General features: G+C 46.7%; 14 protein-coding genes across 36 annotated transcripts; 7 read left to right on the top strand and 7 right to left on the bottom strand.

Moving 5' to 3' along the window:
- The first annotated feature begins 88,075 nt into the window (after window positions 1-88,075).
- Window positions 88,076-351,550, top strand: CUX1 (cut like homeobox 1). 5 transcript variants are annotated; one of them, XM_065647490.1, is made up of 24 exons: window positions 88,076-88,222; window positions 138,781-138,891; window positions 191,764-191,811; window positions 205,212-205,290; window positions 217,786-217,923; window positions 221,300-221,423; window positions 223,371-223,447; window positions 224,265-224,331; window positions 254,567-254,615; window positions 264,415-264,519; window positions 267,098-267,286; window positions 272,414-272,472; window positions 277,089-277,137; window positions 278,151-278,247; window positions 279,647-280,012; window positions 280,970-281,035; window positions 282,377-282,478; window positions 284,696-285,522; window positions 286,962-287,127; window positions 287,786-287,842; window positions 304,808-305,110; window positions 309,082-309,270; window positions 314,016-314,280; window positions 319,379-320,396. In XM_065647490.1, the coding sequence occupies exons 1-24, from the start codon at window positions 88,160-88,162 to the stop codon at window positions 320,088-320,090; spliced, it is 4,308 nt and encodes a 1,435-aa protein (XP_065503562.1). In that variant the 5' UTR covers window positions 88,076-88,159; the 3' UTR covers window positions 320,091-320,396. The 5 variants fall into 5 exon arrangements, with proteins under 5 accessions (XP_065503562.1, XP_065503561.1, XP_065503566.1 ...); XM_065647489.1 differs by having other exon boundaries at window positions 279,341-280,012; XM_065647494.1 differs by lacking the exons at window positions 279,647-280,012; window positions 280,970-281,035; window positions 282,377-282,478; ... (5 more) ...; window positions 314,016-314,280; window positions 319,379-320,396 and adding exons at window positions 339,937-340,073; window positions 340,533-340,599; window positions 342,034-342,146; ... (4 more) ...; window positions 349,392-349,456; window positions 349,760-351,550.
- An 11,443-nt stretch (window positions 351,551-362,993) lies between these two features.
- SH2B2 (SH2B adaptor protein 2) lies at window positions 362,994-388,502 on the top strand. Of its 4 annotated transcripts, none has more exons than XM_065647209.1 (10): window positions 362,994-363,073; window positions 364,264-364,389; window positions 373,330-374,217; window positions 377,254-377,355; window positions 380,988-381,079; window positions 383,235-383,329; window positions 383,866-384,045; window positions 384,155-384,348; window positions 385,092-385,263; window positions 385,779-388,502. In XM_065647209.1, the coding sequence occupies exons 3-10, from the start codon at window positions 373,357-373,359 to the stop codon at window positions 386,090-386,092; spliced, it is 2,010 nt and encodes a 669-aa protein (XP_065503281.1). In that variant the 5' UTR covers window positions 362,994-363,073; window positions 364,264-364,389; window positions 373,330-373,356; the 3' UTR covers window positions 386,093-388,502. The 4 variants fall into 4 exon arrangements, with proteins under 4 accessions (XP_065503281.1, XP_065503280.1, XP_065503279.1 ...); XM_065647208.1 differs by lacking the exon at window positions 362,994-363,073 and adding an exon at window positions 363,240-363,305; XM_065647207.1 differs by lacking the exon at window positions 362,994-363,073 and adding an exon at window positions 363,256-363,360.
- A 4,809-nt stretch (window positions 388,503-393,311) lies between these two features.
- PRKRIP1 (PRKR interacting protein 1) lies at window positions 393,312-402,440 on the top strand. The gene is made up of 6 exons (XM_065647387.1): window positions 393,312-393,445; window positions 394,432-394,510; window positions 395,924-396,024; window positions 396,789-396,874; window positions 398,687-398,754; window positions 401,114-402,440. The coding sequence occupies exons 1-6, from the start codon at window positions 393,326-393,328 to the stop codon at window positions 401,227-401,229; spliced, it is 570 nt and encodes a 189-aa protein (XP_065503459.1). The 5' UTR covers window positions 393,312-393,325; the 3' UTR covers window positions 401,230-402,440.
- Window positions 402,441-403,804: 1,364 nt separating this feature from the next.
- ORAI2 (ORAI calcium release-activated calcium modulator 2) lies at window positions 403,805-416,156 on the top strand. 2 transcript variants are annotated; one of them, XM_065647136.1, is made up of 4 exons: window positions 403,805-404,139; window positions 406,623-406,668; window positions 408,648-408,891; window positions 413,463-416,156. In XM_065647136.1, exons 3-4 carry the CDS (start codon window positions 408,658-408,660, stop codon window positions 414,006-414,008), a joined length of 780 nt encoding a protein of 259 aa, XP_065503208.1. In that variant the 5' UTR covers window positions 403,805-404,139; window positions 406,623-406,668; window positions 408,648-408,657; the 3' UTR covers window positions 414,009-416,156. The 2 variants fall into 2 exon arrangements, with proteins under 2 accessions (XP_065503208.1, XP_065503207.1); XM_065647135.1 differs by lacking the exon at window positions 403,805-404,139 and adding an exon at window positions 404,674-404,750.
- Window positions 416,157-420,834: 4,678 nt separating this feature from the next.
- Window positions 420,835-423,208, bottom strand: ALKBH4 (alkB homolog 4, lysine demethylase). Of its 2 annotated transcripts, XM_065647027.1 has the most exons (4): window positions 422,927-423,006; window positions 422,336-422,480; window positions 422,064-422,261; window positions 420,835-421,605 (listed from the first exon to the last, which is right to left on the bottom strand). In XM_065647027.1, the coding sequence occupies exons 2-4, from the start codon at window positions 422,390-422,392 to the stop codon at window positions 420,964-420,966; spliced, it is 897 nt and encodes a 298-aa protein (XP_065503099.1). In that variant the 5' UTR covers window positions 422,393-422,480; window positions 422,927-423,006; the 3' UTR covers window positions 420,835-420,963. The 2 variants fall into 2 exon arrangements, with proteins under 2 accessions (XP_065503099.1, XP_065503098.1); XM_065647026.1 differs by lacking the exon at window positions 422,336-422,480 and having other exon boundaries at window positions 420,841-421,605; window positions 422,927-423,208.
- LRWD1 (leucine rich repeats and WD repeat domain containing 1) lies at window positions 423,024-438,600 on the top strand. Of its 8 annotated transcripts, XM_065647019.1 has the most exons (18): window positions 423,522-423,807; window positions 424,325-424,354; window positions 424,447-424,715; window positions 425,404-425,550; window positions 427,680-427,914; window positions 428,878-428,997; window positions 430,142-430,294; window positions 430,381-430,521; window positions 431,162-431,503; window positions 432,106-432,232; window positions 432,479-432,588; window positions 433,039-433,246; window positions 434,846-434,918; window positions 435,020-435,160; window positions 435,846-435,943; window positions 436,455-436,616; window positions 437,294-437,418; window positions 438,225-438,600. In XM_065647019.1, the coding sequence occupies exons 4-18, from the start codon at window positions 425,471-425,473 to the stop codon at window positions 438,363-438,365; spliced, it is 2,256 nt and encodes a 751-aa protein (XP_065503091.1). In that variant the 5' UTR covers window positions 423,522-423,807; window positions 424,325-424,354; window positions 424,447-424,715; window positions 425,404-425,470; the 3' UTR covers window positions 438,366-438,600. The 8 variants fall into 8 exon arrangements, with proteins under 8 accessions (XP_065503095.1, XP_065503091.1, XP_065503093.1 ...); XM_065647021.1 differs by lacking the exon at window positions 424,325-424,354 and having other exon boundaries at window positions 424,509-424,715; XM_065647020.1 differs by lacking the exon at window positions 424,325-424,354.
- POLR2J (RNA polymerase II subunit J) lies at window positions 438,377-440,498 on the bottom strand. The gene is made up of 4 exons (XM_065647028.1): window positions 440,407-440,498; window positions 440,161-440,250; window positions 439,736-439,910; window positions 438,377-439,036 (listed from the first exon to the last, which is right to left on the bottom strand). Exons 1-4 carry the CDS (start codon window positions 440,457-440,459, stop codon window positions 439,001-439,003), a joined length of 354 nt encoding a protein of 117 aa, XP_065503100.1. The 5' UTR covers window positions 440,460-440,498; the 3' UTR covers window positions 438,377-439,000.
- A 597-nt stretch (window positions 440,499-441,095) lies between these two features.
- On the bottom strand, window positions 441,096-450,728 carry LOC135995560 (ras GTPase-activating protein 4-like). Of its 2 annotated transcripts, XM_065646966.1 has the most exons (20): window positions 450,601-450,728; window positions 446,671-446,727; window positions 445,983-446,096; window positions 445,583-445,644; window positions 445,372-445,504; window positions 444,996-445,077; window positions 444,788-444,919; window positions 444,618-444,709; window positions 444,227-444,350; window positions 443,986-444,139; window positions 443,601-443,665; window positions 443,286-443,398; window positions 443,030-443,216; window positions 442,633-442,770; window positions 442,195-442,512; window positions 441,984-442,121; window positions 441,770-441,905; window positions 441,571-441,691; window positions 441,427-441,485; window positions 441,096-441,282 (listed from the first exon to the last, which is right to left on the bottom strand). In XM_065646966.1, exons 1-20 carry the CDS (start codon window positions 450,663-450,665, stop codon window positions 441,161-441,163), a joined length of 2,412 nt encoding a protein of 803 aa, XP_065503038.1. In that variant the 5' UTR covers window positions 450,666-450,728; the 3' UTR covers window positions 441,096-441,160. The 2 variants fall into 2 exon arrangements, with proteins under 2 accessions (XP_065503038.1, XP_065503037.1); XM_065646965.1 differs by having other exon boundaries at window positions 444,618-444,919; window positions 450,601-450,705.
- A 2,256-nt stretch (window positions 450,729-452,984) lies between these two features.
- On the bottom strand, window positions 452,985-455,042 carry LOC135995763 (uroplakin-3b-like protein 1). Its single transcript, XM_065647298.1, is given in 7 exon segments — window positions 452,985-453,090; window positions 453,226-453,355; window positions 453,848-453,924; window positions 454,013-454,244; window positions 454,347-454,493; window positions 454,908-454,958; window positions 454,961-455,042. Coding segments are annotated over 7 exon segments (825 nt in total).
- A 378-nt stretch (window positions 455,043-455,420) lies between these two features.
- Window positions 455,421-457,769, bottom strand: LOC135995856 (uroplakin-3b-like). The gene is made up of 7 exons (XM_065647447.1): window positions 457,636-457,769; window positions 457,177-457,298; window positions 456,681-456,830; window positions 456,378-456,597; window positions 456,209-456,285; window positions 455,872-455,992; window positions 455,421-455,604 (listed from the first exon to the last, which is right to left on the bottom strand). The coding sequence occupies exons 1-7, from the start codon at window positions 457,767-457,769 to the stop codon at window positions 455,421-455,423; spliced, it is 1,008 nt and encodes a 335-aa protein (XP_065503519.1).
- A 2,166-nt stretch (window positions 457,770-459,935) lies between these two features.
- DTX2 (deltex E3 ubiquitin ligase 2) lies at window positions 459,936-492,302 on the bottom strand. Of its 6 annotated transcripts, XM_065646933.1 has the most exons (11): window positions 492,229-492,287; window positions 491,095-491,355; window positions 487,335-487,723; window positions 483,284-483,869; window positions 476,023-476,081; window positions 470,104-470,235; window positions 462,848-462,918; window positions 462,057-462,215; window positions 461,809-461,970; window positions 461,278-461,367; window positions 459,936-460,666 (listed from the first exon to the last, which is right to left on the bottom strand). In XM_065646933.1, the coding sequence occupies exons 3-11, from the start codon at window positions 487,639-487,641 to the stop codon at window positions 460,442-460,444; spliced, it is 1,791 nt and encodes a 596-aa protein (XP_065503005.1). In that variant the 5' UTR covers window positions 487,642-487,723; window positions 491,095-491,355; window positions 492,229-492,287; the 3' UTR covers window positions 459,936-460,441. The 6 variants fall into 6 exon arrangements, with proteins under 6 accessions (XP_065503005.1, XP_065503007.1, XP_065503006.1 ...); XM_065646935.1 differs by lacking the exons at window positions 491,095-491,355; window positions 492,229-492,287 and adding an exon at window positions 491,602-491,635; XM_065646934.1 differs by lacking the exons at window positions 491,095-491,355; window positions 492,229-492,287 and adding an exon at window positions 489,142-489,462.
- Window positions 492,303-502,839: 10,537 nt separating this feature from the next.
- SSC4D (scavenger receptor cysteine rich family member with 4 domains) lies at window positions 502,840-511,815 on the top strand. The gene is made up of 9 exons (XM_065647446.1): window positions 502,840-502,957; window positions 505,490-505,819; window positions 506,857-506,928; window positions 507,299-507,613; window positions 509,090-509,170; window positions 509,435-509,509; window positions 509,981-510,292; window positions 510,829-510,906; window positions 511,499-511,815. Exons 1-9 carry the CDS (start codon window positions 502,840-502,842, stop codon window positions 511,813-511,815), a joined length of 1,698 nt encoding a protein of 565 aa, XP_065503518.1.
- Window positions 511,816-522,139: 10,324 nt separating this feature from the next.
- YWHAG (tyrosine 3-monooxygenase/tryptophan 5-monooxygenase activation protein gamma) lies at window positions 522,140-543,059 on the top strand. Its single transcript, XM_065647179.1, has 2 exons — window positions 522,140-522,403; window positions 539,384-543,059. Exons 1-2 carry the CDS (start codon window positions 522,317-522,319, stop codon window positions 540,038-540,040), a joined length of 744 nt encoding a protein of 247 aa, XP_065503251.1. The 5' UTR covers window positions 522,140-522,316; the 3' UTR covers window positions 540,041-543,059.
- A 2,243-nt stretch (window positions 543,060-545,302) lies between these two features.
- On the bottom strand, window positions 545,303-547,203 carry HSPB1 (heat shock protein family B (small) member 1). The gene is made up of 3 exons (XM_065647334.1): window positions 546,833-547,203; window positions 545,924-545,987; window positions 545,303-545,674 (listed from the first exon to the last, which is right to left on the bottom strand). The coding sequence occupies exons 1-3, from the start codon at window positions 547,176-547,178 to the stop codon at window positions 545,515-545,517; spliced, it is 570 nt and encodes a 189-aa protein (XP_065503406.1). The 5' UTR covers window positions 547,179-547,203; the 3' UTR covers window positions 545,303-545,514.
- Window positions 547,204-550,302: the final 3,099 nt, after the last annotated feature.

Below are 550,302 nucleotides of genomic sequence, written 5' to 3'. Positions count from 1 at the left end.
ATAACCTATACTGACCCATGACGGTAACCAAGCTGATATCTCAGGCATGTAAAGAAGGAACGTTCTTCCCACAGACAGCAGGGCTATAAAAGAATTGGGCTTTTGTACACTAAGGAATGGTGTTTTGGAGCCTCCTAGAATGCCACAGGTGTGATCTTTTCAAAGGATCTTTTCCCAGTTTTAAAGAAGCAAAGTTTTGTTGACTTCTTTAATCACAGTGGAGGTGCCTCATTTCTAGGGCAGGAACATTTCCTCATGCCCTTGCAAACAAAACAAACAGACATCAGTTTTCCATCCTGCCCTGACCTTTGGAAGATCTCATCTGTGCCAGTGACTTACGCGTTCAGTCCTGACTCTAAGGGAACCGAGCCACCTCCTGAATCACCATCACACTTTGTGCAGGCTCACACCTGTATTTTCCTTGGAGGTCACCCCATCCAAGAACTAACCAGGCCTGACCCCATTTAACATAGGACATCCAAGCAGCAGAATTGTCCAGACCTCCAAAATTAAATATGAAACGTACCAAAAGCCTTAGAGGAGTCTGAGAATCAGCCAGGGAACTCAGCTCCAGCTCAGAGCTGCTGCTTGCAGGACACAAGTTCGCCATGCTGTACCATGAATTCTCCATTCTGGGTTTTAAATGACTTAGTGACAGGACCTTGCCAGGTTTAGGATAAGAACAGGTCCAGACGAGGGGGAGCAGCAGGGACTGTAACTTATAAAATGACTCATTCCTACCAGCCTTATGTCTGAGCCTGCTGCTTCCACCAAGCCAGGTGACATTTAACCGCAAAAATATTTAACCTGCTTTTTACAAGGATGTGCATCATTGACCATGATAAAATACAGGGACGTGGGAGAGTCAGGATGCAGCTTTTCAGTGCAATTCCATATAAAGGAAAAAAAAAGGCAATAAAAAGGAGGTCTTGACATAAGGAAAACATCCCAATGAAATCCTGCCTTTTAATCTCAGCACAATCTCTCTCAATCTCTCTTCTCATCATCTTCCCTGCTTTTTAATCCTCTGCTGCACTTAAGTTTTTCACTCATTCACTTCATCAACTTCACCTGTTTCAAAATTCAATATAAGCAGAGGCCACAGTTTTAAAATACAGGCAAATGAACTGAGGCACCAAAGTTCTCAACTTCTCCAGAGGTGCTGACTACTCAGCACTGTCAGTAACTGCGGAGCAATCTATGGGCGATCAGTGCCTTTAAAAATCACACAAGTGCTTGAGTATGAACATAACTCAAAACCACAGAGGATTATACTCTGAAAAGCTTCTGATTGAAGACTCAGTATTTTACTTCCAAAAGGGTTTTAGGCACTTGGGCATTCAAGAACTACTTAAAAAAAAACAATCAAGTGTCTTCTGAAATGCATAATTATTTTTGCGAATGGTATATAGAAACCTTCGCCTATATCCTATCTATACATTTCAAATTACGTCAGTGTCTTTGTCAGACAGAACAGCTTGATCTTGCCTCTGGACTAGAGGCTCCCAGGTCACTGCTTCTCAAGTTCCCAAGAAATATTCTGCCACCACCATTGCTACCCATACCCACCACTGCATACTGAGCTGAAGCAGTTGACTATGGGTACAGCGCAGCCAATACCTTTGAAATGTGCTCATTTCAAGCCTTGCTCCTCCTTGGCAAGATACATTTTAAACAGAAAGGTACACGCTATTTTCTCTTTCAGTCTCTCTAAGAGGAGAAAGGTTCTCTTCTCCCTTCAGACCATTTCACAGCAGCCTAGCTCCTGGGACCCCAATGAAGCTTCTGCACACCAGCTCGGGAATGAAAGAAGATTCAGAGACACTAAGAACTGAGGGAAAACTGCTTTGTGTTAGATCTGCGGCTCTAGTCGGCTGCATGATTGTCAGAAGACTGATCTCTTTAGAGCTGGGGTTTTTTCGAGTCTTTGAGTAGGGTGACTCTGGAAATGGTGACAGCAGTCAGTGCCAGCATAGCAGTGCCTGGCGCAGCACAATATAACACTGGTTGGGATCTTAGATGCAGTGATATACCGAGAGAGAAATTATTCCCGCAATTGCAATTGATTTTTCAAGATAAACTCCTCGTTGCTTTGTCCACATTAAGCTACAGATTACTTTCTTAGAATCTCTTTTCTTTGATTGAGTTCAAGCTCTTTCTTTGGAAAAGCACTTCAGTCTGCCTTCCTTAATTTAGATAAAGTTTGAATCGCTTTATTGCATTCATTTTTTTTCCACTTTCCTTTTGCATGGAGAACCTGTTGGCTTTCTGGTTTATACTATCATACACCACTTCTCATAGGATCCTAGCAGCCTGCCTGGTTACATGCAAAGAAGTTTTGTCTTAGTTTGCTTCCTGGCCTGAAGTGCTGCTTAGATGTCTCTCACTGCAAGAAGCCTTCCCCTCATCTGCTGTTCATCACAGCAATTTCACATGCTCTCCTCAGCTGTTCTCTCCATGGGCTGGTGAAGCTGGTACGGTTATTATCCTCTCCATCCTGTACAAAGTGAGAGAGGAAAAAAAAATCATGGATGACACCAGAGGCCACCCATACAGCAAGAAAAATTGAGGAAAACCAGTTGTTTTCATGAGCAGGGCAATTATAAGCGTACATGGCTTGGATTAGACAATCCTTCCCATTTGACTTCTGTTCCTCAGTAAATATTTGTAACTTTGCTGATAAAGCAGTGCTGGATTTCTCAGCTGGGTTTCCATGTGGATAATAAGCTGTGGGACTGGAGTATGGGATCTCATTCTATAATGAGGTTTCTTGAATGGTCAGTTGTTCCATTCTCTATCGTGGTCATGAAAAATGTTTGGGAATCAAATGGCAGAACAAAGCCTCTAAATACAGCTGCGTTGGCTGTATTATTGATTGTCTGTGAGGCCCATGAAAATAGGTGATAAGGGCTCAAAGGCATTAAAACTTTTTCTTTTTTTTCCCCTTTTTTCTTTTTTTTCTTTTTTTTCCCTTTTTTTTCTTGTTTTTCTTTTTAACCTAAATGCAGGCAGTTCACACCTAGAAAATGGCAACATTGCCATTGAGGAAAGAGACATAAGAAGATAAGGATGACTTCAAAATTTAGTTTTACAGTTTTTTCCCTTTCTGAACTATTAACATTCCCAATTAGCCTTCATCTGACAGTGAACGTCCCTTTGGGATGGACTTACAGGTTATATTACTAATATTTCTTTTTCCAGGCCTCTTTCTTACAGTATTGTCTCTGGTATTTAAGAGATAAATTTTAGGTTTTGTGCAAAGCAGGAAGATTAGGCACGTGGGAGGTTCAATGTGTTCAATAGGTAGTTGAGACAACATCTTCTATATAAAGATTGTTTCAAAATTGCACTCAGTGCAAGTTACAGTTGAATGCACTATTTAAATGCAGCCTTGGCTTTTTTGCAATTTCCTGCCCAGAAGAGCAGCTCTGTAACTGTTTTGAAATAAGAAGACATAGACGTTGGAAGGATGCAAGCGGTCAATTGACCTCATCAGTGCTTAGCACTGGTGCTAGTCAGGAATTTTCCAACAACACTTTTTTTTTGGTATAGAAAATGCTGATCTCCCAGAATTGAAATTTATTGTGGGAAGCACATCAGTTTCAACAAAATTCTTGCTGGGAAGAATCTTCCAGCCCAACTTGAGACTGATGGAGAAAAACTGATTGGGAAAGGATCCCAGCATAGCTGGCAGCCCAGGGATCAGCACATTCCCTGGTGATGTGGATTTACACCATGTGACAGAGGAAAGATTGAGTTGGCTCCAAATAAAGCAGAGCAAGGATTTGACATCGTGTTCCCACAGTCATGGCAAATATCCCAACCTCAGGGTCATCATTTCTCTGTTGCCCCAAGGAATGGGATTTTTATGAAGTCAGAACCAACCCAACAGGATCAATTAACAGATTGCTTCTATTCGAGGAGGTGTTGCAGACCATAAACATGAACTACATCTCCTACATCTTATAGGAACACCCTCAGAACCGAGCTTTGGCATACTGTGAGTTGAACCTGTGTTCTGCTCGCTCTCTCTTTAACAAGAGGTTTGTTTTTATTCTTATGAGACAAAAATTCTAAACCATCCACATTTTTCCTAAACCAGATGTTTGGTTTCCAGCCAGCTTTACTCAGCATTTTGTACAAGGTCTGATACCAGACATTTAACATCTGCCCAACTAAAGGTTTTCCACTGCAACCATTTCTAGAAAAGCGACCAATATACACATAACCAGAAGCATTTTCTATTGCTTCAGTAGGCTGTGAATCAGACTCTTAATTGTTTGATAATTCCCCAAAGTGTGTTGTTGGGTTAATTGGTTTAATAGAAAATAAAAGATGCGTTCTTTACAATAAAACATCATTTAGAGAAGCATGGCAGGAGACTGCATTGGAAAGGTCGATGGTCTGCTGGTTTGCCTTCTGCACATTACTGTTTCTTAATAACTTACTTTTCTGTTTCTAGTCTGAGAGAGAAACTGCAGGAATTGCACAAGATCCTTGCACAGCTACAATCAGATGATCTCTTTGCTCCAGCTCTGTAGCTACTGGAGAACTGGTTTCCACTCCCTTCAGCTACCGACCGTTCCTCACCATGGTCTAAGGATTGTGAAAGAATGTGGGATGTATCAGGTGGGTGAAAATAAGGGAGCTGTCATCAAGAAAGGCTTCGAATCACCAACACCCCATTTTTGATAGTGTCAATTTTTCCCCAACACGGTTAGTAAATAAATTCAGATAAAAAGTGAAAGAAGGGAGAAAAAGGAGGAAGGTATAATCTGTGAATGTGCTAAAGAATACTGTCACCTCCCAGCACTGAGGGAGGCAGTGACAGGTTTTCTCAGAGGGCCAGAGAGGTATCTGTGCTGTAGAGAAGGGTTGTGAAATACCAACTTTTCTATCCCTCTCTTTGCCTGAGGCCAATAACTAGAATCCTCTTTCCGAAACTCCTCAGGCACAGAGGAGGAGTGATACTGATAATTGGTTTTTTAACCTGTCCAACAGTTTCTGTTTGGAAAGAAGCTCTTTTCTGTCCCTACCAGTATAAACTAATGCTTAACTCAAAGGTAATTCTTCTTCTAAATTAGGATCTGTATTTACATACATCTGGATGATGATCTAAAGGAACATTATCTGAAAGGCGCTGAAGAATAATAGTTTTATTCTATCATTACTACAAGAAGCAAAGGAAACTGTACATGACATGAGAAGCTGACCAGCTGCTGGCATCTCATAATAGATGGGTACATTGCTGATTCAATAAATGCTAAGAGTACAGAAATTTATCTCCAAAGTCAGATACTCTTGTGTCCACATTTAGAGTTTACTAAAATGTATGGCACAAATATACTGCATATTTCTTGGTTATTTCCTTTTGCATGCTGGCTTATTTAATATCTCTTCCCCCTAATAATATCTTTTAAAGGCACTGAAGGGCAGGGGAAGGGGGAAGTGTTTTAGCAAGTAAGCACCTCATCTTATCAACATAAATGGGGGAAAAAAAAAAAATCATTTCCAGACTCGACAAGAGCTAAGCTGTGCACAGCACCTACTGAATCAGAGAATGATTTAAAACTTGACGCCAGACAGCAGGCACATCACAGTCTGCCTTCAGAAACCAATGGCTGCAGCCAAGGGGGAAACTCTGCACTAATGATCAGTTAAGTACTAGATTGCTTCTGTCAGTGAGTTTACAACATACCACAGGGAAGACACACAAAATAACCCCTTAGACAAATTCCGAGTACATTGACAGAGGAAGAAAACAGATCTTATTAAAAAAAAAAAAAGTCAACATCTGTTAAATAAAACAAAACATGGTGCTGAGGCTACAGCTCAATTCAACGTGAAGCCAGGCAATTTTACAGGGAACTGAAAGAAGTTTTGGGAGAGAAAACTCATGTTTCAGAGAGAAATCTGCTGATTACAAATTAGAACTGAATATTTACTGCAATAAGATTACCTAACCCAGGACTACTTTTAATTTTTTGCCTTTCCTTTGCAGAATCTAGTTCTGGTTGCTGGGGTTATAAAATACTGAACTATTGCATCTCTATTTGGAAAACAGAGACATGAGGAAACAGACAATCACATCTGTTACTGCAAGTGGGCATGTACGTGTATCTGTATATGAGTATGAATATGTGTTTGGCAAATACTGAATGTAGATGGAAGCTTTGGGATGCCAAGGATGGAAGCAGGGGACTGAGAGCTCTTTAACAAGTAAATCCTCTATGCAACAGATATATTCAAGACGTAAATAAAAATAAGATAATATAAAGTAATCTACCTGTGCTCTCTAAACTCTTTCTAGTTTCTCTGCGCGAGAAGCACAATTTCCACGAGTTCAGCTCCCATTTAAATAGCAAAATAGCCATCCTCATTTTCCAGAGATCATGACAAACCCTCTCACCTCTCTAGATCCTGGTGCCTCTCAGCATCCCTACCAGCATTTCATCTGCAGCAGCAGAGCCACGTCCACTTGCACCAGGCAGGGAGCTTCTGTTTCCAAACAGACCACGAGCAGAGTTATGACCTACAAATCAGGCCAGAATATCCTTGGCTCTGGTTCAGGACGCAAACACTACTTTTTCTCTTGGAAATACTAAAATTGAACGATCTAACAAGGAGGCCCTTTCTACCTATTTTAGTTATGGGTCTTTTGAGGGATCGTTTTGACTGTCAAGTAGCTTTTAGTGGTTATCAGTGACCACGAGATCAATTTACACTCCTAGAAAATACAATTCTTGCTTACAATAAAAAGCAAATGTGCAAGTAGAGAGGAAAATAAGAGAGAACAGGATTAATAAATTACAATTGTTAGCAAGCACTAACATGTATCAAAATTGGCAAATTCTCAGGAGTAGAGCTGAGCTTCTTTTATTCAGGTCAATGACTCCTTTTGTGATTCACTTCTTGAAAAGTGAGCATTTTTCAATGATTTACGTATAATAATCTCCACATCAGCATATCTTACTTTTCACTATTTGTTTGTTAAACATGCAGTAAGAATCTCACACTGAAGCCTTTAGCCTTGAAAATACAACTGGGACAAAGGCATAAAAATATACATATAAAATAGAAATATTTATTACTAAAGCTGATGTTTATGATTTGACATGTAGGTAAGGGGAATAAAACACACCGTTTTAGATTGCTGAGTTAAGGCTTTAATGGTGTGAGTTTCAGACAGATACATGAGGGCTGTTTATTAAGGAAAAAAAAAAAAAATCATCTATTCACAGGCCACCAGAGCAGAACACTGCAATAGGAATTACAAAGGCAGCTTTTCATTGGACTGTGCACAAGCCTGCAGGTCTTTGCAGCTGGTAGGAGTCAGAACTGGACCAAAAAAAAAAAAAATTATTAAGATGACTCCAGTGAGTTCAAACAGATCTAAAAATTCTTGAATTCAGGGTGGGTTTTTCAGGACTGAATTTGATAATGGAAGATTTTCAGCCATCTCTGCTCCTGTCTGGTTGTTTTATATAAAGCCTTGATACTTCAAAGTGCTCACCCACCTCTGCACCCCAAGTGTCTGTTCCAAGTTCAGTAACTGCCATGCTGATTTCCTCAAAAAAAAATTTAAAAAATTGGATATCCACTTCTTTGAAGTCTCATTCCTTACAAAGATTTGTCGTCTAGTCAAAAAGCAGGACACAGCCCTGTGACATAAAGGATACAAGTGAATCTGAAGACTGCAATATTATCTGAGGTAAAGACTGAGATATTTTTTCTTTGTCTTAAATTACAGCAGTTCTTACACAGGAGCCTCTCTTACTGGGTCAGAAAAGTCCAAGGGAGTCTCAGATGACCCGCATTACACTTGTCACATTGGATTATCCTACCTGGATTAATCCGTACCTGGATTAATTCTCATTTCCACCTTGAAGACTGGAGAAATGAAGAAGCCACATACAGGAATTCTACACCAGGCAAAATTGCACCATATATGAATAGTGACAACATTTTGGAGGCTATAATTTGTTATAGAAAATATTCAGATAATTTTGATTTTTTGATTGACAAGTGAAAATCCCAATAGTTTTCAACTGCAGTGTGAATTAACTTTTTTACCAGTTGATACTGTCCTGTCCCCTACTGATGCAGAGGCTCCCGTTGACTTTGCTGTCAGAAAGGAAACTTTCACCAACATAAAATCCAGTTTCAAAATCCTGAAGGGCAGATGGATGGATCCCACACATAAGGGGTAAGGAGTGGGGGAAAATCAATAGATGAATGGCAGTATCATTCAGCTAACAGGTCTGTCCCATCCTGCCAATCTCTGGCCAAGACTTTAAAGGCAAACAAGCCCTCTTACTAGAGCTGTATTCTCAAAATTGACTGGGTACTTAGTAGGCACTGGCGTCCATAAATATTTCACAAGGAAAAGAATGCATTTTCCAAGAATTGACTGGCTACATATATTATTTATATGAAACCGTAACTTAAGTTGAAAAACAATAAATGCTTCAACAACAGACCTGTTTGCAACCTACTCCACTACTAAGTAAAATGGCCTCAAGATCTTGTAACTATGCAGAAATTCAATGAGACCTGCATATAAACACAACCTACAAAGGTGGGGTATTAGGTTGTAGTCACTTTACCAATACTAGTTGACTGGAAATTACACGGACAAGGGATTATAAGACACTGAAATTAATTTGCATTTTATATTTGTATGATACTTTATGCTCCTGTTTGAGATTAGGCCTCCCACTCTAAATAAAGGGCAGAAAATGCACAACGAAGAAGTGTTATCTCCCATTTCATACACCAAGGGTTAGAGCTCGGGGAGATAAAGGACTCTATTTTCCACTGCCATGCCCCCAGCATGGCTCATCGGTCGCCTTTACCAGAGGAAAAAGTTGCTACAAAAAAGACGAAGGTCAGGAAAAAGAGAGATTGCATGTTCCAGGCTCGAGCCAAGAAACTCCTAAAGAGCTGGGGGATGAATTGAGAATTTCCACTTCTCAAACAACTGAGCTGCAAAACTCCCCTTTCTTGGTAAAATGATCTTCAGACAGGTTTTTAAACTACTGCTTTGTCATTCAACCTGTTCAACACTCTAGAGGAGGCATCTCAGAGGAGGTGTAACAGACTAATGCTCTGTTGCCTGAAGCACTCCTAGCATTAATGGAAGTTAATTCTGCTGGTGAAAAAGGGTTAAGTGAGTTTCACGAGCTCATAACCACAGCCAGGGAGAAGGGAAAAGCTTTTGGAGGAGGGAAAGCGGATCTGAGATGTAGGCAGTACCACCACCATTTATGTGTTTACCACTCAGCTGGCAGCTAATGGCCCATGTATAAACTCAGGATGAAAGTGGGTAAAATGAATTGCATGCTTTAAAAGAACCATCTTTTCTTTCAGTGGCACAGCAAAACCATCCAAAATGCACCCTGGAAAGCTATTTTGAGTTTGTTCTTTTGGCAAGACACAGAAAGTGCCGAGATAAAGTCAGTCAATCCAATATTGCGAGGGGGGAAAAAAAGCAATAAAACCAGTGGAACCTCTGAAGACAAGAGTCACCTCAGTGCAGACAGCAAGAAGGATATGTATGCACTGTATATACCACTCCAAGTGCAAACTTTGCCTTGCATCAATTAGCACGCACATTTCAAAGATCCTTCTGCAGCTCAGGCATAATACGATAATAGTAACGTAGCAACAATGAAAGGCTGAGGAGCCAGGGCTGGTGGCAGCCACTTCGGGCAAGATCAAATGGTACATCCCTCTTCCAGGGCATCACACGCCCCCGAGTAGCAAACACCCAGAGCAGGCTGGAAGTCACAACACGACGAAGGCTGCGTGGGTACGGCAGCATTTCCCAAGCATCTCCCTGTTGCTTCCAAGCTCTTCCTCCATTCCCTTCACTGCGCCGACTGGAAGCGAGAGGGTTTGGGTGCCACTTGGTTTTACAGCAATGTGACGGGGGCTGTGAGAGGAAGGAGATGCGTCAGTGGGATGTGATGATGCAAACTCGACTGCTGTTCTGCCTCCCCAGCTGTCGCGGCTCGCTTTGTGAAGGGACAGGGAAGAAGGGGGTCTGTGAAGTCGCTGTGCAAAGCACGGCAGGAGGGAGGCCTGGCCCAGCCCTGCTTTCTCCTTCGCTGACAGAGAAGAGCACAGATTCGCATCCCACCTGAAACACGCAGCTCTCAGTACTGAAGCCCGCTCATTACAGTATTACTGGTTTCTGTGGCAGGTGTGAACTAGTGCAGTTCGTTTGGATCCAAGAGCTCTCAGCAACAGACAGGACGACAAATAACCTTGGGAAAGGGGGTGTTGACAAGCTGGGATTTGTGGAAACCGACTGGAAGGATCAGGAACCTGCACACGCGGCTCCCCCTGCTCCTTCAGCAGCCACGAAGCACCTCCACCACGACAGCGTCTCTGCGTTTCCCTTGCCAATGAAAAGGCATTTCAGGGAAGTTCTGCTTTAGCTGAAGTCAAAACTAGCACTTGAGACCTGGTCCCATCAAGGCTTCTGCCCGAGGGGGTTCCTGGTAGCACCTACCATGAAGATATGCACAGCCCTGTGTTTCCACCTCATCCCTAAAGCCAGGCTCTACAGACTCCCTCACAGTTGTTTCATTGCCCCAGGACTACTTTGACAAAGCAAACTGATCCCATCAGCTGAAAATGCAACTGATCAGCAGCAGGGAGCGAGCAACCTAATTCCTTGAAAGGATTATGCAGGACATGATCCCAGACAGTACCTTCAAAATCAGAATGTCTCCCCAGTTCGGCTTCGTCAAAATCCAGCATCAAACATACCTCCAAGTAGCTATTTTCTCAGATTTCCGCAGCACTAATATCTCAATGACCATCTTATAGAACCACGTTAGACCACTGAGAAGTTCACGTGAACATCCCATGTGCACAATGTCTGTCTCCACATACAGCCACGGGCAGACCAGAAGTGATCCAGATGCCTTGTGCTCATCCTCAGCAGAGCAGAGCTCATTTCACACTCAGTGTAAACAACAGCAGGATCATAGAATAGCAGGTAGAAGTGACCACAAGGATCATCTGCTCCAACCTTTCCTGGTAAAAGCCCAGTCTAGACGACATGGCCCAGCACCCTGTCCAGCTGAACATTAAAACGTGTCCATGTCCAACCCAACTCCACTCTGCACCAGTCTCAAGCAGATTTGGATTTATCCAGGTTTCTTTTGAAGGTCTGGAAAAGGAAACCCTCACCCAGCAGCGTGAAATCACACACAGCTCTGTCACGCTAAGAGCCCACGCTGTAAAACCTTCACTGCTCCAATCCGGGGAGCAAAATGACAAATGACTCCAGTCAAAAGCTTACAGTCAGGACCTAAATCTTCTACCACCCCTTTTCAGCGTGAATTAATTTTAGGTGTTCTGTGAGATAAATTGAAGTTTGCATTCTTTCAACTGCAAAAATAGATTGTTCTAGTTATTAAAATTTTTAAAATGAAGGAAAAAATTGAAAGGTAAACCAGAAAGGAAATACTAGTGTAGTCAGAAGTCACAGTCATGCCAAAGAATTGCAGTGGTACTAAGACCCTTGTGCTGTATTTTTGCAGGAGCACCAAGGAAGAAAAAAAGAAGACTCAGAGAGAGTCTTTTTGAAGGTAGTTTAAGGTTAAAATAAAAGCAGATGTCATAACTTAACCTGCACTACACCAACTGAGTGACTTCAGTGGGCGCAAGAATGGGTCAAAAATTGTTCATCTTCTGGTTATACCTCCAGCAGCTGCGGTACATTCCCTGACCAGTATGGGGTTTTACACCTGAATTACAGATTTTGCCCATCATGGCTCTGTTCTCCAAACAGCCTTCCTTTTTTCCACTAGGCACCTTACATCACTTTTCTCTAACTGACCAAGTTCAGTCCTGCACAGAAGACACTACGAAATCTCAGTTTTCCAGGAGGCTGTGGTTGGACTTCCCAGGACACAGGCTGCAAGGTCCTCTTGACAGCTGCCTTGGTCCCTCAGTCCCCATCTACCTCCTTGTCGCATTACTGCACATCACTCCATACTGGTTAACATGTCTACCTTCTACCAACATTCAGCAAGGAGAACTCCTATGCCACTCAGGCAGTAGAAATACAAAAAAAATATCAGATAGCAAAGATTCAGAGATTATAATTAAAGAGATTGACACCTGCATGATTGTGTATCTGGGCCCCTGAGACTATTATGCAGAAATTACCAGTTAAAAACCTTGAGTCTTCCAATGTCTCAGTCACCCACTAGACCAGGACCTCTCAGGTCAGCCATTGTGACCTGTTTAGTAGAATATTTTCTTTTCTGACAATTGCAGATCAAGATCAACTGGAACCATGTACCAGACTTGGGGAATAAACACTTATTGAGATGAAGATGTTTTAAAATAAAGCATCTGATTTTTTTTTAAGTGAAAAATATTTGAAAATGAATGTTTCATTTCAGCTTAAATAGAATATTTTGTTTTACTTTATAAAAAGTTTTTATCAAGTTTTTTATTCAGTCAGCAAAACAAAAAAAAAATATTATCAATTATTTCCACAGTGCTGCTTAGATTTGGGCTCAGAATAGATTTCAGTACAGAAGAAAAACAATCAAGTGCTGTGTTGCTAAGTCCAACCAACTAATTCTTAGTTCTGCAATAGTGGACTTTTTCTTAAAGCCCCAGGTTCCTGAATCATGCGATTATATGAAAATCTCAGCTTGCTTTCCCACAGAAAGTAAAGGTCTGACAATTTGGGTTGCAAACAAAAGCTCACATGGCGGAGCACTAAAAGCTTCAATGCCCCAAACAATCAAAACATGTATTTTTCCATCTTACCGATTTTAAAGTCAATCTCATAATATGGAATGGATATTATTTGTCATTTTTTAACTCATAGGGCAGGGAATATTGCAAGTGGCTTTCCAGAAGCTATGGAGAAATATGCTTCAGGATACCCTGATCCTTTTTGACCCTTCTCTGTTATTGGCCCCTTCCCCCATTTGTTTTGGGGAAGGAAACCATCAGCCAGACCCATACAAACAGTAAGAGTTAATTTGTTGCAATGTATCTGAGTGTAGTAACTGATTACATTTTTCCCCAAAGGAAACTTCAGTTAATTTGGTTAGTGACTCATATGCCAGGCTGCCAATTACAACACAGATGATTACACACATAAATTCACGTCGGAGTGGCTCAACGATCACAGAGAGGAAGGAGAAAAAAAAAAAGAAAAAAAACCCCAAACAAACCAGAAATTAAAAAAGGCTCCTCTTTACCTGCCTGGGGTTGGGGATGGGTGAGCACCCACCTTGCAAGGTGCTGGGTGCCCACCAAGGTCATTGGAGACCAAGTGCCAAAACCTACGAGACTGGGACACGAGCTCTCAGAGATGGCAATGTCTTCTAGCTTTCCATTTGGGATTTTCATTGCAGAAATGTGCTGCACACTCTCCAAAATATGGTTTGCCAGTGTTGTTAGAGGAATCCATGCACAAAGAGAGCAGGAAGGAGGTTAAATAAGCAGTGCTTGGCAGTACATCAGTAAATAATTTAAAGATAACCTGTGCGTAGCAATACAAAAAAAAATCTGATTAAAGAAAGTTATTACAAACCTAGTTCCATTTCTGAAGTGTTTTATATTCCTAAGGAGGAGTGGGAGAAGGGGAGGAAAGAAACAGGACAAGGAGTCAGAGTCTGATACTATAACATGAGGAAAGCCCAAGGTAGGCGTTAGAAAGAAATTCCTACATGCCTCATCAATTGGCCAATGAAATCAATACTGAGAGGAGTTGGCCAAGCTCCTGAATAGATATATTTAGAGAAAATTAGCCTTTGCACTTAAAAGCAATAGGAAGCTCTGACATTTGGTGGAGAGCGTAGGAGGAAGAAGGTGTTCTTTTATCTTAAATGAAAGCTACTTCACTGGCCTAAAATGTATTTCTACCTAGACATTCCTCTAGATAAAGAGCTGCATATATTTCCTTCAGTTAGGGTCAACAGGCTAGCCATAGGATAATTCATGCCGTTCTCTGCTGGAGAGGTCAAAATCCTCTACAAACAGCAATTAAGATTCGTGGCACCGGGGTACTATTATTCCCATTTTACAAGGGAATAAATAAAAGGATGTAGCGGCTAAGAGATTTGCCCAAGGTCATTAAGCAAGGCAGTGGCAGAATCCAGCATTACCCACAGATGCCTGCTCTCCCATCCTCACCTCTCACCAGTAGGCACCAACCCTACATTGGCCTTTATTAAATAACCATTACAAAATGTATTAATTTTCATTTGGAACTATGTAAATTGACTCTTTCCCAAAAGACAGCAATTGGCTGTTAAACAAATATCAAGTGATTATTACAATCATATTTGCTGAAGGGTGGATTATCGGCGTAATGTGCTGGGTTCAATAAAAAGGTTATTGCCTGTCAAATAAACATGATGAGCAGAGCCTGGACTGATGTGAAGCATATTCGAGTCACTGGGCTTTGGTGGGAACCACAGCTGCTCAAGCACCTTTCGGGATCTGAGTTCAAGTACTTTTTGCAATACGCAGGGAGAAAACTGGCACTGCCAAAGCAGAGAGAACTCCATCGGCAAGAGAGCCCTAGGTCAGATTCTGGCACCCTAAACTTGATTATAAGGGTAGTTAAGTCTCACCAATTTCTGTAAAAACAACCCAGTGCGAGACGCTGTTCTTAACAAGGGTAAAGGTGGTAGAAATCATTCCTGTAGTAGGAAAGGGTAAAATGACTTTAGTGTTGGTGCTAAATTAAGTGCAGATACAGGAAGCTAAGGATCTTGCTTCTGGTTTTATTATAACTCAGCAGAAGGGGAGAGCCATAAATACAGTTGGATGGTCAGATTATGTCTTTTAGAGAGATGGTCTGAGCACAAAGGAAGCTATTTTAAATTGTCAATTTCTTTTATATTTTTCCAAAGTATGAGTTTATAAGAACAGTGTTTGTTCTCTGCTAGACCATCATGGATGCACCAAAAAAATCTTTGTACCCTGCAGAACTGATTGCCATTTGCCATTACACACTAAGGCAAGTACCCTGCTATAAACTGTAGTCATTCATTTTCAGTCTGCTTCGCTCTGCCAAAGCAGGGTGAAAGGACATTATTACAATAAACCCTCCGTTCTGATGCAGTTTGTCAGTGTAAGCAGCATGTTTCACTGCAACAACAAGTACCGCTGCCAGCTCCCAGCAAATATTGTTCTTTGCAAAAGCTAAGAGCCAAAGAGTCAATGCATGTAGCAACTGCTATTTCTGGTAAATAAACTTTTTTTTTTTTTTTTTAAATCGGCTTTTCCAGCCCCAGGTCCGGGCAGAAGGCAGACAGGAGCAGTTCGGAATTGCAGCACTAGGTGGCAAGCCTCTAACAAGAAGTGACTTCGGGGAGCGGAGCCTCCAGCAGGGCTTTCAGCAGCCACCTGACAGAATCCCGCCTTGTGGGGAAATGGGCCTGATTTAAACACCTAATGCTTCCCATTAAGAGCTAATGTCCTCCTTATATGCTGGCATAGAGAAGTGGCTAAAGCGCATAGGACAAGCTGTACCGCAGACAGTGCTCGGAGAGAACAATTCTTACCCTTCTTATCTGCAGACCTTACCAAGGAGTTCTTTTCCTGTTAATGTTTCCCTAAAACAGTTACTTTTTTTTTTCCCTCCCCCCTCACATTTAGTGTGTTTAGCGCTTTGCTACTGGAAACGGCTGAAGGTTGAGATATGAATTTTAGAAAATACAGGCTCGGCTCCATTCAGAGGGACACCGTTTGGGAAGTGCGGGATGTGGTTTCACTACCAGGCAGCGCAGCCACGCACGCACACCCGCACAAGCCAATTAGAATGTTAATAATAATTAAGTGTCTTACTCCTAAGACGCTCCTACACAGGGGAATGCTAAAGTGCCAGTCAGCTCATTTCATTACACGCAGCCAGACACCTCTCAGACCTCGTGTATTTGCAAAGGGAGCGGAGCAGAGCGATTCCAGCTCCAGCCAATCTGATTTCAGATGATCTGCTCAACAAACAAACTACAGCAGCCTGCAGAAAGAAGGATGGACCAGAAAAAAGTCCAGCTGTGGCAGCTGAGCTGTACCTTTCACTTCAAACCAAGCCATAGCAAATAAATACAGGGCGAAGCCTATAAATTTCCCATTTGCGGGGTTTTGTGGGAGTCTTTATCGAGCTTTGGTTCACACGCTTCAAAGCGGCTCCATTTCAGATTTGAGATAATCCCCTAATTAAACACAAACTCAGCCTTAAGCTGCACGTCGTCTGATTTCTACCCCAAAAATCAGAACTGGACACGGACTTGCTGGAGCTGTTGAGCGTGTTCAGCTCTGAGATTACGTTTAACTGGCCCGCAAGGGCTGGCCCAGGGTCGGGTCCCGTCTGAGTCACCCACCTGCCTCATCTCCGCGGCCGTGGCCGTCTGGCTCACAGCGGAGCACGACGCGCTGCTCATGCCCCAATCGCACCATTTCAGATGGGAGCTTGCAAACAACTCTGTCCTTTGCTGGGCAATAGGGAATGGTGGGTTTGCTGCTGGAAGAGCTCCTGGGTTCAACGTTTGCCCGCTGGTAACAGCCAGGAAGAGGCTGGGAAGAAAAGTTTGGATACAATTCTCATGAGCAGAACATTTGGAGTGACTCAAGAGTTCTGGAGTTTCATTATCCCGGGTTGAAAAGGAATGAATTTAGTACATTTCTGATAGCAGAAATGTTATGGCTACTTTTCACCCAAACCTCTACTTTCAGAACGAGGAAAAAAAAAAAAAAAAGTGAGGAAAGAAGCAAAATCTACAGGAGTACGAAAACAAAAAGCCCTGTTTATTGAGAGCACACTCCAAATAAAGCAGAGAGAAAATAAGTTAAAGCAAGACTGAATCACTCACATTTCCAATAAACTAAAGGAAAAAAAATCCCATCATTTTTCACTCTGTTTCACATCAAAGAACAATCACAACAGACTACTCACTTAATGTGATGATAACTTTACCCCTGCCCCAAGGGGCTTCTCTGCCTCCCTTGCATAGCTCTGAAAATTATCACATTTGCCCCCATTTTATGTCCCTCCCCACATGCAGTTTGTCGCATTTCAAACACTTCAGGTTCACACAGCTGCCTGCTTGCACTTTCTTTTTACTATCCTTTGATTTTTACCAGCTGCAAGAGAAAAAAAAAAATACACAAAACCATGCATCTGATTAGAAGTGCATGACACACAACACTACACCTGAGTGTACATCTGTGTTTACCCAGGTTCAGTTTTCCCAAAGGATCAGAAGTCTGAGCAAAATCAAGCCAGTCCAGCAACTCGAATCCCAAAGACAAAGAACCACGGAAGGTCCCTCTGGCTCTTATTATATTTCCACAGATAAACCGGAGGAGATGCTGTTGGGCCAACTCACTGCCAAGGTTGAAGTCTTGCACACCCGCTTGCAATTTTATCTTCAGGCCTTGGGAAGTAAAAAGCTAAATGAGGGATCTAAACTGAGGATTCAACTTTCTGTTGAGTTAGAGCTGTTTTAAGCCGCTACAGAATGTGGCTTTTTAGTTGTATACAGGTACTAATGACTTTTACTGCAGACGATCAGTGAAAAGAATCACTTGAGTTAGGAGGGACCTTGGAGATCCCTTCTTCAGACTTCTGCTCAAAGCAAAACTAAGTTACAGTGCTACATACAGCACAAGACCTTTAAACAGAAGTCAGCAGATGTGGAGAAGTTTCTAGGTAAAGGTCTTCCCAGAGCTTTTTAAAAATTTTTATCCAGGCTTAGCAGTATACAAACAGAGTTTGTCCTAGAGCAGAGCAGCTGCTCTGTTGCTCAGAAGATTTTCTGTTTTACATTGCTGCTGTGCTCCGAGCTTCTAAAAGCACTACAGGAGGTGGAATCAGAAGTAGATGGTGGAAACCAAAAGGGAAATGCTTGCACTTGAGTTTAGCACAAAAACCTATTTACAATGGCACAGGAGAACGGAGGGAGAATGGAGTGAACTCCTACAGCGAGCTCACTGCTCAAGATCCTGCCAAAGCCAGGCAGAGAACCCACAACAACCTGGGCACTCGTGTGGAAATCCAGTCCCACAGCGATGCTGCTGGCTGAACTGGAGCTCTATTTGAAGCCGACTGGTTTACATCTCCTGCCCACTTTGTACAAGATCGAATTCCATCCACTCTCTCTTCAACAAGAGCTTCTGTTTTCTCAAATATTTAATTACAAATTTCAAGCAGAAAATAGCAACAAAAGATGCAGAAAACAAGTTTAAATAACTCTAGATGATTTGCACTAGCATTACTCTGCACATACAAACTTTTAAACCATGGAAATAATGAAGTGTTCTTGAAGTGTCCTCTCAGTCATACAGTAACGAAAAAAATCTGGTTTATTGTCATTGTAAGGCATCAGTGAAACTGTATAAGAATGTCTGAAAATGTAAGTAGTATTAAAAAAGTCAAATAGTCTGAGCTTTGTTATTCGCATTTGGCTAATGAGACTAATGTTAACTTTTGGAGGCATCACTGGCTGTAAAATAAGGCAAAATGAGCTGGGCAATTAGCTGGAAGCAAAATAAGCATCCTCACCTTCTGTAAAACACAGCAAATTATTTTATAAATAAGTGTTTGAACAAACAATCACTTGATCTTGAGGGTTGTGTAAGCAAAGTGATTTTCAATCACCTCTCCTAAGCTGCCAAGAGTTTCAGAATTCTGGAAGTTATATCATTTTGTCAACCTTCAATGCACAGAAATGTTGAGGCATGTCCCCACAAGATGATTATCTGTCTGACTTGCAGTTGAAAGCCATTAGATGTTACTTTTTACATTAGCTGAGAATTGCTCAGTTGCAGTTTTTAAGTTTGTTAGGGATGACAAAGATGAGCATGACAGACTTGCAGTGACTAAATGCTTCTTGAATTTATTTCACAATGTGCTAAATGTTTCTTATGATACAATCTCAAAATTAGAATGAACTGATCTTGTACCTACTGAAGTTTATGACATGATGAATTCTTTAGAGAGTAAATTACAATGAAACATTGATGGCAAATTACTCGGTTATAAATGTAGCTCATCCAAAAACACATCATGACAAAAACATTGCATTTTATTCGGTAGTACACGTCTGCTTTCATATCTGACTTCAGCACATACGACTATTTTCACCTTATACAATCACTTTCAGTGAGAGGAGGAAAGGAGGCTTCGCAGTCATTGTTGAAGAGCTATAATGTTACAAAAAGCTGAATAGGGGTAGTTTGCTGAGAAACAGTTCATATATTATACACTAAAAAATTTAGAGGGGTGTGCATGTACTTCACAAGTGTTGAATTTGGACATGGTGTATTTCTCTGTATTCGCAGTCCTAGATCTTTCAATTTCTTATAGTTTGTGGAATTAATTATGTCAATTTCTACCTCAAATGCAGAAGGGGGATAAATAATTTCCTTGGATAAACAGACTTGAACAGATTGCAGAAGACCACAAAATATTGATTATGTTAAGTTTGAACTTCAAATTAAGGCACAAATGAAGGTTAATTTCAGTTATTCATGTAAAGAGTCATGAATTGTTTTAAAAATGTATTGAAAAAGTATCAAAACTCGTTGTAAGTACTATTTTCAGTGAACAAATTGAAGTTTACAGGACTGAATTTTTTATTCAAGAGTAGCAGACGTGAACATAAGGAGAAAAAAATACAGGATTTGCTAAGGGAAATGACATTTCTTTAAATTGTCCCTTCAAAAAGGGCATTCTTCCCTTCGTCATGTGGGTATTTCCAAGAGGGGTGCTCACCCTGCTTTGGCTGCACAAGAGGTGCAGCGCTCAGCCCAGCACTGGATTCCAGCTGATGGTGGCTCCAGAGCCCGCTCTGGTCATGCTCAGTAAGAGCAGAGAGTGAAGCAGCTGGTTCGACTGCTGGGTTAGAGCTGGAGACAGGAAAGGAGCAAATCCTGCTCCAGGCAGCTGAACGGGCCGGTCCCAAATGGTCAGGGGACTGGCCTTGTGTTCTGGCTTTATCATTGCATTATTCTTTACTTCCATCCAAGTGACAAGGGTGTTGTTGCTGGAATTGCTCTTAAATTTGCAGTGTGATTGATCTGGAGTCCTTATACACACACGACTTCGGGATGCTGCACTGAATTCAGAGTTCACGGAGCCACAGAATCTGACCTAGTTGTGTTCACAGTTTCTCTAGAGATGCGATATAAATTTAAGCCAGGGAAACCAAGTCTCTTTCTGCAGTAAAACCAGAGAAAATGCCAGTGTGAAGACAGTTTGGACAAGCTGGGATCTGGGGCTTAACTGTCTCCTGAAGTTTAGAGTTGACAAGACAGACATCACTAAGAGAATTCAAACATCTAACAGTACCTTGAAACAGCTCCCCGAGTGGCATTATATCCCCACAAGTCACTCTCCAGCTGTGACGGTCTCTCATGAAAATGGTGCAACCCATAGAGCTTCCCTGTTTACATCTTGACCACTTTGAAATAACCCATGAGAAGGTTCTGTCTTTAGCTGCAAAGTGGACCAAGGCTTTTCCACATTCCTCTTCAACCCAGTGCTTTGGAGTCAAATGCTTCCGGTATTTTAATATAAGGCTTTAGGAAGCTTCATATGGTTTGTTTCCTTTTTAGTATTAGCACATACCCACACCTAGCACTTCATTATTTAAAATATAAATATGTACATGTATAATAAAAACATTGGCAAGTCCTGGTCAGAGTTTAAGAAGTTTTAAACCTGAAAACCTGAGCATCCAAAAAAGAATAAAATGTGCTGCTTGCAATAATTTCTGATTCTACAGCCTGTCCATCACGGTGATGATGCAGAACAACGCTGCAAGGGGCATGTGCTGCATAACATCAGCCGGCACCAGCAAAGGTGCTGTGGATACTGCGGAGCTTCACTGTAAGGCTGCTGCCTGTTTTCATGGCATCACATGAAACACAGAAATAAATAGCTCCTCTTCTATGATCCCAGCACGGAAGTTTTGCTTCGCTGTCTACCCCTTCTCATTAAAAGCATAAAACACAACGTAAGATGGGGATTATACACAGCGGCAGGCAAACACCAGACGGCCACAGGGAAGGGCTCAAGGAGCAAAAGGATTGGCACATGTGCCAATAAAGCTGGTCCTGGTGGCAGCTACAAGTTGCACCCTCAGAAGCCAGAACTGAATTTCACTCCGAGAACAGAGCAACGACAGGCACAGACACTCCAGACCACACAGGCACGTACACCCATTTCCTTCTCCCGAGCCTGTGTGCAGGTGTTAAGAGAAACCTCTCCCCCAGCAAACCGTCATAAAACTGTTACTTTTTCTTTTCTAAAGTTCTCTTAAAAACAAACAGGCAGATACTCCTTTCCTGTGAAGCAAGTTTAGTTTTTTTCCTATTTAAATGACAAACACATCAGAAATCTTCCTCACCACAGCGCATCCTGTCTTTTCTCTGTCTGACATTTAGAGTACAAACTCTTCAGGGCAGGGTCTGTCTTTATTTCTATGTTTCATACACAGCCAAGTCATTCTCAGTGTTAAACAGGAGTAGAAAAGGCCCATAGACATATACAAGGTTATATGATACATGCCTAGCTTACGTATGATATACACATGATATGGTCAGTAAAACAGGCCTGGACAAGAAACCTCTCTACTTACGTACACAACAAAACAGATTCTGACTTGTGTGCTGGGGCACACACGCACGGTGCAGCGTATGAAGGAGGCCCTTGTAAATGCGTACGCATGCATCTGATTTTTAAAAGGAAGGAGCAGAGAGAGGAGGTCTGCAGAGGGAAGACATGCTGTCTACAGTTCACCTCTTCACGATGCTCGTTGGTGGGCGGTTTGGGAAGGTGGGAGTGACTCAGCCGCACAGACACTGTGCGTTGGACTGTACGTCTGAGAAAAGGTTGGGAACCGCTGCTCGGTGTGAGCCCTTTCCTGGGCAAAAGCAAAGCAAATCCATCTCTCTCCACAGTTCCCAAGCAGCAGCTCCAGTCAGGCGCCATGATGACATCAGCCTTGCTTTCGCAATTATTTAGCCTCTGTCTTTCAGATCAGCAGTGAACCAGCAAGGGTGACTAATACACACATCAGCTCTGGAAAGTTATCAACACACTGAACAGGGTGCTGGCCCTCAGGAGTGAACTATTAGTCCATGAATGTATTTCATTTGTATTTGGGGAAAAACTCTGTGACACCAAACGTTATGTGTCTATAAGAAGCTACAGGCAGACCTCTGTGCCCCATGGAAACGTCAGTCCTTTGGTCAGAAAGATGCAGATATGGCAAAGATATTTGCTTTTTCTCATTTCTGTGTATTATTTTGTCCTACTCGCCTCCAACTCTGGCTCCTGTGCTCACTTTCCATACAAGCACAGAAAAAGTAGCTTCTCCTAACAGAGATCTACAATAAACATGCTGATACTTGAGATGTAAACTGAGAGGCTGGCATTATAACAGAGCCTCTAAATCAACCTCAGGACCTTGTTAGCATAATTAGTGATAGGACTAGTATCTTACAAGATCCAGGACAGAAAGTGGAAAAACAGTAATAACAATAAAGAAAATACAGTTGCATCCCACCAATTGCTGGGATGATTGCTGATGGTTCAAAAGCAAGTCAGATCTTGTGTGAGACAAATACATTTTATATGATGTTTAATCACACAGGAATTCTGCCGGAAATACTCAGAAGCTTATTAGAGGAAAAAATGAAAATATACTCACGTGAACAATAAAAGATTCTTGTGTGAAGGAGCTACTGTGACTCCTATCCTCATAATAGGTCCACATCTTGCAATTACAAGCAAGCTGTAAAATAATGCTGCTTACACTGCTCCTTTCTACTAATTTGAAGCTTCAGAGAAGAAGACAGTACTGGTCTTGCTCCCAACTGAAACTGAGGTAAGATGGAAAAACACAAGGAAGGGGATTTGTTCAAGTTCACCTAGAAGTCAGGGGCAGAGCTAGAAATATTATCTGCATATAAGGGCCCTGAAAGCACTAATAAGTCTTAACGACCCTAACCAGTCCCACCTAAAGCCTCCATCCTCTGCCCATGGGCCCAGGAGCCCCACTTAAGCTCAACCACAGGTCTTCGGTTGCCATATGAGCAAAGCTGTTAGGAGAGCCTGTCACCAGCTGTGTCACACACAGCCATGCCTGTGCCTGACTGTGAACCTTGCTGATCTTGACCCATTCACTGATCTCCGAGCTTGACCTCAGACTTACCTCATCACTATGGACCTGTCCGGTGGTCACTGGGCTGTGCCTGACCCTGGTTAGCCTTACTAGACCTGATCCTGACCTGTGCATTGGTTTCTTGGCTTGAGGTTGGACCTGTCTCATCACCACAAGGTTGTCTGGTGACCTGGACTCTTGGCTACCATTCCCGAGCCTGCCCCGCTTGCCTCGCTGGAGGGCTGTGGGCTGGTGAGGACCCTGACCTGGCAGCCACATTGTCCCTTTCAGTTCCCCGTCTCTTTGGGAGCAGCTGGTGCTTGCTGCAGCCTGACGTTATCCTAGTAGACCACCCTGCCTCTCTTACTTCTTTCCATAACACCAAGGGCGGGAAGAGAAATGCCACCTGTGTTTTGATATGACCAGGGAGCAGATGCAAAAAGAAATTAAGGCTCAAACTCAAACTGCAACTCTTCATTGTTCACTGTTTTAAACATGTCCTGCCTCCTACTTTATATTGGAGATGGCAGCATTGCCTGCCCCAATACGAGGCAGCAGCAAAAGACATTCAAGGGGTTATATGAAGAGGTTCGTGCTCTGCATCACTGTCCCTTGAGAATAATAAATCTTGCTTGGCAAGTGTAGAAGGAAGAGGAATCAGGCTTTAGCAGAAGGAAGTGATCACAGCAGAGGGCTTGAGAGCATGTGAAGGAAAGTCAGAGAGCTGGGAAGGGGAAGCACTGTCAGATTACCCAGTAGGGCAACTGGAGGATGCAGGTGCTGGTAGTGGGGAGTGATTCGTGTTGGGCTACAACATAGCACGAGGGTAGCTCTAGCACTTGGAGCTGAGAAACGCAAATGGGTTAAGCACCCACTGGATGGAGGATGTGAGACACAAAGAGCTCACGGCAGAGAGGGCCAGGTTGTCCTTTGCCTGATGTTAGATACATTCCTGCTCTTAACTGCGGCCGGGATCTGGCATCAGATCTTAGCTTTCCTGAGCAGCCTTTGGGTCAGAATGCAGCATTCCAGCAGGGTTTATCTTGCACTGGGGGACCTGGATGTCTGGAGCCCTCCTTCCACATGGGGAGGGCAGAAGAGCTCATCTGATAGTTCTGTCTCTAACTACAATCTCACTTAAGCTTGTCTTTTCACATATAACAGGAGAAATTCCACATACAGCTCATGCTGAGGTTATAAGGCAGCAATTGCCTAAACCTTCATATACAGGCAATTTCTGGACTTTTAATTTGGAAGCTGGAGGGGGTGACTCAACAGAAAAGGATTCAGGCTGAGTCAGCAAGGTCTTTTCCTTAGGAGTTAGATACACAACAAGAAAGCAAAATAACTTAGAGGGAGGCAGGAAAAACTTTGCAATGTGGAGGTTCAGGGTATGGAATGCAGCTTTTCCCACAGACAGTTTTTCTGCCTTACACTCTTCCACGCCTGAGACACCCATGTGCAGCCTGTGGAGTGACTGTGCAATTAAGAGAGGAAAAAAGAAGTTAACCCTTTGTACCTCCATAGCATCTAATACCTCAGTGTCTACAAACCTTCTCGAATACAGCTTATCTATCTCAATACTATTGCTCTTTTACTAGAACTGGGTCTTGCTAGGAGTTTATTTTAATTTGGAGATCAGAAATCTCTGTCAGCCCCAGTGTTGAAGTAAAGACCAGGATCCAGGCTTTTACAGGAATGGATGTAGTGAAGGAAAGCTGTGGATTACACTTCTCCAGGGTCCTGCAAGTGGCTAATTAGCCTAGAGAAGCACAGAAACCGCCTTAGTCTCTCCCTGCTGGAGGCAAGCCAGGGGAGTCTGCGTATCCTTACATGAAGTAGTATCTGAAGAAAGATCAAAGGATAAGACCAAGATTTCATGGCTAGTGAATCAGGCAAGTCTGCTGAGGGTTTTGATATGATTGAATACAATAAAGGGAAAATTTCTTTGCTTAATGACATACTAGTTCTGGAATATTCATTTTCCAGATTTTACTAATATGAGTGTTAATTTCCTGGGGTCAGTTGATGGCTCTATGATTTCATACTCTTCACATAGGAAAAAACTGATGCAGATCTTTTCAAATGTGGTGGGGGCTCAGGTGTATTTTTGAAATGTAATGTCTGAGATACCTTCACTTTCAAAGGGATTTGGAAGACTCAATTGAATACTTTGGAAAATGTTACCTTAAGCAACTGTTTCCTTAAAGAGTTACTACTGAAGACAGAAAGCAAGCCTCAGTCTCGTCAGTAAATGCTTTTAGGGACCAGCTAGCAGAGATGAATGTGACCTATTACTGTCCGTTTGCCCTTTCACCAGAGCACCTTAAAGCACTCTGTAATCATCAATGTAGCAAGAATTTGCTTCCCTTTCGACCATCCCCACCCTGCTATGGGAAAGAAAAGAATTATGATGACAATTGGGCAGCTGTAAACCAGTGTAATTAGGTGAGTTGCCAAGGGCCAGGTAGCCAAACTGGGGAACTGATCCTAAGAGTCCCGGTTCCTGCTCCTCCTTTGTAGCCGATACAACAGACCCTGCCGCTGAAAGGTCGGAAAACTTCTTCCCTGGGGAAGATTTCATTTCCTCCTTTGAACGCCGAGGGAGGGGCCCTTCTAAATCGCAGGTTAGGCAGGGACTCAACTGAGTTAACACAATGTATTTCCCTACACCGTGTCTTGAAGGTGTAGTTAGATGTTATTACATGTATTGCAGTAGCTCCTAAAGGTCTCTGCCAAGAGCAAGCCCCACTGTGTTGGACACCGTTCACACACAGTATGAGACAGTCCCTGCTCCCAAAGAACTTTAATATTCTTTGATATTTCTGGGAAATGTTTCATGAGAGAATTTCAGCATAGAGTACAGGGCCCGTTTCTTCCTTTTAACCTGGATTATACCGGGATAACTCGACTCACTTCATACCTGCCAGAGATGAGACTCCAGATTCCTTACATTGCCGTCTCTCTTTTTAAAAACACTGGAGCATGTATAACAAAGAATCAGGAAATGAGTGGGCAGTTGGCATTAATTTCCTCCATGTCACCATCTTTGGTTGCTGTTGTGGAAACACAGCAAGGCACAGCAACTGCTGTTTCAGTGCACAGAGCCATCCCGGAGCCCCAGATGGTGACCATATGATCTGTCCCTCTTATGGACCATCAACATGTTTTTTATCCTTAATATTTGACTTCTGCATGCTCACCTAAATCTGCCTAACCGCCACAGCACTTGGGTGCAACACAGGTCCCTTTAGGAACCCAGTAAAGACCCAGACAGAGGGTAAACAATTTGTGGAAAAAGCACAACCTGACTCAATTAGAATTCCCTCCATGAATAGCTCCCTATGTCAGAACTTAAGGCCCCAATTCATAGGGAAATCTGGGACCTATTTCCTCAGGAATTGCTAGTTATTTATGCAGAGAAAGCACTGCATTCTGATTTTGTTTTCTGGACAGTCTGGAGTGGCCTTTACTGCTCACTTGAATAGACTAGATTTACGCTGAGCTGGTAGCAATAAGATGACAAGAGATCTGTACTTCTAAATGTTACCACTTGTGTCCTTCAGCACCCCAGCAAAAGGTGGCCAGGTATCAGGAACTGCTGATCAGCTGCTGTGGATGAACACAACCCATCACCTGTGCTGACTTCATCCAAAGCCCAAAACCTACACCTGGCTGGTGTAAAATGGAGCAATTTTCTACCATCTCATTGCTAAGGAGCCCATGAACTCCCAAGGCCCAACACAGAGCTCCAGTCATTATCTGGGGAATGTTGGCATTTAGGGCGATAATGGTCTCTTATGCCAGAACCACCTATGGGCCAGAACCCCACACGTCCCATAACACTCACTTCTCTTAGAGCTGCCTTAGGACAAGTGACAGTTACCCTTTTCCAGAAGTATCTCACTGTGCCCTTTACTCTGGCAAATAGGTCTTGTCTGTGAGAAGAGAGTGAACCTGGTACTCAAGCAATAGTTATGATGATCTTCCAAAACCTCCAGAGTGTATTATACGCCCTTTTCCAAGACCCAGCCTTAGCCACACACTCCTGTGCAAACAAAATTGGATCTAATTCCAACTCCTATGGCCTTTCCTAGAGTTAAACAAAGCCTTGTAGAGCTGAATGATAACAAACCACAGAGGGAGGGAGAAACTACGAGGAAAAAAAAAAAAAAGAAAAAAAGAAAAAAAGAAGCCAAACATCTGTCCCTGACATTTCGAAAATTCTTATTTGCCTAACTCCCCTGGTTTCAGCAGAGCTGTATAACTTCATACCACCTTCACAGTTAGTCTATCTTTTTTGCACATCTTTCTTCTGATGAGCTCTGAAATCAGCAGAGGTGTTCAGGCAGACGTGTGTAGGCTGTCTCAGACAGCAGGGGCTTCAGGCAAGAAGAATTTCAGGCCAACAGTGGCAAGAAAGAGAAAAGGTTGGTGGTGGATGAACAGAAGATGAAGAGGGAAGCAGTGAGAGGCAATTCTTGTGGTTTGGAAGTTCCTGTGGCTCTATGTACAGTCAGCATTTCTGTCTGCAAACAGAAACATTTCTGTTTGCTTTGCAAGCCAGATTTCTCAACCTTTGGCCTTCTGACCTTCACTGTATCTGGCACTATGATCAGGTGTGAGATTGTAACTCACTGCTCGGAGGCGCAGAGCTTTTTCACTTAGTCCAGCAGCCAGACTAGATGGGGCCTACCCTTTCCATCAGGGAACTCGAAAATGCCGATTGTCTCTGTGAGACGGAGCGCAGGGTTAAAGGCTGTGCAAGGAGAAAGCCCCAAAAGCTGTCTCTTTAAAAGAAGGTTTACCTGAGCTTAAATACTGCTGTGTTGTCCGATTCCAATAAAAGCAGACTGCAGGCACAAGGAGAATCCAGGCGTGAGCTGCACGTCGCTTTTGCACGGTGCTAGGAATGAGACAAGAGCTCCACCTGCTCCAAGGCCTATAGTGCTCTCTCCGTTGGACTCTGGCAGAAATAGAGGAAAGCAATGTCTTTGTGTTTGACCAGAAAGGTCCTTCAATTTGTCCTTATCAAATAAAAATAAAATAAAATAAGATTTTTAAGGCAGTACAGTTTCTTTCTGCCACATGCCCACGTTTATTGCCGTATAAAATTCCCTGTTTGCCTACACCCCACCCAGGCTCTTGTACACACCTGCATAAGTCTATAATTTTATCCCATGAATCATTCTGTACCATCAGATCACACCCAAGTTACCAGAACTCTAAGGAAGTGGCAAGTTCATTATGCTGGTTTTCATCTTTCAATTTTAAAATAAAAGAACTTTTTATTGGCACCCTGAATCCACAAGTATTTTTTTTTAAATGACAGGCAGAAAGAACATGTAAAATTAATTAATTAAGTGCACCCAACAAAAGGGAGTACAAAGGAAGGGAGAGCTAATAAATGATTTTTTAAGGGGCTGTTTGGACCTGTCCTGCAGTGGTTGTATCTACCTCACAGGGTACTGCAAATCTTAAGCATTCAAAATCATGAGTCAGGCTCACCAAAAATCATGAGACTGAGGAAAAATCATAATTCTCATTTCAAATTAAAGTTTTTTGGCTTAATTGCCTCTGGGTTTTGCAACCTTGGGAGAGCATTGAGGCCATGGTTTTAGGCACTTAAGCAGCCTTTGAAGGACTTTTTTTCCCAGGAAAGTCGAGATTTTCAGCAAATCACTTGTGTCCCATAGCTAGGTGTTCAAGGAACCTACCAAACAGCACGAGAGCTTGCCATCCAAAAGAAATCAAAATATCGTGGTGTACAAGAGCAATACTGCAGTGGCTCAGGCTACTTTTAGAATGTTCTTTGTTAGAAAAACAACATGAAGCATACTCAACAGCATGGAGAGAGATACGCAGGCAAATATTTGCAAGTTGCATTTTTTCACTTCTGTTTACAATGTAGAGGAATCTGCTTCTATCTTAGCAGACATTTCTCACTTTTAGCTTCTTAGAGTTATCTTAGAAACATCAAAAATATCATTTGTATTGACTGGCTTTGTAGTTCCTAGGATGAGGCTCAGCGTGCTTCTTGACTCCCAGCCATTTGGCGGCCTATTCATCATTACACAACTCTAACATGCAGCAATGACACCAGCTTCTTGCCATTCAATTAAAAAATGACAAGCAGCCAAAGAAGAAAATTGGATTACCTCCTGGACAACTTAAGTTCATGTAATAGTGCCACTGGGTTGTTTCCTAGCCAGGACACTTAATTGCTGAGAAATGGGTTTATGTATGTGAATCTATCCATTTGGGACCAAGATACGTGTGACACAATCATAACAGACCAAGACTGGCCAACAGTCTGGAAGAGGCTGCCACCAGTGGACAACTCTACCACAGTGCAAAGATTAAACATCCATAATAATAGTTGTCTCTGATCCAGTCAGGAAAGAAAAGAAAAAGCAAAGCAATGGTGGAAGTCTCTTATCTGCTCTGGAAGGATCTAGCTTTGCAGAGATGATTGCGCACTTTAGATCTGAGATGTATTTTCTTTCGTACACATTCATCATGCTTTAGTGCTTGCTAATGGAACGACAAAGAAGAAATAGTCTAAATCTAATCATGCAGCAGTTGACTGCAGTTGAGAAAATGCCAGCGACATTGAGTATCGGATACATTACTAATTCTCCCACAGACATACTCCCTCTGTTTAGTGGGAGCTCCCTGCTCACCGTACAAGTCTGTTTAATTCTTGTATCTACACAGTCACATTGACATTTAAATTTGTTGTGTCCTCACCACTTTCTTTGGAGCTACCAACGTGATGTCCACCACTGCAAGTGTTGCACTCCAACCAACCTCCATGTACGTTCAGATGCTTTGTGATTGGCAGGGAGGCTCAGGGTAGCAGACAAGGTGAACCCTGTAAACATGGCAAGAGACAAGACAATCCCAAAGGGAACAATAACCACAAAACTAGCTCGCAGGGTTCAAGGGATGGAGGTACATGTACTGTTTATTTTCTGTGCTCTTGGATCAGCAGCAATTCCACATGTAAGCTAACTTCTTCAGCCCCAGCTTTAAGACCTGGAAAGTCCCTTGGCACTGAGCATTATTTAACAAAGAATATATGCTTTCTTTATCTTTTATCTATATAGGAAACAAAACAAAAACAAAACAACCGAGACATTTGAACAATGCCTACAGCTCTGACTTAGGCCATGTCTCTGCCCTTGTTTGCACTGATGTAAATCAGAGATCACTGTTAGAGATTTAAAACAGGCCTTTACATTTCTTATCACATCGCTCTTCTGCTCCGCCAGGGATCTGTTCTGCGTGTTTCTAACAACAGTGCCCGTGCTTTTGCCAAGCCACAGTTACACATGGAATGCTTTCTCTCTCCAGGTACACACAGTGCCTGTCCCTTCTTTATACTTTCATATAAAACATACATCTTTCATCCTGCTCACAAGTGCACTACCAATTATACCAGTCCCAGGGGTTTTTAACTTATTTCCCCAGCATTTGCTCAGCTGGCTTGCCCATCCCGTTTGTTTATGATGAATGTTTTATGACATAAACAATTACATATTCCCAGGTGCATTAACCAGAAAAGCAGGAACAGAAAGAAGTAACAGACTTTGGACTGCCTGGGCTTGCACGGTGGCAGCAACAAATACGTTTACCCGCTTCAAAGGCACTGATATAGCTGCTTCTGCATTAGAACTGGCTGGTAATGGGTGATTTCTGATTCGCAGGGAATTTCTTATTTTGATTTAGTGCAGCTTACGGCCAGTGCACCAGCATTTTCACCTGAGAAATCCAAGGCCAAGCCTTGCATGGCACAGTTGTGAAACTGCTGTAATTCTACCTGGCAGAGGGCAGCAGTAGCCACACGCACACATACGCGCACACGCTCTCACACACTCACACGCACACTCTGCATTGCTATAGGCACCACACGTGCCGTGCCACAGGAACATGACATGAGAGGCAAGACTTGGTCTGGTTTTCTGACTCTCTGCCTTGACGCCGAATGCTCTCAGCACCACGGCTGCTACTTCAGCAGCTCAACAGTCGCCTAATTTCTGGAGTATTTGGGGCAGAAATCACTGGATTAAATGTCATGGTTTAAATCATGACATTGATTTTTTCATTTCTTCAGGAAAGTGATTTATTCTGTCCTTAAAATCCCTGTAACTGATGTTGTATTATCTAGCATTGCCAGGTTTTCTCAAGAGCTCAAAACGGTGAATAAAGACATAGACAAAAGTTTTATATCTGCAGACTACTCTTACCTCTGAGCAACCAGGTAATATCATATAAGTCATAACAGCCCTTGTTCCCTTTCTACCCTCGGTTGCCATAATTAGTGAAGAAAAATTGCTGTAGCTGATGGTGACACAAGGCTGAATCTGCATCAGTCTGAAAACCAGGCAGCAATAGCACCAAGTAACGTGACGAACTACCCAGCCCTACATACGTTGTGCGTTGCTCCATAAAATCCAGGCAATGTGGCCTGCATAGTTTTCAGCTTGGATGGTTCAGCAAAGAAGATTTTTGATTAAAAAAAAAAAAAAGATTGAGAAACAGGGTCTGAAACTCTATATCAAACAGAAATGATCCCTAAGGTATATTAAGATCTTACAGTCTCCATTCAATTAGCAAGTGGGAGACAGCAGTCTGTCACTCTTTTTCTTCCTTGAACACAAACACTTTCAAAGTCAATCCAAATCTATTTGTTTCATCAGCAGGTTTATCCAGTTACCTGCAGGATGCAGAACAAGTTTAGGTACCAACTAGTATAAGTCAGTAATGGGCCCAGTGTCATTCTCCTTCTCTACTTACTACATCTGACAAGCTAATTGTCAAAGGAAAGCGAAACCCTCTCCCAGACACGGTAGGTTTGGGACTCAGGTCTCTTAGACTTGCCATTTGTCTGTCCCCTTTTCTAAGCACAGTTCAGGGAACTCTGAGTGAAGAATAAGGCTCTTTCTCCTGGATCCTTTGAGAGATTTCCTATTAGTCACTAGGATAATTAAAGGTTCCAGTTGCATTGCATTAGCACCTTTCACGTCATTAGAGTCCAGCTGCAGTGCGAGAATCACATATTTGCTGAGACTCCTGTGCCAGCCAGCGTGCCGGGAGCAGAGTTTTGCATTTCATCACTTTGTAAAAGAAATACAATTAAGCAGTGTTCCCTGATCATATTGCAGGGCAGCTTGCAGAGGGGCTCTAAGCACCAATTGCTGGAATGTCTGGCCATGAGTTGCATTGAAATGGTGCCTTGACAAGGTTTTATGAACACATTGTAATAAATCCATGGCCACCTAAGACTTCTTAATTGTCAGTGTACTGCACACCAAAGCTCCCACAATGGAAATGCCAGTTGCACTTGGGCGCTTGCTTAACGCAGCACATGGTATCTCCGCTTGACTTATAGGAAAATCTTCACCCGTTATTACTAGTGCAGGTGTTGTGCCACGGGGTTGGGGAGTTCTGAATTCACCCTGCAAAAGGCTGCTGGTGCAGAGATTTACTTCATTATAACATTGTTAACTGACAGACTTGTGTGCCTGTCTAGTCAATAACAGCCTGCTAAAAATATGCATTAACCAGAGAGAATGAATCAGCCCCTAATAGCAGTCTGCCTGATTGTCAGCTTCTATCTGTCTTCAGTATTTGTCGGAACCTTGTCGCTATTGTACTCCAGGAGCTCCAAGCCTCTAACATATTTATTCTCCAAACACCCCCCTGGGGCAGGGCGGTTGTTGCTCTCACCAGTTTACAGATGGGAAACTGTGATACCAAGAAGGAGAATGATTTGCCCAAGGTCACGCAAGAAATCTGCAGCAAAACAAGGAGTAGCACATCAGCTTAGCAACCCCAGGGGGGTTAACCTACCCCCAGCCAGGACATCCTTCTTGTGTCCTCCCTCTTTCAGATCAGCAGAACTATGGCAATTTATACCAGCAGAAATTCTTTTAGATTCCTTGAGAATGCAGAGCCTTCTATTTATAACTGGATAAAATATTAACTAAATGTCCCCCTTCCACATTCTCAAAATGCTGACATCCCAAAGCCAAACTTTAAAACACCAAATACATACACTTCAAAACTTGTTTAAAATCAATGCCTCCTTTAAGCCAAGTTCTAGCTCTTCTTTTTGTGTGCATTTCTTCTAATTGCTAACACCTCTAGTTCCAGGTGCAGGGAAAGAACAACCACTCTGCACTTCTGTTGGGAGGTCTAGAATGAGCAGCAGTGTTAGAAACGTGAACCTGTGATCTGGCTTTGAGTCTTGACAAGTACATGAGTCCTTTAGTTCATGTACCAAATATGTTTCCTTGTAATCCAGTAAGCTGACACAGGACCTTAAGGAATATTAACTCATGTGTTACTGTGATGCTGTGATTTACTAGAATGTTGCTATTATTAATGTTCCTTAGGTTCTCCTTCCCCTCTACTCTGCCCTGGTGAGACCACATCTGGAATATTGTGTCCGGTTCTGGGCCCCTCAGTTCAAGAAAGACAGGGAACTGCTGGAGAGAGTCCAGCGCAGGGCTACAAAGATGATGAAGGGAGTGGGGCGTCTCCCTTATGAGGAAAGGCTGAGGGAGCTGGGTCTCTTTAGCTTGGAGAAGAGGAGACTGAGGGGTGACCTCATCAATGTTTATAAATATATAAAGGGTGGGTGTCACGAGGATGGAGCCAGGCTCTTCTCGGTGACAACCAACAGTAAGACAAGGGGTAATGGGTTCAAGCTGGAACACAAGAGGTTCCACTTAAATTTGAGAAGAAACTTCTTCTCAGTGAGGGTGACAGAACACTGGAACAGGCTGCCCAGGGAGGTTGTGGATTCTCCTTCTCTGGAGACATTCAAAACCCGCCTGGACGCCTTCCTGTGTAACCTCACCTAGGTGTTCCTGCTCTGGCAGGGGGATTGGACTAGATGATCTTTTGAGGTCCCTTCCAAACCCTAACATTCTGTGATTCTGTGATTCTGTGATTCTGTGATTCTATGATCTTCTGCTGTAGACATTTTACAGGCAAAAGGCACTCTGGGCAAGACAGTGATGGCAGGATTTGGCCTTTATTTAGTAAATTTACTCGCAGATGCTGGTTAAGAGCAATTCGTGCAATGTGTGAATATGAGGCTGACTGCAGAAACTGAGGTGAAGGCTGAGCGGGACGAGTGTTGCCATGTTTCTAGTGCTGCCTGCCTGGGTCTGGCTGGTGGAATTGATGTCCCCCATCCCCTCCCAGGCTGTTCCACCTGCTTGCTGTGGTGCTCAGAGGCACTGTGGGGCTCTCCCCTCTGCTGGACCTTCTCCAACACCCTGGGGTCTTGCTGGTAGTTGAGAGTCCTGATGGTGATGTGGTGCTTGACAGTTAAACTGCATCCAAAATAATTTCCAAGCATTTGTGGGTCAGTGTTGACACCTGTGCAGAGCACAGTTCGTCGCTACGCAGAGAGGTGTTAGGGAGGCAGGCAACTTCTGCTGAGATTGTGAACAATGCTAAAAAGTGTTTATGCGTTCTGCAGGAAAAACCCCCCGTATGGCCTGTGTCCACAACTGCATTTCCAGGAGCAAGCTTAGAAGCTATGGAGGCACCTCTAGAAAGTGACTCTTGTGTTGATCTAAATCTGATCTTCAAAAAGACCCAGTGCTCAAGTGTGACGAATGTGGGAAGAGTTAGGGAAAAAATAATGTTTAGCGGGTCAAGAAATACATTTTTTTTTCATCATTGTTATAAGTAGGTCAGGGCTAAGCAACGAGTGGACTCTAACAGCAGATTTCAACGATGATTTTGCATGGAAGGAGGAGAGAGAAAGACCAAGACAAAGACACGAAAACACAGAGGTGAATTATTTTTCTCGAGTGTCTCCTGTAAAAGAAAGCCGATGGGAAGCGAGAAGAGTGTCTGGGAGGTAAGACAAACCCCTCAGTTATCCAGCCAATTTATTTGTTTCATATAATTTGCAATGAAACCGAGTTTGAAACGTCGTTGATTCATCAGAAAAAACAGAAAAAAATGAACAACTTCCCGCCTGCCACAGCTCTTGTCACCTCATAGAACGGAGTGTTTGTTCCATTCCCTTGGCAGGACATGACAGCAAAAGGTGTTGATTCTTTTAATATTTTGCATGATTTTTATCCTATTGACCCCACAGAGTAGGCAGTGGAAGTTTAGCAACTGATATCAATGAAGCTCGAATTTTGCCCGTTACATTGATCAATCTACAGAGATATTTTAATGGTATTGAATTTTGGCACGGAAGAGATCTTTTCCAAGCGGAGACTCACCTCAAGAAGACACTTAAGTGGAGCTGTAATTTTAAGCATGTGCTGAAGCTTTAAGCATGGGCTAGGAAGGGAACCATTCTCAGATGAGAACCTTGACAGGGATGAGCTTAAAAAATAGGCCACAGTGCAGCTCTAAAAGGGATGAGCTTAAAAAATAGGCCACAGTGCAGCTCTAAAATGAGATCCCCAAAAGTGATGGCAATGGATGAAGTCAGGGACAGCCCTGCAACATTTCCCCTCAAACCACCCCAGCAATTCTCCACCTTTTTAACTTCTGCCCTTTAGTAGATTCTAGGACCACCCCCTCTCAGAACATGATCCCTCCCCAGAACCATATGTTGACTCTGCAACCCAGTCTAGACCAGGCAGGCAACCTAGAACCCGATCTAGAACTTTCAAGCAACCTAGAACCCGATCTAGAACCAAGTCTAGAACTTTCAAGTGACCTAGAGTGCCATCTAGAACCTGATCTAGAACCAACAAGTGATCTAGAACCCAGCCTGAAAATACGAAGGCGCCCTACAAACAGTGAAGAAACTCTACGGAACCTCCACATGATCTGCAACACAGACTGAAACATACTCCAGAAACACGCTCAGTAAGCCAAAGGCCGATCTAGACCCCCACGGTGACCTAGAACCTCGATCTAGAACTTTCGAGTGACCTAGAACCCCGATGTAGAACTTTCAAATGGCCTGGAACCTGATCTAGAACATGATCTAGAACATTCAAGTGACCTAGAACCAAGTCTAGATCTTTCAAGCGACCTAGAACCTGATCTAGAACACACTCCAGGCCCATCAACATGAGTGAGAACCTTATCTAGACACACATCCACTGCCACCAAGCCAAACAGCTCCAGAATTCAGACCTGCTCTAACAACGACTGCACCACCACCACTCTGGCTCTACAACCAACCAACTCCCCAACCCAGCCTCTGGAATGGACTCAGACTCTGGGGCCACCCACATACCACTCACAGCCAGGAAAGGACCTTTCATCTTCAGTCATGAAAACACTTGAAATATGGATGCACTGTCTTCATTGGCACAGCCTTCCGTGGCTAGCTTGCTGCCTTGCTTTACAGGACAGAGGAGGTTTTCTCAGTGAATGGCTGGGACAGTGGAGGGGAGTGTGTGTTTTACTGCAACCTCTTCTTTCATTTTCAATTTTAGTTTATTTAACTTCGTTTTTTTAAGGTATTTGTTTTGGCTACACGTCTATCTCGCTGATGCTGTCCTGAGGTCTCCCACTTTCAACAGTCAGTCATTCCTAACATTTTCACACTGCTTGTTGTGCCTATTGTTACTGTCAAGCTTTATAGCACTAGACTTTTCTTTGAAGTGTTGGGCTATGACTTAGCTTGGCACTTGCTCAGTGGCCCTGGTACCTTTCTTCACAACCCGGCAGAAGACCAAGCCTGTCATGAGACCTCACATCGCGCTCTTACACGGGACTGCTTTAAGGCTTTATTCTATTGCTAATGGAGCTACTATTTCCACTTCGCATCTAGGATGGGCATTCCATTTAAAAGTGCAGCTGCTTTCAATTATACTCTCATCTTTGGTATCAAGATAGCTTTCATTTTGCACAGCATTGTTCACCTCCCCTGTCCCCTTCCCTGCTGCCTTCTGCAGTCAGAGCTGCTTAGCACTTGGGGATTACATAGGGATGGAAATTAACACGTTATTCATTTGCCACCTCTGTGTACTTAGACTTCACTAAGGCCTCTGACACCGGATCCCACAGCATTCTCCTGGAGAAGCTGCAGCTCATCACCTGGATGGGCGTATCTGCGAGGGATAAAGAACTGGCTGGAGGGCTGGGCCCCAAGAATTGTGGCGAACGGAGACAAATCCAGTTGGCGGCTGGTCATGAGCGCTGTTCCCCAGGGCTCAGTATTGGGGCCAGTTCTGTTTAATCTCTTTATCAATGATCTGGATGAAGGAATTGAGTGCACCCTCAGGAAGTTGGCAGATGACACCAAGTTGGATGGGAGTGTTGATCTGCTGGAGGGTAGGATGGCCATACAGAGGGATCTGCAGCAGCTGGATCATGGGCTGAGGCCAATTGTCTCAGGTTCAACAAGGCCAAGTGCAGGGTGCTGCACTTGGGCCACACCGACCCCAGGCAGCGCTACAGGCTCAGGGAAGAGTGGCTGGAAAGCTGCCTGATGGAAAAGGATCTGGGGTGTTGGTGGCAGTGGCTGAATATGAGCCAGCATCCTGCCTTGTGTCAGGAATAGTGTGGCCAGCAGGACTACAGAAGTGATTGTGCCACTGCACTCGGCACTTGTGAGGCCCCACCTTGAATCCTGTGTTCAGTTTTGGGCCCCTCATCATAAGAAGGACATTGGAATACTAGAGACAGTGCAGAGGAGGCGACGAAGCTGGCGAAGGAGCCTGGAGCACAAGTGTGATGGGAGAGGCTGAGGGAGCTGGGGCTGTTCAGCTGGAGAACAGAAGGCTGAGGGGACACCTTCTCGCTGTCTACAACTACCTGAAAGGAGGTTGGAGCATGGAGGGGGTTGGTGTCCCGAGTGGCAAGTGACAGGACAGGAGGAAATGGCCTCAAGTTGCGGCAGGGGAGGTTTAGATTGGATATTAGGAAAAAATTCTTCCTGGAAAGGGTTGTCAGGCATTGGAACAGGCTGCCCAGGGAAGTGGTGGAGTCACCATCCCTGGAGGGGTTTAAAAGGCGTTTAGACGAGGTTCTTAGGGACATGGTTTAGTGCTAGAGTTAAGTTAGGTTATGGTCGGACTCGATGATCCTGAGGGTCTCTTCCAACTGAAATGATTCTATTCTATTCTATTCTTATGTGCTAAACAATGAACAAATGCTAGATAGAAGTGAACCTTCATGTGAAGTTTGCCTTCCAAATAACATACGATAAAGGAGAAAAGATAAGGTAAGAGTGTGACAGTTGCTCTCAAGAACATAGACATAAGGTAACTAATAATGGGCTGGAAACTTGCCCAGTTTGTGGGAGCTGTGAATTCAGGCATGGAAGCTGAGCAGTGCCAGTCACACTAGAGGGGAAGGATGGTGTAATCAGGTGAGAGAATCAGTGCCAAATGCACATTACTGCAGCCTGGCTCCACGTGTCTCACTGCACTAGCTAAGAAACTCAGCCATGCATGTGGGGCCCCTTGAGCAGCCCTCTTCTATTGCCTGATGAAGCACTGCAGCTCTATTCCCGAGTTTACAAATGAAACACAGATGAGAATTTTTACTATATGGCAAGTCTAGAAGTGAGATGGTAAAACCAGCAAGATCTAGTTTAAAAAAAAAAAAAAAAGTTCCATTTCATTTTCTTATCTTTCTTACTTTTGCCTCACACACGTTTTCAACAAGGACCACACACATACTGTACTATGTGAGGGGGACATCCTGTTTCTTCTTGCATGCAGCTTCAAACCCCCGAGTTGTAGCTATTACTGTTTCAGGACCACAATTCTACACGGGGAGGCACTATCAGAAGAAAAGCTCCATGGTTTCTCTCGAGCTGAGAGGAGACTCAAACCACCAGTTCTAGTTCCTCTGCCTGCCTTTCCTCCCTGTGATTTTTTCTTGCTCTCCACAGTTTCAGCATGGTTGCTTCAGGAAATCAAACCCCCCGCTCCACTCCTCTGGGTCTTGCAGGCAGTTGTGGCTTCAGCTGCTGCAGAAGGCGATGACTTTGCAGGTTTCTCCTTCCTGCCCTTGCAGTCCGTGGACGTCTCCATCAAGAGGAGACACTCAAGCCAGCAGCTGGTGCAGCTGCTGTAGCTACTGGCCAGTCATGGCTACTGGGTGGTGTCATTCAGAGGAAAGGAGAAGTGCCCAGAAAGGCCTGTCCAGCTGTGCAACAGACACAACAAGCTCTTCCCGGAAAAATCGAGGGATTTCAGTCTTTTGAGAACCCCAAAGGATTTTCCTCCACCTTCCTACAGGTGGAGCGATTGGGCAGCCACTTGACTGAACCGTTCTCATGCCCTCCCAGCCCACCAACAGCAGACTCTGTTCAAAAGGCTTGCGTGCAATTAGGTAAAGCAAACTTCAAAGCTGTCTAGTCCACTGACCCTATATGAGAAAACCTAATTAAGGGAGTTAGAGATGGATACAGTGTCAGCTTTTACCAGGACAGACCTTACTGCAGGTACAAAAAGTTTGAATGGGGTTCTTAAAGCTGTCATTTTGTGTCCTACCAAGGAGGAACTGAGATCAAGGCTTCAAGGACAGTGTTATTTGAATATCTGAGATGTCCATTTTCAACTCACTGAGATCTGGTATTGATAATTTCTAGTTCTCCTAAAAGGCTAAAACATCAAAGGAGAGCAGTGAATGGTCTTCGTGAAATGAATGAGGGTTCCCAGCCAGGGGACACTCAGCGAGTGAGCTAGGCGAGTGACTTCACCTATTTGCACCTCTGCATCAGCATCTACAAAATAGAGATGACAGCCAGGTCTGGGAATGACCCAAGTATGTGCCTATACTTGAAACCAAAGGGTGACATTAAAATGAAAGGTGCCTAGGAAACTGCAGACAGCACTCTAATGGTGAACACCAAAAGGAGTAAATTCACTCTGTCGTTTGTCCGTCTCAACCACAACATCACTCCATAAGAAGCTAGTAAACTCTCTCCCAAATGAGAACTGGGTTAACTTCATTTATCTGCTTTCCCTCTTGTCTGCCCTGCTGGCAATATTAATTATTCAGGAGTCAATTCAGAAGTAAAAACCCTAACAATCCATAACAGCCCTGTTAATTAACACCCTGAACTTCCTTTGCACTATGCAAGTGCATGGTTAGTGCCTGATACAAAGCTACTAACGCCGGGGAAAGACTCCAGAATGTCAGCTACTCAAATGCTCACAGATATTAATGAATTCACAACTTTTTAGTGAGATGGGTCAGTATTGCCAACCTCATTTCACAAATGAGGATATTGAGGAAGAGAGAGGCGAACTGACTCACCAAAAAACACTCTGTGTTAGAGACAGGAACAGGACTCAGATCTCATGACTCCCATTCCTGAGTCTTAACCACTATGAGATCGAAGCTGTAAAACTTTGCATTTTCTGAGCAGTGGAAGAGAAGAGAGGAGAAACAAGAGGCAGGAAAGGTGCAGAGCTTCTTTGAGTCAAAACTAAATGCAAGTTTCCTGGAACAGAGCCACCACTAATTTCAATAAATTTACTTAGATCTTGAGCTTTGGGATGGCATGAGCAGCTGTGAGTCATCTTGGCCAGTCAAAGGAATAATTAATTGTTGTGGGCAAATCTCAAAAGGTTTAGGGGGTCAGGTAAGGTAAGCAGCTAAGCTTATCCTTGACTGCTCTTTTCTGCTCTGCAAATTATGCTGGAGACACTCACTAGCACACTTACCCCATGGTTTCCTTATGTCAGATCTGTCCATCTGTTGCACACACATTCTGCCTTGTCTCCTATTTTGATTATAAACTATTGAGTGCTGGGATTGTCTCTATTTTAGAGGGTTTTATAGCACAGCTCTGATCCATTTAAGGATAAAGTAGCACCAGAGGTACGACCATCGCCCAAATAGTAATAGGAGGCTGAACAGTTTGGCTCCTGAGATTTTTTGTGCTTCCTGATTAGAGCAGGAGTGGTTTCCTTGTGGTGCTTTGATAGTTTTGCTCCCAGCACAGCTCCCAACCAGGAAGTACAAGAATGCAGAGCAATGATAGCCAGAATTTGCAGAACAGCTCAGCATGCACCAACAGCAGCAGATTTGCAAAAGAGCTCAGCTCCCATTTAGGCACCAAAATCAGTCTCTAGATTTTCAAAAGTGCCAAGCTGGTGGGCTACCGAACTCTTTGGAAAATTCGTCCCTCATGGCAGCTTCTGAGATCTGAGGATCTGGCTCAGCTTTTCAGGCTGAAAGGGAAGCAGAGCTATGTGAAAAGTGTCACCCTGACTCAGTGTTGGGTATTCTAATTTCTTCAAAAGTTCTAGCCTCTCTTAGGTACTGTAAGATGAGCCATGCAAAAAAAAGTGTTGTGTTTTTTATCAGCTCTTGAACAAAAATGCAAACCTGAGAGTAAAAAGATGCCTTTTTTCCCTGTTCTCCTGCCCTGAAAACTCAGCATCTATCCAGCTCTACTCCTTAAGCAGTGCCTGAGGTTGGTGACTGCCCTTAAGTTCTCCACAGGTCAGACCCAGGCAAAAGGAAATCTCATAGAAAAGGGAGCACTAGCTGTGTATGTTCCTTCCCGGTGTCCCTAACCCAGGCAGTATCCTGCGTGATGGATTGTCACTCAGGGCCACTGCTCCAGATTACACCTGGAATGGGCCAGGACAGGTAGCTGTAACCGGGTTGCTGACAATCTGCTCCAACTCCATGCCTTCCACCACTGCTTCACCTCACAGTCGGTCACCAGGAACATCTGGCTGTGAGGGGTAACTAGAAGGACCTTCTATCTCGTGGCAAAACCCACCAAGGCTCTTTGAAAGTATGACAGTCTGTCAGCAACTGCTCTATGGTTTCTGGCATGTTTGCAGGACACAACCCTTGGCATTCCATTGTGAGCTGATACCTAACAGCACAACCTCCTCTGAGCTGGGCTGGCACTACGGGGCTAAAGGGAAAGGGGATGGAAAAAAGAGGAGAACTCCACGCTGGCCTCTGAAATCAGCAGACTGGAGTGTGATGCACACGGAGAACCACCCAGTTAGAGGAGATGACCCTCATAGTTGGATGAAAATTCACTACTGAAAATGATTTGTGCCCCCCAAATGACAGAATCATTGAAATTCAAGAAACTTATTGGCTTATTAGACTCAGAGTCCTGACCAGTCCTGGCCAAGCTTATGGAAAACCCACCCAGTAGGGTACTATGTAGCACAGGTTTCTGGGATGTACAGTCTGGGGACAGCCGCCACCAGACGGGTCAGGAGCTGTGAAGCTGACAATATCAGCTCTAGTGGGAATGTTCCCATTGCAGATTTGGCCCAGCAAGTGACCTCCTGCTTTTGGGTGTTCTTTGTTTCCCGTCTGGACCTTTTTGCTTGACTGCTCCTTTTCTGTTCCAGCATGAAGTCAAATAGTCATGCCAAGCTATTGGTGGTTTTAAAGGAGTTTGATTTTTGCACTGGGGTAGAGCAGAGGTGCTCCACGGCTCATTGTGCTCTGTCGGAGGTGACGACTAACATACCTGTGGAAGCCCTGAGAACCTCGCAGAGAGCCGATAGGCATGCAGGAATTTAAAAGCCCTGAAGCCATGTCTGAACGGGGAACTTCAGAGCACAGACTTTCAGGTTCAGTTTCATTTTGAAATGTCTGTAATGAAACATTTTGATATTTAAAAATTATTATAATTTACATTCTCTTCCATGGGAAATTTCAAATATGTCACTTTTTTGCACTGAAATAGAACTTCTCACCCCCTGCTCAAATTTTCCAGGAATTTTCCCAAATTTCCAAATTCCAGAATTACCCATAAAGCAGACATGCTGACTTTCAACCCTCTCTAGTGCCATTACTCCTGAGCCTTTTTTTCCAATTATGATTACATTTTAAAGAAAGGGTTTATAATCCCTTGCCAAAAAAAATTAGCTTCCAAGTCTGGAGAAAGGTTCCCTTTTGTTCCTACTAAAGAGATATGTTGCCTGGTGCTGACTGGGAGCGGAGACACTCCTGCATTCCCAGCCCTGACACTAACTGCCCCTGTGGCCCCAGGCTAATCGCTTAAATGCTCTGGCTCAGTCTCCCCATCGGTAAAACAGAGATAATGATACTTACCATCTTCTTCACAGGAGTGTTGCAGAGGAATAATTAGTTTGTGTCTGTAAAGCACTTTGAAGATAAAAAGCACAATACAATTGATAATAATTATTGCTATGCAGACTGGTTCTCCCCTCCCTAACAACTTATTGGTGCAGAAAGGTAAGGAAAACCCTGAACTGAACTCAGGGCCTCTCCTGGTCCCAATTTCAGCAAAAGTGTATCTAAGCCAAAACCATAAGCCAACCACCCTCAAATTTTGTAAGCATCAAATCCGATTTAGTGACCCCAGTTCTAACTTGCCAAAGTTGGATGTATCACTGCTTGGAAAAGAGATTTGTTTTCAGTGTCTCTTTTTCTCTGGTTCCTCTCGGTTTTAAATAGCATTGTGTGCCTTCAAAAGCTTCCATCAGTCCCTGATACCTCTGCCTTTCCTGGCATGGGGCAGCAGCTTATTATACACTAGTTTGTTACAGCCTTCGCTTCAAAGATCTACAGTTCAAAGGGTCCTAGAAGTGTTGAACGGGTCAGCACTTTAATGCTGATCCACACATCTTCAGAGGGCAGTAACAGAGCCACAGTTTTGTTCCTGGGGGAAACAGAGAATAACTGGTTTGTAGAGTTCCCTTTGGCCTTAAAGCTGGCCAGAGAATTGGATGCTCCTGGTGGCAAAGATCAAGCGTCACGGAACCCTGGAGTGGATGAGCATGCAGGGCTGTGATGTAGTGAATGAGTGAAAATGTGTCTTTATGAGTCACTGACTTGTTCTGAACAGGAGCTGCAGAGGGACAGGGGAAGGAGAAAGGAATAGGAGAGTAAAGGAGAAAAAAAATATATCATAAAGGATAAATTAATCTAAACTAGTTCTTTCCATGCACTTATTTTTTAAGACAAGTGATAGAGGGATGGTATACCTGAAGATTATCAAAACCAGATCAGAGAAAATACTACCCTAAATACACCTCCCGCACAACCTGAACCAGATCCTCTTCTCAGACTGGGGGGCGGGAGGGGAGGAATGAAAACAACATAGATATGGATTATTTGCTAAAATATTTTTTATTTGCACATAGCCTTGAACTTCCTGTACAGAGGGTCAAAGTCTTCTGCAAAAGGCCCTTCTTGCTGCATTCATGGCCCAAGAGGAAGTGAGAAAAAGCAGAAATTGTCTTGTTCTGCTGAGATCCTAAAGATCGTTTTCCAAACAGGCAAGTTTGAAGAATTAGCATTTGAGTCATTGGACGTATCTTTAGGCTGAATCCAAACATTGAATCAAAATGCCAAATCTTTCTTTCTGATATCACCCAAAGTGGAACAAGCCATTTTTGCACCAAGTGTATTCATTGTCTTTTAAATTGGTCTGAATCAGACATGGTATCAAGCCCTGAAAGAGCTTTGCTCTTACCAGCTTTATATGCATTTATATATACACACACTGGTTTTAATCAAATGCAACATGCATGAAGGCAGAATTTGTCCTGCAGTATCTGGTTGGGAGATTAATATTAGCAGACTGAGTAACAGAACCAGATGTTTTGTTTGTTTGCTTTTTAAAAAAAGACAATAAAAACAACAAAAGGGGATCTGCAAGGCTGTTACCTTGGGAAGAGCAACGTGCTACAGCACATGAATTAAATGCATGACTGAAATATATCACAAACCAGGCGTATCAGAAAACTGCAGCATCTCCTGGGTGCGATTTATTGCAAAACATCATTTAACTACAGATGCCTACAGACTGTAGATATCTAGACTGTAGACATCTCCAGACAATTACAGAAAGACTATTTTGCTGGCTTAAGTAGTACGTGGGTCTGGCAGTAGGGAGGGCTGAATTTCCCACCGAAGGAATAATTCCAGTGATAGGCAAGAGTAAAAAAAGTTCGGGCTCTAACAGAACAGGCTTCATCCCAGCTGCTTGACTTCAGCTTGGTTGCCAGAAAATCCAGTCCATAATTAGGACACCGGTCATTTCTTATATCTCTTGTTCCATCTCCTTGTTTCTGGTCCCTGAGGAAGAGTGTTTTCATTCACTGCAGCGCTGGTAGAGCAAGAGCTGACACCATCCTATAGAGAGTACCTGTAGTCTCTCAGTCTGCAAAGATGAGCGCTTCCATTTCTGAAAGGCTTTTTTTGCCATTACCCGGCCAGATCCGCATCCATGACCAGAGACCCGAAATTCTGTTTTCACAGCCATACACACTACTGCAATAACTGGTGGTTTTGTGAGAACGTAGGGCGATTGAAAGCATACAAAGTGCACAGGTGCCTACTATAAACAAAGATTTCATTTGGGAAGGAGAGCATGCTGTATTTGACATAACCTACGGAAGTGTAGTTCTTCTGAGTCTCAGGTGGAACTGTAAAGCTGCCCTGTCTAGAAAGCCTTGTCCTCCTGCTGCATCTGCCTTAGGCTCATCCATCCTTGCACCTTCAGAAAAATACTCAGAAACATGTTTCCCTGCTTCTTTTTCCAGGGCCTGGGTGGCATGATCTCTTAATGCATCTGCCTGTTTACGTTAGCAAAATGGAAAGCAGCTTTGTTTATGGAAAAGATCTATTTTTGTTTTACTTTTTTTCTCTCAACTAAACTGACTTTTATCCAGGATTGTGTTTTGCGTTGGGAAAAAAAATGTGCTGCAATTCTTAGCCCTAGCTTGAAAGTCAGGTCAAGAGGAAAGGGGGAAATCCTGATCATATTATTTAATTTTGTAGGATTACACTGCAGCCGGGAAATCTAAAACAGCGGAAGAGTTAACATCCCTCTCTTCTCTGCAACATCTTGTTCTGCGTCCCGGTGCAATGACATTTGCTTGTCTCCCACATATATTTGGACAAGCCAGATCAAAAACAAAATCAGTATTTCCATCTTATGGGCAGGGGGACAGTGTGTGACATCCAGGGGAGAAAGAAATTTCAGAAGCCATCATGCTCCCCTGAGGATAAATCATGTCATTGTGTGTCTTTCAACTTCTGCAGACTTTGATCTTGTAAGAGATCAAACAGGGTCAGGACATGGCTGGTAGATTTTGAATGAAAACCCAGGCAAGGCTGTGACGTGGAGATGCCGTGGTGAGATGCAGAGCACAGCATGCAATGTTTTCCCTCTGCAGATATTACGGAGTAGCTGAGAAGTGTATATGTATATGTACATTGCTTTATTGCCCGAAGGTGAAGGGTCCTGCTCTTGACGTGGCAGTCACACTAAGGTCTGGCCAGTCCTCGTCACGAAAGCCTGGACAGTTTTTGGCAAAAGTTCATACTTAAAGCTTGGGTTCTAATTTTACCCATAATGCTGAGTCACAATATGGATTTTGTCAATTCTCCACATCCTCCTCAAAGAGATGGAGATCATACTTTCCTCTTTTGCAGAACTGTACTAGCCTGTTTGAATGTTTGCTGTAGAGTTGGGGGTTGTATAAATTATGGCCACCACTTTATGACATTTAACAATGCATGGCGAAACCCATGTATAACCATATAATATATCCTTAAAGCTCTGTGACATAGGGAATGTATTATCCCTACTTCAGTTATGAAAATTTAAATGTGTGTGTGTGTGTTATGGAAAACAGTGGTAACATTGTCTACTATGAAGGTTGTCTGACTTTCCACAGTAATATATTTGTATACATGTGTGTGACTTTGTATAATGTACATAAACATAACTGCATTACAAAACACTGTGTTAATGCAATGTTATTTTGATTCCAAAGCAAAGTGCTTGAAAATGAAGGAAATTACAGACTTCAGGTGGGCCATGCAACTTCAGTTCAGCTCCACTGTGCATATGGCTTTATGACACAGCCATTTGGCATATAATCACACGCGGGTTTCATACCACATTTTTCCCTTCTCCATTTTCAAAGCCTTGTGCAAATCACAGTACTGGTTGTGCCCTTCAGAATAACAGCCGCAGGATTTTTTAAATACAAACTGTTTAAGTGACCTAAATGTAAGAGTTTTTTACTACTATCCAGTAATAACACAATATGATAGCCAGAGTATGCACTATTAAAGATAACGAACAACGATAATAATCCTTAATAAGTCCTAAGAAATAATAAAGTAGGTAATGAGGTGCCAGTTTTCACAGTTAGCCATGAAATGTTTCTCATATTGACTTGAGGAAAACCATATCAGGAGATGAAAATGACCATTTCTGTTGATTTCCTCTCACTTTTGACATTTCTTCCTAACATCAAATTTGTGATCTGGAACAAAGGAGCTTAACCATGTTCTGATACACGTTTGGTGCAGAGAAATCTTTTGAAAAATGCAGAATCGATTGAAAAACGAGGAACAATAAGATATCAGCTAGTTTCTGGCTGATTTCCATCTGACATTGTAAAAGCATCCAAGACTATTTGTTTAATTTGAAATAGAATAGTGAGCCATGCCATTCTGGAACCTCTCCTAGCACATATGTGCACACACAGAGCCCAGCAACAAGCTCCCTGCCCACAGCCATCTGTCCCGTGTGCCAGTTGGAGCAAACCACTGACATTACTCACCCAGAAGCTCATTAGAGTTTCCTCTTCATCTACTGGGCTTTTGTAAAAGATCACAGTCTTTGAGAACGTGCAGTTGGGAGGACAAGCATTCTGGACTGGGGTGCAATCTTTTCCATTGCTACCTGTCCACATCAAAGCTGATGCATTTCTGTTACAACTATTATTATCGTCACTCAGGACAACATCCCTTCTTCCCGTGGGATCAACCTAAAATGACTGGTAGCCGGTCCATACCGACCTTCACTGGACTTTTTCAAGAGTTTATTTCCTTTTAGCTACCTGCAAGTTTGTTTTGAATCATCCATTTAATTTAAATTTTTCCCAGTTTCCCATCACCCCAAGGGAAGTCCTCACTGGAGCAGATTTTCAAGACACACCACAGCTCGGTTCCACCATTGCCTGCTTCATTCCCTGTGATTTCACTGCTGGTCAGCCCATATTTAATATTTCAGTGGAGTTTCCTGCCCTTGAAACTTCATAAACACTTTGGGACAGAGATTATTTTATGATGTCAGTATTCAGTGTCCAGCACAGCAAGGCCCTGATCACGACGACTGCGATATATTAAACAAAAAAAATGACAAAACTACAGAGAAAAACTCTGGCACACAAAAAAATCCTTTCTCTTAACTTCTACCTGAAGCAGATGCCGGTGGTGGGACTTCGTGTGGGACTTCGCTGATTTACACCCTTTGTAAAAATCAGTATTCAAAGCTCCTTTTCATGTGCAGCTTCCATCTAAGTAAAGGGGATACTGCATATCAAAGGCAGCTGCACCAGCCACTTTAGATTTATTAGTAAATCCATTGAAAAAACATTTCCAGTGAAATAAATCTCAGCCTGCTGACTTCCTCCTATTCTTTACTTATCCTCTTATTGATTTTTGTCTTGGAGATTTAAACCTCTCAATTTGTTTTATGAGACACTTGTCGAACAGATGACAAGAAAAAAGACAGTGCTGGATATTTTCCTTAGCAGTTTTAAGTAGAAATAAAGAGCATTTCTTTGAAATTAGTCTTGCTCTTGTGACACAGTGGGAAGAATATATCTGACAAGCCCTTTAGAAGGCTTTAGTTCGTGCACAGAGAAAGCTCAGTGGCTGCCACCAACACAGCTTTGTGGCAGCAGTGCCCCAGAAGCTCATTGACAAGTTTGACGTGTAAACAAGCTGTTGCTAAAAATATTTAACCTAGGGGACCCTGGCTAGTTGAAAGGGCTAGTAATGGAATACAGATCCTTTCACCTCTAGGCGTTTGTTCCACGCTAGGCCACGGACTCAAAGTCATTATCGTCTGATGGCAGTTCAGAGGAATGAGTAGGTGGGCTCTGCTCTGTGTCTTGTGAGCAAATCGTTGCATTACTAAACCACACTGGGAAGCTCGATGGAAAACTGGGGCCTGGCACCTTCTGGTGGCTGGGCCAGCTCCTCCCAGGAGGACACCAGGGTGTCCTCCGCTTGCTCCCCTCCAGCTCCCTTCCAAGGACGTGTCACCCGGCAGACACTTGTGTCCTTGCAAAAGCTCCCTCCCAAGTTGCCACTGCTGCTGTTGCGGAGGCGAGAGGAGATGGGGGGGAACATCCATTCCCATTTCTCTGCTGCCTTCTGTCCCACAGCCTGGACCTGTCTCAGCAGATGAATGCCCGCCAGGCGCTGCTCTGAAACTGAGACGCCAGCTGCAGTCATTTCTAAAGGTTCTCTAATAGTGATTTTCCAGGAAAAAAGGTGACACAGACATCTCCACCTTGGAGGCTGACCTTCGAGAGCAGGAATGAGTGACGGTGACACCGCAGCAGGAGGGTCCCTCACCGAATGCGAGGACATGGCGCTCACCATGGTGCAGCCCCAGGCACAGCTTGGGGCAATCCCACAGCATGGCCTGACGCAGCAACAACAGCCGCTGTCACACACATCCCAGGGCTCAGCCATGGCACCCTGCGCCCTTTCCCCAGGGCTGAGCTGAGCTGAGGGGGTGCTGTGATTCTGAGCATGAACCCCTTCCCGCCAGGACCTTTGTGGGGGCAGATCCGCCCCCCAGCCCCAGCCAGGCGACGGCAGCTCAGAGCCCTGCCTATTCCTCTCCTTGGTGACAGGAACTGCCTGTTCCTCTCCTTGGTGACACAGGGACCTGCCTGCACCGGGGTGGCAAGGCAGGGATGGGGAATTTCTACTCCGGCACATTTTAAATTGCTGCTATTTCACTCAGCCTCCTTCACGCTGGGCTGTGTGCTGCAAGCTCTGTTGGCTTTCAGGCAGTCCCCTGCCGCAGGAAACACCTTTCCCTCTGCTTTGCTATTCAGCTTGAGGCCTGGCAGCAGCTTTACACCTGAAATCGTGCTCTGAAGAGCCTCAGAAGCAGGCAGTGAGGCGCTGTCACATGGACCCTGCGCTCCCCATTTCGGGAACGCTCACTGACCCCCTTTGTTTCCCCGACGCTGCTGCCTCAGGATCCAAACATGGCGGGCAGGCCCAGTCAGGGCATCCTGGCCCTGCCCGCTCCGTCTTCCTGCAGCCGCACGCAGCGGGGAGAGGAGCTGAATTTCACCTCATGTCACATACTCCATTTTAAAATACATATATATTTTATATACGTATATGGCATTGGTGGGAGAGATTGCTCCCAGGTGCTGGGATTTGTACAAGATGTGGGGTGTGGAGGCTCTGCCAGCCTGAGGGGCTGTGAGAAACCAGGACAGAGGTGGGAGATGCTTGGTCCCTGATTTCTAGAGAAAGGTTGCTTTCCCAGACTGAGTGTTTCTGCCTCAATTGCTTCAGCTTGACATAGGACGGCGGGTGCCCTGAGAGGGGACTGAACGGGGCACAACCTCCCACAAGCCATTCCGGAGAGGAATCTAAGGTTGGTCTCCTGTAGCACACTGTATCTTTACAGGTTTTTCTGCCTTTGAAAGCAGGAGAATTTAAATCCATTAACTAAAAAATTATATATATATAAACCTGGCACCTCTCCTGGTTACTTGTTTCATTGTGAGGCTTTTCAGTTCCCATTTAAAAAGAGACATCTCATCCTGGGAGCTCCAGGGCAAACTCTATCTCCACACGCACGGGAACATGATGTTGCTAGGCAAGGTTGGTGTTAATTTAACTTGGGGAATAGCAGGAACAATAGGACTGGAAGGGGCCTTCTGGTTCATCAGACTAGTCCTCTGTTGTTAGAGGCAACTACATTATATAATCCCTTTCGCAAATGAAGCTAGCTCTGTCCTAAAGCCAGCTAAGTTATTTTTGTCCCCCATGTCCATGGGAAGGCCCTTGGAGAACCTCGCTGCTGTGAGGACGTCTCCATCTGAGGAGCATCTTGCTCTTATTAGTCCCAAACTGCACAGCCTGAGATCTCATCCTGCTACATTTCATCTTTTTCCTAATGCTCTAACGCCCAGGATCACACAGGTTTTCCCCTGGAATATTCTGTCTCTCCACATTTCCAGTGCCTCCCTTAATTTGTGTCATCAGCACAGTCCTACAATAAGATCATAGATCCTGTTCGATATTTTTAGCAATCTTAAGGTTTTACTTTGAGAAATTATGCCAGTTACATGCCAGCAGGCTCCCCTTCAGCGCAGCTGTCGTCTCCCTTTTTCGAAGGGAATGCTTTGGCCAGGGCTATCCAGCCCGGGTAAATCTATCCATTCCTATACAGGCCTTTTTAAATTCAAGGATGGATATGCAACTCATGTTCTTCTATCGTATATTTTAAGGATGATATATCCCATATTGGCTGAGAGCTTTGTGAACTAGTCCTCTGGAGAACACCTGGATGCCGCACCTCACTATGGCTCTTATTAAGGTCTCAGCATGGGTTCCCTATATTTATAACCTCCATTTTCTTTTGCTCTGACTCCATGAAGATTTTTGGACACAATTACTGTTGAACCTTTCTATAGGATTTGTTTCCGTGCGACCTCTTGGCAAAGCAGGACAGAAGAGGACGAATGCAAGAACTTCACTCCTCATTGCAGAAAAATCCAGAGGATCTGCTGTTTTCTTGTGTCCTGACTATCGCATTGAGGGTGCAAGCATTTCAGAGAAGGAGGAGGGATCCTGTTACAAAAAGACCTGTTTCCCACTCTCTTTTTTTGGCACTTCTTAGAAGGCCTCTTTGGAAGGGACTAACGGCCCTCTGGGACAAGCCCCCTTCTGCCAATAACCATAGGTCAAAAGTTAAACTGAACTGCGAAGAATGAAAACCGGATAAAATACACTATAAATCTTGCCATTCTAATTGAGAACTGTCCAATGCAAACTGCAGCAGTGTGTCTGTTTTAACTCAATGCTCTACAAGAGGCCAGATCCAGCTTCCCTTAATGGCTTGAAGTATCCTACTGATTTTTACTGGGACTTCTCACTTGATTAAGACAAGCAAGATTTGGACCCATGCAGTTTCCTTGAAAAGACTTGAAGTTTGATAGTTAATTTAATTTCTCTTCTGCAGTTATAGGAGCAGAATGATGTTTTTGATTTCACAGTAAAGGCATGTTCATCTCATCTTTCAGGCAGAACTGACGTGACTGTGTATGTGTGTGTCTGGGGGCAGAAATTTGCAGGGCAAAAAGATCTGTGGACAAATAGGGCTCATACAGAGAATTTCTTACTGAAGAAAAATTTGCCTGAACATAACATGTCATCTAAGATGTTTTATAGATATTTTTGCTGTCTGAGGTAAATGGAGGAGGATTACACCTATTTTACAGGCTGGTGAAATTAGCGCATAAAGAATTTAAATGACTCACCCAAGATTACACAATAACTCAGTAGCAGACCCTGGCAGACGTTTCATGAGTCTGGAGTCCCAGTGTTTGGAACACTGGCCCAGATTGTCTCCTTGGTCATGTCATCTCTGTCAGACATACATCACTTCCAGACACTAAGAATACATATGGAGTCAAAAATAGAAGAACAGAGCTTGTTTATTCCTCTGCTTATATATTAAACATTAGTTTGCTTTCAGTGAATAGTTTTGCTGTTTACATTTTCATAGGAATTCTAATTATTTAAGCAATTCATTCCAGACTTTTGCTATTCCCTTTCACAAACAGACATATAGATACTGGCACAAAACTACCACTACTACGGCAGACCACCGTGGTTTGCATCCTGGCACCTCAAAGGAACAATCTCGTAACATCAGACTAAAGCAGCTTTTTATTAATGATACACTTTAGAGCTCTGCTCTGAATAGGAAACTTTCAAAAAAAAGTTTTTGAAATTATATCTGTATACCCTGAGCTAATTTTTTTTCAGACTGGTTAACATCTTAAAATTGATCATGAATATGACCTTTGAAAATTATGCCAGTTCTGTGTAGTTTGTACAGTCTATATACGTTGGTGCAAAGAATATTTTTCTTACTATATAGAATGTGTGTGACAGAGAAGAGAAAGAGGGTTAAGAAAGGGAAAACATATACTGGAATGTAGTGGCATAACAAATCTGTCCGTAATCGTGAAAGCTCCATAGTGCATGAGTAATGAAACTAAAGATGAATTATTACATCTTGCACTCATAATTTACAGGTACGTGCATATTATCTTACAGCATAAATATTCCATTTATGCTTTGTGATGATGTTTTTCTCCATATAGGAAAATAAAAGTAGTATTAGTCACATGTCCATAGCTTTGTCAGTGACTGCAAAATGTTTTTCTTTCCAAGAAGAAAGCATACTGAATAATGCAACACTTACAGTTAGGCTGTTTTTTCATACATTGACACTTTCAAAATCTAGAAACAGTTCTTTTAATTTTAAGGGCTACAATGTCTGCTCCCTTTATTCCTGCCCTTTATCATCTTACACACCATGTTCTTATAGACAAGGGAGGAAAAAAAAACATTCCAGTGTCTAATAAATCTGAAATCCATCAGGGGCCGCAAAGCGTTCATTCTCCTTCCTTGGTTCAGATCGTGTTACATTCAGCAGCACAACAAATGCACTTTGTGCACAAACGCCAATGGATTAAGCACTTTCGTTCATTTTCGCAGGGCGGGAACTGATTCCATTTCTTTAGAGTTTTGGAAATTTTTAACAAAGAGCTGCACGATTGATTTTCAAGCAAGGAGAGGGGAAAACTGTTTTACAATAGTTGTTTCTGACCAGAATTTTAATATTGTTAAAGGACTTTAAAAAATATTTTATGATACTAGCCTTCCATAGCACACAGCGCTCTACCTTTGATTCTCTGAGCTAATTTATGAGAATCTCTCTGTGTGCAGGTCTCAGTAGTCCTTTTTTTGTTCTTAGACCTTTTGCTGCCTGTTGTAGTGAAGCTGCACATGCTGTGCTTTCTCAACTGGGAGTTTTGCTTTTGTTCTTTCCTGTTGCATTTCCCTAAAATAAAATATTTGGGGGGAAAAAAAATAGGTATGTTAGTACTATTTGTGTAAGGAAATGTAATGTGGGGCCAACTTTTTGGGCACACCAGGACTGATTTTCTAATACATGATCTCACAAGTGTGAGAGATTTTATTTCAAAAGAGCTCAGTTCACAGCTACATACCTAAAAGAGAAGTAGATTAATAGGTGTCAGGCATTTTAATAGTTTCTTTCTGACCCTTGTAGCCAGACTTTTTTAGAAGAGCTGAGCCCTCAGCAAGGTGAGTTCTAGAAATCAGAAGCCAGTTATGCATGTCGAACCCATCTAAAAATGATGGCACTTCTTTGAGATACCCACGTGGCAGTTTCTGCTTCTGAGAAATGGAAGCATTAATAACAAGCTAAATCATTATTAGTGAAAAGATCAGTGAGTGATATCTAAGAAATGCTTTTAGATTCATAGATGCTAAGTAACATTAAAACAAATAAATAATTTGTAGAACTCACCTGCGAATTTTAAAAATGTGCATGGACATAATATTCCAAAATTTGTTCCACACAAGAAGTAAGTTGCATTTATCAAATCCAGAGCAATTTGCAAAGTGAATCCTACCCAATGGGTACGGTTTTAAGGAAGAAGCAGGATTTAGCTGGTCTAACTAGGGCACTTTCACATGGCACAAGTTTTCAAGTCTACAGGCACAAACATTGAAGAGAAGTAGCAAAGAAAAAGCAACAGGACAGATGTTCAAGGACAGACTTTCAAATGGCACATGCTGATGTGAATGATCAGCTGAATTGGTGTGTACAGGATTCAGGGGGGTTACATTCACGCATTAGTATTTTCACACTTACCAAAATTAAGCACTTACATACACGCAAATGGGCAGGTTTGAAAGCATCTGTGCTGAGTGGCATGCAGATACACGGGGCACAGCTGTAATCGGATCGGGTCTCAGCAAAGATTCACTGTTATATTAACTTTTAGTCTTGTAGTCAGCTTTAACAGAAGAGGAGGCAGAGCAAACCCTCCAGCCCATCCCTTCCTTGGCTTCTGTGCTGGACCGAACAGACCAGGATTCAGACCTGTCATAGTAGGTAAGAAAAAACAAATTTTGTCTTCCACATTACTTCTGCCAATTCACCGCTTTCTTCTTTTCATTGTCATGTAAATGCTATTGTAAGACCTGGAAGGATGCAAAGAAGTTTATTTTTTTCCCTTATCACTAAATCTGTTATTTCGAGTATACAGTGGACACCTGTGCATTATAGGACACTTTCGCTCCACTCAGGTTTCATCAGGAGCAGATTTTCAAATGTGAAAAACTGTAAATGGTTGCTAGTGTTTCAAAGCAGAAATTGTCCTTTGAAAGAAAACAATGTTTCCAATGCTGGAATGAAATACTTGAAGAAAAAGTGTTACCGTCTTTAAGAAATCATAGATGGTAACATAGCAGAGGGAGAAAAACACTATGCAGAGATACCTGGAGGAAAAATATCTGGTGGTCACTCATTTCTTTGGGTGACCCTCAGTGTTATGCCAGGCAATACCACTGCTTTATTTGTAAGAAGTCATCCATTTAAGCTAAAGAAGATGATCGTATTTTAAAGCAGAAGCATCTGTTTAGAGCTGCAGTCCCCAGTGAGTAAGTATTTCTTAAGAAACGGTTGAAACTGTCAGTATTTAGGAAAGCTGGAGGTATTGCAGCCATTTCCTATCAGATGATGTCTCTCTAAGTATGCAGGGTAATAGGACTTTTTTGAGCAGATTATGTTAAATACTAAACCGGACTTCGTTAATGCTGATGGAAACACAGAACTCAGTATTCTGTGCAAAACTATGTTTTGAAGGATCTGTGAAAAATTATGGTTTGAAGGACAACCTTTTAAGTCAGTCAGAGTATCCCAGTTAAGAGCTGTTAAATTTGATACTGTTGTAATGTGACACATTTCAAAACTGAGTATCATTTTGAAATAAGAAGTAGCAATGTTCCAGTCCTGTAAGAGCAAATTCATAAATTTTTACATTATTGGTGGTCTTTGTTTCTACTTTTTAAATGAATTTCCATCAGAAAACTTTGTGTGGGAAATAAATGTGGCAAACTTACTCTCAAGGGTCTTGAGGCAAGTAATTATTCATTAATTCTTTTTGGTTCATTATTCTGATTAAATAGTGAATGAAGTAATCACCATTTACCTGTGGCCTGCTGTATTTTTGTTTTGTAGTACACAGCTGCAACAGAGATCTCAGAAAGTAACCTTGTTGCCTTAGCAGTGCTGGCATCCCTGATGATTCTCGTACACTGACAGGGTAATAATAAACAGAAATGCCTTTTGAATTACAAGTTCCATTGGAATCACAGGGGGAAGGCCAGTGTTTGCCAAATTGAGGAAGACAAAACTGGTATGAAAGGAATTTTATGTTCAAGCTTCTCAGAGGGGATTAGAAGTGCTTTCTTAATAGTGACTGAAAGGAAGCTGGAATGGTGTCACTGAACATCCAGACATTGCCCTGCTTATGCACATACACACACAGTCACCACATACAGCAGCACAAGGAGCAAATGCATAAAGTTGCTGCAATGTTTGAGGGGCTTTTAAAAGACTTTTTTTTTCCATCCTTCATCTCCACATGCTAAATATATAATAAGATACCTTGTTTTCTTGCCCTGTAGACCCACATGACCAAAATGAGGGACATTAGTAAGTGTTAGAAAAAGTATTCAAGTGTGAAATGAATTTCTCAAACATTAATAAGTATTTCTAGAACCTCAGTTTCATAATTTGACAGTTCCACAGTTAATAAATCACAGCAAAAGGAAAGTGTGATAACAGCAGAGCAAAAGGAAGCCTGGATCTATGAAGTGCAACTGAGGGATAAGTGAAAGAAGCATGCTGATGACCCTGAGTTTACTTTTGGGTTTTCTGAGCTTTCACTCAATTAAATTCATTCCTCTCCTCTAAAGACCTATTATGTGCCTTTACCTACGTTCCTGACTGATTTTTCTTGTAATTCAGCTCCTTTGCCAAGTTATTTCCATGATTTAAGGAGCACTGATTAAAAAAAAAAAAAAAAAAAAAAAAGAAGTAACGCTGAGATGAAAGGAGCATCCACACTGTATTCAAAAGGGTTTTCTAAAGAGGTGGGTTGATTTTAATTAACTTCCTGAATGAAACAATTCAGGTCTGGAGCTGGCAATCTCCAATAATCACTCTTTGGCCTCTGGATGAAAAAGAGAGTCAATTACACAAAACAATGCAACAAAAAGGCGGTCAATGGAAGGAAGTAGTTATGTGTATTATGGCAGTATACACATTAGGAGAGGCTCAGTGTTTAGAGGCCCCAAATGAGATTAGTCCCACTGGGTAGACACTAAATACACATTGGAAGAGGCAGCCCCCCTACTCCAAAGCTTATCTTCTCCACAGGACTAGTTCCTGTTTATATATTTTGAGCATTTCCCCTAATTCAAACTCTATATGCACATAAAAAGCCTTAACTTTACTGTGAGTTGTTGTCCCAGGGGCGGCACAAACTGCTGTCCCAGTTACCCAGTGACCATGTGCCGATGTGACCATTCCGTAATATGGAGATCGCTCAGCATCACTCAACTGCTCCTGCATCCCTGATTCTTTCCCTCTATCCCCCTCTTGTGTGTTCTAAAAAGGGGTGACTTGGACCACATTTTTTTCCAGGAAGACCTATATCAGAGCAATTATATCAGAGCAAATCCAGAGACACAAGCCCAGTTGTCTCCTCTCAGCAGTTCACCTTTCACCCTCCTTGTGCTTGCCCTGCAACGAAGCATCATCACCCTTTGCGAACACTCATACTCTAAAGACCACAGCCCAGCAATATGTGAACAGAAAGAACTCAGCTGAATTTTTTGTCTCTCTTCGGTCTTAATTTTCTAGAAGACCTGGTCTGAATTTAATACTATGCTCAGCAATGCTTTAAGAGAGATTTAGTTCACAGCAGCATGACACATCCTCACTTCAGACACACATTTACAACACTGCACCTTCAACCTACCCAGCAAAGCTCCTGGGCTTCTGCTGAGCAGAGAATGTAAGTCCAGGGGATTGTGCTAAAACTGCTCGGTGGTTTCCTGCTGCTGGGAGAAAGAGAAAACCCTTGTGATGGAGTTCAGAATCTGAACTCTGTCATCTGTCAGCTCCACTGACATTGATGTGGTAATTCTGGGTTAAGATTTGGTTTAGGAAGGCATCCTCACCCAGGTGAGCACATTGGTTTGAAAGAAAGCATATTTATGAAAGGCTGTCCTGGAGTAGTTGTTTTTATTGATCTAATTCGTATCAGAATCTGACCCACTGACTCTAAGCTCAGAAGACAATTACTGAATAGTTCAACTAGCAAGGTAGCCCCTATGGTAAGAAAATTAGCTTTTAATAGTGAGATTTCCTTTACCATTCCTGGTGTATTTTTCCCTTTGTCAGCAGAATCAGTGAGTTAAGAGTAAGCGGCAAGTGGGTACAGGAGGAGCAGGGAGGTTTCAGGGTTGTGCTTTTATCAGAATGGCATATGTCCCATTGCTTCATTCTGTATCACCTGATCTATGGATTTTGCAAAAGAAAATTTGAGGCACTTGAAAAATGAATGAAAGTGATCCTGAATGGGAGGAAGAAAAGCTTAAAGTAAATAGCTAAAGTCAATCTGTCCAAATGTCACAGGTAAGGATGGCTCTGCTCTGCTTAATGACAGGAGAGCAGGAAAGGTGAGGGGGAGGCAGGGACCCTTTTGAAGGGCTGTTGTTCTAATGTACCTGTGTTTATTTTAAAAGCTTTTCAAGGAGGTAGGGAGGGAAGCTACTGTCTCTCAGCGATAAAAGCTGAGTGATTAAAGACACCATTTGGGGGCAATCTGTTCTCTGTCTCTGTAGTTGCCCACAAAATTCCCGATATGCAGGTAACGCAAGCTCAGAAGAACATGGCTGATGAGACAGGACTAAGACTCAGGACTCCGGGGCTTTATTTCTAATGTGAAAGTTCAGTGAAACCACCTATCTGGCAAGTGGGGACAACACTCTCTACTTCCCTCGTAAGACAGGGAAGCAATGAGGTCAAAGGAGTGTCTGCCAAACAGGTTGGTTTCATGGGTGACAAGTGGCTCAGACACACAAAGCATCTGGTAGTTAAAACAGAGCAGTGTGGAGAGCTAGATCCTTACTGAAGGAATTCTAATTTCTGTGACGTATCTGTCCCTGTTCTAATTAGACATGGTGTGTGAACATCCGCACCCACCATCTCCCTGTTATGTGACAAATAATATCATGGTTTATGGCTCCTCTGTTACACATGAATTCTTGCTCAGTGTCTGATATTAAATGGGTTCAGGCTGGAGTCTACTGTGCTGGATGTGAGCTAGTCCGTTTTAAAAGACAAAAGCTTTTGCTTTAGTTACTGTCATGTACAGACACTGTAACCCGGCTCTTGTGGAGAAAGCTGGCTGTGGAACATCTCCCGGCAGGTTGCTGAAGATAAAGGTATTCTTGGTTTCAGTTCCAGGAGATTGTTCTGCCAGAAGTTCAGAGTCAGTTCCGGCACTCGCTGACCCCCGCTGTCCTCACACACCTCAAAACAGCCCTTATTTAGCAGAGAGAAAAATCTCTTTCTCTCAGCCTCTCTCCTGCGCTCTCGCTCTCATGTAATGTTGTCCTTTATGAACAATGACATATTCTCACTGCTTCTCGTATGCCCTTCCATTGAGATGAAAGCTAAGTCCAGATTTGGTTTTGCTGTCATTCCTAATGAAGCCGGAAGAGTTATTCTGGGAATCATCTGCACTCTGCACTTTACCTAAACAAATTAGAAAGGACAGGTTTTTGAATGCAACTGATCCTGCAAGGTAAAGGGGGTCTTTAGTCAATGAGAGAGAAGGACATTCACAACCGTGCTGCAGAAGACTGGCCTTTTTCATAGCACCTGCCGAATGGTTCCAAAGATGTTTTCTGCCTGTGTTTTGTTATGTGATCAAATTAGTCCTCGGGACACAAGGCCAAACCTGGGAATGAGCATTCCTGGGTGCCGGTCCCGGCCCAGTCCCCGGCGTGCCTGGTGACAGAAGGATCAGGTATTCAAACACACAGAGCACTCTGACTGTGCTCAGCAAACCCAGCTGCTTTGCAAATCTGATCATCTTTCTGTGTGGCTAAATAGGAATTGAGCTCTCAAAAGGAAAGTGCCCAAAGACTTTGAACAAATTATTTCATATTCATGCAGACACATCCTTGCCACTAGTGTTCCCTTTTGGCTTGTGGCTCCCAGCCCAGTACTTTACTGTGGCCTTCTCACTTTAATGTGGTAAGAGTCACCTTACAGTAACTCTAAAAACTCTTTAAAATGCCTTGTTACGGTATTTTCTATGCAGAGGGACTAGGTGGAATTTAGGCCATACATTTAGGCCGTGACACAGACGGCCAGATTTCAGCAGGCAAGTGGTAAACAGGAGACAAAGAGGGAGGAGACGATAGATAAATTACTGATAGACAGTATAGATGATAGACAATGAAGAGGAGTTTGCACTTCATACAGAATGAGAACAAGGAACTTTGAAAGGTCATAAATAGAAAAGAGGAGGAGGTTACATGAGACAGGAGAAAACATAATCAGCATAGAAGCCATCTTGTCCTGAAATTTGGGTAGAAAATGGAAGTTTCCTTAAGCATCTTTTTCCCTAGTGAGTGTCATGAGACAAAAGGAATCGCTCTTTGGAAAATAAGGCAGTTCAACATAACAAGGCAAAATTATCGTAAGTAGACTAGGTTATTTTATTCATGCCAAAGTTCCCTACTACGCATAAGAATTTTCTCATATTTTCTATGATTCGCAGTAAATGAACACGGTTTCCTAGAAATAAGCCTGAATGCTGTCTCAAAGCCAAGACAAACAGCATCACCCCAGCAAGTCCTGGGATGTTTGGGTGGAGGTCAGTACCAGCCTCAGTGCGGAGCTCCTGAGCAAGCAGAGTCAACGCTCAGCATGGCAAAGCAGTGGGGAACTTTTAATTTGGATTAGGTTTGGTGTCCCGGCTTCATTTTTTCTAGCTCATCACTGGAAGCCACAGATTCTGACCCCGAAAATATCTACCCATGTGAGTTCAGCTCTTTGTCCTTGAGGATCTCTGGCTGTGGCTTACTGGAGCTGCAGCCCAAGAAGGGAGACAGATGGTACTGATGGGCTGAAATTATACTCAGCTAAGTGCAATGCTTTAACTGCTATTTGTCATTCTAACATCACTGATTTGTCTAGAGAGAAAAACAAATAACTTGTTGGGGGAGTAAGCTACCAACTGGCTGTGGCCAGGCCAGATTGGAAGTGGGTGTCAGGCTCAGCACACAGAGACCCAGGTGCCATCGGCGCTCAAGGGAGGTTATTAGGATGTCATTTCAGTTTCTTTCTCTGTCTGTCTCTCTCCCTCTGCTTGCTGTGGAGGTGGAAGGTGCATGTGTTGTGAGGTGAACTAGGGAGGGAAGATAAAAATCTGTGGTAAGGAAATGCTACAGCTTTATCTCTGCTCTTTGATGTGGCAGGACAAATTAATTGATAACAGAACCAACCACAGCAGATGTGGTCACGGCCTCCTGAACTGCCCTATTGCAAGGAAAGGGCCCAGCAACATCAAAGACAAAGGTCAGCCAGCATTCCCCAAGCACAAAAAGACAAATCATGACAGGCAAATAGCTCAGGCTGCCATTGGAAAGGGGTTATTACCACAAAAGATGATGTCTGGCACTTGGCCACTATCCCAATCAGCTGGGCTCGGTGGCTTCTCTTCTCTGCCATTTCCATACCCAAGGGCAGAGTTTGGGCATAATATTTTTCCGTAAAAGTGGCTGTTACTTTTTGTATAGTGGCACAGGAGAATTAAGGCACAAAGCAGAATCCAAAGAACAGGCCAAAGCCCACATAATAAGTTAGAAAACGGACTTCTGGTAGTTTGAGTCCTCTTGTAGCCATATCTTTCGAAACTACAGCAAACATATCTCCTCACTCCCTGTTAAAAGTAAAAAGATTCGGGTTCTAGTCCCAATTCTACTGTTTGCCTTTTGCCTTGAGCAAATCAGGTCTTCTTTGTAAACTGCTGGTGACAAAGGCAGCCACTCTGAGACCTCTATAGCTAATAGAACTCTAGATTACATTAATATTTTATATCTAATATTGCTTGTCTCTACCATTCCCTTTACTATTTTCTCTCAGTATTTGATGCTTTTCTAACATGCTCCCCATCCATAACAAACATGTCAGAAATCACTGAACATTGAACACTCATACCACAAGAGCTGACTACACAGCATTTCTCAGGTTAGTTTCTTTGCTCCCTGTTTGTCTCGGAACAAAAATATTTATCCTTCAAATATTATCACCTTCAAAACTCAAACCCTCACCCTCCCAGCCAGTGGTTATTAGCTAACTTGGGTTGTATATGTTCTCTTTTACCACAGTACTGAATACCTTCCGGTATTCATCCTTGCATCACCACACAGCATCAGTATGGTATACCATCAGCATGCCATTAATCCTTTTTCTTCTCATGGTGTTTGTCCAAACCATGTCCCAGTTCCTTGTCAGAAGGAGACCCTGGCAGGATCTCCTGCCTCTGCCCACTGAGTTTCTGCTAGGAAGAAAGCCAGCAGAACAGAAAATGCCTACTAGAAGCTGCCGGATAGAAAGGAGCCATGAAACTTTCCAGCCTAGTTCCTGGACACCCCAGGACACAGTGTCATACACTAACCCCACAGCTGAAATGTCATCGTGGTGTCTAAATGACTGATCCACCCTCACCTAGGAAACCTGCAGCACATTGAGGTGTCTGACCACGTATTCCAGGACTTAAGGCAGGGCTTTAGCTACTTTTCTATATTCACATGAGTAGAGCTGCTATACAGGACACAGACTATGCCATAATCTCAGGTTTAATTTCTTTTTACTACAGTAAAACAGTTCCGCAGCAGATCTTGGTGTTCTCAGGCATCCCAGGGGAGTTGCACAGCACTGGCTACCAAGAGATGCTCAGTTGTTCCACTTTTGAGTGTCCTTGTGCCCATTATAACATTGTAACAGAAATAACCAGAAGCGGGTATGTGTTCCCAGCAGGCATCAGTGATTCACAGCAAACTGTAAAAACCAACGTACGACATAGATAAAGGCATTTGAAGCCCCAAGACACAGTTCTGGTGTGTGTCTGCACCCTGGACTACGTCACCAGAAACCAGAGGACTGCAAAAGCTTCTCTCCCATTCTGCACAACAATAACTCAGTGGGACAGGTCACATTTATAATCAGCCAGATCCCGTCCTTCTGCTGCAGAGAAGCTTAAAGGAGAGATCAGAAAAGTAGAAAAGCTCAGACAGGCAGACGGGACAATGTTCTCCAAAGCTTTCCTACAAGGAATATGGGCAGTTTAAGATGTGGTACCCAGGGCACTGCAGAAGCAGAAGGATGTTCCGTCTCCCCTGCAGACTTGCAACTCCCCTGGGGAAGGGAATCTCTTGATCACAGTGCAATGCCTATTTGTTTGTTCATTTGTTTGCTTGTTTGTTTTTACCAGAGATAAGGGTTGACAAGCTTTTGTCCCTCTTCCCCAGGGTAACCTTGCAGACATGGAAAGTTATACTGCAGAGAAAAGCTGGATCAAAGGGGTTAGTAAATGTGCCACGCCAGAGAAACAAAGCAGCCAGTGACATGTTTTTAGACAGGAGAGCATTTATACAGTTTCAGACCTAAAAATGAGCCCTGCTAGTTTCAGGGGGAACGTTCTCATTTACAAAAGTGAGAATTTAACCCACTGAAGTTATTCCTGATTTAAACTCAGTGTAACTGCAGGAGAATTAGACCCAACTAGCACAGTTCTGGCAAGTCTGAGAAAAACGGGAATTTGTGAAATGTATAGCTTGAATATGGGAGGCAATACCAGTCTGGGCCGTGAATGTGCACACTAGGGAAGCTGCTCCTGGGTCTCCAAGTGTCCCTCATTCACCTACAGTTTCTCTTTGCCTCGGTTTCCCTGTCTGTCAGGGTGGGAAAGTGACATTGACCCTTTTTTTGGAAAGCGATGTGACAAGCACTAAGTATTAGACTGTTAGACAGCTGTGGGAAGCACTGAGAGATCTCTTGGAATTACAGATACAGAAACAAGGGAAGATTTTGTCAGCTGGATACAAGGACTAAGAAAAAAAAGACATTCTGACATGCTATTGCTGCTGAAGTACCCTCCCTAGAGAGGTCTGGCGAGGGCATTTCTCAGTGCCCACTCTTTATCTGAACTCCTCCACATGCCTCAATCCTAATCCAGCACAGCAGAGACTCATCCTATTGTGTTAAAATCAAATGTACTTACAGGTAAATGTCACTCTGCCATAAAAAGAAAGGAAACCACTTAACTTTCTGTTTCTTTGTCTACCTCCCTCCATAATAGTTCTTGTCAATTTACATTATTCATGACTAGTAGAGCTAACTTAAAATGTATCTTTCAATGGAATATAATGCAGTTTTCTGTGTGGGCAGGGTAAAACAAAATAATAATTACAATACACGATGATAGTGCTTATAACAAAATGTTATTTCCATAAAAAGACTTTTGTGGCAGGAATACATACTCCAGCAACAACAAAAAACACAGAGAAAGAGAAACATCTCTGCTGGCATATTAGATTCTATCAATGACACCGATGGTTTCATTGTCTAAATAAACATTGTGTGTATGACCTGCAAAGAGAATCCTTAGATTGACAGGATAAAGGAAATCAACTTTCTTCTGTCTTTATGCCTCCCACCAGACACATGAGCAGACTTCTCCCTATGTGGGCACTCCAACCGCAAGCATCTGTCAGGATCATCTATTCTCGTAGCTTGGGTTTGGTAGTTTGTGTTAATCTGACAAAATTGCACCAGTCCATTTCAGACATTTTTTTCCTCTCTTTTCAGCAAATGTGACTACTTAACATTCTGTCTTTAAAAGAACATTGGGCATAGGTAACTTGATTTTGCAACTCAGGATAATGAACTACGCTCTGTCTTTACGTATCTGTGTATACATCACAGGTATGGAATTTATTTAGAAAGTAAACTCATAGCAATGTAGCTACCCCATTCTAAATGAGGGAATAGAAAACCCAAGGGGAAGATTTTTCTGCTGTTCTAGCTGAGACTCTGCTAGCTTCTGCTAGCTTTTCTGGTAGATTTTTTCTTCTTTAAATGGGATGTAAATACTGTTGGATTAAGGTACTCAGTATATCAGGCCCCGAAAGTTGTGCAAAGCACTAGGAGGGACACACAAGAGTATCTAACACATTACTTCAGGCTAACCCTACTGTCCAGAGCCAGGGCAAAAAATATTAAGATGATGGAGGTGGCATAAAATAACTACAGCAGCATCCTGCCTTAACTCACAGCTCCAGGTGAATCCAGCAGACAGCTGACTGTATCCAGAAGATAAGATGACAGGGATATATTCTCTCACAGCCTCAATCAGCATGACCCACAGATCACAGTCCACACAACGACAAACACTTGATGCAAACAAAACCTGTTCACAGAAATACACCTGTGGGAGTGGTGGAATTGTGTTGCAGTGTGTGAAAAATTATAATCTGAGACGTCTCCTACCCACCTCCAGCTACTCTGAAAGAGTGACTGTCCAGAATTTTTTGGCAATATTTTTGCTGGAAGACGTCCCTCCCATGTTATGCAGAGTCCTGATGAACCCCTGTTTGTACATCTTATGGTGACCTTTCCACGGGGTGGAAATGCTTTCAGAAACTATTAATCTCTCCTCCAGGGTGGGCAGAGAGGACCCATGGAGAGAAAGGCTTCCACAATCTTCCTCATCCCTGCCAACAAAGATCAGAGCTAGAAACTAGGTTTCTTGTTTGGCAATGCACAGGGATAAGCATAAAGCTATTACAGGGCAGGGCTCTGTAAGGATGAAGGGCTGAGAAACATGAAATGGAAAAGCAATGCTGCTCAGTAAATATTGATAGATGTTCCCTGCACTCCCCCTACCTCTGCGGCACAGCGATCCTCTTCACCGCCGCCTTTCACCCTGTCACTCTGTAGACGAGAACATTACTTCCCGTCACCTTCTGGCTGTTTAATGTAAAGCAGGTTTCTGCATTTGCTTTGAAAAGTGAAGAGGTAAGAGAGATGGTAGGAAACTTTCCACTCAAGGCTTTCTGCTCAAGGACAACAGCACAAATGTAACCCCAGCTCATTGCACGAAATGAGGTGAAAGGTTTTGTCAGTGTTGATCAGTGTTCGTTTCACGAGCACTGATTGCCCATTTTGGTAGGAAGATCAAGGGCTGAATGCTGAATGGAAGGAAGACTAAGCTAACCTTTCTTCCCAGGAGATGATCTTTGTAGGTCAGGCTTGAAGCACATTAGTCCAGTATTATAAGGGGAAGCAATGCTGAAACTCCTGCTGTGCCTGTTTGGCAGATAAATAAAGAATTTCAAGCTCTGGGGCAGACAGATCAGCAATAAATTCATATTAAGAAATGTCTGTGAGATTTGCTGACGACTTCAAGTACCTCAGGGCAGGGACCATGGCCTTTCATGTGTTTGTAAAGCACGCAACTCAACAGAGCCCTGGTCCTGAACGGGGCAGCCGCGTGTTACTGCAGTGCAGGTGAGAACCGTACAGCCGTTCTGTGGGCACACAGGTGCAACAGAAACAGTACAAGGTCAGCAGTCCAGCCCTTCAACAGGTTTCAGTGCTGAACGGTCAATCCATTCTTCTTTCCCTTCTCCTACCAAGCAAGGCAGCTTCTCCCCAGCCATAGCCAGAGAGGGGTGTTCGATTATTACAGTCCTGGAGAACAGCTGTGGGTTGAGTTCAGGTCTGGTTGCCACAAGCTCCAGATCGAGTCCAGTTCCTGCTTTGCCACAAGTTTGGTTCTTAACTAAAGAGAGAGAATTTGGGTTGAGATTCTCTGAAAACGTCTACATGATTAAGAGCAAGAGAAGCGACGGAAGCCTGGTGTGCTCCTAAGCTTCTTGCTCTCAGAGCGATGTGTCTTTTCTCTCTGACCAGCATCCATAAAACAGAACTGAAAAGTCAGCGTAGAAAGGTGTTGTGAGGTTGCATTTGATGACTTTTGCAAAGCACTAACATAAATTCTGAGTGTCACTCGGTGGTAGCAAGAGAGAGGGAGAGTTACATGAGGTGAAGGAACAAGGTTCTCTCACCAGATTGCTTCCAGTCCGCCACCTCTGCTTTTGCCATGCAAAGTTGAGGTACAACTCCCCATTCTGCTACCCCTCCCTAGCATAATGGCATCCTGCCTTCTGCCACCTTCCCTCTTTCAAATTAAACAGGTTCGAATGTGAAAACTTCCCTTGGATGGGGTATTCATGGAACTGCTTTGGGTTAGGAAGGATTTGAGTCAAGGATGCTGCCACATACAAGAGGAGGAGTAGAGGGACACATTGCTGCTTAGAGTTTATGTGGACAGCAAATTTATCCTGGCTTCAGGAGGTCCTGCTTTCTCTGCCCCCTCTCCATCACAATTAGACACATCAAAGAGCTGATCTGTCATGTGAAATGGCAAGATGCCTAATATTTATATTAGAAGGAGTCAAGCCCCAAGCAAACAAAGATCAAGAGCACGATGGTGAATGTGAGGGGGAGACTGAAAGTCTGTCTGTGGACCCCAAGGAGGCTAAAGTGATGGAAAGTGTGCAAGTAAAGAAGAAAGGGCAATCAACCTTCCAATTAAGATCCCCAAGGAGGAGAGTTTTGTCTGTGTTTGTATTAATCAAGGACAAGAAATCAGACAACTCAATGCGACAGGAGGAATTGTACGGAGAAGCAGAGGACAGGGAAAAGCTGGGGGTCACTGGGGGATGGGCGCGCACAGGAAGAAAGAAAACAATGACTAAAAATTTAACTACAAGGTGCTTAAAGGAAACAAAAATCTCCCCAGGTGCCGGGAGTGATCTAAAGGCAAGACTGGCTTTACTCACCCCTCGACCTAAGCAGCAGGCTTTCTTCAAAGCAGAGACCTACTCAAATATGCTTATGCAAAGAGGTTTTAAAGCTTTTATTGACAGCACTTAGCAACTGTGGCTTTCCTGAACCTCAGCTTGCCCCAGGTGAACATTGCGTAGGTGAACTTCTTCCTCCGGGCAGGGACACTGTCCTTCAGCGCGGGGACACGCTGGGTGCGGTGGAGCGAAGGTTCTCGCTCACCTCCGGAGCTTGGAATCTGGAATTCTGCAGCCGTCCCTACCTCCTGCACCCACAAGGAGCAGATCGCAGTCAAACCCATCCTGATTAGCCTAAGGCAATAGATGGTGTCAGTGTCAGAGCCAGGATTAAACTCCCGTGGTTTTTGGCTGCCAGTCTGATGCTCGAATCACTTGACCACACCTCTCATTATAAAATAATTGTCTGATTTTTCCCTTTGAAATCAAAGCTGTTTACAATTACATGGGAGAGAGCAAGAAAATGCAATCTGGGATGGTTCTCTTTAAAAGCATTCGCACTTTTTTATGTAAAATTTCAGCTTAAACCAGCCCTGTGCATGCAGTTGTTAGGGGAGTCTATTTAATCCCTTCTTTTCCCTTCATTTTGACAGTAGGATTTCTCGTCCCTTTTGGAAAAACTCTCCAGATTGAGATGAATTCATGCATTTTTATCTTACTGAGAACTGCTGATTGTGATGAATAGAAAACGTTACATTTTGAACATAACATAAATGCCTACTGCTAAATGAGTGGCTGAAGGCTTTGGCTATGGATATCTATGAATTTATGGGTGTTGCGTAGGAGCAAGTTTTTTTCCTGAAATAATTCAAGACAAGCTCATAACGCCATTAAAAATAAGTATTGAACATGTGTTTCTCTATGAATAAGTTAATTTTCTATTATTACTAACAAAACAGTAACATTTTGAACAATTAAGCACTCATAAGTAGTAAACTACTGAGTAGACCAACCTATTGAGTATCGTGAACTTCCATAAAAATCCACAGAACTACTCTGGCATTTCCAGTTGTGCAAGTGTCTAAATACTGACTGAATTAGGCCTTATTTAGTAACCGAACAAGACACCACCTTTGGAGGCGTTTGACAGAGTTGCATTGAAACTTATTAATACCGAATATATCTCTGCTTTCTTATGCGGAGTTTCAGGAGGGATTTTTTAATACGTTGTGCCTAAGCTGGATAAGGCGAACATCAGTGGGAGTCTTTCCCTCCAGTTTAAGGGGCTTTGGACTGGATCCTGGATACTTAAAGAGCTGCAGACAAGTCTGTATTGTAGTCAGCCTTCATATTTAGACAGTAATGTATATTGCTCATGGTTATTATGAAAATGATTCCAATTAGAGATACCAGATGCTGTGATATGAGGTAAGCTAAGGAAGCTGTCTTTAGCTAAGAAATCATATCCAGACCTATCATTAACAACAACAAAAAAAGGCTGAAGCTGCTGATATTTCAGACTACGCATAAATATTAGTCACTAAAAGCTGTGCAATATGGTTTCCCTAATACTTCATAACTAAACACTGCAAGAATTGGACGATTTAAAATGGTATTTTCAATATTGTCCTTCTTTCAAGTGAATTGCATTTCTTATATGTTTTGCGGCATCTGCTTTTTATAGATACATACCAGTTCACTGAACTACCTATTGAAGCAGAGAATCAAAACTAAAAAATATGTTTTCTGTGCAATTCCTTTGAATTAACACTGTTCTTGGAACTTTGCAGTTCTCTTGCCTATGGAAATGGACTATAGACATACATAGGTAGCTACATATTTCTTATCAGAGTCAATGTACTCACTGACAATTCAAAGTCTGGCTAAGGAAGCAATGAGAGGAAGGGTGAAAAAGAGGGGTAAATTTAACCCCAAATAGTCAAAGTCCTGTGTATTTCTCTTTCTTCTTAGGGCCTATCTGCAGGAACAAACTTTTTTCCAGGTTCAAATAGGGCTTGGGTGACATGTATACAGCCTCATCTTCCTGGGTGGCATATCACAAATGTGTTGACACCGATCATGATAACCACATTTTGATTTAGTGTAAGGCATAATGATAATGATGTAACCTTAGATAGTGCTGTATTGTAATTACACAGTTGTGCCAGTTATTACATAGTTATAACACAGATCAGCTTCTTGATCAGATATGCCCAGGAGCTTCTTTTGCTTTACTCTAATGTAGGAACAGAAAACTAGATCCCTAATTAACTTCGACTGAACCTTGATTAGATAAGGCAGTGGGGCCAGTAGGCACCAAGCGGGCGGGGAACTCAGCCTATATGTAGATATGTGAAGTGTGTAGGCACCATCCTGACTAGTCATAGGAAAGAGAAAGGAAACTCCCTTTTCAGGAATTGATACCTCCCGACAGGCACAAAGAAATCAGCCCAGACTAGCCCTCAGAAATACAAGAAACTTTTTACCTTCCCCATCTAGCAATGCCCCCACCTTATTAAGATGAGATTCTCAAGGAATTCACCGTGGAACAGATAGATTTCTATCATTCTCTCCTGCTGTCACAGGAGGGAATTGCAGAGAGAGCTTTGTACAGAACATAATTATTCCTCCTAAGTATTCACTCCTTACTCCCTTTTTTCTGCGAAAAATGCTGAATTGTTAGTGCTTTACCAACAATGTGCACTTGGCCTCCCTGAACAATTTCATTGAATACATGATTTAATAAATGGGTGAATGAAGCCAGACTTGGTTAACTGTCTGGTGGGCAGCTGAAACCTAAAAAGCAACAGATGTATCTGAGTGGAACACAGTCATAATTTTGCTCCTGAGACAGGAGATGTGTGAATGCCATCTCACTTTTCCAGAGCTGCACTGGCTCTACAATAGTCGACTTTCTCATCCAAATTATAGTACGTTTGGTAACGGTACTGACAAAACCCAAAACTTCAGCGTGGTAGGATGTGTATTATCCTTTTTTCAAGGGTAGAATTGCACATTAACACTCCAAACTTTTGGTAACTATATGCATTTTTCAAGGAATCATTAATGGTATAAACTCAACAGGAGCTTTAGGGACCTAACTACTTGTACTAATCTAATCTACTTTGAACAAATAAATAAATAAAACTTGGGGCAGTCTTGAGAAGCTTTCTTAATCAGCTGTGGCTGACTGTTTTCTCCATGCATGATGCTGTCGTGTTACTTCCTAACCTGTTTTACAGAGCTCTTTTTGCCTAAATTCATTACCGCATGTGAAGACATTGAGAGTCCTTGACCACAGAACAAAAAGTGAAAAGTACAAGTATTATCTAAGAGTGCTCTGAGCAGCAAAGGCATTTTGTTCTACCCTGAACATGGAAAGGAACATGAACCAGTGTTTTACAGAAGCATGAACACCTGAGCCCTATTTCAGCACGGTTACTGTTCAGTGAATATCATCGACTACTGGGAGGGTACTAAGTGTACGTCTACCGCACTCTTTGGAAAGGTTTTAAATTATCTTAAGTCCTTTGGGCCAAGTTGGGCTTATTGACCCTAAAGAGGAAAAAAAAAATCACAAATAAACGCTACTTTAGTAACTATCCCAGTGTGTGTGTGAATTGCCAGTATACCACTCTCTGTGCATGTGTAGATGAGACTTTTCTAAGTCACTGAAATATTCCGTCGCATGTAACAGCCGGCTTACAATCTCAGACTTAAATATCATCCAGACAAGATTTTTCTCCTATAGGGGCTGTGGATGTATTCCTCAACGAGAACTGTTTATATGCCAAGGATCAAGTTTCAAAGTTCTTTGATATATTAATTATCTGCGTGGTGCAGAAAAGCATGGCAATAATTTTTGTCAAAGCCATGGAAAATATATTAATTTCACTTTTGCAGAACTCAGAAATGGCTAGTTTTGCGTTTCGCATACGCAAGTGCGTAAGTTTGAATACAGAACGGCAGATATAAACTGAACATGGACAGCCTACCAGCGAGGGAGAGCTTTCCAAAAGTGAGCAAGTGAAATACATGGAACCCGTGTGCAGGTAGAGCCACGGTCAGTCCCATCAGCTTGTTATGGTCCAGGTGAGGGAGTCCCAACACTTCCAAAACTCTGACAACTGTGTTGCTCGCTGGCATGCCTTCTCCCTTCCAGCACCTTCTTGAAGTAGAGGACAGATCATCCAAACCTGAAACTTTATGTCAAGCTTCATTCCAACTTCGAATCACCAGCTTTTCTGATTGAGCAAAGGATCAAGCACATGCTTAGCTTTGAGCTGATGAGGAGCTTTCCTGATACTTGCGTGTTGAAATCCAGGATATGCTTCTGTGCTTTGCTGGATCAGAGACAGTATCATTAGAACTGAGGCCCCTTTAACTTCTGATTTTCCTGGTTTTAGGGGGAAGGAGCTAACAGTGAAACAGTAGGAAAAGCATCCTGTAGACCTCTTAGGACTCTGCAGTAGCCACAGAAACTCCAGTAGAAATAAACTATCTGATGATACTGATTTCTGCTGAGTAGGACCTTCAGAGTGAGATAACCAGCTCAGCTCCGAACGGGGAGCTTGGCTCTACGTTTGTCCCACTCCGGTCATTTTCGTTGCACGCAGAACGAACAGCCCAGCAGTTCTGCCTGCTCTACAGCCAGCGATGCGCTGACAGAAAGCTGTAATAAACGGTGGAGAGAATGGGGCTGATCTGTGCTTCCAGCATTTGAACTTCTGAAAAAAAAAATAGGTTTCATTTAGAGCTCTAAGAACAGACTGTGTGTATAAGTACAATGCTGGCTTTTTCTCTTTTCCTTGGCCTGGAATTCTTTTGCCAGGATTGGCTTTTCTTTCTCCCTTAACAAATCATCACAATTTCAGCAAGTACTTCATTGACTGCCAGTGCTGTGCTACCAATAATTTACCAGAATTGAGAAACTTTTGTGCTTTCATTCTGCACAACTAAATTATCTCCTGCATGCCTGGATTTGTTTCAGTTCTGGGTTACGTACTAGGCGCTCAGTCCTACCCTGATACCAGGCTCCGTCTCTAGGCTTTTAAGAGTACGGCAGTCCCAAGGATTTAAAAGTTAAGATAGTGGGTGAACATTTTGGTTCAATTGGGGACACCCCGCTGTGCATCTTGGAAGGAATTAGAGACTTGTATGAGCACTGTAAATTAGAAAACAAAAGCATTTGTTCATAATTTATCACATTTTTAAGGCTCATGTAAAAATTTCTCATTTCTGAGGTGTCAGCTCCAAAAGCACCTACTGCAGGATGCTGCAGCAACACACGTTACAAATGGTCCACAGTTCAGCAGTTTGCAAAGTTAGTATAAAACAAAATATGACAGATGCAGGCAGGACTGCGGTGACGCCTTCTTCTAGGAATCTCTTTGGGGGTGAACTGTACGTACAGCGAGGAGATGTTGCATAAAGCTGAAATGAGGTTTCTCATATTAGCCTTAGTGCTCACATTCAAACTTGTATTAACCTGGGAAATAATACAAATGCCATTTGAAAGCCTATTCTTGTAGCATTTCTGACCCACTTCAGACTCCTTTGGTAATGTGGGAAGGGACCTTTGTTCCCATGGCAGCCCATAATTTCCTGACTGAAACAGTTCAGCTGGGCTCTGAATGACACAGCCAGGCATTTGGATGCTTATCTTGCTTCCAAGTGTTCTGAGGTTCCTCATTTCTCACTTATTGCACAATGCCTCAATCTCACTGGGAAGGTGAGAACTGGATCAGAAAGAAATATAATTGCTTTTTTTTTTTTATTAGCTTATGATACAGTCCCGCCCTTCTGTGTTGCCAGCTTACCCAGTTATTCACAAATGATGATATACATACAGTGAATTATATAATTATCAGCCTATAATTACAGGTATATAGATATATACATCCCCCTGGAGGAGAGCTGGGCTTGGCACATACCTGCTTGCACCTCTGAGTCTTGAGGGAATTCATGCCCATTTTAAGTAGATTATTTATTTATCAAATGCTGGAGACATTTGATGAAAAATGAACCCAAAAGAATCCTTTGATTCTTTTTAATAATGTTCACAAAGTATGTAACTAAACAAATCCAGGCATGTAGGAGCAAACTCTCTTGTGCAGGGTGAAAGAAGAGACGTTTCTCAATAGCAGTAAATTATCGGTAGCGCAGCATTGGCAGTCGATGAGGAGCTTGCAGGAGCCACGCTGATTTGTTCGGGGAAGAGAAGATGCCGGTCTTGGCACAGCGATCAGAAGCCAACACTGAGAAAGCAGAGTCAGTCCTCTATTTCCACAGACACTTTCTTTTTTGAAAGCTTTAGACAAGAATTAGTTGATCTTATGATGCTGCTTTAATGCTGCAACCATAGATAAACCCTATTGCCTTCCCACTATGTTTCAATGCCTCATTTTGTCATTGGGGCAGATAGTGATTCTCAGCTGATATAAATCAGCAAAGCTCCACTGATTTTTAACAAAGCTGTGCCAGCTTCTGCTCGCTGAGGGTCTGCCTGGGTATTTCTCTAGTTATAAAGCAAAGAATCCAGCAGGCAAAGCTGATGTAAGTCGAATATTTTTGTTGGCTTGTTTTTTCTTTGTTCTGTCTTTCAAATGCTGCTCTCATTCATAACTGCTTGGATGCTTTCAAGCCTGCGTACGAGAGTTATGGAGCCTAATCTGGCTCCTGCAATGGTGCAAATCTAGGGTAGCTCTATTTAAATCAAAGCATTACTCAGAGGTATTGCGCTGCTGTAAAAGCAGCATACTTGCACATAGCAACTGATCTGTAAATCTCATCATGTGCCCAGCATCTTTCCAAGAGTTTATTTGCAAACAAACAAGCAAAAAGAATCATTGTGGATGAGCAGATTGATTCCAGCCTATGGAAAACGGACTGAGCCTCTGCCAGATATAAACTGTAGACACTTGCTAATTATGGTTTGTGGCCAGCTTACGAAGTCCAGTAAAGGAGAGAACTACCCCGTTCAGGTCCTCTTTCCCAGTTTGATGACATCATGCACATCATCATGTTGTGATATGCCAGATGGGAAAATTTGAGGTGGGGATGAAGTGAAGATGCGTGTTACACCTTTTCTCCAGGCTATCTGACTCTCCATCATCGTACAACATCCCAGAGAGTCTCAGACAGTTTGACTCTGCCATCCCCAGCTGGTTCGGACCAAACAGATAAATGCTGAACCATTAAGAATCAATATGTGTTTCCACCATTGTGACAGGTTATGCTGCACGTAGCTAATCTTATTTAATTAGTTTATTTAAGCTCATTAGTATATTTAAGTAGAGGCTGAAAGTACTAGTATAAACTCTGTAATTTCTATTGCTTGGGAAAAAAAAAATAAAACCAGCCCCGCATCAAATGCTTATTGAAACTGAAACATATGTATTAACATATGGCAGAATTTCACTTACTGTATGTTTTAGTGCAGAGCTGATGAGGAAGGCATCTGTGCTGAGAGCATCTGAATGGAGGCTCAGATAATGAGCAGAGCTCAAAAAATACAGTCTGAAAGGTTGGGATGTGTCAAAGTGCCCTGCAGTTGATTTGTGTCAGAGCTGAAAGAATATACTTAAGTCTCCACGCAGGTACGTTGCCGTGCTTTGCTTTCTGCACTGGGACCAGTTTGAGTCTTCATGTGCTACTGGGGGCACACGCTTTGGAAGTCCTGGACAAATTCTAAACCCGAGACAAATGGTTTCACATCAGAAATGCTGACACAACATCTCCGTGGAGCTTAAGCAAGTGCTGTTACAGTGGTGCTGTTGAACAAAGAACAGATTAATTGGAGATCTGAAACAACAAGCTCAAATCTGGATCCAGATTTGAAATTCTCTTAGGGATGGCAGCTCTTTGGAGCTGAGATTTGGGGTTTATGCTCCCTACAGACACGCAGACCGGTATGGTTGTAAGCATAATCTCTACCTTCAAGAGACACTAAGAAAAAAGAGCAAGCTTCTTCTGCTGAGGTGCTCATCCCAGCCATACAAACGTGTAAGGTTTAGTCAAAGACAGGTCTTTTCATTGAGATGAATCCTCGAATACTCTGAATATCAACCATTTCTCTTGCACGTAGTGATGTAGTGTTTCAGTAAACTGCAGAAAGACTCTCAGAGGCTCTTGCTGCCAACTACTAATACTATTAATGGGCACTACAAAGCCACATTGTTCTACACCTATTTACTGGGAGATATGAGGATACCAGGTGTAATTACTTTACTGCCTTAAGGATAGAAGTCTTTCTTTCTGATTTGACCGCAGTAGAATATCTGCATCGCTCAACCACAGATTACCTGGGAGATGCTTTCAAAGCACCCAGTTGTTACTTGGTGACCTAGAAGAAAGTTTACCACCTACTCACAAAGAATCATTTCAAAGTACTATACCTCTTGCAAAAGTGAGGAATCTTCAGCTTCTTCAGATCATGGGCTGTATCTTAAATGCACGAACTGCTTGTGCAGCATTGTACAAATCCCAGCTTTTCATATAAAACCGTCCTCCAGGGACAATTACTTTTTTTTTAAAAAAAGGTTATTATTTAGACTAAGAAAAAGTACTTAACACACATACATTGCTTTTCATGGAAATAAAGAAAATAAGTTGGGACAACTCAAAATGTCTCTTTCCCAGAAACACCAAAAAGAGTGATGGAGAGAAGGGTGTCCCTGCGTGTGAGTCAGAATTATGTTTACTGAAAAGGTTTCAATCTGCTGTGTTTCCATTGTTACCTGTGCTGAGGAAACTTCTGGAGGCCTCACCCCCATCCCTGTACCGTGGGCTGCCCCACAGAATGGAGAGGGTCCTGCCATAAAGATATTTCAGCTTGCGGTCCTGGAACATGAATATCATTCATGTATTTAATGACCACCCAAGTACAAGTTTCTCCTTCACAGGAAGGACAGATTGTCTAATCTGGGGTAAAACAAACCAAATATAGAAGGGATGTCCCGGTTCTGCTGGGTAAACACGGAGGTGCAAATGCCCTGGCTGACGGGCAAACGCGCTGAACCGCCGGCAGCTGTTGACGAGGAGGTTGCTCCTGCTCCTCTGCCCCGTCTCTGCGCTGGCGGTTATCACAGCGGCATCACAGTCAGGAGGTACCTGCCTGCATCTCCGCTGCCTTGAGACAAAATCAGCTCTTTGAAGGTACGTTTGTGCCAAAGCCCAAGATTTTATGCTGAAGTGGCTGACACTATTATCTGGGGGATAAGGGGCAGCCTTTGGCAAGAGAAAACTGAGAGCTGTATCATCTTCAGCCAACGTGGGAAGATTTTCCAGAGCTTGCCTATCAGCATCTTGAATAAGCCCCCAACTTAAATCCACCTTGATTGAGAAAAGAGAAAAGATGACTATGTATGTATGTATGCACAGAAGCATACAAAAATATATTTAAATGTCTGTTTAGGTATTGAAATAACATTCTGAATAGCGTCTCGGTGTTTTGCTCTAAGCGAGGCAGAAACATTTGGCACAGGCCTGGACACTGAACTTGGGTCTCCTGGGTCCCAGCCCACCGTTTCAATCATGACTATTAGTTTTTCTGAGTATGGATTTGTCTATCCCTTACGTCTTTTCCATCATCTCTAAACTTGAGTGACTCCTATGACTAATGTGATTGTAAGTCATAAAACATTAAGTTATGACACAATCAAATCAAAGCCAAGAAATTCATAGTTAGGGTGTAGGCTACATTCTTAACTCAAAACCAGAAAAGCAGCATTACAGGGTAAACAAAAGGATGAAGTGTCAGCCCTCATTTTTCATTTTTGGGCTCTTATCAGTTTGTATCAATTTAAGCCTTTTTAAAATATGTAATTTCTTTGACTTATTTTTTTCCCCTCTAGGAACCGAAAATTATTCTGCTTTGAGGTCTGGAACCTGCCATACAATAAACACTACTTAATTGGGACATGCTTAATAGGGATGGCCACTTTAATGGGACATCTCCTAGGGAACCTCTTTATGTTAATGAGACTGAATGACAATGACTGTTTCTAAAGTGGGGCAACAAAAGGGAAAAAACCTCCACTTAACAGCGATGCACTCAGCTGTTACTAGTTTGGTAAGTGTTTAACCAGGTGTTAAATAGGTCTAAAATTCTGAGCTTCCATCTTTTAATTCAAAAATGGGAAATTAAAACACTTATGTCGTGATGAAATGCAGTGTAACTATTTGTATGGTGGCCTTTAGCACAAAGGAAGGGCCAGGCTGTTTTCAACTATGCCAGAGATAGAGGTTCTCTTCTCCAAAGAGCTCGAATAACCCTTTTCTCCAAACACCGAACTACCCGTAGATTGGATTTGTTCAGAGATTCACTTTAAAAGCTACAAATAAAACCCATCTGTCCTTATTCTCAATCCTATATTTTACCCCAATTCTTTCCACTTCTGTAGTTAGAATATAAGACAGAAGCAAGAAAATAAAAATAGGAAAGCTTTTCAAATCTGAGTGATCCTAAGACCCCTAAGAATAGATGTCTGAAGACTTCCAGGATCCTCCAAAAGCCCCTAAGGCATTTTGAAGGTTGTTCTCTTCCTGAAGATCTTTTGTGTTCTGCGGTTTCCTCTGAAAACATGTTTCAGGGAAAACAAGCGACCATGTTAAGAAGTTGTCTTAAAACCCAGAATCTCCTCTTAGATGACAGCTATATAAATCTGGGGACTCTCCCAGGCAAACCAAGACATCTGATTATGCCATTGGATCCTGTTTGGCAAAGGAGAGAGTGGAGGGAAGTGATAGACATGAGGGGCAGATGGAGTTTGCCTAATGTGTCTGTTCTTTTCTTCGCTGCCTTTTCAATTTAAGAATGTAGCAAAATAGCAGCTGCTCATAATTTCATGAATCAAGAAGTATGTAAATTTCAGCTACAAAATTTGTTGCATAGTTAGACACACACACACACACAAAGAAGAAAAAAAAAAAAGATCTTGCTTGCATCTACAACTTTCTTAATCTCGCGTGCAAATTCAGCTTTCAGGCCTGGTTCTCCTCTTGTTTCGGAGAGAACCAAGAGTGGCTCAATCAATTGCCCTGTCGTGACACAGCATGAAGGCTATGGGATAATTGCACTTTCGGGGCTCAGCCAGCGTCTGCTTGTTGCCCTAACGCTGGCATGGAAGGACAAGCCTGGCATGAAAATCTCCTGTCCCGCGCTGAGCTACCAGAGGGGCTTTACGGCACCGCTCTGCTCGTTGGCTGCCCAGGGAGGGAGGAGGAGAGGGCTTGCGATGGGAATCCTCGCTCAGCAGGAAGGCGAGAGCTGGGAACCGCTACCCGAGGATGCTGACAGCCCCTACAAACTGGAATGCAAACGCCGCTCCTCATATTTTTGATTAAAATACGGAAAAAGTGAGTGGAAACGTATCATCCAAATGTACGAAACGCTGCTCAGATGGAGCTGGGGATCAGGGCCTCCATATACTATACAGCTGGTTCTAGTTTTCAGACAAGATTTACTAAACACATGTAAACCGTGCGTATCTGTTTGAATACTTTTTGTGCAAATAACTTCCTCTGTGGTCAAGCTGTTCCTCTCAGATGCAGGCTACACATTTGTGCTTTATACTCACCGCTTTTTACCCTTGGATTTCCACCAGTACCAGTTCACACTCAGAGGACGAAAACTGTGAAGAAGGGAGCTGAGTTTGGCAGCAAGAGTCAGGGAATTTATAATCCAAAAACACCGAACAAACTCATGATAAAGGGCAGAAATCATCCCCGGCTTCGCTGCATCCAAGTCAGTGGGCCAGGTCCTGGGCAGCTCTAAACAGACCCAATCCTACGTATTTTATTGGAGCTGCAACTGTTCATATGATTTGGCCCAACAGCTCCTTACTCAAATGCGGCATTTCACCAGTTCTGGTGGGGTTTCTCCTGATTTATATCCCCGGAGCGAGCAAGCAGAGTAATGGTCTTTCTTCACCAATTAAAACTGCCCCACAATTATTTCTGCCGGGTGTCGTGAATCCAAACTTTAAACACAAAGCAACAGCTGAAACTGAATATAAAGGAGCAGGAGGGCAGAGTTTTATGATCGGTGTTTTATTGGAATCATATAAAAAAGAAAAGCATTTCACATATTTCATTGAGGTGTTTTATGTGCAAATTTAATATGAATCCTCTTCGTGTTAAACTCTCACGTGATCTCTGTACTTCAGTCTATGAAACACAGCGCAGGACAACTATGAACAAGTTTATTAAAACGGCCTGGGCTCCTGTTGACATCACCAGCCACACAAGTGCTTGCTCAGGGTTGCTGTGATCTTATCGGCCTCTCCTTATATTTCAGGTTACCTACTTGTTCGTTTTCCCTATATATCTTTCATTGTTACAAGAATTCAACTCATGGGCAGATCTCTCAGATAAATCTGCTTGTCTGTTTTGGGAATATGGCTCTAGTTCTAATTTTGCAGACTTCGTTCAGGCAATACTCCCTTTGACTTCAGGGATTTTTGCCTGAGTAATCCTTTCAGAATTGGACTCTCCGTGATTTTCATTTACTTAACAACTTGGCATTACATCTGTAAAATATTAGCCCAGTAATGTAAAATATCAAATTAGATTTATGCATTAATCTTATCTATATATGAAGCTTGATAGTCAGTTCTGCATTATTGCAATTCCGGGCATTCTGTGTCATTTCACGTTTGTTCTGATGATGTAAGACAAATAAAAAGTGAGATTTATAGATCAAATTTGGTAACCCATGTGTGTGAAAGTCTGAAATTTTAAACAAAATTTAAAATAAATTCCTGCTTTCAGATAAACCAGGTTGCTTTATAAACCACAAATAAAGGAGAGCACACAAAAAAGCTAATCTGAAATAATCAACAAAACAATAAGCTATTAAAAAAGAAAAAGCAGGTCAAAACGAATATCCGAATTGCAATGTATTCTCTAAAAATCCTTGAAAAAGACAAATAGGCAATTGTTTCTTTTCTGCGTGACAGTTGCAGTCTGAAAAGTGAAAAATTACTCTTTCATACGTGTTCATAAACTGCGCTTATAAACACTTCACATAACTAAATTATATTTGTTTCCTCCAGGTTGGCTGCCCTTGAACACTTTTCTCCTTCTTGCAGTTTTAATTTTTTTTTTATATAATCCTTTCATGAAAGCAGGTCTTACGCATATGGCCCTGATTCAGCAGCCAGCCCCACGCAGCGGGGCATTTAAGAACATGTTAAAATAAAGTTTTGTACGTGCTTTGGTACTTTTAAAAAATGGATACTTGGAGACAACCCACCAATACATGATTCTTGCATCTTAAACCCATTTACTTCTCTTTACGAATGTTTTCAATTTGTTTTACTCTTGTTGGGCCACATCCAGCTTGTTATTTACAGCAAGAACACAACAAGATTAATAGGCTATGGTCTGCACTAGCCTACACCCCTGGAAATTCATAGTGATCCCACCAATTCCCTTATAATTTCTTTGGATTCGTATCAGGTTAAAGCCCCAATCCAGGATAATGCCAAGCAGATGCAAACAAGGGCCAGCATATAAATGTGGAGAATCATGGCCAGAATAAGACCGGATCTCTTTATTCCAAAGGAGAAGGTAATCTTGAGTTATAAAAAATTATATGGCCTTTTTTTTCCCTGTTTGGTAATCCATCACCACCCAAACACCAAATAGGAAATGATGCAATGCCAAGGGAAAAAAAAAATCAATTTATTTCGTACATGTTACTAAAGAAATACTGGATTGATATGTTACCAAAAGCACTTTGGTTCACTTGTGTATGTCACGACAGGCATGAATATGCTCTTTAAAAAGGAGATTCTCCACACTAAGATGTTTCCTGTGGGACGCAGCATCAGTTTCGCCAGTGTATGGCAGCTGCAGTGAACTTACAGCTTCCTCTAAGGGTGTCTATTTTCTCCCTTTCTGCATTGATCCAGAATTGCTGTTTCTCCTGCCCCAGCATCCAAATGCAACAACCCCAAACACAGTTGTGTTTGCAGAAAAATCACAGTTGTGCTAAGTCAGTCGCAGTCGTGTTTCTAAGAAAAGACGTGCTTCCCAAAACGAAACCTCACGCTCATCATTGGGAGAAAAACCAGCTCAAACATCCTAAACATCACGTAAGAGAATAAAACCCGGTCCCCTGGTCGCTCCTGCCAGCGCCGGAGCCCTGTGCGGAGGTTGGTTTCGCAGGAGGCAGCGAGTCGCTGCGTCGGGGTATCTCCCCATCTCGCACACACCTGTCTCTCCATCCCCGGCTGCCGCTCCTCTCCCGGTCCTGCGTGTTCCAACAGGGCCCAGGGCGGACGCCTCTCCCCTCGGCACCCGTGTGCCGGAGCCGACGCGGGGCTGAGCCACCGCGGCACAGCCGGCACCCGCGGGGGACACCCCGAAAGGGGCGCGGGCGCCGGGGGGTGACCGGCCGGGACAAGGGGACCGAGAAGCCCAGCTGGAGGAAAGGAGCAGAGGGATGTTTTCTTCTTCCCTGCCCACATGAAGTGTTTGTGATTGGAAAGTGGAAGAAAAAACGTTTTGCTCTTTCCTTTTCCAAGACAGCGTCAGCTTCGCGCTCACCTGCTTTATAGGCTCCATCTGGAAGTGAATGAAAGGGGAACTGGTGGGTGAGGGAGCAGCCGCCCCGCTGCTTTATTTCTGTATTTCCCTCCATCTCCTTCCTGCAGTTCTGCAACCCACGAGACGCAAGTGCCGGACAGTCACCATGAGATGTTTATCTCCCGGTGACCACGAGTATTTTACAGAATGGAGAAACTGAGGGAAGACTCAGTGAATTGTTTCATGTCACGAAAAGCCGTGTGAGAGCAGCTGAAGGCAGATCCCATCCCCAGCTACGGTCACTACACCAGCTCTCCTGCCACGGGGGGAGTGGCACAAAGAAAGCAGAATATAATATCCCAGCTGAGGTTCCGAAAACAAAAAGCGATTTAAACCAATAATGCTGGTTTCAGCTTCTTAAAGTAATAGGTGAAATATTGGACCTGAGGATTCTGCAGAAACAGCGAGAAAAATCTGGCTGGGACAGAGATAGTGGAGGGGAAAGCATGGCCAAAATGGGCCCCCAGCCAAGCAGGGAGGAGAGCCGGCAAGAGCAAGAACCTGTAGTGAGGAAGTGGCTGCATGAAGCAGGTGAGGAAATTCGTGATAGGAATAGCAAGAGTTAAATACCACAAAAAAGGATGTGCAAAAAAAAAAAGAACCAACCCCAAACCAAAACCCTAACAGAAACCAGTAAGAGGTAAAAAACAAGTGAAAGGTTCCAAGTGAGAAAAAAGGTGGGAATTTTGCCTGGGAACATAATTTACTAACTTGTCTCCTGACCCCTTTAAAGGACAGAGAAGATAAACGTGCAAATCAACAGAACAGCCTAAGTGGGAGAGAAGAGGGAGCGTGAGCCCTGCCCAGCCGAGAAAGGGCTCAACGTGCCAAGAAAGGGCTCAACGTGCCCAGCAAACGCTGCCTCTGGTACCATCCTGGCACGGGACAAAGGACAATAAGGCAAGGACGGCGCTTACAAATTGAAACTGGTATGAGCGATACGCTTAAATAAATTTGGTGTGAAACTGGTATTCGCTGCCAGCTAAAGGGAGGGAATAATCTGCTAGGTCCTTTTCTTCTCTAATTCTCCTGATTGCCTATGGGTATTGTTATTACTTACGTTGGCCAAAACACAACCATGCATCTGGAGAGAATATACCGTAAGAAAAGCAGCTATTTGACAGAAATGTTGCAAACATATTCAGTCTGGGAAGACTGACTCGATTCATTAGGCACAGTAATACATTCATTCTTTTGGGGTCTTCAATAACTCCTGCTGTACATGGCAGAGAATACCGCTACAATGTCATCACATGTTTTTGTTGGTATGGCTTAATCCACAAATCCTCAAAGAAGATCTGTTGTGGGTTACGCTGGATACTTATAAATGTCTTCAGAGCTAAACAGCAAGTAACCACACCACCCAAATTTACTTTGCTTTTAATTGTGGCTGTTTTCCCTGCCCTCTATGAGAATTGCTTTCTTCTCTTCCACCTACCAGCGTGTATCTGTGGCTATGCAGTAGTCACAGGATTTCACGCTTAGATCACGTATGCCACTGTCTGCATGACTCGTGCTAAAACTTTCACAAATTACCAAAGAATGTGGGAATCGCCATGTTGTTCAGAAACAAGGGGCCATCCAACCGAGTCTCCTGCCTCTGCCAGTGGCCACGGGTGGACACCAAGCACACGGGATGCTTTTTCCCCGTATTCTCCCAGCTTCCAACCATTTTCTGCTCAGGGGGTTTCCTGAGCTTGTACACATCATCATGTCCACATCACTGGCCAAATCCTCTGGCAATCTATATGCTGCAAAACCTCTGGCTACTACAAGAGATATAAATCAAGCAGAACAGGAGTCACTGACAATAACTGAAAAAAAAAAAAATCTGTGATTCGGAAGGCATATATGAGTTTTGATCTTAATTTGGGATAAATCTCCCAGGAACACAAATTATCTGTCTGTTTGGCAGTCTCTATTCTTTGCCATCCCTATGGAGTCTGCCTATGCAATGGCACAGTGTAACAAGCATAGATGGAGCACAGCTTACTTTGCTCTCAAATCCAGTTTAAGAGTGAACACGACGACACTTTGACAGTGGAGAGGGATGGGATTTGGGAATGAGACCCTCCTTTCCAGCAGGCACAGGCACATGGAGCCAGGCAGCCGGCGACGAGAAGCAGCTGAAGAAAATGCAAAGATGGGAGCCTTGAAAGTGAGGAGGGGACAGGCTGGACAAGGAGCGGTCAGGGGTTCGGGTGAGGCTCTAGAGGAACTTTTACAGGAACTGATAGATATTTGGGAGTCACTTTAAGTGAAAAAGTTCCAGGAATCAACGGAGAAGAGACTCAAAGTCACCCTTGGAATAAAGGTCCATTTTCTTCAGTATTCTGGATGATGACATGTGAAGCATAACAAGACCAATTGCCATTGGTGGCCCAATGTGCAAATATGTTAATTAAATATCTGTATTAGTGACATTTTATGACCTAGTAACATTAATAGGAAACAAATTTTAATCAGATATTTGCCTGATTCCTAAAATAGTGCCTGTATGACTATACCTGGGAGAAAATGTAAAAGAAATCTGTACAACGTACTTACAAGTGTTTTGGACGTAGCAAGCATCACTGAACTCCTATTAGTCACTGCCATCATTTTAGATTTAAACTTCAAATACACTGTACTCACTTTTTCAGTACTCTACTAGTGCATGTTGAAAGAAGTTAGCATTTACACAGATCAAATCTAACCTTAAGAAAACCTTTCCTCAAACAAACAGACAAGACTGATTCCTCAAAACATAATAATTCAAGGAAACTTTGTTCTAACTGTCTTCTTGCCAGCGTGCACCAAATCCTCCAAGATCTTTCTTCCATCTTACATAGGTACGTTCCAGCAGGAACACAAAGAAAATTATCGCTTGCTCCAAGGAGCTCTGTACCCTGCAGGATCTTTGCAGAATCCAGCCCGAAGAAATGCAGCACTTTGAGAAAACAGAGCTGTCAAGCAAGATTTCCTTGGGCTGGCTGCCACACAAAATGGCAAATAAGGGACTTGATCCTGTACGGAAGACAACAGGAATTAAAGGTGCTCAGCGTTTGTCTTCCGGCAGAGTTAAGGTTTCTCAGTACTTCCTAAAATCAGCCGTACTGTTTATTCTTATTCAAAATTATCTAGCTAAAAGCTTTGGTATCTAGCCACAGAGCTTTTATTTCAAATTGGCAATAACGTGACAAGATGTAACTCCCGCAAAAAAAGACTACAAGAATGTTAAAAATATCATAAAATATTATTTATATCAGGATACATTTGTTACCCCATATGACAATCATTCATATTTCTTGACAGATATAAACCTCTGCTTAACACATTAGTATCATAAATATTACCAGATATAACACTGTAATTTAATACCTACCAAATGTATTTTAAAATATTACTCAATTTAAAACTTTGGATTTTAACCAGATGTGTTTCCAGAAAATGATTCAGGTCAGATGCTTTTTTCTTTTCCTTTTTCTTTGCGTGCGCGTTCAAAGTGGAGCATCTACTATGTGATTTATTGTACTATGACTGTATGCCTGGAACCTAAAACAGCACCGTGGCACTTCATCCTTGGGGCTTACACACCTGCAGTCCAAACTAACAAGAGAAAACATCTACATGGCACGGCAAGAGTCTTTGAAATGTCTCTTTGCAGTTGCCTGGACACAGAACAGACTGGTAGAACAGGGAGGCAGCGGAGAAAGGGTGAAGACAGGAACTCCAGCCTCTTTCATCTAGAAAGGGGGGACCATGGAGAGATTAGAGGCAAGGATTTTGATTAGATCACTGGAATGTGAAATGATGCTTCCCAGGATTAAAATCCTATTTCAGAGCTACCAAACCGGTTACGTTGTTAGTCAGAATTTGGAGGCTCCATCCCTGCAGCCGGCTGGTGCTCGGCAGCACCCGACACCCTCTCGCTGGAGCCGGGGGGACCCCGGCCGGGCACCCCACACCTCCCAAACGGCATCCCGGCCGCAGACACGCAGCCGCCGTCCCAACGAAGAGCCGCCCTCCCTCGAAACACGGCACTTCTGGAGGAAAAGGGGTTTCCTCCTCAAAAGGCGCCTCCGGGTGCAGCCCCACGACGGCCGCGTGTGCCACGGCGCTCGGGTTCCAACCTCGGCCTCGTTCACCAGGTAGACGCCCGACACTCTCATAACCGAACGCCATTAGTTGTATTCCCAGTACAGCCAACTAACAATTTTGAAGGTCTCTAGTTGTCGGGCTGATCATTACGTGGAATCCATTAACATAAAACCCGCCATCGCAATTAGTATCTTTGTAAGCAGCAGCCTCAGCGAAAAGTGGAAATGGAGGCTGAAATAATGGTGCTCCTCCAAACGAGGACGGCAGCGGATTGGGAAATAATCTGTAGCAATTGCTCTGCCGCTGTCTCTGCTGTAACCTCTCAAAAGATAGAGCCATTTTCAAGTAGTCAGCCCACTGACTTGAGTGAGCACTAAATTCACTTGATGATCAAATACAATTTGAGAAAAAATCTACAATCGCTCAGTTACCCAGAGGAAGATATATTTTCCTTTTACAGATGAAGTGCAAAACAGTGAAAGTAGCTGTATTTGGAAAAATACCGTGCAGCTTATTGGTTTAGAAGGGGACAGGTACAGACCGTGTTTTTGCCCATTTCCCAGTAAGGAAATGAGGAATGGTTTCTAATGGTTTCTTGGGGGGGGAACACATTTGCAGACTGTTTGTGTACACTGGGTTGTTTTGTTAAGAGATGAGCCTGGTAAAAGGTCCTGTGCTTTTCAGGAAGAGAACAAGGAAAATGTTCATATTTATAGTAACGTTATTGTTTAGAACAAAATAAGTTATTTCATCCTTTTAATCTCCGTTTCTATGGATATCCTGCACGGGGCTGGGATCTGATTTTCCAGCCCTCACCCGACTTGTCCCCTCCAAGGCAGCGGTCAGCGGCACCAGCCCCATGACTTAAGTGCCCGTCTACATTTAAATAAATCCCTTTTAAAGCCGAATTCGTACCGCCCCGGACACAGTGAATCAGGCTGCCTCGAATGTACTTTTTTTTTTTTTTGCCTTTTTCATTGTTGTTTCCCCTAAACTCTCTCCACTTATCTAATTTTAGCCCGCAGGCTCCCCGACAGGGCATCAACCTCCCCTGCGTGTCGGGGAACCATTCGCCGCGCACGACGCTTTCTCTGCCATTAACCCCCGCACCCGCGGGGGGGGGGGGGGGGCTCTGCGGGGCAATGCGGGGTGCAGACGCGGGGTGAACCCCGCGTCTGCACCCCGCATTGCCCCGCAGACCCCCCCCCCCCCCGCATTGCCCCCCCCTCGGCCGTACCCCGCAGCGCCCCGCTGCCCCCTCCGTGTCCCCCCGGGCCCGCACTCGCTCTGTATGTATGGGGGGGGGGGGGGGGGGGTTTGCGGGGCGCGCCCGCCCTGTGAGCGCGCGGGCTGAGTCCGTGTTCCGGGCGGGCGCGGGTTCCAGGCCGGGATTTGGGCGCTTCCCGCCCGCCTCCCTCCCCCTTGCCCCCCCGCCCCTCCTCCTCCCCCCTCCCTCCCTCCCTCCCTCCCCCTCCCTCCCGGCTCCTGAACTCCAGCCCCTCTCTCTCTCTCTCTCTCTCTCTCTATCAGCCGCTCACTCTGTCTCAATATGTCTCAAGATGGCGGCCAATGTGGGATCGATGTTTCAATATTGGAAGCGCTTTGATTTACAGCAGCTGCAGGTCAGGCTCTCCCGCTCGCCGCACCGGCCGGGCCGCGCCGCCGGACCCCCCCCCCCCGCTCCCCTCCTTCCCTTCTCCGCCTTCCCTCGGGCCCGGCCTCCCCCTCCTCCTCCTCCCGCTGCCGGCCCGCGCCGCCTAAAGGGAACCCCCCGCTCCGCCCGGCCGCGGCGCTCCGCTCCCTCCGCCCGCCCCCCCCCGCCATTGATCACCGGCCCCATCGGAAATTGATCCTCTTTGTTCAATTCATCGATCAGCCCAAGATGGCGCCGGAGCCGGCGCTGCCGGGGCCGTCGCCGCTTCGCCCGCTCCGTCCCGGGCTGCTCTCTTCCCCGCTTCCCGTTCCCCCCCGCCGGCCGGGGCCGTGCGGGGCGGCCAGGGCGGCGGCGGGGCTGCCCGGCGGCCGCTGCTCTCCGCCGCCTGCCTGCCTCCCTCCCCCGTTGCCTTCCCCCTTCCTGCCGCCGCTTTTTTTCTCGCCGGGAGCCGGGGAAAGTTTACCGAGTGCTGGGACTTTGTGTGGGGGCGCAGGGAGCCGGCCGGGCTCGGCGTGCAGGCGCGGAGCGGCGGGGGCTGGGGGCGCTGTGGTGCCGGCCAGGCGGACGCTTCCCCGCCGCTGCCCGGCCGCCGCCGCCTCGCCTCGCCGCGGGGTGCCGGCCCCCCGCCTCTCCGCCGCCGCCGGGCAGGGGGCTCCGGCCCGCCGCGCTCCCGCCGCCCTGCGAGCGCCGCGGCCGGGCTGGCACCGCGCCCCGGGGCGGGGAGCGGAGGGGGAGCTGCCGTCGGCGAGGGATGGAGCGGCGGCGGGGTCCCGCGGGGCGGGAAGGGGGCGAGCGCCCGGCCTCGCCCGGCCCCGGGCGGGGAACGCGTGTGCGGGGGCAGCGCCGGCCGGGGTGGCTCCCGCGGGGGCCGGTGCGGGGCGCGGGGGAGTCCCGCCCGGCGGCGGGAGGGCACGCTTACATAATTCACCGGCTCTCCAGCCTCTCCTGCTGTCCAGGATCTGACAGATGAGGGGAATATTGATGCTTGACTGTGCTGGCTCATAACAGCCTGCAAGTCTTGTTTCCTCCGAGGGAAAGTCCTCGCAAACCAGTTTCCATTCACCCTTTGGGTGCGTGCCCTGAGGAAATTGCAGATCCACTGTTTAATATAATTGCTGGGGTATAGATAAGGCCAAGGCGGGTTGAGGTGGGGGGGGGCGGGAGGGGGGGAGAAGAGAGGTTGTCAAACGCTGAACTGGTGCTGCTCCCGCCGCTGAATGGGATTGCAACATGCGTGTTTCTCCCAGTTGATTGGTGCAGGAGAGCGCTGCCCTGCCTCTCCGAACCCTCCGCTGCCTCCCGTTTAAATAAATTGGCTCCAAAGCCGCCGGCTGCCCACCCTGGTCCCCTCCGAGGAGGGCTCGGCGGTGCCGGGCCGGAGCCCCGCGGCAGCCGGAACATGGTGCGTTGATGCTGGGCAGAGCCGCAGCCCCGCCGGAGGTGAGGGGGGCCGGGGGGAGCGGGACCCGCCGCCCTCCCCTCGGCGGGGCTTGGAGGGGCTGAGCCGGCGGGAGCGATGCTGAAGAAAACACCCCAGCAACCCCCGAAACGGGAAGTGCTGCGTAGGATCTGTAGTAGGAGGCTGGTCCCTTCTGACTTTCAGGTGCATTAGGAGGTGGGGTAAAGTAGCGTTTTGGTTTAGGCTTTTCTTTCTTCCCCACCTCCCCCCCCCCGCCCTGCTCCAGTTTTTTATTGTTTCTTTTAAAGGCTTTGGATTAAGGTAGGCTTGGCTGAACTTTGATAACTTGAAAGGGTTCTTAATAGTGACCCAGAATACCTACAGGAATACAGAAAATGAGATCCAGATGTAGGATTGTATAAAATAAAATGGATTAAATTAAGATGTAGTTAAACAAGGTCTGACATCTTTAATTGCGGAGTTTTGCTTTTGCCTCTGTGTATGTGTGGTTGTACTTGCTTAGTGTAGGAAAATAAACTCTCCTAACTTCACTGATGTGGCGTTACATTTGACAGTGAAGAAGTCTAAATATTTCCTATAAAAATAAAGCCTTCAGAAATGCTTATTGATTAAAACATATTATGCTAAAGTATCTATCATGTAAATTAAATTCTAAAATGTAATGAACGCAGCCAAATGGCATTTTGATAGATCATTCTATTCTGTTTTTAGTAAAAAAATAGCTCACTTTTATAATAATTTAATTTCTGTGCATACCGTAAAACCTGTTGTGGAGTATCACTGTGCAAACCTTAATCTCGTTTTTGCAGACTAAGTGCGACAGTCTGACTTGAACAGCTTGTAGGTTCTCCTTTGAAGCACTCTGGTAACGCTAGCTTAAAGTTGTTTGCACAATATTCATTACCTGGTTTTGAGGACTTGTGATCATTTGTACGTGTTGCGGACTGAGGTTGTTCGCCTCTTGGCAGGTTCGCCTAGCGATATCTCTGCGGTGCGAAGTTTATTAATGTTGTACGCGGTCTGTGCAGAGTCCTGGAGTGACTGGAGAGGTAGAGACTACCTGCATCCATATGCAGAATAGTTAATTTGTTTCAAATTAGCTTTGTATTTTTTTTTTTAATCCACCCATCCGCATGAAGAGGTAGTGTAATATATACTCCCACTTGCAGATGAAGCAATACGCTATAGAAACTATGGTTACTGAGTATGAAGTTCAGTCTTACAGATCTGTCCATGGCTTCCTCCCTCCCCTGCCATTCGTCTGTACTAACGTATTGCGAGCGGGGAATTACAGAAAATAAAAACGCTTTTGCCTGCACTTCCGTTACTCCAGGACTAAAGCCTGAAGGATTTACGCTTAGCGCAGTTCCACCTGCGCCCCGTAAACTCCAGCCCTCGCAGCTCTGCATCTCGATGACTTTGAGCCCCTTGCTTTCCTGCATGAGAAAGTCGCGAGGCGCTGGGACCGCGCGGTCCTGTGTCGCGGCGGCAGCGACGTGCGCCCCGTCTGCTCGCAACTTCCTCTGCTGCGACAAGACGATGTTTAACTGTTGATGGGCTTCCACCCGCCTTGTCATATTAAGCAGCAGGTTTCTCAAGATTGTGTCAATATTAATTAAAACAGATCCAGGAACACTTTAGGGTCCGCTTCTTTTCATTATTTATTTCCTTTCACTAAGTAACCTCTTGTTTATAGGAGGAGAGATTTCAAGGGTTGGAGGCAGGATTAAATAATTCAGAGCTTGGATTAAAGAACAAAAAGGTCTGTTCACAAATGGAATACGAGATGCAAAAATGGCAGTTTCCTACCGGTATCAAACGTAGCTCTTGACTTGAGACTGTACCTGAAAGGCGTCACGCAGCTGAGTGCTTAACCCTATTCTCTGGTAAAGGTTAGTTTTATTTCCTAAAGAAACGGTGGAATTAGCGTGGTGTTTCTGCATCGTTTTGCCGTGTGGTTGAACACGGACTCACGTTTGATAACTGATGGCAAGGGAATTGCAGTGTGCAGAGAACACCGATCCTTGCAAATGGTGACTACTGTGGCAATAGATGCAAATTAAATCACTGGAGAAATGCTGTTGCCCTCGAGTTAAAACTGCATCTCCTGTTTGGAAGCAGTTTTGTGATCCGAATCAGGCTGACGTACAGCAGCGTGAAGGTTACCTGCTGTTGCGGGGTCCTGTTTCAAGTTTGTAGTTCTTGATGTCAGCATCACCTTCACCATAAAAACAACCCTGTACTGGAGAACAGGAAAAGGAGCGTTGTGTTCCCGTGGGTACGGCGTGCCGTCCTCGTTAAGGTTTTGCTTAATATTTCTGAATGTGTGTGTGTACATCTATATCAGAGGAGACAGTTGGTCCTGCTGTATCTCTGTGACCAGCTGTGTTAGCCTGGCTTGGATCTCGGATCTAAGTTGAATCTACAGGATGAATGGAAGAAGTTGATAACATTTGAAAACCAAATGAACTATGTGTTGAAGTATTTTGACCATAAACGCAAGTCTCAAAATGTCATCATAGCTTTTTAGGACAGGCACCTATGCTGGTGAAAAGTACAGTTTCTTATTGCTTTTGAGCAGAATGGCATAACTTGGTACTAGTGAGCTGGGGAATGAAAAACTAAACCCAAGTCTTGCTCGCGTGTTTCTGTTTTTTAAAAACTCATCCTGATATTGCATCATATATGATTAAAGTAAGGATGGGGTATTAGTTCTATGCATGCTGTGACTAATTGTTTAACGTAAACCACTGATCTTACAACGTTATAAAATTTGTAACAAAATCTGGAAAAACTAAGTAGTAATGAGTAGCTCTTAAATACTGAAGCACTTCTATTATTTAATTAGAAACAGGTGGAGTTCTTGGCATCTCTTGGTTGGATCTGATTGCATCAGAGCACAAGCTGATTTGCTTTAAGTGAAGGAGTTAACATGCTTCATCAGAAGTGGAATTAGCGATCACGTCTGAGTGTTTAATTTTGTTTATCCATGCAGGGCACTGTAGAACTTGTAGCCTCTGTCCTAGAAGCAGACAGCGCTTTTCTACTTACAAAGGTAGTTAAATGTGTATCGAGAAAAGAGTCTCTAGCTACTGTAAATATGTTTCTGCCCACTTCCACCTGATAGGAGGTGTGTAGTGAAAGCAGCTTTGGTAGGTTTTCAAGAAGATGCAATAGAGGGATGTATTCTAAAAGCCAAGCAGTGCTGCCGGGATGCTCTGGTAGCTGTTGATGCTTCCCTGCCGCAGGAAGACTTTTTGTGGTGGTCAGGATAGTGTCCCCGGACATCTAACACACACGACATAGTAGAAGGCAGGCCCTTGGTGTACTTCTGGCTTGAGAATTTGGCTTTGACGGGGTTCCTTGAATCCTCTTCCTTGAGTCCCGTTCCTTGGGAAGAAATTTCTGAAAGCTTTTCTAGCCTTCTTTGCTGTTCCCCAGATGAAATAGTGCCCATTGGAAACGTGGCAGAATTAGTGTGTGTTTCGATCACTCTGCTCTTATGCCAAGTTTGTGGTTAGTTGGATAATGTATTGAGAAATGCAGCAGGGAGGATTTGGAATATGGTAAAGGTTGGGATTTTTTTTGAAAAAAGATTGCACCACTTGTCTGTGTATAATAATACCAAATAAGTACTGGGTGAAACATTTACTATGGGAGAAATTAGATACAGTCTGAAATTCCAATGAACAATTATTCTTTATTTGCAAGCTGATTTGTAATGCAAAAAGTGCATGTAGAAAAAATGCATAGTCCAAAGTTTCAGTTTGATCACCCTGCGGCTGAAAATAAAGGCAGTTTGTTTATTGGATAGAGAACAGATAATATGGATGGATGCTTAGTATTTTTTAAGATGCCAAGGAGTCAGTGCTCATTGACTTGCAATCCATTTATATGTAGGCTGGGTAATAAGTTTCCATCTTGTATATTCAGGTTTCTCTTGCACGTGTTCTTTACATTTTCTTCTTTGCTTATCTTTGTGCTATCTTGTTTCCCATATACTTTATGGGCAAGGTGTTGAAAAGACTTTGTCTTCTGGATTGAGAATACAGTGACAATGTTCCAGCATTGCATGAAGGAGGAGGGAGGAAGGTGCGAAACCAGGAGGGAGAAAGCTGGAACAGGGTAGTTAGCAGAAGACAAGGAGTCTGGGGTGACGAGGTTTGTACACGATTGCCCACACACAGGATTGTGGGTGTGGTGTTGAATTTACTAGGAAGGTTGAGAGAAACTTAGAGCTGACAATCAGAATAATTAATGTCCTTAAATTCATAAAGATAAGGTAAATCTTACTCATTTTGTGACATAACACGTTCTGAGCTTATTCTTGTTGTCTCTGATTTGTCAAGGCAAATAAGTTAGTAATTTTTGCTTTTATTGTTAGTTATATTGAAGGAAATACAGTATATTACATTGCCTGGGTTGTGAAGAGCATGGAAATCCAGCGAGAGAACTGAATGTTAACTGTTAAGTTTTTATAGGAGTTTAAACACGGAGTGTGCACTCGTTGGATGTAGCAGTGGTCTGCCCCGTTGTCCAACAGCACTTGATTTCTGGGAAAGAGTAGGCAGGGAAGAATTCGCACTAGATCCACCGCGGTCCTCTGGCTGTGCTCTGGCTACTGCACGATACAACAGCTCTTACTGTGCTCTTACTTGGTCACTTCTGTGTCTTAGCAGAGTTAAGGATTTGGCGTGAATAAACGTTATTTCTTGGTACGAAGGGGAGTAAGCCGGGAGGTGGCCCGACGGCTCTGCCCGGATGTTACAGCAGACGGAGGTTTGAAGTTGGAGCCTTTCAGGCTGATGTTGTCTCACAGCTTTTTGCCTCGCTGGCAATCCGCTCGCTTCCTCGCCCTGCAGTAATTTAATGCCTTTGCCGACAGTTGGGGGTGATAAGGAAGTTTCTGCGAGGGCTGAGTTGTGCCGGCGTTTCACGGGGTGCAGGGAGGAGGCCCTGGTCAGGCTCAGGGACCCACAGCGATCTGCTCTGGGGAACACAGAGGTAAAGATTGCCCGTTCTTTGAAAAGCTCAAAAGCAGATGCACAAAATTGTTTTAGCTGCTGTGTTTATATGCTTTAAATTCCCCCCTATCTTTGTGTTTCTGGCTGTGAGCTTCTTAAGGCATGTAAGGGTGTGTAGGCCGTGGCTGTCTCAGGCGTTTTCAGAGGGGTTCGCACATCAGAGCCGAGCAGATCCTCTTGTTCCTGTCTTTGCTGTGTGGAAATGTACCTTACAGAACAGGTGAGCCTGGACGTAACAGCATCTGGAAGTGCCAGCGCAAGGTTTCTGTGGAGGGTATGACATTTTAGGCCAAAGTATTGGTAAATGGCTGAGCTAATTTTGGAGTGGAGGCAGACCCCTAATTCCATTGTGTTCAGCGGACGGTCAGGAGAGCCCTGGGGTGTGCGGGTGAGACCAGCTCACTGCTGATGCTGTAGAGATCTTTCCTTGCTGAGGAATGCTGGCTTCGGTCTGCGGCTCACACGTGACAAGCCGAGGACAGAAATGTGGCAGGGAAGTAAAAATAAAAACACGTGGAGGGGAGGAAATGATGCTGTTTAAAGGACTGGATGGGATAGAGGGAAGTGGTGAAGAAAGGAAGGAGTTAAAGAGTGAGCTTAAGCCCAGGACTTGGAAATGGAACTCTTATTGCGGTGCAGTTGGGAAGAGAGCTTATTTTAGAATTTATATAAATATTCAGCGGCGCAGCTGGGGACTATGGAGGGTCTCCCAACAAATGCCTGGCTGTAGGGTTGCAATCAAACCCAGCTCACCTGCACTCGCTGGTCGTATAAAAGGATAGCCTGGGGTTTACCACCAAGCTGATCTTGTGGAAGCATCCTTGGAGGATTTGCACATGAGATACCAGGGTGATGGTGTGACACCACATTACACTGACACATTTTTAATGTTGCCCTGTGATAAACAGGGCTTATTTCTCTGTTAGGCTTACATAGCTTTGTAACCACTTGGATGGTATTTTAAGTTATTATGAATAGTAGAAGCATTTTTGTTGTGTGTTTTTTTAAGAAATGAGTTCAATTTAATAGCTTTTGACTTTTTTTTTTTTAACGAAGACTCAGACTAGACGTATCTTAGATGCAAAAAGGCCGTATGTTTTGCATGGAAACGCCCTGGCTTATTCCTATAAAAACTAAACTGCAAAGCTAAAAGGTAGTGCTTCAGATGCATAGAAGTTTAATGGATTAAGCCTAACTCCTCCTTCTCTCTGGTACCTCTGCTGGGTATTTGAGCTTGCATGGTGTTACTGATCCATTATTTTCAGGAAAACAAAAGATTTCTCTAAGCAGAATGGTAAGCTCCAGCTGGCATACATCAGCCCATCACAAATCTGTACGCTGAAGGCTTTGGGCAGCAATGCTTATGGGGACTGGTACTGATGTACAAAGCCTTTAATTGGTTTGGATTCAGTTTGGGCGATAGTTACTGAGTAGTAGCGACTCCGAACCGAGTTGGAGGTTTGGGTCTTGCCGTTGGCAGTTTGTGTGTGTGTGTTCTCAGCTCTGCCGTGGGTCTGCTCGGCCTGTGCCAGCTTCCTTCTCCACCTGGGAAACACCGATAGTGCCCCTGACCCCTCTTCGGGAGCACTCAGAGGTACAAGATTGTGAGTTAGCACTTAGGGTCCCTTTTTGCTACTGCCTAGTTCTGTGTTGTGGATAAATAAGGCTTAGTTGTTACATTTTCTGCACCTTTGTTAGCTTTCTTTTTCAGTGGATTAAACAGAGGTTATACCGCTGTTGATTTGTAGGTACTTTTCAGGCTTGTTGCTGGCAGCAATGTCTATAGAAATGAATGTGAAAAAAGAACTGAGTAGCTGGGTGTCCTGAAAGAATATTCTTGATGATTGGTGCCAAATCACTGGGAGAAAATGTTTCCTGAAAATGGTTATAGAGTTATAATCTGGAGTTATTCATACATACACACACTCTTATTTTACAACATACCTCCATGTTCTTTGGTATACTGTTTGAAGGCAAGACATGCAATTTATCAAGTTTCCCTTCGGATTTCTCTGTACGTTGAAGGCTGCTTAAAATTTACATTATAGGCGCCCAGTGACATAAATGTTGAATTTAATACTCAACAGTTTGTGGTTGCATCATTGGAAATTGCAATCCTCAGCCAGCTGCAGCCGTCGGTTTGAAGCAGGTCCCTGTTTTGGAAAGACCATCCAGCCTCAGGTTGATAGAGGATCTCCAACCTGCTGGGGTGGTTGTAGGGTCTGTGAATGCAGCATGCGAGCCCCTGGATGGTGAAGGAGAGGGATGTGTTCAGTGCAGCTTCAATGTAAGGGGTTAGAGTCGTGTCTAAAGGATGAAATTCTTTATTCACCAAAGGCCTATGATGGGGTAGCTTGAAACTTTTTCCTACAGCGACTTTCATCTTTTACCCAAATTGTTCAGGTTTTGTAGTCGATAGCCTGCTAAGACTGTCAGCGGGGTTAGAGGTTATGATTTAGATGTCTACTTGTGCCATCAGAAATATTGATCGCTGGCTCATTTCGCAGGTGTTTTCTTCCTGAACGGTCACGGGGCTGGAGAGGTGCTGGGCTCCGCTCCGTGAATGTGGCAAAGGTGAATGAGCTTTATCCCTGTTTAGCACAACACAAAGGCCCTGACCCAGTAAGCATGATCGCGTGTGCTTAATTTTGAACACGTGCGTAGTTGCAGTCTGGCTGAGCCGGGCTGGGAAGGAGCTGCCTCTTCTGACCTGGCTCCTGGAGAAGCTGTGAGTAGAGATGTATCTCCCCCTACCAGCCCCCTCTGTATCTAGTGACTTCTCAGGCTCTTCCTTTATCTCAGATTTTTAATCAGCCTAATTCTTGTTCTTGTTGTTGCATTGACATGAAGTACAAATGCAGTCAGATTGGCTCAATAAAATTTATACGTGTGTTTTGTCTGTAATTATTTTTCCTTTTATTTTTATTAGGTATTTACACATTTTATTGCATATGCATGTCAAAGTAAATTTGTATCGTGTTATCACTTAAAGATGTATGCTTCATTTTCAGGCATAAATAAAATGTACCTTTTTGTCTATGATCTGAAATATGTTAATTTTGTCAGAAAACTACATCTCTGTTTTTATGTTGGAACTTTGGCCTGTTAATATTGATAGTACTCAACTTCGGTTTGGTATATCTGCTATGACCATAGTTGCTTTTCTAATGTTATTTGTGGAGATGGGATAATATTAAACATTTAAAAACAAGGAGCCAGTAGTCTTGCAATTGATTTTCTGTGGAGAGACCTCTGTACAGAGTTGCTTACACAATTGTAACCTTAGTTTCTTTTATGTGAGCGCAAGAAGTGCTTGATAGATTTAAAAAATGAAGGATAAAAGTTGTGAATACACTGGTTGCTTTTCCCTTCCAGCTCTGTCCTCTCTCTTTCAGGGGCTCTAATTTTCTTCTGCTTATAGGTTTCTGAATGTTTTCTTTGGCAAGCAGTCTTGCTATCGAAATTCTTCAGATGTTGGAAAAGGGCAGCTTGCTAATATTGTGTCTTCAGCTCGTCTGTACACTGCTGTTTGCAACACCCTGCCCATTGTCTCAGCCTGACATACTTTGTGCTCATAATTACTGCTTGATCTCAGGATGTCTCTTTTTCACTCCTTTCTGAAGTGATGGTAGGGTAAACTCAGGTTGCAGGAAGCGTGAGGTGTGTGGTGAAGGAGACAGTACGGAGCGAAGAATTGGTCTGGGAGGATTCATCTTGTGTAGTTTCCTAACGATGAAAGCTTTTCTAGTGCGGGTCTTGATCCTACCAGACTGCGGGTACATCTGTGTTACTGATGGTCCTTAACCCCTTCAGGATGGGGGATTATTTCCCTGTTTTCGATCAGGTCTGGAATCAAATGGAATCACTTTACAAAGCCATGTGCCCGGTTTGGTGTATAAAACGCTGCTTGCTGTCTCCATGCTCGCGAGGAGGAGCTATTTTCAGGCTTTTTATGTGTGTGCAGGCAGAGCCTGGGTCAGTCCCAGGATTGGAAAGTTGTGTTGTAAAGCTGCATTTTTGTGCGACTTCTGATACTCATTTCTGTCTTTCTGAGCCCTTTGCTGTGCTCCATGCCATCCACTTGTGAAACGACAACGGTGTGGTGGTTGTTTTTTGTTTCTGTTTTTTTCTTTTTTCTTGGGGTGCTATGTTAAATACAGCATGAACGATTAAAAGAGTGCGCACACTGTGCTGTGATCAGCTTGTTTTAGATAATAAATTAAAATCCGTTAGCATCTGAGATGTCCTGGCATATCCTGAGAACAGTTAGTTCTTTAATGTGCCAAGCTAAGTAAAACTTGATTAATGTCACTATCTGGGATTTTCTGTCCCGTAAATAGGACTTGAAGTCTAAAATTGGAACTGTGAAAACCTACTTTAACTAGGATTAGGAGAGGAACTTAGTCATTCAGATTGTTTTTAGGATCTTAGAAAGTGGTCACTATGCCCCAGAGCTGTTGTAGATGCCATCTTTTTGAAAATTAACTTCACTGCAAGGGCTAAAAAGTGAGTTTGGAGCTGCAGCCTGGTCACTGAGCGCAGTCCCTCCCAGTGCTGGAAAAGGGGTTTTCTGTGCCCGGCTGCTGTGCCAGCCGTGGTTCTGTCTCCAGTCTCGTGGGTTTGCAACTTCTGGTACCACCGTGATGGTGGGTGGGCGTTCAGAATTAGAGGCTTTCTTCTGGACCTCGTAAGCAGATGTGGAAGCTCCTGAGATCAGGAAATATTGGTTATATGTGTCATTTTTCATTTTCTAAGCGAACTTAGAAACTTTTGTGCAGGTAGATTAAATGGAAGCGGGTGAGCTAGCAGGCATGCCTGCTTTGAAAAAACACACCTGCTTCTATTGTTTTGGGTCATTCATTACTCTCTATCTTGTTCGCTTCTAGGTATGTCATGGCAAAATGCAGCCATATATCATAGCTTTTTTACGCCCTATTTATTTGCTATAACCATTCTACCAACAAATTGCGAAGTTAATTTCAGTGGTAAGAAATTTTCACTCTATAGCCATTTTTTTTTTAAGTTGAAGGTTGGCAGCAGCCTCTTTGTACGGTTTCTTGATTGTCAGCTCTTCATTATAAATTTACTTACTAAATGCTGACTTAAGGCCTGACACTTTGTTTGTTTAACTGTCAGTTACAGTAGTTTGGAGACCTAATAAAAGCCTCTCAGATCTTCCTATTGAATTAGGCCATGCTTTACCACCCCGGTGACTGCAGTAAAACAACTGTAATAGTATCTTTCAGTATCTCTCCCATTTTTCTGGAACCCTGCTTAGGGTGTCTTCTGGTACTCTGTCCTCGGAGTGACAGCAGTTATTTCTCTGGTAAAAGGTCACTGTAATGTTTTAATTGGATTTTTCAGCTGCAAGGAATATAAAAATATAAGTTTATTAATAGAGCAGCTTTGATCTTGAAGGATTCCAAAACATTTGCTGCATAGCACGTACAGGAGTGGTTTAGTTTTACTGCTTGTTCAGGGAGAATCAATTACGGCGTGGAGCGGGGCAGCTGGATGTTCTACCTGGCAGGTCAGGAGTGAGGAGAAATTCCTCATCAGAACAGGGAGATCTGGGAAGGTGGAATATTATTCCCAAACTGGAATTTCCCCAGGATACAGAATCGAACTGTGCCACTGTCGAAGGTGCCAAAGGATCTTTCACAAGTTGTTTGGGTTTTGTATTTATCTGAAATCTTTGAAAAAGGTCATGGGCAATATACAATTAGAGAAACACTTAACCGACCTTGTTAGTGTATTTTTGTGGAATTATTGTGCTTTATTGCTGCTTTACACAGATGGTTATTGCTGGTTTCCATCTGTTCGTTAAGGAAAAGTAAAGGCAGAAAATGGCAGCTTTAACTGGGTTTTTAACCAGAACCTTTAGGTCTTATTTCTTCTTTGGCCACGTCAGGTTAATCTGCTGGGTACAGTGCACTGTGGTTTCAAGGAAAAGAGATCAAAGTGGGAGCATGTCTGCACAACATGGGTCACGACAGCAGCTCCCTGTGTTTCGGGCAGGGTTTTCTTTGACCAGTCCTCAGGTATGTGCTGCGATATCGCCCTGGCCCATGGCCAGTCCCGGGGAGAGGCTCCCACCACGACTGACGGTATGGAAACCACTTAAGTGCTTCATGGCCAAAAAAGACCCTTCAGCTCATACCGCCGTTTATTTCCACTTTAACCTTAGTGCTTTCACTATGAATGACTTCACCGTGCCCCACTGGAGTTTTCCATGGTTTTGCTAAAATCTGTTCACTTGCATTATCACCATGGCTAAGAGCTTTAAAACCTTTCAAGTCCTGCAGGTGTGGAAGCTTGCAGCTGGCACTGATCAGTTTTACTGCTCGTGGCCGTTGTCTGTTTGTTGATTTCTGAAGAATGGTGGGAGAAGGAGCCCCCAGAAATGCAAGAGAACAACCTGGGTTTTCACCCCATGAAGAACAAAGCCAAATGAAAAACTTCTTCGAAGTCCCACCATCCTACATGTGGCATTCACGGAGTTTTTCTTCACCTGACTGTTCTCTTTGAACCGGTGGATGATTTGTTCTTGCGGGGCTGCTTTCAGTTGGCAGAAATTTCAGGTGGGATGGAAAAATGAGCCCGTCTGGTGGGAGAACTGTTTGCAGGGGTCCCGAGCAGGGTACAAAACAGTCATTTTATTTCTCCGACTCCTTTGCCAGTTGTTCAGCCAGATGTCCTCAGTAGTTTGTGCTATAAGATGTTAAGTAATTAGATCATTCAGATTCTAGTTAAACATAATTAGAGCCCTGTGTAAACTGAGTGAAGCTGACAGGTTTTATAGGTTGGTCATAGCAAAAATATCAGATGATATAGCTCGGCATTAATACAAAAAGATTTAAGCCTCTCTGCCCTCGAATAAAGAGGTGTTTAGTCTCCAAATTTAATCCTTAATTAGAGCTACAATTTATGGAATTTACTAAAAATATTTTAAGGATCTTGGAAGCCTCACTCAAAAGTGCTCACCTATAGTGTTTGCTGGTTAAATTTCTTCTCCTGCGCTCCTGAATTTGAAATAGCCTACCTAGCAGTTGCTGTGTAAAGTTAAGCAGAAAGGTAACATAATTTTGCAGGTGTTTTTCTTGCAATTTAAATTAATGGGTGAATCAGTTGCAGTGGTGCTTCTTGACTTGAGGAGGGTTTGAACAAGTGGCACAGTCTCTGCTTTGTGCTCCGGTTTCCTTTCCCAGCTTGGAGCTGACTTGGCTTTTTTGGATCACGTACCTGTAGCACGGGCTGTGTGAGATGCCTGGTTTTCCGCCAGCTGTCCCACTGCGGTTCATAACCATCACATTGCTTTGGTTACTGTTAAATAGCAGAACTGGAGAGAATCTCCGTGTAATGGGACCGTGTGCGTAGGTATTGCAGAGTCACAAAAGTAAATGCAAGATTGCGAGCACAGGGCTGAAACGTTAGCTACGTGTTCCAGCTTTTGGTTATTGTTATTTCATTACGGCACTCTGAAGCTAATCCTGATTATTTCTCTCCCTCATTTTACAGATACGACACGCTATTTTGTTGTTTGTTTGCTGGCAGGCGAAACATGTTTTCTGAAGGAAAGTGTTAACAGATATGCTGATAAAATGTCTGTCTTCTAAAAACTGTCTGAAGACAAATGGAGTATTTGTCTACATGTGGTGTTCACACTGTTGTGCTAGCTACTAGACAAATTAACAAGAGAATTCTTGCATTTTGTAGGAGGTAAACTTTGTTTTTAAATGTTGCAGGAGTCCTAAGTTGTCAACTAGACCCACAGTGATCCTCGTTCTGCTGAAAGCTGATTGCTGTGTTGCTTTGCAGTATCTAATAAAGAAAAATTAAGTACAGAACATTTGTGGAAAAGTAAAGCTATGTTGGAAAATTAAGATTCAAGTAGTCAGGGGGATTTTTGCAGTTAAAAAAAAAAATCGGAAGGAAGAAAACTGCAGTTATTCCTTGGTAATCCTAAATGATTAAGTTGTCTTGCTGGGGACCGAAAGCGGGTCCTTTGCATGCCCTGCGGAGTTATTTGGTGCAATAACTTCCCCGTCCCCTGCAGCCTCTCCCACCAGGCGCAGCCGCGTCACTGTGTGATGCTCCGAGCCCCGCTGGCCTGGCTGGGATCTCCAGACTGTTTCCAAGCTTGTGTTTCTCACTTGGCAGCACACGCCACGGCTGGTGGGCAATCTGCCGGATCCCTTTTTTGTCAAACATCGGAGTTGGTGTCTGACACTGAATCTGGGAATAAGAAATGCACGGTGGAACTGCAGATATCTGCTGGGTGCCTTCGTGCGTTTCTCTGTCGTTATAGCTTATGATTGGTACTCAGTTCTTGTGGTGATAGAATGACAGAGATTTTATGTTTTCCCTTGGTATTTTAAGTGATCAGCGTGACCTGGTAAGTGGAAAATTTTCAGCTACTTTTTGTCTATCAAGTGTTATCTCCTTAGAAGTGAAGGACTCAGTTTGAGGAAAATCCCCTGAAGTCCTATGGAAACAAGACAATTTTATAAAGGTGTGTGTAAGTGTGTGTATGTTTGTGTAAACACACAAGCTCGCACAAGCACAATCTCCTTTCTGGATCAGCTCCCACCATGCAAAATACAAATGTGAAAGTGCTATAATTGATTATGTGCAATAGGAGACAAACAACCCAGATTTTGGGAGAGGGCAGGGTGTGGTCCAGATCTGGCAAAACATTTAAGAACTGAGCATTATTTTTTCAAAGGTAGGGAAACTTTAAAACATTGGTCCAAGAGTTAAGACTGGTTGGGAGAAGGAAAAGAGCACGGTAAACCGAGACGTTGTCTTTGTAGGGGGAGGTGTTGGGGGAGGAATTGGGAAGAAAGAACACCCAAGTTTAGGTTAGTACATGTTCATGTTCTTCTGGTTTTTTAACTTCATTTGTTTCCCTGGCAGATGTCCCATGGCTTTGAGGCCTTTGTCTGTGTGAGAGAGAACACGCAGGAGGGCTTGGCAGGACGCTCGGGGGTTCTGTGGAATACTCAGATTTATAGTTTGGTGTTGTTTCTTGGCTTACGCGATTTTGATAACTGGCAATTGTTCTGTAAAGTTACACGTTATATTGGCAAACCAGCTCTCCCTGCATTTCCTCCACTGATTATGTCTTGTGGATACGTTTCATGTACAAGTTTTTGTAAGGTCTGAATAGGACTTGCCCATCCACAGTACTTTACCTTCATGTAGTACTTTTCATAGATACTCCCCATATTAGCCTCTTTTTAAAAAATGTCTTCATACAGTCTAAGATATTACATGCAACCTCGCTTAATGAAATTGTAAAGCAACCATATTTTTAAAACAGATCTAGCAATCCTTAAGTGATAATATTTTTCCGAACTTTGTAGCATATTATATATATGCTGCATCTTCCTTCAAAGGCTCTTCATTCATTTTTTTAACGATAGCTGTACCTCAGTGCTTAATATTCTATTCTTTCAACTTGCTGAAGTTCTAGTGGAGTTGTTCTGTAGCTGCTGTGCTCTGCAGGGTCAGAGGAACAATATTTGGCTGCTGTGAGGGTTTGAACCTCCTGGTAGCCTTTTACTTTTTCCATGTCTGTGACTCCAAATGGATTTATAACTCTGTAGCTTTATGCCTTTAAAACACCTGCTATAATTGCTTAGAAATATACTCTATGTCAGCCTTTATTGCTTACTGTGATTATGCTTCTGGTAACCATCCTTTTTGGCAGACTCATAAAAAGTTTCTCATAATAGGATTCCTAACAGAGTTAAACAATATGTATAGTTTAAAGTGCAAATATGTTTTATGGGGAAAGAGGATTATTCTGCTGTTCTCGGTACCTTTGAGACTTCAGAAGGTGCGCTGCATCAAGTACATGCATAATTTAAAAACAAATTATGTTCTACCCATTTTATTGATGGAGGGTACGTGGGGCCTTTTCTTTGCATGGCAGGTTTACAGTTGAGAAGAATGTGCAGGCAAGTTCTGGAATTTCTAGACAGTTTTTATCAATTAGCATAGTTTGTATATAAACGGTACAAAAGTTTGAAAAAATGCTGCTTAATGTTGCTACTTTAACACCTAAGTGCTGTGTGAATACTGAAAAAAATAAAATAAAATCTGGTATCAGAGGTTTGTACCTTCAACTTGGGGATGATCTCGTACGTCCCAGTAAAGCAGAGGGTCCTGCGGAGCTGTTTGATGGATGAGCTATTGGTACGTTTGTTTGTGGTAATATATTACATTTGATAATTCTGTATGCGAGAAACATATAAAGGAGTTATGTATTCTCATGACCCCAAAGGTACAGAGGATAAAATGATAAGAGACCGTTGAACTTTGTGTTGTAGGACCTTGATCTTGATGTCTCACCTGGCAAACTTCAGGTGGACATCTGAGGGTTGAGAAATTGTAGTTCAACGTTGCAAGTCAACTTTGTATGTTCTTGTAAACTGTTTCTAGATATGGCAAGATTGAGGAGGTGTTATTTATCATCACTTTTAGCTAAAGAGTTCCACCCATGCAAAATCTTAGCGCTAAGAGAATGAGACTTTTTGGTAGGCGGGTTGTTCTCAAAATCTCAAGCAGAGGAAAAGGTGGCGAATAGTTATTTTTGGGCCCTTTTAAAAATATGAAAATAAAATTACTGGGGTTAGTCAGTGTTCTTTACATCACCACCTTTATCCTCAAGGATATTTTGGCATTTTTTTGCCTTTGAAATTTAGGCTACGTTTCAAAGGGTAGATGGAATTTCCCAGGAGAAACAGGGTGCTGTAGGGTGGTGGAGTTGGAGAAGACAAATTAAGTAAACTAATGCAGGTTCCTTGGTAGTGCTGGCCTGTTGGGGGTCTCAGCTGGAGGAAGCCAGGCCTGCGAGATCTTCCCAGAGTTATGTGTGTCTTAGAAAACCCTACTGAGGATCCAGTGGTGTGATTGTCCGTGTCACCTGTGCGCTGCGTGCTTTGGTCTGCTTGAATGTCACCCAACTTCTGCGTTAGCTGGCGGGAGGCACCGGGTTGGGTGACACCACGGGCAGGTGCTTCGCACTGTTGTACAAAACCTGTTCGAGTGGTTTTAAGCCATTTCCCTGTGGGACAGGGATAGCGAGAAGTTTAATTTCTTTTTTTTTTTTTTTTAGCGTAGGATGTATCATACAAGTATAAAATCAAATACTGTGGGATGGCAGATACTGTTTTTTAAACTAGTTGGCTTGTTGTAGCTGTGATAATCTGTGTTGATCAACCCTTTTGGTGTTTGCTACAAAATTTATTCTAAAAGGCATGGTAGCTCATTCTCGTTGGTGCCAGTCCAAATCGTTTCTGCTGCCAAACTTGGCACTGGTGCCAGTGGTTTGCTTTAGCTGATCTAAGAATATAATACAGATGGTTCGATACGCTCACTACGGATATATACAGATGGCTCGAAACTTTGAATTTCTTTATTTCATTCCATTGTTTCTTCTCGGTATATCAAGTATCTCTGGATATATAATTGCTATTCTTAAAACAGTCTGGACTGTTTTTGGTTCAGCTTCTGTCGCTGCGATAAGAATTTGTCAGCAAAAGGCGGCTGTTCTGTGCAAGTTCAAATGTTCTGCGTGTCGGTACAGGCACGCTTATTTATAATGCACAAGAATATTTCTGTCGAGCTGTTTGACCACCACACCTATATATTTCAGTTACATGGGGTATAGAAAGCAGATCCCATGAAGGAAATTCATGGGTCTAAAAACCTGAAGATTGTGGTCGCTGACAGTGGCTTTGTTTCGGATTGCTGCTGACACGGGTAGTGGCATCTTTGCAGTCAAAGCAGGGAAGCTTTAGCCCAGTGTAACAGTCCAAGCAGGTATCGGTGAGCTCTGCCTAAAGGCTGGATAGTTTGTTTTCAGTGCTTATTGCAGCCCGTTGGTATCTCGCCAAGCAGAAATTTCTAGGTTGGGAATTGGTTTCTGTTGTATAAAGGTGTATGGCATCAGTGGCCTGCTAGCAGGACAGGGTGTAAATAGGATCACGACAGCAAAACTTTGATGCTTTCTGCATTTCTCCATGCACACAATCGATCGATGTTACAGAGGCTGATATTGACATAGCCCATTGCCTGGGCAAATGGCACAAGTGGCCTCCGCTTGGGTTTGTTTCTGATTTGATCACGTATGGGAGATGCTGGTTCTGCAGTTTGGGGGTATTGGCAGCGCTGTTCTGTGTGTGGATTATATAGACTGACTTTTGAGCAGTGATTTAATTCCTTCATAAGGTTGTTAAAGTGCTTAACAACTCAATTAATGTAATTTAAGGACAGTTAAAAGCACTAGTGGTTCTTTTCAACTTAATTTTAAATGCTGAGACAGATTAAGCAGTTTGAACAATGACAAGATTATGCTCTGTAGCCATTGAGTGTATAAATAAAATATGCCCTTGTACTTGGTATTTTTAATCCAAAACCTATGGACCACTGAAATGAATGATTATGGATATATTGCCTTGTTCTGGGATCATCAGACATCTGACAAGCCAAGTGTGATCCGTGCAAAGTCAGTATTTAGATGTCAAACCTGCAATGAATATTTCACTGCTATAGGAAGTATTGCTGGTGACTTCAATACATTGTACATCTCATGAGTTCATTTCAGTTCCACTGGAGATACTGACATAATGATAATTCCAGAGATGAGACATAAAATAGCTTTATACATCTCTGAATGCTTTCTCTCCCATTTGCACGGAGGTATTAGCATTTTTTTATCCAAACAGTTGCTTAGTTTTTGTGTGTGTAAATGGTTTATATTTTGCAGGCTTTTTTCTCCTATAAGTTTCATTAATGCATCAGTTAATATTCTTAATTCATATTTTTAATACAGAGAAGTTCAGGTTTTACCGAACAGGAAGGAATTACCCTTCTGATGAAGCTGCCAGCCAGATCCATCACCACCAGCTCTGCCGTGAGGCGGCAGAAGACCTTTCTGTTGGGCAGGAGAGGCCTGGCCCGTTTGGTGGTTGCTTTGGAGTAGGATAGTTCCACCGCGTTTGTAAACACACCAGGAGTAAAGTGGTACATAGCTGTTCCTTGTTGGTCAAATGAAAATATTAAGGGTAGGTGGGATGTTGTGGAAAACTGTTTTACAGTGAGTGTGGTGGGATGCTCATACCTTGGGAATGAACTCCCTGGAGGTATGTGTAGATTAAAGGGGAACGTTAATCTAAAATCGAGTGTGACTTTGTAAAAGCTGTAGTTGAAGGATCATCTGTAGTTTGAAAACAGTCACCTAAATCATAGGTGGATGATGCTGTGCCATTGGCTGACTAGACTCCAGTCCAGCTCAAAATGAACGTCGATCCTGGTGGCGTCAGGTGAGGTGGTTTGACACGAAGAGTAGACACGTCTTTTAACAGATGGGTTGGGAGAAATGTACTTGCTAAAACGAGCCTTAGCTTATGGGCATTTAAAATATTTAAATAAGTTTTGAAAAGATAGCTTGTCTTTGAAAACGCAGGTGCTTGTGTGATGTGTTTATTCAAACGGTCCTTATTTACCAGCTTCAAGAACTTAAGTTCTATTTCAGCCTTATTTAAGAAAAAGTAATTCCTAAGATTTATCTTCACTCTTCCTTAGTAAGGATAGAGCTTTATTGGGGTGTTTCCCAGAGAGCTGGTTTTGGAGTGACTGACTGGTGATGATGAGTGACAGAATTAGCATAAATTCAGATTAATGGAGATATGGTTGGCTAGTGCCAGCTGGCTGCATGGGTCTGAGTCGGCTCTCGGTGGCGATGACAGAGGCTGATTTTTATCCCTTAACCCCCCCCACCGCCTTCCCACCCAGACTGCCGAACATTTGACTGGATCTTAAATACTTGAAAACCAACTTGCTCAGCAGCTTGGATCAGACTCTAGGGACGAGGTTTTAAAAGGGACGGCTTGTTTGAGGCAGTTTTGGACATGGGCATCTCACCAGGGACCGCTATAGAGGAGCTGGCTGCTGGTGTGCTGCTGCTCGGTGTATCGGGGTGTCCAACAGCCGGGGACACCGATGGATGTTCTGGAGATGGTTGTGTGCGGTGGGTGGCTGGCTGGGACATCTCTCCTCGGCACCCCGAGCTCTCCCGTGTTGTGCGGTTCCCTGGTGAGCGTTGCTCTTGGTGGCACCCGGCCAGCTTGTCATGTTGGTGTTGAAAACTCTCCTACGCTTCTCCAAACAGTCTGAACCTGTCTTGATCTGCCCGGTAACCTCGGTGTCTCCGCGAGCTCCACGTGCAGAGCGGGACTTCTCAGCCGCCAGCCTCTTGGCCGTGTTTGACCGACTCTTCCTGGCTTATTGGCGACTGGATCAGATCATCCACGTGTTGGCAGCCTGGAAGCCCAGGCTGTGGTGGAGGAGCGAGAAGGTGTACGTGTGGCCACCGCGTGCTGTCCGGGTGACGGCGTCTGGATCAGGCCAGACAGGTCTCAGGGTAGGATGGTGGATCTCCACCTGCCTGTTCTGGGCTAGGAATGCTCCTGGGTGTGCAGCCTTGGCCTGGGAGAAGCGGTGGCACGGCCAGCGAGCTGGCGTGAGGTGGCACAAAGTGCCAGGAAGGGGCTTCCCTGGTGCTGAGACCGCAGCGGCAGAGCAGGAGGTGACTGTCCCTTGCGCTCGGGCTTGGGGGTGGCAGGGGGAGTGAAGGGTCATGGATCCCTTCCTCCTCACTGAGCCCTTCAGAGTGCAGTCCACCAGATCTTTCTTATCCATGTTTTTAAAACCAAAGGGATCTAACACACCATTTCATTGTGCGAGGTGTCCCCAGCAGAGCGGGGAGCTCCTGGTGCAGGAATTACCATTCCGTGTTTTGCTGTCTTGTTGCTTTTGGTACCCAGCGTGCTGGGCCCTGCCCGACGGTACCGTGTGTGTGCGGGAGCAGCGAGGGTGAAGGATGCTCGACCTTCAGTGGTGTCAGTCGTGAACGCTCTGAATCTGGGCAGCTTTGGGTGGCCTGTTCAGAATTCACGCCTCCTAAACGCACACCCTGACAGACGGCGCTGCCTTTTTTCCCCCACACGTGCTTAATCAAGTTGATAGAGTGGCTGCTCGAATAGGGCTACTAAAAAGCACCTGCAAAATCAGTAGTCACTGCTGAAACCCTGGTCCCTCTATGCTGATTAGGCTCTTGTTTTTAGAAAACTTGTACTGAATATGTTTAAATTCTGAAATGAAGATATTTTCCCCAGTTATTTTCTTCTAAAATTGTTTGATCTGATGCTGAATAATACTTAATGCTTCTTCCCTTTTATTGGTATAAATGCAATCCTGAAACCTTGTTGGTGTTTTCTAATATTGTTGCCTTACTGGTGAATTCTGTGACTACTCGTGAGAATAAAAGACTTGGTAGTTTTCCTTTTTTTTTTGTTTTTAGTTACTTAGAAATATTATACCGATTGTTTAGCGTAACTGTATTGGGCTTTGCAGGTAGATTTATCAGGAAATTTCATGGGTATCATTTTGTTCGAATTTTCTGTTGCTCTCACCACCACACACATACGCGTTACAGGTTGGTTTGTGCAGTTTTTTGCTGTACGTTACTGCTTTGGTTGTTTGGGCGAGATAAAAACTTGTTGAACCACTAAAGTGGACAGAGTTTAAAATTACAGACACATTACTTTCCTTTGCAGCCGTAATATATTTGTTTTGGCAGGCTGTCTCTTCACTGTCACACGGAACAGTTCCTTTTTTTTGTGATTATTCACTGTTTTCAGTCATACAGCACCAAGTATTATTCATGGCCCTGGAAAAACTTACTCTTTCTCAAAACAAAAGCATAGGAAGCACTCTGAGCTACCTCATTTTCCCAGCTGACAGGTATTAATGATAGGTGGGTACGCACTGCAGTGACAGCGCGGTTTAAATTACGAATGGCACGGGGGTGTTGGTGGCATTTGAGCCTCAGGAGCCTCCTCCAGGTGTGGTGGTGGTGGTGGTGGTTGGAATATTTTGGTGGTTGTGCTGCTGGGTGGTACCTGTGAGGACGATGCTTTGTGGATCCACCACCACCTGGGCTAGTGCTGAGCTTCTCCCACATGGTGGAGCTTTTACCCTCGACTTGACCGCGAAAAGACATTTATAAAGTGCACAGAGCCAGCTCAGGAGAGGAGGGCTCTGCCTGCCTCTTCTTTGATCCAGAAAATTCGTGTATCATGTATAATGATGTGTTTGAACTGCGCGGACAGGGACACTATCGCTGCGCTAACGCCCGCTAATCGATTAAGTAGAAACGAGGCGTCTTGGACCCCTTCACAGTCCTGCGGCAGTTTCTAAATGGCAGGGAGCTGAAAATGCCACACGGTGCTCCAGCTGCTGAAAAAACATCTGGTTTTAAACTAAAAAACGCCAATCAGGTTTGCATCCCGTTCAACAGGTATACGGCCTGGTCTCACACCCCATTTTTCCATTTCCAGCTGCCTTATTTTGAAGCATCTTGCTGTTGTGTTTCTCATAATACAGGAACAGCATTAAGTGTTAAGATTAATGATTCTTACACCCAACCACTTTGGAAAGTACTGAATGATCTGGGAGTTCTTGTGATTTGAAACATACCTGGGAACTTAAAAAAAAAAAAAGCATCTGCTAGTGGCAACAACTGCCTATTTTGCAGAAATCAATTATTTCTTTCTCTTTACTACTTTATAGCTGGTTTTTTTTTTGCATATCTAGTCAAATTGTAATTCACTTTAGTGCTTATCTATTTTCTAATAATACTTAGAATAAGAGGTGGCTTTTCCTTTTTTTTCTTGGGGAAAAAGAAAAGAAAAGAAAATAATAACTTCAGTGTCTTTTTTTTGGTTGTTTTTTTCCTCCATGAGTAAGGAAAATACTGTTTCCTCCAATAGAAATGAGTAGTGATGATGCAGGTCAGTTTAGACTTTTATATTAGCCAATTGTTTACACAAAAGTAATCCGTTCTTCTGAAAATCTGTAATTTTCATGGGAACGGTGCATTAATTTTTAGCTCGCCCTGTTCGGAGCACAGTAGCCTATTTTTCACCTATTATTCCCATGGTTGGAAATCACAATTGCTTTTCCTGCTGTCCCTAGGAAACTGGTTTTGCTGCTGAGGTCCTTCAGTGCCCCTGTGTCCACTGCACCGCGTGTTCTGCCACCTGGCCAAGCTTTAGATTTCTTTGGTCTCACTCTTTGTTTCTGAGGCAAATCCATGAAATATTTATTTTCCAGTCTTTCTCTGCCTTGCTATTTTTTTTCCCCCCTTATAAAAATAATTTGTAGAACTGATCTGTTGCATCTGTGCCCAACTATTCAAGTGTTCTCTCTCACCAGGGAATAAAATTGTGAACCTTCGTGCCTGTTCGTACTGCTCATCTGGCTGCGTGCTTAGATTTTTTGTTATAGACCCCTTTTGTAAAAGATTTTAGATGGTTTATCAAGTGATGAGTGAGTTAAGTTCTGCGTCTTGCAATGCAGGAATAAATGTTTTCAAATGATAACATCTTGTAGTGAATAAAATGATGCTTCCAATCAATGGGTGGTGGTTCTTTGACAGCAGGAGGCTTGGGTTTGTTAGTTGATATTTTCTAGGTGAGAGTAGGTAATGGCTTCTTCCCATCAACTCAGTAATATTTTAATTTTGGTGATACAGTCTTTACTATAAATACAGTAAAGTGACAGGCTTCACGCTCCAAATTTTTAAGGCTTTTTATCATCCTTAGGATTCAGGTTTCAGCATTCGTTATTAAAGAAAGCATAGACTCAGGTATTTAATTACTCGATTTTCTTTTTTTATCAGATTTTTAAGAACATCTGTGGATCCTAATGAAGTCAGTGATATTCTCAGCCTCTAAAAACTGCCTGAATTTGTACAGTAGTGTGGGAGGGGGCGAAGGATTGGGGTGGAGGGCAGCGGGCTGTGAAGACGCCTGGCATTTATTTTCAGAAGACTTATTGTATTTTTAGCTAGTGGGAATGTTTAGTGTCATTCATTCTAAGTAAGACCACCGATTTGTTCTAGACTGCTTGAATTCCTAGCTTTTTCTGTAAAATACAGTCGAGTTTTCTTGTGGGGATGGTTTAGACTTGGATGATTCTCAGCTGTGAAAGAAATACTAATGTTGATTATCCTTCCTTCACCATTTTCTTTAGATTTCAAGAGGTCGAGCTTAACGTTTCAAATATAGAGGACTCCTTTCAAACTGTTAAATTATACCTAGCGAAGGCTGCAGAGCGAGGTCTGCGCGGCTGCCCCAGCTGCAGCTGCTCTCGATGGCACTGCCAATAAATTATATATGGAAGCAAATGATTTTGAAAGCAGTAGTTTTCAAATTGGACGGTGCTTCTCTGTCTGGTCGCACGCCTCTGCTCTAGCTGGTTAACAGGTGGGTTTTGAACAGGAATACCTTTTGCAAAGTTGGTTTCAAATTTTCAGACAAACACAATACACAAATTCTCCTTTCTATCCTCCACAAAGAGGAAGGAAGGAAAAAAAAAACCCCAGATCTATTTCAGTACTTTCACAGAAGTTTGCTCATATAAATATGTTGTTTTCTGTGAAACTATAATTTAAAATCAGCAAAATTCTTGAGGACTGCTAGAATAATTTTGCTTTTTAAATGAAACATAACGACTAACGAGAAGAATCTGTCTGGACTTCTACAAAACACCATTTTAAAATAAAATATTTAACATGCCGGCTCACAATGTTGAGTCATTTGAATATATTTTTTAATGAACTTGGAATTATCAGATGCGTTTGCATGTGTATGTGGAGGACCATATATGCTTGTGGCATTTATGGCTCTATCAGTGAAGTTTTTACTTTACAGTTCTACCCAAATGTCTGTACTGACCTAAGAGACAAACCTTTATTTCACATAATGAACGTGGACATTACGGGGTTTAAGAGCTTTGCCTTCTAGTCAGTTTTTTTGGTGCTTTTTTTCTTGTGGTCTTGTAATTACATTTTCTTCAATGCAGCTCCCGTTAGTGTTGTGGTACAGAGGAGTTTGCAGGGAGGGAACTGCGTGTGCAGTAGTTCGTGTATGGTCGCAGTGCATAAACCAAGAAGAGAAGAAAAGGGTCTTATCTTTTTCCGTTATCTCTTCTGCCTACCTCACTTTTGGGGGGGGGTTGGTTTCCACCTTATGAACACGTTGCTGCAAAATGAATCTATTGAAAATCATAGAAATAGTGCTTGAGGCTTCATGGTGATTTGTTTCACTTGTAAGTGAAAATGTTTAGCTGTACTCTAAGGTCCAAATAAATCAGCACGCAATATCGAGTTAATGTCACTGTTCTTAGAGTGCTCTTTATTCTAGGTATTCTGACTTGGGTTTGGTTTCACAGACTTTGCAGAAAATTTTGTTAAAATTAGGGATTATCTTTTGTGTACTTTTTGTGGCTGGTGGTATTTGTGGGTTCTAACAACATCAGTGGATTATCTGCAGGAGGAGGAGTATTAGAAACAAGGATGAATAATATACTAAACACCTAACTAAAAGCGAATAATTAGTAGGAAAGTAGCAGAATTATAGACTGTAGGATTTACAGGTGGTTTATGCTTGTGATCCTTTGGGTAATTTCTGCAAGAAAGGTTGGAAAAATGTAATGGTGGGGTGGCAGCGAATGTTAGGCAATTTACTGAGCAGCAGGAATTGTCCTGAGTGGGGAGTTGAAGTATTTGCTCTGGCTGTTTAAAGTTAACAGAAGATTAGTTGAGTTTGCAATTAAGGAGGGTGACGTTAGACACAGCTGCTTAAATCTTGCAAATGGAGAGTTTCTGAGCAATGTCATTTGTTTCAGCGAGAACTTCTTTGCTTGAGTATTTTACTGGTAGCCAAAGGGATTTATTTATTTAAAGGTGGAGGGCGGAAATTTATTCCTGTAATCAAAATCCACTACTGTATTAACAACCAGGTTGCTGACAGGTGGTGTTACTGGGCAGCATTGCAGTAAGCTCGGGGCTTTGACTCAAAATAGATATCTCAACACTAAGAGCCTCATCTGTATTTTAAGGTATGTTTGTCTGCCAAGCACGGTATTTAATCGATGGCAGCATGTTATTTTGTCATTTAGCCCACTTGTAGAAAGCAGAAGAATCGGAACCAAAAACTAGAAGTCATTCTGATGCAGAAACTACATACAGTAGCTAGATTGTTGGCTTGCTGCTCATATCTACTATCCTTGGTGTCTAGAAATAAAAATCTAAATGACTTGAGTATTCTGAATACATGTTTTGACGACTTCAGTAGACAGCTTGATTCCAAGAGTAGTTTCTAAATTAAAAAAGAAAAAAAATGGTAACTTTCATGTGTGCAGTGTTTCTAGCTGTATTTATCATAGGGCTAAATTATTTAAATCATAAAGCAGTATCTAGCAAGAAATTCCTATTCCTATGATCTTTTTTTTTAAACATATAAATATTTCAAGTCTATACAAAAGACAAACCTTGTATAAAAATACTGGATCACCCACGAGTAAGAAAAGTTATTAAAGGTAGGCACAGACTGAGTAATGAAATGGGAGCATCAGATTCCTCAGAATAGCCTGTTACTAAGGGATGCTGAATTCAAGAACTCCTGTTTCTTCTGATTTCTAAGGCTTGTTTTGGGCCTATTTAATTATGCCTTGAATATATCCAACCTGATGTTGATGATGGTAGTTGCTTTGGGTAATGATCAGCTGTCGCAGCAGAAGGATTCACTCAGATTTTTAATTTAGGAAGCAGAATGCTGATTTTTTTTTTTTTTTATAAACTCGGCCAGCAAACAGCAAATTTATTTCCTAAGGAGATGGTAGGGTGCTGGCTGTAACTTTATTTTTCTGTCTGCTTTCTCAGAAATCAGCAATAGTACATGAAGATTTAACTGTTTTGGTCAGCATTTGTATTTCCATAATAGTTCATAAACCTGCAAGTAATATTCTGCTCAGAGCTCAGCCAAAAATGAGTAATTTCCTTTTTCCTTTGCAGTACTCCGGAACTAGTCTGTAAGATTCTCCCCAATGGAAGAATGAGACACATAATATACTGGAACCAGAGCCCATAAGAGAACCCAATTTAAATTAAAATAGTCCCAATATTTCCTTTTTTTTCTTTTACTGTCTATCTGCATGAAGTTGGCCCTTCATCCTTCATCTGCCCAGCTGCCATTTTAATAAGCTCTGAGGTGTTTATTAGACAATGTACCCTTAACTTGCATCTGTTCCACTCCAGGAAATTGACTGTTATCATCCGTTTTCTTCCTAAAATATTCACTATTCTCTGTATGAGACGTTACTCCCTTAAATATGGTGTTAAATACAGTATTGATGGTAGGCAAAATTGCCTTATGACTGTTGTGCTTTCCTGCTGTTGCTGCAAACAAATGTGAAGAATCTTTCCAAAAAGAAGGATCCTCAAGGATCCTTCATTAGATGTACTCCTGGGAATCGGTAATAGATACTTGAACATCATTCATTTTAGGAGCAAGGTTTTGAGGCCTATTAAAATCAGTGCGCATGTTAAATATTTACTCTGTTTGTTTTGAAATGTGCATGCCTTTTAGAACAACTTCTCTTGCATCTGCTGTGTAAATGCACAGCTCGCCGATGCGCTGGGGGCGAGGGGCTCCCGGGGATATCAGTATTTTAACGGAATTTAACGTAATTTCCCAATTCCTGGTAGAGGCCGCGCAGGCCTCTGGCTGGGCCGCTGCAGGAGCAGATGGCACAGCAAGAAGAGCTTGCGAGTTCTGCAGGCCAAGGTTTGCAGCAAACACAGAGGAAAGGAAAAAAAAAAAAAAAGGAAATGTTAATATAGAAACTTGAAAAATCCCCTGATAAAGAGAAGGGAGAAATGCCAAAGGGAAGAAACAATAGTTGCTCTAAAAGCGGTATTTTAAGCTCAAACATAAAACTCGAGCTATCCTGATCTCATCCGTGCAAGGTCTATAAAATCCAATTACTCTGGTATCTGGAATTTAAGCAACTAGAAACTTTATGTCTAGTCTTGTCTTGCTTTTAGCTTTCTTTTCAGTGGGAAAAACTGCCCAAGTCAGTGATAAGGAACCATTTTATTTGGGGAGGAGTTTTAACCACCACCCAAGGATGATGTCAGTCCTGACACGGCTCATATCCTGATTCTAAATCTGCGATGGCGAAAGAAATATGTATTAGGAATGCTGTATCATTACAAACCTATTAGGCATTATTTTAGCTGTTTTAAAACAAGTCTTGGCATTTAGAGCAGTTTGCTGGGTATATAGAAGACTGATCTACATCCAACTACAAAAAAAAGTCGTTACTCAGACAACATCTGATAGTGCATAGGTTTTCGGCTTCGGGCTTTTTTTATGTGTTCAAAATGGAAAAGGTATTAAGGTTTTTGTAGGTAAAATACTACACCTTACTTTTAAAACATTAAAGGAGAAAAGACTTGGAAGCATCTGAAAAGGAAGTGGATTGTTAAAGTTGCTTGAGAATTTCTTTTGCTGTCTGTTTAGGTAATCATAATTAAAAAATGCCTGAATGATCTTAATAACACATGATTCAACTGACAAGCACTAATTGCTCTCTATCAGGCCAAGAGAAGATGAATGTTGTCAAGAAAACCACAAGTCAGACAAGCTGATTCTCTTCTAGTCTGACACCATGTTCCCATGTACAAACCAGTTTTTACTGGAGTCTTTCCAACATCAAAAGAAAATCCTTGCCTTCCCATTAATTTTCGTTGCTGGCAGGCTCGAGCTGTTTGTGACGAGTTACTTTCGTTACTATTGCTGGCCTGCTAATGCACAGGATTGTGCAAAGACAAAAATGTAAACAGGTTTCCCAACTTTATCTTCTGGAGTTTAAACTGAATACACTTTTATATTGGAATATGAAGCATTAGGTATAAAAACCCTCTTTTTTTTTTTTTTAAATTGTCATATCAATCCTTTTCTTTTTTTCTTTGCACTGGCATGTGCAGTGCACTGGGCCGGGTAGAATAACATCATTTTTTCTTCAAAGATTCTCTTTTTTCTTTTTTTTCAATCTTTTTTTTTCTTCTTTTTTTTTTTTTTTTTAACACAACTATGCAAATTGTGTCATTGCAGCTAAAAATCCCAGTTTTATATAGCAGATGCTATCTGGCAGGATTTCCTGCAAGGTGATGTGTATCTAGTGCCGTATTTTTTTTTCTTTCTTTTGTTTTAAAGACGCCTTTTTTTGCCTGTGCTTCTTCTAGTGAGATTGAAAACTTGTCCTTTGCTGCTTGATTTTATTCATTGATTCAGACACAGGTAGTACAAGATATTGTGTGTTCTTTAATACTTTCCATTTATATTTGGGCACTGGTTGCTAAGTAGGATTGGAAGGGTGTGGGTCACTTGGGCAGCCATGTACCAAGATAAATCTGATGACCTTTCTCGTAAACATTGTTTAAAAAGTAGCGCCTGGTTTGTACTCACTAAATTCTAACTTCACTTCAATGTTAATTATGAAGGGAGATAATATTATGTTTTAATGTAGGTTTGAGACTCTTACGAATATTCTTTTTAAAAAGATAAGAAACCCTGGGATCTTTCTGTAAACAAAATATCTCCTTTAACCAAATATTTTCAGTTGGATTATTAAACCTCTCCTTGGAGTTTAGTAGAGCCAATTAATCTTTTAATTATTTTTTTCTGACGAACAGGAGCTTTGACTCGGTTGTGAATGTGCCTTGTACTCTGGAAGGACTTTAACTTGATCTACTTTATGTTCTTATGGAGAAGACTGAGATCAGCTTCTTAAAACTTTACCATAACTCTCAAATGCTTAAACAGAACGTCAGTTATCAACCTTGATTATATTTCCCCGCCAAATTTGGTTACGGTTTTAAGTATTTGATGCCCACCTTTAGCACGTCTGGAGATGTGATACCTTTCAAGGTACTGATTACTTTGTGCAAAATGAAACTCTGAATTTTCTCTCAAATTTGACATCTAAACCAGAGTCCTTGTCAACTGGGTATAGAAACAGTAGTAATGAACACATTTTCCTTAGCAGTTTCTTTTGCTGGCAGCAAAAAAAGAAACTCTCTTGATAAAGGATTCCCTTGAGGGAAGGATGGGTGGAGAACATGTGAAGGTTCCCGACTTGCTTTCCAGCAAGATCCAGTTCCTCCTGTCATCTGGGGCACCCTCACTGGTACGTTCCCCAGTAAATAAAGTAAATAAATCAGAGTAGATAGGCGAGACCGTGAGCTGACAGTGGGTTGATTTGTCATTTCAAATCTCCTGAAAATGAAAAAAAAGTACGTGTGTTTTTATGTCTAAACTATTATCAAGTCTATCTGAAATTATAACAACCTGTGACAGTTCAACAACATCACAGGTTATAAAAAGCATAGCGAGGAGTTCCTTTTCTTAATTTTTGCATGTGATGGAGGAACAACAAATTCCCTCTCTTCTCCAAAGGTGCCGTGAGATGCTGCTCGTTGTGCTGCTGATCAGCCCCCAGAAATACAGGTTAAATACTGGTTAAAATTGGGGTGCAGAGCACCGTGCTCCCGGCTGGGGCCGGGATAGTTCTGAGGCAGCAATAGGACAGGGCCTGGTTGTTCCTACTTCAGAGTTTGCTGTAGAAAGTCATGAGAACTCTAGAGCCTATACGGATATCGTAAAATCCTTTGCTGCTGTGGAAAAGTGAGCAACTATTAAAAACAAACAAACAAGAAGCTGGGGGGGTTTACATGGAGAATATGACTGTTATCTGAAAAGCACCAGCCAGTTATGGGGTATTCTGAAAATAGCCACAATCAAATCTTGTTTAATTCTTTGTCAGTGAACTTCTAGCTTGTATTTGAGTAAAAATATTTAAAAACCTGATCCAGCACCTTCTGCTGTACAGAACAGAGTTGGTTTGCGTGTGGTTGTTTTTTGTTGGTTGGTTGGTTTGTCGTGGTGTTATTCTTTTTCAGTGAATTATTTAAGGAAATAGTTTGGGAGTTTATTCCTCGGCTTTGCAGAGCGAAGCATTCCCATTGACATTCGTGTCTAAACACAGTTATCAACCTGCTCTCCAGAAGCACGTCTCTGCTCAGAGCTGGTGGGCTGAGGACTGGTTGTCCCCCAGTCCCTCCATTACTCATGTAGAAGGTGATGGGGCAGTAAATGAGGTATTGTCCCTGAAATAGGGGCTCCTGCCCTGCTGCCTAGGACAGTTTTGGAGGGCACAGCAGCCTTGTCGGTCCTCTGCTCTCCTGCCTGAGGTTTCACCGTATACCTTCGAATGTATAGTCTGTGATGTGATGAGTGCGTTTGTTGGCGTGGTTCCCGTAGCCGAGCGAGGAACATGCCAATGAGCGATAAGCAGTGCCATCTAGGGTTGAGTTGAGCCTGGCCTAGGATTTTCATCCTAAGAGCCCTGTCTAAGCAGTCACAGCCCAGCAGTAGGAGGTTTCTGAGGGCTGAGTGTATTGTTACTCTTACACAAATATGGTTTTCTTTAGATGATAGTATGTGTCTCAAAACTACTAAAGAGCGTGCCCTGAATCTTACCAAGAACTTCTCATCTTGGTGTTATATTGAAAATACACACCGGTGCTGGGAAGATTGCAGGATATTTTGGCCGGGTCTGTGATGTTCTGTGAAGTGTGGGAAGTTCCTGGTGTGTAGGTGATGGGGCATTTGGGTTGTTCTTCAGAACCAGAAGACGTGACCGTCTAGCTGATGCATGCAGGAGAATATCTGCTTGAGGAAAAGTTGCTGTATATATTTGAAGGGGAAAAATGTAGATTAATCATATGGTTGAGCAAACCTACTCGAGCCAGACAAGTTGCCCAGAAGTAACTGGGTATCCTGTCTGGATCTTGATGTCACTGCAAACCTTTCTTTTGGGGTGGGGTTTGAAGTAAAAATTTCATCTTTTCAGCAGGGTGACATATTCGAAGTTCTGAGCAGCAGAGTCCCCTGACAGCACCTTCATATATATGCCATGTATCTCCATTTCTTCTGCTTTGTAACTGAGACATCCCTTAGGGGCAAAATCTGAAGAAGTCAATTAACTCTAGGACTGGCTTATACCCAGAAGGAAAAGATTTTGTTTTACAGATTTATCTGAGGTTTGTGTTTAGCTTTGGTGGAACTCATTAAACTTGACAGCAGATGCTATGGTCTTGTTAGTACCATCCAGAAAGGCCTTGTGGTTTAGGCTTTGGACTACAGTTTTCCACAAAGAACCACATCATTTTAGGGTGAGTAGTTGCAGAAGGTGCCAGCATTAAAGTTCTGTCATATCCTTCTGTGCCCATATTGCCAATTTGGGGCCCACCCTCCAGTAGTGGTACTTTCTGGGACACCTAAACGTAGACTTTGCACAAAGCCGTGTAGAGCAAACCAAGTCTGAGCCCAGGTCCCTCCGCTCCCACCCGTCTGTCCCCAGCTCTTGGCACACATAGTGCGGCCTGTCCTCAGGGAGACTCGGGCGCCAGCTCCCAACTCCTGCTTGGTGCCTGTGGGCAGACGTGGCTTTGCATTATTCTTCAGTAATATTTAAGTTCAAATGACTATAACTTATAACAGCAAAACCATAATTTAGTAAGTGGTAACAATTTATTTCCGCAAGTGCTGAGCACTCTATGCCTCCTTCTGTCACCAGATTATAGCAGGGTGTACAATGGTCTGTGGATTTTATTTCTTTTCCCTGAAGTAGATGGTTTTCCTAGACGGGTTCGCTACGTGGAAGGAACATAGCGTGAGTTTCGGTGAAGAGAGGGGCTGGGGAATGGAGTAACGACTGTCAAGTGCAGCTTGTGCTCAGTGATTGATTCTTCCTGAGTCTGTGGGTTGAAGGGCCCCTTTTGACCCATGTACAAAACCTTTCTTCAGCTTCCATTTCATCTTTAAAATGATTGATTTTCCAAGGAATTTACTGACCTTTTGGTTGGGTGCATTAGGCCGGGGGGCTTGACTGCAAGCTCAAGCCATTTAGAAGGTAGTTATTTTGAAGATGCTCTCCACCCCTTCCCAAAGCAGGAAGCATGGCTTGACTTGGCATTTCAGGTCCCTGCTTCTCCCTCTTGGAATCTCTGTTTGCTGCCTTCAGGGTTGCTGTTTCCCTCTTAAAAAAAACCCAAACAACAAACTTGCTTTTTTCTTGAAAAGTACCACTGAAAACTTCTTCAGAGAGTTCTTTCTTGGCTCTCCTGATCAAATGACTGAAGGCTGGAGTGGGAAGAATGTCTGGCCTTCAAGTCTGTGATCTGCTGATTCACAGATAAGTATCCTATAAAATGCATAGTTGTGCTGCTCTGGGTTTAGGGCTGAATGTTCTTTCATGATCTGTTTGGGAAAACAGCCACAATTTGACTCAGACTTTCCAGTTCGGTATGCCTTGGTTCCAGTATTAAGAAGTTCATCAGCCTGATTTAAAGGGAGGTCCTGATTATTGCTCCTGTGCGTTGAACTCATCCGTGTGCTCTCACACGGTCTGGAGAGCCAGCAAAGCTGCATTGATGTGGGTCCCAGGCAGCAATATATGTGATCTTGGAGCATTTGAAATTCATATTTTGCAGGGGCCCAACTTATAAAAAATAAACCTGGATTCAAAGTATTGAAAGGAAAAATCCAGGACAGCTTCCATCTACCAAGCTGCTTAACACTGCAGGCAGAGAAGACTGAAAAAGCTTTTTCCCCCGTTTTTTTCCTTCTCCCCAAAAGGAAAGTGCAGAGAGGAGATGGTCTGTGAAAGTGTTTGGTTTTCGGTGGTGAAGGAAATAAATGTTTTCGTAAAATTTGCACAGTATTACTTGTGGGGAAAGAGGGAAAAGAGAAGAATGAAGACGCTGGAACACAGTGATACATAGTCTCTACTTGGTTTTCTGTGAAAAACAAAACAAAAAACCAAAACCAAACGTAGCAAAATAAATTATGTACAGTCTGAGAAGCACTTGTTTTCTTTCTTGTTCTTGTTAAAGCATTTCTTAACACAATGGCTTTTTTTCTCAAGTATTAGCATTAATTACCGAAAATGTTAATAGGTTTTGTGGATTGTACAAGTGGGAAGACTAGCAGCAACCTGGCATTTCAAAAGAAAATAACGTTCCATCCTCTAGATTCAAAGATAATTCAGGAAAGTAATAAAAGCTTGTGAAATCCTATAGAAGAAAGCTTTATGTCACTTCAGTCCTTCATCAGATAGGAAGCAAATGCCTCATCGCCTTGGCCAAAACTCTTAGAAATGACCCTGTAATTCTTTTGCAAGTCACTGAGATTCATATATTTCAATGGAGTTTTCCCTCCCCTTCTCCAATAGTAATAATCTTCAACCCTCTAACATCTCGAGGCGTTCTGGCAGGGGAGCGTGTGCTTCCTGTAGTCAGCGTGCACAAATGATCACTCTTTAAATCATACCGTGCAAGGTTTCATTAAAAATTTGGAGAACCATCTTATGACTAGGTTGGTGATCTCATTTTATCCATACATGGTACTTATTAAGTAAATACCTTTGAAGCGTAGGAAGCCGCCTGGGAACCGACTTGTGTTTCTTCCTCTGCTGTGTTATCTTAATTTGATTGGTAGCACAGAAGTCCTGAAAATATTTTCTAAGGGAAATATATGTTGGAAATAATGCGGTGCTATTCTTAGCTCTTTTTGCAAACTTCCTACTTTTTTTTTTTACTTTTTTTTTTTCTTTTTTCTCCTCGGGACTTTGCGGCTCTTCGGGTGCTTTAACTTTGTATTTATTCTGATTTCCCTCAAGGGGAGGATTCGGTGAAGTGCTGAGCGCATTTCAGACCTGACTCCAAGGCAGCAGGAGGTTTTCCAAGAACTAATTCTGCCCTTTTCTATGGGAATCCCTGTCAGCACATCTTCCTTGTAATGAAATGGTGAATAAACCGAAGTATTTTTGGTAACAGTGGTACACCACACCTCGCCGGTGCCCGTGCTTTGAGGACGTGTGCACTTCGGAGCCTCGGGAATCACTCCTCTTGTGCGTGTTTCTGCTGTAGTTATGAGGAAGTATTTATGCCGACAGGCTGAGACAGAAGCTTTCAGGAGCGATCGCTTGTTGTTTCACCGTGGATAATAATCGGCCTCTCACCTTCTGCGGTTATTAAGTGTTTAGTTGGAAGTCGGAGCCTTTTAGAAATCTGAGGGTGTCATCTTGTTACGGTGGAAGGATCCAAAGGAAAGATCCTGGCGTTGTGGACGTGGGAGCATCCCAAAGAACAGTTCTGGCTGTCGCTCCTCAATTGGAACCCTCCCAACTAAGCCTCTTGTTACTCTTTGCTTTGGTGGACTCGCAGCATGAAATGAGCTCCCCTTAGCTGTCAGGGCTAGTAGCAGCGCTTCTGGCTTAGAAAAGCCAACAAATTCTTTTTAAAGAGATGCAGCTATTCATCTGAGCCTTAATTTTTATGTATTAGTGTTGTTACCCCTGCAAAGCAAGGTTCTGTATTTGACAGAGAGCAGCAGGCAGGAGAATCGTGATGAAGAGGAGGAGGAAGCACCCGCGTTCGGCCCAGCACTTCCATGCATTGTGTCCTGGACTTTCCAAATTGGTTTGAATGTTGTGATTGAAAAGATTGTCAGCGCTATGCAAATGAGAAAGAGAAGTGAAAGTGCATCTCATGCAAGTAATTTCTATGTAGATAATTTGCCATAAAAATTTATATTGCAGTCCTTAAAACCTTCAGAGATTTATTCTGTCTAGGGAAAGGTGATTTATATGGTATTAAAACACTTTTTATGTTCCAGTCCTTTAGATTTAATGTTTATTGCCTATAAAAATGAAATCTTCCTGTGGATATTTAAAAGTTTTGGTACTATGTGAAATATATATTCAGTTTAGAATCTGAAATGCTTTAGAGATGCAGTAAATAAGTGATGGAGTGTTACCTCAGGTTCACCAGCCTCGGCAGGCCAGACTTACTCAGGGCTGAATCCATTATGTAGATAGCATTCTGCTTACCTTAGACATATGGTAAAAGAGAGCAAATAATGACAGAAGTAATGTGTAATTTTGTCATTCTCTTTTGGCTGAATATTAAGGACACATTGTGTAAAGGTTTTTGAAGCTGAACTTGGACTGGTGTGTATAGTCAGTATTAAAATGCAGAAGCAGACTTATTCCTTACCCACAAAGGGCTGGATTAAAGCACGAGATTAGGGTACACTGCAGGAGTATCAAAATAAGAGAAGGAATTTGCATCATTTCTTGAAATAGCTTCTACATGTGGTACTGAAGGGAACGAGGCGGCGCGGGGCTGCTGCAGCCCTGCGGCGAGATGGGCAAGGCCAAGTCTGCCTTCTGCGTTTATTTCTAGTTTAATTAATGGCTATTTTTGGTGTCCCTATTATTATTTGGACAGAAGCACAGAAGAAGCTGTGCTGCTTTCAAAGAGTGATTCCTAAGCTCATAGTGTAGGTCCCTCTTCCTTTCTTTCCCAGACAATTTTCTAGAGCATAATCTATCTGACTAGAAACGTATAAAATACGAAGCGTGAAGTGTACAGAAACAAATCAAGTGAGGTTTTTACACAAAAATAAGAAAGTGTGTGTAGGTGGTGGTTTTGCCTTGTAACTTTAATGATGGTGCCCTGAAAAAGTAGATGATATATCATGCATGACTTTTTCCCAAATGTTTCTCATCATTTTAGTGCTCATCCCACAGCAAACATGTGCAAGTTAGCTCTCCAGCATGTGTCTTGCTGAGTACTGACAGAGATTGAAGAAAGGTTGACAAGTCCTTTTGAGATTTTTTTCTTTTTCATCTGCAACTGCAGAATCCTGTATGTTACTACACATGAAGCACAAAAATTAAAGATTCGTAGTGAACTAACTAATACAACCAGAGGCATTGTGGGGGAAAAAAATTCCATGGGCTTACCGATACTGCTTCATCTGCAGTGGTACATAAAATAGCATCTAGCAATCCCTTTCCAAATATTCTCCTCTAATGGGAATCTGCTGTTCCGTGGCAGATTCACGGCTCTGCTTGTCCGTGTGGGAAAAGATGCAGCCGGGATGTCCCAACACGGGGTGGCCTGGGGAATGGCCCCGGTTCAAGGAGGAACTTGGGTGAAACTTCCCAGGGCTGGAACTGTCTGTGCCCTGGCACGTGAAAGCCCAGGAAGCGTCCTGAGTGCTGTAGCAATAAATTTTTTGAAGTCCACTTTACTAAATGTAGCATTTGCAGCGTGTTTAGCAAAGGTGGCTTCAAAACCAGGAAGCCAACCGGTTGTCCTCAAGACTGGGCGGGTAAGGCAGCTTGCAGAATGGGGCAGACGACAAAAAATCCCCAAGAAATATCAGATAAAACTTAAAAAAAAAAAAAAAAAAAAAAAAAAGAACAAAAGCCAAATCAAACACCACCCTTCCTCTCCATTTTTATTCCAGCCTGCTTAAGGGATGTGGAAAGCCAGGATAAAATTCTAAATATCTTTTTCCTGGGTGACGTGAAAGAAGTGGAGAGGTAGGAAAGCAGAATAAACGTGTGGTGGGTTTAAGCACAGTTTGACTTTTGCTTATAGGACTGTAGAAATACGACTTAGCTAAAGTTAAGTGAAAAACAATAGCTGAAAAAATAATCAAGTTTCAGCAGAATGGTGGTTGTTCTTGGGTCCCTTGCGGTTCAGGTTAATGTCTCTAATGTGAGACGAATGCTGCATTTCAAACTCTGTCCCCCGGTGCCATTCCTGTGAATCCAGAGAATTTTCTGCAAGGCATTTTCTCTTCATAAGGCAAAAATTCTCACTTTTTTTTGTATAATGAAATACTCAACTCTGAAAAGCATTAGGAGGTTTTAGGCTCTCTGTGATGCTGCTGTTGAAGCAGATATCTTTAGATGTCTTTGTATAGAAGAACTGGTTTTTTTAGATTGTCCTTTGTACTTATCAGCCAGGTACACTGCCAAAACCCAGCTCTGGCGGACTGATCATTTCATGGTTTTTATGGTGCTTCATATTTGTCAACTTGCTTATTCTGCAATAAACTTAGTAGTTACCTAGATAGTTACATCTTTTAAATACACAGATGTTCTTTAACTGGAACTCTTTTTTCCAGCCTCCCCCAGTCACATAGGATCTAGACTGAGAAAGAAAACCAGTCTCCAAGCGAAGCTTTTATTGTTTGATACAACGTATAGCATGTTACTTCGTCTCAAAAGAGGCATTTTTGGATCAAACTTTCATATTGTCAGGCCTAAGGCTTTATAGTATTTCATCGGCTTTCTCAACAGAAGCGTGTTCTGGCGTTCGGATGAGGGTGTCCAACACTCTTGTCTGCATATATGAAAGGTAAAATTTGGCTTTTCTTCAAGAGTGTCTAGATCAAGAGTGGAGATACTGGAGGCAGTGAATCTGAGAGCAGCTCAGAGGTAATCCCACTATTTATTTGTGGTTTGTCTGAAAAGCGCATGGGGATGGCGAATGGTGATAACAACTTCAAACCGTTCACTAAAAACCTTAGCTTGCTGCTGTAGGACACGAATTTGGGCGCTGGTTTTGGTTCAAAAATGTGTTTCTGATTAAATACTTAATATGGATAGGAAATTATTCGTGAGGACCTGACTTCTGTTCCTAAAGGACTTCGGATAAGTCTGGACTTGGTTTCAGCCACAGCAAAAAAGAGGGGAGGTAGTGCCACTGTTTTGGAAGGTGCTGCTCTTTATTTCAGTTTTCAAATAGCAGAGAGATATATGTGAGATATATGGACTGAAAATCACTGTATGACAGAGTGTTTTCAAAAGATACAAATGTAAATGATTTCTTGGTAGAGACATCGCTTGTGTCCCTAGTACATCATCTACCTCCCCAAACTGCCAGGAAGCAAAAATTACTGTATTGCAGATAACTGTATTTGTAGAGTTTCTTTCTGTGTGTGGGAAGGGAATGAAGTAATCTGTTCCATCAGCTTGTAAAACTGAACTAATTAACAGACAATCAGCATTGATTGAGACAGCTGCATTCTCTGCTGAGGGATTGTAAACACAGAGCCTTCACAGAATTGTTTTTACTGCTCTAAAGTGCAAGAAATTGAAATTGGTTTTGATAGCCAAAATTAAGGACTTTTTAGTGACAGTGTATCATAGCAAGGTTGACAGTGCCACTGCAACCAAATCTGTTGTTTTCATTTTAATGTGATTTGTCACGGTGAATAGTAGGGGAATTCTATAAATTATCACCAAAGAAGTTTTTTTATGGTTAAAAAAAATTATTTTCTCTGTACCGTCTACATTAGTTGTGCTCCTGGAGCAAGCAAAGACTGGCTGTGTGTAGTTCGGTGCTCACCCTGGTAGGCATTCGTTCTACTGCTTCTAAATGCCAGTTTTGCAGTATGTAAAAAATATTCGATGTATGCCCTTGTTAATGCATGATTTCTGGAAGGCCTTTATAATAATTCCTGATATGTGGCTTAGGGTATGTTGCTAGAAATGCGGATTTTAAAAAAATGGACAGTCCATGTTAAAAATACTGTACAGAGAATAGTACTTCTGGTTCTAAACTACCTTGCAAAATTATTAACGTTAAGCATGTCATTTTTTGCAATATTCTGTTATGTGTTCTGTCACCTCCAAGCCAGTCCCCTTGTGACTGTACATCGGCTAATTTTACTTAATGAGTCAATTCTGCTATTTTCCTTTTCATGTCTCAGAAAATGAGCTCAACTAAGAGCTGCAATATGTTGTTGTGAAACACCTAGTTAGAAAAGGCATTTCTGCATTCCACCGCCCTGCCTCTTGATTCCAGTTCAGTGTAGAGGATGAGATTTGTGCTGTAATGGTCCAGAAAAAATATGGAAAACTATGAAAATTTTCTGAAAGGCTTCAAAATCTGTTATTCTGTTTAATCATCCAAAATATGCAATGCTTGCTATCAGTATTAAACGCCAGACGTACATTTTACTGTTGTGTGTTGTCATGCCAAGCTGAGTCGTTATTTGGGATTTAGATCTGAAAGAATATTAAGAGGCCTAAACAGGACTTTAGTAGTAGCAAAAATCTAAATAAAGGAAATATTACTTTCTTTCTTTTCCTATTTATATCTATATTTTTTTTAAGAAAACATCCAGCAATTGCATTCCCCGGCAGCTTCACAAAAAAGCTATATTAATGGGAAAACGCGTAAACCTCAGAGCGTGCCCAGAAAGTCAACAATCCGGAGCATGGGAGGAAGCACGTTAGGCAGGAGTCAAGGACCCTTCTCTGAAAACACTTTGCCAACTGCTCTTCCTGCTTAAATTGTTTATCAGACAACAATTTCGTTTGCCAGTAAGTTTCTTCTGATCTTGTTTGTGTTACTGCTTATTTCTTAACACACGTTCCCCATCCAGCTTCCTCTGCAAAATGCCTGGTGCTCCATGGACCGGGGGAAAAAAGAGCATCGGTGAAGGACGTTTTGCATTTAAATGTGTCCCTTGGTTGGCAGTAGAAGGGGAAGGTGAAATTAAGCCTTTTGGGGAGGGGTGCAAGTGTCACTTGATAATATTTTCAAGATGTATTTTGTAGGTTTTCCCTAGTGCCATTGCCTGTTGTTAAGGTTTTTAAACTCATAACATGAAGAAATTCCAAGTTCAGACTAGCCCCAGCTTTCCAAACCGTATTTGTCATAGTTATGGTAGGATAGTTTACTCACTTTTTATACCGTTTCTGCAATGCCCAAAAACATGAGAAGGGAGTGAAAGGTGAACAGGTATGTCAGTTCAAGTCCAATTTAATTTTTTCCCATCCCTCAAGGAATTACTTTGTTGGAATGTGGTTATAAAAGTATTTTTAGGTGGCTTTTTCAGTGTATATTTAAACTTTTGTTGGTAAATATTTTATGTCCAAATGTTTGGAAACAGCTTAAGTAGCTTTCAGATCAGTGATGGCATTTGGAGACTGAAAGATCATTGAGTGGTTGTTGCCATGGGCTTCAGGGCGGGTGGTCGGTCTCTCTGTAATGGTTAAAACCATGTTAAAAAACCCTAAAAGTAAGATGAATAACGTGTTGTCAAAGGAAAAATAATTATGATTTTTTTTTTTTGTTTGGGTTTTTTTTGTTGTTGTTTTTGTTCTAGATGACACACTGTAGTTAGGATTTGGGTGAAGTTAAATAAAATGTGAGCAATGTGTTTGTTTTCATTTAGAATAAAAACAAAGCAAAAAAGCTTGAGTTTATTTTTTTTAAAACAGTAAGTTCCCAGAACTTACAGCGAAACAAGGCTGTGTGTGTATATGTATTATTGATTTATTGGTGGCAACCTGTATAGCAAGTTATAAATCCTGGTCTGTGTTACAGTGTGTGTCTTGCTTAAAGCATGGTCATGCTTCATTTGCGAGCAAAGCTTAGGTTGAAAATGGGAGTAACTAAATACTTTAAATGATCTAACAGAGCTTAGTTAGAGGGTTCAACTTTTTGTTATTTAAACCACTCTTTTCAGACTACATTTTGCTTTGATCTGTGGTCAAAGGAGTTATTTAATATAACTCATGAATCTGATCTTACTTGGAAGAAAGACATGAGCTGACGTCTGTGACGGCGTTTTATTACAAAACGGCAGCGTAATCCCTTTCCACCCAACACAGTGGCTGCCACACTGGTGGATTCGAACAAATGGTAGGAACAGTGCATTAAGTAGTTTGTAATTACTCATCAGTTAATTGCTTTATTATTTTTTTTTTTAAGGGCCAGAGCTCTTTTAAAAATTATCTACCAAAAATGCGTCTTACGGGACGTGGATGCTGTGCACCTCCTAGCTCAAACCTGATGAATCGCTGGTATCAGAAATGTGTTCTGGCTGGTTTTTCCTCCCGATGTGCAGCTGTTCCAGCTCGGTGCTGGTGTGTGTGCGACCCAGCCTGCCGTGGGCTTGAGAATGTGGTTATTGCCCCCTCTGTTGCCACTTAAAGTGGGTAATTTGTCTGGCATGGTGCGGTGAGGGCTATGGCGAGCACGGCTGCTGGCGTTGTCTTGGTCAGCTTGTGATCAACCAGCCAGACAGAAGGTCAAGCCAGCTTGTGTCTTGCCCGGGCAGAGTCTTTGCAAGCAACAGTGGGTTTCCTTTGGTTTCCCGTAATTTATTTTGTTTGGCAGAAGATGACGTAGTTTGATTCCCCACCACCCTGTAGCAGCTACGCGAGTCGCAAACATTTAGCTGAGGCGTGGGGGGGTTTTTTTGTTTCTTTCAAAGTAATTAACCGATGTGTTCGTGATTAGCTAGCTTAATTTTGGCACGCAGAAAGCCATCAGCTGCATAGGGCAGGGAAACAGGAGTTCACATGGTTGTGATGTGACGATGGGCGAGCAGGTTGCTCCAAGTTGCAGCTGGGTGTGCGGCTTCGCGCCGTGCTCTGTCTGTCTGTCTGAACTCTTACCTTTTGGGAAGCCTCGCTGCAGCCACGTTTAAATTAATTCGCCGCTTTTTGGCCTTTCCTGTTGCAGCTATTGAAGCAATTGGTTTGAACTTTTGCTTTTCAAGTGGAAGAGTGTGAAAATTAACGTGTGGCAAGCCAGAGAAGTTGTAAATGGTACCCGCCGGGGTGGGAGCTGGAGCTGTTGTGGATGTGCCGTGTGCTCAAAAATAAGGGAGCCCTCTTGTCGTGGTTTAACCCCAGCTGGCAACAAAACCACCATAGCTGCTCACTCACCCCTCCCAATAGAGGAGAGAAGTGCAAGGGAAGGGAGAAACTTGGATTGGGAGAAACACAGTTTAATAAAATAACAAAATACTAATACACTACTAGTAAATACCTACATAAAATAGAAATAGAATATAAAATAGAAATAGTATATAAAATAAAAGATACTCAGTGCAATTCCTCACAAACTCTGTCCATGCCGAGCAGCCAGTCCCAGGAAGCAGCACCTGGTCCCAACAGCTGATCCCGAAGAGAGAAAAAAGGCAGAAAAGCCCAGAGGCCTCTGCAAAACGGTGAAAGGCCAAACTAAACGTCCCGAACCGAACTCGATGCCTCGCACCTGTGGGCAGAGCGCTCAGGACGTCCCTGCCTCTCAGACCAGAGCAATTAAAAACATTAACTCTGTGCTGGGATGTTATCTCTTGTTCTCAGACTAAGCCCAAATAATGACGGTGCTAGCTACGGAAAAGAAAGATTTCTAACTGCGCCAAGAAAATTAGCTCATTTTCAGTCAAACCAGCATACCTCTCCACAGCCAACACTTGTGTTTACTTTTTAGGAGACTTACGTCCTTTGAAAGTGTAATGAAGTGAAATGCAGAACCCAGCAGAGTGTTAAGTAACTGATGGAGTGCAATGGATTTGGATGAGGTGATGGAAGGTGGTGGTTTTGTAACCTCATAGGGACTGCGGTGCGGGTGGGAGGACGTCTGCGTGAGAGCGACTTTAAAGAAGGCTTGGAGAGGAGCGGCCTTAGAGATGTGGAGGGCAGGGAGCGCTGCCGGGCCCTGGTGACACCTTCCAGCTGGTTTTATCTTGCCCGGCACTTGAGGCCAGTGCTCGCTGCTGTGCGGTAGCCATGAGGTGAGAGTAGAGCTGGTGGGAAGAGGAGGAGAGAAGCTTTGGGGTTAGGGTTGAGGACGCTATGAGTGAAACCTGGGCCTGGTTTCTGGAGAGAAGTCGAGCTCAACGCCAGCACAGGCCCAGCCCGGGCGCTGCTCACGGAGCTGGCGCTGGTGGAGGCGTCTTCAGCCCTGGATGCGCCTGGTTCTGAGGAGGATGGAATAAATAATGCCAGAAGGTGAAAGCTACCTTGTGGAACAAATAGGCGATGTTTCATTATTTTCCTGAGTGAGGGGAGATTTTCGTAAACAGATCCTGAAGACCTCTGGCATTCAAGTTTTATAGCTCTGGACAGTCTCCTGTTCTGTACGTTGTCTAAAAAGTTCTGAATTCAAGGTGTAGAAAAGGCAGGTGTAACTGTGGCCATGGCACTTGCGGCCTTCTCCCCATGTAGTACATTTGACGATAGTAGCTCCTTTGAAAAGCCAGTACACACATTTGATAGTAGCTCCTTTGAAAAGCCAGTACACGCTTTCCCTTGCTCTTGCCAGACTTTTTGATAGGCTTTCCCTACCTTCGTGGTGGTGTCTGGTGTTCTTGTCCACAAACATAGTGACAACCTGTTTTCTTAACTTTTTTTTTTTTTAAGAGCCTGTTAGTTATCTTATTGATAACCACATCAGCACCTCAATTTTTTGTTCTCTCTTTGCTTTATGTGGTGGCCACTACGCACTTCAACTCGCTGTCCAAAAGCATTGCATAGAGCACGAAATTTGTTCCAGTTAAAGTTTGTTTAAAAACCTACCGGGAGTCAAATTACTTGAGTACGTGGAAATGAAAATGTGGTTATTGAACAATTTCCTAACTAATTCTGTGTGTGAAAGGTAGCTGCATCAGTTTGCCAAATGACAAAATGCTTCTTAAGAAACGCGTTTTGTGTAATGCTTATGGGGTTTGATTTTTGTTGTTGTTGGGTTTGGTTTTTTCTTCTCTCCAGGGGTGTAAAGAGCAGGTATTCTGGTCTTTGTTATGTGTTCGTTATTCACTGCTGATTTGTAAGGCAGGGGAATGGTGGTTCTTGGTGTTGCGCTCTCGTCTGAACTCTCTGATCTTTCCTTGTGCTTGTCTTACAAAGAGGCTTTGCAGCGAGCCAGACATGAACTCGTTTTACACAAAAGAATCTTCTTCCATTGTTGCATTGGTACAATAAGTTTACTTTTCCTGAGCACCTTCAGATTGGAATTGGTGTCAAAATACACATTAACAAAAATTCCCAATGTCAGCTTTGGGGCTGCTTCCCTGTGCATAATCTAGATCAAGCTTGCAAAGCAGTTTATAATGTTTGAAATACTTACGTAATCAGTATGTAGGCTCTGAACAGGTGAGAACTATGGGGTTTGCAAGACTGAAGAACAGATTACCTAATATATCTGTTATGGAAATGTACAATTTTCCCAAGACAAGCAGGCTGTGCGGATGCAGAGTTGTGCACTTCTGCATTGGTGTCATCACTGCGCTGAGAAGTTTTCCTCTAATAGGAAATTAAAAATTGCAAAAAGCTACATTGAGAGCTTTGGTAGGTCTGACAAATGCAATCCTGAGAGAGGATGAAAACAAAAATGAGAATACTGAAAACTCCTTTCAGTAGCAAATTATCGTGTAGACTGGGTAACTGATTGAAACAGTGATAAAGGGAAATACCTTAAATACACAGGAACAAGATTTCGGGGTAAATGGTTACTACCACATTTACTGGTAGAAAACTTGTAAGTGCAGTTGTGATTTGTGTCTATCCTTGTAACATGTAAAACCAGGTTTATGGTGAAAACGTGCTGTTAACATCTGCAGCTGCACTGAAGGCTTTCGAAGGCACAGCCCAGGCATTGGGTCCATGACTAGAAATCTGCCAGAAAAAAAATCAGTCTGTCTTAAACTTGTGATATATGTTTTTGCTCCAGTGTAAGAGCTTTGTGGTAAACGCAGCGGGGATTAAGCATTTTAAAATGGGAGAATAACCAAGTTTTGGGATCCAGTTACATTGCAGTACTTGCGGATGATTATTGCAGCTTTATATAACTTTTTCCATGTGAAACATAGGAATACTGGTTCTAAGTAGAGAATGAATATTGGTTATGGTAGGTTATGTTAGAGCAGCTTTGGAGGGGACTGGGATGCTGGAGCATCTTCATTTCTTGGGAACACAAGTTCTTCTTTTTAGTGCAGTTTCATTCACATGAGCAGAGCAAGAGTGAGCAGCCTTGGCACCATGGGGTTATCTCTGCTTAGAACAGAATCATAGAATCATTTTGATTGGAAGAGACCCTCAAGATCATCGAGTCTAACCATAACCTAACTCCAGCACTAACCCATGTCCTTAAGAACTTCATCTAAGTGCCTTTTAAACCCGTCCAGGGATGGTGACTCCACCACTGCCCTGGGCAGCCTGTTCCAATGCCCGACAGCCCTTTCCATAAAGAATTTTTTCCTAATATCGAATCTGAACCTCCCCTGGTGCAACTTGAGGCCGTTTCCTCTTGTCCTATTGCTTGCTAAATAATCACCTGCTTATATAGTCTCATTTTCTTCCACCTTTTGGAGTTGCGAACAGAAACTTCATAAGTATCCAAGAAGGCCCAAATTCTTCCTAGAGTCGTTTTCCCAAGTGAGTAGTTTTGGAGAGCCCATGGGACTCAACTTTGAGAGGTGCCACTCGCAGAAGGGCTGGTTTTGAAGCTTCCTTGGGGTGAACAGGTTGCAGGTTGGTGTGGAAAGGGGGGATTCCAGCAGCCCCCCTCTCTCCAGCCGTGTTTTTTGTACTGGTACAAGACCTGGTGGTCGCAGAGGGGTCTGAACAGGGCAGGACGAACAGAAATAGCCTGGAAATACTTGCATTAAAGGAAGGCAAATTTGCTTCAAGTTGATCATTGTTACAGTGGGTAGCGGATTTACCCTCCTAGTTTTAGTTTGTTTGTTTTTTTCTTTATACTAGATGAAATAAACCTTTTCATGTGTGTTTTTCTGAGGGTTGCTTTTAATGTCTCCTGCACTTAAGAGCGTAAGACTTTCCCATCTCATCTCTTTCCATTGCCTCCCTCCCACCCCCAGTAAATTTGTTAAAACGGGTCAAAGTGGAAACCCTGGAGAGAGTTCTTTAGTTATCTGTGGCTTAAGCAGGATGAACTGTGTCTGCCCTAAATCGATGGGACTTTGGGGCAAGGGGAAAGAGATAATGGTCTGTCTTGTTCTCTCTCAAAATGTGCTCCAAGTAGTGACTGACTTTTTGCAGGGGCGATTGAATGGTGGCGATTTTTGCCCAGAGAATTTAGTAGCCAGTATTAAATCAGTGGAACTAAAGCTTCCAGGCTTTGAATCCTTTTTGTGGTCAGGTCACCACTGCAACACCTTTGAGCTTTGGTTTCTCTTTGCTTTTCATTGGAAACTTTTTTGATTGCAAAGGTGTGGAGAATGATACTGAGACATGATCTCTTTTTTTTACACGCTAAAGGACTCTCCAGTGCACTTCTCTCTGTACAGTATTACATCTCTTTTTAGTTAATATCTACTTAGAGTGGTTGCAAAGCTTGGGAAGTGTCTATACCCTGGTTATACAGTGCTCAGGTTTGAAATCCTAAAGTTAATACTGCTTACTCCTTAATACTGCTTGCTTGCAGAAGTAATGCATTGGCCACATTGAATTTTTACAAAAATGGAGGTATCTCATGAGACTAAGTCACAAAAGTATGAAAAGTCTTCCATTAATGCTTGTGGGTTGTAATCCTATATCTAAGATTAGGTTTAGACAAATGAAACTTGCATTGTACATGGTTGAGATCAAATAAGGATGAAAAATTCAGCGATATTTCAAATAGTTTTGATTTGGGGCTTACTGTGACGTAGCTTGAAGATTTAGTATCTTGTTTTGTATCAGATCTTGTATACAGGGCTAGATATCTCTTATTCCTCAGCTGGACTTTGCATCCTACTGTATCTGTTGTTCCTAAATGCTGGGCAAGAGCTTCAGCCCATAGCATCACACAGCCCAGCGAGATGCAGTCAGCGCTTCTCCTTGGCGATGTCCGTACCTGAGATGTCACATAAGGAAATGTTTTGCGGTGAGAAATTCTCAGGCCTGTCCCAGAAGGAGTTCTGGAAGCGATGGGAAGGTCCCTGCAGCAACGCATCGCGGTGTTGGGATCGATCGAGCAGTGAGGGCGAGAAGGTTGTTCTTCATGTGCTACCTGACTCTTCGTAGCAGCACAAAATATGAAATGTCATTTATTTTTTAATCAGTTCCTGTTTCTTGTCTCTAAACTTGGAAATACAGGTCTTCAAAAGTCTACTTTTCCATTTGTAAAGTTGCTCGCTAGCACTCCACGTTGTAAAACAAAGCATTTGATTCTTTGGTCTGCTGAAATTCCCTCTTCATGATTTGTGTTTGCTTTGCTTTAAATATGTGCTTCCTTTTTAAATATAGTTTTCCAAGTTGCTGGCCGTACCAGATTGTTTATATTTTTTAAAAGCCTTCTGCTTAGCCGTTATATTGCTCTTTATAGTACTGCTTAACCACATTGGTTTCTGTTGCTCTTTTTTCTTGCATAAACTTAGCTGGGATGAATTTCAAATGTGGTTTATCCAACTGTTAAGTATTTCCCACTTTTCTGCAATAGATTTCACATATGTTACAGAATTCCAAACCAAGATCTGGTGGACATATTGCCCTGTTTTTTTCCTCAAAGTCAGAAATAGAGGGGGTTTTTTAAGCATTACAGTGACAATATTTAGGTCACTGGCTCCAGCATGCTGCCTGGCTTCAAATCCATTTGTCATATTTAGCATATTTCAAAGGATTAAGATAACCATGGTCCATATATTCATAAAAAAAATCATAGTTTTGTGGTAATAAAACTAAAAAAAAGGGAGGGAAAAGTAGTGATTCTTTGGAGTTGGAAACTGCAGAAGGCTTTTTTTTCCTCCACAGGTCAAACTGTGAAGTCACATAAAACGCATGTACATCTATGCAGTTATTCAAAGTTGCAGGATTTGCCCATACAAGAATGTAACTAAGAATTTTGAATTAGGCCTTTTCACAGATTATGTGGATGCTATTATCTGTCTGCTAGTTCTGTATGTTCTTTTTTTTAAACCTGTAGAACGGGGTTTAGCAGGTGTCCCGTAGGAACCTGCTGTCGGTTGCTATTTCTAAGACCTTTGCAAAAATAGGAAGAGGCAAATGTTTTGTTTTCCCATTTTGTTTCCCCGCTCTGGGTGCCCAGTTCCACTGGGAAGTACACGATCCAGTGCACAGTGAAGTTTCGATGCGAACCATCCTGTAGCAACCAAATCTGCTTGACTTGTACGGTGGGTTTTGTGTGGTGATGACCTGGTCAGGGACTTGAGCGACCACTGGGAATCTGGAATTAGACCCGAGAGAAGGTCCCAGACTTGTGGGTTTTTTGGTCTAGTTTGTTACAGGTTGTTGAGATGTGAACAGATGCCAGTGGTGCAGCAGGTTTTCTGCTGGAGGATGTTGGGTTTTGTGTGCGGGTCAAGTCGTGTGGCCGAGTGACGTGATGAAGAAGCTGCGGAGGAGACCGGCTTCATCTCTCGCTCTAGCACATTGTTCTCACTTTTCATGAACTTTTTCATAGCCAGGTTTTTCTCCTTTTGAATTAATAAGGAGGGAAAACAGTGTTAAATTCCTCTTCTGAATCCTTGGTTATAATTCCAAGTGACTTGGGGAATGATGTACACAGCTGAGTGGAGGGTTTAGCCTTTAAATTTTTTTTTTCCTCTCCATGTTACATGGAAATACTGCAGCAAAGGAATAAACTGACATGGAAGATTGAGTTGTTGTTTTATGCGCTGATAAGTGACCCGTTCCATCTATTACGGTGACATTCGGAAGCACAGCGCTGAGTAAAGAACCCGGGATGGGGATAATGCACTTGGACGAGGCTGAGCAGCAGCAGCTCAGCCTGGGAGGAGCTGTTGGATGATAATGTGGCGTTCATCAGATGATGAAAGATGTGTGTTTGGGGAAGAAATGGAGATACCTGCTAGTAATTTTAGAAGAATAGATTCCAGTTGCGTGAAAAGATAATTTTCTATTTAAATAAGGAAAGAATTAAATGGAAAAAGAACATTGCAGTGGCAGTGTAGAATTATATACAGTGTGTCATTTGAAATTAAGAGTGACTGAAGCATAACCAGTCTAGGCTGAAGTATAAGGTTAACCAATATTTCAGTTAATCAGGTTTGGTTGTGGTGGTTTGTTTTGTTTTTTCATGGAGTAATTCAAAAAGGGAATATCCAGTATCTTTACAAAGCAGGCAGGTGAGAATAAAACTGGCTTTTAACGTGTCCGAGATCTGTAATCCTCGCTGGATTGGGGAAATTATTAGGAGGTGTGTATTGCGTGCCACTGCTGCTGTGCTGTCCAATGCTATGGTAAAGCCGTGGATGCTTTTGAGAAAAATGAATTTTTTTTTTTTTTTTTTTCTTTTATGGTGAGGTGGAATCAAAAAGGTTGTAGAACTTCATTGGATGTTATTCGGGAGGTCCAATTTCTGGAAGCTCAGTGCTTTGTTCTGTGATGCTCTGTAGTCCAGCCCCCTCGATATTCCAAATGACATGATGTACACAGGAGCTTTTGTTTTAATTCCTGTGAGAAACGGAGCTCTAATTATAGTTCCTTTTGTTGTTTTGTTTTTCTCGACAGAGAGAGCTCGATGCCACAGCAACAATATTGGCGAACCGGCAAGATGAAAGTGAGCAGTCCAGGAAAAAACTTATTGAGCAAAGTCGCGAGTTCAAGAAAAACACTCCCGAGGTAAGGAGAAAAGCCATTCCAGTCTGAGTTTTTGCAGTAGTAAATGGTATTAGGCCTGTGTAAGGGTTGTGGGTTTTTTCCCCCGTAACGGTTTGTTTTCATGATTTTCTTGTATGTATTGTGAAGTCCACCATCTTAAGTAAGACAGCTTCTCTTTGATGGCTTTCTCATCAGGCAGCTTTTGCATTCTGTAAATAATGAAATATGAATTGATGTTTTGAGAGGAAGGATGAACATTAGCCTTCAAACAGGCTTGCTCTGAATTTTGTAATAACGTAAAACCTGGAGAATTTTAAAAAAATTCTTTTTCACTAATCCAAACTCTCTTAGCACTTGGATGTAGAAAGTGACGTTTCACTGCCTCAATAAATCTACATCAAGGGCATAACTTCAAAGATGCTCATTTTCCCATCAAAAATCAAATCAAGTTTTGCCGTTGATTTCACTGGAAATGCAGCGAGGTGAGTGCTGAGCTCCTGGGGCCGCTGGGCTCGGAGGACGTGTCGCACGCAGCGGGTGCTGTGGAAGAGGTGTTTGTGGTAGCAAACCTCGCCAAGGTGGATGCTGCCTCCATTTCAGCTCTTCCCTGCTCGTCTTAGCACGTGCAGTGCGTGTGTCTACGCACACATATCCATAATTTGTATAGAAAATGCATATAAATTAATTTTATGAACAGTAATGAATGTACAGCAATGGTGGGTTTTTTTTTCCTTGGTTGGTTTGTTTTGTGGTCGGTTTTTCGTTTCCCCTCCTGACGATTGCCAGCAATCTTCTCATCCGGGGATGTTCTAGGGTTTCAAAGCCCATTCCAAATAACTGATATACAAGTATTGGTTCCTTCCGAGTATCTTCTTGGGAGAGAAGCAGCCGGCAGGTTTTCTAACCTTTATTGCTGCTTCTCAAATAGCAGCTGCTGCTTCGCTGCCTGTTGGTACCGAGGGAGAGATGCTGGAGGAGCATGACCTGGAGAGGGGATGGTGGAACGGGAGCCCCGGGGGGGCTTCGTGGGGCAGAAATCGGTTCTGTTTGTGTGAAAAAGAGGAAAATTTGGGCACTGCAGCTTTGAAAGATTAGGACTTTTTCAAAAAAGGAGCAAAACAACGTGGAGAGTGAATGCGGTAGCTTGGAGAGGGCGAGGAATCGGGGGATTCCCTTTGCAGGAGAGAAGGGACTGTTGGAAAGAAGAAGTAGTGAAAGAATACGGAGGGTATGGGAAACTACAAAATCCAGAAAATAAACCGATTTCTGGTGACACATTTTCAAATCGTTCACTAGAAGCTTAAGTTCATTCCACAACACTTAAACTTGAGTGTCTGCTTCCTTCCTTTTTTTTTCATATAAGGAAAATGGCAGATTCTGCAGACTGTAGCTGCCGGCTCGCAGCTGGTAGCACGTTTACAGATGTTTTAGGATGATTCAGTGGGCCCCAGTTTATTTTTATCGAGCAGAAGGTTACTGTGGGGAAAAAAAAAAAAATGAACACTGCTCTTCTAAGTGCGTTGTGAGAAAGCCTTGGAAACTCGGTGGGATTTGATGTGGAGAGGAAAATTACATACTCTGTCCAGTTACTTCAAGAGATATAGAGGGAAAATGATATGCAATTAGTTCTTTCCAGTAAGCAAGATATGGAAGTGAATGGCCCGGCTGTTAAGTTGTTTGAAGGTAAGGTTTTAAATATGCTTTCATAAAACATAGCTTGGTAGCCTTCCATAAAATATTTTGGAAGAGATCACAGGTGTTGAATTCATTCAGGGACTAACTGCAAAACAGTGGCTCTGAACATCCTCTGGGTTTGGGGAAATCTGTGCTGGATTCTACACCCTGATCTTGTGTCCTGGGATTCCTGTGAAACCACGTTCCTTTATAAGCTTGCCTGCTGTATTTATTTTTTTATATTTCTTCTCTGCTGTGATGCGCTTTCTGCGGCTTTGTTTCTGAGCAGCAACACAATCTAACTCCTCTTCTACTTTCCCTGACAGAATTAAAAAATGAAAATGGGATCAAAGAATTAGCAGAAAGTGTCCAAATTGTGGTAACAGGCAGCTGTAACAGACTTGAAATGGAGTTGTTGCTCCTGGGGCACAGAGGAGGTGGCTCAGATGCAGAAGGTCTGACAGGGTACAAAGACCAAGTGACACAATGTCCAACCATCCTGGCTGGGAAACGTCACTCGTGTTCCTGCTTGCAGGAAAATTTAAACTTGTGTGCTGTGTGTTCAGCTGTTTTCTGTGCTCCCCAAACAGAAGGGAGGTCTGTGAATCCTTCTCCAAGCTTAGACAGTTTTGTCAGACAGTTGAAAATGAGAAGGCAGGATTATTAACTACTCGACCTGATTTTTTTCCAAAACTGCATGTTTCTCTGAAAACCTACCCAATATGGTAAAACCATTCTGGACATGGACAGGAAACACAGTGAGCCACGGGCATTTCCAAATTGATACATTTATGTTACTAAAACATCAAACATTCTCTTTTTTAATAACAGAGTTCTGTAGTAGAAAACCAGTTTGTATGCAAGAACCATTCTTCAGATAAATAACCCAGTGTACAGCTTAATTTAAATTTCCACAATGAAGTAACATCTTTCTGAGTATAAGAAAAACCACAGCTGCAGAGATGGAATTGTTAAATGTGACAATTTGTTTCACAATTCTACTTTCCGTTTTCTTTTTCATTCTGTGTGCATCCCCGTGGTGGTTTAGCCTGTTCCAGCATCTCTTTTCCTCTGCTGTGGCCAATCTCACCGTAAATCAGGAGACAAGTGTCAATTGTTGTGGCTTTCCCATCCATTGCTGTCTGGGATGTCCTCTCGGCTTTCCATAATATCTGCTGCAAGCAATCTCCTGTGTAGCAGAAGGGGATTTGAAAAAATTACTAAGGAAGTTGAGGATATTTATACTTCTGTTTCTTTTAACTTTAAAAAATGTGACAGATCTATTTGGGTCAATTCTGCCTTCCTTGCAGATTATCACATAGCTGCAAAAGGCATAGAGTATTTTCATGTTTTCATGTATTTTCATGGATGCCTCCAGGGCTTTCGGCATTTAAAAATGTTAGAATTGGGTTTCTGACTTGGCACACGGGGAGAGAAATCTGGCGAGAAGTCTCATGTGTGGGAACCTTATGAGAACAGAAAATTTGGTCATGGTTGTTACATGCAGAAACTCTTAAAAAGGGCTTTAAATTCCTGTTATTACAAAACCACTTTTTACCTCCTCAGACCTTTTAGGAGGCCATATCAGACTTGCTGCTCGTAGGTGTTTTGGAGTATTTTCAGTCTCAGTTTGTTTCATCCTGAGCAGCTTCTGTGGAAGGCTGAGGCTGGTCGGAGATTACCTGAAACATCAATTTTACGTGACTGTTCCTTGGAAGACATCTCAGAATATATCATGTGAAATGCCACACTGCATCAGATGATTATTTTCTTACAGTGATAATTCCTGAACTTTTGTGAGTAACTGTGATTCTTTTTAACCTCCGTGAAATTCTTGCTCTAATTCATCCTGTCCTCATATGCCAGTTGTGGTGCGAATAAGCAAATGAATGACCACTTTTGGGAATCTTTTTTTTTAGTCTGTAAATAATTTCAAGTTGCACGGGTGAATATTTTTTGGCATGAAGTGAAAATCCTTCCTAATGTCAAAAGCTTTGCCTTCATTTCTACCCGGATTCCTAGCTGAGTAACCACTCTGAGCTGTTTGTGTTTTGAATGTTGAAAAGCATATGAAATACTTCCAGTGGTGCATACTTGTAATCAACAATAGTGAAAAATATCAGAAACAAATGACTGAGTAAGCCTAGACTTTGTAAACAAGTAACATGTAATTTTAAAATACTTATGGAGAGAGAAGACAGTAATACTTCAATCAGTTTAACCTGTAAGTCGCCATTGCTTTCCTTTATGACTGAGCCACGTAAACGAGATAATGCTGAGCTGTGTTGGTTATTACCAGGCTCACCTGAAATACGGGTCGTTAAACCGAGCCCAAGACTAAAGACCAGCCTGAGAGGCCTGGGCCGACTGCTTTTGGGAAATAAAACAAGATTCTGGTTTTCTAATATGAGAGTTTGAGCTCTAAAAAACCAGACAGATGTGGCGCATCTGCTTAAAGCAGATATTTGGATACAGGAGCTTCCCCTGCCAACCTGTTCCTTTGGTCGCTGTTTTTTTTTCCTGGTGGTAAGTTAAACAGATGATTCCTCGCTGTTGTTGGCCTTCACTGTTCCCAGGTTGCAAATGTACTTTTTGCTGAGATTTAGGAAGCCAAGATCACCTGTAAATGCTCAAATTGATGCTTGTATTTTGTAAAGCAGGTGAGAGATTGGATCACCAGAGGTATGGGAGGGCGTGGGAGAACCTTGAAACACAGGCATAGCATAAGCATGTTCTCAAATAAATAGCTGGAAAATGGAATATTGGAAGGTGCCGGAAAACAAAATAAATGAGCATATGAATAGTGTGTCTTAACTCTGACTGAAACGTGGCTCTCGCTGCTCCCCTTCGTACCTGTGGTGTCACCATCGTCCCCGGCCCGCGCGGTGGCATTTCTGTAGTGCCTCTGCCGCAAAAGACAAAGAAAGATGAGTCCGTAGAATTTTTTGTTACAAAAGTAGTAGTTTTTACTCATGACATTGCATATTAGGGTGATGCATGTTTTTGAGATCCATGTTTTTTTACAAAAATAACATAATTGCAAGTCGTAACTAAAGGAAATGAACGCAGTTATTATGCAAGGGCTCAATTTTTAAAAATTTAAAGTTCTTAAATTCCTACTCTCCAGTGTTTCTGGATCATTCTATTGAATTATCCTGTCTCTACAGCAAAAGATAATAAAATTAAGCTTAAAAAAATTATTCTGCTGGTTGAATTAGTTCTTGGAACGAGAGGAGTATTTTCTAATTGTTGGTGGTGAATTTTGCTTGATTCCTAATGACTTTGCACAGTCAACTTTGGTCTGGCCTGCGTAACAAAGTGAAAATAATAACACACCTAGAAAAACCACTGAAAAGATACAGTCTGCTGGAAAACAGTTGATGCTCTGTCTGTGTACATAGGGGTGAATATCGATTTGCTGCCATCTAGAGCTGGGTTCTTCTACTTTTTTTTTTTGGTCTTTTCTTTTCTTTTTAAAGTTTTTTATTTACTTTCTCTGTGTGCCTGAGAGTACAGAGAAAAATGCTGTTTAAGTTCTCCCTTCTTTTTCTTTTCCCATGACTTCGACAAGGAGAGTTTAAGAGATTTTTATTGAGAAGAAATGAATTTGCAGTGAAGCAGATTGTTCCAAAATAATATTCTCTCTTCATTTGTATGACTCAAATGCAATTATCAGTATTTAGTTCTATTTTAAAATTGTTTTATGTTTTTAAGATTCTTCATATATTTAAAGCATTAGCAGAATGTTAAATGCGTAGGACACTCTCTATTGAACTAAAACATCACCATTTCCCTCTGTAAAAACCAAAGTTATGAAAACAGAGAAGTACAACTTATCTTGTCCGTTCAGAACCGTTCCAAACCTTTAGGATAATGATATTGAGGTGCCATGTCCTCCTTTTTAACATTCATATTGAATATTACCATTTTCTTAAGAGATCCTGTTTGCAAAGTAAATGATGTTTATGATAATTTGTACATGGGCTTATTATTTCAGAAGGTAAATGAAGAACCATATTATGTCACTTTTTGCAAAAAAAAATGTTATAATTAGCTCCATGTCTTAAAATGCAATCTAAACAGTAGACTTGTGGAGTCAGGTTCTAAGCATATCCTGGAGGGTCCCTTATTCATAGGTTCTCAGTAATTTTGTTGTCATTATTTAATACATATTTGACTTTAGCATATTCTAATCGTTAATAGGAAAAACATCGGTGTTTCTGACGTGCTTTTCTATATTATGATCTCTTGCTGCCTTTTCACTTCATTGGAAGTGAGGGAACAATACAAGAATCCTAGTTCCCAGTTGTATTTTTCTAGGATTCTTATAAAACTGACCTGCATTTTTCTGCACGTTGACCATTCTCACCACTATAATTACCAGACATTATTAATTTTCCAAAAAAATCCAACAAACTTTGGCTTTACCACCCAGAAGCAACTAAGGCGGGATCCCTGGCGGGTGGCACCTGCTTTGAGGAAAAGCAAAAAACCAGGAACGAACCTTTTTAACCCGTGAAAACGTGTTGCGATATATTTGTGAATATTCCCCCTGTCCCCCTAAATCCCGGGTCAGTTTGTTGGTTGAACTGGCAGCCCCGGTCCGGTAAAACTTCATTTCTGGTTTGTTTTCCAAAAGCGATGTCGCTTTTCCCAGCAGGGCCGAGGCGGCAGGTGGGCAGCGAGCTGGTGGGTTGCAGAGCCTGTGGAATTTATTTTGAGATAACAGGACTCGAAGGTCGTTTTACAAAATGAGTCTATATTTTGGGGATTATTGGTGTGTAGGATTTCACAGATAACTGTGTAGCTGTACAACAGCATTTATAAAGGTCTGAAATCTGCAGGTCAAAGGATTTGTTTTCCTAGAAGTAATGATCATGCATTATGTTACTAGGCAGAGAAGTTTATTAATAATGTGAAGCATTTTTCTGAAATCACATGATCTAGGACACTTTGAGTTTGTCTCCATCTTTTTTATAGTGTGCTTAGATCAATTTTCTACAACACATTTACCTCAAAAGTCTTTTTATAAAGCTGAAAATATATGGGTGATTACTTTATTCGAGCGTTCCAAAAATATTCACAACGGAGACACATCTGATTCAACTGAACCTGTTCCAGTAGTTGAAAAAATTAATTACTCTGAAGTTCCTTGCTCCTAGTAATTTCGATTTATTCAGTTTCAGCATTTTTCTGGTTAAACGTGCTTGACAATTGAAGAATGCATTTTTCTTCTAGCAACATCAATTGCAGGTATTAGATTTCAGTCATGTCAAGGGTGCTGAATTTTCCACTGCAGAAAAGGAGAATAGGGGATATTTTTGGTATTCCTTTGGTTTACAAAGGGACCTACTTGTAATCAAATATTTACAGATTAATCCTTCTTGTTAAACATTTGATGCTGCCGTGAATTTCTTCTGTCACTAAAATGAAAGGATGCAAAGCAAATAGTTTGTTTTTCTCCAGTCGTACTTGCCTTTGCTTGAACTTTCCAGCGCTGACCCATTTGGACGTTGGCCAGAGCGAGCGGGGCCGGGGAGCGCAGGTCTGAAAGAGGAGAATGTTTGCAAGGTCAGAACTTGAAGGAAAAACTTGATTTTACAGGGCGTTTGTCATCCTTCCTCCTGAAGAACAGTCGTAATTTAAATAAGTGTGCATTAAGAGTAATAACGTGATTTACCAAGTGCATCATTGAGTATTTTTTAAGGGAAAACATTTCAATTTCTTTAGCTGAAGTAGCTGAGATTTTTCTCACTGCTGTACTGATAATTAACAGCCCGTCTTGCGTTGTGTGTTGTAAAAAGGTAAGTGTAAAACTGGGAATTTATGTATAGACCACACAGATATAAAGCTGAGTACTCTTAAAGCCTGAAGGTCAGTTCTTAAATCCGCTTTAAGCCACTTGAACAATAGTTTGACTTATTTTTGAGATTCAACTTACAAAAATAACAGGCAAGCAAGGTACCTGCTCTTCCTCCCTATGTGTATTTACCACGAGAAGAAATAATTAAACATCTTCAGTTAGTACTTTTCTGTTTTACTTTGTGAACAAATACGCTCTAAACCTCCTTCAGTCCATCCGCTGGACCACCTCGAAGTCAGCCAGGTGTAATTAAAGGCACATGTTGTTCTCATTAAAATTATTATCTTGTCATGAATAACTTCTAACAATAGTTGCCAGTTATGAGAGATTTCTTCATTGCTCTGACAGTGGAGGAGTGAAAATTTGGATCTGCTTGAAACAAGAGCAGAAATGATTAGTACGTTGAGTGAAAAGCTCACAAACAAAATGACTGGGTTCCAGAGCATAGTTTTAAGCTTTTCCATTAAAACAAACAAACAAACAAAACCCCAAACCCACCAAACCAACAAACAAAACCCCAACAAAACAAAAAAACCAACAACCAACCAACGTTCTGCAGGATCACTCTTTTAGGGTCAATTTTGCATGAAATCTTGAGGCAGATTTCTAGGGGGAGAAACAGTTGTAAAATGTTCTTAAAAACTGTTTTCTCCCTGAAATTTTTAGTATGTCTTGCTTGCTTAAAACAAAACAAAACAAAAAAGGGAAAAAAAAAAATAAAGCTTCCTGGTAACCCATTTTAAGTAAATTAAATGACATATGAGGATTAGAGCAGCTGAGAGCCATTTTTACTTTAGAATTCTTTCTGCATTAACACATCTGCAGTGTTGATGAATATATGGAAAAACGAAATTGTGCTTCTATCCTGCCATGTCTCCAATGTGACAATAAATCAACTTTTTTTTTCCTTTTAAAACGTCTGGCCTAGTAATTTATGTTTGCATAACCCATTACTAAATTCATGGTAGGTGTTTTAGTTGGCAGGCACAATTCCAGGGATTCAGTGGAACTATTTTAATACTGAGCTTTTGTTACTGTTCATAATTATGTGTAGAAATATATGTATTTTCTTAATTATAAAGACTAGCTTTCTTTAGCTTTGGATCTCCTCTTACTTCCTCAACACAGATTGTGCTTTGAAACTTTGAAAGAATTAGTGGTTTTTAGACTTGAAAGAAGAAATGGCTTTACCAGGTTGATGGGTTTTGTTTTTGAGAAAACTAAGCACCTAAAAAGTAAAGTTGTGATGCGTCCCTGGTTCTATTTATAATTTTTGAGGATTCTTTTATAGTCAAGTTGTAAATACTTAGGCCAGCATCAAGACAGTATGCAAATAAAATAAATTTTATTAATAACCTTTATCTGGATCCTGGTAATAAATATGTATGACTCACATAGGAATAAACCCACCCAATAAATATAAAAGCCATACAAAACCATTAACAATTTTTAATGGACTTGCAGATGGAATAATTTAATGCAATTGTAGTTACCGAGGTTCCAGCTTCTGTAACTATTTCTCATCTGCTTGAAAGCTTTAAACTGAAATACGTTGCTACCATTCCTGATCCCACCTTGTCTCTGTTTAAAACCATAAAATTGTGGTTTCACAGTTTTTGAAGCACTAATGCTTATTTATGGCTATATTTCTGCCTTTTTTTTTTTTTTTTTAAGTACAGAGGTGGTTATTTATCTATTAAGCATACACTGACTTTTTAAAAAGCAGGTTATTTGTGGGAAGGCTCGGCCCCCGAGCAGCGCTCAGCGGTCACGATGGGGCCGAGTGGTCACCGGGCTAGAAATTAAATTTTTGCAGGCGCTTTGCTGATCTCAGGTGCAGGAATTACGTGCCAGCTTCTACAGCAAATTCTCCAGACCTGTGTACCTGGAGGATCAGTTCACTGATTGAAGCTGTGAAGGAGCAGCATGAGCACCCACAATTCCACCTAAAAATGGGTTTGTGTCTTTCCTTGTGGTTCTCTGAAATACAGGAGACAATGAAAAATATCGCCTGCTTCAGTTCAGAAATGAAATAATTGCGGTTTGTCGAATTGGCTACTATAGATGAAGTATCATTGCATCTTCTGTTGTGGTTTTCTGTATGTTTTGTTTCTTACTGGGTGAACAACCATCCTTCAGAGTGTCCGTCAGGTTCTTCAGTTTGTCTGAGCGTGGGGGGGACGTCGGGGACCTTTCAATGCGCAGGATATCACGAAAGAAATTCTTGCGTATGGGCTGAACGCTGATAAACGAGCCGTTCTCCGAGAAGAGGGACTTGTAAACATTCTGGAGTTTTAAAAGCCGATTTTTAACCCGCAGCTTTCATTTAGCATGAGATGGTGCTGGGAGCACTTCTTAAAAAACGCCCGAATGTGTTAAGACTTCTCAGCTCTGTTTGTCAGAAGTGATTTGAGCGCCGAAGAGCTGAACTCGTACGCACTTCCAGTGCACTTCAGGGCATGTCTGCACCTGCAGCCGAGCTTTGCTGCGTCTGCAGGTCTGACCGTGGGTTTCAGATGCGGTTTAATGTGTTCCCTGCTGCTGCCCGGGGCTGTCGGGCCGTACGGCTCCTTTCAACGGGCCGAGCGCCGTTCTGGGGACTGCGCTGTGTTGCAAGTTCAAAATGCCAGATCTCCGAAGGCTTAATCAGGCAAATTAACCTGTTGCCAGTTATCCCCTTTGCCTCTTAACTCCAGCTGAAGAACTGGAGAGGGCGAGCAAGAAGCACGATGTTTGGGGTGAGAAGAAGCTCGAGGTGGGCTTGGGGTTGAAATCCCTGCATCAAAGGACGTATAGATGAGGCTCTTGGGGACGTATTTAGTGCCAGATTTAGGTTGTGTTTGGACTTGATGATCTTAAAGGTCTCTTCCATCCAAAATGATTCTATGATTGTACCTGACATCACTGCAACGCCCTTCAGAGCACCCAAATCGCTTGACCGTCCTGAAACACCGTCCATTGCTCCCCATGGAAGCTCTGCAGGGCTTTCCTGGGCTGGGCAGCGCTGGGCTGGAGGAGCTCGAGTGGGATTTGCACCTCCCTTTGGCGCTCTGGAGCAAGCCGCCCTTGCTTTCTAGCAAAAATGAGCTGAGGGTTTGGTGTCTGTGCATGGACAGAGGTCTCGATAACAGGCAGCGGTGGGGACAGTTCTTACGCTGCGTCTGTGAGAAGGGAAGGAAGGAGAACGCTCAGATTCTTGCATATTAGAGATGCTGCTTTGTTAGGAAGAAGACATTTTTAGTCCAAAAAAAAAAAAAAAAAAAGTAACTGGTTGAAGTAGTACTTCAATTAATGCTTGATATAGCAACAAGCCAGTTTAAAACGTACTTTCAGTTAGAGGAAAAGGCACATATTAAGCTCACCTGTTGGGAGGATTATCTCTGCTAAACATGCTCATTTTACATGAGACCGAAATAGATCCTTAAAAAATTAATACTGAAATAGGTTTACAGCCGATACAGAGATTTCCTTCAGACCTGTTTTGTGGTGTGCTCATCTGCTTTTTCAGGAATTCTGAGCGTCGAAGGAATGAAGTCAAAGCTGCTGCTTGTCTTTGAAATGGATGCCTCTTTGATAAGCCTCTGATCTCTGTACCCGGAGTTGTAGCTGCAGATTCAAACACTGATTGTAAAATTGGGAGACTAAAATGTAGCCATGACAGCTTCAAACGCTCTGTCTCTCTGTCAGATTCAATGCACAGGACATTGCCAGGAGTTAAAACGATGCAAAATTAAAGTAGCCTACTAAATTTACCTGCCACGGAGAATCCACAAAAGAGCTGCCACTTCTAATCCTCAGATTCGTTTCAAATTATTATTTTTTTTCAAATTGGACTCCCTGATCTCTTCAGCTCAAGCTGTTGTACAGATTTGAAAAGCTGTCTCTTCTTGTCAGATCACTGGTTTAATAATAATAACATCTTACGTTTATATAGTCCTTTTCATCCCGCAGCTTCCTAAAGCGCTTTACAAGTTTTATATATACAAAATCGTGCAAGCACCTCTTGGGTGGCTGGTGCTAGTCAGCCGGAGAAGTGGCTGGCAGCTCCTTACCTTTGTCTTCCTCCGTCACATAAAAGCGCTGGGGAAAAGTAAGTGTCATGTAAAAGCACTGGGAAAAAGTAAAAGGCACAGAGATGATCCTGGTCCATCCCAAGGGGGTGGTGCCTTCATCAACCGCAGCTGGGCGCTAGGACCGGTGCAGGGATGTTCTGTGCACCCCAGAACTGGGGACACGCTAAAGAAAACCCGTCGCTGCTGTCTTTCAGCCCCAGTATTAGTTTTGTTTTGTGGTTATTTTTTGCTTTGTGATTTTTTTTTTTTTTTTTCTTTTCTTCGGCGTACTGCTGCTTAGTCTGAAAAATACCTCGGTGCCTGGAGTTTGGGGGAGCAAGAGGAGTAACTTTGCACAGCTCATTTCAAAAATGTACCTGTGAAAAATGCAGGTACATTGCAAGTAATGCAGTTATTTAAAAACAAACAAAAAAATACCACCAAACCTCTACCCAAATATTCCTCCTCATCTGGTTTTGGTGGATACTGGCTGGACAGGCAATTCTAACTGCTCCGTAAATGCATCTCAGTGGTTTCTGTAAACCTCTGGAAGTTGGGGATGATTGCAGAATAGACTTTTGCCAATTTAGGTCTAACTTTTGAGGTAATAATTTCTGGGAGAAAAGAGGTATTGAAGTGGGATGTGCACTGCTTGTTAGTGGAAGAGGCACAAACGAGCTGAGCCACTCTGGTTTCTGAAGGAAGAAAGGGCAAGAACACGTTGACAGAGGCTTAGATACCATTAATATTGTGAGAGCAGTTTTCTGTAATGATTGATCTACCTGTTTTTTTTCCTTCTTCTGTTAGTACTTCATATTACATTTTTGTTTGGCTTCGAGTTTGCCTTTTTCAAGATTGCTGATGCTGAAAGGCAACGATGTTAAAAAAAAACCCATCGTGCTCCTTTCTTCCTAAACTTAAGAGCTACTGGCACATCTACAGAACATCCAGCTCTGATGTGTTGTTCTGCAATTTGGATCATGTCCGACCTCATAACTTTTAAAAATTATCCTGAGTTTTGTGTACTAGATACCATTAGAGACCATTTACTGTGTCCAGATTCACATCAAATAAACTTGCCGTCCTCCTTACCTACGGTTTGGGGGCACAGGGGATGAAGAGAGGATTCTCCCCTCCTGTGTGAAGGGAAAGGTTTTTACTTCAGTGGTTCTTGAGAGCCAGGAAGAGGGAAAGACGGAGACCCAGACATGGTCTCAGAGGCCTTAAAAATGTGGAAAAAAGAAAGCGTTAATCCATAGACACTAATGCTAATGGACACTTAGCCTGTCTCTGGCTGTAAATTATTGAGATCCTGCTTCTCTCTGGTAATGCAACTTAATCAGAATCAGTTTTACTGCTTTGACCCTATAGGGAACCTTCTAATTTCATGGGTTTTACATTTTGTCTAGTCACTGCACTGGGAATCTTTGTATCCAGCCTCCTGGTGGCATTTTGAAGAGCCACAATCCCGAAGGCCGGGGCCGGCCCGTGTCCCTCTCTGTGACTCGTGCACCTTTGGCCTTGTCAGGTCACAGCTTTTGGGTTTGTATCTCTGTAAATGAGATGCCTGTGACATTGCACGTTGCCTCCTTGCAGCCTCAGCGCAGGGTGGGTTGGGTTTTTTCCAGTCACCCCATGGGCCACAACAGCTTTGTAGGCAGGAGGAAACCTGGAATTCAGTTCAGTAATGACCGTATCTTTATTCTGTTAGTCTAGTCTGCAGGTTTCTTATAGGGATTACACTCCCAAGCCTAGGACTTAAAGCTGGTTTTAATGAGTGTGATGAGCCTGTGTAACAGAATTTCATAGAAGCCTGTCTGTCTAAATAGCATTTTTAATAGCAATTCCCTCTGCTCCGGAGATAAGCAAGCTTAATGCTTCGAGGCTTCTTCCCCACTGGATGGTGGCACATAAAGACAAGCTCTACTGAGCAGTAACAGTCTTTGCCAAAAAACGAGTATCTTCAAAGTTGCAGTTCGCTAGTGTTAGTGTCTCTGTTCTTTGTCAGCATCGGAGGGTGCAGAGTGTGTAAGCTCAACGTTGGATGCTCAGCTGCATCTCCATCGGCTTTTACACCGAAGTTACTCACCACTGTCTTTTGCGGAGGATACTGCTTGCCTATCTAATATAAATAATAACTTGCTCAAAAAGCACCCAGGACTTCAAGATTACTTATTAAAGAAAGTCATCTGTGAATTCGTATTGTTTGCTGAAATTTCTGTTGAAATTATTTAACCGTGAGCTAGCGAAAAGGTACTCCACTCTGTGTATGTGTGCTTGTGTATATATATTTATGTACACGTACTCATGTAGAAGTAGTTCTACTTATAGATGAACTGGAGATGGTGCCTTAGAGCAAATGTGCTTCAGTATCTCTCCAATGGACATGATTTTCCACTAAATTCTGTCTCTCAACAATAGTGTTAGCACATTTTCAGATATGTGAATACATGTAAAATAAGTCTTAGAAAATGGCACCTGATTTTTTTCCACGAGCAATAACTAGGTAAAATGGGTGAGAGTAGATGGTATGTTTTATGCAGTATTTGACTCTTCAAACCTGTTTCTGGTCCAAAATTAAATATTGCTGTTCTGTTTTCCAAATCAGTGTAATTTTGTTAATTTTTTTTTTTGTAATGTTGTTAAAAGATGAAAGAGATGCAACATGTTTTTCCATGTGAGCTTTTGAACTACTAGGAGTATTTTGGGGAGAGAGATTAGTTGGCAAAGTGCATGTTGTTGAACTGCTGTTCAAAAGCAAAAGCAGCCTTTGGTGGGGTGTTCTGTTACCTTTTGTTCATCTGATCATGCATTCATTTTTTTGACCTTAAAAGAAGGATTGTCTGCCCACAGACCTGGGATGAAAAACTTTGATAACTTTTTCCAAAAGTCCCTATTATTACAGTGATTATCATGTATTAAGTTCTTAGACACATTGGGGTTTGGTTGGTTGGTTGGTTTGTTTGTTTATTTGGTTGGTTTTGTTTTTTATTTTATTTTTTTTTCCTCTTTTAAATACCTGCAGGCTTTGGAATACAGTTAAGAGAGGAAACTGGTATTTTGGAGGTCTCAGGGGCATCATTATTTGTTTTCTGCACTTATTCCTTTAAATGACACAATGGTTTTGGAACGTAGCCTTTTAAAATGCACCCCTGCTTTATAGCGGTGTGTGTGACCCTATACGATGTGGAGGGCTGAGGAACTTGGGGGAAAAAAAAAAAAAAGACAAAATTTTAACACTTGTAAGTTGACTGTTCTCCATAATAGTTCTGTTGTTTGTATTAGTTTCAGTTCTATAAAAAGGGTGAAAAAGTGGTTTGATTTGGTTTGGTTTTTTCCCCTATCAATACAAGTAAATGCTGAATGCTTAGATAGGGCATCTGCAGCGTTTAAGAATAAATAGATATTTATGTGTTAATAGCATCTGTAGGTTTCTTTCTTCCTTAAGCACAATGTTTTGAAGGAAGAGAACAACTCACAAGTCCTGGCTTGTTGCTGCCAAATAGAAAAGTCTATAAATGAAACTTTGGTGCTAGTTGCGTGCCCCTTTCATAAGTATTTGCTTTTTACCTTGCAGGGTTAAAAAAATTGGAAGTGAAACACAATCAGGTGTAAATGATGTTATATAAAATCTTATTACCAAATCTGTGCTGTTAAGAAAGAAAGTATTTTTATTGAAACTAATAATTTAATTTTACCAATGTACTGACTTTTTCTTGCTCTCAGAGTTGGAGAATTGGCAATTAGTATTGCAATAACCCAGTCTCATGGAAAGATTTGTCTGGTTTTAGATACATTATGATTTATATATTATATAAAACCTGCTGTGTTCCATGCTTTGATTTTTTTCAATCTGATATCTTAAAATTTGTGCCAGGAATCAGAATTCAGTGTTGAAATTAATTAAAGTCCGGAACATTCAACAGCTACATTTGTTGACTATAGAAGATAATAAAGGGATAACTAGCAAATATGTTGTGCTTGAAACATCTTAGGTTTTAATTCAATTAAAGACCCTTGGACACAATAGTATTGAAGTGTCAATTAGTAAAACTTGCATGTTTTCTCTTGTGTTGACAACTTCTGAAAGCTAAAAGATTGGCTTCTGAATGTCAGTGAAATGTGATTTTTCAAATGGCAAGTAGATATATTTTTGGCTACTGTGCTGGTGCTCCCCGCTTTCTTTCCTATTTAGGCACAAATCCCGTGGTGTTGTATGGATTTTATACAGTCATATACAATTGGAGGTGGTGCCAACAGCAGACTGGTATTTATTTAATAAATGATTGAGTAAAAAGAACCTTGGTGTTTGGTCTTCAGTACATACATTTTATAAGTTTAATGTTCTGGAGCCAAAATAAGAGAAAGGTATTTAAATCCGTGAGAAAGAGCTATTTCTGAGAATTGTGGTGACTTTTACTGGATAAAAAGGAAATGTTAGCCTTAATATCAGTGGGTGGCTTAAAAGGTGCTTAGCACATAAAAATAATGACATTTATCTTTTTAAAAACAGGGTCTCGCAGGTTGGGATCTTTGGTTGGAGGCTTTCCAAGGCTGGATGACTAAGTATTATAAGAAAAGACAACTCCCAAAGCTGCTGGGTGGAGTTCCTAAACTGGTACCAGCAAATTCCCAGAAAGGAAAACAATTGCCCTGTAATTGGAATTATTTAATTCAAAGATTATTCCCTTATCAATACTCTAAAAATATCTTAGATAGGTTCCCAGAATTCTGAAGTATCATAGTTGTTTTAATCAGAATAGATACGTTTTGCTTGTACAGCGATGGTAGACGTGCCATCAGATGCTTTGAAGTATTTCTTCAGTATTTAAGGGCGGGAAGGGAGATGAGAAGTGAAAGAAACTGCAAATTAGATGAAGTGCAGTATAACAGTGACTCTTGGCCTGTGAGGAAAGAGTGGGAAAGGTCAAAGTCAAATCCAAACCTTTCACTTGGATTTTTGGGGAAAAGGGCATATTTTTCTACTGTTTCCCTTTTTGTACTGCTGGACTGTGTAAAATTGCATTTTTGTGAAGTGTTCAGCTAACAAACCTCTACATTTTTCAGTATAACTTGACTTTTCTCAGTAGCATGTTATGGATTCTGCTGACGTTGTGGGCAGAGGCCTGGTTTTTATATACAACGTGACACAGTAAGTCTGTGTGAAGGAGCAGCAGTGGTAGGTATTGCTTTAATATTTGTAAAATGCTTCGTGGATAAATGCTTTTCGAATAGAACAGATCTGTGTTCTTCAGTAAATCTGTGTTCATCAGTAGATCTTCATGCTTTTAAAATTTCAGCTGCAACTCTATATTTCTCACACGTGCTAATTATGAGGTAGTTCATGGTAAGTTCATGAGAATGTTAAAATTCAGAGATTGTTCTTCACAGTAGATCCGTTACTTTCTTCAAAACATAATTCCAGGGGTGGATAATTTATAGGATTTGGAATTTGCCAAAAATATTAGGTGTAGAAATCCTTCTGACTCTGAATAGAATCTTAATTACTTTGAAGAAACTTCCTAGTTGTATAAATTTGTTATTTTGTTGCACAAAATTTTCTGGTTTGTTGTTTGCTTTGTATTCACTGTTCAATTTTTACGTTACAACTGGCTTTAGATTCTTAGCCGCTTACCTTGCTTTATTCAAATTTGTCCTTAATGAGGGTAATAAAATGCTTTCTACCATATTCGTTGGCACCTTCTTTTGGAGGAAGAAATCACTGAATCTGTATCTTGTTTGGACTTCAAGGACAGATTCTTCTCCCAGGAGTACTCAACACTTTGCAAACGCTGTGTGTTTATTCGAGCCCTTAGGTTGGACCTGCCGATGTAGGGAAACCAAGCCAGAGGCTGCAGGAATTCCCAGAAAACCTCTTCCCTCTGGGCTGTGAAAGAGAAAGGGTTCCCAGGAGCTGCAGCTCGGCAGCGTGAGTATCGAGCAGGGACAATGAGACGGCAGCGAAATCAATAGCGAACTTGCTGTGCAGGAGAGATGTGGCCAGGACGCTTCTGTGGCGGGGAGGTGGCTGCAAGAATTGGCAGCAAAACAGTTCTGCCTTATTTTGAAAGTATTTTTTGCGTTTGCTGTAGTATTAGAATTACTGTAAACTACAATTTCACATGTTCAGTTCCGGCACTTTGAAAAACAGGTAGTAGCTCTTAATCCAACTTCTGTTTATCTCCCTTTTGTTTTCCTCTTTTTGTTGTTGTTGTTGCTGAGGAGCAGAAAGTATCAAACCCAACTTTCCGAGTACTTGTCTACAAGTAGTACTGTAATTGAAAATATGTACTGTAAATGCCTGTAGGAGAAAAGTTTCATTTTTATTTGCTGACCATCAAGATATCTCTTAGTGGTAATTAACCCTTAACCTGAAAAAGATTGGAGCTCGGTACATTATTGATCAAGTCACGGTGTTGAACGCTATATAGGACAGCGAGATTTTAAAAGGCAGAGATTTCACGTACAAGCACGTGTCATTTCCCGTAGCTCGCAGGACAAGATAACACTTTTTCTATAGGGAATCGAGAGCGAGATTGAGGAGAGCTCCGAGTACCAAATGGACACAGGCGATGTGGTTTTGGGGAAGCACAGGCTGCATCCACATCTCTCTTATTTTACCATCTCTTGCCTCAACCTGTATCTTTGGGTGTTGTGATTATGACTGATCAGACCAGTATCTTCAGGAGTCTGTTATGGGTTTATCTGTTTGTTCTTACAGAGATTTAACAGTTCATGCTGCTTTTTTTCTTTTCTTATCTTTTTTCCTTGGCAAGATTGGTGATGTTTTCTTTCCATGGAGATGGTTAAATCTTCAGTATTGCTTTTCTCAGGTTAGTCATCTGAACAATTTTGGCGGCTTATTTATACAAGAAGTTAGTTTATCTGCTCCAGCTTGTACTTATTCTGGCTGATTCTCTAAAATCCATGAAAAATAGCAAAGTAGAAATGCACAGTAGATGAAAAACTGGCAAAACAAACCTCTGGGTAGAATCTTTGTGCTGGTTTAAGCAGTCCAGTGCTGCTAAAGGAGATGGTCCCATCCTGCACTGCCCATGTATTCTCATCCCCTTGCTTGTTTTCACGTTGATGCAATTTTATTTTACTTCATGCTTAAAAAGTAGTTATATAAAGACTGGCAAACCGATCAGTAATCCTTATGTGGGATTATTCACATGTGCTTGTGTAACACGTTTCTAAAGACTTGGATCTTGAAGGATAAAACTCCCCATAAAAATTTAACCAAAGTAAGTCGAGTTTCTGTGCTGTAATGACTTCTCCCCTTGCAACAGGAGCAGTGTCACTGTCTTCTATTCAGTCTTTTTTTCATCTGAGGAGACTGATTCTTTGGGTTGCACTGAGAAAATCAGCCATCCTCACAGCTTCTCCTTTCCCCTGATTTGACCCCGACTAAAGAAAGTTGCCTGAAGTTCTTGCTTCTCTCATTGACTGAAGCGAGCAGGTTCAAACAGGACCCTTAAATTTCACCAACTGCCTTATTCTGGGTCAGCTCCATCTTATCATGTGTAAGCCTGTTATTGGCCTCAAAGCTGGAAGTGCAATGTTCCCCAGGTAGAGCTTTTTGGGAATGTTTCTCATAAAATAATTGTCTGGAAGTGCCAGTTGATCAAACTAGACTTTTCATGGGGAGATGTTTTGATACAGTTTTAACTGGGAATGGCTGATCCCAGAAAACTCATCCAGCGGTGAAGGAAACGATTGGAGATGGGGTCTGGGTTGATGGTCTGAAAGCTGGTCTGTCACAAGGGGATTCAGGTCAGGCTCCCTTTGCTTAAGCAATGCTGTTGAGCTAAAAGAGAGTCGAGTGGTTTAGCACCGATCTACTGAGTTAATTTCTATTCTGAAAGCTTTTCCACTCTTAGGAAAAAATTCTTCTCAGAAAGGGCTGTCGGGCATTGGAACAGGCTGCCCAGGGTCGTGGTGGAGTCGCCATCCCTGGATGGGGCGTTTAGATGAGGTTCTTAGGGACGTGGGTCCTAGAGTTGGGTTATGGTTGGACTCAATGATCTTGAGGGTCTCTTCCAGCCGAAATGATTCTATGATTCTATAGTGCAAAGAGCGATTATGGCTTTAAGGTGAATGGCTGGTTCTCTTGAATTATAATTTTTTTGGAAGAGAGTCTAACCCTGGAAACACAAGAATTTGGGACTAAGGCAGTCACGTCTGGTTTGTGACGGTGACAAAACAGACTATTGGCTTCCACCTCTCCCTCCTCGTACTGCACCCAAGTTTGGATGGCTGGGAGTGCAATGGTTCTTTATTCCGTTTTTCCTTTGCAATACTGAAAGGTTTTGTGGGAAGGGACAAGTGCCACATAGCTCTGCCTCGTTGCTGGCAGTAAGGCTTTGCAACATGTGGGATATTTGAACGTGGTACCGACAGGCTTCCCATCGCTGTCTGTCCCTGGAAAAGACCACGAAGCGACCGCTCGAGGAAATCCCAGACCCCACACCCTGGGCGAGACTCGTGGAGCGCAGACCCTGCATGCAGAGCCTTTGAATCAAAGAACAGGAACAAAGATGAAGAAATTCCAGAGCAATTAACTTGTTGTGCAATATTTAAATTATTTTTAATCATAGTTTTACCTCAAATTATAATTTAAGATACATCACGTAATCACTAGTAATACAAGATGGAAATGGAAAGGGCATGTTCTTTCTTCTGAACGTTCTCCATGTAATAATCAGCTAATAACTCTGCTTTAATTCAGAAGTTCCACTTGCTCAGTTTTTGAGTTGGCAGGCTGCTTTTTAATTCTTCTGTTCTAATTTGTTGTAACATGTATGAAATTCATGCGTTAATTTGAGTAAATACAGTAAACTTAATCAAAGGAAATGATTACAGAAGGAGCCCAAAAGGGTAGCTTAGTTATCGCTCAAGGAGGAGTTATGTAGTTCTGCCAAATTAATTAAATACTAGTTAAAATCAAAGGGTAGCGATAAGAATCTTGCTTAATTTTGGGTACAGGTGACTTGTTTTAATGGATGAAATGATGACCCTTTGGTTGAACAGATTCCTTTTTGTTTTCATGTAAAAAGCCTAACACGTTATTTATCCTTGACCTTCCTGTTGCACCCGTAACTCTGAATTTCCATCAGGATTTTTTCCCCGTAGTGGGATGAGCAGTGAAGTTGTTTTGCCTTTTTAACACGATGCTTCAGTGGCGGCCCATGTGCTCATCGTATCCCCGCGTCACTGCTGAGTTGTCCCCACTCCGTTCAGAGCCGTAATTAACTTGCAAGGCAATAGTCAGAGGATTCGGCAAAGTGCCAAGAAATCAACCCCAATTACTATATTCACGTTGTCAGTAAAGCCCACTTCACAGTTTCTACTAATTTGAAACGGCAAGTCCCAACTTCCCATAGCGAAATTACCATTTTCGCACTGTTCTTCTGTTTTTCTGCTTCTTATCCTGTTATTTTGGCTCCATTATGTTAACTGTTGTGAAGAGAGTTACAAATCATCTCGGAACATTCTCATCAGTTAATTGCAGTGATACAATATAAATACAGTAGATCCAGAGTTTTACAAGTTGTTTTTAATACAGTTTAACACAGGCCAAAGGGAAGGAGGGGGGGAAAGAGGGGTATTACTTGCGCTTAACAAAAGATGGTATTTAGGATTCAGCAAAACTGTGTCTGCACTTAACTTCCCCTACAAGAATATTTTTTAAAATCAGTACCACAATTGAAAATACATTAAAAAACCTGACTTTTTTTTCTTTTTCATCACTTTGCATATGCTGCCTTTCAGATTGTTGCATTTTGTTGATCGCTAGTTTCTTGTTTAATTTTTTTTTTTTTTTGACGTCTCTGGAGTGGGTTTTCTCACACATTCCATAACCAGAATCAAATGTTAGAGGGAGCTGGAACAAGAAATTATTCACTTAATCTACATGCCAGAATAATGCGTTTCAAGGTATTTTTCAGGTTTCGGTGCTTGTAGGGCAGGTGACAGAGGCAAAACCTTCTGTGACCTCTGGCATTTTCCTCCTCTGGAATTGTTCAGTGTGTTCCAAGACACCTCTGGTGGGATGATGGTTCCAGCACAGGAATTAATTCTGTGGTCGGCGCTCCTGAGATCCTGCTGGGCCAATCTGATCCAGCTTTTATCCTCCGGTATTGAACAAATGTGATTATCTCTTTGTAGACTTCTTTCATTCCCATAATGAGTTCCTGGTTTGTTACCTATTAATCATCTGATATGGAGAACTGAATAAATACGTTCCCCTATATGTCTCTAAACATTAGCTTCAGGGCTAGGTCATTGGGTAGGAAGTATTTTAATTCTGTAGCTTCGTGTTCCTTACCAGATAGTGGTTTTGACAGGAAGATTGGTTGTGTTGGTAGTTCATTGAAACACATTCACTCTTTTTAACAACAACAACAAAAAAATTAATGGTTGTAGCTTACTTTGAGTTCCTAGGTAGCATCCTTAGCAGTAATACTCGGGTTTAATTCCAACAGCAAAAATAAAGTTTGTATTTTGATTATAAGATCCATTAACTACCGCTAATGAAACTACCATAACTACTGTAACTACTACGTTTTTCACTCTGTCGTTAGCCAGAGTTGGTGAATTAATGGGCATGAAATGCAGAATTTTCACCTTGCAAAAGTTCTCAAAACGAGGAAGTTTTTCTGCTCTGGGGGATTCTGCAGTTCAGGTTTTTGCCTCGCTTGACTCCAAGGAACTTGTTGTTGTAAAGCACCAGTTCCTTTCAAGAAAATTTAGAACAGTGCTGGCAAAGATCTGTTTTTAAAAGAAGATTGCAGTTAATTAGCTGTAATAAAGCTAACTCGTTAGCCTGAACTGGCCATGGCCACTGGTACATTTATTGGCATTTTCCTTGTTAGCAGAGTGTTTTTTGGAGTACATCATTGAAAGTATTGTAGACGTGACCAGGAAAGTGTATTCTGTGGTAAGTATTCTGAAGTAATATTTCCACATTCTTCTGTCCTTTTCAGTGCAGTAACTAACTGTATTTTGTCCAAATCATCCCTTTTGCTACTACTGTCGTTTACCAATATCTTTATAATTTTGGCCTCATTGACCTGATTCATCCTTCTCACTGATAACTGGAATTTTAAGGCAAAGAACATGAAGAATATTATAAAACTTCCAGAATATATATATTTGTGTGTGTGTGTATATATATATATATTAGGCTTTTGAGCTTCCTGAGTCTAGCAGGTCCTGAGATGACCTGTTGAGAAGATGATTTTTCCGGCAGTTTTGCCCAGCGGTGGTTGGGAAACCATTTGCTTATTTGGTTTGAAAGGTCGGAACGCTGGCAATGGGGCTCCTGCCGGCTATCGCTGCTCCCGCTGGGCCGTGTCCCGAGCACCCAACGTCACGTACCCGTAAACCCGAGCAGCATTTCATCCCAACTGGCCGCTGAAAAGATCATGATTGAAAATGGGAAAGAGATTTTAAAGTGCTGGTTCTTTCTACTGTTTTCTTTTTGACCTTCTTTTCATGATGAGGAAAATTTTTCATGATGAGGAAAATTTTCAGTAGAAATACAGCCTCTCGTAGAAACAATAGAATATATAGATAAAATACAGCGTTGCCTTTAAAATAGAAGAAGGTGGTTTCTCAGATATCAGAGTGCTGTAGATAAATAACACTTGAGTGGAGGCAGGAATATTTTTTCTTCAATTTTAGTATCTCTTGAAGCATTTTTGTACACTTGTGCTTCATGCCGCATTCCCTCCAAAGTCTTTTTTTTTTTTCCAGTTGGAAAAAAATTATTGACGTGCAAGTTAAAAGGTCTGACTAAGGCCACCACAGCAGCTTGGTGACAGTTCAGATCAGGACTGTTTTCCCTCCTGCTTTTGACTTGATGGTTAAAACAACCGAAGCCCCGGTTAGATCCGCGGGACGTTGCGTGAGGCCTGGACGCTGGCAAGGTGTGAAGCGGTTCCCCCTCAGACTGGTAAAGCAGCATTTTTAGGCCAGACGTGATGCGTCTCTGTCCCCTGCCCTGGTGTCGGTGGGCTGATACATCAAACAAAGCCCAGTCCTGAGGCCAAATAGCTCCAGAAAAGTGACGCGGGGGTATAAACCGCCCGGGGGTCAGCAGGAGATGGAGCCCGGGGGTGTTTATGGAACACCGGTGAGCTGTGAGCAAGCAGAACTTAGAAATACGGGATGAATATTGACTCCAGTGCATAAATGGGCCGCTTTCTAGATGTGCCGTGTCTGTGTGCAAGGACAGCTTGATTTAATCGTATTTTAGAAGTCAAGAGTGTGGTGGTCAGGGCTCTGGGAGGACCGTGGCTCTGTGTGTGACGCTTTCTGGAGTGATAATTGTTGCTGGTGGGTGGAATTGGGAGAAGCTGCCGTCGGTGGTTCAGTCGCTTCAGTAATACAGCTTTTGCTCATAAAGCGGTTTGATGGTGGGAACTCGTAAGTTGTTTTCCCTGATCGTGGTTTATTCAGAAAGCGCGTTTGGGTAGCTGTGATTTATTGTGACCGTCGTTAAAATGAGTCTTATTTTTTGGGATCCTGAGAACCATTTGCATTACAAGAGATATTTTTGATATTAAGGGATGTAGATTTCCCCCGCTGTGAGCAGGAAGGACGTATTTTACTGTCCACAATGAACCTTGCTTTACTTTTTTAAAAACGGGGGGTTTTTTCAGACCAAAAGTGGATTTTTCAAAAGCCGAACTGCCAGAGTAATATAGGGACCAGCATTAGGATTAGTTACCGGTCTCTAAACATTATCCCAGCTCATTTAATGTGGAGTTTGATTGCTGTAATCACTGATATTAGACTTACTTTAGCAAGTAAGAGATGAACGGATTTTAACTGGTTTTGACCATGGTACGTAAAAAGAACCTTAAATAACTAAAATGGATTTTTGTCCGCTCGGCCGTGGCTTTGCTGTCGCTTTGAACAGAGCCGGACGGTCCCTTTTGGAGAAGGATTTCACACCCAGCAATCGAAAAAATCACATGGAGGAGAGATTTGTTTATGGAGCAATTGCAATAGTGTGCGACACGGCAGGAATAGTGTTGCTCTTTCCTTCGAAGCCAATTCAAGAGGGTGGAGTTCGTTGCAGTTAATTTTATTGTTTTTGCAAGTCGTATTTTTTTTCACTTCCCTGTTTATTCTTTCTTGATTTTTGGGAGGATTCAGTTTTTGCTGTTTAATTACTAGGGAAAATATCCTCCTTTTTAGTCTTGCATCATGTACTAGATCCGTGTTCTGACATGGTGGAGCTTGTGGACCCTTTTAAGTATAGGTTCATTATTTATAAGGCATTAACCACATTAATTTCGTAATAGTTTCCTGCTAATCCTGCCATTGTTCCTTAACTCAGAACTAACGAAAGCACATTTTTAATACCCTTTTGGTTGCTACAACATCCTTCTATTAGCAGTGATATTTTTATTGGAGGGTACTTTCAAACAGTTTTCTAAAGTCTTAAAATGATTGAGCAACATCTTAAAATTATAGCACTTCCACTACTGATAAAAGGACAATTTATCAAGCAAATCCCCTTTTTATTAAAATCATGTTTCTTTGTCAGTTAAAATTTGTAGGAGTTTTCCTATTTCTGTTTAATCCCAGTCCTTGTGCCAACTATGTTTTTTTTCTAGCACTGGTAGGGAGGCTCACTTGAAAATGTATTTAATTTGTGGAAAGTGTCCTTTTGGTGATCCTGTTACTATTTACAGGAGAAGTACTTAACACACTGACATGCAGCAATGAACACCAACAGCTTAATTACTCGAATATTATTTTATTGTGGAAGAAACCTGTGTTCAAGCGTCTCTTCCTTAGCTTTGGTTTGCAAGGGGCCTCATTTCTAAGATCTTTTATTTTTCTGGTATCTGTTTCAGTTCTATTTTATAAAGTACTTTTCTGTTATCTGATATTGAAATGTGCCATGCAGGAAATTTTGTGACGTTACATGGTTTAGAACAGAAGCTTTATCAAGTGATAGCATTAAAAACAAAAAAAAAGGAAAAATAAAACAAAACACCCCGAAAGTTAAAAAAAAAAGAAGAAAAAGAAAAAGGTTAAGTCTGATTGTTTCTTAACTGCTGTTCATCTCATCTTTAGTAGTGTTTTAAATGCTCTGGTATAAATGTATACATAATTACAAAACGCTATTATAATCAAAATCTAAAGGTCGTCAAGCAGATTTCTGTATTGATGTAGCTAAAAAGTACATTATTTTCAGTGATGATGAAAACTTATTCTTTCTGTACTGAAGGGATGATGGGGAACTGCTTGCACGCAGCTGAAGAACAGACTTCTGCTCAGTAGCTTATCGAGATAGGGTCATGGAGATGTCAATGATATATTTTTATATTTATAGAACATTTCTGTTCATAGAAGATTCCCAAGTGTCGCCCAGGTGCTATCACATGCATATGAGAAGATTAATATATTACTTTTCATTTTGAAATCGGAGTGGTTCAGAAATAGTAGGTATGCTCTTCAGTTAAATGAATATTATTTTCATAAAAAGACTGACTGAGCTAGAGGGGGCTGCGGAGTTGCCTGCAGTTCTCACGTGAGGTTTTTCTCTGGAGCGCGTATACTAGAATAATTTTCTTTCTGGGCAGGGGCTTCCCTGAAGCAGCAAATGCTTCTGATTTAACTTATTCTTGTAACTGATTAATGAGCAAATGAAAGTTTAAAAAGCACTCAAAACTCATTAATAGCATAGCTTCTTTTAGAAATTGTATCTATATTCTACTTTTGAAGTACCAAATGAAATATCATTTTACAGTCCTGTCCTTCCTAAATTAGAGTAGGTTTAATTGCTTTGAAGAAGCTCCACAACAATATATGTGATTCAAAGGAAGCATTTTTAATGTTTTGGGGGTAGACTCATTATGTCAGCAGTAGTTACCGATCTATTAGAGTTTGTTTTATGTGGAAGACCTACAACAGAAGTGCTGATCTCTTGTGGTAATGCAAGTTTTCCACGCTTGCCATGAAAAGCAGTTGAACAGATGATCTAGGGTTGGATAAGATCTAGAGCTAGATCTGTTAGAAGGGATGCTGTATTACACCTGGTTGTGGTGTTATTTATTGAGTTTTTGCCTTGTAGAGTCTTGCTTTGAATCTTCCAAGTGTCTTCGCTGTCTCTCCTTGGCAACTAATTAATTGCCCCAAAGAGCTGCACGTTGCATTTTACACGCTCCGAAACCACTCGAGTTGCGATGTGCAGTTAAACATGCTCTTGCTTCAGTGTGGTTGTGTTACACGGGCAAGTAAAGCGTTTCTCTACACACATGGAGAATGCATATATTAAAATTTTGTTAAGCAGTTTTTTAGTACTTGAGGATGAAATCTAGTACCTTAGCAAAAACTTCAAATCGACGTATTTTAACCTACTGGTTGGTTTGTAGGTGTGTATTCTTTCCTGCTTAACAGCAACATGCTACCTATATCACTCGTGCTCATTTTAAAATTGCAAAGCAGTTGTTGATGTTTTGGCATTTAAAAGCATCTTGAATGTCCTTTTCTTAGAAGGAAATAGGCAGTAAATGAGCTTTTTCCACAGCAGCGTTAGCAGGGCCGCTGGAGGTGCAACGCGGGCTCCTGGAAATGCAGAAAAGCCAATTAGCGAGAGGCCTTGAGAGAAAGGACGGAAAGCAGGTAGCTCTGGGAGACCATAATTAGGGCAGATTTTATAAATATTTTTGTGTTCCTAAAAATGCCATCATGTATTATCTCAGCCAGTCATGACAATAACCAGCAGCAGGGGAGGGAGGAAGGGGAAGCGGAGAGAATTAATACACAAACAGCAACGTGGCCATTCCTCTTTTTAAGAAGAGATGCTACACGGTGGGCAGCTTAACTAGAGCAGTAATAAATGTCACAGCCCCTGTTTGTCTTTCCGACAAGCAGGGTGCTAGTAGGAAATTACAGCTTCATTTATAAAGCCTCCAAAAGGCATGATGTCCTCAGATTTTCATGTTAAATCATGCTCAGAATTTTATAGTTTGGAGCAAGCCGCGTGCCAGAATCCTGAATGCTTCATTGTGAAAGCAGCTTTTCAAAGTAAGGAAGAAACACGGTCCCAGATTCATTATGAGACTGTTGCAAGGAACTGCATTGTTTTTATGGCTTCGTATGCTTTGGCTCAAAATGGAGAAATCAAACAAGAGATTCTGCCGCTTATTATACAGGTGCATGAGTCAGCTTCTTGTTTAGTTTCTCAAAGCCTTTTCAAATGTGCAATAAAATAACGTCGAAATGCATTTTAGTACTAAACACGTTGTTTCTCTAAAAGCTTCGCTTCAGTCATCTCTAGAATTATTCAATTTGCCAGCCATGTGATGGCAATTGTCTGCTGTAGGAGTTTAAAATTTGGCACCCAGATTTACCAAAGCACAACTCAAGGTAAATTCTGACAATCCATCTTAAGGTCAGATTGTGCAAATGAAAACAGAAGGGACCAAAGGAGACCTTTGTGCAAATATTGTTGTTCCTAATGCTGGTCCCAGGAGACACAAACACTTACTGGAAAGGTCTAGGTTAGAGGGAAAGGAAAATGAGATTCTTGCTGTTAGGATGTCCACAAAGTCTATAAGGAAATGCATTACTCACACCAGAGCAGAAAACCATGTTTTATGTAATATGTAAGATTGGATTTTTTTTCTTCTAGTAAAAGAAAAAAAAATAAAATAGACTTTGTGTTTTTAGGAAAGCAACTTTCTTTTTGCTGTGGATGCAATATCCTAGAAAGTGTGCCTGTCTATGGATTAAGCTGTTAGTCTTGATTTCCTTCTTGGATGACTGAAGCAATTGTTTCAACTTTAATTCAAGTTTATCAAATGTAGAAGGTACAGAGTATCAAAGAAGGATGAAGCTTCCCACTCCTTAATGGTCTTGGTTCCTGCAAAAAGTGCATATTCTTCCACTGCATCTTCCCTGTACGTGACTGAAGGTTCAAGTTCAAATTATCTGTTATGTAGCTGAGAGCAAATAGGTTCAGGGAGTTCTTCCTGCCAGATTCAAAACATTAATGTTATCAAAACAAATAAATTCATTTTTCTTCCAATTAAAGAAAGAAGTCGTTCCTGTTTGAGCAAGGCATGAAAAATTGCAACCCTATCATCACGGTGATGAACTTTAAGATACAGAACCTCGTCCAAGCAGTGTGATACGCTTTAAAAAGGAGCGTTTGGGAGAAAATAAATAAGCTTCATATTGCACTTGAGGAATTAACTTTCATTTCAGTCGTGGAAATTGGACAAACCAATATAGTGAGGCAGTAGTAATCAAGCAGCGAAAACAAGACATGGTTCCATCCTTATAGGTATTTAAGCATTACGGTTTCTTTGGAAAGAAGAAAGATTTATACTTCTGGTGGACTTCTCTGCCAAGCTTGTTAGCAAAATGAATTAAAAATTGCCTCTTCCCTACAAGTTTTGGGCTTCTCGTTTTAGTGTTAATGTAGGATGATCTGCTTAGGGATGTTACGTGTATACAGAACACGTAGCTTTGGAATGGAGCAGAGGGGTTTAGAAATACCTAAACCCTGTAATTGACATCTCTGTATCCGTTCCAGATTAAGTTTTAAAACCTTGGCCGTTTCCATGCTAGCCATCTGCTGGCAGATCTTCTAGTAAAAGCCGATGTAAAAAGACATCCCTTGTGCTCTTGATGTCCTTTCTCCACCCTGTGGTAGGCCGGCAGTCCCTCTGGTTGTCGCTCCACTGTTCCTTTATTTATAAAATGTATTTCTGGCCGTTTCTTGTATTTCTTGCTGGTTTTCTCCTATTCTGTGTTGGAACATCCCTGATTTGATTTCTAAATATTTATGCTGTACGTTTATACTTGTCTTCGGCAGTCTCACCAAAATCTTTCATCCCTCAGGCTGTTGTCTTTTGAGGTCAGTGAAGAGCTTGTGCTTTGGCCATTGGGCCCTTTTCATGCTCTTTTTCAGGGCGATTTGGACCTGCGTCCTTGACTGAAGTTATTTAAGGTTCTGCCAAGCTCCTCTTGATTTCTTTTCCCTTAGCTTTGTGTGTTTTCTCATTTAATCTAGCAATTATGTGAATTTGTCACTCTGTCTTGAATTGTGTCTCAAAAAACCCTCTCCTGTACCTAATCTGCCTCATTTGGAGTTGAGAATAGATTCCCACTAAAAAGCTTCTATATTTGTTTTGTGCTTCGGTCACGACCCAGAGGCTTTTGGCCAATTTGTGTCCTACGGATTCTTGGAGTAAACGCATTGAATCCTTGATGTTTGAAGCAATCCTTCTCATTTTTGGCCCCTTTTCTCCCTTTTTCTCCCTGCCTCCGTCTCAGCGTGCATTTTGCAGAATCCCAGGGCACGCTCTGTTCAGCATGGTGCTCAAGTACACGCTGTGAAACCTGAAAGCAGCAGTAACAAGGTGTGACACAAGTTGATTGCCTGGATTTTTTTACTCCTTAAAAATGTGCAGAGTCAAGTCTGTGGTGGCTCTACTGACACTGTGATTGAATTTACTGAATTCACTGATGTAAATACATCCTGACTGTGTGTGTTGGAGACCTCGTTGGTGTATGTATGTATATGCATTTATTCAGAAGCTTGTTGATCATAATTGATGAAGACAAGGGGTGGGAGAGCAGAATTGATAACTTTCTGGGGGATGCTAGCAATAGATACTGTGAGGAAATTAAGTATCTTATTGAACTTGGTTAACTAGACACTCTGACAATTCCTGAAATATTTGCTGCTCAGTGCTTACAGTAAAGGTGCCGTTAGGAGGCACCTTCATAGAAATTTGATAAACGGTATCAAGTATCTCCAAGCCGGGAGTTATCTGGAGGAAGATCCCAGCTCCCAAGCAGTGCATAGCTGCCATTTCTCCCTGTGACAGCACCACAGCAATTTCTTGGGTTATAATACTCTGTTTTAACCCTTTGGCGAAGGCGTATTCTTAACATTGGTTTATGAGCCTGAGCATAATTGTTCCTTTCCCTCAATAGCCAAGTGTCTGACCATTTGGGAGTGTAGGAGGGGAAGTGGCTAAACAGGTTCTCCTGGTGCTACCGGTGTTTTGAAAGGCCGATGGTGTTGGGGTTGATGGAAAAAGGCTGTTAGAGGGAATCTGGCCGTCCACCATGAACCAGCGTATTGCTGGAAATCCGTCCTCGCAGAACTCGGCCCTGCTATGGGCAGCTTGGGGTTTGGAAAGCAGCTTCCCCTGGGTGAGGAAGGCCTAGCTCCTGCTCACCGGAGCCCAGGCACGCTGACGCGGCACAGACGCTAGGCCGGGGAGTTAGGAACAGCAGAGGGGGGTTAAAACTGGAACTGGAACGAGCAGGTGGCAGCTGTTTGCCAGGAGACATAAAATGGATGGGATTAGATGGTAATTCAGTGTTGGTAGAAGTGGCTGAAGATAACAGAATATATGCTGAAGTTAGCACCCGAAATGAATTTGGTTGTTTATCAGGAGACCTGAAAACTGTGTGTATGTGTGTATATATATATATATGTGTGTATGTGTGTGTGTATATATATATATATATATATATGTGTATGTGTGTGTGTATATATATATATATATATATATATATATATATATATATAACCTTCATGGTTGTGCTGCAGTTCTCACTTTACACTCCTGGTTCAGTCTTCACAAATAAACTTTAAAAGAAGTTTTTGTGGTAACCGCAATGGCAACTGTATTTTTAGCATGTATTATTTTCTCAACGTTGGCACGATGGTTTTTATTGTATGTGGAGTTGTAAGAAATTGTAGGGAAATGTTGCATTAAGTAGATGAGCAGCCCTATAGAGTCGGTGGATTCACTGCTAACACTCATATAATTGTCCATTACCACTTCTTAAGAAAGCTCTCCTGCTCTTAGAATTGCCAGCATGGGGTCCTTAAGAACACCATTTTGGGTGGAAGGAAACACAGTTGTAATCAAAACAATGATTACCATCACATTCATTTAAATGCAGAAGGAGAAACTAATGTGTGCTCCAAAGGGATGTAAAAAATTTACAAGTAATTCCTGGTTTTGAGGTTTAGGTTTCTGATGTCCATGGGGAAAAAGTTAATTTCTTACCTTTCACTTTCAAGTGAATATTTTTGTATTCATTTCTCACTCTGCATTTAAATGACTGTGATAGTAATCATTGTTTTGATTACAGTTGTGCTTCCTTTCCCCTATAATGGTGTTCTTGAGTACCCCATGCTGGCAGCACTAAGAGCAGGGGAGCTGTTCTTAAGGAGGAATAATGGACAATTATGTGAACATTAGTAGTGAATCTGTGGACTTCTTAGGACTTCTCAGCTCTTACAGAGTGCTGCTTTTTCTCTTCCTCGGAGATGTGGGGGAACTCCCGAATAGTCTTATCTAATCATACAAAGCGAATTTTTGCAGTTCTCAAGCAAACCCTCGCTAACAGCAACCGCGGATCTGCCTTGGTTTGTCACGCAAAATAATTACAAACAGATCTCCGCGTTCCCCGTCCCGGTTAGTTGGATTTCAGTATTTCTGCGTGTGATTCTTAAATACCAAACTGCAGGAATACTCTATAACTGTCAACACAAATACAGACTTTTTGCCATTAGGAATGGGTGATGACACGTTGTACGGAGAACACGTTCCCCAGCTCTGCCGTTCTCTCTTTCTCCCCAGCCACCCACTCTTTTAATGTTATTACTATCGTTATTATTTTTCGTAGCAGGCATCATATCTGGGAGCAGGGGATTAAAAGAATAATTCCATTTGGCAACAGGCAAGCAGCATTAGTACTTTCTGTTCTTTAGTAATATTAAATGTTGGTAGGATATTATCAGGAGGTAGTTGGTTGACTGGAAACTTGTATATAAATAGAGGGGGGGTTATTTGGTCAGTATTGTTTCTTTAAACATTTAACTATACAGGAACAGCAACACTGCAAAAATATTCTACACATATGTTTTTAAATGCTTTTAATCCTGATTTTTATTTTAAAACCAAAAGATACTAGAAATATAATGCATTTTATTTAGAATTATGGTGCTGGTTGGGGTGGCTGTCAGTACAAAGGCTAATGCTATTTATTAAGGTCCTGGTTTTTATTTAATAGCCAGATGAATGGAACAGTTAATAAAAGAAATATTGCTTTATTCCCTGACATTTATGTCCTTGGTTTCCAATAAAGAATTGAAATTATGAATAGTTGATGGTTTAAATTGATGTTTTATGTTGAACGCTAGCTATAATTTCCCCTCTGAGGATTGTAATACCGAGAAACAGATGGTTTTTCACAGTAACAAATTGCGGTGCGTATACTGTATATAGAGCTGCCTTTCAGATCCTTTCACCTTGGGCGCCGTCACCGCGCCGGAGCAAAGCGAAGGGCAGCGAGTGCGGGGGCTTCTGGCCCTTCGTGGGACAAAGTCAATGCGGGAGGAAACACGACCTATTTTTTCAGGTGCGGCGGGGATCCGAAAGCTGCCGCTGAAATGGCTCCATTGAAACTCCGTACGAAGGACTCCGTAGTATAAACACTAAAGTTCTTGGCTATTCAAACGCACGCTGAGCGTTCCCTGGCAGGCTGGGCTTCCTTTGTGATGCTGCAGGAGCTGGAAGTTTTGGAAAATTAAAAAGAGCGGTAGCGGTGGGGAAAGGAACAAGTTTGAAGTTAAACAGGCAGCTCAAGTCCAGGTCCGGCGGTTTCCTTGTGGTGGCTTCAGACTGAATTTCTGACTGCATCCAGTTTGAAGTGTCTCGAGGTTTTATTGACGTTTGGTCTGAAGTAAATGAGCGCTAAATGCTCTTGTTTATGCATTTTTAAACCGTTCTTCAATAATTGTTACTGTGGGGAAGTGGTGTGAGATGATTAGTGGAGAGTTTGGCAATCCACATTAAAAATACACTTTTTATAAGCTAATTATCTAGGGAAATGGTTAGTAATTATCACTTTTAAATCGTCTCTACCAAGATTTACGTCTAATATTTGGATTGAGAGTCACTGTAAACTCAATTTAAAAGCAGAAAACGGGGGTGAAAGGGTCGGAGCAATGGGGGGATTGTGTCCAGTCTGTGCTCCCCCACAGTTTGTGGGTGTGATGCCATTGTCGGACTCCACAGCTGCTGCGCTGCCGCTACGGGCAAAATGGAGATTTTGCTTTTCACAGGTACTTCTGCGATAAATCATGTTATCGACGTGCATTTAAAACACACAGGCTTCAACTTGAAAACGGCAGCAATTGCATAAGAGACTTTAATTGTTCAAAATCGAATTGCGTGGATCATAGGATTAAATTTTTAGTACTGATTTTTTCAAAGAACTCTTACTCTAAGAAGTGATAAACTGCTTTCAAAATCCTTTTGAGCCAGAGTGATCACTACTTAGTAAATCTCAGTGTCCTTAGACTTCTATATGTCCTACAGGATTTGGGCCTGAACGTGGTTATAGCATACCTTGATTGTAAACAAATAGAAAACTCTAATTTTTATGAAGCGATGAGGTTGCTGAGATGAAATACCACGTTAATAATCAGAGCTGGTTAACTAAATGCTGTTTATAATAATTTTTCTGGATGTTCTGCTAATGGTTTGTCTTCAAAATAGTGAAGTAATGCATCAGAAATCCTGCCCTTTACTGGTTTTCCCCTTTTGGCTCAGTGTCAGGAAAGGGCACGTTACTGCGATTTGTCTGGTTCTGCGCTATTGCGAACAGAGATAAAGTGCCAAGAACACCCAGAGTCCAGAGCTGGAACCCGGTCTGGCCATCGACAAGGACAGCAAAGGTTGGAAAAGGTTTTCAGGTGGTTGGGAAAGCCATTTCACATGTATCAACTATGTTGTTTAATAAGTTACCTGGAACCAGTTTCTAGCAGTTTGCAACACGGAGCTTAAGCAGGAAAATTCAATGGAAGTCCTATCTCAGGTAACTGGAGTGTGGGTTATAATTTAAAAGGGAGCTTGCTGGGACCAGCTTTATAAAGCTTATGAAATGAGAAAATTACAGTCAGAATAATTTAGAAGTGGTCATTTTGTCAGTAGTTTCTAAGTATCGCTTGAATAAAAAATACAAGACGTGATTGTTATTAATTTTCTAGCACAGAACAATGGTTAGGTGAGGATTTTTACATAAGGAGCTGTAGAAGGGGGATCAGCCCGGAGGTGATCGGGAGCCCACAGTGTTTTGAAATTGGTGCTGAGACACATTAATAAACTTTATGTACTAGCTCTTGCCCTGAGGAATATTGAGCTAATGCAGCTGCGTTTAGCTTCCGTATGAGGGAAGGATGGGAGAGAAGGAAGGTAGAGAGAGGATCAGGAGATCTGTACCTGCTGACAAAACAAGGGTAATTTGCACCTGTGTGTGGAACGTCTTTAACTACAGCTTTGGTTCCTTGACATTCACATAAATGACAAGAAATATTAAACAGATATTTTCAGTAATGCGAAGTGCTAAAATAAGCCTGATATTCTGCAATCGTGTTCTCCAACTTTTAAAAATATATATTTTTAATTTTTTTGCCTTCTTCCTCCTTCTGGCCTGGAAATTCTGTCCGGGCGGAACTGGAGAAGGTTGGCTCCCTGCCCGGGGTTCCTGACTGTCTGGTGCCCTGGTCTGAACAGCAAACCCCAGGCAAATCCCAGCTGCGCGTGCACCCCGAGCCTGAACCGCGGCGTCCCCGGCAGCCTGTGCGTGTGCTGCGCCATGTGCTGCGCCGTGCCTGCAGCGCGGGCTGGAGCGTGGGCCGCTTCTGCAGCGCCTTGCTTGCCAGCCGTGTGTGCAGCACATGTGCAGCAGGTCCAGCTTCTCTCCTGGCAGCCGCCCCGAGCTGTGCGTGTGAACGGAAAATTGCAAACAGAAGTGTGGTGTTCCTAGTAACGTTTATTTTCTTCAATTCGTAGTCATTGTGTAGGTCTCTGGATGGGCAGGAACACTTTAATAGTGCTTCCTTGTGGCTTGAATGGTGATGGGTGTATCAGTTCTTAAGAACAGACTGAAGGGAGAAAATTGACAAGAGATTTCTTAATATTCTGTCTTTCGGTTCAAAACCACTACGTATCTCTTAAACTTTGCTAAGTCACTTATGGCGTGTGTTGAACAGCAGTAACCAGTTACTCGTATTTCAGAAACGTAAGAGCTTACGCCAAAGAAATCAGCACTCCCTTTTTTCCTAATAGTTCTATCTGTTGATGATTTATTTACTCACTCAGGAAAAAGCACAACTCGTAATAAGTGAAAATGTCTTTGGTTTGCAGGTTATCCTTTCTCCAGAAGCCTGAGGTGTGGGAGCCTCTGGCTCTTGCTGGAGAAGCTGCTGTTGGCAGAGCTCGTACAGGAGAGGCTGAACAAAACATGCTAAGCCACGTGTTTGTACATAATAAATTAGAGGTATTAGGCAGCCATACATTGTAAGAAAGAAGTACCTTGAATTTCCGTCTCCTAATGCACTTGTCTTTTTAGTACATGTATGCACAAAACATTATTATAGCACTTTTTAATAAATGTAATAATAGTAGACTTAGTACTACCTATAGCAGATTATCATCTGCGGCGATTGTGTGCGCACAGCTTGTGTTATTGAAAGATTAAATGAACCCTAAGGGGACCCTGCTTCACAGTGAGATTTGATTTTTCCTCTGCAAGAAAGCTCCTTAAATTACCGAGCCGTTGCACTTGCGCTGCAAACATTTGGCCGTACAAAAGCCACAAGGAGCAAAGTTTTGAACCCCCTTGCCTGTCTTGTCAAATCGCTCACCTGGACTGAGCAGCGAGGGCCCTATCGCCGTTAACACGGGAGGTGAATTATGGGCAGATTAAACCCTTGCTCCTTGACTTACCGCAGCGGAGCTGAGCGGGTTGCAAATGGGATGAGGGTTTCGGTGCCCGATGCCTCGACGGCTTTGCCACCCCTAAAGACACAACCCCAGCCGCCCGCAGAAGTGATGCTCAAAGCTTCTCCCTGTTTATTCATCTATTTTGGAAACCTTGGCACGAGGGAGCACGAAAACCATCACCTTACGTAAATCCTCATAAGCCTTTTGCGTTACTAGACAACTTTGCTCATGCTGTTTGATTCACAATCCTCTGCTCATTTGGTTCTTTCACATATTAACGAGTTTGATCGCTGCTCCATATAAATGAGGCATAATCTGAAGCTGTCAGACCTAAACTCTGTCTTGAACATACACTAAGTGAATTTATTCAAATTTTTCTTTAAAGCCAGTAATACTTACAATAAAACTTGTCAGAGCTTCAGTTAACAGTTTTCATTGGAAGTATTTCTGGTTGTGAAATACAAAAACAAGTCCAAAAATGACTTTGTGAGCTGATATTATTGTATTTGCTTTACATATGGAAAACTCATGTTGTGATTTCAACAACAAATGAAAAAATTGTCAGACTTCTATGAAAATTAATTAAGCTCAAACTTCTATGAAAATTAATTAAGCCCAAACTCCTATGAAAATTAATTAAGCTCAAATGGAAATGCGTTAAAACACTTCACAAATTTATACTAATGTGGCTTGTAACAATCACAATAAAAGAGCAACAGTCTCTGTTAGGAATGCTTTTAATTTTGGTTCTGCTGCCTCTTCTATCATAGGCTGAAATTGGGTATATATTAAAGTGCAAACAGTGGGCTCCTTTTTATTTTTGATCCTGTGATGTTCCTAGTGAAGTATGCTACATAAAAATGTCTCCTGGCTCTTGTAAGCAGCGGACTCTCCTATTTTTCTCTTTGGATGCTATTCGATTCGTGCCTCTCCCCCAGACTGCGTTTTTCTGTTCTCTTTTATCCCGTCTGATACAAGACTTGCATCCTTGCTGGGGCAGAGCCCAGCACGGAGGGAGCTTGAGTCTCGTCTGGATTTTTGTTTGTGTTCCTGTAACACAAGTGTATAAAATTTAGGAATATGCTTTACAACTTTGAGTGAAAGAAGCACAAAAATAAACAATATATAAAGTTCGTTATGTAACTTGAAAACCCGAATTCCTAACTTCTACGATGCAAGAAAGGCTGGCTGTAGTAAGAAACCATCGAAAGGAACAATAGGAAGAGCAAATTGTCTTTTTTTAGCTACTAGTGTAATATTTTGGAACTGAATCAAGGCTATAGCTTATGAATCTCATTTCCTCCCTTAGCTGTAGCAAGTGTAGAAGATGAGTATATCTCGCAAGCCTTTTTTGCCGTGTTAAGAAAATTTAAACCAAAATGAGGCATTAGGGGACTCATATGAGGATTTTTTTAGTATCTAAATCCTTGTTTGAAAGGGAGAGGTCTGATTATCCACAGCTTGGCCAGACTGCCTCGACCATCCTTGAGTTTTGGCCTGTAGTCTAATGGCAAAACTGACAGAGTTTAGCCCCTAAACTCAAAACATTATCTTACCCAGTCGAAAACATTATCTTTGTCTAGTCCGGTGTCCAAGGCGAAGCAGAGACTTTAAACACGAGTCGAATCAAATGTGTGGATGTTTCCTTAGCAGGCCCGACGTGAGCAGGAAATTGATCCTCCAGCACAAACACCCGGGTGCCAAAAGCTCCTTCTTCACAAGATAATCAGGCACAAAACATTGCAAGTTAATCAGTTTCAGTGCAGTATTTACATTCAGTTCAGTTTTAATAAGCATTTCATTAGTTCTTACGGGGTATTTGAAGCCTTCATGTTGGGCCTCGTAGACGATGAGTGATGCCTGGGATTTTTGTTTTGTTGCTGAAAAGTGAAACCAGATGCAGGTTCCTCATCCAAGTACAGATTCTAGCTGGCTGAAAGCCGGGGGAGATAGGCGGTTTTATCATTTTGGAAATTATTTTGTGCGCTGCACTAAAATTGGCCATCGCATTATGGAAAGGCGTTGATTCCACACAATGTTTGAGTTACTGGAACAAAATTCAGACATGTAAAGCAGCAGAATCTGATTCCTCTGTTCAAAAACAGGGAAAAGAAGAGATTAGTTCGTGGTTAATGTAACAACTCCCCAAGTTATTGTTGCAATATAACAATATTAATTTCCTTATAATGACACTCTTTAAGCCTGCTTTCTGTCCTTTGGGACCAAATTCTTGTCCTGAGTGAGAAACCAAGCTCCCTTTTGTGTTGATTTGAGGCAAGGATTCCGCCCCAGCCGTTCCCTCATTATTTGGTATTTGCCAGTGAATTGTCTTCAGACTCCACGGGTTCCCTGCAGCACCCCTGCACTGACCTGGTCTTGCTGCTGCTCCTGGGCTCTGCAACTTATTTTTTTCACTTGCTCAAGGTTTGCGTGGTGTAGAAAAACTACCAGAAGCCGTATCTTCTTTGACGGCTGTATAAGAAATAAGCATTTTAGATTTACGTGTTAAAGCAGCTCTGTCTGCTGTCTTGCTGCTTTTGCTTCTTGGGACAATCTGTTGAGGATCCTCCCTGAGGGGATGCAGGGGGAAAATCCTACTGTGTGATGCATTTAATCCACAGCCTGTCTATGCACTGAAATAAATAGAGCGTTCACCTTTCTGTTTGTGGATTCCTTTCAAATACAATTACAGCATCACATGTGGCATCCCGATTCATCAAGATCTGTACTAAGCACTTCTGAGTCTTATTGACCACTTGTTTTAGAGGATGATAAATCCCTGTTCTCCCAGAGCAAATGGATTTAATAGAGCAAATTTTTTTCTTTGATTTATGTTTGCCATGACCAGAAAGCAGAATTTCAGCATTCAGTAGACAGCGCTCCGCAATTACCGAATCTGAGGTAGGCAGTGTCAGTTCTGCTGCCGTGTGACAAATTGTGTGAGAAGGCTTGGTGACAGTTTATGATATGTTCATATAGAACTGGAGCACTTGTTGCAGTTGTTGCTTCGACATTAAACTTTCTTGAAACCCAGCTTTGAATTTAGAGGATGCCTCTGTATAGACGTGAGCTCAGTAACTTACTGCTTAGAGAATGAAGAGGGGCAGGACAAGCCCTGTGTATTACACCTGAAAGCAAGGATGAGATGTTTTAATCTGTGGTGTTCAAAAAGTCAAAGTAGTTTGCATTGTACAGGGTTTGGAAGATTGCTGTGGACATTTGAAAATTATTTTTATCCCTCATTCTGTAACATCATAGGGGCATAAAAAGCAATCCTAATTGCATTTTAACAAGCCACAACGTTCGTGCACAACAATAAAGAAGTGAAGGCATGGCATGCTACACTGTGACTGTATGGTAAAATCAGATAAACAGAACTTTTTGGCTGATGGAATGGGAATGTGGTGACAACGCTGTGTTTGTGTATCGTCACGGTAAATGAATATCTGAATTGCAAGTGTTAGTGATGACGAGTGCCACTAGACTTCATTGATCGTAAGATTAAGTGGCTTGTGCACGATGGTTTCTCCAGCTGCTCCTGACATCACACGTATTGGTTTGCATGTGCCATACACAGTGATATTTATGGCATATCTGGGCCTATCACTTATCTAACCATTTCATCATTGGTACTTAGAGCCATGGGACATGGTCCAGAAATAGTTGTGTTTACTTACTGTCGTCATTACATTAGAATGGGACTGGTCTAAATAATGAAATCCCAGAAGAGCAACATCTCACTTGAAAACCGTATGTCAATAGGGCTTTAAAATGCCTTGAATGTGAAGAGGATGTTACACAAAATAGATGGATTATGCCAACCTAAGGATAGGAATTGACATTTTTCAAACAGACGTCATTGATAATTTATACATGGCTTTAAAAATTAAACTTTATAGAGAAGCTGACTTAAAAATGAAGTGTTGTCAATGTTCAAAGTGCATTAGGTGCATTAAGTGAAAATGTACGCTTCACTCAATGGTACTTAAATACTTCAGAAGTCAGGGGCGACCGTGTCGTTTGAAAGTCTGCTCGTGTTCAATATTAAAGGCTCATATGAGTCTGCTGGGTCCCAGTGTAGTTGTGCTCCTGGGAAGTGTTCTGAAAATAGTAATCCTTGATTTTATTTCTTACACTTCTGATTGAAATGTGAAAGCGAAGCATGTGATTCATGGAGAAGACGACCCTTTTCTGTCTAAAAATATTAAATTAGCTTTCTGTTTTAGTAAGCTGTGCATATTGATGCCCTCGTTTTACCAACAGCTTGACGGTCACTCAGCAAAAGCCGCCTGTTGTCTGTGCGCGGGACAGCGGCACGGAGCCGGGAAAATTACTGGAAATCTTTCTGGTGCTTTTGTGGAATCAGGATTTCCTTTTTTTTAAAAAAAAAAAACCCAACACTTCTTTTTGTTTGTTTGTTTTTAAACTGATCCATCTAAAACGAGGTAGGGGTTAATACACACTTTGCTAAGTAAGAAAAATAACCAAAAAACCCCACACCCCGAAGCTCAGCCCAGGAAGATGGGAATTCTGAGATAATATTCATCGTGCCCAAAGGGACAATACTGTCTCTTGTTGTCGCTGTCTATATTTAGCTACCATGCTCATATGCAACTTAAAATACCTAGAATAGCAAGAAGAAATTTTTTTTTCCCCTTCATTTGAAGTGGTACAGTGTAGGGTTGTTAATTTTGGCTTATCGCAGCTGACACTTGAGTAGGGGGGAAAAAATAGTGGTTTGAAGCATTAACTCTCTCCACATGCGCCCCTTGCGAGGAGCCCTTTTGACTCCTGTGGAGCTTTCTTGGCCGTCTTAAATTATATGTCCCCCATTTAGGAGAAGTTCACAGGTCACTTAGTTGATTTAAAGTCCATTGTTGTTTGTGCAGCTGATAAGGGGCAAAAAAGCTATTAGTTAACAGACCTAGTTCAGAAAAGATTGTTAATAATCCTAGCTTCCTACTTGCATCAACTGAAATTCTCCTGATTAGTTAATGTAAACAGTATGATTTATATTTTAATAGTCCTTTACATGAAAATGAGCAATAATTTTCACACTTTCTGGTGCGTTTCATGCTGTTGCAATGTAAGTTTTTGTATTTTACCCAGTTATGGAAAAGAGAATGAAGTATTTCTGTGTCACAATCTGGCAAATATTTACGTTTTACGAACATATTACACACTTCAGTGTGCTGGTTTTTAATGGGCGACGTTCCGGAGCGTCGTGTAGAGCTGCCACAAAAATCGAGCAGAAAAATGGAAGAGAGCACAGTCCTTGAGGAAATACCGGACAAGCTGTTTACGGGGGAATAACCCTGGCTGGTTTGGATCACGCTAATGGCTTTACTTATCCAAAAATTGAACTTGTGGTCGAAGGACGGGTGCTTAACACGAGAGGATTTGGGGGAACAGGGACCAGAAGGGGTGCAGTGGTTTGCCAGGCTTGCTGAGAAATCCCAGCTCCAGCCGGCAGGCTGGTAGGGAGCCAGTGGGGAGCATTGGTAGCTTGCCGGAAGCCTTCTTTTAAAACAGGAGAAAATACACTAAGGCATTTTTCTTAAGTCTTAATAAGGTGAAAATGCAAAATGAATTTAAAAAATTAACTATTACATCTTTTTATAAGCATAGGTTATCAGGATCCAATAAGTAGAACTTGCGAAGTCAAATAAGTTGCTTAATCAATACTCACTCTGAGAGTCCAGCATGTCACTTGCCCAATTTGCCCCTTTATATATGTATTTTTTTTCCTCTAAGGATGGTCTTCAGCGTTTGTCCTGCCCTAGCTGTGAAAGAGATCAGGGGTTCAGAAATGTCACAGCTTATAAGGTTGTAATCAGTTGGGAAAACTTGATATGCTTTGGGTCTTGAACGCTTATTCAAATATTGCATTTCCAAATACAGTGTTCCTTTAGAAGCTTAAAATAACCTGTTTTAACTGTACGGTGTTAATAAGCAGTGGGGTAAGAGATAATCTCCTCTGAACAGTAGCTTTTTCTTTAACTTTTGTTATCTCTGCATTTCCTAAGACCATTTCACAGGACGAAGCGCGACTGTGCTGGCGTTTTGCGCCTGCAGCTCTCAGTGCTCGGAACCTGCCCCACGGCTTTGTGCTACAGTTCGTCGTCTGCTGAGGTTTGAAAGCATCATCTGCTGAGGTTTGAAAGCATCATCTGCTGAGGTTTCGTGGTCATTAGGGCAATTAACTGCTGGATGCATCTTGCACAGGAAGGGGCTGGCTGTGCATGTTTGCTCTAAGTATTATAACATTGAAAAGAGAACCCTTGTGGTATTTCAGAAGGGGGCTGCACGTCAGGATTGTTTCTTACTCGTGTTTTTTTCGAGCGGTTGTAAGCCAGCCAGAGGAGAAGTCGGAGAATTTCAGAACTTGAAGCAAAATCAGTAAGGTACTGAAAATGTGCAAAAACATCACGGAGTTTAACAGGTGGGTAGGAGTGGTTTACGTTTCCTGAGGTAGCTCTGTCAGCAGTCTTCACACAGGGATTCTCAGATTTTGGGGTTTTTTTTGTGGCACGGTTGCATTCCTGTGACTCTGAACATGAAGGTCAGGGACTCAAAACATTAGTAGGCATTGTAAAATAAAATGATAATATCATCTTGAATCTCTGAGAAAGGAGGATGCCATCTCCTCATTCAGGACCAGATCTTTCCCTGGGAAACGCCTTCTGGGTTTTAAATGCTGTACAATCTTAGCAATCAAATATGGTTATATATAGAGAGAGAGGAATTGAAGCACGTATGGTAAATAACGACTGTGCCTATAAGCTAAGGTGTCATTTGTGATGTTATTTCCTTGTGCAGCTCCTGGGATAGCAGAGAGCTGCAGGTACCAGCTCTGTGCTGTCTAGTCCGGTGTCCAAGGCTAAGCAGAGACTTTAAACGTGGGTCCAATCAAATGTTTGCATGTTTCCTTAGCAGGACATGTCCCCAAAACCCTCGGGGCTTTTTGTTGGGTTTCTCACCAAGTACTGTGCTGTTGCACTGGCAGTGCTGTCTGTTGGTTTGCTTTTTCGGAGGCTAGTGGCGAATTTTCTTTCCGAAAATATTTTTGTGCGTGTGTATTTTCTTTATAACAGATTTCAAAGAAAATTGTTTAATAAAGCTGTTGCTAAATAAATGTTTCCTTCTGCGGCTCCACACTTGAGCTCGTCTAGGTGGTACGGTCTTCTCTGTCTCTCATACTCTTCTATGATTCCCTTGTGCACACAAAACTCAATATTTACTTTCAGTCTTTCGAGCTTGTTTACCCAGGTTTGGATCTTGGGTTTGAGGAGCCGTAATCTTATCCATTTTGAGCCCGCAGTGGCACTTGATGTCCATTTTGAGGTGTGTTAGGAATATTTAGCTTAAAGAAGTCACCTGAACTTGGTGTGCCCCTTTGCTTTGGATGCACACAGAAGTTTTTGGATCCAGCTAAAAGAAGCCTTCAATATTGTATCACATACTGTTGGTTTTTATGTATTCGTTTAAGCACCTTTTAAAAATCACCATGTGTAAAAAAGATGGTGATAGAAGTGAAAACGGAGTATCTTTTCTGGATTAAAGGGTGTTGCAGGCATTGTTGGAATTCCTTTGTAAGTCCCTGCGTACATCAGTCACTGAGTTTTTGACCTCCCCTCTTCTTTTTGAGTGCAGATTTACCTTCTTTAACCAGCTTGTGCCAGACTTCTCATGTCACTTGGTGTTAATTGACATTTCGGGTAAGCAGGAATGGAAGACATCTGCTGTGTGCTGAGCTGCGCGGCTTCAATAACAGCAGAACAGCGTAAATGACAATGTGAGCTCCGCAGCCTCTCGTTCTAGTCCACTTGTATAAAGAAGCAGAAGTTGTTAACAAAAGGTGGTTTTTACTTCAGTGTATCTCAATTGGGGTATTTTTAGCATGTCATATAGAGTGGGGAAAACGCTTTGGAGAAAAGCAGTTGACAGTTTGTGTCTGATTTGGCATTATTGCAAATCGAGGAAATTTGCAGCAAAGATAGGGATAAGGCAGAAAGTTTGAAGCTTAGGTTAAAATGATTGTAGATAACTTGATCTGTAGTTGCCATATATAGTCATACAAGGAAAAGCCTGCACAAATCCTCCAGACGTTCATGGACTTCTCTGATTCATCTGGCGGAGCCAAACGGCTCCAGCCAAGAGATAGAGAATTTGTTAAACTGCATTAAGTTCCTAAATTGCCATAGCCCAAAGGAACAGTTCTGCCTTTTTAAGGGGGAAGAGCAGGAGGGAGCAGACAGGGAGGACAGTCCGTTATGAAGTCTCTGCTTTTGGAAAGAGTTTCAAGAAGATGAGTAACGTAAAAAACCAAGAAATCACACAAATACAAAAAACTTGAATTAATTTCCGTTGCTGTCATCAAAAGCTGGCTTTCTAAATTTAGCAGTTTCCTATGGACGCTCAGCTTATGCTAGCAACAGTAAAACAATTTTTCCGTAAGTGCAATTTGTCACCTCCTCCCTCTAAGTTAGTCGAAGATAAGTGCGTATTAGTTCTGTTGATTTATTATTATACAAGTATGTCTCATTTTAATCTACTATTGAGTTCGTTGTGATTCAGTGCTGGGCTCACATGCCTTTAATGATGGAAAAAAAAACGCCCAGGAATCACGGACCGCGCTTGCTCTGTCTTCCCATCTCTCCTTTGTTTAATCTCCAATCCTCTGGGTTTCTTTTCCTGGTCTTTTTATCTCTTTCTCCCCCCACCCCCAAATACTGCAACAGTTCAGAGTTCAGCAGATGAGTTTGGGAATTAGTCCCAGCTGAGAATATATATTACAGTGGTGAGAAGATGCTGCTGCTCCAAAGCACTTTATGTGGGTTTTTCTTTCTTAAGTTCAGCTATCAAACAATAAACGTATTGAATAATCTATAGTGAGATTTTGCGTGCTTTCATCGTGATTCATTTATATCTACTGTGTGCTACCAAAGCATATAGGCCTGAGTGTGTTTCTGTAGGAACTTGCCAGGAAATGTAAAGGCAGCAAAAGTTTGTTATCTCTGAATTGCTTCACTTACTGAAGCAACATGAAAAGATCTGTGCTGTAATTTTTTTTTTTTTTATTTAGGTCAGGAGGATGACAGGTATATTAATTTGGAGGTGTTTTTACCAGGTATGCTAAATTAGATGTAGTAAACCCTTTGGGTCTATACCCTGATGTTTTCGAGGCTGTCATCTTTCTGTCTTTGAATTTCTCATCTTCATAGGAATCCGAAGTTATCGCCTTAGCCGCGTTTAAAGGGCGATGCCTGCGGAAGACACGGTAACTCCCCGCGTAGAAGAGGTCGTGAAGAATGTAGAGATAGCAAAGATGACGGTCACAAGAGTTTTAGCAAATGTAGGCCATGGATTTGCAGGACGGCAGCTTTTCGCTCTGACCCTCGTGAAACAACTCGTTTTCTATAGGAGCAACTGGCTTTTGAATAAAACTGAGCGGTCGGGATCAAGATTAAGCGAGCAAATCTTATAAAAAGATTATTAGAGGATTGCGTAGTATTGGATTTTCTTGCATTGGAATCATAGAAAAAGGCTGACGGTAATGATATAAATGAGTAAATACACCTGTGTTCTTACATGCAGGTATGTCAGAGGATGATTAATGCGCGGTCTGTTCACAGCTGTATTTTTAACCTGTATTTAAAAGATAAGTAGGGAAAACAATTTTGCAATATCTGATATCTTGGCAATGCACAGACTGCCCCCTTCCTCCCCCAATTTACGTAGAGTCTGTAAGGATCTCTGAGGATGAACCTGATTCTGTAGTATTATATTTAACACAGAATTATTATTTTTGGAAACTTAACCTGGATTTAAAGCAAAATGCTTGTGTTTTGGAAATCTTTCCACTTGGCCAATAACATGTTTTAAAACATGGTTGCTTTTTGGTACTCTCACTTTTCCCAAATAAAACTGTACATTGAAATTAATGATTTCTCAATGGTCCTACCCATCTTTTCCTTGAGACTGAGGAGAAATCCAAATATCATCAGGTTTCTGATCTCATCATCCCAGTGCTGAAGTAGGTGCGCGCTGATTCAGACCCAGCTCTGCTTGTGGTGGAGGGAGTATGGAAAATTACAGGCGCAATTATGGTTTCACATTAAATATTCTTCTTTTTAAATCCACCACGTGAAGCATTAGTCTGTGTTTGAACTGGCGGTGTTAATTGGACCACAGCACTCAGATGCATTTTCTGCGGAGTCATGGCCCATGTCATTAGCTTCTCATTAGACGCGTTAATTTTTTAAGACTCATAATAATTACCTTTTTTCAGAAGTTCCCCATTTTACACCGAAGAGAAACCTCTGTTCTGCAGGCTGTAATTCTGAATAATCAGGGAAGCATTGTGAACTCCTTCTCTATGGACTTTCAAAGTGGAAAATGAGAGCACTGGAGCAAGAGATTCTGCAGGATGTGATTTGGGTTGAGTGTTAAGGATCTTTTTTTTTCCTGGAAACCTCAATTGCAGGCGCAATTGCCTGCGGAACGACGTGGAGTTTTTGAAGGGTTCTGGTTAAAATTTGGCAAATGCAGGTGAGGCTGTTTATTGGGATGCACAACGAAATGGTCAGTTTGCTTTTGGTTTTTTTGGACAGATGGACTCATCTAATAAAATCCGCAGGTACTTAACAGCTCAGGACCAAATAATTCTCTTTCATATATGGGACCATTAGCCAGTATGCAGCCTTTTAAATGAATATGTTTGTTAAAAATGATGCTTGATTTTTCTGCGTGTATTGGCGAGCTGTTAAATAAGTAATCTTTTTTTTTTTTTTTTCCTACTGGAATTTTAGTGACCAGGCTTTCATTTCATTAGAATTAGCACCTTCCAAAGGTCTACCTGAATCATTTTTGTTTGAATTAACTTTTTTCGTTCCCTAGCAGCTCTGGTTTTTAAGTTCTGAATTGCCTCTGTTCAGTGTCTTTTCTAGCCAGTGTTAACTTGCTGCTTTATAAATGGCGGCAAGGTTTTAACACGGTTCTAAAAAGCATAGTTCACTATGTTAATTTGTAAAGTTAGTTAAAAAAATTCTTTTTCTATTATATATGGCATGCATGTGTGTATATATACATATATATGGGTGCAACAGTTCTTCTTTCACACAGTTGGTTTTTTAAACAGTTGTGAAGGTAACCAGTCTGTTTATACATTGCTGCACAGGCCCAGAGTAAACTTGTTAGCTTTTTGCTTATTTTAACTTGGAAGAAGCTCGAAGAGGATTCCATTAAGACTCGCGCAAGCGAGCGGTTCCATTGAAAGCCAAGTGCCCGTCCCAGACCCAAAGCAACGTGGCCAGGCGGCATCTCCACAGATGCTCCATTTGGCTCCAGTTGCCTCCTCCCAGTGACAAGGGACCACAGGACCAGCCCCAAAATGCTCCTCACTCCAGACTCATTTCCCCGTGGCTTATTAAGAGCCAAGCGGGCTACAGAGTTTGGTAGAAACACGGGTATTTCTACAGAGAAAGTCTTGAAACTCCTCAGGTCAAGGCCACTTCTGGGATTGTGGCGTGGCTGCAATTTTGCAGAACGGTCCAAGGTGGTTAAACAGCAAAAATTCTGCCTCTTTTCAAGGAATCTCTTTCAGTGTTTATTCCGTGGGTTTGTTATGCCCCGCTTCGTAACCTTTCTGAAGTGCAAGCGTCTCCCCCTGAATTACAATGCATGCGTTTTTGCTTAATATTCTACTTTAAGCTCAAGTCTGCTCTCCTTTCACAAATGGAATATTTTTTCACTTCTTGCAGGGTGGGTCCATACACTGAAAAATAGGTCAAGAACAGTAATCTAAATCTACTGCTAATAAATAATTAAAGCTAATGGAATTTGCACAAGATCTGTGAGCTAAAATATTTCAGAAAGTACTGTGCTGTACATTTTGCTACTGTAAATCAAGATTTTTTATTTATCATTGTGCTAGGTCGAAACATACCTATAAATGTAGCTTTGAAAGTTGTTTTTTTTTAATACAGAGAAAATACTGGCACGTTAGTGTATTAAAATAACTAAAAATATCATAGAAAATGGATAACATCGTGATTCATTCTTTAGTGATTGGATTTCAAGTAAATACTGTAGCAGACTTAAGCAATAAGAGATTTTAGATCTCATTAAATCATAGTGTAAATGAAGCAATAAATTGTTTGCTCATATGATTTAATTTGCGTTATATTTTAGGAATTGAGTCATCTAAGCTACTGTATAGTACCTGTTTGGACAACCGTCTGGGATCTTGGTACCTTTTAGAGCAAAGCAAAGTAGAGCTTGCTGGAACTAATTAAATATAAAGACTTAAATGTTTCCCTTAGTATGCCCAGGGTCTCTGGTGGAAAAATTGCATACTCTCTGTTTTTTTCCATAATTGTGGATGCAACAAAATAGTATTTAAAACTTGTGGTTTGGTAGGTGAGTGTCTGATTGAGTGATCCCAACTTGTCCACCAGTTTACCCATAAAAAGGTGAAACATTTATGCTTGCTGGCGCTCTCTAATTAACCAGCAGAACTGCATATTACTAATTATAGTTAACTTGCTGATTTCTGTGTTTCCCAGTGACAAGTTGCGTCCTTGAAGTGTATAATAATCAAACACACCTTGGAAGTTGATGCCAGCGTTCTTCCCAAATCCTTCATGCCTGGCTGCTTTTTACCTCTCCCCCTTTCAGCTCTATTATATTTATACGAGAGAGAAGCTCTGTGACATTACCGAGGTAATAATAGCTTTTTGGACAAGTGCAGGGAGCCCGGCCTGCGAGGGGACACAGAGAAATGTCCTCCCAGCCAAAAGACGTGAAGATCCATCACAACCTGCCTGCCAGTTTTTGACACGAGTTCCTCTTGAGGCCACGCTAGTTCTTCTTTATATGTTGATTGAACTGACAAATACCTTCCCACACAGTCATTATGTGTATTTCATTGTGGGTTGTTGTCGTTGGTTTGGGTTTTGTTTCGTGCTTTGTTTTTGTAAGCTCTTGTAAGGAGGTATCCAGAGTCCCAGCATTCAGCCCTGCCGGTTCTGCGCGGGGCTGGTCGTTAGCTCGTTATTACGTGTGGGCTAACGAGGAAGGAAATGCGCACGGGTGAGATGGCAGGAAAGCCGTAGCATCTCGCGGGCGATAAGGCAGCTCAAAAATAGGTTGTGACAGCCGAACTAATGATGTCACCGATGCTGGTACAAGGGGGCTGCTTCTCATTAGGGTTTCTCTGCCAGGCACAGTGACATTCACCAGCCAGCACGCGTCTCGAGTAGACGATTTAGAGAACAAATCGTAGGAAATGTGGCACAGGGGCTGTACAAAAGAACATTTGCCCATTTTTGTTGTCGTTGTTGTTTTACAAGGTCACAACATTTCTGTAGATGGTAAAGGTGCGTAGGTCAGGCTTAGCCTTGCTGGACCGCTTTATCAAACCAGGGTCATAGGGCTCTCGTTGTGACATTTAGAGATAAGCGTTTTGGAGGTAAATGAGACGGAGCAGCCTGTGCGGAGATCAGGAGGTGCTGTGTAGCTTCAGACCTCAAGTAAATTACAAATACAGTGTTGGTAGCCTGACCATTGATATGTCCTTTGTACTGTACATAGTGTATTAAATAGCGGTTGATAAATAATGTAGTTTAGTTGTCAGAAAGATGCATTTGTTGCCCAGCTTTTTACCATAGATTTGTTCTCGGTTTCTTTTCCGTGAAGTTATTTCTAATGAGAATGGAAGGGGAGTTAAAAATGGTTTGGATTCAGATTTCGTTGTGTAGCTACTTGATAAATATATAAACTTGTTGTTTATACTCTAGTAAAGGGAAAATGCTGTATTAGCTTTCAGCTATCAGATTTGATTCAGGTAATGATACGGCATCCTAATTCATAGTCTCTACTTCAGATATTGGGTCTGTCTGTGATAGAGCCTTTTTCAGAAAACTGCTCTACCCTAATAAATCATCCAGAGAGAGAGAGAACGCGTGTGTTTAGATGGCATGGAAAAATAGGGTAATAATGCGATTGTATAGGAGTACTTGAGTATTTCAGTGCATTTGTGTTGATAAATTATCATTTGTTTTAATGTTCAGTTGCATGTACCCTTTTTAGCTGTTCTGCTTGATCACAGTGCTGGAGTTGGGTGCTTTTCCTGTTTTGATCACAGCCCAGGCAGTAAAGGCCACTACACTTTAAACAGATAATAAATCATACAGTGTCCTTGCTAACCAGCCTTACAGATTCCCCCAGGTCTGAACCGAGTGTCCTTCCTGCTGTCCAGTTTAGTGCAAAGATGGTAATATTCTATTTGATGTTACTGTAATATTTTGAGACAAAGGAATTTTTCCAAACTGCCAAAAATAAATCTCAGCAACAGAGTCTTAGCTGGTGACCCGAGGCATATGGATTCCTGACTTCTGCCTGTTTATTTTTGCTTCCCTTGTGTTGTGAGCTGTCTGAAGTTTTGATGCTGTGTAGTTAAGGCAAGAATTACAAAAGTAGCCTATAAACTCTTTCCAAGGAGGGGAAGAAAGGGAAGAAAACCAAAAATGGCATGAAGGTGTTTATGGCTTTTGTGATGGTGTGTGCCGTTAATCCACTTACCTACACGGCATATTGGGTTGCATTTGAAAAACTTGAGCAAATCCCTTTCAGTTACTTTTGTTAGACCGTTTGTTCTGTGAAGACAATGGAAGTGGGATGCTCTGTCTCTGTTGTTCAGCAGCAACAGATTTCAAGTTATTGCTAAGATTTCAAGTTGTCAAAGCGTTTTCCCTGTTAAACTCTGTGCTCTGGTGATCAGCGTGTCCCAGGATCGCCGGGATTGATTACCCTGGGATAACCCATCGCCTGCCAGTGGGACTGAGTCACTTGGGGCTGCCTTCTCCTCTATCATGAAATGTTTTAAAAACAGTTTTACCAACAACAAAAGCTGCTGTCTAAATCAGGATCAACACGATTTTTTAATTTAAAGAAGTGTTGCTTTGCTTGGGTGTTACAATCTTCCCCCATTCTATAAAGTTTAAAAGGGTGCCAGTATCCTGACTGTAAATCTAACGTCTCGTGTTTGTAGTTTCGCTCTACTTTAAAACCTATCAGGACAGATTTTGGCCCTGAATGTGGGCATTTATTTTACCATTGATGGTTATCTTTACTTTCTTCATTGTCACCATCATCAGGTTACAAAGAAAATGTTACAAAATGTGCAGCTCTCTGTTCTCCCGGAGCAGTCGGAGATGGGGAGAAGCTGTTCAACCTGCTGGTTTGCTTTGGTAGAGGAGTAATTTGTAGATATTCATGATACATAGGGACAGTATCTACCCTTCTTCTGTCCCAAAATAGACAGCAGAAAATATCAGGAAACATTTAGGTAACTTGACTTGGTCTGAGAACAGAAGTGTTATTTGGTTTGGCGCCAAAGAGGGAGCTTATAAAGCTGCAATGTTATCCTTATCTTGATAGGGATTAACTCTCCTCGTGCAATAACCATGTAAGAAGTGAAATGTGGCTGCTGATTTGTCTTTGATGGCTTCATTTGTGTTTGGCCCCTTAAGCCATTTCTCAGGGAGTGAGAGAACTCCTGATGCTCCGTATGACTTGTCATTTAAGTGACAAATGTCACTTTTCTCAAAAGTCTACTTTTCCTTCAGGAAAATCAGATTAAATTCAGGGCTGAGGGTGTTTTGGTGAGTGGTTTAATGTCCGATATGGTGCATGACTCTAGATGTAAAAGTAAATACATTGGAAAAGAAAAAATAAGAGTCCAGCTTCTTGGCCGTGCATGAATAATACAGTGACCTCTGCAGAGTTATAGGATTTTACTCTTCAGGTGTACATCTAATGAGAATTCTGAGAATTTCTAGGTGAATTAGACCCAAACCAGCTTAAAAGTGGAGCCACTGAGAATTTTATGCAAGATAGATATACCTTTGTTGTCCTAAATTATCTTGGTTGCTAAGTAAAAATGTGCTATAAACTTTGAGAGTGATTCTGGGGGTAGCGTTCTAATGAATTTTCTAGCACTAAGTGTGTTGTAATTCTGAAGAAGAAATCTTGAGTCAGAGCACTCTTGAGAAAAAAATAAATAAAATAGACCTTTGAGAAAATGGCAACGCTCTTAGTTGAAACGATGGTCCAAAGTAATCCTCCTCTAAGCCTGCCTTCCATTTGTGGAAATTTCTGTGGCATAAGTTCCGAGGTGTAGCTGCTGTTTAGGCAGATAGAGGCATTTACCTCTAATCACATTAGTGTTTCAGCTGAATTACGAGATTGAAGGCATTCAGTGCTTGCCCAACATCACTGCAGTTTTGTTAATTAATACTGTTTGCAACAGATACAGGTGTATGTCAAACTGGAAATGCAGACTCGTTCAAAATGAATTCTAGGCGTACTTTTATTTTAAGCAAATCTCCCATAAAATGCGATCAGGATTAAAGTAGCATCTCAGAACTGAAAACAGCATTAGGAAAAATTTGACCATGGCTTGTCCCTTCCCATTTTTCTGATGAAATATCTTGCTTCTGTCTTCCAGGACCTGCGCAAACAGGTAGCTCCGTTACTGAAGAGTTTCCAGGGAGAGGTAAGAGCTCGTCCTTCTCGTGGTGCTTTCAATATCCCTTCACGTGGGTCTCTGAGCCTGGTTGGGCGGGTACAGAGCAAGAGCAGTGCAGGGGTTCAGCCCTTCTGCGTTCTGCCGTGTGCAGGGTACGTGTGCGATACGCTGGATTTGCGCTGGACAAGTTAAACCGGTCAAGTCACTCTGTGCTCAGCGTACCTGAGCGTCCCCTTGCAGTGACTCAGCTCTGCCTCGGTGCCTTGGTGGTTCCAACGCCTAACGACTGCAGTACAATGCACGTGTACAAAAGGAGGAAGATACTACAAATAGTTTTCACTGAAAACCTTTTCAGCTGTAAAACTTTGTATTCTAGAGGGCTTGATGGAAAACCTTAAGTTGGCAGGTGTTTGGAAACCCAACAGAAAGTGTTAACAGCTCTGGCTCTTACTTTGATTTCTCTTCACACCGCTCCGCTAAGAACCACATCACGAGAGCGATCACAAGTTGAAAAGCCAACTGTTGTTATTTTGAAGAATTTCTGTAGCAAAAGGCAGCTGGTCCAATTACAGAATTGTACATTTTAGCTGTGGATGGCACTGAAGCGTTCGTCTCATGTGAGCGCTTGGGCCAGATGGGAGCTGTTGTTCTGCCTCGAAGTTTGCAAATTATATTTCTCCTTGTAAAGATCAGTGCCTGCGTGGGGTGGTAGATGTAGGTTTTAGCTCACACTCTGTTGCACGTTGTAGAGCTCTCCTCTTGAACCTGGCTGTGTTAAAGCAGCAACACTTTTTTACTTTTTCAATCTATAAGTTGTCAACTGATTTTATACTGTTGCAATTCACATCAGAGCACAGAGAAATTCAGGAATTTGTTTTCAGGAGTCTGCATAGGGAATTAAGTGCACAGTTCCCATTATCTGTAAGGAGGGCTGCATTTCTGATTATTTGTACATCCTGCTAAATATGTATCCCAAATAGGCAATAATTCCTCCTCTTAAAAGCAGTACGATATTCTTTATTTTACAGCTCAATTTCCCAAGTATTTCTAGAAATAAACAAATAAACAGGACAACTTTGTCCTTGATGTATCTGATAGTAATTTGTGAGAACAAAGAATGACTTGTGCGAGCCTGTTTGCCAATGGAGATTTACACTTTAGAATTGCTCCGAGTGGATTGCAGTGCTCTTAAAACCTCTTCACTTCAGTTTCAAGCTTGCAGTGCACTGACTGAAAAGTGTATGTGTGCTTTCAGCACTGTTCTTTCACGAAGGGAATGACTGAGGATCAAGTAAGAATCATAAATCCAAATTTGGCCGCAGTGAAGGAAGATTCTCCCATTAGATCTCGGCTGTTGGAGGCAGATCACTGTTGCCTTGCTACGGCTCACACACGCTCCTCTGGTTTTGCTTCACTGATGTAAAAGTGAAGTTTATGTTGGTATCAATTCAACCTCACGAATGACAAGAGTAGTTGTTTGTCGGCAGAAATCCCCTCTTGCGTAAATGAAGCACGAATACGTTAGAAGCTTGTGGTGCTGAGTCTCTTAGCCAGTGATTCCAGTCTCCCTAATCTGGACTGGATTATAGAAGCCTAAAAAACCCTGAACTAATCATAACTGACTATATAGATGCAGAACGTTAAACTGCAAATTGTGATACTTGATTATAGGGGTAATTGCTGTATCTTGGTTTGGAGACAAATCAAAATACCAAGAATTATTAGCCTGTTCCGTTAAGTTATATTTTATTGTTCAGTATATAGTTTTGGTCTCTGTTTATTGTTAAGACTGACTTTATGATCACAAGGTGAATGTTGCAGGTGGCTCAGGAACAAGCTGTGTTAAGCGTTACAGGCTTTTCTGCATTTCACCTCCATGGCAAGCAACATAATGGGGGGCAGGACTCCCACCCCTGTGCTCTGTAGGATTATTCTACGCGAGCAGGACTGGTCCCTTTTGGGTGACCTGTCCCGGGACGGGTGGCAGAGGGACCTTGTGGTCACACGGTGTTTGGGATGTGAGCAGGGAGGAGGAATGGAGAGTGATCTGCTCCTAAGAGATTCCCCGATTCTACTGCACAGACCCAGATTAGGATATTTTTAAAAAAAACAATAACAGGAGTAAGTAAATAAAACACAGAGGTAAGCAGAGAAGTAGTGAAAATAGGTGCTTTCCTGCTTTCCACGGATATTGCCTCAGGACTGGCTCCCCGCCTCCTGCCTTGCTCCAGCAGGTTTTGGTGGTGTGATCCCGTGGTGAGCACAAAGTTGTGTTTGGTTTTTTTTTCCCCCCTTTTTTGCAAGCGGAGTTTTGTGCCAGGCGGGTTGGCTGAAGCCGCGCTCTGCTCCTGCTGCGGAGAGGCCAGGAGAGCAAAGCCAAGGGCAGAGCAGTGCGGTGGTGCCAGCCCAGCTTGGCTTAAACTGGCCTTGAACTGCGCCCTCGGTCAGCCTGACGTGACTTGGAGAGAGGTGAACTTCAGCTCACAGAGTTAAATATCCTCCCAAGCACGCTTTAGGGGACATCTGCTTGTAAACCTGTGGCTGGTTCACTTTTTGGAATAAACCCACAGGTCGCTTCAGCCAATTTTTCTTTTCGGTTTGAGCATGGATATTGATACTTTCCCTTCCCCCATCCCATTGTATAATATGGATTTATAAATAAACCCCCCAAACTAGAACATTCCATATTCCGTGGATATTTATCTTGTTCATTCAGATGAAAACCGTTCCAGTTATCAAATATGCACTTTCCATTAGTAGGTGGAAATAACTTTTTTGTATAGATCTCGGTGCTTTAGGTAACTGGATTTTTTATGATGACGGTTAAAGTAAAAGCATTATGAAATGGAATTTAGCATGCTACAATTTTTAAAATGCATTCCCAGTTCAGTGTTGAGACCCTGTTAATTCATCACTGTAGTATGATTTTATTGTAGTACCTTTCCCTTACTTAGGGTTTTAATGGATATTCGAATGTGGGTTGTGTTGGTTGGTTGGTTGGTTGTTTTAAATGAACAGAAAGTTGTGTGTGATTCAAAGCTGATGGTATTGTTCTTTTGATTTTTGTGGGTAATTTTTCTAACTCTCCGGGAAGATTTAAGGTCTGGATGCTGTAAAGATGCTGTTGTGAGCAAGACAGTTAGAACTCATTCATTTAGGAGGTGTGAAATTTCTGGGTTTTTTAAAATCTTAAATCTATTTTATTGTTTGTTTTGCTTACCATTAACCTGACGATGCAGCTTATTAATGGTTTCCTCACCATATGCTGGGCTAAACACATGGCAGAATCAGCAAAGGGCTAAAGAGCTTTATCATTCCATAATAAAGCGATTGTATATCATTTGCAAGTTGGCAAGGAATTCCTTCAAGCAACCATCTAAATAAGCCGTGTTCCAAGTAGATTGTTGTGCATTACCATGTTTACATCACTGGAAGGATATTTGTACATTAAATATTAAAAAAAAAAAAGTTATGTTCTTGGGCTATGTTAATTTACAGAACTATACAGTTGCGGTATGGAAATCTAATGTTGGAATCCATATTTGTGAAGTCATCAAATAGGTATTTTAAGGCTGGGAAAGGATTTCCTGAGGTCATTAGCATTCTTTTCATGTGGTATAACAGTCCTGTCCAACCATCATGCAATAATCCTTCATTTGGAGAACCTTTAAGGCACGCACTCCAAAACGACGCGCTGGACTTTATTTCTGTGAAAGCTATTTCTCGTATTCTTCTCACAAAGCAAGTACTTTTAGCGGCATTGCTGTTCTGATGAGACCCTTCTGGCTCCCCGCTTAGCCGAATTGCTCTTTAAACTATTAATTTGGTCAGCAGAGTAATTTAATAATTTTCCATATGCAGACAACAGAAGCTGGAGCTCGGTTTGGTGTGCTGGAACTACTAACCGTGCCTCTGAAGGAGCACTCCAATAACGTGTGTGCCTAAACAACTTCAGACCTACTTTTCCTTCTGCATTTTGAAGGAATATTCCTGAGCCGATACTTTTTTTTTTTTGCCCCCTTTAATTTCCTTATGTTAAATTTACAAACCTAATTAATACAATTTCTTTCCTGCAGGTTCACTCCATGATGGCTCAATTAGAGTAGCAGCAGAACTGCGGTTCGATATTCAGGCCAGCTTCATAATTGAAAACACATTTTCCTCTCAAAAGCTGCAGCTGGTTTGGTTCTGCTCATGCAGAAAAGGATATAACCTTGCATAACATAGGAAATGAACGGTTGAGAGAGAAGCCAAATTCAATTTCAGTCAGATATTTTGAGGATAAGTCCGTGATCTATGGAAGCAAGGGAATGAAAAGTGTGTGTATGTGGAAAGCAGCGTATTCAGCACTCTATTAATCACGGCTGGCCCGGGTGCTGTTGCGTTAGCGCTGATTCTAGTACAGAGGCTGGAGAGCAGCCAAGCACTCCAGAAGTTAACCTCTTAAAGACCCTGGGCTGCTTTCTGTTGAATAAATGTAATTTTGTGGTCAGAAATAAATGCTTGTGATGTAGCAGGAGCTTTGAAAACAACAGCGTGGCAAAGCTATTACAAATTGCTCCGTGTTGGGGAAGTCAACAGCATACATCAAAATTCGGAGCCCGCGTCGTGCTGATTTAGGCCCAGAGCTTTCCTGCTTTTCAATGAAAGTCCCATTAAACCACGCCGCGGAACAAAATGGAGCAAATCTAATATTTTTCGAGGGTAATTGTTTTCTTTTAACGTCCGCTCCATGGGGCGTGGGTGGTGGGTAATTTCCTCGGTATAATGGGAGCGCGGGGACGGGTTTGTGCTTCGCCTCCATCCTGCGTCCCCGCGCCGGCGGGGCCGGGGGGGCACACAGCGTGTTTTGGGGTGGCAGCAGCTCAGCAGTGTTTCATTTCCTTGTTTACACAAGTGTGTAAACGATTATTTATTTATTTTTGGGTGGCTTGATTGCAGTTTAAACAACATCTTTCCTGAGGAAGGTGATTTAAATAACCTTCAGCATCTCGGGGGCAGATGCGTTCTCCCTGATGAGCGTGTAGCGCCTCCGAGAGAAGAGGCGCTGAGCTCCGGACCGATGGGCAGAAATGTAGAAACTCTCAAATACAGTCAGAGCCTCTCCTATAGGTGCCTCTTTCTCCTTCTGTATTGATATCTTCCTGGGACAAACCTCTGCTATTGAGATAATGGGCGAGGTCCCAAACCGGACATCCACCACCAGAATCAAGCAACAAGCACCGTGCCCCTTTCTGAAGCTCTTCCAGGTTCATCTCCATCCCATCCCGTGTGCAGGCAAGTTATACTGAGATCACGGTTACTACCAGGGTAACTCTGGGGAGGATCAGCCCCAAATCCTCTTATTTTTATATAATTGACATAAGTGCTGAAGTTTCTGTTGGCGGCTGGTGGGCTGTCTATATTAAGGCCCGCTATGCCGCTGCCACACGTTTGGGTGAAATGCTCACAGTGGTGGGAAACTATTTATGCAAAATTCAGGCAGGCAGCCCTGTTTCAGTTCACAGTGTCAGGAGGATCTTCTCATCCTTTTAAAAAAAGAGAGCTTGAAGTGTGCTGGAAGGAACGGGGGTGGGAGGGCCGTGCTGGGCGCCGTATTCTGCCGAGTGTCATTATAACCCAGTCCCTGTTTCTCCAAATACAGAATTATTCCTGTATTTATTACAAAATTACTACGAGGCTCTATACAAGCCAGTGTCTGGTTTTGTTTTGCGGTAAGGGAAAAGCAAGAGGGTGAGCTCAATGTAAAATGTTAGCAAAAGCTTACATTTTTGGTTTTTACGTGCAGGTGGATTTTGCACAAGGAAGTTAATGGATCATTCCTGGAAGGATTCCTCTGCCCTAATTTTTAAAATACTTACACAGAAGTTTGGTTCATCCGTAAGGGAGAAGAGCCATCGCGGGTTCTAGGTCACTGGCAGGAGGAGAAGCTGTTCTTTCAGTTTTGGGGGAACTACACATCCCCTGTTTGGAGGTCATCTTTTTCTTCCTTCCTACTATGTGTTTTACCTTTTTTTCGTGTTACAAAAATTAACAACTGGCCCATGCTGACCGAAGAGAGAGGCTAGGATGCAAAGTACAGAATTACAAGGGTAAATAATTATTCACGCCCATGAGGTGTCCCAGCCAAATTGGGGCACCCCGAATGTGGTTTAATGTGTGGTTCTTGCACCCTTCAAACGCTCAGGTACAGCACGATTCGACTCATCACGAACACCCACACAACTGATTACTAATCAGAAGAAAACTTTGCAATCTACTATATTTCTGCAGCATTTTTGCTGCTTGTCTATTGATACTGGAGTCAACCTTGCTAGAGTTACGTACCTGTGACACTAGAAAACTCTGGGAGGTTTAAATGATGTGTTAGAGGGGCTTGGATGCTGGTGTTATCTTGGTTGTTCGGGGGTGTCCATTACCCTTCATGGGCAGCACTGAGCTTCCACATGGCAGTGTCCTTATTTCAGGGCCAAGCTGTCCCTTTAGTTTGTTTTACTTAAGCATGAACAATCCTGAAGTCTCCAGTAAAATTCTACTACCTCATTACAGTACCGTGTATAATGTGAACTAATATATATATATATTAACAAAGTTAATACAGTTTTGTGCTATAAAGACTGTTTGATAGGAAGGGATTTTTCGTAACATTTCGTACTTCGACCCTCCTTTTGCTGCGCACATCTGGACACTCTGGTCTCATGCTGTGTAAGTGTCCTTGTCCCAGCCCTGGTTACCCACCTCGTCCCTCGTTCTGATGCAAATGCACGGGATGAGTCAGCTCAGTTTGCCGGCATGATGGCAGATAAATTCTCCCTCTCCTCCGTTGCTTAGTTTTTCATCGAGCAGTGAACTGAATTACGCTACAACACCACAACGGTCAGATCTGATGCGCGGGAAGCCGGAGCCCGAGGCAGGAGCAGAGCTGCTCCCTCCGGTGCCTGCCCGATGGATGGATTTGGAGTCGCGTGAGAGCGGGAGCCGAGAAACGCGGCTCAGAAATGCAGGGAGCTGTGAGGAGAGAGACACACGGGTTACCGAAGGATCCGGGACAGGTTCAGCCATGAGAGCGGACCCGCTGTCGCCGTGATCAGAAGGCAGGGCGGCAAATAGTAAGAGCTGTTTAAACAAAGGCGTCATTCTGCTGTCAGTATCTTGAGGCACGTGTTGGACTGGGCTGTTTGACTGGGAAGGGAGATCAAAGATTGGAAGAGAAGCTGTCCTGTGAGAACAAGGGAGCTGGGCTTTCCTCAGGGGGTGGCAGCGGCGTTTCTCTGGGAAAACCAGCATTTATCTGGGCATGAAAGGAAAAGAAGGTTTCGAGGGTTCAAAGTTGCAGCTGTTTCACAGTGGAGGGAAGCAGAATGGAAAATAGTAAGCTAAGCCTACCCTGTTTTTCTCAGTGGTTCAAGTATTGTCTCGGCAGTGTTGCGAAGTGCATGTTTACTCCTGCAAAGCTGCGTATGGTTGGACTCAATGATCCTGAGGGTCTCTTCCAGCCGAAAGGATTCTGTGAGTCCCTCCTAAAGCTCTCTTGTTAACTTGAGGTTCAGCCCACAAGCTGGGGAGGCTCTTCCCGAGCTCTCCCCGTAGCACACCTATGCACCCCCAGGCAGCTTTGTCAAACAGATTGCTATTGTACCCACTGTGAAATCCTTATTTTTGTCAAAGAATTTATAGCGCAGCTAAAATACACACCATACGCTTTAAGCACCTGCACAGGAATAATTTTGCTTAAAAAAATCTCTTAATTGCAGTGAAGAAAAAAATAGGGTTTTTTACTTTTTCTGTTGTCAGCTGCAAAAGAAATTAACTGGGATGGTGAACTACGTATTTTTTATTAATTTGTAAAATTATAATGTTGTCTTTTTCTGAATTTATTTATACGGGTATCTGTTGGTATTAGGAAAGGGAAATCAAGCCAACTGCACACATACCCTGTCTGCTTCCTAATCCCCACGCACAGAGTGTGTTGTGGAGCTGTTGTGGGCGCCACCTTAGCAATTGATGGGCTTCTATAGGAAAGAACAGCCAAGCTCTGTTGTGGTGGCTTCAAAGAAAGACTGATGCCATTCCATAGCATTAATAACGCTTGCTATAACCGCCATTCGATTCCAAGGCAGCTGTTCAAGAATATAGCACGGCTTCAAATAATGGTGCGTTAATGAGTTGTTATCATGCTCTTCCCTTGGTTTGATATGTTTCTTACAATTCTTAATGACATTTCAGGAGCTCAAGTCTTTGAAGACAGATGGAAGAAGTTTGTGATGCAAAACAATACAATAAAAGATGCGTAAAGGAGTTTTGCAAACGAAGAGGGATGGGTCTCTTGTTAAGGCATCTGTTTATTAAAAATCACAACAGAAAAATAACTTCTGTTTTAAGTTGATATGTTAGTTCCAGATCTGGATGCAGGACAGTAAAAATGTATCTTTTGCGTTGAGGCGGCTAATGAGAGTGAGAATTACAGCTGAAGAACAATGAGGATAAGTAGAAGAGTTAGTACTACAGAATTCCTATTTACCGTAGTTCTGTGCACGCTTGTGTGTGAGACACTGGATGCGCCGTTAATTGCACTGCAAGTAAATGACCGATACGTCAGTAGTGCCGTACAGACACGGAAAGCAATGGGATCCCTTCGCTCAGCAGTTGTCTTTGGGATGCCGAGCCGCCTAAAAACAAAAGAAAAACACAGCAATGCTTAATGATGCAAGTCGATCTGTCAGGAGCGGCACGTCGTGGCCACGTGCCGCTCTCATGGTCTGCAAATGTGTTAATGTGCTGATATCTGTAAGTTCCGAGAACTTAAGTGTCGATGCAGAATGAGCCGGCATCTGGCAGTTCCAGCGTCCTCGTGAAGAGCTTTATCCTCCTGTTTGATCTTTAAATTCAGGAGCGCAGTTGTGCAGCCTGCTGTGTGACGGCAGCCCACGAGACAAGGCCGCTTCTGCAAACCTCAATACAGAATCCTGGTGATTTGTAGGGCGGTAGTCATGAGACTTTAATGCTGAAATTTCTTAGTATGTGTAGAGCGATAGATTGCAAAACAAAGCTACAGACTTTGCTTTTATCTTTTTGAACCTGACTGGACATAGCTGAAACAGAAGGAGGCAACGTTCAGGTAAAACTACATTCAGCATCTTCCCTCGCACAGATGGCCAGACTTACAGCGCTCACCTAAACGTGGGGCTAAAACTGCTGATTTCATTGACGATATTATGATTTTAGCCAGGTGTTGTAGGTATTAAGACTCTGACCGGGCATTTCGAAAATAGGGTGTCCGTTCTACTGGGGTAGCATGCCAGCGATATCATAGAATGATAGAATGTCCTGAGCTGGGAGGGACCCACAGGATCATCGAGTCCAACTCCTGTCCCTGCACAGGACACTCCAAAATTCACCCCGTGTGTCTGAGGACGTTGTCCAGTCTCTTCTTGAACACTGTTGGGTTGGGGCCGGGACACCTCCCTGGGGAGCCTGTTCCAGTGTCCAGCACCCTCGGGGTGAGGAACCTTTTCCTCGTGTCCAACCTGAACCTCCCCTGGCACATCTTCTGCCATTCCCTGGGTTCTGTCACTGGTCACTAAAGAGAAGAATATCGGGCAACCAGCTGTCATTCTGGCAGCGGGGAATGGGAGCAGATCAAGGAGGTCTCGACGGGCAAGTTGGAGAGAGATCATTCTGGAGGAGAAGGGGGTCATTCATCCTCCAGGATGAACATGGTACCCCAAACAACATCTCATGAAAAGCACTTGACCTAGAAGAATAAGGCGGATGGAGGGAGGGCTGCTCTCACACCGCTGTCTCGCTGCGGCTCCCTCCATAGAGCTCCAGCGATATTTTAAAGATGAAAAGTGTGCTAAGGAGGGAGGATTCCTGGTGTCTCATTGCTGTTATCTCTATATAGCGCCAGTGGTATTATCAAGACAAATAGTATGCCAGAACTTAAAAGTGAACATATGTTTATGGGGGTGGTGGGGGATACAGAGGTCACTGCTGTTTCTTTCTAGTCAGAGAAGACATAATGGGGCCTGGTTTAGATAAATTAAGGTTTGGAGCTAGGCTCATGTCAAGACTGCACTGGTGTAATTATAAGTTGACTTCTTTCAGGGTCCCTGAAGTTTTGAGAGTCAAATAAAAATGTTCAGCAAGAGTTCTATAATGTAGTACAACTGTTTTAATGGGAGCTGATTGCAGCTCATCCTTGTTGGCTTCCGAACCAATTTTACTGTGATTTGAAAAATTTTCAGTGAACTTCCAAATACGTAACTTCCATGTCATTTTAGTGCTCTGTTTTCTCTGGTTCTGGACTTCATTTACATTTTGCTATTTTCGATGTCTTTTTCATCCCATATTTCCTTCTTTCCTTATGCAGCTGGAAGCTGGCGTGCTTTATTATTTTTTTTATTCCAGTTAAAGTTGTCATGGTGCTTTTCCTGAATTTTAAGATATAAAATAGTTGTGGTGCTCATTTTTAAATAGAACCCTAAACCAGATAGATTGATTTTTTTTTTTTTTTTTTTTTTTTTTTTTAAACTCAACTAAAAGATAAAAAAATCTTTCTGCCTGGTGGGATTGTTTGGAATTCGGGTTCTGAATTTAGGGGGAAAAAAAGTTGTGAAAGTTCCTGTGATTTACAAACTGCTTCTGTCAGAAAGTCTCTGATGTCCTTAGAAGATGTTGTTCCAGTTCTGGTTTATACTTCAATCACTACAAGGAGTGAATAAGCCGTAGTTTTTGTAATGCTTAGGGAGAATATAAGTACAAGTGCCATTTATTAAAATGTGAAAAAATTGTAAGAGGAAAACAAATCCCTCCTGTTATTTCACAGAATTGCAAGCATTTTAAACGCTTTGGTTTCCGTAAAAGAGGCAAATTAATTTTTCAAAATACAGTACAGAATCCGTTCTGTAATGCTAATTGTCTTTAATAATAGTAATTTAAATTTGGCTGTACTCTGCTGAGCAGCAGCAGAAGAAAATCGGATGTGGGAACGCCGAGGTCCAGGAGTCTGACATATGGTGTGCTGTGGCCTTCCCGGCCTGCCCGTGTACCCGTGAAATATCTGACTGCAGCAGCCTCTCCCATGGCTGCCCCCTCCTTTCTCACCCCTTACAAACCCCGTCGGATCCTCCCCAGCCCCGATTTACACCGCCCAGCGCCTCCCTGGCAGTTGGTCCCACGTTCTGATTTCAAACGCTCGACGTGTGGAAAAAAAAATTCGAACCGAATTGCTTGTGTCCTCGTTCCCTAATGAGCATCAGTCCATCTGTGGTTGCTCGAATTCAGATTAATAAACGGGTTATTCGCAACCGTCAATCCCTTGCTCCCCAGCACGTCGTATGCCCTGTGAGATCCCAGTGCCGTTCGTAGCCTTTCTTGGTGAGCTCTAAACAACAAGTATGCACAGCATTTCTTGAGAATTTGTATCTGCTCTCCACATCCTCCGTCATTTTGGTTTTTTGCTGCTCGTTTATCATCTTTCCAACACCTTTTTTCTGGGTTTTTTTGGGTTTTTTTTAAATTAGAATAATTTGCAATAAGGTCAGGTTTCAGTTAAGCTACAGCTCCACCAAGCTACATAAATTAATCCAGATTTTGGGGGGGATGGAAGCAAAATAGAGCTTTGGTTTGTTTCTCTAAATACAGCCTTATATTGTGCTAAAATAACTTGTCTCTTTCCAATCTCTCACCGAATCTCTCAAGATTTCATCGCTGCTGCCAGATGCCGTGCAGATGCTTTTGCTGTCCTTATTTCCCTCCTTGACCCCTCCCCTCCAGCCTTTTCTGGGTTTATACATTCTGCATTGTGCTTGTATGCAATTTCTACAACCGTCCTTGCCCTTTGCTTTTCTGGCCTTAATCCTCTCCGCGATGATCTCTACAAGTCACTTACCAGCCATCAGACTAATCTATACACGTCGCATCCGACTCCCGCCATTATTTTAATCATCTACGCTGTAGGCTTTTTTTTTTTCCCTTTCCTTTTTTTTTTTTTTTTTTTCCCCCCCAAAATCCTTCGCAGAGTCGTTTTTGTACGAAGTAAACAGAAGTGGCACCAGCGCTGACCCTCCTGCTTATCTCCCTCCTCCCCGCGCCGCTTCCTCCCCTGCCACCCTCGGCTTCCTCGGCCCGCGGCAAATCCCCCTCCCGGGTCAGAAAATATCAGATACCTCCCTGAAATACAGTGAACTCTGGCCATTGTTTCTGCCTTATCTACCGAATCAATAACGCGGCGAAAGAATTCAAGGACGTTTTTCGGACAGGACCTTCCTTTTTTAGTACACGTTGACGTACGCACTTTTAAACGGTTTTATAATATTAGCCGCTTTTCGTATACAGTTAAGAATTGACTGCAAGCCTTTGTATTTGTAGTTCTGCAGATCCTTGCTTGTTTTTTATTAAAATATTATATTAAAATATGGGAGTGATAATCTCCATACTTTTAGTTTCCTGATGTCGGTAAGAACCGTGTCAGGCTTTCCCGTTTCCCTTTCTGTCTCATTCTGCTTTAGAGTATTAATGGACCCAATCTTGGGTCAGTTTGGTTGCTTTTTGTCAATATTTAGTCATTGTAAATCCTCTGTTTTCTAGTACATTAGGAAAATACATGTTTACCCCCCCCCAAAAAAAAAAAGCCACTGTGGATAAGTATTTTATTCTCAGAGTCATAAAGCTGCCTTCCCTTGTAAAATGAAGTTTTAGATGAAAATACAGATTTAGGGGAAAATAACAGATTGTGCGAGGTAGTGTTTTCCCTCACCTGGGCAGACGGTTTCTTAGATTACAATAATATTGTGTGTATTACAAAATGCGAAGAGAAGCTGGTCAGAGGAGCTTGGCTTGAGCTCCTGAGCGCGAGACGGCGTGGGCTCCTTGGGCCTGTGCCGGAGCTTTGGTACAAAACTTATTTGCATGTAGGAGATTCACAGTTATTTAGTGGTAAGTATCACAGGGTGCCCAACAAGTACATCTTTTCGTCCTCTTATAGGCGTAGTGGAAATAAGAGAAAAATACGTTTTCCACAATAAAGGCAGAGCGTGACATCAGGAGCGCACCCAGCTCCCGTTTGTTGGGTTAGATCTTCTAAGTGGGAAAGGAAAACAGTTGTTGAGGAGAGAACCTGTCTGGCAAATACCGTGCTTTTTATAAAGATTTAAAGTAAAGAATCACAGTAGACAGCAGTGTTCATAAAAATATTGATGCTTGCTATTGTGCTGCAATGGGTCTATAAATTACATTCGGTACAAACGTACCAGAAATACTCTTACAAGGCTGCTTCTATAGGAGCTGTACACAGGAGACTCGGGTTCCTTTTTTATGTCTTAACTAGTTTTATAAGAAATCTATTCATTTATTTTTACAGCTCTGAGTGTAAGAGCTGTACTGGAACAGGTCTAAAAGGCTTCTTTTCTCATCACTCCTTCTAGATTGACGCATTGGGTAAAAGAAGCAAAGAAGCAGAGGCAGCCTTCTTGAATGTTTATAAGAGATTAATTGATGTTCCAGGTAAGCAAATTATTTCCTTATTTTGTAAAACAGATGTCTTATGTTTGTGTGAAGGCTACTGGGCATTTTTTCTATCTTTAGGTAGCGTAAATATGAGCAACGGTTTTATTCTGAAACTGATACGCTCCAGTATTGTTTCTAATGGAAAGAACTATAACTGAGGCACATTTCATGACTTCTCTTAAAACTGTTCATTGCATTTACATTTTAATGTTTGCATGAATCATTTTATATTGCTACAATATTGTGTGATTCTCAGTAATTTGTTTATTAGAGGGTTCAGACATTTTTGACAAAGAAAGATTCATCTCGAAGCTTCATCAAGAAGCAGCAATATTTGTACTTCTAAAGGAGAGGAAAAAAATGTCATACCTTCCAAAAGAAAGCAAGCCTTACTGAAAAGTAAATCACCACCAAATTTCTGTTTAGTGTAATTGTGAACATAAGTTTTATTCAAAGGCCTCGAATGTATCTGTTTTCAACTTTATGTTTGGCACCAGAAGTTTCCAGTTAATTTCTTTTTACATTTTGGGAGTTGATTTTTTTTGTTTTCCCCAACAGCAGACAAATACCATCTGAACAGATTTTTCTTTCTTTTGCAACTGTACCCAAAGACAAGAGGGAGTTAGGAGTCCAAGTCTCCACTTCCAAACCTTGGCCTGAGCTGTTGGCGTGTGACAGTGTGTGTGTACGATTTTATGCTTTTATGAAATGTTGACATTATATACCTCTCTATATTCAAAATACTTAACAAAGGGTTTGACGTATAATGAATGTCTGAACAGCAGAGTCAGACCAAAGCCTTATGGAGAAGTCAGGACTGATACCCACCCGTGCTGTGGGATCTAAGCGGTGAGAGACATTGTCAGTAAATCCTTGTAGGAGAAAGGATTTTCTCCTTTCCTTCGGTTTACACTCCTTCCTCCACACTGCACAATCTCTCTCTTGTCCAGCCTTCTCCTGCACCTGCCTTATGTTGCGTGTCAGAGAAATATTTCTTTGATTTTCTTACTACGTGTAAAAATCTCAGCCGGGCCAAGTGGTGTGATGGAGCCTGTGTGATCGGCAGCATCTCCGGGTTTTGGTCCCGCGCTGTATCCGCAGCCGGAGGGGCACACGAGCGCGCTGGTGCTGCTTAAAGCAAATTGCAGGTTCCAAGGAGAAGTCCGTCCAGTCTCCCCGAGCCGTGCAGGCGTAACAGATCCTCACCGTGCACAGCACACACCGCAGAGAGAAGGAAAACAGCAACTCGGAACGCGCGGCGCTGGCGTTCGTCACGACACGGGAGGGCTGAGTTAGGCGTGTGCAGTTAGGGGCTCGCTTCATTTACTGGTTTTTTAATTTCCTTCCCATCGTGTGTAGTCTTTTATGGTATGTATGCATCCACGGAAGGCTTTCCTTCAGAAAAGACCATCAGTATTCATTTATCGCTTGTGTTACTTTGCCTCTGTGTGGCTTTACATGTCTTTTGGCCTGTCCGTTTGGTATTTCAAATATTTAGGTGTACTTCTAGCTCCCAAACCCTGCTATGTTTTCTTTTCGGTATGAGAAGGGAGCGATGATGTTTTGAGAAAGCTATGACTGGAATGCTGCGGAGTGGTTATTTAGCATTAAGCATCACTGTTACATGACAAGGGTGCAATTTTATCAGACTTTCAATATCCTTTATAGGACCATAGAATAATTGCAGCCGAAGTCTAATTCCCAGCAGCCAATTTTATGGTTCTTCAAGAAAGCGTGTATTCCTCTCCTCAGTAATAATGTGCACACTTTATATAATTAAAAAGAGCTTCTATTTTAATTTTACTATAAAATGATCTGTATTGAAACTCCAGCTCCGGTGCTTTATGGATTCAGCCAAGTTTAATGATTTTCTTTCCTGACTTGAGCAGAGTTTTCACTCAGGCTCACCAGTAAGGAATTCGTGGGAAGGGTGGTATTTTACTTGTAAATTTTCCTATGTACATCAGGGATTTTCGGTTTAAAAGATAAAACAGGCCTTTTCATATCTCTCTCCAGCTTTATGATACTGTTAAAATAGCATTATCAGTGGTTTGTGCTGCAAAATTTATCCTTCCTAAAGGAAAGCACATGTCAAGGAAAACATTTTGTTTTATGTACATTTATACAGCTGTAATTCTCACTTAGAACATCATGCTGAACATTTTTAATTAATGGAATTAATTTTCTTATTTAATTGCCTTATTTTCAGTATGCAGTAGAGAGCCAGAGAAAAGTAGAACGCTGCCACATGAATTGCACTAATCAACAAGGTTGTCACAACTTACCTTAAAAAATAATGTGAATATGTTTGTTTTGAAGTAAAGGGAGGTTGGGTCTGTATATTGAGGAAGCTTCCATCTGTACGAGATTCTCTCTGGTTTTATAAAATCAGTGTATTCTGTTAGCACCCTTGGCTTTTAGGGTCTTAATCTTGCAAACGCTTCAAGAGAAATTGGAGCCCTGTTGTGTAAGTGTTTGGAGGAGCAGGGTTGCCTTGCAGAAGCAGTATATTCATAATATTGTTTTTCTAAAGCTTTAAAAGAAAAAAAATTAAGCATTAAAAATACTAAAATTTAAATATTTTTCCTTTAAAAAGGAACCACATTCACTACTTAATTTTTTTAACAAAACTTCATTGTAATTTTCAAGTAAAAATTAAAACGTGGAGACCCAGAGTGAATGCCAGATGAGAGTATCCAGATAAACGGGTTAAATAGTTTCACTTTATGCCGTGTCTTTATTACTGTGCAATTCCTGCACAATGCCACAGTTGGATTTGTAGGCAAAAAAACCAACAATTTTGCCTTTAAACAGAAAATCCGCAATCTCGATCTGGCAGCAACTAAACCGAGTTGGAGTTCAGGGGCTGTTTTCCTATAAAAGCTGCTTGTGTATCTTCTGTACCCAAAAAGTACCTGAAAGCTGCTTTTCCAGGTAAAATTCAGACAAAATTTGGGTGCCGGGCGGTGGGTGCTGCTTTTCCGCCTCAGGCCCGGTGTTGTGTCTGGGTTATACCCCGTACGAACAGAACAGGAAAACATCTTGTGCTTTTTCAGCACGTACGTGTTTGTGAACCGGGCGGTTAACGCCAAGGATTTGCTTTCAGTTTGGTGCGAACTGTGCAGCCTTCTGGGGTCGAACCGTAAATGGTGTTGGTCTCTGCTTAATGGGGATTTTCTCATCACGAAGCTAAATGACTCTTGGGGTGTAAAAAGGTATGTTCGTGTGTTTTTACTGGAGATTTCGCAGGTCTCTGTTGTGAGCAGATTTGCCATAAGTTTGCTATATAATGTGCATGATGTGTTTTTTAGCTCAGAGGACCTACTAAGGGAAGTATAAAATAACGGAGAAGGTAAAAAGAAGATTTTTTTTGTTTTTTAATGTGCCCTGTCAAAACAATTAAAAGCAATAACAATGAAAGATGGCTCAAGTGGAAATTTTCTCTTTCCCTTACTCCTTGCTGTCACAAATTGCACGGCGGCCGCGGGGGCTGCGTCTTACTCAGGGGGCTGAAGGCAAAACAGGCCAGTTCCCGGAGTTTTCCACGTACCCATCATTACATGTAGTATTTTTGTTTAGAAATAATATTGCAGTTCAGCCTTGCAAAATTCAAACTGCCCCGCATGGAGCTTCCTTTTTCCAAGGGATGATTTAGCTGAGGAAACACAAGGTGCTTTTAAAATAAGTAATCAGTAAAGCACAAAGTGAGCGTTAGGGCATTACTTCTAAAGGCAGAAATCAAAATTGGTTTCTCGCGCATAAAAAGAGCTTCATTCCTTCACTCCACGGCGTCTGATTATTTACAGCTTAGCAACACTCTCCAGACTTGTATTGCTCTTCGGGCTAAGAGAAGACTTCAATTTAAAGTGTATTTGATCAATGTTCTGAGGTTAAAGGTCATCTAGAAGAGAAAAAGAGGTTTGATTTTTTATTTTTTTTTTCCCCCCAAGGAATTATCTGCTGCTTATGTTGGAGGCGATAAATGTGTATGAAGTTGTTGCGTTTATGTACGTTATGTGACGTGTTTGGATTTTTCTGTAGAGCGTAATGTTAAGCAGAAAGCATAAAGGTTAATGCCAGCCCCGATCGCAGAAAGTCTGTGTAGAGTTTTCCATACCCAGCTGACCCAGAAGTTGCATGATGTGCTGAAATAGCAACATAAGCACACCCAGCCTTTTGTGTCGGTAGAGAAGAGCTGGTTTAATGTAAATTTAGGGGAGATGTAAAGAGAGGAGAAGCAAAAGAGGTTCGGACTGTGTTAAGCAAATCCCAAACTAGAATACTAGAAACATAGTTTGAAAAAGTCAATACTCAGAGCACTCTTCATTGGACTAATCGTTAGTTGTTTGGCAAAACTCTTGTCTAAAGAGCAAGATTGGGTCGTACTATACCCTGAGTTTGTGGTATGTCAAGACTGATCGGCAGAGAGAATATTTGATAAACGTTTGGTATCGTTACAGTCTGAAAAATGTTAAGCAGGTCTTGGTTTTTTAATAATATGTGTCAAAACGGTCACCCCTTTCCACATAAAATATATTTGAATGAAATTGGAGATGGACACATAAAATAAAAAGGCTTATATTTTTGCTGCCCCTAACTTTACAAGGGAAATAATATTCTTAACATGTGCCCTTTCTCAGCCTTACAGGGAAAATAACACAGTATTCCAGTGGGTAGACTTAGGAGGAAAGGAAGCAAAATAAACTTGCTCATGGACAACACACGTAGCACAGGCACCCCCTCGAACAAAGCAGTAGGGGATCTTTCCAAACACACTTGAAAATCTGATAAAATTAAGCAGAAAACGGAGCATAGTTAATACTGGGAAGAGTGAAAAGCTGTAAACCCCTGTGGCTGCAGGCAGCGATTTAGTTTGTGACTGTATCCCACCTGAAGACAAAATCCCTGATGCTGCCCCAGCACCTTCAGACCAGGTGAAAAACTAGAGTTGCATAAACATATGAAAAATGCCCCAGAGAGGGGATTTTGAGCAGCGTTTTGGTAGTTTTTGGTAGGGTCAGTGCTGCTCCTGTTTTATTTTCCAGAGCGCTCTGAATCGCCGGGGATGCTCCTCCAGCCTTCGGGTCGTCCAGCGCTGAGAAATGTAGAAGTAGCTCATAGTCACTTGATTGTCCTTCCCTCTGGGGTTTGAATTCAGAGACACAGCATAAAATACAAATTTGGAGCTGCACTGGATGAGTGCACGCTGGTAGGGCATACTGTTAGCATTACATAGTTACTTCCAGATTAAGCGCAAAGTCTCGGCCAATTCTCGTCTTCACTGTTCATTCACTTTATCCTTGCGTTTTGCAACCGGTGTCAAAATAACTAAAAATAGCTCTGTTACCTGGATATGCGTCTTGAAATTGGGCTTGTCTGATCGCATGCTTTTTTTTCTTTCATTTTTTTTCCTCGTTGAATTAATAATTGGCTAAATTCCTTTGTAAAAGCTAGAATAAATACTCGAAGGAAGAAGTATCCCTAAAGCATACACTTTAAAAAATTTATTGTGTGGTTGTCAAGCCCTATTTTGCTTGGTAGGCTGGAGGCGCGGGAGGAAGAGGGGAGGTGCAGATCAGGGGAAGGATGCGATGAATAGAAGCAGGAGGAACGTGCTGTGTAAGAGCAGATACCCCTGCGGGCGCCGGTACCGTCCACCTGGAGCTGGGAACACAGCACCATTCGAAAGCTGTCGCTTCCGGGGGTAAAGTTAGAGCAGCATCGCATATTTGGAGCAAAAGAGGTGGATTGGGGATGCGATGGGGGATATTGGACCTTCTCGGCTGCAGGAATGCGGGCTGGAATTAGGACAAAGCCTGGCTTTCGGAGGGTTTAATGTTAAGCCTGTTCAGAAGCTTTTAGGAGAAAGAATGATTGTGGCAGAAATGCTTTCAAACATAGCGGATGGTTCTTTTTATAATCTCCAAGTAGGAGAAATGAAAGTTTAGAGTACAAGTGATTTTCTGTAAGTGTCCTGTGCTTTGCGCTGAGCTCAGTGTACAAGCAGTAAATTCCAATGTCTTCAGCCGTTACTAGAACATTAACCATCAAACTGGAACATTTTCAGTTATAGTGGCTTCTCTTCTAACTCATTAGGTTCTTTTTCAGCTGGCATATTATAGTGCTATAAAATACTGGATCACCTATTATGCATACCCCACTTTCAATATTAAAAACTTTTCTGCGGATTTATTCTGGTAATTCCTTTGAAAATACAGGGAACTCCAATGCAATTTGTTAGGGAGTCAGTCATTTACTCTGCCATATATGACTTTTTTGGATACGAGTGTAGAGGCACATCTCATAATCTGGGGCAGGGCCAGGGCATCTTTTGGCAGGAGCTGTTCTAGAATCGGTAGATAAATAAAGGGTGTTTTTAAATAATAACCCAAAAGATGTTAAGAACCACATTCTGGCAGAGGGATCTATATGATTGTGGTCAAACTGGCTATATACCATCTCACATCATTTCACTTAACCCCGCAAGCGTTGCAGAGTGCTGCCACGGGGAGCTTCGGCTGTGATTAATGGGGAGGAAAGGCGCCGCTTTGCTGCGACTCCCCCATCCCCACGCACAGGGGTCGCATCGGGATCGCTTTGCCGCTTTACAGCTTTCACAAGCCGGCGGAATTTGGAATTCTGCTTTTTCGCTGGTGAGGAAAATGAGAGTCCCTCACCCTCTTGTGGGCACTTTGAATTCCCTGGTACAGCCCTTACAAAACGCTCTGACGGGAGGAGGGTGAGGAGAACACTGTAAAAAAGTAGTTAAAAAAAATAAACAGATCCCAGTCCTGTGGGGTGAGGGAGTAAGAAAAATATGTATAATTCTTGATGGAAGGAAGAACCTTTTCATGTTTTTTTATGAAGTGAGGAGTTGGAGAGATGATGAGCTTTGTTTCAAATGGAATTACGGCTATAACTCTTCTGTCCCTGGGCTACCAGAGTCATGGGGGAAAAGGAGGAAAGCTATCATTTATTCCATGAAATCTTTGTCTCGGTCTCTCTAGGCAATTTCAATTTACCCCTGAAATTTCAGGGGAGTAATTAATGAATTAATTAAGTATGCTGTGAGGTGTTTGAATATTCAAAAGCTGCAATGTAATTATTATTTTTTCTAAAACACATTTTCAGGTTATTTTCAGATACGCAGCCTCCCAAGAAAGCACTTAGTGCATCAAAAGCTGATAGAGCTGCTTCCTGCCTGCGAACCGGAGCCCGTTCTCCAAAATAAACCTCTCATTGCAAGGAGCAGCCGTAGGGCTGAGCAGCAATGCATTTAGAGTCGGAAACTTATTTTACTTCTTGACAAAAGTACCGTGACGTAGCAGAGCCGAACTTCTGGCTTTTTAAAAAAGTTAAATGACGTTAATAAAATTGTGTTGAGGATTTTTTCCCGCCCCCCCCCCGTCCCCCATCCCTTATCATTTTGTGTGGGCATTTCTTGTGAGTGGGCATTAAGAAAGCTTAGCTTACAATATAGTTTAGGCAACAGAAATACGGTCTCGTTGAAAGAAACGCGTTGCCTTCAACGGATTATTTTTAGATCCAAACCTTAGGAAACACATTTCCAGTGATATGAAATATTAATTGCCCCTGTAGTTCTGGCACTGTTTCATAACTTGCTTGCTTAACGTTTCCAGTGTTACAGGCCTGTAACGAAGAGGGAGGAGGGGATTTAGAAGAAGTCCTTTGTTTCGGAAAAATCTCCTCAGGAGCTCCATTTTAAGATACCACATGAACACTTTTTGCAATTAAGCAGAAGAACGAGCCCGCTGGCCTCGGGCAGGGAAGAACCGGGCGCCGTACGCTTTTGCAGCACCTGGCACATTTCTGAGCGTCGAAGAGTGGCTGGAAAGCGTTTGGTTGTGATGGTTTTGGGGTCGTTCGAGCGGCCCCTTCTCACCTCCCAGCGGCTGCAGCTGCCTCACCGCGGGGCAGCTCCCGATCCGGCCCGCGCGATCCAGGCCGCGCTTTGCCGCTCGCTCTGCCCCGCCGCGCAGCCCGGGCCGGGAGCCGGGACACGGCAGCGGGGACGCGGCGCCGGGAACACCCGGAGCGCGGCGCCGGGGACACCCGGAACGCGGCACCGGGCACCGACCCACCGTCCGGCCCGGCCTGGGCGCCCCCGGCCCGCGGCGCCCCCCAGGTGGGGTTTGCACAGCGCTTTCCTTGGGGAAACTTCCCGGTGAGCAGCGCTCCGCAGCGGCGCGCAGCAAAAATTATCTGTACGTATCTATAAACGTACGCGGAGAGAGGGGGTGATTGGCCACAGCGCTCTGTAAATTGTACATTTAAACGACGACATGGTTTTTCCACTTCATTTGGCAAATTTTCCTCCCGCAGCCCATCCCTCCGTCGCTCCCCGCGCAGGGGCTGGCGGGTTCGCAGCAGCCGGAGGAATCGGGGCTGTTCGGGATGCGGCTTCTCGCCCCGCGCACCAAAACCAGCCCCGGCCAGGGGGTTTTCAACATTAACTTTCCAGACCGAGCTCATTTTCCTTGAGCTGAGGTGGGCTCCTTCCCTCCTCTTCTTAAATAACGAGGGTGGTCCCAGCATACTCCATATCGAGACAGCTTTTCATCAGTTGCTCATCAGCATGCTAATTGCCGTATGACTAATTATGCCCTGAATTCCAGTTGATTTTCTTAATGAGACAGCTGGGTTAATTATGTAATCGTATGATTACATTAGCCTAGAGTGCCCTGGCGAAAAGTACGGCGGGCAGGAGCGTGATGTCATGGCAGGACCGCGCACAAGGGGGGACATTCATCCCAAGCAGCGACGGGAGGGCAGCGGTACCCACACTGCTCTTTGTGTAAACACTTAGATTGAATTATTAAGATCTGTGCCTTTTTTTTTTCTTTCTTTCTTTCTTTTTTTTTCTTTTTCCCCAGCTCACAGAGGGAGGGGGGCAGCGGGTTTTTATAAATGAAACTCACTTTGGAAATTCAGCTGGTCATCCATAGTGCTGTTCGACCTCCCGGGCTGCGGTTGGTTCGAGCAGCGCGGGGTCGCGGTGCTGAGGTGCTGCCTCTGGCTATCCGTGTAACGCGCTCTTTTGGCAAGATGCATCTTTGCAGCCCTTTAAAAATTGTTCCTAAAATATGTAGTTTACATGCACACGCAGGAGCAAAAAAAAAAAAAAAGGTTATCTTGTGCTGCTATTCAAAAAAGATTTATCATCAGGCCATGTATGTGGTGTGCGAATAGTCTGAGAGGTGTTGCAGCAGCTGCGTTGCGCTGGCTTGTTTGATGTGAACTGCTGTAAAGATGGTGTTACGTTTGTGACGTTAATTTTTTTCACGTCTGTGTTGATTGAGACGTGTCCATCCGCCTCCACGAGGACAGAAGCTCAACCCGTGCGGGGTGTCCCGGTGGGGAGCGCAGGGACGTGCCCCGGGAGCTGCTTGGGAAACGGCACCAGAAGGACCGTTCGTTGGGAAGCAAAGGCAGGAACAGGCTTTGCAGATGCTGGTTTTAAAATCTGGCAGTTGTTATTTCTTGTATGGGAGCGTGGAAAAAGCCTTCTCGAGGGTTGGATCCGGATGCAAACACGGGATGCCAAGGGCTTCTTCGTGTGCGTAGTTTGCAACAAGTGGGTTAGGAAAATAGAACAGAATAGGAAGCAACAGAAAAAAATATACTAAAATTAGTATGAAAGTAGACATCTCAATTTACTCTTGAGCAATAATGATCTTGCTAAACACCTTTAAAAGTTCTGAATGAGCAGATTCCTTTTACCAGTTTTCTCGTTTCTTATTTATCTTATGCCTAGCAGGGTTTCTGAAACTTTGCAAGGCAGAGAAGATTCAGACCAAGAGAAAATTTGTGATGAGGTTTCCTCATTTAAGTGTTAAGTGAGATAATTCTTCTATGGATTGCAGAAAAGGCGTTTTTTTCTTTGCCTCTCTCCGTAAGCTAGTACCACTTGATGTATTTTTTTTTTTTTTTTTTGACTGTGTATGCCTGTTGTTTGTGTAATGAATCGAAAGTTTTGGTCCATTGCTTGTTTAAAAATTCAGTGACCTCCTGTTAAATGACATGAAACACACTTTGTCAGTCTGGTTAATATAAAAAGTATGCTTTTTCATGCATGCATGTGTTGGGAAAAGGAGAGTATTTTCATTTCTTTTTAAATCCACTCCACTCAGGTAAGGAAAAAGTTGTTCATATTGTAAGGTTTATACTTGTTTCACATTAATTGGTGTTTGTAAATACTTCAGAAATCTTGGGGGTTTAGGTTTTTTGAGGTTAAAGAGCATGTTGGGGCTTGCCATGAGAAATGAAGTATTTGTCTCTCTGCTCAACATGTCTTGGTCATTTTATTGTCCTGCAATGGTTAGTTTTCTTTAATGCCATTTATAAAAATTAAGTCGAAGAGGTGCTTCAACCATGGGGTTTTTTTTACATGTCCTTAAGCAGTTTTTAGTGGCTGGAGGCCATTAGTCCTTCAAACAGGCTATAGCGGAGTTTGAAGTTCAATGCACAGAGACTGTTTTTACATTTTGTTTGTTCTGTTTTGCTACTTGAACATTAACCTTTAATAGAGCTAAATTAAATATACATGTCCTGATGAATAATTATGAGATTGCAAGCATTTTCATTTTGTACATAAAGCTTCTCAGGGACTGCAAATTTGGCTAAAGGTTTAGTCATTATTCTCTTCATAATGCCCATGTTATTTTTGTCTTTTAATTCTTTACTGATTTAAATGTAAAAAGCCCTGAGTATTTGGAGCAAAGTACCTCTCGTGAGCGCCCTGGCGTTTTACCGTGGGCACGTTAAAGTGAAGGGGGCAAAGTGCACCCACAACTTCGTAAAGTTCGATTCTTTCATTGTGGCTTTTTAACGCAATTTTACAGCAGTATCGTGACCGAAGCTTAAGATCCCTGCCTGCTATGTTTTGCGGATCCTGTAAGGATGTAAGCCGCGGATAGATGGAGGCAATCCAGCCTTCCTTGGTGCTCAGCAGATGGATGTCCTGGGCCGCTCTTTGCAGAAGCGCTGAGCTGCACAGTGTGACAAAGCGGCCGCTCCAGATAAAGGTCGACAGACCTACGGGGGAGAAGGGTGATGTTGTGACAGCCCCTGCCTTAATTGGACCCGACATAAATATTGCAGGGCCTTTAACTCGTGCTGCTGCCGTGACTTAAACTTTATATTTAATTCCTTACCTGTACCCCTTGTCTCTGCCACAATAACATTTTAAGTTTGATTTATTATAAATATTTTAATACAGATAATAATAACGAAAAGTATTTGGCCTAAAAAGCATAAATGAAAAAGCTGTGTAGTCATAAACTATGTATGTACAGAGAACAGATGACAAGCAACCTAGATTTTGTATTATGAACAGGGTAATGCCATAAGCTGTTGAAGAAGCGAAGTAACAAAATGCAGCAGGCTGCTACTTATAATGCCTCTGAGCTCAACATAACCCAGTACTATTCTTTTATAAACTGTGAAACAACGCTGGCATATTGAAAAAACACACGGGCTCATGCTTAATGTGTTAACAGAGGTACAATGGACTTATTATGTGTTTCCAGAGACTGAGGGTGGTCTGAAAAATGAATGACTCTGGTGGTTGAAAATTAAGTGAACTCCCTAATATATACTGTTGTTGATCCACTGAGTTTGGTGTTTAGCATTCCTCAACAGGAGACTAAATCTTTGCAGCCGTTTCACAAGAGATGCTGGCGCCCATAACAGAAATGTATTGAATAATCTTTTGTAAATCCACCGGACTCCAGCGTTTTCCTATTCTGACTGGGAGGAGGTCCCAGAATAAATCACGTCTGTACACATCAGGTGTGCACTGAGGACTCTCTTGAGCAGAAGGGGATGAACAGCGGAGAATTATTACTGAGAGGACATGTCAAAATAATGTCTGATTTCTGTTCAATTAGTAGTAGAAGAAAAAGGGGGAACAAGAGCCACAAACCCCAAGGTTCATGGAATTAATTACATCCACACAATATTTCTGATTATTCTTGGTCTGCCAATTAGAAAAAGTACGGCTTGGATCTCCATGATCAAAGAAGCTTTTTTGAGGTCAGCTGTGCAGGATGGCACCGTTTGCTTCAGAAATCCCCTCCCGCAGCAGCGGAGGCGTGTGAGGGACAGCAGCCGTCAGTGACCCCTGCAGTTCCATTGCTTTTTACCCAAAACCCCTCGTTTTGCAAACAAATTCTTGAAACTTGAGGCTCTCCCGTGCCCTCGTACCACGAGTATCTGCACCCAGGGACGCTGCCCTGGGGATCAGCACCAGGATGAAGAAAGCACACCCCGGTTTAAAGGGTAACATAGATACCCCGAACCATCTCTGGTTGTTAAAGGTGAGAAACATACAGGAATGATAACACAAGGCAGGATCTTACTGGCATTTAAAATGGATATTAATGGAGAAAACAGGACACTTGTGCTCTGAACTATGTGAATTGCAGAAGCGTTGCTCTTATCTTACGTTTTATTTCACTGTTTCTTTTACAGATCCAGTTCCAGCCTTGGATTTAGGGCAGCAGCTTCAGCTGAAGGTTCAACGTATGCACGATATTGAAACAGAGAACCAGAAACTTAGGGAAACTCTAGAGGAATACAATAAAGAATTCGCCGAGGTGAAAAATCAGGGTAGGTTGCAAATGTATTCATTTATAAGCTCTTAATGCGTGCTGAAATGTGAAGACTGGGATTAAATTCGGTTTTATTTCTTACAGGTAGGGTTGGCAGTAGCATTGAAATTCAGTAAAGCAAGTATAATGGTCTGTTATAGCCACTTCTGTATTTATGTGTATAGATATGACTTTGGGTAGAGTTTTGTCTTCCGTAGCACCAGGTCAGAGAATGGAGCTGTTATTCTGCATATTTGGTTGTCACTCCCTGAAAATTGCACCCCTGACTGACATTATATGTAGACATTTAATGAGAGATGGTGCTACTGCTGACATCAAGCTGAATGTACGTGTGGGTGTGCGTAGCACGTGGCTTTTTACACAGACACACACGAAAATCCAGTATTTTATTACACACAAATCTGCCCCAAGCGGAACTTTTTCTGTACCCTGTTTTTCCTTGTCTAAATCTGCAATGTGTTACTGAGTATATTCAGCATACCTACTGTATATTTACTCTAGAAACTATCCATAGGGCAATGTAAATACAAGCTAATACTGTTTAATTATTTAAGTAAGTTTTAATGAGACCAGAGTACATGAAAATACATGAAAATCTCAATGAGATTTAAAGCCGTTGTGTTTAAGACTGTTCAAGTTTTCCTGTGATTCAGGAGAAAGTTTCCTGCACCAGGAAACAAAATTTGCTCAGTTGTACACCTGCTTGCCTATACATGGGACTTTGCATTTCCATGTTTGATGCTCAACTCTGGGTGGTGGAAAGGTCAATTTTTAGGCGTTTGGGAAAATGTGGGGGGTTTTGGTTTTAGTTTTTAATACTGTGGACCTGTTGCACCCAAGCGGGTACCATTTGAAAGCTACGTAACAACTAAGTTGGTTCTGTTCCATCTCCTTTTCAGCAGAAGGGGCGTATTTGCAGTTCTATATTGTGTTTTAAGGTGGGGGGTGTGAGCCACGGAGAGGACAGGTACCAGTATTCAAGGATTCAGGCTGGGCTGCAGAAGCCGCCGTGTGGGACCCGTGATGCTCGGAGCCTCGCAGCGGGTTTGCTGGAAAAGTCCAGCAATTGCAGTTCGCTGTGCAGAGGTTTCCTGAGCCTGCGCGTCCTGTACATCCAGCGAGACACAGCGGTTCATCCCAGAAAGCAGAAAATATCTCGACTTAGAGTTTTTTGCTGCAACTGCTGATAAACTGGCATTTTTCATTTTCCCCGCTGTGCACTAACTTCCTTTCTGTTTTGCCACTGTATTATTTGCATTTTTTTTTTTGCAATAGTTTTGCACTCTGTTTCGAACAGGGGTTAATAAGATATCCAGGGAAAAGGCTGTTGTTAGCTAAGGGTGCTCTGATCAGTTAATCTCTGTGTTTGGAGGTGTGCAGGAGATAGACGGTTCCTGTAAGAACTTCTTCCAAAACTGGTATAAATGACAGTGGCAGCAAGCTTTAGCTGACCTGAACAATAAAGAAGGCACTTAATTCTTCGAACAATGTAAAGGATTAAACCGTGCTTGTCCAACACATCTATTGTTAGGTGTCTAAAGGTAAAAACAGGCTTTGCAACAGAAGTTGTAATTTTTTCCCATATTTGTGTACTTCTTGCATTAATTTTTGTGGGTTTGTATCCACTTAAACATTACAGCCTCGTCGAGATGCAGCTATATGCATTTCCATGAGGCTGTTTAACTGTGTGCTCCTCCATATACCTGAATATTTCTGCAGATGTATGTCTGAAAATACCTGGAGCAAAGGTGGCTCTGGTACAACACGTACAGCCTTTGTACGCGTGAATAAGCAAACTTTTGTCTTTGCGAAGGAGCATCCTTTGCTTATTCAAGAAAAGATCAGAATTTGTGTTATTTCCTGGATCTCAGAGTAGAGTTTCCCTTGGCTTAGAAAAAAAAAAGAAGCGACATGTCATTTTCACAGCCTGTTACTCATTACTGAGCCTCATCTGATTTTTGCACGGCTAGCAAAATCCCGCGCCTTCGTTCAAAATCAGCTGGTTTGCTGGCAATCAGTTTTACCTCTTTCCCCTCCTGTTTGTGCTCACGGTGGCCCAAGCCACCTTTGGTGGAGTTCCCAGGCTGTGGACCTTGTCCCCATCTACCAACAGTCTGGCTTTGCAGTTCTCCAGTCGACTTCTCAAAGTCTAAACTTCGAAAGGATTATCCCTGGTTTTCTGTGATACCGAGATTCTTTTCCCCAAGCCCACAGGCTTTGCTTCTCATAGTAGAGTTTGTCTTTCTGTGGTGCATCTGCAGAATGAGAACTTTTTATGTCCAAAAGTCTTTTTTCCGCAAGCGTTGCTAATGGCATCTGTTAATAAGCCGCCGTCTCCAAACCAGCGCATCCCTGTGTAAGAACATTGAAATGTATTGCTAGCTGTGAGTCTTCTGGCAGTCTGACGCTTTTTCCAGATTCCATTATTGTTACAAAGCACACTCTGGTGCACGTCCCGCGTTTCCTCCGATGAACCCTATAAGGATTCAGCCCTTTCCTGGGGGTGGGATCGAAGGGATTTCGCGTAGGGACGGATCAGGGCACGTCACGAGACGCTGCCCGTCAAAGGCTGCGCCATCAACTGCAGCTTTATGCATCTCCTCTCGTCCATCACCAGGCATAGCGAATGCAAGAGAACTTCTTTATGTGAGAGAAGGGTTTCTGCAAATTCCCTGGAAGGCTACAAGCGCACTCAGAAAGTTAGAGTAGTTAATGCTTGTGCGTAAAACACGGTGTCGATGACAAGGCAGTTAGAGCAACACGGATGTGAAGGGCTCCAGAGTGTCTCTTGAATCTGATCTACTGTTAATACAGCAGTTAAATCCTAACTGCCATATTTTTCATCAGTTGTGAAGCAGAACGTAGCTGTATCCCAGATATGTGTTCAATTAGTGTTGGATTGCATCTGTGCATGAACCATAGGAAAACTGCCTCATCTTACATGAGCACAGTTATGTGAATTAACTGTCCTGTGTGTAAATGCATACTTAAACCTACACTGGGACTTTATTAATCTCCACTCAGCAGAAAGCTAATTTGAGACTAGTCAATAAGGTGATATTATATTTTACAATTGATTTTTTTATATCTTTTTTTTTTTTTTTTTTTTTTTGGTAAAGTCATGTTAGGAGGAGCCTTCTTCGCCCTGCTTTCCAGCAAAAACTCTATTGATCCTTCTCAACCTAAACACTTAAAGTTCAATTTAACATTTAGGGAGTAAAAGGTCTCCAAAGGGACTCATATCCATTGATTTTGTGTCAGAGTTGAAGAGCTAAAGTTTAAAACACACTGAGCCTACAGGGTAAAGAAAGCCTTGTGTTGTGGAACCACGTGGAGCTGTGTAAACTCATTCTTCCCCTATTGTTTTTCTGCAGAGGTTACAATAAAAGCACTTAAAGAGAAAATCCGAGAATATGAACAGACCCTGAAGAACCAAGCAGAGAATATAGCCCTTGAAAAAGAACAAAAGTTACAAAATGATTTTGCAGAGAAGGAGAGGTGAGTGTGCCCGTGTGTGTCCGTAGGTATTGCAGAGGAGGAGAGATGTATTTTTCTGTTTAATCTTCCCAGCCAGGACTCTCTCTTCAGTGTACCCAGACAGCTCATATATTGAGCGATTCTGGTGATTTATGTGTTTGACATGGAATCATTTGATACTCAACTTTGCACAGAAAAACAATCGTGAAAGTGTGGAAGTAAAACAAGGACAGATTGTTTCTCGGAGGTAGTGTTTGGGGGGGGTGTCATGTTCAGAAGGGTGCAAACCTGCTTTTATTCTTCAGTAGCTGCATTGTCCTTTGTGACACTAATCTTTCTGCGTTAGCCGACAGTGTAATTCGGTCTGCCATGTCCGCTTTGTGTGTCACGGTACCGTTGTACAGTCTGTACAACCCCGAGCTGTTTGAGATGAAACTCTGTACCCAAGAGCTTGGGTAAAAGATGCATCACCCCCGCTCCTGTGGTAATATCTAAGAGAGGGGATGCCTTCCTGAATTAGCCTGAAATGGTTTGCGTATTCCTACATGGCAAAATTAAGGAGTGCTTTAATTATTTACATAGATTTTTGGAAGCATCTTGGATGCATTTCTGATCTTTTGCAAATGAGCAGAGAATGGTTGAATCTTGTAGGTTAGTTGGCAAACAAATCAGGCAGGACAAGCCCAGGGGTCTCAGGAGGGAGTTCTTTCAGGCTGCCTTCCCTGCCTTGAGAATTTATTTCTCCCATGGAGCAATAACACCGAAGCTATAATATGTTCAACTTAGTGTGGAAGCCCATCAGTTTGCACGAGCATTTTAGTTGGCGGGTTGGTTGTTTAGATTCAGAACTGAGTGGGAAGAATCTACCAGTGAATGCAAAGCTTTTTTTCTAATAATTAGCATGTAAGCAGCGGCTCTAACAAGTGCAATTCAGATATCTTTAAAAATAAAATAAAATGCCAGATTGTGGAATGCAAATAACTAATAAGTGTGTATAAGAGATATTTCGAGTTCTCAGCATATGAAATTTGGTATGAAGGGAACTGACGCTTGTTTCTCGCTATAATTAGTTATTAACCTGGTCATTATTGTCAGAGAATGAATTTATGCACCCAGTGGAGTACAAGTAGGATGCTGGTAGTTTCCTGAGCCATTTCAGAATTCTGAAATCTGCAGAATATCTTAAAAGCATTTATGTCATAAAAAGCAGCGACCCCCGGGAGGTGTTGGAGCAACTCCCTTTCAAAGATGAGTTTCAGAACTACTATCGTCTCGCCTTTGGCAGAGTGTAGTGACTGTATGGCCAGATGATGTTAAAACGTGTATAACTGCCACAAACAAGAAAATATTGCCTGTGGACACAAGAGATGTGAGCATATTAAAGGCTTCCTCATGTTATATAGAAAATATCAATGTGAGATTTGTTTTGAAATATGCGTGTTTTTCTAAAGAGTAGCTAATAATGTTACTGCATTTGGCATCATTACAGCTATGATGAAACAGCTGCTGCATCTATTCAGTATTATCAGTTATGGCAACAAATGTCTTCGTTATGACAGTAAAACGGAAAAGTATCATTCTTCTTGTACTAACTTTGTACAACAGAGGGTGCTTGGTGACAATTTTCTTAATGTGTGTGACATTTCCAAAACAAATTATGCTCAAGAAAACCTTCCACTAAAGTTGTCATTTATGCAGCAGTCAACTCTTGTATAATGTTCACAGCTTATGTTATGAGGTGGCTACACTGTTAAAATTTTAATAAGTGGGACTGCAAAGTATGAACAGTTTTGCAGCGCGACATGATTTATGGGTCCCATTGAAGCCCCTTGTAGCCTGTGTGGTGTTGTCAGTTGTCTGATTACACTTGAGACATTTAATCACTCTATCTTCCAAATTCGCGAAATACAAGCGAGTTGTTTAACGTGATTATGAGCTCTGTTCTCGCCTCTTCTCTTCCCGTTACAGAAAATTGCAGGAGACACAGATGTCGACAGCCTCGAAGCTGGAAGAAGCTGAACACAAAGTTCAAGCTTTGCAAACAGGTTTGGCATCGCTATTCTGCCCTATACCAATGGTCAGGCTGGAGGGGAGAGGATAGAGATGGTTAAATGGGTCAGGACCATGTGTGAACCAGCTCTTGAAGCACGGAGAGATCTGACAGAGCTCCAGCGTGCTTTGTGAATCGGAGCTTCTTTTGGGCTTCACACCTTCAGTGAGCGCTGGTGTTGCAGCCGGTCTCTGGGTAAATACAGCGGACGAGGCCAAGCGCAAAGCGCGGCCGGCGTTAATTGCAGCGATGCTCTAGAGCAGGCCGCAGAACTCTTCGTTTGCGTTGTGTTTTGCTCTGGTTTCACACATTTCTGAACTATGATAAATATGTATAGTGGTCTGGGTTCAGTGTGGACCCAGTTTCTGCCCGTGTGTCTTGCCTGTTACTATGACTTGCTGGCCATTAATTTTCCTCTTCATTTCTTCACGCTTAAAGATTCCAGGTCTGGACACATTTGGTTTTGCTTACCATGAGAACACAAGAAATGTTATTCCCTGAATTACTGCAATTAATGTTCCAAATTAATAAGCAGTTTGGCCAGCTTAATAAGAAAGTAATAATGTCTAGCTTTGTTAAGTAGAAATGGAGAATTTTTGCAATATAAAGAAATACAATAAGAAATTGTGAAAAATCAAAAGCTGTGTTTTTTTCTGAGTCATAGCGGTTTGCCTAGGTAGAAAGATAAAGCAAATAATTTTTCATCAGGAGGTGTACAACTTTATTTATTGCTGAATAAAAAGATATGGAGTAGTCTTTCTGCTTTTCACTGCTGTTACAGTGCTGTAATACTTCATGTTTATGCCTTTTAGCCTTGGAAAAAACCAGAACAGAACTATTTGATCTGAAAACAAAATACGATGAAGAAACTACTGCAAAGTAAGATTTTACTGTTTTCTTTCTACGTCTTCCTTTAGGGTATTGCTGCTTTTTTGTTTCGTGTCTGTCTGTTCGAGACAGACGAGATGGAAGAGTTTCAGGAGTCCAAATTTGTGGGAAAACATGGTCATAATTTGGCCTCCTATAGAGAGATTATTAATTTTCATATTTTCTTCCACCCAACAAGACACTTTTCCTGGCACACATGCTGCTGCATTCCTGGTTTCATTCTCGGGTGCTGCATCTACTGTGTGTCTCTTATACTATGTATCTTTTATGTTTTATTTAGAAATAGGGCAACTTCACAAATAAGATGTTTACCGTGATCTTCCAATCTTGGAGAAAATAAAATGTAGTTTAGTAAAGGATTCTGTTGCACCGTTAGGCACCCTGGTACTTTCTGCTTTTTCGGTAGCAGTCATCACTGTCAAATTCACCCCGAATTACAGAGTGTAGCTTTTTTGGAAAATTTTCCTTGTTTTCAAGTAGAACATGAACGTAGTCTCAAAAATATATATCCTCGTCTTCTTAATGGCTACTGTTTTCAATTATCCCCTGGTTTTATTAACAATCAGTGCACGAAACAACAAAAGAGAGACAGACTTCTGCTGTTTGTCTCTGAACCCTTCATCTTTAAGGCAAGTTTGTAATGAGAAGGAATTGTCACGATCAGCAGTATTAAGCCCAATTTCTGTGTCTGGAAAGGGGTTGGGAAGGAAGAAACCATTTCGGGTGGGCGTCCCTGGCCCGCTCCGGTTTTGCCGGTAGGTACAGGCTTGCCGCTTTGGCTCACGGCAATCTGCATCCTCCAGGGTTTTCAAAACCACTCAAATTAGCAGCAAGGTTTAATTTCTTAAGGCATGGGTCTGCGAGCGCCGAGGATCCGATTCCCCACTGAGCACATGGGGAACTTGGAGCTTACAGAACTCAGTCCGCAGTAGTTAAGAATCAGCACTTGGAGTTGAAACACCTTTTACATCATTCAAGATAATCTTTTAGGTAAATTTGGGGTTTGCTCTCTGAGTCCAGTTTCCTTTGAGTTCCATATGAGGTGATCAAAAGTATTTTTGTTCCCTGATTGATTTCATCCTTCTCTAAGAGACACATACTAATGATGTTTCTGATGGAGCCTTAAATTACTGCAGATTGTCTTTTTTGGTTTTTTTCTGTCCGTAACTGGTGCTGGCAACTCCATCACTGTTATTTTGTCTTGCAGTCGCTTTTGTGGGAACGGGCAGAGATCAAGGCTTGGCGCTTGCAGGCACTGAACCTAATAACCCCTCACCCTTTTTCATGTTGTTATTTGCAGAGTGTTTGCTTCATTTTTTAATACGACTTCCCTCAGTACTGCGATTCATCCTGAGCAAAAGATGAACTCTAAACTGTTCGTTCGCATTTCTGATGTGTTTTGTTCTTTCAGAAAGATTCGCGCAGAAATATTTTCGTATGATCTTGAATGTGATTCTTACCTAACACACACAGAATTACATAAAATTAGTAGCATCTACAGTAACAAGAAGTTTATTGTGTTCCGTAGCAGAATGATTATGGAGGCTGGGTCTGGAATATCGTGATCGTAGAGCTGAATCCTGAAGCAGACATTAAGCATGTACTTTATCTCCCAAACTAATGTACTGTGAAAACAAACTTGTAGGACCTAATAACAGCAGAAATATGTTATCATTGTTTTGGATATTTATGGCAGGAATAGTTCTTGCATAACACCAGTCATCTGCGGCATTTGTAGCCCAAATTTTGCAATATGGAAACCTAGAAAAACATGAAAAGGGAACTGAATGTAGACAGTCATCTATTTTAATTGTAACAGCTGGGAGAAATGTTGAAAAAACACCAATAAAAACGGTGAAGGACAGTTTGATTCTCTTCTAAAAAGAAACCCTCTTTTGATCTAAGTCTGAAAAGCTACTCATATTGCCAATTGTAATTTTATGTTTTAAAAACATGTGATTTTTATCTTAGGCCAGAATTGTTAGTTTTACAGACACTTATTTGATGCAGATGAATTGGAATGCCTTCAGGAAAAAAAAATATAATTGTCAATTTTTTAAAGCTAACAGTACTTCTAAGATTTTTGGGTTTGGAATAAAGTTGTCTTTCAACTGTTGGTAAAAATCTTTCAAACAAAAAGGAAAAAAGATAAAAGAAATCCACAGCAAGAAGTCTTCAGTATTAGCATTAAGAAGTCTGGATTTTGTCTTAGCGACTGGTCGTTGTGATCTTAAAAGCTGGAAATTGGTATGTCAGCTTGTTTGTTTATCTTTTCAAAATGTCCCCGTGCAAAGTGAGGTAGGGAGGTACCGGCCGAACTTAATGCCAGCGAGGCGTCTTCAGATGAGGTCGGTTGCTGAAATAAAAATCCGCGATCGAATTAGCTCCTGTCATCCCCGCCGGTCACAGTCCCCGTTCCAGCAGGTGAGTGCGTCCCCGCGTCCCACGGACGCCCCCGCGCAGGGCGCCGAAGGTGTTAATGGCAAAGAAAAGAAGTTTATTATGTGCAGTCACTGCCGTCTGTCAGCTGGAATATCAGAAGCTGAATTTGACAAGATGGCAGCAGCAAAGTTTTCCATGTGTAGGCTTGAAGTAAAATGTAATTAGCCTTTATGTGCAGAACAAGGATCCATTGATGAATACAGCTGGTCTTTGTTTTCTTCTGTCATTGAGTGTGGGAGGTAAAAGTGTTCTTCTTCATGTTTATTAATACAAGATTCCTTAGACAAATGGCAAGCACAGTTTAATATTTGTTGGAACACAGAGGGGCTTGCCAAAACAGTTGTTGTGTAAGAGGATTTCAAGGTTTTCAGATTATAATCATCTCTGGGTTAAATAAATGAATGATTACTCTGCCTTTTTCAATTAAAGAGGCACATCCTCTCTCAAGACCTGATACTGATTTTTGTTTGCCGTCCCACACGTTTCCAGCGGCAAACCTGGATTTAACCAACACTGATGAGCTTGATCTGGAGGTTCTACTGGAGCTGGGACTGAAAAGCAAACTCAGACTTGAGTTTCAGGAAAATTAAAGAATGTTGGGCTGGGTTTTTTTCTTCCCTAGTGCAACAGACTTTTTCTTCTTTTCTTCCTCCTCTGTAGAAAAAGCAACATTCTTGTGCGCATTTCCCTCATTTTCTGGGGACAAACTGTTCTCCTTGCTAACATTGCTCTTTCATTTCTGGGTCACTGCAGAGTCCGAGCAACTGTTTGGGATTCCCAGCCGAGCTGCTCATGTTCCCACCCAAAACAGTGAAATTCCAGTTACAGATCAATTCCAGAGCCACCTCTTTGCTCCGACCCCTCCTCTCCCCCAACCTGAATGAATTCTAATTGGAAAAGGATCTTGTGTTGCAGCACAGACAGTAGGCTTGTTACATTACTGTTAACATGTGGGTTGAGGCTCCCTGCCTTTGATGAAAGAAAATATCGAATTGCACTGATATGCTACATTTTCACCAGTAAATGTTAAGTAGTCTTGTGAGGATTTTAGGTACTGCCCCCCCCCCCCGCCCCGCTTCTGCAATAAAAATCCTTCATAAACAACACAAAGCAAAAGATGTTTATGTTAAGGTTGTCAAAGCAGCTCTGCTACCGGTTTTGTTATGGATGTGGTTTTCTGAAAAATGCAGACTTTTTGTTCTTCTAAAAGTAACATATGCACAGAAAACACAGTGGAGGAGAAAGTTTTCGTATTTATTAAAGGAATCCTCCTAAAACAACTGCTTTCAAGGACATGTAGAAATATTATTTTGCCTTCCAGTATATGAAGCAGAGAATAGTTGCCCTTGTATAGATTAGAGTGATTATTATCTTTTTTGGCAGCACAGCTAAGAATGACACAGGAGGGCATTTTGGTGTAGCATCATTAAGACTGTACACTGGTGCAATATTGCAAATTACCCCACCATATAGATCCAGCTGACTCATTTCAATCGTGGACTGCATTTTGATGAAAACTAAATCTGGACATGAACGGAGTGCAGTTGATAAAAGTGTGCGGTCTGCAGGCTGGCAGTCCCTGCTCTACCATAAAGGAGAGTTTTTCACTGTTTTCATGCCTGAATCTGTAAACTTGACTTACAAGTTTTCAATACCAGTATTTAATACTTCTTTTCTTAATGCCTGTTTTCATCCTAACTGAAAAGAAATCCTCAAGTAATCTACCGAAAGTGAGAGGACTTAGTGTATTCATGTGAAATCTTCTGTTACATTGGGGCAAATCTTAGTTAACTTCGACTTTGGGGCAATAATCCCTAATACATAGTGAGAATTGAATTTGGCCTATGAATTATTTACTTGAATTTTTTTTTAACAAATCTTTCCTGTTTAAGTGCTGGCTGATACCAATAGATCGCTTCTCAAATGTTTGTAGTCTTTCATTTCAACAGTGCTCAGGGTCAAACTGAATAAAAAATGAAGTCGTGCTCCCTCCAGCATCACATAATTACCGTGATAGATGGTCTCAAATGTGGGTTCTCCCCATTGAACATAAAATACTGTAGTAAGGGTGGTTGTGTTGTACATGACATGAAATAGCTTCAATTTGCTGTGCCTTTAACATCTTAAAGTTTCTTATTTCCTGTTCTTTTGATGAGTCATTAACTTCTAATGCTTGTCTCTGGAATTATTGCTGTATGTAAAGTGATTTCCCTAAAAACAGGAGATGGAGAACTTCACAGGCTATGTCTCTTACAGCTTTTTCTCTTAAATTTCCTGGTCATACTGGCATCAGTGAAACCTCAGGAATAGCGGTAATGGGGGGATGAGAAACCAGGGAAGATGTTACAGAGAATTAGTTTTATTTTGAAGGAAAAAACAGGGAAGAAAAACTGAATGTCTTAAATCCTACATAAAGCTCTGTCTGCATTTTATAATTTGAGATATTTGTTAGAAGTTTTAATTGTGCCTTATGCAAAACTCAACTGGCTGAAAGTCAATACTTTGCTTTAAAACCCAGAAATGCAGGTGAATGAAAATACTTTAGAGATCTGCTTCTGATTTTGATCTAAAGCTCTTGTGTGAAATAGGGCTTGAAAGGCCATGTGTAAACCAGTGGTTTTTGTCAGATTTCTGGTTCAGCCTACAGTCAAACCAGGAAAGTCGCAAGATAGTACGCTGTGGGGAATGACCGTAAAGCACTTCGTGAAATACTGAGTGTTGCCTTGAAACGTCGCCTTCACTTCTGGGTAGGGAAACTGAGGCATGAGGAGTATAATGCTCAAAGCCTGTAAGTCTGGTCTTGGCTGGAGTCTAGAAATACGCAGACGTGAGAATCATAAACCACAAACTGGCAAAAAAAAAAAAATATTTCAAGGGGTGCATTTCTGAGAACTCCATGTAAGTGGGGCATTTTGGGTTTGTAGCAGTTAGTGCCATAGCTGAGCTATATTGTCTTTTTTGGTACACTTGTAATGCTTGCAATTAGTTAATGTAACTTTTTGACAGCACGGAAGTGCCCTCGGTCCCTTCAGGGTCTTTTTGTTTTGTTTGCTTTTTAAGCTCGAGTGAGACTGCTCAGCTCCTTTTTCTACTGTAGCCTAGAAGCCGGTGTTATTTCACAGCCCAAAGTAGAAAAAAATAGCCTTAAGGTATTCCAGCGTACTCTAGTCATCACCCTGTTATCTATAACCTTGGGTTGACATGCGATCCTTAGATGGAAATCTTTAAATAAATGCAAAGCACCGCATCGAAGCGTCTCCGGCTGCTGTGCCGGCCGTGCCGTGGGTCGCCCTGACCACGGCGGCAACCGCGGCTCCGGCCCGGGCCTGGAGCCCCATGGCAGAGGCTGCAGCGTCTGCGGTGCCGGCCCTGGAGATCACAAGGGGCAGAACCGTCCTCGGCCGGTCAGTTCTCACTCGCTCTTGCTGGAGCCAAACTCCTTCAGCTCTTTGCAAGCTGCCTTACGAGCAAAGAGATCACGGGCGTGTTCCTGCCGGCAGGACCTGGCTTCTCCTGCGACTCCCAATTTTTTGAGCTGTCTCGCCACGGTAGCTCGTTTTATCTGTAAGAGCTGAGCTTGGTGAGGTGGGGGGGGGCTTTGTGAGGAAGAAGAGGAGCGAGTGGTGGGGAGAGAGTCCAGATCAGAGCCACAAAGATGATGGAGTGGAGCATCTCCCGTGTGAGGAAAGGCTGAGGAGCTGGGGCTCTTGAGCTTGGAGGAGACTGAGGGACGACCTCATTAATGGTTATAAATGTATAAAGGGTGGGTGTCAGGAGGATGCAGCCAGGCTCTTCTGGGTGACAACCAGTGGCAGGACAAGGGGCAACGGGTGCAAACTGGAACACGGGAGGTCCCACTTAAATTTGAGAAGAAACTTGTTCCCGGTGAGGGTGCCAGAGCCTGGCCCAGGCTGCCCAGGGGGGTTGTGGAGCCTCCTTCTCTGCAGACATTCCAACCCGCCTGGTTCCTGTGCAACCTCATCTGGGTGTTCCTGCTCCGGCGGGGGGGGATTGCACTGGATGAGCTTCCGAGGTCCCTTCCAACCCCCGACATTCTGTGACTGTGGAAGGAACACCCTTCTCGCACAGGCACGTTGCCCCGAGCACAGGCAAGGTCCTTGGGCCTCTGTGTCCCAGTCAGGTGAGCTTGGTTTTCATTCAGCCCTTTCATGTATGTCTACAAATCATAATAGTCTCATTTTTTTTGCACACGAGGCAGTGAAGCAAGAGCTATTCTGGTACAGCACGGCTTCCTCGTGAGGTCTTGTCTGGGAGGGCAAGGAGGGCGCGTGTTTCTGCCGCGGCTGCTTCAGCACAGCTACTGCTGGGCTGGGCCCGTGGGGGAGGCGATCGGGATAAATCCTTGAACCAGCAGAAACTAATGGCTCATCTGTTTTCAATCGGGGCGTGCCCTGCACGGTTTGCAGGGTTACCTGTTTCCAATCACGAAGCTCTCCGGCAGGCTCTAAGTTAAACTGGCAGTTGCCGCCGTAGCCGTCTCTGCCTCGCCACGCGTTCACCGTGTGGGTTTGCTCTGTTGGCGTTTGCGTGAAACTCTCCTTGTGCTCTGGAGATGGGTTGCAGCTGCTTTTCCCACTCCCACGCGACGACAGCGCGGGCAAAAAAATGAGTCATGGAGCGTGTGTTGTGCTCCCTGTTCTAATGGAAAGAGATGCCGTCCCGAGCGAGAATGGGAGTTCAGGAATTTTTATAAGATCCCAAGCACTAAAACTCGTATCTTGAAAAAGAGTCTCTTTCTTCTGCCTTTGTGTTTCCCTTTGGAAAGCTGCACGTTTGCCGTGGGAGCTGGCGGGCCAGCTCTCCTGCGTACCCCGTGGTTTCGTACAGATGGCATTCGCGTTCAGCCAGCGCTCTCGTTTGGCTTTTTGTTTTCCAGGAACAGGGAGGTGTGCACTGTCACTGTCAGTGCCTACCCCTGGCACAGCCTTCATGAGCGCGTCCCTCTGCTGTTTCCTTGTTGGACAGGTTTGTCAGCATCTCGTTGAACGTGCACCTAAATGTGCCCGATCCCATCCCTGTCTTAAAATGTTACTATGACGCCACAGCTATAAGCCACCTTACTACAAAAACAGGGACATTCTCCTCTCCACAGCTGCTTTAAAAATAAAAAGTATTTCTGTTTTGTGTTATCTATATTAGTACTGTTGACGTCAGGAACTTTGCAGTGTTCACTTTACTCAGGGTAAAGGCTGCAGAATGGAATCCTGTTGCTGCATCACCGTACAGCTCATCCCTGCTGCCTTCATGAGGGCTTTAAAACTTCTGGCCATTATTTATTTAAATCAAAGACTTCTCTGAGAAGCAGTTGCAACTTGGAGAGGAGGTCAGCACGTGGCTTGGCTGTGTGGCAAGTGGGTGTCCTGTCCTGTCTGGTTCAACTCCTTCTAATCATCCTGGAGACCTAAGAAATATCGTCTCATTTACATGTCCTCTGATCTCAATTAAAAGACAATAACACCTCGTGGCATTGCAGTTTTGTATGCCACAAGAAATACCTGGTGTGACGAAACTGAATCTCATTCTCTAGATGAAATTTTTAAAATGTTTTAATGAATGCTTTTTTTTTTAAGTAAGATCTTTGAATAAGAAAGTGGGAATCCCAAACATGAGCTGGGAACCAGGATTGAGCACTAATTCGGGGATTTGGAAGAGAAGGATGTTGACCAGCTTGTGGAGCAGAAGGGATAAGGCAGTTTGGTGCAGACACTAAAACCAAGAAAACCAACAGACAACATGCAGGCCTGTTAATAACTTCATTAGCATTCATGTAAAGCATTAATAAACAAACACTTTTACAATCTTATAAGCCTGATATCGTTAACCCTTAACATTTATCTAGTTTGTCTCTGCAGGGCAGTTCATAGCAAAGGTGATGATTTTGTGGCTGCGCAGCCTTTCCTCCCTTTTTTATTTTCTTAAGATGTTGAGAAACTGAGTCACAGGGGGGTTGGTCACAGAGGGCGATCGGTATTGCAGCGAGGATCAAAACTCAGAAATCAAATCACTGGATAGAAGAAAGGAGGACTTCGTCCCATTTTTTCCTTAGGTACACCTTCTCGATGCCCAGAATGAACTCTAGCTGATCGAATCTCACTTGCAAGTTTTAAATGGCTGTTTTTTAACAAATTTCGAACAAAAAATATATTTGCCTGGAGCTCTGCCTTAGGCATACTAATCTTATATAGCATTTTTTCAGTGACTTGTAATAGATGATCTTTGGTTACTTGTGATCACCAGCTATACAACCCATCTTCATTCCTTCCCTCAAACTAACAAACTTTCAACTGAATAGTCTGGGTTTTTTCCTCCCCTAATACAGTATTTTATTTATTCGTGAGGGGTTTTAGACTAGTCTGGGCTTGATTTGTTTTGTGCTGGCTGCCAGGCATAAATCTCTTCAGTTCCCGGTGGACTGTACCTGCTAGGTGGTCAACCTGCCCTCCTGCATCTCCTTCTGGATGAACTTGTGCGGTCGAACCACTCCTAACCTGGATTGCTGGGTCACTCTGGTTTCCAACTGCACTAACAAGTGTATACATTCATATATATGTATATGAAAAAAAATATAGAGGGAGTGCCACGGCAACTTTCGTCCAATGGCTTTCATTTTGTTCCTTTTCCTTCCTTTGATTCAAAATTCAGCTCTGGGAAAAGTGAATCTTTCTATTAGGGCTGGTGCTAAACAGAGTTGCAAGGGAGGCTTGTGAAACAGGTACATTTCTTTGCAAGGTTTCCTCTAGAAATTGTATTGACTGATGTTTCATTTCCTGTGTATTTCCCCATTTATGGTATGTGGATTATTAACCTGCCTGAATACAGTGGTTCCACCAGACAGATAACCTGAAGGGCACATGTGGCTTTCATAAAAATATAACACCCATTTCCATCGTTGTGAACCGTGTCATCCACCGGTTGGGTTCCCATAAATTGCTGTGAAATGCACGCAGCCTTAACCAGTAGTCAGGAGCGCATAACTTAACAATGGAGTAACTAACCATCTTAATAAATCTAAATTCACTCTTTGCTGGAGACACTTCAGGGAAAATGGGAACAATTTCCGCAGCCTGTTATCCCACGTGGTTACGGTAATGTAAAGGGTAAGTAGAGTTGTTCTGCAGAGAGATTCCTACACCCTGCTCTGTGTTTCACCCGCTATGTTTGGGAGTCTCTGTCTCGTGTAAAACAAATAAAAAGCACTACCAAGCAGCCAGAGTGCCCGGCATCCTTGTTCAGGGCCGTCATTAAAAGATTTCATGAAACAGCCTTAAAAATGAGAAGTTTCCTTTCTGAGAGAGAGGGAGATAATTGAACTCATTGATTTGTTTCACGGTTTGTTTGCCCTTTCATTCCCTTCCTGAGGTGCTGTTTGTTGAGGAATGTCTCCAATTGCCAGAAAGACAGTGGGGTGTCTAATATTTCCCCGCCAGCTCTCCTTTCAGCCAGAGCAGAGTACTGTGGCAAGCCTACGATATGAATTTTTAATGCAGAACTTTATAACACAGCCCTTGCAGCACGGCTGCACTACTCTCTTGAGCTTTCAGATTTAATGCTCTGATGAACAGAGCACAGACTTGGGGCAGTCGACAGCAGTCGGAATTAACCCCTGTGTTACCGAGCGTACAGCAGTTAATTTCCCTGTAGATTAATACAGACATGGTGGGGGGGTGGATTCCAGATACTTCTGGATTGGAAAAGTACCTGAATAACTTGGAATTTTACTCCCCAAATTATCTCTGATATATTTTCGTTCTTTCACTAATAATGGGAATTTTTAAGGCTGTTTACTTTCCCTGGGCTCAATGATGCAGTCATTCTGTATTGGATAAAACAACACTGTCTTGTCCACTGTCTGATCTCTGATAATGACCTGTACTGGTAGGCTAAATATCCAAAAAGGGGAAAAAATTAAATCACGCCTATAATGCATCATTGTAGATTAATTTACCATAGGAATGTTCTTCCAGATCATACCATTTAGTTGTTTATGCCGTGAATCACGAGAGTTCATCTGAGGGGATTTTGCTCTGTTTGCAATATGATCTTTACTAGGTGTGGATGTTCTTATTAGTCCGTCATCTCGTGTACCTAGCGAGAAGTGTAGAGCCCAGCAGTGCAGATAAGCAATCCAGATTGCTGCTCGTCAGAGCATTAGCACATGTTCGTCAGTGTTGAATTTCATCTGTGGTAAAGCTGCCTGTTCACCTGGCTTGTTTTAGTGTCTGGACTTCTTATTCTTCTGCAGTCTTGATACAAATAACTCTGCTTTACCGCACTTAGTACCACTGTGCTGTTCATGGGCTTTTCTAAATCATCCCTTTACTTATTAAACAATACCAGTCCTAATGTATTATCTGGAGGAATATTGCTTTCAAAGTCCTTTAAAGTCAGTCTGTGTAGTCTTTGGGTTTTCCATAGCTGGTTCTTTTTGGTGACAGAGAGCGTCGCAGCCGGGACTGGCCTTGTTGGGGATCCTGGCAGGATTTTGTCAAGAGAAAAATGCAGCATTTGTACGTTTAGCTTTGATAATGGGGGAGTCTGATGTATTTAAATTGTGGTAGGACTGGTGTAAGCCAGAGAGAATTAGACAGGACACAGAACATGAGAGGTGTTAATGGCATTCGGGAGAAGGACTTAGCGAGGAGTTTGTACTCCGGTGATGTTAAACCATTTGCCTTAAGCCCTTGTGAGTGAGACATGCAAGTTGTTCTTAACTGATAACCACGGAACTACATTTACGCTTTTTAATCATAAATCAGCATCTCTGCTTTGGTGAAACATGTACACGTTTGTTTCAGATGAGGTCTTTTAAGCAGCTTGTCTGATTGATTATAGGCCCAGGATTGTCTTTCCTTCCTCTGCTGTTATTACTGACTCATGAGATTAAAGTTTTCAAGGCTTGTTGCTAAATGCAGAGATCCCATCGTTTTGTTCAGTAGTTCTAGGCATCTATTAACTTTACTTCTATAAAAAAACACTGTATTTTGATAGAAAATTTATTTTAAGACTTTGTCTTATGGAAAAGGACACTCCTGTTTTCATGTGCTGTACTGGTAATTAGCTCCACATCTTATTTGTGTTGTGTCAAGCATGCTACCTAAAACAAGGCTGATGACTCAGTTTTGCCATATGTAGAAAGGGCACATAGGGTAAGGCAAGAGTTTATTAATGTGGATAGTCTTTCAGTCCTTGGATAGAAAAATGGAAGTGCTGTTCTGACGCTTGCATCGTAGCCTGTAAAAATAAATGTACAAAAAATAGAAGCACGTAAAATGCATTTTCTGACCATTCATTTGAACAGTGCCATCCATTAGGTCATTCTGTGATGAATGGAAATATTCTTCTTTCCTGGAGACCACACCAAAAGAATAAAGATGCATAAGGCATAATAATGTCATAATGTCATAATAATGCTGTATTACCACTGACTGTCCCATGGCATGGGCTTTATAACTCACTGGAATGGGCAACTTTAATCATTACAGCATTTTTCATTGTTTTACCTGCGAGGTAGTTTAATGTGGGAGTCTTCTGCTTTTACTGAGCCAAAGTGGAAATATTTATTTAGTGAGTTGTAGCAGATTTTTATATGCATAGCGATAGAGTTGAGGGACATGACTCATAGGAAGTAAAAAGATCAACAGATTCAGTGAGTTTAACTGTTTCAAGTTCCTTGCCGCTGTCCTTCTCATTTGGGAATGAAGATTCCGAAGGAGCAAGAGGCAAAATCTCCCAACTTGAATTCCAGAGACGCCTCCGCCTGGTGCTCTGTGTCTTGACCCGTATCTAGTGATGAGCAAACGGGATCTTCTGGAGTGTCTCCGCTTCGGCGCTTTTGGTGACGCTCACTTTCTGTGGCTTCGAAGTTTGCCTGCACGGCTGGAATGAGCTTTTCCTGTTACTGACCCAAGATGAAGCGTTGAGGTTTTGGTTTTGGTTTGTTTTGTTTTTAACTGCATGTAATCAGAGCAGCTGCTGTAGTAAGCTATGCTTTAATTACAGGTTTTGATGTTGAGACCTGCAGGATCTGAATCAAGAGGCTGTATCTGGACTTGGTTAAACTTGGAGCTCAAAGCCAGAATTAATATAAGTTCTGCTTTTTAAAAATGCAAGCAAATGACTGGAGTGGCTTATATTTGTAGGGCAGAAGTTGAAAAATTAAATTGCAGCACAGTGTCTGATATGGTTGTGTTTGAAGAGGATGGAAAGTATTCCTTAGTAAACAGTACCACTTAATAACTTCACAGTCCTGAGTTGGTTCAGATTTTTGGAGCCAACAGGGACATGCACATTAGCATTGCAACTGGCTGTTTTGAGTGTGACAACAAACAGCTCCTGCTATTTGAATGCTAACAACTGACAAGTCATTTGGTGTAGCCATTTGCCAGTTTAATGGCTTAAGCAGCTCAGTTTTAATTAAACAGCAGCTTCTGTGTATGATACCAGAGAAAATAATGTTCTACTTAAAGCCAAGTTGTTTAGTGTTGTCCCTAACTTGCTGAAGATCCAACAGCTTCCCTGTTGCAGCATTCAGCTGATGCATTGTCTGCCATTTCATATGCCCAAATTTGTTTGAAAAAAAACCCCTTTTGGGGGATGAAGGAGCCTTAATCTATTTGTGAAGTGCTGCTGACTTAGTTGCCTTGGTGCAGCAGTTGTTCTTGGGCAGAGCTCCCTCCCTGGGCTGCAGTTGCAGATGTGCTGCAGTTGCAGATGTGCTGCAGTTGCAGATGTGCTGCATGGCAGAATGTGCAGACTGGGAGCTCCCCCAGCTCTTGGCCGAGGGGCTCAGGGAGCAGAGGGCTGGGGACTTAGTGATAAAGGGTAAAATTCATGTCTCCTGTCAGATGGTGCACCCAGCACGGAGACGAAACGACTGATGATCTATGGTAGGAGCAGTGGAGTTTTTTGTCGTCTGTCTGAAATTAATTTCATAAAGAGTGAATGACTTTGTGAGGAAAAAGAATTGTCTTTTGCATATCATTCTCTGGTAGCTGGAAGTGAGAAGCCACTTTCTGCTGGATGGACATGCTGGAGGTGATAACCCTGTCATCTTCAGGAGTCATTTTATTGGTTCCAGCATAAGACAGTTGGTGTGAAATGACAGAGGAAAGTGGCATTGCTGCTTGCAGACACGGTTCCTTTTCTTAATCATGCTGATGTTCAACTGGTATCTTTTTGAAAAGTCTTTTTTATTTTACAAGGAGTGCGTGACATGGGATCACTGTATTTGGCTGATGTTCCTCTCTCAAGGAGAACGGTATAACCTGGACTTCTGCAAAGTAGATGAAGATTTAACACTTACCTGTAACATCTCATGTAGGCAACTCATTATAAACTGCCTGGATTTCAGTTGTTCCTTTGGATTTGTGTTATCTGGAAATGTCAACCACAGCACTTGTTTCCCTGTTACCTTCTGTGTGCCAGAGCCATGAGCCACAATCACTTTGCAAGAATTTTTCCTTCTTCTTTATTTCTCCTTTCCATTTTCCATCCCTTCCTCTTTAGTACTCGCATACTGTGAAAGCCTTTGAATCAGCGTGGCAGTTTATGCAAAATCTGTAATTCTGATATTACACCCACGTTAACAAAAATAAGGAGGCAATCAGAGGGTTTTTTTAAGGTTAAGAAGGTAATAAAAATCCAGAATGCACAAGGTTTAGTTCAAGTTGTGCTTATTGGGGCAAGTATTTCACATCTTGAACTAGAACCTCTTGAGACTGATACAGCCTAGCATTGTCTGATTTATTTAATCACATTTACATGAAATCAGATACATTCACCAGCAGAGAACACGGTGAGCAAATTGAATGAAAGCATTACTCAACAGAATTTCTGGCTTCGATAATAGAAATATTTAAGTTTTAGCTAGCAGAGCTGCTGTTTTTAGCTCAGCAGCAGATCATCCACGAAGGAAATGAGGGCCAGAACGCTCCTGCTCTCCGCGGTTTCTCCGTCCATCCCGTGTGATAAATCAGTGTCCAGATGTCCTGCCACCAGCCGTAAGGATGCCTGATAGCTACTCACCTACGCCTACATAAGCTTCTTTTAGTCGAATAAAATAAACAGCAGGTTAGAATTTGTTTACAGGACATGGGGGAATGGATTGATTCCTATGCTCCTGTTTCATTAGTTATTTGGGGGAAATGCTGATAGTTTATTAAAAGTAGAACTGTAGTCACAATGAGGTGGGGATTAAAGGTGCAGTTTCGAATATTGCTGGCAAAAAATACGCACACAAAATGGCACGTAGTAAGTAAAAAGCAGAGTTTTGTTAGTTATTCCAGTTGTTAGTCACATTTATCAGCGGTCTTTCCTTGGCTGTAGGTGTGGATGACTGTCTTAAAATATGTTGGGACCTTTTGTGCAGATAGAAAAAATTCACCCACCATATCTCATTCTTTATACAATTGTAGAGATGTGACTTTGTTGCTGTGTTCATGCAGGTGTCTGGAGCTCCCAAATTGTGCATTATTGGTCTTTCCTCATCTTGGCAAGTCAAGGACATGTTCTTGTTGCCAGTCTCAAAAGGAAGATAATACAGAGACTTTCTCAATGTCATGTTCTTCAGAGCTTACGTTATAAAACAGTTTATCCTTTTTTTTCCAGAGCTATCTACTTTTAAGGGCTTTGTTTTGTACGCTGTTGCGAATACATTTGCTGTATGCATTAGTCATTTACAGTACTTAGATCCTGTAACTATTAAATTGTTAACATTTGGAGCCAGCTATAATTATCTTTTATTATTATTATTATTTTTAATGGGCACAGTGCTTTCTTTCCTCTCTAGCTTTCCTAAACATTGGAGGGATCTTTAAGGTATCTGGTACACTGAAGCAGCAGTGTTTGATTTCTGTTTATACTGTTTGTTTTCTTATCTCGCTAAAATACTGAGGTCACTAAGGATTTTTTTGTCTGCCTGAAGTTTTTGCTTCTCTTGAATGTCTCAAATGGACATCCCAGGGGAAAGAATATACCTTAAAGGCACGGCCGTACAGAACCACCATCATTTCTGTGCGCTCAGTGTCTCCCACGCCGAGTGAATCAGCTCTAGAACCTGACGCAAATACCAGTTGATACAGTTGCTTTTGATACCTAAAACAATATAAGAAGTGGTAGTTACCGATGTTAATCATTGGCTACTCTACTCAACATTCTTTTTTTCCATGTTCCAGTTAGGAACAGGAGGTTTTCTTTCACCTTTAAGTGTGGATGGTCTTTAAACCAGCCCTTAGTTTAACTGTTGTTTTTTCTGATGCCTTCTTTGAATTTTGGAATATCTGAAACCATAAAAGCTAGCTGTGCTTGACTTCAGCTTTAATTGCATTTTTTTTGCTAGTGTTTATTGTTCGGTAGGGGAGATGGAGGGAGGGAAAGACGGTTACGTTGAAGATGTTTCCATTGGGGGACTGTCTGTGGACAGACATTTCTTTGAGCTTCTACTGAAGACCGTGGATCTCGGACACCGTGCCCAGTCAGGCTGCAGTATTGTTAAGTGAGCTCTGTGTTGATGATCGAGATCAGTGATTTTCTGTGTGTTCTGCAAATGCTTGCAATTCCACTGGTTATCGCGAAGAGATCGCAGAAATAACTGTGAAAGGCAACCGGTCATAAACTGGGAATGTGTTATCCTGATGTTTCATCCTTTGAAAAGCTCCAGGTGGTCTGAAATTTAGAACTCCTAGAAATCCCTGTTGTAGATCCCCAGTGTATAAGTTTTAGCTGGGAGTTGATCCTTTTAACCCTGTTGGATAACTATCCGTAGGACAGCAATGACTTTGTCTCTTCCCTTTTCATTGTCTTCATACCATCGTGGTCATTGTAGTAGTTTTAAATATACAATATCTTGATGTTAAGTATGTCGGAGCAGCTTAACCCATCAGAAAACCATTTAAGCGGAGGGCTGGTAACCGATAGCGGGTGTACTTCTGCCCTCTTCGCTGACAGCGAGCGGCCACTAAATAGAGCAGAGCGAGCCATTTCTGATGATGTAACACCTCTATCTGTCTGTACCCTGATTAAATAATCTATTTTCTTGGCAAAGGAGTGGGAGTTAATTTTCTGTTATTGATCAAAAACATATTTCAGCTGCGATACAGATGACTTACTTGTCTTGCTGCCCGAGGGATTGATTTTTGTCAGCGCCGGGGCCGCGATGCCGGGTGGTCCATGGGCCGCGGTGGGACGTGCCGGGCCCAGGCCGGGGTTTGACAGTCTCCCAGTGTAGTGTATGGTGGATAAGCTTTGCTTTTTCTCTGACGCTTCTTGTCACCGTTTTTTGGTGAATAAATACAGTGTCCGATGTCTGGAGTAACAAAACTTTTAAAACTTTTTTTCTAGTTAATTCCCATTCTCTTGTATCTTCTACCTACATAGCGTTGGTATCGCAGTAAGGTTAGCTGGACTGAAGACATTGCGACTCTAAAGGAGCTACGTGGTCTGTGGAAAACTCCATTATTGACCATTTCGGGGAACAAGTTTAAGAAAAAAAGAAACCCCTGGGTGAAATTTGTGACCTTTACAATGTATTAGTGCATCCTGCCCGTACAGACCCTCCCTCCCACACAGAATCACAGAATGTCAGAGGTTGGAAGGGACCTCGAAAGCTCATCCAGTCCAATCCCCCCGCCGGAGCAGGAACACCCAGATGAGGTTGCACAGGAACCAGGCGGGTTGGAATGTCTGCAGAGAAGGAGGCTCCACGACCCCCCTGGGCAGCCTGGGCCAGTGTCCTGTTACCCTCACCGGGAACAAGTTTATTCTCACATTTAAGTGGAACCTCTTGTGTTCCAGCTTGAACCCATTGCCCCTTGTCCTACTGTTGGTTGTCACCGAGAAGAGCCTGGCTGCATCCTCCTGACACCCGGCCCTTTGGTTTTGGTGTGCGGCAGCAGGGTGGCCTTTCTTCTGATACGACATCAATAAAGGTTTGTTGCAGGCTGTGCGCCGTGGTTGGGGAGGATGACGCGGCTCGGGGGCAGAGCCGCGTGCGGCTGCAGGGGCCGGCGAGTCTGGCCCCCGCCGCTCTGTTTGTAAAACACTTCAGAAGCAGGGGAAGATTCCCTGAATTACTGATTTACTGCTCAATGCCATAAAAGGAGCTCAGCCTGGAGAAAACAGAGGAAGACCAGATACGCTGGATTTGGAAAGTTGAAAAGTTCTACGCAGTCAGTGCAGGAACCGATGGCACAAAATGTCCAGTTGGGGTAAAAGAAGGGAAAATTCCCCTTCTGGGTGGCTGTGCTCGTGTACGAGTTCGTGCTCCAAATAAACAAATACCCAACGGAATCCAAAACAGTAAGAACGTGCATTTTTGCAATGGTGTCAGGGAACAACCAGGGAAGGATGTTTGGCCATCGAAGGTTCTAAACAGCGTGACTTACTCTTTAAGCAAATGCTGGTCTTGTGGCTCTTAAGTGGTTAGAAATACATTAAAAAATAGGCAAATCCAGCAGGTAGATCAGCATTCTCTTACCTCCTTTCCATGCTACAACTATTTCTTACATTCAGGAAGGACGGTTTTCATCCACTGAAGAGGCGTCTGACATCAGTGTATCTTTTGGATGTAGCAGAAATACTGAGAAATTGTCATTAGCAACAGAAAACTACTATTTCCAGTTCAAACTTCCCTTCTGTAGAAATACTAAACCTGTTATATTAACTGTTGAAACAGAATAATCAAACGGTTCCATACCACAGACTACAGTATTAGTCAAGCCTGAAGCTGTTTTACTTTAGCAGTATTTTAAAGGCTGAACAACTGTTGAAAGGGCAACAGAGAATTTGAAAAGTGTTTCTGCAAATAAAAGTATAAAAGGTTAAATTAGAAAATACTGCAGTGTTGTCCTCCAAGGGCTTACAGTAGTACCTAGTGCTGTTGGGTTTTGCCACGAAGGATTATTTAAAGTAATTTCACTGTCTAATACGTATCTAGTTTAGATTCTCTGTATTCAGGCAATCAGTCAATCATATTAGCGAGCATGTCTCACAATCTGGTACAACTGGAGACTTCAGTTAGAAAAGAATCGAGCAGCTTTATATGTTCAGCAAAGATGTAAAAATAAAATATGCCGGATGCTCTGCTGGTACAAGCGGCTCGAGTGAAGCTGTGCTGGTTCACAGCTGGGGACCAGGACGTTGTTCCGTGTCCCGGGCATCGGTCTCCATTAAGTGATAACGAACTGGTGCTTGGTGTGCGCATTTAGACAATATCTTCCTTTTCTCCTTCCTCCAGTTTGTTTTTCCTATTCTATGCACTCCCCTTCGCTCCCCTTCCCTCCTTTGTTTCTTTCTGTCCCTTTTTTTTTTTAAATTTTTTCAGCTTTGTCACTCAGGCCGTCAAGATTCATGGTATCGATAGCTATAAACTGAAGCTGCAAAATGGTGACAGGATTGCGGTTTGACAAGCAGTGTTTCCATTCAGAGCGAAGCTGGAACCAGTTGGGAAAAGAGAAAACTGTATTGGTAATTGGATACGTTATTATGAAGATAGCAATCATCCTGGTTGTTAATCTTCAGCATAGCTCATGGGAAAGGCAAAACCTACTTAAAATACGCAGTAAACACGTCTCCCGTCGTGCTTTATGATATTTTCAGTCCATTTAGTGGATAGAAGGACATCAGTTGCCTTTATCAGAGACCATGTAATGCTGTTTTCTTCAATAGCCAGAAGGAAATACTTGCTTGAGTAGCTAGCAGAGAATAGGCACATCACCTATATTTGCTTCTAAAGCCAAAAGCACCTAAAGCTTTCCTCACATACATCTCCCACTTGAATGCTGTGCTACTGCAGAGTCAACATCTAGCTTTTCTTTTGCACAATGTTCATGTTCTTTGCATAGATAAAGGCAAAAGGCAAAGACAGGTTGCATTTTTATCCAGATTCCATCACTAAATAATGCCTTTTTGTTGTCTGTCATAAAGCTCTGACCAGATGCTACAGGTACATTTGACAATGTCGGGAAGCAAGATATTATCCTGTTTGGGAGCCTGTTAGTCAATGTACTTGGGGGGATACGTAAGCAGCTTGGTAAGAAACAGTAAATTGGAGATTATCAGCCTAGTGGACATATTTATCTTGTTTCATGCCAGTAAATCCTTCCAAAGCCCATGTAGGATGTTGTCTTACACTCCATAGTACCGGTCACCAAAGTCAGACTGGATAGAGGGGACAGAAGGTTTAGAGAACTTGAGCTTTTCTGCTACTATTGAAATAGGTGTGGCTTTCTCTTCTTTAGTCTGTTATATTTACCCTAATACATGTTCAGGCCATAGGAAAATTACCGTTCTCCCCAAGGCAGGAGCTGATGCTCTGTCACTGCCGTGCTGGTAAACAGTAATTTTCCCTTGATATATGGCTGTGGTGTGACACCTGTACGTAAAATTGCTTACTGTGCTGCTTTATTTTCAAACTGGCTTAAATCTGTTTCGCTGAATGTAGACTGAGGTAAGTTAAAGAAAAGTAATTTATAGGTTCTTACGGTGATGGACAACGATAAAGAATAAGTTAGTGGAGAAATTAATAGGTACCTAGATTTTCAAAATTACTACGCTCCTCAGCTCTTTCTGCAGTTGAGCGTCTTTGGAAGGAAACTCCTAAAGATGAGTCCGGAATACGTGTGTTGCCATAGCAAAAATTGTGAACAGTCTTCAATTTTTGAGGTTATTTTTGTTTTAAAGAAAACAAACATACAGAAATATGTGATTTTTAGCATTGATGTAGAACGAGAGAAGATTGTTCATTTGGGGATTGTAACTACTCAAAACCTAAAGTGATTTTTCAAGTGCGACGTGGTGATTCTAAATAAAATGGAAAAAAAAAAGGGGCAAATAAACTCCATGACCTTGCCAAGATATATGTACTGATTTTACACATTGCAACTCCAGTGATATTATTGAAATATTTGTGTGTATTTTTAGAGGGTATTTAATCAAAGCACAGACAATTCTTCCTGCTGATTCTTCACAGTTTAAGGTATTACCATTCTGATAAAAAAGGATGACATCTAAGATGTCTGCAATTAAGGTTTCTAATTTTGGATAAATTACCTATTTTAACTCCATCAGTAAAAATCAGTAAATTGTTGCAGGTGCTGTATTTCCAAAATGCCAAACTACCTATTATTATTTCTTTGGAGAAACAAAGCAGCTTATGCGAGTTGCAGAGCAGCGGAGTTAATCAGTTAAGACTTGGTCTTTAAGGAAGTTTTTATTTTGTATTTTGTTATACTTTTTTTTTTTTTCCTATTAAAATAAAAACCGGCAAGTTTGGCTCTCGTGCGGGGGGGGTGGAACAGCCCGTCCGTGTGTCCGCAGGCAGCCTGTCCGTGTGTCTGTGTGGTCTGTTTTAGTGCCAGCCTGCTCGGTGACCACTTTGCAGTTCCTCAGTTCCCCTCCTAAATTCACTCGGAAGCTGATGATTGACTTGGGCAGTAATTAACAGCATTAGAAATCCCAGGCACAGGGAGCTCTGGCGAGTCTTCTAGGAGTCAGGAGTGGCTGGGAAACGCAGACAAATAATCCGCTGGAGCGGAGGGCGGCAGGTTGGGAGAGCAGCAGCTGATGAGCCGTGTGTGCGTTGCTGGAAAACATCCATAATCTGAAATTCTTTTTGTGGGCTGGGAGGTGAGAGCTGGGGTTTCGGGGCTGAGGGACTGACCTGCAAATCTTGCGGGAGGAAGCAGCAAAGGGGGGCAGGTACAAAGCACAGGTCGGACGGCTGGTATTGTTACAATACATACTGTCTAAACAACTTTATAGGAACAATTGATAGGAAACCGTGTTGATTTGTATTGGGGCTTACGGGAGAAGGTGTTATTTTATCCACTGACTCACCTGCATGGAGAGCATCATAGGAACCGGAGCTTTCAGCCTATCCGGCCAGATTCTGCTCCTGCCAAAGCAGGTTTTGTATAATAATAGTGCTGACTTGTTGCTTTCTAGTGAGAATTTTCCTCACTGTGGGACTCCTGTAGAATCTAAATCATGAAAATGGGTAAGAATACACCCAACTCCACTTCAGAGGCTGCTGCTTGTTTTTGTCCATTGGGCCGGTGCAAAGCACCTTTTTGGAGCAAGCTGGTATCGACCCCGTCTGTTAAATTTTGTACAAACGATAGCGGATCGGTTTAATTGTGTAACAAATTAACTGTCATCCGAAGCTCTGTGAGCAAGCTGCAGAAATGGGACGCTCCGGGCAGCAGGAATGAACACCCAGCCGCCAAAGCACAGACCTCGGGCTTTACAGTTCCCACCTCTGCAGGTCGCGCTGAAAGGAGGTGAAGCGGGAAGGGTGCTGACTTTGGGAGCAAACTGAACGAAGATACCGTTAATAGAACGGTCACTTCCCAAAATGGCTTGCAAAGGATGCTCTAGATCAGGGTTTCTCATAGCGCAGAGCACGAACCCCGGAGTGGAACAAGTGGGCAAGAGGGAGGGTCCTCTGCCCGGTCTGGGGTGAGGTTCGCTTTCCTCCTGCTAACGTGGGGATCAAAAAGTCATGAGAGGGTGAAAAAGCTGGGAAACGGTGCGAAACGTGCTTGGGGTATGAGGAGAGCAGCTTTCGAATAGAAAGACCTTTAAAACTCATGTTTGGATCCTTGGGAAACAGTGATTTCTTCGTCAAACAGAGCTCCAGAGTGTACCCAAATGAACCAAAATGAGAACAATTACAGGGGACGTAAGGTTTAATAATGATGCTGCCTTAACGTGGTTAATAAGACTGCTGATTTCCCACATCTTGTCAGCCGAATATAACACTGTTTTGTATATTTGTTACCTCCGTTATGCATTGTAGCACGGGTAGATAAAGAGAAACACCATGGAGGCGGCAGGAAACAAAACAAAAATTATCAAACATGTTTATCACTAGAGCATTAAAATGGCTGCTGTGGCAGACACCAGATGAATTATGCAATACATAATTCTCTGGGCCACAGATGTTTCATTTTTCCTGCAAGAAGATGATTGAACCTTGAATGACAGTTTCAGGCAGTCTTTGATTGCTCTGTGGGTCACATGCTTGATATGACCCGCATTTGAGTTGCTTTCTACATGCTGTTGCTTTATAAAACATGTAAACTTGACATCGTGTTGGCTGCTCAAGGCCAAGGCAGGAGTAATTCCGTGCTTTTGATACGCTTTGTGTGCCAGTGAGGGAGAGGGAAGGGTGTCTGTGTTCAAATTCTGGTGCGTTATTGAATCAGCTGAAGTCAGGAGAGGAGAATTGCAGCAAGCTCGTTCGATTTGTAACAGGAGGCACTAGGAAACAGAGAGTTTTCCGCATCTGCGTCATCTTGCCTTGTTCGAAAATCCTCAGAGCTGGAATGTTGGATCGGGCAGCGACTCCTGTACCCAGGGCACAGCGCAGGTTGGCAATGGCCAGGGAGGCGGCTGGAAATGTTTGTTTGTCTGAATCGGCTCCTCTGAGCACGAATGTTTGTCATAACCTGGACCTGGAGACCGTGTTCCTCACCCTCATCCCGCAAATCGGGGGGGTTTGTGCTGACACTGCTGTCGTATCTCCATCTCAGGACATGAATGCAGGTGGGATTCGTAAGGAGAGCAGAGGAGAAACATCAGGAAGTTCGTTCTCCTTGTCTCCGTGGTGTCTAACGGCCGGTCAGAACGATTACACCAGAACCATCTCATGCCTCAACAACCGTCTTTGAACTTCTGTGACCCAAAGGGTTGTCACCAGTGGTCTGAGGTGGGACGAAACCCAGAATGGCCCAAATCCGGACACTTCTGATTACTGATTTTAACACACTGCAGAGTAAAGCGAAAATACATTCTGAAATAGGACATGTTTGATCTTGAGACCAGGAGAAGAAGGGATAGATTGTGTTTCTTTTCCTGTCCAATATACCTTCTGGTAACAGGCAGCAGACAAGCGTGTTGGCTGGACATGGAGGCAAGAGACCTGTTCTTGTGGAGAAAACCACGGTGGTAGTTGGATAAGAGGTGTTTAAATGAAGGAACAAGCAGTTTGGGAGCTACAATTCATCTTGGCTGTGGTGCAGTGTATGTAAATATGTGCCGTGTAAGAAAGCAGTATTGTCATCAAATAAAAGAGATGTTGCATCTCTTTAGAGGTTGGCTACTTTTCATACAGCCAATACACCTTTCCTTTATTCCAGCTGTTTATGGTAAACATTTTTCTTTGGTTTGCAAAATGTGCCAAGGGCATGAGTGAGAACACTGTGGGAATTACAGCTCTGGGGTTCTATGAGTTGGTATTTTCTGCTACATATAATTCTTACTTTTTCTCTTTATATCTTATTGAGCATATTAATTAGTGTCACTCATATCAATTTCTCTCGGTAAAAATGATTAAGAAGCACTACTGATCTTTAGAAACACTGCTCCCTAGTGCGTCACTGGAATAAAGCTGATTTCTGTTGTGTTTAAAACTGTATAATGGCAAACATGATTTTCTTAGCCTTGAAATCCTGACTTAAGCCGTGAAAGAGAAAACAAAGCGCTGTACAGGTTTTCTTGGAAAGCAGGTCTTTTACTGACTGAAAGTTGTTTTATTCCATAGGGTCTTTTCCTTCTAACGATCCAGATGGTTCTTGTCTTGTAATGTCCAGGTATTGCTCAATATCTTGGGCTTTATAAGCAGCTTCTTTAACCTTTATCAATATTTGATGATCACTTGACATCTTTCAAGGGGCTAAGACACCGATTATTTGAAGATCATACCTGCAGCTGGTGCAACTGCTTGATCCCGGTACTTACGATACTGACCTGGTGTGCTTAATGAGAAATCCTTGCATGGGATTTAGTTTATTTTTTCAGCTTGAATCTGTATGCAGTGCACTGCCTGGTTACAAGGCTAGCAATGAAATTAATTCTTATAGACCCACAAAACCTTAATAAGTTATCATTGAGTCTCTCTCCTTTTTGCCTGGGGAGGAACTTGATTTAGTGTAGGATAACTGCAAAGAGGGGTCTGGACAATGTACAGGGGACATTTAGCAATTCCCCAGATTAATCCAGGTGACGTATTTTGTAATTGCTGGAGCACCTGAAACCAGCATTTCTTTGATCTCTCAATTTAAAGCCTTCAGTGTTTCACTGCTTAGCAGAGAGAGGATTTTTTTCTTTGACTGAGTTCCTAGGAGAGGAAACACCCAATTCATTACGAAAGTTGGTGGATTTATGAATCCCTGAACAGAGAAATTCTTTTACAAGAGGCCTGGATTTATATGACATTGGAAAAAGGATTATCTGATCTGGAGATCCTTAGAGAGCTGCTGTGAAAGAAAATATTAACCTATAGCTCTTGCAATTTGAAAAGTAGATTTGAGAACTTAGTAGTAGAAAGTGTGTGAGTCCTTGCCCTTTGTCGTGATGTACTGAAATAGCTTCTTTTTCTTTCTTTGTACAACCCTTGTGTCTATTACTTTTGGAGGTTGTATTAGCATTGAAGTTGGATTTATCTAATGGGTGTTTGTTGGATTACAGTCATTATGTATTCTAAAAATTCCTAAAACCCTCTATAGGAAACTTTGTAAGAGATTCAAAGAAAGCATTCGGTTCTGCATATGCAAGTTCTAGAGGTGCGGGGATTAGATGAGGGCATCTACCAGCAGAGCTTAGTCAGAGTCTTGACTTTAGGTAGGAAATTTGTCATCCTTCTTTTTTGCTTAAAGAAAAAATAAAATTGAATATTCAAATGCTGGAATGCTCTTGTGCCCTGAGTGAATGCTGTGATCATCGGGCTGCAGGCAGTTTTGACATTGTTTAGTGATCTGAAATTACTTCCTAGACCCGTGAACCTTTCTTGATCAAAATTTTATTGAAACTTGAAAAAATTCAATGCACTGCACTTTTTTTTTGGGGGGGTGTCTTTTTTAAAATGCTCTGGCCCTTCTCCTTCTTCCCCTCCCAAAAGTCCCAAATAATTCTTCCCGTTTTGTCTTGTGCTAGCGAAGTACTAGATGATACTGCCTCTGTTTTTAAGAGGCTAAGATGTTTACCTAATTTGGCCAAAATCTGCCCTGTGATGATCACAGATATATGTTACAAGTAGCATTTTCTTTTTTCTTAATTAAAAATAAATGCACATTAGTCGATAATGGTCTGCTTTTAGTTTGAAATTGCCTGCGTAAATGTTTTAGTAATTAGAACGTTTTAACAAGCCCCAGTGGCTCCATATACCCTTCGCTCTGACCAGTAAACTTCTACATGTTTTTAAAGAAAACAAACGTGTGGGAAAAAATGTTGTTTGTTTTTTTTCCAAACCAAAATACTAATGTGCCCTGCTAGTGAAGTTTCTTGGCCACACCACTGACTGCAATTTCCAAAGTGTCATCTGTGTTTTTCAGTCCTTCCATGTATAAAGAATCCAACAGCAGTTTCCTTCAAGGTTCAGTAAGTTTGAATGTTCAGGGGGCTGTAGCCACAAGATTTGGCAAACCATTCACTTGTCATGTTAATAAAAAAGGAATTGTTTCTGCCTCTTTAAGCTAGTCTCTAGATGAAGGAGTTGGCTCAACTGGATTTTAATCATAAAGTCCAAATTATTCTTGCTTGCAAGTGAATAGCTCACAGTGTTTAGGATTTTCATCTGATTTAATTTTATTTAGAAAAAGAAACTGAGCTTCTTCCATGTTACCAATTCCTGAGTTTGCCTGCTTGTTGTGCTGTTCGAAAAAGAAAATTGAGCCTTTCTGGAGTTTTTATTTCCTGTAAGCAATCGAACTGAAAAGTGGTGTCCTTTTTTTTAAACTCCTTAAGTTAGTTGTTGGGTTTTTTTTAGATGGCGTGTTAGCTTTGAGAGCTCTTTCGTAACTGGTAAAAGCTTATACCTTGTAAAATCTATAGCTTTTAATGCATTTTGGGTTTCACTTCAAATACAGTATCAAAAGAAGAAATAAGATAATGTTTCATCGTCATGCTGTTTCAGCAGCTCAGATTCTTTTTACCTGGTAATGCTTATTCTGTAGCTCCAAATGGTTGTGCTTAAAATTTGATTTCTTAGCCTGAAAATGTTGAAACTTAGAACAAACTCTGTGATACAGTCTGAAGAACTCTCTTGCTTACATGGTTGGTTTTCCTCTAACACAGAGATCATAGGGAATTAGATCAGATGAATTATTATGCTACTACACAGGGTAGATAATATTTGTTCCTGCAAACAACTTTCACCCGCTCTTTTTTCGTGATCTGTTTTAATGTTTAGGAAGTATCACCATTGACAAGCCCTGAATAATTTTGGGTTGCCGTGTAGAAATCTGCTGTAAAACACCATAAATATCACTGTATTTCAGCAAAAGGTCTTATTGTTACTAATTACCCTCATTCTCTGTATCTGTCCAAAAAACCACAGAACTTTGGGGGTTTTTCTCCTTGGGGTGATGGGGGAATCCGGGAACTTCCAAGAGCTTGAGTCGTGTGTTGCTTCAGGAGGGGAAAAAGTAAAATCATCAGGTCTGTGTCTCTTATAAGTGAGTTTAGTTCACATGGAATGGCTCTGGTCAGAAATTTAGGGTCAGTATAGCCACGGATTTGCTAAATTTGGCCATGATTCCCTTCAAGGTTCTCACCAGATTTTCAATGCAAACCTGCAGGACAAGCAGCCGGCAGCCTTGGGCTGGGTGGTGTTTTGCCTGACAAGTAATTCTGCTGAAATAAAAATACATATTGAAATAGGTAGGGCTGAAAATGAGCAGATGCAGTGGATGGCGAATACATCAAAAATGACCCATGTGGGACTAACTCAGCCAAAGTGGAGTTTCCTTGTCCCTTGCAGGTTTGAATTCGACAGGGTGCTTTGTAAACAATAAATCCAATAAATCAAGTTGTTTCTGTGAGTGCATAAAAGGTGTGAGAACCGTAATTTATTTTATAATAAATACTTCTGCTGAGCAAACAGCGAATGTAGCTATTAGAGACTTTCTCAAATAAGTGACTTTCGGCTGCTGAGTGCCAGCTTCTGATGTGGTAGCTGAGCTTTTAAAATGAAAAGACTGAATTCCTTTGGAAGATTCTTCTGAATGCTGGTGACACTTGTGCTAGGAAAGAATAACGAGTAATTTAATTCCTTACTTTACTTAAAGATAACATTTCTGGTTGCAGCATTAACCCGCGCTGGTGTGCAGACTGCTTGACTGGAGATGTTTTGCTTGAATTTTTTTGGAGACGTCGCATCCTTTCATTAGGTGTGCAGAGACAGATGATGTGTGGAAAAGCTAGGCAGAAAAAAAAAAGTATGAAGGGAAAGGGGAGTTCAGGATCAGTGTCTGGATACAAGGACAAAGGGACAATTTTGCCCTTGGCTACAGTTTGACACATCTACCGGCTTCAGTCAGAATTATCTGTGCACGCTGAAGGGCAGAAATGTCATTTTTATGACGTTCTATATCCTCGATCGTCTTTTTTTTTTTTTTTTGTAATTGGCTGCGTATACTAGTGCTGTAATATAGCTCTTAAATCCTGACCCCGGCCGAAAACAACTTACAAATACCAGTCTTAATACTTCCGTCCGTTTTCAATAGAGGACTGTCCGAAGTCCTTGCACCTCGTTTTTCCTCGGAGTCCTTTGCTCTTCTCAAGTTCTGCAGTTTTTCAGAGCTTTGGCTGATACCTGCCACCCCCTTTTTGGGAGGAAGGGCGAAGATTGGGTTGTTTTGCAGCCCCTACAGTGAAGGGAGCGGGAGCTGGGTTCAGCGGAGCTGGGTTCAGAGGAGCTGGGTTCAGCAGAGCTGGGTTCAGCGGAGCTGGGTTCAGCGGAGCTGCAGCCGGCGCGTCGGGATGGGACGTTCCCAGCTCCGGTCCGCGAGGCTTGTGACAAAAGCCAGACATCACTCACTGGCTCCATATAACCTGAGGCATTCACATATAAATTCAACGTGAAGGCATAAGCTTATATAAAGAGGATCCTTAAACTATCCCAGCTAAAAATATTTATGAAATGCTGGGAAACATTTTTGTGGGGGCTTAGTGGTGGCGCTTTTTTTTTTTTTTTTTTTTTTTGATGCTTTAAGATGCTCTCTTCCCTCATCTCCATTATAGATACATAATGGGGTCACTTTGCATGGTTTTAGGGACATCTTTTCCCTGTGAAATACTGTGTTTTCTGTATGGGGATTAACAAGGTGGGCAAGTGTTTTGGGTCTGGAGTCCAAAACAAAAGATGTTTTTCACAGCTACAGAGGCTAAAGAGATCAAAAGTGTTATCACAGGCTTACGTTAACCTGCCCGGGTTACTCTTCTGGTTTCTCCCTTCGAAGCCTTATTTGCCCAAAGAGTGATTGTTTGATTCAGTAACTAATGTCTATTATTTATTATTAATTCAAAACATCGTGTGCATGATTTTTTCCCAATATAAGAGTACATTAGCTTCTCCTCCACAAGAAAACACATGTTAATCTGTTTTCCATTATTGTCCAAAAGATTTTTTCAAAAGGCAATTCATGTTGCCCAGACAACATTAAAGGCTGTAATTAAAAAGAATTTTCCATTAATGTATATACATACACATTTACTTATTATGATCTTTTACTGCATTTCCCTAAGTGTGCACACAGAAACCTAAAATGCTGTCGAAGAGTAAGTCAATATTCAGTGTAATGATCTAGTGTCGAGTGTGCCAGTACCCTGATGTACTTCAATTAACCATCTTTCCCTGCAAACACCTGCATAGAAAAAGGCGTCTTCTGTGGGATCAGCAGAAGAAATAAACCCTGACTTTTCTGCACCGGCAGCGGAAGGGAATTCCAGTATTTCACAGCTTTTACTGATAATGATCTGCTGCAGATTAAAAACAAAAACCAGACATTATGGTGTTGGCAGATTGCAAAAGGACTTGCTGGTTAAAGCTGCTGTTCAGAGGAGATGAGGATAGTGTTTATTGCTTCCATATGGTCCAGAGATACAAGACAGGCAAAATGTCTGGGGAGCAGTAATATGTCTTTCTGTATTGATACAGAACATAGTTTTAGCTCTGTGGGCTCTTTTCCCGGTACCTTTCACAGGTGAGAGTACGAGTGTGAAATATTTGCCCGTGATTCAGCATGATGGTTAAAAAAAAAAAAAAAAGGAAAAGGAAAAAAAACCTACTTAAAGATTAGAGCCATTTCTGTGAGTAAAGTCTTAGAAATGCTGGGTTTGTAGAGGGTCAGGGCTGGTACCTGCCACCTAACACACGTACGCAAAGGATCTATTCTTCCTCGACTATTCGTGTAGTTTTCAACCCTTTGACTTTTAAGCTTTGTAAAGTACATTAAGAGCACGAGCCTAAATTTAGAGTTTTCTGCATAATATAAAATTAAATTTCTTGGTCTCTTCGACATCGTGATTATTTTTTTTCGCCGAATTTAGAACCATGCGCACACTGAAACAGAAGAGTAGCAGGCTGGTTTTGTGGACATCAGTACAAGTAGCTGACTGAAGAGCTGTAGTCTTCGATTTCTCCATAATTACCACTTGTGAAGCACCTTTACACGTAGGAAAGGTGATCTTGCCCTTCTGCAGAAAGTTGGGGACTAAGATCTTCAAAGATCTAATGAATGTGCTCAGTTATCGATGCGCCGTTGTGTTGCAAAAAGGGAGCAGGCAAAGGATTTGGAGACTCACAAACCAGAACCCAGAGCTGAAACACAAGAGGATTTCAGCTTAGCTGATCAGTCTGACTGTGTCCTTTTAAAAAACATTGAAAATTGGTATTGTTTGAATGAATGTCGCAATTGTACAGTGCATGAACTCATATAGCAGGCATTCTTTGTGTGATAACGGTACTTCTGCTCTCTTGTTCTCCCAGGGCTGATGAAATCGAGATGATCATGACAGACCTCGAAAGAGCAAATCAGGTAGGATTTTAAACGAGTTCCTCGTAAAATTCTAAGTGTGACTTTGATTTTTTTTTTTCCTTCTCTTTTGGATTTCATGACAGTTCTTTTAGATGCACTTAGCAGTCATAACTGCGTAGAATAAGAAAATATGCAAATTTAGGTAAAAAATACAGCTCTTTAGGGATACTCTGTAAGGTTTTTGTGCACAGCAAAGTAGTGCTTGCTGTGTATTTTACCTTCTAAGAATTTAAACTTAAGTCTCCCACTGTAGTTATTCTTGGGTCTATGTTTTTAAATCCTTCGTGTTGGCCGCTACCTGGCCGTGCAGGTAACTGGTTTACCCAAATTAAAGGCTCTCTGCTCTAGGGCTCCTGGAGCCCAGCCTAGGGAGGCCTGACCTGCCGCAGCTCCAGCTTTTGTGGGCTTCTCTGGACTTTTCTTTTCCCTTCCTTTTCTGGTACGTTTTATTGGCCTTATTAAATTTTTAGCAAGGGTTGGATCAGACTGTGCCGTGCAGGAGAACAAAGAAATCGTAATTTGTTCCTGCAGATGTTGATTTGGTAGACTCACAGCAAGTATATTGTTCTTCACGTTCGTTACCATCCAACCCCCCTGCAATGAGCCGCCCTCGTTGTAAAAAATTTCTTCCTCGTGTCTGGCCTGAATCCCCCCTCTTTTAGTTTAAAACCATCACCCCTTGTCCTGTCGCAATAGGTCCTGCTCCAAAGTCTGTCCCCATCTTTCTTATCGGCCCCTTTTAAGTTCAGAACGGCCGCAATAAGTCTCCCCGGAGCTTCTCTTCTCCAGGCCGAACACTCCAACTCTCTCAGCCTGTCCTCTTCATATATATTTTTTTATATATATATCTTTATAAATGGGAAAAATGAAGCAGAAGGCAGATTTGTAAGTCATTGGGTTGATCATTTAGTCAGTAAAAGAAAATTGGGGTTTGCACAGTGGGTTTTTGGTTCTGTCAAATAACTTTCGTAGACAGCATTAAGTAGTTATGAAAGTGCTAGTAATTATTTGAAAATCTGTAGATTTTTTAGAAATTATGTAGGTGTTAGGGGTGTTTTGGTAGGATTATTGTGTGATTTTTGCAAAGGCCGTGTGTTTTGCGAAGTTGTAGCAATGATTTACCCAGAAGGGGTGAAGAGTGGAAGAGTGGTTCTGGTTAAAGAACAGGTATTTCTGATTTCCTCGTTGCCATCCTAAAATGGAATATGTCCATTTATAGAGAAATTCAAAAGATATTTTCCTAACTGGAGCAAACCTGCAATGTTGGATTTTTTTTACTTTATTGGGATTTCTTTATTATTAGTCAAAATATATAATTGCTTATGTTGTAAAATGAGCAGCGGTGATTCTGTCCCCGCTTTCCCTGTGCTCCTGTTCCCTCCCAGCAGCGTTTGCAGCTGGGGAACCTTTCATCGAGCTCAGTAACGGCAGAAAAATCTGAATTTGGGGTGAAGGGACCGGGTTTGTTTTCTGTGGGTTTAACAAATTGCAGCAGCTCAACGAAACAGCCCCATAGTCCTTGTCTTGTGTGATGCTTTACCTTTAGAAAACACTTCTCTAAATTATAACTAAGTAATCTTCATAGCAGCAATTCCTGTGTTTTACCTCTTTAGAGCTGGAAAAAAAAAAAAGAAAGAAATTAAATGCATTCCGCAGGCCAGAAAGCGAGTTTGCATCAGGCTGAAGTGTTACAATTGCAGAAACAAGTACTTAACGTAATTATGTATTTAATAGTTAAATTAACATTTCCTTTTACCATTTCAGTAAGTACTTATTCCCCATTATTACGGCTACCTTTAAAGAGTAATTCTCAGCATGACTCCTGCTTTGAGGATAGCCCGCCTTGCTGATTTCGACGTGATGTTTTGCTGCTCTGGAATTAACACTGACCCAGACGCCTGGGATTCGGAGCAGAAATTTAGACAACAGCAAAATGTTTCCACTGAACATATGAAAAAGATTTGCTCTACATTTTAAAATATTTCATAGTTCTTGAAAATCCCTTTCTCGGTTCCTGCCCATTTAAAACCCCGAGCTGGTGTTTCTGCTCCCCTCTGGCTCTGGAGAGGTGGGGCTGACGTTTCCCTCCCCAGTTCTGCAGTAGGAGCGGGTGGATGTTCTCACCGATGTTGATCCAGGTGTCCGTATTCTGGGTGATGAAATCCACGGGGACAGACCTGGTGCTGGAACTCCCACCCTCGTGTCCAGTGGGTGAAGCGAGGACTGTTCTTAGTCTTCAGACTCCATCACCTCTCTTTTCCTCCTGTGTTTTTTTTTCTCATTTGGATCCTCAAATGGTTTCATGCAGGAACTTTCTGGGCTTGTTTGTGTGCGATCATCCCCAGAAGAAATTACTAGCTCCTAGAAATAATTACCTTTAAATACCAGTGAGCTTTGTGATTTTCTGCTTAGAGAGAAAAAGGGGTAGTGACCGCAAAGTTCTGTTCCTCTCCATTGTACCATTAGTGCAAGGTGTAAACTGAATTTTAATTTTCCCCCAAACCATAACCCTAATGAGAAAGAGAGAAATCCCTCTCTAGTTCCCTCCTCATCCCAAGGTTGGATGGGTTGGATGCCTTTGGCTGAAGCCAAAATATAACTAAATGCAATAGGAATGGCTTATTTTCACTTTACTAAGCACCAGCCTGATAACGAAAATAACCCAAGAGTTCACTCTCACATTTCCATGAAGATTTAATAATCCTGTAGTTTGGGGAAGGGACTCGTTTTATTAAGATTTCATTTTGCACAATAAATCACTGCATATTTTCTGATGTGCTACGAAGTATAATAATAAATAATTAAAACTAAACTACCCTTACTTGTCAAAATAAATGATTTATCATAGTTTGGGATATAGCATCTTTGAATTTTTTATTGTTTGATTCCCAGAATATTATAATTTCCAATCAGTGACGTTAATGAAGCTCCAGTGTACTTTTCTGCATTTGCAACAGTTACAGTTGTGTGAATGTGCATTTCACGCCAATATTTATGGTTCGCACTTTCCTGTACCTTTTCAAGTTTATACCTTTCTCATAAGTGTTTATTGTAGTAAGTGGCGAATCTTTGGGATGACCAGTTTATTCAAATGAATTATCCTTCTGTTTCTATACTTTGTCTGACAACCTGGACTCACCCAGTCGTACATGAGAAAAACTGAGGTTTCTGTTGAAAAGAATAATTTCTATGTTGTGAAAACAGAAATACATCGAAGTGTTAAATTTAACTAACAAACAAGCAAAACCAACAACAACCACCACCAAAACAGAGAGGAAGAAGGGCAAATGTTGAGGTTTTAATACCGAGTCTGAGTTTGTGGTTTCGTATCACTGATGTATCCGAATCTGTTTACTGGCTTTATGCATTCAGTTGACATTGTTTTGGGGTTCATTTAAACTGTCTAATGGGATTTGTAATTTGGGCTTCCTGAAAAATTAAAAAAAAAAGATTTAAAAGAAAAAAAGAAAATAACTTGGTTAGGGTTGGTTGATCCCGGGCTATTGGATTTTAATCTTGAGGAGGAAGAAATAGATTTGAAAAACAGACTCGGATACAGGCATCCTTAGATTTTCAGTGTAATAACAGAAAGAGAATATGAGACTTTTTTTTTTGTGGACTATATTCTGAACGCTATCGAAAAATAATTAATCTTTTTTTTTTTTCTTCTGTGTCTGTGTCATGTTATCCCTTTGGAAAAGCAAAATGTTTCCATTGGTTTTCTTTCCATCTTCATGGTGCTGACAGTGCTCCCAGATTTTTACTGCTTCTTTTTTTCTGGGGAAAGCCAAATATAGAAACTTCTGTTACCAATAAAACAACTGTTCTTTCTAAAATACGTAACCATATATTAAAGAATCTAGTCTGGATCAGTATCATGTATTCCACAGAAACGTGGCGTTAGATTTTAAGATCTGTAGAGGAAGGGTTAGTGAGTTCAAGCATTTTTTTGGAAGCATACTACCACTAAAGTACAGAGAACAGCATCTGCTATAGATGGAAAGAAAACCTCACCAGGGCGTTGTGGCAGAAATGCTGTCCTCAAGATTATTTTTTAATTTCATTGAGTGTGGTACCTTCCGATCTCTAACAAAGCAAATTGGAAAATGGTTTGAAAAGATATTCCCACTAAGCGAGATGGCTATAAAACATGTATGGTTTTGAGCAGCGGATGGGATAAAGTCTCTTTCGCCGAGCAACGCGAACGCGGCACAATCCAGGTAGCGCCAGTGCCGGGCGGGAGGTTTCGGTAACAAAACCACTGGCAAGCCAGTCCCAGTTTTTATGTTTCCACCAAGACGCGTGTTCATCTCGACGCGACTCCTCCATCTGCACCAAGGCTCATGCAGATATTGCCCACAAACGCTGCCGGAATATTTGCTTTTGATTTCTCACTCCCTGTGCCACAGCCCCGCCGAATTCTGCACCGTTATGCTGGTTTGTAGCACATGAGGTCATTCGTTTAATCCTATTATTTCACTGTCTCTAGAAGGGGAATAATAACATTTACTTTACATAGTGCGTTGAGATCCTTGCATGGAGAAGTGCTGCATAAAGGCAAAATATAGTTAATATTATTTTCATAGCAGCACAGGAGCTTCCTGTAAACGCTCGGCTTTCAGCTGGGAATACATTTATCTGGCAGCCTTTCAGTGCACAAAGCAAAGTGCAGTAGCCTGAAGACAAGAATGAAGACAACTCAGCCTCTTCTGTTTGTTGGAGTTCTTTTCCTTTTTTTTTTTAATTTCATTTAATTCCCCGTTGCTGGGAAAAATAGGTGCCAGAGCCCTGAAGAGTCTTTCGTGTTACAGATTTTCTGATAACCTTGCTGTTGTTGTATGCAAACTAGGGTCGTTTAAAGGTTTTAAAATAAATTTTTGTATCTCAAAACTTGGAAAATTAAAGCGCATTGAACCAGGGCGCTTTAATTGATGTTGTACTCCAAGAAACGCAGCTTTTGCAGCAGCTTGCAAGTAAGAACATCAGCTTCAAACACTTAAAACCAAGCCTGGTGATCACTGCTATAACCAGGCTCATTAACTTCGGCAGAATTACTCGTGCTAATATACACTTCCAGCCCATAGGAAGATTTTGCCACGTATAGCACTGAATTTAGCGTGTAATAAGGAAATACAGTTTGGCTGGTGGAACCTTAAGAGAAAGGTTATACTTTTTTGCTTGTAAGTGTCTCATTTTGCTATTCACACCACTGGTCTTTGATCAGATTAACATTTTACTGTAAGGAGAAGAGCACTCAGTTCATGCTATTCATTATCTTGTCAGGAAACAATGAGAATAATTTAAACTGGATATATTGTATAAGACTTTTTTTTTTTTTTTTAATTGGAAAGTGCACGGCAGCGTTACGATCATGACCTGCTGGCTCCACTGTGAACAGCACAATATTTACATGCTATATTAAGGCGAATGAAAGTATTTTGAAATATTTTGTTACCAAGGAGGAACCTCTATGCTACGAAAACAGCGGTATGGAAATTAGCAGGAATTGTATGGGTGAGCCATCCAGAAAAACAGCATTTTTAGACAATGCCGGATTTGCATGATCTCTTATCAAGGCAGTAGCATCACTGTCACTGCTCATCGTGTTTTTTCTAGGCTGTACATTTGGAAGTAAGAAGCCAAGACTTTCAGCGGTGACTTACGAAAAGCAACTGTACTCCGGCATACGCATTTCTTAGCCAAAGTGGGACAGTTTCACACAAAGAGAAGGTCGCGTGAACTTTCCAGCGGCTCCAAGTTGTGCAAGATCGCTAGGTTTTAGCAATTTTCCGTACTGAGTGTCTGTCTCTGGCTGCATTCTCTTTTCTTATTTCAGGAAAAATTGTTCAACCATTTCTAAGAATAAGATTAGGAAAAACAGTCCAGTCTTCCCCACGTATTAGGAATTGTTCTTGGTTTTGGTGAGGAGCCTGCTGTGCCCATATTTAAGAGAAGGAGCTTGGCACTTGATGAGGGAGGGTTTGCCTTTTTCTCAGGGCTGTATTTTCTGTTGCTTCAAGTAGCAAAAGAAAAAAAAAAAAGCCCCAAGTTTGGCCAACCTATAAGCGTCTGAAAAAAAAAACAAAACCACCAACCCAGTTCACACAAACTCAACAGAATCTGGTTTGAATTTGTGGGCTTTGATGTCCGTGCCCGTCCCAAGCACGCTGCAGTCTGTCGCCGGGTGAACATTAACCAGCCAGGTTTTTCTTCTCTCGGCTGTGATGTGAGGTCCAGTGCCGCTTTGACTGGGAGCACTGGGAGGGGAGACGCTTCCCCGGGCCGTCCCTGCCCCAGCGGGGAGCAACAGAGAGAGCTGGCGGTGGGGAGGGAGGAGAAGCACCGGGACAGGGCTGCTGCAAGGACGTCGGGAGAAGAAGCAACAAGGAAAGGAGGAAAGCGTGGGGGTAAGATGAATTCTGGAAGTTTGTGTGGATTCGTTGGGTCGTGCGAGGTCCGAGCTCGCTTCTGCCTGCCTGAAGCTAAAGGCACTGTGAAGCTCAGCGAAGGTAGAAATGGTGCTTCCAGCGGCCAAAATGCATTAGGAAGGGGACGAAGTGACAAGCAGAGAGGGGTAGGAGTCGGAGAGGAAAAACGAGAGGGTTTTGCAGGGGAGCGGCACCGCAGCCGCTGCGTGGGGTCTTGGGTGTGGGTGACAACGGCCAAACGCAGCCCGTGCTGGTGGTCAGGCTGTGGGTGACGTGGGCAAGCAGAGCACCCAAATGGCGATACGGCGAGATTTTGGGTGACACCAGCGAGCAGAGCACCCGAATGGCGATACGGTGAGATTTTGGGTGACACCAGCGAGCAGAGCGCCCGAATGGCAATACGGTGAGATTTTGGGTGACACCAGCGAGCAGAGCACCCGAATGGCGATACGGTGAGATTTTGGGTGACACCAGCGAGCAGAGCGCCCGAATGGCGATACGGTGAGATTTTGGGTGACACCAGCGAGCAGAGCACCCGAATGGCAATACGGCGAGATTTTGGGTGACACCAGCGAGCAGAGCACCCGAATGGCAATACGGCGAGATTTTGGGTGACACCAGCGAGCAGAGCGCCCGAATGGCGATACGGTGAGATTTTGGGTGACACCAGCGAGCAGAGCACCCGAATGGCGATACGGTGAGATTTTGGGTGACACCAGCGAGCAGAGCGCCCGAATGGCGATACGGTGAGATTTTGGGTGACACCAGCGAGCAGAGCGCCCGAATGGCGATACGGTGAGATTTTGGGTGACACCAGCGAGCAGAGCACCCGAATGGCGATACGGTGAGATTTTGGGTGACACCAGCGAGCAGAGCACCGGAATGGCACCCATATAGCTCAAAATTTGGGGTAGTGCCAGCGCGTTCGTTAACGCTTCTTGAAGCCCTTAGATCCTTCGGTGGTGGAAACTAGAGCACAGCCCATGAGGCAGCGAATAATCCTGTCTGCAGAGGAGGGGGGGATTAGTTTGCAGTAAATAAGCCACAGAGGTCACACATGGAACAAGGAGGACAAAGCGAAATATTCATTCGCAGAGTGGTGTTCATCCTGAGGACTGAATGGAGTAGGTGGGCTTGTTGGGAAATGCAATAAGAGCACGTTGCTGGGTGGCTCCAGCCTGCCTGCCGAAGCCCTGCGCACGGGGGTGGCCGAACATACCCGAGGCCTTGGGGTTGGCTTTTCAAAACTTCTAAGTGCTCAATTTTGAAACCGTACCGCTCTTTTAACAGGTTTTTGTGTGTAATTTATAATTTATATTGCAATAGCACCCAAAAGTGCTTTCCAGACATTGAACGCATCTATAATTCTGGCTCTAAAAAGCTTCCATTCTGGAAGGAAAAAAAAAAAAAAAAAGAAAAATCGACCAGTCTTTCCCAAACAGAATTGCCCAAAGTTTCCGTTGATGTATTTTTAACAAGGCATAGTATGAAATCTTGTCTGATATTATTCACAGGGTTACAACAGGTGTTCTGAATTGGCTGGGGAAGCTCTGCAGAAAGGGCAGCTGACAGCTTACTGTGTATGCAGATGTAACATCTATTAGAAATATCCTCTGTGGTTTGCTTGCATGCAAGCTGAATAGGTTCTCCAAACAATGCTGCTGTGGATGGAAACCATCAGCAGAATTGCTTAAGGCTGCAAAACCCATTACTTATACAGCAGTAGATGCAAGTGCCACAGTGTAGTAACTTGTCCCGCTTGCTGGAGCTGTTCGCTAGCTATTAGATCAATATATGTATATCCATGTCTAATAACGTACAAGAAGATAATTTATCTTTATTGTTAGTTCAGTTTTTTAATCCTGATATTTTCCAGCTGCATATAAAAAGTTTCTCTTTTTGTGCCTTTTTAATGCTACTAGAGTTTTTTTTTCATGCACACAATAGCTTATGTCCCATGCTCTGATTATCAGAGCCACGTTACTGTACTTCTTACAATTACATTTTAATTACAGCTGTAGGACCTATGCAAAATCATTTAATATAATGTTGTGAGCAAATAGCGCAGATGATGCGTTTAGTATTTGATTGCCGTTAGTTTACTGATTGATTAAACATGCAGACAGAGTCTCTGCTTTGACTAGTGAGTCAAAGACCACGCGCACACACAGGGGTATAGGTTGTATATTTGCTATTTTAAAAGACTGAGGTTTTCAAAAGGATTAGCTGACAAAGCAGGGAGTCTGGCACACAGAAATATGGCACTTTCGATGGCTTAAAAATGAATTTATTATGCAATACAGGGAGGGACCCATCAGTGTAAAAGTTGGTCAGTAAAAGTTTTGACCTGGATTGGTGGCAGTTCATGGGTTTGGAAGAGTTGGTGATATGGGCTGGAAGTGGAGATAGAAAATTATTTGAGCTGTTTTCTGCCGAAAGCGCAGCATGGTTTGCAGTAGCCCAGGTGGAAAGCAGTCGTTACTCAAGGAGGTAAGCAATGTGGTTTTATAAAAATAAAACAAACTTCTACAAAAAAGCGAGAAGAAGGTCTGACCAAGAGGAATATATATTGTAAAAACAACCAGGTTTTGTTGCGCTTTCTTAACAGAAGATTATACAGTTATGGAAAGGACTTTGCTGCTATTGATTGCCTGAAGTTCCTGATCCATCTGTCTCTACCCAAACTCGAGTACAATCTTTCCTCATAACTCTGCTTTTCTCCTTTCTATTATTATTCAATATTTGTATGGGAATTTTGTCCGGTAGCCAAGTCACAGGCTTATCAGATATTGCGTAAATCCTCAGCAGCTGGTAACTGATCTGTGCAAAATTGTCAGTTTAGGGTTAAATATTGTTGAATAAATAGACCCGCTGAAAGAACAGAATCTAACAATTCATGTTTTGGGAAATAATTACTGAAGAAAGACAGCCCACCACATTGTATGCGTGTTAGAGAGAATGGTCAGAATATCTTTTAATTCAGCATTTACCCGTGAGAATTATTCCCATGAGGAACCTTGCAATAAAATCTGCTTGGTCTATGAGAATAGAAAGAAATTGAATAAAAAGACTCCATTTCCACTTGTATTTATTCAGTCTGGGAAATTCAGTGGGCCGCAGCATTAGTATCAGCAGGGGATTCCTTGCTCCTAGCGTTAAATTACTGTCATAATCGCTCAATTATTTCTTCCTTGTACTGTTTAAAATAAAAATCCATCACATTCTATGTTTTTTTCTAACATTTATTAGGTTGAGTGTTTAGGAAAATCAATTATATTCAGTCAGGCATGAATTGATGAATGTTCTTGTAATAATTGTCAGTTGTTAAACTGAATGTACTTTCTCTTTTCACCCCTTTTCATTTCCTTCAGAGGGCAGAGGTGGCTCAGAGAGAGGCAGAGACCTTAAGGGAGCAGCTCTCGTCAGCCAACAAATCTCTCCAGCTCGCTACGCAGATCCAGAAGGCACCTGATGTGGTGAGAGAAAATATTTACTGACTCTTACAGGTTCCCGACAGTACCGCTCTTTCAATTTATGCTCGCAGCTATAAAAATATCTGCTTGGAGTAATATTCTAACTGAAATGGAATTGTGTTCCTTTGGGATGATGGTTGAACTTTGAAGTGGGTTGGTGGCTGCAGAAGACCAGGGGAAGGAGGGAGGTCCCTGTTCTCCGTGGCGGCTCGTATGTGATCCATAGATCTCCTCTGTCGGTCCCGGCGGATCACAGCAGCTCTCGGAGTTTATTTCACGTTGGCAGGAGCATCAGCGGAGGAAAAATCAAGGGACCAGCTCTGCCCAGGGTTGGCTGTATTATTGAGGACCTGCTGCCTGCCCACGCCTGGCTCACGTCACTCCTAGTGGATGAACGGGCTGTCAGAGAAACTAGAAATAAATCTGGTATCATTCCGGTTTTCACTGAATATATCTAAACTGAGAATCACAACTCGAAAGCCAGTCAAAGCAGCTTAGAAAATTGAGAAGATATCCTGTGCTCCTAAAGGTCTGGGTGGGTGGTTGGTTCTCTGTGCGTTTCTAAGTGAAGCAAACCCCGCTGTTCGGGGGGGCTGGCGGTGCCGAGGGGACCTCGCGGGCACAGGCTGCGGGTACAGGGCTCCAGCTGGTCCTGGGTTCACAGGTATCACAGACAGATTATTTTTACTTTTGTCTGCCAAAGGAGAAATGCGAGTATTTAAATGTAAATATGCAATTAAGTGAAATTTAGTCTACTTAGAAGCAGCAGAGTTAACAAACAAAAGCAATCATACTCCTTATAATCCTTTTTTTCCCTGCAAGCCACATACGTGCTTGACATTGGTATCGGAGAAACACATGGTTGCTTTAAAATGCATTTGCACAGAATGAGTAACAAACCATAAGTCCTCCAGATCTGTTTGGTCATCTATTGGTACAAACCAGTATTTTGTTGGAAAAGTCAAAAGATAGACAAGTAGATGGCAAAACAAACCAAAAAAAAAAAAAGCCTGAATATCACTTGTAACTCTGAATTACCTGCCTCTTCCTATCTCATGTCCTAGTCTTATCATTATTTTAACATTAGGTCTTTCTTGTATTTAATAGTACTTCTGCACTTCATTTATATTTAATATGACAACTACTGCAGGATGAAAATGATCATTATCTATCTTATTTCAGACCTTACGTTCTAGTCTCAATAGGCACAAGCAGCAGATGATTATACAACTTGTGATGTTTCATGCAAGCAAATTAGAGGTTTTTTCAAGTTAAAGTATAATTCAGTGTAATAGGAGAGCGTTGTTAACTGCTGCTCGTACATGTAGCTCCCTGTGAGATACAATGCTATGGAGTCACTGAGAACCAAGCTAAGTGTTTAGAAAATACGGAAAAGGTATTTTGTTGTGCGTGTATTTTCCGGAAAAGTGGGTATGGAGGAGATTTCAATCTGCCGCAGCATCATCTTGAATTGTAAGGAAAGTGCCTGGGTGACAGCATTGAATTTTCAGCTCTTTCACCGTAGGATCTTTGACATACGCTTACCATCGTTGTCTCTCTTGTGGTAAATGGATGTTTTTCCTACTTCACTGGTGTTCTCTCAGGAGCAGCCATTAACCTTTGTAAGATGCTTTTTAGGCTTTCTAATGGAATGTGCATTCATCATTGGGCTGCCTCGTGCTCCCCGGATCTGCACAAGGATTTTTCCTCATGTTCTGCGTGGAAGAGGTTCAGAGCTCTCCATGCATTGTAACTGTTGAGCTCACGACACAAAAGGAGACAAAAGATATGGTACAATTAGTCTGTATTATCTTTTCTGAATAGATTTGCCTTCTTAACTTCTCTGTCCTCTCTTATTTCTTGTCCTACTGGAAAGCTGGTCTAGTGAGGAAGTTTCAGGCTTGGGCACAGATTTTGCAGCCATGGGAAACTGGAAGGTCCTGATTTAGGAAAAGGAATTTCTGAAAGCGGAGACCATAGGGAGAAGGGCCTCGTCTTACAGCTGTCAGGTCTATCTTCATCCCTACGGAGGAGAGGCTTTAGTTGCTAGCAATAACGTTAGCAGCGAACAATTTTCGTGTAAGGAGCAAATTTGTTGGAAGTAGCCATTTGGGGCAATTTTTGACAGTTTTGCCTGAAACGTGCAGCGTGCATACGAAGAGCCAAAGGCACATGACTCTGCCGTTCTCGATTAAGAAATTCTGCTCCATTACTTCAGAATATTTCATCTGATTAGTAGTTTGTAAGAACAGATTTTCGTAGCTGTCAAAGCATTTGGACTATTAATAATAAATAGATCTAAATAGAATCCCTTGACTTTCACGGCTGCATCTTTCCAGTGTGCTTATGAAATAGGGAAATTTATTCTCACCATTATCCCTATTTTACCAAAGAGCTGTCCTGGGGGGTAGAAAGGTTCACGTTCCAGATTCACGCAACCACAGGAGTCCAAGGTTTAGAGATCATTTCTGTCTCTTGTGCCACGCGATGCCACGCTTGGTCCTTACCTCACTGCCCTGAATGCTTGTTGCTTTTTTCTTTTTTTGAATTTCTGCCATCTAATACTTCTTTTTCCCCCTAGGAGCAGGCCATCGAGGTGCTAACGCGGTCCAGCTTGGAAGTAGAACTGGCCGCGAAGGAGCGGGAGATCGCGCAGCTGGTGGAAGATGTGCAGCGGCTCCAGGGCAGCCTCACCAAGCTGCGGGAGAACTCCAGCAGCCAGATCTCCCAGCTGGAGCAGCAGCTGACGGCCAAGAACAGCACGCTCAAAGTAAGGCTGGCGTCGGTGCTCCGCAGCTTTCCAAGGGTGTCATTGACGTACCAGTGTTGGGGTTTACCCGTGTAAGCTTTCTGTGGTTCTCAGAGGTGCCGTAAAAGCCGTTGGGCTTCTTCAGGGTGCTCTTGAATTCCAGTTTCTGTGACGTTTTATTCTAAGCGATCACAGTTTTGTTGAAATTTCGTTGACCTAGTTCTCATTGGTTTGAAATTTGTTTTTCACAGAACACGGCTACCTTTAGAATTAAAACCAGCAACAAAACCCAGCATATATATATTGTCATACGCAGGAACAGGAGATGGACTCGATGAGCCTTATGGGTCCCTTCCAACTCAGGACATTTTATGATTTACCATGGATATGTAGTGAAATAGCTGAACTGAAAAGGCACAGAACATCCTTCTTAGGTTTTAAAACTTTTAATTCCCATTCCAGTGATTGGTTTGACAGGGGTGTATCTTTGGATTTATCTGCTAGCCCATCCAGTTCTCTCCACTGGCAAAGGGAAGTGTATCATTTAGAGCATAAAAACGAGTAAAATCAAGACCCAGAGAGAAGGCATTTTAGCCTTCATAATAATTTCTTTTTAACTGTATATTTGCTGCACAGTAATCGCCATTTATAATTAGCAGTCCAGTCCTGTACTCATTTGCACACCACTAGCACTGCACTAAACCCAGAAGAAACATCTAACGATTTTGTGAGTGACCCCTTTACCTTTTGCTGCAGCAACTTTTCTGCTTTGTGCAGTAGCCCCCCCGGTTTGATCTATCAGAGAGCATGAGAAATCTTTCCTGACATGCGTTATGAATCAGTTTCCTGTAACTCCCCATCTCTTGCACTGTTCGAGCTTCAATGTATAAACAAGATAAATTTACCTATTCTATTAAAGACTTCATAGTTTTGCAGGTTTTATAGTCTGAGAGTTTTCTGAAAGCAGGAGGCTGATAGTACCCACTTTGCTCTGCCTGTAGCTTTCCTCTATCAGAATGATTTAATGTTCAATTGAAACTCTTGGAAACTGTTCTAATTCTGCTATTTTTTAGAGGTTACTAGTTTTGCTCTGGTGCAGCCTAATTTACGTGGACAAATACCCGTTAAGGATGGAAGCCAAAGTGTTGTGTTCGATATGCTTTCTGCATGTTTTAACACAGCCTTGCAGAATTTTTATGAAAATTCAGTAGAGCTCAGGCTACTGTGTTCCTATATTGATGGTATTGGTCTCTGCCCCTCTGTCCCCATGTGGGCACCACTCTTTATAAGGGAGCAAGGTCTGGTTTTGAGGGACACATTTTACTGGCTACACCCATATTAGAGGGGGGTTTTTATTTTTTAATAAAGCCTGATAGAAAATATCTTGAGTCCTTGCACTTGACAGGTTTTCATGGAATAAAGCGTGTTCCTGTTGAGGTCAGTATTAGTTTAGCCATTAACTTCAAAGGGAATAGGATCACAGAAATGACAGAGCAAGTCTTTGATTTTCATTTCAGTAATCTCCTTCCATTTTCTCATAGGCTTGCCCGGCTAATGCTCTGTATTTAGGTTCCTGTTGATAGTGTCTGATGCAGTGACTCTTGATAAAATTTTAGTCATTTCAACCCTCTTTAACCTTATTTGCCGCCCTATAAAAGATATTTCAAAATACGTACTTCTCCCCCAAAGTGCTGGCAAACCTGTGTCTGAGATCTGTTGTACAAAGAACCAAATCTCAGTGGTGATGCGTTGATCTCATGTTTGATTATAGAGGAATTGCTTCTAAAATAACCGAGGTTGTAATGGTTGCCTCCCCAAAAAATGAATCACAGTTTCACAAATTAAAGCAATGTTCTCAGACCATATCTCGGGGGAATTCTTTAATACTCTATGACTTAATGAAACAATACAGAAATACCTTCAAAATTATTGCTTCTTCATCTGATCTGATAATCAAAACATGTCCTCTAGTAACAAGACTTTTCTAACTATAATTATTATTAACCCTTTGTTGCTGGGAGTTAGAGCTTCCCTGCTACCCAGTAAAAATATAACCCAGGTTAATTGAATAAGAGCTTTTTAGTTTGTCACTCTAAACTAAACTACAACATTAGTCTAATGGGGTTTTTTAAATGTTTTAAGCCCCTTAATACAGCCCATGCTGTTTTACCTGAGACACTTTACTTAATAATACAGTAATGATTTTTTTTAAACAACCGAGGAGGGAACACAAGCTCTGCGTGCTCTGACATGGGCTCATTCATGTAACAAATGCAAGATGATTCCTTAACGTGGAATATTTGCAAATGTAGTGTGCAGAAATGCCACCAGTCCATTCCTTCTGTCCCCTGGTCCCTGAATTCCTGTGTGTCGGAGGACATTAGAATATGTTTTGTCTGATTTAACCAGGTTGATTTTTAGTGCAAGATATTAGTTCTTCCACATTGTCTCACAGCTTGAACCTTTGTTACACTATGTTCTATGCATTTTGCAGGGTTCTTTGAGACAATTACCATACTAATACATTTTAAAACAGGCATTGACTGGGAAGATGCCAAGTGCCTAAATGGTTTGCTTATATACAGACATCGCATTCTCAGTTGTTAGTTTATTTTGTTTAGTAAAGTGTAGATTTAGGTGCAGATTTTCCATGGCAACAATCTCTGCATTAGGTACTTGGGAATGATGGATGTATGTGTTTTTATACAATTCAAAGTAAATTATTGCTGGTTGCCATACTGCTATAACAGCATACAAGCACCTGAGAGTCCGAACAGCTTCACTCTGTTAACATCTTTTTCTATTTTTTTTTTTTAACCTAAAATTTCCAGAAATGCTTTCAGGGTATAGCATATCCTTGTACAGAATTACATTTAATATAGATTGCGTTGAAATGCAAAAGCTAATCTGCTTGTAGACCCAAAAATGTGACGAGTTCCAGGGTTAAGAGGTGAATTGTAGTGTAATCTTTGTTTTACTGAGCCTAGCCTGGTACATTAGAAAGTCCAGCTGGATTCCTTGTTAAATAACTGTGTTTTGCTCAGCGTTGAGCTGAACCTTGCAAAGCGGCGTGAACTTGTGGCGCATTGTAGCTGAACCTCCTTAAAACCCAGCGAGCTGAAGTGACACCTTGAGCCCTGGGATTACGTAGTACATTGTATAATGAGATCTCAACACGTCGGAGGTTATCAAAACCTCAAACATCTTTAATATTCATTCGTTGGATTTTTCTGGTCACATCAAGCAGGATTTGCCTGGTTACATCAGTACGGGGTTTTTAGCAGGGCCAAAACACCTGCCGTATAAAGCAAAGTTGGTACTTCCTATAATTCCAGTTAGCAACTGGAATTTGGTAAAGCAGAACATGTCAGAAGAAATGACTCAAACTTGCCCTGTATTTTTCCAGTTGAAAAAAATTGCTTTATCTCAAAGAGACAATTTTTCCTATTTTTCCTTCTTAACGCAATCCGAATGACCGCAGAAGATGCTGATGGCTAAGGACTCAAGGACGCAAGACCTCTTAAGAGGCCGCTTGTTTTATCCATGTCCCATAGAGTGCAATTTTCACACTGAACAGCAGTTTCTGCTTTTCAATACACATACTGATGGCAAGGCAGAAACATCAGCAGTGGGTAAGCTGGAGATCCTGTAAAAGTTGGCAAAATAGCTGCAAGTCCAACAAAGCCCCATTGCGCTGCCGTTGTCATCTGAAGAAGCCTCATTTAGGTGACGAAGATGGCTCAGATGGTGGACCCGCTCACCCGGGGGTGGGTGTTACGCAGTGTCTGGGTTTGCTGCTTGCTCCCCTGGACGGCTTTGGGATGGGTGGTACCCACGCACCGGTGCTTGGGAAGACAACATGGTTAAGAGGTTCCCACTTCCAATTGTTCCTCTGCTGTTCACACACCCTGTGCTGCTGCAGAACCCTGTGGGGCTACATTTTAAACGGGTTTGGTAAAATTATCGAAGTTCGCAGCCGCCCGTCCCTGCCTTCCTCCTGCGTTGGAACGAGCAGCCCAGGAGTGGGCGTAGGATCTTCGGGAATTCACTTTTCCACTGAAGGCGGCCTCTCCTGGACATAAAACCCCGTTTTACTTTTTCATGTCATATATTCCTTTCCTTTTCAAAGTAGATGCTCTGTCTTCGAGGGCGGTACGTCCTTGTGTTATTTCTCTTTCCTTTGGGATTCTGTGCCAATTTTAACACCAAAAATGCGGTGAAGCAGGGCTAGCCTGAACTTACCCGTGGAAGTTGCAGGCCAGTAAGTTCTCTTCTTTCTTTGCTTAGATCAGATGTGCCTGTACTAAGGAAAGAAATTACTAGTGGGAAATTAATGTGGCTTCTACAAGCAACGTAACGGCATCAATTATGTGTCACTATGTTTTAGGCCTCCTGACGCATTTATCCTGTAGTGATGGGCACTGTTGTTGGGAGCAGGGGCTCTTGGGTAAGGTCCAAATGTGTGGCATTGCGTTCTGGGTTGTGTTAGGAGGTTTGTTTCAACGTTTGTGGCATCTTCGCACCAGAGAGAAGCCATTGAGACTGCCCCGGGGCAGGGAGACCTGAGCAAAAAGACCTGCTGGGTTGCTCTCAATGCTTCATCTCCGGTGTGTAATCACATTAGTTATTGCAATAAGTAATGCTTGTAAACCCACTTGGTACAGCTGTTTTGTTTGGGCATGAGGCATTGTGGAAGTCTTATGAGCCTAAGGCTTGTCAACAACTTCTTCGGTCTTTTTTTTTTCATGTAAATAAGGTTATCAAGACCTGTCGTATTAAAAATACAGTCTGTGCCAAAGCATCCTGCCTGTTTACTCAATTTATCAGTTTTGTAAAAATTTCAGCTGCCCCATTTTTAATACCTTGTTCCCCACTCTCTTCATTGAACACGTGACAGTGACATTGCAAACAGCCGAATTGGGACCTACTGAATTCTGTAATGCTTGGCACTCTGTAAACAAAGGAAGAGCGAGGTATAATTGTGTTTACGTTGAATTGGTTATAGTTTGTTTTCTAATATATGTAAATTAGGTATGAGTCATTAACCCTCACTTGTGCGCTGCTGTATATATGGAATAATTTAAAGATGATTTTGAAAGCCTGCAGAAAAAAATCTGAATAATTAAATCCATGTTCTTTCTTTTAAAGCAACTGGAAGAAAAACTGAAAGGACAGGCTGATTATGAAGAGGTTAAGAAAGAATTAAAGTAAGTGTTAAATGCTTACATAGTTTTTTCACAAACTCTCATTTAACAGTGCTTGTTAAATAAAGCCACAAATCTGTCGTCTTGGAACAATAAAGAAATCAGTCAAAACCACAAAGACAGGGAAATCGGGAATATTGGCAGAAATTGCATCCAGAACCAGTGCAGTTGCTGTATCTGAGAATGCTCCTGTTTGTTGCAGCAGAGTATTGCAAGAGCAACGTGAGGAAAAGGGGCTAAAATTATCGTCCACTGATAGGAAGTCTGAAAATCTGTGGTATTTTAGGTGGACCACTCTCCAAAAATCCTCAGCCAACAGCTGAATGTAACGAGGACCAAAAATTGAACGCAGGGGCTTTGGCCATAATACCTTTTCTGTGCTTTTGCCAGCCAGTGTTCAGCACTTACCATTTTAATGCTGTGCTTGTTTCAGTGTATATTTTTGCTAATATATTGTGGTTTTAAACTAAAGCCACAAACAGCCTCTTCCTTTTTCAAGGGGTTTTTTTAAGAGACTTGAAAGAGCCTCATTTTAAACTATAACAAGATAAGCTGTCAGGTTCAGGAGAGAAGTTTTTTGACTAGAAATATGTTTAGTGTCAAGGTTTAAATAACTGCAAGAAACTCCATCTCTTCTTTCATCATTCTGGCATTTTTGTGTGTATTTTAAGAAGGCTGAAAAAATGTTACCTTGTTTAATGAGGTATTTCAGATGAGGCTGGTAGTCATGTGCTTTCGTTTACACGTCCCTGGAGAATATGGAAAGCAGGTTTGGTTTTACAAGCCCAGCGACTGCCCAGCCCCTGGCGCTGTTATATTCAGCTTCCGATTTCAGCTGGGTTTATGCCCTCATATGTAAAATAGTGAATGGGAATTAGGGCATAACCTTTCCCGTTTGCTACACGAGTTACTAAAAAATCTGTGCATCTGCCAAAACAGCAAATGAGTTTTCAGTCCTACCTGGTTTGATGCCTTTACTTTAGATACAAAACTCATTTAGATCCGTGTATTCCTGGCAGTAATGCCTTTTTTTTTTTTTTCTTCTTTTTTTACAACACTAACTTAGATGAGGGCAGGGATGGGAAGGCAGGTAAGAGGCCCAGGAGAACCCACGGCACAGGAGTGTTCATCTGGTGCTTCTGCCTGTTATTTGGAAACGGGCCCACAGTGAAGTAAATGGGAGAATCTCCTGGAAGTGGCCCTTGTTGGGTGCCAGTAACTTAACTCTGTTCTCCTGGCTGGCTACAGCTTTTACATCCCCTAATTTGTGTGACTTTGGCGAGACAGCCAGCGTGTAGGTGGCCTGGGGTCTGTACAGCGTCCTGCTGGGGGGTCCAGGGGTTCAGAGCCTCTCTGAGAGCGCTGCAGATGTTCACAATGCTCCACCGTCACAGCAGCTCGTTTCTGGCACCTCTGCTCCTGTGTGGTCCAAGAGATGTGCCAAAAGCTGAATGCGCGTCACCTGAGAGCGACAGTCTGAGCTGAAGTGAAACTGGGCAGTCTTTTGCTGTAAATCTGGTGCCCCTCATAGGGAATCAATGCTCCTGTGCCTGCCTGTGTGCCCTGAAACACTGACGGAAATGACCTGCTCGTAACACACGCACCAAGAGAAAATATGTCAGTAAGGAAGAAAGAGAATATAGTTCTGGAGTTGTTTTGGCACTGATGTGTTTTCCTTAATCCTCGCAAGGATGTTAGAGGCATTCTAGGCTGAGGCATCTCCATATCAGCCAGCTTCTAACCTTGGAGGAACTTAACTGGGTCCACGTCAAGACTGGGATGGGAGAATTCTTCGCTTTTTGCGTCAGCTTTTGTGCCAAATGGCGCTTAAACCTGTTTTTGAGATCTGAAAGTTCTGTGTGTCCTTTTAGTTCCCTCTTGAGTAATATGACAGTGCTGACCCTCCTGCCTTTGCAGTTGGGAACAGAAAGCCGAGCTGTCCCAGTGCACACTTTGCTTTAGAGTAAAATCTTTCAAGTTGTCTTAGATGTGCAGATTCAAGTCACAAGATCATTCCTTTAAAAAGCAGATAACTGATCTTGAGCAGCAGATTGAGTCGAGATCTCATGGGCAAAGATATTCCTGGAATCCAAAGGGGAAACATTTTGCTTCCTCATATTCCCAAGGAAAATGCCTCTTTCGTGACACATTTGGAGAGTCATTTTTGACACGTTTAACTTTTACATTTTTTGATAAAATGAACCTGCTGTAGTGAATATCCCTCCAAGGACAATCCGAGGTACCATCAACATGGTTTTATTATATTTTTGGCTTCTAAGTGTGTAGGAAATCACCTGCGAAATTGCTAGAAGACCATTTCAGGGAGCAAAGAATCCACATTAAATAGGCAGAGGTCAGTAAGTTTCCCGCTGAGGTTGGAATACTCACGTCTGCATCCAGCTCACTGAAAAAAGCAGCTGCCGCAAGGTTCAGGATCCTTTCTGCTCTTTGCAGCGGGTGCTCAGAAACAAAACATGTTGGTAGAGCAGCCTGTGCAAGTGGCCGGGCACAACAGGACCGGGGCTTTAAAGCCAGGCTTTTGGGGCCGAGAACCAGAAATACATATTAAACACCTCCAGGCGTACTTGGCGCTTCCGACTGGTTTCAGTCTGGTTCTGTAGGCAGCTCGTTAGTGATCAGAGCACGTCGCGCGTGCTCCTCCGAGAGCGGGCAGCTGCTTTTGCTTTAGTCTCATCCCGAAGGAACCCGGTTGGGATGCTGCAGGACTGCTCTGCGTGGCAAACCGGAGTGCGGTAAGTGGGGATTACTGGGAGCCCCGCGTCCCAAACGTACTGCCGACCTGAACTGAAGCGGGAGAAACACCTGTGATTTCCCGTGGGAAGTTTGTCACGTGGTAATTTGCTGTTACAAATTGGGTTTTTTGAAATTCGGATAGATCTCCTTATTTGACCGTCATGAGATCATACATCACTACTTGCTGTCCTTTCAGAGGCCATACCCTGCAGAATCCATGGGAGGGTGGACACAGTTACCTACCGGTGACTGTAGTTTTCCCCAGATGAGTCTCTGTATATTATATTTATCTGCCCCAGCAAGAAACGCTTGCTTTCAGCAGTGATTAGCAACCCGAGCAAACACGCCTGTGATGTCCATGCAATGTCAGGATCTCCAAGAACTTGAGCCATTAATGCACAGCCTCTCTCCTCGACTGGCACGCTTCCATTAATAGCAGAAAAGAGGCGTTTCTGCATGTGGGTGAGCGGTTGTGCCCACGTAAAGCAGAGTCTTAACAGCATTACTGTATACGCTTGCGTATTGGATGATGGCTCTACCCTATGGCGAATTCTGCTGGCAAGAGGGGCTGCCTGGCGACGCCGTGTGATGAAACTGATGGGGCAAAATTTATTTATTAATTGTTATATTTGGAGGAGCGCCTGTCAGAATTAACGCGATGAGAACGCACAGATGCAAAATACACGAAGTTTCTGTCTCAAAATGCCTTTTTTTTTTTTTTTTTTTTTTCTTTTTGCCTGGATTTCTATGGCTTTGTGTGATCTCCAATGAGTCACTGAGGCCACCGATTTCCAAAGTGCCGCTTCACGGACATCTGGATTTGTAGAGGAGCTGGACGCCACGTGCTCTGCAGTGGTTGACAAGGGCTGGGTGCCCGGCTGGCTCCTCCTGCCATCCACAACCGGGCCCTACGTGTCCATAACGCCCTTCTGCTTTTTTTGCCTCAGTTTCCACATTTAATACGTGGTCAAACATATTCTCCCTGCCTCACGAAGCTCCTGGTGCTTTAGACATGAAAAATGCTATATAAACACTATCCATATCTGTTGATGTATTTTTCTTCAGATGAATGTCGTCTTTGTAGAATGAGAAGCTGAAATCATTTATTGCTTCAGTCTGTGGAACTTAATGTCCTGCCTGCAGCAGGCCTATTTAAAAAAATTTATAAGACAAAGCATAGTAATATGTTTGGATTCCTGTAAGATTCTCATTTGCCAGACGATACAACTCTTAACTGAAAGACTTTGAAGGGAGACGTCCTTCGACCGCGCAGTATTTATTTAAAATATTGACAAGGAGACTTCTCTTAATGTACTTATAAATATTTGGATCTTTCATATTTCTTAAGAAATACTGTGCCATTGTGTCTTCCCTTTGCCATAGAACTCGGGGTTATTAAAATGAAAAACTGCCTTTTAGCCTGTAGTGTCTTGGTTGGGAAGATTATTTGTGCATATTTGCCTTGATATGTGAGCTGGTGTATATTATATAAAGCACTGTAACTGTGGTGGTGATTCTCCTGTTTCGTTGCCTTGCTACAACTTTTTCATTCCCTTCAAGCTTCACAGATAAATTTATATCGCTTCTGACAGCTTAAAATGTTATATCCTTATTAACCTTTAAATTTACGCTTTAAACTGGCCTGGTGGGATTGCATATGGAATGATTTAGATGACGCTTGAGAAAATTTTTGTATCCAATAACTAGTTTGAATAGTTATTCTATATTCATTATGAGGCTGTGTTACTGCAAGGGAAGTTGTTATCACTTGTAGTGTTGCTGCAGAGTAGGAAATGATAATGCTCATTAGTGCAGTTGTTATGAAAAGAAGAAATAGAAAATAATTTGTTTTCTGCCTTCCACAGTATATTGAAATCCATGGAGTTTGCACCATCTGAAAGCTCTGGTGCGCAGGTACTGAATCTACTTTTGTTTTCTTAATTCCTTCAGCCATTCGGTTAATTAATACAAGTTTTTGTCTTGCAATTTGTTGGTGTTGGCATGGAGAATTTCCTGTTGACGGTGGGACATATGGGTCGATCATTGTTTTCTTATGTAAAAAGCTGAACTGAACATTTTTTGCCTATTAATTTCTTTTAAGTGGTCAAGGACAAAGAATTCTGTTCCAGCTGTGCTGAGGTGCATAGCCGTAATGTTGTGAAGTTGGGTCTTTTAAAGATAGTAGAGTCACTGTGCAGCTACGCTAAGATTTGCATGTTTCTTGTACTGACAGTACGCTGAGCAAGGATTTTAACATTTTTAAGTCTTCGTTAGCCTCTAAAATAACACTCACAAAAGAAAACAAACTTTTAAGTACAGAGAAAGCAGGAGAAAGCTCTGCTATTCCAGCAAATTAATCTTATTTAGGTTTAAAGGTTATGAATTAAATTTCTGCTTCTGAAATCTGAACTGAATATCACTATACTGGGATTAATTTTCAATAGGTTTTTTAATAATCAAGGGTTAGATATTTAGTGGAAGGTAAATGACACGTTTCTGTGAGTGATCTTATTTTTGAACAAACTGTTTATGCTAAAATGCAGCATTTCAAGGAATTGCTTAAGTCAGTTGACCTAGAAGAAATAATATAATCTTAACTCCTCTGTTTTAATCAGATTAAAACAAGTCTACAGCTTTTAAATTGAGAGCCATTTTAAAATAAGGAGGATTAAGAAAATGTTCCATTACACATTTCAAAATAATGCAGAATTGATGAATGATTTACAATGAAAATTAAACAGTGAATCTCTTCTATGGCTCACGTAGAAGCACCGAGTGATTCCTGCAAATACATATGCGCGGTGAATTCCCTCGCTGCGTTCAGAGCAGAGGCGAGCACTTGTTCCTTCCTTCTGAAACCCTTTTTAGCGCCTGAGCGAGACTCTTGATGCCTTTAGAAACAAACCTCCCGCTTTGATTTTCTGTAGGATGCGTCTAAACCGCTGGAGGTGCTGCTGCTGGAGAAGAACCGCTCCTTGCAGTCCGAGAACGCCACGCTGCGTATCACTAATAGCGACCTGAGTGGTAGGTTGACGCGATTTTTGGCTATTCTGATTCGTTTGCTGTCTCGTGAAGGGAGGGAGGGCTGAGTGAGAGGTGAACGGCTGAGCTCATGCACGGCACAGAGATCGCGAGGCAACAGGAACCACGGAATAACGTTTGATTTCTGCAGTTTTGTAGGCTGGATAATAAAATAAAACTTGGAGACCTCAGTCTTTAAAGGTTAGGAAGGAGAGGCATTACAAGATGTACCAGGTGGTAGCGTTTGAGGCTGTCTTCTGTTTTGGGAACAAATTCATCCGTGGCACCAGAAGTCTCTTCCCCCACACACAATGTGACGCAAAATGTTTGCATGTAGAACACAATAACCTTCCTGTCCGATACACTTAGATATTCTACCAGCAGGTCAGCTTGGAAAAACAAAATTCTTTTCAGCAAAGCGTGTTTGCCGTTTAGTTTTCCTAATGTGGGCTTTTTTACATCTTGTGTGCACATTTTTTAAATGGCAAGGCATGGAATTTCCAGATACTTGAATGCTTATGGTTTTTGCAGCTGGAAGAAAGTTAAAAGTTGCCACTGGCCCTGGGATTACTGAATTCTGAAGCGTTTCATGACTTTAACTGAGTGAACTTGGTGCATCCACCTAATGGGGATTCCTTTATTCAAATTGGTTGGTTCCAAAATGTAAATGTTTGCTGCATTTGGGTTCAGTCAGGTCCAATGAGTAATGTCTTGAATGAGACAACAGAGACTTTCTGTCTGTAACTGCGTTTATTTTAAATGTATAACTGCACTTCATGTAATTGTTCTAGTTTTAATGTTTGTAAGGGGGATTCTCCAGGCTGCAACATACAAGAAAGGTGCAAACATGAAATGCATGTTGTTTGTTTTGGGGGCCTTGTTTGGCTTATTAAAATTTCAATTATGGAAACAAAAATTAAAAAAAAAAAAGAAAACCAAAAACAAAACGAAAACAAAAATCCCACCACCACTTCATTGGCCCTTGTAAATCTGCACTTTTTCCCTTTGCGGGGCAAACTTTGCATTTTTTTTTTAATCTTGGTTTTTTTCCCCTCTTTGATCCCCCATAATGCATTATGTTTGACCTTCCTTGTAGGGTCAGCCAGGAGAAAAGGGAAAGACCAGCCTGAGAGTCAGCGTCCTGCAACCTTGCCGGCCTCCCCTCCTTCTCAGTTGCTCCGCAACGCGGGGGAGCAGGCTTCCAATACTAATGGTACACACCAGTTCTCACCAACGGGTTTAAGTCAAGACTTTTTCAGCTCATCCCTGGCGAGCCCCAGCTTACCCCTGGCCTCCACAGGAAAATTTGCACTAAACTCTCTCCTCCAGCGCCAGCTAATGCAGTCCTTCTACTCCAAGGCAATGCAGGAAGCAGGAAGCACAAGCATGATTTTTTCAACAGGTCCTTACAGCACAAACTCCATATCTTCCCAAAGTCCGTTACAACAAAGCCCGGACGTAAATGGCATGGCCCCGTCTCCCAGCCAGTCAGAAAGTGCTGGGAGCATCTCCGAAGGCGAGGAGATAGACACGGCCGAAATTGCGCGTCAGGTGAAAGAGCAGTTGATCAAGCACAATATTGGACAGCGGATATTTGGACATTATGTGTTGGGACTGTCGCAAGGGTCTGTGAGCGAGATCCTAGCCCGGCCAAAGCCATGGAATAAACTGACTGTGAGAGGCAAGGAGCCATTTCATAAGATGAAGCAGTTCCTCTCGGACGAGCAGAACATCTTGGCTCTTCGCAGCATCCAGGGTAGACAAAGAGGTAAGCGCTCGCCGGCCCAAGGTCTCGCCCTGTCTTCCTGTTAGTTACAAATATTAAAAATCGGCAGCTCCCCTGTACGGGGGCGTTTGTGCGTTGCTGCTGTTTTCACCTGAATCAGATGTCAGGTACAGAAAGTGCAGCTTTCTAACTGGACTTTTCAGCGCTCAAGCTGGTTAGTATCTTTGCTTATGCTTTTTTTAGCTGCTGCCTTGCGTTTGTCAACAGGAGCAAGCGGCGGGGACGCTCGCATCCCTCGTTCCCAATAGCTCCGTGCCAGAGCTAAATACAGAGTGAAAAGGGTCAGTAGCTACTAAGGGTATCAGCCCTCAGAAATGCTGGAAAATTTTAATTTGGGCTTGCTTATTGAGACCAGACTTTTGTTGTGTCTTGTGTGATTTTTTTTTTTTGACAAAATGTCATAGGTGATGCATGAGATGAGTAATTAAAAGAACAATCCTAATTTAAAGCAGCTTTGCATATTTAAGGCGGTGATTTTAAGAAATAACATGCGTTTCGTAGTGGTTCATGTTAAGTGAAGACCGAGATTTACATTTAGAGAAAATGAAAAGTAAGTTGTTTACAGTCAAGAAATACTGGAAAGGGCAGGCAGGATTTTCCTACATTTTGTTAGTTGAAAGTGCACACTGTTAGATTTATAATCTGCTCTTCCTTTTGATGATTGTACTTGAGGGGATTATCTGCCCATCTTTAACCTCTTCGTTTTTGGTATCTCTAGACATTTATTTATATCTGTCTAATCTCCTTTCCGAACGTAGCTGTAATCTTTATTAACAAATCAGCCAGCCTCGCTTCTTCCAAAGTAGCCAGCTCCTCCAGTGCTCAGACAGAGCGCGAGGGGACGAGGACAGCTCGAGCCCCGCGCAGGGACAGGCTCCTCATGTCACACAGCAACCATCCCCTGATTGTTTTGTTCTTACCAAACTTGTTTTTCAACAGAGAATCCAGGCCAGAACCTGAACAGACTATTTCAGGAAGTACCGAAACGAAGAAATGGGTCTGAAGGTACGTCACAGGCAGGTGTTTTTCTTTGCGGTCGATCCCTAGGAAGCGGAGTGTGCTTTTAGATGTGTGTTTTCCGTAAAACTGTGCAGTTTGATTCTGGCCTGGAATCTGATAGAAAAACAGACAGTAAGTATAAAACAAACCATGGGTTAGACGAACACTTTGCTTTTCCTAATTCTGCTGCTGCTGTACTAACGTAACCCTGTTTGGATACTTTTTCCGCTCCCAATCTCACTGCGTATGCAGATAAAAAGAGAGAAGTGATAAAAGTGGCTTTATAAAACCATCAGATCTATTGAAATGCTGTCTTTGCTGTTCTTGTGATTTTGGAGGGAGAAAGTTGCACGATGACAACATCAGTCGCAATCTGCTTCTGCTCTAGATTTACTTCTTCTCGTGGGGCTTATGTTGACAAATACACTTTAATAAGTCGTTAAATTAGTGTGATGCTTATTCAGTATAGTGCGTGAAAAAGGCAACAAGATACGGGAACATCAAATTGATAAATTATCACTGAACAGAAGTACGAACATTTTTCTTGCTTACAGATTAGTTGCGGAATTTTTCTTTTAGCAAGACAGGAGAAAGAAGTAAAAACAAAAACAAGTACCCTGAAACTCTGTAGTTATTGTGACTCTAGTCAGAAATTGAGCAGCTCACAAATGATAATCTCACCATGAAAAACAGAGTTAAGTGCAATAGCATTCACAGTCATAGTTTTCCCTCATTTTCTTCCCTTTAGTGGTTAAAAAAACCAAACCAAAACCAAACAACCAAGTAATAGCTCTTAGCTGGAGAGTACTTCAAATGGTATCTGCATTTAAATGACTGTTTCTCTCACCTCTAGAAAGTTAAAAATTATTTTCGTGTAGTTACTTTTTATTTCTGTTTTGGGCTCAATGTATACTCATCGTACTTTGCCTGGCAGCTGATGCTATTTTTAAGTTGACTCCTGATCTTATGTTTTTAGCTTGCTTCCTTTTCCCTCTGGTTCTTTTCCCTTCTGTTTCCTCCCCACACACACACACCCCCCCCCCCCAAAAAAAAAAGGAAAAATAGACCTGTAGAATTCCTGGAGAAGGAATATATGACCACCTAGTTCTGATGATGTCAGTGTTCTCATCATTCCAGTGTAGCTAGCGGGCAGGCTTTTGCACAACAAGGACATTTTTCTTTTATTACGTTAAGTATGTTCTTGGTGTCATAAATGTTGGTAAAAGTCCTATGTAAACTGTCGGCAGGTTGTGCTGGCGGTATATGTACTGTCTGTCTTTGTGTTCAAACAAACAAACAAACAAATACAAGTTTTCCCAGTGTCATTAGTTTTGTTTTCCTCTCCAGGTAATATAACCACGAGAATCCGAAGCACAGAGACTGGCTCTGATGAAGCCATCAAATCCATTCTCGAACAAGCCAAAAGGGAGCTGCAAGTACAGAAAACAGGTACGGGCTCATTTTGTCTCTTGCTCCTTCTATTTCAGAATTTAATTAAAACAATTACCATGAGCTTTCTGGTCAGTTAATTATATTCTTAAAACCTTGAACGTAGATTCGAAGAGGCTTGGTGGTTGTTTGTTTCTTTTTTTATAATTTGGTGGAGTTGTTTCTGTCTATAAGACACGCCACGTTAGGGTGACACGTGTCCCACCTTGGTGGGGGTCTCAGCGCTCTGCCCCAGTCCCGGGGGAGCGATACCGTGAGATTTCTCAACGCCTTTTTCCACATGTAGAGCTCTGCCTCCTTTACGCCCCCCCAGACCTGCCGGCATTCCCTGCAAAACCCTTTCTTCTCCCAGTTTGCTCCTTGGAAAGGGAACGGCTCCTGCTTTCTCTTCTCTGACTCAGGCCCCAGGGGCGCAGCTTTCTGGGATGGATTTGTTGGGGTGAAGGTCACGATCTAGCCAGCAATTACCAGTCCCGTGGTACCATCGTACCGCGGGCAGCGTGTACTGGAATTATAATACAGGCAGACTCAGTTCTAACTTCTATACGACTTTATTTTTGGTTACAGAACATATTCAGTGAAAGAACTGGCAAATCCAAAAAAATCATTTCCTTTCCCAAAAGCATCTTAGCCTGAGATAAGTTTAATTTCTCATTGTATGCTGTCATGTAGTTAATATTTCTGTCTACTCCATAGCCCTCCCAAGTTTAAAAGAATTTCCAGTACTGCTGAAGGGCTAATGCTGAAGTAGAAAGTACTATGCAATACTTCTGTTTCGTTTTCAACATTAAATACTGATGTACAGTTTTGGATGGTTGTCTTTTAAATGAAAACTAAGCTAATCTCATGGCAAGATATAAAAGACTAGTTAATATATTATTTAAATAATATGACCTTATATAAGTAATGATTACATAGAGAAAAATATGGACTGCGTGCAGGAAAGAGCAAGCACGTTGTTCAGTAGCATGTTTATCTGAGAATCTCAGGCTTCCTTTCAAATATTAATTCAGCCTCAAAACTCCCTATGAAGCTGGGAGATAAAACAGCAGAGGTGGTCTCGCTGTCTTTTTTCCCTTTGTTTTTTTTTTTTCCATGTATTTTATAGTGTGTGACAGGAAGGCATGTAGGGAGGCAAATTCGGAAGTGTATTCAGATGAGGCATAATATGACTAGAATAACAGGCAGCGTGTTTCAAATCTTGCTTTACTTTGAGGCCACTTCTTGCAGTGCGTGGGTTCCCTGTTCCTGCCTAGTGCTTCTCTTTCCCCATGCCGTGTAGAGCACCTTCCAGAGGAATTGGTTTTCAAGCACTGGGGACCTCGGTGGAGACGTAACTTATTAATAAATAGAAACAGAGGCCATTGCAAAAACCCCCTGGCCCTGCAGAGCTAATTCCGCACCCACGTTCCGGTCTCTGCTCATCCCCGATTGCTGCAGCGCAGCCGCACAAGTCCCGGTTCAGCACTGAAATGCTGCATTTAGGTGTTCTCGCTTCTGACAGCGCCCGTGGCTCCATTCTGGGGCTTCAGACGAGGCAGAGAGCGATGGGCAGGGGTCATCGTGATCTTTGTGGAGCCGGTTATTTCAGTGGTTGGGACCATGGAACCAGAAAACAGGAAGCAGGAGCGTATTTCGCTTGTCGAATGAAATAACAAAGTCTCCTACTAATGTTCTTGCTTTGTTGTAATTTGTGTGTTGTATTTCTGGAGTTAAAAGAACTCACCTTATTTATATTGTAAGAGGGTATTAATAGTCTGTCCAGGTGACCGCAGCTGTTTTCAGGTTGGGGTGTGTGTTACGATTCATTTGTGGAGATAGAGAGAACTGAAAGATTAAATAACTTTGTAAAGAGAACTATAAAATGTTATTGACCACTTGGGGGTGGGGGAGGAAGAAGCGAAGGCTTGATTTTCAAAGGCATTTATTTGAAAACTTTTACAATGGTGGAAAACATGCAAGTAGTCCTAGACTTGTACAGTTGAGTCTGTGCGTGCAAACGTCCAGCACTTTGGCAACTCTAAAAATTTTCCAGGGAGAACTTTGGAAGTCTCACCTTATTTTGAAAAGTGTAAATCTTTGCTTAGCGCAAACTCCTCTCTCCCATCCAGAAATGTATTGCAGCCCTTTCTCTGACAGGGAAATGTTTACAGTAGCACGTGTTGAATATAAAGCATATTCCTCTGTTGCATTTAGTCTTTTGGTTGTTTTTCATAGCTGAGCCGGCTCAGCCGCCTTCTGCATCTAGCAGTGGCAATTCTGATGATGCTATTCGATCCATTCTGCAACAAGCCCGACGCGAAATGGAGGCACAGCAGGCTGCCCTTGAACCTGCCTTAAAAACGCCACCTTTATCTCAAGCTGACATTTCTATCCTGTCCCCCAAACTAGTATCTACACCTGCAATGTCTTCGGTTTCCAGCTATTCTCCTTTGGCCGTATCCCTGAAGAAACATTCATCTGTCACTGATTCCAGTATCTCTGCATTGCAGAACCTCTCTGGGCTCAAAAAGGAGCCTCAGGAGGCAGCTGTTTTAGAGCTCCATGGAATAAGTGATTCTGCCCAGGGTATGTTGAGGCATGTTAAAAATGAGCTGGGACGCGGTGGCGTTTGGAAGGACCATTGGTGGAATACTGTGCAGCACGAGAGAAGAAATACGGCTCTTCCCGAAGATGTAAAAGTTGAGGAAGCCAGTGGTGGAAAAGAAAAGGTCAGCAATCAGACTAGGCCAGACCGTAGCCAGCTCCAAGGACCATCTTCTTCAGAGTATTGGAAAGAGTGGCCAAACGCTGAATCTCCGTACTCGCAGAGTTCTGAATTGAGCATGACTGGGGCGAGTCGCAGTGAGACGCCACAAAATAGCCCCCTCCCTTCATCCCCTATCGTGTCTTTGTCAAAGCCATCCAAACCTTCCGTTCCGCCACTGACACCCGAGCAGTATGAGATTTATATGTACCAGGAGGTGGATACGATAGAGCTAACGCGGCAGGTCAAAGAAAAGCTAGCAAAGAATGGCATCTGCCAAAGGATCTTTGGGGAAAAGGTAAAGAACCGGTTCTCTCTTGTTACACCAGCATTGCGAACGCGCGCTGTGCTCCTCGCGTTGGTACGGAGCTCGGTTTAACGGAGGGGGATATGCCACATATGTCTTATGGAACAATGTTTTTCCTTCGTATGTTGAGTATTTAAAAAATAATCTCACAAAAGAAAGTATTGGTTTTCCTATACTTTGTGAATTGCATAGGTTTGTATACAAAGATTGGCTTCAGCCACTTGTAAGTAGAAATGGGGCCCCCGAGTTTAGAAACACTGAAAGCTGAAGCAAACGTTATTGAGACTCAATATTTCATGCTTAATGTAATGAATTCATGGAATATTTGAGTAATACCATTGTCATGACTGGAGAGTGTTAGATTTGTTATAAGGGAAGATTATAGACACAAGAGCATTTTTCTTCTTTTTTTAATATCTGGAAATGCGCACAAGGGTATTTAAACAAACACATGGAAAATCCCCTACCTCTCCTTACTCTTAAGTCAAGAATTCACAGTCGTTTCGTGTATCTGGTGCTTGGTATCTCAGTGTGCTTTGAGACGTTTTTAAGCAATGTTTGGTTACAGATATGCAACGCACGATAAGATTTTCTGATGTTCTCACGTTGTGGGCACTAAGCGTTGAACACGTGGGATTTTTGGGGGGTCCCCAAGCACCAGAACACGCTTCCCAGGCTGTAAGAAGTGGTGGACATCTGGTGTTTCTTCTTCCCACAAAGAGTTGAATCAATGTAATAGTATAATAGGAGCTGGCATTGCGCTATTACCTTTTCACTAAGATGTAAAATGAAAAGCCTGACCTCTTGGGGTCATTAAAGATCCCGTGGCAGCTTTCATTAAGTGTAATTTTTAACCCCTGTACTTGTGCTGAATTCCAGGCAAGTAATTGTGTTCTGCCTGTCTGAAATTCCTCCTTTGCTGCAGTCGGCTGTATTCTTAAATATTTACTTATGTGGAGCAGCCGCTGCTACAGGTGAAAACACACATCGTTATAATTCATACCAAAAAAAAAATCAAGCCAATATAGGCCTAGTCTCAAAAGTCCCAATTATTTTTGTTTGAGAACAAAATACGTGCCAATCATTTCCTGTTTTATCTGCCTGTGTGTGCCTGGACTCTGTGTTTCTCCTGTTAGAACTGATGAAACTATTTGACACAAAATATGAAAGGTATGCAAATCTCGCACCATCCTTCTCCCATTTGAGCTGCTGTTCTGTTTCTGCAGGAAAAAACCCATGCTCTAAAAGGAAACCACAGCAGGAGAAAAGCATTTCCATCAATTACCTACAGATGTCATTTTGCAGTTTTACTAATTGTCCATATAAAAACAATTCAAGTGACGTAGCAGTAAAGGAAACCAAAGTGACTTAAATTACCCCCCTTCCACATCAAATGTGTTAACATGCCGTTCTTGGTTGCTTCACTTCAGGTATTGGGGCTGTCCCAAGGAAGTGTCAGTGACATGCTCTCCAGGCCAAAGCCATGGAGTAAATTGACTCAAAAAGGCCGAGAACCATTTATTCGTATGCAGCTCTGGTTGAATGGTGAGCTGGGACAGTGTGTCCTGCCTGCACAAGGGCAGCAACAAGGACAAGGTAATTAAAATTCCACTATGTTGTTTGAGTTGAGGAGGAGGAATTTTTTTTTCTTTTTTCTTTTTTTCTTTTTTTTTTCTTTTTTTTTTAATTTGCAGTAAGCGAGAGTCGTGCCCGGTGCTAGCCCAGGCGCTCCTGGCAGTGGCCACGTCCACCCTCGCGGCCCAGCCAGTCCCTAGGGGGGACGTGCTGGGAATGTTAATGACCGAAGCACTCGTTTATGCCTAATTGATAAGCAGCAGTTATCAAGTTCCTAACTAGGCTGATATTACCTAGGCGTGAATACGACCCGCAGTCCAAAAAATTTTGGCCAAAGAGCTGGAAAATCTCGTGTGCTGTTTTCTAGGGCCACATAGGGGATTTTTATTGTTCCTAGGAGAATATTGATTGCTTTCTCAGGTGAGCTAGAACTAAGCTTTAGAAGGGGAATGCTGTGTTGCAATTACGCTTTTATTGTGGCTCTCTCTTACCCTAAAGCCTATTGATACAGAAAGGCCAGACTAGAGCCTGGCCTCGCTGGTACCTTATAATGCCGCTGGCCGAAACGAGCAGCGTGCCCTTGCCCAGGTTTGCTGTTCGTTGAGCCTGCTTACTGTGTAGTTTGTGGTTTGGCATCTCCTTTTATTGTTCCCTGATTTTCCTCTCCTCTCTTGTCTAGTCCTTCACTCTGTGACATCATTACAGGATTCCCTACAGCAGGGATGTGCGAGCTCAGGTAATCAGCTGGTTTCAATGATTTGCTCTGAAATGATTCTCTGTGCTTTTTGTTACGTTTCTTTTGCTTTGATGCTGAGAGGTTTCTTGCATTTCGTTGTATCATACAGGAGACCCTTCAGGTTTTTTACTAACACAGTTAATTCCTCGTTCTCTCCTTGTTGCTATGGCAGATGTAGGGAGTACACGTATTTAGCTGCATATATTAGGTAAAGAGACTGTCTGATCTAAGAGATCATTGGCTCTGTAGGGGTTTTTTTGCCATAGTTCAGCTTATCAACTTGACATGTGACAATGGCTGTAAAACAAGCCTTTCGTTTGTAATGTGATCTACATACTCCGGCTGCCTTACTCGGTGGCACTTATTTTTTCCCCCCCCACTTTCATTTGCACAAAATCCGTTTTGTTAATTTGAAGGTGAGGAAAAGACCACGTTACGTCTTCCTTTTTCAAGCTTCGTTAAATATTCCAAGTTGACCTTTTTTTCTCCCTTTCCATTTGCAAAAAAAAAAAAAGGCAGATGCAGCAAAGACGAGCGGCAAAAGAAGGGAATTGCTAAAGGTTTTATAAGATGGCCACAGTGCAGGGAGGAGGCTGGAACAGAACAGCTGTGTTCCTGCTGTTAGATACCAAACTCTGCCCACAGAGACTTGTTACCAGTGATCTGCTTAACTGACGTAAACCACTCAGACTGTTTTGTACTCCAGAAAAAATACTTGTGCCCTGCTCTGTACTCACAGCCCGTGCCCCGTATTGGAGAATTATTGCATTTCAGGACACAGGGAAGGATGGGTTATGGTCTTCCACCTTTCTGCCCTTCTCAAACACTCTCCTTTTCTGGAGCTTGCTGGGTTTATTCTGAATATCCCAACCAGACTGCTTTTTCTCACTCTAGTGGGAAACTATTTTGCATTCTACAAGATTTTACTAGGAGAAAATCCGTGGTGATATTCAGTCCCCGTTTTTCTTAAGCAGAACAGTTGAAAATAAGTAGATAAAAGCAAAAAAAAAATGCCCCTGGTAAAAACAAGCCATGAAAACAAAAAACAAAATGGGAATAAATGATTCGCAATCATAGGGCTATTGTTTCTTATAGCCAAGCATTTAGCAAACATGGAGATTTCCTGCGACATTTTACACGCTGCTGTTCCTTAAAAGCCTACCATTGACTACTTTTTTGTAGCATTAATACTATGCAAGAGTAACTGTTACAGTTATAAATGCCTAAGACAGCATGGAAAATATGAGTAATTAATTGTAGCCATTTTAAGAGGAATTTGAAATCAGAGGAGCTGGGAAAAGGCTGCATTGTTATTGCTAATCATCATATTTATGACTAACTGTAATTACACAAGATTGAAAGACAAGCCCATAGTAGTAAAACCCGACCACCTCGCGGATTCCCGGGGGGGTCGCTGGAAGCTGAGAGTGAATTTCCTTCGGGAAGTTCAGGTTTGCTGCCACGATATTTTGTTCCCCTCCCACATTCCCAATCTCGTCTGTCAGTTCCTGCCCTTGAGCTAATATTTTGTGAGGCGACACGTTCCTATCAGCTAATAAAATCATATTATTGATGATCGCCCTCCTTCTTTACTTAAAGCAGAATTACAAATGAGGAAAAGGGCTTTTGCTCTTTTCGTCTTCCTTTCCGATGATTAAAAATAAAATTGTTGTACAAGGTGTTCTTTTCTTGGTGCCTTTCTCTTCATAAAGAAATGAGGAAGGTTGTGACACCACGCAGAACAAAAGAGCAAAACCAAGTTATTTGAATGAGGAAGGGCAGCTTGGTAATTTACTTTTATTAGCAGCTGTTCCGTAATTCAAAGTGCAGCAAACAGTTTGGAAGAGGTGATAATAATAATGCATTTGTGAAAGATCCTCCACTCCAGGGCAGAGGTAAAAAAAAAAAAAAGACAGCTCCAATTTTCTGGTCTTCCCGAGACATTTCCCAGGAAAATCAGGACAGAAAAGGGTGCAAAACAGAAATTAAACACAATTTTGAAACGATAAAAGGTCTAGAGCCTTTTCCATGTAACGTAATTGGCTTGGAACTTGTTGAATGCATGAAGGGAAAGAAGTGAAATTAAACTAATACATTCAGTGGCTCCTGAGTGCTTTGCCAAGAAGGTCTTCAGTGTGCAGTGTCAACACACATAGCAACGTCTCAAACTTTTATTAGCTGTGAGTATTTTCATTACCGTTTGGCTCTATCAAACTAGCAAGATTTTCTGAATTTCTGACCCAGTTAGTTACACTTCTAGATCGTAAGGTTTTGATTAACACCTCATTCATGAAAATCTGTTCTTTTGTCCGGTAGTTTTCCGTTGCCACACGTGGACAGATGGACCCATCAGTCTTTATATGTGGGAATTAATTTATAAGCTCTTTTTTTGAGATAGCAAAGAGAAGCCAGGTTTGGTTTGCCTCTTAGAAAACTACATCTATGAATTAAAAAAAAAAAAAAAAAGTCTGTACCAAAATTATAACCAGATATATATATTTGTATTTCCTGTATTTTCTGCCATGACCTTTGATCGAGGCTTTGGTGATTTTGTGCAAGTTTCAGTGAATGTGTTTTACACAAAAATGGTGTCTGTACCCTAGGTGGTCAAAAGTAGTATCACTGTGCCTTTTCTAACATTTTTTTCTATGTATTTCTTTCCACCTAAATGCTCTAATGCCCTTGGGTAAATCTGCCTTTTTAATGATTTATGTGTCAAAAGCACGGACCCAATCACATGGAAAAAAAAGTTGAATTAGTGTCACCCAACTGCATCAGCATTTTTTCATGATGAATTTGGCCCTTATTTTAGTTGCATTGCTGATGATCAGAGCTGGGCTGGGTTTGGGCAGTAGCCATGTGCCAGAAGAAGGTTTATGTGCTGGGATATTTTTCTGAATACTTGTACTGTATATAGCCCTTAGTAGTTTGTTTTATTTTGGGGTCTCATGTCTTTACTGAGCATCCATATAACATTAAGACAAAGTTTCTTTTTTGGTGCTGTTGATTCCGTAGCTACTCCCAGGAAAGCTGGATTTTTATTCACTTTTGTATTTATCATCTGTGAAGGACATATGCTCTCTATATACTGCATTAAAGACTTGCAAATACTCAGTGGGAAAAAGACGTGCCTTTTTGGTATGTGTTTCTGTAAGGGTCGTCTTATGACCTAATGTGGAAATCTTCATTTGCCGATACAGCTGCGGGTGATCTCAGGGGATTTTGAATTTCCCTTTTGTTTGTCTTCCTTTCTGGGTATCATCCATCATTCCTAACCTCATGCTGCTTAGCAATAGTAACACTCATGGGACTTGAAGAAAGGATTATAGCAGCATAAAATGGGGAGCTAATTAGAGCTTGTTTCAAAATCAGAATCTAGCTTGAGATAATTGCGTATTATCTGGTGATTTAAAAACCCAAGATCTACTGTATTTAGATCAACTAAAATAATGCATAAAAGCTTTATTTTCAAAATAAAACATTTGTAACAAGAGGGAGATTACTTCTTATCAACCCTTGGGAAAGAAAATCTGGGAAAAAAAAGTCAGAATGCAGTCTATGGTTTACTGTAGTTACGATGTTAACAGACATATTGCGGAATCGTGACAAACCCAGGTTATCCATTATACTTTTATGTAATCTATATTCCTGTAGTATTTTTCAGTACAGAAGCTGCTGAGTGGGCAGGTAGTGAACTCTGTACTGGGTAGATCTTCCCATTTAGCTGATAACAGAAGGATGCTGTCCCATTGAGCGCGCTGAGAGAAACAAAGTGGGGAGAGAAGAGCGTATTTCAGCTCACAATTCCTATTTGGGGTCGCCATCCTGATGCGCTATCGGGAAGAGCTCACTGGGCGTGTGGTGGAGATGGAGAAGCTCTGACCCATTTGAGATCTTCCCAAATTTGAGCTATTTCTTTATCGTTGAATCAAAAAGGAGCTCCAGATGTTTTTCACAGTCATTTGCTGGCATTCCAAGTTAATAGAATTGTGTGTTCGTAGTTAATGTAGTCTACAAAATGGAAGACAAGGGAGATCGCGTGGCTTTTAATAGCTGAGTAGTTGGACTGCAAGAATTCTTTGTGTTTCGGTTGTGTTTGACACCCAGTCTTTAAGTCTTTGCATTTGATTGAGAAGGTTGTCTCCTTTTGTGCTGGTTGCAAATACATTTTTAAAGTTTGGAGCTGAACGACTGAGTCTTTCAGACAACGCTCTCCATGCTAACCCTGAAACACGCTGACGCGTATTGGTGAAGTTTCCACATTCTTTCTGTGTGGCTTGAGATCGCGGCTCTGAAGCAGTTGGCCGTGGCTGTCTTGATTTCCAACCATAGGATATCAGTTGGCTCTTCGTAAGGGCAGCTGTTGTAATCTGTCTGTAACGCGTGTGATCATATTCTGTGCCATTTCCCTGACATTTGGACCATGAAACCCTTCCTGGCAGCCTTTCTGGTATCAATAAAGCTGGGAGAATTGCTGTCAAGGCACCTTACTGGGACCTGGGAATGCAGCGTGAAGCCCGTGTTTCCAGTTAGCTCTTAATATAACGTTGGCTATCGTTGCTGGCCATCATCTGGTCGCTTCTGCTTCTTGCCTCCTCTGTCCTCTCCAGGCTGGCCTGCATGGCCATAGTCCTTTGTCCACCTGCAATGCTGTGCAAACAGTATTTGCAGAGAAATTCCTGTCCTAGATGTATTCTTTTCTGTCCATTGGACCACTCAGTGACTAAATTTGCAGAAGATGACCCTGTCCTTGTTGTGGTCATAGCTTTACTGTTACAAAAGCGCTAAAGTAAAATATATAATCATAGAGTGAACACTGTTTTCTAGGCAGATGTTTCGTGCGTCTGAGTTAAAGTGAGAAAGCACCAACACACTTTTTGTGATAGCACAGCAAAGAGGAGACTCATGCTGGATTCTGAAGGGAAATTTAATCACTCTGAAGTGTGGTTTTGAGTTGATAGCATTTGTTTTGGAGAAGTTACCCAGTCAAGTTGAAGCTATGTTCTATTTCTGTGGTTAATTTGGGGATGTGGGTCCTTTACGCTGCCTCCCCTTTGGGGTGTATGAGAGGATCTCCAAACAAGGAGCTCACATGCAGCTCTGCAGCATTTCGCCTCATTCTCGAAGTCTTCATTTAAAAAAAAAAAAATAAAAATTAATGAATAAATAAATTTTTTAAACTGTAAGAAAAAAGGGACTTTCCAGGCCGTTATTCCTGCTACGCTTCTCAGGTAGATTGGAAGAGTTGCAGTTAGTAGAAGGTGGATGTAGTTTGTGAATACGTGATTCCTCTGTAACTTCAGCATCAATGTAACGTCCTTGCGCTCTGTTCAGGCCTCGTTTAAAAGAAACCGTGGCCGTTGAATATTAGAGCTCTGTAAATTCCACTGTTCACCATTTCATTACTTATTCCTTCATTTCATTAATTACCAGCATCTTCTTTTCCCTCTGCTTGCGCGTTTGGAGATGAGCAGCCTCCTTTGGGGAGGAGGGCCCGCGTTACCTCCCCTCCCCGCTTCCAGGCCAGCTGCTAACCACAGAGGAGCTGGGTGGAAAATGATGAGCTGATGCGTTGGAAAACCGCATATAAAAATAACTGGAGCAGCACTGAAAGGCGAGCGAGGCCGGCGCGGTCGTGCCGCGGCACAGGCCGCTCCGGGGGGGCCAGGAGCCGGGGTGACGGCCAGGATCTGTCCCCCGTGGGCTGGCAGCTGCAGAAGAGGTCGGAAAGGCCCTTCTCTGAAGGGAGCAGATATATTTTTTTTCTGTTGGTAATAGGAGGCTCTGGCAGCTGGCAGAAGCTCCCGTTGGTCTTCTGGTCGCTTGTTTAAAAGGAGGGGGCTGCAGGCCCGGCCCCGCGGCCGCCAGCGGTGGGATGGCGACGGCCATGGCGGCCCCGGCCCTCCCCAGGCAACGGCCCAGCCGCTGCTCAGCGTGTAACACAGTGCTCCTCCACATGATGGAGATTACCTCGCTTCCAATTCAAAGAACAGATAATGGGCTATTTTCCACCCAAAATACCGAAGAAAAGGTGCGCTCGCGCCGCGCGCGCGGGTTGTTATTCCCATCTTACGATGGGGATGGGGCTACGAGGCAGCCGGCTTCTCCACCAAGTGGAAATAAACAGTGCGTTAGACTCTTAACAATGAAATCCTCTTCTGATTATAGCGTTGTATGTTACTTGACAGCAAATCATTCCCAAGAAGGAAAAAAACCAGAAAATTACTGGTAAATTAATATCTTCAAAGTTACCTTCTAGCCTGTCCTTTGCATTAAGGTGCAAGAAAAGCTGATGAATTTCTCTCACCTAATTTGATGAGTATTGGAGGTTTTTAAATTTGCCAGCAGCCATCCAGGGAAGCAGCAAATGAAATAATCCAGTGATTATTTTAAATCTGATGAGAAACACAACTTGCATCGAAAACAAAGCAAAGTGGATTTTAGATCAAGTTCAAATAAAAATGAAAACAGAAGAATACCAAGTTAATGAGGCTAATGAAAGGAGAAAATACAATGACAAGAAGAAATGAAAAACAGGCCTGATAATACGTGTCCCATGTTAACAGTTGTCGAGAGGTTGGGACGGGGCAGCGGTGGAGCTGCCCCTGGCTCCTCTGCCTGGTTCAGCGCAGGGCAACTACACTTGCGTTTTATGTTCCGTTCTCTCTTTTACCCCTCTGGAACTTGGGCCCTAAAAATAGTGCGAGTTTGCGCTGGCAGATGTTTCATTTGTCCTTTACGAGAGGACCAAACTTAGCCTCTCATTTGGCACCTAAATAAAGCAGCTTAACTGCCTTTATGGGAACTTTGCAATTACTGTCTATTGAAGTTGCAACATTTTGTTGTGTTTGATGGGGAAGGGTATTATGTAAGCAACACCAACACCTAAAAAGCCAGCAGACCTTGAAAAGGAGAGGATGAACAAGAATGAGCCCAGCTGTTTTGTTTTGGGGTTTTGGTTTGGGTTTTTTTCACTTCTTCTGATCTGAGGCAGGTGGGTTTTTTTCTAATGAAGGTTTCATTAAAAAAAAAAAAGGGCACAAGTAACTTGGAAATGCTCAGAGAGCTGTCTATTGTAAAGGTGAAAAAAAAAGTCTAATAAAAGGACAGCAATGGTTTCTCTAATTTTCAGAGGAAAATCTGCACAGAATGCCTGGAGCTGGGTTAGCAGTGGGACTCCCCAGGGGCAACAGAAAGATGTTATAATCAATTACCACATCATAACACTGATGTATGATAATTACTGAGTGTTCCTCCTGAGATAGTGCAGCATTTGGCTGGGATGCGGCTCTTTCATGGTCCACTGCCTGATTAATATGCAAATAATAGGCTGATTGCATGATGAATGCAGAAAATGAGTTCGCTGATAACGTGAGCACCGAAGCGGGAAGATGATAAATTACTTTTACTGACTGTCCTACATTAAGTACCCTTTCTCAACAATTTTATCACAAATTAAGTAAAGCAGTATGGAGAGATTATGAGGATGTGTAAAATAATGTACCTTAATAGCTTTTATAATATTGTTGCGTACAGTGTAAATGTCATTTTGTTCCAGTACTTTAGCCAGTACTCCTCCCGAAGAGGAACGCGTTTAGTAGAGCGATGTGCAGGGTCACTCTTCTTCAACTCTTTTCCTCGATGTTAGATGGGGCAGGATGGCAGTCGTTAGCTCAGATCCATCCCATATGTACCTTGCCCGTTGCAAATGGATGTCCGCATTGTTTAGTGAGGGAGATATATTAGATACGTTTCCATGCAGTACACACATGCATTCTGCTTCATGCTCTCATCTGAAGCAGACAAGAGGTTAAAATCACGAAGGAGGATCTAGAAATACCTTCACACTCAGGCTTAGGACAGAGAACGACAAACAGCCATAAACATGGTAACACGTTGGTCTCTAATCACAGGGTCAGCAAGTCAACAAAGTCACCATAAACTGCAGCAGAACCTCTAAAAGCTCTGACTCTGTTTTCCAAAAGGTATTGTGCACGCGTTTATTTTGATTATACTAAAAATATAACTGGGGGGTTGTGGCATCTTGATTGATTGCTTTCATGACATATTTGTTTTAATATTCAGAAAATCCTTAATAAAGCTTCTGCACACAAGCTGTTTTAATAATAAGGTTATTGGAAATATTTTCCAGCAGCTATTTCTAAATATTGACTTCTGACTAAGTTACAGAAACACAGCAAAATCTCGATATTAAATAAAGATTAGCAGAGTGGAGCAGTGTCTTTTAAAGCAGACATGATTTTGCCATTAATCACCCAATTTAGAATATGATTTGTTTTTAGAAAGGGTTTTTTAATTGTTTAAAGGTGATATGTACTCAAAGACCCTACTTTAGGCTCGGGAAGCTGTGTGGGAGCAGGTCGGCATCTGAGGAGATTGTCCCAACGTGCTTGCTGTGTGTTCACCTCTTCTGTAGACATCCACTGACGGCCAGTGAGGCTGGGAAAGGATTTGGGGCTGTTGGCCTGACCTGAGCATTGCTCTGCTGTTTCCAAGTGTGTCTCTACATCCAGCTAAAAAAATTCTCAAGTTCGGTTTGTGTTGTTTTTTTTTTTTTTTTTCTTTCATTCATTGTAAAATAGCACTTAAAATCATGGCTACATAAGCTTTGTGCTTCCCCATAGGCCATTTCAAAAGTGTCCCTCAATGAGAGGTTTATCGGGCGGTGTGTTTGTCTCAGGGGCTGGTGTGTCTGTTCCAAAGTCTGATGGATCTCAGAACTTTTCATTTTAATTGACGAACTCCAGTCGCATCTTTCTGCCCCCAAGATTCTGGACGTGCTGGGTGTTCAGACCGGCCTTGGTAGTGACCTGTGCTCCCCATCCGAGCCCACCCTGCAGCGGACAGCCACGTGCCAGGGTCCTCACTGAGCAGAAACTTGGTAATTTGAGTTTGTGCACCTTACAGTCGTCCAGCTCTCTGCAACGTGGCTCAACTGTTCCTCCTTCACCAGTGCCTGGATTTGCATCCCCGCATCTGGGCGCAGCATGGTGCATATATTGTGCAGAACAGAACTTTGTGGCTGTTGAAGCGTTTCGCATCAGCGGGGTGCAACACACCTCTCGGAGAGCGATAAGGCACTTGCTGATACAAGATGTGGGCTTGAGGGATGTGTGTGCAGGGCTGCAGGTGTTCACCAGCCAGGACATTCGGTGATACCTTCCTGCAGCAGCCAGAGAAAGAGGGCTGAGACCCAAGTGGTGGTACTGGCATTTTGCACATGGCAAAGGCTTTGGAAAAGGCAGGTGCAGGGAGGAAGATCTGACCCGATCCAAGCTCTGGAGCTGAGCAGAGTGGTCCCCTGGCCCTGGTTCCTCACCACACGCTGTCCAGGGTGAGCAGGCAGGGATCACACAGTAGCTAGACATGCTTATAAAGTTGGTTGGATGGCCCTGGGCACAGGATGTTCCTCAGTTGGCGTTCTGCAAGCAACATTTAACTCACAAGGCTGCACAAGGACTTTCCTCATTATGCTAGCGCTGGGACTGGCATAAAAACCCAAGCCTTTTGCTAATGGGCTTGCACTGCAGAGGAGATCAGGAAAGAGATCCAGACTCCTGTTCTGAATCCCTTCCACCCATACTGTGTTGCAGGTATATGGCAGCAGGTGGCTGTTTTTCAAATCTGGTTCACAGATTTGGGTCCCCCAAGCACTTGGGACAGCATGATTTGGGTACAGTGTCAGGCGAAAATGGAGATAAAGGATGGTGCCAGGACAGGAATACCTTAAACGGATGTTGGTGCTGGTTCTCGGTGGTGAAGTTGCAGTCTTACTGTGGGTTTGGGCACAATAGTGGGATTTCCAAGGCTGGCTGAGGCATTCGTGGTTGCGCATTCATTGAAAAGAGTGTTGGTTGCTTAATTTCTCTGAGTACCTTCAGCTGTCCAGCTGTAAATCTCTCTTCGTGAGTGTCACCAGCACCCAACTCATTTGCCCTTTTCTGAACTTCATCTGATTTCTCCAGCTCCTTCTGGTTTCTGGCTAAAAACATATATTTTTAAAACAAGTGTAAAGCTAACATAGTTATTGAAAACACAACATAAAATTGCAGCAAAATACTGTAATTCTTTAACAATACTCAGAAGCAGGTTTTTTCCAAGTACTTCTAATGTTTACCTTCATCATTGAGATAGTTTTATGTGCTCCTGTCATTTAACATCTATGCAGAATGGGGACCTTTATTTTTAGCATTGCCCCAGTAATTGCAGAGTTAAGCAAAGCTGGTTTCCTCCCCATTCAGTGCAGACACACATACATCTGCACGCTTTCCTAAAGGGGTTTTCTTTTGATCCCTCCCCGCCATCCGCATAAAGTTTCCCTCTGAGCCAAGACCCAAAATAACATTTTCCCCAAAGTTATAACATTTGCAAAACAAACAAACAAAGAAAATCTCCACGGTCATAGTGGAAATCTGTAATGGTAACTATAGCAGGCATTTGCAACTATAACTGCACGTACCTACGTACTTTACATCATTATATGTGCACACTGTAGGGAGGTTTGTGTACTCCCTACACATAACTGTGGGAGTTTATAACTATAGGGAGGATCATATTTTCATAAGCCACATTAATTTGCAAGCTGTGAATAGGCGAGGTTCACTCACTTAAAGTAAATCCACCAAAACCACTACCTGGGAGAAAGCGTTCAGCTTTCAGGGGTATTTTCTTTTAATTAGTCAGAAGAGGGATGCGTTGCAGTGCTGTTCCCACAAATGCCGATCAGATTTATTACACGGTTTAAACCGGCATTCCACCACTGTTAGTGATGAAAGTTGTTACGGTGCTTAGAAGATCCTGCAAAGACAGACGTTGCTAAAGGTAAAATTAGATACAAGGTCGGTGAAAAAACATCTCTCCCTGAAATTTGCAGACCCTGGGAAACAAAACAATGTGGTTGTCCTGAGGATGTTGCTGCTGATCAGCTGCGTGATGAGGTCCTGATTCTCTGGCCAACGCACCCTGGGGTTTGGTCTAGAAATTGGATAGAACAGGCAGCCTGATGATCAGGGGAAAACAGAAACTAATCCAGTCCCAGTATGAGACACTTTGATCTCAGGCAACCTGCCAGGTCCGTTGTTGTCCATTAACTCATCTGCACGAGGAGGTAAACGCAGGCCCTGAAGTAGCAAATGCTCTTTTAAGAGGTTGCGGAGAAATCTCCTGTCTGCATTTGTCTGCTTTCATCTTCCCGGCTAATTTGCCGTAAAGGGAAGGAGCAGAGATGGGGATGCTCCGCTGGCTCCCCGCTCCGCTGGGCGCAGGACGTGATCATTCTCGCTGTTCCCTGATAGGGAACTTTGACTGGTTTGGCACAGACCCGAAGCCCGAGCTTTGGACATTACGAAAAGTGGTGCATCAAACCAAGCACCGCTTAAATCATGTTTGGGTTCTTGTCGGAATGTCACAGAGTACCCTGTCATTTTGTTTTAGCAACTTGTCCTTCCAAATGCGCAGTTCGCCTTATGGCATGCCAGCAGTAAAAATGTCACTTACAATAATTACTTTTTGGTGAAAATGCTTGCTGACTTCCTACCTTCAAGCTGTTTTTTACACAGTGGGGAGATAATAAGAAATGACTTTATCCTGACTGCTCAAATGAACACTAAATGGAATTTAGGTTATTATTACTGCAGATAGAGGACTGTGTATTGAAATTTAAATAGTGGATCAGATAAAATACAGAGATTCGTCTCTGAAAATTATAGTGGATCTGCTTTTTTCAATCCACTTCGCTCTGAAACTTAAGGCAGCTGTTGTCTGCCTGCTGTCTTCAGAATATAATATTTTTCATAATCCTTTTAGAGGCCCCTGAATACCTTCTGTGCTTTGCATGGTCTTCCCCGTCTTCTCCGTGTTCTATACCTCGTTCCCCGTGAGTCCTTTTCAGGCTTATTAGCTAAGCTTGTGTTAGGAACAAAGGTTGGGCAGTTTATTTTCCCTGCGGTTCCTTAGCTGCACCAGTACAGAATGCTCCTTACGGACGGACGAGTGCGCTGGGAGAAAAGCTCGGTGTGTTGAGCTTGCGTTTTGCGAATTCAGATGCTCTCGTTCAAATCTTTGCCCTGACCTTTCCATTTACAAGTGGACGTAAAGTCGGTTTGCTGCCGTGGCTGTAGGAGTCGAGGCAGGGTCTGAGCAAAAGCAGCAAACCTGCAGCTCTCGAAACGTGTACAAGAAATTCCACGGGAGGAATCTGCCCTCGCTGGCAGATCGCAGCGTGATGCCTCTGGGACTGGTGAAACCGCATCCGTGTCTCAACACCGCTCCGTCATCGAGAGGGGGATACACCCGGGACTGGTGTCAGGTCATGTAGACATCTGTGGTTTTCTGGGGAGGCTGTAGCAGGTGTCACCTGCAAGTCTTTGCATCCGAGGTGTCCTGAGCTCGGAGAGGAGGATCCAGCTGAAGTGCTGGTGCATCTCAGCTACGCTGCTGCTTTTTGACTGGAGGGCCATGTTAGATTACTTCCTGCGGTCGGAAGAGTTCCCGTACATCACAAAAATGGTCCTTCTTGGCCAGTGCCCTGCAGTTTCGCAGAATATAATTAAATGTCCGAGCTGGTGACCCTCAGGAGCGCTGCGGGAGGGGAGCCCAGGGCAGCCCCTCGTTCGTTATACCCTGTAGGGATTTTGCCACGTTACGATGGCAGAACACGATCAGACTTCGTAGAGGAATGCGTCAGGCTGATATTGTGTTGGGGGAAGTGTTTTCAGGTAATTTGCAGCCCACCAGTGGGATAATTATAGTCCAAAATGTTCTACAGCCAGTGTTCAAGTAATTCAGAACCTGGGATCCAGTATTGGGGACCTGACCCCAGTGTGAGGGTGGAAAATCTTGTAGCTGGAAAAGAATAAGAAAATCTATTATTAAGTTCATGAACACCGCTATACCCAGTGAACTGAAACTGGAACTGTCTTTTCAGGCTTTCTCGCATTTTCCAGAACACTGTCACGATAGGAGCTATGGGGAAGATGCAAAGGATGGATGGGACCAAAGCATGTTTTGGCTTCATCCATTGCGCTAAGGAGTGCAAGACCACAAAAGATTGTCTGTGTTCATGTAACTGAGGCCAGGTCAATTGTTACGGTTCTCAACCAGTTTCGTGAAGTGCTCAGAAAGGCCCTAGTCCTATATGCTAAATTGTTTGCAAAGTTTGTTTAGTTTCTTAACTGATAAGTACTCAGGGATGGGGAGGGGAATGTCCAAGCTGTGAGGACAGTTTGGGGTTTTGTTGCAGTAAGATGGTCATTCAAGCAGCAATTTTATATTGGGAAAACAGTATTTTAAAAGAAAACGTAAGGTATTTGTATCATGTTGACTTTGCTTCCATTTGTTTATGTATCTTCATATAGATTATGCATCCCTCTCTAGTATTACAGTAGGAAAAAACAAAACTGGAGAATTTCCTGACTCAAGAATAAGGACCATGTGCTCTGCCAGGAGTGATGCGTTGCCCAGTACGGCTCTCTGGCGTTCGCAGACTGCATCAGATCTGTTTGTCTTTACGCAGACAGATTTGCCTTCAAAGCCATGAACGCTCACCTTCCCTGCACGGCCGTAGCTCTCTCCTACCTCATCTCATCAATGTGAAGCAGCCGCTGTTGGTGTTTCTGTTGTCTTTATGCTTTAGCAGTGAATGGCGACCAGTTGCACTTGCCAAACATTTCAGCTTGCTGCCCATTTCTGCAGGCATCACTTCCTAGCGCTTGATTTGCGTTTGGTTGTTATTTTCTATGCTGCATATTTGAATGCGCTTTTAACAATTGGTTGGAAGTGGTGGGTCGACCTTGGCTGGACACCGGGTACCCACCAAACCGCTCCATCACCCCCCTCCTCAGCAGGGCAGGGCAGGGAGAAAATAAGATGGGCAAAAAACCACGTGGGTCAAGATAAAGGCAGTTTAATAAAGCAAAAGTCATGCACTGAAGCAAAGAAGAACATTTGGGGCTTTTGCTTCAGGTTTTTAAACCGGATGCAGGCTGTTGGAAAGCAAAACGCAGCACTGCTTTGGTATAGCAAAGTTTATCTGGGAGTTATTAAAGTAACTTCATCAGTGAATAGTGGCTACGGGGCTTGCAGGTTGTGCGTGGTGGAATGCAGGTTTACACTCATATTGACAAAATTATCTCTTCCTCACTAAAAACAAACACGGAAACGTTCCGTGAACATCACTTACGCACTCGTAAAAAACTGGATCGCTCTTAAGCTAGTACTATTTTTCACTGAAGTCTGGGGTTAAAAAAGCAGAGCATGTTTTAAAGAAATAAGCTTTTAATGTCTTATTTTCACTGGAAATGTTGAATTGCTACTTTTGAAATCTTAATGTGTATTTTTCCGATGTCCTGAATTTGTTTCTTTGTCCTGTGAGGAACTTGAGAGAAATGAATACAGACAAATTATTTCATAAAACCTGTGAAATGGCTGTGGATTGACAGTTAAATCTGTAACAGTGAATACATTCAATTTTCCCCTTTGTTCTGTCAGTAGTCACTTGTACTCTAAATGTCTATTTAATTTTTTAAGTAGATTAACTGGAAATGTGTGCATTATTTGATTATTGAATTGAATTTTCCAAATAATGGATCTTTTCCTCAAATATTTATGTGATCTTTAAAATGTTTTTCCATAAGGGAAAAATGCTAAAAATGAATGGGGAACATATTTAGAGTTATTTGTAGTATATGCACATAATGCCTCGTCTGAAATCACTATTCACTTGCCTTTCGTTGGGGGAAAAAAAGGCAGTTTGTCATCTGCACTGCCTTCCAAAATTGGATTCAGATAATCCTACCTTTTTGAGTAAATAAACACCAGATTGGTCTTAAAAATGAAATTCGAGTAAGCTCTTGATATGTGATATAAAAAATAAATAAGCTAATATGTGAGCAACATAAAGCATTTCAGTGATGGATGATAATATAGATTACCTTTGTTGTTTGCATAATTAGGCTGGGCAGGAAGAGGGAGAAAGAAGCATTAGTAAATGCTTTTGTTTAGTCCTGTGTGGTTGGAGGTTTGGGTTTTTTTGGATTTTTTTTTTTCTCTGTGCTCCATGTGTGCGTGTGGTTTGCAGTGCACGGATGAGGAATTGTATAGGAAATTTGCAGCTGCTCTAGTTATTCAGTAAGATTTGTATAAGCTGGCACAAGGGACAAAATTAGAGGGAACTTGAACGAGTGCCGTGTGGTTTATTAGCCAGGCAGCCATAATTTTGACCTTGCTGTGGGTTAAAGGACACGGACCTGAGAAGAAATCTGTTTATCATGTAGGGGATTCATGCCATCCCTGACAGTGTACAGTGAACAAGATGGATGATCTGCCAAATTGGTCCCTCGCATGGGTGAATCAGGGCAAATTTACAGTACAACTCCTTTGCTTCTCCCGATACAAAAATAACATTTGCTGGGTTTTATATTCGGTTGTGTGATGACCCAGGGTGAGCAGAGGAAAGGAATAAGATTTGTAGGATCCCTATTGCCTTAGAGATTTATATGCGCCTTGCTTTCCTTTTATGTCTGCTCCTTTTGCATCTCGCATAAAGCACTAAGGAAAAAGTTCAGGTGCTTGGTTTGAGAGAGCAACTTCATGTCAGGGATCCCCTCTTAAATGCAGCATCAGGAGAGCTTCTGTTGCCGTAAGAGCACAATTATATTGTGTGATTAGAACCCCGCTTAGTATTTTCCTTTAGTATTTGGGATACGCTGCCCTGCTACAGGAGGTGTATGTTCTGTAATGATTTGACAGTATCCTGGATAACAAACACACTTGAAAAAGAGTGCGATTTGCTGTTGGCCGTGGCCATGGTGGTGACGGGACCTGAGGCTGCGGTGACCCCCGCTCAGGAAAACCCAGCTCTGTCAGACGGACTAAGCTCTGGAGGCAGAACCAGCCTCATCCTCGCGCGATTGAGAACGTTGTGAGCTTCCCTCAGAGAAATCGAGGCGAATCCGCTGATGTATGAATCCCAGATACACGCGATTAACGTGTCGAGCGATGAGATGTGAGGCAGCAAGGAGGAGGAAGCTGTGCCACAAAAATGGGAGAGAACTGGGAACGGAGCAATCGCATGTGTTCTTTATCTTTGGAAGGGAATTGTTCTTCTAAAGCACATTGTCTGCATGTTGTTGCTGTAAAAAAATGTTTAGACTGTACCCTTAGATGTCTGGATTTTCTGCATATTCTCAGTACATTCCGTTAGAGATAAGTGTGAATTTATTAGGGGAAAACAACACTTTGTTCAGAACCGATTGTTTTTGGCAAATTAACAGATTCAGAAACCTTTCTTTTAAACCAAGTGTCACAATTACAGATCTGGGTGTCTCTTGATCCACTAGCTATGTGGAATTCTCAAACACGCTAATTAATACAACATAATTACAAACTGTATTTTAATCTTGTTAAGTATTTCTGGGCAAAGAGAAGTGCAAAAATGTGATGCGGGTGATAAGAAACAAAATGAAATCAATAACACTCTCAAGATATGAAGTTGTAGCAGTTGTGGAAAATCCCTCATTGACGCTACAAAATAGTGGCTGAGTGAGTTTCTTACAAGTCGCAGAAGGAGACTTAAACTGGTTTATAACAGTAGATTTAAGAGCATTCTCATACAAAAATGTTGTGGAAAGCAATATATGAGAATTCCTGACCAAGGAAATTTCTTGCAATCTTACCAACTATTGCACTTCTTCTTTTCTTGATTTTTCTTTGTATCTGTGCATCTTGTCTTTATAAGAAAGCAGAGATGACTTAAGACAAAATTAGGAAAAAATTCTGTTTTTAAAAAGAGGTTTTTTAGTAACCAAGTCATATCAAGTAACATTTTGCATACTAAGGCATTTCTTTAAGTAGGTAGAATATAAATGAAAAGGAAAGTTAAATATCCTGCAATCAAAACATTACAATTATGCTAAAGTGGGGACTTTTTTCTTTTTTTAATCACAGAAAGCACTCCAAAGACTTCTGCCAGTTGCAGTCCTGCTCCTGAATCTCCCATGAGTTCCAGTGAATCGGTGAAAAGCTTGACTGAACTGGTACAGCAACCCTGTCCCGCTATAGAGACCAGTAAGGATGGCAAATCCCAGGAACCCAGCGAGCCGCCTGCTTCTGAATCCCAGTCCACAACCCCGCTGCCGCTGTCGGGCCACTCGGCGCTCAGCATTCAAGAACTGGTTGCGATGTCCCCTGAGCTGGATACGTACGGCATTACGAAGAGGGTCAAAGAAGTGCTAACGGACAACAATCTTGGTAAATCCCTTTATTGCTCATTTCTTGGCCAAAGTAAAATGGAAGCGTCCATGCTTTTCTGTTTAAGCTGTATTTCAGTAGATGTTTACAAGTATATTTGGGTTTGACTCTGACCTAAGGTTTGATCTGTTAAAAAATACATTCTTTTTTTTTTACCAGTAGAAAAATCCTTTCCAATTGTCACACTTGCTTAAAATGTCATCATACTCTTGCTCTTAAGCTCTGCTGCAGGCTCACCAGCCAGTACTGCTCCCACCTCCCTAAACACAGTCCAGCAGGAACACCAAAACTCCAAAGCCAGGGAGATCTCCCCTTTGGAAATGCTGATTTCCCCGGGCTTGTAGACTCCAGGCCCCAGCATTTTAGGCTTAGGTGACACAGAGGAGTCAGGCATGATTGGAAAGGAAGATGCATCACAAGCAAAATATAGCGTACCTGTCGGGCTAGGAAGGTAAATTCAGACTCAGTTGAGGCTTAGATCAACCTGTAGGTAAGTGTTTGGGGCCATCCGGTTATTTTGCTTAGGGATATGCAAAGCTAAAGCTGCTTTTGCTTACAAATGAGTTTTTGGGTGTCAAATTAAGTGTAATGTCCAGATGTATACTTGGAATAGTCAAAGGAGTATGGGAAACCTTTAGGTGTCCTTTGACGTCCCTGGCAGGAGGGCTGCCCCAGTGTCACCTGCTTCTGGGTTTAGCGTGGGATTCATCTTACCTGCATTTAGATGTTCAGAATAGATGTCTGAGATGGTTGGGATGAATCACTCTCCAGAAGTACCAATTTCTCTCCTTTCACTACAGATGGGACCAAAAATATAAGTTTAGATTTAGACTGCTACAGATACTTAGTAAGAAGAATTCCATCCATGTCGTCTGAACGTTATGGCTTCATAAGTAAAAACTCCTCTTTTATTGGCTAGACATAGAATAACATGTTATTCTCTTAGATTTTTTTCTTCTTAAAGGGAAGAAATACTGGGATGGGGGAGGTTGCAAGTTCTCGTTTGATGTAGTTTGGGAAAAATTACGTACTTTGCATGAGGTTGTGTTCCACTGAACCCACCAGAATTACTGGCTTATGCACATTGACATGGGCAGATTGTAGTTGCTCGTTCAGTGGAGATAATTTAGAGATAAAGCCACAAGCCATGGTAAGGGTTTGCAGGTTCAAGCCCCCAGTTCTTGGGCAAAAATTGCTGTTGAGTGCTGTACCTGCTCTGATGTTCCAGGGAGCTTTGAAAAAGTATTTTTGTTTACATTTGCTTTGATGCCATTTTTACTTAGTCTTTTTTGTTTCCCATGATTTTTGTTTTCCTACAGTGTGGCTGACAAGCCTAAAAAGCAGCAGAAGAGCCAGGAAATGTGCCCCAAACTCTGCATTAGGTGTGGAACCAGTTTCAATGTCTCCTTTTGCGCCCTCAGTGTGCTAGTGCACCAGATTGACTCGGTGCACAGGTTTTTCTGTCTTAGGCCACCGGGCTTTGTGAACATGTCTGAGGCGACTGGTGGTGACTCAGTTGTTCCAATATCATCAGCCAGTAAAGACCACGATTGTGCAAAACCATTCAGATGTGTTTGGCGGGTGTCTCCTCCCATGCCTTTTAGCATTTGTTCAAGAGTCATCATTTTAACAAGTGATGCTGGTAGCATTAACACTGAGGTGTTGCTGGTATTCCTAGCCCAAAATGTTGTAGTATTATCAGTGATTCTCTGTTGGGCAACATATAGTCTAGAGAAGCAAGCAAATGAAGGGCTGCAAAGGTGGTGATTTTGCAGAAAGGGCCAGAACTAGCCATGAAACCAGCAGAATTTACAGAAAGTTTTGTCCATCAGTGGGAACAAGCATGAGGGGTATTGGGGTAAAAGATGGGAGGGAGAATTAGCAGGAGTTTTAGGAAACCTGTACCTAAAAATGTTCCAGTTATTAATAGTGATGAAGATGGAGCGCGATATACCTGCTGCCTCCTGAGAATTATTCCTAACACATTCCCCATTATCTTGGGAGCCTTTCAGGTGTTTTATCCTGTCCCGGGATAAAATAAATGACACAAACATCTTTAGCTTTGTTCTTAACACCTAGAGAACCTGATGTTATCTCCTTCCATGTTTGCATTTTTAATTTTTAGGCTATAGTTTGAGGTTCATTTCCTTTAGCAGAATTGCTCATACCTGCTCTGGGCTGTTTGTTCCCAACCCTTTTGCAAATTTGTGCCAGTGTTCCTGTTCATGTGGCCACACGATAAACCGGACCAGTGGGTCTGAGTTGGAAGATCTCTAAAGTAGCTGTCTGATCTTGCAAGTAGCTGGCAGGTTTAAAGGTAGATGGATAATGCCTTACTGATGTTTTTAAATAAAAATAGGGAGTATGTTAACACCGCAATACACACACAGTTTAAAATTGGCCCTGTACTACTACTATTCCTGATATTAAGGGTAGTGGAAAATCACTTATGACTTAGGAACTTAAGTGAATTCTGAATTTAGGTTTCTGTTCAGTCTGTAAGAACGATTTTCAGGGTTAATTTCAGAGCTTATCAGCAGACTGTTTCATGTTAGCCCTATCGTCGTTTCCCTTTTCTGCCTTTCATTATCTCAGCTGCTTCCTGCAAAAGCTTTGCAGACCCACCTGCCCCATGCGTCTGAATGGGATGTTCTGCAGCTTCTAGGTGGTCCAAAATTCATGCTTCTCCCCATACAAGAGAAAAGATTGGCCAGGCCAAAGGTTTTGAGGTGTTTTTGAAGAGGAGGAGGAGATTAATGGAATTAAGCACACAGGGGAGGGCTTTACCGAGTAGATATTTTCCACAGCCTGTTTGTGACAGGACCAGACAAGGCTGTAAAGAGAAGAGCTGATGGTGCTTTTGCAAGCGCGGGCATGTCCTGCAGAGCTGTAGGAGCACAAGCCCCCACGTATCTGCATCGTCCCCTGGGGATCTGTTTGTTGCCCCTGGCCGAGGCTGCTGGCATCGCTAGGCAGTGGAGGAAGAGCGTTCTGCGTTGGGTGAGCGAGGGCATTCAGAAGCTACAGATCAGACATGAGACCCTGAGACCTAAACTTGGTCACTATGATCTTTGGGTTACCTTGAAAACACAAGATAGCTGCGCTTCTATCAGAAATCGCCGGCGATGACTCAGATGACTTCAGGCTCTGTCTTGTAACAAAAGCTCGTGCAGATCAAGGCAGTTTAGGAAGAACATTGAAGTGAAGGGTTTTAGAGACACAGCTGTGTGGTTGGGCTTGAGCTGCACAGGCCATTTCCACAGTTCTTGCTAAGTTACATCTTAACCATGTAAAACTAGGGTTACTAGTGCAAATACAGATGCTGTACATTGAAAAAAGCATATGTACTTTTTACCCTGCTAGATGATAGCATTTAGAAAGAGAACAAAAATTAGATATTCTTAACTAGAAGTACTGTAGAGGCTACAAGAAGAGCTGTTAAATTGTAAAATGTTATTATCTGCAGTTGCTAAATGGTTAGAACACCACAGATAGTACAGCACAGCAAATATGCACACGTGTCTTTGAGGGCACTTACATGACCATTGCTACATGGGGGGTTGCGTTGGTCTTGGTTCATTGATTGCGTGAAATGTCCGGATCGCCCTGCTGGAATTAAGCTGTTGCGCTGCCCTCCTGCCAAAGAGTTAAGTGGCCTCACTGCACTCACTTGTTGTCTGCTCAGCTAAAAGTTCCGTTTACTTTTAATCTCATTAATTTTATTTTTTGCACACTGTTTCACTGTAAGGTCCTGGTCCCCAAAGGTGCTGAGCTCCCCTCTTTACCACAGTCAGATCCTAAGGATTAAACTAAAGCTCAATATTTACACTTTTGGGGGGCGGGTAGAGTTTTATTCTTCTAAATGTTTCTTTTGGGTTTTCAATTCTGAAGTAAGAATAATTGACGAATGATTTTAGTTAGCCTCGTCTCTTAGCTGAATGAATTCATGCTATTTTTCAATTTCGTATTAGGTCAGCGTTTGTTTGGGGAGACAATCCTAGGGCTAACACAAGGCTCTGTCTCAGACCTTCTGGCTCGCCCGAAGCCCTGGCACAAGCTGAGTCTGAAGGGACGGGAACCCTTTGTCCGCATGCAGCTGTGGCTGAACGATCCCAACAACGTGGAGAAGCTGATGGATATGAAACGAATGGAGAAAAAAGGTAACTTGGAGCGGACTGCTGACTCATGTTTGCCATGATTTCGAAGATGACCGTGTCTTTTATAATTCTCTGTAAATAGTATAGAGGCAGCATTGATCTGGTATTACGCGGGTTATGCAAAAGGACTTCATGACAGCTTTTTCATAGCTTTAGTTGATGCTAGCTCAAGCAGATACATCTAAAAAAAACCCCAAAAACGTATTCACCAGCTGTCATGAAATCATTGCTATATTCTCCTGTAGATTAATTACTGAGGCCCTGGTGTATCACTGATAACTTGCCTTACCAAATGAGAAATGTGAGTTTGAGAGCTGGCTGTGAGTTATTAGTTAATAGGGCTGCAGCTGGTCACAGATGTTGGGCTGGAAGAACTGTGCATTGATTCCTGAGAGAGCTGCTTGCCAGTCCTGCACTCATGGTCGCTAGGAGGAAAGAAAAATGCAGTCTTTATGAAAAGGTATTTGAAATTAGTTAAATTTGTAGCCTTTATAGGGATGGGGGAAGGTGATTGTGTTAATACATACGGTCGTGAGTACGTACCTGTGAGAGATCTAAGGTGTTATTGGGTATTTTGGTAGGGAGTATATGGTGAAAATTTATCCTACTCTCCATATTTTAACTTCATTCCTAAAAACCAGTGGTTATTTAGAGCCCTGTTTTTAGTACGTTCTTGTGATCTTACAAGAAATACTCTTAGGCTGCCATTATCAGCAGTTATCTAATTAATGATATATACATCTTTCAAGCTAGCCCTTAATGATATTAGTAGCGACAGCATTAATCGTGTGCACTGAAAGCGCTGCTCTTGACTGATGTCCTGAAAGCATTAACACATTTGATCAAGAACTTTGTGATTATATTAAAAATTGCGGTGAGGGAGCTTCTGGGAAAATTCTGGCCTTGCATGCTTTTAAGAAGAAATTCAAATCCTTGTCATAGTAACCAGTATAATATAATGCAGCGTAGTATCTTATCACAAATGGTGTATCATCTTCCACGGGGAGTAGAATCCACTTGGGTTTCCCACTTACAACTGTAAACCAAAGGGAGCCACAGTGTTTTTTGCTGTATTAGAAATATGGCAGAAATAAAATTGTCGACGAGCTGGATTTTTATAGCCTCAAAGAGAATATCACCCATAATGCAGGAAAATAAAATAAAAATAATTTAAAAGTAGTACTGACAATGTCCTTTCAAAACTATTTTCTAAACTGGATTCTTATCAAATACTGTGCAATACATATGCTGTATAGATGGCACCTGAATAGAGATAAGGCTGTAAATCATGCGAGACTCTGTACTGAGCTCCTGAACTATGTAAGTGCTGTCTGCACAGCAGAGCACTCTAAAGTGAATTCAACCCTGTATTTTCTGCAAAATCCTTTCATGCGGGTAAGGATCCTGTGATTTAACCTTTTAAATTGCTCTAGAGCCACATTAAGAATTCAACTTAATGTCAGTTAAAGAACAATGCAACTGGATCTGCTACCAGCGAAACATTATTATCAATTATTTCTCTGCCACATTTTATTAAGGGAGCAAATTAATAATTATGATAAAGGTGAGCCAAATATATCTTTTTTTCCCCTGTTCTGCCAATTTGAAGCTTGTGCTCTAAATGTCCATTTTAAGAGGCTGTGAAAATCTGCAGTGTACATTAAGTAACCTCTTTGGAGGAAGCCGGGGGTTGGTGCTCACTAGGCTGAGACACCGCAGCACCTTTTCTGCTTTGGGAGAGTTCATTCCTCTGCCTCATCACCTGCTGGTAACATCACACTGCTCACTGAACACAACCTCAGGCCTGCTGTCAGGAGAAAATTTAATTCCCTTTATTTCCCCATTATTTCGCTTTTTAATAATCCTGTTCAATACCGCGTAAGATAAAAATTATATTAAAAGGGGCTGTGTTTTAGCTCGGTGGGCGGCCGCTAGTTCTGCAGTAGTGTCTGCTGCGGCTGGAGCTGCGCACGTGCTGGGGAGCGTTCCCAGAGGGACGTGGTGATGTCGGGTTGGCAGCAGCAACGGGGAAAAAAGGTGGTAAAATTCAGGAGACAGAGCTGGCCTTGACAAGTTGGTCTGTACCCACATCAAGTCCTTTGCTCTAATTACTGGGGGTTTTTTTCCATAGGTCTCCTGAGAAGTGGAGACCGATCAGAGGAAAAAAAAATCAAACTTCTCCAAAAATCAAGCGTGTTTGCGACTGGGATTGCAGTGTGAGCCTTGCTGTCACTGCAAATGTGCTGAATGGTCTCCTTATGTTGTCTACACACAGCACATATGTTTAAAATAAGAATTCAAAAGGAAAAGCTTTTATAAACGTCATCTAAAGTTTCCAGAGAGCACCGTTAAAGCCTAAAGCTTGGGTGCCGGTTCAGCACATGGCGAAGTGCCAGGACTGTGCCTTTGGCCCAGTGGAAATTTGTTCTGATAACGTATTATCCTCCAGAAAAACAATTGGTTATGACAGAACAGTGGGACATCCCCTTTATTTTTCTGTTACTTAAACACATGCATTTAGATAATTTGTTCCATTCACATGAAAGAGACCCAAATAAGCTATTGCTACTTTTGCGACCCCAAGGTGGGGTTACAAACGCAGAGGTAGACACAGGGCAGGAAATATTTCCCAAGCTGTCACAGCTCCGTGCTGTCCTTAGGAGTCTAAAGATGGGAGCTCTGACCTGCCAGCAATGCCATCCTTTGGCGAGCAGAGAAAGCAGAGATTCGGAGCATCCCGGTGCATGGGCGTCTCGTGTTAACTCAGTCGCCTGACCACATTCCAGAAACTCCAGTTAGAGTTGAACACCTGAACACCTTTTACATCTTCCACGCGAGGTTCTGGTTTGTCTCATGGCCTCCTCGAAGCTGCGGCACGTTGCTGAAGCGATAGCTGCCGTCCCTCAGCCCTCTTGGGTCTGCTGTCAAAAGGAGACAAGGCAACCTTGTATATAGAGTTTGCATGTCGATGCAAGTTTGAAATAACACCGAGGAGTCTTTGAGATTAAAGACCTTATACGAATGTGAGATTATATTGCTGGAATGATTAATTCCATGGTTGAAGGTTGTAACAGTTCCTGGAAGGCTGCAAAAATAAGGCAGATAGGTCACCTTGAAATAATGTGCTTGCCTGTGGTCACTTCGCAGTTCTTCAGCTGATCGGCAAAATTCAAATAGGTGATTTTTAAAAAGAAGATATTTAAATAAACAAAACAAACAAAAACCAACAACACTTTACTTTTCCTGGTTGTTTCGAAAGCATGCAGGACTGTATCATGGCAGAGTGATGGATCATGAGCAGCGCACATTCTGTTCCATATCAGTGATCTTACACAGTAGGCAATCCACAGGTAATCTGTCATATTCAGGAAAAACAAAATGAGGGCCATGCAGATACCCCCAAAGGTTACAGAGTGTGTTCAAAATTCACTTTGATGATAATAAGACACAGTGTAAAAAGGTCCCGCTGGACTGGAGACGGACAACATAGCCAGTCTGTCGGGAGCTCTGCCAGGAGAAGTTGGCTTCTGTATGAAGGGCTTTCAACATTTCAGTTCATTTGATTGCATTGAATTTTTATTCTTTGCGCACCCTCGGCCTAAAGGCAGAGCTGCGGGTAGAGAGAAATGTTATTTTTTGAAGAATTTGGTCGCTGACCGGTGTGACATGCACCACGCCGGTCCCTGGCTCCAGTCAGAGCTCCTGGCTGTTGGGGATGGAGCGCCTGCTAGATTGATGTCAGGCTGGTGTCATCTGGAACTTAATAGCCGAGGTTATCAAATTGCAGCTCCCGAATACCTAAACTCTTAAATATCTAGGAGGTATTTAACAGGCCATTAAATATTTTATTGACAAGATTCATCTATATTTGCCATTTTCAGCCCCCTCATTAGCAATGCTTGTGCGTGATACTGCCAGGTGCAGTAAATCCCACCTCTCTTTGCCTGGTGTAAATGAATCAAGTCAGTGACAAGCATTTCCTTGCAGAATTTGCCTGGATAATTCAATCCCCATCAGGGAGGACAAGTCGGCGGTGGTATCTCGGGCTTCTGCCATCAGCCGCACCGAGCTCCATCAGTGCAGCAAGAACTTTCTTAAAAGTATATCCATTTTTGAAAGTCTTGCGTAGGGGAGGAGGATGCTGTGGGCTGTTTTTCTTTCATAACCTGTCACCACTATAGTGAAGATCTGTAGGAAAAAGGAGCAAACGCCTGACGGTTTGTCCCGCCCGTCGCTGAGATCTCTGGGCTCCGGGCGCCATCGTGTGTTAGAGACGCGGCTGCCGCTGCCTGCAGCTTCCGTAGTCAGATCTGTAATTCGGACACCTCAGTGTACACCTTTAGTGTTTAACAACCAAAACCATTTCAGCTGAAGTGAAGTGCAACTGTCCTAACTGGGTGCTTGTGTAGAAGTTCACCACTCTTGAAAGAGTGAATTTTAAATTCATCATGTTAACTGAACCCTGTTATTCATGTTCCATGTTCACTGAAAAAGCAGAAGACTCTGGCAGGTTTCCAGACGATTTACCCACTTCTCTTCTCCTTCTTTCTTCTTCTTCTGGCTCTTGCAACCTCCCCACATTTGCTTTCCTCTGATCTCTGACGATGCTCCTTCCTTTCCACTCTCTCCAGGTAGCTCATCCACGCATCTACAACCAGTCATCTCCGCGTTTACTCCACAGCTCGCGTATTCATTGATTTTTTGCATTTGTATTCGGCTGGGGCTCATCCAATGCGCTTCTCTTTCAGCCTACATGAAACGGCGACACAGCTCTGTTAGCGACAGCCAGTCCTGTGAGTCCTCGTCCGCTGGCATCGACTACAGCCAGGGAGCCAGCCCGCAGCCGCAGCACCAGCTCAAGAAACCCCGCGTGGTGCTGGCGCCAGAAGAGAAGGAAGCTCTGAAACGAGCCTACCAGCAAAAGCCATACCCATCACCAAAAACCATTGAGGAACTCGCCACGCAGCTCAACTTGAAAACCAGCACCGTGATCAACTGGTTCCACAATTACAGGTATGAGATCTCCCGGGAGCCCTGCCTGTAAAGGATTTATTTTATTTGCTTTGGCAGGGTGCTGCTCTGCTTCGGCAGACTGTGTCTGCTTCCGCTAGCGTTGGGCGGTTGTACAAAATGAACAGTTTCGACAGCAGGGAGGTTCTAACTAAAAGTAATGCTAATGCACTAGCCTAATTTTAAGTCATCCCTGAGGAACAGCAATATTCACATATTGATGTAAGTAGTGCTTTTAAACAGAAAGTCTCGCTTTTGGGGTGGGCATGGATTTAGAGATGTCCACTATTGAATATTTATAAATCCCATTGCAGTAAGCAAGACTGGTCTTTCTTACTTGCATATGCACACTCCCACAGATACATACTCACACGTATATACACACATATAGGTGTGTGTTACACCTGGGTCACTTGGTGGGGGATACCTGGAAGTGTCCTCTACTGGGTGCTATCAGAATTGCACTGCTTCCGTCATATAATTTTCCCACAGAAGAGCAAAAAGAGGATTTTCTTTAGGTCTTGATTCACTAAGCTCTGAAAATAGACACAGTGTGTGCTGTATTTCTGGGAAGCTCCACACAGTCGTGAAGGACAGAGAACCGATAACCCCAAAGTCAGATGTGGCTGCAGATTTACGTCCTTGTTATGATTAAATCATTGAGTCCCGCTGAAATGAAATAAGATGTTGCTCTGTGTAGTTCCTTTCCCATATTAGAAGGAACCTTCTCTGCATTTGAACCGTTGAAGTAGGTTTTGGCCTGAAGACACCAATAAAAAGAAACAATGCTGGAATTGGATATAAGAATTAGAAGGATTTGAATAAACATTATCAACTGTGCTTGGGAATCTTAATTAGTGCAGCAGACTTTTCTCCAAGAAATTCGTGCTAATGAATATTGAACAGGTACAGTTAAGATACCAGATTTAATACTATTCTGCTCCTTCACTTGGAGCCAGTAATGTTCCTAATTAGCCCAGATTGCTCAACTTGTTTGTTTTTAGAAACAGCTAAAATTTAAAGGGTATTTTCCACTTTGGCCCTACTCAGCTTTTAACAGGGAAGTAGCTGAAGCAGAAGCAGCACTGTTTAATGAGATGTCTCAGAAATATTATGCACAATAGTTAAATAATGTTGATAGTAAACAATATAAAATCTAAAAATTTTTACCAGCGGGTAATCATATTTACACTGAATTTCACTGGCTTGAATTCGCTACAGATGCAGCCTCTTTCACTGCTCAAATGCAGGCCTCTCTTCCAGTTCCCACTTCTAGGCAATTATACACAAGCTGGAGGAATGCCTATGAAAATATGTTCCCTTTGGCCTGACAGCAAAATGTGCTGTTCTCACTTAGGCAGACGAGTGCGGGAGCACTGGTGGCATGTGTCATCTTCCTCATTATCAGGAGATCTCCTGTTCGGGCATGCTGCGCGGAAGCCTGACAAGTCATGATTGATCAGCGTGTTTAGCCACACCAAGCTATACATTAATGCAGACTAGGTGCTGACAGTTGTATACAAAATAAAAAATGTATAAACAAGGTGCTGGAGGCTGGTGGGTAGCACAAGCCTCCCAGCACCGAGGGATCTGGACCCGCTCCCGGATGTGCTGCTGAGTCTCCCGGACTTCAAAGAGATGTTTCGAGCCTGTTTGGAGCCCTGGGTGCTCTGAGCGGTTGCCACCACTGAAAAATCAAAACACTTGCCTGTTCTTTTCTGCTGTACAATAATTTTCTTAGCTTTCATGCATGAAGTACTCTTAAATAATTTGCAGGACGTTGCAGAAGAGATACTAGTTACATGTTCTGCTAGAGGATCAGGGTCTGACTGTTCTGCAACTCATGTATTGCAAGAAATGGGTAGTCTTTCTCCTCTTCTCCAGGACACACTCCTATTTATCTCTTTTATACTTTACCTCAGCCAATTGCTTTGCCAAACTGAACAGTCTTCATACAGCAGCAGTTCCGCATCTCAGATCTCTAAGTGTTCTTTAATATACATTTTTCTTTAACTTCATGTAAGGCAGGGTACAGATTTGGCCAAGTTTGTTTTCCTGTCCCTTGGGAATCCTGTTGCAGTGATGCTTTTCCTTCAGGATTCAGCCCAAACCTCACTTCCCAAAGGTGGCTGCTACAGCAGAATCTACCTTTATATCCACCAGAAGGGAGGTCAGCCCTAGTATTCGTTTTATGCAGCAAAAGAAATTGAAAAAAACAATCCTCAGCAGGCAAAAAAATAATTCACTGCAGAATATATATAGGTATAAAGGATTTTGATATGTCTGCAAACTTCTCCAAGTCTACGGCCTTGCATCCATGCCAATCACATAGGTCTCAGAACAGAAAAATAAACGTACCTTACTCTGCAGTAGCGAAGCACATACAGGACGCATCAGAGTCTGAGACTCTATTGTCTTAAGAATGGTACAAAAAATTAGGAGGTGGGGATTTCTAACCCGTTTCACATGTGGAAACTGGCACATAAGCTCAGTAAGGTCACAGAGGTGATACTACAGAAGCACCAGGAATTAACCCAAACTTTCCTGAGTTGTAATCTAGTGCTGTTGGATCCTAATTTTCATTGCTCATACTCTGGGCATATTTTTCAATGAAGTGCAGCGTTGTGCCTGTTTAGATGTTGTGTGAAAGCTTGTGCAGGGAACTTCAACATATACCCCAGGAGATGAGATCTCTGATATTTTGAGTTACACTGATAAATGCCAACAGGACGCGTTGATGTTGAGGCCAACACCTTCTACCGAGAGGAATGCTCTCTGGGGATTTCCGAGCTGCTATCACCAGTTCTTCTTTACCATAGGGATTTAATTACTATGTTAATCAGGAGCCAGACTAGATTTCAGAAGCAATGTATTGGGTGTGAATTCCAGGGGTTTGAACAGACATCAAACCTTTTTTCTGTAGGGCTGTGGTCAGATACCCAGTGACCATTTCATCATCCAGTATCTTGCTGGACCTGCGGTATTTTACATGCTGTGGAGGCACAAAGCTCTTACCTGTTTCCCCTCCTGACTTGGGGAACATTACAGGAGCAGCATGTTCTTGATCAATGTCTGTGCAAGATTATACGCATAAATAGAACCTGATAATCGATGTTGCAGGATGCATGCAATTAATGGTAATAGAAAATTAATGTTAGCACCTGTGGTCTTCTGTTAGGTGAATAATATTCTCCTAGGGAAAATTACAGATCCCCTAAATCCTTCAAAAGTGTAGAGTCAGCAAGCACTGCTGAGATACTCTGTTGCATTTCAAGTAAGTCAATAATATCATTAGCTTCAAAAGCAGTAATCAGATGGTGCTCTGCATTTACCCTAATTTTTTTCCATTGTGTGCTGTCTTCTGTAGCGCATTAGGGAAAAATGAAAAAATCGTGCAGCTATAAGCACTGGGACAGCATTTCACTTGTGATTTGCAAGACCCTAAGCAGTTCTCCCTGACTAAAACCAAAAGTGTTATCTTCACTCTGCAAGATAAACTTTTGCTAAACTCGCCCTGTGTCTGTACTCGTGAGGATATTGGGAGCTCCTAAAGAGAGCAGGAGTAGGGAGGAAGGGCCGAGTTAAATGGCAAAGGTAGTGTGTTTGGGGTATTATTGCGCACTTCAAGTAATAGCAGGCACAAGGTGGGACACCGGGCAATTTTAACTACACGTGGAATGCATTCATTCCCTTGAAATGCACCCTTGCCTTGTCAATTTTCATGTTCTGAAATCGATTTTTTTAAATAAAAAATGAGGCAGAAGCCAGACTAGCTCATAGACTGACAGCCTGTCAGAAGGCTGTGCTTCCCCAGGGTGGTTTCAGAAAAACAGACTTTGTTCCATCTTCACATCTCCTTGGTGTCCAGGAGAACACCAGGGGCATTCTCCAGATTTTTTTCCATGTGTGTTTTTTGTTTAGGCAAATCGTGGCTCACTTCTAGTAGAAAACTGAATTGTTTTGTATTTACAAACTGTTTTCTTCTGGATCTACTAGAAATGTATTTGTATTTTTTAAATCATCCCTTTTCTGGTCCAGTGTGTTGTGAAGTTTCACCTTGCTGATGTCAGACTTTTAGTGGGAATGGGAGACTGCAGAGCTTTTAATCTCTGTCCCTTAAACCATGTCCAGTGCTGTAAAAATTGAGCATATAATTACAAATGTTACTTAATTTAAACTTGAAAAAAAAGAGGGGAAGATGATCTGTCATTGGCTTTCACCAGTCATTTTAGTACAAATTTATTATCTGCGTAAAGTTTATATTTTTGCTTTATTCTGTAATGCCTGCAGTGGTTACTGGATGGGCCAGTCATCAATGTCAGATTTACAATAAATACGCAAAATCCTGGTTGACGTCACAGGGGTCAGTCCCAACACCGAGCACTGCAGAATTTACCAGAAATGGCTTTTCTGTTCAAAATCCCGTCTGTGACCACCTGCCCTCCTGCTGCACTGTGGAGGAGCCCCCGGGTGGTCCCTTTGAGCACAGCAGGGGTCGTGCGGCTGAGGAAAATGAGATTACAGAGTCACAGACTGGCTGGGGTTGAAGGGACCTCTGGAGATCATCCAGCCCAACCCACCTGCTAGCGCAGGGTCACCAGAGCAGGTCACACAGGTGGGTCCAGGAGGGTTTGAATGTCTCCAGAGAAGGAGACTCCACACCCGCTCTGGGCAGCCTGGTCCAGGGCTCTGGCACCTCAAAGTAAAGAAGTTTCTCCTCATGTTCAGCTGGACCCTCCTGTGTTTCAGTCTGTGCCCGTTGCCCCTCGCCCTGGCGTTGGGCACCACTGAACAGAGTCTGGTCCGTCCTCTAACACCCACCCTGGAGATATTTATCAGCATTGATAAGATCCCCTCTCAGCTTCTCTTCTCCAGGATTAAGAGCATCTTGACAATATTCCATGTCGTTCCAAATGCCTTTTCATCAGTCCTTTGGGTTTGACGGGTGTGAGCGCTCCCGCTGGCCCCGCTTGGTGCGGCTGTCCTGCAGCCAAGACAAAATGGCGCCTTAGGAAAGGGCGTCTGAAATGGCGCCTGTGGTAGAGCAGGGTGGCTCTGAGCGACCCCGGCAGACTCACCATCCCTCTCCCCTGTCTCCTAGGTCTCGCATCCGCCGGGAGCTGTTCATCGAGGAGATCCAAGCCGGGAGCCAGAGCCAGGCCGGGTCGAGCGACTCTCCCTCCGCCAGAAACAGCCGGGCGGCTCACAGCTCCGAGGGAGACAGCTGCGATGGCGTGGACGCGGATGGCCCACCCGAAGGCAAGCCGAGCGGCCCGGAGGCGGACGAGTACAGCAATGCAACCACAAAGTCTCAGGGAGGGTCAGCGGAGTCGGCTTTCGAAGCCGGGGAAGAGGCACTGCGAGGCGCCAGGTGTTCGGAGAAAGCGGAGCCGTCGCAGGTGGAGAGCCCGGAGGACACCGACGACGAGGGCAGGCTCAGGGCGCCGCGCCAGAGCTCCCCGCCGGCATCGCAGCGCCCGGGAGAAGCTCTGGAGACACTGCCAAACTCTGCCACGGAAGGGGATGCCTCTACCTCAGCTGCCTCCACCTCAGTCCTTACAGGGGAGAGCTCCTACAAGTCAAAAGAAAGTTCAGAGAAAATCTCCAGTGTGCCAAGTACGAGCTCGACGCCGGCCGCAGGCTCGCAGAAAGCCAACTCTCTCCAGAGCTTGTTCGGCTTCTCCGAGGCGGCGAGCTCCAGGAACACGCGAGACAGCTCCCTGAGGAAAAAGAAAGCGGCGAACTTGAACAACATCATCCACCGCTTGGAGAAGGCCGCGAGTCGAGAAGAGGCCGTCGAGTGGGAGTTTTGAGATTTAAACTCGCCCAACTCTGGAGAGCTGGGAAGTGAAACTGGACCTCTACTGGTTTTATCGTGTTGCGCACTTAACCGCCCTGCGGGCCACAGGGCAAAAACGCCATAGGCCAAGGTGCATATAGAAAACAAAAAAAAAAAAAGGAGCGTTAAGCCCAATTTATGTTTGTGTTTTCGAGGAAGAAAACTGAAATGTGTAGTCAAGCTTTTTTGTACCCTGAAGTGTTTTTATTATTGCCCTAAGTGATTTCCACGGTTTCTGGAATAACTCATACAGCTTTGCCTTGTGCCCTCCTCTTTGGTGTGGGCTTTAAAAAAAGAAAAAGAGAAAAAAAAAAAAGAAAAAAAAATAAGAAAAAAAATCAAACCCACATATTAAAAGGGGGCTTTTTATCTGCCATCTAATGGCTACAGAGCGATAATACACTATTATCTTCTTAAACCAGGAAAAAAGGGGAGATTTTTCAAAAAAAAAAGAAAAAAAAAAGAAAGTTTTTTGTAGCTGTTCAGTTGCCACTAAGAGATTGCACAGTCAACCGACTCTAAACACACTAGTTTGGATTCCTACGTATTTTCAAGAAAAGAAAAGAATCTTGTTGTTTGAAACTTTGAATTTAAAAAAAAAAAAACAAAACACATTTACTCCACATATTTTTTAACAAAACAAAAAAAAGTCACATCAGGAAAATATCTTAATTTGTGGTAGCTGACTTAGTGTTTTCTTGTAAGTGAAATAGAATATTGACACGTAGTGCACATTGTTTCATAGCTTTAACTGATTCTGGTCTTTTGCAGACCAGAATTTGTTTAATACACTCCATTTTAGGCCAAATCAGGACAAAAAAAAAAAAATCTGAATTTAGGTATTTTATAATCTGCTTTTTAACCTCTAACCACAGAGCACGCTGATCAGACCTCATATCTAGGAGGTTTAGGAGACAACTTAGAAACAGCATGTACTTGATCATTTCACTTGGTTCATAGTGTACAGAATTTCCTTTCGGTAAACGCAGATCGCTCAAAAAAACGTTGGCCAGTAACATTTCAGCCTGCTACTTCGGAGACGTATTTTGTAACCCGAAATATTCAGCTTACCTGGAGTCGCTGAAGCGTCAGCTCACGTGTACGATTGCTGTCACACACCACTGAGAGGGGGCTGGAGCTGCCTCAGATCGAGAACTTTTCCTGCTGTTGGTGGCCATTTACTGACTCTCTTCCCACCACAAGCACTGATTTTTAAATACGTTTTAGTTGTGGGAAGCTTATTTTGGCGTGGAAAAAAAAAAAAAAGAGTACATGGCAATGACCAGACGGGCTCTTCCCGAGATGGAAATAGCCCAAACTCCAAACCAAAACGTTTGTGCTCTCTGGTCCCAGTCTAGACCATTCTGCCCTGCAGAAATACAGCCTTTTTCCATTATTTTATGCACAGGTTTAGGGCTGATCAAAGTACAAATCCAATTCTAACTTGTCTCTAACTCCTCCTGTTGTCTATATGTATATGCGTGAGCATAGAGGTGTGTGGAAGGATGTGTGTGTGTGAGTGTGTGCGTGCAATTTTATACGTCTGTGTATTTTCTTACGTACTTGTGCACACATAGAGTGCATTACTGCCACCTTTTTTCAATAAGCTGTTTTATCAGTTATGGCTTCTACAAGTTTGCTAATTTAGACTCCTTTATTGCCATATCTTTAAAACTAACAATAGATGATTTCGGAATATATATATATATATAAATATATATATATATAATTTTTTTTTGCTTATTTATAGGTGCTGTATTTTATTATCTGATTGTTAGGAAGGGATGAAAGGGGGCAAATATTCTTTAGAGGGATAGACTGCCGGCAGTATTGGGTATAATTTACAAGATGTAGTTGTCATACTGTATATTATTGATTGAAGACTTTTGACCGTATTGTGTATCATTGAACTTTTGTCTTAGGTCAGCATCTTTTTGATGACACTTTAATGGTGCATTCATTACTTCTTAAGTTTAATTAATATTACTTTTCTGATTTTGGGGGAGGGAGGGATGGGGAGAGGAGTTCCGACTTTAAAGGTATGTTCCCAATATTACACCTCAGTGTGCTTGTATTAATTCATTAGTAGGATTTTTGACTGTAAGATGTGAAACCACATTTCTTGCATGATGTTTTAGAACTTATGTATTTCATTTACAGTCTCTTAACATGCAACAGCAGCACTTAGCGCAAGTTTTCACAAATTAAGAATCAGTACACTAAAATCAATCCTTTTCATGATTAAGAAGGCTCTAGGAGGCTGAAAGGCAGGGATTTATTTCCTATTCTTACTGCTCGCTGTTTCAGGATACCTCCTTGGGTAATTGGGGGCTTGTGATGCAAAACTAAGATTGAGGAGCAGAGAGAGCAGCTGCCCCTTTCTGTGATGAGCTGGGGAGAGAATTTGTAATTACAGACACCAGTAAGCGACAGCTCGCGCTGGAAGCGGTTACGGCTTCTTATCGGCAGTGCAGTTAGTCCGCGGGAACGGCCAGCGAGGGAAATAACGTGGCAAAGCCAAGCGTCACCTCTCGGCATCTGCACAGTGTCCTGGTTTGACTTTCAGAGCACAGCTCCATCGATAAGTGCACATCCCGATAAAAATACACATACCTTAATACAAGTCATAACAAGACGCGTCTTCAGCCGAGAAGCGACGCTTCTGACTAGAAGACACTGATATTTTCTTACGTTCTTTATTTTTTTCTTTGTCGTTGTTTGGTTCAGGTGGGGTTTTTTTAATTAATTGTAGGCAAGACACTTGCCAGTCTGTTCCTACTGTCCTTGTCTGCTGATTTGAGATCCAGGTGCTTGATGCAGTCAAGTGGTTATTCTTGGCTTTCTTGATAGTGAGGGGTTTTTTCTGTTTGACGATATTTTTTTTAAATTAATATTCCCCAAACTGTTCTTGTGCCTGTGTCTATATGATTGCATTCCATGATGCTTACCGAGAGCTCGTGCTGCATTAGACGACAGCAGAACTGTATTCACAGGTTGAACGCGAATGCAGCACTTAAGGTCAATCTCTCTTCTTAATAAGCAATACGTAAGTGCCTTGAAACTTATATCTTTTTTTTTTTTCTGTTTATTTTTGGTTTGCTTTTCAGGATTCCACTAGTTCTTTAGGATTCTTTAGTATCTGCCTGGTTTTTGATGCTGTAATGATTTTTAAAAAGCATATCTGTAGCTTGCCCTAGAGGAAATCTTTCTTTTATAACACTAACTGTTAATTCTAAGCTCCATTATTACATTTGAGTCATGTAATTTTGCTGGGTAAAGACAGCATTCATAAGTCAGAAGTCACTCCATCCTGCCAAAGGTTGTCATTGGTATCTATTATAAAATTAATCAAATAAAATGCTGTCAGTATTTCCTATATTTTTGGCACTTTATTAATGGCTTAGCTCCTTTTGTTGTTTCCTTTTTCGTGATCTGCGTTGAATGTGGATTAGCCTGCTGAGATGCTGTTGGGGTGACCTGGGCGTCACTTTGGGTCCCGTAGTGACCAACTTATTTAAGGGCAGAGAAACACCCTCGGATGGGGCTCAGAGAGTTGAAGTGATGTTTGTCCCCAGCTGTTCGTTCCCGGTTTTTAGCCAAGGTCACAGCCGCTTCTCTGTTTCCGTGGCAAGTAAAATGGATTAGCTTGAACTACTGCTGAGATTCTCTCGTTGGAGATGAGTTACCTACTGGCTTTCCAAACAGGCAGAGACCTCCCCGGTTTAGAGACTGAACTTCAGCGACGCGGAAAGATTTTCGCTCCATTTCTGACCGAGTGAGGCATTTCGAAGCAACGCTTTGAGGAGAATGTGTATTGGAATAACTTTTTTTTTTTAACTTAATGAAAAGGATAAAAAGGCGGAGGGGAAGAAATGCCAAAGAGCAGCACGGGGGCTTTTTTACCCTCTCGGGTCCCCGATGACGTGGGAAGGGAGAAGATGTTTTTCGGGCACGTGTGACATGGGGCTCATCTCACGGGACGGTCATTCTTGGCAGCAGAGCCCTCGCTGTTGGCATCTCTTTGCCCGATGGCTAAAAGCACAGGTAGTTTTCAGAAAATCTGTAATGCCAGAGACTGCTTTTTTCCTGAGGTTCTTTAAAAGCATTTTTTATTTTCTCTTTCTGTTTCCAGTTCCATGCTCTTACTAAAACTGTGGGTGAAGGCCCCAGGCCTTTATACTACAGTTAAAATTATAGTTTTTTCTCTCGGGATGGTTAGGGAAGGACAAAAGCGTAATACTTTGTTTGCTGAAAGCAAAAGTATCCCCTGGCAGAGGGTTCATACAATAGGGTTGTCAATACGTTTCCATTTTTGAGGATGCAGATTTCAGACAGTGGAATTGCACATGTTTATTGGCAGGAATGCATTTAATTACAATTGCTCTTGATGCCATAAAATCTGACCATTTTATTTATTCATCTGTAAAATGCCTATAAATAGAGGCACTCTCTAACGGAACCTGTATCATTGCACTCTGCCCATATCATGAATTAGTGAGTTCTTTAATAATAAACTCCTTGCTGTAATAGAAAAGATCTATCTTAACAGTTAAAAAGAAAAAAAAAATATGTGCCTTTCTCATTAGGTGAAAAATCTTTGCATTATTTTTATGTAACTTGTGCATATGGGAGGGGTGGAGAGAAGAGGGGTCATGAACACGACAGAATTCTATGCAATATCCTCTGATCCAATTACTTAAAAGTTGCTATTTTTCAGTCCTTTAGTGGGGGAAATAGTGAGTTAGAGACGTGCATCATTCTGATAATTCAAACTACAAAGCTGATAGATTCTCCTAAGGTAGGATTGAGGGAAATCTGACAATGTAATGAAATAATGGAAAATGCTAATAGTGATTGCAGTCCCCACTAGCACAGCTGCAGTCACAAGTCTGTCGTTTGCCATCTTAAAATTATTAATTTCAAGTAAACTTAAAACTTACATGAAATAAAAATGCTCCTGGCAAAAAAACAGGGCAGGTTAGAAAAAGAAAAATAAATAAATTTATAAATAAGTAAATGACCGTATATGAAGTATGAGAATACATGAGAAAAAGTAATTCGTTTTGGACACTTCTTTGCACTTAAATCCAACGTAGTTTATTTAAACGGAAATTTCGCAGTAATCTGGACCAGTGCCTTGAGCAAGGATGCAAAGAGATCGGTAATTTTAGCAATTTGTTGCAAACTGAAAGTAAATCGGTGACATTTTAACGTGCAGATGGAGGGCACTATATTTGCTTCATTTGTATCTCTTCCTAAGAAGTGAGGTTCTTGAATTCTCCTCTTTCTTCTTCAGCCGGTGTGCGTATCCCAGGATTTTCTGTCTTAAAGCTGCTGTGTGGGGCTGAGCTGCGAGCGTTTCGTGAAGACTATGGGAACATGGGAGGAGGAGGAGAGGAAAAGTTGGTTCTTAGGTGGGGGCCAGGTTTAATGTTCACCAAAACCACATCAAGTCATTCCCGTGAGTCAGTGACAGTTCTGGCCCTGACGAGACAGGTGGCTTAATAGCCTCATATTCCTAAATTACGCAGGTAAAACAGCTGCAGAGCAGCAATTGGGTTCACTCAGATGCTGGTCTCCTACTTTCCCATTGCACTTTCTGCTGCCCCACTCTTTGAACATCAACATTTTCTTCCTTCGTGTTGCATATACAATCAACTTATCAAAAAAAAAAAAAAAAAAAAAAATTAAAATTCTGTACAAACAAAAGACTTTTTTTCCCAGCAGTTCAGAATCTTGCTGGATGGTTTTAAATTGCAAGGAGAATCACTGGCATGGAAAGCACGAGATCCGAATTTCTGTTCTGGCTCAACCTTCTTAGTTTGAAAAGTGGCTTAGTTGACCCTGTCTCCTTCATATATGTATTTGAGCTCCAAAATGGAGAACTATTATTTCAGCAATTTGTTCTTTCCTCCCCATCTATTTAATGGGATATATTGGCTATGCCACATATAAAATATAGTTAATAATGAACTTTATAGCAAGAAAAGCCGTTTATGCTATGCCAAGGGACTGATTTGTCGCACATGACCAGGTCATGTACTATGCCCTAACCCTATTAATATGCAAGGATAAAAAGTTTTGATGCTCTGACGGTGAAAATTATCCTTTTGGAGAAGGTTAGCGTTAGGCCTGTGCACTTAAGTTTTCAAAAAGCCTTAAAAACAGGTTTGCGAGTGGTGCCATCTCTCTCCTCAGGGATGATTTCTCCCCAGCCAAGTGGTACTGTGGCGTGTTTAATATAAAGTATTAGTTGCAAGGTCATTTTCCAGTTGAAGAAAGTTAGTGACCCTCCTCAGCCAAGGACCGATGGGGGCACCAGACCAGCTTTTCCCAAAACCTGGGCACGCCAGGTCGACCCCAAAGTCCTTGGCTGTCTATGAATCCTCTGTTTTTACAACTGTTTTGTGAACAGAAAAAAAAAAAAAAAAAAAAAATCTGATTCCCGAGCTTGATTTTCGTTGGTATTCACAAACATGTTCTGGCACTAAAGTGCATTGAAAGGAAATGCCTCCTTTTAAAAAAATAATAAGATTGTGGTATTTTTCCTTGTCCAGCTATTCCACAAAGGACCATTGCTGCCGTTTTTCAAGCTTGCTTTACTCGCAGTGATGTTAGTAGATTTTTGCCACAGTTGTGTAGATTTCTGATTATGAAAACTCTTGGTTTCACAGTATCATTTCAGTTTTATGTTTTGAAACAGCCAAGTGCAGATGACGACTGATTTCTTAACCAGAACAAAAATAGTGCAGGAAACAGGACAGAAAAGTAGATGCCTGCGGTCCCCATGATGTCATGTCTTTGACTTTTGTTTGAATTTTAGAGATATTTGTACTACCTAGTACAATGTTCATCCAAAGATCCTTGGAAATGGAGAGTCGTGCCAGGAAATTTCTGCTGTTATGGTGACATACCTGCTTTTTGCATAGTTACTGTGTAATTCTGTGGTAATGTTCATAACAGTGCAATCTCTCTGTTGATAACAAGAAAAACAGCGTTAAGTTGCATTATCCTCTTCTGTCTATGCGGGTAACTAATATGCATTTTTAGGAGTTGTTAAATATATATATGTACATGATTGCGGTATGGAAGAGCCCCTCTGTATATGTCGTACTTAACGTGCTTGGTCTTAACGGTGCAGTAGAATCTACAGCCAAATTCGCGAAATCATTTGGGGCGTAGGTGAGTGCGGGCTTAAAGCCAATATGTATTTTAATGTGCAGAGAATGCCATTTTCCCACTTGTCAGATAAATTCCCTGTTGTAAAGAGGGGATTAACCGTCTGAGAGATCGGAGTGTCTGAGATCCGCGGGTTCAGCTAATGAGGAGGGGGAAGATCACGGTCAGAATACATAAAAATAATTCCAAGGGTCTGAGATGCGCAAAAGCTGAGGGATGTGAATTGAAAGGTCAAACCTTGTCTGCGACATCCTGTAGCAGTTGGCCTGTAGGTTTTGCTTTGATGCGGCTTGCAGCAAGTTAATATGCCAGGTATTTGTACACGCCACGTATACTCTGCTAAATCTATGTACGGGGGGAAGGTGGACAGTAAAGACATGTGCAGCATGATTAAAACAATTGCAGAAACAGCTGATCAGTAAATTAAGCCCAGTATCAAATTAAAACACGTGGTTCATTCTTCAGCTCCCTAAGCTGAAAATTCCAGTATTCTTAGGAATGAGATAGAAATCCTCTATTCTGCAATTCCTCTCAGAAGGTGAACCTCTGTGTTTTCAAGAGAAGAAAGGAAGCTTGGCACTTGACTTGCTCCGAGGTACAATCTTATCTCCAAGTAAATACAAAAAATATTTTCTACAATCAGTCTTTTGATCAGACTTCTCTGGCTTTTGTCAGCTTACATTAGACCCTTAGTGCTATTTTGATGTATTATTTAAATGGGGGTAAGTTATTAGTAGCTTTAAAAGTGTTTCCAAAGTACCTGGTTACCTCTGGATGCTCGTACAGGCTGTACAGGGAGTACGTGAGCATCTAGTTCCTAAAGGAGGCTTGCGGGGAATAAGCAAGATCACATCTGTATCGTACTTTTCTTTTTCCTCGGTCAGGGCTTCCATTTCCTTCTCTCCTCCTCTGGAGAGATGGAGATCACGGATCAGTTTTGTTCTGGGGGGGAAAGATTTTAGTTTAGTGTGAAATTATTTTCAATCAGTCGGCATGTCATCGAAATCCCATATGTTACCGCGTTTCCCATGAAGTGTTTCAGTTTTGCTACTTTCCTACTTAACAATCTTTCTGTACTTGGAAAGCTATGTGCCTTATTGCCTAATCTCTTTGTGGAGAATAATCTAAAGCACAGTGGTCTAGACTGCAGCACTCACAGCCGCTTTTCATTGGGGTGGGAGGAAAGCGAACGCCGACCGAGGGTTCCCGTGCCCGACACGCGTTGCCAACAAGCACTTGAGACCCTGTGCGCTGAGGCTTTGTGCAATAGAAATTGTTTTGCGTTGGGAGGTTTATGTCCCGGCCGCCGAACGCCGGCGAGCGCGAGCTCTGGTGTAGGAGAATTCAGGTCCCTAGGGGGAAAAAAAAAAAAATAATAATAATAATCCCTCTGGGTTGGCTCTGGTTGGGTCTGGGATTGGGAAATCCACCCTCACCCCGCTGCGGTTTTGCTTGTAAGGCTCCGTCTCATCCGCCGCACTCGCAGGTCTGTCACCGTCCGGGAAACACTCGTGGGCTCCAGCCATCGCCAACTTGTCCCCGTGTCCTTTCGTGCCATCACTAACACGTGCCGTCTTCTTTTCCGTGCCCAGAGCTGGGTGGCGAGGCACTGTAAAGTCATTCCGGTCTGAATTTGGGTTCGCAAAGAACAGGCGTTCGCCCGCCGGCATCCTCAGCCCGTACCAGCGCTTGTGTGCTCTCTGTCGAGCTCGCTCTCTCTACAGCATCATAAGGTGAAATATGTAAAGGTGGTTTGTGATTAGGAAAACAATCTAATATTTCCTATTTATGAGATTAATTTTAACAGTTTCTTTTTTTGAGGTTTGTTTTGTGTTTGATGTGAACACAGCAGGAGTATATACATATCCCATAAACAGGTGTTGGAGAAAGTCTGGGCCATCCCGGCGACGGAGCGGGGTGGTGTCGGCTCGCTGGAGTATCCATATCATTCTGCCCCTGTTGTGTTTTCTAGAGCAATCATTTTTTAAAAAAAATATTTTATCTAAATGCCTAATAAATAATATTATTTAAGTAGTTTTAAAATAATTTAGGGCTGAGAATAAGAAGCCTCAGTTGCGAAAGACGAGAGTTAAGATATACAGAGAGAGAAAATACCCTTAGCCTCCTAGAGCCTCTACCGAGAATTTCATGACGATGCAGTGCCCCTTTGTCAGAGTCCATTGCGATTTACTCAAGAGCGTTAATTTAAAATGAGAGACTGGTTTCCTGTGATGTTCATCTTTGTTGGCGTATGTTTGAATTTCTGAATTCAGAGCTGATTTTCTTCTCATTCCAAGTTGGTCAAGGAAAAAAAGAAGCAAACAAGCAAACAAAAATGAGCTTGTGCAGCAGCAACTTTTCCTGGTGTGAACTCTGGGAACTGCGCATTGCGAATCGATCTTTGTCACGGAGGAGCCGTTTAGTTCTCTCGCGGTGTCGAGACACGTTCGGACGGGCTTCCCCTGGCTAGGAGACGGGGGAGCGCCGAGCCGCGTGGAGCAAAATTGAGCAGCGTTGCGCTGGGCACGGCGGCGGCCGGCGGCGGGGGGCGCGCGTCCGTCCGCGCGAGGGGCGGCCCGGGCGCACGGCGCCGCCGCCGCCGCGGATTTGGAAGCAAATTTGCACTTTGCCTCTCGAGGGTGTCCCACTAAAAACCATCCGATGAATTTCCTCACGCGAGGTTCTGTTCCTTCTGGCATAGTCTGAAAAAAAAAAAAAAAACAACAACACAAAAAAGAGCCCTGCGGTGACGATTGGATAACCTCTGCGAAACAAAAAGGTTCCTGTCAGAATACTCTATGCATTTCTGTGTTGAAAAGCATGTTTGACCCTTCCTATTCCAAAAGCGGGGGCACCGCGCGCCCCACTCACTGGAAATGCTGCGAGAATGTCAAACGTACAGATTTGGACGTTAATTCCAAAGCAGATGGAGGCTGGCTGGGGAGGGGGGGAGTGTTGGGGTTTTTTTTAATTGTTTCTCTCATGTCCCTCTTCATTTTTTATTTTTTAATTAAAAAATTAACTCTTTGCATTTGTGCAATAACTACTTGCCATGATAATGGGCAGACCTTTGAAATGCCCCGACTACTAACACAGCACAAGATGAACTCAAACAGAAAGTGGTGTACTTTTTCCTGAGAACTTTTTTTTTTTTTTAATAATAAGCTCAGTTTTTACCCCAGTGTATTGTGGTGTCTTACATTTTTAGCAGTATTTTATATTTTTTCTGTAACGCACTAAGTCTTAGATGTTTTTAGAGCTTGTTTGTTATATTCACAATCACAGATTTAAAAAAAAAAAAAATCCTCACAAAGACCCAATTGACCAAAAAAAAAAAAGTGTCTTTTCTTTCTTTCTTTTTTTTTTTTTTTTTTTTGTACAAGTAGCTTTGAGAAGCCCACATTGTGTTGCTGTGACTCATCTTTTGTAACATTTTATTTCTTGGTATTTGTTTAAACATAAAAGTAAGAGTTTATATGGCTGGCAGTAGCAGGGCAGCGCTCCCTCCGTCAGCAGAATGGCATTGTTTCTTCTGTCTTCGTTTGGTTAGCCATATAATGTTTGTTCTCAGCACTGTACAACGGTCCCTATATGATATGGAGAAGCAATATCACTGTATGAAACTCACACGATGTATTATTATTATTATTATTCACTAGCACCCTAGGTGTGATAATTGAAGTAAATATCTTTTATACAAACACAATTCCGCGTGGGCTGTCTTTATTGAAGGTGAGACCTGAGTCCAAGCAGCAAACATTTACATTGGTGGTTCTGCCTGGGTTTGGTGGGGATGTCTGTTTGTCCAGGGGAGGAAAATTTACTTTTTGTGTCTCAGTTTCTGGGCGAGGGGGGATATTTTCAAGACCTTAAATACTGAAGTGTCAGGTTTCCGAACTGTGTCCTTTTTTCAGTGGAATTCAAGTGTGACGGTTCCTGCTGCAGTCAGCGGGAGGGGGACACCTGGCTTCGTGGACAGAACAGATGTATTTTGGGTCCGAGACTGCAACGGGGATTGTTTTTAGCATGATAACGATATATTAGTTAATTATTAAAAAAATAGAATAAATGCATTGTCTTGAGGTCGAAAGCGCTTTAGATGTAAAAATGAAAATGTAAGAGAGTTTTCCCAGATATTTGGCTCACTGTTTATTTTTACACATACTTTTTATATAAAGATAAATTCCTCTTCTAGTGCCTTATGACATGTTGTTCCTATGAATATACTCCGTATTTACAGAGTCTAGAAGTTGGAAGTTTGGTGTTGGTGAGGAACAGATGTTTTAATCAATCAGCAGAATTCTATTAAAAATAGTAGAATAAAGCTCTAGCTTGAACAATTTCAGGTAGGGCGTGTGAGTGTGTGTACGGGTGTGTTTGCTGTGCTCATTTTTTCAAATTGTGAATTGGCGGGTTTTGTGAGGGACCAACATTTATATTGTCTCCTGCAGTTTATTTCTTACTCTATCTGTTTTTCCTGCCAGGCGTTAAGCCCGTGTTGCGTGCGGCCCCGCAGGCTGAGGTTCCTGTTGAGTAGGGAACGTTCAGCTGGGCACGAGGAGCTTTGGAGGGCCAAGCTGGAAATTTGTTGTCCAAAAATGTCCGTCTGTCTGTGCTGGAGAGCGGGAGTCGGGCTGGGTTCCCTCCCAGTCGTCACTGGGATCCATCCCGCTGGTGTCACACCTGGGGACACTTCACCCAAGTCAGCATTTGCGTTTGGGGGTGGGATGCTCTTCAAAGTGTATTGAAAATGCTATTTCATGCCTTGATTTCTTTACAAATGTGTGTTTTCTGCTTTTGAAATGTTGGCAACAGGTTGTTCCACATGATATAAAGCTTCTAGTTTTGACACTTTTTTTTCCCTAGTTATTGAATGACTGGTCAAACTGCTGCTTGCTATAAATGGTATTACCTTGTATAATTTGACCATGATAATTTTAAGTTTGATGCTAAACATCCACACTTTTAAAGTGTTACGACTCAAGTTGGTTAACTTGTATATTTATAACCTGCGCTTTTCTTTAGGTGCGGTGGTATCGGCACTGAACTAAAATCACATGCGTGATCATGAGCAAAAGCTGCATTATGCTTGTGAAAGCTCAGACCTGGTACTGAAGAAGCCAGAGGGGATTCCTTGTAGCTCAGAAACAGCCAGGATAAAACCAGACTGCCCTGTCAAGCCTGAATCTCCAAAAGTTTATTTTGAGGATGCTAGGAAGGCAACCAGAACCACAAGGACGCATCTCAGAAGTCAGGAGCAGATACTTATGGTCTTCCATGGAGATAGTTGGATCTTCTGTGAGAGCTTTGTTTGGTTGCCCTTCAAAAGGATGCCAAAAATCTCCTTTTCAGAAGGAGAAGTGTACGCTGTGTGTTCCCGTAGACCCTTACTGGTCAGCGCTGGGGCATAGCTCTATCGGGAATTAGATGCTGTAGCAAGGGTGAGGTTTACATAGGAGATACAACAGGCATTTGCTGAATTAATGGGTGAAATCCTTGCTTGTTGCATCCTTGGGTGCAGGAATAAGTCAGCACACGGTGAGCACCCCAGTGCCCAGGTACTGGCCGTGGGCTTGTCCTGCCCCATGTTCACAAGAGGTGGTTTGTTTTTCTGTGGGAAGTGCGGGGGATTTTTTCACGTGGCATCTTGTTCCCACCGGGCGAGAGCATCCTGTGAGCAGCTGACGTGGCGCTTTTGGGCCCCACTTCTTTCCCTTTCAAAACGTGATCATTTTCTTCTAAGTATTCCTGTTTTAATAGAAGTGGTGAAGAAATGGTGTACTTGCCAACAGAGGGCTTCAGAAAACATGATTTGATTACAGTACAGCATTTTATTTTCTTTTTGCTCCAAGCTATGGGAAGCTGATAAGAAAATTCAAACTGTTTTCTTGAACTCTTCCTACTTACCCATGTAATTATCTTGGTATCCTTGGAAATAATCCATTCTTCTATGAAACCTCTATCCTTACAGGGAGAATTTATTAAGCAGTGCTGTGTTTCTTTGCTGGGGGCTGTTTATTTTGGAGTGGCTGAGCCAGGAGGAAAGGGAAGGAGAAATCCTTCAAACCTTCCCTTCCCAGCGGGCCCTCAAAACGTGAAAAGAAAAGGGGGGAAAGGAGGGGAGGGAGCGGAAATTTTGCCTGCGCCTCCTGGCAGAGAAAGCCAGAGAGCTGTGGGGTGGGCAGACTTCTTGCTGTGATTCGGGAGCTCCTTTTGCTCTTCCCCAAGGCCACTTTCATGGATTTATCTGATGAAAAGGGCTGCAGGAGACGCGAAGAAGGATGCCCATGTAATGAGCATGGCAGCGGAGATGAGGAGCTCTTTGCCCTGTGCTCCCAACCCTTTGGTACTTAGGCAGATGAAGCCTCAGCATTTGTCCTCAGCATGTTGAATGTGATCTGCTCTCTACTGTCCCTCTTTTTTCTTGTCTTTTTGATGGCACACAAAAGTTCTTGCTGCCTTCGCTGGTGCCAGTCCCAGCCCTTGCTGTCTAGGACTGCACATCTGCTGCATAACATCCCTGCAGGATGTCCCTGACGGTTCTTGACGTCTTCTCTTACAGCCTCTATATCTGCAGAGCAACCTCACCACTTCATTCTTGGAGCTTTTGCAGGGCTGGTAAAGACGAGGTGGTAGTGCCAGGAGGTGGAGATGGCTTTTAGAGATGTCGTCATTCCTTTCTTTTCGCCATCTGCTTTATTTTTTTCGCCCTTTTAGAAAGCTTGCAGAAAGTCTGATCAGAGAGCAATCTTGTGGCAGGTGCAGAGGTGATGAACAAGGGCGGCCGGATACTAACATAGTCCAGGCATTTTGGACACTCAGGTGCTCTTAGAGCTGACTGACCTTTCCTCCCTCTCTGGAGATCTCTGGAGAGGTTGCTTTAAAATGTCCCAAAAGCCCAGTTCTCGTGTGACTTCTGTAGTGTTGGTGGGATCTCTGGAGCACTTGATCTCCAATATCTTTATTCGCTCTGGTGAGATCCTTGGAAGAATACACCAGCCTTTGGGTGATGGAGATGTTTCTTCATGGCTTTGTGCGAGGTGAAGTGGACCTGGGAGATGGCTCGGCGGGGCTTCTGTGCTACAACCTGCTCTTCAGACTTTGCCTCTGAACAGATTTGCACCACAGGGGACTCTGCTAGATTTGAGAGACGGGGCTCTGATGCCTTGTAGCAAAGAAATGTTAAATCATTCCCTTCTGCCATGTCCTGTTTCTCAGCCTACTGACAGCTCACAGCAACGGCGGCCCCAAGGAAAGGGCTTTGCACCAAGTTAAGACAGACCGAATGACTCCCACACAACTCTGGGCCACGCAGAAATGTTGTCCCACTCTGAAAAGGTCAAGGCAGAACTAGAATCGTTGAGATGTACAACACCAAAAGGCTTTTGACAACCTTTCTGTTGTGGGAGGGATTTTGGCTCAAATCTTTCTTCCTTGACTTCTTCATAAACCAAAAAGAGGGCAGAGAAAAGTCACCTGGTTCAACCGGGACTCAATCTGCAGCATCTGGACAGCATGTCCCTCATCCCTTCAGCACAGAGTCATCTCCCTTTGATTCTCCTGGAAGGGGAGCAGGACTTTGGGCAATAACATTACTGCGTTTTTCAGACATCCTTGAAAGCTAAAGGCCAAGTATTTCAAGAACCTGAAATTGTGCCTTAATTTATGTACAAACCTGGGAGCTCTGGAATCGGGTAGAACCGGAGGTGAGACTTTGTTGGCTTGAAAAGGCTCACGGGAGAGAGATGTCAAAAAAGCCTGAGCGCGTATTGCTGGCTGGGGAAGAACAGCCGTTTCAACTTCTAAGTAACTGTCCACAGCAACCCGGTCATTAACTGGAGCGGCCCAACATGGGGAACAGTGAACAAGCTGGAAAAATCAAAGGACTCGTGGAAAACCCAGTTTCCTGCTTCTTCCCTTGGCTCCCGCTCCTCGTCTGGCGTGCTCAGACACCAGTGTTTGTGTTGAGTGAGTCTCCAGCTTTGTGTCTGGGTTTCTCAGCCTTCATGTCAAGGTACTCCAAGATTTAGTTATCTCACCATCATCTTCCTTCCAGTCAGTAAAACAGTCTCAGAACCTTTGAAGCAGTGGGTTTCAATGCACTTTGGTTGACTTCTGAGAGGATAGTTTTTCAAAGAAAGCTCCTAGCATGCCACATCTCTTCTTGTTTTCTTATTTTTCTACTGTTACGTAAATCCAAGGACGCCAGACAGTAACGGAGGCAGATTAAAAAGTTACCATAAGGCAAATCAGGGTGTGAACTTGCAGAGCATCAGCTAATTTGCAGTAAGTGCCCATGCGTGTGCTCCTACCCTGCAGATCCCTTCAGCAATACCACTTACCTCTCGTTTCCTTCGGGCTCAGAGGATGCACATGAGCAGTTACTCCAGTCTCCTGGATGTATAGCAAGTTACAGCCTATCTTACCCCAAGGTGATTTATTCATCTGTCTGTAGCCTCAGTAATCAAGCCACCATCTTATGGAAAGATCGCCTCGCATTTATTTATGTCTGGCCTTATAACTTCAAGCTAAGTTGCTAGTATGTCTTAATTTTCTCCATCTGTGAAAACAGATGCTGTTTATTTTGGATGATTTGCCAAGGGAGTCCGATTGCCGGGGCTCGTTGCCGGAGTCCAAGCCGCTGCTGCTCCGTGGCAGCGCTGGGCTCGCTGCCTCGCAGCCGACGAGCTCTGACATCTGCGGGGCTCGGAGCTCCCCGCAAACGCGCCCGCGGAGCCTCAGGCTCCAGGACTTTTTTCCCTTGATATTCACTATAAGGATTTTAACTTGCAGCTTTGGAAGAGTGTGAGACTGACGGTGCTACACACAATGAAAGAAGTGTGAGATTCAGCTGAATCTTTTATTCTCCATTTAGGACCGTTTTGCTTCCCCTCTGCGTGAGGCACCTCCGTGTCTCACCGCGTGGCCTGTCCGCACAGACACTGCACATTTTTTCAGAAACAGGCGTCTCTTGGCAATGTCACCTGTGGCTGTGCTCCTCACACGATGGTTTGGAGCTACGCTTAGATTTCCCAGAACAGACATCTTCTTTACAGCATCCTCTTCCTAACCACTCACTCAGTTTGGGGCAGGAATGCGATGCTTGTTCAAGAGCCTCACCAACGTCGTTCTACCTGCTGGGTGACCGGTCTTTTGCAAAGTGGTTGGTTCCTCGCAGAGGGCCTGATCACCCTCCCCGCTCGCGCTGGGTGTTTCATCAGGCCACTTGTTTAGTGATACCGAGAAGACTTGAAGGTTTGATCGGTCACACGGGGCGCGTGGGAAGAGGCTGGTAGCCGATGGGTGTCCTGAAAGGTGTTTCTCTTCAAGCCCACGATTCCCCAGGAGGGTCGGGCTGGGGTGTTGAGGTGGAGACCAAGTTCAGCTGTTGGCAGCCAAGTTCAGCGGTTGTGCAGGGACTCGCTTGTCACCCCGTGTTTGTTGCAAAGTGATTCTGCCAAACTCCTGGAAACCTATTCACAGAAGCTTTTTCTAACGACGGGTGTGTTATTGGCCAGATAGGCCAGATGAAAGCTCAGCGATTTAGGATCAGTGTCGTGGGGAATTTGGACTAAGAAAACCCTCGTCAAGAAGGAGAGTTCACCCAGCCAGCAGCTCTCCAGGGACCTCACAAGTGCCCCAGGCAAAACTCTGTATTCCAGCTCCCATCTGCTCTGCCACCTTCCCGAGGACTCCCTGGAAAGCAGGAGGTGTTTTTCAGTAATACCCCAGTCTCAGTTCGTTGTTTTCTGTGTTATCAGCTGGAGCCGACAAGATAAAACCAGCCCTGCCTGTGCCGAGCAGCTCTGCGGTGTGGGACCAGGCAGGGCAGGTGAATTCTGCCAGCGTTCCGTTGCTCGGTTGCTGCATTTCATCACTTTTCTCCATAAGGTGATGGCAATGTCAGGCCCATTTCTCCTTTGCCTCAAAAATCAGGAACGGCAGAGTTTGAGGCTAAAGATACTTGAGTTTAAAATTCTTGGTTTAAAATCCAAATTTCCCCCGGGGTTCACCTTCTTTCTCCCATTATCTTCCGCAGCACCTCTCCACCTTCCGCGGCTTTTGAGGTATTTGCACATCTGAAGGGTCAGGGCGGAGGGCTCTCCAGCACAGCGGCTCGGAGGAGACAAAGGCAGATTTTCTTTTGCTGGATCTCAAGGCTTGAACTGACCTGCCTGGGAGGGCGTCCACCCGCTGCTGGGGGCGAGGGGTCGCTGGCAGAGAAGTGATGAGCTCGCGGGTGGCCGCTGCCGCTTTGAAAAAAGAAAGTTATGATTAAAAAAAGAAAGAAGAAACCCACCAAAAAACAACTGCGGAAAGAGATACTGAAGGGGAGATGAGAGAGAAGCTCCGTGCACTTGGGTCGCTTTCAGTGTTAGGCATGGTTTTCGTGGACCGTTTGTAGAAGACTGGCCAGCGCTGAGGCGGTAAAACCCAATGGAGAAATAATGTGGCTTTCTTTAAAACTGGGAGATGTGTTCCTTTGCTGGCCCTTTTTCTCCTGTGAAAAACTCAGCCCAGGTAACTCAAAAGCAAAAATTTAAAAAGTCATTTAAGAGAGAAACTCGGGAGCTGGGATGCGGGGCTCAGATCTCCTTCAGCAGGATGCCCAAGCTCGGTTCTGCAGAGGTTTTTTGGGCAGGACGGGAGGCGGGGGACGTGTCCTGGCCACGGCGCAGCCGGCAGCAGCACCCGGCCCTTTGCACGGTGACCAGGGCTGCCTTGTGCAGAGCTGGGCCCCACAGCCCGTTTGGCTAGTAATAGCTTCCCAATTACATTTTAATGCAATTTAAAGAGACAGCCAATTAAATAATTAACCGTAGGGAAGAGGTTTTCTTCTTTCCAAATCTTGTTAGTGCAAATATTTTTGCATCAGGCCACCCATGTTTCAGGAGCAGGCAGTGATTCCCCATTTCTTGAGAAACACTGACCTCCAGTGGGACTGCTCCTTATCGCAACTGCTCCTGGCTCTCCTGAGCCTTTTATTTGGGGCCTATAAAATGCAAATAGGCAGAGGAAAGAAAATAAATCCATGCATTGTGTCTGAAGCACGTGTCACCTCCCTTTCCCTGCAGGCAGGCTTCTTCCCTTATGAATAACATAGGAATTGCAGTTCTGACAAAAAGGGGAGAATTTGCAGCAGCAAAGCCCCTGCTTCATGGGAAAGCAGCGTTGGCTTCGGGCATGACTTGGTTTGAGCCCTCATTGCTGCTGCTCGGAGTCCAACCCTCCTGGCCAGGCTCTGCAGGGCATCGAGCCCCGTGCATGATCCCAATCCGCAGCCACCTTTGGGGCGTGTGGGGCAGCTCCCAGCCCAGCAGGGCTGGGGGAGCCGGAATGGAGCTGCACTCGCTCTGCACCTCTCGTCTGCAGTCTTCCGAGCGGGCAGGAGACCCCACGGGCACAACGGGCTGCCCTCGCATCCCCCCGCACGGCTGCTTCCCAGGCAGAACTTTGCACTTCTTGCTCCCTGGCTGTTGATAAATGAGGATTTTTTTTGCCTTCCAGCTGTCTGGAATTCAAGGGAGTAATTACAACGGGAATTATCAGGGAGGGACTGGAGCAGCTGGGACCTGAGCTTTCACCCACCTGGAAATCCAGGCACAGAGGGATGTATCCTGCATCCCTGCAGCAGGGAGCTGCAAAACGCAGGGGCTGAACCTTGAGCTGAGCAGGATTTTTCAGCCCGGCAGAGGCCCAGACGTTGCTGGCAATGGGGGAGAAAAGGTGAAACAAGTAGATTTCTGCTGCAGGACGTGGCTCTTGCTGACGCTCTGTGTTTCAGGATGGATTTGCAAACCGAGGAGAGAGCTCGCCCCGCGGTGCTGGTCCTGTGCCGCTCGCTGTAGCTGCATTTTGGCCCCGGCGCGTCTCTCTGTTGCTTCACATCTGGGCCGGGGTTATACGAGGGGAACGAGAGGCTTTTGTTTTGCTCCTGGAGCATTCCAGCAAGCGCCTGTTGTGGTTTAGGGCGTGGGTTTTGCTCTGGGGAGGGCAACTGGAAAGAAGGCTCGTTTGTTGAAAATTGGCTGAGAGGGGATGCCGGGGGCTGCGCAGCCTCTCCCAGCACCGGGGGGCAGGATTGGTCCCACCTGAGCCCCTCCTGGGAGATGTCCCCCACCCCAATCCAACCCCCCACAGCAGCCGTCCGCCCAGTACATGCCTGTCCCAGACCTGTGGCCCAGAGCCCACGTCCGTCACACCTTTTCTGTGCAAACCAGACCCGGGGATCAGTTTGGGGGCGCATCTCTCTGCAGGTCCCCCCCACTCTGCCCAAACAAGGTGCTGCCAGGTACTCCTCGGTCACCAAAAAAATTTTGCTGATGCATTTGAAGCAGCCGTGCCGGTGCAAGCAGCGGACGCCTCGCGTTGCCGCCAGCACTGGGATGTGACACTGGTCCTGCCTGGGGACAGCTGCCCGCCCTGGGACATCACCCAGCTGGGCTGGACCCCTGGTCACTTCTCCCTGGAGCAGAGCAGGAGTTGCTGGCAGGGTCCCAGAAATAAGGAAAAAACAGGGTTGCTGCATGTGAGTTGGCTTTAGTGCTCCAGGTGGGGATTTCTTGCATTTTGGTGCCCCCTTGGCCCAAAATTCAGGGTTTGGGCCACCCCTGGGTGACGGCCCCGTCTCTGTTTTCCAGTGCGCTGTGCGGAGCTGCAGATCCAGCTGACGGAGGCCGTGTCCACGCTGGCCGGCCAAAAGGAGCTCGTGGCCAAGCTGGAGCACGACCTCAGCACCATCCAAGCCCTGTCCGCCGTGCATCGCCCGGACGCGGAGGTAACGCCCAGCAGCGGGCGGGGAGCACTCAAAGTGGCCCCAGGGGTTGATCGTCACTGATGGAGGAGCCGATGGCAGCTGGGGGTTGTCTTATTATTACCTCCTCTTTTTTTTTTTTCTTTTAATTATTTTTTTCGCTCCTTTTTCTTTCTCGTGACGCACCCAGCAGAGAGTTGCATCGTGCCTATGCAATGGGATGGTGGTGGCACGGGGTGGGTGATGGCGGTGGCATCTAGGGACCATGCAGCCCTTCTCCTTCCCAGTAAAAGGGTGGGATTTGAGTGCTGAACACCAGCTTCTCCATGTTGTCTCAGGCAAATCCTTGCAGAGTGCCTTTTTGGCAGCGATGCTTCCGACAAGGCTGTGGGTGCCAGGGCAGCAGCAGGACCCAGGAGGGGTTTGCTTGACCAGGCACCTTCAGACAGGGGGGAAACAATTGCTTTTGCTTTGGCTGTTCAGGGTGCGGCCGTCCCCAGCCTGGAGAAGATACCTGAGCCCATCAAGGAGGCCACGGCGCTGTTCTACGGTGAGAGGAGGGGCTGTGCCCTGAGGTGCTGGCAGGGACATCCCGGTGGCGTGGGCAGGGTGGTCACCTCTCTGGGGACAGTGGCATGAGGATGCTCCTAAGCAGGCGCAGGCGTCGCCTGCTCAGCGTGTCCTCCCCTGGGACCAGGGATGGGTTTTTGGTGCTGGGTTTGCTGGTCCTGCAGCCGCTCACAGCGGGCACGCGCCGGGCCCGGCTCCGTGCTGAGCTGGTGAGCCCAGACTGAACCAAACACCCTGCGCTTAACTCCTGCCCTTCCCACACCAAACCCCCTCCACAGCCAACCAGCTAAATATTTCCTTTACGTTGGCTCCTGCGCCGAGGTCTGGAAGAGAAAATGAATCAAACAAATAACAACACTTGGCTCCTCTGGAAGAAAACCCACTTCCTTTCCTTTTTAGGTTTTTTTGTTGTTGTTTTCTGTTTTGAAAGGTTTTGAAAACACACGATAAACAATACCACAGCAACAGTCCCACCAAGCCAAACAACCTGCAGCCACCCATCCTGCGCTATGAATAGCTCCTCTGTGCAGCCGGTTGAGTCATGGCCCTGGGGACCTTTTGCTCCTCGGCCACCGACGCGGGGAGGGATGGCTGCAGCCCCCCCAGCACCTGCACACCCCAATCGTGGGGAGCAGCCGCGTGAGGCACCCAAAAGTGGGGTTCCTGGGCACAGCAAGCTGGTGATGGCTGTGGGCGATCAGCCTCTGCTTTGCTGGGGTGGCTGCAAGAGGAGAAAGTACAAAATGGGGCTTACTGTTTTGTGAGGAGGGAAAGGAGGGAGAAGCGTACGTGGATGGAGGGGATGGCTGTGGCACCAGGTCTGTTCTTAGGGCTATGGCTGCTGCAGAAGCTACAGAGAAGGGTCTGGCAGGGACTGGGAGGACTGGGGTCATGGGAAGGCAGCCATGGGTTGCCCCAAATAATGCAATTGGTTGTCCCTGGGGAGTGAACCTGTCCATTCCCAGGATAAGCTCCATAAAATGAAAAAAAAAAAAAAAAGCATTAAAAACGAGTCCATGTTGTAATAGCTGTGCATGGGAGTTTCTCTGCCTGGGTGCCCCACGTTCCCACGGTGTTGGCCGGGGGACCTCCAGCAGCTCCGCTGGCTTCGGGGTGGGTGGTGGGCGTCTGCCGGGTCGTAATGGCAGGAACATGTGCCAGGGGAGGGGCAGCTGGACATGAGGAAAAGGTTCTTCACCCAGAGGTGCTGGACACTGGAACAGGCTCCCCAGGGAGGTGTCACGGCCCCAACCTGACAGTGTTCAAGAAGAGACTGGACAACGTCCTCAGACACACGGGGTGAACTGTGGGGTGTCCTGTGCGGGGGCAGGAGTTGGACTCGGCGATCCTTGTGGGTCCCTTCCAACTGAAGACATTCTATGATTCTGTGTCTCATGCCGAGCCTTGTCCGCAGGTCACTCGCCGTCCCCCGGCACGTCGTTCCCCGAGGGGCAGGTGGACTCGCTCCTCTCCATCATCTCCAGCCAGAGGGAACGTTTCCGGGCCAGGAACCAGGAGCTGGAGGGGGTACGCTGGGTGGGGAGGGCGGCTGCAGGACCTGCAGCCTGGAGCTGGCTGCTTTAGTGTCCTACAGGGAGTTTAATATCAGCGCCACTGCAAACAAGAGAAGAATGTAATATATTCTGCTGTTAGCAGGACCAAAGCCTGCCCCAGCCCATCGGCGCTGCTCCAGTTCAAGGACAGATCTAAATCCCCATCGCCGTGCGGGTGTGCTTGGCCGTCTGGCGCAGCGTTTGGGTGCACACAGGGAATGTGGTTTAGAGTAAAAACCTAATAGCTCTGCAAATTGAAGTACAGCTCAAAACGACCTCTTCAGAGCCAGGAGGTTGGTTTTGCATCTCCCGTGGGGGCCGGGTCTCAGCCCAGAGCCACCCACAGCCATCGCGGCTGCCCCAGCCCATATCCAGCCATGGAGGGGTCGGGTTCGTTAATGGTTCAGTTCTGGGGGTCCTGTTCAGCGGCAGCTGCAACAGTTTTAATTTGGGAGCAATTTTAATTTAAAGCCGGGGTATTTTTAATTACTGAGAGGGTACTGAACCCCAGCTGCCCCCATCCTTGCTGCTAATGGCCCCTGTGCCCCCGTGCAGGAGAACCGCATGATGCAGCACACGGTGCAGGCTCTGCAGAGCGAGCTGGACAACCTGAGAGCTGACAACATCAAGCTCTATGAGAAGATCAAGTTCCTCCAGAGCTACCCCGGCCGGGTGAGTGGCTGGCTGTCTGTCTGTCCTCCAGCTGGGTTCATATGGACAAACAGACCCCAAACACAGACCGTTGCCCTCCGTGTACAAGAGCAATGGGGAAACTGCACGTTACTCGCATGCACCTTGCATGAAAGTTGGAAAATGGGAGGTAATTGGGGCCAGTGCTCTGCCTAGAGGAGCAATGGTCGATTTGAACTGTGCTGAGGGGTGTCTGGCATCTTTAATGCCAGAAGCTCAAATTTCCTCCCTGAAAAAGCTGCTACAAACCCTTTTGATGCTCACTGCCGGCAGTGCGATGCTCCAGCAGGCAAGTTGCGGATGCTCCTGCCCGACCAGGCAGCAAGCGGTTAAATCGGGACCTCCTGCAATAAATCCCTGCAGTCAGAGCCTGAAAAATAATTCATCTTGTCATACCTATGCGCATTCCCTGCCACCCTGAATTTCTTGTGGCCAGCAGAGAGAGCTGCTTTGCTTCCTGCTCTCCTGGACCAGGGCCCCAAAAGAGCAGAAACAAGCCCAAAACCTTCCCAGTAAACCCAGTAACACCAGGAGGAGGCTGGAGACCTCTCTGGAACCTGCTCTGCTCCTGCCGTGTCCCTGGGAGGTTTCATCCCTGGAAATCCCTGGGGCTTTTGCAAGTGGGTCAGGGTGATGCCTGGGGAGCTTTAAACTGCAGCCGCTTCCTCAGTCAGAGCTGGGCTATCGTGACCTTGAGCTTTCCTGGTCACTGCAAAGTGACAATAACTGGGGAGGGACACGGGTTGAAACACCGGCTCCTTGCCCTGCCTGCCCTGCCATCCTCCAGCTGCTGGCTGGACTGAATCTGTTCTGTTGATGGAGATTTTAATAGCGTTTGGGGATGGGAAACTCCTGCAGCCGTGAAGGACCTTATTTGGTCCTTTTATTTATGTCTCGGTGATGACACTGGGTTGGCCCCCCTGACATTTTTGCCCGTTTCTCCTGCGGAAGATCATATCCATGTTTGTCTGCTGCCACAAGGCAACCCCTGAATGCCATTCACATGACCTAAAGAGCAAAAGCCTTCGACGCAGCAGCACGGGGGATTGCATAATTCACCCCTTAATCGGGCATGTGACACGTTAAAAATAATCATCAAAGATCATTCAATAAGGCCAGGCCGTAGTGAATTCATCGCCCCTAAATCGGGAGCTGGTCTCATCGCTGGCTCCTGGCCGCGCGGTGACCCGGGGATCGGATTGCGGTGTGTAAGGGCATATTTGCTAAAGGTCTGTGTGCCGCGGGGTTTACCCGCCGTGAAACGGGACCAGCGGGCTGGACGAGCAGCAGCACGTAGGAACGGGTCCAGAAAGACCCAGGTAAATGTCAGCATCACCGTGCTGGTGGGGCCGAGCTGGAGAAGACACGGTGCTGGGGACAGGGGGGCTCGTGTCTGTCTCTGGGGCTCGCACCGGACTGTGACTGCGCCTGGTGACGGCACGTGCCATTTCCAGGCTGATTTTGGGTAGAAACAATGTGGAATCTGCACTTCTCGTGTCCTGCAGAGGTAGTGTTGGAGAAAGGAGGAGCAGGGATGTGCAGGATGCAGGAGCATCCTCAGGGCTTGCCGCCAAGGTGGTGCTGCACGAGGGGAACCTCTGTCCCAGGAGGAGTTTAAAACCCAGCCTGTCTGAACTGACCTAAATCTTTCACTCCTTTCAAGGAGTTTCCTTCATTTTCCTTGCCCCGTGCCCAGCTAATAACAGCTGTAGGTTTAAACAGTTACAGGGTGTTCCGAAAAGATGGACCCGATTTCAAAGCAATGTATTTCACAAGGGCAACATCTTACAATTACATGAAAATTTACAAATGGTTTAATGAGGCATTTGGCGGTAGTCATTTGAAACCCTATGCCCTGCCACTTCAAGTGGTAAGAGTTTCGTTCATGGGCAGTTTGTGGTTGCGGAGACACAGTGATTTCAAATTGGGTCCATCTCTTTGGAACACTGTGTTTCCTCCTCCTAAACCACTCTCTCCCTCCTACCTGACCCAGCAGCAGAGGAATTCAGGCCGGGATTTGCATTATCCCAGACATTTCCAGATGAGATCTCTGGGGTGACACAGATGACTATTATCTCATAGAAAGGGCAAAAAAGAGGGGGACATGGGTGTAGTCCCTGTGGAAGAAAAGACTTTGTTAAATAGCCCCTGTAGTGCCGCTCCTTTTTGAAGGTGACGGGTCATGTCAGCCCTGTGGGTCAGCCCTGGGCTGTGCCACTCCATCCTTTGGGGCTCATTTCTTCCAAATGAGCAGCTCGAGGGGGTTTCTGGCCCTGTGCTGGGTGTCCATGTACCACTTGCACGGGGGGACAGGTACCGGCAGCACCGCCGTCCCCCGTTTCTCACCCTCCCTTTGCTCCGCAGGGCGGCAGCAGGGACGACACGGAGCAGCGCTACTCCTCCCAGTACGAAGAGCGCCTGGACCCCTTCTCCTCCTTCAGCAGGAAGGTAGGAGAAGCTTTCGCAGCATGCTACAGTCCGTGAGGAGGCTGCATTTGCTCGGTTTTGGTTTTGCTTGCAGCAGGGTGGTCTGGGTTTGTGAAAGGCAGGGAGCAGCCAGAAAGTGAAACCTCTCGGGGAAATTATTTTGTCACCCAGATGAAATCCAGGGACAGCACTCTGAAAGCACAAAACGCGCTCAAGTGCCTTTCACTTAAAATTTAAAAACGAAAAATAAAAAATAAAATAAGTCATTGTGCCCATGTGATGTTCCCTATGCCTGAGTGTATATGGGGAGCGGGAGCATCCCGGGGCACAGAGCTCCTTCCCTGATTTGCAAACCCTAAATCAGCCCTTTGAGCCTCAAAATCACCTTCTGGTACCGTTTACTTGCAGGAACGCCAGCGCAAGTACCTGAGCCTCAGTCCCTGGGATAAAGCCACGCTGAGCATGGTGAGTGGGCCGCCCCCGGAGGTTTTCAGCACAGCGCCGTGCCGGGGCCACGCTGGGGCTGGCTTTAGGAGAAATCACTTTCCTCCCTTGCCCGTCCCTTCCCCTTTCCCCCGCTCCATCCCACAGCATCCCAGGGGCTCCTGGCCGGAGCGGGTGACCCAGCCCCAGCCCAGCGAGCAATGCCACAGCCCAGGCCAGTGTCAGGGCATGGCCCAGGAGCTTGGGGACAGTGCGTCTCAGAGGATCGCCATGAACCGCTGTCTTCCTTCCAAAAAAGCATCGGGGACAATATCGGGGAGCTGCCCGTGCCTGCGGCAGCAGAGGGTCCTCGCTACTGCTGCCACCGCAGGCTTTGGCTGCCGTCTCTTAGGGATGAATGCTGCTTTCTGAGCTAAAAATGTCGTTATTCAGAAGATCAGACTCATATTTTAATCTGTGACATTGGCAGCAGGCTCAGGTTTGGGCTGAGTTAACCCCTGAGTAGCCAGCAGAACAGAGGTTGATGTGGGACCACTGGTCTGCAACAGCCGCAGAATACAGAAATATCTTGTAATAAAGGCAAAGTCGTCATTTGCATAAAAACCAAGCAAATGCCAACATGAATATGGATTGGGTGGCGTGCCAGCACCACGGAGAATTAATGAAAGGCATTTACAAAAAAACTGACTTAGGGGAGTTATTCCTTGGGAATATTTAAGAACATAATCTTGTTTGTTACAGCAGCCTCCGCCATGGCCATGCATAGCAAAGAAGATTTCAGCCCAGAATTGGTTTGGTGGGAGATCTGTGGGTTTTAATGCCAGCTTTGGAAAGCCTGCGTGGTGGTTTGGGGAATGTGCTTATGTCCGTAATGAATCCCTAGCTTGTACAGCAGGAATAAAAAGTTGCTCTGTAGGAAGGTGGGATCCATCCTTCTAAGTTGCTTTTCTAGGCTGTGGTTACTCCTGACTTTGGGTCTTTTGAAGGGATGCACATGAAGATTTTCCCATCAGGACCCCAGTGTCCTGGGCCAGATGGGCTCAGACATTATCAGGGTCTGGCCGCTGTTCAGTGGCCTCTCCAAAATGAGGGGTTGGAGCAGGACACAGCCCAGCCCTACAGGGTTTCTGGGACCCACTGAGCTCAGACATCACAGAATCATAGAATCATAGAATTTAGGTTGGAAGAGACCCTCAGGATCATAGAGTCCAACCATAAGTAACTGTAGCACTAAACCATGTCCCTAAGAACCACAGTGGGCTGGCACAGGGCTGGCAAAGGTGAAGGGTAAATCTTTCAGGATAGACTTTGCAGAGCCAGAGAAATGGGTAAACCTGCAGACCAGGGCACTGGTGAGGTTTTGAAGATGCTCGAAGAATTTTGTTTGCAGCTGCTCTCCAAAATCCCCCAGGGCAATGTCCATCTGGCAGCCCCTGCTCTGGAGGGGCTTTGCTTTAGCCCGAGCGGTGCCGTGTGCCTTCCCAAGGGCCATCGATGCTCCTCCACCTCGACCTTCCCTTAAATGCAGATATCTGTGACAAGTAGGCAGGGCAGCAGGGCAAGCTGTGGGACCCTGGGGACCTGCCCGGACCACCAGCTCCAGGAACAAGCCTCCCCCACGCAGCAGGAAAGGCTCTTACTGGGGAGAGCAGCTGGAGGTCCAGCACGCAGCTCCCCTCAAATCAATAGCCCAAAAAGTGCCAGGGCGCTTGAGAGGCTGCAGCGTCTGGCTACGAAATTGTCCTCGGCATCATTCGCGGGGGTCCCGCAGCAGGGCTGGGGTGCAGGCAGGGCTGTGTGGCAGAGCCAGCTTTCGGGGACACGGCACAGCGTCTGCTCAGCCGCCCCGCCGAGGGAACACTGCAAATCGCAAGTTCTTTGAGTTCACAAATTAAAAAATCCGTGAGACTTAATTACTGCCGGTGTTTCTCTCCGCAGCGGCGCTGAGCTGCAGGCACTGAGTCAGGGCTGGCGCAGGGGGAGCGGGCAGAGCTGGTGGAGAAAACTGGGGTAAAGGGGCTCAGAACAACCCCCTGAGAGAGTTTTCAGTGGGGGGAACCCCGCAGTTCACAGCCCTGAATTCACCTTGATTTGGGGAATTTCGGGCTGAGAGCATAGGCGCTTGTGGTAGTCACCTTGAAGAGTGGCTGCTCGGAGATGGGCACAGATGGGTGGCAAAGCGTCCCGTCTCGCGTGTTTGCGTAGGGTCCAGCACAAACAGGACCCCTGGGACAGGGTCTCTCCGAGCCTGTGTGTGGGGAGGGCTGGTTTCCACTGACCCCCCCCTTAAAATGGGATTTTCTGTTCTGCTCTTGCTGCAGGGACGGCTCATCCTGTCCAACAAGACAGCTCGTACCGTTGCCTTCTTCTACACCCTGTTCCTGCACTGCCTCGTCTTTCTGGTAAGCACGGGGGCCACAGGGGGATGGGTGCCTCAATAAATGTCAGCAAGCATCCCATCCAGAGGGGATCTTTGCATTTTTAAGATATCGTGCCAAGCGAGTGCATTGCAGCCATACTGGCTCGTCACCAGCTCCGGAGGCGCGGGGCGGCCGGGGGCGCGAGCAGCACGGCTCAGCAGGGACACATACGTGTCATGGTGCAAACTCCTCCTATGTGCTTGCACAGTTTCTGGGAGTTTATTTATCATTTCAGGGGAAAGAAAAAAAAAAAAAATCATCAATAATTAAACGATGAAACAAGATGAAAGAGGAATCAGAACAATATTTCCATCCTCTTCTCAAAGTAAAACCGACTTTGTGTTATTTTGGTGAGGAAAGGAGCAAAGAAAATAAAAAGTTAAACATCATTAAACTTTAAAGCTCTAACAAAAAATAAAAAATCCTGAAATTCATAAATATTACATGGCTGGAATGATCTTACTTCATCTAGACACAAAAGGGCCTGAAATGCAGCACCCAGCGCTGCCTGGGCTGGGCACACACCATGTGTCGGACTGGGGACTGGCCAAACCCGGCTCCTCCATCCCCGGCTGCGATCAAAGTCTTTGTCACTAATCCTGAGAAACAGTGCAACCTTCACCCCTTCCCACCCACTGCCCTCTGCCTGTTGGGATTGCAATTAACCCTAATTTGGAGGCCAGCTGAAGGCTGTTTGTGGAATTAGAGTATTTCCCAGGTGCCAAGATAACAACGGCTCACAAATCCCCAAGGCTTTGATGCACCAGCCTGGGATGGGGGGTTTCTCCCTTTTCCTAAAAGGTCCCGACTCCTTGTGCCACAGCTTTGACATGGAAACCCAGTGGCACAAAGGGAAAAAGGAGCTGAACAAAGACCCTCCTGAAGCCTGTGCCAAAACCACGTCTCCATCCGTGTGCAGCCTTGAGCGCGCCCACCTTGCCCCAAACCACCGCAGCTGCGGCAGCGCCGGACCGGCAAAAATAACCCCTGGGAAAGGTCATCCTGACCTTCCTGAGGGCAACCCCTGAAACACACGCTGGTAACACAGGGCTGTGAAACAGGTTTCACCCAGAGCATGGCTTTAGGTCTCTGCTTGATGCACAAAAGCCACGGGTGCCTGCAGAACGCAGGCAGGGATTTTGCTGTTGGCCGCGGGGACGGGATGGCACAGCGGTGACACAAGCTGCCGTGGGGGCAGGCCGAGGAAAGCAGAGCTGATTGCATTTCTTGTTTTGCAGGTGCTCTACAAAACGGCCTGGAGCGAGAGCGTGGGACGGGACTGCGCTGCGTACTGCGCCAAGAAGTGGGTGTGAGGACAGGCTGGGTCAGCCCGGGCTCGCGAGCATCATCCGCCTCGGTTCGGTGGATGGAGCGCGGTGGTTTGCGGCAGTTGTTTTGGACGCTGCTTGATGCACCTCTGTCCTGGAAATGAGGGTGGTTAATTGGGTTTTAAATCATTAATCCCATGAGGATGGGGGGTGGGAAAGGTGCACGGAGCAAGGCAACCGCCTCTCTTCAGTCAGGTGTTTTCCAAATCCTTTCCACCTCGGCCACCGGAGCGCTTCGGACCTTGCTGTGAGTTAACATGGCTTTGCCTTTTCCCCAGGTACGCCGACCACGTCCACAAGTTCCACGAGAACGGGGACGCGGGTGACATGTGGCAGTGACGGCTGGACACGACCCCGCTGGCGCTGGCTCCCCTTTCGTCCCGCATCAGGATTTGTCCCATCGCTCCCTGCCAACCACTTTTGCTATCGCTTCGCTTGCTGCTTCGTAGGATGGAGGCAATGATCATCCCCCGCTCCCACCCTTGAAAATCAAAAGCCTCAGCTAATGGAGAGTTGTTTTGCAGGACACAGCATTTCCAGCCCTCCCTCCCTCCCTGGAGGAGGCTGCAGTGATGCCCATGTCCTCCTGATGTCCCAGGGAGCTCAGTTTTTACCAAAATACATGGAAAATGCAAGACAAGAGGTACTCCTCTTAGACGTGATCTCTCTTTCCATCCTATTTCAAATCCAGTGCAACACTGAGTGGACTAAATTTAACCAGAAATGGGGGAGAACCAACCTCCTGAATTGCATTTTCAAATGTCGTGATATTTGAGAATTCCTATTTTGCTCCAGTTTATTGAATTGCGAGAAGGCAAGCAGTCCTGCCGGGCTCTGCCAGAGCAAGCGAGACAGCGGCAGATAAAAACCAGCCGTCCTCAACATTGGGGTTGTTCAGCGCGTCGCGTTCTCGCTGCCTCTGGAGTCCCACGAAGCTGTTGCTCAGCTCCGGGCTCCATCTGAAGGGCTTCTGGGGACCTTCTGCAGCTCCTGTTCCCCGACTGCTGAGCACCAGCAGATGCTCTGCTTGAGCTGGAGCCCTGGGCTTGAAAACAGCCCAGCTAGGTCAGACTTAATGAGCGTGAAGGGAGGTGTTGATCAGGACTGATCTCCCAGGGACGCTCTCCTCGCTGAGATGGTTCTGCCAAGCGGTGGTTGCCCTTCTGGGTGCGATGGCTTCACCGAATCCCAGGCAGTACCTGCTTCGGATGGGGCTTTACTTGCCCCATAGTTGATCTGCTCAACATCTGATCCTTGCAGGAAACCACAAGTCAAATGGATGAATTGCTGGTGGCGGGTTTGCTGGGTGATGATTTGGGTTGATTTGGGGAGACAGAGGTGACAGCAGAAGCTCTGATTAAAAAGAGCCAGTCCCGGCACCCCCCATCCCTGCCTTGGCTCACTGTGACCGCATGGTGCAGGAAGATACTAGCTTGTTAGCATGGTCCTCAATTAAAATTCCCCTCCAAAGACAGGAGAATAGTGTTGCTTCCAATTAATATTTCATTGCAGATTCAGATCTGTTCACATTCACGCTGCCGGGAAGCCAGAGCCCCTGACCGAGCGTGCAGGCAGTGATAGGCTTCACATCTGCCACGGGTGGCCCCAGTTTATTTATAGGAGCTGTGGCCCATGGCAAAATGTAAAATACTCATAAAGTGAAAGGAGGGATAAACCCCAAGGGACCAACCTGCACCTGTCCCGCTTGGCGCGGGGGTAAAGCGAGCCGGTCCGGAAGGGAGGCACCGCGGGGCGAGATGCCAGCGGGGACTCGGGGGTGATGCTGCCGTGTGCTGGGGACTTCTTCATACACTGATCGACTTCGGATGTGGAGGACACGAGCTTTTGCTGTCTGAAATCAGTAGCTCAGAAACATGATCCGGGGAAGGCTGGGATGCTTGTTGAGGCTTTGTTTGGAAGGTTAAATTTGCTTTTTTTAGAAGCTGTGTGTGGTGTCTTGGAATTGCAAAACTTCTGCAGCTATTCACACTTGTACTGTTCATAAATGACTTAAAATAGATGTTGAGCTCTGCGGGACAAGTGATAAAATAAACTTAGACATGCATTGACCGGGTTGCTTTTGTGCTTTGCTTCCTTTTTTTTTTTTTTTTTTTGACTTTTAGTATTAAACAACTGAGAAATGTCCTGCTCAAATCCAAGGGCAGAGCGTGCAGCTAATTTTAGAAACCCGTTACAGCAGCTAAAGGCAGTGGTGTCTCGCAGTGCCGGGAAGGGCAAGACCTCCGTCCCCACGTGCCAGAGCCGTTGTCCCGGCTGCCGGTGAACACGGGTGTCCCGCGGGCCGGGCTCCCAGCGAAGGAGGGACCAGAGAGGGACCTGAGCCCGGGCAGCCTCCAAAACCAGAGATATTCTGTATATCCCCACGAGGCTGTCGATACAGGCACTCAGGTTGAATGGCGTAAATCTGCCTGGCATTTGCGTGATCCCTCCCTTCCTCATCCTCTTTTTTTTTTTTTCTTGCTTTTCCAGTGCCAGGGGACCCTGAAAGCCCCAGCTGCTTTGCAGGCTCTGACTTTGTGTTTTAGCCCAGCTTCCTTCTGCAGAGGGGGTTTGGGGGGAGCTGTGTCCCCGCTGTGAGAGGCCAAAGAGCAGAGGTTGTGCCGGAGGTTTTGCAGCCCCCCGGGATGCCCAGGTCTTATTGGACCTGTGGCCCTGGAGCTGCTGGGTTTTGTCCCTCGGGCAGAGCCGTCGCCTCCTTCCATGCAAAATGAAAACTAACAAATTCACCGATTTGCCTCAAAATCCCTCCTGGGGAGAGCGGGTGTTAGATGTGGGCTGTTGTTTTCTCTTCTAATCTCGCTGTTTTGCAGATTCCAGCAACTCTTACTGCTGTTGCACAGACCCGCATCTCCTGCCATCCCCCGCCCCGATGTCATCTGGGTGTCCCAGAGAGCAAACAGCCGCTGCTCCCGAGAGCGCAGCTTTGGCTGCCAAAACCCTCTGACCGGAGGCAGGGGAAGCCCGAGCTGGGGACGGCTCTGGGTCCCAGGGCTGGCCTGCACCTCGGCCAAGTTTTCGGAGCTGCTTTCTAGAGACTTGCTGGAGGGAAAGGGCTCGGGCAGGACTGGTAGCTGGTAGCACTGAGCCCAAACCTGCTTCCCCTCTGAAAAAATAACTCACCAGGTCAGTTATAGGAAGCAGGAGCCCCAGTTTTGGGCAAGAGCTGTGATTCAGCTTACCCTGTGCGGGGTTTGCTGTGGGCAGGATAAATGCTGCCCTTGCTGTCGCATCATGCATGGGATTTGGGGTACATCCAACTGGTCTCACTCTACCTGGCCCATCACCTGTTTCTCAGGTGTCACTGAGTGACCTTTTGGGGCTGTGTTTGCTCAGAGCCTGGTTCAGTTCTCCTTACAGTTGGGAGAGGAGAGAAACGGCAGCAAGGCAGGCGCCCTCTGCACCGTGGAGCGGCGGCAGCTCCGAAATGCTGTTCCCCAAATGCCGAAGTCCCTGGAGGCAGCTATGGCAGCACGTGCACGGACTGGGGCTGAGTCAGCTGCGAGAAGGGACACGGTGTCTGCCCGCGGCACCGGTGTGACCGCGGCACCCGCAGTGGCAAACGGTGGATGGAGCAGCATCTCTGCACGGACCCTGATGCTCCTCCGTCCGCGCCGTGCGGGCGGGTACCGCGTCACACCACTGCTGCGGGTGGGCAGATCCACTGCAACCCCTGGACACCCCTATAGACCTACACCCCCATAGATGCATGCCCTATAGACCCACAGCCCTCTAGATGCACACCCTATAGACCCACCCCAGCACCCACCCTGAGCCCCAGCACCCCATTTTCGGCCTGGTTCAGAGGGCAGCCCCGAAGGACCTCGCAGCCTGGCCCTTGCTGGGTCCCTGCCTTTAAAACACGGGAGGGGATTTTTTGCTAATTTGGTTTGAAAGCCCCTTTTATCCCAGAGCGACTCAAAACAAAAGGATTTCAGTGACCCCTTGCTCTCCCTCACTGTTTTAAATTTGATTATGGGAAACAATTTTAATTAGTATCGACAGATACTCGGGAAAATAATTACAGGAAAACCTGTGCTTTTTATATCCATTTAACCTGCTAATCTTCTGTCCCATCTCAGAGATCCACGCTGAATTTCGGGGAGTGGCGGAGGTTGATATGGTAATAAAAGGCTCCTGGGGAAGCCTGGATGGTTAATGAGATAACAGGCTGCTCACATCTGGGTCACAAGTTCAGTTTTTGCCACGGGCAGAAGAGGCGGGAGAGAAATCACTGCCAGGATGCGGCCGATCTGTCTTGATTTTCGGCTGCAGCGCAAACCCCGCCTGCCCCCCCAGGCAGGGGCGAGGGGCCCGATCCTGCTCCAGCCCCGCACCGTCCCCCCCATGCAGGAGATGCCGAATTCCCTGGCAGCCGAGTCGGTGCGTGCCCATGTGCAGGGGGAGCAGAGCGATGTGGCAACATCTGCAGGGCTATTAAAAAAAAAAAAAAAAAAAAAAAAAAGATTTTTCTAAAGGTCTCCAGCCAGGCACCTCATCCCTCCATTCCGGTGTCTGCTGGCAACGGATCCCCAGAACCACGAACGCGCAGGCAGCAAACATGTTTGCCCCCGCTCTGCAAATGGAAAAAGCGAGATCGATGGGGTTGGAGCGGAGCTGAATGAAGCGGAGGCAGCGCCTGGCGTGCAGGATGCCAGCGAGCCTCCCACGCCGGCAGGAACGGAGCTCCGCAAACACAAACACAGGCAGAGCCAGCGCCGGGAGAAACGCGCCCGGCACCGCGGGTTATTTTAAGTTCAGGATGTACCCAGGAAATGCGACAGATAAACAGATCGCAGGGCTCGGGGTTCACGGGGACCATGGCGACGGGTCAGTGCACAGACACAGCACATACGGAAAAAATAAAGGGGATAAGATATTAAAGGTTTGGATATCTGGAGGCAGGAGCCTGAGCAGCCCGGCCATAGGAATCGATTTGTATTTATTTTTGGAAGAGCAGCTCTAATTATCTGCTGAGAGCAGGCAGGAAAATGGTGGTGGATCTCCACAGCCTGATGCCTTTTAAATCAAGGCTGAATGTCTGTCCCAAAGACACGCTCTGGTTCGGCCGGCAGTTACTGCCACACGGCAGGAATTATCGGCCGAGGGCGCATGGTGAGCATCACAGCTTTAGGATCTCTGAACCATCATCCCTCTCATTTCTTTCCCGATAGATGAGGCAGCCGGGGCTGCTGTTTTTAGATGGGTTGTTTTAAAAATGACAGCAGGGTTTGGATGCTGGGAACTCCCTTGGCCAGGGTGCATTTGCCATGGTGCTCTTCGCACTTGGCCGTCCCCAGCGGGGACACCCGGTCCCATGCAAGAGATGACAGCAGCCAGCAGAGAAACGTGAGGGCACTTGGGAATCACGGTGGGGTTATCTCGATGCCAAAATTGCAGCGATGGGTTGGCACTGTGTACTGCTGGGTGCAGAGCCCAGCATCTCTGCTGCAAGCCCTAATAATACGGGAACCCCAATAGTCCTGTTAATAGAGGAGCCCTGTTATTAAGCTGGGTTTTGGGTGAGGAGGGCAAAAGCAAAGTCAGGCTCCTCTGCGCGGCCGTGCTGGAAGGTACTGGCTGGTAATAACTGTTTTATTGCTTCCTGTTGTGTTAGACATCTGACGGCAAGCCGGGGCCGAAAGCTGGTGCAGCATATGGAGTGGTCCCCCCCGTCCTCCCCCTCCGCCTTATTTACAGAGTCTCCCTGGAGATGGGCCTCGCAGGCTTTTCCAGCTTCAAGAGGAAGCGGAAAAAATATTTATCTCGCTCCCTCCCTGAAAAGTCTGTTCTCATTAAGGCAGGAAAAAGCAAACGAAGGCGCATAAGGTGGAAATGCGGTGCTGCCACAGGGAGCACCGGGTGGGAGCCAGGGCCGGGGATGCTGAAGGGGTCATGGGCAGGGACTGTCCCCAGATTGTCCCTGCTCCCCACGAGGACATTAACCCTTGGTCAGCCAAACCCAAGCCCTTCATTTCGCAGTCCTGCCTCCCACAGGAGGGACCCTGGAGTGGCATGAGGATGCTTCCATGTCCCACTGCCCCGTTATGGCCACAGCCCCATGGGGGCTTCGTCTGCACTTCCAAATTGCCCTGATTATTCTTTGATTCCTTAATTATGTTTTTTAATGCTGACAAGTGCAGGATGGGCACCCTTAAGCTGCTGACACTGCAACAACATGCTGGTGTGAGGGTCTCCCCCTGCATCACTTTGCAATAAAGAAAAAAAAGAAAAATAAAAGGATATTGGCTGTGTTTCCCTGACTGATGCCCCAGCCATCGATCACCACGCCGTGCCAGGAACGGCTCCCGCTCCACCAGCATTCTCCTGCCAGCCCAGCCCGGTCTCAGTCATTAGCTGTGTAAGGCTTTTAATTGGAAAAACCTGGCTCTGGCCCCAAGGTATCTCAGAGCAGCTGATTCCTTTTCCCTGTCCCCTGGAAGACAACAAGCCTGAGCAGCCAGCAAGCCACGCTCGGCCCCGGCAGCTCCGCTGGGAACGGCCCTTGTCAGGGTCAGCTGCCGGCTGGCGATGAGCACCAGGTGAGTTGGGGCTTGTGATGGCTTTTGGCACAGCGCGGCGATCTGAAGGGGCAAGAGTTTGCACTGGAATTAAGACAAGGGGACACGGGACGCATGGACACGTGCTGCCAATGCGGTCTCACCGCTGGCAAATGGCACATCTTCCGTTGGCTTGGCAGGTGAGATGTGCCTGGCCATAGGTGGAATTTCCAGCCCAGGGCTGGTGCCAGTGCCAGGCAGAGCCGTGGGTGCCCAGGGGCACACCTGCTCTTGCTGGGGTCCCTTGGGCACAGCACAATCATTGGCTTTGCCCCATTGCACGGCACTTTGTTCCCATGGCATTGTTGCTTTGCCCTTTCGCACTAGTGCTTTGTCACCATTGCACGGTGCTTTTCTTTGTTGTATTAATGCTTTGCCCTCATTGCACAGACACCGCCCCTGCAAACTCAGCACTGTAACACAAAATCGGTGAAAAAGGTCCAGCGCAAAGCCTGGCTTTCCCACCTGCAGAGGAGCGGTGCTGGGGCCGAAGGCAGCACCGCAGCCCTGGCACAACCTCCTCTGACGTCTCCTCTTGCCCAGAATAACTGTCCCCACTGGCAGCAGGGGGGACCGGCACGTGGCCTGCCAGGTACACGGCCAAAAATATTTTGGGAGCGAGCAGGGGTGGAGGGGAACCTGCACACCCCGCTGGGGCTTGGCCATACTCCTCAGCTCCCCAGCATAGCCAGGCCAGCAGCACCGGGGTCCCTGTGGAGCTGAGCACCCCACTGTGACCCCCCCAGGAGGACAGGTCCTCCCCAGGCATCCTGCAAAACACACGGTAGGTTGTGGAGGGAGAGGATGCAAGGTGTGATTTTTATGAGATAAGGAGCCATCCCAGGGATGATGGGGGCCCCGAGCCAGCTGGGGGATGGATGCACCCCAGCAGTGAACCGGCTGCAGCACAGGGCTCTGGGGTACCCCTGCACACACCAGCCTCCACCCCAAATCCTTGCCCTGAACACCCAGTATCTGAGGCCTTTCTGGTGTCTGTCGCTATGGAAACCCCTTCTCGCAGTGCTGGTCCAGGCTGAGCCTGTCTGTGCCGCTGCCTCCCCACTTCCCGGGGGGGTGAAGGCACAAAGTGATGCTCGGGGAGGGGGTCCTGCAGGTCCCGGCTGCGGCGGGATCAGCAGGGGCAACCCGTCAGACTCTCTCGGGGAAAGAAAGGGCTCTGTAGGGGATACTGGTTTTTAATAGTCTCTTGTTGGTTTTAGAGACTTAGAGACGATATTTAACTCTGGCACGGACCCACATGAATGATCCTGCTGATGTCCCCAAGAGGCTTTGCCCTTCCCAGGTGCAGGGAGCCAGCGCTGTGCCCCCCAGCAGCCGGGAAAGGTCTCCCTGCGCTAAAAAAATCTCGCTTTGCTCTGCAAACGCTGTCCGCTGTGCAGCCCGTTTCCATCCAGCATCCCCCCGCCCGGGGAGGCGCGGGGAGTGGGGGTGGCAGTTGGTGTGGGAGTGGACAAGGCATCGCCACCCCCCCCAGGGTCCCCACTGGTGGAGGGGACCCCAACATCATCCCCAGGAGCAGATGCTGCTGAGGCTGCACAGCAATCGGTGCATCTCCTGGGTGCGTGGGAGCAGGATGGGACCCATCCTGTCCCAACCTGGCGTCACCGTCCTCTGGGGTGACACAGCCCGCCTGGGGTGGGGAGTGGGCTGCCCTCGCTGATCACCTCCCAGTGCCATGGCCCAGAGCTGGGATTTCTCAGGGCTTTTTCCCAGTTGCCCTCCACATATGGGTCCCTGCAGGCTCTCAGAGTTTAGGAATTTCCCAGACGCTGCTGTGAGCTGTGTGGTTTCACTCCAGGAACTCCTTTGGAGGCTCTTTCACACTAGCCTGGCCACTTGTACACCTCGCACCACTCCCCACAGGCTGGTGAAAAGATGGAAAATGTTTTCAAAGCTAGGGGAAGGTCGCGATTTTGGAGCTTCTAACATTTTTAAGAGCTACTCTGAGTCCAGGCAAGGACAAGTTTGCCTGTAATATTTAATGTGCTTTTTTTTTTTTTTTTTTACCACACATGCAAGCATGCATTCAGAGCTGCTGCAGGGAGAGCTTTGCACTGTGGAAACACCGGGGCCAGCCTGGCCCGGCAGCGTGGGACTGCTTCAAAGCCAAGGTTGCCAGAAGGACGTTCTTCAGCCTGTAGGAAAGGCAAAACCCTGGGAAACCACCCCAAGAGAGCCGCTTGGACCAGCACAGCGGGAAATGCCGGGGAGAGGATCCTGCACAGCGAAGATCAGCCCTTCACTGGCAGCAGCAGCGTGGTTTCCCCTCCACCGCCAGGCACAAGGAGCTGTGATTGCAGGAGCATTTGCAAGTGAGAAAGGCAAAGCCCTTTCTGCATCTCCGAGATCTCCAGGGGTTTGGCTCCCGACGGTTGGAGGCTGCAGGTGCGGAGCAGAGGGATCATCAGGATAAATGGGAGCCTGGAGCAGCAGCATCGAGGGAGCCTGTGGTTGTGTGATGTCTGGGGAGAGCAAGGAGGGCTTCACTTTTGGAAAAACCCCTGGCCAGGACAGCACAGCCACAGAGCGGGTGTGGGAAGGCTTTTTGAAGCCATTTCCTCCCGTGGCTCCTTCCTTTATGGTGCTCTGCCCACCAAAACAAAGCCTCTGACACCATCTTTCAAGCACGGCCCCGGAAGAGCATAACAGCACAAAGAAAAGGGGTATTTAAGAGACAACCTAAGAGTAGCTAACAGTCTCTCACCTTGCTGCAGCAGAAATAGGAGGCAGACTGGAAGAGAAGATGCAGAAGGTGCCTGTTTCCCCGGGAGGGACACGGCCAGTGGGGCAGGCATGGCCCTGGGGAGCAGCAAAGGAGCAGAGCCCTGGGGCGAGAGGAGGCAGGAGCAATCACACTGGGGTTTGGGGCGTTTTTTTGGTAGCCTTTCAGCTCTGTAGCCCCAGATGCGGACATAGTCGCGTTGCCCTGACGCAGTCTGGCGCCTGGGTGCTCGTCCCGACACAGGGCTCAGCATCTGCCTGCTAACGCTTGCACGCTTGGCGAGCTCTCCACCTGCCACCCCACCGGCAGGCACGGAGGGGAAGTTTTAGCACAGAAAAAGCATCACTTTTCATTTGCATGGGCAGGAGGAAGAAGAACGGTGGCAGTGCCGGCGTTCGGCTCTGGTGGCTTCCCCCACGGTGGCCCAGCTCCCTCATAAGCGACATGTACTTACGGGAGATATTGCATTTCTGAATGCAACCAGCTCTCTTCAAAACGTGCTCCCTGGAGCTGCTGAGTGAGCACAAATCCCATCCTGCTGTGTGGGGCCGGGGAGCTCAGAGGGGCTCGGTGAGCTCCGTCCCAGCAGGATGCAGCAGAAGAGACTTCTCCTTCTTCGGGGCACCAAGATCAGGCAAAATAAAACACTTTAGGATGGGAAATCTTGAATTGTGTCTGCTGATGCTGAGCTGGACACTCTCTTTTTGCTCCTAATACTGCTCCCAGCACCGGCAGGGATGCAGAAAGGTCGAGCCCCAAACCTCCTCTCTCCCTGACAGTGTTTTCGAGAGATGGCACGTCTTCCCCACTCATCAACCCCAAACGCTCTGTCTCCATCCAAACTCCATCGGTCATCCCGAGGGGAGATGAGGATGGGGTTTGCTCCTGTTTGTAAATCCTCCCCAAGGGGTTTCAGCTGGTCTGGCTTGGAGCTGCTCTGCGTTTGGACTTGTCCATCTTTGAGGGTCATCTTGAGAGAGCATCACTCAACCAGGGCTGCAGAGGGGAAGGAAAAGCTCAGGTTACAGAGGAAATTTTAGCCACGGTCTTTGTGACAAAAGGAAAGGGCTTTTCTCCCTCTCACAGGTAGGTCTGAGTCGGCGGGTGAGGAGGAGAAGGGAATTTGCACGTCAAGGTCTTCACATCAGTGTGATCCCTGGGAGAAGGCTCCTCCAGCCCCGCGGCCGGGCTGTCACGGGCTGTTTGCCTTCTCTAACACGCCAAAGGACATTCTAAAGCAATTTCTCCTGCACAAATAAATACAAAACCAAGCTGCTATTTCTCCTGATTTCTTCTCTTTTTTTCCCTTTCATCCCTGTGACATCTTTCTCCAATAAATCCTTCCCTTAACATCTCATTAGAGACTGTTCCTGGACAATTTGCAGCTGTGACAACCCAGGAAAAGCCCGAGGCCCATCTGCCTGCCTGACAGCTCGCATACGCACCCGGCTTTTTGCCATCCCCATGCCATGAAATGGTTTCGAAAGCAGGTTCGTGGCTGGAGTGTGATGTCTATGGAGGTTTCCTACCTCCCTTCCCAGGGTTTTTCTGGGATGCTGGACAAAACGCTTCACCTCCCACCCTTGCTTTCCTCCCCCTAACACGCTTCTCTCTCCCCACTGTCATTTGGTGGCTTTGCAAACCCACAGCATTAGCGTTTTGCAAGAAAAATCTGCAAGAGCATTATGATCCCCACTCCCTGGATAAAACCCCCACCTGCCCCGGGACACGGAGAGGATGGAGGCGGTGAAATTAAAAATAACCGGCTGTGCCTGCAGGCGCGGGTGGCGGAGGGCACGCTGCCGGAGCTGGCACGGCTCGGCTGCCGGATGCCTCCAGGCGCAGGATTTCAAGGGCACGTCACGCTCCAGCCGGGCAGTTGCCAGCAGCCTCCCCAGCGCTGGCTGCCCCGCTCGCTTGATTCCTTCCAGCGATTTATTTTTTTTTTTTTTAAAGGCAGCTAATAGCTCTGAGGGAGTCCCGGCGTAATGAGCATTGGCAGAAGTGAGCAGATATTAGGTTTATTCACCACCAGTTTTAAATCATTTAGCATAGCAGCAAGGCCGTGTTTCTACAAGCAATATGTTCTGCTTTGCTCGCATCGCAGTTCCTATTAAAATGGTTTAGTGATGAATGGGGATGGTGGTGTGCGGGTGCCACGTCCATGGTGATGGGAGAGGGACGAGCAAAGCCAGAAACTGGGGTCCAGGATTTGAGTCGAAGCCCATCCCTGCCCATGGGAGCTCCCACTGCCTGTGGAGTGGGACTCGCAACGAATTTACGGCTTGCTGAACACAGCCTGTGGCTTTGGTTTAAAAATAAACCCTTAAAAAGACAACTTGGGGAGCTGGACTGGGGATGCTCTTTGCACAGCAGAACACAGTTCCTCGGGGATTGCTGAGAAAAGTCGAGGGAGAAGTTAAACTTTCACCCCAGCAATTATTGTAAATCTCTTTGGTCAAGGCACAGACCCAAAATTAGCTCTCAAATCCCTTTGAAGGTTGGGATTTTTCACTTGATTTTTCAAGGGACTGACCAGCAGCCATGCAAACTGTGCAATTCCACGCTTAGAGCCCTGGTTTTTAATCGCAGCCCCACAAGGTTACCTGGCATTTCATCGCAAGCAAGAGCCAGGCTTTACAGCTTTGTTTTACACATCCTGAAACAAGCAGCAACCCACAGAGGGAAGGCGGAAGAGCATCTTATGTATCAAAGCCTTTGCAGTCACAAAGTGTTTATCCTGATTCATGGAAGAAATCTTAGCATCCTGGTCCTTCCCTGGGCTCCCGGCATGTTTTGGGTGATGTTCGGGAGGATGGTTTGGATGGTCCCATGGCACGGGCAGGGCATCAGCCAATGCTGCCGGACCCACGGCGTGCGGCTCCCAGCCCTGCCAGCGATCGATAGCGAGTGCAATGAAACCCTTAATGAAATTCCAGCCTAAGAGACTATTGATTGTGTGTTTTCTTTAACAATGTGTATGAATGGGAGAGAGGCTTTTTGGAGGAGAGGCCAGGGAAGGGGGGGATGAGTGGAAGCACCATGAGTCGCTGTGGGAGATGAGCGAACACGGTCTGTATGCGGTAACCTGCACTGGTGGGCTGCAGCCTCTCAGTGAGCGTTAATTCATCCTCAAAACACCCCGGGAAGGGAAAAAGTCACCAGCCAGGAGTGGGAGGGCGGGCATTCGCCCAAAATCATCACAAAATCAGAGATGATGATGAAACCAAGGGGAGAAGTCAAGAGTCCACGCCCCAGCCGTGCCCCCTAGACAGTGCTTTTGCAAATCGTCCTTGCCCCGTGTTTCACACCGCTGCCTAAAATACAAAATAAGAAGGAAGATGTTGAGCTCTTCTGCTTTGGGGGGCTTGGGGGGAAGAAAAAGCAAATGGATCACCGTGCAACAGCCCTATGACTTCCTGCCCTCCTTGTTTCTGCACCCTCTCAGTGGCCCCAAACCAGCTTCTCCCAAAATCTCGACAGATTATTCCTCTGTGGAATAAGAAGATGGCAAGGAAACATAATAAATAAATAAATAGATTAATAATAATAATAATAATAATAACAACCCACCCCCCTCTCCACCTCTTACATAACCAGCATTGTCTTAATCCTACAGGTGCTTTGCAGAAGTAAAAAGGATTTGTTCCTCCTGGAAATCCTTTTTCTTTTTTCTTTTTCTTTTTTTTCTCCTTTTTTTTTTTTTTCCTTCTTTTTTTTTTTTTTTTGTTTTGGTGAGTCATCCTTATCCGCCCTATGGACACGCCACGGGGAGGCCCCGGGGGTGGCTGTGCAGGGTCTGGGAGGCAGCCCACGGTAATGTGACCCCTGACTAAATCACTTAAACCTCTCTGGACTTCAGTTCCCCTGCGGTAAGATGTGGATTATAAATCTGTCCTGACCCCCTTGGCAGAGGAAGGTGCTTGGAGATGGGCCCTATAAATATGTCAGCAGGACAGTGAAGGCGAGTGCTGGGGTTGGCCCACAAACCTCCACCCGGAGCCCACTCTGGCCACGCAGCGCTGCCTTCCGAACCGAAGGGACGTGGGGGTGCCGGGGAATCACCCCAAATACCCCCCGTATGCAGCGCGAAAACGAGCTTTGGGATTGATTGATGGGGCAAGATGCTGCTCTCTCTTCTTAGGGCACGGGGTGCTCTCCCAGGACGTGGGGGAGTTGGGGGGGGGCTTGGTGCTACCCTCTGAGGATTTGGGGAGCCCTTGCAGACACGCCTCCCAGGGGTCGGTGGGATGGACGACCCCAGCCGCAAGGTACAGCCCTCCCGGGGAACCCCGGTCCGCTGCGTTGCGCCCCGTTTGGGCTGGACTGCGCCCGGGGGGGGCGGGGCCGGGGGAGCGGGACCCCCCGGCGGGGCCGGGCGGGGCGCTTTAAAGCGGCGGGCGGTGGGAGGGGCGGGAGGCGGTGTCGCCGGGCGGTGCGGGGGGCGGCCGGGCAGCGCTGGCCCGCGGGAGCCGCGCCGGGAGCAGCGAGCGGCGGGGCCGGGTGAGCGCATCCCGCCGGTACCCGATGGCGGCCGCATTTGGCGGCGGGGGAGGGGGTAGGTCCCTTGTTTACCCGGTTATTCCCCCCCGCCCCCCCCCCCCCATCTCCTCCCTCCTCCATTTGGGAGCGGATCTCTCCGGCCCGGGGGAGGGTCCTCGCTTGCAGCGGGAGCGCGGAGCCCCCCCCACTCCCTCCACGGCGGCGATCGCCCCTGCGGCGGGGTGGAGGCGGGAGGGGGGAGCTGCCCGTGGCCGCCCCCTCCGCTCGCCGCCGCGCACGGGCGGGCCGGGGGCTGCCGCCGCCTCCCTCCGCCCTCCCCTTCCCGGCTGGTTCCTTCCCCTCCCGGTGAGCATCGCCGCTCGGCCGGCCGGCCCCGAGCCCCGGCGGGGAGGGCGGCGCAGGGGCCGCCCCGGGGCAGGCACCGCTTCGGGGGCAGATGCCGCGCCGGGGTCCCGGCTCGGTCCGGAGCGCCCGGGGGGATGATGCGCCGGGGGCGGTACGGACAACGCGCCTGACCCCCCGTGGACGCTCTTTTTTTTTTAATCATTATTGTTTATTTGGGCTTTGCATGAGGGTTGCAGGCTTCTGGGAGCGGGGGGAGTTGCAAGGGCTTCCCCCTCCTGCCAGCCGCGTCCTGCCAAGGGCAGAGCAGCACCGGTCCCGCCCGGGCGGCCAGTGCCTCCAGGTCCCCTGGGCTCCGGGGACACGCGTGGGGTGGCTGCAGCTCCTGAGCTTCCTCCAGCTCTGGTGAGGCTGGGCTGCATCACGTGAAGGCCTTTGGAAAGCAGAGAGACTTTCTCTGTGGCCCTTCTGCTTATTTCTTGTTTCTGCTGAAGTGGCCAGTCAGGCTAAAGTACAACAGAGCTGCAGCTATAAGGGTGAAATGTGCCTTGAGAAGATGCTCTGGGAATGATTGTGCTCCCTCCAGGGCTTGAGTGTGTAAAACTTTGCCTTCCAGGCCCCTCTCAGTTGGTCTGAACCCTTGTTCCAGTGATGAATTTCATCATTTGAAGTTATGCACTTGACCTGGAAGAACCGTGCTGCTGGCACCTCAAGAACCCTGTGAACTGGAAAGGGAGACAAGGTAAAATCTCTTTGTCCACCCAGCACCCTGCCCAAAATCCCTGGGAGGACCTGCCACTGCTTCCTTGGTGGATTACTCAAACTTCCCCTCCATCTTTTTTTTTTGTTTTGTTTAGTTTGATGGGAGAGGGCTGGAGAAGGACCATGATTGCAATACTGGGCATTTGGGGCTGTTCTTCTAAACAGGGATTGTGCTCCTAAACCACCCAGGCTCCTCTGAAACACTCATCCCTGCTCTGCTGGGGCCCTCGGCCATTGTCTTTGCACAGGCAAGCGGTTGTGCGCTCCTGGAAGATGTGCTGAGATGGGATCGTGAGCGCTCTTGGACCTCCCTTCTTGTGTTCCCCAATATTGCTTCGTAGTGCCTCTCTGCTGTACCGCTGCAGTCCAGCCCAGGGTGGCCGTTGAATAGTTATCTTGCAGAGGTGCTTCAGCCTGTTGACATGCGTTTGAGAAGGGTGTGGGTTTGTCTGTTGGTGTCTCTCCTGATGCAAGGTGACCGTTGTTCCTGTGTCATTGAGTGAGATGAGTCAGTCCTGGGCACTGCAGGATGGAGCCTTCCCTGCCCTGCTCTGGGCAAAACTTCGGGCTTAAAATTTCTGCTTCCCCAAGTGCAAACCCCGCCTCGGTTGGCTCAGGGGTGCTGTGGTTGCTTGATGGCAGGGTTACCTCTTCTGGCTGCTGCTCTTGACCATCAGGTCTGTCCCCTCTTCTCCTGGGCTGATGGGACCACATCTTGTGCACACCCGTCTTGTCCAACTTCCTCTTGTCCTTCCTTCTTGAGTTAAATCAGCTGTCTCTTCGAGATGAGGATGTAACTGGCTAGTGCCCTTCCTCCTCCTCTTCCTCTTCCCTGGGCAGCCAGAGAAATCTGATGATGGTGTTGATGTCAGGTCACATCTGCTGCTCTTGCTGATTCAGGCTGTCTGGGATGCCCCGGGGCATTCCCCGCTCTTCCCCAGCCCAAAGCCCAGCAGAGCGGCTCCTGGCAGCGTTCCCCCCCAGCACACCCCTGCCTTGGTGCCCTCGCTTGCCCTCGGCCCATTTCCCTGCCCGTAGATGCTGGCGAGGTGGTGGGGTAAGGGTTGGAGACTTGTGCCTGGCTCAGTGCTCCGCTTCCTCGCATGAGCAGAGGCTGGCAGAGGGACACTGGGGACCCTGCCGCTGCAGGGAGCGCCGCGCCTGCTCTCCAGCTCCCAGGAATTACAGGTTTGGACCCCAGCTGGCTCCATCACAACGGAGAGGAGGAGTTATCCCTAAAGGAAACAAAATGCATCCCAGACCTGATTTTTTGTTAAAGGGAAAACCAGAAGGACTTGGAGAATCTGCTCACTGGGGAAATGCCCGTGCTGCTGGGTGCAGGCTCTGGGCTTGGGGTGAGACTCAACCGGAGCCCTGCACCCATCGATGCCTGCAGATGCTCACCATGCGTCAGAGTGGGGGGACTGGGAGAAGATCCCAGTGTGTGTCCACTCCAGGGTCCCATCAGGAATACAGAAGCAGGTTTGTGCCTTGTTATACCAGGTCCTGGCAGCATTTGGCCCCTGAGACCCCAGGGCAGGAGAGGGGCAGTGCCCTGGCTGGGAGGGCTGGCGGAGAAGTCAGACACAGCACCGTAAACCCCTCCTGCGTGATCGTGGCCACCACGCTGGGCACGAAGCGCTGCCTGCCTGGGAGCTCCCCTGCACAGCAAAGGGAAAAAGAGACATTTGAGGTTGAATCTCCAGCCAGGGATTGCAGCCATAACAGGGTGTTTTGGCATCATCCAGTTGGGGGGGGGTTTCAAAGCCCACTGGAATTTTTATGAGGTGTTTTGCTTAATACACCACTTAAGCAATTAGCAGTGATTGTAGCAGTCCTGGGTAAGGCGCTGGGTAAAATTGAATTTCCCAAGCTCAGATACCATTAGGCAGCAGTTTAACGCTGTTTGCAGGAGGGTATGAGACAGTGATGTGTATGGGGAATTAGATCTGCAAAGTAAAAAGAAAAAACATAATAAGAAAATCTCATACAAACCTATGTAACTTTATCTCATGTTTATTATTTGCCATAAATGAAACACCATCTTGGGGGGTTCTCTGCCCTGACAGAGGGGGAGATCCCCAGCGGTGAGCCAGGACAGGGGCACACGGCGGTGGCTGTGCCCTGCATCCTGCACCACCGACCCATGCAGCTCAAACCCCCCAAAACACCCCAGGAGCCCCTTAATGGCATAACGATCTACAGGGCAAAAGTCATCTCTTTAAAAGAATTTGCACTTGTTTGGGGGACTGCAGTTGGATTTATGTTGTGGGGCTTTTTCTTTACATCCTCTGAGTTTCAGGTACATCCAGGGATGGAGAGCGAGCAGCTAAATCTCTCATTATTTGGGATGTCTGAGTCCAGAAAGGGTCTGCTCCAAGGTGTCAGGTCACTAGTTAATGAATAACTCACGTGGATGACACCGTGCACTCCGCTGCCATGTGGCACCAGCAGCGGTCCAGCCTGGAGGTGGATGTGCAAATAGTTTTACAAGGATGGGAAGCGGACAGGAGGAGGAAGATTTTGTTGTGGGCTGAGGGGCGGAAGGAAATCTAGGCTTAGCGATGGAAATGTGAGATTGCTTGTTTGGGGACAGGGCTTCAGCCACTCCTCTTGGGAGGCTCTGCTATTGTGGGGGTTAAAAATAGACTTTGGACTGGTTACTTTTCTGCGGGAAGCTCCTCAGCTGGAGACAGGCAGGTGAGGTGGCACTTGAGCGAGAAGGGACGGACAACAGCCTCTGACCTCCTTTACCAAAAGCTTTTATTTTATTTTATATTTTAAAAATTATTTTATATTTTATATTTTATTTTATATTTTATATTTTATTTTATTATTTTTATTTTTATTTTTTATCTTATTAAAATTTTTACAGTTTTTATTTTATTAAATTTGTTTGTTTGTTTTTCAGCAAATAGCCAGCTTTTCTTTCGGGACACTGAGGGGGATATCTTTGCTTTATTTCCAGACACAGCAAGCTGCCTGCAAGCCCCAGGCTGCCTTTACGATGCCCAACTATAGCGATGCTTTGCCCAGCATCACCCCGCTGCACCCCAGGGACCCCCTCCCCTTGGGTGAGGTTGCTGCCCCCGAGGTCCCACGCCAGATCAGCAGCGTGCCCAGCAGCTTGGGTGATGCTCCAGCCCCACATGTGGGTTTGCAGAGCGGCTCCCCGCAAGCTGGATGGAATTACTCAGGGAAGAGATTATCTAAGATCCAGTGGATCTTGTCTATTAACTTGTCTTTATTTTCCGACAGCTGTCAGCACGGGAGGTAAAATGTACACTGGGGGAGGATTTTGGAGGGGAGGGAGAGTAATAACGCTGTGATACGAAGTCGGTCAGAATAGCGGGAAATGGAGAAAGTCTTGTTTTTTGCTGGGGGACTCTCATGGGCCTGAACTCAGTATGTCAGAGGAGACCTGCCCAGTAAGTCAGCGGCAGAGCTGGAGTTGCATTTGGGCTGCAGGAGGGATGTGGTCTCCAAAGCCTGGTTTATTTGCGGGTGCATTGGTTCCTGCGGGGTTGGCATCAGGATGCAGAACAGGAGATTGCGCGCTGAGGTATGGGGAGACCATCATATGTGCAAGAGGGGAAAAAAGGGTATTTCTTGCCCATTTTCTCTTTTGAAGACGTCTCCCTTCAGCACCTGCACCCTGAGACCCTGCCCTGGAAAGCAGCCGTCCAACACTGCTGGGCGCTTTGGGGACATCTGTTTTCAGTTGCTCTGGCTAACGCTGCAGCTGGAGGAATCCCTCATCGGCAGCAGAAAAAGACCTGAGAAGCCTTTTCATTCCGGACAAATGTTTTCTAGGCTCCAGATGACAGGAGAACCCTGTAGTGTGTCTGGGCAAGGAGTCAAAGCATGCATTTAATGGGGGATTGGTTCGAGGAAGGTAGTTTGACCATTAAATTTGAGGCCAAAATGCTGTTCAATTAATATTTTAGTGGGATGGACAGTAAATGAGAGCAACAAAGATTGTTTCCATTTCTATCTGATTCAGACAGGCGGTCTGATTTTAAGATCTGCAGGTTATAAATAGTGCTTGGAGCAATGAAAAGTGCAGAGAGCAATCAACTTCTCCCACTGTGGGGATGGTGAGTCTGGAGGGACGTGTAACACGCGTGGGCAGATAACTCTTGCGTGTGGGCAGATAACTCTTGCAGCTCCTCAAGGTGGCAAAGGAAGCTCTTGGGAGGAGGACGCTTGGTCTTTGCGTCCTTCAGCTGTCCGCTGTGGAACGGTGGGACGTCAGCTCTGTGGCCAACGCAGCCCACGTCCCTTTGGGCTTGCACAGTTAAAGCAGAGACACTGCTTCCCTTCTGCTGTCAGCTCTGAGCCCTGCATGCTGCTCGCTCTGCCCTGCCATCCCCAGGGACAGTCCCCATCCCAGTTTTAGCTGTTTTAGCTATTTTCCCCGTCTGCCTGGGGCAGGCAGCGCCTCGGGGCCGTGCAGGCAGGCGCCAGGCTCCCTCGAGAGCTGCCGGGGGGGCTGCCTGCCTGCCAGGACCTGCCTGCCTGCCAGGAGCATCAGCTCGCAGCCTGCTGCCGGCGAGGTGTCACCTTGCTCTGGGACCTGCTCGTGACTCGGGGATCTCCCCCAGCCCAGCTCACTGAGATCAGGTGCTTTTTTTGGGGGGGATCAGGTGCCTGGGTTTCCTCGCGCCCTTCCCATGGGATTGCCAGCTGAGGTTTTGAGTGGCGTCGATCTTGCTGGAAACGGAGCTGCTTGCTGGACTGGGGCAGCTGGGACCGAGCTGGGGACCTCGTCCCCGTGAGCCAGGGCTTCTCTGTAGACTTTTCCTTCCTCTCCTGCCTTTCCCTGCTCCTGGCCGGGTGCACGCTTGGCCCTGGGAGCTCCCCCGTGCAGACCGAGCTGGATACAGATACAGCTTTGCTTCTCACAGCTCCATCAGACAGTGGTTTTTCCCATTAAATTTGGGATTTCTTTGGTCCAGCCTGGCTGTGCCGGGCGGAAGGGAAACATCTCTTTATTAGGGTTGTTTCCTTAAATAAAGCCCTCAAGCAAGTGCTGGGCTGGCTGTCCTGGCTATCTCATGACTGGTGTTGCGCGTTTGGGTTATTAACACCTCATTAGATGTTGGTTCCTCCCCGTGTCCCTGGTTCAGCAAATCCCAGTGGCTTTGTCGGTGTTCCCTGACTCCTACTTCACTGGAGACTTTTTTTTTTTTTTAATCGTGGTCTCTTGCACTTCTGCTGACAGTTTAAATTTCATTTCTTCTTGAGGTCAGTAGCTTACTTCAACTTTCAGATCTTTCTACTCGTGTGTACCAACACGCTCCCCCGGTGCACAGGGTTCATCAGCACAGCTTATTGGGAGAGGCTGTCATAACATCGCTGCCAGCGGCTGGCTCTCGCCTGCGATTGCAACCTGGGTTTCCACTTGGCCGATCCCCAGAAATCCCTTTTTTTTTTTTTTTTTTTCCCCCTTCTGAGTTGCTTTCCCAAGTGCTGGCAGCAGTAGGGCACAGCTCTGCCCCGGGAGGTGTCGGGGGACTCGTGCAGGTGGGTTTGGAGCCTATCGCCAACCTGATGCCTTGGTTGCCACTCCGCGGCTTCCCTTTGACAACAAACCTCGTCATTTTACATATGAATATGTTTGTCCTCTTGTGTAACCCAGGCCAGGGACTTGAGGCTGTGGCCCCTGAGCCAGTTCTGGAGTTGGCAGGTAGCACCTCCAGAGGGATCTATCTTGTTCGCAAGGTGCCCGGGAGCATCCTGCAACCCTCGGTAAGCTGGGCTGGAAGCGGACGGCCCTTGCTTTCCAAAAAAGCCATTGCGTATTCACTGCTTATTTTCATCTTGAGCTTATTTTCATCTTCGCTTCCACCGCTCTGCCTGGGGATGCTGTCTGTGGCATGATAAGTTATTTCCAGAAGTGGGGCAGCGCTGTTAGGTTGGAGGGGAGCGGAGGCACAGAGATTAAAGGTAAATCTACACAGATAATTGGGAGCCTGCTTCCTGCAGAAATCAGGTGAATTTGTGCGTGCTGGGGTGGGTGCCGGGGCGGCGATAGCTCTGTGGCCCTGGGGGCTGCCCCAGCCTCCCCGACGCGGTCCCGGCTCCCAGACCTGTTCCGAGCAGGGGTGGCTGGAGATGCGACACAGGGCTGGTAATCCCCCCGCTGCCTCCTCAGACCTGCCAGATGTCTCTCCTCGAGGCTTCATTTTTATAAATTGGCCTTTTAAAGTCTGTCATCCCTGTGCAGATGAAAGGAAGATGCGTGCGTGTCTCTGAGCCTGGCTGCAGTGCCTGGGTGGTGAGGCTTTTTGTTTGGGGCTTTATCTTTTTTTAAAGTGCCTTTTATTTTTTTTTTTTTTCTTTTTTTCCCTTGATATCTCAGAGTCTGTTGCATCTTGGCTTGCCGTCCTTCCGTTTCGGGCAGGCAGGCCCTGCTCTCTAGCACCGGTCTCTCCTGGAGAGGGATGGGGAGAAGCATTCTCCTCCAATCTGTTTGGGGGGGACACCAGCAAAGCTCCAGGGCTCACCACCTGGGGCAAAGCTGAGCTGCTCCCTTCTGGCACATGCAATTAAACCCATCGCTGTGAAGCTTTCTCCTCCTCCCAAGCCCCTTTCTGCTCTTCTCCCTTTGCACCTCCCTTTTCCTCCCTGAACCCAAATACTCCTGGCCCAGTGCTTGGTGCTGGGGCAGCTCCTGGGGGTGGCGGGGGGCTGGGGCTGTGAATTTTAAAGCTGAAGAGCCACTGCTGTGAGCTGAGACTTTAAATTCTCTCCTTGGTGATGGATGGATAAGTAGGAATTGCATTTGCTGGGCGGGTAACAAACAGCTTTGCATTTTCTGCTGCATTCCCACTGTCTCTTGGGGAAATTCAGACGCCGCTCCTAAACTGCAGGGATGGGGTTTTCCGAGCTGTCGTGGATCCCCGCAAGCAGGACCCACTCGGTTCTTGAGAAAGCCCTGTGATGCTGGGAAGAACCTTGCCGGGGATTTCTGCAGAGGCCAGAGCTCTGCCAGGGACTGGTGACAGCACTGCGGGATGTGAGGGGCCAGCGCAGGTCCCCAACGGCCACATGTGCGCTCTGTCCTTGCTGCCTCCCTGGGACACCGAGCGACATCCCTGTCTCACCAACGGCAAGATGCCACATGTGGGACAGAGATGCTGCCAAGGGGAAAGCTGCGTGGTCCTTACGAGACAGCGGTGAAGCCAAGCTCCCCGTGTTCTGGCTCTCAAACAACTTGGGGTTTCTCTTCCCATCGAGCGGTTTTGTTGCCTGCGTGAGTTCCTCCCTGTTTGAGGGGGTTCGAGAGCTGCCTCCAGAGACAGAGCGGCTCCCAGACAGCTCCGATGTTATGTGCTGGTGGGTCAAGCCGCATGTCATCTGCCTACGGATATGCTGGGGAAATAGCAGCTGTCTCCTGGCTGCTGCTCTGGATCGGAGCCTTTGGGGCTCAGTCCCTCCTGGGCTCTGGCGACGGAGCTGGTCGGGTCTGAGGACGAGGAGCGAGTTGTCCTGGTCCCCGTGCTTGCTCCAGTCCTGTGGCTTGTGCTGTTCATCTGAGTCATAATTAATTATTGGCCATGTAAGCTGCTGGCAGGTTACTGTGTGTGATTTATTAGCAGGAATAATCCCTTGCCAGCAAAAGACCTGCACTGTGAAGAACAGCAAAATCCGGGAAAACTGTCTTGTCTTTCCAGAAGTCTGGCTGCACAGGCATGGTCCCTGTCTGGAGCAGCCGCGGGCACCCTTGGGCTCTGTGTTAGAGTCAGCTGAGGTGGATTAAGCAAACCGCTGTCCTCGGGGGGCAGGAGGGGCGTCTGGACACCCAGACCGCATGTTTGGGGACACGGGCTGAGCAGTGTCCCCGTTGCTCACTGTCACCAGCAGACACAAGCAGTCTCGGCACCCGGAGATGATTTTCGAGCTGCGATCACTGCTGGGGTCTCCCCAGGGAGGTGGTTCAAGCTGCCCAAAGCTAAGAAAAAGGTTTGGGAAGTGCAGGGTAAGCACGAAGCCAGGGATGCGTGTGTGTCCCTGCGAGTCCTACGGCAGCTGCGAGAGGGACCAGTGTGGAAGTTGGGCCAAGTGGTGCTTCTCCCACAGGCGTGTGGGGCTGGGCTTCAGCCCCTCCAGCTGCTGGTGGGCTCCTGGGGTTTTTTGTTTTGTTTTCCCCTGCACCCTTTCTACTCGTCAGTCTCTGCTGAGGGGCTGTCCCTGGGCTATCCATTACACCACGGTGCCTGATGCTCAGCGAGGAGCGTGGGGAGCAGCTCGGCTCGGTCTGACGGAGATGGGACCAGACAGGGAGGGCTCAGCCATGGCAGGGGGACACGAGAGCAGCGCCTGCCCCGGGTGGGATGTCACCTGGCTGAGGAGGGCCGGGGCTATAAAGCCTGGAATGAGCAGCCCTGGCAGAGCCAACTAAAGAAAGATCTGTATCTCTTCTAATGAGTCTCTTAAAAAAACAATAACAAAATTGATTGTGGTAAAGGATCACGGCATAAATATGGATGGAGAAGAAGGGCCCATGCGGGTGCTGCTGGGATGCCTGGTGGTGCCTCACCCTGCGGGAGAGCTGCGCCGTGCCCGGGCGAGAGAAATCCCGAAGGCAAATCCCCCTGGGCTCCTCTGGTCGGGGACTCCTTAGCAGTTTTATGAGAAATCAATAATGCTTTTGCTTGGTTGTAATCATAAAATAAGTACAATTTATGACTGCTGCTGGGGCCAAGATTTTTTTTTTTTTTTTCTGTTGTACAAGGTGGAGAGGGGACGGCACAAAACCACTTTCCCACGGCGGTTCCCTTTGCGCCGGGGCTGCAAAGCTGCTCGTACATCATGGTGGGGGGAGACCCCCGTTTCTGGGGTTGGGGGTCACAGTCGCACAGGGTGGGTTGCCCGTGTCTGTGCCCGCTCTCACGTTGTCCCCTGTCCCCTGCAGCCCGCCGGCAGGTGGAATGGGGCAGCCATGAACGGCGATGCCCTGTGCCAGGAGCCCTCCTCTCCGCTCCCCGACTGGAGGGAGTTCTGCGAGCTGCACGCCCAGGCGGCCGCCGTCGACTTCGCCCAGAAGTTCTGCCAGTTCCTGAAGGAGAACCCCCACTACGACACCCCCGGGGCAGAAACCTCCTTTTCCCACCATTTCGCCGCCAACTTCTTGGACATCTTCAGCCTGGAGGTCAGCCGGGTGTTTGTGTCCGACTCCCCCACCAAGTACAACATCGTGCCCTTCGTGGGGCTGCAGAACTGCCACGTCCCCTACGGGCGTGAGGTCACCCCGAGGAAAGAGGAGACGTCCACAGAGTCCCTGGACAGCATGGACACCCCGTTGGGTGCCGGACGGTACCTGAGCCCGGCGCAGCAGGTGCAGGCACGCAAAGTGTCCTCCTACGGCCAGTCCCGCAGCTCGGAGGACGTCTCCATCCATGCCGCCACCAAGCCCAAGTTCAAGAAAGGCTTCTCCTTGAGGAACATGAGCTTGTGCGTGGTGGACGGTATGAAGGAGATGTGGCATCGCAGGTCCTCTCCGGAGCCGGGTGCTGAGGCTGCCCTGGGTGGCCGGAGAGCCGAGAGGGAACCGTGGCCAGCTGGGGGCAAGGAGCCCAGTGACCCGCGGGAGAAATGGACCCACAAGCTGCGCCTGTCCAAGGTGCCCTCGTCCAAGGTGGAGCTGGTGGACATCCAGCGGGAGGGGACACTGCGCTACATGGTGGCCGATGACACGAACTGTGTGGGGAGCTCACAGTGGCAGAAGTGCCGCCTCCTGCTCCGGAAAGCGGTGAAAGTGGAAGGAGAGCGGTTCCTCCTCGAGTTTTACGTTCCTCCGAAGGTAAGTTCTGGCTTTTTTTCTGAGCAATTCCAGCAGCAGTTGGGCTTGGCTTGAGGTTTTTCTTATTTCCACTGCTGAGCTGGGATGAAATCCAGCTCTGGTCCAGAAGGAGGCTTGGTACCGTGTGGCTGAGATGCTAATGGATGGGACAATGTGGCTGAAACCCATCCAACCTCCAAGCCCCAATTGTTGCTGTTCACCAGGGCACAGCCCCCTCCTTCCCCTTGGGAGAGATGCTGAAGCTTCTGCCTGGTCTTTTTGCCCCCAAATGTCACCAGTCTTGGTGGAAAAGCTCATTCCCCCATCAAGATGTGGGGTGTCCAGGCTATCCAGAGGGATGATTTCTCTTCCCAACATGTTGCAGAGACATGTCACGCTGGTGGCTCACACAGCAGCACTATGGCTGGGGTTGCTGCCTGGGCTTTGTTCTTTAGATCTCAGGGTTGCTAGTCCACTTTCTGAAAGCTTTTTTTTTCTTTTAAAAATAATAATTCATTTGGAATAACTTTGCACCTGCAAGGCCTCCACCAGTGCAGCTTTTTAGAAGACACCAGTGTTGCCCACCAAGGCTGGAGTATCACTACTGCGGGCAGGTTTTGCAGCTCTGCTCCCAGACAGCCCCAGCTACTTCCCTTCCTAGACAGTAGCTGCTTATTATTATTATTACTGCTTACTATTATTACTACCCACGATATCACTTTTCCTTGCCTGCATCTTTTCTTCTTCTGTAATTTCTATGAAAGCTTCAAAAGCAGGAGGCGGTTTTCATTGTGGCATGTCCTCGGCGCAGCTTCCCTCCCCTTCTCACACGCGTCCCCCTGCACGCGATGCAGGGAAACGTTGTCCCTGTTGTTCTGGGGGAAAGGCTGAGTGATGGAGTGGTTTGCTCAAGCAATGTGGATTATGAGGCCTTCAGTGTTCTCCTTCCCACAGAACCGCCTTTGCTCCTGGGCTGCGTGAAGGGTGCATTGCGCTGCCAAACCCTCCCCAGTGCTAACGCCGTGATTGTGCCTCATCCACGTTGTGTGTTCACCTCTTCAAAGAGCAGAGGGCAAATAACAATCCATTCCCTGGGGCTTTACTGGCTGTATGTGTTGGTAATGAAATCTCAGGTTATTTAAATACCTAGGGAAGAAAAATCTCATTTTCTTTATCTTCTCCAGGCCTTTCCCACTGGTGTTTCAGTCCCTGGTAGCTGCTGCTCCGTGGGTCTCGGTGTGCTCCGAACCCCTAGTAACCCTCGGTTTGGCAGAGAGGTGGATTCATACATTATACATAGGGACAGCAGGATAGCTCTTATTTTTGAACAGCGTTTTCTGATTTTTCTTGAGGCCAAAATGAGCCTCGGCACTGCCGATGTTAGTCTGTGCCTCTCCCCTACCTTGTCATGTCCCTCCTAGTATAATATAAAATACAAGTTTAAACCCAAGCGCGCCTCCACAGAGCAGCTCAGCACCGGTACGGATGGCATGCATCGCTGGGAGCTGGTTTCCTCAGCCCAGGGACCGCACGAGACCTGGCTGGGAGGAACCACCGTGTCCGTGGGACGGTGCAGGGAGGACCATGTGGGGAACCTGGTGGGCGCAGGCTGCTCGGAGCAATGCTCCCGAGTCAGCTGCACCAAAGGGGCAATAAATTCAGGTTAAAACAGAACAACTGCCGCTCTTAAAACCTTTGAGAGTGCTCATAGAGGAGGGTTTTTTTAGTGTATCTTGATTTGCCTCTAAAAATCAATTTTGAAGTGATTTTATGGCAACTTTTATGAACGTTGTCTGTCTCCTGTTACAATCACACTCTGCTTAGGTTTACATCTTTCTCCCCTCATCCCATCTTGCTTTCCATCTGGTAAATGGTTCAGCTGTAAAAGTGGCACCAGCCTGGCACAGCTGGAGGAAAATGTTTGTTTTTTCTTTTGCTTCAGCAGCCCACAGGTTTGCTTTGCGTAGGCCCTACAAAAACTGTGGCCAGGTCTCCTGGAGAAGACCCTTCTCTGGCTCACTGGTGAATTAACACCCTGTTTTCTTTCCTTTCGAAGCAGCTGCTTCTTCCTTCGTGACCTTCTCCTGTGCAAACACCAAGATGGAAAAATTCCCCAGGGCAGGGTTGAGATGCGCCCGGAGGCAGCGCTGGGGCCCGGGGCTGGTGGAAACGAAACGTCCTGGAGGGGAAAAAGCTGTTCCTGTTCTGTCTTGGATGTATTTCTTTTTTCCCCCCCAAAAAATGAGAACTGAACCTATTGTTGGTAACCTGCAGCTCAGTGCTCATCGCTGACCTTGTCCCGCCCCGTTCACCCAAGGCACCCGGCGCAGGTTTCGGTGACAAAATCGCATCTTCCCGCAGCCATGATGCTCTGAATCCTGGAGCCCCAGAGGGGACCGGCCCTTGGGAACAGCTCTGCACGCTCCTTCGGAAGGATTTGTTATAATTAAAACAAATATCTGGGGGATTCGTTGCTCAGCAGAGACTTCGAGTGGTAGACACTGGGTCCTGCCCCATCACTGAGGCTCTGGCAGGTGCCAGGGTGCCCCAGGGGAAATTCATTTTTCTTTATTTTAATGTAATTAAGATTCCCTGCATGGCTAAGGTTGCTGTGTCGTAGCTTCTCAGTTGAAATGCCATTTCTGCGCTGGGTAAATGGGGCATCTTCCTGGGCTGCTTTCTGCAAAGGAACTGTCCCCCGTCAGAAAGCACATCTCCATCGGGAGAGGGTTTATGAAGGAGAAACAAGTGGTGTTGGCAGAGCCGGCGTATCAGCCTGTGCTGGAGCAAGGAAGAGGTTTGGCAGTTAAATGCACTAACCTCCCTGTCTTCCACTGGGCCTCCTCTTGGTTTAATTAAAAGAGCTTGGAGTTATCAGGCACGTGAGGGAAATCAATGCGCTTTTTTTTCCCCCCTCTGTAATAAGTGTGCAAGCTCGCCTCTCTGAGAGCCACACTGCATTGTCCCCGGAGAGAGTTTGATTCGGTTGAGTGACTTTTTTTGAATTTATTGATTTCTTTTAATATAGATATATATATATTTTTTTTCTTTTCCCAGGCTTCCAAGCCCAAGGTGAGCATCCCGCTGTCGGCCATCATCGAGGTCCGCACCACCATGCCCTTGGAGATGCCGGACAAAGACAACACTTTCGTCCTAAAGGTGAGGGCAGGGCGGCAGCGGGGTGTTTCCCAATGGGGACCCACCTGCACCCGCATCCAGCCCCCACCGCTGAGATACTCGGTCCCCAAGGGGATCGTTGCCTTGGTTTTCGGAGCTGAGATGCCAACAGCGCTAACGCTTCCCGTGGGATCCCTGCTGTTCCTCCCTGGGTTGTGCTCCCCTCCTAAAATGATGCAATCTCCACCTGGTGCCTGAGTATTTTAGGGTCAAGCTGTTTACCTGGCGTTTGCCGTGGGGTTTTGCTTCTCTGTGTCACCAGGAGATGGATTAAATTGTTGTCCAGAGACAACCTGTAAGGGGAAAATGTTCTTTGGTGCAGCTGCCTGTGGTTTTGTGACTGCCACTGCCTCGGGTTTGTGGCACGGGTGGCCGTTTCACTGATACAAGGCAATGGAAATGGCTGTGCTCTCCGCCAAACCCAGCTCCTTGTGAAGGTCCCACACCTTCTTCTGGCAGCTTCCCTCAGGGCATCGCTCCTGCCCCAAGGGCTTCTTCAGCCTCTGCTGCGGCCATTGTCCGCCTTGGACATGGAGGATAATTTGGCTGTTGTCTTTTGTGCCTCGAAGACCAACCTCGTGAGTCATCTTCTCTCCAGACTGACCAGCCCAAGCTCCTCCCCACTTTCCTTGCAGGCACTGGAGAGAATGCGTCCTGAAGCGTACGTGGTGCCATGGCCAGGAGGGCTGGGAAGGATTGCTTCTCCTTTGCTTCTCCTTTGATTGCTTCTCCTTTCTTCTTCCTCTTCACCCAGCCCAAGTTGATGCAGTTGCTTTCTTTGTACCCGATGATGATGTTGACTCCTACGCAGCTTGTGGGCTGGTGTAACCCCTCAATGCTTTTTGCAGAACCGCTCCAGAGTCGCGGTTCCCCAGCCCAGACACCCACAGCGATCAGTGTGAGCCCAGAGCTCGCCCGTGTCCTTGAGCTGGCGTGGGCTTGTTCTTCCACAGAGCATTTCTCAGCTTCGACAAGTTCATTTGAATTCTCGCCTCATCCAACACACTTGCAACATGGTGTCATCCGTGAATTGATTAGGCATCTTTTTGCTTTTGTCCTGATCATTACTGAAGAACATCTTGCACAGAGAGAGTCCTTGATGTGAAGGAGCTTCTGAGCACATCCCTCAGCCTTGATCGTTAGCCATCGATAACCCATTAACCATCAATAACTGCTCTTGGAATATGGTTCATCAGCTACTTCTGATAGTGTTTCCTAGATTCCCTTCCAAGTCTCATCTCAACCACGTCTTGCTACCCTGCTTGCAGGGGTGTCACATCAGGGTCTGAAGCGTGGCCGAGGCCACTGCTTCTCCCTGTCCCTGGGGCTGTCACGAGCACGAGCAGATGGGTTGACAGGGTTTGGTCGTGGCAGATCCCTGCTGGGGTGTTCCAGCTCCGGGGTGTTTCCTTGGTGCCTGTGGAGGGTTGGTTTCTCTGGCTGCTGGAGGAGGGCTCAGGGCTTGTCATCTTCCCATCTTCTGGAGCCAGACGTGCTCTCTCTGCTCCCACCACTAATGGCTCTGCAACTGCTTCAGCCCTTTCTCTAGTTACCCCAGGGAATGCTCCAGACCTTGCTGGTCTGAAAAAGCCTGTTTGACCAGGTTCCCTCCTGCTCCTGCCCTGTTCTGGCCAGGTTGTGTGCCCTGCCGCGGGGTTAATCGAGTGCAATTGATCCTCGGGGTGACCGAGGCAGCAACTGCAGCCCTGAGCCCATCGGCTTGCTCGTGTCCCCTGCTGTCCCTCTCCTGCCGCTCCGCCAGCCTTTGCCCTCTCCTCGTGGTTGGCACAGGATGCTTTTCCCCTCTTCCCAACATCCTTTATTATTTGTAGCTCATTTTCTGCCCCGACCCTTCTTGCTGGGACACCTCCTTGCTGCTCTTTTGTGTTCCCCCTTTGCTGGCTGGACTCGCAGAGGGGGCGAAGCACCCCTCGATGTCAGGGTACGGATTAGAGGGGTAAGAAAGGCAGCTGGGTGCCATGGTTTCCCCACTGCCTTCCCACGTACAGGGTTGATGTTGAGCCCGATCTCAACCTTCACTCACACTCTGGCAGGTTACAATGGGTGTAAAAGCCCCTGCCTTGTTCAGAAGGGCCACAGTGGGATAGTTTCTGCCAAATTGCCTAAAAATTAGCAGGCAGCATGTGCCCACCACAGACACCAAGCACATGCTTTTTTTTTTTTCTTTTTTCCATTGCACAAGCAGGCACTTGCAAAATACCCAAGCCCTGCACGTGCTTCGCTTGCTGTCATGCTCTGCATGAGAGAGCAGCCCCGTTTCCCACGGTGGCTTCATGCATTGCCCTCAGAAAGCCAGAGAGGCTCTTTTGATCTGGTTAAACAAAAAAGGGGGGGGAATCTTTGCTGCTCATGTCCACCTCTGCTCGGGGCAGGTTGGTCTGTGCACAGCCCTGGGCTGTGGCAGGGGAGAAGATCGCTGCTCAGCCTCAGCCCAGGCGCTGGGCACCGCTCCCTGCACGCCCTGCTTATTTTCAGGACAGTGATTCAGTTGTTTGTGATTAATTTAATTTGCCAGAAGGTTGTCTGAGCTGGCAATGTGATACCCTCCCGGTGTCAGGGCTGCCTCACCAGCTCAGGAACATGATGTATAAGGGGTCTGGGAGGGATGCGGGGAAACCTGCCAGAGGCACGGAGCATTGCGTGGTTCACAAGACCCACTGATGTGGGGCATCTGGGTCCTCCCTGGCCCCAGAAAACCCCAGCTCCTTTGGGCTTGCAGTTTTAGAGGCTCATTTGCACTGTGACTTTTATTTTAATTTTTTTTTCCTCGTTAAAGTAGGTTTCTCTCCCATCCCATTGCAATCAGAAATCAGAAGCCTCGTGGACCAGCAGGCAGAAAAGATAACAGAGGAGAGGTTTTAACCTCCTGGGCTTGGGGGTCCGGCAGGATTTTGGGGCAGTGAGAGGGCAGCATGGCTTCTGCTTCGCCTGTGCAGAGCTGCTTTTTTGGGGACACTGAGGCACCCCAGAGGCGTGGGATGCTGTCTGTGCTGGTGCGTGGTGCCACACACCCCCGATACTGCTGGCCAGGTGTGGTTTTTTTCCACGGGGGCTGTAAAAACCCATGTGATGCATTTGCTGATAACAGTGGGGTGGGGGTTTTCCTCCAAGCCCCAGCTTTGGTCAGGGTTCACCCTCAGGCACATCAAAGCAAAGTAGCAAGTGACAGGATGAAAGGAAATAGCACCAGGGAAGGTTCAGATTGGATATTAGGAAAAATTTCTTCCTGGAAAGGGCTGTTGGGCACTGGAACAGGCTGCCCAGGGCAGTGGTGGAGTCACCATCCCTGGAGGGGTTTAAAAGATGCAGAGATGAGTTTCTCAGGGACATGGGTCAGTGCCAGGGTTGGGTTAGTGGTTGGACTTGATGATTTTGAGGGTCTCTTCCAACCAAAATGATTCTATGATCTCTCTGGGTCACCTCCTGGCATTGCTTTGCTGGGATGGGAGCGGGGGACTTCCCCCTGTTCAGCTGAGGTGCTATTTAATAGCAGCAGGTGAATGCAGAGGTCTGGCTGAGTTACGGGGGTGCTTTGCCACGGGGGGATGGTGGGACCTCCGCCACAGCCTGATGCTGTCCCGTGTTGCCCACAGGTGGAGAACGGGGCCGAGTACATCCTGGAGACCATCGACTCCCTGCAGAAGCACTCCTGGGTGGCCGATATCCAGGACTGCATCGACCCCGGGTAAGGCTCGCTGGAGACGAGGGTGCTGTGCGGGGGCCGGGCTCGTCACCGCTGTGGTGTCCTCGCCACCAAGCACAGGTTATTATTACCCCTGATGCAATTTTTGCCGTTCGGGGTATTACAAAAAGTCCCTGACTCATGTCAGCAGAAGTCTTAGATGCAAACTTAGCAGCTCGTGTGTGTCCGAGGTGCAGCCTCGCATGGCGCCGGCCGCTTGCTCACCCTGTCCTGCTGCATGTCACCTGGGCCAGGCAGAGGCAGGTGACCTGGGAATGCAGCTCTAAACACAGAAAGCTCCTAACACCCACCCTCTGAAGCTTTTATACTATATTTGAGCTATTTTCTGTGCCTTTTTCCAGTACAGCATTCCTGGTATATTTAAGATTTGCTAACTAAATTGATTTACTTCTGTTTTTATCACTGTGGTATTAATGCTGTCATTGGAGTCACAACAACTCTGCTAACACTTCTCACCTGCATTTTCATCAGCCCATGCACTGGGTTATGCTGTAGGTAGGTTTGTGTGCTCGGTGCTGGCTCAGCCCCGGTCCTGGGGAGCAGGATCAGCCCAGGTGCTGCCCGGGCTCTAGGGAAACCCTGGTGCTGCCTGTCTTGGCACAAATTTTGGAAAAACAAGGTGCCCAAGCTTGCAGAGGTGAAAACCTCGAGCAAACCTGGAAGAGGGGCTCAGAGGGGCTCCAGCTGCCTCTGGGCTGCCATTGCCCCCTTCTGCCAAAGAGATGCAGTTCGGGTGCTGCAGGGTTGGTCATGGAGGAGGCTGCATCCCACAGGAGGGAGGCACTAATGGACTCCAGATCTGTGCCCCTTCAGCTCCTTTTGCTGCTTTTTGAAATACATAATTCAAGGAGCGATGCTGAGGCTGGGCTGCTGACGGAGGCGAGGTTGGGAAACGCAGCTCTTTTTCTCTCGGAGCGTGTTTTGGTGCCAGTTTTCCAGCCGGAGCCGAACACCGCGGCCGTGTTCGCCTCGACCCGCTGCAGAAGCTGCCGCCAGCCCCTCACTCTGCCACCGGCAGCCTCCTCGCCTTTCATGTTTGCTTAGCACCCAGCGCAATCCTGCTTTGGCCTCCAGACGTGACTGTAAAGCAAATAATAATGAACTCCAGAGCAAATAATAATGAGCTGTTTAATACACCGACACACAAGCTCGGTGCCAAGAACGAATTTTCAATCAGCTCCTGATGCTTTTGCCAAGGGCTGCATGTCGGAGCTGCCGCGCGAGCGCCCGTCAACGGCTTTTCTGCGAAGCGCCGTTGGTTTTGGTTTCTTTCCTCCCTTATTGTTTGTAAGCGGCTGCAGCTGAATGACTCCCAGTGGCTGATTCACTTACTGGCCACTAAATAATTCAGCAGCTCCCTCGTGAGCCGTTACCACTAACGCAGCCGCTTCCTCGCTGCCTGCGCCCACGTGGCTGCTGCTGAGCAAGAGGAGCCGAGTGCCACGGGCAGCTCTGGCAGCACCGGATAAAAATAGGCTGTGGACCAAGGCGGGGGCTTGTGCACGAGGGTGCTGAGGTGCAGGGGTCGGGCAGGGGGGATGCTCTCTACAGGGGCTGCGCTGCTGCAGCTCCTCCTTGCTCTGCTCCCGCGTGCTCTGGGCATCCCAGCTTCGGTTTTTGGTGTCTTTTGGGGACGTAATTTCTGTGGGTTGGTAATTCCCTTTGCGGAGGGTGAAAGCGAAAGTGCCCTTGGGTGGAAGTTGTGGGTGGGAATGTGCGTGCGTCTGCGTATATCTTGCAAAGCGGAGCGCTGAAAGTCAAGGTAACAGATCTCCAGCCAAACTAACAAGGTTGCAGCAAAGTACAGCAGCTAGGACCAGCTGGTGTAACACATGTAGTGAGGGCTTTCAGAGGTTTAATTCCTCCCACGGCTTTCAGGGGTTTAATTCCTCCCACAACGGTTTCTCACCTCCAAAAAGCCACATTGTTTTGCTGGCTGCTCTGCCTCTCAATGCTGGGGGTGCTTCTGTTGCTGGCAACGCAGCCAGGAGAATGTGAGGAGCGTCAGGATGTGCTCCTGGATCACAGCTGGAATTTCATTTGGTCAAGTGTCCCCGTCGCGTGCCTGTGAGCGGCGGTGCCGTGTGTGCAGCCTGGCAGCCGGTGCGTGACCGTCTGCTCTGTGCTCTGCCCCCAGGGACAGCGGGGACGACATCGAGCTGGCGTCCTGCGCGCAGGGAGCCTGTCTGCCGGGCAGGGTGTCCTCCTGCAGCTGCGAGTTCCTGGCCGATGGTAAGGACGTACGTCTGGGAAAAACACCCCCGGGGAGGGTGAGTGTCTCTGGGTGCCGGTTCTGGTTTGGAGGGGGCCAGATCCTGCCAGGCATCAAGTGAAGGAGCCTGAAGCAGGTGCTGTGGGGATGGATCTTCTGTTCATTGCCTTCCTCTTATTCATGCTAACCCCCACCCTGGGGAGGTGGCCCATGCCATTTAAGACATCAGCATTGCCCCTGTAGATCCTGGTATGTGTTGAAAATCTAGTCCCTGTCTGCAGACACTGGGGTCTCCGGGTCCCAGCGAGCAGCCTCCACCTGCACAGCCCCACCTTGTCTCCATGTCCAACCAAGACACGTCCATGTCCCCCATCCCGGTTGCAGCAGGGGAAGGAAGCTCAGTGCAGCGTGCAAGGGCCAGAGCTGTAACTGAGCCCTGAGATGTCTTCAAGAGCCCAGGGTGCTCCAGCACAGTGACCTTTGGAGCAGGACAACCCCCTGGTGACAGTGGGCAGTGCTGAGCCATGAGCCCATCCCTCTGCAAATTCCCTTCCAGATGTGCCCAGGCCACCGGACAGATGTGCCCTGCCCAGCGCTCACACCACCACGGCCACCACCATCCCTGTGCCGCACAGCCGGGGCAGGGACTCCCTGGGAGAGCTCCTCACCCACGTCCCACTGGAGAGTTTTCTGCAGACGCTGGAGTCCTCCCCCGCTGCCAGCGGGCATCTCGCAGGTACCGGGATGCAGGATGCAGCCCCAGGGGTGCACGGAGGGAGAGGAGGAAGAGTAGGGAGAGGGCAATGTCCGGGTGCTCCCTAAAAACCTGTTGTTCCTGCGGCCAGGAGAGGACAGCGAGGCAGAGGCAGAGATTAACCTCTCCGACTTTCCCTGGTTCCACGGGACTCTCTCGCGGATCAAGGCAGCGCAGCTGGTGCTTTTCGGGGGTGCCCGCAGCCACGGCTTGTTTGTCATCCGGCAGAGCGAAACGCGGCCTGGGGAGTATGTGCTGACCTTCAACTTCCAGGGGAAAGCCAAGGTGGGTGTCTCTTGCTTCTCCATGAATATTAGCGTCAGCCCTGCCCAGCACCCTGGGGTACTTCCCACCGGGCAAGCGGGTGACCCCAAACACGGCAGCTCTGCGGGGAGCTGCACCCTGGCAGGGCATCCCTCAGGAGCCTTGTCCCTCCTCTGCACCCTGCCCAGCCCCAAAAGCACTTTCCCAGCGGGGTCAGTGCCTGTGACACAGGCATCAGGTGAAATACCCCATGGGAGCCCAGTGCAGCCTGGCACATCATCCCCTGAGCTCTTGCTGTTCACTCTGTGTCCTGACATACACAGATGCACTGTGATAAAAACAACCCACACGCAGTTTTCTGCTGGGTCGCTTTTCTACCAGAGGGCACACGCAGTGGAGGGGTTGAGATGTAACTGCGCGATCGTATCGCCAGTCCTGCGAGAAGCAGTGCAGGCAGGCTGTGGGCTTCCCTAGGCTGTCTGTCACCGGGATCGGACCTGCTGTCCCCAGCCAGCCTTCTCTGGCTGCTTCTGAGTGGTGCTTGTCACTGGGAGAGGGGACAAACTTCTCCTGGGGCTGCAGCAAGTGGGGTTTTGCAGGAAACCTCCTGCAACAGGAGACCTTCCCAGCCAAGCAGGGAAAAAATAAGAGTCCTACACTATGAGCAAACCTCCCTTGGCTGATAGAAGTGGCTCTTTCTGCTGATCACAAGGGTGAATCTCACCCATGCCAGCCCCAGCTCACCTGCTCCTCTGCCCTTGCAGCACCTCCGCCTGTCGCTGAACGAGAGTGGGCAATGCCACGTCCAGCACCTCTGGTTCCAGACCATCTTCGACATGCTGCGCCACTTCCACACGCACCCCATCCCCCTCGAGTCGGGCGGCGCGGCCGACATCACCCTCCGCAGCTACGTGGTGGCCCAGAGCCCACTGCCCGGTAGGGACGTGGCTGCATGTGGAGGGTTGGGTTGGTGGTTGGGCTGGGACCTGGCATGGACCTAAAAGGGTCTAATCCCCCGGATTCCCCCACCGACCCCCTCCCTAAAGCTATGCCGGTGCGCCTGGCTCGGGAGGTGCACCAAGGTGGGTGATGTCCTGATGAAGGTGGGCAGAGAGGACCACACAGCAGAAGGGCTGTGCCAGAGTGACCTGCATGTCCCTGGCTGGGAGTGTCAGTCCACTGGCTCGGGCAGGAGGGGAGCAGAGGGGTCACAGAATCACAGAATGGTTGGGGTTGGAAGGGACCCTTGGAGATCATCTAGTCCAACCCACCCACTAAAGCAGGGTCTGTGGTGCTCAGAGCGTCCTGCTGCGCCAGGAGAGCGTGGGCAATGAGGGCTGGGGAGGGACACCTTCAAGGATGGAGAGGGTGGGCATGGGAAGGTGCCAGTGAGGGAAAGGGGGGGTCTGCAAGGCAGCGTTGGATGGGTCACGCTCCTGTCTCCCTTGCAGACGCCAGCCCCCCACCAGCCCTCGTGCCACAGCCACCAGGCTGCCGGGTCGACCTGCCGCCTCCGCACTACTTCTGCAGCACAGCGCCTGCTGGCCCGCCGGCCCCGCCGCCCACCGAGGGGGTGGCCGTGGCCCCCGCTGTCACTGTCCCCGCACCCTACCACCGCCTGGAGGGCGCCCTGGGCCCCCGGAGCCGCAGCGGCAGCACCGAGCGCCGGCCGGAGCCCCCTGCCACCAGTGCTGAGGACTACCACGAGGCTGACGGTGCCCGGAGCCGGACCCGGGCGGTGGAAAACCAGTATTCCTTCTACTGAGCCCCCCGTGCCCGGGGGCTGGATGGCGAGGGGATGCGGGGCACCCGTGCCTCTCACCGCTGCACCAGCCTGCCTGCCCCCTCCTGCCACCACCAGCAACCCAGCCGGGATGTTCCTTCCCGCTCCCTGACACTTTTGGGAGCTGCGTGAGCAGCAGACAATGTCCTGGCTGGACCCGGCACCAGCCCCGAGGTTGGGGCAGCGCTGGGGCTTTGGGAGGCTGAAAGCATCAGTGCCATTTTGGAACTTGCAGCGTCTTCCCTTTCCCTCCGGACCAAGAGCTCTGTGGGGGCTGAGCTGGGCGCCCCCCGGGGATGCCCCTCCTGGCACGGCTGCACGAAGCTGTGGTGGGCTCCAGCCAAAGCACCTTGGCACATCCCCTCTGCGGTGAGACCCAGCGTGGCCAACGTCCCTTCTGGCACCACCACCCTGCAAACCAGCTGCCGAGGGGTTCTGGCGTTTTGGGATGACGAAGGAAATGGCCGATCCCCACGCAGAGGCTTTTCTTGCACACACAGATCCGTGTGTCTGAGAGGACGTTGCTGCAGAGGCACAAGGGTTTGTCCAGGCCGGCTTTCAGGCACACATTTCCCACCCTCTGCCAGGAGAAGGTTTTTTTCCAAAGCTTAATGAATTGCATTCGAGGAAGGTTTTTCCTGCTCGCCTGACATTTCTGTTCCTTTGTCCTTTCTCTCCTTGCTTTGCCAATGTCAAGTCCTTGAATAACTGCTTTTTTCTTCCCTCTCTCCCTTGTTTTTTCAAAACCTAAGCTATTCACAAGGTCATCAGCTCAGCCTTCTGCCTTCTCTCTACTGCAGCTAGGCAATATTTTCTGTTGCTCAACACAAACCTTGAAAAATATGACAACACCACCACTTTGCATCCCTTGCTAGTCCTTTAGGATGTTCTCGGGGGGGTCAGACAGTGGCCAGGGCTCCCAGGAACACACACACTACACATCTTCAGTAGATGCTGTTGAAGATTATTATTTTTTTTTTTTTTAGAGAAATAGAAATGCCCAGGAAGAGCAAAAGGAATGTGGCTGCTGTCAGGTGTGTGAACAGGCAGCCGACACGGAGGGGCCAGGCCAGGCTGAAGGGTCGGCGTCGCTGCTGGCCCAAGTCCCTCCTGGCAGATGTAAAACCCTGCAGCGGTGGCCGTAGCAGCACTGCTGCCAGGAGGGACCAGGCGCTGCCACGGTCACCGCTTGTTGGTGGCTTTCTGATAGTCCAGCGCAGCCACATGCATCTGTAGCAGAAAGAGCTCCCCCTGACAGCGGCGAGCGCTGGAAGGGAGCACAGAGCAGAAACCCGCCGTGGGCAGGTGTGCACAATGTTGTCGATGCTTTTCCTACAGTCACTGAAGCCCGTAGGGTGGTTTTACAGGGCAGGCTGCTCACTGGGACTGTGTGCCTCGTGTGAGGCGGGACACCCTCCCAAAGGGCAGCTTTGCTCACAACGTGCTCGCACGTTCCTCTTGGTTTGCCTCACACAGCTTGTCTTTGCCATTACCAGCACTGCTCGTGTGTCACCAGGCCTAGGTGACAGCGTTGGCAGGACCTGAGAGAGGTGTGTCCCCAGGTAGAGCACACCCCACCATACCCAGTTAGAAGTTATCACTTAGTGCAAAGAGAGGTATGAGCCAAGCCATGGCCTAGCTCAAAACCGCATGAATTTGCCTGGATTTTTGGGTTGTGTAATTTATTTTTTTTTCAGGTGCCTTCTTTCCTGAGCTAGCAAAGCATCTCCCCAGCACTGGAGTCACTTGTCTCTCCCCCTTCAAGAGGACAGGTGTCCCCAAGGCTCCTTGCTTCCTCCTGCCATGAGAGAACTGCCTTTCTGGCCCATGAGATGAGGGCTGGTGGATCTTTCCTGCAGCTGATGCCACCTTCTCCCCACACGTGTGGCCCTTCAGAGGTCAGCGGGAGCAGTTTGCATGGGGGAGGATATTTCTCCTTCCTCAGCACAGCTAAAGCTCAGCTCGGAGCAGCCTGGGGAGGCCAGATGTTCTTGGTTGATGGATTTAACATGGACCTGCTTCCTTCACCCCCGCAGTGAATGAGGGAGGACATCTAGATGCGGCACAGACATTGTCACTCGTGTTCTTCACTAAGGTCCCAACGGGACAGGGGGTTGTGGATGGCAGCACTGCCTTACAGACCTTAAAATGTTGGCTGGTTTGTCACCTTCTGCATCACAGGATAGGAAAAGGAGGAGAGGGGAGCGATGATCTGCAAGCAAAAATGTTAATTTGTAAATAGGGAAGAGTCTGGAAGAGTTTACTGTTGCGTAGAATAAATTAATTTTATTTAAAAGAAGAAAAAAAAAAAGGGACTTGTTAAATAAATGGAGAACTCGAGTTCCAGTTTTAAAATAAAATCACTTGCAAAAAGGACAGCACATGAGCGTGAACTTCGGGCTTTGCTGGATCTGCTACTTTAAAAAAAAAAAAAAAAAAGAGGGAAAGAGAGGATGCTGTCATTTGTATGTGTGTAGAGCTCGTTGCTATCTCGAGGCAGTTGGGGCTGGGCTCGGAGTGCACTGAGGATGGAGGAGAGGGGTGTTTTTCTCACTGTTGAACAGAGGGAGGTGGAGGACAGGTCCAGGCTGGATGGGGCAAGGTTTCCTCTCCCAGTCTGTTATTTTCTTTGTCTGGTTTGTCACTGGTGCAAGTCTGAACGCCTCCATCCCTGAAGCAGCGCAGATGGGCGTGAAGATGCATCTCCCTTGCAAAGGCCTGTGCGAGCATCTCCTCACAGGCGCGTTCCCAGCGCGTGTCGTTCCCCCTCCTGTGCCCGCGTCTCTCCCAGGAGTCAGCGCCTCACACTCCGCCCTTGTGTGTCTTCCTCGTGTGCTCTTTTCTGCCGAGGATCCCCCAGGAACGTACGTTGTCCCAGACTGTGCTGTCACAGCTAAGCAGTGTGACAGACACGGCTTCCAGACGCAGCCAACACATGGCTTTTTGCGGGGTGGAGGGAGCTGCTCAGCTCTAATCAGGCCACGGTTGTATCATGATCCACTCACAAAAAACATTTCCTCCCCAAAAGTCTCCAGAGCCCGTTAACCAGTCCTGGAGAGCTCATCCATCAGGAGCTGGGCAGCTGGGGAGGTGACAGCCTCCCCCTTTGTCACCCGCAAGGCAGGCAGCGCGGGCTGTGCCTGCGGGACAGCTGCTCCTCCTGCCTCGCCATAAGCCCTTCACACCTCAGCATATTAGCAAATTGACTAATTATGGCATTAGTCATGCAGGAAAAAATGTGTTTTCCTTTCGCAGGGTTCCTGGGAGGGCAGGGGCAGGGCACAACAGCCCTTTGCATCAGACACTGAGATCCAGTTGTGAAACAAGGGGAAAGCAGCCCCGGCTGCGCTGGATTTTGTGCCAGCGACATCCTGTGCCCAGGGACAGGGCAGGACAGGTCTGTGGGGATGCCAGTGCTGAGCAGCTACTGTGAAGAGGGCAAAAATGGGAAGGGATTTGGGCAGAGCAGCCTCCCGCATTTCACGTGGGTGTTTGAGCCGTTCACGGCTGCTCCCGCCTGCCGGACACGCGGAGTCTGTCTTGGCGAAGGCTCACGGTGCTTCCAGAAGGATCCTTTGGGTAGGAGAACTCCTTGGAATGCCCACGCTGCTTTGATACACCTCAGGGAACTGAATTATATGTGAACTGTGAAAACGCTTCCCTGTTCCGATGCAAAACCCCCATCCCCAGTTAGCCCAGTCCCGCCCAGATCCCAGCCCAGCACTCTTATTTTGTGGGCTTTGTATTTTTTTAATGCCATGATGAAATACTTGCTATTTTTGCGTGAGCCAGGTAATAGTCTTGTCCCCTCTCCCCGGATACATCTTAAAAGTAACATGCACTTAATACAACGTGCACTGATTCCCTAGACATGTAGTGAGGTGCTCCCGGGCCGCTCTCTCCACGCTGTTTGCACGGCTCTGCGGGGTGACAGGCACATCCCTGCTGTTGCCCGGGGCTGTGAGTTGTCACTGGCACAAACCACACTTTGGGCAAGAGAATCGAGCTGCCCAGCTGCTCCCCGCAGCTCTCGGGTGGGCTGAAGAGGAGCCAGGGCTGGGAGAGCCACAGGCATAGGAGTTCATGAGCTGGCAGACAGTGCGGGGGAAGGTGTTTGCATCGCTCCAGCCAGGGCTGCGACTGTGAGGATGCCTTCCAGGGCAAACTGGCCAGCTGGGAACTCAGCCAACACTAAATTCACACCATTCTTTTACAAATCAGGTTGGTAAGACAAACACGAGGCATAAACTAGTGCAATTTCCATAGCAACCTCAGCAGAGGTTGAAAAGTCTTTTGTAAACACAAGGCTGAACCTGAGGATCAGCTCTGATTTTCTTTGCAGGAGGGGGAAGAGCACGGGGGCTTAATAAATTCAGGTCATACAAATGACCCACGAATCTCAGAAGGAGCCATTCCCAACCTCTCCACTCCTTTTGCTGTTACCCTCTCCACATGCACAGCACGAAGCTGTCTGAAACCCAGAGCCCAACTTCACCGCTCCGGCTTATCTCCATAAAATACACAAAGGCTTACGCCCCTCTTCCATTGCAGCTGACCTTTACCGACTAATTCTCTGACGCACACACGGCCTGAGCACATGCCATGCCATTTCTGTAGGGCCATGGCAGCTTGACGAGAAATTTGGCGTGCAGAGGACGCCTGTATCGCAGCCAGCTCCAGCTCCTCTCCCCCGCTCGCACCTTCCTTGGAGGTGTTTAAAAGGCATTCAGACGAGGTTCTTAAGGGCATGGTTTAGTGCTAGAGTTACGTTATGGTTGGACTTAATGATTGTGAGGGTCTCTTCCAACCAAAATGATTCTGTGATTCTGTAGGAAACAATTACCTTGCAAATAAAACAGGTCCAGGCAGGATCTCTCAGCAAAGCATATTTTAATAACGATTTTGCATGATCAGGTGTTCTACCTAATGGTAGGCACACAGAATAGGGCAAAAAGCCCCTGCTTATATCCCCCCTAAATCCTGGCTGCAATTTCCCTCCCCTGTTCCCCATCGGTTGGTACTGCAGGGTTTACAGACTACCCCATGCCTCAGTTTACATATTTCATTCATCTAATTCTAATGAATCCCTTCCCCTTATCAATCTATTTAGAATATGGATTCCTGGCTCTTTGGCTTATCTTCCCCCTAGATGGATTTTTTTAAAATACAGGTATCAGTATGTATTCTGGGATTAGTTTAAAGAGACTTTGTTTTACATTAAGGATTCATAGTCTGGTGTCTCTCAGTCCTTCCTCCTCGCTGGGGCCATGCACCAGGTCCTCAGTTTTGTAAAAAACAACATCCCTTCATTAAACGTTCCTTACAATTCTATTCTATGATTTCTCCGTCCTCATCAGACAAGCATGGGTCCAAGTGTACAAGCCCCTAGCTGGTCCAGGCGCTGTTCTGCAAAGCCCAGATGTGAATACAAACGCAGATGGTGCAGCGTGTTCCCCCCAGCTACCTGCCCGCCTTTCCTGGCGCCCAGCAAGGCCGAGCCGTGGGGAATCGCGCCGCCGTTCATCACCATCAGCGCACAAAGCCTGCGGGCAGCGCTGGTTAATTACCAAACTGACACGAACAGATGGTGCAGGCAGCCTGCCGGGAAGGCACTAGGAAGTCCCGTATCACTTATGCCGTCACGGGGAAGGGATTTGGCAGGACCAAGGGTGCCGGTGCGAAATGCGCTGAATTTTCACCCTCCTCGGGGCTCTGCGGTCAGGTGCTGAGCCCGGAGCCTGGGCAGAGCGTGGCTACTCTGCCCCGGTGAGGCCCCATCTGGAGTTCTGTGTCCAGCTCTGGGCTCCCCAGTTCAGGGCCAAGGAACTACTGGAGGGAGGCCAGCAGAGGGACACAAAGATGCTGGGGGGACTGGAGCATCTTTCTTATGAGAAAAGACTGAGAGAACTGGGGCTGTTCAGCTGGAGAAGAGAAGCTGAGAGGGATCTTATTGATGCTGATCAATATCTCCAGAGTGGGCGTCAAGAGGACAGATCAGACTCTTTTCAGTGTTCCCCAATGACAGGATGAGGGGCAACAGGCACAGACTGAAACACAGGAGGCTCCATCTGAAGGAGAAACTTCTTTACTTTGAGGTACCAGAGCCCTGGAACAGGCTGCCCAGAGAGGTTGTGGAGTCTCCTCTGGAGACATTCAAACCCGCCTGGACGCGACCCTGGGTGATCTGCTCTGGTGACCCTGCAGGGGGGTTGGACTGGGTGATCTCCAGAGGTCCCCTCAGCTCCAGCCAGTCTGTGATTCGGTGATGCTGGAGCTGCTTTGCTAATGGGCCCCACGGGGGACAGGCTGCACTCGCTGCAGCCTGGAGAAGGAGCAGGGGGGTACGGGTGACGTGCGGAAACAACTTTACAACCTATAAAGCCGCAAAACTTTACAACTCGCAAGGTTATAAAGTAGGTATGTTTATTTGACATCGGGCGCAAAGGAGATCAATCTACCACACATGCGCGTCTTCTAACAATAAGAGGTGTGTTTAAATATAGCAAGGTGTTACACATTCACGGTAACCCCAGAACGCCTATATATATTCATAACCTTTCCCTGAGAAGGTGGTTCTTATTAAAATGAGTTGCAGGACCTTGGCCCCTCCCTATTGCGCCTGCACAGTGCTACTTGGTGATCGTGAACTTTTTATCTTTGGCTTACTATGCTGAATTGGCTGGGACCCCAACTGCTGAGTCGGTTGAAACCAGATTGGTGCCGTTTGCTGAAAATCTTCGTGATCGCATCTCCTCAAGGATACAGCTGGATGCTGTAAAACTTCGTATCTTTGCATTCAACGAGGCTCTGTTTCTTAATACACAAAGCTCTAGGCCCTTGCTATTTGGTTAAGCCTTAAAGTCTTAGTTCCCTCTATCACAGGGTAGCTCAGAGCTCCAGTAAACGCAGCTTCGGAGGGGGCGCGGCCCCACGGTGCAACTGGGCCCTGAGAGAGGTGACACACGGGCCGCCTTCAGCCCGCGGCAACCAGGGCCCGCAGCCACCTTCGGCCGCTGCCTGCTCTCTCCTGACGGCCCTCGCCGTGCGCCATGGGGCTGCCGGGCCCTCCAGCCGCCCGTTCCCGCGGCGGGGCCCCTCGTCCCCCGCGCTCCCCCGGCCCCACAGGCCGCAGCCGCCGCCGCCACAGGGCCAGCGCGCGTCGCGCGCCGTGCGCCGTGACGTCAGAGCGGGGCGGGGCGCGGCGGCGGCTGGAACATGGCGGCGCCCTCGGCCCCGCGGCCGCCCCGGCCCCGCAAGGAGCCGCAGCCGCTCGTCATCCCCCGCAGCGCCGCCGAGGAGCAGCGGCTGCGCCTCGAGCGGCTCATGAGGAACCCGGTGAGAGTACCCGCCGGGCCTCTGCCCCTGCCCGCGGGGTCGTGAGGGGAGAGGGAGACGGAGACGGAGACCCCCACCCGCGCGGGGTCTGTGAGGGGAGAGGGACCGACCCCCCCCTTCCTCATCCCCGGGTCTGTGAGGGGAGACGGACCGACCTCCCCCTCCCACACACACTGGGCATTATGAGGGGAGGGAGACCGATCGTCCGGGGTTCTGTAAGGAGAGAGGGACGACCCTCACCTCCTCCCTCCCCGGGTCTGTGAGGGGAGAGGGACCGACCCCATCACCGCCCCCTCCGCGGGTCTGTGAGGGGAGAGGGACCGACCCCCCCTTCCTCATCCCCGGGTCTGTGAGGGGAGAGGGACCCGTCTTTCCTGGGGTGCTTTGAGAGGACAGATCCTTCTCTGGGGAACCAGGCGGGGCCTGGCCCCTCAGTGCTCTGCCCACTGCTTTTAGTGGGGGGAGCTTGGCCCTGGTTCCTCTAACCGGGTGTTCTGATCCTTGTCCTGAGGAGGAGGCATTTGCCAGGTTTGCCAAGCATTTGCCAGCTCTCACCCACCCTCTGTGTGTGCTGGAGGAGGCTGAGACCTGGCCACACCGTGTTCTTCCTCTGACCTTGCACCATGTGTTCTCCCTTACCTGTCCTCCGAGATCTGGAATGGGAGGCGCACAAATCCCTTAAATCGCTTCCTAGACTAAGGGTAGTGGGAGTATACTCGGTTTCTGTGAGTGCTTGGAGGTGCTCACTTCTTTCTAGTTTCCATACTGAAAAGAAGCACAAACACTCCTGATGCTCCTGGAGTTTGTTGACCTGCAGGTCTGAATGTGATTCTCATTTTCTGCCTGCTCCTGATCCCTGTGTGTGAAGAAATTACTGCCAGCTGATGGAAGAGGCTGTTGTCAGACACACCACGTTTCAACAATGCATTAAAATTGCAGACTTTGTTCCTAGAAGGTACTGATGACTGGTTGGTTTGTTCTTGCAGGAAAAAACTGTACCAATTCCTGAAAAACTGAATGAATGGGCACCACGACCTCCCCCAGAGTTCGTTAGAGATGTGATGGGTAACAATACTATTCTTCAGATCACCGTGGGGTCAGCTACATTAAACTTAGAAAAGTGTTTAATAGAAAAGGCCAGAAGTGGTTTTCTGTTGTTGCTCATCTTACTGGAGAAAAGAGATATGAAATGTGCTTTGAAAGTTGCTTTTTCAAGTTGTCTTTGGTACTTGGGTTCTGCTTTCCTGCTTGTTGTCAGAATGCAAAGTGAACAATGTTTGTGGCACTGCGGCACGTGGACTGCCTGCAATGAAATAAGCTGCTGCTCTGGTGATGACAAGTAGATGATGATAAGTAAATCTGTCCTTTCCATGGATCTGAGAGTACTCTGGGAACTTATGAAGTCCCTCTTTTGAGTGCTTTGAGTCTGAATCTCAGGCAGTGAGAAGCAGACACATGCATGGACATGATTGTATGTGGTCAGGCAGTGAGCTGGCAGCTGTGCGAGGAACCCAGCCCAAGTATTCTGCTCACGCCTTTACCTACAGGGATTAAATGCAATAGTTGTGGTGTAAATTGTATCTACATGTAGAAGTTCTGTCTTTCTTTGGGACGTTCATCCTTATTAATGATCCTTTGTAGAGGCTGACTGGTTCTTATTTCAGAATAATTGATCTTGGACTAAAGCTTTTATACGCTTCTAAATAAACTGTTCTGCTTATTCTAATTCCCTCGTGTCTTTTTCAAGTAACTTTGCTGCGTGCTTGAGTTGCACTGTCTTGTTTTTGTGGAAGCGCTTGACATGTTGAGATTCTGTTGGTATCAAGAGCACCCATATTGCAGTCCCAGCTGCCGTGTTTTAATTACCGAGTGTCTTCTTTGAGGCACGTATTTGTGTGCTTTGCCTTGAGAAATGGCTCAGGAGACAGAGGAAGAGAATGGAGCGCGATGGCGAAAGCTCCTGTGAGACTTCAACATGCAGACTGATGCCAGGAAGAGAGAGCTATAGGGATTTCGTTTATGAAGAAACAGTCAAAAACTGTCAGTGGTATCTGTCGTGCATGGGAAAGGATAATATGATGGGCTTTATCACCTTATTGTTGACCTTTATTTTTGGGATGAGATGCTGAAAATTAGTGAGAAGCAGGCTCGGTAGGATGTTTTAGCTCACCTCTGCCTAGAAGAGAATGGGGTGTGCATTTCATCTCTAGTTTTTTTACTGCCTCAGTGTCCAGCTAAGACTTTATTCTCTCTAGGAGAGAAACTGCAGTGGACCATAAGCATACGGTTTGGTAGCTCGCTTTGACGAGTGGTTTGAGCTTATATAAAATGGTGACACACTCTGTGTGTTGGTAATAGATTTTCATCTTGCTGTGCCCTTTCGCGTGTCCTGTCCTTCAGCGTCTAGCTGTAGTAATTTGTGAGCATCTAGTATATATGTATGTTATTTTCTAGCAGACTAACTCTTCTTTCTTGTAGGTTCCAGTGCTGGAGCCGGGAGTGGGGAGTTTCACGTATACCGGCATCTGCGTCGGCGAGAATACCAGAGGCAAGATTTCATGGATGCCATGGCTGAGAAGGTCAGCAGGACTCTTTGTAATTCCCCCCCCCAACTATTTGATGTTCATTGCAAATCATTTCTTCTTTTAAAGTCATGTACAAATAATTCAGTTCTGAACCACCCCTTATCAGAGGAAAAATGTAGGAATATATGGTATGTGGTGTCTGTCAGTATTGAAACATTTGGTGCTTTGTGTCAAACGTGCTCTGTCTTCTCTGTTCGCTGGGGTCCCAGCACACAGAAAGAACACATGTGAATGTGTGTGTTCTTAGGTTGGTTTGAAAATGCTTTAAAAACTCGAAGTCCTTCATATCACTGTCTTGCACAGACAGGATCAAAGCAAGTGCCTGTCCACAGAGTCTGGACCCCTTTTTTATGTTTTGGTTGAGTACAATACCACCTCTTTCAGAGAGCGTTATTGTTATACTCTCTTGGCCAAGATGAGTCCTTTGCTGTGTATGTTAATGTTTGTGTCTCAAATTCTTCTCTTGTTTTTTACTGAAACATTATTTACGGCAGAAGCCAAACCTCCCTTATCTGTTTTGGTGCGGATTTCTCCCTCTAAAGGCATCAATGTTTGGCTCAGACTGCAGGTTAAAAATGGTGTCTGCACAGAAGTCATCCCTACCAATATGGCTTTTGTATAAAAAAAGTAGCCAGACAAAATCTGGCAAAGCTCCCTTCTGTATTTTGCTAAAAGACTTCTCCCTTAAAGGGCATGACTTTGAAAAGAAGTATTTTAATTTAGATTGTGACTAAAGTATGACATGTGATCAATTACAGCAAAGACTAGATGAGGAATTCCAGAAGAAACTGGAGAGGAATAAGATGATTGCAGAAGAGCAAACAGCAAAACGCAGAAGGAAGCGGTAAGGGCAGCTTGTTCCCAGGAGGCTTGACATGGAGACCCTTGTGCCCCGTGCCTCATCTGTAGCTGCATGCTTTGGCTAAATGCTGTCATTCTGTGTCTGCATCTAGCAGCTGAGAAGTCTGGCTGTGGAAATTAGTTTTGTTAATGTCATTGTTTGGTTTCTGAAGGTAGCTGTAAATTTGACAGGATTTGCTGGCACGCTTTATTTTCTGTGCCATCGCTAGCAGGATAACTTTTGACTGTTTGAGCAGCTTTTGCTGATGCTGTGGTGTTGACTGCAACATGCCTCACTGCATATTTGTTATAACAATGTCAGGAGAGGTTTATATGTATATCTGGCTTAAATAAATATCTGAAACAGCTGACACCAAGCAGCTTAAGTGCAAAAATGGGTGCTGCGTAATAGGTGCATGTATGGGTTTGGACTAGCAGAGCATGGCCTGATGCTGTTTCCTGTACACCGTCAGTGTGACTAGTCCAGGTCAACCTGGGAATATGGAAAAGGCCACTGATGGGTGCAGTATTGTTAAAATCAGTAGTCGCTTCTGCCTGCCTCATTGAAATGTCTCGCAGGTCAAGCCTAGTAAATTAGATGGAAAAAATAAAAAATATTAAATCCATCCTTCTCTTAAGACTTAGATAACGTGAATGAGTTACAAGATTGATGCTCTCAGGCATTGTAATGCAGTGATACAAGAATTTAAATTCCACAGTCTGTGCCCACCATACCTTTCAGAAATAGCAGGGTGTCGTGGCTCAGTTCTCTCAGAGGGTCTGACACTGAGCAGCCTCTCTCTTGCTGCTTTGAGAAGGAGGGGTTCACATCTTGTAGACGAGAGCTGCTGCCGAAAGGCCTATGCAGAGTGACTCACTGGCATATTCGCACAAAAGTGGACAACACAAACACTGTTGCCGTCTTGCTTTAATTTAGTGTGGTCCAACAGATGGCCAGCAAGTCAGATCTGGCCTGCTGCCTTTCGCCTGGCTGAGGCGGAGAGCAACTGTTCAAACAGCAAATGCTGCCTCAACACTCCTAACACCTCCTCGTCCCCCTTCTGTAGTCTAATGGTGAAGGTACCAAGTGGCTTTGCCCTGTAGCAGCCCCTCTGAATTCCCTCCCCACCCTTTCTCTTCTGTCCTAGCAGGCACAGTACTTGGCTCTCTGTTTCAAGAGAATTTGTTTATGGTGTTGAGAGAGGAACATGAATCCCAGGTTGCTCTGCTCTGTGTCTGCAGTTAGACTGCCGGGTTACCTTTGCTGGGCAAACAGAACTGCGTCGTGTGAACTGAAATTCCCTCTCACTTGGAACATTACTCCTAGGGCCCAACATATTGAGGATGTACAGCCAAAGATGAAGGTCAAAGCATACTGTGTTCTTTTTTTCAATTACTGGGATGACTTAATTTATTTTCCCAATGTCCAATTCCAGCAGTCTGGGTTTTGACACCTTTTCCCCTTTTTGTTTATTAGGCTCACTAGCTAAAATGTAGGGGCAGTTTAATTTTTATTCCATCTGTGTTCTTGGAGATTATTGCATAGGATATAGTTTTGGTTGCAGTGGTGTCATGAAAGACTTAAAAAAACCCAAAACCAATTCCATTAGACAAAAACAACATAGAAAAGTTTCTGTTGATCATGTGTCTTAAGTTTGCTCTTGCTGAATTTTCAGTTGAGGCCAAATTTAAAATGAAACTTCTCTTCTGAAGTCTGCTTTTCCAAAATGTCTGTAATATGTCCTTTATCAGTGTGTGAATGTGCAGAAGCTTTACGGTGTTGGATTTGCAGAAGAGTCTTGTCTTTGCTTTATAGCCAGAAGTTAAAAGAGAAGAAACTGCAAGCTAAGAAAAATAAACTCGAACAAAAGAAGCAGGAAAAAGGTCAGTGGAATTTAATTTTCTTTTCTCAAGACTTAGTTCTGTTCCCTAACTGAAGCCCAGAAGGGTTTGTTCCACCCTCAGCCCCAAGCATTCTCAATACATGGATAGGAAGAACTGAGCCTTAAGCTTGTTATTTTAGCTAATGTTTCTAAAGTCCTCTTTGAAAGCCATCTATGTTGAGATTTAATCTTACAAATAGCTTGGCTGTTTGTGAATATTTTCCCTTTATTAGGGGAAATTTTGGACAGCAAACATTGGAATCCGACTTTGTTGATTGTGGATGTTTTGCCCCAGCTATTCTGACAAACTGCAGATTTGGAACATCTGCTAAAAAAGGCAGTATTGTTAAAGGCTCTTCTTTTTTTGACTGCGTATGGGAAAACAGGTGGAAAAAATACACAGCAAGAAACTGAGTTATGATTTTGTGTGTAAGAAATTGAGCCACCTTGGTGCCATCTGTTCCACATGACTATTTTATTTGACATAGAAATAAACATGAAAAAAACCTGACTGCCTCTGTTCTGCTGCAGTCTGGAAAATTAATGTTCAGCAATGTCAGTGTAACTGTTTGCTCAAACTTTTGAATACTTGTTGCTTCCTTTCAGTGAGATATTTTAGCTTACTCTTTCAAATAGTCCTTTGTGGATTAGCGCACTAACTCTGCAGTAATTCTTAAAAGTTACAACCGTTTCTGATAGTTCTGCTACAACAGTGAGTTGTCGGATAATTCCACCTTATTTCTGTTTTGCTGCTCAGAACTGGATCTGTTTCAACTGAGCCAGTGCCAGCCTCACATATAAACATGGGAGGACAAATTAATTGCCAGGTTAATTTTACTTGTGACAGCAAGTGAATGTAGCAGAGTGGATTTTTTTTGTGTTTTGTTTTGGTTCTGTGGGTTTTTTTTTTAAAGCTCCTTGTTTATGAACTGTGACTGGGAGGAGAATTTAAGTATGAGTCAATGTACTTTTGTTCACTTCAAGTGAACAAAACAGAACACCCATCCCTTTGGGGAGTGGCCGGGAGAGAGGGGAGCTGGGTCAGGGACTGGCACTGTGGTACAGGACTGCCATGTACCGGTTCTTGGGCTGGAATGGTTTTGTTCAGCATAAGTAAGTCACCTTCTGGAAGCCAGAATCCAAACTCTCCTGTCTTTTCAATAGTTCTTAGCTCTTTACAGTTCGTGGTTCTCTATTAAAAAAAAAAAAAAAAAAACAACACCACAACAGTGGAGATAGAAGCCCCTGATAGCCACCTTTAGTCTATTAGGTGTGTCTTTTTCTGATTTTGTGTGCCCTGGGTTGAGATCTGAGGGTTTTTCCAAATTAATTGAAGTGTATTTTTTGGATGTGGCAAGCAGCATTCATCTTCCTTTTTGAATGAATAAATAAAACTTCTGACTTGCCATCTTTCACCTTAGTTGTAGTAAAAACATTAAGAATAAAGGCTGGTGCTAAATAAGGTCAGCATTAAAGTTGCGTTATTGTACAGACCCTGAATAAAAAATGAAAGTACAGAACTTCACCACGCGGTGGCATCAGACCACTAATCCTAAATCCTGCGTGTAACTGGTCAGAGCATGAGCTGAGTGTGACTTGGTCTGAGGAGCAGTAAAGGTACAAGAGCTGCGGGGAGCAGCAGAATGGCTATTAGCTGCAGGTCCCACTTTATGCCGTACCTAATTTTCATTATCCATTATTTAATTTCTAATAGGTGCTTTCTGGTCTTTTAGCAGGCCTCACAAGTTTTCTGTGACCTTCATTATTCTTACACATATCGTAATGAGTTCCTGGACTCACAGGATACCAAACAGTCTGTAAAAGTTCATGGTACCTTGTGGAGTTTCTGTAAACTCTGTAAAAAAAAAAAAAAAAAGGTGTAGAAATATACTGAGCCTTGCCTGTGGCTTCCCAATGCCTGCATTCTTTAACACTACTCTGTGATACTTGAAAGGTCATGCAGGCTGAGAATGAGATAAATCTATAATTTCATTCTATAATTCATCACTTCTGCATTTGATTACCTCTGGTTGAAATAATGTTCAGCTGGAGGTGATGTTGTTTAATGATGGATTTGGCACAGACGTAACGTTGGACGTAAGGGAATATTTCTCCAAGGGAGAATTTGATATTCTGAGCTTGACATCACTCGGTACATGATACATGTTTCCTTAGTGTCTGAGACTACTTTGCTGAGATATATGTAACAAGGACAACGCATGGGAATATGTTACCCATTCGTACTAATTAGTGTGACTTGATCTACGTTTGCTTAGCACCTGAGACTATTTTGTTTTGAAATACTTAACAAGGGAGACACGTGGGGATATATTGTCAATTCATCCTGTTTGTGTTTGTAGAACCTGATCAATCTCAAGAGCAAGTCAGCAGCGAGGATGATGAAGAGGATAGCAAGGAGGAGGAAGAGAAGGAAGATGATGCTGAAGAGCCAAGCTTTGTGATGGGAAGAGGATGAGGCCTTTCAGGGACAACTGCAAACACTGTTCATTGCTTTATATCCAGGAGCATGAAAGTCTTTCATCTCAGCCAAGCAGAAACCATTGGCGTATGTTATATCTGCTTAACGGTGAATGACCTTCACAGCACAGGCCCAAGAGATATTGATAGAGAAATGCCAAATACGAGGTTTTTTTCTTAATTGCTTGTATAACTGCTGTGCAGTCTGCTCTAAGTTTGCTCTAAAGAGTCAGCCATAAGTCTCTCTGACCCTAGAGTTCTTTCTAACATGGCCCAGAGTGTTCTTCTGCCTGAAAACTAAAACATATCCATTACTATTTAAGGAAAATATTACTGTGAGGGCTACATATTCTACTTACGTCAAAGCTGGTAGTAGTGGGATACATGAATCTAAGGGAAGAGTTTAACCTAAAGTAGAAAAGTGGTCTGTAGCCAGACTCTCCTGCACTGTGAGTGTTCTGAATTTGGGGTTTTGTATGGGGTCATCTCTAACCCAAAGAAATCAGTTTATGTTGCTAGACAAGTTCTATAGATTTTTAAGCAGGATCCCTTTTTTATTGCTGAAACATTCCCTATTACTTTTCTTCTGTGTTTTTTTAATGAATAAAGGGGATGTATTGGATTGTTCTGTCTTCCTTTTTTTTTAAGAGGATTTCAGTAAAATAAAGAGACGCTTGCAGGGCTGCAGGAAGGGAGAAAAACACCAAATGATGTGGCGCACAAGAAAATACGGAAAAAGGTGTTAGCTGCATTTCATTTACTTTTTGCTTTCAGATTGAAACAATAGTTTTTCCAAAGGATTGTCTCTCTAAAGCCTCCAAATCCTGTGGCAGAAAGGCTTGGAATGGAATGGTTTTGCTTGTGTTCAGCTTAAAGCAATGACACCTGCCTTTCTCTCTGCTTAAGCTCTCTGCTTTGAACTTTGGGTTCCCTGGTAGGAATCATAACATCCGTATATGTGTATTTACTTCTTGGTGCTTAAATGAAAAGCATATGCAGTGATGGGTTTGTTTGTAATGTAGATTGTTGTCTTTTCAGTGTACCTTTGATTAGAAGTGCCTGCTATCTTTCAGACATGCTCATCCCAGGACCTCGGCATCCAGAATGTGGTGCTACTTCTTCTCAAGCCTTTGTTAATGCCAAATTATTTAAAGCAAAAACAATAAAAAGGGAGAATCCCGCTTTGGATTTAGCCTTTGTTGAACAGTGCTGCCAGAAATCCTGTGCTTTGTCTGAGCTGGCTTTATGTAATGGCTTCTCAGTGGCATTACCATGGTGGCGGGGAAGGAGATGTGATGAAGTGCAAGTGACGTTTGTGTTTAGTTCCCCTGTACATGCCCAAAGACTTCAGAGCTGGAGAACTTCTGAGCTGCAAGGTCCGTATCTCCACCGCCCCCCTGGGTTAGAGATCGGTATGGAATTGTTTTCTGCTTAATCTCTGTAGAGGCAGGTGCTTCAGAGTTAACTTCTGACAGTGTCTCATTCTCTAGGCTTCAGGTGCAGAATGGATGTGCTGCGGCTGTTGGCATTTTCCCTGTGGGGAGGGATGAGTTATGAGAATTGCTTCACTTGAATACCCACTAGGGCAGGTAAACCCTGTTGACATGTCTGTGTCATAGGATGAGCCATAAAAATGTTGTGATGTTTCTTAGCTTTCGTGGACAGATAAGCGAGAGGCTCACAAATAAGCAAAAGCTGTTTGCCCCTGAGCTTGTCAGGCTTTTGAGCTGAATAAATAAGTGCTGGTTTCTATTAAGCAGAGCAGATGTTGGTGCATGAGGACACGCTTCTCAGTTGTGAAGAAGATGGACTCGAGTTTGTCTTGGTGAACTAAACAAATTCAGGTTGTGTGGCCTCATCCTGCCTCCCTAGGACGTCATCGTTACCCACGCTGAATTCTTCATACCCTACATTTTCTGGGAATGCAAAGTTTGTAGGTGAAATCCATAAAAAGCAAACAGAATGTGTTGCTGAAAGTGGTATCTGCCTTACGGTCTTTCTTGCTGGGGTGGCTGAATGTAGCGGCAGGAGCTGTATTTGGTAGGTGTTGCTATGAATTCTGAAAAATACGATGCCGTGTTGTGGTTGTTCGTGTCAGTACTGTGTCTTCCGGAATACAAAGGCACGTCAGAGTGAGCGTGTGAATGGATGTTTCTTCCTTAAGACAAAGTAAAAGTACGGGGAAAATACCGTCTGTGGAGTAGAAAAAGGCAAGTGCTCCCCTGTGTAGTAAAATGAGGAACAATTCTGCAATTGCTTCCTGTTCTAAATATGGCACCGAAAAAGCAGTAATAACTTAAAGGCTTGAAACTGCCAAGATGTTTGACCTGCTTATGTTAAATTCTTGCTCTGGATTCTGTTCTAGAGGAGTCCCTCTCCTTTCTCTGATGGAGACTGATCTTCAGGAGCTAAAAGTTTGCTGCTGTTCCATTTCTACATGCATTTGTGCATGCGCGGGACCCTGAGAGAGCAGCCTTAGTGCTGTAGCCAGCAGAGGTATTCATCATCTCAGTGGTGAAAACACGCTCAGGATAAACAATGTATTTGTCTTTTTAATACATTTTTAGGAATTGTTTTCCTTTGTCTTTTCCCGCCCTGTGGCAGAAGGGAATTCAGGAAGATGGGATTACCCGGGGGATAAAGCTGACCCATTGTGCCGCATTTCAGCATATTTGCTTATCTCATTTTCAGGGAAGGAACTCCCTCCTCTTTCCCATAAATCTGTCCCTCTCCTTGCTCTTCTGATGGGTTTATAGAGGATTTCCTGCTGAGTCAAGCGAGGAGGAGTGCAGGGCGATGGCCGGCTGGTTTCTATAACCTGCCCTCGCACAGGGAGCCGTTTCTCTGCTCCAGCCCCAGGACGCTGCAGCCCAGCGGAGGCAGAAGCCAGCGCTGCCTCTTGGCTTATGTAAGTGGCGACTTTTTGCTGTATGATTAATAATTGTAATAAAATAACATTTGCATCCCATTGCACCAATACCTTCTCTGTGGAAAGGTTTAGAGACGCGAGGGCCAGACAGAGTAACGTTTTTATCAGTGGGGGGATAATTTAGGGAGCCGCAGGGCTTTTTTTTTTTTTTTTTTTTTTCCTACAGATGTGTGTTCGCAGAGGCAGCTCCGGCGGCTGCGGCCCCCAGGACCCCCAGCCCGCTGCTGGAACGGCTGCGGGGAGGCGCTGGGGCCAGCTCGGGATGCTCTATAACCGCTAAGCGCCTTCCCCCGGCGGGCAGAGCCCCCAAACCCCCGCCCTGTCTCTCCCGGGGGGAGCACACGCCGCAGCTCCCACGCCGGGGCGGGGCAACCGCTGGCCCCGCCCCGCCGCCAAAGGGGCGGTGCCTGGGGTGCCGCGGACCAATGAGGCGGCGGTCACGTGGGAGTGGGCGGGGCGCGTGTCCGCCCCCCCATTTCCTGCGGGTCACGTGGCGGTGGCCGGTTGCCTTGGCAGCGGCGGAGGCGGCTCCGGCTCCCGGCGGCGGGAGCTCCCGGGGCGCCGCGCCCGACCCGGCCCCGGCCAGAGCGGTGAGCCAGGGCCAGACACTGCATCCTGCCTGGGGGTGTGGGGCGTCCTGTCCTGGGGGGGTCTCATCCTGCCCGGGGTGGCGGGTCCCGTGCTCTGGCTGAGCAGGGTTGGTCCCCACCGGGGTGTTTGGCTGGGGAAGGCTCATCCTGCAGAGATGGGAGCATCTCCTGGCCGGGGTGCTCCGACAGGAGGGGGCTCATCCTGCCCGGGTGGAAGCATCCCCTGCCCGGAGTGCGGGGTGTTATCCTGCCTGGATGGGGCTTCCCCTGCCCGGGGGGGTATGTGCCTTATCCCGCCCGGGTGGGGGGGGTGCGTGGGAAGGGTCCGCTGCGGGCAGAGAAGGGGGTCCCGTCCTGCCCGGCGGTGCTTTGGAGCTCCCTTGGGATGCAGAGGGCAGATCAGCTCCTGGGGGTTGCATCCTCACCAAGGGGACCCTCTCGCTGGGGGTGCCGCTGGGGTGACCCCTCCTGCCTTCGGTGCGGGGATGCCCCTGACCCGGGGTGCTGTGGGAAGGGGAGATCCCAGCGGTGGGGAGGGAGTGGAGCCTGTCCTGCCGGAGAAATATGGGAGATGGGATGCTGGGCAGGGATCAGTTGGAGGCCACATCCTGCCTGGGGGATCCCCTGTCCAAGGGTGCGAGCTGTGGGGGGGTCTCATCCTGGCCTGGGGGATCCCCTGTCCAAGGGTGCGAGCTGTGGGGGGGTCTCATCCTGGCCTGGGGGATCCCCTGGCTGCAGGTGCTGTTGGAGGGGAGATCCTCGCTGTGCGTGGTCGCATCCTGGCCAGGTTGTGCTGGGGGCGGCTGGGAAGGAGGAGGAGAAATCCCCAGCTCAGGTACTGCCCTGTGAGTCAGATCCCAGCAGTGGTGGCGGGGCAAAGGAGTCGCATCCTGCTTGGGGGGGATGCCCTGATTGAGATGTGCTGCCATAAGGTGGGTCACAGCTGTTGGGTGATATCCCTGGGGTCTCAAGAACTTGGGAAGGGCTTCCTCATAGCAAAGAGCGCCTGAGCTTGCAAGGCCCAGAGCAGGAGAAGAGAGGGGAGGAGCAGGGCCTGGGGTCAGGCTTAACCACGGAATGGAGGGTCTTGAACGATGCTGTACAGGGTATAAAGGCACTGGTACAAACACACTGATTGCTCTCGGGGTACAGGGCAGAAACTTGGGTCTGATGGGGGGCCAGTGTCCCGAAGCCAGGCAGAGGAGCTGACAGTGCTGCCGAGGCAGGGACATGGTTTAGTGACAGTGTTACCAGCCAAACTCGATGATCTTGAGGGTCTCTTCCAACCAAAATAATTCTGTGATTCTGGGGACGATGTTCAGGGCGGGAGGGGGATCCCCGCATTATCTCAGCCCCGGTGGCTTCTCCTTTGTTCCCTGCTGGGAAGAAATCCCTGCACGTGCGCTTGCAGCTGCACAGGGATGTCGGGCATGACAAAGGCTTTCCCCGCTGCCTCACTGCTCCGCAGGACGGCACCGGACAGATTAACAAAATCAATATGAGGTGGCAATTGCAGAGAGCTTTCTGTCTTCAGCGGCGTGAAATGAAGTGGGGTCAAATGCATCAGTGGTGCAAAGGGATTGAGTAAAGACGCAGCTGGGATGGACTTGGCCAGAGCTGGTTGTTTGGCTGAGGTCTCCTGGGGAAATCCTGAATGTCTATCCAAAACTCAACAGCCCTGTGCGGTAAAACCCTGCAGGACAGTCATTTCTGTAAGAGCAAGTGTCCTAAACCTTTAATGTTGCAAGGCAGGAAGATGAATTCTCAAAAATGCCTCGCTCCTGTTGCAGATAACTGGCTGAAAAGTATTTCCAGAGTAAAACTGCTTAAGATACCGTGCATGTAAAATGCTTCTTTGCTCTTGTGTTTCAGCCCTCGGAGTCCTCCACTCAGTCTCTCCATGTCTGTAGTCAGCAAGGTGAGTTTGTTGTCCTGTTACTACTTGTTTGGGCTACATTCATGTTTACGGATTTTATTTTGAAGTTGTTGTTTTATTCTGAAGATGTTGGAACATCTCTTGAGCTGCTCCAGAGTGAAAATTCATCCTTGTGGTATTTTTAGCTTATTTTTCTAAGGAAAGAAGCAGATGTGATTGGGCACTCTTGCTCTCCCTCTGTAACCTCTGAATTAATTTGTCTTTTCAATGGAATTTCTCCCAAGGGTTGAAGTTTCCTACATACGAAGTTCCTACGCATTTTGTGCAAATAAAGGGCAGGGTAGAGGCCATCAGTGTCCCAACTGGGCAGAGCTAATAAATCTACCCTACACTATACATGGCAGAATCTACACAGGATGTTGTCGCAGGAAACAGCTTTATAACTTCTCTGCTCACAGAATGTCTCTGCTCTGATCCCCCCAGGAAGCTTGGGCAGACATTTTTTTTTTTGTTGTCTTCTGTAAAATTGGTGATTCTTGCTGTTTTCTGGAAACACAGAGTGAGGAGAGGTTTGTCCCTGATATTCTGTTCTGGTTTTTATTGCTGTGTGAAAGTTATTTTTTATTTTGTTGCTGGGTTTGGTTTTGGTGGTTTTTTTGTTGGTTGGGCTTTTCGTGGGGTTTTTTATTTGTTTTCTGATAATTTGAACACAGCAGAGCAGTTCAGGAGCCACCTTGGAGTCCTCCAAGGCCTGTAATAGTGGCTTTCTCAAAAACTGACCAGAAAAACAAGTCTCTTGCTCTTGCTGCTGTCTTCATTGTGTGTGAGGGGGCTGGAATCTGAAAGCCACCGTGCTCAGGAGGGACAGACAATCTTACAACCTGTGATGTTTTATTCATTGCTGAAGTCTAATCTTCCTTATTGTGCCTGGAACAGCTTTTATTCCTTTTTAGTGACAGCATTCAGAGTTGTGGGCAGCTAGTGTCCTTTTTATCTTTGCCACTTCCCCAAGTCTTGCAGGAAATGTTGGTTTATTAGTTGTCACCATGTGGGCCGAGTACATGGGGAGGTGGGGAGAAGGATGCAGCCAGGGCTGGGGCAAACTGCAAGATGCTTATGACCTTGAGGTGTGATGCTGCGACTAATTAATACCACATCGTGTGTGATTCTGGGCGTGCATCTCCTGCTAGGAGCTGGGCAGTTCTGGTTTTGCTGCTTTCTTAAATCTTTCAGTGTATTCTCTTGAATCAGAAAATATTGAACTGACCTGAAAAGCAGCTTGTTTTTCCCCCTGGAATGGTCTTTTCCTTTCCCCATGGTAAGAGCCACCCGTGGCCATAAGGGAACAGGATTTTTGGTCAGATGTCTCTGATAAAGTGGAGCATGAGCAGCTCAGGAAATTTAACTTCCCACTGCAGAAGCCTGGGAAGCTCATTTGTTAACCCTACATGGCATTTGCCACTATGACTGTTGGGGAAGTCTTGGGGAAGAACTGTGCCCATCAGAACTGAGCTATGATGAGCAATGGTTTAACTGAAAAACCTGGTTTCCAAAGAAAGAGCAAAAAATGACTCCCTGAACACACTAGCTGGAGTTACTTTGGTGCTCTAAAGGAGATAGATTTGGAGCCTGTGATACAGTGTGAAATTAACTGTCCGCTTAAAACAAAATTACAAGATGGGTGCCCTATTTCCGAAGTGTCTTTATGTAAAACAATTTTTTTATTAGCCAGGAGGAATCAAAAGGGAAAGCTGAGGTGCCAGCTTTGAAGTGAAAAGCCAGGTGCTGTGCAACCTTCCTGAATTCCTGGAGTAGTTCTTGGGTTTACTTGTGTAATCTTTCCTGGTTCTTATGGCCATTACAGCTGGTCCTTCCTCTGTTCTGTGCCTCGCGAGCATGATGGTATTTGGTCCATCATTTTTCTGCTGACTGAGGGTAACTTCATTTAAACATAGCTTTTTCAGTAGCTGATGCTTGTCCTTTGCTGCCTGCTTTTGACTGTGACTATTTTGTTCCCTCAGCATCTCTCTCATGATGAGTTCTGAATTAAACGTTCCGGTGGATCCTTCCACTCCTGCTGGTTGCTGCTCTGAACCCGGCACAAAAGGCATGGATTATCGGGACTGGGTCCGGCGCAGCTATCTGGAGCTGGTCACGTCAAACCACCACTCTGTTCAAGCCCTTTCTTGGAGAAAATTGTACCTGAGCCGAGCCAAACTGAAAGCTTCCAGCAGAACCTCTGCTCTGCTCTCTGGATTTGCGATGGTATGTGTGCTTTGTAGCCATGCTTTCTGGATGGTGAAGGTTTTGGTTCTGGGAAATCATCTATTAAGCAGTGTTTTCCGCCTGTGAAGAAGCAGGACATGCTGGCTGTTTTCCGAAGAGGCAGGAGGCGTCTGCTTAGGGGCTTCTGCTGAGAAGTTTATGGCTGGCTCTCTCGGGGCAGCACGGATACATGAGCTGCCTAACAGTCAACCCATGTACTCACAAGTCAGCTCTTTAAAAATACTAATCCTTTACCTGAAAATGATCCTAAGTGCTCCACCAGCATTGCTAAACAATACAGGACCTGGGGTCTCCTTTGGCCCTGCGGCCAGTGGTCGGTGGCTGCCTTCGCATGGGGTTGCGCTTGGCCGTGGAGCTCCTGCCCCTGCTGTTGCTGTGGTCATGAGCATTAATTTTTTGCATGTGTTTTTTCAGGTCACAGTGTCTAAAATAAGGTAGAGATTGGGTGAGAAGTGTGAGAAGAGGCCCTGCAGCCTCAGACCTGGTGTCAGAGGACTCTGTAGCCTGAAGGGAGCCAAACCTGGGATATTTTTGTCAGTGCTGCCTGTTGGGAATAATCCCCTGGTACTCGCTTTCCTCCGTGCAGCAGTTGGGTGTTACCTGGAAGCCATCTGCATAGGTCAAAACCATGGCAGGGAGCGAGCAAATAAAGAAGACAGAGACGGTCAGTGGTGCAGTGCTCAGACCTGTCCGAGCTGTGGTGCGTTGGTGTGAGCATCTTCATCTCCCCTGCGGTTCTTGCTTACTGAAACCTGCCTGGGGAAGGTTTTCTGCTTGGGAAATGGGCAGGTCTGGTTGTTCCTGAGGTCTGTCAGCTGGAGGCAGCGCCTGGCTGAGCAGGACGCGATGTGAGGATGTTGCATCCAGCAGCTCGGAAGCTGGGGGGAACACAACTCAGGAACCTTACGTGTAGCTTTCCTTGTTTTGTTGTAGCTTCTTCCACTAGTTTTTCCTCCCCTAGCCCCCCAAAATGTGAATCATCTGTAACATTCTGTTTGGGATGATGAAGTCGTTTGCCCAAAGTGAAGCTGGGAAAATGCAAATGGGGAGTTAAGTGGAAGCATCTGCAGGGGAGAGCGGGTGCTTGGTTGCTTTGCAATTCCTCTCCACTTGCTGGCTGTGTGCAAGTGATGCTCGTAAAAACTTTTCAAGCAGTGTATATTGATTTGTAACCGAGCTTGTGCTGAAGTGGCAGAAGGTACCTCCTCATTTTGAGAAAGCTGAGTGCTCTCCTGTAGATTTCTTTCACTCGGAAGCTTTCTTACTTTAAAAAGCACCTTATGTGCTTGCCCTTCATGCCTTTGCCTTACTTCTGTGTGACTGTGCTCCTTAACATGATTATTAAATTATGTTTTGTAGCGTTGTGAACTGCTCTGTCGTGGTTACACAAGCAGGCGCCTGTGCTGTCCGTGGGACACGGGGCCCACAGCCCACCCACGCCGTGGGGCTGAGCCACGTATCGGAAAACAAAGCGTGCCTTCTCGACTCACACAACAGAAGAGTTGCTGAAAGTCCTTGGCAAATGCTCAGAATTAACAATTTGACTTCTAGTCTCTTCAAACTGTCTAAAATTCAAGTCAAATAAACGCAGAGGTGTAAGTAGTGTTAATTATAATCACCAGCTTAACAAAACAAGTACACCTGGAATTGGTAGTTGTCAGAAATACAAATGTTTGCAATAAGGAATTCTCTTTATTAGCAAGCTTTTCCCCAGCTGATTGTACTGGACCTTCCAGTGAAAGCTGATGTACCTATTCCTACCTCTGTATTTCTCCGCTAGTGATTTAGCACACAGACATTTGGTACATGGATGTTTGCTCTCTAATAAGAGCATCTATTTGGCTATTGATGAAAGTAGAGAAGTTATTTAGAGTTAAATAGTTTCCCTGAAGCCCTGTGTGCATTTAACTATGTAAACAAACGTCATGCAGGGCTTGGCTATTGCTTTATTTACTTCCTTGTCAGTGTGTTTGATTCAAGCCAGTTCCATATTGCCTGAAAATTATTACGGGCTGATGGATATTTAATCAGCAGGCAGTGGCTTTGATCCAGCTCCTTCTGGACAGGCTGCAGAATAATGCGAACCTTCCTCGATGCTATCTCTGGGATTTCTGGCAGCGTTGGGCAGATCGGGAGGGCGCAGGTCCTTTCCAGTGCCAGGTCTGGTTGGAAAATGGGCTGTAGGGCTATTGCATTTGCCCCAGGGAGGCTGCGGTCAAAGAGGATGTAGAGAGAGCTTAGAAAGCCTCCTTAATAATTTTCCTGATGGAAATGAGAGTTATTACTGCTAGTCAGTCTTCTCGATGCTTGTCCAGTTGCTACAGGATATGTGTTTCATTTAAAACAAAACAAAAAAATCCAACAGATCTACTGGAATGATTGTTTTTAGCGGCTGCCAAACCATCTGTGTGAATGTAACGTGGTTTATGTTAAGCCATTTGTCATCCTTTTGCCTATCTAGCCCGGTCTGAATTTCTTCAGATGAGCATCTTCTTTGTTGTGGACAATCTGGGCTATACTGGTCTAAACAAAAAAACTCCTCATAATTGCATGTAATTTAGTTCTAGTTTAATCCTAAAATGTTCTGAGAATTTGGTCATTTAGCAAACCTGTGAGCCTGAGTTCAAAACAGGGCGATTTTCAAGCTTATAATTAAGCCTATGCTGAGATACTCTGCGGCTGGGCACAGTTGAGCACTTGACACCTCAGCTTTGGGGAAGAGAGGCTGTTATCACGGAAGAGTATAATTATGTCAAACATGACATAGTAATAGTTTTACAGACTAAGCAGCATATTTAATGATTTTTTTAAATGGGTTGTCAGATTGTCCTCATTCTCTTATCTCGGTCAGGGAATGACGTGACAGTCTGTACAGAGTAAAGCGATAAGAGCTCACTCACCTTTCCAGTACTTGTTCAGGTTAAATGAACTGTTTTTCTGCCTTGCTGCCCTATCTGGATTGTTGATGTTTTTCCCTGAAATACCTCTTACTGAGTCATCAGTCAGCCTTAAAAATTCATCACATCGCACAGCTGAAGCTAGCCCTAGGGAATAAGTTAGTCTGGGAGGAAACATCCAATTAGCTGGGAAGTGCTGCTTATGTGAAGGATAACAAGTAGAAATTGATATTTTGACATCAGCCAGGCTTTCAGCTTTAATAGAAAGCTATAAATTGAACGTGCAGGTGCAGTTCAGCTTGCTGAATACTACGTCTCTAGGTGTTACAGCACCCAGTAACAAACAATGTACCTGCAGCATCTCCTGGCTGATGGGGTGTGACTGTACAAATTCAGTGTACAGAACAGTGCAGCAAGAGAGTAAGTTTGATCTCCTCAAATCAATATAGGGGCATCTGCAGAGAGAACATATGCAGGGCAATGTGGCACGTGTTTTAATTAAATTGACCTTGCCATAGAACGTAAAGCCAACCTTGCATCATTATTTTCTCTGCTGTATGACACAAGTTATTGCAAACTGCAAACAGGAACCTTTCAAAACCAACAACAAAAAAAGTAAAAACTGCACGTATTCATAATCAGAACAAAAGTCTGGGAATGCCCAAGAATTGCCACAATATTTTTGGTGTCTCTAATCCTAAATAGTTGATGTAGGTATAAAATCAGGACTTGTAGAGATCGACCATTTGCTGCCCCAAACACACATGTTCTGTCTTGGTTGCTACTAAATACTTTCGGACTTGACTGTGATTCCCTCGTTTAGGCTACTGACAGAGTCAATGCAGGTAAGGCAGCAGTCATGCTAGTGGCTTGCTTATTCTGCTTGTTAAGCTTTATTGCATTAAAGAGAAAATAGACACCTTTAGACTTGCTATGCAATAGCTCTTGTTTTGAGAAAACAGACTCTGATCCGAATTGTTGAACACACCCGTAAAATGGTATTTGTCCACTTCTGTTGAGTATATCAGTAAGTTATGAGCTCTCAAGGGAGAAATTTCAGAATATAAATAACTTGTATCTGGGCATATTTGTAATAAAAACAAACGTCCAATGTTCTGAGAATAGAAGGCAGCTATTTTAACTGTACAGTAGCTTGCGTGCTTCCCATGGCGGGTAGTGAAACTTTGCTGGCCGCTGGCCAGGAGGAGCTGCTTGCTTTGTGCTTTTCTTCATAATGCCTGAAGTCGAAGCTTCCTGCGCCGCAGCCGCGCGTGGGGAGCAGAAGGAGAAGGTGTGACGGGCGGGCGAGCAGGCTGTCAGCTGCCCCCGAGCTCCACTTGCTGTCTAATGAGTTCCTTCTGTTGTGTGCTGGGTTTGATGCCGTTCGTATGGCTCGTGGTTGCAAGGAGAGATCTGTGCGTTCAGAAAACTCCGGCGCGGAAACGCGTGCGTAAGCCTTCAGAAAGGCCAAGCTGCAGCCTGCATGTACGTCTTTGTGGGAAACAGGGATGATCCGTCTCGGCTGCTGTTCTAAAAAGCACTTGAGCGTGTACTTGACCTTAGCTGCTCTTCCTGAATAAAGATGCTTTCTGCGATGAAAGCCTTGAAAAGAAAACCAGCAGCTGTTGACGAGCTATTTGTTCTTTCCCCCAGGTTGCCATGGTGGAGGTGCAGCTGGAGGTGCAGTACAAGTACCCCCAGATGCTGCTCATCGCTTTCAGTGCCTGCACAACGGTGCTCGTAGCAGTTCACCTCTTCGCCCTCCTCATCAGCACCTGCATCCTGCCCAACGTGGAGGCCGTGAGCAACATCCACAACCTGAACTCCATCAGCGAGTCCCCGCACGAGCGCATGCATCCCTACATCGAGCTGGCGTGGGGCTTCTCCACCGTCTTGGGGATCCTCCTTTTCCTTGCAGAAGTCGTGCTGCTTTGCTGGATAAAATTCCTGCCCGTGGGCTCCATCCTGAAAAACGAGACCACCAACGTCGAGAAGGCCAGCGGCCACGTGGGTTGGCAGTCAGCGCTGATCTCCACCATCATCATGGTCCCCGTGGGGCTGATCTTTGTCGTCTTCACCATTCACTTCTACCGCTCGTTGGTGCGGCACAAAACGGAGCGCCACAACCGAGAAATCGAAGAGCTTCACAAACTGAAAGTGCAGTTAGACGGGCATGACAGAGGCATGCAGGTAGTGTGACACAGAGGCAGAGGCTGCTTCCAGTAAATCCGCTCAGCTAAGAGCAAAATACCTGTTTCGTTAGTCGGTGAGATGCACCAATGATGGATTGTCTTGAGGCTTAAATATGTAAACGCTAATTGCCTGCCATTTATAGCTGTGGGTTCTAGTGCTGTTTCAGATGCTGGAGTCTCTGTCCCGTTTCTGGTCCTACACACTTGTGTACTTAAGTTGACACTGCCATGGAGTTTAAGATCAAAACTTTACCTTAACATTGGTTCAGATAGGCAAAAACCTGTATCCTTCACAAATGCAGTATTCTATTGCCAAAAGTAAAACTGCATCAGTTGTCCCATGAAGCCAGTGTGTGTGCAGGGCCTGTCTTGTATGTCAGAACTCCCTGGTTGTCAGTGCAGCAGCAATTAACTGGCAGCTCATTTCTAGAGCCGAGCTGGTTAATGAAGGTATTTGCAGCTGACTCGAGGACATCCAGGAAAGCACAACAGAAACTGTGAGTGTTGATCACCTTTGTTCCAAAGCAAGTGTTCCGTAAATACATAACCAGAAAGAAATCAGCTTTAGCTCTTTTTTTTTTTTCCCCTTGCTATTGCTTGCTCTGTTTTTTACAGCTGGGGAGGTAGAATTTCAAATTGCAGAAGGCTGGGAAGTTCTGTTGTACTCTCTTCAGCAGCATGTGTCACTTCAGATTGAATGACTGCCAAGATCACGTGTTTTTTCCCAATAAGAGGCAGGAGTGCCCAGGGAAGGCTTACAGGTGATTTAGTTTTAACAAGGACATTCTTAAAACAGAACAGTGATGGGGAATTGAATGAGACAAAACTCTGAAGGACTAGAAAAGCAAGTTTCAAGGAGGTAAGGAGCGATAGCATATTGTAGAAATCTGTTGCTTCGTTGTCTTCATTTATGTATTGTTGCAATGTCTTTGCCTGGTTTGCTGGAGAGAACAAGCCCCAGTCCTGCGTATTTCATAGGTTTGTTGTTGTTGTGGTTTCTTTGGGGTTTTTTTGTCAGCTGTAGCATTTGTCTGTCAAAAATGCACGCTTCCTTCTCCCTCCACCAAAGTAGGCAACTCCTCTGGTGGAACCCGGAGCTGTATTGGTGAGTGTGACGGAGCTGGATCCACTGGGAGAGCCGGGTGCTATTAAAGAGTTATCACATTTCATCTGAGCTGACTCTCTCTTTTTTTTTTCAGCAGCAGAGAAAATGACACTTGCATGTCTTGTATTGCTTAGCAAGGGAAGCTTGTAAATGCTATAGCGTCCTTTTGGGTTAAAACTTCTGTAAAAATGATTTTTATGATTTATGGTAACTTTGTGGAGGAAAAAGAGTGTTTTGCAGTCATCAGCTTTTTCAAGGGAAAGCAAGGCTTTCTGCCACACAGGGCTGAAAGAAGCAGACGCACGTTTTCTTGGCCCTGATCCTGTGCTAAATTCCTGCTCTGCACTCAAACATTGCAGTTTTGGAGTCTCCCAGGCCTTAGAGGTTTCTGAAATCATTAAGGATGTTTGTAATGTTCTATTTAACCCTGGTCCCTTATTCCACTGGGATTTGAGAAATCTAATGGCAGTGGATTACACGTCAGCTTCCCAGAATGGAGAGTACATGCAAATCCAGTGCAGCAAGGTGAGACCATCCCTGTATTTCTCTCTAGCGAGGGCTTTGGGAACCCAACTTGATTTTCTCTTGTTTACATGCGAGTTTGAGCGTTGCCGAACAAGTTGCTTAGCACTGTGTCTGTGGCTTTCATCTGCTGTTCTTGCCGCAGTTGGCATGTACCATATTGGCTGATGTGCAGCAAAGAAAATACTCTGTGTGCTAAATGATGAGTCTGTACTTAACGCACATATGCAAAAAAAAAAGGAGTGTCCTCCAGGAAGTGAGTGGTCATGAAATTCATACAATCTCCCCAGGAGTCTGCCCTCTCTCCCTCCTCTTTTTACCATAACAAAAATCAAAGGTTATTCGACAAAATCAGAGTTGAGTTTTCTGCCAAGCATTGCACACGTAGGCTCTTCTACCAACAACATTTCTATTGGGAGGCCAGAGCCACACCAGACAGATGAATCTCTGTACTTTTCATTCTTCTTTAACATCAGTTATAATACAGCTCTGTGTGCTGTGGAGCTCAGGAGGTTGTTGAGGAAAATATTGAGCCATTTTTGCAATTTAAAAAAATTTCACAGTGTGCATACAGTGCTGTTAAAGCAATGCAACTCATTTGGAAACAACCAAATCATTCATTTAATTCTTTGCAAATATAATAAACTTCAGCAAATGGAGAAATACAGCAGAAACTGTGCTTTGATTTTGTAAAATAACTTGGTGAGGCTTTGGTGGGATTGGATTCAAGACAAGTCTCAAGGCAGCGCATCTGTAACTGGATCGGGATCACCTTACTCCAGCGGGGAGTCTGAGGTATGGTTTGAGATCATGTCCCAAGGGCGTAAAACAGAATAATAATGTGCTTTCCCGTCTTTGCTCGCAGCTTTGTCTCTTGTGTCTCTCTGGGTACCGAGTACTCCCTTCCATGAGGAACCTGCAGCAGTACTTTTGCTCTGGCGTCTGGGATCTCTCTAGGTTACCCATCACCTTTGTGCTGTAACTCCTTTCCCAACAACACCATTTGCTTTTCTTGCTCCTCACTCTCTTCCTCCGACTTGTTTGCATTTGCACCGCTCTCGGGACCACACTTGTGTTGTGGAAAGATTGCCAGTGGTATCAGGCATGGTAGTTCATCTGTTAAGGAGCAGGGATGTTGCACTTGCCAAAACAGGTGTTTCTGTGCTACAGCACCAGAAAATCCTCCTGGCTTCTGCTGCTGTCCCCATGGCTGCCAGCAGAGCACGGAGATGCCACCTTGCCACACGGTCACTGGTGTCCCAGCGGGGCTGGCAGTGCGCTGTGTCGTATCTGTGTTTGCCCACCGGTGCCTGGCCACGTCTGTCCTGTCACCTCTCTGTCATTCCTGGGGTGTCTGTCGGTCCTGGGGTTCCCTGGGTTTTGCGTGGCTCCGTTCCTGCGGTGCCTGCACGGGGATGCCTCCCGCAAGGGTCCTGCCCTTGGGCTGGGACGTGTGTCGAGGATCTCCTCTGATGCGTGTGAGCTTTCTGTACCAGCCTTGGGCCCTGAGGTGCTGTAGTTTGGGGTGGCTGTTGCCCCGATTCTCAGCTCCCTTAGGCTACAACTCTGGACCAGTTACTGCCTTGTTTGGGCCGTATCTCCAGTTTCTGCAGTGGGGCTCGCCTGGGCTTGCTGCAGGGGACAGCCACGATCTCGCTCCAGAGTCCTGCAGATTTTTTTGGCCAGTTTTTGCCCAGCAGAAACATGCCTGTGCAGGCTCCAGTGCCGGACGGACCCTGCCCTAATGCAGGGAAGGATCTAGAGGATGGGCACAGCCCTGCCACGTATTGTTCCTGGGCACCTGCCGTGGTTTAGGAGGCGAATTCTGTCTCTCCTTCCCTTGTTAGCAGGAATCAAGACCGGGCACGAATACGAGCTGGAGGGAGCTGCCGCAGCAGTATCAGGTTCTCCCTTCACTGTGGTTAGTGGCAGCTTTTACTCCCTATTTTTAACGTCGCCCTGGGGCAGGCTTGCCTCTGGTAGCTGCTGGCCGGTTGTTTTGGTGGATATGTGACTCTTGGAGAGGCTTTATGACCAGGGGAAATGGAGGAGATGTTGGATTTAGCCGCCTGGTCCTGCCCCACGTGACGGATGAAAGCAATACGGTGCAAGAGCCCGGGGTGGAGCACGCTCTGCGGTAAGCCCTCAAATATGTGGAAATGTTTTTAGAGAGCTGGTGGGGCGGGTGCAGCCGCAGAGCGAACATGCTCCGGTTCCCCAACACTGGGGCTTGGGGACAGGCAGTCCCAGCTGGCCATGCGGACAACTGGGGCTGGAGGTGCAAAGTGTGAACTTCACATTCTCCTCTTGCCTTTCCGTGGGATTTCATAATGTTCTTTCTCTTTTTTTCCCCTGCCTTAAAACAAACAAACCAAAAGGCCTTTGAGTTTCCCTGCTGCTGTAGCTTCGTTATCTTCTAAATCTTGTCGCATCTACTTTGAAGACGGTTTCCTCAATAACCACCCCCCAAGCTGCGACCTCAGATTCAAATCCCAGTGCAACTGGGCCAGCATGGTTATTTTCTGATTAACGTCTCGCAGGCTGGTGTTCTCTGTACCCATTTCAAACAAAGTGGTTTCAGTAATTACTGCCTGAATTTGGAAAGTGTTCCTGAGGAGTGCATACCACTGGGAGCTTGCCTTCTGCCCAGGGTTGTGACGACCGTGAGTGCAAAGTGCTAGGAGAAAAAAACAACAACTCTGTGTTTTAGCTTTGCCTATTCTTATCTCTGCATGAACAATATTTAATGTAGAACAACGTGTATCTCAGTTATTGTCCAGCTGTGTGAGAGAAACTGGATAAACTTGCTAAGTTTTACGCTTCTTGCTGATTTCAGACTGATTTTTTGAAAGGCAGCTCAAGTCCTCCAGCATCCTCTATGGGTTAACTTGGGTTTTGCCTTTTTTTTTTTTTTTTTTTTTTAAGCTTGGTCGGATATTATCCTTCTCCTTTTAAAATACACAACTAGATAACAATTAGATGTACTTCCTTTTAATGAGGGCCTGGTTCTTGGTATCTGTTTTACAAGAGCTAAACTTGGCTAGGATAAACAGCTGTGGTAGGAATTCCTGTAACATGAAGACCAATAAAGTTTGTCTTACATTAATAATACTAGCATAGTGGCCAAAATTACTTTTAAGAGCTAATTAATTATGATTAAAACTTCTTTATACTTTTCTCAGATTTCTGTGATATTTGACAGTCCAAACCAATTGTTAATGTTCTGCAGTGCTGCAATCCTGGCTTTTTAGGAGAGAATGTACATAAAATTTTAGAAAGTAATACAGAACTGATGGGTGTGTAACTGCATTTTGATCTAACATGATACCCAAGAGCCTGTTTAACAGGTGAAAAATGGCAAAAGATAGACATAGCAATGACTGTGTAGTGACTAGATTAAGTTTTGGACTTAAAAACATCTAGACAAACGTCTCAGGTTTTGGCTCAGTATTTAATTATTAGCATTTTTTTCAAATTTAAGATATCAACTAGGAAGAGCTGGAATTTTCTGGCAAGAACCGCAGTTTCCTGTATAGTTTGATCAAGGCAGAAAAATTCAGCCAACAAATGCGGAGCACAAAATGAACTAATGTTGTGTATCTTGTCATTGTGGCACTCTGATTCATCAGAAGCCATCATCTGCTTTCACCGCGGAGAGAATGAAACAGCAGGTACGCGCACAGAAAGTATCTTAACAGGCTGAGAGCACAATATAAACCTCAAAGGGAACGTTGGAAATAAGGGCCAAACATAAATGGAAATACTTGATTGCTGCGATTCGCTGAGCAAAGAGCAGGTTGCTGGAAAGGCTCAGTGCTGAGAGGGTGATGGGGATGTAGAATCATAGAATAGCTTGGGGTGGAGGGACCTTCAAAGCTCATCCAGTCCAACCCTTGCCATGAGCAGGAGGTTTGAGGTTTAGGACTGCCCGTGGGAGCCCTGCTCGCAGGTCCCTGTCGGAATTATCACGCAGATGCCCACACTTGTTTAAATACTGGGCCAAACTGAGACTCGTTCATTGCAGCCACAAAGGACTGTAGCTGTATGTTAGCTTAAACTGATAAAAAACATCCTGCTTCACCCACCTGATTTCTAGCAACTTTTATTGGGTGAAGAGCTCCCATTCCACAGCGCCTGAAGCGGAGGGCAGCGTTTCTGGCACAAAAACCCCACGCATTGTGCCAAGGAAGTACTTCCAGGGCAGAATACAGCTGTGCAGGGATGCTGAGATGTGTAAATGTGTCCCCTTTGCTTACCGACCAAAACCAGACAGCGTTGCAAAGCATCATTTTACTGCCGTAGGTGTGAGCGTGCTGAATGGTTTCAATGACACGACTGTCTTTATTAAAGGATCACACTTTGACAGCACAGCTTCATTTTCAAGAGCACAGAAGTTTGTCTGGAGCAGACAGATGGCCCCCAGAGCGGCTTCTGCTACAAATGACTACTTGAGTCTTAGGTACAAGGCATGATTCAAACCTGACTGCTGGAGGTGCCAAGAAAAAAAATGATAGCCGCCAGTGTTGCAGTCTGTTGCCCAGCTGATTCCCAAAATCGGGCTCTTGCTACTGAGAGTTGACAGCGGGGTTCAGGGATGACAAATGATCAGAAAATAACACAGTCTGTGCAAGTTTTTGCTCTGAGCTCTGTCCAGGCTGCCTCTGCGGATGAGTCGGCATCGGCCCTCTGCAAACGCTGCTCTTTGGTCCCACAAGATACAGGTCACACACAGTATTTGTTATCAGTCCTCACTGTTACAGCATGAATCTTCAGCAAAGGATAATTACTTTAATTAGTTCTGAGTGTGTTGTATTATCTGTGGAGAGGCGCTCGCTTACCCTCCTCCCCTGGAGAGCGGATCTCTGAAGGACCTGTCTGAAGCGAGCGAGAAGATGCTTGTGTCCCTACGGCACAGGGCAACACTCAAAGCAGCACCATGGAACCGAGCGTGGGCCAGGAAAGGTTAAAATCTACTGCAGGGCCTGGGCTGAATCTGTGCCAAGGGCAGTCTGATGATTCTAAATTTCTTTCTTGGTTTGAGTATTTAAAAACTGGCTATTTGGTTTTTTGCATTTTGTTACAATGAATGCAGCAGCTCATTTCTGACTTTTGCCTAAAACCTCCCATTACCCAGGAGAGTCTTCGAAGAAACCAGCAGCCCACCCCTTCCTTGCACTCCCTCATTTCTGTTTGTTAAATTTCCATTTGATTGAGCTTCTCCCTGCACATACCTGCTTCCATACGCACACTACAGAAATAAACCAAGTTGTACAAATTCCGTACTTTATTTTTCAAATTTCCTAACAAAAATACAATTCTCGCTTGCTCTTGCTGATCACACTGGTCTTCCTTGAAACGAAAGAGCTATTTCTAGCAGTTCTTTACCCAGGTCCTCCTGCGTTCCTCCGGCGCTGAACTCTGCAGACAGCTCCCTGAACGTGACACAGATTCGGCGATGCTCTATGTGCTTGCGGTAAATCGCGTGTTTCCACTTGTACCGTGCGTCACCGTACAGCACCACCAGAGACCGTTGGGGTAGGTGAATGGCAACAGTCACCTCTTTACTTGGAACAAGCCTTGGGGATAAAACACAGTTGATTCCCTCTTCGCCTGAATTTTTGCACGCTGACGTCTGTGTAAGAGATCCAGGGGGACTTAATTCCCCATTTTCTTTGCTGAAAGTGGGAAATAATTGGATACTGTCCTCTGAATCACAAGACATGGATAGCACGGTTTTTGAGAGCAAGTTTAAGCTAACCAGACGCTCTCCCCAAAGCCACCAGTCATCAAAATGTGGGTCGATGGCAGAACCTCTTTCTGGCATGTAGTCCAGATTACATTGTTCAACAGGTAAGAAACCGCCTAGTACTGAGCAGGCCTTCATTTGTGCTACAATCTTTTTACTAAAACTTGGCAAACCAGTAAAGCTGCCAGCTTTCAGCCTTTGTTTCTTGAAGTTCACTTTAGGTCCATAGTCCTGTTGGAGGAAAAAAAAAAAAAAAAGAGGAAAAGCTAGTGTTAGGAAAAAATCTGGGAAAAGTCTTTTTGGAGAGGCTGTGATCCCTACAGGGCTCATGGTCAAAGCTTTTGAGTTGTGTTATAGACACCAGGTTGCAAAAGGACTCGCTGAAGCTACTTTAATCTCTCTGGAATTAGATTTCTCACCCGTAAAGTAGAAACAAACCAAACCACCCACTTCTTTCACCTGGAGAGTGTATGAACTTCAATGCCTGAACATTGTGCTATCAAATACTGTTTGTTGTAACTATCATATATTTTTGCAAGAAGTCGACTTTAATTACAGCTCTTGCAACTGATTTCAGGATAAGCTTCCAAAGGAAAACATTTAATGAAGCCTGTAAACATGTGTTTTAACTCAAACCAGCTTTCCTTTTCCAGAGGGATCTAAGAACAAATGCGCTTCTAAAGTCAAACCTGTTTTTTTCGGCCAGACTGTGATGGTTTCCAGTCATCCCGATCCATCAGTTCAACTATCTCTGACTCTTCATCTTCACTAATGAACTCCTCCGTCAGAAACACTCCTGGAAATGGAAACGCCCAGCCAGCAAATTCCGAGCGCTCATTTCCTTTAGCTAGGCCTGTTGCTGGACAGTAAGTGAAATTATCTTCTCCCTATGGAAATAATGATGGAGAAGAAAATGGCAGCAGGGAGAAACTTATCACAATAAGGTATTTCCATGATTTACCCCCGTGACCTTGACGTTGCAGCATGAAAACCGTCCGTACAGGATTCTTGTAGACATGAGAAATTTTACAGCTGCTTTTGGGGAACAACTCTTCCCCGCTTTATTTACAGGTGCCTGCGTGAATCCGCTTTCTAATGTTTTTATCCTGCAAAGACAGGGAAGAACCGATCATCCTCGGTGCCAAATGTATGAGGAGATTAATGGCCGGTATTCCTCGAGCCGGCTGCGGAGATACAGTTTGTCATATCAATAAATGTTGAATGAGGAAAGTTGATAAAAAATCGCCCAGGCCAAAAGGCTAAGCTGTCTTTTCCTGATGTGTGAAACTCGAGTAAGGCCTGTCTTGGCTTGCGAGGCTGCTGTGCGCGTCTGGGAGGTGATTTAGGTGAAGCCACATGGGCTCTTCTCACAAATACCCCCGGGAGGCCCCAGGGCCCAGCTCGGGGGGCCTGGGCTGTGTCCCCAGCCGGGGGTCCCAGTCCCTCGAAGGGGAGCCGGGGGGTCCCGCAGCCCTGGGGCACACGGCAGCCGCCCCCTCCTCCGCCGCCCCGCCCCGCCGCCGGCCCCGCCCCGCCGCCCCCTCCCCGGTACCTGCGGGGGCGGAGCGGCCTGCGCGGGCCCCTCGCAGAGCAGGCAGGAGCGGATCCCCTTGCAGCCGCAGCCCGGCCCTCCGCCGCCGCCCGCCGCCTCCATCCCCGCCCGGCTGCGCTCAGGATACGGCCCCCCCTTCCCCTCCTCCCTCCCTCCCTTTCTCCCCGTCTCCTCTTCGCCGCCACCCGGCCCCGCTACCAGGTGAGGGGAGCCGGGGGAGGTGCGGGGGGGAGGCCGGGGCCGAGCCGGCGACAGGACGCACGGGCCCGGCCCGAGCCGCGCGGGCGGGCGGGCGGGGGTGGCGGGGAGCACGGACTCGCTCTCCCAGCAGCCCCCGCGGCGCCGAGCAGTGGTGCGGGGCCCGGCCGCGCCGCGGGGGCTGCTGGGAGTTGTAGTCCCGGCCGCAGAGCGCACACCCCGCGGGGGCGGCCTCAGGCCGCCGGCCCTCGCTGCCGCCGCCGGGCTCGGGGCGGCCGGCACCGCGTGGGGGCACCGTGAGGCGGCGGCCCGGAGCCGCGCCTGGGCGCCTCGGCACGAAGCCAGCGCCAACATCCCTGCCCGCGGGCGGTGCCGCGGCCTGCGCCCGACGGCCGGTGCCCCGCGGCCCGGGCACGGCCCTGGGGCTGCCGCGGGCTGAGGGGCCGCCCGGGCCGCCTCGCACCCGGGAAGCCACCCCTGGATGGGGCGGCAGGCCGGCGTGGTTGTCGTTGTCGTTGTCATCCCCCGCGTGGTGGCAGCGGGCAGCGCCTGTGGCACCGGGCTCTGCTGGGTTTAGGCGAGGCCCAGCTGCTGTGGGCTGGTTACAGCTAAACTCGTTTTATTCTCCGCTGCGGTAGTCTGACTTGAATCGACAGTCTGCTGTACGACTGCGACCCTGAGAGGTGCTGCTGTGGGGCAGGAGGAGGTTGGTGGCTGGTTTGGGTGGCAGTTCCTGGTTAGGCCGGGTTACAGGGGTTTCTGGTTAGGCTGGGTTACGGGGGTTTCCGGTTAGGCTGGGTTATGGGGGTTCCCGGTTAGGCTGGGTTATGGGGGTTCCTGGTTAGGCTGGGTTACGGGGTTCCCGGTTAGGCCAGGTTATGGGGGTTCCCGGTTAGGCCGGGTTATGGGGGTTCCTGGTTAAGCTGGGTTATGGGGGTTTCCAGTTAGGCTGGGTTATGGGATTTGGCCACATTATGGCAGTTCCCGGTTAGGCCGGGTTATGGGGTTCATCAGGCCTCAGGGTAACTGAACGTGCCTCTGCAGTGCCACCCGTGGTGATGGGGACAACGTGTTATGTCCTGGTTGTCCCTGCAGCTCCCGCGGTGCCACAGGTGACACAGCTGTGTCTGAGGTGTCGGTGTGGTCAAAAAGAGGGTGATGGGAGCATCGACAGTCATTGGTGTCAAATTTTTCTTACAGGTATTTAGGGAGGTTTGTTATGTTCAGCAGGTAAGGGCCTGGCTGGCGGTTTGGCTTTCAGTGACAGCTCTGTCACTCGGAGGATCAAACCCTGAACAGCTGCCGTTCAAACTGTTTTTCAGGCTCAATGCTCCTTATGCTGGTATAAAATATTTCACACAGGACGGACTCTCCTTGCCCACAGGTGTTAACAAAGTGATGGGTCTGGGCGCTGTAGGTGTGTTATGGTGCTGAAGTCGAGCCTAAGGACACCTTAGTGCCTCACGTGTTCCTCGCGATTTACTGGAGTGGCGTTTAGGCAGCGCTGAGACTAACTCAAAAGGACAGTCACGAGCCTGGCCTTGGAGCTCTTTTCTCTTTATTTCCCTCTCTTGCAAACTGTGTCAGAGTGGTAAGCCACGAACGAGTAATTTCATGAAGCTACTTTGGCCCTTTCAGTGTTATTATTGTAAATATCAGTGTATCTGTGTGTGTACTGTCCTATCCACAACTATGCATGAAAACACCTGTTAATTACCAATAACATACAGAATGTTGATTTTTATTTTTTTTTTCCTTGGTGAGGAAATGACATTAATGATTGGTGGGTATTTGCGTTTCTGGTATTTAATTCAGTTTTCCAAAAGTTTAGGGAATTTAGAAATTGTCAGCCAGGAGTGTGCGTCATTTCCTTGGGAGGAAGCCGTTCGCAACACGTGTATTTATTCTTGCTGTTTCTTGGAAAGCATATCGCTGTTTTTGGAGCAGAGCCCTGTTGCTCAGTAGAGGTATGAAGAGGTGACTGTGAGACCATCCTAGTCCCAAGTGCCATCAGCCCGTGGACAGTTCTCATATACAGCAAGTCTGTCGCTTCAATAGCAAAGGGAGATATCACTGATGTTTTGGAGATGGGTTGGGTCAGTGTGCTGCCAGTGGGTGCCCAGTGTAATAACAATCTCTGCTATTTTCATTTCAACCATGTGAAAAAGGTGACTTCAAACACAGCAGCAAATTCAGTAGCTAACCTCATAACGCTTTTTTTTTTTCCCCTTTTGGAGTCAGTTGAAAGGACTTCCTCTTATTCCTGTTTGTTTTACCAGGAAGGTTGCAAGAAGAGATCCTACAGCTGCCTGATTAGCGATTCCAGCAGAGGGGTGGAGATTAAAAATGTCAAAAATTACTACAGAACTTCTTTTAGAAAGAGCAGTTCCAAGATCTACGAGGCTCCGAAAGATCGAGACGCTGAAGTAAGTGCAGATGGGCCCATGGAAAATTCCAGCTGAATTCAGCCTGGGCAATTAGTTTGGTTTGTGGTGTGGGGTTTTTTTGTCTTTCTTCCCATGAGCACTTTTACTGAAAAGGAGGGATGGTTACAAAGCACAGGACAGGAGATGGCATTCTCAATGCAGGATCAGTGAGCACTAGTGGAACTGCATTCACCAGATAGGTTATCAGCAGTCACCACCCCAGTTCAACATTTATATAATTTACATCATATATATGCTGCCACCTTCTTTCTGTATAGAGTGTTTAAGGCTGGATCCTGATTTCTTAACCCTAAAATATGCTCCCTACCTTCAAAACACTTCTGTCTTTGCTAGCAATTGCTTAATGTCAATAAGAAAATCTCTTTGGCTTCTTTTTAAAAAGATTTCAGGCATTATTTCCCTTCTCTTTTCCTCACTCTCCATCACTTTTCGTCTCTTCTAAATCCAATTATGTTAGTACCTCAGACATTGCAGAGGGGGATAATAACCTCTGACACACTTAGAAACCTCTAAAATCAGTTTTGTTGCTCAGGTCCTTAACAAAGGTCATTGAGAGTATGTCTTTCCAAATATTTAATAAAGTGGAATTTCGCTATTCTAGAACTGCTCAATCTGAATGACTCAGATAGCTGATTTCTGGCTGGCGCCTTTGCTGTTTTTGTTGCTGATAGAAGAGTTTTGCATTTCATATATTCTCTTTAAAGTTATTTCTTTTAGTTTGTCTTGTGCTAAAATAATTGTATTATAGAGAAACTCAAAAGTTTATCTGAAGACTATAGGCTGCAGTAGTCTGGGTATCAAAGTGATGTTGAGGTGTTTGAAGTAACGAATTTCTAGAGTGTGGCTTTTTCCACCCAGCTTTGTACTATGATTTTGAAAGGCAAGATTACAGGACATCCACTTGGGGAGCACTGTGTTGAGTTTCTCCCCAAAATGACACAATATTCACACTCAGTTGAATTCTGCTCAGCCTTATCTTATATTCTTTGACTGGCTGGTTAAGGCTTCCGAGGTGGCAAGTGAAGGAGAAGTGGTCTTGCTTCCTAATTTTATTTACCTCACTTATTCACACTTCATTTATATTTAGAAGGCCTTTTTTTACCAGCCATTAGAGGTAGAGATTCTGTTTGTTAAAGGAACTCACGCTCGTGTCCTCAAGAGACGTTGGCTGTCAGGACTAGAAGCTCCCGATGGAGCTCAACTAAACGGTCTAATCAAATCTAAATGACCCTTCTTATAACATGCAGTTTTCACTTTCTCACAGAGAGGGAATATTTTGTTCCCCTCACAAATGCTTTACCACTTCATCTTCCAGGACAGAATGCTTGTTTTGGTGGCAGCCTTGGGATTTTGTGAGGTAGATTTCCATAGTTGCCATTGGAAGTTTTTGCAGCAAAACTCACTGTAAAGGAACTGGGAGAGCCACTTTTTTTTTGGTGAAGTTAGTTCTTTGACAATAGCCAAATGATTTGGTGACCTACTCTGCACTTGGCTTGAACTTTTAATGCAGAGAAGGAAAGTTTTGAGCCAGATCAGCAAACTGATCTGATTTGCCACATTGTTGTGTGAGTCCAAGTGTCAGCATGAAGTGAGGGCAGGACTAGCCTTTTGAGGTTATGAATTCAGAAAAATGAGAGAAATAATGGTTCTAGTGCCTCCTCTGTGGACAGAGTGGACTGATGGTGTAGTGAATAAGTGTTTTGTATTGCCACAGCTTGTTTCCTTGAATTTACATTGCAAAGCAATAATATACCAACATTCTTAGAGAATTTTTTTTCTACAAACGAGAACTTTTCCGGTGATTCACTGCTCACAGCCGGCTCTATTACCCATAGGAGGTTTATCCGGATTGCAGGTGAATTGTACTGCAAATACTTTGGTAGATTTGCGTCTCTGATGCTGTCTATTAGCTCAGACACAACGTCTTTTGCATGTGTGTTGCTTGCAGTCCGGAATGCTGCAGACAAGAGAAAGCAGGTTTGGTCAGATTTACTTGGTGAGTTGTGCCAGACTGAGAGGTGCCACCAAGTGGGACCTTGTACCCTGTGAAAGTCAGCACTCGCTTCTCCAATGAACTGCAGAAAGTTCATGTTCTTTTCTGTTTACAGCCTGTCCAAGCTACAGTTGAAGACTGGAGACTTAGACCCGCGTTTGTTTTCCCGTCTGAGGCATCTGCAGAAACTGGATCTCTCTGATAATTTACTGGACAAATTTCCCAACAGTCTAACCTTGCCTGATCTGCGTGTCCTAAACTGCAGTAACAACAAACTGGAAGATGTAACTGCTCTGAAACAGTTCCCTCTGCTCGAGGAGCTAACCTACGAGAACAATGTGTACTTGACGGTGAGTTACCTCCCATCCTTACGAGCTAAGCATTAAACAGAGGGAGAAAGCAACAGCAGTTGTACCACGTTCTTATATAATGTTCTTAGGCAGCATGTGTTAGGGCACCTGAGAAAGCAGCCAGTCTTTTTGCATTGCTTCACCCGTTTGTGCCACTATTTCCCAGTCTGCAGAAGTGACTCAAGCAAAAACACTCAGATATGAAAATCTGAGTATCTTGAACCCCTGATTCTCCAGGCCAGAGTCCCATTTTAGGTCACATATCAGGCAGGATGTCTTAGGTTCATGCTTGTGCAAAATACAGTAATGACATATAGAAATGTCCTTCTTATATGTTAGTTTTAGTGCCCCTTGTGCTTTGGAAAGGCAGACTTGCTCCTCTGATGAGGGGTTTAACTTGAGGATTAGTCTAGTTTAGTTTATCTTACTTCTCCCGAGAGGCTCTGCTGACTGTACAGTTTAAGCATCCAAAACCATAATTTTACTTGTGCTTTAAACTGGCATGAGCCACCATCACTGTCCCCAGATGCTTATTTGCTGTTGTGTGGTGGCAGAAGCGTGTGCATGGCTGTGTGGTGAACTGGACTGGGGAACAGGCAGGACAGGCTTTCTCCTGTCCTAGATGCTCTCAGAGTTATAGGATGTGAACAGAAAACCTGCCTTGCACTTCAGACGGGAGCAGATGAGCCTGCTTACACCGCTACCACCTTCTGTTGGATGTTAGTACTGCATAAGCGTGAGGCGGGACCTTTTTGTCTGCAGTTCAAGATCCCGACTCATAGGAGAACGTTAATGTAAACTAAAAGGTGAAATTCAAGTCGAAAATGCTGGGAAGATTTTACGAAATGGCTTTTCCTGTCTAAATACATTCTTCTCATCCTTGGCTGTATTTTAATAAAGGACTAAAGCTAAAGCAAGTACCATGTGTACAATTCTTGTAACTCTGATGTCTTCTCTTTCTAGCTCAATGATGACTATAAAGTAATGTTTCTTTTGCAAAACCTTCGGCTACTCAATGGCAAGGACATAACCAAACTGGCTAATCATGTGAGGCGTGTCAATAGTCGTAAGCTCACCAGCAAGGTAAGATGTGTGATATTTTCTTAATCTCCAAACACCTGAGAAGTAACTAAATAATGATAGAGTTGCAAGCAAGCATCAAATGGTTAACAATAATTCTGGTATGATCTTCAGCTATGCATGTTTGGAACTGTATTTTCACTCATTTATGTACACAGTTTAGCTCCTGATTGATTCTCTTCACAAAGTACTTTGTGATCTTGAGCAATATTATTGTTCTGTTATGAAAAAGGGTTTTTTTTGTGCAGTACTGCTGTTACCATTTATATTCTAGTTAGTTGATCTTGTTAATTCCCTCTGTGTAGCAGTGGTGGAGAGATCAAATACTGAAGGCTGGGATGGCTTATTGTGTGAAGTGTTATCTGTGTAATACCTCATACTCCAAAGGGTCTTGATGAGGGTTGCTCAGCCTCTTACCCTCCAGGCAGCCAGGCATGGTCGGCTGTTTAATGAGACACCAAGTGCTCCCCCGTGGTGTTCATTCTGTGCTGGTATCTGTGCCCCAGATACCTTTCCGTGATGTTGCTGCCTTGTGCCTGGCTGCCCAGTTTTTACTGCTGTGTCTAAATGTAGAATGTTTGCTGGGTTCGAATGCTTACGGGTGTGTTACTGCCCACCAGAAACCATCAAACGGGAAACTCTGCTGACAGATGAGCATCTGCATGATTGTGCCCATAGTTCAGAGCCCTTTGGGGTCCGGGTGTCTTTATAAATGGGGATGACGTGTTCACCAGTCTAGCTCATGCGTGTGCTTGAACTATAAGAAAATTCAAAACATCCCAGTTATCCTGTGCCTGATACGATAAATTAGTTGCCTGTCAGGTACTCCCTGCTAGCAGAGCACAGTGTAAGACTCCGTAAGACCATTTGCTGTGGATCCAGAGACACAAAAATGGGCATTACTCTGGGTCCATGTTGACGGTATCTGCTTAGCCACACTCACTTAAGCTTGGCTCAGAGGAACTGGGTTTCTTGTTAGCTGAAGTTGTGGTTTGAACACTGATAAAATAAATGTAAGCAGTGGCATCACATGGGTAGCAGAGCCTCAGGGTTGGCAACTTCTTAAATGCTTTCACGAGTACTCTTGTGTTTTTCTGCTCTGGTTTTCTGTAGTGTTCTATTGAACAAACTTAGCCTTTCTGCCTAGGTTACTGCTCACTGGGAAAAATTCTTCCGTGACCAACTTCCTGAGAAATACACAGCTGAGCAAGTGAAGTCCGTCAAGAAAAAGTTCCTGAAGTCAGTACAAACCAATGTAGTGTATGGACCCAGCTCACTCAGTGAATTCACCCGCTGGCGGGTAGGTTACGCTTCACTCACCCTCCTGTTCTTCAGGCGAGGACTCTGCAGCCTGAAGCCTCACATATCCACATACTTGCTTCTAAGGTGAAAATGATTGCAGAAGAGTTTCTGGCACAGTCACTGGGTCTGGAGTTAAGCACAGATACTGAACCGGAGGAGAAGATGGATGAGAATGAGGAAGAAACCACAGAAAGCCCCAGGGAAGCTGCAGAGGATGTGGGTCAGGTAGGTGATTTTTCCCGTTACGTTAACCACGTCCTTTCTATTTCTTATGAATTCAATGGCACATGTCAGTTCACATTATGACTTTTTGGTAACTGTAGAGGCAGGCTTAGGCTCTAGCCTGTGTTCAACAGCCAAGGCTTATTTTTTATGACCAGACTGAAGCTTTTCCAGCAGTGTGAGTGTTGGATTGCTATCCAAGAGGAGAGAGCTTCCATTCTCGTAGAAGACCCAAAAGATTTCATTGGTATAGTCCTGCTGACTCCACCTCTCCTTTGAGGAAGGGATATTTTCAGTGGGAGAACTGGGTCGATGCATTGCCAGACTGAGATGGTGCTTGCCCTGTTTGAAATGGCTGCAGACTAAACCCCCTCAGTCCCTGGGCCAGATTTGGTTTTCCACATTGTATGTAAATTGCAGTAACCGGGACAAGGGGAGGGAGATGAAAATGAGGCTGGCTGTGTGATTTTTCATTAGCTTCTGCCTCTAGGAACTCTGCAGCTCTGGACTCTTGATTGTTGGATCCCAGTCTGCAACCATGGGAGGGTACTTGTGTTTACATAATTAATCTCTGACTTATAAATCATCTGCACATCTCAGGGAAGCTAGAAACCTTCTGCAGAACTGACAGCATGCTTTATAGGTCACAGTAACACCCAGCAAGAGGAAAAGAAACAATTCAAAAGCAGGCTCTGGAAACAAGCGGTCCAAGTCGCAGGCAAACACCGAGGAGGAGGCTGTAGTTAATCCCCAGAAGTCCAGTCACGTGCAGGACGACCCAGCTCCTGATACACCGAGAACATCAAACCAGCCAGCCAAAGAGGCAACACCAGAGCAGGGAGCTGAAGGGACACATAAGAATGGAGAGCAGTTTCCCAAGGGGCAAAGCAACAGAAGGTCCAGCCAGCTGACAGGGGAACAGAAAAGCCAGGAGGAGAACAATGGGGTTGTTAGCTTGACCCCAGTGAAGATCTCCAAGGGCAAGGTATGTTCATCAGCCCCCTTGGGACTCTTGGTTTGGTGGGAGGAGCCACATTCAGATTTCATTAGAGCTCTACACAGCCTGGAGCTCATAATTAACCAGATGTATTGTGAGTTATGGTTTTTTGTTGTTGTTGTTTTAAATCTCTCAGAGGCATCAGGGAAGGGCCCCCTGGAGACAGTGAATCCCCTGCCAGGGGATGGATGGACCAGCGCTCTGAGGTGGTGCACTGCAAGCCTGTTCTTAGAAATGGGAATGGCATGACTTGCTCTCCTGTCAAACCAATGGCTGCATGGGGAAAAGTGTTTCCCCCTCAGCTGAGACCAGTGGGGATCTAGAGGGTTTTTCACATTTGTCTGCAGCAGGAAATGGGGGTGACTGCTGGGGTCTGCTGGGCACATCTTTTCTCAACAGTTGCCTGCCGGTTTAGGAGTCTTGAGCACTGGTGGCATTTCGGTCTCTCTTGTTCTCTGTAGCACAGAAGGGCTGAAAAATACCGCAGTTTAGCTTGGGCTGCTGTGTTCAGTAGAGGGTTCTGTCAAGGCAATCACAGGCAAACCGCTGTCAGGGGAATGAATTTTCTAAATGTGGATGGTTTATTGTAGGAGGATGTCAGTGCAGAGCCATTGCATTTTCTTCAGTGTCACAGTAAAGGCAACAGCCGCGAGGATTTTAAAACGCAGCTCTGGTCCTGTGTCTTCGAGCCATTGCTAGACTGTGGAGCCAGGAAAGGTGAGCTCTTAAAGAGGTTTGCAGGATTCCCAGAACCACCCGGCTCTGGAATCCCAGTGGACTCCATGCGTTAGACCCCTGCTCCTTCAAGCTGTAGTCTCCGTTGTCAGGAAGAGACTTGCTTACCTACTTCTTCTTCGACGTTGAAAACAGGAGACTGGGAGAGCACCAGGCAGTGATAAGCTGCAGTCTTGACGTGTTATCTGTGAACATGGGAACTTCTCACCTATTCTTTTCGTCTTTCAGATCCCATTGTGAGCTCCTCCAGAACTGTGGCAACGTGTGGAGGGGAATCCGTCTGTCTGATTGATTGTGAGACGGGGACAGTGCTGAAAAAGTATAAGGTGGCGACAGAGGTAGGTTGCAAGTGGGAAGAGTAAGCATTGAATGGAAATACCATCACCCACTATAGTTACACAGTTGTGTACATAACATATATTATAAACAGTTCTGAAAGGGTTTCATGCCTTAACATGGACAGATCTTAAAAGGATGAAAATAGATAGTAAACATTTCTTGCTTATCCTTTTAGCCTGGTTTTAATTTTTTATTAGTTTAAAAGATGTCTGCCTCCCTTCTCCTCACAGAGCCACACAGACTGCTAAGACTGCATGACAGCACAGAGGAATAAACATTCTGGTGTGATAGTTTGTGTTCTTCTGAGGGTTGTTTTGAGATTCAGTGCTCCGTCTCGAATAGTTGTATCATTTCACCTGAATAGCTCTCGTGGCAGTTGTCTTACCTCTGAGCTAACAGCCATCCTGCTGGCTCTTCTCCTTCACGCTATTTGTTTCTTTCTATCCTAGGAGTTTTTCAGTGTTGCATGGACAACCCTCACAATGGTAATCGGCGACGGCCAGAAAAAATCTCATAATATCTTGGCTGCTGCTGGGAGGAGAGGGATCGTCAAACTGATTCACGTGGCGGCTGACTTCTGCTACGGAGAGATAAAGGCTCATAAAAAGCCCATTGCTACTGTCTGCTTCGGCCCAACTCGAGAAACTCACCTCTTCAGTAAGTCTTGGTTCAGAATCTCTTTAGCTTTAGGACCTAATCTAGAAAACACTGGGCTTCCTTAACCAGGGGAATTGTCACCACTGCAAGCACCTGTGGGTGGGTGAATACTTAGAATATTTACAGGGACCCCACACACATTCACAAAGGATGGGCAGGCGTTACAGAGAGAGTGTTGTTAGTCTGATGTGGCACTGATCTACAGAAGGTACGAATTCTTGCAGCCACAGAGCCTGACTCTTCAGCTGAGGTGCAGCAGCTCCTGTTCCTCTCTCGGTAGCTCTCGGGGTGGCTGTCACGCACTCATTAGCCACAAACAAGCTCAGAAGCGGATCTGTTCTGCAGGGATGAGTAAGAAGAATGACAGCCAGCGCAGTCTGCTGGGGGCCAGGCAGCAAGCAGTCGGCTGACAGGGTTTTCACAAGCATGGCGACAGGGCAATGCAGCGTAAAATGGGCTGTTGGATTTCATTTTTTCCAACAAGCAAAACTATGCGCTTAATTGCTTTTGAATAAATGAAAATCTTTGAGTTCTGTGCCTCATCAGGCATTTTTTTCCATGTCCTGAGGTAGAGCAGAGCTTTGCCACAGTAGGGTCCACAAAGGCTGAGCCTTACAGACCGGTGGGAAGTGAACCATCATATTACAAATTGCAGCTGCATTGTCAGGCCTGTGAAGTGAGCTGTTCAGAGCTATTCAGACCACACCTGCACCCCACAGCACATTGTTTCTTTCTCTTACCTACAATTACCCATATCCTGGAGCGGTTAGAGTGCTACATGAACCATTAAAAGTGGATTTTTTTTTTTTTTTTTTTTTTAAACACGGATATCTGTAGTGGATACTTTTCAAGAAGCAGCTTGACAGTGCAAAAGGCAGGAGCCTGGAGGGGTAAGAAGGTTGATAGCACATCCAATTAATGAATGGTGTGGACAGCAAGGCTCATTTTATTGCATAGAAAAATTTATAGCAATAAAGGGAGAATCTTTGCATAGCTGTTTGGGGACTGGATGCTAGCCTGTTTACTCTGAGGGATGCCACCTGATTAGGATCCAGATTACCCTTAGTAATCTGTTGGGGTTCTTTCTGCTGTCAGTCTATCAGCTTGGTGATAAAGACATTAAAATTATTTCACATTTTACATCAGTACCTATTTTTTCCAATGGGAGCTGCTGTGGATGTGAAGACAGTAAGCCATGGATCTGTGGAATAAAGTGGTGTCTGCCTGAGAGTAACGGTTGGAGCTCAGATTTTAGATTCCGCTAGAATCCATGACCAGATACATGAGCTCAAAGGGGCACTAATTAATGACCTTGTGAAGCCACAACTTAAAAGAAAGTTTGTTTCCTGTTGTCCATTATTATCTGCTCCTCTTAGAGCACAGGATAAGAATACAAATTTCCGACCGTGCATGTTTCACAGTGTCTGTGACGTGGTGTTGGGCCAGGACCCTCGGTGACTGCTGCTGTGCTTTAATGAGCTCTCTGCTGCCGCAGGCTTAGCGTGTTACAGCCTGTGACGCAGGTAGAATTGCCAGCTAGCACAAGAAGAGCCAGATGAGCAGCGGTGTCACTACCTGCTTCTCTTCTGTGTCCCACAGCTGCATCCTATGACAAGCGAATTGCACTCTGGGATATTGGGATTCCAGACTGTGACTACAATTTCAAAGCAAGGTAAAGGTTCAAAAACCAGATGTGGCCAGTCCAGGAACCTGTAACTATCATGTCGCAGCACCACCTAACTGCTTGTTCTCTCTTTTTGCCTTCTTTTCTAGCCAGCTGCTGGTGCTGGAGGTGCTCTCCATCCCCTTACGGATTGCCCTCGTCCCTACCTGCCCAGATCAGTACTTGCTGGCTGGCTGTGAAAGCGGCTGCTTTGCCTGGAATATAAAACTGGATAAGGAGCAAAAAAGCAGGTGAGAACCCAAAGTTGGTGGCATGCATTTGCTTTCCATAACAAAAAGTAGTTCTAGCAAAGGCTTTACTGCTAACCGAGGAGGTCTGAGCAAGAAAAGCAGCATGTCCTACCAAACTTAACACACTCCCCTTCCCATAGTGGCAAGAAAAAATACTATTAATAGCATAATGTTAAAGGAGTGTTCAAAGCTACCAGCCCTGGGCCTGTATCGATGCTCCAGTCTACAGCTGTTGCAGGCTGCTGTGAAGGAGGGCTGGCGTGATTGCAGTACAATACCCTAAAACATAAGGACATTTTGTGTTGAATTAGTGTAAAGGAGTGTAAATTCTTCCATTGAGTTCCAGTCTCACAACATGGCCTGCCCTGCTTCTGGGACGTGAGGTTACCCAGGAAACTGGCACTCTGTGGGAGCACAGAAAAAATTATATAAGAAGCAAGTGAAGCCATGCCCTGCTGACACATACTAATCCTGATGCCTACAAAAACAGATGAAGTAAACCAGCAGTCTCTTAAGCAAACAAGCTTCTGCTGTAGTAATAAACCCAGGTGGCCGAAAGCTTAAGTTCAAGTGGGAATTCATCTGAGTTTGGCGAGAGACTTACTAACATGAATTTCTGTACCCAAGTGCCCTTCCACTGCTGCCCATTCAGGACTTGACTCTTCCCACCCTTCCCCTACTCCAGGCCTTTTGAAGCCATATTCCAGTTTCCCGATGAGGACGGAGCCATGACAACATCTCACAGGGTTGACGGTTTGGCTTTTCTGAATGATGATGTCATCGGTGAGTACAAACACAACAGCCCAATCCAGAAAAACAGTCAGGGACCTCAGCATCTGCCAGGCTGAAGGCAGCATGCAGAGCAGAGGAACTCAGTGGGGTGTGACTACCTCTTCCAGAGACTTTTGAGGGCTACATAGGGTGGGAGTTATCTCCCAGAGTCACTTATCTTTCCCTAAAATGTGGGCTGGTGGCAGCAGTAGGTTTTTTTTTTTTTTTCAGGGGAATTGGGGATTCCCACATCTGGGAGTGCTTAAAGCACAGGCTGGGTCTTTTTGAATAGCTGATGCTTGTTCTACTGTTCAGGAACATAAGCACAAGACTGAAAATCCTTCTGCAGCCTCCAATTATCCTGAAATAAGGTAAAGGAGGTAGAAACAGCTGCTGCTGGTATCAAGTCCAACGTCTTAAAAGCTGCTTTATGGCTGGACCACCTTGACCAGAGGCCATCCTTGGGCTTGTGACCTTTCACTGCTCAGCAGCTGACACAGCCTCTCCCCTCTTCCTTCCCCAGTTTCCAAGAGCTCTAAACCAGGCTGCATCTACGTGTGGAGCTGGAGTCGCTCTTTTGACGCGAAGGGGAAAGGATGTCAGCGAACGGTGTCTGCGGTTATTCTAGCTGAGCTGGAGTGGTCCGCAACAGACATGTCCTACCTGACGCTCAGCACCTGCCCAGGTAGGCAGTGCCCTTTTGGGGCACACGGCACCCTTTTGGGGCACGCGGCAAGGCCACAGCAGTCACTGCAGCAAAGACGGCCACATGGGTGGGGGTTTACTTCGAGCATTCCCTCGCATGCCTTGGAGGAGCAGGATTTCAGACTAGTCTCCCCTCTGCGAGCAACAAGAGCCCTCAACCTCCTACACTCCAATACAGTGCAGCAACAGCCCAGCCGTGTATAAATAACACATAAATGCAGCTATACTCTCTGCCATATAATGGGGAAACAACTCATAATCTTCCTTGTACAGGTCTTCAGAGCACAAAGAGCTGATGGCTTTGGCCATGTTTTTCTAGAGCCATTTGAACTTTTAGTGCATCTGAAGTAAAGCAGGAATTCCACACACAGGCCAGCTGGCTTTTAAAACTAACAATAAATAAATAACCTGATTTGATTGCCACTTTGCAAAACTAAGAAGTCAGAAGAAATCCTAAAACATTTACCACTAGCTTTTCTATACTGGGTAAGATAGTCAATTTATCTCTAAATTAATATACTTTTGCTGGAAACAGAATTTTGCTGAAATCTAACATCCTCCCCTGGAATCCTACAGCACTTTTTTGAGCTCTGCTTTACAGCAGAATGGACTCTCGGTTCCACACTCGTTTTCCAGCTGCTTCTTTTGGTCTTCCAGCAAAAGAATATGTGTTCTGTGGTGATGAGAAGGGAAGTGTGTGGATGTACAACCTGTCAAACTACACCACAGCGTGGAACTCTGCAAAGGGAAAACGTTCAGACAAGAGGATCCCGCCTGCACAGGTTTGTCTCATTTACTGTTTGGGTGGAGCTGACCCCAGGCTCTTGAGCACATTTACACCAGAACACACCTCATAGTTCCTCTACCTGACACACGCAAGTAATTAAAAGCAATCTCCAGTGCGTGACCAAGCTCATCTTTCAAATCTCCCAGAAACACAACTGTGACAGGAATTAGGAGCTGTAAAGCAAGTCTATTTGTTCCTGCCTTCTGCAGCTCAGCAGCTTTTCCCAGCAGAAGGGCCCTCTGAAAAACTGCGGGTTAAACTGGAGAGCCCACCACTACAAGCATGCAGACACCACTTCTCTGATGGGTTTCACTACTTCTGTATACTCACACCACCTTTTTCTTGGCTTGGTATTTGCCTGGCCTCCAGAAATAGTTCTCCTTCCCCTCACGATGAGGGCTCTGAAAGGACAGTGACACACTCAAAGGCTCCCACTCCAGAGCCTGGTTTTGAGCTGCCCTTACACAGAGGTATGAGGTGACCTTGTGTCCCATAAACTTTTTGGAAACATATTTCCAAAGTCAACAATCAGTTCCTCCAGGACTGAGGGGCAGCTGCTTTCACTTTTCCCTTTCTGATCAAGTCCCTCTGCATTAAACCCTGCTCCTTTAGCAGCATCATAAAGTTGCACCATCTCCCTCAGTAGGCAAAGACCCTTTGGTTCAGCTTCCCCAAGTTGGTTGGGAAGTGGATTCCACGCAGACCTGATCGTCAAACCAGGCCCTGCAATAATCAATAACCTCCCACTTTCGGAGACAAAACCACCTTTTGTTTCCTACCCAAACTCTGTTCTCCTCACAGATTCTCAAGTGGCCAGAGCTTCGAGCGAATGGGGAGCAGCTGACTGAAATCTTAATAAACAATGTGGTGTCAGACCCCACTTTCAGTTACCTTGTTGTTCTAACTAGTGTGAACATAACAGCAATTTGGAAGAAGTCATAGTTCCTTGTAAGAGTTTCATTCCCATGCTTTGCAATAGTGCAGTATTAGTGACTGTTACCCATGTAACCATGACGTTTTCTAGACCCGCTATTACATGCAAGAGAAAAAAAAAAAAAGGTAAGAGTTTGTCAAACTCATCAAGTCATTGTAAACATCTGGTTTCTTTTACTGTAAGTTTTCACAATTTGTGCATTTGTTTTATAGAAATGACACTTAATAAAACAAACTACCAGTTCAGTTGGCAGTGCTTAGACTTCTTGAAAAGGAAGAGCAGAGGGTTCATCTACCGCTCGCACGCAGCAGCTTCTCATTCTGGAATTATGCTCACAATAAACTTGCTAACAGCCCAGTACAAATATTTGCCTGAAGGCTCCAATTAGAAAAGTAGAAATCATTTTAATGACTGATCCATCAAAGCAAACAAGACATACATCCTCCTGGCAAAGTGCCTGTCTGGGACAAAGTTAAAAAAAAAAAAAAAAAAAAAAAAAAAAAATCGCTGCTGCTGTCAAAAATTGGACATAAGTGGGACAAGGAGGAAAATATTGGCCATGAATGGAGGTTTAAATATAGCATTTAACTAACAGACACATCATTCTGCATCAGAAGTACAGTCTGCTCTAAATGGGGTGATTTTACTCAATTCCTTCTTGCTTGTCTTTGATGGCAACCTGGAAAACACAAACAAAAATACATGTGCTAAGAACTGTTGCTGAGCTGGAGGAGGTCAGTTTAAGCATTCCCACCAGTCTTCTGTGAAACAGAAGAACCACCACAAACCACCAGTGGAAATATCTACACCATCCAGAAAAAAAATACTACTAACATTAAAATCAAAAAGTATTTGTAAAAGTGGTGCACTATTACCTTTTACCAGTATCAAAGAACACAGGCAGTGTCGTATTCATAGACCCCCCTGGTTTTGTCTGAATAACCTTTCAGGCCCATTTAAGTCTCAAAAAATCAGGGGCTAAATAACTACAATTGCACAGTTGAGCAGAAGCTATGAGAAGTGGTCAAAAAAAAAAAAAACCACCAAAAAAACCACATACAGTCCCAGAGTTTTGGTGGGAGAATAAAAGAAAAAAGGTTGGAAGGACAGAAAATTGTTTTCTACACTAGTAAGACTAGGAGGAAAACAGTGCCAACCATCTAGGGAATTAGAGAGCAGCACCCTGGGCACACAAATAACCCTTCGGTACAGCCAGACTCCCCCGTGCCTTGACAGGAGCTGAGTGACCCGGTGCTGCTTGGCTTTGATTAATTTATTGACCTGAAATAGCAGCTTTAAGAGAATACTATACCTCCCTTCATTTAACTTTTTATTGCAAGGATCTCAAATATTTTAAAGAAAAAAGAAGCCGGCGTACCCTGAACCTCTCCTCAAGGAGGGAGAGCTCGCTGATGAGGTCGGTGATGGCGTTGGTGAAAGCTTCCTGGGGGCTGTAATCGGGGGTGGTTTGGACGCGGATGATGATTTTGTGTTCCAGCGGGTGCGGGACCTTGTACCCTGCAAATAACACCTGGGGGTCTTTCAGTAACTGCCTGGAATAGAGCAGCAGAGAATGACCACATAGCGCAAATGAAAACGGGGGTTACGTTAAAAATCATTTAAAAGCCATGTTTCCCATAGGCTTTGTCAACATACTTTCAAACTGGGCTTTATGAATGTGTTTGTGGAGCCTGTTTCACAATTTTTAGAGGCAGAGTTGCTTTGCCCTGACATCTACCACAACTTTTTCAGGCAAAAGAGAATTTTAAAAAAAAGCCCCAAACCCCCTCAAAATGTACTCACGACTTGATGATGTTCCCCAGCGTGTGGTCCTCCTTGTTGATGGTGAACAGGCAGGCGTTGGGCACCTTCGTGTCCTTGTTGATGGTGATCCTGGGCGGACACAGACAGGTCGTTACCGCAGCGCCTCAGGAGCGGCTCCCCCCGACCGATACAGCCCGGGAGGCCGCGGGGGCACCGTACGGGGTTCCCGGTCCCCCCCTCCCGGCCCCAGCAGGGTCTGTGTGCCGCCCCCCCGCCGCCGCTCACTTCTTCTCGCCCTCGAAGAGGAGGAAGGACTCGAAGGCCGGAGGCGCGTTCATCCCGCCGCCGCCGCCGCTCGCCCCGCCGTTGCTATGGCGCCCGTGCGTCACTTCCGCCCGCTTCCGGCGGCGAGAGCGCCCCCCGGCGAGCAGGAGGGCTCGGCGCAGGGTCGCTCCCCGGTAACGTCACCAGCAGGGCTATCGGTGATGTCATCGGTGACGTCATCGGTGACGCCATGAGGAGCAGCACCAGCAGGGGTGCGCCGCAGCCGAACCGCCAGTGACGCCGCCAGCAGGGCCACCAGTGGTGTCACCAGTGACACCATGTGGCACCATCAGTGGGATCAGCACCAAACCCATCGGTGCTTCCACCACCAGTGCCCTCTTGGTGCCACCAGTGATGTGAGGAGCACCAACACCAGTGACACCACCAGCAACACCCCAGCAGAACCATCAGTGATGTCACCAGTGCCACCGCCAGTGCTGCCACCAGCGACACCACCACCAGAAACGGCACCAGGAGAGCCACCAGTGTCACCAACGCCACCATGAGCAGCTCCACCAGTGCCACCAGCAGAGCTTTGGCCAGTCCCCAACCCAGCACTGCCCCCCAAGTCACCAGGGCCCATCCCCACGTCCAGCAGCGTCCCCACCAGAGACGGACAGGACAGGGCTGCAGGATACAAAGTGCCTTTATTGCCACCACCGCGGTCCCCAAGACATGGGGACCCTGACGCCCCCCTAGAGGGACACTGGGCCCTTCATGTCTGCAGCTGCAGCAGGGCAGGGGCCGGGGGGGCCGGGGGCTGCGCCAGGCGGTGACATCGCTCCAGGTCCCCCAGCACCCCCAAGAGCCGGCTCAGCCCCTCGGGCAGGGGGGCACCTGTTGGGGGGGAACAGTGAGACCCCAACACCCCCCAGGGTGGGGACACCCAACCACCACAGTGCCCCCCAACACCCTGGGGATGTGTCTTAACCAGAGCATCCCCAATGGGGTCTCCAGAATCCCCCCCCACCCCGCTCCTACCTTCACCCCTGGGGCCATTTTGGGCATGCTCAGGTTCCAGCAGCTCCCAGTACTTTTCCCTGGGGGAGGCAATGGAGAGGCCCTCAGCAGGTGGAAAGGGGGTGCAGGGGGGTGCAGTGGGATCCCCACGGGGTGGGGTCTCACCTGAGGGTCTCCCAGAGGCCGAGGAGGTGGCGGAAGAGGCGCTGAGCCTCCATGGCGGGGTCCAGGGGGTCGCTCCAGTCCTGCAGCGTGACACCGTGGTGGGTCCGGTCACAGCCCGGCCCTGCGGGACAACGGGGCTCACGGTGGCAGGGGGGACCCCAGGGGCACCCCCGCGGGAGTCCCGGGTGCCCCCCCGTACCTGTCCTTTCCCTCTGGTGGCAGCAGCTCCACTTGTCGCCGCGGAACACGCCGGGGTGGTAGGCGCGGAGCACGCGGGGGTTGTTGACGCACACCTTGCGCAGCGCCGACAGCCACTGGTTCAGCTCATTGACGCACTGGGGACAGCGGTGAGGGGCAGGTCACAGCCTGTGACACCCCTGGCGGGGTGTGTGTGTCCCCTGTCCCCGTCCCACCTTGCACTGGAGGTACGCCGTCTCCTGCTGCCCGCCCGCATCGACATAGACCACCTGCATGACATGGGCGCTCCCAAAGCTCTTCTCCTCCACCTTCTCGGCGGCCAGGATGTCACCCAGGGCGATGGCACCGCTGCGCTGGTGGGGACACACACACAGGGGGTCAGTGCCGCCTCGCTGCCACCCCCACCGCCCCCCGGCACCCCGCTACCTCTGCGCCGGGGCTCCTGCCGAAGCTGAGGGTGTCCCCGCTGAGGCAGAAGTGCAGCTTCTTGGCGGCGGTGGCCAGCAGCGGCCCCTTGCCCCGCGTCTTGTGGACGAAGAGCGGCCCCTCCTTCACCACCACGGTGGGGGGGCCCAGCGGCTGCCCCTCACCTTCCTCCTCCTCCTCTTGCTCCGTGCCCACCAGCCGGGTGATGAAGTCCTTCATGAGGGCGATGCCCTGCTGCAGGGCGGGCAGCAGCGGGGCCAGCCAGGTCTCCTTGGCCCGTCCCGCCGCCGGCTCCATGTTGCCCACCAGCTGGACGGCCTGGAGACCCCCGGGGACAGTGGTGTCACCAGCGGCGTCACCAGCCCTCCCCGATGGGAAGCAGCCCAAAAACCCCGTGTGGGTGACACCACCTCCCTCCCCGCACCCTCCCCATCCCACCTTGGCCAGCAGCAGCAGCGTGCGGCTGGTACGTGCGTCGGCGTGTGTCTCCCGCAGGTGGAAGAGCTTGGGGGTCATGATGGCCGGCGAGAAGAACCGGAGGCAGAGGAAGCTGGTGATGGCCACGAACTTGGCGTGCTGCAGCCAGCAGAGGCAGGGGGAGACGTGTGAGGGTCTGTTCCAACGCAGGACATCCCTCGTACGTTGATGGGACAGGGGGACTGGTTTCAGCACCAGGGATGCTGTTTGGGTGCAGCATGGCCCTGCTGTCCCCCTGCACCCATCCCTGGGGGTCTATCCCCATGCCCAAGAGGGGACCCCAAAGCTGGGGATTACACCCCTGCCTCCTGGGGATGTCCCCATTTGACCCACAGTCCATCCCCTGCCGCAGCCCGACCTGGTGCTGGGGGAAGCGCTCCCCAACGCGGTGGAAGAGCTGCCGGAACACGGCGCGGATGACGGGCGGACACGCCAGGGCTGATCTGCCGATGGCGTCCAGCAGCTCACCCAGGTAGGACTGGAGGTGCTGACGGGCCTGCTCAATCACCTCACCCTCCGTCTGTACCCGGTGCAGCCCTGAGCACCTGCGGGCACCAGCGCCATCAGCCCCACGGCCGGAGCTCCCCTGCCCCACCACCCCGCACGCCCCTTACCCGACATCTTTGATCTCCACCTTGCCGGGGTCCAGCTCCACGTACTTCTTCTCCTCAAACACACGGGTGATGGTGGGTCCCAGGACGGCGTGCAGGTATGGCATCCCTGTCACCTGCCGAGGGACCGTGACACGGGGCACAGCCACAGGTTTAGCACCAAATACCCCCAGACTCCTTGACAAAGGATTTTCTCCAACCACCCAGCCCCAGGGGAAGATGCAGCCCCACCAGTGCTCCCCCAGGGGAACCAGCCCTGGTGGGGACAACCCAGAACCAGGGTGACTTTGTAAGAGCAGGTTTTGGTCAGCACAGCACCTTTAGGAACGACTCCATTGATTTTGAGGCCAGGGAGTTGCTCCGGAACAAAGTGTTGGGCTCGCCTGCAAAACAGAGAAGGTCTGTGGCTGCAGGATGGCCTCAGCTCACCCACCGGGCAGCTGCCATCATGGAGGGGGTCTACAGGGGCCCTGCCTTCCACCCCCAGCCACATCCATGAGAGCTGTGTGGATTTCCAAACCTCAAACCACCCACTCCTCCCCCAGCCTCAGCCTGTGAGTTGCTTAGGAGGAACCCAACAGGTTCCCACCCAGAGCAGAGTGTGATAGCTGAGGTTCAGCTCCAAAAAAACACTACACAAGGTCCTGGAGGTTTTGCAGCCCCAGGAGATGGTTGGAAGCCTCCAGCTCCACTCCAGCCTTACAGGGCTTGGCCAGCTCCAGCTCAAAGAGCAAGTCCAGGTACTCCTTGACCAGCCCTTGGCCCAGGAAGAGTTTGACCAAGTTGACGGCGACCTCCTGCCGGCACTCGGCCGTGGTGGTTTCATCCAGGAGCGTGACCAGATGAACTTGGCCGTCCTGGTGGGGAGAAGCACCACGATGTGACCCTGGCAGAGAGCCAGAGGGAGGTGAGTGCCCCTTCAGGGTTCCATGTAGACCCCTCACCTGGCGCCCCGACTTCACCTCCTGGCACAGGAGCTGGACCAGGGGCTGGTAGCAGGGGGAGGGCAGCACCATCTCATCCCGCAGCCTCACCTGAAGCTGCAGCGAGCCCAGACTGCCTCGGCGCCTGCAGGAGCACAGGGTGGCGGGGGGGTGGGTGCACGAATGAACGGATGGATGAAGTGCTTCACCAAGCAAAAGGTGGCTCAACAGCCAGGGAGAGCTTGGGCGGGCAGGTGGTGCTGCCCTGCATTTGCCCCTCCGCCCCAGACAAGGGCATTTCCAGGAGCTGCCCTCCAAAGGGCTGATGCTTCCCAGGAAAATCCCCCTCCCCATGGGCACTGGGGGGGACCCTGGCCGTCCACCTCCAGCACACTCTGGTGCTGACACTCACTCATCTTCCCTCGGCTTGGACTTGTCCGGCCGCAGCCTGAACCAGCCCTCCTCCTGCCCGGCCGCCTCCAGCCCCTGGACGCTGAACACCACCTGGGACGGGAGGGCAGGAGGGGTCGGGTAGGCAGCCAGGCAGACCCCCGGCAGCGGTGACGGGATCTGGGGACTCACCTTGCCCAGGAAATCGTTCCTGCCAACAAGGTCCCAGTCCCAGACCTCCACGCACAGCTTCTCCTCGGTGGGCTCGGCCAGCTCGAACTCGAAGGTCTCATTCCAGCGGGGGTAGCAGGATTTCTTGACCACCTGCGACAGCAACAGCTTCATCCCCCACCTCACCAAGTGGATCCCGCCCTCCCTGGGGACACCAGGTCATACTCACAGCACTCTCCTGTGCCTTCCCATTGTAGCGCAGGCGGACGAAGGGGTCAGAGGCACCATTCCGGTCCTTCCTGGCCAAATCCCTGTGGAGAAGAGGGGAAATTTACCAGGAACCTCCCAAAATACCTACAGGCACCCATGGCACTCTCTCAGTTCCCCAGCATCTTGAGGTGCAAGCGCTAAAGCCCAGCAGAGGAGGCGGACCCTGCCCCAGGACCCCCATCAGTTGGGTGGTGGGGAGGATGCTCTGCACCCACAGGCAGATAATGGAGAAGACCCAGATGCAACGGGGAAACTGAGTCACAGAGCAGCCAGGACTTGCTGTACGTGTCCCAGCCGCACACACAGCCCCCTGCCACCCCCGTGTCCCCCCTCACCTGGCTTCCAGCACGGTGCAGCGCAGCAGCCGCCGGCCGCCCTGGCTCCCCTGGACCTCCACCCGCAGATGGATCTCCCCCTGCACCTCCTCGTCGGGGTCCACCTCGCTGAGGCTCAGCCAGCCGCTGTAGCCTGTGGGAAAAGGGGGAACCCTCATGGGGGGGTCACTGAGGGGCCCTTGGGACCGGCTCCCAGCCACCCATCCCTTACCCTGGGGGTGCTCCACCAGCATGTCCCGGGTGATGCAGACCTTCCCGATAACGTCATCGCGGCTGGAAAACAAAAGCTGGGAGTGGGACACAGGGTGGGGTCGGAGCCCCCCTGCTCTGCCGCGCCCCAGGGAGGACACCCGCCTGCTGTGCATTTTGGGGGGAGACACAGTACCCAAGTGTCCTGGGCTGGGGCCACCACAGCGTGTCTGCCCCCATGGAGCAGTTGGAAAATAACCTTGGGAAAGAGCTTCACTCATTTGTATCCCAAAGCTCAAGCCAGCACGGCCAGGTGTGGATTCGCTGGTGTCTACCATGGGGTTGGGTATGCAGGCAGCCAAAGCCACCAGCCTGCGACCCTCACACCCATCCCCACCACCCAGCAGCCGAGCTGCCCGTACCTGAGCGCATCCTCATCCATGACGTAGATGGACACGCTGTGGAAGGTGGGCTGGAGATGCACCTCGTACTCCTCCCCCCAGAATGGGGACAGCGTCTTCCACACTGTGGCAGTCCTGCGGGGCCAGTGGCACCGGTGACAAGGGACACTGGCACTCCCCAGCTTTTGGTGACACACGGCTAGGGGCAGCACCCATGGTTTTAAACCTTCAGCTGGGGCAGTGAGTGGGTCCCTGTCCCATCTTGTGGCTCTGGGCTGGCAGGACCTGGGGGTGGCTTACAGCGCTGGAGGTGGTCATGAGCTGTTAGACATTGTGGTCTGTGTCTGGAGGAGCAGCTCAGCCCAAAGCAGGGAATAACAATAATAACAACAATAGTAACAGTAATGAAAGAATAAAGAATAAAGAATAAAGAATAAAGAATAAAGAATAAAGAATAAAGAATAAAGAATAAAGAATAAAGAATAAAGAATAAAGAATAAAGAATAAAGAATAAAGAATAAAGAATAAAGAATAAAGAATAAAGAATAAAGAATAAAGAATAAAGAATAAAGAATAAAGAATAAAGAATAAAGAATAAAGAATAAAGAATAAAGAATAAAGAATCTGCAGCAGGGTGGATGGAGGAACCAGCCAGGACCTGGGTATACCGCCAGGTTTGGGGACCAGCCAGGGACACGCTGCCACTCACCTGATGATGGCCTCATCGTCGATCTTCACGATGCAGTACGGGTCGCTGCTCCCTGTGCTGGAAGGACACGACACGGCTTTGTCAGCACTGCCAGCCACCCCTCCAGCCCCTGTCCCAACCCCACAGGGCTGTCATGGTCATGGGTGACCAAAGCCTTCAGCCCTGGAAAACCCCCCACAGAAGGGGGAGCTCACAGGTGCCACTTGCAGGGACACCCCAGGGCTATGGGGGTACAGAGGCATTCCCAGACGCCAGTGGCTGTGACGAATGGATTTGGCCACGGCTGCAGGCACGTGGTGACCCCGGCTTCGCTCCCAGCCTGGGGAAACACATCCCTGAGTGTGTCCGGCCACCGGATCCCGTTGGCAGCTTAAAGTGGCTTTTCTCTTCCAAATAGGAAGGCGAAGAACAAACAAAACCCACCCATTCCCCAAAACGGCTCCAGCCACCCACAGCCCCACTGCACACACCAGTAACGGGGGCGCAGCAGCCCCTGGGGCGCACCCAGAGCCCCGACATCTCTGTAGGGACAGGGACACCCCTGGGGACACCTCTGGTGATGCAGAGGGTGCAAAGCACATGTCACAGCAGCCATGGGCTGTTGGCAGCCACCACGATGCTCTGACCCTGCTTCCTCCCTGGGGACAACCTGAGTCATTGCTCTGGTGCGCTGCTGCCAAAAAAAACAAATCACCATTTTACAGTTTATTGCCCCAGGTCATTAGAACTGAGGTGACCTGGCTGCAGGCAGGGGTGGGGGCTCTGGCCAGAGGAAGGACCCGGGAGCCAAGAAGGTGGGAGGTTGTGGCTCCTGTCCTGCTCCCAGCAGTTTCTCCTTAACACCGGTCCTGGCAGCATTCATCAACCAGATGCGAGTCTCCCAGAAAATGTGGGAGCACATGGGTGGAAGTTTGGGGTCCCCAAGCATAGAGCAATTTCTCTTCCCAAAACTGAGGAGGCTGAGAGCCAGCTCTTGGAGGGATTAAAAGGGTTTGGGGGGGGTTACCCAGGCTTGGGGGGCTCCCTGCTCTGCAAAATAAAGCTGGGGGGGGGTTCTCCAGGCTGTGCATCCTGGGCACCGAGCTGGCACCCCAGTCACCTCGGGCCACGCGCGGTGCAGGCAGCGCGGGCAGGTTGCTAAGAGCAGCTCTCCGCCTGCTCCCAGTCTCCAGAGAGGTTTTTAATGCAAGCGGTGGATGAAGTATCATTAACCAGAGCTTGTTGCTGACATTTCCTGCCTTATGCAAACCATCAAGCGGGCAGGGAGCACGCAGGCAGAAAGGGAACATCTGCCCACCTGAGCCGTGCCCAGCAACCCTGGGCAAGCTTCAGATGGGAGCTGCCTTGACACCGGCAGCATGAAACTCCCCGTCCCCAACGTGGGGACATTTTGAGCACATGAGCTGCTCCATGTCTCCTGGGATGTAGCGTGCCACAAAGCCACCCTTGCAGTACTGGAGCATCGTGTGCTCTGGGGATTAAAACACGGGGTGGGCAAAATCCGTCCCCCGTGGGCTGCAGGAGCAGCTGCAGCGGTGCCCGAGCTGCTGGGGACCCTGTGATCTGTGTCAGTGGGGACAAATCCTCACCGCAAAGGCTGGGGGGAACCCAGCACTGCAGGGGGTGACATTGCCTGCACAGCACTGCCGTCCCTGGGCACCAACCCACACCCGGGAGGTGTTGGGAAGAGTTTTATAAGGCTCGGCGGTTTCCAGCGGGCACCGGGCATCCTGCTGCCACCTACGCTGAGCATGGCTGGGGGTTTGGTGCAGGGGAAGGAGCTAGGAAAGGGCAAGGCTGGGCTTTAGAAAGAGGAAATGAAGACTGAGGGTTTAAAGATTGACAGCACAGCATAAATGTTGGGGTTAGGAGGATATAAATATGCGTGCTCCCCACTGCCACCCGTGCCAGCAGGCAGCACTGGGGGCTGAGGCATTGAGCTTGGCAATTAAAAATTCACTGGTGGAGACAGCGGCGCCGCTTTGCCCAGCCCTTGGGAGCCGGCAGGGTGCAATAAAATAAAGCAGGTCATTTTCCTTGCTTTCCTGTAATGAAGATGCACAGGAGAATTTTGCAGCGCTCAGCTAGGGGGGCAGCTCACATACCCACCGTGTCCTGGAGGGGGGACACGGGGGCAAAGCCCACCCAGGGCAGAGCTGGAGCTGCTGTAGCTCTTCCCTCCTGCCCGGGCTTTGTCCCCGGTGTCAGGCAGTGACGTGCCGGAGGGCGAAAGCGGGAGCAGGTTTCCTGCCTCTTTATGGGCAGTTTCATGGTTTGGTGGCTGCTCAGTGCCAAATCCCGCGCGGGGCGGGCGCTGGCGGGGAAGGCAAAACAAAACAGCGGCTTTTCTGCACTGGGAGGAGGTGGGAGAACCCCAGGCACAGCGGTGGGGGCTGCTGGTGGTACCAGGAGAGTCACAAGCCACAGCAACATCGGCCAAATCCAGGGTCTCCACAGGGGTTTGGGGTGTCCCATCAGCCATGGGTGGCTGCAAGCAGAGTCGGACCTGCAAACACACCCGGGGTCACCATTGCCACCCCGCAGATGGATTTCTCCGTGAGAGAAGATGGTGACAATCCCAAAGGCTGTGCCAGGGCTAGTCGGAGGAACCGAATCTCACAAGCCCCTGGCCGCAGGGGAGGGGGACGGCGGCCAGACACGGTCAAGGTCAGGGGCAGGATCCAGCGCTCGGGTTTCCCCCCCGCGCCGGGGCGGCCGCCCCCCCGCCCACAGCCACGTCCCAAAGCCTCCGGTCTGGAAGGTGTTGCTGCACAGCAGCTCCCTGCAACATGCTCTCCTAAAAAACCAGAGCCTGCCCAAAAAACAGAGCTTCCTAAAAAACAGAGCTTCCTAAAAAAGCAGAGCATCACCACGCTGGTTTGAGTTCCCACAGGGAGTTATGCCGAGGGATTTAAAAATCAGGCCCTGAAGCAAGGGATTTAAAAAGAAAAAAAAAAGTCACGTTTCTTTCCTTGTTTATCCTCTTTTTCCATGACGGCTGTGGGGATTTTCGCTGGTTTTCCAGCAGCCTTGGCCCTGCCCGGCTGCTGAGCGCTCCTCAACAGCCTCCTGCTGCCAACCCCTCGTCCCACCCCAAGACTGTCCCCGCATCCCACCCCATAAGGATCAGAGCGATGAGGAAAATGCCGAGACACACGGGCAGCCCTTGGGGGGCTGCCAGGGAGGGAAAGCCCAACCAGAGGGGCTGCCAGCCGAGCCCCCTGGACCGCAGCCAGGTGGGCTTGAGGCAGGGCTGGGAGTGGAGCGGTGACAGGGTGGCTGTACCGGGGGGTCCTGCCTCATGTCCGGTCCCTGCAAAGGACCCAGCTGCAGGAGTGAGGGGGTGCGTGGTGGGGGCAGCCCTGCCCCATGGCAGCACAGAAGGAGCCTCCCAAAGTGGGAGCGCTGCTTGGGGTGCCCTAAAGCACTGCTGGAGGCACCACACGGCACTGGGTGCACCTGGGAGGCAACCTCAAAGCCATCATCGGGGGTGTCCCCAAATCAGGAGGGACACCACAGCACTCCTCACGGAGTCCCCAAAGCATTGAGAACTGCTGGGGGCACCTGAAGTCACCCTGGAGGCAACCTCCAAAGTAAAGGGGATCCCAAAGGCACCCTGGGGAGAACCCCCAAAGTACAGGCACTGCTGGGGGGACACCCCAAACCCACCCTGAGAAGAACCCCCAACGCAAGGGGACCCCAAAGCCAGCCTGGAGGGAACCCCCAAAGCACAGGCACTGCTGGGGGTACCCCAAGCCATTCTGAAGGAGCCTCCAAAACAGGTGGGACAGTCCGAAGCCACTCTGGGGCTGGTGTCCTCAAAGCACAGGGACCTGTTGGGGGTGCACCCCACAGCACTCTTGAGGCTGGGAGACTCCCTCCCGGGGTGTCCCCCCCGCCAACCCCTCCCGGTCCCCCGGGGACACTCACATGTCCTTAGCGGGCAGGTTTCTGCCCTCCACGATGCGGATGGAGAGCGCGCTCCGCCGAGCCATGGCGGGGGCAGGCAGCGGAGCGGAGCCGCGGAGCCGCGGAGCCTCGAACCGGCAGCCAGCCAGCCCCGCGCCCATGTGCGGACCGGCGCCGCCGGACGCCAATCAGCGCGCTGGGCGGGGAAAGGGGCGGAACCGGCACCCCTTCCCTGGCGGCGATTGGGTGATTATATATGCCGTTCTCCAAGGGGTGGAGCCTGAGCGGGAGTGGGCGGGGCCGAGGCGGAATTGGGCGGGGCCGAGGCGGGAGTGGGCGGGGCCGAGGCGGAATTGGGCGGGGCCGAGGCGGGAGTGGGCGGGGCCGAGGCGGAATTGGGCGGGGCCGAGGCGGGAGCGGGCGGGGCCGAGGCGGGGTCGCTCCGGAGCGGGGCGGGCGGGTCCCGCCGCGGGACGGGTGCTCCCCCGCTGCGGTGGGTCCCACCGGGGCCCCCGCTCAGCCCCCGGGGACCGGCCGCGGCCCCAGGGAGGTGCAGCCCGGGGTGCTCAGCCCGGCGCCCCGCCTGGGTTGGTAATTGAGGTAATTAAGAACCGGACCCACCTGCTGCCCCCCGTCCACCCTGAACCTGGGGGTTGCAGCCCCTGGCCTGGCACTGTCTGTTCCTCACTGCCCTGCGCCCCAAAACCCCATCTTTTGTTTGGGGTTTGTACCTTTTTTCATTTTTTTAAGCACTGCAGCCCCCCCGAAGGGAGCGGTGGCATTTCTGGGGGGCTTGGTACCATAAATACGGGGCGGAGGGCAGGGGACCCCTCCTGCGGGACCTGGGCTCGAGGACTTTCCCAGCACCCAAAGCTGGGGCTCAGGGCTGTGCTGGCAGACGCCAGCGGTCCTTGGCATTTTTGCCTGGCCACCATGGGGACACGGCGGGGACATGATAGGAACACGGCAGGGACGCGCTGGGGACACACTGCCCCGTCCTGCAGCTCTGCCCCTCTGCCTCCCCCACAGAGGGACGAGGTGCCGTCCCTGCCACCGTCGCCCCCGGCTCCCCACGTGCCAGCTCCAGCCCCGCGCAGTCAGGGCCACACATCCCACATCCAGCAGCACCCGTGTGACGGGGGACAAACCCCCCAGCTGCTTGGAGCCGCTCTGCAGGTGAAACGGGTGTTTCACATCCAGCATGGGGTAGGATGGAGGGGACCCACGTTTGCTGGAAAAAAAGGTCCCTTTGCTGAACCCGTGCTGATCTCCCCGGGGCTTAATCGCCAGATTTGCTCCGTTATCCTTGGCTGGGCTCCATGGAGGCCACTCCTGGCAGCGGCAGCACTGGGGGAGTAGGTTCTAATACCCCCCCAGCAGCGTAAGGACACTCTGGTAAGGGTGCTGTGACCATGGATCAGGTATAAACGTGATGCTGCCCTTTGCATGGCACTTATGGAAAAAACACAGGTTTTTGTAATATACGCATATGTGACATACATGCATACCTGCCCTGGCTCCACTCGAAGGGGGGCACAGCCACCCCCAGTGCTCTCTGGCCTTCTTGTCCTCAGCATCTGGGAGTCTCATCCTGCCCAGGCTGCAGGACCAAGGACCCACACCCCGGTGCAGGATCAGGGACCCACACCCCGGGGCAGGATCAGGCCCCAGCTGCTGGTCCCCCCTTGCCATCTCGTGGCTGCTAGGGGAACACCAGCAGCACCCAGGCAGGATTAGGCCAGCTCTGGGTGGGGGAGACCCACCTCCGGGTTTGGGGCAGGGAGAAATTGCTGTGGGGTGAAGGGGAACAGGGACAAATAACACCCCTCTACCCGCCACCCACTCCTGGGGGCATTTCTGTGCCCCTCACCACAGCGTTGGGGCTGTTTGGGGGGGTCAGGCTCCTCTCGCCGCCTCTCACTCAGGGGACTTTTCCCCATTCAAAGCGAGTGCAGGCGGCACCGTGTATCCCGAGCTGGGTGTGAAAATGCTTCTCCCACTCCACAGCATCCCTGGCCGCATCCTGCCCCGGTTCAGCAGCCGTCACCAACCCACGGATGGGGGTCAGAGCCCCCACACACGGGCACAGGGGCGGGGGCTTTTCCTGGGGGCTGTGGGAGGTGGCGAGGTTCCAGTGGGTGCCGTTCCCAGGGGGGCACAAACAGGAGGCAGAGGTGGGTGCAAAGCACATGGAAGGGTCTTTAATCCCCCACTCCATCATGGCTCCCCAGGGCAGCTCTGGCTGTGCCCCCGCAGCAGCGGGCACGGTGCCACCGACACCCGTGGTGCAATTGTGAGGGCACCCAAGGTTGCGCGGGCCAGCGGTGGCTGGTGCGGGAGCAGGCGGGGAGGCGATGCGGTGCCGGGGGGGCGATGGGGAGGCAGCGGGGGGCCGTGGCGGGGGCTCAGAGCCGGGCGGCCGGCTGGTCGTACACGTGGTGGGTGTTGTACCGCCGAACCGTCACCGCCTCCGGCTTGCTGAAGGTGCTGCTGCCGCCGTAGGTGTCCGAGCTGGGGAGGGAAGGGGGAGTGAGGGACAAGGGTGGGCGCCACGGGGTGCTGGTGTCACCCTGCGGCACTAGTCCCATGTGCCCAGCACCCGTCACGGTTCCTGGGCAGTGCGGTGGGATGCGGGGTGGAACTCACCCCCAGAAGACCAGCATGGCCACCAGGCCGGCCAGCAGGATGGCGAAGAGGATGGAGAGGATGGAGGTGAGGGCGATCATGCCAGCACTGTGCCCGCTGCCCATTGCAGGGATGTCACTGAGCGGCTGAGCTGGGGAGAGAGCAAGAGGGGAGGAAAAGGGACAAGCACCCCAGGACAGCGTGGGGGGCCCGGCTGGGGCACCATGTGTACGTGGGCAATCACAATGTGCAACTGCACTGTGGAAATGCAGCATGCAAACGCACTGTGCAATCCCAGCGTGCACACGGATGGTGCAAGCACAACGTGCAATCCCAGTGTGCAAATGTAATGTGCAATCCCAGTGTGCAAATGCAATGTGCAATGGTAGTGTGCAAATACAGCATTGAAACACTGTGTACAACTGCACTGTGCAAACACCATGTACAATCACATGATGCCATTGTAGCCCAGCAGGACCCAAAGCAGCACCCTGCCTCAGTTTCCCCAGCAACTCACAGCAGCACTGCACCCCACGCCACTGATGCTCAGCGTGCAGCCCCCCAGGACCACCCCGTGTCCCCCCCACACCCCGCGGCTCTGGGATGTGTGCGAGGGGCAGGACGAGCACCCCAGCAGCAGTACCTGTCCTCAGGGTGATGGGCTCTGACCAGGCTGTCTGCTCCACGGGCACGGAGCCATTCAGGGAGATGAACTTCACCCTGGGGCGGGAGGGCAGGTTGGCCGTGCTCCCCCCGAGCTGGGGGGCTGCCGGCAGGATGGGGGACACGTCCCCGTGCGCGGGCTCACCGGTACGGCCCCGGGCCGGGCAGGGGGCCATTGCAGGTGGGTCTGGTCCCATCCTCGGTGCAGCTCGTCTCGCTGCCAACACGCAGCACCGTGATGTCCCCGGGGCGCTTGGGGCAGGGGTAGTTGAGGAGGGTGATGTTGAGGGTCATGTAGGCGGGGGCGCTGCCGGGGAACCTCTGGAACGCCCGCTCGGGGGACCCCGGTTCCACGCTGTCATTGAAGGTGGGTACGGCTGCGGGGATGGGGACAGGGGTGAGGATGAAACTCCGGGGGGCACACGGGGAGCCCTGTGCACACCCCTGCCCAGGGCTGCTCCCCACTGCACCCCACCTACCCTCGGGGACGGCCACCACCAGCCAGATGACGGGGTTGCCTGGATCCTCTGAGAAGACGCAGCGGGGCTGCTCCAGTGTGAAGGTGGAGGCGGTGATCAGGCCCCCCAGGGAGGAGCTGGCCAGGGTCGGGGTGTACCGGATCGTGTCTGCGGTGAGAAGCCAAGGGGGTGCGGCGGGGGGTGCGGACCCTCCGCTGCGGCCCCGACCGGCGGCTCCGGGGGCTCGGAGGGGGGCAGGAGGGAGCTGACCCCAGCGATCCCGGCTGCAGGGGTCCTGCTTGCCTCCCGCCCCCCATTTTAGGCTCAGACACAACGTGTTCCATGAAAAGTGGAAGCATAGACACCCTGTGCCACCACCCGGGATGGGGCACCCCTGCGAGACCCCCAGAGGACCCCACGCTGTGCCAGCAGACCCAGGAAGGTGACACCAGGGGTGGCACTCAGAATAGGGGTGGCATCAGCTCCCCTGCACCCCCAGGCTCTGGGGCGCCCCTGTGCACAGGGGACCCCCGCAAGCAGGGGACAGCGGGGACCCCAGCCCGATGGCACCGCAGGACTCACTCAGACCGTGGGCCGTCGCCAGGAGCAGCAGCAGCAGCGGGAGCATCGTGGGGCGCCCGGGTGCCGAGGGCAGGAGTGGGGCCGGCCGGGCTCTGCGTCCCCACGGGACCCGCCCGCGGCCGCCAGCGCCCACATTCCTGCGCCAGCCGCAGCCCCACGGCAAACAGGTCGGGCTCGTTTCCCCGGGCAGCATTTGCTATGGCTGAGCGCCCACCGGTGAGGCGTGCTGAGAACTGCCGCGTTCGTGGCACCGGTGGGCAACAGCCCTCGCCCTGGCAACGGGGCAGCAGGGCAGTGCCACCCTTGAGGCCACCAGACCCCACCGGTGCCAGCGTGTGCTCACCCCGCCACCAAGTGCCACCAAGCTGAGGCCCCGAGTGGTTTTTGGGGGTCCCAGTGCCCCCATTCTCCACAGCCCCAGCTGGTGAACAGAGCCCCAAGGGGTGGCGGGTGGAGAGGGGGATGTCCCACGGCCAAGCACGGAGGAGGCAGCGGAAGGTGTAAAGTGAGAATTTACTTGGCAGGACATGGAGTGGGAGGCTGGGGGACAAAGCAGCCCAGCCCTGGGGGGCTGCACCTGCAGCCGGGGGGCAGAGTTCGGGGCAGGGCCGGGGGGATATGGTGGGTCCTGTAGGACCTGCGGGTGAAGGTGCCGCTCCCCGAATCCCGGCAGCACAGGGAACCCCACACCTGGGCACTGCGGGGAGAGAGAAGCAGAGATGTCGAGCGGGGTCCCCAGAGCTCTGCCGCCCCCCCCACGCCGACTGCTGCCAAGGGGCCCTTTCTCCCTGCCCAACTACGGGAAACCCCCAATTTAATTAAAAAAAAAAAGGCTTTTTAAATCTTAAATACATCTCCGTCACTCCATCTCTTTGCTGATGGGGCCAAGTGGGAGGTGTTCTCCTGGCACCCCTATGGACATGTCCCCTGAGCACGGCCCCCCGCACCCCTGTGTCCCCCGTACCCCACGGTGCCGATTGCCGCCACGACCAGCGCGGCCCCCAGGCTGGCGAGGAGGGCGACCATGACCACCGTGTCACTGCCGCGGCGCCCGGGCCTGGGGTCAATGGTGCTGGGGCTGCCGGCTGGAAGGAGATGGGATGAGGGACACAGGGGGACACAGGGGGCTCAGGGATGGTGCGATGGAGAGGGGTGGGACAGGGTGGCTGGGGGACATCGGGGACTGCTCCTCCCCTCCAGGTTTTGGGGTGATGGCATAGGGCTGATGCAATGCCACACGCCAGCACCCCAACTGGGCAGGTGCGGGGGACCCCGGCAGGGGACAGCAGTGCCACCAGTACCTGTCCGCAGGAGGATGGGGTCCGACCACTTCGTCTCTGCTTTGGGGCCATGACAGCCCATCACCAGGAACTTCACCCTGCGGGACGGTGACAGTGAGGGGGATGAATCCGCCCTCCCTGGGGAATTACCCCATGGGGGACCTGGGGGGGGTCCATCCCCCAACCTCACCTGTAGGGCCCTGGGGAGGGCAGGGGCCCATTGCAGGGGTCCCGGCCACCGTGTCCCCCACACGCCGTGTCCCCCCCGACCCGCAGGACGGCCGGGCTGGGTGCTGAGCAGGCGTACGCGGCCACTGCCGTCTCCAGCGTCATGTAGGCATGGGCGGTGGGCAGCTGCTCGTATGGGGGCACGGCGTCCCGCGACAGGGGGTTCCTGAAGGTGTCCGAGGCTGCGCAGCACAGCCCAGGGGTGAGTGGCTGGGGCGAGGGTCCTGCCATGGCAGGGACATGTGCCGGAGCAGCGAGCACGCACCGTTGGCCAGAGCCACCACCAGCCAGACAGTGTCGGAGGCATTGGCGAGCCGGGCGAAGACACCGCGGGGTCTCTCCAGCGTGAAGGTGGTGGCCGTGAGCTTCCCCAGCAGCGGCACGGGGGGCACGCGGGGCACGTAGGGCAGCAGGGCTGGGGGACAGGGGGTGAGCGGGGGGACCCTGTGCCCACCTCACCCATCCCACCCTTACTCACCCATCGGTGAGTGCCAGACCCCAGCCCGTGCCGGGGTCTGTGAGCACCGGTGCCGGCACAGGGGGGATAGTACCAGTGTGGGGACCCCTCAGCCGTGCCCAGCCCTATAACCCCCTCCCCAGCACAAACACCTTGGCGAAAACACCTCACAGCCCCTCCAAGCCCTCAGCCCCCCTGCCCGAACCCATCGGGGGAGTCACCCAGGCCTGTGACTGCGCCTGTCCCAGCCAGTGCCAGCAGCACCCACGGCAGCTCCATGGCGGTGTCACTCTGCTCCGCTCACCCCGTCCCACTGCCGAGGGGACGAACCGGCCCGCGAGCCCCCGCGGCGGGGACCGCCTGTCCCGGGTGCTGGACCCTCCCAGCCCCGCATTCCTGCACCGGCTCTGCCGGCCCCGCAGGACCCTGTGGGCAAAGGGGATGGTTGCACCACCCGGGTCACCCCGAGGTGCAGGAGCAGGGTGTGAGGATGCAGAGCACAAGCCTGTGATGTGAAAGGGGAAACTGAGGCACAGAGGAGGCACGTTCAAGGACAAGTTGGCAGGAGTTGGAGGTTTGGTCAGGGCTATGGGGGCAGCCAGGCAAGTGGTCCTGCATCCCCATTCGCCCCACCAGGACCTGAGTCCCTGCGGGTGCCCTAGAGCCAGGGCAAGGGGTGGGCCCATGTCCAGCTGGTTTTGGCACAGCCAGCCTTGCCTCGAGCAGAGGGAAGTGCTCCAGAACCATCACACCCAAAACTCACCCAAAACCCCAAGTGTTCAAGGCGAACGGGTCCCACCCAGTGCCGGGGGTGCAGAGGCACCCAAGCTCCAGGGCCACCCCATGCCAATATTTCCCTGTCAATCCTTTCCCCTCGCTGGCAGCAGGGATGACCATGGCCCCCCTCCCTGGGGAAAGGGTCTCCAAGCCCTTGGGACAGGGACAGCGAGCCTGGAAGGGGCCCCCACCACTGCCCCCCCGCTGCTCTCCAGGCAGAGGGTTCAAGTGCCCCTCCTCTGGTGTTTGCCCAGGGCTGTGCCTGCCCACTCCTGCGTGGGAGAGGATTCCCCCCCTTCCCGAAGGGGCCGGGACCATGCCTTCAGATTAAGTGGAAATGGGGCATTCAGAGATTACACAGCCCAGCTGCCAAGGGGAAAACCAGGCGCAGCTGCAGCCTCCATCCCTCCTCCTGCCCAGCAATACGTGCCCTGGGGTCCCCAGATGCCCAAGGGGACACGCCAGCCCCTGCTCTGCCACCCCAGAGCCCTCCTTTGCACTCTCAGGGGGGTGCCAGCGGTGGGGCGAGGGCGGCAGGATGACGCAGGGGGACACTGAGTCACAGTTTCAGCTGCCGGTCCCTGCTACTGGGACACAGGCCCGGCATACCTGGGGGGTCACGGCTGGGCTAATAATAACCACCCTGCTGCAAGGGAGCTGGGAACCTCAGGGGGAAGGGAGAAAGCCCCTACATGGGTCTCTAGCCAGAGCCAGGGCGTCCAAGGTTTCGGTCGGACCTGTCCAGTGGCATTATCAGCAATTATTTGGGGCTCTGTCCCCTCCCAGCACCACAGCATCCCAGGCATGCCTTTCCCCTTGGCCGGCTGCCGCTCCGGGGCACGGAGGGGACCCGCTTTGGGACATCGCCCTGCGCAGAGGGGACCGAGCACCTGGGTCTGCTGTTTTCACTCCTTTGCCACCTACATTCCCCCCGCCACAGGGTGAGTGGCAAAAGGGTTTTAGGAGATGCCTCGTGTCCTCATGGCAGAGGATGTCACAGGGACGAGGCGCTGAGCCTGACCAGCTCATGCCACAGTGCCCCAGCCATGGACCAGCCCCAACACAGGGAGGCTCCGTCTGATTCACCCTCGGGAGCATCTCCTGAAGACGCCTTGGGCCACACTCAGCAAGAAATTCTTGCTTTGTACAGGGCTGGGTGAACCCTGCTCAATTGTCGCTTCAATTCACTGTTTTGATTGCTGAGAGGACATGATCTGGGGATGGACAGCTGAGGTTTAAACACAAAACCTCTGTCTTTCACAACCAGCAGAGAAGAGCGGCAGACACAGCCCACTTCTATAGAGTTCACCAACACACAGACACGTACCTGCTGCTCCCAAGGAGCTCCTGGTTTTGCAGCATCCCCAGACTCAGCTGGATGTTTCAGGGTTTTGTCCCCAGAACCTGCAGTCAAGGGGAACCAGGAGGCTGCAAGCACAAGATGGGCACTGGGGAAAGTTCCAGCCCTCCATGGCTCTCAAAAACCTTTTGTTTTTGTAAAGAAATTTGCCTTTCTCTGCTGGTCCAGGACACACTGGTCACAGGAGGATGCAGAGCTAGCAGAGCACAGCCACGTCCCAGATCTCCTGGGAACGAGGTGACATGGCAGATGGCACCAGGACTGCTGATGTGCCAAAGGGATTTAACATGGGCAGAGCTCTCGAGACTTGCAGCTGGGGCTGGTGGCCACAGGGAACAGCCAGAAACAGAAAGGTTTCAGCTGCCAAGTGACAAGAAGCCTAGGGACAACGTACAGCAAAGCCACCAGGATTGGGGCAAGGCCACCTTGGCAGGTGGTAAGAGACAGAACTCATGGTGCAGGAGGGTGCTCTGAACTGGAGAGCATCTCTGCTGGGAGCTTTGCATGGCTGCCAGGCTGCTTGCCTTGGTGGCCTGTCACCAGCTGGTGGCACCAGCACTCCCTGCGGCAGCAGCACAAAGCTGCCAAACGGCCTCCTCCCTGCAGAGGCTTCCCTGGGGCACAAACAGCCCCAAACTGCCACCGTTTCATCGCAGAGAGGGGGATAAAGGAGGGCAGGTCTGGCCAGAAGGGCTTCAGGACAACTTGAGTGGGGCTAGTGGCTCGCAGAAAGAGCAGGGGGCTGCGACTTCCCCCAGGAGGGACACTGCTGGGTCACCTCTGCCAGGTGAAGCACTGACAGCCTGCAATCCCCGAGCCCTGGGACTGCCCCTGCAGAGTCACATCCTCCAGCAAAGCTGAGCTTTCCTCTCCTTCCTCCCTCGCTGGATCAAGTGTCCCCAGCTCTGCAGAGCAGGCTGGTCCCCCGGAGGGGGCCACCAAACAGGGAGGCACCTCAAGCCATCAGGCAGCTTGAAGGCAGCGCTGCAACTCGCTGTGGAAATGAAGAGTTTATTAACACCAAGCAGAGATAAAGGGGCAGGAGGAAGAGGCTTTGCTGCAAGAGGTGCCGCAGGGGCAGGGAGACCCTCGTTTGCTTTCTAGCTGGTCTAGTTGTAGCGAGACAACCCCTCCTCTCCATCCTGTCCCCAAGCACTACCAGGGAAAGGTTCTGCCTTCACAAGTGGGTCTGTCACCATGGGACCACTGTCCCAGCTAGGTCCCCACGTGGCCATCAACCCTACCCAGAGATGCAAGTGCAGTTTCTACAAAAATAGCCCTCCCTCTGGAAAAAAAAAAAAAAAAAAGACGGTAGAGAGCAGGCAGGGCTCCCACGGGACTGTGTTATTGCTCAGAGTGACAGGCGGTCGGACGCAGGAACTTAAGGCAACAGGAATAAGTGCACTAGGTGGGTGCCCGAGGTGTGCACAGCTCATTGTCCCAGGCAGTCCTCGGTGACACCCTGCGCGGCCAGCTCTGCCAGCACATTGTCCAGGTAGTTGGGGTCAGGGTAACCGTGGCCGCTCAGGTTTGTGTCCATCTCCGTCTTGTGGTGGATCTCATTCCACACCACTGTGTTGCTCTCGCCAGTGGTGCTGGAGGTGCCGACAGTGAAAATCAGGCGTCTCTTCCAGGCCACCCTTAGGAGCTCCAGGACCTAGAGGTGGAATGAAAAAAAAACCCACAAAGCTGGAGATTTGAACCATGAAAGCAGCTTGCCAGAAGCTTAACAGCCTAAATCTCTGCTGTAGCAGAAGGAAAGCAAAGATCCCATCATCAGAAGGGATCTCCCTCATGTCCTAGTTACCCATGTGGTGACCCTGATGGGAAGGACCACTTGCTGGTCTTCCAGGACTTGAAAAATACTCCCAGAAGTTGAGACAAATGCGCCCACCCACAGGAAACCGGGATAGGAAGCGCCAGCAGCCCGACTTTGCCAGCTCGGCGGTTCTCAGCGCAAACTGTTGTAACTGCACAGCCCAAGACAGGCCAGGAGTGTCTTCCCAAAAGGTCAGATGGGATTTTATTTAGTAAAGGGATGGAGGAGAACAAGTCTTCACTACCAAAGCTGTGAAGAAGCAGCAGAGACCTTCACAGGCAGAGGGGTTATGAATACATGTGAGGAGCAAACAGCATGGACAACTACCAACAACAGTTGCTTAGCATTATGGGGACAACTCCTAAAGGCGACCCTGCCGTACCGATTCGCCAACACAGGGCCAAGAGACAACCTGAGAAGGGTCACATTATCAGTGCATGGCACCTTACCTTCCTCCCCTTCTCGTTGTCGGGTAGGTAACAACGGCGAGGAAAGCCTCTTGCTGTGTACGGCATCCCAGGGTTGGGGTGCTCAGGGCCCTGCAATAGAGAACACACACTCAGCATGGAAATGTCCGTTTTCATATGAGTCGGACAATCCTTCAGCAGCAGGATTTAAACACAGATCCTGTATCATACAGGAGCCCCTCGTTCCCGTGAACACCAGCTCTGCAGGCTGCTCGTGCTACGGGGGCAGCTCGACCGAGAGCAGAAGGTTGCCCTGCAGCACAGACCAGATGCAGCCAGGGAAAAGATGCCTCTTCACTGCAGACAAGCTGCTCGGGGCAACAGAAGAGAGTAAGGCAGAGAGTAAACATCGGGGGAAAATCATTAAGGAAGACCAATGAACTGGGAGCTGGGCTCTGCTCAGCGGTGGGCTTGCCAGCAGGTGCTATAGCAGATGCCAGGACTTCTCTGCGAGGCTCTCCCAGCTTGTGCTACCTGGCAGCAGCCGTTCCTGCGAGCGTGCTGTGTGCTCACCTGGATGCCTCTGCTGATGTGATAGACGATCTCGATTGTCCCGCAGTCTTTGTGGCCAGGGAGGGACTGGGGGAACGTGGAGACCTCCATCTTCCCTTTGGGCTGAGTACCGGTTTTCTCTCCATAGATAGTTTTACAGGAGGGGCACTGCAAACTCCCGTCCTGCGGGGAGAGAGGAGCGGACGTCAGAACTCCACAGACAAGTCACCGGGCACAGGGGACCTGGTGGGGATGGGCCAGCTCGGTACCTTGTTCCCGTTGGAGTACATGGCCAGCACGCAGAGCATGTGGAAGGGGTGCTGGCAGTTCCTCAGCCGACCCACCGCCTCTGGCTTGATCGTGCTGCACTCGCACGCGTCGCCGTAACCCGAGGGGGAGGACAGCTTCTCCATGCAGATGATGCAGTCCTAGAGGCCAAGACAGAAAGGAGAAAACCACCATGTACTGCGAGCACAAGCTCATCAATAATGACTGACCCACCAAAGAAGCAATCAAAGAGATGCTTCAGGAAGATTTGCCTTCAACTTTGATCTTTCCCTTTGAGGTTTAAGGGCACAGCCAGGTTTCATTATCTGAGTGGTATCACCTCCACAGCGCAGGAGGAGATCTGCCATCCATCAGACAGGATGAGTGGCAATCAAGTGTGGTTATGTCCTGCTTCTCTACAGCGCAGGGTTTGCATCTCTGTAGTTTTGACCTCTCTGAGCACAGAGAAGAGGCCGAAGCCAAACTCCCTCCTCCAGCCTAGGCCGTGCAGCCAGCTCCAAGGGAAACGAGGAGGCACTACCAGGATTAGCTACACAACCCACACCATGCTTTCTCCGTCACAGCCTGCTGACGAGGACAAGTCATCAGTTACCATGTGTGGGCTTCAGGCAGCACTGAGGCCTCTCCATCTAGCGTCAGTGCCACTGCGAGCAGGAGTATCGGCCACATGGGATGCCCAAGGAGGGGTGATCCTCAGGCATCACCGTGGTTGTCACAGCACCCCAGTGAAGAGGCCACTGGGCAAGCTGGAGTCGCTCCACTGTCCTCTCACCTCATCAGCAGGAGAGCCCTTCACCTCTTCCAGGTACTTCCTCACCACGGCTTCGGGCTCGGTTGGCATCGCTGCACAAGGAGAGAGGTGAGAAAAAGAGAGGAGAAGGAATCAGACACACTGTGAGACATGATGGGCACATGCAGGGTGAACCAGAGAGAAGGGAGACAAGCAAGTCGCTGGCCAGGACGCCAAGGAGACAGGGCAGGGTTAGAGGAGGAGAAGAGGCTGCTCCAACTCATCCCTACAAGCCCCTCAGAGGCTTTGCTGTCAGAAACGGCTGCCAGGAGCACCGTAAGCGCCGCAGACGGGAAAACTCCCTGGCAGATGTGGGTGCCCTGTGCCGTAAACCCAGGGCTCTGCCTGTACCTGCTGTGCTCCTGTCCTCCCCACATACCCCAGTTGACAACAGCCAGGTCCCAGCTGGACTTTGTACAGACCAGAGGCCAGCCAGGATCAAACCAACCCAAGGACGCTATGGCCTCAGTAGCATAGAGGATTACATCTTCTGTGTTGTCAAAGGAGAAGCAGTATTTCTCCTTTGCCCCAGCTGGCACCTGACAAGGAGACCCAGCAATACACAAAGCTTCAGGCCCCGTTTCAAGTACGGCAGCACAAGCCTCGCATCCCTAGCACGATATAGCAGCCCTTCTCCTGAGCTTCCACATATTCAAATCCGGCAAGACACAACACGAGTCACAGGGTATACAAAACAAACCAGCTTTCTAACAGGTACACCTTATTTGCAGCACACGACAGTGATATTTTTGCATTTTCCTAAATATAGTCCCTGCTCCCCATCCACCCAGGCACGGGCACCCCAGCAGCCCACCGGCAGCCTGGTCCCCTCAGAGGTGTCACGGCACAAAGCAACAAACATCACACAACACCCGAAGCAAGTCACTGCCCACAGCATCAGCAGTCACCTTAACTCCCAGCCCAGCAAGGCTTGGCTTAAGCCCACGAGCATCGTACGTGTCTGCACGGCGCCCAGCCCCGGGCTAGAGGAGATGAGCTCCTTACCAGTCATCAGGCCCGTCACGGAGGCTGCCAGGCTCTTCCACCAGCCTAGGAAAGGAAACATTTGCACAAGTGACTTTATGACTCCACCTGGCAGGAGGCAAAAGAAAGACCTGTCACTTGGCTCGCGGGAAACCTTGCCTTTCCTTCCTGAATCTACTTTTTGGGGGAAAGCAGTGCTGTGATGAACAGGCCAGTGAAGCTGTAGTTCTTCCTTCTCTGTTCTCCTCCGTCCTGGCCAGCCAAGCTGCCAGCGGTTCAGAGAGCAAGGGAAACACCAGCAACGGCTGGAGAGGCCACAAGCATCCATGCCCGACACCCCAGGGCCTTGCAAGGGAGTTGTACTCCAAAGAGCTCCGCTTCTGAGCTCATTTCTAAGCCACTGTAGGACATCAGCTGTATTTCAGCACAGAGTACTGCTGCTCCAAACTTCACACTCCCAGGTGGACACAGAGTATTGCCGCATGCAACACCTGGGCATCAGAATTGTGGGGGCACCTGTACAGCACATCTTCAGCTCTCCCCGTCCGCTTCGGTGCTTTCCAAGAAGATGAAGGGTTCACAAGTGTTGGCTCTGTGGTTGAAAAAGCTGCGCATCAAGAGACAGTCACAATGGAGCCAGCACCGAGCTGTTCTGCCACCCCAAAACACAGTTTCTGTCATCAGGATGAAGTGGCGGGTGCTATTTTCTGGAGAACCACTTGTCACAGGAGAAGCAAATGTGGTGAAGCAGAAGGGAAGGACTGCTCACACACCACAGGTGTTGTTGAACAGGCAAAGACCTGGATGGCACAGGTCCTGTATCACACAGGAGCCCCTCGTTCCTGCAAACACCAGCTCCGCAGGCTGCTTGGGCTCCGGGGGCACCTGGACAGGGAGGAGATCCCTGAACTGGGAGTTGGACTCTCCTAAATGAAGATGCAGTTATTAAGATCAGTTATTTTCAGAAGGGGACTCCTGGCCACCCTGAAACACATGATTTCTGGTAGCAGGAGGAAGGGGTAAACTGAGCACACAGACCAATGATGCTCCCTCCGAGTGCCAGTGCCAGGCAGGAGGAGAGATGCCCAACATCTCCGGCAGAGCAGGGCTGTAAGGATCACCCTCTGCAGACCCTTAGCCAGGAAGGTAACAGAATAAAATAAGCATTAAGCCAAAGAGAACAGGAAAGCAGGCGTTTTCCACATCAGGGGCATGCCAAAATCCCCTGGAAAAGCATTTTCAAGAACTGCCACAGGAGGAGCAGGAGATAAACAGGAGCCTGGGCAAGCCCCAGCCTTCCAGCTCCCAGGCCAAGAGCTCAGGAGCTGCTTCAGGGGCTCATCAGCAGACCCTGCAGGGGATGCAGCTCCTTGCCTTTTCCAGAGGTGGGAAACAGCTCTGGGAATCCTCAGCTGGGACCATGCTCGTACGCAGCGGATCAAGATCTGCCAGCTAGCACAGAGTTGCAAGGGGATGCAATGGGTCTGAACTGTCTCAGCTCAGAGCTCAGCTCGGTGCTCACTGTGCCAAAGGTCTCCTGGCTGTGTGCTCCATGATGTCCCCGCTCCAGGCTGGCAAACACAGGCTGGCACTTGCCATGCAGGACAGTTGGAACCAGGCTCTGGCTTGCAACTGCCAGAGACCTTCATAGTCACACAAGAGAAAGAGGCTTCAGCCTCTTCTGCTCTGCAGGTTTTGGAGAGCCCCGTGTTAGCGGGACTTGCTGTTACCCACCATGACTCCATCCACCTCCACGAGTACCCGATTGTGATGGCCACCACGTTCTCATTCCTGAGGATCCCGTGCTGCCTGCCAGACTGAGCACCAAGTCCTTCTAGACCGTGTTACCCAGGTGGCTCCTTTTGAAGTGACCTTCCTTCTTGTCTCCTCTGGCTAAGGGCTGGAGAAAGCAATGACAAAAAGATGCGCAGACAAGGTGGTGAAGACAAGCGAGGGAAGCAAGAAGGTGTGTTACACCAGCAGCAACACCTGTCCGGGACTTGGCAGAACATCCCAGCTCAACTGCTCCCACCTGCACCACAGATCTGAGCAGCTTTAGAGCAATTTGCTTTGTTTGGGACAGCAGAGGATGCTCCTTCATTTCTCTTGCTGTTGACTTTCCTTTGTAGCAGCTCAGAGGAACAAAGAGATGACTTGCCCAAGAACTGGCCAGGCTTATTTGAATCAAATCAATGAAGGGAGACAAAAATCTCAGTGCAGAGCTGGGTAAGAGTGAAGACGAGAAAGCTCTCGCAGGGTCTGTGGGGTACAGCAGGGATTGCAGGCAAAGCAAATGGCATTACACCACCTCAGCAGCTGGCATTGGGCTGGAGCTGGGGACAATCAGGCAGAAAAGGGCGATGCAGCCCTCAGCCATCCTTAGGAAACCCAGGCCTGATGGGTTTGCATTGTGGCATCTGTGGTCTGTTCCTGTCACTTTGCTGTGATAACGCTCTGATGCATTTAGATCCACCAAGGCTGTCTGGGGAGCCCAGACGCTTTAGCAAATCTGTCCCCAGCTGCAAGTACTTCAGCATCCAGTCCCAAGGAAGCCTTTTGATGCACAGAACTTGTTTTCAGCAATGGTAGCGAAGCCCACACAGCCTTCCTCGCCTCTGAAGGGAGGCTCTTCTGTGGGCATAGCAGCACATCTGGCAGGCCAGACCCCAGCTGGAAGGCAGTTGGGAGACACGGCACCGGCACGAGTCACATACGCTCCAGCACATGAATTGCTTCCTTACCGGACCCTTTGGTCCGTAAGTGTTTGCCTCCAAACCTTTGTTCTAGCCATCCCTTGGGATCAAAGCCTGTTTTGATGATCCCACAGTTTTCAGGATTCAATAGTGAATTGAAAATGCAACAGCAGAATCGACTGATGCTGTTTATCACCAGCTGGCCTAACGCTGTGCTATTGATTTATCTGGGATGTGAAGGAATGTTTACCATTCTTTCATTTACAAAGAGAGGAATAACGATTTTTTTTTTTAATGCTTCCCCTTCCTCCCTGTACATAATAAGTTGCTTGCTGAAGCAAGGGCTTTCCACGGGCAACATTTGACAGATGTGTTTCGAATCCTTGCAGCAGTAACCTGCCTCCTTCTGTATCCCAAAATGAGCCATATGGTTTGCAGCAGACTTTTTTTTGATACCCTATGCATACCAGACACAGGTTGTTTCTAGTTATTGCTATGGACACCCATGTCTGGTCACCTCTGGACTTGCAAAGGTTGGACCTCCTGGCCTCAACCCCGAAGAGGGCTGTCCGGAGATCGGGAAGGTGAGACGAGATTTGGTGTTAAAAACAGGTTTCTCCACATTTAGCATTACAGAGCATCCCAGTTATTACAGCCTGTCTCCTTCAGCAGCGGTCCCCCATAGGAACAGAGAGATCTCCCAATTCCATGGGGCTCCCCAGTCCCACCCAGCCCATAGGTCTGCAGATGGACAGGACATATGGGGAGCAGTCAGAATAAGCTGGGATTACACCCCCCATCCAGCCAGACCCCATCCTGCTTGGCAGGGCAGGACAAGCATCCTCATCTCCACAACCGCAGCATTCCGCACACGACTGCCCACCCCAGAGAACATGCGCAGGGAAACCTCCAAGCCGGGGGAAAACTGGATGCTGATCTGCGCCAGAGACATCACTGCCAGAACAGCAACAACGTTAATGAGTCCTGACTAATTAGTGCCTTTGTTTAATATAACCCAGCTAGTCACCACGCTGGCTGCAATTCCATCAACACCACCTCGACCTGCCTGCAGCCAGCGTTTGCAGTGGCAGGAGGGAGCAAGTAGGGGCTCGGCAGGGGTACACTGCACCCACCACCAGCTATTTCGGCACCAGTTTGGTGTAGGCAGCTCACTGGTGGCCTCCTGGACTCACGGCTCTTGCTAGAGCTGTGATGGAAAAACCTGGAGGCGTGTGGGAGGGGAAAGGGCACACGATGCAGAAATTCAGGGCACAAAACAGGCCCATTTCTGCCTGTTGGCAGCTGCAGGGTCTGTAAAGGGAAAAAGAACAGTCTGGCTGTAAGTCAGGATCACGACTTTCACTGCAGAACAGCGCTCTAAGCCAGCAGGGGTGTTGTACAAATGCAGCTTATTCCTAAGAGGGACTGAGCCCTCTCTTAATCCCGAGTCGTGCACTCCGCAGGACTAGCTGTCCTGCCCCAGCAAAGGGGAATCTCATTTTCTAAACCAGAGAAAGGCACCCTTTCCCACAGCTCAGCATTGGGAAGAACAGAACTGGTGAAGCTCCTCTGCAGCACATCCTGAGCAGGACAAGGACATCTGGGACAAATCTTGTTGTAGCAGAAGGGAGAAGGAGCTGCTCGGTGCCCCTGTCCCACCCATCAGGCTGGTGTCCCCTCTCTGCTCCCCAGGCTGGAGGTGTCCAGGCCCAGCAGGTGGCATTGGTGGCATCAGGCAGGTCCCCAAGCCTGGCAGCGGGCACAGCCCCGGGCTGAACCGGCTGCCCAGACACCCCCAGGACCCCCCGCCCACGTCCCATCCTCCCCGCCTGCCCATTTCACGCTCTGCGTTGCTGCTCTTCCCACCCTGCTCAGAAGTTACAAGACGTATCCTCCTATTAGCATCACACTCTTGCAAGCATCCTGGACACCTGCACCCAAATCTCTTCCGTGCCGGGGAGGGGCTGGATGCCACAAATGTGCTGCTACCGAGAGACCCCATCGAGGAGCAGCCAGCGGCACTGCAGGGTGGGGGACTGCAGAGGAGCGGGGCTATGCACGTGAGGCCACACTTTGCCCTAAATACACCCAGTTTTGTGTCATTAACCAGCAGCAGGTGATCAACACCAGCAGCAGGCCTGGCGCTGTTTTTCGGGCTCCTCCAGCGACAGGAGCAAGGTGATGCCCCTGCAGGAGGTCCCAGCTGCTCTGCAGCCCCATTTCCAGGGTGACCCCAGCACCCAGCCTGCACCCCTGGCCGCAGAGGGTCGCACGGATGCTGCACCAGGAGCCGGTGTCACCCCAGCACCTCACCAGCTGGCTCCGGATCAAGATCCTCATCCAGCCCCTCTGCCACCCACCTCCACTCTGCTTTTTCCTTCACCTCCCATTTTCCATTGCTCCTCCTGTTCTTTGCTGCTTCTCCCACCACCTCCTGCTTTCTCCTCCCCCTCCATCACACATCCTACTCCACATTTGCTCTCTCCGGTTCACATCTCCTCCTCCCATAACGCATTTCCGCAAGATGCCTCCTCCACATTTAATTTATATTTTCCTTCTACCACCCTTCTTGCCTCCTTCAGCCAGGTTTGGACCTCACTTCCCCATCAAGCCTCCTCACTGCATGCACACACTGAGGATAGAGACACTGGTACCAACGAACTCCCCAAGACAGGCGGATACCTCTTCCCCTCATCCTCAAGGCTCTTCCCTCCTTCTTAAACACAAGCATCCCCATGTTCAACCACCACTCACTTCCAGTCCCCGCTTTGCGTATCTTAGGTTTGGTGGCGGTTGAGCACACCAGGACATCTGTGCTGGGGTTGATGAACAACCTCTACAGCTACACCAGCCTGGATTCCCACCTACCCCCACACAGGTGAGACCCCAGGCTCTAAACTGGGAGCCCACCAGCTCTGCGAGGGTGAGCAATATCCAGTGAGACACAAAGAGGAGAAATGAAGGCCCTGCCCTGGAGATGGCTCAGCTCCTTCCACTCCCTTCCACCCCAGACATAGAGAACAAATCCTCTGCAGTTTGACCTTGAAAGCCCTATATGACTCAGGGGCCTGCTTGTCTGGAAGATCCTTCTCACTCCATGACTCAACAATGACAAGCATGGCTCACAAGCAAACCTTCTCTTGAGAACGTGTATGGATTAAATGCTCTCCTTGATGGTCCCTCAGCACTGTCCCACCAATGAGTCAGAGCAGGTCCTGGTAGGTGGGTGCCCAGGAGGGTGTAGAGGAACCATGCTGGAGGAGTCTCTGACATGCGCAGAGAACAACTGGGCTGCTCCAGCTCAATGGAAACGAGCAGAGCTACCATAGGACATCATCATATTTTATCATCATACTTTATCATCATATTTTACAGCCTGTCAGAGACTGTGCAGGCCAGGAGACATGCCCGGCTTCTCCCCTTGGCAGGACAAACATCGTCAGTCAAACCAGAAGAGCCAAGAGGGAGTGGGGGAGAGACAAGAGGAAAAGAGGCAGAACAAGTGCAGAGAGATAAACAGAAGGAGATGGAAGCAAATATCAGAGTTTGAGCAGGAACTACCTTTCTTGGACACTTTCCTCCCCTCCTTAACTGAGCTGTGTTTTTTAGAGGCTTTATGGGTGCTGGCAGCTTGCGGCACACAGGTGAGGTGCACGGGGAGTCCAGCGGCTGACATCAGAATAGCCGTCATGCCTACAGCGGGTACGAGATCGACATGCAGGAAGGAAACAATGGGGAAACACATTCATTAAAAAAAAAAAAATCTTTCAAAGAAAAATTTTAAAAAAGATAAAATAAAACAAAACCCAAACCCTTGATTCAGAGGAAATAAAACATCCAAGAGGCAACAGGGTTGGAATCAGCACAAGGGCAGGATCCAGAGGCTTTCCAAGTGGGGAGCCCAGGAAACAAATTAAAGCAGGGAAATACAGGCATAAGTCTCGGCTGTGACTCCCTGAGCCAGTGTGGGAACAGGACCTTCCTCTTTGTCTTGTCTTTAGGGCTCCTCGGGCACTTTGCATCTGCTGTGGTTCAAAGTCCTCCAGCTCTTGGAGCCCTGGAAGCATCACCTGTAATCCCTAAACATCCCACTCAGCTACTGCCCCTCTAAAGTTACGTATTTCAAAGGCATCGCACCAAATTGATCCCCAGAGAGCAGCTTAACTGCCCGCAGACTGTGTGCAAGTGCAGAATTGACCACAAACTGGAGCTGCCCTACTCGATCCCCCACCAGACGAGCCCCATGGTGGCGGCACCCCACTCACCCCCTACCATCCCCTCCTGGCACCCCAGCTTTCCTTACCACCCCCAGCTAAAATACAGTTCTCACCCTGCCCCCTCCCAGCCAGCTGTATTCATGGGATGCAGTTTGCTCAAGCTCATGAATCATTCAAAAGGACAACCGTTCCCTGAAGGTAAAATTGGCACGCAGAGAGCTACAGGACTGATCGTGCTGATCTAATACGATGTTTGCCCATGAAATACAGGCCAGTTACAAGTCATAACATTTCTAAGGCAGCATATTGCTGTTAAACTTATATTCGAGACAACACCTGCCTTCGCTTTCCCAAGAAATGACTTCCCCACCTGCCGCAGCCATCGCCAAAACTGGGGGAAAAAAAAAGCTTGTGGGTGCAGACCGACAGCAGACAACCTAAAAGCCAACATTTCCCCAAAATTTACCTCTTACAGTAGACCATGCAAACCCACATCCTAACACTATGGAAATTCTTGCGGTAGCCTGCACAGTGGTTCATGGCCAAAGCAGAGATTTCCAAGGATTTTCTCTTTTCAGGCCTCTATTCAGTCAGGTTGGGAAAGGAAGATAGAAGACACATTTGTTCAGGACAGAAATGAGGTACCTTGCCCACATGTGACTGAAAAATCAAGTTATGACAGGAAGCACCAGCCAGCTTTGCCTGCAAGTAATACGACTATTTTCTGCCTCAAACATGCAACTAATCAAGCATCTGCACCTTGTGGCTAGAAATCCCCTGCACAAACCCTGTGTCAGTGCCCCACAAGCAGAACTAACCCTACACAGCACTGACCGCGTTTTACACCTCCTTAAGGTCCAAGCACAATAAATATTCCGGAACGTGTTCAAGTCCTTTCTGGATACACAAAGTTGGATGCTCTAAGACTTTCTCATCTAAGGACCAAAGACAGATAGAAGGGGTTTCACAAGATGGGTAAATGGGCACAGATGGATGAAGTATTTTCCCCAGGGTTACCCAAGAACCTTTGGCAGAGCTGGTCTGGCCAGAAGACCAGGCTGTCTGATGCGTGGTGAAACCGCACGTTTCCAGATGGAAGCAGGTAACAGCAAACCAGGCAGCCCTGCATCACTCTCATCAGGTACCACCACCGTCAATCTAGATCTGATGTCTCAGACAGCCCAACCCCACCAAGGCTGCAAAATGCAATTCCCCAGAAATGGTGCAGAAAAGCAAACTGTAAAGTCGTCTCCAAAAAAACCTGCTTCTAAGCGACGTGATCACACTGATTGCAGAGACTGACATTTGAAAAGCAAGTCCAAAGACTAACAGGGATTATCACCACCTACGCACAGCTGACTGATAGGCAAATGCAAAATTAATGCTTTCTTCTTAAGAGATCAATACTGTCTTGCTAACATTAAAATGCAGAGCCCGTTTAAAAAAAAAAAAAAAAAAAGAACATAAGAGGCAGAGTCTGAACAACCAGCTTCAGACTCTTAATGTCAGAGGACAAAATGTTGCCTTCAAAAATTCAGACTCAGTGAAGACCACAGAACCTCAGCTGAGTTCAGTTACCCTCGAACACAGCGCCCCTCATACCTGGAACAACACGTCCAAAACTGCCTGTCAGCATCATGAATCATCACAAAGAAAATAAACATTTATTCCAGGAACCTTCTCTCTTTGGTTTTATGAGCTGCAAATGCATCTACGACTCCACACAGACATACAGCACAGGGCAATCATGGAACCAGGATGACTACCCCCAACCAAGTGTTCTCCCACGGACAATCTTAAATCATCCAAAAAAAGGTAATTTTCCACTTTTACCTTCTGCTGCCTTTGGAGAGACACACAAAGAATCACCTTCTGCAGATTCAAATCAAGAGAGCATTCAAAAAGGAGCTGTTCTGGTGTTAGGTTGCTCTTCTGGCTCATCTCGAACCCCAGCAGCGATACCTCCTCTAAAGCTCTAATACAATACTGGAAATCTCAGCATCTAACAATCCTCCCACAAGTTTGGTGACAAGTCCCCAGTAAGGGATCTCCTCTGATCCAAGCCTTACGTGGGAGTGTGCGTTCACAAAAAGTGCCAAAACAACACAGAGACACACACCACATCTGCAGATCAATTCTGACCCGGGGACACAACTATTTCAATCCAGAACTCGTTGTAGACATCTGCAGAGTTATGTCAGGAGCAAATGTGACCCTGGGTAAATTCTCACCTGAAGATGCAACGGCTAAACTGCAACAAGATAAGCTTGCCCAGACCAAAACTGCTTTTGGATGCTTTGTGTTCCTGCAAGGGTTCCTGCTGCTCCCCAGCTACCCCACGAGCTGGAAAAATATTAATATGTTCACAGCTTTCCATGAGAACTGCCTCTTTTCTCTTGCTCAAAGCATCTATTTGGCTAAAAGTACAATATTACTGACTCCTTGGGGTAAAATCATTTTCACTGGAGCTATGACAACATCCACCAGCTTTCCTCAGCCTGCCATGAAAATAAAAGACTTTCATAACAACCTGTGCAAAAGCTGAGCATGGGGAAAACACCCTTACGTAATGTAATGAGCACTGACCACACGCTTCCTCACAAACCCAGCCTAACATTCCGCTCCGGTACTGCTCTGTATTTGCACAGAGTTCAGACTGGGATTGGTTCCAGTCCTGGACTTAAGCAGGTAGAGGGGAAAGGGCAGAACTTGCCTTCAAATAATGTGAGACCTCAGAAAAAACACTCCTCATTTGTATAATTATAGCCACCAGCAAAATATCATGGTTAGTGTGTTCCCAACCACCCCAGCTCTAGGAATTGTGCAAATGAGAAACACTTGGTTTCATTTAACAAAAAGCTCATTTCCAGCCTTCATCTTAAAAAAAAGCATCAGAAGGGCCTTCACATGTCCTCCCCAGCCCCGAGGCACAGCAACTTAACCCCTTTATTCTCAAGAGATGTTAGTCCAGCTGATCCTTACACACCAACACCGCGGTTCAACGTTTTGCTCAGACCCCTGTTGTGGCACTTTACAGCACTAACCAAATACTCAGGGGGAAAGAAAAAGCTTAAAAGACAAGTTTCCACATGCACCTTAAACATGAACAAAATACCACTTCCCAGAAGAGGTCTTGAAAACAGAGAGCAGAGCACAGAGGGGAAGAAAATCTCCCTAAAGACACAGCCAATTAACCTTTCGATAAAATTTGGCCTTTCTACCAGAACTCTGCTGCTTGCTTTTTTTTTTTTTTTAAACCAGAAACGTTCCCAGAGGTTTATTTTCCTTTCACTTGCTAATTAACTCATCCAGATCCTTCCTATGCTTCCATGTGATTTTAAGGGCTCAAATTCAGATTTTTCTGCCTCCTTGCACCTCTGAGGCTTGTCATAAGGCAGCACAGCGCCGATCAGAGCTGTGTCCTACCAAGACCTGCATCTGATGGAGACACTGGCCCCGGGAATTGCTTCTGCGCCGATCACACTCAGCCCAGCCCATGCAACTTGGTATGCCACTCGCTAGCTGCCTTGTGGAGAGCTAAAGCTTTTAGAAATGAATAATTATTCCTTCTTTTGAACCCCCAGCCTCCAACAACAGAGATATCAATTAAAAATGTAACCATTTTATTTAATGGTGGTAAACGGCTTAATTCTACTGAGCTCTCCTGCAGCCTTTTATATCTAAACATTGCACTACAAGGTAGAAATAGTCTGGAAGAGATGAATTCACATGAGGGGATGACTTGCACATGTAGGATGAGATCCACATTAACACAGCCTGGATTCAACAGGGCTCTTCAGTTCTTTGTTGTATTTACCTTTATGTGATTAAATACCTAATTCCACAGACAGTGCTAATAGCCATGGGATGAAATTCAGAGCTTTTATAAGCAAAGGGAGTTGTTCTACTCAGGCCATCCACCTAAGCAAGGTCTGAGCTTGACTTTACACCTCATTTCTACAAAGACCAATTTGCTAATGGGCAGACAGATGGGCTGCTCACTGGCAGAGAACAGCCAGTATTGGGGTTTTTTTTAAAAATAGTTTGGCTATAGAGACACACAAGGCACAGTTTTCACAATGGTACTAACAGTACACGAATGGAAACGTCAACCCTGGGGATCATTTTTAGGAAGGGTAAGGCCTGATATGCAAGAGGAGACCAAACAGCATCACCTTTCCTGGGATGAGGTGGTAAGCATTGTCTTTAAAAGCAAGAACACAACTGTCTGTACATGCTCAGGGGCAAAGTTTGGTGTCCAAGGAGCTACTAACCTCAACAGACCATGCATGGACAAGAGCCAGAGGAAGGAGAGGGTTAATAGATATTCTGCAATGCCTGAAATAGGTACAGAAAACCTCAGAAAATATCATACACCACGTCTTTTCCACTCCTCTGCCCCTAGGTTACCATGTTATGATACATTTTGGAGTCGGTGTTGGTACAGAGATGACACCTGCTCTCAGCAGAACCCCCACTTCCTCAGGCACCACCACACCGGGGCCCGCGTTTTGGTGCTGGCTGAGCCAAACCAGAGCAAATGCACCGACGGTTTTTGGCATGGAAACGCTCCCACTGAAAGCTGCAAGCGTGAGTTATCGTTTTCAAGGCAACAGCATTTCACGTTTAACAGGCAAATCTACTCTGAAAAGGAGCATTGAAAACTGGCACTTTCATCCCTCCCAGGCACACTCCTTGGGTATATTTGGTTTTGTATTCACAGGTCTAGATGATAACAAGCAAGCCTGTATTCTGCTGCCACAGGAGACAATGTCTGATTCAACTTCTGTCTCCTCCTTTCCCCATGACAAAGCACCACAATCATTTTTTAAGCTAAAGACCACCTGAGCTTTTATAATAAAACCACATTAAAAAAAAATCACTTTAAAAAACAGATTAAAAAAATCATCTTACACCACTTTTCCTCCTTGACTTGAAATAGCAAGTAACAGCAAGCACTGAGCTTGATCTGTGCGCTTCCCTGCTGCTACTTGTTCATCCACACATACAGGAGAAGATGAATACCCAAAGCCCAAATAAACCCACTCATTTTGAGAGCCTCAGGACCAGCACTGATGAGAAAAAGTTACTAAGGTTTGACCATCCCATTCTCTCCCAAATTTGCCCTTTCTGAAAAATCTTTGGGCCTAAAATCCAAATGCCAGCAACATTTCAGACTCTTACTGAAAACTAACAAAGGAAAATAAGTGTAAAAGGTAAAGTGCCTGCTCCTGTAACCCTGGGGACAGAGCGGGATCCTTACCTGCCAGTGCCTGGTTCACCTTGCTGGGTTTGGGCATCTTGACTGGCAGGCTTGGGGCACTAGAGAGAGAAAAGAAAAAAGGGACCAGTTTAATAGCACAGATAATCACTAACAGAACAGACAATTCAGCAGCACACTATTTTCTGCTGAGTGCCAAGGGCCTGGATACGTTAACAGGGACTAATTGCCCCAACAAGTCCCACCTGGGACACCCACCCAAGCACCCTCTGCCTACTGGTCCAGCAGCTGCATTTAAGAAGCCCAGTCCTTGTCAGATCTATCTAGTAGGTTTATTTATCTCCAAGGTAGACCTCAGATCTATATTGGTAGCTGTCCCCAGTTCCGTCTCCTCCTGGCTGGCTGCTGGGCCTGGCTCATCCTTTCCTTTTGCTGGGACCTGTTGGTGGACCCTGTTGTCACCCCCCTGCTCTGGTCCCGGGATGCATCCCTGCTCTTGCTGCTTCACCACAGAGCTTCCCATGAGCAGCTGACCTGTGTTACAACAGACTGCCGTGCCAGCAGGTCCACGGCATGAACACGCAGCCAGGAACCACTGGGATGCAGGGATGCAGCAAAGTTCATCTTAACCTTCCAGGTGACTTGGTCTCTAGCCAGAGAAACAAACTCACCAGAGCGTGAACCCCCATGGTCTATGAGAAGTTGCAGCTGTACAGATCAAAGGAAGCATTATCAGCCCCTGCTGCTTTCCCGATGGGGAAACTGAGGCAGGGAAAGGGCAAGAAAAGTACTTGAGCACACACAGCTGCAGCCCTGGGTTGAACAGAATCAAGCCTTGACTCTACCTGTTCATCCCAAAGGTTACTGCAAGATGTGGGAACAAAGGAGGAAAGGCTGAAGGAGACTTGGAAGAGTTTGGCACCCACCTGCCTTTGGAAACCAAGAGGATCTGGACACCAAGCATCCCTTTCGGATTTATAACCTACTTGTTTTGGCATTGATGCCCAGCACTGGTAGCTGCACCTCAAGCTCGTTTGGGACACAGGGGCAGCCAGGGTCATGCAATTAGCTGATGGCAGCGGTTAGGAAGGAAATGGTGAGCATCAGTATGATGGGGTCACAAGAGGAGAAAGCAAGCTGGATGCACACAAGCAGAGCAGGAACATTTGAAATCCAATGTGCTGGCAGATGTCACCCACGGACTTTGTCTCAAAGGACTGCCCAAAACACCTCAAATTCCATCAAACCTGGCCAGCTCCTTGTGCATTCACAGAGCAGACTAAGGCGGTCAAGTGCCCAAATGCCACCCACTATCTAGGGAGGAAACTTAATTCCCTCCAGCTGGGATGCAAAAGCTGTGACTGTGCCCAAAATAGCATCACGGACAGAGATCACCGTCTTCAGCCTTGCTAAAATCTTTGTCCATGTTTACATGACAATGACCAGAGCCAAACAGATGCATGAGTGACACCTCTTTCGCCTTGATGACAGGGACGCACGCCCACCTCCCTCTTCTCCTACCTGCCGCGGTTTGAAATAGGTTCCCACGTGTGTGCTGAGCTCCCTGGAGAAACCCTCGGGCCCGACCCAGGGCTTGGCGCTGCGCTGACAGCCTGGCCAAGCGAGACTGGCTCTTCCAGACCCTTAAAAAGCTCTCCAGACCGCAGAGGTTTCCCTTCTGCCTGTTTCAAAGACTGTGTTTTCCCCTCTGCTGCCCCTGATTTTGCAATGTCTTCAAATGATGCAACAGACTGTTCTTGCCACAGCCCAATTCAAACCCATTGAACACAGTGGAAATCCTCCCCTCAGTTTCAAAGGGCTTTGAATCAGATGCCGTGACGTCTCTTTATGACTTTCTTTTCTTTCCTGATTCAGCCTCTGTCACAACTCTTTCTCAGGTATTTCCCTCCTCTGTCTCGTGCCTTTACTTCGATTCTGCTCCAGCCTATGATGCTCTCCAGATGATGGGCAGTAGCAGGGCTGCTCCCCCTCCAGCTGCACACAAGGAGGGTACAAGGAACTGGAGAGACCTGCTCCCAAAAATCAGTGAGGTCTCCTCCGAAGGCAAGAGGGTGCCTGGCGCCCCCTCCACCCTGGTCTGTGACCCTGCTGGTGAGTGGTACTGAAGAGCTTGCGCTTCATCGTCGTACCATGAAGCACAGGAGCAACCTTGGATACTTTTGCTTGCCCGTGGAAGGTAAAAATACAAGAGAACACAAAGTGGAACCTTCTGCTCTGCCAGAAAAGCAGCCAGGAGATCCCAGAGTCCTTACACCTGCGGCTGAGGAAAGCAAACCCAGAGCTGCTCTGCGAAGGGACCACGGGTAACAACGCTTCGAGACAACCGGCAGAGAAATTCCTCACTCTGCATTGCAAGGCTCAAGCCCAAGTCACCCAGGAGCTAGAGCTTCTATGCAGTGAGAAGAAGAGCCCTCGAGATTTGCAGAGGGAAATGGATGAGCAATTGATGCATTTTGCAAGCAATCAAGTTTTGGAAGCTGCGAGTGCACTGCAGATAGATCACTACCCGTCAGCCAGGAAACAGCTGCTGATCAGCTGTACTCCTGGTGTAAAGGCAAAGTGTGTTGGCTTTGACTGCTGGGAGGCTTTATACCAACTGATGTGATGATGGAGGAATCAAACACTTCTTATATGGGCTAAACACACACACATTCTGAGAGCAGCATCTCAGCTAACAATGTTGTAGGATGCGCTTGCACAGTGATTTCTTTTACATCTGCAGAAAGCCCAGAGCTGGGACTCATGAAATCAAGGGCAACCCATGCTGCTTTGAGGCAGCTCTGCCACAACACTGCCCGGGTAGATTTGCAGCCATAGAATGTGGGAAGATGTGTTGCCACGCCAAAAAAGGTGCAAAAACGCTACTTGGAGCATACCCTGGGTCTGAGGTGGGTTTATTTGGAGGAGGAAGATGAAGAGGTAACAAGGAAGAGTATTGCTATTGCAGTATAAGACGGGCTGTGTCTCAAAAGCAGGCTTGCCAGCAGCAGAACGGACATATTTAGTCCATGAGTTCAGACTTGAGCTACTCCAGTATCGCTGTGCTGGCGCTGGCTTCTGGGACAGAGCTGGAGCACGGTCCTGGAATTTTGTCCTGCCGTTCTCTGCAGCTCCTGCTCTCCAGCTGCTCCGTACACTGAGGTGACTGAGTGCAGCAGGGGTCACCAGGTTGTGAAGAAAGGGACACAAAATAAGACCCTGTCCTCTAAGAGTCAGGAAGAAGATCCTGATCAGATTTGCCATCGCTGGTTCCCTAAGCAGAGCATAGAAATCCGCTAGAAGAGTTAGACAGGGCAGACTGATACTTCAGCATGACAAAATGAGTCGCTTCTCCAGAATTTCAAGATACTGCAACACGGGTGAGACAGCAAAGCACAAGACTGGAGAGGAAGTGTGCTGTCCATGATGCTGCCGCTTCCAATACTGGGCGGATGAGTTTGAGCTGAACATCACCTAAGCTGCACGTACACAAAGGTCTAACCGCCCTCCCAGGGCCAACTGAGTACACGACAACACTAATGACCATCCAGCAGTTGCTCCCCTACCTTTCTTCTCAAGACGATGCCAAAACCCAGACCGAATCTCTCTAAAGGAGGGCTTTTCGGTGCGCTGCACGCAGCCACGTGGATCTGTGGTTTTGCTCCTGGCACCAGCCAGAGGAGATTCCCCTGGTGCTCCTTGGGAAGAGCACCTGGCAGCAGAACCACGCTGGCTACGAGGGCTATGGAACCAGTCACAATGGGCCCAGCAGAACCAGAACTGAGCAGAACCCCTCCTTGCCACCCAAGGAATTCGTGGCTGCGCCTACAGACAAAGCGGCTGGAAGATGCCAAAGAGGAGTGAGAAAGGAAAGGCCTTGCCCAGGTTCTGGTCCCTTGCTTATACCTCCTGATCCTACAAAGCATGGGCATTCCCCACAGGAGATCTGGGGGACACAGCACCAGACCCTTCCAAGGAATACTATGATACTATAAACATCCTTCCTCAGTCCCCAAGGCCCCCATTCCCCATGCTTTTAAACAAAATCTCCCCACCTCCAAGCTGCCTGCTTTATTTGTAGGCACCACCTAGACCAGCACCCAGAGCCACATAAGCCCAGAGAGGCCAGTGGAGCCACAGCAGGGATCTGCCTGCCTGGGGCACTAATTAATACATCCCCTGGCAGATTGCTTCCTGCAGCTTTACTTGCTCGTATTACAAGCCGGGCACTCCTTACTGCATTTCGGGAGCACCTGTCTCTGTAATTATCCTGCACAGTGCAGGGAGTGGGGCAGCTCTTGCCCCAGGGATGGATGCTTTTCCACCGGGGGGAAGGATGATGCCAGGAGGTGGCTGGGAGCTGGTCCCTGCTTCACAGATCTGGGTAACAGCACTGAGAGAAGGACACGGCCCTTGCCGTGGCATGTTCCATCTGCAAATTTCAGTGCTGTGAGAGAGGCCAGATTCGTTAACTGTGTTTAATACACAGGAGGAAACTAATGCACCAAGAAGCAAAATAACTTGCCCACATGTATTTAATACATCAGCAGCAGAGTCAAGGATATTAGCGTCTGTTTAAGCCTTGGCACTCCTCTCTGGGTTTTCCAGGGACTTTGACCCTTTTCAGAGCAAGGGGAAATTAAACCTGTGTTTTGAAGTGCCTGAGCTCCACCCTCTCTCACCCCAGCATCCACCCTCCAGCAAGCAGGAAATATATTTAATCACTGCAGATGCCACAAACACTCAGGCATGCCTGTGCTACTAACAGCCCGCACTGGGGGATATTCCTGACTGTGTATTAGATGTTAAGGAAGAAATAATTGTCACAGCCACACAGGGACTTAGGCAGCTTTCCAGGATGAGCTGCACCTCTTTCTCGGCCCTGCAGGAGAGCTGTTTGCTTCACTGCTGCCATTTTCAGCTGTGTTTCCTAGCAAAACTGGGTGTACACAACCACACCGTCTTTCAGCCTCTCCCTAATAGCTTTTGAGCCCTTCTGCCAGTTGCAGCTCAGCTCCGAGAGGCAAGAGCTGGGTCATCCCTGCAAGCCTTGTGAAGATAAGCAGTTTTGCACATGCAAGCAATCTGCCAGGGCTGCTTTGGAGCTAAAGGCTGCGGGGTGAACGCAACACAACTTTTATTAGACACCCGAGGATCCACCATGGCCCGCTGTTCCCTTCAGCCTCCAAGCATGGGCCAGCACAGGAACTGCACAGCACAGCTTAGGGAAATGAGCAATGCTGGATGCAGACAGAAAAACTTGGTGGGATAATTAGTGCAGGATAATTACACTTTACCTTCAGAAAGGCCAAGCTATTCAGTGATGCAGGAGGAGAGAGGGCAGGGACTACAAGGGAAGGGGAACGAACACCAAAGGGGAAAGATGGGGATAAAATAACCCAGGAATGTTCTGGGCTTAGGAATTAAATGAAGCATATTGTTAGAGTTTGCTACTCGGGTTTCCCCTAATTCACAGAAATTAGAGTACTTTTTGCTGGAACATGGATTTCGGGAGCCTGAGGCTGTAACCCCAGCCAGGAGCAATTACACCCGCCCAGCGGCATTTCTGACTCAAACCCAGCACAGGCTGACAGGGCAAAAGCCACCGAGCTGTCAGCTGGTGCTGAAAAACTCCCTTCCACATACAGCACTAATACTGGAAGGTGGAGATTGTCCCCCTGCGTGCATTTGTCTGTCTGGCAGGGAGGAAGGGGAGCAACCCTGGCAAAACTAATCCCAAAGGGCTGGAGATCCAGACATTGCACATCATCCATGAAAAGCCACCAACACGGAGCTTTGTTGTGCCCTTTTCTGGGGTTCGTTTGGGTATTTCAGCCCTATTTAAAGGTAACTGGAACCGAGAAGCATGGCAGATGCTTAAGATGTCATGAAAAAAAATCAGCAGGTGCAAAGAAAGCACCAGAAAAAAGACCGTGAGAACAAAGAACAGGATGCAGGAAGTTACTTCACTCAGGTGACCTCGAAGAGGGAAAGTCCTGATACGACAATACAGAAAATATCTCAAGATTCACTGTCTTGCTTAAAATATGAGATTCAAAATAAACCTCAAACCCCTGTGCCTTGTGTAATTAGCAGAGTGTGCTTTCAACACTCTTCTAGATCTCTTATCTCTGTATTTACTCAGGGTAGCTTGGACAGGTAAATCAGCCCTGGCAAGTTTCCCTTTAGTTTTTTGGGTGCTCACACAGTGGTTCAGCACCTGGATTATTTACGGTGAAATGCATATACTGCTCTGTACAGCTCCAACCCTTTACAGAGGGAGCAGTCAGACAGCCCTTGCTTGGTCCTCGATTTACGTTGACAGATAGTGCAAGTATTGTCACCCAGCCAGGAGAGGGTCACTGAGGAAAGATGAAGGGGAAGGACGTGGCAAACGAACCTTGCAAGGCGAGACTCAGCTGGATTTTAAATCACTTAGAGTCCTGCTTGTGCTTCCAGTCCCCCAACATCATAACAGTGAAGCACCACAGCACCTTAACATGTGTGAAATGAACCTCTTCAGCGATTATCCAGTGGCATCTCTGCTCTGCATCAGCATCTAGCCTGGTGAATAGCATGGACACCACCCAGAGTGTTAGTGTCACCCCACTGATCTGGGATAGAGAGGGACCAACATGGTTCCAGGTGTCAAAGGAAGGGGGAGTAAATTACTGATTTGGTTTTCTAAACATCTTCACAGGGGATTTTTTAAAAATCCTTGATTAAATCTATGTCTTTGTGGGGTTTTTTGTTCTTTTCTTTTTTTCCCCTGCTTGTTCACCTTAAAAATGTCCAACATGAACTTCCTGATTTTGTTAGATTTTGTTAGGTCTCAGCCACATGCAGTGAGTCCTGTGGTCCCTCCTTGCAGGGGAAGACCTTTGAACACAAAGCAATTTTCCACTCTATGTTTCCTGTGTATTTTGAATTAACTAAAGGTATTCAGAAGTCCCCTTTTCATTCACTTGGTCCCTCTCAAAGTTGTTTTTAAGTGTAACCCAGAATATCACCGATCACTATTTTCTCAGGCCTGCAGAATTCCAACCTGACTGCTTTCTCCAGTGGTTCAGGAAGATCGGTAGACCAGGACTGTATTTCAAGTGGGAGAAAAGAAGGGGAAAGCAGAGGAGAAGCCTTTTCAACCACTGTACTGGACACAAAGGCACAAACCTCTTTCTCTCTCCTAGGGAGAAGACCTTTGTAAAGTCCTCTGGGACAGAGGGGCTCCTAGATAACAAAGACCTGAGCACGGCAGGTCTCTTGGACACATGTACAGTATTTAAAGGTGAATTTGGGTCTGTACCTGACTCCGTTAGATGCAGACAGTCCTGTGCTGGGGCCCCCAGCTTGAGGCAAAGCCCAGGTGCTCTGTGCATTGAGTCTCGGTGTTGACCTTGCTCCAGACAAAGTCGGTTTGTTATAGGGCACGAAGCCAACGCTGGAAGAACTTACTGACGCTGTCCTACCAGGAACCTGATGAGAAGTGGAAGAGTTGGGAAAGTTTGTCATGGAGTGGCGGTAGCGTGTGGTGATGGGACCAGTCCCACTATTCAGCCAGCACTGCTGGCAAGAACAAGCCACCCCTGTGTGAAGAGGTGCTGGGGAGGCCATCACCGGGTACGGGGCATCCAAACGTCTCTGAATGCTGCGGCGGAACCTCGTGGTCTTGTTGGTCTGGACTTGAGCCACAAGGTCCACTTCGTAGTTGTAGCCCAAGGGTCCGAGATCTACTTGGTGCTGGTTCATGGCATGGGCTTGCTCCAGGAACACGCAGACGTTCATCTCGTAGGGGGACCACCCGCCTTCATCGTTCTGCCACTCCCAGACGATGCCCTGGCCAGCGGCGGAGTCCCCGGGGAAGAGGTGCCTGCGGACGGCCCGCATCGTCCCTGCATGGGGAGAGGGAAAAACACCAAAATCATCTTGTGAGCAGCAAAATAAATGGGACCTGGTCTTGGGAACTTGTTTCTGCACAGATCTGCAGTGTCTACATCACAGTGGTCTTCATCACCTCTTCCTCGGCAGGGGCACTAACAGACTTTCTCTTCCCGACAGGGCTGAGATTGGCCATGAAGCTCAGAGAAACGTAATACCCCCAAGATCCCCATCCCTTTGCCAAATCTGATAGCGAGCTGGCAGCAGGTTCAAAAGCTGCTGGGAGGAAGGGTGGGAAAGAAGGGAAGGAGAGAGGATGCGGAGGACAGACACACCCGAGCACAATGGCACAGCGATCACATATGCCTCCCTGACGCTAAAAAAAGTTTAAAAAAAAAAAAAAAAATCAGGCTGAGGCACGGATCTGGTTAAAAAAAAAAAAAACAACTCCCACAGCCTTGACAGCAGAGTAACTATAGAGACATGACACCATCGGAAAGTGCTTTGCAGAAGCGCTTAAGGGGCTAAACACCTACTTTGCTGCACAGGGTTTGGGCAACTTTGGTCTTGGGGGAGCAAGTGAAGTCCCACAAGGAGGAGGAGGACTTTGGAGAGGGGATGGACAGGGCCAGTGGCGCCTGGCTGCTGGGAGATACAGCGAGACTAGAGAGGAAAAGAAAATGAAGTAATTTGGAAACCGGAGAGAGCAGCTGTTCAGACAAAGATAGATAAATGAAAGCAGAGATGCTGCTCTTGCAAGGCTGCTCAACAGCAACAGCAGGAGCTCAAAACCCCCTGGCAGCCTGGCTCTCCAGCATGACTTCACTCCTGGTGAATTTATTCCTTTCTTTATAAAAGAAAAAGCCTAATGAGAGGGAGGTAAGCCACCCTACAGGACAGAAGCTCTGCAACCTCTGCAAAAACAGGTTCTTGCAGCAGGGTCAAAACTGCTGGTGTTGGGAAAATCCTCAGCAACGCTCCGCACCGAGAACGAGGAGCAGGAAACGCCACAGGGCAAGCAAGTCTGGGGATGCAAGAAGAGTTCAGAGAACAGCAGCAACAAGAAGAAAAAAAAAAAAAAATCAAGATAAAGCCTCCTAAGAGGTCATGAGAGTTATGACACTGTGCTCTAGGACCCCAAGTGAAAACAGGCACATTTACAAGTATCTGCACCTAAAGCCTGTGGAGAACTGTCCCAGGATACCCATTGGCAGGTCAGAAGCTAAAAGCAGCACAGAAAGGATTTGAGGAGCTTGTAAGCAATCTGTATTTTTAACGTCCCAAAAACAGCAGCAGGGAGAAGGGCTTTTAGGAGTCAATAACAAGACCAAAGCCACACACTTGGAAAACATTCCCCTTCCCCCAGGCTGGCAGGGAAACATCCATTCCTCCCCGGGTGGGCAAACAGCTGTGGCGAGAGGACAACTCCTGCTGCTCCCTCACATTCACTCCCAGCTAATCTGCCTCGACCAGCAGCTGAAACCCACAGCTAATCCTGCCCACAAGATCCCCCAGCACAGCTGCCATTCCCCGTTGGTGGGGATACTGGTCCCGTTAACACTGGCTTCCTGTTATTCTCCCTGGCTTCCTTTGAAGAGCCTATTTGTCTGTCTAATAGCTAATGAGCAGAATACAACAGCCTATTTTTTGCTCTGTTTAAAGATTTTTTCATGGGGATGTTTCCTGCGGAGATTCTTTTCTCCAGCACATGACAAAGGTCAGCTGGCTGCTCGCTCAGAAAGGTTCACGTTTTAAGGCAGAGCCTTGCAAAGAGAAAAAGCTTTGCGTAGAACTGGGCTGTTGAAAAGGGGATATGAGAGTGTTTCCAGTCGTCACGTTGTAAAGCACACAGGTACTTGCGGAGGGAGGCTCACAGACCTGGCCGTTCTGCTCAGCATCCCTCCAAATCAGTGGGAAACACAGCAGGAGAGCTGTGAAGCAGAATCGGCTTTTTTGTTATTAACGGCTCAACCACAGATCTCATCCGAGGAAAGCTGAGATCACGTCAGCCAAAGTCATTTCCAAAACTGTATCAGGCTGTTCCCCAGAGGTGACCAACTCCAAACGACCCTGAAGTGGACGACATTCACTAGGTGCTTTGAGATCTCTCCCAAGGATCTAAAGAGATACAGACCTTTGTGGAGTGACAGCTCCACTCACAGAGAAGGGTGTCCCATTCACACTGGGACACATCTTTCACCCTCCCCACCCTCACTAAACTGGGCCATTCCCTGACAAGGACTCTTGCCCATGTGCTGGAGCACAGCCTGAAAGGACAGGAGGCTGGAAGGTTCCTTCACAAGTTTGGCGTGAAGAAAACAAGAAAGAAACAGCCGCTGGCGCCAGCTCTGATGGTCTGTGCTGTATTTCTTGAAGGCTCAGCCTCAGCAGCGCTTCCCGGAGCTCAAACAGGCCACGTTGAGGATAAGAAGCCCTGCCAAGGCATCCAGCTAAGCAAGCTCCTCACCCGGGACACTGCTAGCAAAACTAATCCTAAAGTCATCAAGTCAGAACAAAGACAACGGATGCAGCTGTGATAACCACTCGCATTTGCTCTAACCGCTTCCATTTCCTGTAGGAATTGCCCAATCGTGCAGTTGATTCAAGATATTGCTCAGTTATTGCTTCAATTGGCAAGAAACCAGCACGCTGCCCATCTCTAAAGCTTGGGGTGATGCTTGACTGCATCCCAGGGTGATGGGAGAGATGTTGGCAAAGGGGAAACCAATGCACAGAGAATTTTCCAAAGCAGCCATTCATTTGGGGTGTGTAATTTGGGATGTCCCTGGATTTTCCAGAGATGAAGAGCATGCATTCCAGCCCTGCCCCCTTTCTAAGCTACAGCTGCTCAGCACATCTGGAACCAAAGAGGGTAGGAGTCACCTTAGCAAATTCTGAGCTGCTAGCCTTAGTGACCCCAAACAGAAACAAGATGAGAATGAAAATTAGGTCTCAATCCTGCTATTAAGACCAGCCCACCCTTCCTCCCTGGGAGGAAGCAAGCCAGCCTCGTGCAGCACAAGCAGGGGGAATGTTCTGCTGCAGCGTTACGGCGTTCTGCGGGGGCTGCAGGCTCTCACAAAGCAGATTGCGCAGGGCTGCATGCCAAGGTAAAGCAGCTGGCACTCCAGTCACGGAGGGAACAAGGGATTCAAACGGGAGGGTCTGAATCATAAAAAGGCCTTTTATGCGAGTGGTCTTGAATGGATACCCATTTCCAGCTCCGAGGGCTCTGGCTCACAAGCTCTGAGCTCCAGAGGTCCTGTGATGAGGCACCTCAAGAGATCACCGTAGATTCACACCAGCCAACACCAATTTGCTCACATGTTAATACACTGGACAGCAGACAGCATCAGCAGAGACACAAACATACCACCCATCAAAGAACTGCCCAGCAGAGTGTTGTAGGGCTCTCCTGTGCAGAGCAAGGTCCTGCTTATCTCATCAAAACCCCAGCACGGGCAGGGAAGCTCCCTTACCTGTATCCTGTCGGAACTGCGTCAAGCTTGGGATGTCAATGACGTAGGGCGCCAAAACAGGATCCGCATGTCCCAAAGCGATGCTGCTGACAAGCCCTGACCCTGAACGCCGGCCCTTCTGCTGCGAGGCCTGAAAAACCTGTTCGATGTAGCTGCAGACATTCCCTCGGTAAGGCCTCCACCTGCCAAATTCATCCTGCCATTCCCACACCGCCACTGCCGTGGAGTTGCTGCTGTGCCCTGGGGCAGAACCGGGGAGTCTGGACGGCCCGGCCAAACTGCTTCCCGCTCCCTGAGCTGCTGCCATGTTCCTCCCTGAGGTCTGGGCACGCCGCGGTTCCAAGTGGCAGCTGCACTGGCTGGCCTTACACCATTTTCTTCTGGAGGACCTGCAGCAAGAGACAAAGAAAGCACACAGAGCTGAGAATGATGCCTCAAATCCAGCCCACCCCGCATCCATCCCACACAAGCCATTTAAGAGAGGGAAACAAGCTTGGTGTTTCACAGAAGATGCTCACTATGCATTTAGGAGACTAGAGAGAAGTGGATTGCCCTCAAAACCTCTGGTCAAGGGCAAATGAGGTACCAGCACCCACACCTTGCCAATGCTAGGATCTTTTCTTGCTAATTTAGAGCAACGAGTAGAATAGAGACTCTACTTCCTATGGTTTGTGGCACACCTGGCTGCAGCTTCTCGGGTTGGAAAACAAGGAACATCTTGAAACAAAGGACAATCTGCAACAACAAAGACTCAAGCCATTAAAGGATGACTTGGGGAAGAACAGAGAATGGGGTAGGAGCCTTGGGACATCCAGATAAAGACACAAAGGGCAGTGAGTAAATCCTCACAGAAAGCAGAGACTTAAGATCACCACCACTCTTAGCCCACAAGGGATGTAAAAAAGTAGACTCAAAGCCACTGTATGGTCACCAAGCCACCCAAGAGACAGCAGAGGTCTGAAATTCGGCATTCCTTGTCTGCTGTGTCATTGCAAGGAATCCTGTCCAGACCATCTGGGCACATGTCTTGATGCCCGAATGCCAGACACACCACTTGGAGATCCCTGTGTTGGTGCTCATGAGCAGGTGGGTATGACTGCAAATGAGTTAAATTCATTTTGTTGTAAAATAAAGTCGCCTTCTTCCTCCTAAGGTCTCACATCATTGATTGCTCGCTTAACTCCTAGCCGTCAGCAGGGAGCTGTGAGCTTCCTTCCCGTCAAATGGAAAAGTTCATCTCTCCCAAGAGGCAGAGCAGCAGTGGGTGGCTTCCACCGGAGGATGCCATCTGCGCGGAGAATGACATCCCTGACGGAGGGGGGAAGATCCCACGCTCCGTAGAGTGTCCCATCCATCATGCTCGTGTGCCTTGCTAGCTTAAAAAAAGAAATAGAAAAAGAGCGAGCAAAGAACAGACACGCCCACATGTCTGCATTTATAAGAGGAAAGCAACACTTTCTCCACAACTTCATTGTAAATTAGCTTATGGGCTGCTCTGAGATTTTTACAGAACACCCCCAGCTCAACTGCTGTCAGTGACAAACCACTCTAGATCACCAACAGAAGACCCTGGTCTCAGCAAATGATCTTTTTGATGCAATTCCTTCTCCCCTAATGCACCAAGGATGGTTATTTTACTGCTCAAACCAGCAAATTAAAACTTGGGGTATCAAACCCGACATGTGCCTCTGCCAGCTCTTTTTATGGCAGGTTTCACACCAACACGTCTGCTCCTCAGGGACCACCAGCATGTTCATGCTCAGCTTGGACCAGCATGAGCCGAAGCAGGGTTTTCTGTCCTACCCACCTGCATCAGGTGCTCTGAAGCCCAAATTGAGAGCCAACACCTTTTACCCTCCAAAGTTGTTACCAAATGTTCATCGGCACGTCCTACAGCCACAAGCAGAGCAGGAGAGCAGAGGGAGGCTGTTTGGAGGGAGTCGGTGATTCGTGTTCCTTCCTTCTTGAAATATAGCAGCAGGAAATGGGAAAAAGAGGATATATCCCAGCAGAAAAGCTGCCTCCTTCACGTACAATCTTGCATTTGCTGTGACACTGGCCAGGTGACAAAAGCCCCTTGGACGGCAGCGGCGGCTGAATCCTGCACCACATGCAAGCAAAGGTACCTGGACCAGCCGCACGCGAGTGCCGCGTGCTCTGACATTCGCTTCTCCATCAGAATGGAAAAATATTTCCTGCACTGGGACTGCTGGTCCAAAGAAGCAGCGAGGGGCGGGTTTCAGCCTCCTGGCAGTTCTCGCTGCTGAACGCTGCTCGAGCCAGCAGCTGTTTGCAGGGATTGGGAAGTGAGGAATGCAGGAACGCTTCGGTAAGCCAAAATTACACGAGTCCCTGAGTTAAGGCAAACGAGAGGAAAAAAAAAAAAAAGTCCTGAAGTTGCAGTTCTTTCCCTGCTCTATGAATTTAGCAGCACACAAATATTAAAAGCTGAGAAATTAAATACCAGAACTGCTGGTGCAGTTTTCAGCCCACCCCCTGGGGCTGCCGTGTGTCACAGCAAAGCAGAGAGGGTTTGGGGCAGCAGAACTATGCAGAGATGTCTGGCTGTGGCTCGGGATGTGTTATACATCCCACTTTGTTATAGACGCCAGAGTAGTTCAGCTGCAGCAGCTCCTTCACGCTGGCTCCATCCTGGGAATATCGGCAGTGCCGAGAGAGTAACTACATGTTTTTGCTAAAATCCCACAGACTGTAACACTTCACCGTGAGCTTTAAAATTGCCCTGAAAAGCTCAAAGTCCTACCAATCCCTAAAAGCTATGTTTATTCAGCAGTTTATCCAGTCCTGGCTTCAATTAATAATCCTGTGGACCACCTTGCCCCAAATTAAAACAAAGCTTCTGACTACTTGAAGTACAAACTTCAACATTCCATTCAACTGCTCTCTACTTCAAAGGTAATTTGTAACTTGGGCTCAGATCTTGAATTTGTTTGGTTGGCCCTTTATGCCTCAGCGCGACTTCAGCAACATTTGCCCATGTGGCTTTAATCGAAGACTTGGACAGGAAAAGAATTTGGTGCATGTCAGTCGTGTTTCCCAGCATATTCACTCCCTGCTCCTCAAGCTCCAGCAAATGGTGGTGAGAAAGCTGCGGAGCGGCAGGTGGGAATTAAAGCATTTGAAAGACATATTTAATTGTCAAACCTGTTCTACTTCCAGGAAGCAGAATTTCCTTTCATTTTAAATGTATGATTTTAAAATTCACAGGTCTGAGATGATTCCTAAAAATGCCAAGTCTCTTTTTAAGTTTTTGAACTGAAATTGCCAGCGCTGATAAAAGTTTCGATGATATGCCAGTTTGTATCTTGCAAAGAAAGGGCCTCAGAAGCCCTTGAACTGGGCTGCATTAAAAAAATAAAAATCACCAGGCTGGTAAAATAGAGACATTTCAGCAGGTTGCTGAGAAAAGAGGGTGTCCAGGAGGGATTTGTTAAGCACCACTAACGCCATATGAGAGATGGGACTGGAAGGGCTACAAAGAGCCCGTGTAGAAGATTAACACATGGATTAGGAGAGCACACGAAGCTCAGAAAGGCAGCGGGGCTGTACTAAGCCCATGACCCTACACAGGGTGCGAGACCAGAGCAGCATTACAGGGGCCCTGGGCCACCCTGACCCCAAACCACCCAGCCAGGGCTCCCCCAATCGTTCGATCTGCACTTCTGCGCAACCTGAGCTGTGAACACAGCCATGCAACAGGGTTTGAAACTCTCACCAGGTAACTCGTATCTAAACACACCTTTGCGTACACGAGCACCCAGTGCTGACCAGCACACAGCCAGCAGCAACCCAGGAGTAAGAACAGAGCAAGGTAGAAGAGGGGAGGTTGAATCAATAACTCCAGCGGCGCAGATCGATCTGTCCTCAAGACAGTCCTGCCTTCGCTGATCCTCACGGCACAAGGTGGCTGGGTTGACAGCCAAAAGAACAGAAGAAATAAAACCCCCGACCGCTCCGAACCTGGACTTCTTCCATTCAAAACAAGCTTCAAGAGGGTTCCCTTGGGAGGAGAAAATAAAGATCGCAACTGAAACAGAACAAAGCCTTTGCCTCGCAGCTAGGTAGAGAGCTTATTTCAGGCACAGGTGAACAGGAAAGCAGAGGCAGTGAGAGGAGGGCAGGTACATACACCTGAACACGGGGTCACACCGAACCCCCCATCCCAATCCCTTGCTCCAGGACCCTTCTGGGCGCCGAAACAGATTATTTATATGTGGGGAGACTGTTCACGCGTGAGGCTGCGAACCTGGCAAGGTCTGGAGGGCTCCTCCAGCTTCCCGAAAGCTTCGGCTCCCACTAGGACGGCAGCGCCGGGAAGGGCTGAGCCACGTCCTGCCCAGGGCAGCCCGGCCCCGGGAGCCCCCGGCAGCACCCACAGCCCCAGCGCAGCCCAGGCAGCCGCCCCCCGGCTTCAACACGGCACCCCCGCTCCCGACCGCCGGCCACCCCGGGGGAAAACCCGCCCCGGGCCCGCAGGGGCAGGGGGTGTCCGGGCGGCACCGACTCCCCGCAGGGGGCTGCGGCCTGGTGCGGGGGGAACCGTGTCCAGGCCGAGGGGGGAACGGCCCCCCGGGCCCGCAGGGGAAGGCCCGGTCGCCAACCGGCCGCGCACCGACTGCTCCGAGCGGGCTGGAGCGCCCCGGGCAGCGGCAGGTTGGGCCCGCGGCGGCCGCGCGTCGGTACCGGTCGCTCGTAGCCGTGATGGCCACGGAGGGGGAACACTCACGGACGGCCCGGGCCCTCCGAACCACAGGGAAGAGGCTGCCGGCGCTGCGCTGCGCTGCGCTGCGCTGCGCTGCCCAGCCCAGCCCAGCCCAGCCCAGCCCGTCCCGTCCCGTCCCGCCCGGCCCCGGCCCCGGCCCCGGCCCCTCACCCGAGTCCCGGCGGCGGTTGCTGCGGGGCGGGCGCGTCCCGGCGGCGCCATGAGACACGGCGGCGGGCACTGCGCATGCGCCCGCGCGGCCGCCTGGGGGATGTAGTGCGGGGGGCGGGGCCGGCGGCGCGCGGAGCGGGCGGGGCCGGGGCGAGCGCGTGCGAGTGAGCGTGACAGCGCGTGCGTGATGCGGCGGGTGCGCGTGACAGCGGGTGTGGCACCGAGTGTGACACCGAGTGTGGCACCGTGTGTGGCACTGTGTGTGTGTGTGACACCGAGTGTGTGACAGCGGGTGTGACACCGAGTGGGGCACGAGTGTGTGACACTGAGTGTGACACTGTGTGTGTGTGTGACACCGAGTGTGTGACAGCGGGTGTGACACCGAGTGGGGCACTGAGTGTGACACTGTGTGTGTGTGTGACACCGAGTGTGTGACAGCGGGTGTGACACCGAGTGTGGCACCGTGTGTGACACTGTGTGTGTGTGTGACACCGAGTGTGTGACAGCGGGTGTGACACCGAGTGGGGCAGCGAGTGTGGCACTGAGTGTGTAACACTGAGTGTGTGACACCGAGTGTGTGACACTGTGTATGTGTGACACTGTGTGTGACACTGTGTCTGTGCGACAGTGTGTGTGACACTGTGTGTGTGTGACTGTGTGACACTGAGTGTGCGACAGTGTGTGTGTGACACTGTGTGTGACACTGTGTGTGACACTGTGTGACACTGTGTGACACTGAGTGTGTGACTGACACTGAGTGTGACACTGTGTGTGACACTGTGTGACACTGTGACACTGTGTGACGGTGAGTGTGTGACACTGTGTGTGACGCTGAGTGTGACACTGTGTGTGACACTGTGTGACAGTGTGTGTGGCACTGAGTGTGACACTGTGACAGTGTGTGTATGTGACACTGAGTGTGACACTGTGTGTGTGACACTGAGTGTGTGACAGTGTGTGTGACACTGTGTGTGACACTGAGTGTGACACTGCGTGACACTGTGTGTGTGGCACGGTGTGTGTGGCACTGTGAGTGTGTGACACTGCATGTGTGAGTGTGACAGGGTGTGTGACACGGGCTGTGCACGTGACACAGCGTGTCAGTGTGATAGTGGGTGTGTGTGACGGTGGGCGTGTGACACAGTGTGTGTGAGCGTGATACTGGCTGTGTGACACCGGGTGTGAGACCGTGTGTGTGTGTGCGTGTCACCGCACGTGTGCGAGTGACACGGCCACACGCGGCTGGACGGCGCCTGTGGGGCCGTTTCCAGACACGACTCACCCCGCCGGGGTGATGTGTGGGTCCCGGGGGGCTGTGACCCCCGGAGGCAACGTCAGCCAGGGGCTGCTCAGCTACAGCCTTGGGGAGACTTATTTTCCATCTCACTTACATTCATGTATTAATAAATCAGCAACAACCCCTGGAGACGACTGCCACGCTTGCTGTTGGAGCACGGGATGGGGATCATTAAATATAATGCACGTGTGCAGCAGCTATCCCAACAACACAGCCGCCTCCAGCAGCCCCCTCGCGAGATGGGTGTGTTTATTTAGAGATTGCATTAATTCTGGAGCACCCCGCAGGTCGGTGGATCACTTTTTAATACTCTGTTAGAGCTAGGTCAGACCCCACCTGGCTTTTTCCCTTCAGCAGCGGAAGACAAAACCACCACCAGGACATTTCAGAATCAGGAAGCATTTGTGAGTCCTTATCAAACGACTTTAAACTCCCCTGGACTTTACACCCAGCAGCACTGAGTCACCTGCAATATGCCGTGACTTGCCTGCTCCAAAAGGCTTACATGGGACGTTATGCTTGGACTCAATAATTACAGAAAAAAATACCATATAGAACTACCTTACACCATAGGCATGGAGAAACATTCTAAAACTCTGCTTCCTGGGTTAAATACGAGGGACTCAACTTTCTAGAGTTTACATAGGGTCAGTTTTCTGCTTACAGAAAATGTTTAGCACCAAGAACATCACTGTTGCAGCTGCAGTAAAAATCATCCGGAGCTGAATCTCCCTGCAGTTCAACCTCGTATGCAAACGCCCATGGATTTCTCTGTTCCAGGATGGATCGGACTGTCACATACTTGAGCTCAAAATACTCACAAAGTACTAATAATTGCCAAATATGATTAATAGCTTGCTTATAATGTGTCTATTTAAGCAAAAAGTTTCCCATTTACAACTTGGCTGTTTAGAATTTCCGTCTCCTGTGGCTGTAATAAGGAACTGAAGAACGATGCGAAGGTTTTTTCCTTTCTACCTCAGTACATACAAGCCTGAAAAATAGATAGATACGCTTTGTAAAGCTGTGCTGGGAGCAGATCCTGATCCATGTGGTTGTGCAGGTGGACAGGCATTAAATATCTGATCCTAAACAGGAAAAGTCTTCAGTCTCCCTCACTTGTCCGAGCCACAGGTGTGTGCCAGGATGGTCCAGCACCCTGGAAAGAATTAGCAGAGCTGTGGCACCATGTACAGCATGCATCCTGGGCCTGATGAACAGCCGAGCCCATCAGACCCCGCTGCACAAACTCCTTCAACTATTCTGTGTGAGAGTGGCTGCAAAGATGCTCGATGCTCTTGGAGCATGAAAGGTGAGCCTCAATGTCCAGCTCCCCTTAAGGACCCTGCTTACTATTTACAGGGATGCAGACCTCATAGTCCTCACTGCCTGCAAAAATATTTTATATAGTTTTTACCCTAACAATCCATAGAGTTTAACACAGTCTCTTATGGGTTTTTTTGTTTAGTTGCTTGGGGTTTTTTTGTTGTCGTTGGTTTTTGTTTTGTTTTGTTTTGTTTTGTTTCCAGCAGAATCCCTATTTCCTGCACTCACACACTGAAACAACCTTCTCCGCATGGTCCCCAAATCCGCTGCAAAGCAGCGAGTCCTCCAACACGGGACCATCTTCTGTCTGGGCCATCCCCACACCGGCGTACCTAGCCAAATATTTGTCTTCTCCCGGTTTCTTTTCTTGCAGCGAGGCTGGAAGGCTGTTGAATTAATTTCTCCATGGCTGCTCCATCTCATGTGTTTTTGATTCAAGGTCCTGCACTAGTGTATAGAAAACCTGGAGCTCCAGGCTCTGTTAAATTGCCAGCGTTAGCCTGATGCTCTGGGGAACAGCCCAGCCACTTAGAAAACTCCCTGTCCAAGCTCTGCTGTGATCACTGCGGCACTCTGAATTCACAGCCCACTTGATTTCAGATTAATTTCCCCAAGCAGACAAACCTGAAGTGACAGGAATTAGGAAGAAATTCCTCGGCAGGCAGAGGATAATAGGTGAAATTCTGTTTCATTTTCCTCTGCAGCAGCTGCTGCTGGTCCCTGCCAGGGACTGATGAGACAAAGCAGAGATGGGATCTGTTAAGGCCATCCCACTCTTATCGGGTGACCTTGGTCTCTGACACCTGGGATTTGGCTGCTGAAGGGGATGTGTCCCCGGTCCCTGCTGGTGGTGGGAGATGCTCTGTGATCTCTGCTAACCTCCCTGTGCCCCACTGCTTGCCTTCTCTAGGGAAATCAAGGAATCATGCATGGTTTGGGTTGGAAGGGACCTTTGAAGACAATCTAGTCCAACCCTCTGCTGTGGGTAGGGACATCTTCCACCAGATTGGGTTGCTCAGAGCCCCGTTCAACCTGACCTTGAACACCTCCAATGATGGTGCATCCACAGATGCTCTGGGCAACCAGAGCCAGGGTCTCACCACCCTCAGCGTAAAGCATTTCTTATGTCCAACTTAAATTTACCCTGTTTCAGTTTAAAACCCTGGTAAATGAGGGTGGTGAGAGCCTGGCCCAGGTTGGCCAGAGAGGTGGATGAACCATCCCTGGAGACATCCCAGGTCAGGCTGGACGGGGCTCTGAGCAACCTGAGCTGGTGCAGATGTCCCTGCTCATGGCAGGGGGTCCACTGGATGAGCTTTGAAGGCCCCTTCCAACCCAAACTGTTCTATGATTCTCTGATTCTATGATCACTGCCTTTGCAAAATCCAGCCAAGAAACCACCAGTGATGGCTCCTCTGGGCCATGTGCTTGGCCGCTCTGGCCATCTTTACCTTCCCACCAGTGCTAATCACAGACAGCACTTTCCCTGCCCGGCCCCTCCGTGCTCTCCCCGCTGTGCCTGTCGCCGTGTCCCCCAGAGCAGTTGGTTCCCCGGGGGTGACACTGACTCCCTGCCCGAACCCAGCCTGGCTCCCAGCTGCTTCCAGCGATTCTTCCTGAAAATGCGTGCCACCTAGTGCCCACCCGGCCGTGTGGCAGCCGAGCATGCCATCCAGTCCTCCCGGGGTTTTCTGTGTCATCCTGGACTAGCCAGACCTTTAAAGGTCCCTTCCAACCCAAACTCTGCTGTGATTTTAATTGTCAGGCTTGGACACGGCATCTCCATCCCACGCAGGTTCATGCACCAGCAGGCAGTGATGTCCACCTGGTTTGTCTGTCCCCATGCCCGTCACCACTTCTCAATCACACGCTTCGGCATGGTTCGAGCTCTCTGGACTTTATTTAAAAGCACTTAAGCTGTGGCTGCAGCCATCCTGTCTAACGCCGGTGATGCTTGAGCAGAAATGGGCTGAGAAGCCAGCGAGTGCTAGTCCCAACGGACACATCGTTTATGGGTTATTGTCCCACAGGACCCCAGTGCAGGATGAGGTTTTACCCCATGTCATGAGAGGGAACACAGAAAAAGGAGGGAGTTACAGGCACACTCCACAGCTAAGGATCCACAGCAAGTGCCTTTGCCGTAACCAACCGAGAGGACCCAGCTCCCCTTTCCCCATCCCCTCTCCCGCCCTACAGACCACGGCTGCTCGGCTCTGGGTGCTGATCAGAGCCCGTAGCATGGGCCCGCTGCCCTCTGCAGAGCTGCCTGTCAGCGCCGTGTCCTTGGGCTGCTCCTTCCCACCTGGCTGGGGTGGTTTCTGCAGCACGTTGGTCAGGAAGCGGATTATCGGGAGGAACAAAGGTGATTTTGTCCAGGGAGGGGTGGGTACCTCTCTCCCAGCTCCAGCGTGCTGCAGCTGAGGGCAATGCTGAGCCTCTCTGGGGGTGCAGCTGCCCTTTCCGCAGCCCTGCCCTTACTTCGGCACTTACCAGCTGCCAGAAAATGCATTAAAATTAGCACTTTGCTTACCAAATAGCCCAGGGGTGTTCTTGGACCACAGCTCCAGCTGCACTAAGGCAGGGCTTGATGCCAGGACAGGGGAATCCAAATGCTCTTGTCCTGCACATATCTCCTTCCCTTTCCCAAGGCTGCTGGACGCCGGCTGGTTTGGAGTGTGAGAGCTCCTCTCCTGGGACCCCACATTGCAGGGTTCCCCGCTGCCTGTGCCCTGGAGCAGCAGAAGGAGCGGAGGAAGGCACGGATGGAATGAGGCTCCATCCCCAGCAGGCACAGCATCCTTCGTGCCGGTGCTCCCCAAAGCACAGGTGGCAGCAGGAAGGAAACCCCTAAATACTCAGTGATTCAGATCAGCAATCAGCAAGGGAAACCTATCATTCGTTATAAACTCACAACAGCAACCAACGTCCTGAGGAACAGCTCAGCCCCATCCTTTCCTCCTGCCAGCAAAAAGGTGCCTTTTGTTTTAGCTTGTGGCTTTTTTATATCTCACCGGGCTCTTCCACTAAATCACCAATGTATTTCCTAGCAATGGTGTAGTACATATAAATGAGTTTATGTCTCCTCCCTGTATTTTTCTAGCTAATTGAAAAGGGAAGCCTTTTTTTTTTTTCTGCAGATTTGTGAGCTGATAGTTTTCCCAAGCTTCCACCCATGACCGTGCTGCTGCCATAAAGATTCAGTGACAGCTGCTGTAGCTGCCATCCACCCGCCGCCATAAGAATCTGTAGCAGATGCTGCTGGTGGCACATGGCAGATGCTGCGTGGACGTGGGTATGGCCCTGCTCAGCTCTGAACCCCCAAAATCCGCTCTCCCCAGAGCATCAATGATGTCCTCAAGTGACGAGGCAGCAGGACCATCACGAAGGACAAAAAGAGCTTTTTTTCCTGGCGAACAAGAGGACAGCTTTGCTGCCCTGTGGAATTTTGTAATTAGCCTTTCTTATGTTGTGGCTCTTCCCTGAATAAGGCTGGCTGTGTTTTCTCTTCCTCAGAGCAGCATAAGCCCGTAGCCTGATACTGCTAAGCCACTCAAAGAACATGCAGTAATGATGTACACACGGAAAACATCTGCGGTGCTGCTCAAATGGCCCAAGAAATCGTGGACAGGGGGAGAGCATCTTCAGGCTAGCCACCTTACCTCTGTGTGTTTGCATTTGAGGAGGTTTGCATCCCTAGTGTTCAAAGTCTGGATATGGATCGATGCTCAAGCTGATGATTTCCAGCCTGGCAGCTAGCCAGGATGATGGAGAGTTTGTCAAAGTTTAGGCAAAACAGACTTAAAAGGCACCTTTGAAACTTGCATTTGCAAATCGGCTAATGAGAACTTTGCTGCTACTGGGAAATAAAAAGTCAATGCCTAATTGCTAATCACTGAATCCCTATATAAAGTAATGGCAGATGGGTAACCATGCAGTTAGTGACAATTGTAGCCGGAGCCTGCTTTGTACTGAGTTAAAACACGAAGCTCAGGCATTTAAGGGCATCTAAGGGTCTGGGATTTGTGTAGGAGCAAACAAACAATGCAGCAGCAAGAGCAACCAGGGAACTGCTGCTTCTCATGAACACGAGGACAGGAATCCCGTTCATCATAGGATTGACTTCTTCAAAGCCAAAAGTATGCCAGACTCCTAGAATTGCTGGGGAGCTTAAGAATTCACAAAACTAAGAAACCAGGTGTATTTGGGGGTCCTTGTTCTGTAGCTGTCAAGGCTGCAGAGACCCAAGAGTCTCGTATTGTCAGGCTTTAGCTTGCAGTGATGCTTAAAATGATTAAAAGGCTCTAACAGTTAAAAATGGTTAAATACACACTTCCTTTTAAAATAAAGAGTGATGCCATGGTTGGGTGCTGAAGGACACACGAGGTGATGGAGGTGGATGGGGAAGGTTTCCAGCCCTGGGGTATGGGCATCCCTCACCACAGGTCCCTCTAATGTCCTCAGCAGAGCTGCCTTGGATCAATCGCTGGGCAGGAAAAGTCCTGCAAAAAAATTACCTCTGAAGGCAGTTTCTTGCCCAGGAACAGGCAGGGAGGACTACGGTCCCCAAGTCCCCTGGGCAGGGCAGGAGGCTTGGGACCATCCCCTTCTGCTGCATCGCAGTGCTGGCTCAGGCATGGACAGAATATTTACCAGCAGGTGGTTATTGCTGTCTTCCTTACCAGGTGGGCATTGGGAGAGCCGGGGAGGGAGGTGGGAAGGAGCTGAAAAGCCCAAATCCTCTGAAATAGCTCTCTGCCTTCCCCTGAGGCGTAACCCAGGCTCTGCAGGCACCAATTTAAGGATGTGTCCCTGCCTGCCTTCCTGAAACCCGAGCCATTCCCTCCACACCATGTCCCCTTAGAGGTCTTCCCTCTCTTCCTCCATCCCTCCTTCTTCTTCTTCCCCCCTCCTCCTCCTCCTTCTCCCTTTCTTTCTCCTTTGCTTTCAGGATGATCCGCCCCAGGATGGAATGCAGGGCTGCAATCCTGCGCTAGAGCTGTGACCCAGCTGACAGCGCCCACCTCCCAGCCCCAAAGGTGCAAAGAGATGATGGGCTGGAGCTGTTCAGTTGACGGATGAGATCCTTTTTCTCTTCCTTCCTTTTTTTTTTTCTGCTTTACTAAACAAAACCTCACCTAAATTAAAAATTCCTGCCTTATCCCCATCACCTCTCTCCTGGGAATATTCATTTCAACAATGACTTTTAAATTTTTTTAACTAACTAGCCAGCTCTTTACTTCAAAAGAGAATATTTATTTCTGGAATTCAATATACCCATCTTTATACAGGAAAGAAAATACCAAGCAGGTATGTGGATTTATGGTGCTTTTTTTTAGGTCAGCGTGGTAATTACAAATAGCAATCTGATGGGATGGTGGCGGCTGAAAGACTGTATTTTCTCATAAAGTTGCTTGAATGGTTGAATAGCGGTCCAGCTGTGGCCAAGGGGGACCAAAGCGGACCAAGGAGGACCAAAGGATCTGTGGGGTCTCGTGTCCAGGTGGAAGGAGGGAGTTATCACCAAGAGTACTGGTTGGGCACAGCATGTCTGCTGTGCTGTGTGTTTTTTGGGGTGAAAGAAGGGGCTTTCTGTGCCCCTGTTAGTGCCCTGCTCCTGCCCTGCGTGTTTTGCACAGTTTGAAGGACCTTAGTTTGAAGGCACTTGCAGAAACCCACATTCTGCCACCCCCTAAATGGGGTCCTCTGCTTTGCTATCGTGCCACGATGGCTTAAAAGCAGTTTTTAATCTACAGGCATTCTCAAACAGCCCCAATCTCCCTGGGTGCAAGGAAAGGGGGGATGAGCTTGCTGCCAAATCCCAAGCATTTAGATGAGGATGGAGGAACCGGTGGAAAGGTAGCGAACGAGAAGGAAAATCGTGTTTTACCTTTTTGGGGACGGCACTGCAGCGGTTAATGCTCGCTGCCACCCTGCCAGGCTGCAGGAACGCGCTGGCTCCGGCACAAAAGCAGCCTGCGATGACAATGTCCCGGAGAGCAGGACACGGTGCGGGGGCTTGGCCGGGGCAGGGCGGCGGAGGGGCCGTCTGTCAGCCCTGCCCCACCGGAGAGCAGGGAGGGACGAGGGGACAAAAGGCGACTTTATTCGGTGCTGCACGAGGGATGAATGGAGTATTGAAAACCACCACCTCAGAGAGCAGATTGGTTTTCATCCCCTGTCACTGAGCTGTCTGGCAGGTCTCCTCCCGAGGTCTGGGCAGCAGGAGCTGAGCGGGGAGAGCAGGAGGTGTGACGGGGCCGTGTCCCATCCAGGGTGGTTCCATCCTGCACCTGCAGCGCTGTGCTACCACCGTCTTGCTGGTGCACACAAAAAGCGTCGGTCTACCATCACCTCTTGCTGGTGCAGCCAACAAAGGCTAGACACGAGGAAGAAATTTTTGACACCGAGGCTGGTGAAAGCCTGAGTCAGGTTGCCCAGAGAGGTGGTGGATGCCCCATCCCTGGAGACATCCCAGGCCAGGCTGGACGGGGCTCTGAGCAACCTGAGCTGGTGCAGATGTCCCTGCTCATGGCAGGGGGGCACTGGATGAGCTTGGAAGGTCCCTTCCAACCCAAACCATTCTGTGATTCTATAAAAGTCAAAGGCTCTGTCTGGGGGCTTGGGAGCCCGCCCAGTTGATGGTCTTGAGGGACCTTGGCTGGATGGACACAGCACTGGCACATGGCCCCGCCTGGGTGCTCTTCCCACCCTGTGCCTCCGCATCAGAAAACCAGGAGCAGCGAAAAGCTGGATGAAGGGTTTCCTCGGTGGGGGTGTTTGGTCACCAATAGTTCAGAACCATAGCTCACTGTTCTTTCCCCAGTTTCGACCGTCAGGAGGTGCCTCAAGCAGCAGCAGATGGTGCCCATCCCTCCAGGAGATGTGCCTGGTGTAGGCTGGAGGGATTAATTTTAGGGCTCCGCTTAGCTGAGATTTACAGCCTGGCTTTAGAGCCAGCGTGTGAAAGCATCCTCACGATGGCACTCCTCCCCAGCGCACACTGCCGTCCCAGTGCTGCTGGCAGGTCGGCTGCTGGGAGCACCGGGGTGCCGCTCTGGCTTCTCAGAGGTGTAACGGGGAGCAGGATCAGCCCCCATCCTGCTCCCCAACAGGGTGCGAGGGAAACAGAGCTGGAAATCCACTGCTTCGGCAGTAATTCCTGAAGGGAACAGTAAATGAAGGGGAAACGACATCTTATGATATTTAATCTCCTCCTCGCTTTCTGCCTGACATTCCCATTTGCTTTCCATCTTGTCCCTGTGGCGTTTGCATCTCCATCCCCCAGGCGAATGAGGTTGACGGCAGACCCCAGAAATTTTTGTCTTCCTGCAGAAATGCCTTTCCCTGCTTTCTCCCACGGGATGACAAAGAGTGGAGACAAGGGGGATCTGTGGGTAAAGCCCCCAGGATGGTTTAGGAAGTGCCTTTCAGGCTTCTGTGGATGGGGAGCTCCTTCCCAATTCTGCCTGGATTTAATGCGTGTCCCACTTCACCCATGTGTAGTAGGGGGTATATGGCATATTTGTGCTATGGGGTTGGCTTGTAACTTCGTGCAGAAATAACAGGAGGACGAGCTCCATGTGGATGCAAACAGGATGGTTCCCTGAACATCTTGAGGGCTGAAGACCCTGGGTGAGACCACCAAGGCCCAGCATCCAGGTGTCCTGGTGGGTCTGAGGTCCAAACTTCTGCCTGTACAGTAGCCCAGCCCTGAGGCTCTTACTGCTTCCAGTTTTGTCTCATGGGTGGGATGTGGCCCTGCAGCTTTCTCTTACCCCTCAAAAAACCATATCTTGTTCTCAATAAATGCAACCTGGGCTATTTTTCATGATATTCCTGGCCACTGCTCCAAAAAGTGCCAAGGAGGGACTTGTCTGCAGGTCCTGCATGGCCCGTGGTGGGGCAAAGGCTCTCCTGGCCATCACCAATGCTGCTGTCTGCGTGTTTCAGGGACAATCTCCTCTGGACGCCCATCTGTGGGAGCAGCGATGGGACTCGGTCCCCACTCGGCCAGCCGGCACAGCGCGGGGACGCCAGACGTCGGGGTGCTGCCCCTCTCCCTGACGCCAGCCGCGCTCCTCCTCTTCCTCCTCCTCGGCCCCACCGGTGAGCTCCTGTATGGCGTGGTGGGCGGGGGGAAATTTTAGGCACCCACAATCCCCCTCCTGGCCTCAGCATTGTGGGCAGGAGATTTTCTTCATGGAGAGACATGAGCAGGAATGTCCTGATGTCTCCAACAGCACTGGACATGCACAGGGATGGAGGGAGCAAGTTTGGCTCTTATCTTGTTTGGTAGGACAAGGGGTGATGGTTTTAAATTAAAAGAGGGGAGATTCAGTCCAGACATGAGGAAGAAATTGTTGCCCCTGAGGGTGGTGAAAGCCTGGGTCAGGTTGGCCAGAGAGGTGGTGGATGAACCATCCCTGGAGACATCCCAGGCCAGGCTGGACGGGGCTCTGAGCAACCTGAGCTGGTGCAGATGTCCCTGCTCATGGCAGGGGGGCACTGGGGGAGCTGGGGAGGGCCCTTCCAACTCAAATCATTCTGTGATTCTGTGATTCTCTGATTCTATTACACTGGTCCCGACTCACTCCTGGCAGGAACTGTCTGGCCAGGCTGGGAAACATGTAAATCCAAACTGGGAAAAGCCATTTGCTCTCAAATGAGGGTCCACACAACCACAGCGTAATTATCCTGGAGTGACTTTATCAGTATAATTACAGCCAGGTGGTTGGTAAAACCTCCCTGCCTCAGCAAAGCCCTGTGAAGACAAAGCCAGCCCGAAAACAGGCAATTAAGGTGTAGTCAGACACCGTAATTGGATTAAATCAGTTTTTACTGTTCCTACCCCTTCAACTGGTTCTTCCTGTCCCCCCCGACCTGCTGGTGACCTCCGGGGCATGGGGACCCCGGGGGGACCCTGGTGGCTCTGCCGCTGTCCCCTGCACCACTGGGCTTTCCCAGTTCTCCTCATTAACGGGCAAGGCTAAGTCGCAAATGAAGGGTAATTCGTCCTCCCATTTGGGGAGTTTATTTAGCACTGTGCCCTGAAAGGGACGGTGTTTTCTCTGAGCTAGTTCCTGCTTTTCTCTTGGCTTTGTGAAGCTGGATCAGAGGAACGTGGAGGGCTCACTCTCTTCTCCAAAACTGACGGTTTACTCTCATTCCTCATTAATGTAGACACACCAGGCATATTTTTTTAGGTCTCTCTTGACTTTGCCGGAGGATGCTCTCAAATGAATATTTCAGAGTTTTGATTTTGACTTAAAGGGCAATGAATATTGAATATTTAACAATGTCCTTTTTATCTGCCGCTTTTTTGGCACTGGAGTGGACTAGGTGTTGAAAATCAATACAAACCAGGATCAAAAGCTCTTCCTTAAAAGCCTTGCGTCTCCACGTTTTTGGTACAGAGGTGATCTGAATCACTTCTCTCCTGTTGGCCCAGCCCACGGTGCTGCCATGTCCTTCCCTGTCCTCTCCTTCGGCAAGCCAGCCTCTCTTTTCCCTTGGTGTTGCTTATTTAATCCCTGAGACCCAGTGCTTAAAGCACAGTCCCACCACAGAGCCAAGTCACTCACACCACATGCTGCTGCCTCAGTTTCCCCACCTGTGAAGCAGATGAAATGATGCTCTGGGTTAGGGTGTTTTTTCTTTTTCCCCCACAAACCTCAGCTCCTTGCAAGAAAGGGAAGGGTCTGTGGGTTTGCTGGGTCCTGCTGGTCCCAGCCATGTCCACCCGCATACCTGCTGCCATCGTCCTTTGAGCTGCATCCCTCCTCTGCTCACTGTGAGGACACTGAGGAGATCTGATCCCTTTTCTTCTCCCTTCTAGGCGCCATTTCTGAGCCCGCGCTGTTGCCATTCCCAGGTGAGATCCTTCTCTTAAAGTTGCTTTTCTCTAGGAAGCTTTGTAGTTGAAAACTTCATTGTTTTGGTTAAAAACGGGGCTTGGGGAATTTCAAAAATGAAGCCTTTTGGTTTGGAACAAAAAGCAGCAAAAAAAGCTAAACTTCTTTTACAGAAAGGAAATAGAGATTCTTTATTAGCCCTATTCTGCTTATTATCCCGGGAGGTGAATTTTGCCACCTGCTGCTGAGTCCCTGTCCCTGCGCCATTTGTCACACCCGAGCAAGTAATTCCCTTAACGTGACAGACCAGGGGCTCTTACATGCCCATCCCCATCACCAGCAGCTTGAGATCATCTCCATCCCACCATCTCCCATGTGGGACCAGCTCCAGACGCGTTCGTTGAGGCTAATAAGAATTTGCTAATTGCATCTTGTCACTTGTCGCCCATCATATGTCACCATGAGATGCCACGTGTCCGCTTTCCTCTTCTCCCATTGCGTTCTTGCCCATCAGTAGGCAAGATGACGGGGTGATTGCCCACCTTAGTTATGTACTGAGATGTGTTGAGTCTTCATGTCCACTGCTTCCAGCAGATGAAGAGAAGCCCACGTCCCACCATGAGGTGGGCAGCAGTAAGCCAACAGCTGCCTTGTCCCACAGCGAAGGGTCATCCTTTTCTTTAAAGAGCAGAGATTTGGTGCAGAGAGGGCTCCTGTCCTCCCTGTGACACCCACCAAGTGTTTGTTACCTCCTTGGCCCCAAAGTGGGCTCATTGCCTGCTGAGAGACTTATCTGTGTCCGTCCTTCCAGAGATTCGACTCGCCAACGGGCCCAGCCGGTGCCAGGGGCGTGTGGAGATCCTCTACAACGGCTCCTGGGGGACAGTCTGTGATGACGACTGGGACATCGTGGACGCCAACGTGGTGTGTCGCCAGCTGGGCTGTGGCCATGCCATCACCCTCCCGGCCGCCATGACCTTCGGCCAAGGGAGTGGACCCATCTTCTTGGACAATGTGGACTGCAAGGGCTGGGAGGCGGCCTTGAGCGAGTGCTGGAGCCATGGCTGGGGCATCCACAACTGCTACCACTACGAGGACGTGGCTGTCGTATGCAATGGTAATAAAGCTGGGTTCCTCGGGGACAAGGAGAGCAGGGAGGTTCCTGAAGAGCTGGAAGCCCTGGTGTCTGCAGACACCCTGGTGGAGCCCAAGAGCCGTATACCAGAGCGTACTCCTCTGAGCCTGGCTCAGCCAAACCTCCTGTGCCTCCTTCCTCCACCCTTTTCCTCAATCCAGGTCACGTCCCAGCTCAGTGTGCTGGTGCTCCATAGGGTGACCAGCCTGGTTTGTGTTCCACATCACTCCCAGCTCAGGGACTTTGCAACCTCTCCAGCACGATCCCTGGGGAAAGAGCACGATCCCACCCACGCTCCTGCCTCTGAGTCAGCCACTGCCCAACTGCTCTTTCCCCTTTTTACTTGCTTTTCTTTAAACCGCTGAGCTTTTCAGCAGTCAATGTTCCAAAGGGTGAGAAAAGCAGTGGAAAGCGTTTGAACTTGGCATGTGAAAGTGGAACAGCTCCATGCTGACCCCTATGTACCCTACACGTTCCTCCTGCATCACTACGTGGGGTTTGCTCATCAGCTGTGCATTGACAACCGATAAATGTGAGGTGTGCAAACCCGGAGTTTGGCCACAGTGAATCCCTGTGTCCTGCAGAAGTGGTGCTTGGAAAGGGTGGGATGCTGGGCTGGCTCGTGGGTTGGACCAGCAGCAACCAGTGGAAGGAGGTCGTGGATTGTGCAGGAACCCCAATTCAAGGAGCTGCTGGAGAGGAGATGGGGAACGACTAAAGAAGGACAAAATTTCTTTCCAAAAAGCGTTGTCGGGAATTGGAACAGGCTGCTCAGGGCGGTGGTGGAGTCACCATCCCTGGAGGGGTTTAAAAGATGTATAGATGAGGCTCTTAGGGACATGAGTTAGTGCCAGAGTTAGGTTATGGTTGGACTCAATGATCTTGAAGGTCTCTTCAAACCAAAATGATTCTATGATTCTATGATTTAGTGCGGGGGTATCGCTCACAGCTCGCTGGGGGTGCCACCCCTCTCTTGCTGTGGACAGCAATGGGTGCCACGTCTCTGCTTCCCTTTGCAGAGCTCTCGCCCACGCAAGCCAGTGAAGGACCAACCAGCAGGACCCTCACAGCCTCGGTACAGGATGGGGAAAGTAAGATGCTCGGCTGTCACTTGCAGGGGGCCTGTCCTGGCTGGGGGCTGGTAGAGACCTCTGTTCCCTACCCTCCCAGCTGCCCCCCCATCACCCACTGCCCCTTTATGAATCACCCCAACTCTCCAGTTCCAAGGGCCAGAGCCCCAGGAACCCTGTTGTTGTCCTGGCCATGGCCAAACCCCATCCCAGAGGTTCACCAGAGCTCCCATCAGGTGTGCTGCCCTAAAGCATCGCCCCTTCCCCACAGTTTCTTTGTCATCATGGGCACTGCCGTATCCAGCCTTCGTGGCATCGCTGAGCCACGGTGCATGCGGTGACGTCCTGGAGGGAAGCAATGTCCTTCTCACCATGTGTTGTCACCCACCAGGTGACGGCAGCATCCGTCTTGTGAGCGGGAGCGACACTTGCCAAGGCCGCGTGGAGATCTTCTACCGTGGGAACTGGGGCACGATCTGTGATGATGACTGGGGGCTGAGTGACGCCAGCGTGGTCTGCAAGCAGGTGGGCTGCGGCCAAGCCCTGGATTACAAGAGCAATGCCTATTTTGGCTATGGCACGGGGCGCATCCTCCTGGACAACGTCAACTGCGAGGGCAGCGAGCCATTCCTCGCCGCCTGCTACAGTCTCGGCTGGGGTATCCACAACTGCGGCCACCACGAGGACGCTGGGGTCATCTGCACAGGTACCAGGGTAGAGCATCACCTGCGGGGCTGTCCCCTGGGGGAGAAAAACCGTATCTTGTGCTGTGTCAAAAGGAGCGTGGGCAGCAGATGGAGGGAGGTGATTCTGACCCTCTGCCCCGCTCTGGTGAGACCCTCCTGCAGTGCTGGTCCAGCTCTGGGGTCCTCAGCACAAGACAGACATGGACCTGCTGGAGAGGGGCCAGAGGAGCCACAGAAATGATCCGAGGCTGGAACAGCTCTGCTGGGAGGACAGGCTGAGAGAGTTGGGGTGTTCAGCTGGAGAAGAGAAGCTCTGGGGAGACCTTATTGCAGCCTTTCTGTACTTAAAAGGGGCCGATAAGAAAGATGGGGACAGACTTTTTGAGCAGGGCCTGTTGCAGTAGGACAAGGGGTGATGGGAGGGAGATTCAGGCTGGACATGGGAAAGAAATTTTTAACACTGAGGGTGGTGAGAGCCTGTCCCAGGTTGGCCAGAGAGGTGGTGGATGCCCCATCCCTGGAGACATCCCAGGCCAGGCTGTACGGGGCTCTGAGCAACCTGAGCTGGTGCAGATGTCCCTGCTCATGGCAGGGGGGGCACTGGATGAGCTTTGAAGGTCCCTTCCAACCCAAACCATTCTGTGATTCTATGGTTCTATGAAATGGCCTCAGAGAGATGCTGATGTGTCCAGTGTCAGGCAGAGACCCGGGTGCTGCGCTGCAGGAACAGCATTTCTCCTCATCCACCCTGATCCTGGTGCTCCAGGGCAGGGACGCAGCCGGAGCAGCAATTGGTGAGGGAAATGCAGCTGCTGCTCTGCCATGTCTCTGCTCTGCTGGCTGGAAATCGAGCGGCCCACGTCCCAAAGGAGCCAGTGGCTGCCAGGGGCTGGGCAGGATGCCAGGTCCATCCTGCCTCTCCTTCGGCTCCCTAAATGATGGATTTCTGCTGTTCTCCACTGATTACCATTTATAATGTTAATAATCCCCCTGAATTCCCTCGTTATCATGGCTAATGATGGGAGCACTAAGTGCCGGCGCTTTCCCTTTCCCGCTATTAATGAACAAAGAGGCTGATGTAGGAGAAAAGGGACAATTTTCTCAGGCTGGTCCTTTCCTCCCTAAACGTCCCTGTCCCCTCTGGCACCTTGCCCAGGCTCTGAGCCGATGGCACCACTACACACAGTCCTTGCTTGGTGGGACAGGGGTAAAAACGAAGCTTTAGAGCGAAGGAACCCTACCTGGTAAACCTCCCAGGTACACACAGAAGCCAGGGACCCCTCAGTGCTGCAGGGGGGACCTCGGTGCTTGGGCTGGGGTGGAGCAGCACCATCTCCAGCACGTGGGCAGTGGGGATGTGCAGGTGGACATGGACCTTCTCCATCCTCATCACCCTGGAACACCCAGACCATCACAGTCTGCTTCCTGGAGTCAGTAAGTTCATGGCTTTGGGGCTTCTTCCCGCATGTCACCTCTGTCCTTCTGTGTCACCGCAGGGCTGGACACATCCACCATCACGTCTTTCGCCACCTCGCTGGCCCTGGACTATGAAGAGACACTCACTGCCACGGCCACAGGTAGGAGGGCTCACCTTGTGCCATAGCCAGGGCTGGGGTCTCACTGGAGGAGACTGTGTCCTCCATGTACTCCTGTGACCACAGCATGGTCACCCTGGGGTCCTGCCACATGCAGGTGAGGCCAGGGGGGACATTGGCCATGGCAGGATCTTGCCATGGGGCCACTGTGGTGCTAGAGGCCCCCGGCACCGAGTGGATCAGGGAGAGTGGGTGGTGGAGCTGGACCCCCCCAATGCCCACGTGTCCCCATGCTTGTCCCAGCAGTGACAGACATAAGGGACCAGCCCTCCCAAGCCACCGAGGTGGTCACCACTGCTCTCCCCACTGTCGAGCAGGAAAGTAAGTGTACGGCTGCTGCTTGCCCTACAGGGGGTCCGGCACAGTGCCCCCTGGGCTCCACATCCCTGGGGGGCACCCCTTATCCCCAGGGGTCACCCCATATCCCCAGGACTCACCCCATGCCCCCAGGGCTCATTCCACATCCCCAGAGGTTACCCCATGTGCCCAGTGCTCACCCCGTACTCCAGGAGTTACCCCCATCCCCAAGGCTCACCTATGTCCCCAAGAGTTACCCTGTGTCCCCAGGTCCCACCCCATGTCTCAAGGTCTCACCCCACATCCCCAAAGGCTCAGCCCATGTCCCCAGGGGCTCACCCCACATCTCCAAGGGCTCACCCCATGTCCCCAGGGCTCACCCTATGCTCCCTGGGGACTCACCCCCTGCCCCAAGACGGTCAGCAGGGGACATCAGACCCCTGCAGAGCCCCAGTATCCCCAGCATTGTGCCTGTGCCGGGGTCCCCCCATGCAGGTGGCGGCGTGAGGCTGGCGAACGGGAACGGGAGCTGCCGCGGGCGGGTGGAGGTGCAGCACCGCGGCACCTGGGGCACCGTCTGCGACGACGACTGGGACTTCCCTGACGCCCAGGTGGTGTGTCGGCAGCTGGGCTGCGGTGCTGCCCTCGCCGCCACCGTCCTGGGCTCCTTCGGCTACGGCCGCGGGCCCGTTCTGCTGGATAACGTGGGCTGTGGCGGCGGCGAGGCTCGCCTGGCCGACTGCTTCCACCTGGGCTGGGGACAGCACAACTGCGGCCACCACGAGGACGCCGGGGTCATTTGTCGAGGTGAGAGCAGGAGCGAGCCCAGTGGCCACCACATCCCGCCTGAGGGTCTGCTGTTGCTGGCTGGGCAGGATTGGGAGAATGGATGCCTGGAGAAGGCTGAGAGGGATCTTATTTATGCTAGTAAATATCTCAAGGGTGGGTGTCAAAAGGATGAACCAGACTCTTTTCAGTGGTGTCCACATGCCTGCTGAAGCCCGGCTCAGAGGCATGGAGGTCCCACCACATAACGGGCGTCGGGAGGATTTTGACCATGCACAGGCTGACTGTAGAAAAGGGGATCCCTGAAATGAGGGTTGGGTGAATGTGAGCCCCAAAACCCTGGGCTTCCTCTGCCTACGGGGAGACAGCAGCGATGGTCAGGTGCCATGGTGTCTGGTGATGACCAGAGCTTGGGTATCACCTGTGGTCTTCACTTGTGTATGTGGTTGCACATCCTGGCCCACACATCCCTGGATCTGCCCCCATGCCACTGCTGGGGGGCTCTGCCCTGGCCTTGGGGGGCAGAGGTGTCCCCTGAGAGTCACTTGTCCCACCAGGTGCTGACGACTCAGGAGACCATATCCAGGAAGCCACCGCTACAACCACCACGTTAATCCTGACCCGTCCCAAGGACGGTAGGTGTTGAGGTGTCACCGGGGATGTGGTGCCAGCCCTGGGGACACTCTGCACCGGCACAGGGTGGAAACAGAGGGAGCCACAGAAGTGCTCAGAGGCTGGAACAGCTCTGCTGGGAGGACAGGCTGAGAGAGCTGGGGTTGTTCAGCCTGGAGAAGAGAAGGCTCCAGGGAGACCTTATTGCAGCCTTTCTGTACTTAAAAGGGGCCGATAAGAAAGATGGGGACAGACTTTTGAGCAGGGCCTGTTGTGGTAGGACAAGGGGTAACAGTTTTAAACTGGAAGAGGGGAGATTCAGGCTGCACATGAGGAAGAAATTTTTATACTGAGGGTGGTGAGAGCCTGTCCCAGGTTGGCCAGAGTGGTGGTGGATGCCCCATCCCTGGAGACATCCCAGGCCAGGCTGTACGGGGCTCTGAGCAACCTGAGCTGGTGCAGATGTCCCTGCTCATGGCAGAGGGGGCACTGGGGGAGCTGGGAAGGTCCCTTCCAACCCGAACCATTCCGTGATTTGATGATGCAGGCAGGGAGGAGGGATGCAGCGCTGGGGTGGGCACGGGCAGGTTCTGCCTCACCCCGTCCCCTCCGCAGGGTCCCTGCGCCTGGTGAACGGCAGCCACCGCTGCGAGGGGCGCGTGGAGATGTTCTACCTGTCGCAGTGGGGGACGGTGTGTGACGACGCCTGGGACCTGCGGGATGCCAAGGTGGTGTGCAGGCAGCTGGGCTGTGGGCATGCCGTGGCGGCCTGGGGGGAGGCACGGTACGGCCGGGGCACCGGCTACATCTTCCTCGACAACCTCAAGTGCAAGGGCCACGAGCCATCGCTGCTGCGCTGCTCGCACATCCGCTGGGATGTCCACAACTGCGACCACTCCGAGGATGCTGGTGCTGCCTGCGGCATCCTATGACCGCCCGCCTGCCGGGACCCTCGTGCAGGTACAGGGGGACAGCTGGCGACATTGCCCATGGAAAGATGCAGAGCAGGTCCCGGCTGCTCCCTCCACCACACTCACTCCTCTATTTGTGCAGTTCTTTTGTTAATAGATTGTGCACATTCCTGGGTTGGTTTTTTTTTCTTCCCCCCAGTTTTTCTTACGTGTGTTTGGGGTTGTTTTGTGAATAAAGAAAAGCCTTTGAAAGTGTGCTGAGACCTGACTTGCTTCCCTGCCACCCCCTCGAAGCCTTGGCAGGAGCTCGGGAACAGGCGATGCCACAAGCTCAGGGGCGAGGGCTCAGCTCTTGATGCCAAAATTTGGCGCAAATCCCTTGCTGGCCCCTGAGCAGCCCTCTATTTGCATCCTGCTAGAAGCCTGGACCCTTCCCCAGCCCAGCTCTGGGGGTACAGCCCTGACCCCCACCCGGCTCTGGGTTTGTTCCCGGTGGGATTTGGCAGCCCCAGGTGCTGCTGGAGTAGGTGCGATGCCATTGTGTGGCTGCATGGGCTCTGCAGTGCTGACAGCAGTGAATTTGGTGCTGCTGGCTAACGATGGATGGAGCAGACGGGAAGAGAGACCACCCTGGGAGCTGCAGCCCCTGCTGCTGCCTGCTGCTGCCTGCAGGCAGGGGCTGTCAGCGTGGGGACCGCAAGAGAGTGTTCCCTGACTTGATGAGGCTTTTCCACTCCCCATCGCCAGTGGCCTGGGCAGTGGTCTGCTGTCAGATGATATGTCCCAGCTGCCAGACCTCTGTGGACATCTGGGACGTGTCCCCAAGCAGGTCCCAGGCTGGTGCAGGTCCCCTGGGGTGGCCTTGGCCCCGTGCTTTGGCAGCCAGCACCAGGTTGCCATTGGCCACCTTGTCACCCCTTCCCGTGGGCAGGGCTTTGCCAGCACTTTGCTCCAGTTCAGCTTTCCACCAGTGGGGAAACTGAGGCACGGAAGCATCTTCCAGGCAGGCTGTGAGCTTGCTGGGACCCTGGGAGAGGGCAGGGAAGTGGCATGTGAATAAAACCTCTCCTTTTCCTGGGTTCCCAGGTCCTGCACACTCAGCTTTCCCCCCCACTGCCCTCCTTTCCCCCCCTGCTGCCACCACCACCTCCTGCCTTGCCGCTGTGACAGCTGGGTGATGCCTGTGTCCTGCTGGGAGTGGGAGGGGGACAGGGCTGTCCCCAGCAGCCCCATGGCTCCCCCACAGCCCACACCAGCTGGGGATGGGTCAGAAGGTGCTGTGGGCTCCCCCAGCTTTGTCCCCCACGCTGTCTCCATGGCTATGGAAGGTGGGGAGGGGGCTGGTGACCAGGAGCTGCTCTGGAGGCTGCTGCCTCTTGGGGTGTCCCAGTGGGGGTGATGAGAAAAGCTCGCTGGGTTTTCCCTGTTTTCCTTAGGGACTGTGCCTCAAGATGGCAAAGCCAGGCTGGTTTTCAGTGTTACGCCCCCACGCTGCTCCTCTCCTGCTCCCCCTGGGCTTCTCTCGTCCACAACCTGCAATTCAGCAAGCAAAAGGTTTCCAGCCAGGAGAGCCAGCAGCCTCCTCCCCTGGCTTCCAGCCTTTTCTTCCTCAGCCAGTTTGGGATGCGCTGGGATCCACAGGGATCCCCCCAGACACTCCATGCCCAAGCTGGGAATCATCTCCATGGGAGAAGGGAATGACAGAGTGGGAGCAGCATACCAGCACACGGGATGCTCTGGAGCAGAGTACCAGCACGGAGGATGCTGGTGACACAACAGCATCCCACTGTGGGACAGCAGCCAGGCTGTGGCAGCTGCGTGGGAGCTGGGAGAAGCCACGATGCCCACCCAGCTCTTCTCCTCTTGCCGACGTCAGCTCTTTCCCTGCATCCGGAGCAGCTGCAGCTCCTCACCAGTCGATGCCATCGATTAGTTCCTCTCACCATCCCTAGAGAGGGGATGGCGTGGTGGGCAGCAAGGGGGAGAGAATAAATATTTCAGCAGGTCCAGGCAAAAGCTGGGGTTATTTTGGGGCTGGGATTTATGGGCTATTAGGAATAAGGAATGAGTCTGTGCTGGGGAGAGGAGACCCATTAATCCAGGCTGAAGGAGCACAAATGAGCAAGGGGAAATGGAGGAGGCTTTAATTATTTCACTGTGTTCCAGAATAATAAGCCAGCCCTCTGGCCGAGCACCAGTGTGGGGCTCGGGAGCTTTGCTCCCTGGGAACTGAGGCAGGCGAGGGGCCACTTGCAGTTAAATGGATGGGGGTCCCATTCTGAGACCAGTATGAAACCAGCGAAAGCAGCATTGCTGGCTGGGACATGGTACAGAAGATGCAGAGCTTGTGGGTACAGGCTGCAGAGTGCTGGAGGGGTGCACGGGTTGGTCCCCAGTGCCAGGGGTCCGCTTCCCAGGCTGGCCACCCCCGTCGCGCCCCGCTAAGGCGATCCCGTCCCTGCTGTAACTGGAGGAGCTGGGCATGGGCGCAGGGTGAGTCACTGCTGGAGGCAGCCCTGGCCCGGAGAGCATCCCTGGCTCTGCTGTGCCCAGCACCACCTGGGTGACCTTGGGCTGTGCTCCGCTCCCTACCTCGCTGTGCCCCCCGCGCTGCCTCTGCATCCCCCCTGCGTGCCTCCGTTTCCCCGGGGGCACCCAGGATGGTGGCCCTGACTCACCCTTTGGCACTCTCAGGGGGCTGCAGGGACCCAGCTGGGAACAGGGGGCACGACTTTGCCTGTGGGGCACACTGAGGGGCAAATTCACTCCCACCAGGGCAGCCTGTGGTGAGGGGTCCTGCAGATACAGGACACAGCCAGCCTTGGACCACCTCCTCCTCCCATGGGCTGGATGAGGACGAGGTCTCCCTGCAGCATCCCTGCGCCACAGCAGCTCTTGCTCCCTCGGGAGTGTGGCCCAGGGTGCCAAGGTCACCCATGGTGGGGTGCAGGAGCCGTTCATCGCACCCCACACCGGACAGCATCGTCCTTCCCCGCTCCTGCCACCGCGGCTGCGGCTGACGTCACCCCGCCGGAGCCAGCAGCTATTTTGGGAACTGCAAAGTCACTGGCGCAATTAGTCTGCTGGCAACAGGAGCGGAGCGGCAAGGAGGGCTGTGGGGACGCCGTTCTCCCCGCTGTGACCCCGCCGTGCCGGGGGGCTGGTGGCCGTGGCCCACAGGCATCGGCAGGTCTGCGCCTCCCCTCGCGCCTGCAGATCAGGGGCTCCCTGCGCCCGGGTAAATGGCCACGGTTGCAAATCCTCCCATCCATCATCTTCTCCTCTCTGCCTTCTTTTTTTTTTTTTTTTTTTAATTTTATTTCGTTCCCCTGGCAGGCGCCGCCCCACGTGGGCTGCCGAACGCTGGCAAAAGCCGCCTCGCTGCCTGCGCCTGCATTTTGAGAGAGGTAGGAAAGCAATTAGCTGGCAGCAATGCCAGCAACATGCGCCCCATGGCAATGCCACCAAGAGCCCCACGGGTGACGGGGTGCCTGGAGGGGGACTTGGTGTCTGGCCGTTTCCATGCGTTCTGCCTCCGGCTCTGCCTTTGGTTTAATCCAGTCCATATATTTTCAGATGCAGCCATCAGGGTGCAGGATGGGTGCTCCCGGCTGCATGTCCCCGACAGCCCCGTTGTCACCCATCCTGGGGATGGGGACGTGCCACATGCTGCTGTCACGGTGGAGGGATGATTGTCCCTCACCAGGGCACAGCGCAAGCAGACAGTGGGGTCCTGCCCTGCAAGTGGCTTCACGGCTGGGGATGAGAGGCCAGCTCGAGGGGACGGTTGGGGTGCTCAGCTCTCCTCCCCCAGTGCTGGTGGCTTTCTCTGGCCTCCTTTCTTGCCTCCCAGTAACCTCTAGGTCATGGCCAGAGGGGGCGTGCACAGAAACGCCGTAAGAAGCTGATCCTAGCAGGCTCCCGACACCCCAAAAACAAGGCTCAAAAAATCCCTTTAAAAAACCCAAGACTTTCCTGTGTGACCCCGGCAGTGCATTCAGTCCCATTCCCCAGGAACAAAATCCCAAATCTTTTCTACCGATGCCTGGGGAGGTGCCATAGCAGGAGTCGGTGCTCAGCTCCCCAAATCCTGAGCTTTGGGCAGGGTGACCCCCAGGGCCCGATCCGACACGCTGCTCATCCCCTGCCCAGGGCTGGGCAGAGATGTTGGGGTGCAGACAGGCTGGCACCCCCTCTCCCATCGCTTGGAGCCCCAGTTTTGCCTCGGATGGGGGTCTCTGCCTACACTGGGGCTGGAGGAACAGCTGGTGGTCCTGGAGTGGGGACGGCCGGGGCTGGGTGGGAACAGGGGTGCAGAGGCGGCCTCTGGGGGTGACGGGGGCCATAGGAGGGCGGTGGCAAAGTGGGGAGCGCGTGTCCCCGCCCGGGGCCGGGGGAAGAGGGGGCTGGGAGCTGGGTGAAGCTGTGCTGAGTCACGCTGCAGCGCTGGCGAGCAGGACTGCAGCAAGTGGCTCGCTGCCGCCCGCCCGCAATGGGGACGATGTGACAGCCCCGTCCCCCCTGCCCGCTGCCTGCTCCGGCTCCTCGCCTGCTCCTGGGGGTCCAGGGTGCTGATGGGGGAGTGATGCCCGGGTTGGGGGGGGGGTTCACACTGCACCCCAGCTTGTGGCTATCTCAGTGCTCCTAGTCCTTCTTGTGCCTCCCTGGCCCCCTCCTCTTCAATGGGGATGGGATGGGGGTCCCAGGACCCCGGGCAGGGAGCAGGGAGGACTGAGCTGTGTTTGGAGGAGTGTCCCCAACCCCAGTGTGGGAGGAGTGTCCCCAGGTAGCTGTGACCAGGGGGACAGTGGGGCCGCCAGCACAAACACAAAAAGGCACTTGGCAGCCGCTGGAACACAGGGCAGCTTTCCCCTGGCACTGGGGGGGTGGGTTGGCAGAGACCCCCAGAGCTCTCACCCAGTGCCAGCAACCCAGGGCACGGGGCTGAGCATCCAGCCCTGCGCTGGGTCCCCGACGCCCCTGCCACCGCATGAGACAAAGTGCCGAGGCAGGTCCCTGCTGCAGAGGGAAACTGAGGCACAAACGGGTGCCCGGAGGATTGTCCCCAGATGCTGCCACCTCTCAGGCTCAGAGCCCGGGGCAGCCCCGGCCCCACAGGACACTGGTGACCACCCTGCCCAGTGTGCCCACCGGCCCCACAGAGCTCAGAGCCGCTTCTGGAGGGACTGAGACCGCCTGCGCTTTTTTTAGGTGCTCCATAAGTGCCGTCTGGGCGGTATTTATATCGGCTCCTTAAATAAGAGCTGCCATCTGAGCCCGACACGCCTGCTTAATTATTAACGCCCCGCAGGGAGGCGGCCTGCCCGGCTGGCCATGGCCCACCCTCCCGCTGGGTCCCTTGTGGGGTCCTGCACCCCGAGTCCCCCCAGCTTCCCGACAGCCCCCAGGGCAAGGGCTGACACTCCAGCCACCCCACGACACCCCGGCTCGCCATGGGCATCTGTCCTGCATGGGAGCATCTCCCTGGGGCTGGGAGAAAGGCTGGGGGGCGGATTTTCTGAGTGGAGGGTCCGTGGCATGGGCATCACTGCACTTTGCAACTCATGCGGGAATTAGGGGCGTGAGGAGGGTGGGAGGCTCTGCCAGCTGAGCCCCCATCCCATTTTGGTGGCTTGAGGTGGTCCCAGGGAAAACCATCCCTGGGGGCTATGTACCCCAAGTGGTACGGGCAGCCCCGAGTTGTGGCAGGGCTGATCCTAAACAGCTGCTGCGGCAGAATTAATTTGGGCTTGGGAAGTGCCTGGGGAGTCTGAGATGAAAGGCCAGGGCTGAGCACAAAGCACTGCGGATCCGCAGACGGGTGGAAGGAAATTCTCCCCCAAAGCACCGCTCATCTGCTGGGCTCGTCACCGCCTGCCCCGTTGGTCGCGGCCCCTCCATCACCTCCTGTCCCAGGTGAGGCAGCGTCCTGGCTCTGGCGTGTTTTGGGGAGGGTTGGTGAACCCCTGAACTCGCTCAGGTGTTGGGTGCAGGGTCCTTCCTCAGGGCTGGTGGGATCCCCCAGCTCCAGGTGGTGGGTGCTGGGACTCCCATTCTGCACCATGGCGGGCTGGGGAGCACTGCTGGTGGGTGCGGGCAGGGACACCCTTGGCCTGCTCCTGGGATGCTTCTCTTGCTGTGTTGCAGTCAGGCTTGGGGCAGTTGGGTGGAAAAAGGTCCGGGGTGCTGGAGTTTTGGGGTTCTGGGGCTAGGCAGTCTGGCCCAGCAAGGGGAGGACATGGGGACACTGCTGTCCTGCAGCCTGAGGGGAAGGGGGCACTGAAAACAGAGGGATCCTCAGGTTGTTTTTCACCAGCCCAACTGCAAAAGCTGAAAACTGCTCCCCTGGGCAGGCAGCACCTTCCTCAGGGCAATCAGAGCAGCAGGTGCCTGGGCAGCGGGGCTGGAGCCAGGGCAGTGTCCCAGGGATGTCACCCATGGCAGTGTCCCAGGGATGTCATCCAGCCCAGCTCCACGTACCCACCCTGGGGAGCCACCTTGTCCCCTGCTCTGTCCGGCTTCACCAGCCCCATCTCCACCACCCACCAGCTGGGGACACGCAGGACACTGAGCACCAGGGTGCTGGGAACACCAAGGTGTCACAGACATCCCTCCATACCAATGGTGACCTCCCTTGTCCTCGGCGTGGGGACAGGCTGGGACACCTGCACCATGCAACCCCTCACCCTGCATCCCCCCCAAGCTCCACAAACGTGGAGGGAAGGGGCGCCCGACCATCCGCAGCAAGCAAGGGGGGAGGATTTCTAGCTGTGTTTTTGGAGCAGTCAGCAGCAAAGCCAAGCAAACCTCCCAGTCAAAGAGAATTTACTGCCGTCCCTTGCGGTGTCACAAGGCATTGACGAGAGGAACAGGGGAATGCAAGAAAATGCGAAGAGAAGGACTCGTCTTCCAGGCCACAGGAATTAACAAAGTGGCACATTTGAACGCACTGAAGTATTTTTAATACTGTAGGCGGAATCGGGGTTATTAGGTTTTTCTGGGACATCTGCAGAACAGACCCGCATCCTTTGGGTCTTTGTGATTTCCCAAGCCGGCAGCCATCCAGCTCTTGCTCAGGGGTGTCTGTAGGTCCCAGGCAGAGTTGGCAGGAGGACATTTAGCGACAGGTGGCCAGGTGACACCTCCAGCTGCCTGGGCTGCCCACCAGAACCACGCTCAGCTTCTAACTCCAGCCATTTCCCACGTAACCTCCATCCTACTGCTCCCCAGGCTGTAAAACAGAAGAGTTAAGTAGTGTAAGGGGTATGGATTTATGCATCGGAACCCAAAAAGGGGGTTGGATACACTGCAGATAAATATCACAGCCAGATCTCTACTCTGAAGAATTTACAGCGTTATGAATGTCGTGTTCTGACCTGCGATGGGAAGGAAATCATCTGCGTTGTGAAATGTATTTATTGCTATGGTGCTTTGACAGAAATAAATCAGTATTTGCTCAGTCTGGGGCAAACACACGGTCACTATAAATCGGCAGAGCTGCGGTGATTTGGACGGGCCGAGAACCTGCCATATTTATGTAAATTACTCAATAAGTGTAATAAAGTTTGTATGGAGAGGTGATATTTTTATTAGGCCAGCTGATATATTTGGAGAAACCAGATGAGTTCCCAGGCAGATGAGCGATTCCTCAGGTCCAGGCGGGTGTTCAATATTGCCCGTTACAATCCCAGAGTCATACCCAAGGGCTAATTTTTTTTCCAAGTCAGAGAAACTGCACATCCAACCCAAATGTAGGAGCACCACTCAAAAGGCACCTGGGAAGAGCAGGCAGCTCCGCTCTGGTCCGTACCCTGAGATCTGATGGCCCTGCTTGGCTTGGGTGATTTTCCAGACTATTGATAATAAATGGTAGCAATAGCAGAAAAAACACTTTGCGACCCACAATGTACTTGGACACTCTGCATTTTGCACTTTTTTTAACTGAAATTCTCTCCCCCAAGCTGGCGTCATACAGAAAAAAACGCAAAAACCTGCTGCTGAGCTCTCCAGAGCTGAGGATGAGCCTCCTCAGCAGAATGAATGAGCCGTTATCCGAAAAGAGGAATAAACTGCCCTTGTCTGTGGGCGCTCTCCTCCAGCAGTAAACACGGGCCAGGCACAAAGGCCGTTCTCACGTCGGTACCACGTGTGTGAGGCTGGGGATGTGAGCAAGGGGCCAGCGATTTGTTTTATGGAGGAAAAGGAGAGGATCTGGGCGCACTTCTAGTTTTATTCCTCAGAGGGCATGATTTCTGCTGCTTTCAGAAGCTGGAAACAAAGAAGTATTTTGTGTAAAACAAATCCATTCAATCCAGTTCTTTGTTACATCTAAAGCAGTGCGAAAACCACAATAAAGATGGAGATCTCAGCCCAAAATGGTGTTGCTTGCCGTCGGAAAGCACTGTCAGCGTTTCCAAACCAATTTGTCCCCACCCACATGGGTGACACCATGGCCACAGGCTTTGAAGAGCCGCAGCGGGCTGTGGCCATGGTATTGCCCTGCGGAAACCAGCATGTCCCAGTGTCACCGAGGTTTCCTGGGGTGTTTCAGAAGAAAAGCGCAGGGCATAGGGATCGCGAAGCGGGCGGCTGTGTCCTCCAAGATCATCCTCACGCCTCCCAACGCGCCTGTGTGGGGTTGGTGGCACCGGGAAGGGCTGGGGACACATGGCATGTGCACCGGGGTGCAGCCCCAGGGAGACGATGGCATTTGCCCATGCAGAGCCATGTGCCAGCACCAACCAGGATAAACTGCTTCTGTCCATTCATTAGACCTTTCCTTTCTCCCAGTGCTGGAGCGGCTTCTCAGCTCTGCTTTATCCACGGGCTTTTTAGGAAGATGGGATCTCCAATGGCTCCTAATGGAGTTCCTAATGTGCAGCAGAAGCCCGAGCGGACGTGCACTTTTATTTCATGCATTATTGATGAGTGAGGACACCGCGCTCCCAAGCTGCCCACTCATAAATTATCCAATGTCGCTCTCGTCCGGGGCTGCTCCGCTCCGCGGGTCGGCTGGGGGAACCGCATCCCATGGGGCGGGAAAGGGGATGGGGGCGAAATGGGGGCTCGGGCGTTTGTGTCACCACGGCCTGGCCCGGAACCATCACGGTGTCACAGACCCAGGGGCACCACCCAGCCGGGCTGCGGGGCCTGACTCATAGAATCATTTTGGTTGGAAGAGACCCTTAAGATTGAGTCTAACCAGAACCTAAATCTGGCACTAACCCACGTCCCTAAGAGCCTCATCTACACATCTTTTAAACCCCTCCGGGGATGGCGACTCCACCGCTGCCCTGGGCAGCCTGTTCCAGTGCCCGACAGCCCTTTCTGGGAATAAATGTTTCCTCAGATCCCTGTGGGGATGGTGGGTTCCTGGGCTCCAAGCTCTGAGTGGGCCTGGTCTGAGAGTGGTTCTGGGACATGAGTGGGTGACCATGAGCCAGCACCGGGCCCTTGCGGCCAAGAAGGCCAATGGCACCTGGGGTGGATTAGAAGGGGGGTGGTCAGTAGGTCCAGAGAGGTTCTCCTGCCCCTCTGCTCTGCCCTGGTGAGGCCGCATCTGGAATATTGTGTCCAGTTCTGGGCCTCTCAGGACAGGGAACTGCTGGAGAGAGTCCAGCGCAGGGCAACGAAGATGCTGAAGGGAGTGGAGCATCTCCCGTGTGAGGAAAGGCTGAGGAGCTGGGGCTCTTGAGCTTGGAGGAGACTGAGGGGTGACCTCATTAATGGTTATAAATGTATAAAGGGTGGGTGTCAGGAGGATGCAGCCAGGCTCTTCTGGGTGACAACCAGTGGCAGGACAAGGGGCAGTGGGTGCAAACTGGAACACGGGAGGTCCCACTTAAATATGAGAATAAACTTGTTCCCGGTGAGGGTGCCAGAGCCTGGCCCAGGCTGCCCAGGGGGGTCGTGGAGCCTCCTTCTCTGCAGACATTCCAACCCGCCTGGTTCCTGTGCAACCTCATCTGGGTGTTCCTGCTCCGGCGGGGGGGGATTGGACTGGATGATCTTTTGAGACCCCTGACATTGATTCTGTGAGGCTCAGCGTGCCCGGCCCCGTGTCCCCCCGGTGAATCAGCACGGCCGGCCGGCGGGACCCCGCGGGCGGGGCGGGGCGGGGCGGGACCCCGGCGGGGCAGAGGCCGGGGGCGTGGCCGGGCGGTGGCGTTACGGCGCAGACGCGCGGGGCACGACGGGAGTTGGAGTCCTCGGGGGGGGTGCGGCGGGAACCTTCGGTTCCCGCCGCACCCCCCCCGAGGACTCCAACTCCCGTCGTGCCCCGCGCGGGGGTGGCAGGCGGCGGGGCGGGGCGGGGCGGGGCGGGCGCAGGGGGGTTGTGGTGGCCCGCGGCGCGCGCACAGCACCGGGTGCAGCCGCCGCCGTCGCCTCAGCAGCGCCAGGAGCCGCCGCCCGCTCGCCCTCCTTCTCCTCCTCCTCCTCCTCCCGTCGCCGCCCTTCCTCCTCATCCTCCTCCTTCTCCTCCTCCCGGAGCCTCCTCGCCCTTTCCCCCGGCCCCGCGAAGATGGTGGACCGCGAGCAGCTGGTGCAGAAGGCCCGGCTGGCCGAGCAAGCCGAGCGATACGACGACATGGCGGCCGCCATGAAGAACGTGAGTGCCGTCCCGTGTCCGCCGTCCTCCCCCTCGCACCCCGCCGCGCCCCACACACACACCCGGGGCTGCGGGGCCGCGCTCCCCTCGCCCTTCCCGTGCTGTGCTGTCGGTGGGTGGTGGGCTCGGCCGGGCTGGGCTGGGGGAGCCGCGCCAGGGGGTGTGCGGGCCCCGGCGCCTCGCCCATACCGGCCTGTCGCCGGCCCTCCGTGTGGCTCCGGTCCTTGTGCTGCCCGCGAAACCTCCCGCCGGGTCCCGTTCCCTTCGCCCGGGGACACCCCGCTGTCTCCCGACCCCCATCCCCTGCCCCGGAGCCCCCCACGCATCCTCTCCCCCGTTCTGGAGCCCCCAGCGAGCCCCACGCACCTTCTCCGCTCCCTTAGAGCCCCCACACGTTGCTTCTGCTGCTCCCCTCCACCCTCTCCCATACCCTGCTGCCCCCCACACCCTCTCCCCGTGCATCACCTCCCCTCCCCATCCCTTCTCTCCCCCCACACCAGGCCCCCCTGCCTGCCCCACACATTCCCTGCCATGTCCCCACCACTGCTCCCCAGCCTGGGGGACACAGGCGCCAGCCCTGGGGGTCATGCCAGCTTAGGGGGCTGCCCAGCCCTCTGGGGAACCCTGCGGGTTGGGGGTGTTTGCATGCACCCCTCTCCCCGCTGCTAAAATACCCCCCCCCATCCATCACTCCCGTGCATCCCTTCCTGCATGCGGTCGGTGAGGCTGGTGTGTGCTCATGACCCCAAAGATCGGGAGCCCTTTCACTGCCAAAGCTCTTATTTTTACTGCACTTGGTTGGAGATTTATGAATTGAGTCATGTTGTATTCATTTCACGCTCTTAAAATAAAGACTCTGCATATAGCAGGCTGATCTGATTTGTGACACTGAACGCTTCCCTTCAATACTGACATTTTGACAATATAAGAAGGGAAAAAAACCCCATATCTCTGATCTGATCTTGCAAACAAAGCAATCGTGGGAGGCAGGATCAAGTCATTCCAGAAGATTCTGCATTTGTCATATTGCAGAGAGGCTAGACTGGGTGGAGGGAGGGAGGGGGTGCTTTAAAGGGGAAAACTGTTCTTTATGTTTGTCTTCTTAGTCAGGTCTGAACCTTTGCGAGCAGCTGGGGTGTCCTCCCTGGCTGATGAAAAGTGAATGCTGATCTAGGAATGTCGCAGTCTGCTGTGGGTGCAGCTCTGTTTGCCCATATTGCACCATTTAGTCAATAACCTTGCATTTATCAAACAGACAAAACTGTCACAGCCCGAGAACAGAGGGAGGGAGGAGATGTCTTATCAAGAAATGAAATACGGATGATCGGAACAAGATATTATCATATTAAACCAACCGGGCTATTCCTCTGCTGCACTGTGGCTTTTATACCATTTTCTGATAACGGCATCTATTCATTTTAAAGCAAAGCCTGCTGCGTGAGCAGATCCTACAGCTCATTTCCTACAGATAATACAGCCGCTATGACAAAGCCGACAGGGATATGCCTGGGATGCTCAGCTGTGTTGCAGTGAATTTCCCCAGCCTGCTTACCCAGGCTCGGTGTTTAAACCGAAGGTGTTGTCAGAGATTATATATACGTTCTTTTTTGTTCTTTTTTTTCTTCCTTTTAGTCCTGGTGAAACAGTAACCCGGGCTAATGCTGCTTATCAGTTGCCGTGTAGTTTGGCCGTACGAAAATGATTCACAGCAGGAGTGCTGACGCCTCCCGCGACAGCAAACAAAAGGCAGAGCTTTGTTCTTTATTCTGGGCGATACTGCCCAAACTCCAGCGCGGCCGGTCTGGTGGTGATGTGCATGTCACACTCGGTTATCCCTGTCACTGTCCTGTGTGCCGCCCATCCCCCATCCGCGGTTGTGCGGGAGGCTGATGACCTCGCACTCATTTCTGTAGCAACGCCTAGTGATGTCATATGCGATGGTCCAAGCTGCAATGCACCCAGGTGGTAGCAGAGAGCATGCAGGCTGCGTCTAGCTAAGGTGATGCAGAAGCGTTCCCGTGCTCGTCGCCGTTTTGTCTCCTGCCCTCTAAAGCTGGCTGTCCACTGGCTTCCTTAACACCGTGCCAAAAATGCCTTTAAAACCTGGTGTGGCGATGATGTGCATAAAAGAGGTTTGTTTTCTTGCAGCTTGATCTTGCCGTTGCATTTTTTTGGTGGTCACCCCACGGGTGGTGACATGGCAGCCAGACCCTGCTTTCTTGGGAGCCTGTGCTGAATGGCCATTTTAATGGTCTAAAACAGAAACTGTGTACTAGGGCTCTGAATGCTGATTCACCCAGTGCTGTTTGCCACAGAGATGTACTGGGATCACAATAATTTCTTCCAAATAATGTGAGTCCTAGCTCTTTCCTTGCTGCAAGTGCCAGCCGCCGGTGCCCCTAATTGGTACGTGCAGTTGCATTGTTGCTGCAGGAGCAGGAATGCTCCTTCATCCCTGAATGTGACATTTACTTGGGTGTCCTGGTAAAACACAGCGGATGGTCCCCTCCTCTGCTGGAGGGAGCAGAAGGTGATGCAGCACCCAGGAAGGATGATGGGACCAGGCCAGTCAGTCCAGCGTATGGCTGCCTAACCTTGGTCATGTCCCTTGTCACCCTAGTATTGTCTGGGGGCACAGACAGCCCTACAATGTGTTGAAGAGCAGGAAAGCTCCTTGCAGGTCCCCAGGGTGGTGGCGGCCTTGGCCTTGCTATCCCACCGATGCTGTGCCCATGCAGCATCACCGTTTTCTTTCCTGGCTCACTGCCCTCGCTGGGTTTTGCTGCCCGTGGTGCCCATGGTTGAAGTGAGTCGCCTTTTTGTCTGTTGCAGCTCCACGAAGTCTACTGCCCAACCCAGCACCAGGGCTGTGATCGATATCCATTAGCTGAGGAGTGGCGGTGTCGCTGGAGGGTTTTTGGAGGTGGATCCCTGCTGAGGCCCCGGCGGGTGCTGCCTGGGGAGCAGAGCACGTGCCTCCCCGTAGACCTTTGGTGTCGAGGGGATGCGCAGGTGAAGAAGCGAGATGATTGCAATAACATTTATAGGAAATAAGTTGTCTAAAAAGGGTGAGGGGTGGATTATTACATTGCACCTACGTACCATGTACCTATGGGGCCATATGGCAGACTCCTTGAGCCCACCTGAAGGTTCCCCTGTGAGGGGAACACCTTTGGGGACCCAAGCTTTGCAGCGGGGCCGTGGCTGTGCAGTATGAGGACCATCAGCTGTGATGGTGGTGGGCGCAGAGGAGTGAACGTTGGAGATGCTGGAAAGCTGACGGCTGCTGCCCAAGCTTGAGACACAATTGGCTCTTGGTGCAGTAAATGGCTATTGTGGGTGGAGGAGGAGAGCCAGCATGGGGAACTGCAGGCCTTCACTGGCACGGGCTATGTGGGTTTTGCCATGTTGGTGACCAGCCTGGCAGGTTATTGTCCTCCACATCTGTGACCAAGTTAGTGCCGGTAGTGGGGCTTCATGCAGACAGCAGACCCACCCTTGGAAAGAGTGGGAGTAATGCAAATCTAAATCCCTGCTATTTGAGGAGTCCCAGGGGAACAGAGCAGGGATGATTACGTGCTTTCTGTTTTGTGGCGTAGACGAGACAAAAGGGTGAGGTGGAAAGGCTTCTCCTGGAGGAGTGCTGGGCAGGCCATCTGTGATGGTGGGAAGGGAGCAAGGAGTGCGAGCTGCTGTAGTAGCACTTCCCAGGGGGCTGGGGAAGGCTTTGGAGAAACCGTTCCCCGTGCCAAGGTGGAGAGGGTACATTGGCATCTAATGACTGTGGTGATGCTCTTGCTGCCGCCCTTGTCCAGATGTCTTGAACGCTGCTCAGCTTCGTGGACCACTGCAGTGTGGGACTGCACAGCTGTCACTGTGCATCCCGACCACTCTTACATGTAGAGTGGTCCTCTCACCCTTCAGTAGCAGGGGCTTGCTCAGACCTTATAGATGGTGGTGGGGATGGGAGTCTGAGACTGGGTGACTCTAGAGCAGGACTTCTTTCCTGGAGGTCTGCAGAGTCGTGCCGCGCTTCCAACCTTGTAATGGATCATGGCGTGGGTTATCCCAGCCCAAATCAGCCTCAGGACCTTGTAGCCTGAGTCGCACATCTGCACTTAAGCCACAGGCGGGTAGCACTGTGCCCACTGCACACATTAACTATATTAACTGGTGAGGCTTCAGCAGCTGAAGCTCTTAAAAATGTCCCTTTAAGCTACTGATAAGACTTTGGGCTTGAGGGAAAGCCACTGACTTGTGAGACCATGCTGGGTTTCTCTCGGTTGGTCAAGTGTAATAGCCAGGTGTGGATTTGGTTAGAAATAGCTCTTTTTGAATTAAACAAAAGTGATATTGAGGCTGTGGTGGAGAATATAGCTGTCAAATCCTCTGCAGATGTCTAGGGTACATGGAAAAAGCAAGGCCCTTGGACAAGGGCTCTCCAAGAGCCCTTAGATGTTTGGAGCTTAGCCAAGTAGATCTTTTAGATGGTGGCTAGCCCTGAAAGTGCAGAAAGGCTGGTGGGAGTTGTCTTGCTTTTTTTTCCGCCTTTCTTGCGCTGCTTTTTGTGGTTAAAGATGGCTGGCTCACTGGAGACTTTTTTTTTTTTTTTTTTGAACACCAAATAAGCTTCGTAATACGTACGTATGAGCCCTATCTACCCAAGCTTTGCTGACCAGCTGATCCCAAAGCTACTCTCTGGAAGAAACTCTTTGGCCACTGATGATGTGAACTCAGGTTTGCTATAATAGAAGCTGCAGGAACAGCCATTTCAGGGCAACCACAGCAGTTCAGCTCCAGAAGTGTTTTCTAGATTGAAAACTCCTGCACCTCTGGAGCATGTGCAGTCTGATCTTGGCTTGTCTCATCTGAACTGCATGATCTCGCTTGGCATCTTCTTACCAGTTCTTGTGAGTGTGCTGGATGGCACTTGCAAGAGAAGTGAGAGCTATCCGGATAATTGTGTTGTATCCTTCTGCCTCTTCTGCTTCCTACCCACGGGCATTCCCTGGGATATGGATTGTGATCAGGGGAGATGGGGAACATACTTCTTCCTTGCTTTCTACAGCTGGTAGCAGGAAGATTTTCCTTAATCTGAGGATCTCCATCATCTCTTTTTGTTCCTCTGTCCCATCTCTTCTGCACTGTGTATTGCTGGACCACTTCATTTTAAGCTGTTTTCATTCTTGTGTCTGGGCCAGCAGCATTAGAGCTGGTCAGGAGCATGGTCAGCTTGGCCTTCTGGGGAGGAATTAGAGGTCTGAGCATCAGATCAGGGAGGTGGAGTAAAAGCGGCTTGATGGTCCCCAGTAGCCCATGGGGAGGCCTGGGCTGGACCAGGATTTTGTTTCCAGGCTGGCGGGTGACCCCAAGGCCCTTCACAGTTATAGGGACAAGGATTTTCAGAGCCTGATATTTGACTGCACCACTCTGTATTGGGGCATGACATGCCTGGAAGAAGCAAAGATAGGGCTGAGGAGGAGAAAGACATCAGTGTGCACAAGATGGTACATAGATGGAGGACTCCAGCTGTACCAGCAAGCTGCTCTTCTGCCTCCTGCTGAAGTGCAGGGATGGGATGGTTCATGCCATTCGGGTGGGTTTAAGCCGTGCTGATGAAAGGACTCGGCAGGGGCAAAATGCCTTAAACCTCTAAAAAATATGTGTTCCCTTGGGTTCAGTGACTGCTCTGGGACAATGGGAGCGAGCATGTGCCAGATGGCCTGTCTGGGCATTGTGGAACTGCAGATTTGGGCAGGGTGAGCCACTGAGTGTGCCGATCTTCCTCAAGGAAGATGAGACGTGCTTGTCAGGTCTACCATTTTGATGGATGCATACCTGTAGTTAGGAATCGATCCCCTACTAGCAGTGACTCTGGAGGATACAAGAAGAAACATGTCTCAGGGTGCAGCTGGTGGAGCAGGAGCTGAGAGACAAAGGTGGTAGCCCCGACTCTACATCTGGAGAAACCTCCACAGACAGTGACGCATCTGGCAGTGTATAACGCACAAACTCTACAGCTGAACTCTTTGGCTTCCATTTTGAGCAGCTTCATGCCAAGTAAGCAAACGAATACATAGAAAATTGTGTGCAAGCGTGTGTATTTAGGAAAAGCAAACAATTCAAGCTTTTGTGTGTCCCGCTGCTGATGCTTGGGTAACCAGCTGCTTCTTGGGAGGTGGCTTTGAGCTCAGACATGTCCTTGGACATGAAGCGCTGCTGGACTCGCTGGTGCTGCTTCTCTCCCTTGGCAGAGGTGAGTGGTGTGTTGGGAGCTCAATACCAGTCTGGCAGGGAAGAGTGAAAAGGGCTGTTGGACCAGTTCAGACTGGAGCTACCTGCTCAGTGTGTCCCACCCAGGCACACCGACAGCTCACAGGCAGGTACAGAGGAAGAGGGGGCTGGAAAATGCCCGCGGTCTGACCCGAGGGAGCCTTTCCTCAGTAGGATCGGTGTCTGGGACATTTAGGACTCTGCAGATCTGAAGCTGCCTTCTGCTTTTCTGCCCAGTTCTACCTCCTGACCTGTGTCTGACAGCGAAACGTGAACGCATAGTGGAATAACCGCAGTACAAAGCACAGTGAAACAGGATTTGACTGGCTTCCCAGGCATTTCTCCATTGACAATCTTGCTAGGATACAGGCATAATCTTCTACTTCACCATGGCAAAGCTGTGATGCAGGGCTTTGGTTGTCTCCAGATAGCTGGTGCACCCTTGATGCTTCCAGGCACTTTTCTATGCCTTGGTGCTCTGCAGCTCAAGATAGCTTTTTCCAAAGCTAATATTCTTTATGAGTATTTTTGTGCTGACTGGTTTGGAGTCAGCTTAGACCTTCTTTCCTTTGCTGTCCAGTTCTTCGGTATTTCTTTCTGGAAGGCTGAAAGCCTTAACCAACTTCTTTACTGGAAAGGTAACTAACCTAGCTTGTCCTTGGCTGAAGTCTCCCTCTTATTAGATTCATGTGACTGCAGAGAAGTGGCAACCTGGTATCTGCAAAGCAAAAATGTCGTTAAAACGGTAGCAAGTATTTACTCGATTAGTTTCTGCAAGCGATGGTTGCCACTGGAAGGCAATAGCTTGGAAAACCGTTTTAGCACCTGCCAAAATGAAGGGGAGGTAGCTGTGAATTTGTCACTGTACTGGTGAAGATATGGTGGTTTTGTCTTTCGATCTCTGAAACCTTCAGCTTGACTTCAGGATGCTGTTCAGATAAATAGCCACCAGCTGGTTTTATGCCGCTGGTAGTTAGATAAAATGCTCTGCCATGGCTGCCAGGCTCTGCGTCTTTGCAGATGGGGGAACTGTTCTTTCCCTGTGGAAACAAAATGGCTTTGTGGTGACAAAAGGACTTCCATTCTGCTCTCTCTTTTTTTTTTTTTTTGAATCTTTGAAGTAAGAGGCCCGACTCATCTCTCCAAAGTCCAGATGTCCATGCATTGGATTCCTACCTGTGGCTCTGGGTGAGAAGCCTGCCTTGGTGGAGGTCGGCAGTGTGGTGGCTTTGTCTGGCTTCTCCAAGTGCACAATGATGGTGAGCCCGAGCTACTGCATTTCTCCAGCCTCTTTGGTAGGCCAGAGCTCCTGGAGCTGGTAGAGCACAGACTTTAGATTGACCCCAGAGTCTCACCCTGGTTGCAGTGCTGCTTTCATTAGTGCGGTCTGGAAATGCTCAGAAATGGTAAGTTGTGGAAAATGGAGCTGAAATGATGAGGCAGCAGTCCTTGGGCTGCAGGAAGCACTGACAAGGCTGTTTCTCAAAAGCAACACCTTTGTGTAGCTAGTGAAACAAAAGCCTTTGCCTATTTAAGTACAAATGTTCCCTGGTCTCTGGTTTTTCTGTGCTAAACCAGATTTAGTCACATCTCAGGAATGACCCAGCACATGCTCAGTTAGGTGTTAAACAAACATGATTTTGGGCCCAAAACTAGTGGTTTAGTGACCAAGGGCAGTGCATTAGCTCATAGCCGTAGGAGAGTAACTGGAGAACAAGGCACTGATGATGGCATGAGATTCCCTTAAAGCGATCCCCAGATTAGGGATTAAAGTACTTAATGTTTTTCTTCCATAAAGGAGATGTCAGAATTGAGTCAGGCTATGGGTGTTTGAGGCAGCTGCACTTGGATGTACACAGGGGACTCTTCAGTACAAAACGTTCCTTAATTGTTTGCAAATTCTGTCTGATCTTACTGGATGGGTTGCCTTGCTTGGGATGGATCTTTGCTTACATACCAGGCAAAACTACTTGGCTTCTGATTCCTCTCTAAGATGGTGTCAGCGAGGCTGTAGAAAAACACCAGCAAGAAGTCCCAGCTTCAGCCTTAACGAGACTGCTGATGGACATGTTGTTTGGACAGTTGTGGTGCTCTGCAGCATAAAGTTTATTAATAGTAGTTGGAGAAGCTGTTGCCGTGCTGTATGCTAACAGATATGCTCGAGAACGGCTGTAGGAGATCTGCGCCTGTAAACCACTAATGCTGAGTATTCAGTGGTGAACGAGAACTTGGGGAAGATTAACAGCCTTTGATTAACACCCGGCTGTGGAAGGCACTGGAGCTTTGCCTGTTTATGCTGTTGGGCTTTGTTAATGTGAGACGAATATTTCATTACCTTGAAGCTGGGCACTTGGCTTCTTGTGTTTGGTGGCGTCAAGACATCAGTGCCTGAGGGGCCCTGTCACCTGTGATGGGCCAAGATCAAACCTGTGGTAGAAGTCCCTTGTGCTTCAAAAGAGGGCTGGGAGGAGACAGCTGGAGCCAGGTGAGGGTGGTTAAATCCAGTCAGAGCTAGAATAGTAAAGTGACCCTCCTCGTAATGTAAAATTGGCTGCAGTGCTCCAGAAAGCTGCCAGAGCAAAAACTTGACTTTCTGTTCTGCAAGTTCATTTAAGAAATTAAATAAAATTGGCTTTGCTAGAGGTGTGTAAGATCAAGCCCGAAATCCCTGAAGCAGTGGGAGGGTAAAGTACATCTGGAGGGATAATCACCTTACTCGCTGATGCGGAAATTAAACCTATCATGGAGCTGGCGTGCTGGAGTCCACCTGGGTGTTCTGGAAAGTCTCTTGCTTAATTTAGTAAAACATGTTTCAGACATTGCAAGGACCTGCTGCTTCTGCAGACCAAAAGACCTAGAGCAAAAATCTTGGGTTGGTTCTTTCTCTTTTTTTAAATATTTCCAGAACCTTGCCTTGATGTGTAATGAGCAGGCTTTCCCGAAGCGTTTGGGGTAATGACAAGAAGTGGTTAAAAACTTATGTGCTGGCTGCAGGGAGTTGTTTGCATGGTTGCAGCTTCTCCTGTTTCACCCCGCTGGAGCAGCAGCTCGCCAGCCGCTGCGGCAGCGATGCTCGCACGGCAGAGCCAGCCAAGAATTGCCTGGTTCATCCCGCTCCAGACCCAGGAGCCAGGCTTGTGCAGCAGCCAAAACTCGCTCTCGGCCTTTCCTGGGCTGTCCTACCCGTGGCACATTGTCTCTCCTCTCTCTACATGGTTTAACTGAGTAAAGGTCATGGGTACAGCGTAATGTTGTTGTTTTTTTGAGCCCCTGATTAAGGACGAGTGTCTCATGTGGGCCTGGCACTTGAAGCTCCAGGAGGATTTGATGATCTGCTGGAGGTGAGCAGGGAAGCACTAATATCCGAGCCAGATTAGTAGTCTTAGAAGCTGAGAGGTAAGTCTTTAAGCAGCTAATGCTCCTGGCAGCGCTAAACACCATCCCAACGTGAAACTTGGTTAGTTTATCTAGTGTGTCCCTGCTTATGTGCTGGAGTCCCTGAAGTCTGTCTATCTTGGTTTTGTTTTGCCATAAATTGGAGGTAGGGGGGGAAAAAAAGGTCTTTCTTCCCCTATGGTGGCCAAGTCTTAGGACTGTCTAGAAAAATGACCAGTGGTCATCCCATGGATGGCTGCTTCAGCTAAAAAGTCTGTGAGTGGATGGACTTTTCTGAAGAAGAATAATGCTTGAATGGGAAAAAAAAAAAAGAAAAAAATAGTCTTTAAACTTGTACAGAAATGCTGTTGAGGAAAGAGCTACAGTTTCTCTTCAAGAGCTCTTCAATTCACACCTGAAGAAGTTTAATGCAGCCTAGAAGAGCCTATAGAAACCACTGAATTGGCGTTCTCCTTTCAAAAGGATCTGCTTTGAGCTCCTAAACCTTTTGGCGTGCTCTAGGAGCACATCTGAGCTCCCACGGCAGTGCCATGCTGTGGCACTGGTCTTCCACACACTTTCCAGAAAGCCTGGAGAAGAGGCATGTCCAACCTAAATTATTCTATGATTCTGTATCAGCAGGGAACAGACCGGCTAATGCAAGGAGAGCTCCCCAGGCTGGTGGGTGGCGGAGCAGGGTGGTGATCTTGAGCTGCAGAAATGCGAAAAGTAGGCAGATGATGCTCGCCAGCCTGCCGTGTCTCAGGAAAGGAATAGCTTGGCATCCCTTCTGTTGCTTTGCTGTTAGCAGGCAAAGGTGCTGGTATCCCATCTGCCGGAGTCGGCATGATGAGCCCTGAGTGACAGTCCTCTTAAATGCTGGGGCTGATGTGGTTCAACTTGCTGCTTTCTCCATCTGGTGGCAGGAAGGCACTAGGCCAACAAAGACTGATTATTTCTCCCCCAAGAGTTTTTAATAGGTATGAAGCAGGTAGTGGCAGCAAGACGGTGAAACAAGTTGTCCTATGACCAGTTTTTATCTTGTTTAACAGCCTGTCCTTCGGTAAGGCTAACAAGAATTGGGGTGTTAATAAGGAAGACAAGAAGAACTTGAGCATAAATCCTTAGTGACTCAAAAAGCAGATACGAGCTGTATGAGCAGCTCCCTGCTACAAGACTGTGCAATGCTAATTCAAAAATGGTTTGTAGCTCTACACTGATGCACTTGAAGAGCAAACATGATGCCCACGCTGGGAAGCTGGAATTGTTCCTTCCAGCTGGTTATTGTGATGTGTCTGTGCTGCCCTCTCTCAACTCCATAGCCGTGGCAGGTTGCAAGGGCTAATAACGTGCCTGGAAGCCCCGCACGGGAGGCAGGCGGATGCTCTCCTGTACTTGCCTTATCTCAAATGCCGCAGAAGGAGCTGGTAGAGCAAATCAATGGCACCCGGGCGTTCCGCAGCAGGAAGCGCTTGAGCCGTTAGACCAAACGCTGGGACTGCAGCGCTGCAGATAAGAGGCAGTACATGAAATGCTGCTACCAAATGCAGAATAGGAGCAGCTCAGAGCTGTCCTGTTGTCATTGGCTTTCTCACCTTGGCTCCTTTATGACCTTTTGCATGCAGGAATGACCCAAATAGTTGAAACTTGCTTTTTCTCTAGCTGAAATCCATCAGAGCCAGACTGAAACTGGAGCAGATCTGCAGGCTCCCAGGACTGATCAAACCTGCATGTGCTGCAATGAAATTCGCTTCGGCTTAAGGAGCTGTTAAGTAACAGAGGCCAGTCAAATAAATGAACTCTTGGTTTTCCCGTCTCCCCATTTGAAGACTGTCTTGGGTGCTTCAAAGTTGCCTCAAATAATAAAGGCTGCAGAGTGGCATGAAAGCCGCTGTTAACTCTAAGAGAATGCTGAAATCCTAATCTGTCTGAAGTGCCTAAGCAGCCTCTGAGATTCAGTTGTTCTGCAAGCAATAAATGATCTTACTTTTCAGACACCGGTCCTTGATGCAGTCAGAGCAATTTGAAATGGAATGGCAGAACCATCCTGTGTGCCTTCAGCCACTGTCCTGCAATGAGAGCCGGCCCTGCCAGCTTAAAAACAGGAACTCACATATGGTTATTCATACTGAAACAGTCAAAGGACACAGCAGTGGGGAACTAACTTCTGCCCACAGCCCGCAGGAGCTTTTCTGGTCTTGTCTGAGAGGAGAAGAAGGGCTTGACCTGGAGCTGAAAATCCCCCTGGCCATGCTGAGATAAGACATGAGCAGAGAGGACAGGGAAGGGGGTTGGCAAGGAGAGAAGTAGCTGTGGTGTGATTTCCATTTTGGAAGTATGACATGGGGAAGAAGGCTAGAGTACAGGGGAAAAATACATGAACCAGCGAAATCTGGTAAGATTTTTAGATCTAGGTCTAGTTTAACACACGCCTACTCTGTGTCAAAGTAGGACAGTGCTTAAGAAAAGCATCTTTCTGACTGCTGTGATGGTGTCATAGGACAGCTCGCTCTGGAGCGCGCAAGGAGAAGCTGTTCTTGACTGGGTTGTGTGACATCTAGTCAGACCTGTAGTCAAGCCACTGGTGACAATTTAATGTGCTTGAGGGCAGCCAGTTCTTCAGGAGCTAGATATAGAGTGAGATGGGGACAGAAAAAACAGGCAGTCCCTCTGGCATGTCACCTCCAGAATGACAGCTCTTGGGCTGCTGAAGATGGTCTGGTGCTTGCACAGGGGTGGTGGGGTCCCACCACGAGACAGCCATTGGAGATGGAGGAGGGAAGGTGGCTCGGCTGCAGGTAGTCCTGAGCGTTTATCAGCTCCTTGAGCCCAAAGTGGTTTTGTGCTGGTTGCTCCCCTTACCGGTGGCTTCAGACCAAGTACAAATTTCAGTGGTGGGACTTCTGGCCAGAATGTTGTTTCAAAAGCACGTTTGCCTTTTAAAAAATGAAACAGAAAAGAGGACCTTCAGACCAGACCTCAGTGTGACTAACAAGCTGTGTGTGAAGGAAAACGAGGCAATTGCTAGGCTTTCTATTGCGAGATAACATACTTAAATTACATGGTGCAGAAGCCGTAGATAGAACAGAGGAAACACAAGTGCTGAGGAGGAGATGGCTGTTGTGTGTCCTGGTGGAAGAGGAGCTCTGGGGTTGTTCAGAACCTGTTCTCAGTGGACAGTTTGAGGTTCTCATGGTTGTGTCTCTACAGGAAAGCTTGGCTCCTTTGTAGATATGTCTTCAGGGGCTCGGGATCTCTTCTAGGCAATCAGAAAAGAAAAAGTGTTGAGGCCTATAACATGGATTAAGCTGTCAAATGCTGATGGTATTCCCCAGGGAAGAATCTCTGGGTCTACTCAGCTTCCTCTGCTGTATGCTTTAAGAAAAGATATCAAAGCTAGGTAGGAGCCATAAATGGGTGAGCACTTGGTTATAAAACTAAGTGAAAATCCATGTGTATAAGGATAAACAAGTAAAACTAAATCCTGTGATGGATCTCCATTGCAGCTACTGGAGAGTCCTCAAAAATGACTATTTCATTATGTACTCAGAAGCGATGACTTCAAACCTAGTAGTGCAAGGTGAGAGGTGGAAAATAAGAGTCCTGGAATAAGCCCTGTAAGCAAACTAACCTGCTGCTGGCTGGGAGCAAACATCCCCTGTAAGTCTCAAAAAACCCCTTGCTAATTAGGATGCTTCTGGAAAGAAGATGAAGTAGGACCAACCTTTGGGCTTTTGGAGAGGGGCAAAGTAATGTTTTTCATGCTGCCTGGCTTCTGCGTATGCGACTGAACCTTCCCCTGCAATGCGATACTCAGGCATGCCAGGAGCCTGCCAGGTTTTGGACGGGATGCTGAGCCAGAGCTCGCAGCTGTAGCAGAGAAATCGGGGGGACCTTCTCCAAGATGGTGCTGCCTCTGAAAGGCTTTGTTGCAAATCAGAGGGCTTTGATTTGTACAAACCTCTGGTCTCTTAAGCAGTAGAAACCCTAAACTTCCAGTAGTTTTTGTCTGATGGGAACTGTTGGACTCTCCCAGTGGCTTTAGGGCACTTGAGTCTCAGTGGTGCAGACGCTGCACCCTCAAAGGCTGCAGGAACTGGTGAGACTGGAATTTGACAGTGTCCTCAAGCCTGGTGATGGATTGTGCCTCCAAGGCAAAGCCTGCTCCATGCCGAGCCCATGTACACCTGCATTCTCTGTCCAGGTGTCTTCTCCTGTGCTCCTGCCCTCGGGCAGGGCTTCTGCCCAGCACAGGGCTGCCTGCAGCACATCAGGGGTCTGGCTCCTGGCACGTGTGTCACCTGCTGTGACAGGGCACGGGGGAAGCTCTTGCAAGCAAGAGTGGTGCCTGCAGACTGGCAGGGAAATGGGAGGTGCCGCAGCTGAGATCTCCTGCTGCTCTCCGTCAATAAAGAGTTGGGCTTGCAGGCTGGGCTTGTTTAAGGGGGAAGAAGCAAAAAGGGTGGTGAAAAAGGCCTTTTTTTTTTTTTTTTTTAGCCTAGCTAGAAGACTTGCATCTCTCAAGTTTCCAGCTATGTGAGCATGTGGACTAGCTCCCTGCACTTCGGTTCTTAATGCCACGTGCAAGGCTTGACTCCATTTCAGCATCTCCTGCCCACCCCCCCACCGCTCTGATCTACGGGGGCACAAGGGTGAAACGAGGCTTGACAGTTACTGGGATTTGTGGTGCAAGTTCTGCTTTTCTTTTTTTTTTTTTTTTTTTGTCAACCAGGGAAGTAAAGCTCCAAAATGACTGAGCTTCCCACAGAGCAGGTCGTCTTCCAGCCAGAGGCTGATGCCTTTGTGTTCCTGCCAAGCCCTCTTAATACCAAATTTTCTTTGGGTATTTGAAGTCTCTAAAACAAACATTAGCAAAAATTCTCCAAAAGGGCTTGTAACATGTCTGCTGCAATCTAATCCAGGCCTGTGGAGGATCTTGCCTTATTGATGTTGCATCAGTGGTATTCAGTGCAATGCTATACATTAAGTATATCAGAGCTTGCTGTTTAGCCTCTGGCTTGACTGATATCAACTTTGTGTTGATATCTTGCAGTGTAAGGAAAAATCAGTGAAGGCACAGCTAAATGCACCCTTGCTGTCCAATATCTGGTGTCCTGGGCATCTTGAGTTTTCTTCCTGCTGGGAATGCAAGTGCCAGGTGGTTTTCCCTTTCTTCCTCTCTCAGTTCAGTTGCAAACTGAAATATGTGTGGGGCTGCAGCCTCTTCCCACCCTGCTCCCAGTGCTGGGGATTGCGGTCCCTGTCTCAGGCTGTGTTGCACCTTTGTGTTTCTCTCCAGTGTTCTCTTATTGGAGCCTGGGTGCTGCTAGAAAAGAGTTACATGGTTATCAAAGCAGAAATGGAGCCTTGTTAGGTTCCCCATCAGCTCCCTGGAGGAATCTGCTTTCTCCACAGGTGGTACCTTCCATCTGTCAGCGAGTTTGTTGAAAGGATTTTTGACAGGCAACTTTCTTCCGTAATCCTTAATAGCTTTGAATTTAAAATGTTTATGGCAAAGCTAATCCTATGAAACTCCCTGTAGTTCTAATAAATCTGTCCTCCAGCAAGACTCTTCTGGTGAGGGGAGGTAAATCTGCTTTCTGCAGTGGTAAGTATTTGCAGACTCGGCTGTGGGGCAGCTTTAGAGTCACCTGCCTGGTCCACACTTGGAACTGGTATCTCTGCTCAGGGAGTGCCTTGCTAAAAGCGAGACCTCATGTGGTTTTCAACCTTCATAACCACGGTCTGGACAGAAACTGTTGGTGAGATGGCTGTCGATGTTGGACATTCCATTTGCAGCTGGAAGGTTAAGAGAATAGGTCAGGCTGGGATTTCTGGATGTTTCTAGTCCCGATTCCTTTACTTAAAGCAGGGTGACTTAGATGGGACAAGACCCTGAGTAACCTTATCAGGTTTTGAATATCTCCAAGGATGCCTCTGCCTTGTGGGAAGGGGTAGAGGGGTCTGGACCAGAGACCACAGTGCTCTGCTTGCTGCGTGGGCAACTAAGGCTTAGCTGTAGCTGGGTTTTGGGAGAGGACATTAGCGGCCAGGACAGCAAGGGGAGCTGCAGGCAGGGGCGATGGTGCTCAACGAGCAGGTCAATGTGGTATTAGCGAGGCTGAGTCATTCCAGGCCACACAAACGAGGTCCTGGGCTGGACCATCCTACCCCTCCCAGCATGAGCCCCTGGCCTCCTCATCCCCACTATAAACATGGTTATTTAGGCCCAGAACAAACCTTGTCCTTGCAAACACTTGTGAAAATGAATCAGTATTTGCAGAAGCTTTTCACATCTGAACCATTACCTGGAAGTAATGGTTTGTGACTGCCAAGAGGAGGCTTATGGGTTCCTGCTCTGCTGAGCCAAACCCAGGGTGTGTATGTGGCGGGGCGGTATGACCCTGGGGAAGGGGACAACCAGGCTCCATGTGCCACTTGGCAGCTGTAACTACCCCTGCTGTATGGAGCAGCCTCTGCGGCAGCGTCCTGGGCTGCTGTGCCCACTCCAAGGGTGCAGGGACCCACCTATGGGGCACAGCATGGGGTCAAGGGCGTGCGAGCCCTTCCCAGGCTGCCCCGGAACTGGAATTAGGATTATTGCAATATCCAGTGTGATGCTTCCCAGTCACTGAACCAGCTGAGGCGGCGTTCGGAAGCTCGCTTGTGAGATGGGTCTGTGCTCCGTCGTCTCCTTAATCCCTCTGTTGTGGTGGTGTGTGAGGCAGGTGGAAGCGGTGCTGTGCATTAGCACACTTATCCTCAATGAAGAAAATCCTGTGTGGGAAGAACCTACTCTTACCATGTGAGCTTTTAAGTCCTTATCTGTGCAGGTGCCTTAGGCAGCTGTAATTTTAATGTCTAATGTGTTCTTCAGGCATCTCAGAAGCATGAGTTGTGCTTATGGGAAACGGAAAAGAGGAGCACGCTGTAGCTGTGGCATTGTTAATCTGTGTGGCTGGCTCGTAACCCCAGACATCCCCACCCTCTTGCTTTGATTGTCCCTCTCGCCTGCACCACAAAGTCCCATTCTCATCCCGCAGGTTAAAGGCATCCCTCTCTTAGAAGATTTTTCTCATTCTGGAAACCACTGAGCTTTTAAGAGCTGGAGAATACCTTGAATAAAAACCAACCTGCCCCTTTTGCTGAGGGACTGGACCATGGTGTGATTTCCCAGCTGGCTCCTTCAGGGATGGGAGCAGATGCTGGATGATGGAGAAAGACTTTGCGAGCCGGCTGCCTTCTCCTGCCTCGCTAGAGATGCACGGGAACACCAAGTGACTGGGGCTTAACCCAAGTGTCTTTCTTCTCTCTCTCCCTCTCTCAATGCAGGTGACGGAGCTGAACGAGCCTCTTTCCAATGAAGAGAGGAACCTGTTGTCCGTCGCCTACAAAAACGTGGTGGGGGCGCGGCGCTCCTCTTGGCGAGTCATTAGCAGCATTGAGCAGAAGACCTCTGCTGATGGAAACGAGAAGAAGATAGAAATGGTCCGGGCTTACCGCGAGAAGATCGAGAAGGAGCTGGAAGCCGTGTGCCAGGATGTGCTGAGCCTGCTGGACAACTACCTGATCAAGAACTGCAGCGAGACGCAGTACGAGAGCAAAGTCTTCTACCTGAAGATGAAAGGGGACTATTACCGCTACCTGGCCGAAGTGGCCACCGGTGAGAAGAGGGCGACCGTGGTGGAATCCTCGGAGAAAGCCTATAGCGAAGCCCATGAGATCAGCAAGGAGCACATGCAGCCCACCCACCCCATCCGGCTCGGGCTGGCGCTTAACTACTCCGTTTTCTACTACGAGATCCAGAACGCGCCGGAGCAGGCCTGCCACCTGGCCAAGACGGCCTTCGATGATGCCATCGCCGAGCTTGACACCCTCAACGAGGACTCCTACAAGGACTCAACGCTCATCATGCAGCTCCTCCGCGACAACCTAACGCTCTGGACGAGCGATCAGCAAGACGACGACGGCGGAGAAGGCAACAACTAGACCCCCCTCGATGGACTGGCAGCCGCACGCTGATGCTAACTACTGCAGTCTTTATTTTTTTCCCACGAGTGGGGGGGGGGCAGGGGTGGGGGAGGGAAAGGGAGGGGACACCTTCCCAGGGAGGCCCCCCACAACCTGTCTTTGATTGCCTCGTTGACATTTTTGCCAAAATACCACTAGTGGAAGTCAGGCTGGCTGTGCTGGTATGGAATAGCAGCCTCACTGGCATATGGACTGTTCTGTAGATCATTAATACAAGTGGAGCTGTCTTTAATTTAACTTTATCGCTAGAAATAAAAGGGTTTTAAGATGAATTCGCGTGGATGGAATGGCCCTCGTTTTTAAGGAAAGCAAGGCAAAAAAAAAAAGGGAGTTCTGTGGTTCCAGTAAGGCTTCGTGCGTTTGTTTCTTCGGTCCGAGTGCCGTGTGTCTGTACCACGTCGCGGGGCGTCTCTCTGCAGCGCTCTGCCCAGCAGCGCGTAGCTTACAATCCCCAAATTGAGAAGGAATTAAAAAAAAAAAAAAAAAAAAGAATAATAATTCAGGGCTTACACAGCCCTGAGATTTAGGCCATCCAGTCTTTTGTTGTTGTTAAGATATTTATTAGGGTAGCTTACAGTATTAACACTAAATTGCAGTTTACAGTCTTTCTACATTACAGCCATATGATGACATCAAGCCTTTGATTGTCTGGTTTGGTTTGGTTTTGTTTTCTTTTGCTAGTTCTTTTGGCTTGCCTTCCTGATCAGTCCTCGCCTGTGGACTGGCTTTAGCTATTGTGTGTCGCCCAAGGCAAGAAGACTGCCCACCCAAGGAACATCAAAGCTGCTCTAGTTTTTTGGTCAACAGCTTAACAGGTGCTTGGCTAGCGGCTGTTTCAACTATTTTAAGTCCACAGCAAAAGGTTTAAGAACTTAATTAGACAAGGGGGAAGTGTTTAAACTTAAAATGCCACTTAAATAAAAAATAAAAAATTTAAAAAAAAATTTAAAAAGAGCATTCAGGTCTGTATGTCATGTACTGTGTTTGGTATTTCAAAAGACCATCCTGGTTTAAGGTGCCACAGCTGCTTCCTCAGGGATTGCACTGCCATTTCACTCTGCCTGACTTTCTCCCACTGTACCATGAGGTTTGTCAGCAGATCTCTGCCACCCAGGCTCCCTTGTTTGTCACCAGGGAAGCCGGGTGCGTTTTTTTCCTTTCTCCTGGGGAAGCTTGTGGTGTAATGAGTGAACTTCAGGAGCTTAGAAACTTAATTTGGTAGAGAAATCCTCAAGGGAAGAGCTACAATCATAGAACATTTCTATCAACCATTGGGAGCCCAGGAACTTAGTTCTCTTCTTAGCAAAATCTTTTCTGAGTCTGTCTGATCCGGCTAGGGGCGGGAGACGGGGCATCTGAGTTGCTTAGCAGGTAATATTTACCCCATTTTGAGTAAATTTAGTTTTAATTTTTTTCTCCATCGTTGTTGGAAGTTCACTGCTGTTCTCTGGCTCATGGAGTGCCATGCCATGTAGCTTTCCACCTAAAGCTGCGCAGTAAGGAAAAATCGCCCTCTTGCATTATTTTTGTTGGGTTTTTTGTGGTTTTTTAGGTTGGTTTTTTTTTTTTTTTGGAAACAGGCTTTCATTGTCCCTTTCGAGAGTCAGTCCACAAGCAGCGCGTCGTGGTGTCGCACACACGGTACGGCCGGGTCACACGAGGAGACGTTGCTCCAGCTCCCTCCCCGCAGTCCAAAAATCTGCTACCCCAGCTCCTCGGGGAGCGAGCGGAGCCCAGGCCGGCGCTCGGCCTCCAGATATTGCCCCGGCGATGCCGGCAAAGCTTTTATTTGTTTTATTTTTGACCGGGATGCCTTCGCACGCAGAGTCCTGCCCAGCCTCACTCGCCGGCGCATCCGCCGGTGCCGGTACGTGCCGTGAAATCGCTTTAGGCTTCTCACCTTCCTCCGACCGACCCTCGTGTCCCGTGAGCAGTGTTGTCCCAGCTGTAGAATTTGGAAGCGATTTACTGGAATTACAAAACCTGTCTTTTTTTCCTTTTTCCTTCCTTTCTTCCTTTTTCCTTCCTTTCTTCCTTTTTCCTTCCTTTCTTCCTTTTTCCTTCCTTTCTTCCTTTTTCCTTCCTTTCTTCCTTTTTCCTTCCTTTCTTCCTTTTTCCTTCCTTTCTTCCTTTTTCCTTCCTTTCTTCCTTTTTCCTTCCTTTCTTCCTTTTTCCTTCCTTTCTTCCTTTTTCCTTCCTTTTCTTTTTGGCTTTTGCTCTGGCTGCTTTAGGAAACTTAAGCGGGAGAGATGGCACAAGAGGGCTAAAAACGGAGTGGGGGTCAGGGATGTGATTTTTTTAAGCAGCTTGAATGGTTTCTTTTGTTTTTTAAGAGATGCACTTGCCTATGATACTGTCTCTCCAGTGAAATGATTACTGCTCCATTACTCTATTGATACAATATTGTGCATGCTAGTGTCGTATTTCTATACAGTAGCTTGAAATTTATTAACTTATACTGTAGATGTTATGTATTCCTATGACAAAATAGTCTTCAAAAATTTTTTAAGGTTTTTTAATTTATTTTTTTTTTCTTTTGGGGGTAAAGTTTGCTCTACCAAATAGTGATCGTAACAAACTGATCTGTTATGGATGTTGCTATAGTGACATGCAATTATATATGATTTTGTTTTTAAAAAGGAAAAAAAAAAGCAAAAGAAAACACCAGTGTTAGCTTAATCTTAATGTCTGGTGTTCGTCATGGTGAAATTATAACTATTACAGTGTAGGAGAACAATGACTGTGTTCTTTGAATGAGCCTTTGTTTGTGCTTTTTGTCATGTTATGCAGTGAACTATTTTTAAGGTCTAATCAGTGATTATTTTTCCAACTCCGTGTTTCTGTAAGGAATTATTTCACACACGGACCATTCTTAGCAGTTTTTCCTCAGTGATGGAATATCATGAATGTGAGTCATTATGTAGCCGTTGTACATTTGAGCAAATAAACTTACAGATCTGACGTCAGCGCTGCTTAATTGTTGTCGCCTCTGTTGAGTTTCTGGGGGGCTCTGTGGGATTTTGGGGGGATCCCCCTCTCCAGTGGGGTTTGGGAGCAGGGACTGGGAGTAAACAGCTGTAGTTTTGCTCTTGGGGGGTCATCTCCGTCCCACCGAGGGGGGAAGCAGAGATGCTGTGGGGTGATGGTTCACCAGGTACCTGGGGCAGAGGCGAACCCCCCATGGGGTTGGGGGGCCGTGGGGATGATCACTGGGTGCTCCCAGGGAGAAAAGGGGGGGTGAGGTGGGTGCCCCCCCGCCTCCCTCCCATGTGGTTTTTCCACTCGAAGCCGCTCGTGGTGACTCACGCTGTAAAAATACTCCCCTCCCTCGGAAACCGTAAACTCAAAATGTGTCTTGACTCATGCGCCCTGCGACTTGGCGGGGGTGGCACAGACACCCCCGGGTCAGGGCAAAGAGCGGCCGGGGGGTCACCGAGCCCCCCGCACAGGGGGAGACACCCCCCACCATCACTCACTGACAGCCCTCCTCTTGCTGAGGCTGGGGGGGCATTTGGGAGGCACCTGTGTCCCCCTCTGGCATGACCCCAGGGGAGGGGGGAGCCTGGGGACACAATGGGGCTGATAAACCTGCTGATAGTCCTGGGCTGCCCAGGGGGAAGCAGGACCCAACGCTGCCCAGCTGAGCCTGGCCTAGCACCTCCTGAACCTGGCTTACCCATACATCACCGCAGGCAGAGGGGCTGGGGGAGTGGGCAGTCCCCACCGGGGGGCTCGGGGGGGGGCTGCAGGGACATCCTGCTCGTCCCCTCCCCAACACTGCAGCCAGACAGATGGATGTCCCCAGGGAGCATGAGACCTGGCAAACTCATTACACTGAGCCCCACTCCAGCTCTACAGGGCCTGGAGCTGGGGGGCTGGTGTTCATCCCTCTCCACCGCCAGGCTGGGCTGCCAGCGGCTGCCGCTCGCCATGGCAACCATCACCATCACTCTGGTTGCCATGGGCACCCATCCCCAAAATCACACACATGGCGGGGTTCCCCACGCACAAGCCAACCCCAACCCCACCCCAGGCATCACGCCTGAGACCCACCAAACTCGTCGCACCTGAGGCTGCTGGGGGTTCGGGGCTCAGGGAGGAGGGTTTGGGGGGCACATGGAGCCCCCCAGGCTCGGAAAAGGGGCCTCGCGGCTGCAGGATTCCTCCCAGGTCACTGTCTGCCTCCGGGATGACTCAGGGGGGATTAGTGGGATTTGTCAGAGCGGGAACACAGCAGCCGGGACCCGGCCATGTAGGGCCAGTCCTGCCTGGAGGAATGGAGGTGTGGGGGGGCATGGGGCCAGCTGGGGCCCAAAGGCATCGGGACCACAACCCCCCTACTGCATCCAGCCCCCCAGCATGGCTGCAGCCCCCGAGCTGACCCCCAAAACCTGCCTGGCCCACGGCAATGGGGTGAAAGGAAGGGGCCATGCGGAGGGGGCTGGGTTGGGGCTGGAGGGGCCACACAGCTGGGGATGGGGGTGGTTCTTGGCCAGAGCTTCTGCCCTTGAAGCCCGTTTGCCCTGTGACCCGCAGATTGTGCTTGTTTTTCAGGGATGTAGAGACCCAGGGGGGCGACACCGGGGTGTCAAGACGCAAACCATTCAGATCCAGAATGTTGAGACCCAGGGATGGTGGGACTCAGGGTGCTGAGATCTGGGATTTTAGAGACCTGGGATGTAGGAAACCCAGGATACTGAGACCCAAGATGTGGAAACCCCAGAATTTTGGAGGCCAGGCATGTCAGAGACCCGGGACGTCAGACACAGGGGATGTTGGAGGCCTGGGATGTTGAGACCTGAGATGTAGGAGACCTGGGCTGTTGAGATCCACAATTTTGGAGACCTGGGACATGGAAAACCAGGATATTGAGCCTGGGATGTTGGAGATCCGTGGTATGGAGACCCAGCATATGGAGACCAGAGTTTTTAGAGACCTGGGATGTCAAGACACAGGATGTTGGAGGCCGGGATGTAGGAGACCTGGGATGTGGGATATCCAGGATAGGGAGACTTGGGATGTTAAGACCTGAGATGCTGAGCCCAGGATGTTGAGCAGGGCTTGGTGGCCCTCCCGCTGGCCACGCTGGCCCCAGTCAGCCCTGTCAGGGTGGTCCAGTTGGGAACCGATGCCCGTGACACGGTTCTCCCGGCACGGCACAGCCAGGGTGCACCGGCACTGCCGGGGGCCCTGGGCACAGACACAGGGCACAGGGACACGTTTCTTTCACCGCTTTTTATTCCGGCTGATTCTATCGGTTCCTCCACATTTATTCAAGGCACTCGGTGACGGGGCGAGTAGAAAATGAACAATAAAAAGGGGGATGCGAGATGGGGCTGGGGGTGAGGATGCACTTTAAAGGGGGGGTGGCTTTGGCAACAGCTTCTCCTCCTCCTCCTCCTCCTCCTCCTTCTCCTTCTTCTCGCTGCCGCCTACTTCTTGGCCGGCTCCTTGGCTTGGCTCTCGACGGTGACGGGGATGGTGATTTCAGCAGACTGGATGGCTGGTTTGGGCAGGGGGGCCTCCACCGTCAGCATGCCGTCAGGGGACAGCGAGGACCGCACGGCCGTGGCTTCGACACCGGCGGGGAGGCTGCAGGGGAAGAGGGGGAGGCAGGGCTGTGACACCCCCTGTCCCAACCTGCAGCCCAGCGGGTGCGATGCTGTGAGCGGTGACAGATGCTCGGCCCCAAACTGCTGCCTCCTCCCGCTCCCAGTTTGGGCAAGCGACATCCCCAGTTTGCCCAGTGGGCACTGGAGGGGATGGATGGGTGGGCAGAGGTCCCCAAAGACATCGGGGAGAGCTGCCAGAATCCGGTCTCCCCTACTCCCTGGTACTTACGTGTATTTTCGGGTGAAGCACCTGGAGATGAAGCCGTGCTCATCCTGCTTCTCCTCGTGTTTGCCTGGAAGGAAAAACACCCATGGGGTGGTTGGATGGGGGGTTCTGTGTGGACAGGGAGCTGGGGGGGGGTCCGTGCCTGGGGTCCACCCTACCCTGCCCCCCATACCCCAAGATCACCCCACACCGGGGGGGCTGATCCCCCCTGTCTTGGTTTCTGTTCCCTTAATATTTTGCGCCCCTGACCCTGCAGGGCTGGAGATGGAGCACCTGCATCTCCCTGGGGCTGCACCCCCAAATCCCACTGTCTGGAGAATTGCCCCCACCCCATTCAGACCCCCCCAGGACGCTGCCGGCAGCCCCTCGCCAGCACTGGGTGCTGCTGGCCCCGTGCCGCGGGCCTGGCCTTCGTCACCGCGTCCCTGGCCTTCGTCACCGCAGTCCTGCCAGAGCCTCCCAGGGCGCTGCGGGGGGGCTATGGGGCTTGTGACACCCACTGTCCCCTCGCGGGCCAGGGCGTCCCTCCCTACGGCACTGTCGCCCCCCAGCCCCGCCGTGGCTCACAGCCGGGGGTCCCTCCCCGTGTCCCGGCTGGGACAGCAGCAAGGGGTCGATCTATGGGGCTGGGGGACTCTCTGCACCCTGTGCAACCCCGGCAGCGTGAATGCACCCCCAGACTGAGCCTGTAATGCTGGGCGCTCCTCTTTGCCTTGATTTTCCCTTCCCTTTTTGCCTTGATTTTCCCTTTTCCTCTCCTCTCCTCCCTCCCGCACCATCTCCTTTTGCTTTTCCTCCTCTTGCTCCCCATCACTTACCCACTCTGCTTTCCCTTTCCACCCTTTTTTCCCCAGCAAACACCGGGGGCAGCTACCCCAAAGCAGGAACCCCCAACAAACCCCCATCACCCACCGGTGATCTCCACGATATTATCCTTGGTCTTGACCACCAGCTCCTCGGGCGCGAAGTGGTTGACGTCCAAGGTGACCTTCCAGCTGTCGGGGGTCTGGCGGATCTCGGAGATGCCGCTGCTGAGCTGGCGGCTCAGCGCCTGCCCGTAGGGCATCAACGCGCTTTCCCGAGGCAAAAGTCGGAAATATCCCGGCCAGGAGCTGCCGCTCGGCCACTTGTACCAGTCCTCGGGGATGTGGGGCATCCCGAAGGACTGGTCGAAGAGGCGGCTGCCATGGTACCAGTCGCGGAAGGGATCCCAGCTGGGGCTGCGCAGGAAGGTGAAGGGGACGCGGCGCTCGGCCATGGTCCGTGGTGCTGCCGGGGGGGCGGCCGGCGGGGCCTTATGAAGAGGGCTGGTGGTTATTTTTAGCCGGGCGGCTCAGCTGGCTATTAATGGAAATTGCAGCAGGGCCCAGGGAAGGGACGAGAAACTTTCCCAGGGCTGGGGTGGCCGCACGCAGCCGCATTGGGTGGGTGGCGCGGGGAGGGGGCTGGCAGCCCCCCCTGGACCCCCTGCCAGGGAAACGTCTGCCTGCCTCTCGCCGCGGGAGGTTTGGCTGGTTGGGAGTGATGGATGGTCCCTGGAGCAGCTCCCGGCCTCGCCCCCCCGCCTGCAATCCTTACCCGTAAAACCATCCCAGGGATGCGCAGCCGTGGGGAGGGGGCTGGGGCCGGGCCAGCGCCTGGGGGGTGAGTCAGTGGAGGAGCTTCTGCTGCTGCCTCACCCACCAGCCAGAAGCTTCTAGAACCGCCTGGCACTCTGTGGGCTCCACATCACGGTGGGGACCTCCCAGCACAAAGCTGGGGAGAAGCTGCTCCAGCCCCTGGGGGGCAGATGAGGCTGATGGGACCCTGTGGAGGCTGATGGGGCCGGGGGGGCTGATAGAGCGGATGGGGATGGAGGGGCTGGAGGGGGCTGCACCCGCCTGGGGCAGGGGAGGCGGCTCTTTCCTGCAATCCTTTGCCCTCATGTCCATCCCTCATGCAGAGAGGGATGGGAGGGATGCAGGGATGCAGAAAGGGATGGGAGGGATGCAGGGAGGGATGTGAGGGATGCAGGGATGCAGGGAGGGATGTGAGGGATGCAGGGATGCAGGGAGGGATGGGAGGGATGCAGGGATGCAGGGAGGGATGGGAGGGATGCAGGAAGGGATGGGAGGGATGCAAGGAAGGATGTGAGGGATGCAGGGATGCAGGGAGGGATGGGAGGGATGCAGGGAGGGATGGGAGGGATGCAGGGATGCAGGGAGGGATGGGAGGGATGCAGGGAGGGATGGGAGGGATGCAGGGATGCAGGGAGGGATGCAGGCAAATGGGAGGAATGCCGAGAGGGCTGCAGGGAGACGGGAAGGATGCAAGCGGAGTTCTCTGCCCCAGCAGTGGGGTGTCCCCAGAGGGTTTCCCCCACTCCGTAGCAGGATACTGGGAGTCAAGCACACAACTGGTGCCCAGCGCTGCTCTGCACCGAGCCAGAGGCTGATGCACTGAGGGTGGCGGGGGGGGCAGGATGGGTCCATGGGGAGCTGGACGAGACACCAAACCTGCATTGAGGGAGCAGGTTAACCCCCCTGTGAAGAAACTGCTCTGTGCCCGGCGGAGTCATTTACAATATATACTGTATATTTTATTATAATTGAACCAGCTCACTGAATCTACAGCTGTACTCACAACCCAGAAAAAAAAAAAGAAAAAAAAAAAAGAAAAAAAAAAGAAAAAAAAAAAAGAGAGGGCACACGCGCGACAGGAAAATACTGAAGTATTTCTACAGAGTATTTGTTCCAGTTGGCTCCCTCCGCGGCAGGAGACAGAGACTGTAAAAGAGGAAGACTGGACATTTTCCCTGATGTGCTGGCTGGTCCACGCTGCAGTCGGGTCTCGAGATTTCGGGAGCCACAGCCCTGGCGGGGGCTGCAGGGCTGCGGCCTCTGGCAAAATACCCCCCCCGCCAGTGTCTTGAATGTGGATGTTTTCAGGGATCCACCCCCTCTCCCAGCAGGGTTTTGGGGCTCCCACGGCCAGTCTGAGCTTCTCTGGGGGTTGATGGGGGGGCCGGGGGCCACTGCTGGAGTTGGGGGGATGGTTTTTGGAGCGCGTGGCTCAGGGGTTTGTGGGGACACTGGGAACACTTATGCCCTTCATCTTCCCAGGCTTGGGGGAGCACATTCATCTCCTCCTCCTGCCACAGTCACATCCAGAGCTGCCACCCTGCCCAGGGCTGGCACATGGGGACAAGTTGAGCCACGAAGAGCCACCAGCATGTCCCCTCCTTACCTGGTCACCCCGTTTCTAACAGCTCAGCTTGTCCTGGCGGCTTTGCCAGCGGAGCAGGGGTTTTTTTGCCAGCAGGATACCCAGGGGCTGGCACCCAGCATGACCCAGCTCCTGGAGATGTTTCTCCAAGGGCTGGTGACTCCTCAGCCTGGTTCCTTGACATGCTGGGTTTGAGTGACGACCCCACAGTGCCTCACATCTCTGCCCTCCCGGGACCTCATCAGGCCGATAACTGATGAGGCTGTCACGTTACCAGCCAAGCTGGAGTCCAAAGGACCCTCCCCAGTCCCAGCTGGCTGGAAACCAATGTTGAGCGGGACTGCCAAAGCCCGGCTTTTCATCCAGGGGCAGCGGGTTAATCCAGGCAGCTGCTGTCCCACCCCGGGAGGCTCATCCCCATCGTCCTGCTCCAGTCGAACGGAAAACATGGGGCCCGTGAGGATTAAACACCAACAGCCCCAGGGGGTCAGGACTGTCATCGGTGCCCGGGGAGGAATTATTTTTTTTTTAAATCCGCAAAGTCCTGCAAAAGCGGGGCTGCCGGAAAAGCCACAGACCCTCCTGCCTCTCTCTTTCTGTAATTAAGTTTTAAAAGTCACCGCTCGGCCCCAGAGCAGGAGGTGGCCGAGGGCTGTGAGCCCAAAGGTGGGGTATGACCTCCGAAATACGGGGTATGACCTCCCAAAGGTGGGGTACGACCTCCTAAAAGTGGGGTATGACATGCCGAAGCCAGAGGACGGCTGGATGCAGCCACAGGGGTGGAAAATCTCCAACCCACCCCTCATCCCTGCAGCTCCCTTGTCCTGGGGGTGACAGCTTGGTCCCCCCCAAATTGGGTGAGGTGGCTGGGAGCCAGCGCTGGCTCTTGAGCTGGGATGAGCAGCGTTAACCCCCAGGGGTGGCCCCTCCAGATGTCCCTGCTCAGGAATAGATTTGGGAGGGGTCGCTGGGTGCCGGGTTTTGTTCATCCATGGCTCGGCGTGTGCTTGGGTTTTGGGGGCGGGGGGGCCAAAATGGTTTGTGTTGCTCCTGTCCCCAGGACACCGTGGGGACGTGGTGACTCCTCTGCTGGAGACATTGTGTTCTCCAGCTAAGCATGGGCTGGAGAAGCCCCCTCCTGTACCCACCCCCAAGGATACACTTGTGCTAAAATAGTC

Source organism: Caloenas nicobarica, chromosome 17 (assembly GCF_036013445.1).
Source record: "Caloenas nicobarica isolate bCalNic1 chromosome 17, bCalNic1.hap1, whole genome shotgun sequence".
Classification (NCBI taxonomy): domain Eukaryota; kingdom Metazoa; phylum Chordata; class Aves; order Columbiformes; family Columbidae; genus Caloenas; species Caloenas nicobarica.
Note: the sequence above shows the minus strand (reverse complement) of the source record. Positions and strands in the feature narration are given on the sequence as shown.

Coding starts and splice junctions, on each gene's coding strand:
- CUX1 (XM_065647489.1), top strand. CDS start 88,160: ATGGCGGCCAATGTGGGATCGATGTTTCAATATTGGAAGCGCTTTGAT. Junction 88,223..138,780: donor TTGATTTACAGCAGCTGCAG/GTCAGGCTCTCC, acceptor TTTTCTCGACAG/AGAGAGCTCGATGCCACAGC. Junction 305,111..309,081: donor GCTAACGGACAACAATCTTG/GTAAATCCCTTT, acceptor ATTTCGTATTAG/GTCAGCGTTTGTTTGGGGAG.
- SH2B2 (XM_065647209.1), top strand. CDS start 373,357: ATGAACGGCGATGCCCTGTGCCAGGAGCCCTCCTCTCCGCTCCCCGAC. Junction 381,080..383,234: donor CAGGACTGCATCGACCCCGG/GTAAGGCTCGCT, acceptor CTCTGCCCCCAG/GGACAGCGGGGACGACATCG. Junction 385,264..385,778: donor GGCCCAGAGCCCACTGCCCG/GTAGGGACGTGG, acceptor TCTCCCTTGCAG/ACGCCAGCCCCCCACCAGCC.
- PRKRIP1 (XM_065647387.1), top strand. CDS start 393,326: ATGGCGGCGCCCTCGGCCCCGCGGCCGCCCCGGCCCCGCAAGGAGCCG. Junction 394,511..395,923: donor GTTCGTTAGAGATGTGATGG/GTAACAATACTA, acceptor TCTTTCTTGTAG/GTTCCAGTGCTGGAGCCGGG. Junction 396,875..398,686: donor GCAAAACGCAGAAGGAAGCG/GTAAGGGCAGCT, acceptor TTTGCTTTATAG/CCAGAAGTTAAAAGAGAAGA.
- ORAI2 (XM_065647136.1), top strand. CDS start 408,658: ATGATGAGTTCTGAATTAAACGTTCCGGTGGATCCTTCCACTCCTGCT. Junction 408,892..413,462: donor TGCTCTCTGGATTTGCGATG/GTATGTGTGCTT, acceptor TCTTTCCCCCAG/GTTGCCATGGTGGAGGTGCA.
- ALKBH4 (XM_065647026.1), bottom strand. CDS start 423,028: ATGGAGGCGGCGGGCGGCGGCGGAGGGCCGGGCTGCGGCTGCAAGGGG. Junction 422,262..422,926: donor AGGCCGCTCCGCCCCCGCAG/GTACCGGGGAGG, acceptor TTATTTCCATAG/GGAGAAGATAATTTCACTTA. Junction 421,606..422,063: donor AGTCTGGCCGAAAAAAACAG/GTTTGACTTTAG, acceptor TTCCTCCAACAG/GACTATGGACCTAAAGTGAA.
- LRWD1 (XM_065647023.1), top strand. CDS start 425,471: ATGTCAAAAATTACTACAGAACTTCTTTTAGAAAGAGCAGTTCCAAGA. Junction 430,295..430,380: donor GTGAATTCACCCGCTGGCGG/GTAGGTTACGCT, acceptor CTTGCTTCTAAG/GTGAAAATGATTGCAGAAGA. Junction 430,522..431,161: donor CTGCAGAGGATGTGGGTCAG/GTAGGTGATTTT, acceptor CATGCTTTATAG/GTCACAGTAACACCCAGCAA.
- POLR2J (XM_065647028.1), bottom strand. CDS start 440,459: ATGAACGCGCCTCCGGCCTTCGAGTCCTTCCTCCTCTTCGAGGGCGAG. Junction 439,911..440,160: donor CTGGGGAACATCATCAAGTC/GTGAGTACATTT, acceptor GCTCTATTCCAG/GCAGTTACTGAAAGACCCCC. Junction 439,037..439,735: donor TCCTTGAGGAGAGGTTCAGG/GTACGCCGGCTT, acceptor TGTGTTTTCCAG/GTTGCCATCAAAGACAAGCA.
- LOC135995560 (XM_065646965.1), bottom strand. CDS start 450,665: ATGGCTCGGCGGAGCGCGCTCTCCATCCGCATCGTGGAGGGCAGAAAC. Junction 446,728..450,600: donor AACCTGCCCGCTAAGGACAT/GTGAGTGTCCCC, acceptor GTGTCCTTCCAG/CACAGGGAGCAGCGACCCGT. Junction 441,906..441,983: donor CGGCGTACCTCCAGTGCAAG/GTGGGACGGGGA, acceptor CGCTGTCCCCAG/TGCGTCAATGAGCTGAACCA.
- LOC135995856 (XM_065647447.1), bottom strand. CDS start 457,769: ATGGTCATCCCTGCTGCCAGCGAGGGGAAAGGATTGACAGGGAAATAT. Junction 456,598..456,680: donor GGTGGTGGCTCTGGCCAACG/GTGCGTGCTCGC, acceptor TGTGCTGCGCAG/CCTCGGACACCTTCAGGAAC. Junction 455,993..456,208: donor CCCCATCCTCCTGCGGACAG/GTACTGGTGGCA, acceptor ATCTCCTTCCAG/CCGGCAGCCCCAGCACCATT.
- DTX2 (XM_065646932.1), bottom strand. CDS start 487,641: ATGGCAGCAGCTCAGGGAGCGGGAAGCAGTTTGGCCGGGCCGTCCAGA. Junction 476,082..483,283: donor TCTGCATCTAACGGAGTCAG/GTACAGACCCAA, acceptor TTCTCTCTCTAG/TGCCCCAAGCCTGCCAGTCA. Junction 461,971..462,056: donor TGTACTCCAACGGGAACAAG/GTACCGAGCTGG, acceptor CTCTCCCCGCAG/GACGGGAGTTTGCAGTGCCC.
- SSC4D (XM_065647446.1), top strand. CDS start 502,840: ATGGGACTCGGTCCCCACTCGGCCAGCCGGCACAGCGCGGGGACGCCA. Junction 509,171..509,434: donor ACTCACTGCCACGGCCACAG/GTAGGAGGGCTC, acceptor TTGTCCCAGCAG/TGACAGACATAAGGGACCAG. Junction 510,907..511,498: donor CCTGACCCGTCCCAAGGACG/GTAGGTGTTGAG, acceptor TCCCCTCCGCAG/GGTCCCTGCGCCTGGTGAAC.
- YWHAG (XM_065647179.1), top strand. CDS start 522,317: ATGGTGGACCGCGAGCAGCTGGTGCAGAAGGCCCGGCTGGCCGAGCAA. Junction 522,404..539,383: donor TGGCGGCCGCCATGAAGAAC/GTGAGTGCCGTC, acceptor CTCTCAATGCAG/GTGACGGAGCTGAACGAGCC.
- HSPB1 (XM_065647334.1), bottom strand. CDS start 547,178: ATGGCCGAGCGCCGCGTCCCCTTCACCTTCCTGCGCAGCCCCAGCTGG. Junction 545,988..546,832: donor TAATATCGTGGAGATCACCG/GTGGGTGATGGG, acceptor TTTTCCTTCCAG/GCAAACACGAGGAGAAGCAG. Junction 545,675..545,923: donor TGCTTCACCCGAAAATACAC/GTAAGTACCAGG, acceptor CTTCCCCTGCAG/CCTCCCCGCCGGTGTCGAAG.